Raw genomic sequence first — 576,716 nt, 5'->3', positions numbered from 1 at the left:
TGCTACATATATGAAGGCCTCTCTCAGGCATTATTGGACATGTGTAGCACTCGAACCGACATGACAGCTTCTTGTCTTTCCTCGTTACTTTATTTCGCGTATTTCGCTCAACACTCCTCCATCCAACATCGCTCAACGTTCCTCCCGCTAACACCGATCCACAGTTCTCCTCCACGCTCTCCGCTCGCTCGCTCCCCGCTCGCTCGCTCCCCTTCACTCCTCCGTCGACTCTCCTCTCCACTCTCTCCGCCACAGTTCGGCTGCTCTTTATCAGCTCCGCCGTCCCACTCCATCGTAACTACATCAGCTTCTCTTCTCACACTCCAGCCGCTTCCTACTGGCTTCGTCGTCTCACTGTTACTCTACACTTCTCCACTGCTACCCTACACTTCTCCACTGCTACCCTACGCTTCTCCACTGCTACCCTACGCTTCCTATACTGTTACTGGCTCTGCTGCTCCGACTCTCCATCCTCTGTCCCCTCCCAGGCACGAACTCCCGTCTCCTCCGAAAACCCCTGTCTTTATCCCCGAGCCAATTAATTCCCAATTAATCAGGGGCATCCCCCGCGACGCCACTCGCCCCCAGCCCCCGCTGCCACGTGGCATGTTTTTCCAGGCACTGCGGCGCCATTCTCTGACAACAACACCCTCTCGGCCAATCAGCGCCCTGCACCCTTAATTACTCCCTACCACTTGCTACCATCCTCAGACATCACGCCACCTCGTTTGGGACAACAACAACGACCAGCCCTGTGTCCTCATTTGCTCCCACTGTGCGTGCACACCGACTTCAGCGTGTGACCGCGTATCTCAAGCACTACACATGTGTAGTGGCGTAACGCGCACAGGGTTTGCAAACAACACTTGCATTCATGTACGGGGTTGCAAACAGTGAGGTCAGGTCAGGACGAGCAGGTGCAAGCGTGTGGCTTGGGAGACAGCAGACAGAGAGACGCCAGAAAAAAGGGAAAGAGGCAGTGATTGGCTGGCTGCAAATGCAAACATGGAGCCAAGAAGGCGAGAGATAGAGGTCATAAGGGGGGGGGGGGGGGGCACGTGCAAGAGACACCGGAAGGACGCCGGCTTAACAAGGGCCACCTGAGGACACTTAATGAGGAGGGGGATATAAGGGAAATGTGTGAAGCAATGGGGTGAGTTGGTTGGAGATGAAGAAGTCAATGCACAATAAGTCCGGGACCTCGCCCTCCACACCTGTCTTCCCCAGCGGTGTTGGCTGAACCCCCGCTGGGGGCACGGGTGAGGTTGGAGGTGTGGATGTAGTAACAGGCTAGCGGGGGAGAGGCTAGCAGAATCCTTAGTGTGAGTGTGTTAGGCTCGCAGAGAATAGGCTATCAGGAGATTCAGTGAGAGGTTCGTGGGGTGAGAAGCTAGCGGAGTATACAGTAAAAGGCTAGCGGAGAACAGGCTCGCGGAGCCAGAGAGAGAGCATCTGTGACAGGCTGGCAGAGTGCAGAGCAGAGGTCGCAAACGGGTTTTGATTCCTTACCCGTACCCGTACCCGGCCGGGTACGGGTACCCGTTCCCTACCCGTACCCGTACCCTACCCGAAATGAGTGATAAACAGTTACTCACCAGTGACTCACGGCCTACCCGTACCTGTACCCGGCCGCACCAGGGTCGCAAATGGCTACCCGTACCCGGCCGGGATACCCGGCCGGGTACGGGTAGCCGGGTATCGGGTAGGGTACAGGTATCGGGTACCCGGTTGCGACCTCTGGTGCAGAGTAACAGGCTAGCGGAGCAAGAGAGTGAGCTCTGAGTAGCAGGCTAGCGGAGCAAGAGAGGGATAGTTCACGAGAGGAGTACGTCGTGTGGGACATGAGGAGCATCCATGTGGTATGCTTCGAATAAAGTGACACAGGCGAAAAAGAAGTTGTCCTCGTGAATAAACACCACTACACATGTGTTATACAGTCTATTCTCCTATAACACGGTGGTTGCGTTCCCGAAATAAACTGAATTATGGAAAATAGCGTGATAATAAATTATGATAATATAGGGTAAAGCACAGTCTGTGATAACACGTGCGATGCGTACGCAAGCTGAACAAATACTGAGGCGTGTAAAAGCGTCCAGCAGCATCCCACCTTGTGTGATGCTAAGCCGAGGCAGCCGTATAACCGCTTATTCCTACGCGCACGATGTAGTTCTGTTAACTTCATCGCTTTATATCCAATTCGCATCCACGTTATAAAAAAATGTGCTCCCTAATACATGAATTGTGTTATATCCAATTCTCGTTTTGAAAACGCATTATAGGAGGACAGACTGTAGTACGTTACCTAAAATCTCACAGAAGATGGGGCTGACCCCATCTCCCTGGCATAACCCACGACAATGTTGGATTGGCCTTTGCTAATAACGCCACAACTATATACATTCAAATAAATAAATGCGTATGCAGCATCCTATTGTAATGCCTATTAGCCATGATTGTTACTCACACAAAATCACTGGGCTAGATCTGTGTCCAAACAAAGCGGCGTGCATGCTCAACGGGGCCTCTTGTGTGACCAAATTTCTCGTCCCACCACCTCCCCTTTTCCCCAGGCGTACAGACAGACTGCCCCCCACCGTGCCTCTTTCCACCTACCTCGTTCCCTCACCTCCTGCAAATCCGCTATCCACATCCACACATTCGCGCCAATGCCTGCTGGCAGGAACCCCCATTACTCACAGTCCCATGCATGCTAAGGGTGCCAACCATTAGCTAATGTTGCCCAGTCTGCATGGGGGAGGTCACCATTCTTTGCTATCCCACCGCACAGCGGTTACAGCGAAGCTTGGGTTGCAGTCCTAGTGCCACCCCTGCATGTAACGTACAATGCTTAATCAGTCCCATTCACACTCTACTGCGCTCATGCTTGCTGACCCACACAAGAGCCTAGCAATACAGGACAGTATGTGCGTGGAGTGCCGGACTGAGTGGCGCTTTTCATTTATCGTGTGTTTCAAGTTAACTGCCACGACCATTGCAAGTGTGTAGTGTCGTCATATGTGTGAGTAACTGCAGTGTTAACGTGCCCAAGAACCTCTTCTGGGAAACTGTGACACATTTACTCATGCCCTCGCCACCGTAGACTTCCCATTATCTACACTGCCCACTATATCACTGTGTTCGGTTGCGAGACTCTCCCATGCTCACGTGAGTATTCGATGTTGGTCATCTCTCGCCAGCCTTGAGCCATTTTGTGGAAATTATACATTATCATGGTAAGAGCCAGTGTATTCATATAAAGATTTCACGACTGAGTCCCACTTGCCAAGTGGCGTTCATCATGGGGTGCTCAATGACGGACGAGTCAAACCTGACCAGGGTTTGAGTCTCCCGGTTGGCCTGCTTCTCCACACCTTGAGGCTACTGAGTTATAATTCCAGCACATAATCCATTATAATTGAGGGTGAAATATTTTGTAAACTAATATAACAGATAAGATGATGTCCCCATAATTCTTGAAGTTGCCCATCAATATAATTTACCACCAATAAGCACGGTTGGCTACGTACGTTGCAAAAGAAGTTCAACATACAGTACGTACATAGAAAGGCCTCCCCAACACGTGTTAGTCTTAGGGGTGTTTGACCATACTTCACTATAATGGTCAGTGTAGGTTGGTGAAGGGCAAGAGGCCCAGGACCAATTCAGATTTCAAACACCAATGATGTTAGCTGTGCCCCGGAATTAAATTAAATTCAGACGTTCATAGCGCAGTGTGCTAACCAATGCACCACCGCCCCAAATTCAATCCATCGTCAGAGCAATGGAATATTATGGATTACATTGTCGTTTAAAAATGTGTTTTTGAGACATCACATATCAGCTGATGAATTGTGTGACGAGTAGATGTCTGAAATTAATTCTAAGCAACAATTTGAGACTAACTTAAATCCTACTCAATCCAGATTTAATTATTATGTGGCACATTAGGAATGGACCACCATTTTAATTATTTCCTCGTGCAGAAATGGAGTAAAGTGTGGTTTTGTGAAGATCCTTATGTGCTGTACAGTTCATCAATACACGTGTACACCAGCATGTGATACTGAGTCGAGCCTGTAGGTGGCAGGCAGGGTTATTGAGTAACCTGAGCTGTACACCAGTCATGTGGTTAATGGCGACTCTGTTGAAAATTGCTGTGTGTGACATACGTGTTGTTGCATTTACAGGTAAAGGACTCAAATATTGTTTTTAATAGAAATGTTATAGTATTTAAGCTTGACTTTGAATTTGTAGTTTGTGATATGTTCAATATGAGGGGGTTTAGCACTGTACACTGTAAAGGATGATGTACTGTAGTTAATACTGGTAATTCTCTAACCCAAATACTATTTATTCTATAACTATGCCCATGCACCCAGAGTATGACTACTTGCAATGCTATTAAGAATAGAACACATGTACAGTAGTGCATTGTCATCATGGCTTGGCTTCGCGAACGAAGATCTAGGAAGGACATCCACGTCTTCTGCAGGCACGCTGGTGGCTGAAGAGGCCTATGCGGGACAAGCAGGTCCTGCCACAACAGCTGCAAGTATAGGTCTCATCTGGGATGGGTGCTGAGGGATCATGGTTCTTCCTCCTCCTTTTGTCCTCCATACGGGCCCTGCGGGTATCTTCGAAGAAGGAGGTGGCCTGGTGGACTGTGTGCCGCCAGGAGTTGCGATCAGCTGCTTGTGTTGCCCACTGACGGTGATCGATGCAGCAAGCAGTGAGGGACTTCTTCAGGGAGTCTTTGTATCGCTTTCGTGGTGCCCCTATGTCGCGATGGCCAGAGGACAGTTCCCCATACAGCACAATCTTAGGTAAGCGGTGGTTCTCCATCCTGGCGATGTGCCCTGCCCAACGAAGCTGTGTCTTGAGGACCATGGCCTCGATGCTGATGACCTTCACTGACTTGAGGACTTCAGTGTTGGCGACTAAGTCACTCCAGTGAATATTGAAGATTGTGCGGAGGCAGCGCTGATGGAAACGCTCGAGGAGACTCAGGTGACGACGGTACGTGACCCAGGACTCAGCGCCATACAGGAGAGTGGTCAGCACACCAGCTTTGTAGACGTTGACCTTTGTGGCTCTTTTAAGGTTTCTGTTGTTCCAGACACGTTTGTATAGTCTGCCAAATGCACTGTTTGCCTTGGCCAGCCTGTTGTCGACTTCGTTGTCGATCTTGGCGTCAGACGATATCACACACCCCAAGTAGCTGAACTGGTGGACAGCTTTCAGTTCTGTTTGTTCAATGAAGATGCTTGGTGGATGGTGCTCCTCATGGGGTGCGGACTGATGAAGAACTTCAGTCTTCCTCAGGCTGACTTCAATGCCGAAGATCTGAGCTGTTTTCACGAAACAGGACGTTGTACAATGGTAACAAGTACAGTACATATACAGTACAGATAATTGGTGTAAGATATAAATTTAAGTGGATGGTGTACATACAGCTTATGATTAAAGTAATATTCGAACGGTGAAGTATAAAGGTTATAATAAAAAACAAAGATGGTTAATCAGTAGTGGTGTGGTGCCACGACCGCAAGGACCGCGATTCCCCCCTAACCCCCCCCCCCCCCGAGGACATGCACATACGCAGCATACACACACACGTAGTGTCCCAGTGGAGTATCACCTGCCACAACGGGTTTTCATCAAAAGGGCCCGTAGGTGGAAAGTCCCGCGGTTTCCCGGTGCAAAGAGATTGGCCGACCCTCCCAGGACAAATCACATTGCGGCGCCCCTATATTCGCTTAAAATTTAGTAATAGGTTTTTACCCTTTTATCTGGCACCAAAACTGACACCTTTATACAAGGGATCATGTTTGCAATAACCACAACACTTGCAGTCAAAATGGAAACAAAAAGAGACAACTCTGATAATAATATGCACTGTCCATGAAATTGATTGGTCCACACCCGAGATGGCTTTTCTTAGAGCCTAGTCTCACATGGTGATGGACCAGATGACGCCAAAAGGCGCACAACTCAAAAACAGCGCACTATCAGAGCATTGAGAGCTCGGGGTAAGCATTTACATTAAGTTATTGCAAATATGATCCCTTGTATAAAGGTGTCAGTTTTGGTGCCAAATTAAAGGGTAAAAACCTATTACAGAGACAATGAGCCAAAAAATTATGTAACGTAATGCTCCAGGTAAGGGAAGAAAAACTTTTAAAATCACAGGTAGATGCACGATTGGCTGCGCAGGATAACGTAAACCCGGATTGTTTTTTTTTATTAAGGGGCATAAAAAGGGGAGCCAGAAACGGTTCAGGTTAGTTCTCCTCTCCAACCTCTCGGCCGCTAAGACCGACACCCTGCCATCCTGTCTCCTCAAGCTGCTCGCAGCATCCGTGTGATGCCAGCGAGTGCTGCTACGAGGCAGTGATAGGCAAGGGTTTTTTTTCATCCTCCCTCTGACTCTCACAGCGTCCGTGTGACGCCGTGAGTACAGCTGCAAGGTATGTGATAGGGCGTGCGAGTGTTTGGGGAATTGGATAGTAGGACAGGCTCTACTTGCAGAATATTCCCTCCAGGCAGTGCAGGGTTTTGCGCCGTGAATAAAAAATTAGCACAGAGCATCGGTGCAGTGTTTGTGATTCGAGTGTGCGTGGAGCGACTGTCCGCCGGCACGCTCGTGTTCGTGCAACCACTTTAGAGTGGGCCTTAGTGTGGGTGCGGGGTAGCGTATAACCGCCCACCAGCGCGCGCATGTTCGCGCACCCGTTTAGAGCGAGTTGTCGTGCGGGCGCGGGGTAGCGTATAACCACCCACCGGCGCGCACATGTTCGCGCAGCCGTTTAGAGTGAGTCGTAGTGCGGGCGCGGGGTAGCGTATAACCGCGCGTGTTCGCGCAGCTGCTGTAGCGCTAGTCTTTGTGCGGACGCGGATTTGGATATAACTGCCCGCAAGCGCTGGCGCGTATTCACGCAGCCGTTTAGCGTCAGTCTTGGTGCGGGCGCATATTAGAATATTATCACCGGCAGGGGTGCGCGCGTGCTTGCCGCCGTTGTAACATTAGCGTTGGTGTGTGTGCATGTGTAGAAAATCCCGTGCGGCGGTGAGCCAGCGATTTAGCTATGTCCCTCAGAGGGGGCGCTAACGCGGGGAGGCCGGTCACCCGGCGGGGGCCCGGCGGAGGCCGATCGACGCGGTGGAGGAAGGAGTGGAGGAGGGAGTGGAGGGGGCGGACGTCGCGCCCCACCTGTCCAGCGAGGGCGGTGGGATGGATGCCGGCCCCCACAGTGGAATTAGGTTTAAGGGAAACTATTATTGAGTAACCTGACCTGTACACCAGTCACGTGGTTAATGGCGACTCGGTTGGGAATTTGTGTGTGTAACACACGTGCTGTTGAATTTTACAGATTACCACAATAAATGTGTTTTCCCTTGATTTGGAGCACCTGCCCACGTCCTTTTCGAGTGTGCAACAATTATCTGAACATTTTCTCTCATGTGACAACTGTGGAACATATTAATCAAGATGAGAAGAGTTTATAAGTTTCCACAAAATAAGAAAACAAGCTACCTTTCTGATTATAGTTTTCCCACTATGGTTTTTATTAATCTTTTTAAAACAATCGACTATATCAATGCAACGTAGTAAATACATACATAATGGTGTGTAGATTGTATCCATATACATTACATACATTTTAAGTGGAATAATTTCTCTCAACATAAAAATCACAGTTAAGATAGACTGAAAGGTGAAGAGACTTTCATGGATCAAACCTAGCCCTGGTAAATTAAATAACATCCATATTCAGCTACTATCTAATCAATGTTGGATATCTCGTCCCCGTAATATTCTACATGGATAAAACTGTGTTCATTATGTATTAATGGTATAGTCAACCACACATCATCTCTATAGTTGGTGAAGAATACCCATGAAAATTGGCCTAATTGTAGCCAGTGCACATTCATCGCCCTGTTAGCATACGTTTCTAACACTATGGTGCCGAACGTTATGCTATCCCAGCAGCTGTCTTGCACTCCGGACGTTGTAGACAGCAGTCGTTAAACTCTGCCCACTAGCTGAGTCAACGCGTGAGTCTAGTACATAGAGGGCAGCCTTTGCCCTCTGTAATGCTCACTGTGATTTCCTAGACAAGTGCTAGCCGTGTGCAGTTCAACCGCTCACGGCGAGCTTTGTGGGTGTTCATGCCAATCTCCCCACAGGCATTCGCTGTTGTCCTGGCAGACTGCTTAATGGAGAGCTCTGCCGTGTGGAACAGCCGTTTGAATGCTCTCATCGCGAGCAATGGTGCAGCCCATGATCATCTTCAAATTATTGGGTCTTTTGGTAAAGTCACATAGATAGGTTCAAAGAAAATAACAAAAAAGAACAAAAAACTACGACGTTTCGAACCACAACACAAGCAATCGTCAACAGGAGAACCATCATCTTCAAACTTGTTAAAACCACGGAATGGCACGTCCAAAATTTTGCACTCTTCACTCGTTTACTCGGTTGTTGCAGGGAAGTGTTAAAGACATGAACCGAGGACTCTTAATTTCAAATGAATGGATTGCTTTACTCATGCACATGAACCACATGATTACACTCAGAGATGCAGTCTCCATGCAGAGCCACACTGCACTGTCAGGACTCAAAGGCAGACACATTGGCCAGGGCTTGCCCCTCAGGAGGCTGCATCAACGCCCATCTTGGATAATCCTCGATTCTGATGTGTCCCGGCTGACAAACTGATTTTAATTTGTCACCCCGGTCTACATAAACATATAATAATGTAAGCACCCAATTGTACACACGTGTGGGCCATAGTGACCTTGTGTAGCAGAGAGCAATGCATTATTAACCCTCTTCTGCACTGCTTGATGGATGACTTCCAATCAGAGCCAAACTGATGGGAGAGTGACTGGGGAGTGCAAACATCCACACATATATTGTAGACAGCAGAGATCCACATCTAGTAATAGTCAGTGCACTGTGTTATGATGTGGATGACTCATGGTCAATTTATGAACCTTATGCATATAAAACAGTGCCGTTTGGCATATAAACCCAGCCCGAACCTGCTCTAGGTCGACTCAGCCTTAAGTAAGCATCTGATGCATTATGGCCAGCACAGATGGAAGTAGTGTATGTGTGTTGATGGTCACACACGATGTATGTTTGTGGTACTATACTGGCCTTAATACGTAGTCGCTAACAGCAATTGCACTGGCAGTCTATACAGTTAAATGTGAGGTGTAGTGGGAATTTACACTTCCTAAAAAGTCAACGAGAGCATGGAGCTGTAACTAAAAAGGACGCACAATGAACAACTAAGGCCATATGTAGCGGTTTAATATGCATGACATAAGACACCACTCTGTGTATTTTCTTTCTTCTTGTAACAAATGTGTGTCTGGCTTTTGTCTGTCAAGAGCATTACTTGAAGTATACAGGTGAAAATCATGAATGTTTATGTTTAAGAAGAGCGCGTGCTGTCACTGACATACTGATACCCATTGCAATGTCAGCCATTACTTTATCAGAAAATGAGGTGCAGACTCATGGAAAACAGTGCCGACAATGTCCGAGGACCTATACTTTTTAAAGGACGTATATTCATATTTCGGGGCATGGCTGTCATTTAAAGAATTATATTTTAAACATTGTGACATGTTTGTATTATTATTAGAGAAGTGTGTGTATATAGTTATATACATATAGGTTGATATGTTTTTAAAGCACTACCAGCACTGAAAATACTGTACTTATTTTTCTCTACGTTGTGGATAATTTTTTCCTTTGCTAATGATGTTCACTTTCTGAAGACAGAAAACCACAAAAGTTCACTGAATGAGGTGGAAGGAGAGAGTTGAGGAGCAGTGTACATTTCATTGAAGCCAAAGTGGACTTTCAAATGCATTTCATAATGTGGGGTTCATTAAATATGCTATCTTAAATATTGAATTAGCAGATACATAATAGTTTACCATTGGTGTATAGCAAGAAAAACATATTTGACACATAGGAAATATTTAAATGATCTCAAGAGGGCAGTGAGTATAGATTTACATATGTGGAAAGGGTACACACAATACATGCCTCGTTTTCTAAAACCCTGTCAGTACCTTTTTTTTTTGAAAGACCAAATAAATAACTGTCAAATGCCTGAACTTCTGGTACATATGTGTATTATGCCTCTTGCCATAGGAATGTGGAACTTATATTACTGGCCTAGGGTCCACCAATGAAGGCGAGCGCTGCTCCAAACTTTGTTTCAACAAGTGAGGCACTTTGACTTGACAGGACACAGATGCATATTTTTGTATTTATATTCACAGTCCATATGACAATGGTTTCTGCCATTGGCGTAATTTTTCAAACTGATAACAGGCGTCTTCCGCTTTGGCGTGCATACAAGGAAGGCATTACTGTATTATTATTATGAATATTAACTTTGTGGTCGTAATTCATTTTAAATAGGCCAAATGTACCCCGAGACATCACATAATATCTTGAATGTGTTATGCAAAGTGGATAAAACAGCTTATGATAAATATACATTTTCATATAATTACGAAGAAAACACTATTCAGAAAAAATAGGTTAAGTTTTAGGCTACTGTACTCACTCATTCTCATTTAGCTCCGAAAATAGCAATTGTTTGAAACGTTCCAGTACATGTTTCCCTAAGTGTGTTTCGGCAGTGTACGTAATAAATAACAATAGTCATAAGGTTGTGTGTACAATAATGTGCAGCTTCTAAGCGCTTTAATTTGCGTGAATAAATGATGTGAAGCTTTTGTGTTTTGGAGGATGTAAAAAAGTCAACGTGGTTTCCCACTTCAGTGAGTGTGGACTGATGCCCCATCTCCTGTTTACAACCCTAAGCCACTGGTGAAAATGCTCTACCTTAAAAATGGTGAGTCTATCTTGCAGCCTTCTCTCAAAGTGGTTCTCATTTGAGAATAACACATTACAGGATTCATACTCTTAGATTTTTCGGTAAAGTCACGTAGGTAAAAAAAAGTCCGATTCAGTACAGTACATAAAATCCGTGATCTAATTCCATCTGTGAAGGATGTCATCCCTGACTTGCAATACCCTGGAGTCTATAAACTGAGTTGCAGCTGTGGTGATTGTTACATTGGGGAAACGAAACGTCATGTCTCTGATCGTGTCCGCGAGCACAAGTCAGATTTGAAACACGGCAAAATTGAGTCTTCCGCCGTTGCCGATCATTGCTACAACGCGGTGGGCTCTCATGATATTGTTTTTTCCGAGACTAAGGTGCTCTGCAAACCCTCTGGCTACCATCAAAGGTTTGTACACGAAGCCATTCAGATATACAAACACAGACATAATTTCAACCGTGATGATGGGTACAAACTTAGTAATCATTGGAAAGATGTTATTAACCATGCAAAAAAGATTTAACTACACATTTTTGGACCATCTTATCTGACAAGTACTATTTTACTTTACCGAGTGTTAACATCCCCAGTGTTTAACAGTACTCTCCTTTTTCGTATTTGATTGTCAGCCAACACTGGTAAAAACAACATGGGCATTTTCGTTATCTTCTATCATGTGCACCAACAGGTGCTTGTGCACAAACAGGTCCACGTACACATACTCCTCGTCCTCTCTTTTAGCCCCCCCCCTTCCAATACGTTAGCATGTGCACCAACAAGGGTCTTGCGTACAAACACGTCCACGTCGACGTCTACGTACACCTCGTGCTCTCTTTTAGCCCCCCCCTCCCAATACGTTCCATTCATTGGCTACCACATTCTGATAAGCCCCCCCCCTCCCCCTTAACTTGTATTTAAGAACTTGCTTCTTGGAATCCCTGCCTCACTTGATACAGCAAATCTGGCTGTGACGGTCCCACCTGATGACGAAGACTTGTGTTGCCTCTGAAACGTTGTGATATTTATTTGTTTATTTACTTTAATTTTATTTTTTGCCTACGTGACTTTACCGAAAAAACTAAGAGTATGAATCCTTGCAGTCACGAAAGCTTCAAATCTAGAACATTACAGGATAATCGTCCTTTTCGTGCCGATGTGTGGTGGGGGGGGGGGATGGACGTTCTGAATGCTATTACTGGCCTGGTTATCCGTGATATTACTCCATTTATCCACAATAAAATGCATACGATTTGGCGAATTTGCCGATGAACTGTTGTTATCTGGGATGAACTCTTTTTATCTGTAAAAACATGGATACAATACGCCATTCTGCAATGCGAGATGGGTAAAACGTTCATAATCATGGGTAATGGAGATGGGTAAGAAAGCCTACATCAGGAGTTTTTGTGGGCCCTTTTGGAGAACAGGAGTGGGTAATACTGTCACAGAGAATAATATTAATAACAAAATATAATAATTCCAGTAACCTAACATTAGGCTTAATAAGAAGCCCCATGTTACGCACAAATCGTATAGTGTTTGTTTGGCAAAATGGAAATGATATAGATCGTGAACGTGCATAAATCCCATATTTAATTGGCAAAACAAGTTCACCGCAGCCAGTGTCAATCCAGTAAAAAGGATATTGCTGTTCAAGGGAGCATGGTGGTCGCGTCTGGTTGTAGAACACATTTTTTGGTAGAAATTCCATATTCCTAAGTCAGGAGCGAGTCTTGCCACAGCGCAGCCATAAAAGACATCCATCCCACAGAGGTATACTCATATTATTATGACCATGGAGGCATTAAGTGCCTGTATATTTAGACTTAGTGGTATCTCTCTCCCCGTGGTCGTGTGGATTTTTCTCCAGGTCTTCTGGCTTTTCCCTCCATATTTAGAAACATGCGTTTAGAGTATTTGGCTGCTATAAATTTTCACATGATAAGCCACTTCGTTGAGCTATTATTTGTGACCAGGCCGCTTCTGAAAAAGAGCTCTATAACTCAGTGGGCCTTATCTGATAAAATAAAAAATAATTTAGTTTAGTTTAAGTGCCGAGTTGACCCACAACCGAGGTGTTCAGCCTTTCAATTGCTCGCAAAGCACTCTTGCTGCAGCCACTGGATGTATATACAGCAGGTGGATACTGTGTCCATACAACAGAAGCCGTGTTCAAGGGCGAGTTACTCTGTCTTTATGGAAATGCTTCTTGTATGCATGTATGCTGAACTTCTTTTTCACCGTGCGTAGCCAACCCGATCGGGACCTTGATTGATTTTCTTAGCTCTTTTGAAAGGGTTTTTGTGTCATTACCTTAAGAAAACGTGAGCACAGCGAGTACTCATGATACAAATGATGATACCCTTTCAGATTTAGCATGGACTGTTCCACGGTATGGACTTGAACACAGTTGAGTCACTAAGGAAATTGTCCTCGGTTTGCAATTTTTTCTTACTTGAACTTATTTTAAAAAAATGTGTAAGTACTTTTAGCCCTGTAATATCAAGCAGGTTGTGGCCTTATTTCCAAAGAATTACAATGCGGCTAACCATCCATAGAGTGCAATTTATGCCCTCCCCCTCCCTGGATAACATAGTGAGAAGCCTTTCCTGTTATTTACTGGGAATTAGAAGATTTTTGGTAAAGGCTAGGGTGGGGAATAGCTCGAACACAACAATAAATGCTATGAGTGCATTTTTCAGCTATTTGGAACAGTCTCAAGTTTGCACGCCTGGTTGATGAAAAGCTATCCAGAATTGTCACATTCTTGTGCCAGTTTTATCCACGTCGTTTGCATGCAGCATATATATTTTAATAGCATTACTATTATAAGTACCATGTGCAGCTTTAGGTAGGATATAAGGTTTTCTTTCATGATTCTACGCTGGCATCAATGTTGGCTCATGCATTGGTGCCCAGCAATGACTGAGGACTTCTAAGATTGTACTGTATTGGGTGTCTATAGGCAAGAACTATGCTCTACTGGGTGGCCCTGACACAAAATACGTACATACATTCTTGCACTACGTGCGTAACAAGTATAAATTATTATTTTTATTATTATTTGCTCCAGCCAACAAATACAACACACTATGTATTGGATGATTCACAATGTTTACGGTGCATACCGAAACACCACTCACAGGGCAGGAGGGAGCCCCATTTTGTGTTTGATAAATTAGGCAGGGAGACGATCGTGCCCTGCGGACGAGAGAATTTAGGCACAGTATCATGACGACATCTTGATGCAATCTCATCCCTGCATAATTGCTGGTCCTGGGTCTAAACTGGTCCTGGTCTCACCTTGGTCGACTCAGCATCAATTGAATACCTAGTGCGATTTATAAACATCAATACTGGGGTGACAGAGGTGGCTGGACGTGGCGGTGGCAATCCAACCACCTTCATGCTCGGTTCCGGCCTTCGTAGGTATTCGCAAACGGTGCTCGCCCCCCAACAGCCTTTGTGGTAGACTATATTTCTACCTACGTGACTTTACCAAAAGAACCAAAGAGTATGGATTCCTGTAGTCACGAAAGCTTCAAATCCAGATTATATGGAGGATGCTTGTTTTTTTTTAGATTTGCAGGATGGATCCGTGTCAGTGACAGGCTTCATCCTCCGCCTGGAATGGAACACCTTATTCTCCCTGCCTGTGGGACATTCCACTTAGGCGTATGTAGAATTATCTCTGCATTACAGAGAGGTGACAGCTCCACACAAATTGCACCAGGTGTGCCATAGTCACACCCACACTGGCCCAATTGTCCCGTCGTGCTGAATGAAGGGCAGAAATGCGGTCCCCTAGTGACAGAGAAAACCCTGCTTGAATGGCGAACGACTGAATCGGCTGACTTTCTACAACATTTGCTGCAATTTCACGAAAATACGGCAAAATTATAGCTGGAAACGCTTCATCTGTACCGCCATGGAAGTCTATTTTTTTCCAGGGATAAAATAAGTTTCATATTACATTAAAGTAAAAACATGAATTGGTCTGTTGTGTCACCATCTGGTTCCGTTCCTTGTCACGATATGATTTCCAACTCAAAAAGATAGTTCCAGAAGGAGGTTTCCTTAACTCATCACATGACTCCAAAAGCATAATTGGAATAGATTTGGTAGAGTTAAATTCCCTGCATTTCAACTTATTTATAAAATAAGCAGTAAAAATGAAATGTTTAACCTATATCTGCAATGCACAACCGAAATGTGTTTTTCAGAAATATAACGGAACATTATTTTGCAACTGTATTTGTGTGTAGTGTCATATTTCTGGGCAGTATATATTAACAGGCTGTAAGTGTGTGGACTTTAAAGTGATATATTGTTGCACAAGATATCTCCTAAATTCAACATTGTCAGTTTGTGATGTACTGTATTTATTTGGTGGTCTTTTCCAATACTTTAAGCTTTGGTTCCAGTTACCAATATTTCAGAATAAAACGTGTTTAACCCTGTGTGGTGTTTATTGAATTTCCACCTAAGTAAAGATTTTTAACCTTATCCATTCCACTGTCTCTTGCGTGGGACCGGATGATTTAGTTTTCGTCATGATACGGGAAATGTTAAGCAATTGTGTGTGCCTATGTGTGTCTCTCTCTCTCTCTGTCTCTGTGTGAGTTTCCCTCTACTTGTGCGTGTGTCTGTGTGTCTCCGTGTCTATGGTTTGTTTCTCTCTCAAATGTATCAATCTTTGAAAGAACGTAATCAACCAGGTGGGGTGTTTACTGTTGTGTTGGCCGACTCTCTGTGTTGTATTGCATTATATTTCTAAGTTTACTATGTTTGTTTTCTCATTCATTTGTACCTAATGATGGTTGCTTGTGTTGCAATCGAAACGTCGTATTCTGTTATTTAATTTGATTTCTTTCTACATGACCTTACCGAAAGAATCAAAGAGTAATAACATTTGTATGCCAATGCATTTTATGAGTTAATTTAATTATAGTTTAGCTTAGCCATGCAGTCAATAATAACATTTAACTGACAAACAATATGGAAAAGTTTCCTAAAATATTAAACATGTGGCAATTCTGGATATACAGCTACATTTCCATTCAGTCTATGGAAAGGAAGCCAAGAAATACCATTGAAAATCTGATTGCATTCGACTTTAAACAATCTGCAGGCAGTTATTGGAAACGATCATGGCCTGAATGTGTGCACAATAGCTTCACAAGAGGACTTAAGTGTCACTGGGCCAATGGTGCGCATGAGTCGCAGTCGACATCTGTGCCTTGGTCTGCCCCCAAGTGTCGACGCACAAATGCATGGCAGATGGAATGATAGCGTGATCCCGGTAGTACACACACACAGAACAGCCTGTGGCTTTATTTGCAACGTAATTTTGTGTAGCAAGTCAATACAACTGTATAGACATTCTTTCTCAAAGCACAATTAATCATTCTTGATTTGAAGCTTTCGTGACTGCAGGAATCCATACTCTTTGTTTTTTTCAGTAAAGTCACGTAGTTGGAAAGAAAATAAAATAAATCACGACGTTATAGATATTTCCATGTTCAGATGCAGTAAAAATGACAGTGTTTTTTAAGTAGACCAATGCTGTAGAGTAAATGGGACTTTTTTAATTGCAAAATGAAGGGTATATGTTATACAAACTATCTTTGCATCTCTATATGCTGCGGTTTGAAAATAAGCCTGCTACGATAAGAAATAAAATGTGTTCAGATGAATACAAATGTTGGTTCATTAAAGATGGTGACGGCCTGGGGAGATCTTCATCGAACAGTGGATTGGTCATGGCTGATGACGATGATGAAGATGAAAGCTAACAGGCCTCTTACCCCTGCTAAATTGTGTCGAAAGTGGTGGATTAAAAAGTTAATCCTGAAAGATATAAAATTTTAGTATACTATTCATTCATTGTTAATTCATCTTACTCATGTACATCATTGATATTGTGGTTGCAGCTCTCTCAATGACCCCTGCCATCTTCCTAAATATCTCTTCTGAAGTTGTTTTTTTGTTTGCAAGGTTTCCCTCCTGTTCTGAAAGGGTTTTCTCCGATTTCTCCAGTTTTCTCCCATCGCAAAAAAATAAACATGCACTTTTTTCTTCTTGGTTCTTTCGGTAAAGTCACGTAGAATGGACAGAATCTTATCGACGGACCTGTTCTTCACCTGCGGACGGCTGCTTGCGTTGTGGCCGAAACGTCGTGAGAATTATTTGATAATGTTTTATTTTTATTATTTTATTATTTCCATTCTACGTGACTTTACCGAAAGAACCAAGAAGATGAATCCCTGCAGTCACGAAAGCTTCAAATCGAAATTTAAACATGCACTGTAACTGGTTTTGTCCAAATATCCCATTGCTGAAAAATGACCTGCAAATTACTCATTTTGCATTACGATACACACAGCAGCATCACACTCGCCTGTGGAAACTTGACAGGAACCTCCTGAAAAATAGTATCGAGACTCAGTGAGGCTTTCCTGCGTAAACAAGCATATAAATAATATAAATAGAATAGTACCTTGGCCCTGACAAACAATGCATCAGAAGATAGCCCGGACCCAGGAGAGGGAAGGACATCACTCCAATTATATTGCTATTGCATTATAAGTGTCAAATCACGGGACAAACATGTGAAATAGTACATTTCACAGTGAGCAGTGAGCACTCTCTCTCTCTCAGAGAATGGCCGCAAGACTTCAGCGAACCAATTATGAACCCGCTTCAACAGGCCTATTTATCCACACTCAGATCACACGACTTATACTGCCATTGAAATATGTTCATTACATGTAAACGAAACCAAAATGTTTCATTTTCAGATATGGAATAAGCCAAGTTAACTGTTTTTTTTCCTCTACAGTCATTAGTGGGCTAAGTGTCATTAGTGAACTAATTAGTGGACCATACACTTCCTGCACTTGAGACCCTGCTGCCCCTAATTCGAAAACAGTGGTGCTAGGCTCGGCGCTCTGACATGGTATTTTCTCTCAGAACCACCCAGCCATCTCATCTCTAATTGTATTTTAAATTCCATCAAGTAAATTATTTACAGCGGTTGGCATGTATGTATGTTAAACTTCTTTTGCACCGTACATAGCCAACTATGCTAAACACATTGGTTACGTGTTTTTGACATTTCAAAACTGTAAGAGGAATTTCTTGCAGGGCACAATAGCTACCCATTGCGGGGAGACATTGCATCAGTTACAGTTTTACAGGTTACTGTATCTTGAAGCAAAACCTGCAGATTTTACTTGCTACTCATATGATTTGCCAAAAGATCACAAATGGTATCTTGGCTCGCTCCCATGTGGGCATGTAGCCCCACGGCCATTCCTAGAAACTCTTTGAGCACAGAGGCCGGGTAGCTCTGTCAGCTAAACCCCAGGGTCTGGGTACTGAGCCGGCATCTCTGAAATCCCACATTTGAATCCGCCTCAGGGAGGAACGTCTAAACACGTTCCCCTCTGATGATTGCTGAAGGATTTCAAGTTCCAGAGGTCTTGGCTCAATCTCCAGTGGATGCCGATAATAAAGTAGAAAACACTCAAAGAAGCCATTCCCTCAAATTATAGCACCGCTTGACTACATTTGGCAAGTCTGGTTACAGGACACTTTGCCACGTGAGCACTCACTGCTTTCTCATGTGTTTCAGGCTCCATCCTGTGCACATTGACCACACTGTTGCCATAAGCAATATATAATAAGCGTGTCGTGAACTGTTATTCTCACTGCCAAGAGTAGTGGAGCGTGGCTATAATGCGGTATGTTAGATGCAATGGTTGGTGCATCAGATGTGTGACTTCCAAAACTCCGTGGGCTATGTGATGGTAATATAATACATACATTCATGAACCCGTTTGTTTGGACATTTGTATAACATTCATCTTAGCTCACAGCCTAATAATCGAGAAGACACTTTCATTTATTTCACTGTCAAATTCATTATGCCCTCCCTGCAATGATATAGCAGAAATGTTTATTATTCGATAAACTGTGATTTGGATTTCATCAATAATGGCCTGATGTGCCCCCATTATAGGAATGTGGAATTTCCATGGAAATAAGCAGTAGCACACAGCAGAGTCGCAGTCACATGCGGTACTCTGATGAACGTAAATTGAATTCTAAAGAAATGTTTCACATCAGTGCCCAGAGCCCTAACAAGTTCTCAGCCAATTTAGATTGCTGCAGGATGTAAAAATTGGGCTTTTTTAATGAATAACCAGATTCTTTTTAAGTTTCCAACCATATTTATCTATGTCAGAGGAATGTCTATGGTGTTATTTCTCAATAAGCATGAGGAAATTAGTATGAAGGTGACTGTTCTAAACTAGTGAATTTAAGGTTGGCTGTGAGAGTAAGGCACACTGTGTGACCACAAATCATGTGAATACCGTTATTTGCACTCGGTGTAAATTATTGTGGCTTAACAGTGTCATGAAGTGACAGAAGCACTTTCACACATGATCCAATTGAGCTTCACATCTATAGATTAGCAACCCCTTAACACTACCGTTCACTTTTCTTCTAGTATGATTGCACAACTTTTCCTGACGTTTTATGTTTCATTTCTGTATACTATAGTACAGTATTGATTTGAAGCTTTTGTGACTGCAGGAATCCACTTGGCATAATGATGGGTTTTCAACTTCCCAAGTTGACCTATGTGGTTGTGACACCCAACCTGGTAGCCTCAGGGTCCATCAGTACAGGTGGGGTTTTTCCCCAGAGTACTCACTTCTAACACTCAAAATACTCCACAAGTAAATGGCAACCCATTATAAATAGGACCCTCCATAAAATAGTTTGGAAACTTAGCCTATCTAACGAACATTATGTGCAGCCCCATTGTCAATCCAATGCTGTTTGAAGGGCTTGCCACACCGTATTGGTCATGGGAGTTGTGTGACCATACTTCATCATGCTGGACATTGCAGGTTGGTGAAGAGAGGTGTTCAAGACAAGTGCAGATGTCACTCATCACTGATGTTATCCATGGATAGAAATATAGCTGAAGTCACATGTTTCATAGTGCAGTGCCATAGCCAACATGCCACCACTGCACACAATATTACACAATAATTTTTTGGGGAGAAAAATTCAGACCTTTGCGAATGGATTATGTTATCTTTGTAGAATGCTTTTCGCCATGCTTATCACAGGGCCAGTTTTCATGGCTTCAATACTTATCTTCCTTCAAACTGCATAGTAGTTGCATGCAATTACTCATGCATGCTGTCTGTTGTAAAATATAAATCAGTTGCACAAGTAGACCATCATATACTTATGAGATAGCCCAGCCTTTAAATGTGAACATAACCCAGAACAAAACCAAATTAAAAAGGTAATTTACTCTTACATAATTAAGAATCCCAGATATTCCTTGCAAACGAAAGAGTGTATCTCCTTGTGTTTTTTTATCTGTGTAAATAAGTATCACTGCACCGAATGGGTTGCTTAATAAAATTAAGTTATAGTGAATAATTAACAAATAATAATAGCTCTGAAGCATGCTTACATAAGGCTTGCAAAAGTAAAAGTGTAATGTTATGTTAACCATAAACGCAGAATGTTTACTGTGTCGATACAAGACGTTGCAAGCAAAACACAACATGGCTTCACGTTCTTTACTTATTACACTGAAACATGGATGAGATATATTTTAGCGATAATGTGAAACTGCTTATGGCAGGGAGATATTTGAGAGATCAATGCTTGTGGGAACGGGCAAATGGTGGCACCCGAGATAGTGTTGGCCGTACTTTTGCCTCATCTCCACTTTAATGCATTCCACTTTCGATTTCCTCAGCAGCCTTACATTTTGATGAACTTTTTGACCTAGCCACCATCCTGGAATGAACACTAAAGACGCAGGGATTTGAGTCCCCGATCAATCTGAAATCTAATAAAACATCGCTCCCTTTGAAAATCCGACCTGCTCGCTACGGATAGAGCAGATTCAATAAAGCACCCTGGCCAAAATTCCTGTATTGCCTATACAAATGTCCTCAGTCTGCCAAGAGGCAATGCTGGCTAGATTGACAATCTGCTGAGTGACAATGTGGCTGGTTGAATGTGCTTAATTTGTGTTTGACACTTGCCATCGATACTTCACCAGTGTCTTTGAATGCACTTTATCTGTAATTAGAGTGGGCCTAATAACCTCTATATATCAATACAATTGAATCCAATTCTGTTTGAAAGCTATCTGTAGTAATGGAATAAATAAATTACCAAATTCATAATGTTAAACTTGGTGACAGCGTGCTGAATTACAATTTCACGATTGCTTACGGAAGTCTTGGTGACTGAACATTATTGCAATCTTGTTAAAAAGTAGTGTTACACACACCTATGACTTGTGGATAACTTCACATTCTATTCAATTTTACAGGTAAAGCCACGCGTATTAGCCTAAGGACAGGAATAATAATGAAAGGGCACAAGCATATTCATGGTATTTTTTTACTAATGTTCTCAATCTACACAAAGCACTGACTGGTTAGCTTATGAAAATCAGCAGTTGTATAATTTAAAAAAATCTAATATTTTATATCATGATGCTGAATTTATAATATGCATATATGTAAGCATTTCTCATATGCTGTACTGCATTCTAGTGCTGTGGACACAAAATATGGTGCTCTTGTTTTAATAATACATATTAAATGAACCCCATATCTCTTCTATTGCATACTCATAATTTGCTCATGCAGAATTAAAGTTAGAGTAAATGTACTTTTATATGTCTAAACGTAGGCTTATATGCTTACGCCTGTGTATTTCCTGTGCTTATACAGTACAGTTGTCCAGAAGTACAGACCAGAAGTGGATATCATAGAAGTCAGTCTGCTCACCACTGTTCTAGTTCCTGGAGAATATTTGGCTGAATTCCTACAGCTGCTCAGTTATTTCACCGAGGAATTGCCAAAACCTGCTGTTTCCTATAAAGTGGATGTTAAATATCCATCACTATTCACTAACAGGCCATTATTTGTGTCAATGTCATTGCCCAAATCCCAAATATACATGAAGGTAAATTGTTAAAATAGTTAATGTCCTTTTGTAACTATGGTAGTCCGTGTCTATTTTTTTTAAAGGGCAAATTAATATCAGTGGTCTTTATGTTGTGTAATGAAGCACATCAATCATATGCTGTACGTGTTATATAATTGTATATACATACACTTCATATAGGGATGCTACTATGGTGTAATGGTTAGCACACTAGACTGGATTTCCTGGCACGGCAGTTGAAACAATGGTAAAAGTTTCTTAAATGCCCCCGCCAATGTCCACCCAGCAGTATTAATGGGTACACCACAGTTATTCACTCGAAATATTATTGGGGGTAATTTGTTGTTAACTCCCACCTATGGAAAGTTGGCTGGTTAATGTGGAAGAGTAGGTCAAATACCCTAAATAGGGACCCTCTAGAGCAGGGGTCCTCAAACTTTTTAAACAGGGGGCCAGTTCACTGTCCCTCAGACCGTTGGAGGGCTGGACTATAGTTAAAAAAAACTATGAACAAATTCCTATGCACACTGCATATATCTTATTTTGAAGTGAAGAAACAAAACGGGAACAAATACAATATTTAAAATGAAGAACAGTAAAGTTAAATCAACAAACTTGCCAGTATTTTAATGGGAACTATGGGCCTGCTTTTGGCTAATGAGATGGTCAATGTCCGGTTCCATATTTGTCACTGCTAGTCGTAACAAGTGATGCAAGTGTGCATCCGTTAGTCTAGATCTGGTTGGAGATTTCAAATGTTTCATTCTGGAAAAAGTTTGTTCACAGACATAAGCGCTGCCAAAGATGGTTGCCATTTTCAGTGCATGGTTCCTGAGATGAGGATATGTCTCAGAGGGGAGAAATGCATAGAAATTATGAAGGCTGCTTGACTTGAATGCGTCTTTCAGAGAGTCACAATTCTGCAGTTCAGCCAGTTCCATTTGGTAAATTGTATCCACATTTTCAATGTCAATAGAAAATGGGTTACGGAAAAGCTGTATGTCCTGTTCATGGAGATGAAGCTCTTTAAATCTAAATTTGAACTCCTTTTGCAATTTTTCCAGTGAATCCACACATGTTTTGTTTGGGAATGCAACCAATGGTTTTTCTGCTAACAGATTTTGAGTTGTGGGGAGATGGCAGAAGTTTTCCTCCTTCACTTGTTTGATGAGGAGGCCTAATTTTACTTCAAATGCTTTGACATGTGATTGCATATCACAGATGAGCTTCTCCTTTCCTTGAAGTTGCACATTGAAACTGTTGAGTAGATCTGTTACATCTGTCAGAAAGGCAAGGTGCCATTTCCATTCTGCATCATTGAGCTCTGGTACTTCTTTGTTTTTTGAAAACAGAAAAGCTGTAATCTGTGGTAGTAAGTCATAGAAACGTTTCAAAACTCTTCCTCGACTCAGCCAACGGACTTCCGTGTGGTACAGAACATCTTCATAGTCAACATTTAGCTCAGACAGAAATTCCTGAAATTGTCTGTGGTTTAGTGCATGAGCTCTAATGAAGTTAACAGAGTCCCACTTCAGTGATTTACTACACAGCGCTTGTTGGTGGATGAGGCAGTGCATGGCTATTGGATGAGAATGGTTATGTTTGTCCATCTCTTGGTTAATGCGAGCAATTACTCCTTTCTTAGACCCCACCATGCTAGGAGCACTATCGTTGTCACACTGGCTAGTTTAGCCCAGTTCAGCTCCAAACCATTCACAGTTTGGCAAACCTTTTCATAGATATCCTCTCCTGTAGTTGTTCCTTTGATGCTTTGCAGTGCAGCAAGCTCTTCTGTGACTTCGAAATAGTCATTCGTCCCACGAATAAAAATTAGAAGTTGTGCAGAATCACGAACATCATTGCTTTCGTCGAGTGCCAAGGAAAAATAGGAACGTTTATTTGTGGAGTTTTGCAAATGCTGATGGAAATTGTCTCCCATTTCTTCAATCCTCCGTGTAATTGTAGGTCCTGAAAGACTCACTGTACTAAATAAATCGGCCTTCTCTGGACACATCTCTTTGGCAACAGAAAGAAGGCATTCTTTAACAAATTCTCCCTCAACGAATGGTCTGCCAGTGCACACTATTAGCTTGGCAACTTGAAAACTTGCTCGCAGTGATGAAATATTTAGCTGCTTCTGCTTCACAAAAGTATTTTGCTGAGTTGTTAATGTATTTTTCAGTTTTAATATTTTATCTTTTCTCACTTCTCCGACCAAACAATCATATTTATCTTTATGTTGAGTTTCATAGTGTCGACGTAAATTGTATTCTTTGAACACAGACACTATATTCTGGCATATCAGACACACAGCTCTTTCCTTGTATTGCATGAAAAAGTAATCATAATTCCACTGTTTTTTGAATATCCTACACTCCGAGTCAATTTTTTTCTTTCTTGACATCATTGTTTCCTAGGGAGTCAAAATTGCTGTTAGTAAAATACCAATATATATACAGCGCTACAAAAACAATATACCAGCAATAACTTTGCCCACACAGAGACATACAGACTGCACTGCCCATCAATGCAGTCTGATTGGGGGAACTCCGCTTTTACCCCAGGCTCACACTGGTGCGGGTGCCATTAAAAAGTTAATTACACCTGCAGTTTTGTTCACAGATCGCAGTGCGATCTGCGAACTCGCATAGGAATCTGATCGCATGGGGGAGAAGACCCATGCGATCCGATTCCACTGCAGGAAAAAAGAAGGCACATGTGCCTTTTTTCTTCCGAATCTAATGCAAGTTCAGCCATACAAGCATATGGCTGAACTCGCACTGCTCAGAGATCGCAACAGTATGAACCGGGGCTTACACAACATACAACATATAACCTCATATAATTGAATAGCAATCAGAATATAAATGCACTTACTGTCATTTAAATTAGGTTTCCTACTCCTCGGCTGTCTGTCACTGACCAGCACGGGAAAACAGCAGGCAGCTCCTCCAGAGATCAGAGATCACTCTGTTATTACCCCTCTATCATTTACTCAGCACACGGGAATATCACTGGGAGTGGAGCCGAGGGGCAAGTGAGGGAGCTGAGGGAGGGAGAGCCAGTCAAGCGCAGCCAGGGGAGGGCTGGCAGCCTTAGGCCTGGGGGGCAAGTCCAGTCAATTGGCCCATTGAACCATTCACCAGCGCAGCCCAATGAGTGCCCACCGCCGCAGCTCAATTATTGCTCACCAGCGCAGCCAAATCAGTGCTCGCCACTGCAGCCCAATCAGTGCCCACCACCGCAGCCCAATGAGTGCTCACCAGCGCAGCCCAATTAGTGCTCACCAGCGCAGCCGAATTAGTGCTCACAAGCGCAGCCCAATTAGTGACCATGGGCCGGATAAATGCCCTCGGTGGGCCGCATGTGGCCCGCGGGCCGTAGTTTGAGGACCCCTGCTCTTGAGCTTCCCCTAATGGAGGCCCCTCTGCCAGTCGAGGAATGAGCAGGTTACTGTAGTGCTGTACCCAAATAGAGCATGTACTCTAGTTTTCAAAACTAGAATTTCGTCGGTCTACGGCCAACTTATTCTAACTCCTGCAGAGGGCTTCTCGACGCTTCGTCCCTCACCAATCGCCTCCACTGATGTTTTCTTCCCCCCCCCCTCAGTGTGTGTAGATACTACTGGGTTGTGCCTCAAAGTTCATTAGATATTTTTTATTTAACACCCTCCATCCATGACCAGAACTATCAAAACTCTAAATAAATGCTAAATAAATGGAATTGTATTTTTCTCGATAACGGATGAAACAATAATTAGATTGATCATACTCTTTGGTTTTTTCGGTAAAGTCACGTTGGTAAAAAAATAATAAAAATGACAACTAAATTAAATCACGACGTTTCGGAAGCAACACAAGCCTCCGTCTTCAGGTGGAACTGCCACAGCAAAATTACTGTAGTGAATAAGGAGAGCTGTTTAGAGAACCGTTTAGAACTGTTTAGAGAATCAAATATAGAAATAGATTGATCATACTTGTTCAGAAGGCTCTTATTATTTAGTTGACGGACAATCAGATAAATGGACAAACAGAAAAACTGACGAACGGAATGCCGGGCTTTTATAATAAAACTAGGTTGTTGGGGGGCCGCCGATGGCGCCGCACAACCACAGCCTGCAGCGTCCCCGAACAACCACAGCGTTTAGCGGCCCCCAAGAACCACAGCCTGCGGCGCCCCCCAACAACCACAGCCTGCAGCGTCCCCGAACAACCACAGCGTGCGGCGGCCCCCAAAAACAACAGCCTGCGGCGCCCCCCAACAACCAGTGTGCGGCGGCCCCCAACAACCACAGCCTGCAGCGTCCCCGAACAACCACAACGTGCGGCGGCCTCCAACAACCACAGCCTGCGGCGGCCCCCAACAGACTGGTCAAGTAAATCCTTACGATCCACTCGTACAGCGTGCGGTGCGCCTTCATCCAGCAGTGGATTTAAGCACCAAAACAATTCGAGTACTCATGTAATGGACAGAGCACGGCTCTCCCTCAGGGCAGCAGTGGACAGAGCGCTTCTGGCTCCCTCACGGCAGCAGTGGAGAGAGCGCGGCTCTCCCTCAGGGCAGCAGTGGAGAGCACGGGGGTCCCTCAGGGCAGCAGTGGACGGAGCACGGCTCTGCCTCACTCTCACTCACCCGTCTCATCTGAGGTGCGTGCGATTGTGTGTGAGTGAGCTGTGTGAGTGAGTGTGAGTGAGCTTCATATTCTTAGATTTTTTCGGTTTCAAATCTAGAATGTGAGTGAGCTGTGTGTGAGTGGATCGACCGTCAGCTTTCTGTGGCTGCGTCTGCGGCGCTGTGGCCATCATGTTGCTGCTTCTCGGGCCTCCGAGGTGCGGGGTGCACCACAACACGAAGTGGGCAGCTCGCGGTCACGTGACGCAGTTCAACCAATCCGGGGAGGGCGTGCTCACGTGACGCACTTCAACCAATCCGTGGCGTGTTAATCACAGTCACAGAATGACAGAGGGACAGATCTGGGCTATTATATATAATGAGATATTTTGTACACCATTCATTTTCCTATCGATTTTCCACATTTGCTATTTAAGTGAATGTGCATATATAATTGTATTACTGGAGAATATTGTCATTGTCATGGAACAGATTTGCAACGTCAGTGACTTCTGCCAATTGGTGCATTATAAAATGAAATGGTATTTTACTATAATTTTTTTTTCACACCTGATACATATATATGCCAGGTTTCCAATTTATTTTTCGTTCGAATAAGTGACTTTTGTGAACATTCAAAAAATGTATGTGCTTTATTTTTCTAAGTTGAATATATTTTAATTTGATATAAAATACATGTGACAGATTGTATCCAATCACAGATGGCTATAGCCTGAACGTCAATGTAAAAACAAAGACAACAGTGGTAGCTGTTCAAGATAAAAAAAAAAGATGCTTTGGAAAATGTTACTCAACTAAATAAAATGTACCATAATCTTTTGTTATTTCGGTAAAATCACGTAGGTAGAAAAAATAATAGATAACGACGTTTCGATCGCAACACAAGCAACCATCTTCAGTTGAAAAAGAGGGGGAATCTGCTGAGGCAGGCTGTTTATAAAGGTTTAGAGATGGGCGGGGCAGCCCTGGCCAAGCTTGGCCCTCGCCGAGTTATATTTATGTAATAAGACTCTTTGAGACGACTTCTGGAATCCGTCTTTTATTCACTTTGGGTTACATCTACTTCACACTGCTGGTAGACAACGTGAAGGGACAGATAGACCGAGAGAGACGCACTGCCACGTGGCAACTCGGAGCCCCACTCTCGCGTGGCTCCTTCCTCCGTTGGTTCCGTTCTGACCACGTGTCATTCCTATCTACCCCTATTTAATCCCTGGGTCACGTGGTACGCTTCAGCCAATCTTCGTTAGCCTGCATCGAATCTTCCAGGCTCCCCCGTCAGCTCCCGGGACCACGCCCCTGACTCATCTCCCCATTGGCTGAGGCCAAAGCCAGCAGAACCAATCTCCATAGCTGTCACCCTTCCATCACGTCAGGGCCATGCCCCCAGGCTTCCCCCCATTGGCTGTAAACCAGGACCGGCAGAGCCAATCACCATGACAAGTTGTGATACGTCAGTGAGCCGGATATATTCTCATATTACATCACCCCCCCCCCCCCCCCCGGTGTAAAAGTCAGCCGTCTCGGCTGGGAAAAGGGTGACAAGCCGAATCCAAGTAAGATAATTATTAGGGCGTCTGAGACGCATTAACAAGGTAGAGGGGAGGAGTAGGCGTCTACGCGCCGAGGAATTCAACCATTAACAACAGACATACATTAGGGCGCCCTTGTAGCGCAGTAACAACAGGGTAACAGACCGCAAGGCAATCATTACTAATGAAACGGAAGAGATTTCGACCGCGTACGTGACGCAGGACCCCCTTAGTTTTCCGCGCATGGTCGCCTCGCCGCCCGATCTGCAGGAGGTGTTTGCCGTGGAGAAGAATAAGAATGTTTGGTTTCGGTCGTATCTGGGATAGGTGCCGTTGGAGAAGGGACGTCCAGGGTCTCGTTGTCCCTCAAAACCTGTTCATCTGCGGGGGGTACAACACAGCCCCGCTGGGGATCAATGGGCAAGGCAAGTGGCGCATTCGGCACGCCAGACCCCGGCAGGTCAACAAGTGGAGATGAGGGGCCAGCACGCGGGTCAACGTAGGGTTTGAGTTGCGACGAATGGACATACCAACGACGTTGGCCGTACTGGATGCGAACACTCTGGGGGTTCCAAATGTCCACCAGCCTCACAGGCCCCTGCCAAGGCCTGTGCAGTTTAGTGGACGTTCCCACTGGCACCTGAGGGCAATGGAGCCATGCCTGATCGCCCACTGACCAAGGCATGTCATTTCACAATCGACGCGCATACCTCTCGTTCCTTGCCTGCGTACGGGCCGCCGCACATCTGGCGACCTCTCGCGCCTTTGTAACCCGTTTAAGCGAGTCCCGTACGTGATCAGACAAGGAAGGGGATGGTTGTTTACCCGCCGTACCCAGTTGCACATCAATCGGGGGTACATTCTCACGGCCATACATCAGGAAAAATGGCGAATATCCTGTGGACGTGTGCGGAACCATGCGGTATGCCGCCAGGACGCCCGGTATGTGCAAGTCCCAATCGGTTTGTTTTTCACTTACCGTGTGACAAAGCATGGCCGAAAGGGTGCGGTTAAACCGTTCCACCATGCCATCCGTTTGCGGATGGTAAGGGGAAGTGCGAATTTTCTTTGTGCCCAGCGCAGTGCATACATCCTTGAGCAATTTGGAGGAGAAGTTACGTCCCTGATCCGTGAGCAGCCCTTCGGGTGCTCCTTTATCCATGACGTAACCATTCAAGAAAGCCTTGGTGATGGACGCGGCCGTTTGGTCAAGCAGAGGCCAGGCCATAGGCCATCGAGAAAAATATTCGACCCCGACCAAAAGGTATTTGTTTCCCCTAGCCGATGGAGGGAACGGGCCCAGGATGTCCAGAGCAACTAGTTCATTGATACGAGATACCTCAATCGAACGTAGTGGCGGAACATAATGTTGCGAGGCGGCTTCCTCTTCGCACAATCATGGCATGACCGGACAAAGTCAGTAACATCTGCCGTCATGCCGGGCCAAAAGAAATCCTGCTGCATCGCGGCCAACGTTTTCTGCACGCTGAGGTGCATCAATTTGTCAGCGTGCAGAGCGCGGAGCAGGTCGTGGCGAAGGGATGTCGGCACGACCAGGCGTGAACGTTCAGACAATCCATCAGTACACATCAATAGTCCCGCCTGGCCCCGGAACATCTGCCATTTTCATCCCGCCAAATGAGCTCTCGGTTTCCCAATCAGTTTCCGCAGCGGAGCCAGAGAGGCATCGGCCTCCTGCTCACGTAGCCGCACCGAGTGCGGCAACCGCAGTGTATCATCGGCGCCAACGGGTACATCCTGGCCTTCATCGTTCGACATTGCCCCCATAACCGGACAAAGCAAGGTAGGCAGCGCTGCACAGTGGTGCATACCCATCAGACAGGCGCAGGGAGGATTGGGTGGCAACCTGGAGAGAGCGTCCGCGTTGCGGTACGTGATATGGAAGGAAAATTCCTGTAACGATTCCAACCACCAAGCCAATTGCCCCGATGGCTGGTCCAATTTCAACGAATATTGCAAGGCCGCGTGGTCAGTGCGCACAAGGAATTTCCTTCCATACAGGTACGGCCGGTACTGGCGAACAAAATGTACGATCGCTAATAGTTCCTGTCGCGGCATGCAATATCGGGTTTCGGCAGGGGACAGAACCCTGCTGCCGTATGCCACCACTCGCTCGACTCCGTCTTTCCGTTGCGACAAAACGGCTCCTATGCCGATATCGCTAGCATCCGTGTCAAGATGAATGGCTGGGAAAAGTCTGGGTAGTCGAGCATAGGCGCCGTGGCGAGGTGATCCCGAAGAGATTGAAAAGAGCGTTCCTCTTCCGGGCCCCATTTAAATCTCAAATTTTTCCCCGTCAGAACATGCAGTGGTTTAACCAGTGTCGCGAAGTTCTTAACAAAACGGCGATAGTAGGATGCAAACCCAATAAACCGCCGTACGTCGCCCACTGAAGTAGGCGTGGGCCACTCTCGGACACACTCCGTTTTCTGAGGGTCCGTGGACACACCGTCCGAACTGACGATGTGACCCAAGTATCGGACGGACCGTTGCAAAAGGTGGCATTTCTTTGGTTAAAATTTTAGGTCAGCCGAGCGCATCCTCTGAAAGACAGTCTCCAGGCGTTGGAGGTGTTCCTCGAATGTGCGGCTGAATACGATGATATCGTCCAAATATATGAGGTATGTTTCCCACTGCAGCCCCGCCAGCACCAGTTCCATCAGGCGTTGGAACGTCGCCGGTGCCGCATTCAAGCCCATAGGTAAACGGTTAAACTCAAAGAGGCCTTGTGGCGTGCGGAACGCCGTTTTTGGTTTTGACGCGTCATCGAGGGGAAGCTGCCAAAGCCCAGATGACAGGTCGAGGGTGGAGAAAAAATTTGCCCCTGACAAGGCGTCCAATGAGTCGTCCATCGGTGGCAAGGGGTATGCATCTGCCACGGATATCTTATTCAATCGGCGGAAATCTACACAAAACCTCATCCCACCATCTTTTTTCTTAACCAGGACCACCGGCGCGCTCCAAGGACTGTTGGACGGCGAAATTATATCAGCCACCAACATATCGTCCACCGCGCCGCGCACGTGTTCCCTTTCAGCAGGGCTCATGCGATGCGGGTGCATACAAATCGGTCCGGCCGCACCAGTGTCAATATGGTGCGACAAGAGCGAGGTATGGCCGAGATCCAAATCGTTTTTACTGAAAACGTCAGCGTACTCTAACAATGATGAATGCAAAGCGCTCCTTTGCGTGGTCGACAAAGATGTATTTTCCCCGCACAAATCCGCGATCCATCAATCCTGTGAACGATCGTATCGAGGTCGATCAGCGGCTATTTTAGTGGGTGGTTTACCCTCAAAGCTGATGAAATCGGTAGTGGCGTGAGCCAATACCCCGACGGCACCTCTACCGTGGCAGCAACAATCGTGTTAACTGCGTTACCCGGGGGCGGACAGCCCAGCAGGGAAGGCAGGAACGACATCCTACGGCCCCCTGGCATTTCTAAGCAACCTTGGTCGACAAGTATCTTAACTGGCATGCGGCACAAGAAATCGGTGCCTAATAGGCATGGGACGGCCAGTGAGCGAGAAATCAACACTGGTCCCTCCGCGGTAATATTCCCGATAGCAATGCGCACATCAACTTGCCCGAAAATACCCATGCTACCCCCATTAGCAGCAACACACGCGTCATTAACCGGTCGGATCCATGACGTGGGGATGGACAGGAGAAGAAAAATGATATCGGAAATGATGGTGGCAGACACACCCGTGTCCACCAAAATACGGACATCGATCCCATCGATGGTACCTCGTACCGTCGATGAGCCCGACGCGGCAGCTACCACCCTACGAGCCAATTTTTTCCATTGTGTCATAGAGTGTGCCATCGACACAGGTGTACAACAATTTCCGTCCGAAGCGTCAACATGTGTGCGAGTAGATGGGTGATGTGACAAGACCTGCCGGGTGTCCGATTTGTGCCAACTTGCCCGAGGGTGCCGTGGATCCGCGTCCGGTGGAGGAGATGGAAGCTGGCCCGACGGGAGCTGAGAAGGCTGAGGTCAGCAGCGGCAATCCCGGGCGAAATGGCCCCGTCGGCCACACCTAAAACACGTGGCCGTCGTCGCCCGGCGGTCGCTCGTCCCGGGTCCTGCACGTGGTCGACCAGCCCCATCACGCTGGTCGCGCAGCCGGCGTCTCGGGACCCAGTGCGGAACAGCAGCCATCACCTCGTCGTCGCTGGAGTCATTGGAGCAGTGGACGACCCACCGTGGAGACCATCCCAACGGTGGACCGTCTATTTGGGGGTTCCCCGTCCATGCCGCCATCTGATCCCAGCGCTTCAGATTGAACTTAGCGTCCAAGCAGCGCGCCACCCATCGCGACGTGAGCGGTCCGTGGCCGCATACCGAGATGTTCAGTTCCTGGGATAGCTCAAGCATTTGGGAAAGGATGAGAAGATCCAGGAGATCAGCCGTCGAGTCGGGGTAGGCGGTCATGGCCAACGCTAACAGCGCCCCCCGGTAAGCCAAGGGCGATTCCTCTGGTCCTCGACGACGTGACATCAATTTTCTGGTAGCCGCCGTCGGTGGGTCGTAAAACTCCGCCATCTCTGTGAAAGCATCACGAAGCTTCTTCTTCTTGGTCGCCGAGATGGATCGGAAGACCGCCAGGGAGACATCATCCAGCAGCGTGGGCAGCGCCTCCAGTGCCTCCACCTCCGTCCATTGAACGGATCTAAAGGCCGACTCGAAGCGCCACGTGAAGACACTCCAATCGCCCCCGGCGATAAATTCCTTAATTTGAGGAAGACGATGTCCGCGGTGAATGGCCGATGCCTCGAGCATTTATATTCCCGCTTCCCGCGTTCCTCGCGTCTCCGTCAAAATGGCATCCGGCGGCCGCGTGGCGACAGCCCCGCCCAAGATGGCGTCCGGCGGCTCCATCAAGGCCGCCCCGTCCAAGATGGAGGCCTCTCCCCGCGCGGCAGGAGCAATGGCGGACGTCGATACCCGCTGCAAATCTTGGTCCTCGGCAGTCGGCTGAAACCCCTGCGGCCGACCCAGGGCCGTTGAGGATGCGACCGCCATCACCAGACTCAGCAAAATTGCGCGGAGCGACTCGATCTGCTCCGCCATTAGCCGCCATCCTTCGTCCGCATTTGAGGCCGTCGCTTCTGCAGCCTGTCGGCGATGAGCGGCGCCGAGGAGAGCAGCAGCCGGAGGCAGAGGAGCCGTAGCTCCCAGCAGTTCGTCCTCGTCCGTCTCAGCTTCTTTCTCCGACGGAGGGTCCGGTGGGTTCTTCTTTCTGAGGTGCTTGGACATCTTGAAGATCGTCCAAACGGTCCCAGAAGATACTTCTGACACCAATGTAATAAGACTCTTTGAGACGACTTCTGGAATACGTCTTTTATTCACTTTGGGTTACATCTACTTCACGCTGTTGGTAGACAACGTGAAGGGACAGATAGACCGAGAGAGACGCACTGCCACGTGGCAACTCGGAGCCCCGCTCTCGCGTTGCTCCTTCCTCCGTTGGTTCCCGTTCTGACCACGTGTCATTCCTATCTACCCCTATTTAATCCCTGGGTCACGTGGTATGCTTCAGCCAATCCTCGTTAGCCTGCATCGAATCTTCCAGACTCCCTCGTCAGCTCCCGGGACCACGCCCCTGACTCATCTCCCCATTGGCTGAGGCCAAATCCAGCAGAACCAATCTCCATAGCTGTCACCCTTCCATCACGTCAGGGCCATGCCCCCAGGCTTCCCCCCATTGGCTGTAAACCAGGACCGGCAGAGCCAATCACCATGACAAACTGTGATACGTCAGTGAGCCGGATATATTCTCATATTACATTTACAAGCAAATTTCTCTCTCCTACTCGCTCTCTCCTGCTCACTCCTACATTTACATTAGCGGCCCCACCCATCTCTAAAACTTTATAAACAGCCTGCCTCAGCAGATTCCCCCTCTTTTTCACCTGAAGACGGTTGCTTGTGTTGCGATCGAAACCTTTGTGATCTATTGTTTTTTCTACCTACGTGACTTTACCGAAAGAAGCAAAGAGTATGGATTCCTGCAGTCACAAAAGCTTCAAATCAAGATTAAATATACCAGCAGTGAGTCAAGCAAGCTTAGCTCTGCTGATGAGACAACAGCGTGTCGAAACCGTTCCAGAGTTTTCATGTTTTGAATCAATGCTGTTGAAATAATTCACTCCCACAAGGTTGTGTAAAATTTTTTAAAATTATGTTTGATATGGAGATATGGATATGCGAAGGAGAAATTGTTTGCTTATTTATTTTCTTATTTATATTCTCTGAAAGAATACTATGAGTTAACACAATTACAATTTGACTAGAATAATATGATTTATTACTCCCACTTATTTTTGAAAACCCAGTGACCTAAATAATACCATATATGCCGATTCAATTTAAGGTAAAGGATATTCGCGTCTAGCAAGGGGATATTTAAGTCTGGCAGAGTGCTCGTTTCTCCATTGGATTTCACAAAAGGGGGTGCTTTGTGACATGTATGTTTAATTCCAATTGTATTCTTAAAATTATGTCGTGAGGTAAAGAAATGTCCACATTAATCTCTCGCTGAACAGTACAGCATCGCCCCATGTTATAAAACAGTCCACGGAAGGAGCTATCAGAGAACTATTCCCAGGGTACCTTCACGAAACCTCTTATCCACACGGGCAGGTACTGCACTTGTCCGCATGTCGTGCTCTTATACAGATGTTGTATGAGATGCAAGTCAAATCAAATGTGTATATATATTTTTTTTATTCACAAAGCTGATTTATTTTGCAAAATGAAGTGAAAAACAATAATGTTGATAAGGTTTTTTTCATGCAATTGTAGGGACGTTGGGAAATGGTTCCGGAATTCATAGTCACAATTCAACGCTCATCCAGGTACGAAAGCACACAAAGGGACAGTTCATGGTTAATTGCTTGAATAAGCGGGTCTTTCCTTCACAAAGGGTTGTTGGGTACACATGCCTAGAACAATCATTGGGGGACGTAAGTCCGGCGGTCACCAATACAGAACGAGCCCGGCACGTGCATAACTCAGAGGTAACATCATTGCACACCTGCATTACATCAATGTTGGGGGGAGAGGTAAATTGGGATCACATCCTACTCACCTGAGTGGGGTGAGCATGAGTAGGGGTGGGAGGTGATTGGCTGGGAAGGTTGAAGGGGAAAGGCAGGAAAAGAGTGCGAAAGGGACAAACGCGACGAGGCATGGGGACGTTGCCAAGCGACCCTCTACGCGTGTGTTCGTGTGTTGAATAAACACCCAAAGGGAATAGCCACTCTTTTGGAACCTCACTTAACACAATCACTGGTTACCAGGCTGAGATGTATGTATGTTGAACTTCTCTTGAACCTTACGTAGTCAACGGTGCTAATCGGAGGTACGGAGATTATCACTACACTTGACAAACAAATGATATGGTGCACAAGCACATACAAAAAATCAACACATTCGTCAATGACAATGTCTTAAAAGAAATACAATTATATAATGGACGACGTTTCAGGTAATGACCCTTCTTCATAGCACTACACTTAAGAGCTGTTTCACCGCGGTGCCTGTAATCTGAAATTCATTGCATAATTTCAGCAGTGCTAGCCCATTACATATAAGCCACCGGTCATCTCCGTAATGCGTTTTAAAACACAGATGAATGTAATTTCCAAGTTTGCGATTTGGGCTATGACAGTGTTTTCAATATTTTGCAAAACAAAGTCATAAAATGTTTAATGTCTAAATTTTATTCGGCTATTCCCAAAAGAAGGCATACACATCATCACGCCTTTTTTTAGCAATGTAATGTGTTGATGTTTCAGCAATCATACACAGATCAAGTAAAATAATAAACAGCGAGAATATATTTTTCTCACGTTGGGAGATTAAATACATGTTTTGACTAGCTGGCCTCTTTCAAATCAAATGTAACATGTTTTAAATTATTTCTTAATCAACCTCGATATACAAGCATATCATAGTATATGGAAAAAAACTGTCGTGTGACTATACATGTTTTGCACTTGAGCAGATTTAAAAGATCATACGCTCTCTATTCACCTCGCCGTCTTCTGGGATTATAGTGCGTAATCAAATTCACGGCGCTGCAGTCAGTACTTGTTTGTGCCACACTGCACTGCACGTGTTCACAAAGGCACAAGAAACACAATCATTCAACATTTCAATTTACATTCACGTGCGTAGAAAAAGAGCATATGGCATCAATAACACGCTGAAATGCTGAGGAAAGCCTGTCATGCACTGAAATGTTTTCTATCCTTCATGTTATTTTTCTTTTAGAAGAAAGCAAATTTTCTAATGTCGTAGACCCATGTGCTGCAATTGCAGAAATAAATAAAACATGTCGTTGCACCCAGCATCAGGTAACCCTACAGGATTTGTTTTTGCTGAAACAACAAACTGCTGGGGAACGGAGGACAAGCCATTCTGGATTTGATGTGTTGCATGAGAGATGTTTTTTTCTCTTCTCTTTCCGTGAGCACTATTCCAAGAATGAAACACGAGAGGCCTTTCTGCACTGGCTGAATGAAATTAGCCAAACCCTGCCAAGCAACCCCTAAATCCCAAAACCCACCAACATATTTTATGCCATCGCAAGCTTTGCACTCGTAAGTACTATAATTTATTTTATGAATAAAAAAGTGAATTGAGTTCAAAATAGTTCTGTGCTATGGGAGTTAAAATGGTTTCACAGTTTGTGGCGATTGAACTGAAGACAGCTGGTGCATATAAACACCGCATTTGTGCAGATTTGTATCACTCAGTAAAAATAAATTACACTTTGAATATTTACACTAAGATTATGTTACCAGATATCCAAATTTGATGCTAAATGGGTCTGATTCTTAACTCAAATACAGAGGCAGCATTCGTCTCACGAGGGACATTTCTGCCGTTGAATGACAATTCGAGGTCAGTCGAAGCTTGTTTGCTCATCCTTATCTTGTGAATGTCACTAATGGCTGCAGATTGTGAATTACAAGACATGCCAAAGAGCCTTACTATATCTTCAGCAAATCGTTGCCAACATTTGCATGAAGCTGCAGCATAGAGGTCAGTGTGTGTGTGTGTGTGTATCACATCATCATTTTAGTAAATTAATCTAGCTGGGTTCCATTGACGAATTAAGGGAGAGACTCGGTAAACTGTGGCTGGTCTTTGTGAAGGTGGTATATTTAGGGGAAATGCGTTTAAATATACAGTTCCCAAAGAGAGGGGAAGAATGAGGCACCTTTTGAATCAGTCTTGTTTTGTGAAAACATCCGACTCTAAAGTTCAGTTTTTCAATCTGTTAATTGAATAATGTATAACACGATGAGAACCCATCTACACAATGGACACAATTTATATATTCTAGATTTGAAGCTTTCGTGACTGCAATAATTCATGCTCTTAGGTTTTTTCGGTAAAGTTACGTAGGTAAAAATAAATAATAAATATTTAAATTTTTGAAATAATAATTTAAATAAAATAATAAATCACGACGTTTCGGGCGCAACACAAGTGTCCGTCATCAGGTGGGACAACCACAGCAAGACACAATTGCTGAAGTGCCCACTTCAGAATTTGTTTCTTGCTGTGGTTGCGCCCGAAACGTCGTGATTTATTATTTTATTTCTATTATTATTTCTATAATTTAATTATTTATTTTTATTATTTATTTTTCCCTACGTGACTTTACCGAAAAAACCTAAGTACAATTTATATACTGCTTGTAGGGTCATTCATTCCTGGTTATCGTGGGAATTGGCACTTATTGGCTGTTTTGTGCATTCACATGTGGTTGGGAATTATTGGCCTTTGCAGCTGGTTGCATAGCTGTTAAAGTGGGCACAACTATGGTGTGATCTTTCGGTGTGCTGACGAGACTTTGCTTGCTTAAAATAATCACATGGCTGCTGGTGCTGCTCCATGCGTAGAGGCCACGATGCCACCACACCTGCGTGTGGTGGCAGGGCATTGGAGGGTGGCACATGCACCATGAACAACACCTGTGTGCCCCACCAACATGTTCACTCTCTGAGCTGTTCACCCTCTTGACTCCTGCTTGCCATGCTCTTTGACACCTCCCCCAGTCCTCCAAAGATTCTAAGTTGCATACAGTCATGGTGGCTGTGAAGACTGCACTCGTGCATCTTCAATAGTGTACGTGGCCTGGAGCAAGTTACTTTCCTGGCCAATCACACATGGAGCTAGCCCCTACAACATTGCGTTAGTAGAATTTTGCATAGTTCTAATTCCGGCGTATGATTGGCCGGCAGGTAATGTATTGTTCAGAAGGACTGTTCATATTTCAGGCCACAAAAACGTTAATGATTAGAATTGGTTTTGTGCAGCAGCTGGTAAATGCTGACGGGACAATTTCATTTTTGGCAGGATGTCCCTGCAGGAGTGTCAATTGCACCCAACATGTCTTGTACTAGGAAAATTGGGAAATACACCCAAGAGAGAATGCATTTGTTTAAAACAAAGCCAGCATAAACAAAACCAAATATAGCAAATGGCTCATATCCCACCAACACATATGCCCTGATAAAGTAACCACTCACAACCAGCACAGTATTTGTGCATGGTTTCTTTTAAATTTACTGTAAATGTTCACATATTAGACCATTTCATATACAGGTAGTCCCCGAGTTACGATGGTCCGACTTACGATATTTCGATCTTACGATGGAGATAGCGATACGACAAATTTGCCATCAACAACCTAACATCGTTCAAGTATGCAGACGACGGACATAATCTTGGTGAGTACAATATTATATGTTACGATACGTTCAATTCATGTATGATACGTAGCTTCAGCGATTTCATTTTAAGGTTACCACGATACGATACGTTCAATGTATGTTAAACGTTTTTATAGCAGATAGGATTGTTTCCTGAAAAAACACTTTCTATTAAAATGCAGTTCATATAGGTAGGCTAAGAATTTACCTTGGTTTTTTTACTTTACATGTTACTGTGCAATACAGTATTGTAATTGATAAATACATAAAGTATATAGTTTATACAGAACGGTACTGCAAATTGCTCTGTTTTGCTAAATTATCACCATTCTTTAAGACTCCGGGGGTAGGCTAGGCCATCTTCGACTTACGATGTTTTCGACTTACGATGGGGTCGTCGTAACGCATCTCCATCGTAAGTAGAGGACTACCTGTATCCGCCTATACCTAAATCTCCAACAAGTTGGAAATGTGATGTTGCACTCTATCAATAAGTACCTAGATAGCATGCTACAGAATGCGGTTTGAAAATATGTTCCTTAAACATTAAGAACAATGTAAAATTACTGTATATAATAATAAATGTAACTTTTGTACTATATAACAAATACACTCGTGTGTATATACAGTGAGGGAAAAACGTATTTGATCCCCTGCTGATTTTGTACGCTTGCCCACTGACAAAGAAATGATCAGACTATAATTTTAATGGTAGGTTTATTTGAACACTGAGAGACAGAATAACAACAACAAAATCCAGAAAAACGCATGTCAAAAATTGTATAAATTAATTTGCATTTTAATGAGGAAAATAAGTATTTGACCCCTCTGCAAAACATGACTTAGTACTTGGTGGCAAAACCCTTGTTGGCAATCACAGAGGTCAGACGTTTCTTGCAGTTGGCCACCAGGTTTGCACACATCTCAGGAGGGATTTTGTCCCACTCCTCTTTGCAGATCTTCTCCAAGTCATTAAGGTTTCGAGGCTGACGTTTGGCAACTCGAACCTTCAGCTCCCTCCACAGATTTTATATGGGATTAAGGTCTGGAGACTGGCTAGGCCACTCCAGGACCTTAATGTGCTTCTTATTAAGCCACTCCTTTGTTGCCTTGGCCGTGTGTTTTGGGTAATTGTCATGCTGGAATACCCATCCACGACCCATGTTCAATGCCCTGGCTGAGGGAAGGAGGTTCTCACCAAAGATTTGACGATACATGGCCCCGTCCATCTTCCCTTTGATGCGGTGAAGTTGTCCTGTTCCCTTAGCAGAAAAACACCCCCAAAGCATAATGTTTCCATCTCCATGTTTGACGGTGGGGATGGTGTTCTTGGGGTCATAGGCAGCATTCCTCCTCCTCCAAACACATGCGAGTTGAGTTGATGCCAAAGAGCTCCATTTTGGTCTCATCTGACCACAACACTTTCACCTAGTTGTCCTCTGAAACATTCAGATGTTCATTGGCAAACTTCAGACGGGCATGTATATGTGCTTTCTTGAGCAGGGGGACCTTGCGGGCGCTGCAGGATTTCAGTCCTTCACGGCGTAGTGTGTTACCAACTGTTTTCTTGGTGACTATGGTCCCAGCTGCCTTGAGATCATTGACAAGATCCTCCCGTGTTGTTCTGGGCTGATTCCTCACCGTTCTCATGATCATTGCAACTCCACAAGGTAAGATCTTGCATGGAGCCCCAGGCCAAGGGAGATTGACAGTTCTTTTGTGTTTCTTCCATTTGCGAATAATCGCACCAACTGTTGTCACCTTCTCACCAAGTTGCTTGGCGTTGGTCTTGTAGCCCATTCCAGCCTTGTGTAGGTCTACAATCTTGTCCCTGACATCCTTGGAGAGCTCTTTGGTCTTGGCCATGGTGGAGAGTTTGGAATCTGATTGATTGATTGCTTCTGTGAACAGGTGTCTTTTATATGTAACAAGCTAAGAGTGTGCTCCTAATCTCAGCTCGTTACCTATATAAAAGACACCTGGGAGCCAGAAATCTTTCTGATTGAGAGGGGGTCAAATACTTATTTCCCTCATTAAAATGCAAATCAATTTATAACATTTTTGACATGCGTTTTTCTGGATTTTGTTGTTGTTATTCTGTCTCTCACTGTTCAAATAAACCTACCATTAAAATTATAGACTGATAATTTTTTGTCAGTGGGCAAACGTACAAAATCAGCAGGGGATCAAATACTTTTTTCCCTCACTGTATATATCAACTCATGGAGAGAGTGGAGAGTTTCCCATACCTGGGCAGTGTGCTCATGACCAGCACCGGTTTGACAGCAGAGGTCTCACTCTGAATCAGTTGAGTGGCATTATCTTTGCATCGGTTGCTTAATGCTGTGTGGAAGCTACCTGGTCTGTCGCTCCGCACGAAGCTTCAGGTCTTTTGGGCCATAGTCATTCCCTCCCTTCTCTACGCTTGCGAAACGTGGACCCCCCTAATGGAACATCTTCACCAGTTAAAAACATTTAGGCTGGCCTGCCTACGATCCATCTTGGGTTTAACCAGGCTGGATTGTGTGAGGAGCTCACATATCCTTGAAAGATCTGGACAAAGTCCTCTGGCAGACAAAGCTGCGTTAGCTGGGTCATGTAGCCCGCATGCCCAGCCACCGCATGCCTAAACAACTTTTGATCGGCCGGATCGAGCGGGCGAAATTGGCGCGGCTCGGGCTAGAGAAGAGATGGAGTGATGTGGTACAGGAGGATGTGGAGCTGAGTGGACTTGCCGATGACTGGTACCGGCGGTGTCAAGATCGGCCTCTGTGGAGGAGGCTCGTGAAGGACGCTACTCCAACAACAACGGAGGGGGGAGGAGCGATGCTCAACTAGCGAGTTGGCACAGTAGGGGCCACAGGTGGTGCATCAGCCAGTCATCTCAGTCAGTCAACCCGTGGCACCTGGGTCTGCCCCGTGACCTGCCAACGGGTGTTCGACACTTCACGTGGCCTCAACATGCATATAGCCTGGCACAAGCGTCGTGGTGATGTCACCGTCACTTAGTGGTGAATGGCAGTTGTTATATTAGCTCAAGCCTCCCGTAAATCACGTGACTTCTATGTGGCTACCCCCACTCTGAATCCCTCCTCTCTCCCTGCCCACCATGAAAACACACTCTGCTCCGTGCAGCAGCGTCGATGCCGTTATGTAACCTCTTCTTTCTGATCCTCGTCCTTCCTGACCATTTGGTCCGGTTTATCCATTCCTTTTCCATAATTTTCATTTTATTTTCCATTATTTCTCCTTTCTCGTCCCTTTTATTCTTTAAATGTAAATTCATTATATCCTTGACTTCTCATTCCGTTAGTGTGCCATGAGTACAAGGTTGGGAGTCAATACCTACAGTTTTAATTGTTCAACTTTCTTTCTTGTTTACTTCTTAATTGCCTTCGGATTACATATCAATAGAACCCAAGGAGTTACAGGTTACCTTAAATAATATTCTGGAACAAGTGTGAAAGCGAATGGATGTAGATTCGTATTTCTATGATTATTTTGACACTTCAAACCTTTTATTTTGCTGTACATTTTCAGAGTAATGATGTCACTGTTGGCACCATGGGAAAGATGAGTGGTTAATTGCAGACTGCAGCGAGCTCTTGATTGCGGTTAAATATTACATGTCATCACACTGCAGCACTCTGGACTATAACGATGACTTCATAATTAAAGGGAGGATATGACACTTCCCATAATTAAGCGATGGTGAACTTTTGCTTTCACGATATTTCAATTCCTCCTTGCAATTGCTATCATTTAATACACCGTGAGCACTCGTAAAACTATTGTCCCAGTATGGAGAAAGTCAAATTGAACATAAATGAAGCAGTTCATAAACAAGACGTTTTAATCTGCTGATTTCTTTAGATACAACCCAAAAACAGACTCGGCTCTTATTCTCCAGGCACACACCGAGGTCGTGCATTCCAAGCTGTCCAGCATGGGTTTGCATCTTTGTTAGTGAGAGAAAAGCATTTAAGTTAAGGTCAGGCATACTCTGGAGTCTTCTCTCATGGGTTGTCGCCTTGTCCTGGTAGAGAACCTTGTGTGCCCCATGACCCAGAGAGCAAAACCCGTGGGAGCTTTAGGCTCCCAGCAGTTCCAACCATGCCGGACTGGTCAAATGGAACAGGACAGACGACATGGACAACCCCTGGTCCTCAAGGTGTTGGGGGTTGGGCGTGGGGCTAACAACCCCACCTTGGAAAAACCAGAATTGTTACGGAAACTGCAACAAGAACATATAAGAGAACGCTGCTAAAGACCGTCCGGCATGGCATGGACGTGTTGCGTCCTTATGCTTAACAGGGAGCAAAGAGGAGTAAGATAAGTAAGATAAGTACTCTGGAGTCATTACTGCAATGTCAATCCATGCATTGAATTACATAACTTCAAATCAGTTTTGTTATTGGAGAGTGTCTGAATGTAAGTTCATTTGCTGTTTCCCTGCAGTAGTTAAATGTTCAATCTCGTATCAGAAAGCACAGGCTCCACAGCTAAGATTTTCGTCTACAGGATATGAGTTATTTTTTTTATTTGCCACTGTTATAAAAGTAATTCGAGTGATCACAAATAGTGGATTTTATGTAATCTTTAAAGTTCAATACACCCATGCATTCTCATGGAACCATGTTTATTTATAATGGTCAACACTAACTTTCCAATGATAATTAATTATAGATTGAGTTATACCCTAGTTATTAATATTTGATCATGCCTGTATTGTATTGGTTAGTACACGCGATCATTTGTATGAATATACATGGATGTAGCCAGTCGTGCGAATTGGAGGTGTGGAGAAGGACAAACAAACTAAACAAATAAAGACTACATACAACTGTACGTTTGTGGTGTTCTCTTAAAGTATGTAACCGATGTGCTTTAAACGATGCGAACTCACTAGAGGTCAAGTAACTTGTTTACGATTGGCTACACAGGTCACTCGCATTATTTTACATCGGGGCAGGTTTCACACTTTTGTAGCTGATCATTTAAATATCTGGGATTTTGACTATGCTTTGTCGAAGCTGGTATGCTCTTGCTAATCATACCAAGTGGTCTTTAACAGCCACTTTGTGGCTGTGGGAGTTGAATAATCAACTCCATTCAGCCTGGGCCAGGCGGGGAGCACCAGCCAGCTAAATTCACGCTATAATATGAATGCTTGAGGGTAGCGAATACATCATTTGCAATATTTATTTCTGATGTAAAATGGAACACATTCATTAGTTCACTGAAACACATTACGATTAATGGATACTGCCAGTGGGGGTAAAAACACCCTAATTTTAAAGGCTGTCCCAATGGGATGGAATGATAAGTGTGTACACATTGTGCACGGTTGTATAATTAGACACCAGGGGCAACATTTCCCGTTATTCTGAATTTATGCTCCAGAGTCATATATGGCTTACATTTCACCTGTACTTGCCAGACTTTAAAAGTTGTGATCATCTGTCTTAGCCGGGTGACTGTGGGCTCACAAACCAGCTTGGAGACAACAATGCCAATATGAATGGCATATATATAATTATCAGGGTGATTTAATGGTAAGTCCATCATGCCCCGGTCGGTATTTGTGGTGTGTTTGTCTTTCTGTATTTTGTATACATAAACACGTACTTCATTAAAATGTGCGTGAAGTTTGGTGCAGTGGACCGTTTTGGCCTACGGTGGCTCCCTCCAATGACTTGAGTTGGCCATAAGAGTCATAGTTATTGTGATCAAAGTGGTCAATTGGTGGTCCTCATGGTCCTAGATCTGCAAAAGAATTTACACACGCCATTGTTCTCATGAACTTGCTGCCAGGAATCTCCACACATATCAAGGACTCATTCTCCCAGATTGCTCCTCCTATCCATGCTGTGTTCAGCCAGCAGGACAAAACATTTATCTCCCTGCTTTCCTCGTATTCGACTTTTAAATCTCTCCCATTGTTTATTTTTCTAGGTTACTATAACCTTGCTCGTGCAGATTCTTATCTGATATACTATTGTTAGTGGTCCCTTTACACTGGAACAAACTGCCCCTACATGTCAAACAATCACCCTGACTGGCTATGTTTCGTTCTCCTCTTACAACGCACTCGCTTTCCCTCGCTTATCCCTCGCTTATCCAAACTCCCCTTCCCCCTCCCTTCCCCATCATTAGCTTCATCCCTCTTCCCAACTTCCATACCCATCCATCCTCATTATCAACCACTCATTGCCACTTTCATCATCGTTTATTTCACGCATGTTAATCGTGTACTACCATCCTCATCAAACTCATATAATCTCATCACACTATTATGCTGTACAAATCGTTAATTATTTCTTCAGCACTTTGGTCAAGGCACTATATATTGAAATAAGATTAAGGTGCCTTTTGTTTCCGATTTTCATTATAGGCTTGTGTGTCTGTCTTCAGCAACTGCTTTAAAAAACATTTAAGGCAGAGTCGTTCTATGGGAGGCCCAGGACAACTTCAGAGACATCATGCAACTAATGATGCCCATGGCCCGGAATTAAGCCTGGGTTTTCCCGGACCACACCAAGACACCATTTTTCCTCAGAACACACACACACAGACAGGTACTGGGCCATAACATCAGGTTAACAATTGCCCTTCCCCATGTTACATTTATCTTGGATTGATGAATAAAATAGGTGTGATAATTTAACAATGCAGTCTTGAGAGCACAGCGGTGCCCTTTCCATTATTTTCCCATGTGAGGGATTTTCACTGTGAAGATGTTACCTGAAATCATTACACGAATTTGCTTTCATCGATTTAACTGTGGAACTGGCGATCCGCAATAAAATGGCTTGATGCAATTTGATGTATTCATGTCTTGATGACTGTCTTGTTCAATTAATTTCGTTACTTAAATGCTCAGATAGAAAAGACCCTGTAGATAAATGATCAAACTATAATGGAAACGGATCTATTGTCGTTGATAATAGGGTTTTTCCCTTTTTTTCTGGCAACAAAACAGGTGTTAAGATGTTAAAACACCAAACTGAAACCTTTTACGAGGAATCATGTCTGCATTAACCACAATGCTTGTGGTCAGAATGAAAACCAAAAAATATACTCTGATAATATATGCATTGTCCTTTAAACTGATTGGTCCACACCAGAGACAGCTTTCTTTTGAGCCTCGTCCCAAACAGTGTTAGACCAGAGGAAGCCAAAAGGCGTACAGCCCAAAGACAATGTACTCGGGGTGAGCTTCTACATCATGGGACCTCCTTTGCCAGTACCAAAATATCTATTGTCTGCCGTTTAATAATGGTTACTGCCGACTGTATTAAGCAGTGAAAGAGATTGAAGATGAATTACTATGTATGTTTAACTTCTTTCGCACCGTACTAAACGTGAGTGCAGTCGTGGGTACCACAATTGTCTTTGGCAAGCTTTCTACTGGATATGGCCACTATTCTCACCCTGGGCTATTTGCAATTTACTCCTAAAACATATTTTTTACAGTGCACCTTTCTAGGATTATTAAAGGTTTTATCATCCTGAACATATAACTTTACTCACAATGCAGTTCTTTAACTTAATTTTTGTATTCATTTCGAATAAATGTTGAAGGTAAAGTGGTACAGACTATATACCATACTCAGAAGTGGAGCAGAAGTGCATCGATTAATTTGTTAATATGGATTCTCAAGCTCATGGATTGAATCATGCGCCAAAGAAGTCATGTTTTTCAGTTCGTACATGGTACAGTATTTTGTATGTAATTGGTTAACGTGACCCTTGCAGACACTTGTGGCCACTACTATTACTACAGTGGAAAAATAAGTTATTACATTAAATTGCAACCCTAAATCACAATTCATGGAATTGTTGGAAACGTAATCCTTATGTAGTTATGTATATTGGGTCACTACGGCGTTTAGCGCCAGCTACTGAGAGAAGAGTACAACTGTACGTATTAGGGCCTCTCTCTGGCACTCGAGTATGTATGGCTTGGAAGGGGGCCCTAGGGGGCATGGTTCTGGTGACAGTCAGAGAGAGGGCAGTTGAGGACGTGACAATCTAGGTGAACCCGAGAGGGCACGTGACCAGGACAGGATAATGAGAGGGGCCAAAAGGTGGCGAGAGGGACACATGATGTATGGCCCAGGACCTTCTAGTAGGATCTAGAAGGGGGCGTGGCCGAGGGCAGAGCCATGCCATGCTCAAGAATATAAAAGGGAGGTCCCGATCGAGGCTGTCTGTTGGAATAGAACCCGTCGGTGCTACGTCTCTTCGATCCTCGGTCCTCGGTTTTCGATCTTCGGTCTTTACGCTCGGCATCGTGGGTCAGTGTGTTACTGACTGACCCAGATAGGGGCCGTCCATAAATGACGTCACGTGCCTAGGGGGGGAAGGGGGGTCAGACATTTGTAACGATGTGTGACAAGGGGGGGAGGGGGGGTTGAGAAATGTGACGTCACATCAAAATACGCAACGTAAAATAAATATTAATTGAATAGAATTGTTATAACAACACAAATTTTAATTAATTTTCATTAACTAATTAATTACTTAAATTTACTAACGTCACCTTTTATTTATTCCATGAAGGAGCATTTTGTTTCTCCATGGGAGAATGGAGAAGCATACATTTTGTAAAAAAAATTAATGATTGTTATTAAACATTTTGATTCTAATGATTCTACCAGGGCTTTTCATTCTTTGGAATTAATGTGATTCTTTTAATTCTACTCTCCATTTTGCTTCGTTCTACTCCAAAGTTTCAAGTATGTTTTTATAGTTATAATTACTTTTAATATATTATAATTATAAGATAATTTAAATATAATATTCTGAACATCTGCAGTTTTAGTTAGACGTTGAATATTTTCAAGTGAATTTCATGCTAAATTTCAGCTTTCCAACGCCTCCTTTTTAATACATGTTTTCTCCTACAACATGCAATAGTTTAAAGTGATTTGAAGCATGTTTTATTTTCAAAATGGAAATATGTTTGGGGGGGGGGGGGCAGAGCTTTGTGACGTCATATTTGAGGGGGGTCTGACTTTTTGTGATGCCGTGTGACGAGGGAGGGGGGGTAAAAAATCGGCCAAAATCACGTGACGTCATTTATGGACGGCCCCTTATGTAGTTACCCCGTTGTGGTCTAGTTACCAGTGGTAGTTAACACCTATGTCATTATCCTGTGTACGTTATGTAGTATCCTGTAAGGGTTGTAGAATAAACGTGTTGCCTCCAAGTTCAAGTGTGTGCCTCCGTGGAACCCACTACACTTACAGATATACTATGTACCATAAGACAGTACAGCGGGATAATAATCCATAAAATTCCTGTAATTGTTGATTATTGCCAGTTCACAATTGCTCCTATGATTTGCTGTATCGTTGATCCTGAAATCAATGAACAACAATCGCGGATTTCTGGATCTATTCCTGGAATGGCTTATGCCTGCCATAATGTGTGACACGCCACGGCGGATTACCCATCGAGATCCACAAAGCACGAGCCGCAGAATTTGGTGGGGCAAATGGAGGGCTGCAGAGTGGAGCTGTGTTGTGGCCGCTGGCCCTCGAGGCCTCTCCCTGCTGGGCGCTGGCCGTAGGGGGTCCGCCGTCTCCCGATCCCTCACTCGTGTGAGAGCAGCTGCTGCTGCTGCGCTCCTCGCTCGCGGAGGAAGGGCTGCCGCCCGCCGGCTCTCCTCCCTGGGTCAAACCCCCACGAGTCCTGCTTGTGGGGCATGGCTCGGCGCTGGCTCACGGCCGCCTGAAAGCACCCTGTTGCCTCTCCGCCAATCAAACGCGACGCCTCCACTCACACAACCCCGCGCACTAATCACACGCGCTGAATGGGGGGTCAGGGGTCGGAGGGCAAATGACGTTGCTCGCGCCCGCGTCGCCGATTGGGGGGTTTTGTTATGGGTGGTTTGAAGGGCTGTGGGTCGAGTGTCCCCGAGGGGTGTTAGACAGCACGCAGTGCGGGGGTTCGCAGAAGCAAAACGAAGCGTACACCCATGGAGCACCGATCACACACGCTATGAGCGCACACACACACAGCACCATGCGCCTCCCACACGCTCACCGAATCCACACGAGGCTGTGATCAGTTACTAACGATTTATTATCGGCGCGACTGCGAGCCACTCTCACTGAATCAGTCAGAATCGGCAAGACAGGATTTAACTATCTCCCAATTGTCTGAACCTTAGTCTGTTAGGACTTAAACCTCTTTGGCTATTAAGCTAAATACCAACTCTCTCTCTCTTACTCACGGTTCGACTCTCCGGTGTGCCCGTCCTCACAGCACTTCGACTCGTCACACGGATGTTCGATTAGCTGGACTGAAGAGATGACCGTCCCGATGGCTGACTCGAGAAGCAAGAGACCTTTCTGCCCCTTTCTATCGTCCTTTAATCCTTACCTACATCAAAGAGCCCGATCCGCCCGCAAATCAGAGTGCTCACCTGTACCCTAGCCCCACTTGGACCGTTGATTTCAGCGACGTCCGCATCTGAATTTGCCGCTAAGCGCCCGACCAATTAGAGGAACGACCCCTCACTACCTGCCCACCGATCCGTGTGTGCGGGGTATGTTTCTAACCGCGGTGGCTGCGTCGCCTCGTTGTGATCGTGCATTTCCACGTTAATTCACGGCGCCGCAGGGTAATTCAGCCTGGGGAAAGCCTTAGTCAATTCCCTGGTCCCAAGGGAAAACAATGGAGGATGTTCCCCCTACGAGGGGGCTCCTGGGTGAAAACCTGAGGACCAGGTGTCTTCCCCGTGAGGCTCTACATGGGGGTCGGTGTGTGTGTGTTTGTGCGAGGGGTTGGTGAGGGGGAAGCCGTGTCGTCCCCGTCGCTTGGCGTTGGTGGAGTCATAGGTGGGGCGCCCGCAGAGCGGCTTCGTGGCTGCGGCATCACAGCTGCAGAGAAAAGGCAACGTTTTTTTTTTATTTTGCATCAGCACAGACTTGCTGCGCTGAATTTATTAGTTTAGTGTAAAAGAAGTTTGCATTTTTTTACGTGGATATCGAACCTATTTTTTATTTTGAAATGTGTTACTATTATATTATTTTTTACATATCCTCTATTTGAAAATATTTGCACAATTTGGGTCTTAAGAAAATTTGTAAAATCAAATATGCAAGTTTTTTCACGTATTAATGGAGTCACGTGGCTAATCCCTCTTGTAATCAAGGGCTCACTGCATCGGTGCAATTTTTTTACCACAGATATTGTCCCCTCTTATGACCATGGATTCTTGCACTCCTGCTGTATTGTGTGATTGGTGCTATGTTGGAGGCAACACAGTGCAGTGCAGAAACGTCTATTGTTGTACTGTACATATATGTGCACAGGTCTATGGGTTTTCGTATTTACCAACACGAAATGATGAAGTACGGTCAAATAACCCCCATGGCCCACACGGTGTAGGAAGACACTCATCCAGCAGTGGATTGACAGGCGGCTGTACATGTATATACAGTACTAGGAAATCAAGTGGTTGCTATACGGATAATTTCGACTGCTGGTTCAGAGCCGCCAATAGAGATGAGCATTGCCTCAGACTCATTTGAGCATGGAGACACGTTTACTTGATTTGAATAATGTATATATGTAAATTATGTAGAAACCCCATAATTACAGGTTTAATAAGGTTGAAATACCCAAATTAAATATGCACATGGTGCGATGCCTATGTGCCACAAGGTAAGTACATTTGGCTGTGCCGTGCTCAAGATGCCATGCACCTGTTCTTTTTTTATATTCTTGGATCTATCCGCTGAAGTACTACTTCAATTTAATGGTTGAAATACATAATCTCACATCGTACAAGAGACTGGCATTCCACCAAGAGGTTTGGAGACATGTACGCTGAAGTGTGCAGCCTCTTGATATAGAATACCAATAATCTGCTACGTTTGTCATAGACACGCTGTTAGCTTCCAAACATGTTTTCCAACACAGTGTTCTGTTGCTTACAGCTACACACTTACGCAGTAGTTACACGTCCAGTAGCATTTGTTTTACAAGTCTGGCTGTTCTGGTGAGACACAGAAAGCAAAAATCAGTCAAGCGTTTGCTCCCTTAAACAAATGGTGCTGGGTAACATTTATCTGGAAAGCCAATATGCTGATGGATTAAAACATATTTACTTATATTTAAAGGCATATACCTAATTCTGTTTAAACTGTATATGATATTAATATAATTTAGTTTTATAATGTCCTTTGTGGTGGCTGGGCGATATATAAACCAAAGATATTATAATTTAAGTTAAAATACTCATTTATTTATATACAACCCACCATTTCAAATTTTAGCATGCTCAATCACATGTTGTCCTTAAGGTAGCTATGACATTGTCAATGTGTAGTGAGCCCAACTGAGTCACAAACGTTGTCTTGGGAGCAACACTATTTATTACATCAACTCAACACAACGTAACGTAACCTACACTCGGGTGTTGAACGCCCATCTCACCACGCTATGGCAGAACTAGACACGGTCCCACTATCCCGGTCCGGACCACGAGCTGGGTCCTGGACCGCATGGCTAGAGGCTTCTTCAACCCGACGTGGATCTTCACCACCAACAGTCAAGAGCCGCGAGCCCCACACGGAGCCCCCGTTATATCGGCCTGGGCTGGGGCTGGCTCTGCCTCTCGCCCCGCCCACCTTCTCGATCTCTCTGCCCCTTTCCCGAAGGCTCCCGAAAGCTCTTCTTTACCACGTGACCACCCAGCGGCCCCCGTCCACTGGTGGCCCCCCTCCAATATCATCGGCAGGTCAACCAGCGTATCATGCCCCCACGTAACCCTGGCTGGCTGACACTCTCTCTTGCTCCCTCACCGGGAGCCCGGAGACTGTACGTGGTGCCTCTGCACTAACCAGCGCTCACCCAAGCCCCGCTAGGGCTGGTACTACGCCCAGTAACCAGGCTGCACATAATGACAACATATTATCCACCGTGGCCTCGCAAGCCCGGCACCACACAGTGACATTCACAGTCACTACAAATGCATACAGTCTCCGCATGATCAAAGATTAGTGTCAACTGATGTGTGGCCTACCAAAGGTCCGATAAGCCTCTGTAAAAACTATTTCCCACACCCCTGGTTAAATACATCAATTTCTCAGGATTCTATACAGAAACAGTGGGTATATTTATTTATTGAGAATAAAGGGAGTCAGTCATAGGTAGAGGAAAAAAATTAACCCGTAAAAACAAAGTTTTTCACTATAAATCCTTTATATGCGTGGCGGCTAGAGTCCTCTCGTTCTCTGGCTTGAGATGGCTGCCACCTATGGGTCAGATGATTGCCTGCCACCATTAAGCAATTGGTAATTACATATAATTTTTTTTTCCTAAAAAGTGTAAAATTTTGGAAAAAAATTTTCACGAAAATAAATTGTCACGCACAACGAGTCTGTGTGGAAAATGTCAGCTCGATTGTATCACGGGAAGTGGGTTAAAAAACGACCGAAAGATTTGCACGGTCGTAAGCACGCAAGCAAGCAAGCAAGTGATCTTAATATAAAGGATTTAAAAAGAGGAATGTCTAGAGCCAGAATTTAAACATGGACAAGCAGTCAACAGCACGGATGACTGAGGGAAGGGAGTTCCAGATTATTGGGGCAGCAAAGGAGAATGCGTGACCTCCCACTGAGTGATGGGTTGACTGGGGGATTCATCAGAAGGAATTGCTTCTGGAGCAAAGAGAGAGCATGGAATGGAGTAGAGTGATATGAGAGGGGAGAGATAGTAGTGTGCTTGGAATGGAGTAGAGTGGGATGAGAGGGGAGAGATAGATGGGGATAAGGAATCAATTTGTGGATCTAATCATGTCTCTGGCCGCCATTTTTGTATTCTTCATGATCAAATTCTAAAGAAAAGCATCATATCAGCAAATAAAGATGTCATGCGATGTTAACCAGTACCTATTCAGATTCAACCTCAGTAAATTGGATTTGCAGAACGTTTTCTGACTTTCATGCAATTATTAGATCAACCTGATTTTCAACCGGACCAACGATGTGCACTTAACACATGGTATTCAATATATTTTGAAAACAATAACTTAAACAGATTGTTCATGTTGCATACCTGTCAACCCAAACGGTTTTCCCATATTCTTGTACAGGGAAATTGAGTTTTCAGGTCCATATGGTATACAGCCGTTTTAATACGGGCTTTGTAGGATGTATGTTGAGATTTATAAGGGCATGGGTGATCAATAAGGTCGGCACTGATAAGCGGTTGAAAGGAAGAATGTTGAGGTATAGTTTACTCATGAGCAAATAAATGCAGAAATGTAATACAATTGTACTAACCTTTGTATGCCTGTAAACTGTAATTTGAATGCATTGGCTGGAAATACAAGTACAACACTGGGAGCTAATTATAATGCTTTACTAACGCTGTTTTGATATTACCTCTCACTGCAGTGCTATTAGTCATTCGTCAAAATAGTATAACACAAAAGTGAGACTAAAGACAAAACATGTAAGAAACCACTGCCATAAAACATGGCCTAATGGATCACACTGCAATTCAATCCAGAACTTTAAGCAGCACAGGATCATAAAAGTGGCAAAAATAAGCTCATTAGAGCGGAAACACATGTAACCAGCCAAGGCTAAGAGGATCTTGATGTTTTTGAGTGGGTACTCACATGTAATATGAAGCCACATAATTATTGTATGTGACTGGCACAATTGGGGGAGGGGCCAGAAATTATGATAAACCATGCGATACATTAAATATAATCACTGGTTGTTAGCTATCCAGACTGTGTGGCGAACCAAGTAGATGTAAATAGAATGTTCGCCTAATTAACGTTATATTTTACATGACATCCGTGCCCTTGTAAATAGTGGTGCTGCGGCAGAGTGCTGGGACCACAATAAGCATCTCCCAAGATGAAGTCCTGCTCAAGGATTCACTTAACCTCTCATCATCCCTCAGTTATCAATCAAATGATGATTAACGGTGATCTCTAAATTGGCTTCTACTAAATTAAAGTGAAATTTCCATTCCTCAGGGTTGCCAATGAACATAAGCACTGCTTTTGAACACCGAGATACCACGATCAGAAACAATCTTTGACAAAAGACAATGAGACTAAATTTTTACAGAATTTTAAGTTTCCAACTTTGAGCTGTTTTCCAATTACCTACATATATTTTCCTTGAACATCGAATAAATCAGTGGTCGGAGAAAGTCCATATGTGTTTCAAACCTACAGCCTCTGCGAAGACATGCACACCAGTGGAAATTGATATCTGACTCTGGTTTGGACTTTCTCTCGGTTACAGAGCCTAAACAATTATTTGGTATTGTGTGAAAAATCCACCTGCCTTGATGTGGTTCTTCCCTCACCATCCTTCCTGTTGTATACTAAACTGGGCTTCATAGTTGCTTCAGCACTTCCCCCAACAGTCTATCTATGTAATTCGGTGATCTTTCAACTTATCTTTGGATTGTTTGTCTGTTACTCAATGGCTACTATATGCAATTAAAACATTATTTTCATCAGGCCCCATGATGTATATAGCACTGTCTCTAACCCTTATCTAGCCTGTCTCTCTGCCTCTCTATTTATGTACTATGAAAAGTGGCCATTGCCTGAAGCATCACCTATTATATACTGTATTATATTACTTTAAAGGCCAGTGTTATTGACAAATGCGTTTAGTTTTTTGTTGATTGTGCTTGTGCACCGCTTCCAACTCAGCATCTCCAAATAATGTGTTTTTTCTTATTTGACTTAACTTATTGCTTACCTCGGATGAGCTTTTATGTAATGGTAGGAAAACAATAGTCATGTCGCAATATCATACAATGACGACTCAGTGAGTTTCCATACAACATATACAACAATATGACTGAGTAAAATAGTCTATCGTTACTGCTAGCAAAGGAAAAGTGTGCTGCGAGAAGGGAGTGGTTATCTTCCTAATTAAAGCGAGGAGCATTGCCCCGCGTTCCCAGTAGTTGAACTGTAAAACAGAGTAGCGTGACCATATTTCAGCAGCGGCACTAATTGCCCAAAACACTGTAAAACTGTCCACAACATTTAAAATGGCATACAAGTGGCAATTTAGCCGAGTGCCTTAAATAAATCTTATGAAAGGGAAAAATACATATACAAATGGCTGTTGTGTTTTTGGGACCCTGGCATTAACTAGTGAGAAAGAAAAAAACCTGTGACGTGTCGAGCCATCAATATTGTGCTAGCAAAGCCTTTATTGGTTTGAATGCTCAACGGGCAGGCTTGCAAGTCCTGTTTAAAGCTCTAGACACAAAGGGAAACTGAATGAGACTGATGACATGTTTAACAGTGTACAGTATGTTAACAATAACAATATATGTCATTTCTGTAAGTGATGTATGGATGTTTTTTTTTCTTTAAGACCCCTACGGCGCTTATCTGGTGCTTTAAAATCCTGCGACTGAAGAAAAAGAGGTGGAAAGGTGGCAATTCACAATTACATTTTTATTAATAAGCGATCCATTTACCGACGTTTGATATTTGAAGCAGTAATGCAGTAACAGTACACGGTAGCTTATTTTACTCGTCATAGGGCTAGCGGAGCTGATCAGACTTTGGGAGAAAAAAAATGCACGTGTTTTCTGCTGTAGCACATTACCATTATGAGATCATTCTGGATCATCTTCATCACCTTAAAAGTGAGAATTGGGAATTTTATGATGGCCATGTGAAAAGTAGTTGCAATATGTCAATGATTGGTAAGGCTATGTTATCAAACATGCATTGGGCAGCACTTGCCTTTGATCCAGTGGTGGAGATTCCATATTGCTGTAATTTGGTTGGGTCAGTTTCTCCATCAGACAGCTGTAATATAACCAGTGTAACAGTAAGCATGGATATACCTATTATATGACATCATGTAAAATATTTTCTTGAGTGAAGGTCAATATTACCTCTTCAAAAACTACCTAATTTGCAGTGTACAGCAAATGTCAAGTGCCTGTTGTATAATAGGAAAGCATTTGGCAAAATAATCTGGAAAACAGCAATAAAAGCAAGACAAGATAATCGGGTACACAGGAATTGGTGTACCAAGTTTGCTAAATCCGACAAGCGGCATAATTACACCGCCGATCATTATTATAATTGCCCTCATTTTGAAATACTGTGCGTGTTGCATTTTGGGACATTGACAGATGATGCAGTCGATGGTTTCTATGGTTATTGGGCATTTGGGACGTAATTACACAAATGCCCCACTGTGTTACTGTGGCGTGCCCTCAGGTGCTCTCCCAAATTAGTTTTGGACAACTAGGATTGAGCCAGTTGCACACATTAATGATATGGTAGCTATGAAGCCAGCAAATACAGTGTAATGACACTCAACAAAATAGTCTTTAAAAATATGAGTCTTTATTTCTACCAGGTCGAGAGACGGTATTCAAAGATTCCCTTATCTCCAAGCATCCCGAACTTTATAGCTTGCACTTAATATATCCCCCAAGCCCCTTTCCTGAAAGTTCCTTGACCTGCTTTCCCACCAGCCAATCACCTTCCTACTTTTCCTAATGGATTCCAACCGTCCTCGCTGTCAATCATCCTCAGTTTCCCACTCTTTCCATTTTGTATTTCTCCTCCAATCCCTTCAATACCCTGCCTCTAACCGATCCCGTTTCAGACCTGTTAAATACCAATCAGAAGGCTTGTTTTACTCCCTCACTCTCCTTCTCATGCATGCCATGTCCATAACGTCGGTTGAGTATTTTTGGTTGTAATTGTAATTGAATCGTGACAATTGTAACAGCGGACTGATTATACTGTGATCCATTTCACGCGATTGGCTATGGGGACAGCACGTATTTGTAAGTGCTCGTATATTCACGACCAATATATATAAAGTTGCCATATAAAAGGGGAAAAACCTATTCTCATATTTTGGTACTGGCAAAGGAGGTCCCATGATGTAGATGCTCACCCCGAGCTCTCATTAATCTGATAGTACATTGTCTTTGTTCCTTACGCCTTTTGGCATCCTCTGGTCTAACACCATTTGAGATGAGGCTCAAAAGAAAGCTGTCTCTGGTGTGAACCAATCAGTTTCAAAGACAATGCATATATTATCAGAGTATGTTTTTGTTTGCATTTTTACCACAAGTATTGTGGTTAATGCAGACATGATTCCTTGTAAAAGGTTTCAGTTTGGTGTTTTAACAACTTAACACCTGTTTTGTTGCCAGATAAAAGGGGAAAAACATTCTCATATTTTGGTACTGGCAAAGGAGGTCCCATGATGTAATTTTCAAGTTCTCAAAACAGACTACAGTCCATATCCAGCAGCAATCAGCCCCAAAGCACCACTCCATCTAAGACCTCATAAAAAAAAAGATCCAGGATTTCCGAGCAGTGGGTTTTGGATCATGCCAGCATTCCAATCTTGATAGTTTAAGTGTGGAGTTTTGGCATTTCCTGCACAAAGGATATTCTGTTACTGCAAGGCATGATGGTGGTGATGGTTGAGGCCATATTTCTGGCCAAATGCCTTGTCTGTCATATACATTTGGGACCTGACGTCCCAGTGTTTCTCGATTTTGGAAGCCTTCAATGCCGCATTGGCTCTTCACACCTTGCTCCTATCCTGTGACGAAAGAAGGTATTAGGGATTATAAAATATTAATGGCAAAGTTTCGAAGTCTTTTAGAACTTGGATAATCTTTTCATGCTCTAAAGTCATCGCCATCTGGCAAAAAGTCTAGGATAGTTTAACCCTTAGCTTACAAGTGTAGAATAGTTTAACCCTTTCCCGTTCAGAGACATCTGCAAGTTGCAGGGTGGGTCTTGTTCACCACTGAATGTCGGAACGTGCAAGCAGTTAGGGTTAATTTTATTTAGTAAGTCGTAGGGCCAGTGTTTTTAAAGATTCTGTTCTCACCGCAGAGAATTGTAGCGACACGACCACACTATGATAGCTGGTGCCAAACTGTTCCACACACCCTCCCACATGGCCTTTTGGAAGCCTCGGTATGTCTTCAGGATGGAAGACATACCGATAAAGTTATTTTTTCTTCCAATTTCGTTACAATGACGTACATGTACGTAATTGGAATGGGAAAGTATTAATGGATGAAGTAGTTAGAGAACCATCTGAGGACCCAATCAAAACCATCACCTTGCCATACATAGCAGAGGTTACCAAAAAGATTTCCAAAATCTTGAACAAAAACAAGATTCAGGTTCGATTCAACACAGTAAACAAAATCTGTGACCTGATCCCATCTGTGAAAGATGTGATTCCTGACATGCAATATCCTGGTGTCTACAAACAAAGTTGTGTCTGCTGTAACAGTTACATTGGGGAAACGAAACAACATGTCCCAGACCGTGTTCGCAAACACAAGGCAGATTTGAAACACGGCAGAACCAATACCTCTGCCGTGGCTGATCACTGCTTGAACGTGGTGGGCTCACATGACATTGTTTTTTCCGAGACCAAGGTACTCTGCAAAACCTTCGGGCTACCATCAAAGATTCGTTCATGAAGCCATCCAGATATATAAACACAGACACAATTTCAACCGAGATGTGTACAAATTGAGCAATCATTGGAGGGACGTTAGTAATCCAAGTTAGCAGTTATTTGTGACTCTCTGAGTTGCATTCACTAACACAGCCACCGTCGTTTGCTTACTCCGATGTGGCTGTGGTTCTTTCCGAGCTTTTTCCGATCTTACATTTACATGCAGTCCTCGATGTGACGGCGCGCTGCGAGCCAATCTTACGTTTACATGCAGTCCTCAATGTGACGGCGCGCTGCGAGCTTACATTGACATGCTAATCACATTTACACAGTACATTTACATGCAAATTTCTACATTTACATGCAGTCCTCGATGGGGCAAAGTGTGGATGAGGTTAAACTTTTCGTCCAAGGAAGATACATCAGCAGCAATGAGGCCATTTGGAGAATTATTGGCTTCCCCATCCATGAGCGTTCCCCCACAGTCATCCATTTGGCAGTTCACCTCCAAAATGGTCAACACATCTACTTCACCGAAGGAAATGCCCAACAACAGCCCTGGCTCCACAAGATACCACCCTGATGGCGTTCTTTGTTTTGTGCCAAAGTAACCCATTTGTGGCAACCTGCTCTAAAAGTTCAAATGTGTGTGTGTAAGACGATGTCTGTGGTTGTAAGTCCATGTGTGTGTGTGTTAGTCAATGTGTGTGTGTAAGTGCATATGTATGTGTGTATAGGTCGATGTGTGTATAAGTGTATTTGTGTGTGTGGGTCGATGTCTGTGTGTGTGTAAGTTGATGTGTGTGTGTCTTTTTCGCCCGGGCAACGCCGGGTACTTCCCAATAGTAATTTAATAAAAGTAGCAGCTACTAACATTGTCACTCTCACGTTAAGAAAAGATAGTTTATTAATAGAAGTTATTTTTGCTGGCAAACCTGGTTGGCAGATTGCATGAACTGTCTCTTTTATATGAAGGCTTGTAAAATATGCACTTTTAAACCAGCCATTCCCATTCATTCAAATAGTTTGGACTTCTGTACGTAGATTTTTGTGGTTTAACGTATCCATTCCTTCCACGCTCGGCAGTAAACTGTGCATTCTTATTCTGTACCTGAGACCAAATTAAACCTCGTACATTGGCATGAACCCAAAGCAGAGGCACTGAGACGTTATTTTTCTTTGTTTTTGTTTTAAATAAAAGCAAGCAATGAGTTCTCCTATTTGTTTTTAACACCCGGTGTCAATGTTAGTGCTTGCATCATGCCTTTCCACGCTTCGTTTCCCCTCAACGAAGTTTTGCTTTGACGTTTGTATTGTCAGCTTGAACTGTTAACGCTGTAGAAGATGCTGTACTCAGATTAACAGTTTTCTTATTGACACAAGTACTCAGCACATACATCTGAGCTGTGTTATTTAGATTTGTACTTGGCTTCCCAGTAAGCAGAGATTGTAATGATATTGCATTTCACAAAGCAGGTAACAAGTTGTGTCAGACATTGTATATGTTCCTGGGTAAAAAATTGTTTTAACCATTACCTAAACAGTCCGTTTTTTTATATATTGCTGCAAATTCGGCAACTGATCATTTTACACAATTTATGTATATCTTTACCATAGTCTCTGACTACATTTCCAGTCACATGGAATTAAAATTTGCAACTATTGTATAGGCTGCCAATGGAGATTAACACTTATCCATACCTATTTGAATATTTAGACTTTTTAACTGTTGACTGAACTATTATATTTATGCATCGTTAATATTATATGTTAAAATATATAGGGATGGTCTTTTATATTCATTTTAAAAAACCAAAGTGGTTTCCCGCTCAACTGTGGGTTGGTGTTCATCTTCTGTTTTTAGCCCTGAACCAGTTGTGGAAATTCAACATTACTATGGTGGGGTTCAGTCTCTCCATAGGACCATCACTGTTGACTTTACCTTCCAATGACTGTGCTGCCCGACTGAATCATTATTATTACAGATATTTCAGTATTTTTGCACAAATAATTATCCGTGGGTTGTGTGAGAAAAATGTTTCTTTTTCAATGTTGAGAGATGGCAATATGAAGGAGACATTTCCTGCTTGTCTATTTTGTTAGTGTTTCAGTATACTCTAATGCATATGTTGTAAAATACATATATCAATACAGACAGGCAGACAGATGGATATATTAAATAAAATATTACCTTGCTGTATACATAAGGCAATATCTGTGGTGGCAAGCTGGCTAGAATACGCATACACGTGTTGTGGAGTTTTGCCAGCATTTGTTTGATCTAGGGTTCATAACCCAGGGCAAACAAGTGCAACATTAATGTTCCATAGTCACAGCTCAGTGACCAATAATTACATCTAACAAAAATATAAAAGTTTCAGTTTGGAAAAGTGTTCCAGTGCATTATACTTTGAGGATACAATGTGACAGCCTAGAGTCCTAGACTGAGAGATATTCATTTTCTTTCAAGTGTAAAAATTTAGGGTCTACAGAAATTAGGACACCAATATATAATCTTTACTATATTCAAGATTTTGATTATTGAGTTTAATTCGACTAAATGGCAGATGTTTGCATTTTTGATTGTCTAAACCCGTATCATACTGCATTTGCACAAATATCTTTGCATGCTATGTGGCGTTGCATACGACGTGAATGTGGCCAATGCATTTGTGGTGTCTCAGTTCGAGAGCTGACCTCAAGTTGACAAAATGTTTTAACTCGCAGATCTCCAGAAAACACTTATGAGAGCCTAAAATGCAGCTTATCTCACATTTGATTTATTCCTAAATTGACCAAAAATTTTACAAAATGTTGTGGCTTGGCTCTCCAATACCGGTGTACTGTACTAGTGACGAATTGGCATGTTCTGTTTACGTGACAACCGTTACTAGTTGGCTGTGTCGGGTAGTGTCGGGTTTTAACGACACATTTATATATTTACGCGATCTAACCCAAAAACCTCTATTATGGATTCCTGCATAACATTGTTGAATATCTTTTATTAGTTTCAAAATGAACATATACTTAGCTTCTTTAAAGCTTTTACCAGCAAGGTTAATGAGTCAGCAAACTGCACGTGATTACAAATATGTTTTGAATACTTTAATATTTCCGTATATGGTTTATTTAAAAACTTCTGGAGTGAAACTACAATCATAAACTATAAACATGGTGCACATGTAACACTCACAAGCACCACTTTATATATTATACCGCATACATGAGAAGCAATTACATGTTATGGAGACATGGTACAGCATAAAAAATGTGCACATTATTGTACGTATTAATATACATGCTGTACACTTATTACCATTATGCTTCACGTACAAAGATTATAACCTTTAAAATAGGGGTTATTGCACAATTAGTGTACATATTTCGATCCTCAAACTTGAATTCACGTATTTTCAGTCTGAGGCAAATCTATTCGCTACAGTAATACATAAGAATAAACACACATTATGTTCTTACAATGTTCAACAACTTTTCATATTTGGATAACCCAGCTCAAATTTGAGATACCCACGTATAGGACAAAGTAGAGTCCACAGGAGGCAAGACAGAAAGCAGATCTCTGATGTTTTCTCCCTGCATATGTGGGGTTTCTCCAGCCACTCTGGCCTCCCATGCCATGTGATAACACTCAAAGGAGAAACTGACGAAACACCTCCGATTAACACGGTTGGCGACATACGGTGCGAAAGAAGTCCACAACCGCCGTTCACCGCTAAATGGCGGAGGCGTCACCCATGGCACTTGTGCCATGCTAGGTGCACTTTGAGGCGACGTGAAGTGTCGAATGCCTGCTGGTAGGTCATGGAACAAACCTAGGTGCCATGGGTTGACCGACTGAGATGACTGGCAGATGTACCAACTGTGCTCCCCACTGTTGCAACTCTGCGTTTTATCCACCCAGGGCTCCACTTGTTGTTGTGAGTATTGGTCCTCTACCCTCCGTTGCTGCTGGAGGGCGACTGCCCCCAACTCACCCGCAGCATCCTTCACAAACCTCCTCCATCCCATACAAGGCCCTTCTACTCAAACATTGAGCTTCATATTCTTTGGTTCTTTAAGTCACGCAGATAGAAAATAAAAATAATAATACAATTTAAATACAATTTAAAAAATCAAAGCAAAAAACCCACGACGTTTGGGTCGCAACACAAGCGGTCTTCATCATGTGTTGTGATCAAAACGTCGTGTTTTTTTGCTTTTATTTATAATTGTATTTTTTTTATTTAAAATTATTTTAATTTTATTATTATTTTTATTTTCTATCTACATGACTTTACCGAAAGAACCAAAGAATATGAATTCCTGCAGTCACGAAAGTTGTAAGTCAAAATTGAGCTTCACTTAATTAATTAATTAATTCTTCTTGCTATTTTTATTAGAGTGTCATTAGAAAGTGTGTCCATGCTCGATAGGATTTTGGGCAGTATTCATCTCTATAAAGAAGATGTAATGGGTTTATTGAGCAGCTGTGTATGTGAAATGGGAAGTTAAAAGGCTTGATTTTATGGCGTTTTATATTATCTGGAAGATGTAATGGGACACACTCTAGTGTCAGTCCGTTATTGCACAAGGTGTGGTGGATGTTGAGTAGTGTCTGTTGAGTGCAAGTGGTGAATGGTTTCAGCTGGGTATGTATGATGAACTTCTTACGCACCGTACGTAGTCAACCATACATAGCCAAACGTGCTAATCGGAGGTGCGTGTTGCAAGGTGAATGGTATTTGTCTGGTGAGTGGATGGTGATTGGCGAGGATCAGGTAAGTGGTGAGGAATGCATGTGAGTGTATAAGGAGTAGTATTAGGTGAGTGATATGAGGTAAAAAGTGTCTGGTGAGTGTGAGTGTCTGGTGAATAAGAATGGTATTGTGTCTGGTGAATGTTAGGTGAGTGTCACTAAACAAAGAATCCACTGTGAACTCCTGCAGGATAGGGCATCAATCCCATGTTAGAGATTGGTCAGCTGAAGGAAATAACACAGAACTACTTGTGAAATCTCTTCAGGTGACTGATTATATTCACATTGGGGCAACACTTTCCAACCCGACTTCCCACAGTCCAGTGACCATCACATGACAGTGAAACAAATATTTTAATACTGGACTCACAGATGGAATCAAGACAAATTATGTGCAAAAAACTAATTTAACGTGATCTACTTTGTTGTCCAATCATAGGTGACCGAGTTGAAATAATCAACCTTATACCTTTGAGAACCCGGTTCAATCAAGGGTTGCTGTCTCAATTCCAACAACAGTTCCAGCTTAGGGCTGTGACCTCTAAACCACCCAGCCACATCGACAAGATTACATTACTTCTAAAACTTAGGGTAGTTGGTAATATTTTAAAGTAACCCTCCTCACACGCATACACGATATACTTCATGAAATGGCACCTGGTATAACTGTCCGCTCATTAAGCATCACGTGATGTCTTACAGCTATCATGTATAATCACATAAACACAACTCATAAAATAAGCCAGAGTCAGGGTACGTACGCAAGTATGCGGGTCCATTCTGGCCCACGTCATGTTGAGGTTTTATTTATTTTTCATTTATATATTTTTTTCTATTTTTGCAAGGTTGGGAACATGCCTCTGGATATAAATGCTATGGTTACTTTGGGTACAAAAAAACATTGATATGTATTGAGGTAAGGCACATGTTAAGTGTAGACTTTGACTCAACTGTACTATATATCATATATCTTCGTAGATTTAAATGGACAAAATCATTTAAATATTTTATTTCATGAACAAACGAGACCTATTTGAAAAAAAACATTTTGAGAGGGGCCTGTAGTCATGCAGGATCAAAACTGTTCAAACGAGGTGAAACAAATGAGATGGCGGCACTGCAATCGTCCATCCGTACATAGGTTGTATATAAATCCCTCATACATATGTACGTGTGGTGGGTTTTCTATGAGTTCTCTGGCTTCCTCCGGCACAAAGCTAAACTTTCATTATAGTCTTGGGATTCATTGAGGCAGTACAAGAACATTATTTGTCTTTTATAAGCATTACCCTTGGGTTACACATTTTTGATATATACTAAAGTATGAATAAAAGGCCTGAAATATATACTTTGGAAAATGTAAACTTTATTATTATAAAGTGATGATCAGTCCCCACATGTAGTCTCCCATCATGTTCTCGTTATACCGATTCGTGAACGTGATTTACAATATAATCGTAAATCTCGAAAAACTACCCACTTTTCAATGTTTTGTAGTCATTTTTGTATTACTTTAGTATAAATGCATGTTCATTTTAATTCATGTTATTTTTCCTGACTTTATGTGAACGAAAATACACAAATTCGCCCGTTTTCTCATTGAAAATAGGTACATTTCAAAATATCACTGTCCTGGTCACAAAAGTAGTTTGTGGGAAATATTAGACTTATCTGTACTTTTGAGGCATAAGCATTTAGGAAATAACACTTACTACCCAGGAACAAGAAAAAATGTGTTACACAGTGTTATAAAGTGTTAAACAAACAAACGACATCAGACTTTGTGACTAGGCCTTGTGGTTGACAACAAAGTACAAACTTCCAAGATTTCAGTGTACACCATGCTGCAGTGGAACAGATGAAGTTCAAGTTGAAGCCATTGAAATTAACATGAAGCTTGTTTGTATTAAGGCACTGGAAGACTGGAAGCAAACTCCGTCTCTTTAGAAGCTTCCTGATTCAGATAGAGACAAGCCACCTGATAAGAAGCGCAGCCCAAGAGTGAAATGTCACTGCTGCCACCAAATGAAAGGACTTCACCAAGTCAAGATTGTTGACTATACATTCTTTATTTCAACCAACATAATATACAGCGACAGCAGCTACAGTCTCAGCATCAGAGACCTCGATTCAGCAGCCACAACCCCTGTTGCAAACTTGCACAACTGATTCGGTGAATCAGGTCACTTATTTAAAGAGCCATGTACTCCATGAGAAGATGACAATTTCATGAAAGTCTCTGACCTTCACGAGGTAACTCTTTGCATCTAACCTGGTAATGATGAGGAGAAAGAATCGCGAAGCTCAAACATTTATCTCAAGTGTATTGAGCACAGTGTTAATATAATTAGCCTGTTAGAACATATGTTTCAACGTGGCCATATCCTCCCCAGAACTGCACTGGGGAAACCTATTATTTTTTGTAATTTCAGAGTGCTTCACCACGTGCTTGGATGACATGGACAGTTCAGTGAAGATGAGATGCCAGGGTCTCATGCCACATGGACCTCGGCAGTTGTATTAGAGAGTTGGTACCCCATAATGCTTTTGAACACATTTCATGTAATAAAATGCTGATAGGCTAACTAAGAGTGGTGTTGTAAAATAATATGCACAACTGCCTCAGGCTGAAGTTGTCAACTCGTCTGTAAATTATTTTCTTTACATTGGGAAAAAAGCTACCATGTGTAGAAAAAGTGTCACTCCTCAAAGAGAATGGTTACTGAGTAGAAGTATGTTTACGGTACTTATATTTTAAAGTCGCCATTTTCATCACACATACGAAAAGCATTGGCAGCTTTAGTTCCATGGACCATTCCCTCACAGCTGATTCAGCGTTAATGCGAGGGCTAAATGGGAATTACCACTAATATCTAGGAACGCCACTTGGCCATGGTCATTGGCGATGAATGGAAAACTCTTGCCAACTCTGTCAGGTGGTCTATTATATGACACACGATAAAATGGGGTGCGCTTATTTAATGATCTTCACAAACCATATTATTTGAAGGCTGAGGTTGAATATTGAGCTCATCTCCTCGGCCATTGTTTTTACACTGCAGGCCAGCTGCTTACATGGTGATCACTGAAAATTAAGTTTGAAAATGTTTCAACTTGAGGGAAAAATTGCAGTTTCAAATGTAAGTCTTTGCAGGTACTGTATTAAATAAACTGAGGTTCTGTTAACAGTTACAAATAGTTGTAACTTGCGATGCATTGTTTCTGGCACTGTAATCAGTTTGCGAGACTGTAACAGCACAAGCGTTTCCATATGGACGATTTATATAAAATCATCCACAATTTCACCTGTCTCTGCAATTTCCTAACATTAAATTGAGCCATTTGCAGAATTCCAGCCAGGCAGAAATAAGTGCAGACATGTTTCTTTTTGCCTCGTGTTGCATGTGCATACTAATGCTTTTCCAAGATACACAGTGGAAATGTCATTGGTGGAGGTTGGGGGTCACGTTCCCAAACAACATATTAATCAAAAATCCCAGGGAACACTGCAAATTTAATTCACCTACCTCTGTTCACAAATCCTTGTTGTACTCAAGAAGTTTAAATCAAGAACATGTGCAGCATGCTCACCCTTTGCCATGTGATGGCCATCCGTGCGCACTGATTGGCTCCCAGGAGGATATAAAGGTCAGCGGTCAGTTACCAAGAAATAAGGCACCTGAAGTTTGGTTTCAAATAACTTCTTTGCATACTGCATGACACCTAATTGCTCCCTGACGGATGATGAAAGGTGTACTTGTTGTGCATGCTCTGGGATGAGATGTGTCAAACACAATTGAGGATTGTGATCCAAGGCAGGTCAGTTTTCTTTGGGCAACTCTCAAGTTATTTAAATGGATATCGAGTACATCTAGCTAGTGCCTGTTGATAAGTGCATTGCGTATATGAGGGGAGCGGCAGTCTAGCGGTTAGCGCACTGCGCTTACGGACCCAGTGACCCAAGTTTGATTCCCGCTCACGGCCAACACCAGTGACGATTATCTGAACCAATCCTGGTCCTCCCCTAGGTCGACTCAGCCTCAAATGAGTACCTGGTACGGTGTGTAAAAACAGCGCCATTGGGGAGACAAAGCCAGTCGGGCGTGGTTTTTTGGCCACCCACACGATCGTGTGCCATGTCTGCCTGCATAGATGCTCGCTAACAGCACTTGCCTCAAAAGTATGTCTAGGCATAGGCATACTTTGTGTATATGAATGGGCGCCAATGTTTTCACATGAATGCATGAAAAAGTATGCATGTCAGTATAGATTTGAGGAAGGCCTCTCACCCAAACTTTTGATAAACACTTTAAAAGAGTAACATTGTATATTGTTGGTTCCAGGAGCATGACAGGTCATCTCAATGCCGTTTAGACTCAGCACCTCACTGTATTTCCAGTCTATCCTTGATGCAGTCTTCTTCTTGAATATCTTGATATGTAAATTACAGGTGCCCTTGCAATGCATGAATAATGAGAGATTGCATATCATGGGCTGAATGTATTTAATTAGAGCACATTTCATGCAATCGTTATTTGAGCTTTGCTTAATGCTGACCATCGATTAAATGGCCAATTTCAAATGCAGCATCACGTGGCACTTTTATCAACGACTTGAATTCAGCTCTGGTAAGAGCTGCAGATGGCGATCTTTCGGTTTCCCAGCGTTTTCCTCCCATCAATTTCTCTCTCCACCCACCCATCTCCATTTGCCTAACGCCAAAAGGCGTTAGGCAAAAAATGTGAATGGGGACAAAAATTAAATTCATGTTATGGATATATATAGTATGTGTTATAGAATTAAAAGTCTCTTGCCTGATGATGAATCTGTCTCAATTAATCATTCATACTCCAATCACATATTCAAAGCCCGTGCATTTACAAGATGTTGGTTGTTTAACAACCCCTTTTTAATGTATATGTATCATGTTTATTTTAGGTTACTAACAAATGTTTATGTCTGAGTAGATGGTAATTGCAGTAATTAGTGATGGGTGTAGTATTTCATTTACAGATATTCTGCCTCACATTTAAGTCAAGGTGGGGATCACGAGGTCTAATTATTCAACCCCATGGTGCCTTGATATAATTCTCACAATTAGAGGTCGTGAATCAATTTAATAGTCAATTAATTTGGTTAACCTTGTGGTGACTACAGCAGCCACTAGCAGCCACCACTGGCTACGACACGTCATGTAAATCCAATACAGGAACAATAAATACAAGACATACCAAATGCACACGATAAATTTGATACGTGTATTTTTCAAGCTCAAGGATCAATATGTTTCAGTGAATTGTTACACCTGCAGTGATCATTATTACAACTGTTATTTTAAATAGACACTACATCTGGCCATTAGTCAGTGCTCCATTGGCAGCCTTAAGTCAGTTGTGGAAATCCACATTTGTATGACAGGGGCCAGTATTTCAGTATAACGACCATTGCTAATTTCATAAAGTGGTACTCATATCTACCTTAAATGGATGATGAACTGGCGTTAATTCCTAAACAGAGTGTGAGTCATGAAATCTTCTGTTGCCACCTGTAACAATGATCAGCTTTTACTCAACCAGGGCCTAGGGCTGCCACCTATTAGGTGCAAAAAAATGCACAATATCTCTTGTAGGTATGTTTTTTCTTCACAATACCGAAATAGGCGAGAACTACATGTAATGTAAACTATGATAGTATTTTGACTCTGGAGCAGGTGAGGTGAAATGTTTCATTAATCAAAGGAAGAAGCACAACTCATGAGCGGCTTAGACAGAAACAGCTGATGAGTACAAGTGTAGTGAGTCCAACTGAGTCGCAGACGTTGTCTTGGGAGCAACACGTTTTATTAAACTCTTAGCACAACATACTCCAAGCTCCTCTTCTTGGTTCTTTCGGTAAAGTCACATAGAAGGGAAGTAATAAAATAATAAAAGTAAAACATAATAAAATAAAATAATTCTCACGACGTTTTGGCTACAACGCAAGCAGCCGTCTTCAGGTGAAGAATGAGACACTACCAAGCTAGGAGCTTATATATAAGCTGGGTTGGAGGTGGAAGAGCGCCTTAACAAAAAAAAGAATGTGCATATGAAGAGGAATTTAGCATATTCATGGAAAATGCGTAGGAGGTGGGCGGGGGGGTTTCAAAGTCATATTATGCCCATGCATTATGCAGGATCAGCAGCACCAAGGGGGGGTGCAGGGAGTAGCATTAACAAAGGAAAGGAATGTTAATGATATGTAGCTGCAGTTACTAAACAACTACGTAGAGAACTAAAGTATAAACTACATAAAAAACTAAAGTATAAACTGCATAGCACCATCAGTATACTTACTATACTCTACAATAAGCTGAGTTACTAACAGCAAGTAATACATCTGCTGTTAGTAACTCAGCTTATTGTAGAGTATAGTAAATATACTGATGGTGCTATGCAGTTTATACTTTAGTTTTTTATGTAGTTTATACTCTAGTTCTCTACGTAGTTGTTTAGTAACTGCAGCTACATATCATTAACATTCCTTTCCTTTATTAATGCTACTCCCTGCAGCCCCCCTTGGTGCTGCTGATCCTGCATAATGCATGGGCATAATATGACTTTGAAACCCCCCCGCCCACCTCCTATGCATTTTCCATGAATATGCTAAATTCCTCTTCATATGCACATTCTTTTTTTTTGTTAAGGCGCTCTTCCACCTCCAACCCAGCTTATATATAAGCTCCTAGCTTGGTAGTGTCTCATTCTTCACCTGAAGACGGCTGCTTGCATTGTAGCCGAAACGTCGTGAGAATTATTTTATTTTATTATGTTTTACTTTTATTATTTTATTACTTCCCTTCTACGTGACTTTACTGAAAGAACCAAGAAGATGAATCCCTGCAGTCACGAAAGCTTTAAATCGAAATACTCCAAGCTATTAACACAACACACTCTCGGGTGGTGACCACCCAACTAACCACGCTACGGCGGAACTAGACACGGTTCCACTATCCCGGTCCGGACCACAAACTGGGTCCCGGACCGCGTGGCTGGAGGCTTCTTCAAGCTTGGCGTGGATCTCCTGCCTCTCCAACAGTAAGAACCCCGAGCCCCTCACATGGCCCCCCTTATATCGGGCCGGACTGGCGCTGGCTCCGCCTCTCGCCCCGCTCACCTTCTCGATCTCTCTCGCCCTTGCCCGAAGGCTCTCGAGAGTTCTTCTCGGACCATGTGACCAACCATTGGCCCCCTCCACCAGTGGTCCCCCTCCAGTATCATCCGGTCACATGTCCCCAGGTCAGCCAGAGTATCATGCCCCCAACGTAACCCTAGCTGGCTGACACTCTCTCGCTCTCTCAACGGGAGCCCGCACCACACGCTGTGCATGGTGCCAACGTGCTTAACCAGCGCTCACCCAAGCCCCCACTAGGGCTGGTACTACGCCCCATGTCCAGAGTGTACACACAATAGTATACATTCCGCCGTGGCCTGGCAGGCCCGGCACCACACAGTGACATTCCCAGTCACTACACAAGAGAATAAAACTGTTCTATACAAATGTACTCGTGAAGAAAACGGTGTGTAGCAAAGCTTGGACAAATGTTGGCTTTGGCATCACCATTCTAATTTTACTATACTCCAACCACCCAAGCCTGTTATTTCATTGTTTTCTCTCATCCATCGAGTATCCAATTAAAAGGTGTTAAAGGGCAATGATAGATAACCTATTGCTGCACCTTCACAAATTGTCCTTAAGGTTACTGACACCTTGAATTAAAACAATAATGAGGATGCCATGAAATAAATGCATGGCTGTATTGAAAGTAGATCTATATATAGTTAATAAAAACAAGCTGTGCAGTGTATTATCATTTCCATTAACCAGTGTGACATTAATAACATGGAAGGATAGTTAAAGCTAACATTACAAAGTGCTGAAATATACTGCATTGTGCACTGCTGTATGAGGTCACCCACCACTGTACCACTCCTGGTGCTGGTTCTTTGAGCCACAACCCATTAACATCGAATCCTAATAATCAAAAGGTGCTATAGTCTGGCTCTCTTAGCCTTGTGCATTTACAGTCATATAAGTCATAAGCGTACCTACAATTGGCTAAGGAACCCTCAAGGCATTCGTCTTGCTGTCCATGTGATATAGTTAAATTTGGTGCATATGCAGCTATACGTGGCTGCTTTATGTTATATGTGGACAAGGATAAAAAACGATGGACCACTTACATGCCAGTGTCATAGACCACACTTGAATCCACTTGGTCAAATGTCTCGTCACTTGATTTCTGTACAATTAGATACATCACTTTACCGAAAAAACCAAAGAGTATAAATACATCACATGTATTGTAAAATTAATCAAGTAAGCAAATACTATAGACCATTTTTTAATATAGTTTTCACAAGACTTACCTTGACGTTCGCTATTTTACTTAAGTCCCACATTTACGTGCATTTTATTTCATATCTGGACTCTACACTTTAATTTTGGCCTGAAATGAACATTGAGATTTGGGTGCTAAATGACTCGATACACAGCACTACCGTGTATTTTACACCTAGGCCTTCAGTGCTATCCCCCCGCAATTGAACCACCTTCAAATAACCTCACCATGACACTAGGGCTATAGGCTATTGTCATTCGACGTAACCACCCCATATTCACAGTGACAGTAACCTTTATCGAATGGAATAAAGTTATTTAACATGAGGCTCAACACCTATGAGAGTTACAATACACTAATTGATCCTCATGGCGGTATCCAGGGTACCAAATAATACAAAATGGCAGAGGCAATGAAATATTTTATTTCTGGGACACTATTTTTTCCAGGGGTGTACTTAACTTCCGCGACTGGGGTACCAATCAATCCGAAATCAGTGCTACTCCGCGATGTCGAAACGCAGCGAGGACGATTGCGCTGAAACCCTGAACGCTCGTATGCACCATAGTGCATCGTGTACAGCTCGTCGAGATGAGTCGATTGCCGCATCGCCGACCATCAAGAGACCGCCATAAGGTTCAATTGCAGAGACATGAATACACGGTGACTGAAACCATCAAGGATGTACCACTATTATGCAGTATGACAGGATGCTGCATCACAAATAGACATCGCATAGCCCAAATCAATGTCATTACCAAAGAAACAAGAATAAACTCACAACAACCAGTCACATTTACTCATACGACCACCAAGCAAGCAAAAATTACATAAAACACAAATAACACAATAAGGATTTAACAGGCTTCCCCACAAAAAAAATATAAAGCACTACATCTAAAAATCTAAACATCACGAAAGTTTAAATAAATCTGATGCTACGTTACCTGCTAGCTAGTTTTACTTCAGTTAGCTGACTGGCCCTTTTATCACATCACACGAAAAATGCTAACTTAGGCGGCTAGGCCAGCTAGAAGGCTCCGGCGTGTCAAATACGCCCAACATGGCAAACTCGAAATCTGATTGGTTAAAGAATGTGACAATCAACAACATCGTCCCAATTTGCTTCTGGGTAGATTTTTCACTAGGAGAGGCGGAGACAACACAGGTGGAAAATCTGATTGGATACATAGAGCATTAATGAAAATATAAATTAAATTAGAAAAAATATTATTTTGGGGATTCTGACAATCTCTAGGTCAGCAGAGAAGGCCTTGCTGGCCCTGACGGTCGACCTCTGAGCACTACATACGGTATAATTTGCTGAAGTAGGAACACATGCACTATAATACGGTATTGCATATTGTAATTACAGTAATTATTGGTTTCTTACCTCATTTCACATCAGCGAAGGAGAAGAATAATACTTGAAAAACATTTTCTGATGAAAAACTAAATAATAAAGCAAATAGAGTAGCCATAAATAAGAGTTGGAAGTGGGGAAACTGAAAAAAATATGTTAAAATGACCCTTACTTGTGTAGTGGCATCGCACTGGCTGCTGGCAAAAAAGGGTAACTGCGGTGTATGGCAGTACCCACGCTAGCCGGCTATGATAGATACGAGAGGGGGACATCTAGGGGAAAGGTCTGAGAGTGGGGCCCATCGGGAAGCCTCAGGAACCCGCTAGTAGGTTCCAGAGAGGAGGCGTGGCCGGGACGGAGCGAGGACCTCGTGGCTGTTGCTGGAAGTGGGATCCCCGTCGTGCTGCTCAAGATCGTCGTCGTTACCATCTCGTCATCGCCATCATCACTCTCGTCTCGTCACCATCGTCGCTGCCGTCTTCACTCGATATTGCGCTGCTAGATAGTTGTTGGCTGTCTCCGTTCAGTGCCATCAGTGTTAGACAGTTAGTGTTTTGTATAGGCTAGCAACAGTAATAGTGTGTACCCACGTAGATTGTGTATTATCCCGATGGTGCCCATTAAATAAAAGTGCCTCCGAATTAGTCACTACACATGTTAATAATAATGGGTACAGCATAATTATGCACGTTTGAAAATATAGATGAAACGGCTAAATAAAGAGATGTGCAATACATAAGACAAATCATGTTTATAGTGGTGTTCACGATTATAGCAGTGTTGTACCTCTAAAACCGAGTATATACACATATGAGTGTACAGTGTTTATTTTTTGTAACTTCAGTAAGAATTACAATCAGTTGTGGATAAGGGGCCTCATTTTAAATGTACAACAACCACCTCCTGCTGTGAACAAATCCTTAAGTGGCACCAATTGCTCCCGCATTGCCGTGCCTCTTGGATGAGTGGTTTGGTGGAAACATAGCCCAGGATCACTGCTGCTGGCAAATCCACAAGACTTAACATTGGCTGAGGTGTAGAAATCTAGCACGGATTTGTCATGGTCATTTCTCCGAGGATTGTATTACTCTGTTGGACTTCACTTTTACAGAAATGGCCAGTTCCCCCCCCCCCCCACTGGGAGTTTATGATGGCTACAGTAGGATAACAAAAAATCCCCCCTCTCTTTTGAAGTGGAGCACTGATGAAAGGCATTGCTGCTGACATTTTATGACACTGGGACATTTGAGTCCCTCTAAAAGTAAAATTAAACCGTTTACCACTCATCCTTTTTTCTCCTTTTGCTTGTATCTTTTTTTTAATTAGGATGCGGCAGAGTTTTCCTTTGAGGAAGTCAAAATTGGTTTATGCCTCCACATGTGTTTCAGGCAATTAATTTCTTAAGATGATAATTTGCTAAAGCTAGAAATGTGGAGTTTACCGTATTTTCGCGCATATAGCCCGCATACGCATATAATCCGCAGACGCATATACCCCGCAAAAATATCGTTTTGTGTAAAACACATTTCAGATAGCCCGCACCTCCATATACCCCGCATGCATTCACGTCTTTAACGTCGTTACCGCAGCTTAATTCCATCATATTAATACAAAGTTTACATTTGTAATACATTCCACTATCAATTGTTAACATTAAAATCATAACGTGCACAAAGAAAACAAACTAACCAGAAACGCGTGAACTTAAAACAGTAAATAAGTAACAAAAGTAAATATCCAATACATAAATAATACATAACTGGTAGATAAGCGTACTGTTCGGCTTACCAGCATTCGACCTCATCATATTACAGCTACTGAACCGGTAGTTACCCCTGTACAGTTTTATCACTGGTAGATCGCGCACTGCGCAGACAATAGCGGCACTACGGTAACGCCATTGCCTCCTGGCAACAAAGCCATTAGAAGTTTGAAACAAAGCTCATGGTCGTGACTGTATAGTGCTCAGTCAATAGCAGCGGCCTAAGGGATACAGCAATTATGATTCCACGTCTGGTAGACGATTGTTAAGGCCCTTCCCATTGTGCAATGCATAGCCTCATCTGAAACTTTCGCACCCCCCTACAGCCACTGAAAGTATTACGGTAAACAAAGTGCGCCCACTTCAAACATTGGCGTTTCATTGTACAAACAATTCAAATAATTTAAAATGTGATAAAATGTGCAATTTTAGTGTGAGTGGTTTATTCAGCGGTGCTTTAGTCAAAGGTAAGTGTTGCATAGTGGATAGTCATACCATTAAAACAAATAATTGGAATAGCCCGCACCTCCAGGGTCATGTTTTGTTTGTAAAAAGTGGTATACCACGCGGGTTATATGCGGGAAAATGCGGTACTTTAGAGACTGCTTCATCGCAAGGGTGTATGTGACCTTTCCACTTAAGGTCTGAGTGCGAAATCCTTGGAAAGAAATCAAAAACTTTTTTGTCATAATTGTGGAATCGGATAAGATAGAATCACCATACAACAGCTAAGCCCTAGCTTATCAGATCATATGTTCTTCTGACACCATGCTACACTTGCTGTCTGTAGTGGCTCTACGATCAATATTATAATGTGAATGCTTTGCCCTGCCATATAGAGTAGAGGATAGTTGCTGTCATAATATTCAGGTGAAAAAGTGGCAAGTGTTTGGTTGTATTAGAATTGTGACAGATTACTAAAGGTAATATGTATAAGCAAATTACAGTACTATACAAAAAGAGTATATACAAATTTAAGTAAAAAATACAGTAAACAAAGCGGTTAAAGTAGGCAGTATTCTTAGGTTTTTTTCGGTAAAGTCACGTAGGTAAAACATTTAAATTAATAAAAGTAAAATAAAATAAAAATAACGACGTTTCGGAGGCAACACAAGCTTCCGTCTTCAGGTGGAACCGTCACAGCACGATAGCTGTATCAAGTGAGAGAAATTCCAAGAACACAGTATTTGTATGTATACTGGTTGAGGGTGGGAGGAGCCAAGGTAGGCCCTGAATATTATTTTTGTGAGGTTCAGTGCGGCTGAAGCACGCTGTTAGGAATGCGCCTTTGTTGTGTAAACTAGGTGCGGATGATGTAAAGGTGCGTGTAAAAGGGACTGATCATTTTTTGTTATGTAGAGATGATGCGGCTGAAATCGCTGCCAGGAAATTAGTCTTTGTTGTGTAGAATGGTTGACTGAGCCTATTATTATATAGAGGTGGTGCGGCTTAAATCGCTGTCAGGAAATTAGTCTTTGTTGTGTAGAATGGTTGACTGAGCCTATTATTATGTAGAGGTGGTGCGGCTTAACTCGCTGCCAGGAAATGAGTCTTTGTTGTGTAGAATGGTTGACTGAGCCTATTATTATGTAGGGGTGGTGCGGCTGAAATCGCTGCCAGGAATGCTCCAAATATGTGTAGTTAAATCTTTTTTGCATGGTTAATAACATCTTTCCAATGATTACTAAGTTTGTACCCATCATCACGGTTGAAATTATGTCTGTGTTTGTATATTTGGATGGCCTCGTGTACAAACCTTTGATGGTAGCCAGGAGGCTTGCAGAGCACCTTAGTCTCGGAAAAGACAATTTCATGAGAGCCCACAGCATTGCAGCAATGATCGGCAACGGCGGAAGAATCAGTTTTGCCGTGTTTCAGATCTGACTTGTGCTTGCGGACACGATCAGAGATATGACGTGTCGTTTCTCCAATGTAGCAATCACCACAACTGCAACTCAGTTTGTAGACTCCAGGGTATTGTAAGTCAGGAATGACATCTTTCACAGATGGAATTAGATTTCGATTTAAAGCTTTCGTGACTGCAGGGATTCATCTTCTTGGTTCTTTCGGTAAAGTCACGTAGAAGGGAAGTAATAAAATAATAAAAATAAAACATAATAAAACAATTCTCACGACGTTTCGGCCACAACGCAAGCAGCCATCCTCAGGCGAAGAATGAAACACCCCAAGCTTGGAGCGTATATTTAAGCTGGGTTAGAGGGGGGGGAGGTGGGAAGAAGAGCGCCTAAACAAAATAATTTGCATATCAAGAGGAATTCAGCATATGGAAAATGCGTAGGAGGTGGGCGGGGGGGGTTCCAAATCAATACTATGCCCGTGCATTATGCAGGATTAGCAGCATCAAAGGGGGGGGGGGAAGGGGGGGAGCATTAACAAAGGAAAGGAATGTTAATAGTATGTAGCTGTAGTTACTAAACAACCACGTAAAAAACTACAGTATAAACTGCATGACAAACTAAAGTATAAACTACATAGCATCATCAGTAAACTTACTATACTCTACAATAAGCTGAGTTACTAACAGTAAGTAATACATGAAAAATTCTACGTTGTAAAAAATTATATAATATGCTTCCATCTAAACTTTATTCTCTTACATCACACGCGTCTATACCGTACTATATACTTCCATAGGCAAAACCAACATTAAATTACATACTGTATTGCTATAAACCACCCTATACCTTATACATTTTTAATATAACACTATGTATTATTCTACCCACCCTAATGTGTATCAAAATGGTTTATTACGTCCTTCCAGTGATTGCTAAGCCAGAATCCATCTTCTCGGTTAAAATTGTCTCTGTGTTTGTAAATGTGGATCGCCTCATGTACGAATCTCTTTTTGAAACCTTCTGCAGCCAGGCCACCAAGATTGTACGGCTTGCCAAAGATACATAAAGAAGATACACCTCTTCGTCCCATTGTCTCTACTATCAACTCCCCGACTTACAAACTGGCTCGTTTTTTGTCCGAAATCCTACGGCCTTTCACTGGAAAAACCACCTCTGCAGTACTAAACTCTACTGACCTGGTATCAACAATCAAGGGGATTGCCCTGTCCCCAGACGACCTGCTTGTCAGTTTTGATGTGGTTTCCTTGTTCACCAAGGTGCCTGTGCCTGACACCATCGCAATCATTGAAGACTTGGTTCATCAAGGACTGAATGCTGGGGTACCCCCCCTGGTGAGACACTGCTTAACCAATACATACTTCACCTGGAATGGAACCTTCTACAAGCAAATTGAGGGCACCCCAATGGGCTCCCCCTTATCTCCGGTTGTAGCCAACATCTTCATGGAGAAATTTGAGACGGACGCCATCCAGACTGCCACTCTACGCCCGACCTTATGGAAGAGGTACGTAGACGACACTTTTGTCATCTGGCCACATGGCCGGCCTGCTCTAGACCAATTTCTCGACCATATCAATTCCATACACCCAGCCATCAGATTCACCATGGAAGTCGAAAATGATGGCAAGCTACCCTTTTTGAATGTCCTAATCAAAAGGAGACCTGATGGTTCAATGAGCCACTCTGTCTACAGGAAAGCCACCCACACGGATGCTTATCTAAAACCGGATTCCCACCACCATCCATCCCAGAAGAATTCCCTCATCAAGACTCTATATCATAGAGCCCAATGCATCTCCGACCATGAACACATTTCCAGTGAACTCAAACACGTACGCCAAGCTCTTAAGGCTAATGGTTACTCCGACTACACAATCCGCAAAGCCATCACTCCAACCACCAAGAAGGATCCTGTTGAGGAGCCTTTCAAGACCATCACCTTACCCTACATTGCTGGGGTCACAAAAAAGATCTCCAAAATCCTGATTAAACACAAGATCCAGGTCCGATTCAACACAGTACATAAAATCCGTGATCTGGTACCGTCTGTAAAAGATGTGGTTCCAGACATACAGTACCCTGGTGTCTACAAACTAAGTTGCCTCTGTGGTAGCAGTTACATTGGGGAAACCAAACGACATGTCTCGGACCGCATCCGTGAACATAAAGCTGACCTGAAACACTGTAGGACAAACACCTCAGCCGTGGCAGATCACTGTTACAACTCAGTGGGCTCACATGACATTGACTTCTCCAAGACAGAGGTTCTCTGCAAGCCATCTGGCTATCATGAGAGATTCGTACATGAGGCGATCCACATTTACAAACACAGAGACAATTTTAACCGAGAAGATGGATTCTGGCTTAGCAATCACTGGAAGGACGTAATAAACCATTTTGATACACATTAGGGTGGGTAGAATAATACATAGTGTTATATTAAAAATGTATAAGGTATAGGGTGGTTTATAGCAATACAGTATGTAATTTAATGTTGGTTTTGCCTATGGAAGTATATAGTACGGTATAGACGCGTGTGATGTAAGAGAATAAAGTTTAGATGGAAGCATATTATATAATTTTTTACAACGTAGAATTTTTCATGTATTACTTACTGTTAGTAACTCAGCTTATTGTAGAGTATAGTAAGTTTACTGATGATGCTATGTAGTTTATACTTTAGTTTGTCATGCAGTTTATACTGTAGTTTTTTACGTGGTTGTTTAGTAACTACAGCTACATACTATTAACATTCCTTTCCTTTGTTAATGCTCCCCCCCTTCCCCCCCCCCCCTTTGATGCTGCTAATCCTGCATAATGCACGGGCATAGTATTGATTTGGAACCCCCCCCGCCCACCTCCTACGCATTTTCCATATGCTGAATTCCTCTTGATATGCAAATTATTTTGTTTAGGCGCTCTTCTTCCCACCTCCCCCCCCTCTAACCCAGCTTAAATATACGCTCCAAGCTTGGGGTGTTTCATTCTTCGCCTGAGGATGGCTGCTTGCGTTGTGGCCGAAACGTCGTGAGAATTGTTTTATTATGTTTTATTTTTATTATTTTATTACTTCCCTTCTACGTGACTTTACCGAAAGAACCAAGAAGATGGAATTAGATCACGGATTTTATGTACTGTACTGAATCGGACTTGAATCTTACGTTTGTTTAGAATTTTGGAGATATTTTTGGTCACGCCTGCTATGTATGGTAACGTGATAGTTTTGATCGGAGTTTCATGTGGCTGTTTCTGTATGGTGGGAGAAACAGCTTGGCGGATGGTGCGGTCATAGTATCTGTTCATCCTGAGGGCCCGATGTACATGTCTTAATTCACTGGACAGGTGGTGTTGGTCAGAAATGCCATGAGCTCTGTGGTATAGCGTTTTGATGAGATAATTCTTTTGAGATGGGTGGTGGTGGGAATCGGGTTTCAAGTAGGAATCTGTGTGGGTGGCTTTCCTGTAGACAGAATGTCCCAAGGATCTGTCAGGTCTCCTCTCAAACAGAATATCTAAGAATGGTAGTTTACCATCTTTCTCCACTTCCATGGTGAATCTGATGGATGGGTGGCTGGAATTGATGTGGTCCAAGAAGTGGTTCAATGCTGGGAGGCCATGTGGCCAAATGACAAAAGTGTCATCCACATACCTCTTCCACAGGGAAGGACGCAGGGTGGATGTCTGGATGGCGTCTGATTTAAACTTTTCCATAAACATGTTGGCTATCACTGGTGACAATGGGGAGCCCATAGGGGTACCCTCATTTTGTTTGTAGAAGGTGCCATTCCAGGTAAATTAAGTGTTGGTGAGGCAATGCCTAACCAGCGCAGGTACATCCGAATTCAATCCATGTTAGACCAAGTCCTCCATTATTGTTAGGGTGTCAGGTACTGGGACTTTGGTAAACAAAGATACTACATCAAAACTGACGAGGATATCATCAGGAGATAGTACCATGTCCTTGACCATAGAGACTGATTGGGTTGAATTGAGTACTGCCGAAGAGGTCTTGCCTGTGAAGGGAAGCAGAGTATCTGATAGAAACCGGGCCAGTTTGTATGTAGGAGAGTTGATCGTCGACACGATGGGTCGTAGCGGGGTGCCTTCTTTATGGATCTTGGGAAGACCATAGAGTCTGGGAGGTCTTGCCGCCGATGGTTTTAGAGAGGGACGTTTGGTTGGTTCGATTAGGGAAGTCGAACTCGTGATGATTGTTAGTTTTTGTCGTTAGGCTGTAAGTAGGATCGTTTTTAATTTTGGAGTAACTTCCATCATTAAGTAGGTATAGGATTTTGTTGTTGTATGAATCTTTATCCATGATGACTCCTCCCACCCTCAACCAGTATATATACAAATACTGTGTTCTTGGAATTTCTCTCACTTGATACAGCTATCGTGATGTGACGGTTCCACCTGAAGACGGAAGCTTGTGTTGCCTCCGAAACGTCGTGATTTTTATTTTATTTTACTTTTATTAATTTTAATGTTTTACATACGTGACTTTACCGAAAAAACCAAAGAACATGAATCCTTGCAGTCACGAAAGCTTCAAATCTGGAAAAAAAAGTAGGCAGTAGTTTATGGAAACGTAAATAATGTAACCGTTAGAATCATTATATGCAACGTAAATACTTAATAGGTTATTACATCTGTCTTTAAAAAGTTCCAGGGATTCGAAAGTGCAAACAGTAAATATAGTATTAATTCAAAATATGTCATCGGCATTATGTCGTGGAGACAAGGTGTCAAGTTCGTAGATTTTGTGTGCATCTCCCCGTGCTAGAGAGAAGGGCTTACGGAAGATGATCTCAGAGAACTGCCTCTGCTTGTTTATCGACACACACAAGGGGGGGGGAGGCACTTCCCCACACGCACTGCTGCAGAGAAATCATCTACCCATGACAGCCAAACTTGTATTTTAATTCTCAGAGCTGGAGTTTAGCCAAAATTAAGTAAAAATCCAGATCAATATTATTTTTGTGCGTGTGCAGTATTAAGTGACTCGGGGCGAAGACCAACCTAATGCACATGAGAAGCTGGTGTAATCATGGATGGCCACCTACATCGGAACCCAGGATCACAGATGTTACTGGCTGAGTGCTCTGAGCCTGAAACCTTAATATTATTGCTTCACGACAAAAGGTACACTAGAAAAGACATGACCTTTCATAGTCAGGACAGTCATTGGAAATTAAAAGGCAGTTTTGGCTGGAATAAATAAACTAAAACAATAGTTTCTAAGATCAGCGAGTTAATATTTGTGACAGCAATAAAGGATATTGAGGGTCGTTAGAAGTGTTTTTATAGTGAATGCACTGGTAATTGGAATACAGCACCAGTGAGAGCTCTTCATGTTAAGGTATTACATATATTTACATATTTTTCCTATAAGTAGAAACAGTGTAGACAAAATGGTATGAACAAATGTAGTTTATTCTGCACCGATGTAAATCACTGTAATACCTCATGTATCCAGTTATATAACGTATTTTCTTCATTTGCATAGAAATGTAACATTATATTATTAAATCAAAGATATTTTAGCTGCATGACACTGGTTAAAGTGTGGAACTTGCAATCGGATAGCCAGGATTCCCCTCAACCCTTCAGACCTCTGGGATTGGAGAAAAACGGACATGAGTCGAGTACCATCTTGTGAAGTCGATAATGATTGTTCTATGGATAGCTTATCTCGACCATAACAAAGTGGAATTCCGACCATTGTCTTAGGCCTCTAAACAAGAGTAAAGCACCCACCCCATGCTTGTTTGAGCAGGAAACTACTTTACTCGGATTGAGCTGTATACTTCATGTTTATTTTTTGGTATTTCCATATGTATTTGACAGTTTGGAAGCCTTGTGATTGACACACTGGTCATGAATGCCATTTTCATTGGTTCATTATTCGAATCTCTGACATTGGCCAGTACTGCAATGCATTAAGAAGCACGCTTTGTGGAATGTATTGAGATTAAGGACTTTGCAAAAGTAGACCACAATGAGATAAGTCGTTGCAATTTCTTTTGTATGATTACTGCGATGTGAACTTTAAAACCTATTTAGGTATTAATGAAACTGAGATAAAGAGCGACTCTTCAATGTAGTCAATAATAAATAAATATAATGGTATATCTTAATTTTGGAGCTTTCGTGACTGCAGGAATTATTCTTTGGTTCTTTCGGTTAAGTCACGTCTAAAAATAAAATAATAAATTAAAATAATAGCGACGTTTCTATTGCAACACAAGCAATCATCATCAGGCATAAAAGAAATAGCAATACAAATCTAACTAGAAAACTATAGACAGACATACAAGCAGACAGACATCACAAGGACACACAGAGAGAGGACACATATCGGCACAGAGACAGGGGTCGTTTCTGTGACGGTCCCTTAAATATAGAGAGGGGGGCGGGGACGGAGAGAGGGAGGGGGCAGAGAAAATTAGCATATCAATGAGTGGACGGCAACGTGTTGCTGCTGCGCAAGTAAGATGACGACGTGGCACGGCACACAAGCTTGAAAATTAGGAGAAAGGCACACTAAAATTAAATAACCTCGCAAAATATCGAAATGTGATGTAATGCAACACAGAGAGTCGGTCAACACACAATTAACGCATAGCCTGGTTGATTACGTATTTCAAAGATTGCTAAGTTAGAATTTAAGTGTGAACATTCCAAAAGAGAGGACACAGGCAGAGAGAACAAATAGCCAGAGAGAGAAAAAAGATAAGCTTAAAACTTCCCCGTAGAAGTGGTTCAATCTTAATTTTGGAGCTTTCGTGACTGCAGGAATTATTCTTTGGTTCTTTCGGTTAAGTCACGTCTAAGAATAAAATAATAAATTAAAATAATAGCGACGTTTCGATTGCAACACAAGCAATCATCATCAGGCATAAAAGAAATAGCAATAAAAATCTAACTAGAAAACTATAGACAGACATACAAGCAGACAGACATCACAAGGACACACAGAGAGAGGACACATATCGGCACAGAGAGAGGGGTCGTTTCTGTGACGGTCCCTTAAATATAGAGAGGGGGGGCGGGGACGGAGAGAGGGAGGGGGCAGAGAAATTAGCATATCAATGAGTGGACGACAACGTGTTGCTGCTGTGATGTAATGCAACACAGAGAGTCGGTCAACACACAATTAACGCATAGCCTGGTTGATTACGTATTTCAAAGATTGCTAAGTTAGAATTTAAGTGTGAACATTCCAAAAGAGAGGACACAGGCAGAGAGAACAAATAGCCAGAGAGAGAAAAAGATAAGCTTAAAACTTCCCCGTAGAAGTGGTTCAATCTTAATTTTGGAGCTTTCGTGACTGCAGGAATTATTCTTTGGTTCTTTCGGTTAAGTCACGTCTAAAAATAAAATAATAAATTAAAATAATAGCGACGTTTCGATTGCAACACAAGCAATCATCATCAGGCATAAAAGAAATAGCAATAAAAATCTAACTAGAAAACTATAGACAGACATACAAGCAGACAGACATCACAAGGACACACAGAGAGAGGACACATATCGGCACAGAGAGAGGGGTCGTTTCTGTGACGGTCCCTTAAGTATAGAGAGGGGGGGCGGTGACGGAGAGAGGGAGGGGGCAGAGAAAATTAGCATATCAATGAGTGGACGGCAACGTGTTGCTGATGCGCAGCGTGTTGCTGCTGCTATATTTAAGGGACCGTCACAGAAACGACCCCTCTCTCTGTGCCGATATGTGTCCTCTCTCTGTGTGTCCTTGTGATGTCTGTCTGCTTGTATGTCTGTCTATAGTTTTCTAGTTAGATTTGTATTGCTATTTCTTTTATGCCTGATGATGATTGCTTGTGTTGCAATCGAAACGTCGCTATTATTTTAATTTATTATTTTATTTTTAGACGTGACTTAACCGAAAGAACCAAAGAATAATGGTATATATTGAAATTCCAGGCAAAGCTCTGCTGGTGAGTGCAACTGCCCTTGGCCTTCAGAATGTGTGACTAGGATTGGACAGCTGGACCCGATTCTCACACCTCCCATTGAGCCGGTTTCCACAAAGTCGACAAGTCAATTCTCACAGCCATCAGGTAATTTCTGCAGGGAAATTGCTAAAACCTATTGTCTGCTTCAAAGTGAAGATTGAAAACCCTGTGACATAATCTGCAATCCGAGGCGATTGAGAGGCAGGGCACATAGCCCAAGATGATTTTTTTTTAAGAAGCAATAAAATTAAAAGGATCAATAGCAATCCAACATCCAGCTCTAATGAACAGATCATCATTTTCATGCACAGCTCTTTGTCATCCACTGCTCGATGAAGGCCTCCTCGTGCTGTATGTATGTTTAACTTTGCACCGTACGTAGCCAACCGTGCTAATCGGAGGTGCGGGGGAAGAACAACAAACTAAACACAAAAAGCAGTTCTAAATAAATAAATTTTCAATTGAAATTACATACTTTATACATTTATTATTCAGGTGTATCCATCACAATGCCTGTTAATTATAATGAATTGTGTATGGAAATGCAAATTACTGTCGTGTTGTATTGGTCATAGGGGTTGTTTGACCGTACTTCACAAGGCTATGTAGTGCAGGTTGATAAGAAAGAGTGCCCAGGACTGGTTTAGATATTACACGCGACTAATATCAATAGTAGCCAGGAATCAAAGTCCAGTCACCGGGTTCAGTGCACTGTGCTAATCACTGCACCACTGCTCCCTATGGTGGGGCCAATTTTCCATAGAACAACCACCCTTGACTTCTCACAGAGAAAATGATGAAAGATGGGTTGTTTCTGCCCTCCAACTGGGAATTTCATTCAAAATCAAAAAAAAAATCCCTTTTTGAAAATTGCAGATGCCAGACACCTCTGTGCTGAACTGGTGGGGAACACGTCCGTGTCAAATTGCAGCAAGTAAAACATGCAGCTTCGGCGTGGCAACAGTGACAATATATATAGAAGTGCACAAAGTCAAAATGGATTCCCAAGAGGAGCGTATTTATTGTTTACAGCTCCCGTGCAAACTGTGCATTCCACATTCCTATGGCCGGGTGAGTTAATCTCTAGGAAAAACCACCACTGACTTTTTCTCGTATCGAACTAACCCCTATAATCATGGAGGTATAACATTCTGAGTCGACCCCAACTGGGCTCTAACCACTCTGGTGCCCCACTGGACGTATAATGGTGCACTTATAGACCACTGTGTATTCTATTCTGAGAAGATGCAGCCAGCAGGATTTATAGACGCTGCAATCTTCCTTGGCATTGTGTTATTGGACAATACATGACAACAACTAATTTTCTGACATTCCTATATCTCAGTAAAATTATAATGAACATATATTATAACAAAGGTACGTATTTGTAGGCTACTACACACAAGATTGTATAAATCATGTAAATAATGTCGAATGTGAGAATCTGTAGAGTATACATCTATAGTTGTGGACAGTATATTTCTGTAGATTTGAAGCTTTCGTGACTGCAAGGAATCATCTTCTTAGGTTTTTTCGGTAAAGTCACGTAGAAAGTAAAATAAAATAAAAACAAAAATCACGACGTTTCGGAGGCAACACAAGTCTCCGTCATCACTTGATACAGCTAATCTGGCTGTGACGGTCCCACCTGATGACGGAGACTTGTGTTGCCTCCGAAACGTCGTGATTTTTGTTTTTATTTTATTTTACTTTCTACGTGACTTTACCGAAAAAACCTAAGAAGAGTATATTTCTGATTTGCAATCTGACAAGAGAGTTTTAATGATTTCAACAAAAGAGCCACAATGCTTACATAAATGATATCATATTGAAAGTAATTTTGCCACATATGAGGAGACATTGTAGGAACATTGTCATTTATTTTAGAGAGCTGTTTTTATTCATTTATTAGATTGGTTTATCCATCGCAATGCCTGTCGAATGTCAAATCATTATTTTGTAAAAACCTTTCAAAACATTATTAAAGCTAAAAAAACATATCCTTAATAAGGAAATATCATGTAACTTTGCTATAGATTAATAATAATTAATTGTGCATGAAAATGCACATTACTCTAGTAAAACTTCCACATATACAGTACATCTATTTGTAATTATCATGAGCATTGTTCTGCAGAATATAAATAACAAAATAAAAGCAAACAAAATGTCTCCGTCACACACTCATCTCTGCCGTTAAAAAAGTACTATTATTTCTTACACAACCGATCAACCACACGGCCTTCTGGGAGTGTGTCATTTCGGCATCACCGATTCAAGACAATACAAGCTGGTTTTGATCGAATACGGCATCACATGAGGAGAGACATTGCAGGAAAATTGTCTGAACGTTGTCAGGCTTCTCTTGAATCGGTGCAGCTGAAATTAAGTACTTCCAGAAGGCCACACGGCTGATGGGTTGTATAAGAAATGTTTTTTTTTATAATGTGAAAAGACAGAGGTGAAGGAGGCATCGTCAGCTTTATTTTTGTAAATTAAGTATTTACTCACATTCAACAACTGTATACTGTTCAATAGTTAGCACATATTTACAAACTCATTATTGCTCATCTCTCGTAGTTTATGTCCACGTTTTTGAGAGATATATCACAATCTTCTGAATAATCCTCTTTTAATCGTTGGATTTTTAAGAAAAACTAAAATAACTATAAATGTGTACATCGTAACAATAATGCCAATATTCTGCTGAAATCAAACAATACAAAAATGATCAAAATACAGCCATCCACTTTATTTGTCCGTATTATCACTTTTATCTCTAATTCCATTCAATATAAACTAGACAATGCACGCATATCACTTAATAAATAGAAATTGATTGGGGTTTGATACATCCTGTGATAGAGGAATCAAAGATAAGATGTGGTAAAATAATATTCCTTTTGTAAACTTATTAAAAAAAGACCTCAAGATTAAAGTGATTTGGCACTTATTCTTGAACTGATTAAATCTGGCTGAGGTTAACCTTCATTCCAATGATGCAAAGTGGATGATGTGGCATTTGTCTTTGCTGTAGAGTGCAGCCTGACCTGCATTGAGACTCAGACTCTAACATTGCACTTTTCAAATATGCCCTTGATTATGGTGTTTGAGCTGAGTGAAAGGCATGGATTCTGTGCATTTGGTTGGTGCAGGTGAAACCAGCTTTGTCTGCTCTAGTGATAACTAGGCCCTCAGGGGGACAAACCTAGAACAAAAATAAAAGTTGCAGTCCCTTCCTTTGTCATGGTCTGTGCAATGCACATAGGCTCTGCATAACTACATATTTCCCAGCGCACACTTAAATTAATACAGCATTGTACATTTGCAAAATCTTTACTGCACATATATGAACCTGGTTAATGCATTGACAGGAGCAGCTTTTCTACCGATTTATGGTGGCCACATCATCAGAAAAAATAGTAAACGGGCAGTTTTCCTCCCAATTCTCAGCAGAAATTGTCTTTATTCCCAAGTCATGTTCATTATTTTGGTCCAATTTTCACAATGGCTGACCTCTAGAATAGAGGGTGGAATGCCCTTCTGGATCTATAAAATGACCTTTGAGGCCCCTTACAACAGCCCAACCATTAATATCCAATGGCGGTCTTGCCCCTTAAACTATTACTAAAGGACTCTTAAAGTGTCCCGCTGGGTTCCTGAAATTGCAGGTCTCTAGTGACGCTGTCTTTTTTTTATATATATAAACAAAATAAAATTATTTACCAAGGCAGTACAGTACATCAGGCATGGGCCTTTCTGATGAATAAATAGATCTGTCTCAAGAAGGATGGCTTCATTTGAGATGATCACTGGGATTTAAAAACATAGAATTTCGGATTTTTTGTGAAATGTTGGCTTGTATTCGGATTTTTTGTTAAAATGTATTATATATTTTTTGTCTTCTGGCTATTACAAGTGGTGTCACTTGGTGCCACGTGACACCATTTCGGCAGTAAAACCGGAAACGATGTTATATTGGTGACATCTCTTCCCTTTTTGGAATAAAATTCCAAAACAATGTATTTTTTGTTTCCTCTGATATTTCTCAGCCAAGCCTCATATTGGATTTATTTTGGATTGATCTGAAATTTGGGGGCACATCCCTACTGGGTGCATATTATTTCTTTGTTTTAAAAAATGACACGTTAAAGTTAATGATGACATGGGCTTTCTATCGGCTGTTCATCTACACACCGTCACCACACTCCATAAGGGTGTAATGAAGTTGCTTCTCTTGCAGTGGCTCTGACCTACAGCTTACAATGGTGGCGAGTCCAGCAGGGCAAGTCCCAAAGCTAAGGCAATGTCACCACTCATTGTGATGACAGGATAAGTTGTTCCAGTGAATAATTACGTATATATGCAACAACACATTTTAAAGCAGGGTTCTGAAACTCTGGCACTTATCATTTTATTGTCTGTCTTGACATGACACCTGTCTACACATGAACGTTGTTTTGTTATTTGCGCAATTGAATTTAAACTTGATGTTGTTCAGTTTATAAATAATCATGGAAATGCTTTTCCACTATAGGAAATGTCTGTTATAATGAGAACGTATTAGTTGTGTATCTACTGATTGACATACGTTTCCATGCAAACATACTAATGAGATGTGAGGATTGTGGATTTGATTAGAGAAGGCACAGACTAAAATTACATAGAGAAAGAAAATCTGAGCAGCTGACCCCATTCAATAACGGGACTTTTAGGCTCAAAGTAGAATAACGTACATAGTGCATTACAGAGACCTCAGGCCAAGCACCTTACTTCATTGAAAAATAGCTGTCTGTCATTGTGGCTCCAATGAGACATTTGTAAATACTATGTGTCATTCACTCATGACTGCAATGCCTTGCACAGATACACTGTGAACGTGTTTATGGAGACTGGGTATAGGAATGTGTAAGTCCATGCAAGTTTTAGAGAATGCCATATTTAAATATGGCATTCTCTAAAACGAAACACTAAGCCATTGTCATTATACTGATCCGATTGTTTAACATTTTCCTGCAACTAAATGACGTAAGTATGTATATACACATACCGTAAACCAAGTTCCCGTTATACAATAGATTAAGAATCTGAATACTTTGTTCACGACTAAGATGAATGAACCTTCTTCTTAGGTTTTTTCGGTAAAGTCACGTAGAAAGTAAAATAAAATAAATAGTTATTTTAACAGTACTCTCTTCATTGTTCAGCCAGCATTGGTATAAACATGGGCATTTTCGTTCTTTTGTCTATCATGTGTATCAGACCCCCCCTCCCCCTCTCTCTCCATTGTGTTGGCGTGTGCAGTAATTGGCCGCTTGCACACAAGCGCTTCCACGTCCGTCGCCCACCCTTTTGGCCTCGCCCCCCCCCCGCCCCCCCCTCCCTCCCGATGCGTTCCATTCATTGGCTACCATAGTCTGATGAGCTCCCCCTAAGTGTGTACCCATCATCATTTTCGTTCTTTTGTCTATCATGTGTATTAGACCTCCCCTCCTCCTCTCTGCCCATTGTGTTGGCGGGTGCAGTGGCTGGCCGCTTGCGCACAATCGCTCCATTGTGTTGGCGTGTGCAGTAATTGGCCGCTTGCGCACAAGCGCTTCCACGTCCATCGCCCACCCTTTTGGCCTCGCCCCCCCTCCCTCCCGATACGTTCCTTTCATTGGCTACCATAGTCTGATGAGCTCCCCCCTCCCTCTCCCTCCCCCCTCAACTCGCTTTTAAGGGATTACATCTTGAATCATTGCCTCACTTGATACAGCTAATCTGGCTGTGACGGTCCCACCTGATGACGGAGACTTGTGTTGCCTCCGAAACGTCGTGATTTTTGTTTTTATTTTATTTTACTTTCTACGTGACTTTACCGAAAAAACCTAAGAAGATGATTCCTTGCAGTCACGAAAGCTTCAAATCTAGAAAAGATGAATGAAAGCTTTTTTTTAAGTAGGCGAGATACCATTGAGACATTCTCTAGCAGAAGAGGTCTTCTAGTGAAAGTAACTTTATTTACAAATACTGAACGCTTGTTTTGCATACGAACATGTTGTATTATTATATTATGTTTCAGAGAAATTAATGTATGGGTACATGGTGTATAGAATGTGTTTGTGCATCACTTGCATGATTTTTTTTCGCATGCAAATTGACCATCAGAATTCTTGGAAGTATAAAATAATATCCAGTGATTAAAGCAATAGAGAGGTGTGGAAATATAAAAGGCATGGGCAGCTATGTGGTTAATATGTACTGGTTAGTAACATGATTTTTTGAAAATGTAATTAAGATATTACGTTTTGAGAGAAAGGGCACTGTTAAAATACAAATAAACAAGGAGCCGCTTTCAACAAATTTATTTATTAATATTTCCAACAAAAAAGACATTCTTTTCATCTTTGTAATAGTTGGAAACAAACGACTCGGGCATTCATAATACACGCATGGCTCACACTCGCACGCACATTTGTTCTGCTTCAATTACACCTGATACACCCACAAGTGTCATCAATAAAAAAATCCCTCGTTTTCTAAGTGAACTTGGAACAAATATGGTTGCAATTGTAAGGCCCTCCCCCCCCCCCCCTCTGTAAGTGTAAGTACTTTCAAAACGAGATGTTGGCTGTATACATTTATTTATTTATCGTTCACGCAATGCTGAGGAGCCTATCCTGCCCCTGAGTGTTACATGAACTACAAACGCAAGGCCCAGCAGCAGCAACTTTGGGCTCTCATCCCACTAAATGTCAATGTGCATACCCAGCTGGCTCCAGTTAGAGCTAAATTTAGGCTTCTCGCGCATTCTGCACGCAATAGTGCTTCGTGCCAAAGGCCTGGGCAGTTCCAATCCACACCATCCCATGTGCTTGTCGCGTGCCGCCAGAGAAGGACAGAGATGCTTTGGCGAGCAGAGTGTGATAGAATGTACCTCCGGCCGCACCATGACCTCACGTTTATTACCCGAGTCACGCACGTGAAAACGTGCGTATCGCCACAATACAGACCCCCAGTGTGTTTAGCTTATGATTGTTCAGGTAAGCATGTACGTATGCAGGTTTTCTTTATTTATAAACCATTGAGAGCCATTTGAGAATTAAAATGCTGTAGTATTCAAGAAGTGTGGTCATCAATAAACGTGGCTGCATTTGTCTCCCCAGTGTTGATGTTAACAGACCATATCAGGTATGGAGTATAGCTTATTTTAGGCTGAGTTGACCTACGGCAGGTGCAGACCAGGTTGAAATTCTATTGGGCACGATTGTTCATAAATATGAAGCTACACCTGGTCAGGGAATCATCACACAATTTACTCACGACAGTACTGTACTTCAGGGCTCTCCGCAATAAAGACAAATATCCCCCATACAGCTTTAACGGACTGTTGGAGCAAGTGTTGTTAAGGAGCTCATATTAAAGGCTGGCACGGCACACGAGGGAGTGGGTGGCCATCACCACGCCCGACTTTACCATGCCTCCCCAATGCTGGGGTACTCATTTAAAGCTGAGTCGATCTAGGTAAGGCCCAGGACTGATTCAGATATTCATCGCTGATGTTGGCTGTGAGGAGTAATCGAACACGGGTGGCCGATTTTGTAGCGCTGAACGCTAACCACTGCACCACAACTCCACACAACATATGCTACGTACGGTGCGAAAGAAGTTCAGCACACATGCATGCTCACAAACAGACCAGCTTATGTAGTTTGTGTGGCTATGTGCCAGCAAGCACCTGTGATGAATAGCAAAGCCACAAATTAAAGCATTAAGATCTGTACTCTATATGAAGTTGAATTAAGCACTTAATCTAAATGAATTAGCAACACGTTATATGATGATTGAATATAAACTTATTTGTATAATTTCATTATGAATCGACTGGTGTTTAAGTTGGTGATGCTCATAAAATAGGAGCCAAAATGCAACAAAACTTGGCACGGTTATAACCAGTGACGTTTGTGCGTCGCGAAGCCATAATGATGTTTGCGAAGGCTCTATTAAGCACGTAAACAGGCATGCACTCTACACAAACCATGTTATGATAATGAACTGTCAGCAGGAGACAGCACAGCGATACAGTGTGATTGCACAGAGGTGCATAAACTTACTCCGATGCTACTAATAAAAAACAATGTATCGTACCAAGAAACACACCAATCCCTTGCAACCCATCATTGCAAGTATCTAATTGAAAGAGCGTATCATATAATGAAGCACATGAGTTCAAGAGGTAGGTATATTTGGCTTGGCACTTCAGGGCCAATGCTGTGGCGATCTATGAGGACTGAGCCAGCATTATTGAGAACCTGAGATTTAATTCTCAGATCAGATCTGAGATTAAAATAGGTTATCAAGTAAACACACTTACATAAGTCCGCATTATCAAGAGCAGCGTTTCTCATTGCCATTCAGAGACCAACCTCTCGATAAAATCGGAACTGTTATGTTCACACGTAATAACAAAAGTAGGTAAGCACGTGCAGGTATGTGCAGGTAAAAACTCGCTAAAAGCAGTCTTGTTCTACATGCAAAATGTCTCCATACTGATTACATATCTTTCCATAGTAGATGCGTCCCTGGAGCTTCGTTCGTATTTTGAATATCTTCTTACATTAGTGCAATGAGGATGTGTTCCCAGCCTTCGTAACTTACAATTTCATAAAATAAACACTTCATAACTTACCATTCATATTGTAAACAGACAATTTATATTGAAAATAATATTTAAAGAAAGAATATCTACGGTATTAAAATTTAAAAAACGGACCTCAATAAAAGAAACAGTTCACTGTACAGTAAAATATATTCATACTCACAAGGTGTCGTCTTCGGTACAGTCATAAGGTTGTACGTATTGGCCACCAAACACCAAAGCTCCCTATCAAAGTGTGTTGCTGCGAACTGATTGGCCGAGACGAATGCAAACACATTATATGACCCATCACGATGCGCAACGCTCAAGAAACCCATGTCTTATTATAATTATATTCTCATTTATATAGCAGTGTAGATGCATAATTAAATTACATATTTCAGTGTATTTATTATTTTTATTCATTAAATGACCTTGAATATAATGGTAATAAATCCAAAGTTCGTTATACTGAAACTTAATATCTCGAATATTGACGTTTAGAGGTATTATTGTAGATATACATGTGGAGTCTGTGGTGGACCCCCGATCCTGGAGGGACCCTGTCACTCTTAGAACGTCTGCCCTTGTCCCCATGCAGAGAATGCTCAGCTGCAACATTTCTCTAATAGTGCTTGACGTTGCTGTGAACCCGGCGAGTTGTAATGTCCTAAATAAATAAACTATGAAAATACCACCAATAAGAAATGCTATCCCTCATGCATTTCTCTGGGGTTGAGCACACCAAAAAGTATTCCTTTCCAAAATCCACAGCGGAAAAAGGTCAGACGTATGCTCCTGTTCTGCAAGTGCAGAGCCTTCACTCTGAGTGATGCATGGGACAAATCTAACGCCGGTGCTTGACACGTTGGGGGCAGACTGCTGACATACTCAATTATACGTAGCTGTGAATGATCTAAAAGGTTAAGTGGCATTTGCATTAGGAATCTAACATTATATATTTATATCTTAACTCCAGAAGGTAGAAGAATTTAAGGGGCAGAATACGAGCGAGCAATTGGACCTGCTTTAGCGCAGACACTCGAGTGGAACAATGCCGTCACTGTGCTCGTCTCCCCTTCACTGGGGCACTTTTTAGGTCACATATATATGCAGTGTGCAGTGCGGGAGACTGCCGTGGTGTAATGGTGAGCACATTGGATTTGCAATCGACAGGTCACCGGTCCAATTCGAGCTACCGCCGTGCAGCAGTTGAAACAAAGGGCCGAGTTTCTTAAATTGCACCGCCTCTGAGCACCCAGCAGGACAAATGGGTTCTCCGCATTCAGTCGAGTGGCAAGTCACGTGCGGTGGGAAAGAGCGTGGGTGCTCCAACCTCTTCCAAGGCGTCTGGCCAGCGTGGAAGAGTAGGCCAAACACCATCTGGATTGGACTCTTTGGAGCTCCCTCTATTGGAGGTGTGCTTTGCCACTAATGGCATCAGTGTGCAGTTACAGGGCTGCACCTTTACCTAGTATATGTGTAGACCACGGTGCTCAGCCAATGTGCATGAAGTGCGAGTAGGAGGCTCAGGTGAATGTTGCATGCGAAGTCGCTTGGCGGGACGTTGCGCGTTAGCGTTGGCACTCCACAGTGCGGTCACAAATACAAGTTCCAGATGTGTGGCAATTTATAGGGGAGGACACACTCTCACGCACATATCCTTACTTTAATGGAGACTGCACACCGGGGCCGTCTATAAATGACGTCACGCACCTAGGAGGCGGGGGGTCAGACATTTGTGACGATGTGTGACGAGGGGGGGAGGTTAGAGAAACGTGACGTCACATCCAAATGCGCAACTTTAAATAAATATAAACACGTTCCACTTAATTAAATAGACTTTTTTAATAAATGTTTTTCTCCTACAACATCAGAGTGCAGCGCCACATTAAATACGCACTACAATGACAATAGTTTAAAGCGATTTGAAGCATGTTTTTTTTTTTGGGGGGGGGGCAGATATTTGTGATGTCATATTTGAGGGGGGTCTGACTTTTTGTGACGCCGTGTGACGATGGGGGGGGGTCAAAATCGTCCAAAATCGCTCGACGTCATTTATGGGCGGCCCCACAGAGGTGCGTGTACATCAGAAATACTCCCTTGTTAAGGGCATAAAAAAACTTTAGAGTGTGGTTATAATTTCTTAATAGGATTGGAGTTCCTTTGAGATAAGTGTGGAGCTGAGCACACAAAACAGAAGCATTATTAATGGAGACTAATGTAAAACTACTAATGTTTGCCATGGAACAGTCGCAAAACATATTTTTACACAAATATGCATGCACGCAGACAATACACACAAAGCATGCTGCATGCATAACAATATGCAACATAGTATTGTATATGTTGCAAATATAGAATATATGTCTACATTTTAGGTGTGTTATGATTCAATTATTAACATAGATTCTTATCCTCATGATAAATGTGAAGTGACATCTGGGATGTCACTGTATGGTGCCGGCCCTGGAAGGCCGTGGCGTGCGATATACTTACGTCGCGGGCAGCACCGTGTGTCTTCCTGAGTGAGGCCTGTTCTAGCAGAGCACGGCGTGCGATGCACCGTCATCGCGTACACCCCGTAGGTGGATGTAGTACCAGCCCGAGCCGGGCTTGGTGAGTGCTGGGATAGCGCGAGCACCACGCATAGCGTGCAGTGCAGGCTCCCACAGGGGGGAGAGGGAGAGTGTCAACCCAGGGATAGGGTTGCCCCGGGCCATGGCACTCTGGTTGACCCCGTAGACACGTGATCCGGGGTGTCCACACAGAGGGCCCCAGGTGGGGGGACTAGGGGTAATCACGTGTCCAGGCAGAGCTCTCGAGAGGGATCGAGAGGAAGCTAGAATGCTCGCGAAGGTGGGCGGGGCCGAGGGCGGAGCCGGCCCTGACCTGGGAGGATATAAGGTGGGTCCCTGAGAGGTACCGTGGTCGCTTCGTTCTACAAGCTGGAAGCTCTTCGTCCTACATCTGAAGAGGCACCAACACGTGGCCGGGGACCTGAGTGAGGGTCCGATCCATCGTAGCCGTGACTCCTACGTATAGTGTAGTTAGCTGGGTGGTCACCACCCTAGGCTGTATCTGGTAAAGGGGCAGTTACCCCTTTGTATGTACGTGTTGTGAATAAATGTGTTGCCTCTGAAGAATAACGTCTGCGACTCAGTTGGACTCACTACAAATGCATTGAGTTGTACATATCAAGGTTGTATTATTTATGCCAATCGTATGCTATCACTACATTTTAGGCTCATGCAGCAAACAGTACAGAAGAAAATAATGAGAATATGTGGCTGTACAGATTAAAGAAAATAAGTAGACATTCTTGAATCTAATAACAACCTGGTATCATAGCCATTCGTTGCCTTGTGGGGCTATGGGGGAGTGAATCATAACACGTCTTACATTACACGAATAAATCATTGCACGTCTTGCACAAATATTCACTTCGGCACCATATATTAATTTATTGAAAAACAACCCCCACCAAAACAAGGCATTGCTTTTGAGGTATAAAGTGTTCCCATGCTCACTCAACAAAGGTGGCAGAACGAATTGGCAGCCCAGGCAGTGGGCATTCTGCATTCCCATGGCAGCGGCCACCGTCTGCATAGGAAGACTTCCTGCAAAGTAGTACAGTCTGTTCTCTAATAACGCGTTCTTTCATAACGCTAATTGGATATAACGTGATGGTTGCAAATTGGATATAACGCGACTGGTGGTGAGCTGGTGCCAACAAATGCCCAAGCTCTGCAGTCCTCTATAAACAAAAATATAAGCAAATGAATAAGCATTACATTGCAGAGTTGCCATGACTGAGACAAGCTGCCAACAGAGTACGACCACCCAGTACTGCATGGGCAAGGGGACACTTCAGCATAATTGGTGAAATATGGTGGGAAAGAAGTCCAACATACATGAAAAATGTCGGCATTTATGTCAACATTACAAAAATTAAAGACTTCTCAATTAACCTTGTAGTCTGCCAGGACAAATGCTGCTACTATAATCTCTTAAGACTGGTACTGACATGTGGGGAGCAGCATGCCTGGCTGACGTTGTCTCCCCAGTCTCTCCATTGCTAATGTTGACTACAATATCGATTTAAAGCTTTAGTGACTGCAGGGATTCATCTTTTTGGTTCTTTCGGTAAAGTCACGTAGAAGGGAAATAAAATAATAAAAATAAAACATAATAAAATAATTATCACGACGTTTCGGCCACAACGCAAGCAGCCGTCCTCAGGTGAAGAACAGGTCTGTCGGAAAGACAGCGTCTTTCATTCTACGTGACTTTACCGAAAGAACCAAGAAGTTGACTACAATAATTAACTATGTTCTTTTTTACGCTCAGTTGACATACATGTAGCTTGGTGCAATTTCAGATATTAATCTCCACTGATGTTGTACATGGTCAAGAGTGGAATTTGAGTCACCTGGATTTGTATTGCAATGGACTATTCACTCTCATATTTCTCTCTATTCAGTATACTATACACGCGTGCTCTCATTACACACATTTGTACACAACTAAGCAAAGGCGAAATAATTTGTCTGCGTGCCTGAATAGCAGGTAGAGTTAATGTTTTTGATTAAAATGTTTAATGCGGCCATATCTCATTAAGTCGAAGAATGTGAAGCCCTGCAGGTGCTGCCGTTATTGCTTGTGGTTCTAATTAACCAGCTGTCTAAAGAATTAACAGAACAAGTTATGGACTTTGCTTAATACGACGAGTCATATTTAAACGCATGCAACAAACGGGGACATTTTAAATGGATCGGAGTAGAGCTGTGACGAAAAGGAGGCCACGCTCCCTCACTCTCTTCTACCGTGCACCTCCACAACCTCTACACTAATTGCAAATACTGTAGATCTCAAACTGGAATGTTACTGCCAAGTCTGGAGTGAGCCTAAAACGAATGACTGTATATTGCATTCAGAAAAAATTTTGCCTTCAGTGTTTTTATGACTGAAATGCTAAAACATAAATAGTCAAATTCATGCAGCTATTTTGCCCATCATTCGCCTACTTGTTGTTGAAATGACAGCTGCTTTCATGCAAAATCTGAAAAAATCCCACGTTATTCATTTTGTGTGCAGATAATTCCACACAAATATGCACCCATTCTGACACTTCTCATGACAACATCGTATCCCATTTTTGTTGATAGAGCGCCTTAACAAATGCACTGAACAGATAATTACTAAATTTACATTGAGACTGTGATGAGATGAGTTGATGAGAAGGATGGTAGTGCATGATGAACATGGGTTGCTCACCAATGAACCGTCTGTCCTGATGCCTGACTACCACCTCCCAAGGCATCACTGGGTTCAATTTAACCGCTTCCGTTATGAGCAGGGGTTGTGTGCCACTTCCGAATATCGATGGGGCATACGACGCGACTGCCCCGCTGTGTGAATGCGGGGAGCAGGAGACCGTGGTTGCACATCGTCTCCGGCTGTGAAGTGCATCAGGGCGTGCCGGGCAGACTGGTTGTATTATATATGTATGTTGAACTTATTTCGCACTGTACGTAGCCAACCGTGCACATCGGAAGTTCGGAGGAGGGACAACAAACTAAACACAACAAGCAGTTCTAAAGAACTAAGTTTTCAACCTAGATTTAAAACGTTGCCTTGCACGTGCTGGAGGAGGAGGCTGTCACCTGGCTCTATGACCACGTGTGCTGCCGTCCACTGACGTAACATTGACATACATCTGAAATAATTAAATTATGTATTTCCCTTGCGTATTTGGTGCTCTTGTGTGAAAGCCACGTGTAAAAAAACATTCGCTAAATGAAAACTCGCACGTGATGCATATGCGTCGAAGTAGACGATAATGGAAGTGGCAATGAGTGGTTGACGATGAGTGGGTAGGCGATGTTGGGAAGAGGGGATGATGGTGTTAATGACGGGTAATGGAGGGGGTGAAGGGGAGTTGGGGTAAGCGAGGGAGAGTGAGTGAATTTGAATATCTCAAAGTGGAGAGGCAACTTCAGCCAGCAGTGCCATGAGCAAACAACTGAAGGTTTGCCCCCTTTCCCTTTTTTCCATTGTCGTTAGTCCTCAATTAAGAGACACACATGCAGTACAGTACGCATTCAAAGGTAGCTGCTGGATATTTTCTTCTGAAAATAGCGTACAATTAGTAAAAATGCATCGTTATTGTATCCGCGAGCATCCCGCAGACGACACAGTCTAACAGTCGCTCATGCAGAATGCCCTTAAGGGATCCGCAGACTCGATTCCTTACTTAAACCTCCAAGGGAAGACGCATAAATGTAATCCATACGCGGGGGATGCATTATATTTTTGGATACTCAGAAATGGGGCTGCATTTTCTCCCACGGCAATGCGGCTCATTGTCACGTTCTAACGATAAAGCTCACCAAATACCGCTAATGAATTGAACAGTCGGCATTTATTAGGCTTTAACGAGGAGCAGTTGAGGGAAAATGTTGAAAAACAGCTGTCAAAATTCTGACTTCCACATATATACTGTCCATTAAGGATCAAAATAAGAGTACGTATCTGTCATCCTTGGGCTACTCGATATTCAGTTACCGTTTGTAAATCACCTTTTCCAGATAAAACTTGGACACATTTCTCGGGCAGCCTAGGTCTGTCAAAAAACGTGGTACATTGCAATAAAGTTCAACAAAATGCCACCAGATCCCTCGGTACAAATCAACTCCTGCATTAAGAACAATCTCTTGTTGTCAAATTATTGTCGTTTGATTATAAACTGGCCTACAATCATCGTGCTACATGTTTTTTTTATATTAGAAATACTAAAAAGGTAGCACTTGGGCTGCAATGCGTGAAGATACCCATGCCTGAAGACTAGATTTCAACCGCTTGGTGGTAAAAAAAATTTTTTAATCAAAGTAATAACGACGAAGCTGGGGAAAATCAAAGGTTTTTCCTGAACTGTATTACAATGCATGAAGAAACTTGCTTCACAGACTAGTATAGTCTTCCAGTAGAGAGTGATATTGCTATGTGGCTTATCCAAATAATATAATTAACACATGTCACTGGTATGTATGTATCCAAGGTGAGATCAGTCCCGACAACTCCCCCGCCTAGTATACAGGAGGCCATGGGTTCGATTCCGACCTTGACGTCTCCTGTATATTTGGAGTAGAGGCTGACCGAAATTCGTTTCGGTTTCGGCGCCGAAAGTTGGCAAATGGCCTCTTTCGGCAATCGGCATACTTTCGGTTTCGGCCGAAATTCAATTTTTTACTTTCGGTTTACTTTCGGTTTCGGCCGAAAGCCAATTTTTAACTTTCAGTCTGGTTTCAGTTTCGACCGAAACTGATATTGACTTTCGGTCGTCATTCGTCAACCGAAGATGTATTTTTAGAATATAACACTAGTGATACGTCTATCACTCTGCCTATCGGCCAGTCAGTCGGTGCTAGGCAATCCTATGCGATAGGCTGCAAACACACACACGTCAGCAGCAGCAGCTTGGGAGCGAGGTTACAGCCGCAACCACGGTCTGCTAATGTATATACGACCGGTCAACAGACGGCAGCCTATCTGGCTGAATGCGGAAAAACTGTTGTTTCTTAACTACAACATTCGTTTTTTGGATATAATTACTAAGCAAGTGACACCTAAAGATTTGATATTTAGCGACTCTTACTGCAGGCTCTGAATGATTAGTTCTAGATTTCTTTTTAATTAAAGTAGCATTGCATCATGAGATATTTCATAAATCTTGTGTTCGGTAACTTCGGTTATATACCTTTGTGTTTCGGTCTCAGTCGAAAGTGTAGGTAAACTTTCGGTTTCGGTTTCGGTTTTTGCCGAAAGTGTAGTTAAACTTTCGGTTTCGGCCGAAAGTCAATTTTTTACTTTCGGTCTGGTTTCGGTTTCGGCCAGTTTCGGTCAGCCTCTAATTTGGAGTCTGCATTTATCTCTCCCCGTGATTGTTTGGATTTTTCTGCGGGTCCTCCGGTTTTCCCCTCCATATTAGAATATATATGCCTTTAGAGTATTTGGCTGCTATAAACGTCTACGTGAAAAGCCACTTCATTGAGATATAATTTGTGGCTAGGTCGCTTCTGAAAAATAGCTATATAGCTCAGCGGGCCTTACCTGGTAAAATTAAACATTGTTTCGTTGTAATTTGCAACTCTGGCTCAAGACCCTTACGAGGGATGAGCTCGAACCCACACGAGTTTTAACTCGGAGGCAATCTGCATGTTTACTTCCTGTACTTACAGTGTATCATATGCATGCTATATCGTACACTGAATTGCTTGATTTGGTGCAATTGAATTGCTTGATTAGAGACATTAACATCGATTATGGTAAACTTCCATATTCTACAGCTGACACGAACATTAATTGAATCAACAAAAATGGTAATTGACTACCAAATTGTGGTCAATTACTCAGGCCCCTTAAAAACTGGCGGCCACCCCCCACAGCCTGCATTCTGAAGGCAGGAAACCCCTCCAGGCCACGCCGAGAGTGACGCACCTCACGATGTCACGAAGCCTCACTAAGTAGCTCCTATCCAAAAGCACACGTGGAAACAAAAATGAATGCATCCCAATGAAAAGCAACAGAACGGTTTATGATTGTATACTATGACTCCATATTAATTTGCATATTTACATGCAGAATTGTATTAATATGTATTATTTTAACATGCACTGTATATATATACTTCAGCAAGGCATAAACAGACTTTAAACAAATCTATTGAAATAATATTACACTCAAAAATACAAATGACTGATTTAAGAACAACTTTCCATCATGACTTGCCGTGTGACCTGGTTGCGTGCTTTACAAACACCACATAAGGACCAAAAAAAAAGCTGACATTTTTTAAAAACAGGACCACCTGACTTTGTGTACAGCAGTGATTTCACCTTGCGTGTCTTTTCTAATGATAAAAATATTGGCAAGCAGTTTTCCCACAGCTGTAAATTGTTGCAGTGAGCTGGCAGGGCTGTGCTTTTGGCAGTGTTAGTGGCCCCAGCGCTTTGACCTTGGGACCATTGCTGGTTTACCCAGGCGTCGGGGTGGGGGTGGGTTGGGCCCTCTGCGTGAGTCGCACAGATTGAAGCCGGCCGCGCGGTAATTGAAGCCAGCGTGATGTGGCCCCGCGAAAGGCCAGCTCACGCAAAGCAACCGCATCCTACGCAGTGGAGACTTCTTGAAACAGTGCAAACAGCTCTCGGTGACTGAATAACCTTGTGGTCCTAATGCTTGCCCGCTTAGTCAGTTTATATTTTGTCAGTGGTTGGAACCCTACAGGCATCCGGCATTGCTGCAGGGCATTTGCAAAATGAGTCATCTTCCGTAAAGTGGACATAAATATATTTGTATGATTATTAGCAAGGTTAGACAATTTGTATTCCAGTTGATAAAATTTTAATCCATGGTCCTTTGTTAATCAACTGCTGGATGAAGGGTTGTCTGAGCATGCTTCACCACGCTGGTGACTGCGGGTTGAAGGAGGAGCCCATCACCTGTTCAAAGTTCACTCACCATTGATGTCAGCCGTGATCAGAAATCAAACTCACATTTCCCTGGGTTTGTAGTGCAGTGCCACCCATCCTAAGCTCATAATATTAAAAAGAGCAAGTAAAAGTAAAAACCGTTATTAGCAAAACCTTCACTACAAAAAGTATTATTTAAACGCACTACCTTTTGCACTGAAATATACATTGTGCGTCTGTACCATGAAACGTTCCCTACATATTTGATTGCAGTCGGTCTCATGAAACTATTTGTAAAAAATACGGATTTGTCTTTTGTAATGGTTAGCACACCTGGACTTGCAATCTAGAGGTCACCGGGGTCCTTTGATCTCCCCATGTGGTAGTTGAAACGATTACCGAGTTTAAATTTCGATTTAAAGCTTTCGTGACTGCAGGGATTCATCTTCTTGGTTCTTTCGGTAAAGTCACGTAGAAGGGAAATAATAAAATAATAAAATAAAACATAATAAAATAATTCTCACGACGTTTCGGCTACAATGCAAGCAGCCGTCTCCCCGACAGACCTGGTCTTCACCTGACGACGGCTGCTTGCGTTGTGGCCGAAACGTCGTGAGAATTATTTTATTATGTTTTCTTTTATTATTTTATTATTTCCCTTCTACGTGACTTTACCGAAAGAACCAAGAAGATTACCGAGTTTCTTCAAATCCTCCACCCCCCCTGCCACCTCTGTCCACCAAGCAGTATAAATATGGACACCACAGTTAGTCGATTGGTAGGTCACATATGATGGGGTAAAGTCTGGATACTCCCATCTCGTCCATAAAGTTGGTCAGCGTGAAAGAGTACGCGAATTATCCTCGAGGGCGATGCTCTGGAGCTCCTTTCCTCGAGGAGTTTCACATCCTTTTTAGCAGTGGTGTAAGTAAGACATTTGAGGGCTGCACCTTCATCTCTTCTATGGTTATTGTAGGCATATCCTAACAACAACAAGTAACGAGAAGGCTCTCGCTTTGAAAAAAATAAAAAGCAGTTATTGATCAATTGATCGATCAACATCATATGGGAATTCACTGTCAATCCTGTTAAAACTGGGTCAATGGCAAGCGTGTAGACCCCTTGTCAATGTCACTCTCGTAACCTTCAGAAGCCGCATGAAAGCCGATCTAGGCAGCCAGTGCACTATACTATATTATAAAGTGGACTTGAACAACTACAGTGCAACTAAACTATCCATACTGTATATAGCAACGATACATTTTCAAATCAATAATAACCAACATTCAGGGGGGTGGCGATTGTCATTTTGCACTGATATTTATGAATTCATAATTTCAAGAATACTATTTGTATTGTGTTTTAATATCACTGTTTTACATTAAAAAATAATTATTTTGAATGCCCATTTTTTTCACCAGGTATCTATTGAGCCAGTACATTACATATTAACATAGTTTTTCAATATACCTGATACACATACAAGCCCAAGATGGCATCTATCACATTTTTGGGAAAACCAAATTGAAACAATGCTTGACATACACATCACAGTGTTAGAACATTTTTAGTTTCAAAACATTTGATATAGAATTTCAAAGGCCGACTATTTTTGACCAATTCACTCACCTCTCACTCACTCAATCCATTTGAATGCCTAAGCTAAGCAGAAATTGTCACATAACTGCCATTTTCTGGGTTTAATAATGAACATTTATTTCATGATTTGAATGTGAATCCCATAGAGAGCAGAATAAAATGAACAAAGTGCAATAAAAACCTATCGGTGATATGTATTTTTTTTACTTCAAGCAATTAATCCGCATGACGTTTCCCCATAGGTTCTGAAAAGAAAGCATTTCAACGAAATGTAGTCCGTGATTTATGTCTGATGAACTGATAACCTGAGTCGCATGAATTTTTTAAATGGCAATTAAACTTTAATTATTCACTTTGCACTTTCAAAGGTAGGACTTCAGGTCTCGCGAAAAATATGTCAAATATGTCAAACACAAACTGTGATTTTGGTTTCTCCATGGGTCATAAAATAACAATGTGTTGCTTTGCTCTGAATGAGTCCCACCTAGATTGACAAAGTGTATGTTTAGTTGTACCCTAGAGCTGTCTGTCCTTAAATGTGAGATTTGATCTAATTTTGCCTTTATTTTTTTACGAGACTTCAGAGTAAATGCGTTTAATAAAACAAGACAGGTTTCTTATTCATGTAACTATTTTTCTCCCACGCCTCCTCCAACGCGTATCTATAAATACTGTACGTAACATAATACAGAGAGTGTGGAAAAGTTCCTGATTAAGAGCATACTCATCTTTCATTTTTAAACAATGCGGCTAAAAATCGTAGCTGTGCAATGTCACCGACATCATGGGCTGTGTGGTGATGGCACACACATTTTATTGAGCAAAGTGGAGTTGGTGATCCTTATAAAGAAGGAGCCATCATGTGTGAGACATCCATTACAAGCAGTGCACCAAGCAGGATGTTCATCGTTTGCGCTCTGTAAAGGAATAACTGCTTCAAACTGTATGTTTTTTCCATCACAGGGCAGTGATGATGGTGAAGGATATAAGTACTGTTTGTGCCTTTCCTTCCACCGTACAAGAATACTCAAGGGGAATTGGTCAACGACTCCAAGCAGGGCTAATCTGTTATTATGAGACTTTCCTGAATAAGCAAATTATTGCTGTTAATAATACTCCATCATCAATGTCACAGCACCATACATCTTATTATTCATGAATTGAAGTGTTAATTTCCATCGTGGATGTGATAACATCAGACCACCATTTGTCATTCAGTGTATTCATTGCTATGGTTATGTTCCAAAGCGCAACCCGATCAAATAGGGGTACATTCATTTCTGAGGGGAAAAAACCCTAAAAATAACCAAGTACAGATACTTCACATTTGAGCACATCAGTAATTTGCAGGTCGTAACAGCAGTATCAACATTCTAGATATCGATGACCAGGTCAAGATAAAGTTATTTGGTACTTAAATGAACGTTAGGTGGTGCTCATCTGTCGTGGGTGGAGCTGTGCCTGTTGAACTTATGATCATCCCGGCAAGATGCCCCTTTTCCGCTAAAATAAATCAGTTTCATGCGCTTGGGAAAATAAGTAATGAATAATGTTGCACTGTTATGTGTGTATGTTGGACTTATTCCACACGGTACATAGACAACTGTGCTAATCGGAGGTGCTGGGGAAGGACTACAAACTGAACACAAAAGGCAGTTCCAAAAAAAAGTGTTAGTGATAGGGCAGCAAGTATCTACATTTGTCTCTCCGCATTTCTGTGCCTGTTTTGTGTCACCTAGTTTGTGTGCCTCTCTCTGCACGTCTGTGTCTATCTCTTCTGTCCGTCTTTTTGTGTCGCTCCGTGCGTGGGTCTATCTCGCTCCACGTCTCTCTGTCTCTCCGTGTCTACGTCCACAATAGTGAGCAAACATATATATTTTTAATCCACTTCCAACAATTACAGCTGTGACATGTATTATCATGTCTTGTTACAAGACACATAACCATCCATTAATATTTATTCAAGTTGATTCTTAGGCTCACGATACATGCTGCTGGGTTTATGAATCTATGACTACATTTTCAATTTATATGGCTTTCATGTGGAATGGGTTCTTATGACCCCGACTGCCATTCGGGGCCACTACATTCACCATCACAGAAACAAAACTATGTCTCGAATTACATTCCGATGGAACATTTTAACAATTATTTAAATTGTGAGAGTGGCAAATTGCAACAGAGCTAATTGTTATTGCTTCCGGAGGTCAACTTTTACCACCATTTTTGAACACATATAATTATGTAGGGATAGTTTTTTGGGGGAAGTAATGTTAAAGTTGGGGCGCCATGGTGGTGAGATGTTAACTACCTCCCCTAGTATACAGGAGGTCGTGGGTTCTATCCCAACTCCGACGCCTGTATATTTGGAGTTTTCATGTTTTCCTCGTGGTCACACTGATTTTTCTCTGGGTCCTCCGGTTTTTCCCTCCACATTTAGAAGCATACGTTTACAGTATTTAGCTACTATAAATTTCCACGTAATAAGCCACTTCAGTGGGTTATTATTTTGGCCAGGTTGCTTCTAAAAAAGAGCTATATAGCTTGCTGGACTTATCTGGTAAAATAAAATAAATAGTTTAGTTTTGGAACTTGGGCTATAACTCTTCTGATGTGAATGTTCTGGAGTTGTAGAATATACATTGTAGGAGATGGTACACTTTAGTAATGGCCTGGGTAAATTGTACATACATTTTTGTGAGAGTAGAAGTGATTGCCCAATATACATTGCCTCATTGATGAGCACACCATTTATTCGGCAATCTCGATGCATACAAAGCCCCTACCAAAGATCTGTGTGATTGCAATCTATGATATTATGGATTTCAATTACAATATAATGTATAGGACCTTTGAACAAAGTCCACATTCTTGAATTGATAAGCAGCATGTTTTGTGAGCCCTGATTGTACATCATGTTGGTATCTCTCAAATATTGTTACCTATATGGTGAAATAATGCATTGTACATATCAATGTGTTTATTTATTTACGTAATAAGTAGCATTAATGGCATGCAGAAATTAAAAGTATACTGTTCAAGGCAGACTGTAATTAAAATTACCAAATTAACAGGCATACGAGGGACAGTTTGAGTGCTTTTGGAAAGATGAGATTGATAATTAGGAGTCTCTTTGCAATGTGGCTCAAGGAGACAGTTTTAATCGGTGCATAATAATTTCTCTCATGCACGGCAAAATATTAAAAGTGCACAATAAAGCATTGGGAGATGCATAGTTGAAATTACATCGAAAGGGCAGGAAGGAAATTAGATTGAACGCACGGATTATAGAACGTACACAACATAAGCACATGGTTCAAACTGTTCAGACAAGTTTGGCGAGCTTGGACATGACCCCTTCGCTGGAAGGAATCTTGGCCGATGGTCGCAAATAGTAGTAGAGTAGCAGCCAACGAATGGAACACATCCTAGAGTACACTTGCCCATGAAGACAGAGCGATGAAATTAGCTTGTGTGCAGGTGCTACGTATATTGTTACATCGCAGCAACGTGAGATATGGTGTCCACTAGGGGAGACCTTCATCTGGCCATGGATTGATCATGGCTGCTGATGATGATTATTTATTATTATTTAAAATATGACATAATATTTGGATAAAATATGAATTTGCTAATTGAACTGTATAAATGGAATGCCACTTTGACAAGAGCGGGCTCAGAATATAATTTATTGTAATGGGAAAAGTGATCAGCTTGAAATGTTTGGAAGCACATCAATAAGTGGATCTAATCTATAAATTTAAATTCAACGTTTTTGCAATCACCCATTACTAATTATGATTAAATGTGCATCACCTTGTAAATAATTTAATTACATGGGCTCTTTTGATTTAAAGCTTTCGTGACTGCAGGGATTCATCTTGGTTCTTTCGGTAAAGTCATGTAGAAGGAAAGTAATAAAATAATAAAAATAAAACATAATAAAATTATTCTCACGACGTTTCGGCCACAACGCAAGCAGCCGTCCTCAGGTGAAAAACAGGTCCATCGAGGCGACAGAGTCTGAATGAAACAGCACACGAGCTTGGAGCATATATATAAGCTGGGCGCCTTGACAAAGGAATTTGCATATCAAGAGGAATTTAGCATATTTATGGGAAATGCAGGAATGTGATTAGTACTACATATGCATGTGCATTATGCAGGATTAACAGCATCAAAGGGAGCTGCAGTTGCTGCTGCTGCTGCAGTTGCTGCTGCTGCAGTTGCTGCTGCTGCAGTTGCTGCTGCTGCAGTTGCTGCTGCTGCTGCAGTTGCTGCTGCTGCTGCAGTTGCTGCTGCTGCTGCAGTTGCTGCTGCTGCTGCAGTTGCTGCTGCTGCTGCAGTTGCTGCTGCTGCAGTTGCTGCTGCTGCTGCTGCAGTTGCTGCCTTATCCATTTTAATATAACACTATGTATTATTCTACCCACTCTAATGTGTATCACACTGTTATATATTTACTAGACAATTACGACACCATACATTACTCTGCACACTGCACCATGCCAGTGAGTGGAACGCGGTCTGAAAGTCACCGTAAACGTGAACACAATCAATTAAGATCCGAAATGGTTTATTACGTCCTTCCAATGATTGCTAAGCCAGAATCCATCTTCTCGGTTGAAATTGTCTCTGTGTTTGTATATGTGGATCGCCTCATGAACGAATCTCTCATGATAGCCAGATGACTTGCAGAGAACCTCTGTCTTGGAGAAGTCAATGTCATGTGAGCCCACTGAGTTGTAACAGTGATCTGCCACGGCTGAGGTGTTTGTCCTACCGTGTTTCAGGTCTGCTTTATGTTCACGGATGCGGTCCGAGACATGTCGTTTGGTTTCTCCAATGTAACTGCTACCACAGAGGCAACTTAGTTTGTAGACGCCAGGGTACTGTATGTCTGGAACCACATCTTTTACAGACAGGACCAGATCACGGATTTTATGTACTGTGTTGAATCGGACCTGGATCTTGTGTTTAATCAGGATTTTGGAGATCTTTTTTGTGACCCCAGCAATGTAGGGTAAGGTGATGGTCTTGAAAGGCTCCTCAACAGGATCCTTCTTGATGGTTGGAGTGATGGCCTTGCGGATTGTGTAGTCGGAGTAACCATTAGCCTTAAGAGCTTGGCGTACGTGTTTGAGTTCACTGCCAATGTGTTCCTGGTTGGAAATGCATTGGGCTCTATGGTATAGAGTCTTGATGAGGGAATTCTTCTGGGATGGATGGTGGTGGGAATCCGGTTTTAGGTAAGCATCCGTATGGGTGGCTTTCCTGTAGACAGAGTGGCTCATTGAACCATCAGGTCTCCTTTTAATTAGGACATCCAAAAAGGGTAGCTTGCCATCTTTTTCAACTTCCATGGTGAATCTGATGGCTGGGTGTATGGAATTGATGTGGTCGAGAAATTGGTCTAGAGCAGGCCGGCCATATGGCCAGATCTTATGGAAGAGGTACGTAGATGGCACTTTTGTCATCTGGCCACATGACCGACCTGCTCTAGACCAATTCTTCGACCACATCAATTCCATACACCCAGCCATCAGATTCACCATGGAAGTCGAAAAAGATGGCAAGCTACCCTTTTTGGATGTCCTAATTAAAAGGAGACCTGATGGTTCAATGAGCCACTCTGTCTACAGGAAAGCCACCCATACGGATGCTTACCTAAAACCGGATTCCCACCACCATCCATCCCAGAAGAATTCCCTCATCAAGACTCTATACCATAGAGCCCAATGCATTTCCGACCAGGAACACATTGGCAGTGAACTCAAACACGTACGCCAAGCTCTTAAGGCTAATGGTTACTCCGACTACACAATCCGCAAGGCCATCACTCCAACCATCAAGAAGGATCCTGTTGAGGAGCCTTTCAAGACCATCACCTTACCGTACATTGCTGGGGTCACAAAAAAGATCTCCAAAATCCTGATTAAACACAAGATCCAGGTCGGATTCAACACAGTACATAAAATCCGTGATCTGGTCCCGTCTGTAAAAGATGTGGTTCCAGACATACAGTACCCTGGCGTCTACAAACTAAGTTGCCTCTGTGGTAGCAGTTACATTGGAGAAACCAAACGACATGTCTCGGACCGCATCCGTGAACAGAAAGCAGACCTGAAACAAGGTAGGACAAACACCTCAGCCGTGGCAAATCACTGTTACAACTCAGTGGGCTCACATGACATTGACTTCTCCAAGACAGAGGTTCTCTGCAAGCCATCTGGCTATCATGAGAGATTCGTTCATGAGGCGATCCACATATACAAACACAGAGACAATTTCAACCGAGAAGATGGATTCTGGCTTAGCAATCATTGGAAGGACGTAATAAACCATTTCGGATCTTAACTGATTGTGTTCACGTTTACGGTGACTTTCAGACCGCGTTCCACTCACTGGCATGGTGCAGTGTGCAGAGTAATGTATGGTGTCGTAATTGTATAGAAAATATATAGCAGTGTGATACACATTAGGGTGGGTAGAATAATACATAGTGTTATATTAAAATGGATAAGGCAGCAACTGCAGCAGCAGCAGCAGCAACTGCAGCAGCAGCAGAAACTGCAGCAGCAGCAGCAGCAACTGCAGCAGCAGCAACTGCAGCAGCAGCAACTGCAGCAGCAGCAACTGCAGCAGCAGCAACTGCAGCAGCAGCAACTGCAGCAGCAGCAACTGCAGCAGCAGCAACTGCAGCAGCAGCAACTGCAGCAGCAGCAACTGCAGCAGCAGCAACTGCAGCAGCAGCAACTGCAGCAGCAGCAACTGCAGCAGCAGCAACTGCAGCTCCGTTTGATGCTGTTAATCCTGCATAATGCACATGCATATGTAGTACTAATCACATTCCTGCATTTCCCATAAATATGCTAAATTCCTCTTGATATGCAAATTCCTTTGTCAAGGCGCCCAGCTTATATATATGCTCCAAGCTCGTGTGCTGTTTCATTCAGACTCTGTCGCCTCGACGGACCTGGTTTTCACCTGAGGACGGCTGCTTGCGTTGTGGCCGAAACGTCGTGAGAATAATTTTATTATGTTTTATTTTTATTATTTTATTACTTCCCTTCTACGTGACTTTACCGAAAGAACCAAGAAGATATATGGGCTCTGTCCTGCATAAATAAAGGACATTATTCACATTTTGTGCCAGATATTTTCACATTGCCATAACAACAAAAAAACGTGTCCAAAGTTGTGTTGTAAACATTGTGCATTTTAATCCATATGTAGGACTCGTACTGACGCGACAACGTCTTTGTCTTTCTCGTTCCTTTATTACGCATATACAGTAATCCCTCGCCACTTCGCGGTTCAAGTTTCGCGGCCTCAGTGCATCGCGGATTTTTCAAAAATATTCATCGAAAAAGAAAAATTCAAAAATACCGCCATATCGGCAGCCGTATTGCGGAAAGCAGCGTTGTTTCATCGTGATGCGCGAGAGAAACGGTTTCCCAGGATGCCAGACAAAGAGAGAAACTCTCTCAGAGGCTTTGCACATACTGTACCCACGGGCACTCAGACAAGGCACGTGATTGTTTCCCGGCGCGAGATCGACGAATGAGAGCACAAGTGGATGTACAGTATCCTGTAAGCTGATTGGCTGCGCATTAACTGGTGAGTGTAGAACACCATAATACGTATCGTATGAGAGAGAGAGAGTGAATGTATAATATTAAGGTTCTAGATTTGAAGCTTTCGTGACTGCAAGGAATCATCTTCTTAGGTTTTTTCGGTAAAGTCACGTAGGTAAAACATCAAAATGAATGAAAATAAAATAAAATAAAATCAAAATTCACGACGTTTCGGAGGCAACACAAGTCTCCGTCATCAGGTGGGACCGTCACAGCCAGATTAGCTGCATCACTTGATGCAGCTAATCTGGCTGTGACGGTCCCACCTGATGATGCAGCTAATCTGGCTGTGACGGTCCCACCTGATGACGGAGACTTGTGTTGCCTCCGAAACGTCGTGAATTTTGATTTTATTTTATTTTATTTTCATTCATTTTGATGTTTTACCTACGTGACTTTACACGTGACTCAAAATTCACGACGTTTCGGAGGCAACACAAGTCTCCGTCATCAGGTGGTGCAGCTAATCTGGCTGTGACGGTCCCACCTGATGATGCAGCTAATCTGGCTGTGACGGTCCCACCTGATGACGGAGACTTGTGTTGCCTCCGAAACGTCGTGAATTTTTATTTTATTTTATTTTATTTTCATTCATTTTGATGTTTTACCTACGTGACTTTACCGAAAAAACCTAAGAAGAATATTAAGGTTTTATAATTAAATAGATTTAAGTAAAATATATGTGAGTGAGTGAATGTATAATATTAAGGTTTTATAATTAAATAGATTTAAGTAAAATATATATATATATATAAAGTATAAATATACATATTTTAAACATTCTGGTACCCACACACACATATACGGAAATTCCTAGGGGGGCCAATCCTACTTCGCGGATTTTCACCTATCGCGAGGGGTTCCAGTCCCCATTAACCGCGATAAACGAGGGATCACTGTAGTTCACATCTCCGACAGCATCACTCAATGTTCCTCCATGCTCTTCAATGCACAACTCCCCATCAACCCCACTCAATGTCCCTCCATTCGCTCACTCCGCTTCGCTGCTTCGCTCGCTCTCTCTCTCTCCACCAAGGTCCGTTACTCCGCTGCTTCCCTACGCTGTACTCGCTATGTCCTTGCTACTCCGTCCGTACTCTCTCTCCACTGCTACCGTATACTGTATTCTCTTAGTCCACTGCTACCTTATACGATACACTCTTGTCCACTTCTACCTTATACTATACACTCTTGTCCACTGCTACCTTATACTATACACTCTTGTCCCAGGCACCAACTCCAACGCTAACTCCAACTGTGACTCCAACACTAACAACAACTCCCGTATCTCCATACGCTCTCTGCCTTTATCCCCGAACCAATTAGCCCCAATTAATTATGTTATCCCCTTATGTTATCCCCCGCTTCGCTACTCACCCCCAGGCCCCCAGCCTCACGTGATGCTGTTATCGTAGACACCCCGGCGCCAGTCTCAACAACTCACCCTCTCGACCAATCACCCGCCAGCGTCCTCAGTTACCCCTAACACCTGCAGCGTCCCTTAATTACCTCACCCCCTTAACTGGCGCAACAACAACTGTATCGCGCGCCCCGCTCCCTGTGTCCCCGTTCGCCCTTACTGTCCGCCGCACGTCCGTATCACAACCAAACACGTGACACGTGTTATCTCAAGTCCTACACATATGATATGTCAACTAGCTGTTACAAGTGTGTTAAATCATTAGCTAAAGTACACACATTTCACATTGGCCTTAGTGAAAATCAATAGCGGTTCAATAGCATCACTGGCAGCTGCCACAACAATCATCAACTGCACAAGGCTGCCTAAAAAGATAACTGCCCAGCAATGCTCACTAATGTATGGATACTTTTTTTATTTGGTTTTCATCCATACAATGTTATTAAAAGAATTCTCTCATTCTTCTGGAAAGCTCAAATTTAAATCACAAGTTTTGAAAAATGGCCACAGGTTCCACCAATGTAGGTTTTCTGGCAGCAAATGGAGAAAAAATTACATCAACTGTGTTTTTCCCCAGCATATATTGCGATGTCCTCACCTCTGTGGTATACACAACACACAGCGCCAATGGATCTGGGCCAGTGGGGTAACACTTAGGTTTGTCCTGCAGCCAAACAAAACATGCACCATGCAGCATAAGAGGGCTGTGCATTTAAATCCCGTCATATCTGGCACCTTCCCAACAGTGACCCTAAGGAAACTGCACTAATAAACGAGGGGAGGTGTTCAAGCCCAACAGAAAAGACGTAAGCAAGTAACACGTTGGAGGAGTACGTGGCGTACGTTGTGGCAGTCCCGTCCAATTCACTTTATTGTCTACTCTGTTTATTGCCTCCACGTGTCATTTGATTGATGAGGGATCAGTCGAATGTTATATTGAGCAGCGGTGGGTGCTACACAATGTGAATGCATTTCAACTCGTCCTGCTAAGTGAAGCTGCATGCGTGCTGCAATTCTCCTGTAAAGATCAACGATAGTTATTGGAGCACTGGTGCACAATATGAGGCGGAGGAGAGCAGTTTGGAGTGCCTTTTGCACAACTAAATGTATCATTAACAAGCAACATACCAATGTGCGTAAAGACTAAAAGTGTCCAATAACTATTTATTGCCTGCTATGTCATGTGAAGCAGAAACGTGAGCATTGGAATTACACAGAGGCATATAGATAAACGCATGAATTAGAGGACATTTGCAAGTTAAAGACATGATATTTAAGAAAGTAAGTAGGCTTGGGCAGGCCTTGTTGCAAAAATGTATTATACTGGTAGTAACCTGGTTACACCAGCCCACGGGGGATTATTCTGTCCGTCGTGCATTCCAAATATGGGAGGGGTGGGTGGGGCTAGGTGGAGAGGGGAGGGGAGGGAAGGGCTTGGTTGGGAGGGTAGGGTGGGGATGGGCCAGTGGTGGGGAGGGTGGGGCTGCGTGGGGAGGGGAGGGTGGGGCTGGGTGGGGGGGTGGGAGAGGTGGGGCTGGGTGAAGAGGAGCTGGTCACCCCGTGGTGTCCTTATAAAACTCAACGTTTTACAGTTAGGAACAACAGGTTCCACACTGCCCACCAGGGATTATTTGTCTGTCTGTCGTGCATATCCGGAATTCTGCCCACCCATGCACCTCCCCACCGAACACCAAGCTACGCCGCGATTGGTTGACGATGTCGGGGAGAGTGGGGGGGAAGGGTAAACATGCCCACTCATCCAACTGCCCCCCCTCCCCCCTGAACGCCGCGCTGTCCAACCAAGCTCCTACCTAGGCCTCGGCAAGGTAAGGTAATTTACCCTTTTTATCGGGTAAAAGGGTAAAGGTTAAGGGTAAAGGTGTCGACATGCCAAGGGGTAAGGTAAAGGGTAGGGTAAAGGTAGCTCGGAAGAATTACCCGGTAGGGTAAAGGTAGCGCGAAGTATTACCCGGTAAATGCGGTGCCTTGTTTACCGCTAAAAGCTCCATGGCGCAGTCCGTGGCCTCCATTTAATAAGTAATTTATTTTTTTACTTTTTTTAAAACACGCTTTTATTAAATGTACTCGTAACGGCAGAACTCCACGACTCCAGAAAGTGGCCCCGAAGCTTGCCATAATGTAAGGGACCGTGGCCAATTACAGCCAACGTCAGTTGATTATGGACAATTAGACCCAAGCAGAAACATAACATAAAAAATAATGTTTTAAAATGTTTTCTATTTTTTATGATAGAATATAGTATTGTCATCAGTATGACATAAGTATACCAAGTTTGCAGTCGATACCACATTGGGAAGTGGGTTAAAATTGAGTTACAAGATTTGAGGACACAACAACGACAACAACAAACAGAGCGAGTTCAAAGAAAGCGTGTAAAATTGGAATAATCGAGAGTATTCTATATGAATAAAGCACTCTACCTAGCATTTACAGTTAAATTCTTTTTTCATGTGTTGTACCCCAGTAATTACCCAGTAATCGGGTAATTTGTATGGTGTAAGGGTAAAAGGTAGGGTAAGGGTAGGCGCGTTGCTTTTTACCTTTTACCTTACCTGCTAAAGGGTAAAAGGTAGGGTAGAGTGATTGTATTGTGGTAAGGTAAAAGGTAGGGTAAAGGTAGGCTCTTTGTTTTTACCTTTTAACTTTTACCTTACCTTGCCGAGGCCTACTCCTACCTGCCCACTCCAAAGGAACGTTTAACCTACTCACGCCGGCTTGTGCCCGCCCTCATATTTGCGGAATACACCACGCCGCCATTGACTCTGGCCATTGACCGAGCAACCCAACGTTCCTACCAGCTCCCTCCGCAGGAATGTGTTGGCCGGTGGTCGAGATTAATGGCCGAGTAGCTGCCAGAGGAGGACACGTGCCCAAGATAATGGGTGTACAAAACTAGATTTGAAGCTTTCGTGACTGCAGGAATTACTCTTTGGTTCCTTCGGTAAAGTCACGTAGAAAGAAAATAAATTAAATAATAGCATACGACGTTTAGATTGCAACACAAGCAATCGTCATCAGGTAAGAATGAATGCGAAAACAAACCTCGTAAATTAGAAATATAATGCAATACAACACAGAGAGTCGGCTAACACAACAGTCAACACCATACCTGGTTGATTACGTTCTTCCAAAGATTGCTAAATTTGAGAGAGAGAGAAAACACTACACGGAGACACATAGACAGACACACAACATGACTTTACCGACAGAACCAGAGTAATTCCTGCAGTCACGAAAGCTTCGAATCTAGTTTGAACCACTTCTACGGGGAGGGTTTTCCGTGCTTGTTTGTTTCATACTTAACTTCTAATTTAGCAATCTTTGGAAAAACATAATCAACCAGGCTATGCGTTAACTGTGTGCTAACCAACTCTATGTGTTGCACTGCATTACACTTCCTATTTTTACTCAATTTGCTTTCTACCGTGCGTGTTCCGTTCTTGTTTACAAGTCCATTCTCTCCTCCGGTAGGAATTCCACACAACTCCCCCTCTGCCCCACCCCCCTCTCTTTCTATTTAAGGCCTCGACACAGAGACGTTGTCTTTCTGTGTGCCTATGTGTGTGTCTCTCTCTGTTTGTCTCTGTGTGAGTTTCTCTCTGCTTGTGTGTCTGTCTGTGTGTCTCCGTGTCTGTTTTGTTTCTCTCTCAAATTTAGCAATCTTTGGAAGAACGTAATCAACCAGGTGGGGTGTTGACTGTTGTGTTGGCCGACTCTCTGTGTTGTATTGCATTGTATTTCCAAGTTTACTATGTTTGTTTTCTCATTCATTTGTACCTGACGATGGTTGCTTGTGTTGCAATCGAAACGTCATATTATGTTATTATTTTATATAATTTCTTTCTACGTGACTTTTACGAAAGAACCAAAGAGTAATTTGATCATAAAATCTAGTTTTATGATCATAATTAGTAATGACATTTTAAACAAATGTGTTTGCTTTTGAGGAGCTCTTTACATTGAAGGAGATTAGTGTCCGGTTTTTCTCACCTGCCCAACACAAAATAATCACTTAATTTCATGATCAAATATATCATTCATTCAAAAATGATCTTTAAAGTCCGAAGCAAGTGAGTTTATGTGACACATACGCAGTACATGTACAATAATGTATAGTATAGACAACATCGCAAATAAAATAATAATATCAGACGATCAAAAGAAGTAGTAAAATTAAATATCATGAAACGAATAGTACATAAAAAAAAATGCTGTACGGTAAACAATATTCAAGGCATAATGATAAAAATATATATAGATTTAATAATTATCAGTAATGAAATCATGACCTATAGGTTATCTCACCATGACATTGTGTTGTTTATGAAATGTCTTATATAAAGTGTAAATATTCTTAAATGTATGTCAGTATGCGGGCCACAGGAATCAAAACCAGATGCATAAAAAATGTCATTTAAATTAATAATCGAATTAAATGAACGTATTCCAAAATTAGTAGCCATTTGACCTTGTGATATACCCGTTTGTATTCTAGTACAGGGCTAGTTAAAGATATGTACCTATATGGTTTATGCCCTTTATCTGTTTCTTGCACTCAAGTTATGTTGGGATATGCTTTTAAAAAATTAAACTATCGGCATACATACATAGATACATACAAACTGGGCTGCAATTATGCTTGCTGCAGGGCTTTCATGATGTAAATGTAAATAAATAGTAACCCTCATATATTTCACACACAAAATTTAAAATTTGTACAGATACTCTTTGGTTCTTTCGGTAAAAAGTATGGATTCCTACAGTCACGAAAGCTTCAAATCAAGATTGTACAGATAACCACAATTATTAAACTACCAGTTTGACTTTTAATAATAGTTTCACAAGCCAAAATAATCCTGTGCTGATCTTAGACGGTTTAATTTGAGTATAGGAAACTGCTGTAAAGGAATTGATAGAAATAATCATATTCCATTACCTTTGATACTTAATCACACTGGTATTATATTGTATTGCTCATAAGTATGCCAGATCTATAACAGCAGCATTTCTCAAACTTGTTTGGCCCGCGGACCACCCAGCTCTCCACCACTGGTGACAGAACGCATTCAATTATATCTAAATACCAGTAATACAACATTATTCATATTGTCGGAATATAAAAAGTTTTTTTTCATGCAGCTATAAGAAAAATTTTTGGGGGGGGCATGTAGATCTTAGGTTTAGGGTAGTTTTTTCAGGGCAGCTTAGCTAACTCAATTATTTTTGTGTTAAATATCATGAGTCAAATATGAATAAATATCCGAAGCAAAAGGTATAAACGTTGTCATTATTTCCAGATCAAACTGCATTTGCATCACAGCCCGTGGCCCACCTCGAGGACCATCGCAGACAGCTCGTGGTTCCGGGAACCACACTTTGAGAACCACTGCATTAGAGCATAACAAGTATCTCTGCGTGCATAGTTGAAGAGGCATGTTTGTATGTGCTCAAGAATCCCAACGATTTCCCTACAAATAAGTTGCATTTCCTGCAGAAATATCTGCTTGGTATGAAATATCCTGAACTGTGCACAGGAGAAAAACCAGCAACCTTCTGCACCACCCTCGCCCAAACCACACGACTCATAACTAGAACGCAGGGGGAACGCACCACGTGTAAATGATGACGGGTTCGAGGGGAAGCAGAAAGGTCGTGGAGTAAGTCACACCATTCTTCAATGTTACAGGCTTGGAACTGGATAACTGAGGAGGGGCGGGTGGTAGGTGTGCGGTAGCACAATATTTCCATTTAGATGGACGAATGAATTTCTGCCGCCTCCATAGGCACTGAAGCGTAAACATCATCGCGATGTCTGATTCAGCTCTTCGAATGGTGTTGGTTTCGCATCGTCACCGGGTTTTGGAACGTGTGAGGAGTTGGGTCTGCTGCGGAATTTTTTTTACATTTTTAAGTGACATTGGCTCCCCAAAGCGGCATGAGTTGTGTTCGTGGTTCCCTTAAGTCAGGGGTGTCCAAACCTTTTTTAAAGAGGGCCACATTTGATAAAGTGAAGATGCCCGGGGGCCAATAGTTCCTTTTGACATTTTTTTTACCACAAAAGTTACGTGAAAATACACACTGTTATAAAAAAATTAATTGTCACAATTACCTTTATTTTTCAGGCAGACGTGAACAACTCTAAAAACACAATTCTGCCTTTCATTCAGTCAGATAACATTGAACAAACTGTATAGAATACCTTAAATTTCCATGAGTTAAATATCTTTGCATCATGAACATTTTAAACAGGAGTTATAAGTAGTGCAAAGTGGTCTGTTATCATTAAACTTTAAAACAAGTGAATTTTGCCCTTGTCTTTTACAAGATCTTTCAGAAAGCAATAGTTTGTGTCACATCTACAGGTACATAACATCAACAGTTATAACCAAATGTTATTCAAGAGTTTAATAAAAACAAGTGCCATAAGTAAAGTGCATTAGTGTGCTTTAGGCGTTTCACTGTTAATAGTGACAGATGTTACCGTTCAAAACACTCAATTTCAGATTGATCAAGGAACAGATAACTTGCTGACACTAATGAGCGGGCCGGACTTTGGACATGCCTGCCTTAAGTGAACTGCCTTGCCATTATACAATTGCAGAGGTGGAAATGCTTGTATTTCTACATGTAATACCCATTTACCAATCTGCCAGCAGAGCTGAGATGGGGTCGCATGCTTGTACTCGAATGTCAATGAATGTATAGCCAAATAAACAGTCTAGCCTTGCCAAAATGAGTTCAGCCAACGACCTTACCAATAAGACCAGGAAACCACAGAACACTTGTTTAACAAACCACACTGTTGATGAGGCACAGAAAATCAAACCCAGTCCAGAGTTTACTGCTTCGAGAAAAACAGTGGAAAAACTTTATCAATAGAAGCTAAATCTTGATGAGCAATTTGTAAACAGTGTATATAATGCATACAACATGTAGATGAATAATTGATAAACATGTAACTTACAATATCACATTCTCAAAGGTATTGCCTTAAAATGTATTGTTCGATTTATTGTAGGTTAAATCTTGTAATGACTGTTAACATAGTTTTAAAAATAAATTTAAAGTGAACGTTAGTTCCGAGGAGTTAATGACTGTATCAGTCATGGGATTACCCTCTCCGAGATCCTGTATTTGATCTGCAAGTGAAATAAGAACTCAGACAAGAGCTCCCTTGACTGAAAGGATTCTCACGTGTCTAGTTCAATGCTATCTTCCAAGCAATTTCTGATAGCATTAAAAAAACACATACAGCCCTTAATACAACCTTCTGTGAAATTCATCGAAACCTATCAGCTCTGAGAGCACAGATGCTGCAGCAGAGATTAAGAAAAGGCATGTTTCCTTATACACCTTAGAAAGAGCACTGTTTAGGGACTTGACATGTCTTTTAAGCTCCCAAGATAAGAACCAAATAGGAGTCTCGACTGGCACTGTGGAGGTAGGAAGACAAGGTGGAGGGGTTTTGTCTCGGTTTCCATGATTGCCCTCTAGTCTCTCCATGGAGCCAATATTGTCCAAATTTTGCATCATTTATTTAGTTTTCTTTCTCTCCTCGTATCTTATGCTGCAAGGCTTTCAACAGACACCTGCGCAACATCTCCCATATATATTACTTTCTTACAATCTCTGCTGCTGATCTTCTATTCTGAGTATTTCTTGTTGCATCTCATTTAACTTCTCCATGTTTCTTCTCTACTGTTGTCCAATTTTGATTCCCTCCTAATGTCAACCAATCTATTATGAGTGGGGGTTAAGAATTATGGAAAATATATACAGTATATATATATCTTGGTTGTTGTTTTTTGTATACAGTCTAGCATGTAATTTGGTTGCTTTAAGGGCCCAATGAAATATTGGTGCCATGTCATGTATTTTCTTAATCTACTAGGTGTGAACATGACAACAGTCGTAGCAGTCATGGTGACAGTAAGTGGCCCTTTGCTTTGTTAAATGTTCATCTCATGCCCTGTGTTTGTGCACTGCAGTATGGCATTCACATTTTTTTCCCACAAGGACAAGGGCCCTACTTTAGCGCCAGCACCTGCAGTATTTTCACAGTTAATCCGCCTCTGACCAGCACGTGTCCTATTATGTTCTGTTGCAGGAGTATTCCCAATTGGGTTGTATGTGCTGCTGTCAATTGGACACCCAAAAGCTCCTTTTACAATAACAACTCCTACCAGCCGCCCACCAAATCCCTAGCCAATGGCAATCAACCCTTCAGCTGGAAGATTTACGCTGGTAGCACATTGCATTGGAACAACAAAAAAGTAGGAGCACAAATTATATGTGAACCAGTTTTATTATGACAAATTATATTTGGTGGCATTTTCCTACATTTGTTATTCATATTTTATTCTTGGTATTCTGCAATGTATCTCTTTGTAAGAAACCATTGCTTCTCATCTCAGTGGGATTCCACATTGGGTGTAAATAACAATCTAAATCAAACTCCAATTACTAGGCGGGTAGCTCTGTGGCAGAGTGTTTGACACCACATTGGGAAAGTTGTTCGTTTGAATCCCAAACAGGGGTCAGCTCAGAGGTCATTCCTTTATAAATTTGCGACTACTTTGTAGGAAGTCAACAATGTTTGTCCTTCAGGGAGATGTTTGACTCATGCTGATAGGAATGTGGAATTTTCAGTCATGGTTCAGCAATGCCAATGGAGATGAGAACCAAAACATGCATTTTAAGCTGCAAGGCACTTTCACTTAGGTGAACATTTTAAAGCGCCTGGAGCGTGCTTCTGTATGGGCTTTTTTTTAAAACTTCCAGTTGTAAGTCAAAAGCCTTCAATTTTAATGAATTCCCCCAACATTCATGATAGTGACATGCCAAGAGCTGTCTAGTGTAATTTCCAGTATGATATCCACTTTTGCTACTTGCATGTGGAACACACTTTTCCATGTCAACGTAAAAATAAATAAACTTTTCATCGTTTAACTTTGATTGTGATGTGCGATTGTTGTTTTTAATTTCACCACTTCACTATAATAGAGTGTGACTGCGTGCATTCCTGTCTATATTTAGTGTTTCCAATATATTTCATCATGCTTTTAGAATGAAATTTCCATGTTTAATTTAAATCTTTTCTTTGTTCCAAATACTGTATAACCCAACATTGCCATCATCACAAAAGTGTTTCCAGCCTTGCTTAAGCCTCAATGAAGTTTGTTTAAACCAGGTGCAAATTGTTGATGTAAATTTTATATTCTAAATGAAGCAACATGGCATTGGTACTGCATCTGTTATTTTTACTTTCCTGTTACATGCATTAGAATCAGTGCTAAGCAAACACATGTATGTTTTAGAGGCTGACATGTAAGCTATTAAAATAACTTGTCCGAACGACAACAAATTTATTCCCAATTTTATATTCTACAAACTTGAATATAGTTGATTTTATTTGTTTTCCTGGAGCTGATTTTGCATGCTGTTGAAAATAATATGCAGTGTACTATTATTCGTGATATAGTACTGCATTTAAATGTATGGCATACATCACTGGGGGTGGAGCAGTGTTGCAGAGGTTAATGCACTGTGTGCTGTGAACGCAACGAATTGAGTTTGATTCACAGCCATGGCTAAAATAAATTACGTGCGACATCCGAACCGGTTATAATCACCCTTTTCGTCAACCCGCACTGACCATCGTGGTGTAAAGTAAGGCCAAACAACTCCCATGATCAACATGGCATATGGAGATATTCAACCAGCAGTGGATTGATAAAGGACCATGTGTACAGTATTAGTCGTACAAACTCTTTAAATAGCATTTGTTTTATTGTGTTAACTGGCACAATTATTCGCAGTTTTGTTTTCTCCTTACCATCGTTTGTCAGTTATTCTCTTACTGCACGCAAATACTTCACGAATGTCATTTAAATGAGACGCATGCTATCTCAGTAGGTCGTTAGCTGCTTTAAATAAAATATTTATTGTTGTATGATTATCGAAGACAGTGCATTTGCTACTTTGTCCAAATTGAGATTTAAAAAATACAATGTACCGTTTATATGTGTGAATCCATTCGATGCTCATTGCACTTACTACTTTCCATATTTTTTGTCTAAAATCAGCTACAACAAAAAAACACTTGTTTTCAAAACCTTGTGGGGTACGTGTAGGAATACAATTGGTAGGTCTTGTGAATAGTGTGAAAGAAAAAGCAAGAATCATTGATCTCAGTTCCGATCACCATGACTTACAGTGAATACAGTTTGGCGAAAAATATATTTGCCCCCATGGTTCACGGCAACTCCAGTAATCCGAGGGGGCGAAAATCCTAAAACCTGTAAATGTTTTTTTTGGAGAATCGCTTATAAACTTCTATTATGTGTGAATTATAACAGCTAAATGATAACTACCTCACCTGGTATACAGGAGGTCATGGGTTCCACCCAGACCCTGACGCCTGAATATTTAGAGTTTGCATGTTCTCCCCGTGGTGGTGTGAATTTTTTTCCGGGTCCTTCGGGTTTTCCTTCCAAATTTTTAAATATTTTGCTGCTATAAATTTCCGCATGATAAGCCAGTTTGTTGAGCTATCATTTGTGGCCAGGTCGCTTTTGAAAAAGAGCTACATAGCTCAGTGGGCCTTAACTGATGTACTAAAATAATTTATAGTTTAGTTTTAAATGCCTCCTAATATTCGCTAGCCACCACAGTGATGAATATGCATGAAGCCCACTGCAATTGCTTGCTGTGGCACATCACATGTATTATAGTATAAGACTATGTCCATACCAATATTATGATTCATAATTCGATCTATGGGTCGGATCTCACATAAAAAATACAATCACATGCTTTGCAGTTGTAGGGGGACGTAGTCATGGAGGCCAAATTTTAGTAGCCAGGGGACCCATTAGGATTATTTATTAATTTAAGGGGTAGAGCGTACCGATTGCCATTTCTCATAATTTAGGGAGGATACTGTGGGCAGTCCTCGACCTACGTAAGTCGATTTGTTCGTATCTCGGAACTCAATATTTAATTGTACATAACGGTCAGTGAAATAAAATGCGTTATATAAAAATTGGTTTTAAAATTTCTGGCAATAAAACATGTTAAGATGTTAAAACACCAAACAGAAACCCTTTGCAAGGAATCATGTCTGCATTAACCACACATACGTGTGGTGAACATGCAAACAAAAACATGCTCTGGTAATATATACATTCTCTTTGGATTTTTCGGTAAAGTCACTTAGGTTAAAAAGAAAACAAATACATTAAATCACGACGTTTCCGAGGCAACACACGCCTCCGTCTTCAGGTGGAACCGTCACATCAAAATTAGTGTATCAAGAAAAGAGAGCTCTTAGAGACACGCCCTTATATACTGGTTAAGGGGAGGGGGGAGGAGCCAGGATGAGCCGTGGGGGGGGGTATAAGCTTATAAGCTTGCTTCACTTGATACAGTAATTTGTGACTGTTCCACCTGAAGACGGAGGCTTGTGTTGACTCCGAAACGTCGTGTTTTAATTTATTTGTTTTCTTTTTAACCTACCTGACTTTACCGAAAAAACCAAAGAGTATGGATCCTTGCAGTCACGAAAGCTTCAAATCTAGAATATATGCATTGTTTTTTAAACTGATTGGTCCATACCAGCGACAACTTTCTTTAGAGTCTCGTCTCAAATGGAAAAATTTTCCATGATGTAGCTGTTCACTCTGAACTATAAATGCCCTGATAGTGAATTGTCTTTGTGCTGTTCGCCTTTTGGCATTCCTAGTCTAACACTTGTGAAGACGTATAATTAAAAAATATATATTTTAATCATATTTCCTTTACTGTGAACCAATACCCCATAGAGGACTATATGATTTTTGCTCTAGATGGTCATATGGACTCCACCAACACAATTCTTGTCAAAATGTTTGACATGGGCAATTAAAACAATGTGCCATGGATCTGGCTCCACACGTGGAGTCAGGTTTGGGGTTTTGAGCAGAAAGATCGAGTTTCCTGTAGCTATTAACGTTTCCCCAAACCCAGTGGTAAATTATCTTCACCAAAAAAACGTTTCTTATAATTTTACAAAGCAGTAGAGCAAAGACATTTCTGTCCGCTTGATATGACCAGTGTGAGTCTTCAATTGAATATGCTGGGTTGAGGGTTACTTCGTTGTTCTCAAAGTGATAGAATATTAATGGGAACGTGTAATTCAATCCTGATGTTTGTAGGATGAAGGAGATGAAGTCATGAGGTTTGTATAACATATTTCAAACAATGCAATATCAGTAAATTTCACTTTACATTTCCGATTATAAAAAAAACGCTTTGGCCGCAAACGCACGAGGGGCGTTCTGATGGTGACCGCGTGGTAACCATTCCCAGATTGGGACAATCCATCCTTCCTGCTTGAAAACTCTGGACAGCTGTGACGCGAATGAGGCAGGAAATTACTCAAAAATTCCTCTCGGTGGGTCGCGGCGATCCGCTGACTATTACAACAGTTCTCCAGCTTGACCCTTTATTTTCGTTAAACATTTAAAGTCATTATGCAACAAAAGCATGCTTAAGATTGTGAGTGCTTTTTTCACTCATTATTTTGTCAGTAACAGTGATGTACATCCTTGTTTTAAGTGTGTTGGAAACACAAATAACCCATCAAGTTTCAATGGCTATTGATGAATGTCCTCTAAAGGTGAAGAGAAAAAAAATATATATATATATAACACGCATGTGTTTTATTGTCGAGACATTTAGTGGATAATTTCTACACGTGTCTGGGTTTTTCAGAAAATGTTCTGTTTTTTTTATGATGGCTGCAAAGTTCAATGAGGCTCCGCACGATTGAACGTAACTAAAAGAATATGGAATTGTCAAACAAACACATCTTCAGCCTTGTGTTATTGGCAGCGAGCCTGCAATGCTATACTTCCGTTTCAAGTGAGTGAAGTATTCAACTGTTTTTTCTGAAATGTTTTGAGGGTGAAAAAAAAATATATCGATAATTCCAAGATTGATGCTGACTCCCTCTTTTTTTCTCAACAGCATGAGCGAGTTACATCTTGGAAAGGAATTATCAGGGGAAATCCATTTTGGTCCCTTTCCAAAGTAAATGAACTACCACCAAGTCTCAGTATAGCCAGCTCTGTCCATCTGCAGATTTTACCATCAAAGAAAGGGTTTTTTTCTCTTTCCAGTTGTATGGTTTATTATTCAATAACTCTGTGCAATCACATAATCTGAGTGCAATGTGAGGCCTAAGTCTGCCATTCCACATTAAACAGTCAAGACACTTAGAAATAGTCTGTGTATTTTTGCAGTTTGAAAAAATATCCATCAGCAAAATCAACTGCCAAATGAAATAACCAAAGATACAAAAAATAACGCAAAAGGTATACCAAATGCTACAACTGACCTTATTATAATCTGTGATCATGGCAACGACTCTTTGTTTAGAGTAAGCTGTATGCCAAAATAACCAAGCAGCCAACTTCATTTGACATCAATTTAGAGTATCTTGAACTGACAAAAAGCACCCGCTCATATTTACATTTACCAGTAGTTACATGACATTAGCAAGTTGGGTCTCACTCACCAATCATATTCTGACAACACTGAACGGGGAAAACCCACAATACCCCTTCACAATAAATCCGCTGGTCAAAAAAGGGATTGCATTATATGATATATTATTTTATTTTACCTGGTAAAACCTACTCAGCTATATTTCTCTTTTTCAGAAGCGACCTGGCCACAAATTATAGCTCAACGAAGTGGCTAATCACGTGGAAATTTATAGCAGCCAAATACTTTGAATGCATGTTACTGAGTGTGGAGGGAAAACCCAGAGTACCCGGAGAAAAATACACGCAATCATGAGGAGAACATGCCAACTCCAAAGATGTATGTGTCAGGGTCGGGATCAAACTCACAACCTCCTGTATAACAAGCGAGGTAGTTAGCTTCTCACTACCATGGTTAGATGTTATATTCGGACAACACTTGTATTCCTGGACGTTTGATTAACGCCTGCTTAGCATTTATCCTATTAACAATGTTTTTGTTCATTAAAGGGCATTTATACATGGCTTTTGCAGAAATAATTTAACTGTTGGTCACTTGTTGCAGAGAAACCGTGTAGGTTACACAGGTGTGATTGTGGTTCATTTTAAACGAATCAATGTGAATCTATGAGCTATTGTAACACTCGATTCAGAGTTGGAAGGTTTAAACATTAAAATCGTGATTAGAAGCTGAATATACTAAAGCCTCTGTGGGGTTGGTAACAAAGAAATAATGATGATAATGCCATCTATTTACCCAGGAATGCCTCACTAAATCTCATGACTTTTCCAGCAGAGTTCAGTAGTGGGATATATGTCCAATACCATTCATGAGCGTTTGGATTGTCGGAGGAAACTAAAGCACCCAAGCGTATAACACTCAAAGCTGTAAACATAATCACCAATATGAGATAACATTCACAATGAGTAGAACGATGTTGCAGATAAAATGACCCTGTCATGTGAATGTAGACGTTGTATTTCTCTACAACAGTTACCGACATAGAACCAGAACGGCTCAATAATGTGCAAATCAGTTTGCAAAACAAAAGCGAGGAAAGAGAGTAACACATCGACACAGAGAGGAAGATCGTCTCTGTGTCGAGGTCTTAAATAGGCAGAGGGGCGGCGGGGGGCGGAGAGAGGGAGGGGTTAGAGAAAAAAATAACATGTCAATGAGTACGGCGACGCGTGGTCAAGTACGCAAGCTTGAACATTAGGAAAGAGGGAGAAAGAACACAGTAAATTAAATAACCTAGCAAAATATCGAAATGTTATGTAATACAACACAGAGAGTCGGTCAACACACAATTAACACATAGCCTGGTCGATTACGTATTTCAAAGATTGCTAAGTTAGAATTTAAGTGTGAAAATTCCAAAGAGAGACAAAATATAAAACAAGAGGAACGGAGACACACAGACAGAACAGAACATAAGAACGACAAAAAACGAGTGCTTATATGTCTGTCTATAGTTTTCTGGTTAGATTTTTGTTGCTATTTCATTTATACCTGATGATGATTGCTTGTGTTGCAATCGAAACGTCGTATGCTATTATTTAATTTATTATTTTATCTTTATACGTGACTTTACCGAAAGAACCAAAGAGTAATTCCTGCAGTCACGAAAGCTCCAAATTTAAGATCGAACCACTTCTACGGGGAAGTTTCAAGTTTATCTTTTTCTCTTTCTCTGGGTTTTTTGTTTTCTCTCTCTGCCTGTGTATTTAGTGTACTTTTTCTGTCTCCACTCGTTTTTTGTCGTTCTTATGTTCTGCTCTGTCTGTGTGTCTCCGTTCCTCTTGTTTTATGTTTTGTCTCTCTTTGGAATTTTCACACTTAAAGTTTAACTTAGCAATCTTTGAAATACGTAATCGACCAGGCTATGCGTTAATTGTGTGTTGACCGACTCTCTGTGTTGTATTACATAACATTTCGATATTTTGCTAGGTTATTTAATTTAGTGTGTTCTTTCTCCCTCTTTCCTAATGTTCAAGCTTGCGTACTTGACCACGCGTCGCCGTACTCATTGACATGTTAATTTTTTCTCTAACCCCTCCCTCTCTCCGCCCCCGCCCCCCTCTGGCTATTTAAGGCCTCGCCACAGAGACGATCTTCCTCTCTGTGCCTATGTGTTACTCTCTCTCTATGTATCTTGGCGATATCTGTCTGCTTATATGTCTGTCTATAGTTTTCTGGTTAGATTTTTGTTGCTATTTCATTCATACCTGGTCATGATTGCTTGTGTTGCAATCGAAACGTCGTATGCTATTATTTAATTTATTAATTTATCTTTATACGTGACTTTACCGAAAGAACCAAAGAGTACTTCCTGCAGTCACGAAAGCTCCAAATTTAAGATTAAAAGCGAGGAAGCTGAGCATTGAGAGCAGCATAAGATGTGGAGTCTCAACAAAACCACGTGCGCAAGATGCCCTGTTTAATTTCAGCCTCGGACACCTTGCCCCTCGTAGTCACCAAATACAATCCTCTGAGTCTCACACGCTCTGTTTAGATTGATGATGGTGGTGTGGATGAACGTTTCCATCAGGACATTAGAATGCCAAATTTATGGACTAGATCACTCATGGCTCATAGGGGACGCACAAACAAATCTAGTTCGAAATGAACTGAAGGCAGGAAAACAACATTGTGCCAAACACAAAATCCCTGCAGATTCCTGAGAATGAGAGAAAATAAATGTGGCCCTAGGGGGACAAAGGTGATGACTCAAACTTAACATTGTAGTAATGCTCATATATATACATTTTAGCCAAACAAACATTAATATAAATATATAATATCATTCAAGTATCATTCTTCCAAAGCCTCTGGGCCAATGTTGATGAGTGGGTCAAAACCGTGTGATGTGAGCAAGCAATTGCAGGGCTGCACATTTACTTTTTAGGATCATCGAGAAAAATGTCTGATGACAACAAACGTAGATTTGTGAGTGTAGTTACATTTGTATGTGCATCGCTTTATAAAAATGGAGGTTGTTATAGTATTATAAATATATTTTTTCTCAGGATGGTTCTACAATGTTTTCGCAGCAGGGGGGACGTGACTTTGAGTAATCTCAATTCAAACATCTGCAGATAGTTTTTCAACATTCAGGTATTTATCCAATACCAGTTATGCATTGTGTGTGGATGTTTTTTTTGTATCTATGGAAGGAAACTACAGAACCTGGAGAAAACTCATGCAGAACAGTGAAGGGAACTCAAACTCCACACAGGAAGGTGCCTGAGTCAAGAATCGAACCCAAGGACTGCTTTCTATGAGTTCAAAATATACAGTTGCGCTACCCTTCTTTTTATTGGTTCAGGCATAAATCACTTCAGCTTTGCTTTCATGTAGCTATGTGACGAACTCCCCCCCCCCCCCCACTGCTACTTGGCAGTGGTAGGGGGGGGGGAAATGCGGAGTTACAGAACACAAGACCATGGATGACAATGTAGTTCATCCCAAAAACAGAAATGAGCAGGCACTTAAGGGGAAAGCGTATTCAAATACATTTATATAAGTGATTTGAACAGCCAATCACAAGCCTGCTACCTTGCTGCAAACGAAGCAAGTGTCACAAACCATGGGTTTCTTGAACGAATGCAAAACATTACAAACTTCATGAAACTTCACGAGATGAAGGTGTCAAAGGGTTTTAACACTTTACATTAAGCTGAGCAAGTCTTCCTGCTGCATCCTCTTGCGCTGGGAGCCATGGTTTGTGTGAATGTGAGCATAAAGATTGTAAAAGGGCGTTTATTAAAAAAATATTCCACTTGTCTGAACGGCAAATAAGTCTTAAACTTCCATATGAGCTTTTGTTCTCGTCAGTAATGGCAAGAAATTCAGGATACTTCAGGCTCTCATGCTCTCCTTGGGATACTGCACCACAAACAACTCTCCCACTGTACATTTGCATTATCCCCTGTCGTGGGTGCTGTAATGGATTTAGAGACGTGGGTGAACTTGTTAGTAACCAAATAAATAAAAATGCACCCATGCAGACTGTCTTGGGATGTTTTACCTGCCACTCTCTAAATTTTTAATAAATGTCTTAAGTTGTTAGCATCGTGGACATAATTCACGTGCGGTTTGGAAACCCAACTATTTTTTTCACTGACGTTACATTAAAAAGTATACAAATTGACGTAGAATATTGGGTGACTTCGCCACGTTTTTGTGATTTGGAAATTAATTGCAGAACATTTAATTAATGAAGAAGACTACAACGTTGGGCTCAAGATAAATATGCTTACGCAAAAGTTGCGCACAAGAACTTTGCTAAACAAATGAAGATGCTTGTTGCACGGACAATATTGGAAATACATTAGAGAATGTATACATATGAAAATTAATAAAGGGATTCAATTAAACTATAATTTCAGGGAGGTTCACTATTAGCTTGGCACCTCTTTAATAAATTGAGGACGAGCTTGCCCGCTCTGCCCCTTGTGTTACTACACCTACATTGTGGAGAATTGGTTTTTAGAGGTGGAGAGACGTGAGGTAATTTGGAGGGAGACGGCAGGGCATGGGAGAGTTGTTGAATAAAGGGGATGGAGAATGCGAAGGGACGGTGTGTGGAGAGAGTGATATGATGGGGAAGGAAGGGCAGTGCTTGGGAACTTGGCAAGATTGTACTTGAGGTGAGGAAAGGAGTTGCGATAATAGATTGAGGTGGACAGGAGCTAAAGCGGAGCTGCTGTAATGGAACAGTGGCGAAGTGCTATTGGGAGACGGAAAGTTAAATATATTGAAGAGAATGTACAAAGACTCAAGTATTGAATGTAAATTTGTATCCATAGTAATATCTTAATAACCACACATAGCTATGCAGCTCTTTAAAGAGCAGTTATTATCATTAAATTATTCTACATAAATTATTCTCCATATATTAGGATGACATTTAACGCTCTGAGCCGAATACCAAAGACCAGTAATGTTGTAAGGTACTTCTAGTACATGTTAAGTACACTCAGCTACGTCACAAAAAATATATATTCCCTTGCTTCTTTGGCAGGTAAACCATGATGGATGCTGTCACAGTTTTGACATTAAGAGAATACTTGGCCGGAAAAATCGTATGCACACTTTTTTTGCAAGCATATGCTGGGACCAATGGACCATCACTTGTAATGGCGTGCCACTGCCAAAAGCACCAGCATTCAATTTACACTTCGTTTTGAGAGACACTTTAAAGGCCCGCTCTCTCTTTAAGCATACCCTCTTTCACTTGACTTTGAAGTGCCATTGAACTCGGTTTAGTCACGGTAACTTTATGTCCGTGAAATGTTGTAGATTGTGAAGTGCATTATTATTATTATTTTCACATTATTCATTAAGAGGCGAGCAGCAGAATTTAATTTTGCCTGGCAGGCTCTCAAAGATGACCCTAGGGTCAGGGTGGTCTAAAATGGTGATGAATGAGGAAAACATCAACGACATCCGTGACAAGGTGTGGGCAACATTGGGCACCCACACATCTAACATAGAATATCAAGAGGGAGTATCTGATAACTTCTCATAGCAATCATTACCTGATGAAGGTAGACTGGGACAAGTTTAAGAGGTGATTTATTCTTGGCGATGAGACTTGGATTTACCATCATGTCCATTTTCAGATGGCAGTCCGTGCAGTGTAACCATCAAACTTCTTAAACCCCTGAGAAAGTAAATTCTGATGGCCCTGCAGGCACAATGATGTGAACCACATTTTGCGACGCTAAAAGTGTGGTGCATGTTGATTTTATGCCACACAAGGAGATAACCACAGGTGAATATTAAGCAGACTTGCTCCATCGACTGCATGAATCAAAGAAAAGTACCGTTGGAAGATGAGAGTCACACTCTTGCTTTCGCATAAGAGTGCCCCAGAGGTCATTGTCAAAGAAAACTCCTGAATCCTGCGTAATCTCCAGACCTGGCATCTGTATGAAAAGCATTTCCAGGATGGTGATGATGAGCTAATGGAGGCTGTGCAGAGATAACTGAATGGGCTCTAATAAGCATTCCTTCTGGAGGGAGTTGAAAGGCTTCAGGAACAATATGGAAAATGTATTACTACATAGGGTGACTTTAAACACAGCGTGGTGCCTATTGCTGTAAAACGTTCATTCTGTATTAAGCTTAGGACTTCTTGTACTGCGGTCGAGCACTGGATTCTCGGAATTGCACAGGAAGCAACTTGGAAGTTGTAATATAACGAAGCAAGAAAAATAGCATTAATGTAATCAAAAAAGAGGAGTTTGCAATGGGTGAGCACATACGCTGGTTGGAGAAGGGCTGGTGACTGAGACAAGCAGTGGAGTGGTACCCAAGGATTGGTGACAGCAGGGAAGACATTAATCCAGGTGGCAGTATACTGCAAGATAATATTTTGTAGGTGAGTTGTTGCTTTTTGGATACCTGTGAAATATGGCAACATGAAGGATGGAAGTAATGGCGAGGTGCAGAATATCAACAGCATTGGCTATGATGATATCTTTACTTGACCTTGATATATACTCGTGGTGCTCCAAAGTCTGTGCTCTGACAGATGAAGTGATACCACAAGGGGTAAATATGAACTGCATTACATTAAAGGGTTATTAGCTTTCAGAGCAATGAATTAACTCCACGGTATTCCCACGTGTTCGAACTTTTATCCTGCAAATTTAGAAATTGTAAAAAAAATTAAGAAAATTGCGGATAAATGTCTGAGAAAATCTATACAAACCTGAAGAAACCCCAGATTAAACCAAAATTGGCTCCCAGTAACATCTACGTGTTTCACAGTTATATATTCAGTTGCGGATTAAGACATTTTTTGTGTGACAATGAAGTAAAGTATCCTGTTAACAAATGGTTTGAGGGGCAATTGACGTATATTTATCTGAGCACGCATGAAGGCCTTGGAACATCTCTGTACTTCATGAAGGCGGTGAATAAACGTAGCACTGTTTCATCAAGGTCACCCATTGCATTGTTTATTTGGCCACAGACATGTCAGTAACTTATTTTATCTCCAGAGCAACTAGATACCATGGTACACTTCACTGCGTGTATTGTGTTTGTCTCTGAGCCAGTTGAAAGTTTGATGCTAACGGCCGAGTGGTTGCAATGTTGTAATTTGTGTGTTAAAGACCTTGTGATTCCATGCACAATAGTAAACCATTGTGTCAGTATTATACAGTAGCTCAAACCCAAAGATTGTAAATTGGCATAACTGTAATGAGGCTGCTTCTCTAGCTATGATTTTTGTTTCAGAGCACTGTGCAAAAAAATACCCCTGAACACTAACCTCATTAGCAGTAATATCTTTTTTTGTTAATATCTGATTTTCTCTATTTAGCTAGCATGGGAAAATGTAATCTATCAACCTATGTGCATTTCAGATGCATGTTTCCCAGTAATATTTGGTTAATTTGTTTTACAAGTTCACTTGAGGTGATGAAAAAGCCTTGAAGGTTCCACCTGTTGATGAATGGCCACTATTAATCCATATATTTAATATTAACGTATTCTATACCGGACTTTTTTTAGTGGTTCTTTTTTCATGCAGCCTTGTAATAGTATCTCTGTCTTTTGGTATCTCCATCACTTTTGGCATGAACAAACCCACATTATATATGTGTGTGTCTTCAATGTCTCTCTGGGGTTATTAGGTAATTACTTTGCAATTATCAGGATGTGTTGCACAATAACCCTTACCCCACAACCCTCAACCCTTATGTAATTGCGAAGCAATTGGATTGCTCCCACTGGGTGTTAACCCTAAATGCCCAGTTAATTACACAACCATTACTGAGACATTCCTGTTCCCCTGAAGCAATTATCACTTCTTAGTAATGGCACAATTGAGAAAAGAAACATGAAGTCGTTTACTGAAATATTTTATGTTTATAAATGATCAATTTCACCAAATAAGGAATTGTATAATCATTAAACTATTAAACACTTCTTTGTTCTTAGGTCCTTGCAATAATACTTTGACTGCATTGACACGTGTGCAGTATGATGTACAACAGCATGTGGCTAATGTCGCATTTTCTAAAAAGGTCATCACCTTGAATGTATGTACGTGTGTTGAACTTCTTTCGCACCATACATAGGCAACCATGCAAATCGGAGATGCAGGGGAAGGACAACAAACTAAACACAAAAAGCAGTTCTAAAGGATTGAGCTTTCAATCTAGATTTCAAAGTGCGTAGCTCCAGTGGCTTCCTAATATCGGAAGGAAGAGTGTTCCAAATCTAAGTTAGGTTGTGTTTCAAAATACATTTTCCACTTCAAATAAAAAAAATTATGATAAAATCTACATTTATTCAAATCCCCTCCACCTCTGTCCTCCGAGCAGAGGAGTTCATCGATCTGCAGGTCGCGTGTCGGTCACTCCTATTCCATGTCTGGACATTGTGGAAAAGTGGGGCCAATTACCCTCGAGAGGAGCTCTCCAGAGCTCCCTCTAGTTGAGGCCCTTCTGCCAGCAGTGACGTGAGCAAGCAATTGGTGGGCTCCACCTTTATCATTGCCTTTTATTAAAATTTACAGTAGTTCGTGTTTTACTCTTGTCAATTACTGGACCTAATAATGGCCATAAATTTTATTTGAGCATCAAAAACCAACAAGAATATCTAACGATGCTGTACTACACTTGCATAGCAGTGGGATTTTGTACAATTCTAAATAATTTGCAGTAGCGTCTACAATAAACACAAGGTCAAAAAAAGTAGGATGCTTGGCAAAAAAGTAATGGAGCAATCAAACGCCCTAAAACAGAAACAGAGTACTTTACCTGTATCTTATTTTGCTTTGCCACTGCATCTTTTTTTCTTTCAGAATGTAAAATATCCCCAGCATGCCTTCCGATTGAATACAGTGGGCAATTGGTGACGTTATTTTACCGCCGTTTAAAAGATCACACCGTCAAGAAGTTGCAGTTTACGTCTTTAGAACTCTACCCCATTCCACACGACTGATTGTGGTTGTATCCATTTATACTTCTGGGTGGACAGAGGCAGGGTAATTTAAAACCACCTGCACCAATGTTTCAACGTCCGCATCAGAAGATCGAATATGCGATCTCTGTAATTCCACTGTGCTAACTTTTGAAGCATGGCAGCATCCACAACGTTTGTACGAATTTAATATTCCAGTCATCCTCGCAACGGCTTTTGGCTAACCATCGAACAAAGGCAGTCACTACATCGCGCGCTTTCAGATGCACTTCTACGACCGTCTGGAACGCTCTTCCTTCCGATATTAGAAAGCCACTGCAGCTATGCACTTTTACATCTAAATTGAAAACTAATTTCTTTAGAATTGCTTTTTGTGTTTAGTTTGTTGTCCTTCCCCCGCACCTCCGAATAGCATGGATGGCTATCCATACATTCAAATAACAAGAATAATAAGTCATGAATTAACGTCTCGTCGCACAGGCGGTATTTTAGCAGGGTGTGGCATTGCTGGGATAGAGTTCACATCGTATGTGATGAGATATCGCTAAGTAACTATGGAGAGCGCTTTTCTCATGAAAGTACTGTGCATGCATTGAATGATTACGTGCTATTAATTAACCTTCACACATTCATTCTTTCGTGTCGTATATATGAATAAATCAGCCTCAGAACAGTGGTGCTTCAATGACTAGTCATGCTTTCTGTGGCAGATCAATCTCATGTTTGCACTTTGAGAATCAAGGCAGTCGATTCAAAGAGTCCAAATCTGTTGACTCCTCACAAATATGGCTACCTATTTCAACATGCCCCAGCACGATACTAGATTCCACCATTGACCAGAATATTAACTCGCAACCTTGCGAGTCAAGTACTCTAACCACAGTGCCACCTTGCCCCATAATATCAGTCCATCTTCTTGGTTCTTTCGGTAAAGTCACGTAGAATGGAAATAATAAAATAATAAAAATAAAACATCATAAAATAATTCTCACGACGTTTCGGCTACAACGAAAGCAGCCGTCCTCAGGTGGAGAACCAAGAAGATGAATCCCTGCAGTCACGAAAGCTTTAAATCGAAATATCAGTCCACTTTCTAGCGTGATTGTGCTGTCACCATTATAGAATCTCACCCAGATCCGGAGAACGCTGGCCAAAGTGCACAAAGTGCAACAATTTGGACGTCCAGAATAAACGTCTCATTCGAGACCCAAACATCACACGTCCTGAAATTTTTTTTTGCACTCCTTGAAGACTGCATCAGAACATCAACGGGCCGATGTGTGTGTGCACCTCCTTCGTGAATGGAAAATGAAAGACAAGCGACAGTGCGATCGTGGCCATGGAGCCAAAATGATGGACCGCGCAGTAAACCACTTTAGCCTGTGCTCCTTGAATGGAGGGGGAAGAGCAAAACGAAACGAGCTCTCTCCCGAAAGCCACTCATGGCTGGCAGACCTCAACATTGCCATTTAGTTCCTGAACATATTGGTATTGGCAAGAACATAACATAATTTACCGCCATGATTGCACGATGGAAGGAGTGTTAATAACCAATGGAACACAGATTACACACCCGTGGTTCAGGAAAGCCAAGAGGTGAACTCCACTAACGGCTCATTTGAGTATGGGAACACTTTGACGAGTTTAATAAGCATAGCGTTATTACTCACGTTCTATTATTTACACGCCGAATGTACGCATAAGTATATCCGGTGTCATTAAATTACTTCTTTGTCTATGAAGAGTTATGCTTCGACAGGAATATTAAACTGTGGTATACACAGTAGCTCAATAAAGTTACACACAGCTGCATTTTTATTTTGCGTTTTTCATCGGGGGGTGTGGGGGGGGGCTTTTGAGGTCCAACGTGATTTAGAGCGAGCAGTAAATTCGACCGTTATACGGGGGGCCTCCTAGAGCAGAGCATCTCTAAGGGTCGTCTTGAGTGAGCGTGGCACATGAGGTCGCTGGCTTCCTGAGCAACAGCCATCGACTCGGCAAAATGTTGTGATTCGGAGTCAAGAGGCATCCTGAGCCCATCCTGCTGCACCACCTCTACTATCGCTGGAAAGGCTGCAAGCGTGTGCAGTCTCATTTAATGTGTTCACGTGAAACGCATGCTTTGTGAATTTGTACCTTTTTATTTCAGTGTGCAAAATGTTGTGCTTGTGTGTACTCATAGATATTGTGTGTGCGACCCGCCCCTATTGGATATCTGTGAAAAAGAGTTTCACACAGCTCATAATGAAGTAAAATATTTGGATTCTGAAGCGACAAAAAAACAGTACGGTCCGATAAAAGAGGTTGAGATGATATTTTGCAGCCTTCGGGAAGCACATCAAGCCTTCATAGATGTCAGAAAGAGACCACTGGAACAAGCAGCCACTACTATAATGGCAAGGATCATCCACGTCGACAACGAGAGAGAGTGTGTCTTTTGAGTTCTGTATAGTATATGCAAGAGTTCCTGCCTCTAGTGTTATTGTTTGTTTAATCTGCTTCCTTATGCGCACGTGTGTCTGTACGCATACACACGTTGACAATTCAGAATCTTTATTTAGACTGGAGGAATCCAATGAGCTATGAAGCTCTTTTTCACAGACGCCCAGTATGGGCTGGTCAGCAAGTTTCAACAGCAAACAATACAAAAACACTATATGTGCGCAAAATAGAGAAAAAGGTAAGCATGTCACTAAATATGAATACATAAAGGATAAATGAATTTATGTGAGCACCAGGGGGTGGGCACGAGGCAGCAGTATGCCCAGTACCGCTCCTGGCCGCCTTTGTCTCCCCAGTGCTGACATGCCCTATACAAAGACAAATATGCTCCCTATAGCGTTAACAGACTTGGAGAAAGTATGAAGGCCAACACGGCACATAAAGGAATGGATGGACAGCACCATGTCCAGCCGCCTTTGTCTCCCCAGTGGCAATGTTTTTACACACCGCACCAGCTACTCATTTTAGGCTGAGTCGACTATGGGAGGCTGAGAACCGGTTCAGATCATTGTCACTGGCGTTGGCCGTGAGCGGGAATAGGACTCGGATTGCCGGGTTCGTAGCGCAACGTGCTCACCGTTACGCTACCGCTGCCCTATAAACACACCAACACACACAGACGCACAGTAGAAAATCATAATACGTAAACTGGACTCAACTTGGAATGGCCGAGGTGCCTTTGCTGGCCTATGACCACGAATCCCTGCAGGGCAGGCAGCTTTGCAGACTCGATGCCAACTCAGCACTTAGGGCTGGGAAAGCATGTGCAGCTGCCACACGATTATTCTAATCGCACCCTGCGGATGGTGCTTGTTGTACGGTGCGCCCAGTGGGACGAAGGCAGCCCTGGTGATTAATTAAAAGCACTTAATGGGAGGTTGCAAGAAATGTAATTGAGCAAAGAAATGTTCTGTGGTCTTATTTCTGAATCAATATGTCAGTCGTGATAGTTAGCAATTGGGGTGCCATTTATGAGCATTTCATTTCTATAATGTTATTACTGGCGTGACAGTGATATTACTATGCTATTTACTTGTTAATTGTCGTAATATGGTCCATATCAATTGGATTAACATATTTATATTTCTGAAAATATTTGAAAGTAAAACAAATTCAAGTGAATTCCCTTTTACAAATCACATCTTCAGCTGATTAAAGTCTTTCATAGGTTTCCTGTGCAGGCATTTCTTGAATAGTGGTAACTCCAAGAGTAGTTTCCCTAGATTTCATTATTACCGTTCTACGGCCATCGTCACATTGATATCTAGCCGCATAGCACTCTGTAAGAGGATTTGACACAAAGTTGTGAGTTCAAATTGATTGGCCTTTGACTCCATGTCTCCATGTGCATTATATATGTACATTGAACTTATTTTGCACGGTACCTAGCCAACCTTGATAATCGGAGGTGCGCGGGAAGGAAAACAAACTAAACACAAAAATCAGTCCTGAAGAAATTCGTTTCCAACCTAGATTGAAAAATGCAGAGCTCAAGTGGCTTCCTAATATCAGAGGGAAGAGTGCTCCAGAAGGCCGCAGAAAAACATCTGCAAGCACAAAATGCAGTGACCACCTTTATTCGATGGCTAGCCAAAAGCCGCTGCGAGGATGACCAGAATATTACATGCATATAACTTTCTGGATGCTGCCATGGTGCAAAAGTTAGCGCACTGGAATTGCAGAGGTCGCAAATTCGATCTTCTGCCGCGGACAGTGAAATATGGGTGTAGGTTTATTTTTTGTTATCCTGCCTCTACACCCAGATGTATAAATGGGTACAACCACAATCAATAATGTGTGATGGGATAGAGTGTGGGTATTACCACCTACTCCCAAAATGTCCGGCCAGCTTGAAAGAGTAGGCCAGTGTTATCTATGGGGGCTTTTTGGAGCTCCCTCTAGTGGAGGCCCTTCTGTCAGAGCAATGGTTCTTAACCTGGCGTGCACGCACCCCCTGGGGTGCGATATGCCCTTTCTGGGGGTGTGAAACATGGCTAGATTGTTTTAGAAGGTAAATAATGAAAACACAAATTAAGCACAGGCCCATAAGTACAACTACTTTGTTTCATCAAACATATGTATTAATTAACATTTTTAACGATTGAGAACCAAAGGCTGCAGTAAATGTTAAGAACCACTGTGTCAGAGAGTAATTGCAGGCCTGCACATTTATTTTTTTACCACTCTGTAGGATATCAACAGCGGTGTTCCTGTGGATGATCCTGAATGCAGATCACTGGCTTTGGACCACCAGTAGAAATTAGGGCCAATCACGGCTCAGTTGAGCATAGATACTCTGTGTCTTTTCAACATCACATTTACAAGTGGCCATTACAGTAATTCGTCTGTGTATCTGTACCATTGATTTAGTCTTTAGAGTAAAGAGAGTTAAAGTGTTTCCATGCTCAAACAAACACACAGATGGCACTGTTTTTTATTATATGTTCTGAATGTTACAGGAATTTTCTGTGACATTCAACACTGCTGCTGTCTGTGTCACTTGAATACGCTTCTCTTATCCAACACCCCAGATGGTACTCTTCAGGATTAAAATCATATTATGTACAGGTATTATAATATTTATAAAATATTAAGCATGTAAAGCTCATCAAGTCCAATGCCATCGTACCTTTATTTTAAACGTGCAGAGATATTCAACTCACTACATTTGAGACACTGGATTAATCTCCGATGACAGCCTGGATTCAAATCCACGATCTAAATGGTATTGGTTTGGTACTCTTGCATGGGGCATTAACATCCTGAAAACCCAAATACCTTAGGAATACAAGGTTTTAATTCCAGAGTATTGTAGTCTTGATTAAAATAACTTTTCTTGCTCTTTTATTTTATGAAACATTCTTCTTGTGTTCTGTTCTATAATCCTAAAAACACATCCGCAGTATTTAAAAAATAATGTTTTGGTTTCACATTAATGCAGGTAGTCTTTACCCAGTGGAGGAATACATTTCGTGCATTTGAAATTGAATAAGTGGCAGTTTAATTCCCACAGACAAACACCACAGTGAAACAAAACAGGCTTCATTTAAAGCTCCCAGTGTGGCCTTGCTGCATGAGGACCTCATGGCTCCTCAGGTCCGTTTCCCTCTCTGGGCCTTCTTATTTGGAGCTTGGCCATCTGGAGACTGTTACTGACATACACATGCGCCCACACACACGCACAGTCGTGTATGTACGTGCACACACGTGAACACATGCTCAAACTTGCGTGAAAAATCACGAATGCGTGGGCAAATGTGCGCATCAGGAAACATGTAACCACACGCGTCGGTACGAGCATAAGCACACAACAAAGGTCTCCTGTTTACCTAAACGCGTGCTTGACACTTTAATCACAAACTGTCAGGTCAAGTGCTGTCAATGAGCATCAATTTAGGTCAGCACCACACTTGGCCACCCTTGTCTACCCTGTGCAGACTTTTAGCCCACCACAGTAGGTAATCATTTGATGTTGACTTGACCTATGGCACCACCATGCCCGGTTTAAATTCCATTTACAAGGGTCGTGAGGATCGTCACAGAGTCTGATAACCACGATGTAACCGCCCCTCTGCATGTGCACGTCTATGCATGCCGATGATAGTTTATTAAAAATGTCAAGAATAGCTGCATGCTCAAATGAGCGTGGAGTGGTTTCTCATATTCGTTGGTAATCCAGTGGTGGTAATTCTTCGATTATTTATGAGGTTCGTCTCTCTGTTGATAACCACTGGGCTAAAATTGGCCTTGACATAAAGTCGTAACCTCCTGACTGTAAATCGAGCTCTATAATCACATCACCTCCTAACTAGGTAATATATATACATATATGTATGCACATATTTATGTTTAATTGTGCTTTTCCAAAGACAGAGATCTATCTATATATAAAAGGGAAATTTGTGATTATGTGTGCCTGTTCGAAATGTTTAGCATACTTCCCAACATGCAACAAACTTGAAAAATGGCATGTGCGTAGCTTCCAGACTATACACAATGAAAAAGGTATAAAAGTAGACTTTTGTAATTGGGTGGGGGGCGCAATAATGGATTTATTTTGCACGGCAAGTGAGCGGTGACGTCACATCTGTGATGTCACCCGAATGCGGCACCGTCACGCAGTGTGCCTGTTGACGTCACGTATCCGCCCCACCCTCCGCGTATGCCGTATATTAATCCAAGACAAGAATCCAAGTCCGGGTAGTAAAGCTAGTAGCATATAAATGGGCTCTTGGGGAAAGTTCTGTTATCGAGTACCTATTGAGGCTGACATAGCACAGTAGGAGGTGCGTGGCCATTAATGAGGAGTAGACCGCGCTAACCCCATTGATGCTACTCCCGACACATTTATGTAAATATGCTCATACAAAGACAAAGATCCCCTGTATGGCCTTTAGCAGACTGTTGGGGCAAGTTCTGTTCACGAGTGGCTAGCACCACGCCCAGCTTGCTTTGTCTCCCCAGTGGCGATGATTACACATCGCACAAGGTACTCATATTTGAGGCTGAGTCGACCGAGGGGAGGCCCAAGACCAGTTCAGATAATCATCACTGGTGTTGGCCATGAGCGGGATTCGAACCCGGGTTGCTGGGTACGTAGTTCAGCACGCTAACCAGTGCGCCACCACTCCCCCATATACACATTAACATGCACAAACAGATGAAAATCACATTTAAGCTTGTTTGGCTATAGTGCGATTATGCACATTGCCACTCGGACAGACAGTTTGAATCAGGAGATGATGTTACACTGATGCTCTGATCATTCATGCACCCAGGGCTCACAGGCATCCCCTCCTGCCGTGACCTGTAATCCATCACTCACGCCAGAGCTAATTCCACACTGCATTCTGATTTAGGGTTCCTCCGTGGACATTATTTAAACCCACTTGTGTAGGGATACGGGGCGCCCATCATTCTTCTCAATTCAGAAATTAATGACATACGGTTATGTCAAGATCATTATATACTTATGTTTTTTGATAGACAAGAATAGCAGGGCCTTGAGTGTAAGAACAACAATAGACCAGCAGAGTGCAAAAGCATGTCCTCGGCATGGTCATTATGTCAGGGATTACGATCACCTGCTTAGTACTTAGGTAGCCCAACACTTTAGCCCTATCATAAACCGAGCATGAAGCCAGCATTATTTTTACTGGGATCAATTCCTGGTGTTTACCAACGTTTCAGGAACACTGGAACCACCTTTCTCAAACTGGGACTTTCCATTCTGAATTGAGCTAAACAAAGTGCCAGATCTGGGCTGGGCAGTGCACGTAGCAGCACAATCCACCGAAACTGTCAAATGACCTCTTTGTCCAATGAGTGTGCCATTGCTGGATTACAGAAGGGCTTATGCCATATTAATGCCTGGATACATTCACCGATTACAGACATTTATTATATTCATATTTTCAAAAGTGGATGTGCATTTTAGAAAATATAGGATGCATTGCTTTCTTGGGTGTTTGATGATATGCACATCGCAAATTAGTGGCTACAAGTACATCACGTAAATTAGTGCCATCCAGTGATTCATGGTAATTGTGCTGTTTAAAAAAAAACATTAAAAGTAATTATATGCTCTCTCTTCTGGTGTTATTCCCTATTGTAACACAATTTCCGGAATGTATCATAATGGGTCTTCCTTGTGCTTCAAGTCCACCATGGTTGGTTGCGCATGGTGCGAACGAAGTTTAACATACATATGTAATGAGTGACTTCCACGGCACGTCATATAGAGGGTACTTCTTTATTTCTCACACTGGGCACAACACAGGCCAACACTGGTTCTTCCTCTCACTGAATATAACTCTAGGCAATAACAACTTTACTGGCCACACGCACATTCGATCACTGGGCGTGGTCCCCTCGCCTTCACTCATCTCTGCCGCTCTCTGGCAGCGTGACGATGACGGCGATGGAGCTCACACAGTAGATTTTCCACGTGGCCGGACGACGGAGAGAGATGTCGTTAAACAGCAACGCAGCCAGAACTCAGGACCCACACGAGCCCCGAGCACCGGGCCCACTCCTCCTTATATCCCCCCAGGCGTGGCTAAGCCCCGCCTCCAGCCACGCCCTCTCATGGAACCTTCGAGCAGGTTCCCGGAGCATCTCGGTTAACCCCACCTGTTACCTTTGCCCCAGATATGCATCTTTCCCTGATTGGCTGTTACCTCTGTGCCTGTACCCGTGATTCCCTTCCCAGGCCATCAGGTGGCACTTTGTCATGTCAGCAGGTGTAACCCTGTCATTACACACATGAGCAGAATTGGCACAGGTTCATTATATTTATTATTACTATTATGCATGGTTCTCCAAGAAAACCTCACTTAGTCTCAACACTTTCACGAGGGTCTTGTCAAGTCTTAGCAGTCAGGGGTGATGCTGCTGCTGCTGCGTGTAATCCCAATTGCATAATTTTCATGTAATTTTTCGAGCATTGGGATGTTTGGCCAATACCAGTTACATTGTACGTTTTTTTGCTATAGAAACCAGAGAAACACAGTTTTTTTTGGAAACTAATGCAGAGCAGAATGAGAACTTACAAATGACACAATGACAGGGATCCAAACATGGCAATCCAACCCAGGTAATTCTTGATGTGAGTGCTCCACGCTGCCCATACTAGCGATAAAGTAAATAAATGGGTACATTAACTTCGGCTGCCATACAAGTGAAATACACAATTATTACAGCTTTATATTTACTTTACAAGACGGTAAAGGACAAACACTTATATTTGGGCACAAAAGTGCACATTCGATTGTAAAAAAAACACGTAACAGTTTATTTCGGATTGCAAACCACTTTGGCAGAGCACATTGCCATTCAGGATGTGAGTAGCTGCAGAGAGCAGGTGCGAGCTAGTTATATGAGAAAGGTGAACGCAGGGAGAATGCTGGCTTCGACAATAATAACTTTCAACCGGCTAATTTCAGTGGTGGCTTCAGAACGCAATGTGACAAGGCAGCTTGAAAAGCCACAATCCCTCGCGTAGTGGGGTGTCATTTGTGTTTTGTTTCACCCTCGATTCTCACAGTGTGCCCGACAGACGTTACACAGTACAGCATGAAGTGTTTTGAATGCAGCTCTATTTTTTCAATCCGCAGTAATTTGCGCAATGAGACAATTACAGTGCCATTGCTTGAATAAGTGTTCAAAGCTATGGTAAATATGGTTATGTATAATTGCCGGTCTTATTTCAACAATGCTTTGAGACTGCACTTTACACCATTGGGCCTGATTAAAATAACATTTTCAAAAAATTCTGATGTCTAGTTTTTAAATTAGTACATAAATAGTTACCTAATAGTAGCTAATGGGTAACAGACAAACCCTTCAATAATTAAAAGTACAACCAAGCAAAGGAATGTATATTAAAGGTTATTACAAAAAACAGACCTCATGCTGTAAAGTGCAGCCTTATTGTTTTATGCGCTATGAAGAAAGGCCACCACTAAAAACGTTGCCTATTATATATTTTTATGTATCCTGTTAAAGACACAGTGTTATTGACAAATGTGTTGAGTTGTTTTTGTCAATGTTGCTTGTACACCACTGCCAACGTGGCAATACCAAATCATGTTTAGTATTTCAATGATGTGTTTTGGAATGATAACGCTATAGCATTGCTTGCATACTTTAGTATACTAACACTCATTGCATGAAGTACAAACAACAATCTTTGAGATTGACATAGTGGTGTGATTTTTTAAAATAACATTTTATTTAGAGTGCTACTGCAACGTACATAATTTTAAAAGAGGTTAGAGAATGTGTTTTCTCTATATGGCACACCGTGATGTGAGGAATGTATAACTATCCCAACAGACAGTTCCACGAATCGAAGATTAGCTCTATCACTGCACATCTGCACACGCGCCATAGCCAGGGGGGATGTTTCAGTGCACGTTGGTCCCCTCTGTATTTGTGAATGAACATGGCTAGATAGCCAATTGCTTAGCCTGGTGTCGAATGCAATGTATGGGACTATGTTGGCTGTTATGTGCGAACACAACCTGAACATGCATCACCACATTTGTCTTAAACTCTGACTTATAACTATAGATATGTAACATTAATAGTTAACCACAATAGTATGCGCTCCTTCAACGGAGAAGAAGCAAAAGTACACACCCTCCTAAAGCCCTCTCGCGGCCAGCAGACCTCGGCTTTGGCATTCACTCCTGAACATATATATCAGGGCACACAGCAAACATATTTCTGTACAGAAGGTCATTACCTAACTCTTGTCAATGTGCCAGTTACTTAAGCTACTAATGACAACGTGACTTAGCTCACTATGCTCACCACTGAGACAGGTTTTGTAAATATGTTTCGCTCCCCAATATTGGCTGATATTAATGCTGTGCATTTGCTCAGCCAGAATGGTTGCTGAGTACAGGCCCAAAACATCCAATGGGGCAAAACAAACAGCACTTTTAAAGTTATAATATTTAAGAGTTCATGTTTCTTGCATTGACCAGTGTTATATGAACCAAAGAAAAATTACAGTGGGAGCGATTAAGGGTATTGGGAACTTAATATCAGTTCACAATAAAACCGATTCTTATTTAAAAATGTTGATACTGGAAAAAAAGGCCCCATTGATATGATACCCGCTAAGTATAAATAATTAATAATTTTATAAATCCAGGTGTCCATTTTATAATATATTGCTTCATGCTGCATGTTCTGAACAGTAATAATGGAAGTGAGTGTAAATTAAATTAACAAAATGCATATTTATGCGTGTAATGTTTTTTTGTGGGGCGGGGGGGTAAGTCAAAAGTGCTTGGTCCATGGGTTGACTGGCTCCAGCCATAGTAATGCAGAATGTTTACCTGTGGCTCTGGGTCATCAAAACGAATGAGTAGATCTCCACGGTTATTTCTGTTTGGTGACACTGAAACTTTGAGCTTTTTTGTTTTCTAAAATTAGCAACAACTGCTGCCTGCAGCCACACTACCACCACATGGTGCAGCAGGATCTATAGGGCTTTAAACCTTTTCCATAATCATACACTGCTCTAATAACATCTTATACTGCCCCATTATTACAGCTCATAATTCCATAATAGGACATATTTAAGTGTTATATCAGTTCCCTTTGCTGCACTTATAAGTCCATTTAGTGGCTTGCAAGAACATAATTCTTCACTAAATGTCCTCTTAGCCACGTTAATTAGGCGTTCTGTAGCTCTATTGTATCTCTACTACTTCCATTTTAACAAAATGTACCTTCCTCGGAGAGCTTTCTACAGCTTGTAACCGATATTTCTACTGCTCGCACAAAACCTGCTCCCGCATTTCATTCTCCGAGTTGCTCCTGTGGGTCCCCTTTCTTACCATAATGGGACAACCGCCTGCCTGTTGCCCTCACTGGAACGGGACCTCTGGTTGCCCTAGATCTTTTCCAGTGTTTGCAGATCCTTAAGCTGCGTTTATTTGAGATCTCCCTCTTGACTGCCCTCGTACTCTGACTTTAACCCCAACATTCAACATATCCCCTTCCAGCTCCTTGAAGTCAGTGATGAGGCGGCATATTACACAGAGGCCCTCAAATGTTCGCTTTACGACCGCATGTCCTACACACTCTGTGCAGTCTCTACCCTCAACCCAGGAAAAAGCCTCTCTGCCTGTAAACTGAAACTGGAATTTAATGTCAAACCGCTCTGGATACAGAGACCTCTACGCAGCAATGTTTATTTAAATGGTGCAAAAAATAGCTGCTAAGCCCTAACGTTTTTGTGATTCAAGAGAAGAGTTTAGATCTGTTGATCTTGAAAATTACTTGTTTCCAATGTAACTCATGCTGAATAAAAAGGACACCCATCTGTATTGGTACCAATAACAATAGTAGTGCTAGTGTTATATTAAAATGAAGACATTTGGCTAGGTGGTGCAATGGTAGAGTGCTTAAATCACAATCATTGACTTAAAGCTTTCGTGACTGCAGGAATTCATATTCTTTGGGTCTTTCGGTAAAGCCACGTAGATAGAAAAATAATAAAGTTGAATAAAAATAACACAAACATTCGTCATCAGGTGAAAAAATATAGCGGAAGAGCTACTGAGGCAGGAAAAAATATAGCAGGAGCTCTGCTGAGACAGGAAGTTATAAAGGTTTGAGATGGGTGTAGCCCAAGGGTCATAAGCGAAGTGGGCGGGGCTAGAGATGAAATTTGCATGTAAATGTAAGATCAGAGAGCTGATCTACCTCCACGACGACGAAGCTGTGGAGGTGGCCATTGTATTGTGAGAGATTAGCATGTCAATTTAAGAAAAACGAAAACCACCGCCACATTGAGGAAAACGAGCAACGGTGGCTGTGTTTCATCTTCTTGGTTCTTTCGGTAAAGTCACGTAGAATGGAAATAATAAAATAATAAAAATAAAACATAATAAAATAATTCTCACGATGTTTCGGCCACAACGCAAGTACCCGTCCTCAGGTGGAGAACAGGTCTGTCGAGGAGACAGAGTCTGAATGACTCTGGAGAACAGGTCTGTCGAGGAGTCAGAGTCTTCAGACTCTGTCTCCTCGACATGTAGGACGCTCCTGATAGAGTCAGGACACTCAGTTGAGGCATTCCTGCGCAATGGGCATGATTATAAATGTGAAATGTTATATTTTGTTAATTTGTTTTTCACCCCGTTTTTTCGCTCATTTTGAAAGAATTGTATGTGGTACCATTACATTATAATTGATTTTCATGTTTTCAAATTATATATATATATATATAACGTCCCAGGAAATCTAGGATTCATGGCGAAATTTGTGTTACTATGTACTGTTCGGCTTAATTAATGGTAGTCATTATGCTCTATCCCAGAGGGCAGCCGTGACGGAAATTCCTATGACAGGATTTGTAATACGTTAATTTTAAAAAGGTATGTTGTTGGTCTAAAATTTATTTTATATACATATATATGAGTAGACATTATTCTACCTTTTTACCTCCACCTTTACAATATTCTCTCGAGAGGAGCTCTCTTGAGCTCCCTCTAGTGGAGGCCTTTGTCGTCAGAAATGCTGTGAGCCAATTCATTGGAGGGCTGCCCCTATAACCTTTTTACAATTCAACGGTCAATGCAATATTTTTACCCAACTTTTATTTGGCTTTTAATATAATTGCAAAGAATCCCAAGGACATAAACACGACATAATAAGCTGTTTCTTTTTTTTTTACAATATCCACATCAGCATAATCTTTTATGGGTTCATAAAAACTCCAACATTATTGCAGAGCGATGCCAAATAAAGAAAATGAAAGAGCCATTTCAACATAGAACATATGCATTGCCAGGGCTGGTAAGTATGCAGCCACACTCCTGCTTACTGCAACATAACCAGGTCGCATTCAAAGAGACAAAATAAGATTGCCATTCCAACACTTTCCTTAACACGATGCTTTGAGGAATAATCGTATAACATCATGCGAGGTGCTCTCTGGCTCAGATGGCTAAACCACACTTTATCCAGCATGGCAGGGTACGGCATCTCCTACTTCAAGTACTATCTTGGCCCGGAGAGAGATTAATGAAACACATTCAGCTACGGTGGCTTTTGAGGAATGCAACGTGCGGTTAAACTGATGGCCTCAGCACAGTCCACAGAAGATTCCCGATTGTATTACTGACACTTCATTTGTTGTACTCAATACCGTAGGGGCTTACAGTCGGCTAAATGGTAGTTGATGCAAAAACCAAAGTGGCTGACAATGCAAAAAGCAAAACTTTGTGGAAACTTACTCATAGTGCAACATTACACATTTACGTATGAATAAAAAAAATGCGTATATGCGGCTTACATTTCATGCTCAGTTGAACCTACTCAGCACTAATGTAGTTATAAAGCCGTCAATAAAGTTTAAATACTAATTTACATATACAGTACTCATCTTCAGCAGACATTGTCTATCTACTGTTGGACGAAAGCCTCGCCATGCCATCTCCATCCCTCTTGGTTCTTGGATGCCACAATCCATCTCAATCCTACACATGAACTTATCTCACCGCTTCATCGCTATGGCGGTTATCCTCTTGTGCACTTTTTCTTCTTGGCTGCCCGTCTGTCACCGGTTTCGTCCAATAGCCATAATCCCCTCCCCAAGCCCACTTACTTTTCTGAATAGTCGATATTTCTCTGCATTGCATTTATTCTCCATCCATGTTTCTCTGTCTTTTCTCAGAGTAATTTCAAGCACACGTTTCTCCAGACGTGTTTTGCACACTTTCCAGTTTTCATTATTATCGTTGTCAATGTTCATGTTTCTGAGCCATGTGTCACAGTGGGTTATATGCAGATTGAAAACTTTTTTCTCAGGTACATTGCTTTTAATGATGCAATTACGTTTTTCCATAAGCACTCCATCCTGGTCATTGTTACATCTTGTTCGTAATTTTTATTCTCATCCACCTTCAGAAATCTCCATATGTATTCTAATGTGCCTTGCAACTGTATCTCTTCAAACGTTATTATATTTCATAAAACAAACTCTGTTGTAGGTGACCTGAGTTCTGCTCTTTATCTTGATATTTGCATATTGCTTTAAAATTATTAAATCGTGTTCTGTACTTCCCTTTACATATATAAATCAACGTGAACATCTTACCTATAATTCAGCAATGTAGATAATATCCAGATTTGGTGATTTTGACCATTACAATAGGGCATATAGACAGTTAACATCAAGATTATTGCTCCCATTAGTCTGAAAATGGCCTTTAGTATCACTAATTGAAGATCAGTTGTAACCTGCCTTGCCTCGCAGTGATAGTTTTTTTTTTACAGCGACAGGCACGAAACCATTATATCTTCTTGGTTCTTTCGGTAAAGTCACGTAGAATGGAAATAATAAAATAATAATAATAAAACATAATAAAATAATATATTATATTTCTAAAAACGCACACAAGTTAAGCGGCGATATTCATGTCGCATTTAAGCTGTCCAACAAGCACTATGTCCCATGGATATGCGAGCAATAATTTATTTTGCGTTATAGAGAGCAATATCCAGATCTCGCTATGGCTCCACACTACTGGGACTTCCTATTGTTGCTGTGGAATTACGATGGAAGGCACATCAATAAATAATTGAACCAATCTGTTTTCAAAGAAATATGCGTTTCATAGGGAAAGAGTAACCACTTGCAATATGTGCAACGTTAACGTTGATGTTAGTATGCCTTAATAATGGCAACTATTTATCGGTTATGTGTCTGTTGTTTAATAACATACATTCATCAAATGTGTCTTTAAACACAAATGCAATAGCCAATTCCAAGGAACTATTTTACATTGAGAAGATTTACGGTGGGTTCATTTTAACCTTCCAAACACATCTACTCACCCACCTCATTAGCGCTGTGCCTATGCTGGACATTAAACAATTGGCTATGCAATGGGGTCTTAATTGCCTACTTTTATAAACTATTGTCGAGGAGAATATGAGCTGCATGAGGCCGCATTACGTGAGGCAATAAAATTAGAGCATTAAACAAGCAACGGAAACCCTCCAATAGGGAAGCCCTCACAAAACCACCTTCGGGATCACCGACTGATTTTGATGCCCTGCGCCTCTGCATTTTCTCCGAAACAGACGTGGGCGACAGTTCTATAGTACGCGTAGGGGCCAAAGTGAGGCTACCTTTTCTTTCGCAGTGCATTCTCTAACTTACACAAACTCACCTCAAAGGGACGATGCCCTTGTCACCATACTAAGCCAGTACGATTGAGAGTGTGATAAATATTGTGACTCGAAGCTTAATATTAGAGACTCATGCTGTTGCGTTTTGAGTTTGGAGTCTCTATCCTGTCGTTCAGAATGGCTGAAGACACACACAAAAAAAACACTTTGCATTACGAATTTGATTTGCATTTAAGTTGGCCTAATTCGGGTCTACATATGTGAAAGGTAGTTCACACGAGTCATCATGGTAAGGGAACTTTATTGTTCCAGTAAAGCTCACTCGGTAACAAAGACCCTCAATGTAGCCTTAACAGACTGTTGGGGCAAGTGCTGTTCGCGATCACATATGCAGGTCGGCACACGAGAGGGTGGGTGGCCAGCATCACGCCCGGCCGGCTTTGTCTCCCTAGTGGCGATGGTTACACACCGCACCAGGTACTCATTGAAGGCTGAGTCTACCTAGGGGAGGCCCAGGACCGGTTCAGGTACTCGTCGCTCTTGTTGGCCGTGAGCCTGGTTCGTAGCGCAGCACGCTAACCACTACACTACCACTTCCCACTCAGTAACGCACATTCACAGCAAGCTTCTTCTACAGCCACTTTCTTCTCCCGGAGCCCCAAGCTTCCAACCAGCAACCCCTTATCAATCCTCTCACTCTCCACCTTCTAGAATATTCCACAAAATCCTCTCAACATCCTACTCCTCGTTGTTTCCTACCGAATATCTCTGCTCTGCATTTCCTCCAATCTCCTCCATCTCTGTTTTCGTGCCATCGTCACAAACGCCCGCTTGAATTCATTATCTTGGCTGTGGTCCCTTGTTTCCCACCTAACCTCTGCGTGCCCTACGCATGACCTTTACATTTGCCTCTATGTAGCAGATAGGCACAGAGTGAACCCCAGATAGGCACAGAGTGCATCCCAACCTGCAGCGTGTGAGCTGCATGCGGCTCCTGGCACTTCAAGCGCTGATCGAGAGACGTTTCAGGAACGAACTTTGCATTTTTTACCATTATTTTACGCAAAAAGCAAAAAATAAACGTTTATAAAGGTTTAGAGATGGGCAGGGCAGTTAATGTTAAATGTAAGCTAGGCGAGGGCCGAGCTCGGCTAGGGCTTGGAAATTTGAGAGGTTGGAAGGGAACATCAAAGCAGTTAAAACATATACCTGGTTGATCACGTCCTTCCAATGATTGTTTAATTTGTATCCATCTTCTCAGTTGAAGTGATGTCTGTGTTTATAAATCTGGATGGCTTCATAGACAAATCTTTGATGGTAGCCCGAAGGTTTGCAGAGTACCTTGGTCTCAGAAAAGACAATATCGTGTGAGCCCACCGCGTTCAAACAGTGATCAGCCACGGCAGAGGTATTGGTTCTGCCGTGTTTCAAATCTGCCTTGTGTTCGCGAACACGGTCTGAGACATGTCGTTTCATTTTCCAAATGTAACTGCTACCGCAGACACAACTTTGTTTGTAGACACCAGGGTATTGCATGTCAGGAAAAACATCTTTCACAAATGGGATCAAATCACGGATTTTGTGTACTGTATTGATTCGAACCTGGATCTTGTGTTTGTTCAAAATTTTGTAAATATTTTTGGTAACACCTGCTATGTATGGCAAGGTGATGGTTTTGATTGGATCCTCATATGGTTCTCTCCCTATGGTTGGGGATACAGCTTTGCGGATTTTGCGATCCGAATATTCATTCTTCTTGAGTGCTTGGCATACGTGCTCCAGTTCACTGGATAGGTGGTGCTGGTTGGAGATGCAATGGGCCCTATGGTGTAGTGTTTTGATGAGGGAATTCTTCTGGGCTGGATGGTGGTGGGAATCAGGCTTTAAATAGGAATCCGCGTGGGTGGCTTTCCTGTAGACAGTGTCCCTACGAGCCATCAGGTCTCTTCTCGATCAAAACATCCAGGAATGGTAGCTTTCTACCTTCGTGACTTTCCCGAAAGAACCAAAGAGTATGGATTCCTGCAGTCACGAAAGCTTCAAATCAAGATATATATTTTAGTTATGTCCGTTTTTAATCTTAATCCTGTACAGTTTAAAGTATATTCTTTTCAACTTAAATTTTTTCTTCGTTTACAATATTTATGGTAAGTCACCAAGTGTTTAAAGTGTGAAATGGTAAGTTACAAAGGCTGGGAACGCATCCTCAAAGCACTAACGTGTATGAGTTATTCAACATGCGAAGTTTCAACATACGAACGAAGCTCCATGGAACGCATCTACTTCTTATATCGAGGTATTACTGTGTTTTTTATTCTCTTCAATGTCACTTTATTTGAAGCAGGCAGAAATCTGAGCAAGCAGAAAGAACGGTCCCGAGGCACTCCCCCCTCCCCCTGGTATTGGGAACCGGACGAGAAGTCTCCCGGGACGCTCTCCCTCAGATTTCTAAATTCAAATTTAACCCGACGTGACCTCCCCCACGTGGCTTCCGGCCACGTGAAGATTGTCACACGACGCTCGTATCGTTATAAAGCTTAGGCACCCCTGGTCCCGGTGCCTGTGTCAGTTTAAAAAAGCAGCTTATGTCGTCAGTTCTATAACAATCTCTAACCTAGTATGTGATGCTGAACAATAAAATATGTGTACCGTAATGTTATTCAGTTGCCGAAAACACATAAGATATTTAATTGAAAATGTGCAGTTTAGTAAAAATATTGACTGTAAATGCATCATAATTACTAAATTAAACAAACCTTATCCTAGTTCAGTCATAGCCAACACCTATAATGAGCTCAACCAACCTTGCTTTACACCCCCTGTCACTGCCTGTGTGCTGCCTCCTGGCTCTTTCTGGCCTCTATTTCAATGTCTGTGGTTTTCACTGCTGCCTGTTTGCGTTTCTCTTGGACCTTATCATTAAACCTTGTTGACAGTGACCCGACCATCCTCTTTAAACATTGGATATCATCGACAATGGAACCTGGGTCTTGGGTATGGATGCCACCACTGAGGTAGAAAAAACCCGGGACATTTTGAAGAATCAGAATATTTTACTCGAGGAATCCGATGAGCTATAAAGTTCTTTTTCACAGGGTGGGTCAGAACGTTACAACAACAAAAACAATACAAAAACAATACGAGTGCAAAGTATAGGAAAGGTAAAAAAATCACGCAAAAAATAACAGATTGGGAAAACTCACAAATTTCCCAGGACAGCTATATTAACAATATCACAATTATGTGAAAACCAGGACAGCTAGCAACTCTATCCTTTGGCCACATCGGTCTCGGACTACCCACTGACCTGATTGCCAGTGAACCCTTGGACATCACACTGAATGGGCCCACTTCGGCTCTGTGTCCCTGGACTTGCTTGCCCCTGGACCATGTTGGCAATGGGCCTCTGGAATTTGTCAGTGTTGGCCTCTTGGGCATGATGCTGCTGCGCGTATCGGTGCCGATTTTGGGTGGTCTTGGCCACGTGCCCCGGGTCCAGTATTCGTGCCTGCTTGCTGCTCATTTTTCAGGCCCCACCGTCCACCTCCTGTTCTAACCTGAAGCCTGCCATGACTCTGTTTCAGTCTGGATCATGCCATCATGCCATGATGTTACTTTCCTTTAGTTCTTGTTTTTCTTTTTTGTTAAGCAAATTTTTTGTGCAGCATCTTGAGATGTGCTAGCATTTATACATGTTATAAACTTGTGTTTCCATTATTAATAATACCATTTTCCTTGGTTTCCAACCTAACATTATTTTAATGACACAGACTATGACTTTTTTAATGAACAGGACACTTAAGAAAACCATCATCGTCTTCGTGTCATAAGTAGACATATGGTGGTGCACATTTTGTCACATGGTGATGTCATTGAATGCTTCTTTTAGGATGGCTTAATAGAATACAGGAATTTCCACGTTATCCACTGATGTCAACGTGGTATTTAAATTTGCCCTTATTTTAATGAAAAATTGTGTGCTTTTTAAACTATATATGGGCCATGTAAAACATGTAACTTCATGAACTACTTCACCAGTAACCTTGACATATACAGTAATACATTTACAGAATGGTTGTGGAAATGATTTTGCACACCAATGGCAGGAATGTTTCCTTAAAATGTATGTTTTTTACAGCATGAAAGCATTTTTATTGCAATGCATGATCCATATAAAAATACCTTCCGAAGGACCATAACCTTCACACACACACATATCCCACTTAGATAATGACTAATGATCAGGAAACATTGGTGAGAAAGACTTCGATTTTTGCCAAGTCAGAACTCTGCTGAGCCATGAAATGTGAAATCTTTCATATTAACTACCAATTATGTAAACGGTAATACACATCCTCGTGTAACTCATCATTCGGCGAAGTGACATTTGGTGGTGCATATTCCATCTCATCGCATGATGTTATAATTTTACATTTGCGGAGGGCGCTGTGGTTTCTCTTACACACGTATTGCACTGTTGTTATGAAATGACATGCTTACGCCACTTTTTAACTTCTGGCCCGGAAATGTGAAATAAACATCTCCAGATGTACAAGAGGGCCAGCGCACGCTATCTCAAAAGTAACACTTGCAACCCATTGTAACCTATAAATCGAGCCTTGAAAGTAATTTGTATGCAGCGTTGTATGGGATCATTTGCTCAGAACTATCCATTTAATTCCCTAATGAAAGTGTAATAACAGCCATAGAGGGTTCACGTGGGGATTGGCTTGCCGGTTCCGCTTTGTAGCCAATAAGGGATGAGCCAGGGAGCATGGCCTCGGCGTGATCACGGCATGTTAACAGGGGTGATTGGCCTGGCCAATCAGGGCCTCAGCTAATGGGGAGCCGGATCAGAGGCGTGGTCCCGGGATTGACAGGGAACCATCGGGAACGGTCAACGCTGTCTATGAAGGATTGGCTGGGGGGTACCACGTGACGAATGGATTAAGAGAGAGAGAGAGAGCAGTCGGGAGCAGACTTGGGAACGAGAAGAGCAGGAGTCACGCGCGTACGGGGGCTCTGGGTGCCACGTGCGCGGTGGGGACTTGGCGGGAAGTCTGCCCTCTCTCCGTTGTCTGTCAGCAACGGGGAGTGTGTGAAGTGTAACTGTGGAAGTTGAAAATAAAAAGGACTGATTCCGGAAGCCGTCTCAAGAAGGTTTATTACAAAAGCACATGTTTTGGACCAAAAATTATCTAAAATGAGTGATGTTTAATTTATAACGCAGTAAAGGTTATGAATCTCCCTACACATGCTGCAAGGATATTTGTGCCAATTATGGGTTTAATGTTCATATTTATTGGATAATACATGTTATATCAAACACTTTAATACATGTATGAGCAAATGTGAACTTATAAGCAAACATGCACTCTTATATGTATATAGAATATATAATATGCATCATGTGTACATATTTGTGTGTATCCTTTCAGTTGTAACAGTACACCTGTGAAAAACGAGATGTTTTATTTAACTGAGGTTTGAATGGTATATTTATTTATTCATGAAAATGCTTGTATATACAAAGTTGTCCACCCAAAAATATCTGTGCAAGAAATGCAACAAACACCTGGAGAGAGAGAGCAAACCTTGGGCAGTGACAGACATTTCAGTGGAGTCTATTGGCGACATTGAGATGTATTGCATAAACATTAGTCCCACGCTTAACAGTGACATCGGCCAACGGTTTTTCAGTTAACGTTTTGCCTCCCATAGCACTCCATGGTTTCGACTGACGTTACATTTTTGATTAACGGCATGTTTACATCATGCACGCGGGTGCCAATTTCGGCCAATCCGAACGCTCGTAAATGGGCTGAACACGACTCGGCCAATCAGCGACGCCCATTTACGAGCGTTTAGACCTCGACTAACTTTGTTTACATTATGTTTTGGCAGTGGAAATTTCTCTTTGTAGACTCAGTAAATGTTATATATTCGATCAACAGTTATTTCGGTTAACAGCAGTTTTTGTGGAACAGATTGATAACGTTAACCGAGGGACTAGAGTAAATGATTATGATCATTATTTAATTTTTGAAAGGGCCTTGGTAGGTTTTCACAGCAGGGGGCGATGTTGCTGCGTGTCATTCCAGTTAAGTAATTTGCAGATAATATTCCAGAATTGGGAATTTTGGGCAATAGCATTTACATTAAGTTTTTTGTTATATATCGGAGGGAACTGGAGAACTTGGTGAAAGCCAATGCAGAACAGGGGAGAACATACAAAGGCATCCGAGTCGGGAATCGAACTTGGGGCTTACTTGCTGCGTGGTTGCAAGTGTAGTGAGCGACTTCCGAGACACGTCGTGTAGAAGGCTTCTTATTTATTCTCACACTTTAAGCACAACACTGGGCGATATATTGATGTAACGTTCTATGTAGCTACACATAGCTGACCCTTCTACATAACCCCATCGTTGGCATCCAAATACACAGCTGTCTGACTAGCGCAGCGACGGCAACAATGAGAGCCTTGCAGAAGTTCGTCCACGTGGCCGGACGATGAAGAGAGATGACGGCGAGCAGCGACGCAGCCAGGACCCAGGACCCGCAACAGCACCGAACCTCTGGTTCGGTCCCCCTTATATACACCCTTGCACGGCCAAGCCCCGCCTCCGGCCACACCCCCTTCCAGAATCTTTGAGCAGGTTCCCGGAGCTTCCCGACTGACTCCGATTTCACCTTTACCCAGATACGCCCCCCTCATAATTAGACATTATGTAACATGCCCATGACCGCAATTACCCCTTCAGGCCGAGAGGTGGCACCCTGTCATTACACAAGAATTGTCACTGCACCACCCTGCTAATTTCTGTAAGCCTCCAAGGATGCTGAAACAGTTCTGGACAAAGTACTGTCTTGGGCAGTACTTGACAAATGGCATCTGAATTGGAGAAAGAGATAATGTGAAGGAAGAATAGGAAAGAATTTGATGGTGAGATCAGATTTGAGGCATCATACATTAGCACAAATAATTAATATCCGGTTCTCACATTACACAAATAAGGTGATTTTGTTGCATTACGCTTATGTGGATGAAGCGAGATTGACTTTTCTGCCAATGTCCTTTTTTGTAAACTGGAACATTACAAATCCATTGCCAAAAGATCACGGTTAATAATCCTTTCGAGAGTCAACATTTTTAAATTGCATCAGCGCAGCGTGCATGTCCCAAGCTATTTCATGTTCCTCCACCTTGAGCCCCCACTCTGCAGCCTTCGCGATGGCATTATGCTCTCAAATTTCTGTACGTAGTTCATTTCCATTGGTTGCTATGTCATAATGACTAGGTCATCAGCAAACGTGAGATTGCTAATACGTGTCAGCCATCGTCTATCAACTCCTAGATTTATATTTAGCACAGTATATTCATGCCTTTATATATACGACATTATTTTGGGGGGGGAACTGGCGAAAATACGCCTGAATTTTCTGACTCTTCTAATATATATGAGTTTCCATTGCTTTATGTGAGTTTGGTTTGTGCGATTGCCTATATATGTATACCCAAAATTCGCTTTATGCGGTCTGAATTCACTCTAAATATGATCCGACGTGGAACAACATTGTGTGTTTACTGCGTGTGTGCACCTCGTGTGCACCTCGTGTGTACTGTGTGTGCACTGTGTGTGTACTGTGTGTGTACTGTGTGTATACTGTGTGTGCACTGTGTGTGCACTGTGTATACTGTGTGTGCACTGTGTGTGTACTGTGTGCACTGTGTGTGTACTGTATGTATACTGTGTGTGCACTGTGTGTGCACTGTGTGTACTGTGTGTGTACTGTGTGTGCACTATGTGTACTGTGTGTGTACTGTGTGTGCACTGTGTGTTTACTGCGTGTGTACTGTGTGTGTACTGTGTGCAGTGTGTGTGCACTGTGTGTACTGTGTGTGTACTGTGTGTGTGTGCTGTGTGCAGTGTGTGCTACTCGTGCGTTTTGCTTTCTGTGCCATTTTCCTGGAACGCCTCTTCCGCATAAAGCGAGGGAAATTTGTATTTTGTTACTTCAATCGCACAATCTCTGTGTAGTGTCATTTGTTATCTTTTTGAGTGAGTTATTAGTGTGTGAGAGCTTGGATAACTACATCAATTTCCACTGAGCTAAATGCTTATTCGTTGCCAATAAAACCAATACATATATTAGAACAGGGTTTTATATACTCTTTGGTTCTTTCGGTAAAGTCACGTAGGTATACCTACGTGACTTCACCGAAAGAACCAAAGAGTATGGATTCCTACAGTCACGAAAGCTTCAAATCAATGTGTAGTGGAATAACGCGCGCGGGGGTTTGCAAGTTGTGTGCGAGTTACGCACAGTGAGGATAGACAGGTGGGACGACCGAGAGCAACGGAAGGGAGACGGCTCATCAAGATGCAGAGCTGTGATTGGCTGGTTGCACGTGCAGGCGCAGACCAGGCGCCAGGCTAACGGGAGATTGGGGGGATAGCGGCGGAAGCAACGGGCGCGAGGCAACGGGGTAGGGGTGGGGGGCAGCTTAATTAATGAGAAATTAATAAGGAGGAGGATATATACGGGATCGTGAGGCAGAGCTGTTGATGATGGCTTAACACCCACGGGTGGCAAGGACGAGGTTGGAGAGGCGAGGGAAGAAAAGCTAGCGGTAGAGAAGCTAGCGGAATCCCAAGTGTGAGCGTGCGAAGCTAGCAGTGGAGAGGCTAGCAGAGTGTACAGCGGAAGACTAACAGTAGAGAAGCTAGCAGAATATATAGTGGAAGGCTCGCAGTGGAGAGGCTAGGAGAGTGAGAGAGGGAACAGGCTAACAGTGGAGAGGCTAGGAGAGTGAGAACAGGCTAGCAGTGGAGAGGCTAGGAGAGTGAGAGAGAGAGCAGGCTAGTAGTGGAGAGGCTAGGAGAGTGCGAGAGAGAGAGAGCAGGCTAGCAGTGTAGAGGCTAGGAGAGTGAGAGAGAGAACAGGCTAGCAGTGTAGAGGCTAGGAGAGTGAGAGAGAGAGCAGGCTAGCAGTGGAGAGGCTAGGAGAGTGAGAGAGCGAACAGGCTAACAGTGGAGAGGCTAGGAGAGTGAGAGTGAGAACAGGCTAGCAGTAGAGAGGCTAGGAGAGTGAGGGAGCAGGCTACCAGAGGGAGAGAGAGAACAGGCTAGCAGTGGAGAGGCTAGCAGAGGGAGAGAGAGAGAGCAGGCTAGCAGTGTAGAGGCTAGGAGAGTGAGAGAGAGAACAGGCGAGCAGTGGAGAGGCTAGCAGGACTAGAGGAGGAACCACCGCAAAGGAACTGGGCCGAGCTGGAGGAGAAGGTGAAGGAGCGGCTGGGTACCTGGAGTCGCCTGTGCAAGTTCCTCACCTTCAGAACAAAGACGTTGGTGGTGAACCAGCTGGTGACGTCCATGCTGTTGCACCGACTCTTCTCCCTGCACCCCCCCATGAGCCTCGTCAACGCGCTTCAGAAGCGAGTCCTTGACTTCTTCTGGTCGGGCGGAGGACACCGGGTCGCAGCTAGGGTCCTGGCCCTGCCACTGGACGAGGGCGGTCACGGGCTGGTGTGCGTGCGGAGTCAGCTGGCCACCTTCCGACTGCAGGCCGCGAAAAAGTTCCTGCACGCCGCCCCTGCACCGGCCTGGAGCGTCACGGCCTCCTTCCTCCTGAAAGAGCTGGGGGGTCTGCAGTGCTCCAAACAACTATTCTACATGGGCCTGCAGGGCCTCCCACTGGGACAGCTGCCACCTTTCTACAGGAGCGTCTTCCCTCGCCGTCAGGAGGCTGAACCAGCCGCGATCGGCCGAAGATCTGGTCTTCGAACCGATCCTCAGGAACCCACAGACAAAGCTGCCATCGACCACCGCCACCCCCGGCATGGAGAGGCGCCTCGCCAATGCGCGGCTCGCCAGGATGGGAGATCTGGTGGAGCCTGGAACACGGGGCCGGTGGCTTGGACCAGCAGACATGGCCGCAAAGACAGGGCTGCAGTCGCTCCGGGTGGCTGCCCGGATCCTGGCCGAAGCCAAGGGGGCCTTCTCAGCGGCAGCGGGGAGAATGCTGGAAGAACTACCGGAGGTGGCCTTCGCAAATGTAAAGAGGAAGGTGCTCTATTCCTACATGGTCCGGTTTCACCAACAGAACACCCTGAGGAACCACAAGGACCATGCCTGGAGGAAAGCCCTGCCCTGCATCTCTCCGGGGAGGCCTTGCTGGAGGCAACTCTACTCCAGCCCGACGTACAACCGCATCGGTGACCTCAGCTGGAGCATCGCCCACGGCACCGTCACCACCAACGCCTCCCTGGCGCGCTTCACCGACACGTCCCCGGAGTGCCGGTTCTGCGGTAAAGTGGAGACGGTGGCGCACCAATACATGGAGTGCAAGAGCCTGGACTTGTTGTTCAAGGTCCTGAGAAACATCCTCCTAAGGTTCAGCCTCCACTTCTCCCAGAATGTCCTCATCTTTGGATACCCAAAGGGCGACGGACCCCAACATCTTCAGGGGCTGGTCAACGTGCTCGTCGGCTATGCCAAACTCGCCATATACAGGGCGAGGAAGGTGGCCCTGGAGGGGAAACGTCCGGCCAGCAGCGTGGGCATCTTCCGCACTCTGGTCGGAGCCAGGGTGTGGCTGGAGTTCCGCCATGCGCGGCTGACCCACGCCGTTCCAGCCTTCAAGGAGCAGTGGGCGATGGAGGAGGCCGTGTGCTCGGTGGCAGATGACGGAGAGCTCTGCATGCAGTTATGAGCTACCCGTCGAAGGCCGTTGGACTGCGAGAAGGGCTGCGTGCAGAACGAGAGAGAGCGAGAGAGTGAGCGAGAGCGAGAGGGGAGGGGTTACATAAAGCAAAGCATAAAAAAATACGAAATGATGAACGAAGCAAAGTGCCGACTACACCGAGCATCTTGTTTCCACTGATCCTAAAAAAAGAGAGAGAGAGCGAAGCGAGCAAAGCGTGGCAGGCGAGCAGCACGGGCAGGAGAGTTTCGACGGAGTCACGTGGTGTTGAACACGTGGTGTGGAACGCGAGGAGTTCTGTTGAATCAAAGTGACACGGGAGAAAAATTTAAAAGGTGTCCACGTGAAATAAAAACACTACATATGCATTAGTTTTTCCTAAATCCGATTCAAAGTTTATACAGTATGTGGTTGCTGGCTGAGTTAACCTTTCCTAAACTCGGCACGCTCGTGTGGTTTGGCCAAAAGAGTGGAAAGTGTGCAAATTTATTGAAAAGTGTACAAAGGAAGCAGAGAGAGATGCACGTCTGGCAATTACATGGAGACAGAGAGAGGAATACATGGATTGGAGAACATACGCGAGTTAGAAGCATCACATAGACTGTTAAGAAAGTGGACTTGTGTGGGACACGTTGTTCGGTTGACTTTCCATTAAATGAGTAACCTAACATGGGATGTTATATTACCATTGGAGAGACAAAAGTGACCCAGGTATGGTGGTGGTCACAGGTACTTGCTAACAGCACCGGCCCCAAAATGTATTAATATATTCATGCAGGCTAACTTTTATCTTTATATATATCAATGAAAACCAACCTAATGTGTACATGTACACAGCATAACTCTTATATAATAATCCTTAATTAACAGTCAGGTTCAGAAAATGTGTCAAGATAGCAAGTTATTTCAGCCTCAGAATATAAATTTCTTAGAAGTAATGGTTCTTGTGAGTCTGCGGCATTTCAATTTTATTGCACCTCAGATAATGATCAGCTTGTACTGCATTACATTTGTGCCAATGTTGATGGTTATCTTCATCTGAACCTGTGTAACACCGCCCTGGCACTGGTTGGAGCACAGCACGGGTCTGATCATCCTGAATCCAGCATCGTACATCATGGCGATTACCATGACCAGGTTGGCGATATACCCTTCCAAGAAATTTAGCTTAATCTTTGTGTGTCGCAATTATCTCAACTAAAACCCCCCCAAAACATCGTGTACGTTCAAAACAGAGTTTGTGCGTCAGAGATCTAAGTCACGTTAAGCCTTATTTGTCAATCCCTTCATTCATACATTAATTTAATTTAAACCAGATGCCATTTATCTGGAGGACATTACTGCAATATTCACCTGCGGACCTTTGCTCCTGTTCCTCCGCTGGATCTTCATGTATATTTACCTTTGTTCCACTGCGTACTCATGCAGGTCTCAATCATCCATTATGTTGCAGGTCATTTACCCCACCGTGGTAGTCTTGTCACGTGAAAGCTACAGTGTGTGTATAGACATACATTAAGATTGTATCATCATAGGTTGTCCTGCTATCTTTCCGTATGTTCTTCAGCTCTGCGATGGGATGAAATTCAATTAATCTGGGTTTGACCATTGTCAATGATAATCCATTGACAATGGTGAATGATAATAATCAACAACAACAGCAATAGGTAGGCAAATATTCGATAAGGAAAATGATTACTAATCTACAACTCGCATCGTAACAATAGCCTTATTACTAATCAAGTATATAATTACAATAACCCCCCCCCCTCAAATCTTTGCACCTGATGAGTTAATGAGTTAATGATGACGTCACCCTGCTGCTGCTCTATATAAGAACGGGAGACACAGCAGAGCCTCACCATTCTGGCGAATTGCCCGATGATGCTGGATGCAATTACCAGCGAAACGTCGTACTCAAATTGTAAATGTTGTGGTTTCACGCTTCAACACACCGGTGGGCTAAAGCAGTGAACTATTTGTCTTTTGTCAACGTGACACTTTTTTTACTGATTGGCCGTGTCGGGTGGTGGAGGGTTACGACACATTTATAAATAACGCGATCTAAACCCAAAAAATCGTTGATTATGAACAATATTGGTCGCGAAAGCCTACGTGTTAAACTGATCTATCAAAGTAGGCCACACACTTTTAAAATGTACATTATTTCGGGCTGAACGAAGCTAAGGTTCACTGTGAAGGAGGTGACGTCTTGGGTGAAAATGTAGCATGGAAATGATGGTAAAGTGACGATGTGTTTGGTGGGACCGAACTGTGAACTTGTATATGCTTTGTCTTATACAGTAATTATTCAAATATACCATAGTTAAACTTGAAATACACAGCGGTAAGCTTTTTAAAAATATCCAAATTCAACATTTTGGAATAGTAACCAAAATAATGGATTACAGAAAAAACACCAACATGTTTTTCATGGTTGAGAAACCAAATATGTACAGCTATACCTACGTGACTTTACCGAAAGAACCAAAGAGTATGAATTCCTGCAGTCACGAAAGCTTTAAATCAAGAATGTCCAGCTAAATTCCTGGTTTAAGATACCATTTCTGGTTTGTAATTGAACGTTAAATGTGTTCAGAAAATATTGTCATATTTTCAAAATCATTGTACCTCATTTACTGCACATTATCCACAAGGAACGACGATCGTTCTTGCAAATAACATGGCACATTTTGCCACACACATTGTCATACCTATAGTACATGCAACTGGGTGGCATTGTGGCCAGACGCTCGATTCACAATTGGCCATACAAGTATGGCCCATTTGCCTTTCTACTGCTGGACGGGGGCCTTGCCACACCGTGCAGGCATTGACGATTATTTGACCATACTTCGACATGCTGATCAGTGTAGGTTGGTGAGGGTTGAGGAAAGTAAATAACACCTATGTAATTTGCTGCTCTGCCCTCTACTGCCAACACTGCTCACCCCCCCCTTACAAATACCGTCCAGGCTCAAACCTGCTTACATTCCGAGGTGTACTCTTTGGTTCTTTCGGTAAAGTGACAGTTGTAGAAAAATAAAAGAAAACAAAAAAAAAATAATATGTTTGTCTTGTCACATAGGTAGAAAATAAAAACAAATTGTAATTATTTGTTTTGCTTTATTTTATTTTCTACCTATGTCATTTTACCGAAAAAACTAAATAGTATGGATTCCTGCCATCACGAAAGCTGAAAATCAAGATTATTCCAAGGTGCGCTGGGATTGAACATGTTATGGGCGATTTGGTGAATCGGAACGTTATAAATTTAATAAAATAATTTGTATCAGACTGGGTGGAGAACGAGGCTAGATATCATGATGAAGGCTCGCGAGTAGTAACGCAGGCAAACAAACAGCGGATCATATAGAGCAGAATTCCACGAATACGCGTCGATGTGGAGGGGACCCTATTACTGTTTCTGTAATCCGTGGCACACCGCGGATGTTCGACTAAATAACACATTAAATAATGTCACGAATTTTGGGATGATTCCATTCATCTGCAAGAAAATTACGTTTATGAGGTTAAGAGTTTTATAAGTCTCAAATGGCACACATCTGCCATATGTGTCTATGTTAAAGGATTGTGTTTTCATTTATTAGACTTTATATCAGAGTCTAAGCGTAATATTCCGTGTATACTAAATGAATTGCATCAGCACAGCTCCGTGTGCTCACGTAAATAACAAAACACAATGATCAAATATACATTGCTTTAATCTTACCTCCGCATTTTCCTGAAACTCCAATCCCCGGCAGCTTCGTATTATCCCGGGCCACAACTACGGACCGCAGTTTGCGATTCAAGAAGTGTGTTCAATCGGCCGCCGTGTGCCTTGCATTACGGGAGCAGTTGCGAACCATCTCTAATCCACAAACTAGAGGGATTCGTGGGTTATTGGATTGCGGATTTTTAGATTTCTGCTGTATGAGAATGTACACGCGTGGTCAATATAAATGCACATGTAGGCTACTTTACAGTATTTAAAAAAACAGCATGACCTGCAGCATCTCTAAATAAATTTTCACACACCCAGTCAGCTCAGTAAAGCAGTCTGTGGTACACAACTCATCAATCTCAGTTTATTATTACTTGAGGTTATAAGGTCATGTTAAGTCACTGAAAATGGCTCAATATTTCAACAGGGCACTTCGACGCAAATGCGTATTTCACAGATTGTCACTGTAATGCCATTTATGGGAGGGGAATAAACTACTCGCACTCTGAAAATACTGAGGCAAATTTATTTATATCACAATTCAATAAAGCTGGCATGCTCATATTTCCTTGAATTATTTTATTTATGTTTGTGAGGAGTGATATGTGCACCAATGTCCTCCTTGGCTCTATGTACAGAGCAGTGTCCCGTGTTTTTACGTCATTCTCATGAGTTCAGGATGATTTCCTGTCTTTTGGAGGTGCCCTTTTCTGCGTTGCGTTAGTACAGTATGAAAGTCCCTTGGCATTACGCACATTTCAAAGTGTAGATGCATAAAAGATGCATCTTAACTTTGCACTACATAATTGCACTAAAATATCTGCAACATTTAACTGATGACGACCACTTGTGTTGCGATCGAAACGTCGTGATATTTTTTTTATTCACTTGATTCTCATTTTTATTATTTTATTGTTATTCTTTTTTCTATTTACGTGACTTTACCGAAATAGCCATAGAATATGAAGATAATCACATTGGCCTTTTTTCAGAGATTCGTTTCATATACTTATTTTAATTATTCTGCGTTCATGAAAAGGCCTTTTGGATAGATTCATCAGGAAGGTCTCTTGGTCAAAACATTAAACGATGTGATCTCTGTAAAATTAGACACAATGGAATTATGATAACATAACCTAGTTTTTCATTTAAGAAAATGTTACTCGATATAAGCTCGATGCACCATCATATATTTAATAGTACCTATTTAGCATGATATTTTAATATTTTGAAAAATATTTCCCTTTCATATATACACATAATTTGTACTCTTTGTCATTGTCAATGGCTATATAGCCAAGCATAGTGTTGCGCACATGTAGTATGGCAGATTGCAGGAACCTTTGGATTCCCACGCATCACAGTTTCCACCGACTCACTCACAATCAAGGTGCAGCCCCACAATACTCAAGACATGGTTGGTGGAGAGCCCCTGTACAGAAAACTAATATTATAAATGTAAAATGCTACCAAAAGAGATCCATGATAACTATACTTTAATATTTGTAGTGTAATAAACTAAATAGCTGTCTTCTTACTATTTAAATTGCAACTGCACTTATCAAGGCAATGTCATGAGATAGAGAAACTTATATTTTGAAATCAGTGCATGATCTCACAGAGAATGCCGATGGAAGGTGATGTCACAAAACACGAGGTCCCCTCCAGTTGATCCTCAGCCACACTCGAGGTGCTGCACAATTGTTACATGTCCTGCTATAGAAATGTTCAAAGTACGACATTCAAACCAATATGTTTTAATCCTCAATGTAATGTATGCCATGCGCTAACAAAACCAAACTTATTATGAGAGCGGTTTTGTTGTATTCATTTGCGACTTAGGCTTAGACCATCATGAACTTGCTACGCTTGTGATTGCCTGTACAGCTCTCCTTTGCTTTATGCGGGTTCAGTTTGTCCGATATTGCGTATATATGGCTAACCTACTTCTACTCAAAAGTCGCTGTATGCTGTTTGCATTCACTCAGATTGTGTGTGTATCTCGGCCTCGCTGTGCACTGCGTTGCACCGCTAGTCGAGTAGATAACCATGTGTTCAATAAACCCTCGGAGCCAGGATGACCGTCCAACTCCGATCGTCATTTATTGATTGTAACAGGTAAAACTGGTGAGAAAACACAGATACAGCATCTGTTATAATTCGGAAACACCCACACAATGAACACCACAGCATCAGAACATTGTCTCAGATAACAATAGATCCTGGAAGGACCAGGCCCCCACATTACCCCTGAACAACTAGACAAAGGCACAAGCTGGTGCGTTGCATACAGGCACATAGTGTATTCATCCCACTGCACCCCAAATGTACAGCATTAGACTTAACACTAAATTGTGGATGAGATACTTCGTCATCACTCTCAGGATCGCAACATAGGCACAAGTCTGACTCGACCTACTAAATCACAAGTAACATCCACAATAAGGAAAGTCACAGGCTTCGTTACTAACTAGGCCTCGTATTTACTACAACAACTTAACGGCACCATAAAGGCATTTAAATTGCTATAACGGTCATTCCAACATTACAACAGCATTTCCAATATTATAGGAATATAAACAACTTACAGATAATGCTTCTTAAGCTCCCACAATGGACAAGTGCGGCTGTGGTCTCACTGAGATGCGATGCGTGCCGCCATCTTGACTTATCTGTGTAATGGCCGACGCCCGCGTGGTACAGTGGAAATCTAACATCGTCACTTCCTGGTCACGTGACCAACATTAGCATCAAAAAACAGGAACTTCCTGTGAACGTACGCTCCCCATCTGCCGTGAGGCAAGACAGTGTGTGTACTGTGTGTGTGTACTGTGTGTATTATGTGTGTACTGTGTGTGTACTGTGTGTGTACTGTATGCATGTACTGTATGTATGTACTGTGTGTACTGTGTGTGTACTGTGTATTGTGTGTGTGTACTGTGTATGTACTGTATATATGTACTGTGTGTGTACTGTGTGTGCACTGTATGTGTAGTGTGTGCACTGTATGTGTACTGTGTGTACTGTGTGTGTACTGTGTGAGTAGTGTGTGTGCTGTGTGCGTTACTCGGCACCCAGTTGTCTCGTGCGATTTGGCGTCCTTATCTTTTTTAAAAGTGTCTGCCGCACAAAGCGAGGGAAACCTGTATTTTAAATGTGGATCTCAACAGTGTTGGCTCATTGCTGTTAACTTTATGAGTCACATGGCCTCCACAAGAACTCGATTTTAGATGTCACTTTAGGGAGAAAGGCTTTTGATGGATTAATATATTTATTCCATTCCAGGAAAGCAATTTTGATAGCATGGGGTTGCTTAACAAATATAATTGCTTTGTCAATGGCAAAAACACCAACACAGACAGTACGTTTTATATTACAGGATATATAATTCTGAAATCCCAGCAGGATCCTAGTCCTAAAAATGTTTCATATAAAAATATCATGTTAGTTATAGAATATGTGCACAAATATCCGTGAATTAAAAATGCTCGTACAGTAAATATTCAGAATAATTTATTTTATATACACCACAATAGTGTAAGTATCATTATGTGTTAGATAAAATAAACACATGTCCATCTTTCAACACTAAAATAAAATAGGGTTTTGTTTAAGTTTATTGAGCTTATAGCCATTCTGAATCACATTATTTTATCTTATATATCTATCAGCGGTGAACAGGGATAGGGAACTTATGCCCCATGAGCCGGATATGACCCGCGACTTCATATCATACAAAATGCAAACATTTTAGCCACACCAATCTGGTACTAGAGTGAACACATTTCCACGTGGCAACACTGTTTCTAATTTTAACGAACTCAGTAACCTCTGTCTCTGCAAGGGCCTCTTGCATTGATACAAGTGACTGGTGTGTGTGTGCGTATTAAATGGTGGTCTTCCAAAGGTATTTCAGTATCCTATTCTGCTTTCAGGAATGAAAGGGTTCTTCATGTCTGGTATAGGACAACAGCTGTTGCCTTCCAACTGTTACACTGTTTACAAGCGATCGAGGTATGGTGATCTGAGCCCATCAGTTGAACTCATATACTTATGATGATTCTGATCTGAGTGCCGTGCCTTAGTGCCACCCAAACCAGATTTAAAATAGAGAACAAGTCAAAACTATCGATAGAAAAAGGGCCGTTCCATTCAAACCTCTCTGGAGCAGTGCATTAGAGAGACATAGCACACTCCAGCTACAGAGTACCAGAGGTGGGACAAAGTCATTGTTATGCAAGTCACAAGTAAGTCTCAAGTCTTTGCTCTCGAGTCCCGAGTCAAGTCGAGTCAAAGATGAGGCAAGTCCCAAGTCGAGTCAGAAGTCAAAGCCTGCAAGTCTCAAGTCGAGTCCAAAGTCCTACCATTTTAGTTTCGAGTCATTTCAAGTCCTCTTACCACAGAAATAAAATTTATACAAATCATGTATGTCTGTAAGATTTGTATTTATTTAAACCTCTTTTTATACACATTAATCAAACACAGTAAAAAACAGAAAATTTAATTTTCACAAAAAATGCTCTTATTTCAACAGCATATTGCACTAGAACAGGGGTCGGCAACCAAAATAACAAGAAGAGCCATTTCTTTCTAATTCGGTACAAAATTCAGTATTTCAAGAGCCGCAATGCATTTATGTACATACTGTACATACGTACATATCGTCAAGAAGCAGCCCGTAAAGAGCCGCATGCGGCTCCGGAGCCGTAGGTTGCCGACCCCTGCACTAGAACAATGCACAGCAGCTTCAGTCCTGTATTGCATTGACCTCATATTGCAAAACAGTTTAACTTTCAAATAGACATGGGTTCTTTTAGCCTAAACTTTTTTAAACATGTCATCAATAAAATCCTCACTCAAAATTATCACTTCTGAAAAACTGGACCAACCTGATAATATAATTGGAATGCCTCCATAGAGACTGGTGTGTATGAGAGAGAGAGAGCTGTGTGGACAGGTGATGAGCAGAGAGTGAGTGTGTGTGCGCATGCGTGCTGTGGACAGGTGGAGGGAGGCCCCTACACTACATTGCATTTGCAAAAGATCAAATTGGCCAAAAGTCTGTCAGTCATTTGTGCACGATGGGGACGCAGAATGATGCCACCATGGCTGAAAACTCGCTCCACTGGAGCACTAGAAGCAGGCACTGCCAAGACTCGGATGGCTACTTGAAAGAGTGAAGGAAGAGTCTTACTGTTCAGTGCCCAGAACAAAAGGGCATTCTGTCCTTCTGCCATGTCAATGTAGTGACTTAGCTGTACTGCTGGTGGGGTCCCAACATCCCTTTTCTGCCTCTTATGGTATGCAGCAAACAGCCCTTCTCCTTCCATGTCCTCTAGTTCTTCTTCAGCAGGCACCGGCACAGGCACAGGTTGCTCCGTCTCTGCAGCATCTTTCAGGATCAATTCTAAAAAAACGTGTCACAACAGCAGAAACAAAAGAGCTCTTATTACCATTACTGATGTTGATGATACTGTGCAAGACTGAAAATTGTTATTATTGTTAAAGTCAGATTAATATCACATTAGATCCTAGATCAGATTAAGATCAAATTATTTTACGTTGCATTTAAGTTGCATTGCAAGTCAATAAGATTTACCTTTAACACGTTGTGCCACCTCTGCCTTGATGTCACGTGGGGCTCAATCCACAGCAGACAAAAGGCTGGATCCAAGGCAGCTGCTTTCAGGTAGACTGTGTCTGAAAAGGGGGCAGTGATCCCTTCTTGAGACTGTGCCATTTTCACATTAATGAAGATCCCAATAAATATTTTTCCAGGGATGCCTGCAGACCTCTGACCAGGCCGCTCAGGAAACGAACTTGAGGCTTCAGCTTCTCAAGATGGTGATTGAGGGACAAGACGGATGGAACAACTGCACTGATTGTAATGACTTTCTCCCCCTGTGTCAAATCAGTTGCTTCTCCGAACGGTTTCAAGATGTCCACCAACTCCTTCAGCAGATTCCACTCTCGTAGTGTGAATGACAGTTCTTTATGCCCGGCCTTCTCAAGAACTGCGCAGAGCTTTTGCTGATCACAAGGAAGGACTGCTTTCACCTGCCGCAGTGTAGAATTCCACCTCGTGCTCACTGCAGCAGGGATGCCTCTGTGCTCCCCAAATTCACCATCGAATATGTCTTTAAACGTTGTGCTTGTGTGGAGCAGGGAGCTAAGTTTTGATAACTTGGAGAGAGAAGGACATGCCGCTTTAGTTTCTTTCAAACCGTCTCCCACCACCAGCTGCAATGTGTGTGCAAAACACTGCAGGCGCTGTTTCTTTGCCATAGCAGCATCGACGGTTTGCTGGTCTTCTAGGGTTAAGTCATGCCATAACTCAGGATCATCAAGATTATCTCCAGCATCATCATCTTCCTCCTGTTCGCTGGGGAAGCAGACCGTAAATGCCTTGCGCATGTTAGCAGCATTGTCACTAATGATATAGTCCAATTTAGCTTTGATGTTGTATTCATCACATATTGCCTCAAATTGGTCACAGATGCGCTCCGCTGTGTGAGAGCCTTTGAAGCGGTTGCAGGCCAAGAGATGTGTCTTTAGCTGTACCCTCTCTGCATCTCTCTCCATCCAGTGCACAGTGACACCAAGGAATCCCCTCATCTTTCGATCAGACCAAATGTCCACAGTGACTGAAACATGGTTAGTGTTGCTCAATTGAGTTTTTAACTTTGAACGTCTCTCCTCAGCAAGGCTCTCTGTTTTTGTGGTCAGCGCTCGGCGACAGACTGGGGTATACTTGCTGTCCAGCACAGCCAGAAAGTGACGAAAGCTCTTATTTTCCACAATAGATAGAGGAAAATTGCAATCAATAATCAAGTCAGACAGTATCGCATTGGAGATGGCCTTCTGCTGTGGGTGGCTCATGCTGTAACGCCCTACACGAGTGTCCAGGAATTGTGAGATTGAAGGCTGTTGTGGTTCATCTACGATGCTTTTGTTCATCTGGTATTCTTCATACCTGTGTAGGGGTGTTAGAGAGAGAGCCGTTATGCATGGCAGCTTATGGGAAACAAACACAGTGGGCGGGGCTACGTGAGTGCACGGGGGGGTGCTCTCAACGACGTCCGCACCAGGCAGCCCGGGGCCCCACCCCTCAGCGGGGGTGGAGTATAAAGGGGGATGTGTCAGAGGGCTCGGGGCAGAATGTTAAAGCTAAACCAGTGAAGACCGAAGATCGTCTAGCTAGAGCCCTGGACTCCCCTGGGACGCCGCCCTTGTCAGGGCCGCGCAGGACCGAGCCAGCGGCGTGGTCCCGAGAACCAGAGCTAGTGCTCTGGGACTCCGGGTACCGTAGCCCGACTTACCAGTGTTGGGCCAGACAGCCTCCCCTAGCCCGTTAGTGGAGGACTAGGAGGTAGGTCAGAGATAGCTAGCAGTGTATTCCCAGCTAGCCGGGTGAGGGGGCCGATACCCCCTCTAGTATTGTATGTCCACAGTTGTGACTACTTGTACAGAATAAATACGTGTGCCTCACCAACGGTGTCCAAGAGTCATCAACGGTACTTCATCTGGTGTCAGAACAACTACGAACATGGACACGCGCCGGACAGCTCGAGCCGGAGTACCGCAGGTGGAGGACACCGCTGAAATTGTCGAGCCCGAGACGGCTCAACAAGACATCGTGCAGCCGGGGCCGGACGCATTCTTACCGGGGCATCAGGATGAAGAGGAGCCACCATCAGAAGGGCTGAGGCTGGCTCACGCGAGGCTGGCGGAGCTGCTTTACGCCGCTGCCGCCACACTCGAACACATCACGCGGCTGGGGGCTGGTGGAACACCACGGGGCGAGGAGAACCGACGTCCGATGCACCTTCCCGCCATCTCAACGGATTCAAACTTTGAATCTCCCTCCATCGCCACAGCAGCTGCTGAGGGCGTGGCCGGCCTGAACCTCGGGTCCAACATCGCTCTCGCTGGGGCTGCCGCGTCACCGCCAGTGGAGGGAGCGTCATCACGGCTGCGACAGGCGATACCATCTGCCGTTCGCGCCGAAGCGCAGCCGAGTTACGGGGACAGCAGCCTGCGAGCTTCCATGGCGACCGCTGCGCTGCACCAACGGCTGCCTCCGCTCAAAGAGTTTGTTGGCGCGGAGGGCGACTGGGGCGGCTTCCAGCGACGCTTCCTCGCCCACCAAGAAATGACACGGTGGTCGGATGCTGAGGCTCTCTGCGCGCTGCCGGCGCTCCTCGACAGCGACGCACTCGCCGCCCTTACATCGGCGCCGAGGGAGAAGCGCTCCACGCTACAGATGGCGCTGCAGTTGCTGGCCGGGTTCTACGGACCTTCAGCGGAATGCAGGCAGCAGTTTTACGATCGCCAGCGGGGTGCAAAGGAGTCGCCCCTGGCGTACAGGACGAGTCTCCTGGCACTGGCGAAGACGGCCTTCCCTCGAATGGACGACGACGGCGTGGACGCCATGGTCACAAAAAAAATCCTCCTGCTGGCAGACGACCTGGACATCGCCGTCGTTGCACAGCAGGACACGGAGATGAGTTCCCTCCAGGCTGCCCGGCTCCTCCACGCCAACCTGCTGTCACAGCGTCGGAAAGCCAGCAGGGCAGCGGCCGGGCGTGCGGTGGCTGCAGCCACCCTCCCGGCGGAGGAGGTTTACGCCGTCGACTGTCGACGGCAGCAGGGGACGGGAGCACGGTCGGGCCGGGATGGGTCGAGCCGCTTCGACCGTCCGTCATCGCCGCCGGCGCTCCCGCGTTGCTTCAACTGCGGCGTCCGGGGCCATGTCGCCTCGGGGTGCCGCTCTCCTCGGCAGCGCGGGACGACGCCTCGACAGGACGCCGGCCCTCCTCCTCCCAAGCTCCATCAACATAATCCGGCGAGTCGCGGCACCCCTCATGTTTGGCCCAAGCACACACTCGTCACACACTCGCACACCGCAACGAACGGGGGGCCGACATTGCGCTGCGACGGGCCAACACGCACCACTATGGGGACTCAAATCGAACCCAGGCAGTGGTCCATGTTGGCCCATCGCGTTGTGGCCGCGTCGTCGGGGTCGTCGGCCGTGGTGGGACACATTGACGGGGTGGAGGTACGCATCCTGGTCGATACGGGGGCATCGGCGACCATCATTTCCGAACTCATTTACAATATTCTACCTGTCCAGAGCCGTCCTTTACTGCCGGTTAACGTCCCATTCTATGCTGCTAACGGGGGCTCTCTTGGCATCATTGGACAGATTCGAGCGCAAATTTATATCGGGGATATCAAATTGTCGGGCCCGATTTTTGTTTCCTCCTCGCTGGCGGTTCCGTGCCTGCTGGGGACGGACTTCTTGGGCAAAATGCCGATTCGTATTTTAATAGACCAGGGATGCATTGAGCTCCCGTCAGGACGACGCATGGCGTTCCTGCCTTCCCCTACTGCGGCTCGGACGGCGTTCATAACAGTACCAGCGTTCGTCGTTAAAACAGTTCTTGTGCCGCCGGGAGCTCAAATGTTGGTGCCTCTAAAACTTCGTCGGCCCTTCGCTGAGGGCATTGGGGACCAGGGAATTCTGCTGGGACCATCTAGGGCCGGAGTTAGTGGACCTCATTTGATTCCGGCCCAGACCGTCGTAAGAAGGGACGGGGACCCTTTCATCGCGGTCCTCAATGTGGGGTCGCAGACAGTGGTAGTTCCTCAAGGGACGGTGCTTGCTCACGCGACGCCGGTGCCCTGCGAGGAACCTGTTGCGAATCACGTCGGCACTGCTCCCTGGCCGCACCCACATTCGGACAGCGATGGAGGGTGGCTCGATGCGCTTTGTGCGGGATCGACGGACCTGTCAAATTCAGAGCGCCAACAGCTTAGAACGCTACTGCGGGAATTTTCCGACGTTTTCAGTCGGGACAAATACGATTTGAGTTGCACTCATCTGCTGCGTCAGCATATTGACACGGGTGACAGCGCGCCAATACGCCAGAATCCGTTTCGGTTAAGTCCCGCCGAAAAGGACCATGTCAAATCGGCTATTGATGACATGTTAGCCGCCGACATCATTTCTCCTTCCACCAGCCCTTGGGGAGCGCCGATCGTCCTGGTTAAAAAGCAGGACGGCTCGTTGCGGTTTTGCATTGATTTTCGGCGCCTTAACAAAATTTCGGTTGCCGACGCATACCCGCTCCCACGGATGGACGAATCGCTGGACGCCTTGGCGGGAGCGCGATTCTTCTCCACACTGGATTTACTTTCGGGATTCTGGCAGCTTCCTCTGGACGATGATTCAAAGCCTAAAACTGCTTTCCGTACACCGCACGGCCTGTTCCAATTCAACCGGTTGCCGATGGGCTTACACTCAGCGCCGGCAACTTTCCAGCGTTTGATGGAATTGGTTTTGGCTGGATTGCAATGGGAGTCGTGCCTGATTTATTTGGATGACGTTATCGTCTTTAGTAAAACTTTTGACGAACATCTCCAGAGGTTGCGGGCGGTTTTCCTAAAGATGCGGGCTGCTAATTTGAAATTCAAATCCCAAAAATGTCATTTGTTACGCGATTCGGTGCGTTATTTGGGGCACATCGTGGGGCGCTCAGGTATTGCTACCGATCCTGCCAAAACGCAGTGTGTCAGCTCCTGGCCGACTCCCACCTCGGTGGGAGAGGTCAGGAGTTTTATTGGCTTCACGTCGTATTACCGACGGTTCGTCGCTGAATTTGCGACGATTGCCAAACCCCTACACGCTTTAACATCAAAAGGGGTTCGGTTCCACTGGGGTCAGGAGGAGGAGGCTGCTTTCTGCTCCCTTCGGGACGCCCTGGTAAAAGCTCCTCCCTTGATTTACCCCGATTTTTCGGAACCATTTTTGCTTGACACCGATGCGAGCAACACGGGTATTGGGGGCGTGCTTTCCCAGGTGGTTGACGGCGTGGAACGGGTGGTTGCGTACGGCAGTCGGGTGTTGTCTCCAGCGGAGCAAAGATATTGTGTCACCCGTAGGGAACTGTTGGCAATTGTCTATTTCATCCAACAGTATCGCCCATATCTGTACGGTCAGCATTTCACCGTCCGCACAGATCATGCGGCACTGCAGTACGCCCTGCGAGTTCAACAGCCATCGGGACAATTTTCCCGATGGTTGGAGATCCTCCAGGATTTTGATTTCGAAACCACCTACCGTAAGGGCGTTCGCCACGCGGACGCTCTGTCGCGCATGCCAACCACCTCCGAATGTGCATGCCTCCTGGGGTCGGGACGTTGCAAGCCAGCAGGGGACATGCCGGTTCCGGTCCTGGCGGCCGCCGCCGACGACGAAACATTGCTTCCAAATTCTATCGCACAACAGGGAAAAGATTCCCTGCTGGGTTTGCCTGTTAATGAATGGGGGCGCCTCCAGATGGAGGATACCTCCCTCCTCGCGTCGCGTCGTCACGCCGGGGAGGCGGGGCGGGGGACGGGTGATGCCGACGCATGGGAAATGCACGCGGGGTTGCTGATGCATTGGGACGGGAAATCCCATCGACACCGGCTGGTGGTCCCTTCTGGGTTACGGGGTAGGGTGGTGTGGGCTGCTCATGAGCGCCTCCTCCACCTGGGTACCCAAAAGACCCTCGCCTTGCTCCAGCTTGATTTTTTTTTGGCCAGGCATGACGAGGGATGTCGCAGATCTGTTGGCATCATGCCCTCGGTGTGCGCAGCGAAAACCACCAGCACGGGAGTCAAACCCGCCTTTGCAGTCTATCAGAGTCTCCAGAGTGAACGAACTTGTCGTGCTGGATATTCTGGGGCCATTTCCCGCCACCCCTAGGGGCAATAGATATTTGTTGACCGGGGTGGAATACTTTACGCGCTGGCCTATGGCCTGGCCCCTGGCCAACCAGTCGGCAGCAGCCATCGTGGAGGCCTTTGTCCAAGGTTACGTCATGGACAAAGGTGCTCCGGAGCGGCTGCTGACCGACCAGGGAAAAATTTTTTCCGGCAAACTCCTCCAACAGGTCTGTGAGCTCCTGGGAACGAAAAAAATTCGTACCTCTCCCTATCACCCGCAAACTGACGGGATGGTCGAGCGTCTGCATCGAACCATCACGTCTATGTTGTCGCAGCAGGTTTCGGACTCACAGACCGATTGTGACTTGCAAATTCAAGGGGTCCTGGCAACATACAGATTGGCCCCCCATGCTGCGACGGGATTTTCACCCTTCTTCCTCATGTATGGCCGCGAACCTGACCCACCTGTTCGGGCACAGCTGCAGATCCCCGCGCCGCTGGGAAAAACTAAATTGGCCGACCATGTTAAATTTAACCTTGCGAAATTGACTGAGGCACGGGTTGCTGCCATGCTAAATTCCGACAGGCATCAGAAAGCGAATGAGCGCCTCAGACTGGGTCGCGCGCACGTGCTACAGTGGAAGCCGGGGGACAGGGCATGGCTGCACTGTCCCCAGGTACCACTCGCGACCTCCTCAAAACTGGTGCGGCCGTGGCGGGGCCCCGTCGAGGTGGTCGAGGTTTTGCGGCCTCAGTGCGTTCGCATCAAATGGGGGAAGCGCCGGTGGTTTGTGCACCCCTCTAGGCTGAAACCCTTCGTTGCGGTGCGAGGCCCCACTCCACACACGCGTGGCCAAACATGTGGGGGGTCGGCCGACTCAAAGGGTCCGTCTCTGCTGCTCTCGCCTGACGTGTTGCCGGCTGTCCCGCCCCCAGGTGCACCAGGAATGACGGGCTCCCGCCCAACAACCCCTACGGGGGATGCCGAGGGTCTCGCGACATCAAGCGCAGACTCACTTCGAAATGGACAGCTGCCACCGGATGGTCCGCCATCCGGGGTTGCCCCGTGTGACGGGCCTGCGGCAAGGACACGCGCAAGAATGCGCAGACTCTTGTGATGCACAAAAAGAAGACATTTTTTTATTTTTTATTTTCACGTGTATGGTTACTGTGCGCTGCGTCGGTGGTGTGCTCCTGGCACATTGTGTTGTGTTGTGTGTGTGTTGGGGGTTCCTTGCGATTTGTATATACGTTGCTTTTATGGAATTCGTATTTATTCGGGGGGGGGTGCGTCGGGTTGTTTTCCCTTCGGGGTTTTCTGGTTCTTGTTGTTGTTCTCTTCGCGTTATGTTGAAAAATAGTGAGGCACACGCGCGGTCAGGGGGTAAATGCGCTTTTATTGTCGTTTTTTTTGTATGTTGGCAGCCGGGACGGCTGCAAGCTATGCGGGGGGGGGGGGGGGTGATGTAGGGGTGTTAGAGAGAGAGCCGTTATGCATGGCAGCTTATGGGAAACAAACACAGTGGGCGGGGCTACGTGAGTGCACGGGGGGGGTGCTCTCAACGACGTCCGCACCAGGCAGCCCGGGGCCCCACCCCTCAGCGGGGGTGGAGTATAAAGGGGGATGTGTCAGAGGGCTCGGGGCAGAATGTAAAAGCTAAACCAGTGAAGACCGAAGATCGTCTAGCTAGAGCCCTGGACTCCCCTGGGACGCCGCCCTTGTCAGGGCCGCGCAGGACCGAGCCAGCGGCGTGGTCCCGAGAACCAGAGCTAGTGCTCTGGGACTCCGGGTACCGTAGCCCGACTTACCAGTGTCGGGCCAGACAGCCTCCCCTAGCCCGTTAGTGGAGGACTAGGAGGTAGGTCAGAGATAGCTAGCAGTGTATTCCCAGCTAGCCGGGTGAGGGGGCCGATACCCCCTCTAATATTGTATGTCCACAGTTGTGACTACTTGTACGGAATAAATACGTGTGCCTCACCAACGGTGTCCAAGAGTCATCAACGGTACTTCACCTGTAACAGAAAAGAATATGAAACAGATGTCAGAAAATCCCTTATAGCCACACATGTTGTATTTGAAACTACTCTTTACTCATATCAATGTTGTTGTGTTAATATTCATTGTCTATTGTACACTACGGTATACGATAATACATTTCAGTTTCAGTGTATGCAATATTAAGAATATTTTCACTGCTTCAAAAGTCATAAGAAAGCCCTTTCCCTCAAGAAACTGAAGTCATATGCTTTATAGCAGTGGTTTTCAAAGTGGGGACGGGGACCCCTGGGTGCCGCGAGGGGGTGCTAGGGGGGGCCATGGCAAGTTGGCATGAAAAGTATAGCAAAACAAAATAATTGAATAAATTAATAAGTAAAATAAACCAAATTAAACCAAAAATAAGCTAAACAATATCCCTATTAGTTAAGAACTGCACTATAATCATCTATTGCATCTCTGAACATTACTACTATAATCGTTATTATTTTATTATATACTGTATATATCCCAGTGGTGCGCTGCCTCACAGACCTAGACTACGGTAGCACGCTATGTCCATGCGCTGCCTGCTGTTTGGGCATGATATGAAAAGGGAAGGCTAATTAATGGTGGATCTTCTGTGACTGTGTCATCATTTTCCTCTTTACAGTGTATATGTCTTACTATGTTTCCTGTTGTACTTGGATGGGTTTAGGGATGCACCAACTCCATCGAGTTGTGAAAGGAGGTGCACAGAAAAAAGAGTGTGGCACGGCCCATGTCAGGGGGGCCTTGGCTGGAATCTACTGGTATATGGGGGGCCTTGTCATGGTAAAGTTTGGGAACCCCTGCTTTATAGTTCACTCTCTCCTGCACACCAGATTCCATGGTGCCTTGCTGCATCACACAGCAATTGCAGGTCTGCTGCTGCCTCATTCATTGTTTAATTGTGATAGTTTATGTCTTCAGCGACAGTTCAGCTTAGTTGTGATTAACCAAAATTACATAAACGACCTCAATGAGGCAGCACACCAGCCACTCTGAAACTGAACGATTGAAAGAGTAAAACTGGAAGGCCCGTTTTTGTCTCATGTGTGTTGGAGAGACTGAGATATACATTTGTGTTTATCCGTCTAGCAGCAAGGTAGAAATGATACTTTAAAACGGACGTTGACATGATGTTGAAGAGGTTTTCCATCTGAGTGTGCTACACTCATGTACCTCATATAATCGGGGTTCAAAAATCCCTATTTTTGTAAGCATTACCAGCAAGGGAGACGTGCATTTACTGTCTCGTTGATACAGTAAATATGCAGCAGCTAGTAAGTTACGGTACATCCGATAAGGTGCTTAGCATTCGTTCAAAACTAACCTTTCTTTGTGCAACTTCAGGTGTCGAACAAAGTTAGACGTTGTGGCAGCACCGTCTGTAATCTTCGACCCGCATGTTTTGCAAATTGCAACTCGTTTTTTGTCGACTACATCGTAATTTTTATAGCCAAACGAAACTATCTTCGGTATCATTTTGCCAACTGGCGCGTTGTTGCTTGTTGCGCTTCATTGGTTGTCTTGCAATGTGCCTGCTTAGATGCTGTCCAATCAACACAACGTGGGACTACAGTGATTGGATGTCGTGCAGGCAGCGCGCGTGCTCTCTGCATGCATACAGGTGGTGCACATTTTTTTCACAGATGCAGATAAACTGAGAGCGGCGCGGCCGTGTGAACATTTTTTCCCCCAGTTTTCATGGGAAGTAGCAAGTCTTCTCGAGTCAAAAGGCGCAAGTCCAAGTGAAGTCACGAGTCATTGATGTTAAAGTCCAAGTCGAGTTGCAAGTCTTTGTACATTTTGTCAAGTCGATTCTGAAGTCATCAAATTCATGACTCGAGTCTGACTCGAGTCCAAGTCACATGACTCGAGTCCACACCTCTGCAGAGTACATATATCATATATAGTCCCCTTCACAAATGGTCATGTTGAAAATACATTCAGTGTTGCAGGGTAATAGGCGCTTTCAGTTAATGGAGATTTTCTTCAGCCAAATTGATAGAACACTCATTCACCACACTGGGTAATGCAGGGTGACCCGGTCTCACGTGGCCAAGTCATGTCACATGCAGTCATGACAGATTCCTCGAGGGTGTTACGATACGCTCATTATATATTCGTTTTAATATCGCTATGCAAGCGGATCAAAACATAATCTTTGTCTCTTTCTAAAGCGATTAAGTTAATGAGTTGGGAAGTCCCAATTCTCTGCGTTCGAGCGGCCATTTAAAAAGTGCTTCGCCTGATAGACAGAACCATGCTCAGCTAAATTAAAGCAGAGACATTTGATTAGAAGCCTAAATGAGATATTGAGTTTGAATGTCGCCCACTGTAATTCAATGGTGATTGCTTCTTGGAAGAAAGATTGGTCTGTTGATGTGAATTATTCTCATGAAAGTTGTTGTAAACTTTTTTTACATGCCTTTTGGGTCGTTCTTTATTTTAGCAAAGTGCAGTAAGAAAATCGAGATCATATAGTTTCGTGACGTGTTTTGAGGCTATTCATTACTGAACCGCTAATAGAATTTCAGTTTATTTCTCCAGAGAGGATATGCTTGATTGAGTTTGCCTCATGTTCAGAATAAAAGATGTTACTTTTTTTCTCACTCTGTCTTCTGTTTCTTTTTCCCAATTGACTATATCACCAGATTGAATCCAGAGCTATGTCTGGGCTTGGTTGTAAAGGTTTGCATATAATTAATATGTTGAAATGCTATTGGTAAGGTAGAGGTAATTAATTTAGATACATTTCGATTTAAAGCTTTCGTGACTACAAGAATAATTGAGATAAGTTTCGTTTTTTAATTTGGGGAGTTATTACTTATCAATGAATCAATGTTTTCAATCTTATTTTAGTGGGCTTGTCTATATTAATTCAACTGGTATTTTATGTATGCAAAATTACGAAAAGGCAATTGTTATAACCTGACAGGAGGTACTGTGGCAGAGCGCATGCCTCAAAGTTGGAATGCCTAAGATCAACTTGTGATCATGGGTCTTCTCAGCTCGTCCATTCGAGGGTGCATTAAAAATGAGTGCCGCTTTATGGAAAGTCAATAGTGGTTATTCTCTGAAAACGATGGTCCTTGCTTTAGAAACATGGAATGTCCATTATAAGCTCTCAAACTCCAATGGAGCTGATCATCTTACAATGTCCGTTAGAGTGTGAGGGCACATTTTGTTTTGCTTACTGTTTTCATATTTTTATTTAGTGGCAGGTAGTTATGCACTTTGTATTTAGGTTAAAGTAATAGCGTGAAATAATTGACTAATGGAAATTACATCACATGCCCTTTATTGCCTGATTTTACAGCAGTTGGCTCACTTTGGTCATTTTCAACATAAATTTCAGTGACTGGAGGAATCTACCTATTTATTTACATGCAACATGGTTAAACTGCAAGTGATATAGTTCCTAAGTTATTTTGAAGAACTATTAGAATAAACTATAAACATGTATTTTTATTTTACCAGGCAATGCCCATTGAACGATATCGCTCTTTTTCAGACGCGACCTGGCCACAAATGATAGCTCAATAAAGTGGCTTGTCGTGTGGAAATGTATATCAGCCAAATGCTCTAAACGCATGTTTCTAAATGTGGAGGGAAAAATTGGAGGACCATGTGACCACGGGGAGAGAGACTTGACCTAGGGGAACATGCAAATTCAAAATATACAGGCGTCGGTCCGGATAGAACCCACGATATTTTGTATACTAGGCGAGGTAGTTAACATCTCACCACCATTAGAAACAACTGTCCTACTCTACCGTAGCGGATAGTATTCCCGTCTTTGCTCTGCTAACTGTTGGTCACCTAATATAGAAACCTAATATAGAAACCTATAGCCGATATTTTCAACCTGTCCATCAAAGAAGCATCAGTACCTCTAGAATGGAAACATTCCTATGTTTGTCCACTTCACAAAGGGGGTCCTAAAGATGATTCAAATAACTACCGACCTATCTCAATTTTGTCCCCGTTGATGAAAATTTTGAAAAAAATGATTGAACTACCAAATTAGCAGTTTCCTATCCGACAACAATCTATTACATCGAAACCAATCAGGGTTCCGAAAAAAATACAGCACCACATCTGCTGCATTAGACTCTCTGAATCACATTTACAGTAGCCTTGATAATAAGCAGTACTGCGCCAGTCTTTTTCTTGACTTGTCTAAAGCCTTTGATACAGTCGACCACAACACCCTGCTTCGTAAACTAAGTTGCCTCCGTTTCTCCAAACACGTAGTAGAATGGTTAAAAAATTACCTCTCTTCTCGCACCCAAACTGTATTCATAGGTGGTTGGAGGTCAAATAGTGTTACGATAACAAAAGGGTACCACAGGGTTCCATCCTCGGCCCCTTCTTGTTCTCTCTTTATGTCAATGACTTGGGCACCGACCTGGATCATTCCAGGGTAAATCTGTTTGCAGATGATACGATTCTGATTACTGCTGGCCGCTCTCTGGATGGCGTGATTGCTAACCTCCAGGGTGATTTCAACAAACTACAACATCAGCTAGTTGCTCTTAAAATATTCCTGAATACCTCCAAAACCAAGGTGCTATGCTTCTCATCAGGACTAAAGCAGGAAGTTATTTTCCCCCAATTATATTCATTAAATAATAATCAAATAGAGCAAGTCAAGATCTATAAGTATATTAGGGTAATCTTTGATTCTAAACTGTATTTTCAAGATCACATTGATTATATTGGTAAAAAGACAAAATAAAAAATTTGTTTTCTGTATCAACACAAGCACTGATCCCCCCTATGTTCTGCTTGGAATTGATAAATGCTACCATACTGCCTCTACTTGATTACCGTGACATCGTATATAAATCAGCCCCCAGTACTATACTGAAGAAGCTTGACTCAATTTATCACTCGGCCTTAAGATTTGCATTGAACTGCCCATATAGGACCCACCACTGTGATCTCTACATTGGGTCAAACTTAACTTATCTGAATGATCGACGGCTTGTGCATCAGATCTTATTTATTCATGATGTACTTACAAAAAAATCAGCAGACTACCTGCTGGATCTCCTCACTGTTTCGAAGAACAAATGTGACCTAAGGTCTTCGCTCATTTACCAGCTTCACATTCCATATTCTGTACAAATACTGGAGGAAGGGCCTTTTCTATTGATGCCCCCAGGGTCTGGAACGCTATCGCCAATAAACTGCAACTTGGATCACTACCTGTGAGATCTTCACTCAAAACTGCTCTAGAGGAGTTGTACGCCCATAGCTGCCACTGCTATTCAGAATGGCCTGATATCAAATGTATCATTCCGGATGACCGCTGCAAAGTATGATCTTGAGTTTTGATTATAGTGTGCTGATCTTTAAAGGTGTATTGAAATGTTTTGATACTGCTACTGATACTCCTGCTGTTATGGAGTGACTCATGCAGCCAGCTATGGCTGCAAAGTTTAGTCATACATGTTATGTATATCATTTATTGTTAAATTTGAATCACAGTTTCTATGATCACTGTTACATTGTTTTTATCGCTTTATATTGGTCATTTTGAAAAGTTTTGGCTTAGCCATGTTTGTTTGTTGTAGTACAGAGTTAGCCTCATAACTTTAATATAAATTGTCTTATGGTTGTTATTGTTTGACTTGCATCCCACTGGGATTTTTGCACACAGCGTTGAAATACGGTGTTTTTTCTGGAAGACTTTGCTGTTTTTTCCTGGATTTTTCTGTTGCGTGTAGTCACTTTAAGATGTTTCTTGTTCATGTTTGTATTTGTTGCGGTTGTACCCGAGTCAAGAGCCGCATGGCTCACAGGGTTATCTATATATATAAAAAGGAAATTTGTGAATGTGTGTCTGTTCAAAATGTTTAGCGTACTTCCCGACATGCAACAAACTTGAAATTTGCCACCTTCCAGACTGTACACCATGCAAAAATTATAAAAATAGACTTTTGTATTTTATTTTGGGGGGGTGGGTCCGCAATAATGCATATATTTTGCACGGCAAGTGAGCTGTGACGTCACATTTCTGTCATGTCACCCGCACATGTGGAAGCGTAACGCAGTGTGCCTGCTCATGTCACCCCACCCTCCGCGGCGTGAGTACAGTGCCATACAAATGTGTTGCAGGTCTAAGGCGTTCTTCGCGCAGCATTGCTTTATTTTTTCAGTCGTTTACTGCCGTACGCACAAGTTGTGTGTGTCTGCAGCAAGCGCGTGTATGTGTACCTATGGACGCGTGCGCGTGTGTGTGTGGGGGGAGCGGAACCCGGCGACCTGAGTTCGATTCCCTCTCATGGCCACCACCGGTGACGATTATTTTAACCGCTCCTGGACCTCCCCTAGGTCGACTCAGCCTCAAACGAGTAACTGGTGTGGTGTGTGAACATCGCCACTGGGGAGACAAAGGCGACCGGGCGTGGTGAATCCAAGACCCGGGCGAAGTCGGGTAGTAAAGCTAGTACCTAATAAATGAAACTGAATACCATGGCACCCCCAGATGCACATTGAGCACATTGGAATTAATACAGTATATATTCCCTCAAGTCATATATAATCGATGTTACAAATGTGCGTGTCTTGGACATCAGTGCATCTATTGCCATACCCTGTATGTATGAACATTTATAATCACACATTCAGCAATCCCGCACTTCCTGTGCAGTGAGGTTAGGAGCTGCAGCTGAAAGATAACATAACACCCGAAATCATTAGGGCCCTTTCATGTATTGGCCACTGCCACAAAGACTGTTGCAAATCATCATCGTGCCATTGCCCATGTGTATGTCCATTCCATCTTCTGTAAAAGGCGATAGCCCAGGAGACATAGGGTCAGGTCCTACACATTCCTGAACAAAGCAGGGTCTTATTCAACTTAGATTTTCATCACAAGCAGCTTGCTTTCGACAGCAATAGATCACCTTTCACTTATTTGGTAACGTCACGAATAACTCTCCAGGAGACCCATGAGGGAAGTGCTGATGGATGCCAGTGTTGGCTGGATGTGAGTATTGGAACTCAATAATCCCCAGTAGGAATAAGTTAGACTGGTCAAGATCATTTTTCATGCACAATGGCCTGTGTTATAGCAATCTACAGATTTGTATGCAACAGTCTTAGGCCCACGTATTTGTAGCATACTGAACATCCATCAACTATTGCAGGTATGTAAATACAGCGATAATTACCAATGCATATTGGAAAATAAGCACACACGTTTAGGCGCAATATGGAATTACATGCACAAATGCAAAATGATTACATTTTGTAGACACTAATCCGTTATAAAATTGTGCTAAACCTAGTTGTACCACATTATCATGTGCATTAATACATCTGCTCCATGTTAAAAACATGAATATGCAATAATTTTAAAATAAAATGTAAGTGTGATCCATTGAACAAAGTGCAAATTGCCCTTGTAAAAACAACCCACAGCAAGACCAATTCAAAACACTTTAGCTGACATGCAGTGACTCTGCACACAACCACACACACACTTTGTTCATATTCACAGTGAAGTGTGTGGGTTTGGTTTCTGGCCAATAGCACGTCATTTACAATTCTTATCTGTGCCTGGCATGTATCTCACCACCTAGGTTAATCCCAGCCTGGCACGGTGTGTGAACGTCAGCAACCGGTCAAAGGATGATATGCGTAGTTGCTGGTCATACACCATTCTCTCACGGCCCCAGTAGGGGCGCTTGCGAATGCAGTAATATCCCGGTTTACGTCGAGGATGCATTCCTGAAGGGTGCGACGACGAATATCGAAACGACGTCAATCAAAGCTATTTATAGGATTGGTGGTGGGGGCGAAGGCTGAGGTGACGGATAGTGAGAAAGTACAGACGATGCCGTGAGTGTGTGGGTTTGAGGCGACGCAAATCGATAGTTGTATCAATAAAAGCAACACGTATTTGCTTCAAACAGTACACAGCCGAGCTCCAATAACCAGAGAGTGATATTTGGGGGATCATATTATGGGTCCTGTAATTCGCGGTGCATCGCAGAGGTTAGTAACGTTATCTGCGAGAACATGTTTGCTTTCTATACCGATACTGTGAGGAGTCCCTCTGTGTGTATAGTTGGTTCTGATATCAGCATTATTCATTCGCCTTTCCAAACCACCTGCTATTAGCAGGTCCTCAACTTGAAGTCCTCATGGTGAATGACCATAGAAGTTGGATATAAGCACACTCCTTGGGCTGTGCTTACAGTCGAAGTGGTTAAATGCATGTGTGTAGAGGAGTCGGAGACTGGTTACGCACTTGTTTATTCTTCAACCCACAGCCACACTTGTTCCTAAAACCAACCCTGAACACGTGTCTCGCAGCCCCTTTTAAACCCTCCATCTCTGCCCTAGTTCCCAATGCACATCTCCGTCTCGCACACTGGGTCCGTGTGACGTCAGTGCCCTTTAACCCTTGACCCCCATCTAGTGGATTACCATGCATGTGATTGGTGCGTGCTATGCTGAGTGCGGAGATTTCATGTCTGCGTGGTGCGAGTGTGGGAGGATGGCTCGCAGATCCCTTACATCACCCCCCCCCCCTTCCTTGAGACAGAGCCGTCCTCGGCTCAACAACTGTGTGCCTCGGCCGGTAATTTCAACAACAACAACAAAAAGTGCAATGAAGGCAAAGTAACACAACGAAAATGTGCAATAAAGGCAAAAGTAACACAACACAATTCCCCCTTCGTCCCCTTGTTAACAAGTGAGCCGCCTCTGTCACAGACTTCCCCCATGATCTGATCCCTCGACCAAACATAACGGGGTTGCAGGGATGTCCGTTTCCACAACTGCGACGAGGCGGCGTGAGCAGGTTAAGGTTCTCCGTCCTGTGGCCAAGTCCTCAGCGGATGCTGCGGCTGCGTCTTCAGCCACAAACGCCGATAGATCCGGTGCTGGCATCCCGGTCACCTGCAGTCCTGTAGGATGAACAGTGGCTGCATTGTCAGTCGGACGCCGTGAGTGTCACAACCTCCTCCCACCCGGCCGAACTGACGATGAAGGTAGTGAAGGTGACGATGCTCGTAGGGGCAGCTCGGCCGCAACGTAACGTTTTAGCTGAGAGGGTTGAACTTACCACCTACGTTTTCCCAACTGAATGTGAACACATTGAGGTCGCAATACCTGCACCACTGTGAGCGGGCCCTGCCAGGGCCAGTGCAGTTTTGCTGACGTACGTAACGGTACCTGCGGGCAGTGCAGTCAAGCCAGGTCACCCACTGCAAAGGGATGCGTGACCGGCGGCTCAGCCCGCAAGCGCTTGTTCGTAGCTTGCGCAGACGCAGATGCTGCCGAGGCCGCCTTGCGAGCCTCTAGCGAGTGGTAGAATGCGGCTGGCCAATCTCCCGAATGCGACGGGACAGGACGCAACTGTGCCTCAATCGGAGGGCTCGGCTCGCGTCCATACATCAAGAAAAAAGGTGAGTATTCCATTGATGCATGTGGCGCCGAGCCATAGGCCGTCAAAACCCAAGGGATGTGCAAATCCCAGTCTGTCTGCTGGTCACTGACCAAGTGACACAGCATCCCCAAGATGCTGCGGTTAAAGCGTTCTACCATCCCGTCCGTTTGTGGTTGGTAAGGGAACGTCCACACCTTCTTGACACCCATCCCCACCAGTAGGTATCTACTTCCTCGAGGAGTGGCAGGGAAGGGGCCCAATATATCGAGGGCCACGAGTTCATTTACCCGAGAAACTTTAATGGACTGCAGGGGAGCGCTTCGCAAGACCGGCGGGGGCTTCCTGCACGCACAGTCCGTGCACACCGATACCCCACCACGGATATCAGTGGACATTCCCGGCCAAAAATAGCGAAGGCGTAGCGCAGCCTCGGTCTTACGGCTACCTAGATGGAGCAACTGTCGGGTGTAAACATCAGAGCATAGCTGACTTCGCAGGGAAGAGGGCACCACCAGGCTTTACGGTTCACAGTCGCGTCCCAGCACATCAACCAAGCCTTCCCACATGAGGAAAAACTTCCCTGACGTGGGGAGATCGTCAGCGCGTGCCGTCTCCGCTAACCGGCGAAGCGGTGCCAAAGCCACATCTGCCTGTTGCCAGTCCCTCCATTCCCGCAGGGTGAGCTCCAAGTCGCTATCAAGCGATACCGGTGGCCCCGCCCAATCCGTGTTCCCAGCGGAAACCGGCACCATGATCACGGGTTGCGCCACGGCCAGCGGTCTACAGCACGCCGATCCGTCGCCGCAGGCACACTTAACAGGGGCTGCCAGTCTGGACAATGCATCGGCGTTCGTTTGCCTGTTTCCTTTCCGATGCACCACTCGATACATCTACTCTTGCAGCCGCTCCAACCATCGGGCCATCTGACCAGTCGCTTGGTCAATGCAGAATGAGTACTGCAATGCCGCATGATCCATCCGAACAGTCGCGGATGGATCATTGCCCAGACAGCCATCTTGAACCGGCAGATGAAAGCACGCCATTCCCCGATCTGGACGTGAACCTCTGTATTGTGCCCAGCTGGTGGCTCCATCCTGGTCCTCCCTCCACGGGCTGCCTCGGCTGAGTTTCGGGCTGAATCTCGCTCCCAACCTGTGTCCTTGCCCGGTCAGCTGCTCTCCGCTGCGCTCCAGTCGTTCATGTCCACCGGTTTGCCGCTGCTGTCGGCGGATATCGGGAGGACAGGCCAGAGTTTTCTCCCAGGTCCCGTGTGGGACGCACGGTCGGCGGCGTCGCTGGTGCTGCTCCATCCCCTGATAGCTGTTGCGGAGTGCCTGGTCGGGAAGGTTGGCCGTCACTCCCGTCCCTTCGCTGGGGAGGCGGTGCGGCTGAAGTTCCCCCCTTTGGTTCGACCTCAGGACTCAGCCGGCGAAGTAACGCGGTTACTGCCACCAGCAGCTGATCCATCCTCCAATCCCTAGAGGATGATATGCGGCGGCGCTGGATCTGCACCGCCGGGTTGGTGGAGGAAGGTGCCCACATGGGACGAGCAGCTGCCACGGATCCCGCTAATGAGCCGGGGGACGATCCCGACTCGTCAGTTCCTGTTCTGAGCAAATCTCGTCCCGGGCACCTAGAGCGTCTTCTGGCTGAGTCTCCCCCCTTGGGATCTTGCGTTGGCTGAGGCAAGAAATCCCACCGCTGCCACCAGATGTAGAGGAGTCTGAGACTGGTTATGCACTTCTTCCACCCACATCCACACTCGTTTCTAAAACCAACCCCGAACACGTGTCTCGCAGCCCCTTTTAAACCCTTCATCTCCGCCCTCGTTCCCAATACACATCTCCGTTTCGCACACCGAGTCTGTGTGACGTCAGTGTCCTTTAACCCTTGACCCCCGTCTAGTGGACTCCCTTGCGTGTGATTGGTGCGTGCTATGCTGAGTGCGGATATTTCATGTCTGCGTGGTGCGAGTACGTGAGGATGGCTCGCAGATCCCTTACACGTATAAGAGCTAAAGAGACACACACTCATGTTAGTTTTACAGACTCCTCTCATACTGTGCATATTGTGTAGCTTGTAAGAATTGGTTTTACCCCTTCTGGCAATAAAACAGGTGTTAAGATGTTAAAACACCAAGCAGAAACCTTTTGCTAGGAATCATCTCTGCATTAACCACACATTCTAGTGGTAAACATGCAAACAAAAACATGCTCTGGTAATATATGCATTGTCTTTGAAACTGATTGGTCCACACCAGACAGTGCTTTCTTTAGAGCCTAGTCTCAAACAGTGTTAGACCAATATTTATTTTAAGCTTTCGTGACTGCAGGAATCCATACTCTTTGGTTCTTACTGATAGAACCAAAGAGTATAGCGTTAGACCAGATAACGCCAAAAGGTGTTCTTATGTTCACCACAAATTTGTGTGGTTAATGCAGATATGCTTCCTTGCAAAGGGGTTCTGTTTGATGTTTTAACATCTTAACACCTGTTTTATTGCCAAAAAGGGTAAAACCAATTAACGTGTAAAGAGGTAGCAGCCGTTATGGACACAATTGCTGAATTAATTCTAAAATAAACTTTTAATTTTATTTTACCAGGTAAAGCCCACCGAGCTATGTAGCTCTTTTTCAGAAGCGACATGGCTACAAATGATAGCTCAACGAAGCGGCTTATTACGTGGACATTTACATCACCCAAAAACTCTCAAACGCGTGTTCCTAAATGTGGAGGGAAAAAACGGAGGACCCAGAGAAAACATTACACAATCACGGGGAGAGAGACATGCAAACTCCAAATATACAGCACGCGTCAGGGTGGGGATCGAACCCACGACCTCCTGTATACCGGGTGAGATAGTTACCATCTCGCCACTGCAGCACCCTTCACCCATTATAATGGACTGGAGTGTGGGTGGTTTGCCAGGGGGTATCCCTGAGCTCCCGAATCTAAAATCTTGCTGTGTGTGCAAATGAAGCACAGTGACTGCTGGCACATTGGCTGGATGAATTTGCCCAGTGCAGTAACCTCTGTTGGGGATGGTTATCTGAATGTTATTCTTTGCGTCATCTGGGCTCCAATGTTTCCACGGGGCGGCTGAAAAAATTGGAAGCACAAATCGTTCTAAAAAACAGTGCTTAGTTACGTGCCTTACTCTTTGGTTCTTTCGGTAAAGTCACATAGAAAGAAATTAAATTAAATAATAATAGAATACGACGTTTCGATTGCAACACAAGCAACCATCATCAGGTGCAAATGAATGAGAAAACAAACATAGTAAACTTGGAAATATAATGCAATACAACACAGAGAGTCGGCCAACACAACAGTCAACACCCCACCTGGTTGATTACGTTCTTCCAAAGATTGCTAAATATGAGAGAGACAAAACATAGACACGGATACATACAGACAGACACACAAGCAGAGAGAGACTCACAGAGAGATAAATAGAGAGACACTCACATAGGCACACAGAAAGACGTCTCTTTGTCGAGGCCTTAAAGAGAGAGGGGGGGGCAGAGGGGGAGTTGTGTGTAATTCCTGCCCAAAGGGGACAGACGAGCTGGACAACTGGACTTCTAAACAAACAAGCACGGAGCGTTGTGTGGAATCCCTGCCCATAGCAGCCGGAGGAGATAATGGACTTATAAACAAGCACGGTAGAAAACAAATTGAGTAAAATTAAGAAGTGTAATGCAATGCAACACAGAGAGTAGATTAGCACACAGTTAACGCATAGCCTGGTTGATTACGTTATTCCAAAGATTGCTAAATTATAAGTTAAGTGTGAAACAAACAAGCACGGCAAACCCTCCTCGTAGAGGTGGTTCAAACTAAATTCGAAGCTTTCGTGACTGCAGGAATTACTATTTGGTTCTTTCGGTAAAGTCACTTAGCTTTGTGATATTTTACAAGCTGTATACATTATTATTGTCTCATGCACAGTACTGCCGTGAGAAATTAGTTCATCTATTAAGTACTTGTACTGTAATGCCCATATATTAATGTGGTTGATTGTACTGTATGAGTGAAACAAATCATAAGAACTGATGATTCGCGTAGAATTTATTTTTTATAGGTTTATGGAATTCCAGCAATGACATGGAAATTTGGCACCAGCTGAATCTGCCTAATTAACAAAAGAGGCTTTTGCCTTGATTCCCGTTTGGCTGCGAGATGGCCTGGAGAACACAGCACAGGAACGTCTCGTGAATTCTATCCGTGTGGACAAATGTGCAAAAAAGCATGACGAGATGCATGCTGGGAACTATCCTGAGAGAAACGAGGAAAACATGAATCGGGGAAAAAATCAGTGTGGGTTTGAGCAGGGCGCATTTTCTCGTTATCAGCTTAAACAGTCTTCATCAGCTTTGTCATCATTCTAAGCAGCTACATTCTGTTCATGTGTGATGATGTGGGGAGTGGTGGCGCAGTGGTTTAGTTGAACCGGCCCTGGGCCCCCTCTAGGTCGACTCAGCCTCAAATAAGTACCTGGTGCAGTGTGTAAACATTGCCTCTGGTGAGACAAAGGTGGCTGGGCATGGTACTAGCCACCCACCCCCTCGTGTGCCATGCCGGCCTGCATCGGTGCTCGCTAACAGCACTTTCCCCAAGGGGATCTTTATCAGTTTAACCCGTAGGTTTTCGCGACCATATTATTCATAATAAAGGGTTTTTTTTGGATTAAACTTAATGGATCTTTACCCATGAAGTTTTTTAGGGGGGTTAGACTGCGTAAATATAAATGTGTTGTTAAACTCACCACCAACAGACATAAGCCAATTAGTAATGTTTGGCAAGTAAACAAAACATGCAAATTACTGGTTCAGGACACCGGTGTGTTGGAGAGTAAACCCAAAATATTTACAATTTGAGTACGATGTTTCGCTGGTAATTACAACCAGCCTCATCAGGCAAGTCAGAATCGTGAACAATTCCTCCTGTTTCGGTCTTAAACAGAGGGAGTAAATGTGAGAAGAAAAAAAACCTCTTGTGGACAATATTGGTCGCGAAAGCCTATTAAACTGCAGGGGGGTCTTTTAACTGTGATATGGATGGGTGCTAAATTGGTCGGCTCGGTCTGAGACATTTTTTGTACAATACGGCTCAACTCAACCCACCTCGAAAATCTGACCAAAAACTTGGACATTAATTTGGCGTAATAGCTCTCGTGGAAATTCCAGGTCACGTCAGAATTCCTCAAAAGTCTGAAAACAAACTCTACACGAATGGAGCCCACGAGGAGCTCATTAATGGCACCCTGCTGCCCTACAAACCAAGGCTTTGTAGCTTTTCTATATTAAGCACGTATGTGTTTATTGTTTGAAGTTTGCAACTAAATAGACTGTACTATTTTAACACCGAATTCACGCAGAGCACACATTTAAAAAGCATTTAACTTTATTTTTGAAATATCAATTACACATTTTTAAATTGATACCATCAACTGTGCCAACCGCTGCCAAATTTCATTTTGTTTTTAACCATACATTACAGGCAATTAGCTTAGTTAAAAAAATATTGCACAAGTCTTTGCACCAATGTGGCAACCAATGTACTAGACTCAAAACTCACTCGCTAAACAAATTATAGGACACTGTACCACACTCATAAAAGAACGCTCCATTCACGACAATGTTCATGCTTTCATCATACAGAATGAACATAAACTTTATGACAGAAACATAAAATAATTAAAATAAGTCCAAAACATGCCAAATCTGTGTCCACCGTTTATACCACCACACCAATTATATAGTTTTGTTGATATATTGGTAACATATAGACAAGACAAAACAAAAATGAGTGAACATTTAAAACCATTGTTTTCAATGAAATTAACAAATTGCAAATACTTTGTTGTTCATATCACTGTAAACATAAGATATAATAATGCGTTTGGCTAGTTAAAACTGAAATATCCTTTGTAACTGTTAATATTATTTTTGAAAATGCAAGTATTTCAGATATGTACTTATTTATACATATACAATAATTACATTAAATCATATCTGTTATAATTACTGAGCTGGACACCCAAAATAATTAGCAGAGAAGCTGTTGCTGTCCATTGAATATACTGTCCATGTACAAGGACTTTTTTTTTAAATGGCAGAATAGGGTAAACAATTTGTGATTTACAAATCAGAACAAGGCTGAAAGGTACTGTAAACTTAGCCAGGTGCAGAAGGTTAAAATGAGTGTGCCATCTGTGTGGGATCGAGGTCAGTTCGAGACAGGCCCACAACCAAGGACAAGACCTAAAGCAGCCAGATATTGAGACATGGTAAGGGCAGACGTTACGGGTCAGGTGTCGACCGTGCAACAATTTTGAGATCTGGGAGAAGCAGAGATGCAACGGTGTCCATCGCTTTGGCTATGATGACCACTTCATGTACTATGCTTAGATTTTCTATAGAGAGCCCTACATTATTAAGTTGTAATTGGAATAAGAAGCACGCAATAACAATTTACAGGCTTTGCTATTTGTTCAGATTGTGCTGCATTGATTCTGAGGTGAAAAGTGAAGTTTGAATAGGTACCAGCAATGACACTGGCTTTGTCCCTGATGTGTGGAGTTTTTTGTATTTACCGATGGATGAATGCACGCGTTGGAGAGTTCCAGAATTATTGATGAAGTTTTTTGTATTCAAGCAAATTTCTCTCTCCGGGATTATGAGACGTGTTCAGCTCAAATGTGTGCTGTCATGTGCACCTCAGATGCCACTCTTGAGTACAATATACCCGGTACAAACCAGCTTTTAGTAACGTTTATGTCCATTGCTGCAAGATAATTTACAATACAGTTGTATCTGGGTGTCTTATCGTTATCTTTCGTAAATTCACTATGCCATTCGTTTAGGAAATATGACTATTCAAAATAATATTCAAAGAAAATTGAATCGAATAAAATTCAATTTTAATGATTGCAAAGTTACCCACCCATTGCTTACAATTGTGCACTCATGATTGCAATATAGACATTTCGGATATTTAAACATTCAAATAATTTAATGCACAATGAAGCCAAAATGTTTGTTGTCAACCAGAGTGTGAGGCTTATTGACAATGTGAATAGAATGCCAGAAGTTTGTCTTTTGGCCAAAGAGTAATTTGTGAAAGTATAATTGTAAGCTGCGAGTCTTCGTTGTTAAAACTATTATTGCTAAAACTGCACCTTTCACACTGAATGTGACTCAGAGCACCCACGGTGTTATTTTTATCGTGAGAAATGGTACGGAATCAGAAGCACACAATCCTGTGACATCACTGCTAAATGATGCCTGCTTGATTATTACTACGGGTGTGTTCACCATAAAATATAAGCAGTCTGCTTCACAGTGAACATCAAAGATCCATTGATGTCATACAAAACAAGTAGGCCATTGTGTGCTGGCTTGACGGTCCAAATTTGCCAAATTCGAATATTAGCTGCAAATTACTAAATTAGGATTACAAATAGCAATCATCGCTGCTCACTGGCAGACTAATGCCCAATTGTAGGTTAGGTACTGAACATCTTCGAACCCCCCAGGGCAGCTGCCACTGGGGGTGCCCTTTCAAATGTTTGAGATGAGATGTGATAGTGTTTAAAGCACTCCGAGATGCCCCAACATAAAAAGTGCTTTTTGTCAAAAAATAAATTATCATTAAAGTAGCAATCTGAGGCCATTGTCCTGAATGTAGGATTATTTGAAAGTTGGATTTGACTTTAATTTCGATACTCTTTTGAAGGCATTGTTAATAAAGTTGGCTGACAACTTGATCGTATGGCATTTTGCTGTGCTTATTCATTCCTTGCAATTAATATATGAAGGGATTTATGTCGCAAAAAGGATTCAAATTTACATTGTACACTTAAACAAATCACAAATGCGTTCTGAAGTTGGCAGGATTGTATGGTGTAAAGAAACTAATGTTTCCAAAAAATCTGGAACCATCCAAGTATTTAGCAACATTTCCGAGTACTTGAAGACAATGCACGACATTGAAACTACTGTGCTTGAGATATTTTCAAAACCTTTCAAGAACACATTCTGAGTTCTCGACATGGAAACAAGATCTAAAATAATGTAAGCTGTCTCAAACCAGTATGCCATCGCCTGGAGCTTCTGTTTTAACTTCAATTAAAACTTGTACAATGGATTTATTCATTTTACAAAACGTATATATTTTTAAACCACCCTATATTTCAGGATTCAAATACAACTTACAATCAGGGTAAACTTAATTCATTTTTCCATAATACAGGTAATTTTGGGTTAGATCGCGTCAATATATAAATGTGTCGTTTAACCCGCCACCACCCGACACAGCCAATTAGTAAGGGTTGTCACGTAAACAGAACGTGGCCAATTCGTCACTAGTACAGCACAACGGTGTGTTGGAGAGCAACGCCACAACATTTACAATCTAAGTACGACGTTTCGCCAGTAATTACAACTAGCTTCATCAGGCGATGTCACCACATCTACCACTCTATTTAAGGAACGAAACAGGAGGATTTCTCCACAAATATGGCTGTTGCCTGATGAAGCTAGTTGTAATTACTGGCGAATCATCGCACTCAGATTGTAAATGTTGTGGCTTTGCTGTCAAACACATTGGCGCTCGTAACGAATTGGCATGTTCTGTTTACGTGACAAACCTTACTAATTGGCTGTGTCGGGTGGTGGCGGATTTAGCGACACTTTTATATACTTGTGCGATTTAACCCAAAAAACCTGTATTATGGATATTGGTCTCGAAAGCCTACGTGTTAAAATTTCTGCCTCCTCAAGCAAACATGGTGACGTGCTGATCTACGTTGACAGCCCTGAACCATTGGAGGAAATTCCACATTTCTATGATGGGGGCAGTTCCTTTGAAAAGTCACTGCAACCACTGCTGACTTCCCCCAAAAAAGCAGTTCTTATTCACCTCTGCAGGATGATAAATTGTGTTGACCTCTGACCGAAATTTTAACTTGGTATGGCGCCACACTCTCGGCAATAAGGAAATCGAAGTTATCATATCTTGTTTTTATATATTACATTATGTATAAGGTTTTAAGGGCTCGGCCACTCTTCATGGCTTGCGTTTTGACACTATTAGTCACAATGGGATCTGAGACTGCACGTGCAATCACAAAGTTACATCAACTCTGACCCCTTAACCCCTTTACAATCGACGTGGAGTTTCCAGCAGGTATCATTGTAATTGTTCTTCAATACCGGTGTGAAGCATTTAATATCCTCTCACAACCATCACAGCTGCGACAATTGACTTGAAAACCATTTTTAAATGTGCACGTGGGGAACGTGGATTTAGCATTATGCTTTAAGTGTCATTAACATAATGGCACGCAGTAAAAAAAGACAATTTAGATTAAGATTCGCTTTCAGAGACACCTCCATAGGCAACGCTTGGATAATTATTAGCTTTACATGAAGTCAATAATGGCATTAGTATCAAATGTTTTGAGTACCTTACAATTTCCCTTTTCAGAATTAGTTCACGTGGCAATACCGTATTAAGGAGATTTGTGGACCATACACATCCGAGTCAGACCACACACTCAAAGTAACTCAACTCAAAGTAACTCAACTCTATGGACAAAACGATGAACCAACTGCTGCCCACACATGCGTGAGTTGGTTGAAAGAAAAATCAACTCATTGAAGAGCAACAATAGAAAAGTAATGCACCCATTTCATACAGCCACATAGTTACTCTTAAGTGAAACAGACGTGGCATGCGAATGCTAAATAACATTAGTACCTTGTGCACGGTAGCTATGGCTAGAGTGTAGATGAAATACAATGATACCAGACCCTGTACGTTGCTAAAAGGGTATAAGCGCCCATCTTGAGTATCCCTGGGTCAATTTGATGCCCAGACTCCGCTGCAGAAGAATACAACGAGAGCCCATTTGCGAGAGGGAATGTGGTCATTCACAGCAAATAAATGAGGCTTTTCATCTTCTGGAAATGTTCAATGCAACATTTTGCTTAGCAGCCATTGGTTGGCAAATGCTGGATGGCTTATCTGTCTTTTGGAATGTAAAATACATCAGTGGCTGAAAGCAATTCAACCCCCTACCTCCAGGTAATTTGAGTCTAAACATCTGTCAAGTATTGGCCCAGCATCTTGCTTTATTTATGTACCAGATAGGTTTGTATCTGACCTTTTAACCTCGGTTGTTATCTGCCAACTTTCTTAATAGAAAGAAACTGAATATTTTTCAGCAAATAGCTTAAAAGCAGAATTTTTGCCTATTCATTGTAAATGACGATTTATTACTAAAATTACATCAGCTCATGATGGAGACGTGCGTTTGAGTGATTTTTAAATGATAAAATGGTGGATAAAATACAATTACAGATTTGCGATGTTATCACACTCTTGGCAGGCTCCCTAGTGTTAAACGCGCTTAAAATATGCACTCGCTTTAGATAATGGAGTGATGAGTTATTATCTTTACTGTGTCTTGAAAGTTCAGACCACATATTGTGTTCGAACAAGGTAATGAATGTAGTGCTCGACTTTGGGTCATGATGCCAAGTGGATCGAGGGAACTGCATTTTCCATAAAAATAATTTAAGCTTAACATGTTTTCTCCCTGTTTCAGCTGAAATGCTATATTTTTTACACACCGGTTTGAAATGATACATTTTCCAGATTTGCCTGCTCTCAGTTCATCATTTTCACTATTAGGTTTGTGTATTTTGTATGCTTCACTCGCTGTGCACGCATTTTCATTTGCAGGTTGCATTCAGATCAAGGTGCCTCAAACTACTTTGAATCAAGTCACTGTTCAGTTTGCATTTGACAGCACAGTTGTTTTGCAGCGGAGAGCAACAACAAGGTGTCCGCTCGCGCCTGCTACTTGTGTCCTCCGTGCACCACCCCGGGCCGGCCCTGCTTCTCCATGATCTTGCGGAGCTTCTGGAGGTTCGAGTGCGTGATGCTGTCGTCAGGCTTGAGGTGCAGCGCGCGGAGGTAATGGTTCTCAGCCTCCTCCAGCAGCCCGTTCAGGTGCAAGATGGCTCCCAGGTTCATGAGCGCTGTTGAGTGCTGCCAAAGCACAGACATGCATGGATTAACACGCGCACTCAAATTCCTAACGACAAAGATACCCCAGCCCAAGTATTGTTAACGAGCACCTATGAACGCCAGCACGACACACGAGGGGGTGGGCGGGCCGGCACTAAGCATGCTGATGATTGTTACTATAAAACTCTGAAGTCGTCCTTTCATTCGTTCCCTCAGCTCAGGGCAGCAGAGGTAACACTTGTGCTCCGAGTGTTACTCCTGCCTCGCGTGCTTTCCTACGTGGAGTTTGCATGTTCGCCCCCCTGTTTTGCATGGTTTCCCCTGGGTTCCTTGATAATTACAGAAAAGACGTACAATATAACTGGAATTGGACAAAAATCCTAATGCAGAAAAAATGCTTGCAAATGACTCAATTGAGATTACACAAAGCAGCAACACCACTCCCTAGTAAAAAAAGTTGACAGGACCCTCCTGAAAAATAGTCTTGAGACTCGGTTGAAACTCTGCTGTTGTACACAAACGTAATAATAAAACATAATAAATACATCAGCTGCAATGTGGTCCGTGTGAATTTAGCCAATGACAATAGCCCACGTGTTCAAAAATATGTTTTGGCATGAATAACAATGAAAACCGGTTGCTTCAGCTGCATCAAGGTAAGAGCTATATTGTGTTCATTTAAAAAGCTCCCAGGCCAGTCTGAGGCAGACATTAGGTTGGGAATTGGGAATAGCAGGGGCAGAATGATCACGCGTGTGATTGGTGAAAAATAATGTGTAGCTCTAATAATCCACAATTTGAATAAGAGCATTGCAACTGCATCTCAAGAATGGTTACAAATGAAATGCAATTGTCATTTTTTCGTGGAATCATCAAGTGTGAATTAGATTTATATAATGGTCTGCTCCCATGCATAAACAAGTACGAAATGTAATTATATAATGCTAAATAATCTGGTCTTATCTATGACGCTGAAACATAGACGTCAGCAAAATAATTCCTGACTAGGATTGGAGGGCATCAGCAGGAATTAGTTATCAGTGGAAATTATTCTTAGGCTTAATGTTAAACAGGTATAGTGATTATAAAAGGGAATTCCAGACATGGGAAGTAGCCAAGAAGAAGTAAATATAGTATTGGTGATTTGTGAATGTGTTTGCCGGAGAAGGGGGTTGCACAGTGATAAGAATCGGTGAATTTGCTCTCGTAGTATCTTCAAGTGTGGCTTAGAAACGAGTGGAGAAAATTGAGATTGGGAAAACGTTAGAATAGCAGCTTGCAACCGATGCTTGTTTGCCACACGTCACCCGGGGCAGTCCTCTTAGCCGCTGATGTTAAAACGTCACACAAAGAACTCGCTCCGTTTAGACGGAGTTAGCCAAGGCAGGCACAGTTGATTATTGTTCACGATCAACGTGGCCTCAGGAATACAAACCTGGGTTGCAGTGAGTGTAGCACAGTGTGCTGCCGCAACACTGCATTATAAACAAACATGAGAATGGGGTTTGCTGCCAAAAAGACAAAGACCACATCCTCCCCACCCACCTACGTAGCTCCAGACGAGAGAGGGGCAAGTGCCGTTCGTGGGGAACTATTTAGTCTGTTGCGGCAAACGAGGTGCAGCAAGGACCACGCCCAGCTATAGCTTTCTTGTTTTAAGGCTGAGTCAACCTAGATGAGGCCCATGACAGGTTCAGATACCATGCTCCACAAACGCTGTATAATATGGCACCAAGATTTGAAGTTTTCGTGACTGCAGGGATCCATACTCTTTGGTTCTTTAGGTAAAGTCACGTAGGTATAAAATAAAATAAATTAAATCACGACGTTTCGACTGCAACACAAGCAATCATCAACAAGGAGGGGAAACCACAGCAAAAGCAAAACATGTTCTTGCTGTGGTTTTCCCACCTGATGATGATTGCTTGTGTTGCAATCGAAACGTCGTGATTTAATTTATTTTATTATATACCTATGTGATTTTACCGAAAGAACCAGAGTATAGCACCAAGAATTAAACCCACATTACTGGAATCATAATGTATGTATGTATTTTGAACTTTTTCCGCATCGTACATAGCCAACCATGCTAATCGGAGGTGTGCGGGAAAGACAACAAACTAGACACAAAAAACATTTCTAAAGAAACGAGTTTTCAACCTAGATTTAAAAGTGCATCGCTCCAGTGGCATTCCTAATATCGGAAGAGCATTCCAGATTGCCACAAAAGAGCATCTGAGGGCTCGCGATGCAGTGACCATCTTTGTTCGATGGCCAGCCAAAAGCAATACAATGTCCAAGCCACTGCACTACGACTCCTCACACAAACACGAAAGGCAAGTGCTAGTGTCAAAAACCTTTTGAGAATGGTATGTTGTGTGAGGAGGTGTTGTAGCCAGCACTAAGCCTGGTCACCTTTGTCTACCCATTCGTGATGTTTACACACCACACCGAGTACCCATGTAAGGCTCAGTCAACCTAGAGGAGACGCAGGACTGGTTTAGTGAATCACACGCAAATGGCCACTGGGTTCTTATCACAGTGCACTAACCACTACGTACGCAGCTCCCCACAAACACACATTTCTAATGCAATAATCAATTCACCAAGTGACGCGCACAGTATTCGCTCAGAAAGAAAATAGGACTCAGGCACTCGGATCCACGGGTAAGCAGGAAGCCAGCCACGCGACGAGCCGGCGCCACCATTTTCGCAAGCTCTGCATTCTCGGCCAATTAACGAATGTTTACATCTGGCAGGAAACCGAAGCACCCGGAGAAAACCCACGCATGTAAGGGGGAAACACCGTATAGACGGAACAGGTGGAGTCCACAATTTTGACGTTAACGCATTCTCCTTGGGAACCAGGGTACTGTATAAGCTCCCCGAATCCCACGGGGAGTTTCACAGAATTTGCACGAACCACCAGGACGCGCCACCACCGCCCGGCATACAAGCGAGTCCCATTGGGACACGCTTGTATGACCCTGTGCCACGAGAGTGTACTCCACTTGTCTTTCATTTTCACCTACAACACGCCCAGGGGACCTCTTACGACTTACATTAACACACAGTGGGACAGCAGCAGCAACAGTGGCTGCTAGCCACCTTTGTTTACAGTGGAAACGAAAATCGCTGCAATCGTGGAGGACGTGACACCTCGTCATCAGACGATGCGCAAAGAGAAGAGGTTACATACTCTTTGGTTCTTTCGGTAATGTCACGTAGGTATAAAAAATCAAATAAACGTAATCACGACGTTTCAGGCACAACACATGCGTCCATCATCAGGTGGGACAACCACAGCAAGAAACAATTGCTGGTTAACATAACATTTCGAGATTTAAACAAATCCAGTTGAATGCTAAAGCAACCTCTTAACACATTTGTATTGGACATCCTTGTATCTAGACAGGATACATTATGTATTCATAGTACGTAAGTATAACTTGAAGCCTTTGCTAATTCACTGCTGGATGAAGGTCTTCCCTGGGCCTTGTTGTTCTGGGGGTTGTTTGATCATACTTAATCATGCTGTTCAGTGCGGGTTGGTGAAGAGGGGACTCAGGATAGATTCGGTTATCACTTGCCACTCATGTTAGCCTTGGTCGGGAATCGAACTCAGGAAGCTGGGTTTCCTACTGGAGTGTGTCAAGCGCTGTGCCACAGTTCACCCACTAGTTTATATTGCATTGAAACAATACAATCCACCCAAGGGAAAAAGTACACAGTGTACTGTATATCCTCACAATTTCCTGTTTATGTATAGCTTTTTGCCTGGTCCTATTAGCCTAACAAGTATAGCTAAACAAACTGCACTTGCAGTAAACACACAGTAATACACCGATTACGGATACCAGAAATGTATATTGCTTGACCTTGTGTTGAATTCGGTAAACTGAAATGGCTCCATAGATCCATTCCTTATTCAATGCCCACAGCTCCCCACGTGAGCTTGCACTTACCCATGGGTGGGGGGGGGGGACTCTTGTAAGTGAAATGGGAAGTGTAAGTCATAACACTGAAAGTGTATATAATCTGCGCAGATCATTACAGTGAATGTGCAGTGTGTGTGTTTTACATTTATTCATTGAAGGCATGCAGTTGGCTAGGTGTAATCGAGCACGTGCAGCATATTATAATCATGTTTCAGGCGTGGTAAAATGATGACAAGTTTTTTTTCTTCCTTGTAGTTTTTAACCTCCGCTCACATCTTGCACACAATGCATCACGCGCATGGTATATTGTTCACATGGTCACAACACTCGTAATACAGGCAATACAATATTCGCGTTGTGCACTTCTATACTGTGTTCTCTTTATTTGATTTCAGTATGGATACATATCTCGTGGAATAAATCTAATCTGGCATATATCCAGAGTCATCGCGTGGGGCTTCGAAATGACTTTAAGCTTCACAATTCTGAATGAACTCTCCCACCTACCGCATAGCCTTGAGGCAAGCGTGAGTGCTTGCGTGTACTGTGAAAATCAAGAGCAGAGACAGTGCTAGGAATGATCACCAAGTACTGACAGAGACTGAGTGTTGGAAAGCAGGCAGTGGGTCTGTGGGCACGTGGTGTTTCTATGGGCATTGATGTAAAGGGCAGCAATGGCATAGGTAGCAATTGAGCTATCATCCCAAAATCAACAACTGGGCATCCACAAGACATGCGACTATAAGTATATAAACCTGTCCCGGACCTCTCCTAGGTCAAAACGGCCTAAACTGAGTACTGTACCTGGTAGAATTTGGCTAAACAGCACCACCGCCTCATGGAACATTCTGGCATGAACAGGAGATTGCTATATCAGTTGGCCCAGTGGTCCAGTTCCCTGAGCACACAAGCAAGTGTCACAGAGATCCGGGATTTCCACGACACATCGTTAAAGAATAAAGTTTACCGAAAGCAAACTTTGAGACGCAAGTTTTTCAGTGCATTTGTTGGTGGGATAAAGATACAGGTTTGACAAATGAGTCAAATATGGAGATTCGCATACAACTGTACAGTTCATGTACTGAGTTATATCAAATGTTCATTGAAATCTGTCTGCACTTATAGACTAATACAGATTTTGATTATATTTGGTACACCGCTGTAATATTCTAGAAATACTTTTATGCTAAATGTTCGTATGCTCCCGATCAGAATATACCATTCATAAACAGTGAAAACAACAAACTATGATAATTTAATTGTTTTTACCTCACCCTCTTGAGTTAGAATGTTTTAAAAAATAATATAGGATTTTTTTTCTGGTAAAAAAAGTCTGCAACATAATAAAAATAATATTGATATTAGATCATTTTCCCCCAGGCAAAAACAATTCAAATATCACTGAAGTCTCTTAAAATAACAAGTACTGTTTATTTTCTTGAAAAAAAATGACATTGAAAACCTAGGCACGTATGGTTTGTAAGGTGGTATATTTTCTATATTAGGAACACAGCCTGGATAAGATTAAAAAAGGTCTGTTGAATCCTTGGCACAAGCTTCCCCAGTGTCATACATTATCCTAATTAATCATACCAAGTCCATACATTTTATTATACTTGCTTTAAAAGGACTGGCTCTCACTCGTGCGTTAAAGCAATTTCAAAATGCAGACCTAAATATTTCAGGCCACCTATTTATATCTTGGGCTAGATACTTATACATTGCTTAACATCAAGCAATTAAAACTTCAGGTTGAACAGATGTACGATTACACTCAGCAGGGGTAAGGAGAAGCGGTGGTGAAGTAGTTAGTGCACTGAGCTTTAACGCAACATCATCAGGTTATCAGCCGCGGGATATATCAGTGGTTTGTAATATATGCGAACCTGTGAATTATAGCCAAACAACCCCTACGACATTAGGACAGGGAAGCCTTCATTCTGCAGAGGGTTGTAGATTGTTATCATTAATGAGGATCAACTAATTACACTTGCAATCACAGCCAAAACCAGGATAAGGCATTTAAATTAAAATACGGTATTCTTTATTAAAACCATTACAAGATTATATTGTTCCCTATCACTTGCCTGGAAGGATTTCCATAAATCCAGAATGGCAACCACTTTTTCACAGTTTTTCTGGTGTAACAATACATAGTTGAGAGCATGAGCACTTAACAGCATTTATGGATGTATTTTGGACTTCTTTCCCACCATACGTAGCCAACCGTGCTAACTGGAGCATGTTAGTAAGCCATGGGTACATGATTCAATTAAACTAATTCCATTGCATTGTATTTAACAATGTCAAAATAGCCCATAGTATAATGGGAAAATAACCATCAGGCACTATAAATTAAATATAGAAGTACACAGTCGTGTTAAACAATATTTTAAACAAGCAATGTTGTGTTGGCAGACGTTAAACTCCTGCATAATGTAGGTTTTTTTTTAAGTAACATGAACCTCCAGTAATACGTCTTTCAGTAATGTTAAAACATTTATATATATAAATCCGTTATTCAGGAAAGCCACGAGTGAGTCTCTTGATTCTTTCAAGCGGATCCTGCTTGGGATATGTGGTCAATTCATTACGAAGTGCATTTTTTGGTTTTAGAGGAAACGAATAACCCACATAAATGAGAATAAAAATGTGCAGACTCTACTCCCTTCTCATGGGTAAGAGCCAAGCCCTGACATTTCTTGCTCACGCCACTGGTGGTGAGAGAACCTCCATAGAGAGACCCACTTGTCGGTATTTGGCCTGCTCTTCCACGCTGCCTGTAGATTATTCCTTCTGACGTTAGCAAGCCACTGGAGCTATGCACTTTAAAATCTAGATTGAAAACTCGTTTCTTTAGAACTGCTTTAAGTGTTTAGTTTGTTGCCATTCCACTGCACCTCCGATTTGCGTGGTTGGCTACGCACGTGTGAAAGAAGTTGAACATACACACATCTCGGAAAAGGTGAGCTTACCCACCCTTTAACTGATAACACGTGACCTGTCATTCAACTGTGGTGTCCCAATCTATACTGCTCGGAGGACGGACGGACGTGCACAATTTATTCAACTGGCATGCTGGGAGATCTCTGGGTTGGAAATCCGGTGTGCTGACCATTACACCACTAGCAGCATCCTGCCTTCTCACTACCTCCTCATAGGCAACTATAATTCTTCTTCTTGGTTCTTTCGGTAAAGTCACGTAGAAGGGAAGTAATAAAATAATAAAAATAAAACATATTTTTAACATTATTTTTATTATTTTATTACTTCCCTTCTACGTGACTTTACCGAAAGAACCAAGAAGATGAATCCCTGCAGTCACGAAAGCTTTAAATCGAAACTATAATTCTGTATTGTAACACTGGATATTTCTCAGAATTTATTTCGTGTTCGCCACCAACCCCTTTGATTACGTTTTGAAAGTGGCAACCCGAGCTCATATAACACCAGAGTTGTCACAAATTATATTAAACTAAGCTTTGAAACTATGACACCAAGTTAAACAATGGCACACTTGCCACACCACAGTTTTGAAACTGACAATCATTTACATTGCAATCAGTCGTAAAATATATAAAATATACAACAGGTGGCAGAACTTCATTGAATTAAATGAAAGCTGTAAGTATATAGAAATGCTGTTAATTTTTTATTTCCAGGGCATGAAGGCCTGGCTGTCACGCTCAATTACGAAAAATAAATACTGCAAGTAGAGAGTGTACGGCATCACAATACCACCACGAAATCCAACATAAATATTGTAATTTGGCAGCATGATACGGTGCTCGAGAGGTCAAACACATCCCATTTTATACAGTTCACGTGTTCAAAGCAACGTGTCGTTTAATAGAACAGTAGTAGAGATCGCTGGATGCATGAGGGGGTTCATATCTATTACGGAACTTCGCTAGCAAGGCTCAAAACCTAGGTTTGAAATTGAGAAGCGACCCGTGATTAAACCAGGTCCTCAAGTTTAGTGCGGTGGTGGTCTCGGCCTGGTCACCAATAACTGCACATAAACCATCATATTATATATGTTTTAAAATGTAAACATGTCCAGCTGATATCCAATGACTATAATTTGTAAATATATGACGTACTTTACATGCGGCAAAACATTCTTTAGATCATTTATTACGTGCTGTCAGGGCCGAATGGTCCATAATACAATTACAAATAAGCAGACAATGGTCTGTGTCAGTATGTAAAAAGAACATAACATGTACGTCCGACAGCTTATGGGTCTTCTGGACAAATGCTTTACAGCAGCATTTGTTTACGCGTATCTATTATTTAAACAATTGGATAACCCAGTTGTAAACTGTGCCCCTGTGCTGCTCGCTCATTATAACAATTCATATATTCTGTTCATGTTTCTATTTTGCCAAGAAAAAAAAATATTCACCCATTGGGATTACCTGCTTTAATATTACTAAGCCCCAAGTCTACATGTTGGCATTTGAATGTTATACAAAAAATCTTCAAATTAATGCCAATCATATTCGGGTGATTGTGTATTTGAATTGATAAAATGAATCTACAGTATTTGCAAGCAATGATTGTTGACATAGAAAAGCCAATGGACTACATAATGCTCCTGGCCAGTATTTAGGACATCAGGAACACAGAAAAGCCCTGTTTCATTATCCGTGTTTGACATTATACAACTATTTGGATATCTCCTTTTGCATTTACTTGGCTTGATGTGGAGTTTGCCAAACCTTTAAAAAAATACTCAACAGCGCATATCTGTGTAACATAGCCGTAATGTCCTCAAATTAACGTTAAATAGCACTCCTGTGATTTGAAAAGCAGTGTGCCCTGCCGCACATTGCCTTGGATACGAATAAAGTAAAGATTTGTATTTTACCAGGTAAAGCCCACTGAGCTACGTTGCTCTTTTTTCAGAAGCGACCTAGCCTCAAATGATAGCTCAACGAAGTGGCTTATCGCGTGAAAATGGATAGCTGCCAAATACTCTAAAAGCGTGTTTCTAAATGTGGAGGGAAAAAACGGAGGACCCGGAGAAAAACCCACACGACCACAGGGAGAACATGCAAACTACAAATATACAGCAGGCGTCTGGATCGGGATCAAACCCACAACCTCCTGTAAAGCAGGAGAGGGAGTTAACATCTCGCCACCGCGGTGCCCAGATAACATTTGCACTCCTTCTGAGCCTTGCCTTGCCTCCCACCAAGAAGTAGTAATGGCCTAGCGTGAGTGTAGATCAAGCTTACATTCGGCCGAAGCTGGGCTGCTTGCCGGTAATACTTCTCTGCGGCGTGGTTCAGTCCTGCTTGCCTGTTTGTAGAGAAAACAATAACGCAGCATGTGAGTTTTTTTCCTGAAAATGCAATTCAACGGATTTGAATGATTCTCGGTATTATACGTGGAAAATGTATACTGTATTCACAGGATTACACCGACTTCCATCTCAAAGCCAAAATCGTTTTTTTCCTCCTAAAATGAGCACGGGCCAGTGCTCGCCACAGTCGAAATCCCTGCATCAATGGCAGAAATTCCATATTCCTACTGTTGGAACCTGTCTATTTAAAGAACACCTGTTTGCCATAATAACATGCATTATTTATTATGTTCCATTATTTTTCATGTGGCAGTGCACGATAATACAAAAAATCAAAACACGAAAACAAATGTAGTTTAGAAATTATTCGCTTTCAGTGTTCTTAAATTTTCTAAGCACAGCACTTGCTATTCAGTTGCATATTATTAAGCACACATACACACAGGATTTTCTTGGTGCATTATAATAACCCCCAATGAAGCACAGGAAATGAAAGAGTTTAATAAATACAAGTGAGACGGACAGTCTTCAAATGCACCAACTACAAGGAGCAATATGATTAGTATGTGATTTATCACCAAGTGTGACTGCAACATAAATGTATTCCAACAAGCAACCGCTACGTCCCACATGACCCATTGCAGAACACCCCAATTATGCACCAGCACGTTCCCTTGAGCCACGTTACAGAAAGGAACATCGTTTCCAGGCTGGGGTAACAGGAGCACACGCATTTATATTCAAGTTAAAAGCATCACTGTCTTATCCCTGTCAGTTCAAGCCCAGAAAGATTGCATTCAAATGAATGGAAGTCACCATTGTAGAAATCCCACACTTTGTTAAGGTGCTTTAATGCATTGCAGCACAGGTTTCTTTAATTGAATAAATGATTTAGAAACATTACTCAACAGACAGCCACGACAGGTCAGCTCACTCGGTCTCTTCCAAGATCACGACAGACAATTGGGAGCCTTTACACCTGTCATACAACTCCACCTGTTTAAGTACGTAACCGTGCAGTCATATCACTGGACCACGTGCTGCCTCGCCGATGGAAGTGCATTTACAAATTCAAACAGAATGAAACGCCGCGAATGTTATTCTGGAGCATATGTTTGTGTGGCTATTTTCTGCAGTTAATAAATTATCGACTGGTCAGCTGTACATGCCTCCGAGTCGGTGTGCATGGTGCAAACAGTTGAATTTCAATGTACAGCCAATCATTTCCATGGAGGATTGCTGAAATATGACATCGATTATAAAGTGGATTTTAATGGAGATAAAACTCAATTCACAAGTGTAGGACAGTCAGCGCTTCATCCCACACAGCCCAAGTAAATAAATTACATATTTACACAGAAATAATTCATTTGTAAGTAAATGTCCCTTGCATAATCCATAAATCATTCATCTGCGGTTGTACATAGTTAAATACATTGTAGGGAAATTAGTTTCCTAAACATACGCTGTTGACCAGTTTTCCTACATATTCTGAATATCCTCGTGGAAACTTTAAGTACCCTTTACAAAGCAATGTTATGTCCCCATGATAAAAAAGGCATTCTCAAAGTGTACTTGACTGCGAATTTTAAAGTAAAATGACCTGAGACTCAGCTCTTTAGAAATGGATAATCCACTTAATCCGTCACATTGAGACAAGTTGGTACATCGCCAACAGCAAATAGTGACAAATTTGTGTGATCAGATTTAAAATCTCATACACATTGTGAGCCTTTTGACTTACATAAGGCATGGTAAAAAGAAGAGATGAAGATTTTTTTAGTACGTATTCGGTATGAAAAAAAATGTATTCGGTATAACCGACACGCAGTGGCTTATAATTGCAAGGTATGTCACAGGGTATTAATGTCCACTTTTTTTTTATCAAACAGAAAACTTTAGTAATTCCACATTGAAGTAGGTAGAAATTTTGGTAGATCACTTGATGCAGAATTGGAAGGCTGCGAGTTGAAATCAGGGTTGAAGCCCATCGTCACTGGAAAATGTAAAGTAGCCATCCGATGGACAGACAGCAGCATTATGAGAAGGCAGATTTGCAAGTACACAAAACAAGGATTGTGGTCTTCCAGTCTAATCTAATTCGCCACTGCAGGATTTTATGGTGAAAATGATCAATTAACTCATGCAACAGATCAATACCACACCATGACCACGTGGCTTCGTCTCTGTCAATTGCGCATATTCTATTACCGAAGCGAGCGGCTGAGCTTGCAGAGCCCCCGCCTCACAATCAGAAGGCTGCAAACTGGTTACCCAATGCATATTGTCCCTTGCCATCGCAATATATATAACATGCCATAGCAATAGATTTTTCCATCACTGGCTAAGTGCCAACAATCAACAAAACATACTTTGTTAGTTAACAATGAAGTTGAACGTTGCCAAACGTTTATTTTGGCTTTGAGACAATTTGGACTGGGTTCATATCTTCACATTGCGGAAAAAAATCACCTTTACAAACTACTGCCCCATTGTTGACAATATAGACACTGGTACATAAGTTACCAAAGAGTTGACGTTTCCCAATCCGTGACCCCATTGTGTGGGAGTACACCCCCACCCCACCCCCCACTCTCTCACCTGCACATGTGTGCTGTGCTGAAGACGGTCTCAAAGTCGGTGCTGTCCTGCTGCGATGCCTTCTCGGCCACACCCGCCGCCTCCGGGAACCGGGACTGTTCCACCAGAAATTGAGCTGCGCACAAAAGCCCGTGGGGCGGTCGGAGAGGTTCAATGTCTGAGCGCACGCGGAATTTCTTCCCTTGGTGGCAACCTGGGCTTTGGGGAGATCTGGTCCATCAGGGTGGTTTTGATGCCCAATGCAAAACCGTAACACCCCAGTCTTAAAATATGGGCCACTTGACAACAACACATATATATATCACATGCATCAAAGCTGACAGGCTATTTACATGAAGTGCATTTTTTGTAAGAGAAAGCTGGCTATGCCCAGGGATAAACAAACTGCTATTTTAAGTTATTGCATCTGATTCATGTGTTGGCAGAAAGGAACTGTTTGCTGATACTTGGTTGAAAAGAGCAATCAATTGTTGATATTTCCACTGAATTGGCAGTTTCCTGCTGTATATAACTGGAAACTGCCTCCACAATACATCAATCGAGCTCTCTAATGCATTTTAGTTGAACGTAATTTTCAAATTTGTGCTGCGCTAGCACAACAAAATGGTCTACACCTGTGAATAATGGCACACGATCTGTAATAGACCCTGTGAACTGAGGCTGAATAGCAAGTATGATAACCACTCGGCTCTCCATGCACTCAAATATTAAATATAGAATGTCAGTAAAGCAGAAGATGAGGTTATATTTAGACAACGTACAATGCTGTTACAACTCAACACATTTGTCAATAACACTGCCTTACAAGAAGAAAATGCAATTGGTAACATTTCAGGCAATGGCTCTTCTTCATAGCACAAACAGAGAGTCAAGAGGGATAGCATGTATGTACGTTCAACTTCTTTCACACCGTACGTAGCCAACCATGCTAATTGGAGGTGCGTAAAGAGTGGATAATGGTTGGAGAATAAACTTAGCACAATGGGGCCTGATGAAAATTACATTTTAAATATGTTTTCTGATTACCAGTTTTGAAATAAGCATATGAAAAGTTACGTAGTAGTAACTATTCAATACTGAACAAACATTTTAACAATCAAAAAGTATAGCTAAATGTATCTTTAAATGCTGTAAAAATTATACTTGGCATTACATAAAAGAAAGTGGCCTTGGAAGGAACAATTTGCTTCAAGGAACAGTAACTGATGTATAAAACTAGTGGTGGAACACCAGCACAAGTGATGGAACTGTGCATACTAGAGTAACGAAAGAAGGAATAATGAAGGATTCAGAGCACCTGGGATGGTGACATCTCAGATGAAGGAACGCTTTAACAGATGATGGTTATCACGATGATGATTGGTTTAACACGTTAATTAAATTCACGTGTTGCTTCTTTAAAGAAAAATGATTATTCACTTGTGATTATTCAGTCGAGCACAACACATATATGCATAAGCTTAACATTAGAATGTTAATTTACACGCAGCTTATTCAGATTTTTTTCACCGCATTTAGTTTGCCAATTCAGGCACCTAAATAACACAGTAATATAACACATATGGCACAACTGGGGAAGTGTTAAATAGAAAATGCAACAGTTCGGAAATTTGTTTTTACAAAAGGCCTTTTTCTCAACTCATTACGAATCGAGTGAGGGAAGAAGAGGCTGCCTATGGTGAACAAGTGCGATTGGTGGGCCATATCGTACGGAATGCAAAGCACAATGACTGGGAAGTAAGCGCAGTGAGGCTCTCCAAACAAGGACGAGGCGCTGCCAGTGGTAAACAACATGCGTTCATTGGCTTGAGGCGATTAGGCATGGCTCAACATAACATTAATTTGGAGAGTCCAGTGCTACAGGTGGCGTTAACAAGTACTGAATGCCAAAATCACGTATTTTATTATTCTGAGAGCACGCGCGAGATTCACGGCTGTGCTACATCGCGCTAAACAGTACACTGTTGCAGTGAGATTGAAAACAAGAAAAAAATGCAGGGAATCAGTTTCATTCTATCATCCATGATGGAAACTTTTTTTTATCGATAACCTATTTTCCGCAATAATATATATAATATAATGCATTTATCACGAGGACCACTCTTATCTGTAAAAAAAGCATAGAAAGAAAATCTTCACAGTCCTGTCATCTGTTAATGTTGATCTGCGGTCAATGAACAAGAATAATGCACAAACTGCCACAGGCTTCAACATGCAATGCACATTCAAAGCAATTGCGACTAATGTAAAAACCATCACATTTTGCAACGCCCAAACATCGACCCAGCACCAATGTTGAATGAAAAGTGCAGTGTGTGCAATTGCATCATTGAATACACGAGACAATGTGTGCACTATTTGGCGAGTAATTTTTCACAATGCAAACATATGTTAACTACCTCGCCTGGTATACATTAGGTCATAGGTTCGATCCAGACTCTAATGCATGTAATATTTGGAGCTTGCATGTTCTCCCCGTGGTCGTGTGGATTTTTCTCTGGGTCCTCCGATTTTTCCCTCCACATTTAGAAACATGCTTTTAGAGTATTTGGCTGCTATAAATTTTCCCATTATAAGCCACTTTGTTGAACTATCATTTGTGGCCAGGTCGCTTCTGAAAAAGAGCTCAGTGGGCCTTACCTGGTAAAATAAACATAGTAAATAGTAAAAAGTCCAAGTCCTTATATCTGGGAACAGTCATCAACTCCATGTAAACTGGCTCGGTTAAATACCCATGAGGAAATCCAGCCACATATTTAGCATTACAGCAAGATTCAGAGCAACACTAGTGGGAAGGGATGGTATCATGGTATAATGGTTAGGATTACACACCACTATGCTGCCAGTGCAATTTGATTTCCTGGCACGGCAATTGAAAATAAGAGTAGGATTTACGCTAACTAGATACCTATTTCAAGGAATTAAGTCTGCATCAACCACACATACTTGTGGAAAAGCATGTTCCCACGTCAAAAACTGTCGAAACAAGGCCATAAAGAAGCCTGTTTCTGGTGTAGGTCAATCGGTTTCAAAGACAATGCATACATGTTCAAAGCATGTTTGTTTGCATGTTTTTCCACCAGTATGTGTGGTTCAAGCAGACTTGATGCCTCGAAGAAAATATTTATTTGGTGTTCGAACATCTTAACACCTGGTTTATTTTTATTCTGATCCCAGAGAAATGTACACGTTGCTTTTCAAATCCTCTGTCCACCTGGCAGCATAAAAATAGGTAATACCGCAGTTAGTCAAATGGCCAGTCATGTGTGGGGTGGTTAGGTGTGGGTACTCCCACTTCTTCCTCTTGGCTCGCGTGCAAGAGAAGGCCAAATACCCTCGCGAGCAAGGTTCTACGGGGCTCCTTCTCATGGATGGTCTTCTGCCAGCAGTGACACGACCAAGCGATTACAGGGCTGCATCTTTACCTTTTATAGGTCGGAGAACTCAATACTGTGGCCCTCCATAACTTAATGGCCTCGTGCTGAAGAAACTTGCATTCATTGAATACAAAAGCCAAACACATAGTCAAGGTTAAAGTGCCTCGTTGCCCAAATAGGCGGCAGTCTTGTCCTTTGGTGGCCCTTGAGTTAGTGGTAGAAATTCCAAATTCTTATGGCAGGGACCTGTTTCTCCCTTAGCCACCTTCCACAAAGTGGTACTGTATAAATGTTAACAATCACAGTGGGATGATGAGCCAAGTCGACCTCCAAACAGGACTTCAACTCATAACTCCCCAGGTAACAGGGCACGAAATAATCGCTCTGCCACAATGCGCACAATATTGCAATTCACTGTTATGAAATGTACCCAATCGAATTGGATGATTATAACTCGTGGACGCCGCACCTCACAACCTTCTCTGGTCAATCTGGCCACTGGCGTTTTGCAAACTCACCGTAGTGCATGTAGGTGTTTGCCTTGGCTGGGTCGAGGTCTATGGCTTTCAGGAAGAGCCTCTCCGCCTCCACTTTTCGATTCTAAAAGCAGATTAACGTACAGGCAAAACGAAGTGACACATCACCTGACCAGTGATGCATTTTAGTCGTTTCTGGTTTTTAGTATTTAACGCCAGAACAAGCTATTTCGTTTCTGTTCACGTGCCTGGATGGTGGGATAACGTTGAGTCACTCGGATGCGCTTCCTGAATTCAGTTGTACTCTGCTGGCTATAAAAGGTATGGGTATTTACTTAACAGCATTCTCAGCAATTGCTCTCGCAGTCCATTCTCGGGATCCTCATTAACAGGTGGAGAATAGTGTAGATGGTGCTCGCTAGAGCACACAGTAGGAGGGATAATGAAGTGAAGTCACTCCTTGTAAGTGCATATAAAAAAGGATGACTATATTATTGGCATTGTCTCTTCATATATGCTGCATGAACAGTTGATTGAAAAGTCTCGTGTGGTGGGGTAAAATGTGGGTTGTCGAATCTCTTCCAAATCATCTGGGCCAGCGTGAAAGAGTAGGCCAAATGCCCTATCTAGAGGGGCTCTCTAGAGATGCCACTAGTGGAGGCCCTTCCGCCAGCAGTGGTGTGAGCGAGAAATGACAGAGCTGCGCCTTTATCACCTTTAACTTTTATTAAAATGCAGGATATCAGCTCGAAGTACCTCAATGAAGAATGCTTGTAGCCTGATGGTCTTTGGTAATATTACTCAAATATTAATAAGAACAATTTGCAATGGAATGCCACTTTGATAAAAAAAAAATACTAAAATTGTGAAAATATCCAGGTCGTCAGCACACATTCATCAATAATTAAATCGATATTATTGAAAACAGGCATAACATTGTTCATTTAAGAAAATAAGTATTCAAAATATTATTGCAGTGAAACTTAGCTCAATACATGTCATGAGTTTTTTACGTTATGACCAAGTCTCCTGGATACGTGAACATAATTAAAATCGTCCGAATGCATACTGGCATGATATGCATGCATGGATAATAGAACCTGTGCGTCATGGTTGAAATATAATGGTTGTTATTTTACTCTTTAATTACGGGGCTCTTTGAAATCCTTAAAGGAAAAAAAAATTGCATGAAAGAAAAACATTCGGCAAGTACAATGTGACACCAAGCGTTGGGTGATAAAAGGTAATATTTGAATTATATTATTGTTTGTACAATGAGATGCATGAAACGTTTAAATTGTGTATTTCATCATCATGAAAAAAACAAGTGGCTTTACATAGAAAGTGCACAGTAAACGCTAGTTTTATGTTGAAGCAAGGTGCCATGGTGGCGAGATGTTAACTACCTCGCCTGGTATACAGGTCATGGGTTCGATCCTGACCCTGACGCCTGTATATTTGGAGTTTGCATGTACCTCCCCGTGGTCGTACGGATTTTTAGCCTCGTCTTCTGGTTTTTTAATCCACATTTATAAACATGCGTTGAAAGTATTCGGCTGTTTTACATATCTACATGCTAAGCCACCTCATTGAGCTATCATTTGTGACCAAATCGCTTTTGAAAAAAAGCGATATAGCTCATTGGGCCTTACCTGGTAAAATGAAATGTTTAATAGTTTTGTTTTTTTAATAGGTGAAAGCCTACCGAGCTACAACACCTTAACAAATGCAAATGGAATATGCGACTGAGATATAATAACAGCCTATTGTACCAAACCTTATTCTTGATAACGTGGGTTTAACAGACCAATTAATAGTGGCATGACAGTAGTTGTGCCTAAAAAAGATAACAATGTCTCCAGGCAATGGATGGAGAAATATTGCGTGCAAAACTACACCCAAATAAACTAATGTAAGCTTTAAATGGTTCGGACTTACTGTATTTCCAGAGACATCTATGGTAATCTTATTTCTATGTTGTGGTTCGCAACTTGGTTTCTATCTGGCATTCTTAAAGAGTCTAAGAGAGTGGCCGCGGTTTTCTTGGAGGAGCGCTGCTTGCACACTGGCAGTACCGTGGCCGAGAGCAGCTTGGCATAGGTGAGGTGAGCAGGCACGTGATCCGGCTTGGACAGCAGAGACTCCTGGTACCAGCGCTCCGCTTCTGCCAGCCGCCCTAGGCGAGTGTGAGCTTCACCTGCAAACACCAAACAGAGATCCACCCCAACCCCCCACCATTTAGCTATATAGACCACAGCGGCAAGTAATGTGAGCAAGCATCTATTTGGACTAGCATGGCATGTTTAGGAATACATACCACCACCTTTTTGTCGTGGGATACATAAGCAGAACGCAGAAAGCTAGATTTACTGTTTCGTCTCATCCGTAATGATTTCAAAGACCGCACAAGAGCTCACTCCATGACACTGCTCCACTTTGGAATTCTCTCCGACCATCTCTGTTTCCCCAAGCTCGTATAACCTTTCTTTATTCAAGAAATATATGAGCGCTTATCTAATATATATTGTCAGTGCTGTTTGGTCACTTGATGTTTTGGCTGTTTGGGCCTGTGCTCAGCAACTGTGTTTAAAAAAAAAAAAACCTAATTCTGCATCTTCACATTAATAACATAAATTTGTTTAGTCCAGTGGCCCACATCCAACACCATTTACTTAAATAATGCTAGATAATTTTGGTCTGCAAAGCTAATAGGCCAACGGACTATATGTAGAGATACAGAACCACACAAAGTACTAATTTAAGGTTGACTTGACCGACAGGAGGCCCAGAAAAGGTTCAAATGCCACGTGTTTCTGATGTGCACAGCCAGGAATTGAACCCAGTGTGTGCAGCACTATGCTATGGCTCAAAAGTCACATTTATATGCAAACTCACAAAGAAAAAAAGACTAAACACTTCCTGGCAGCATTTCAACTTTTCTCAATGAAATTTATCCTGGCCAGATAACATCTGATGTCTATATTACACGGATTTTTGACACTTCCAAATTAAGTCAAGTTGTCAAAAAATGTAACCGACCATGACACGAACGCACATTTACTTCCATTTGTTTAATATTGTTAAATCGTTTTGCTTTTTTTTGGTGCGTGTGGAATTTGCTTTGCAGAAGACAGCGTTGCTTTGGAAACTTCCTACAAAAATTACTGGGGGTATAGAAATCCAACTATAGGCAAAAACTGGCTCAGCAGCAAGAGCAATGTCCACCAGGCTATAAAATTGAGCAGCAAAATAAGGACTGTTTGTGACATTGCACGTAAGTGGGTGGTTTCGCCAACCACTTGCTTAAAATTTTTTGTCAAATTATAGCTGGTACTGACACAACACAAAACACTCGTTTTATATAGAGAAGGACAAAATTACACATTAAATACCAAATGGCAATTGAGCATATTGGGTAGTAATATTTAGTTAACTAATGGACATGTCACAACCTTAAATTCACAAAATATATATGCGATGCGCATGTTTTTTGATACATATGTATACGGCCATATGTGTGCATATCTTTGGCACGTAAACACATGTAAATGCACGGGTATGCTAACAGGTACAAGCACGCATGCATCTGCAATTGTAAGGGTAGACGTAAAACCATGTGGAAAAATTGCCGTTTGCCCACACGTCTGATTTGCATTTGCACACGTGTGCATGTGCGCCTTGCCATACACATTACCCAGCACGGACTTAAATACCACAGAAATGTGTTCCTAAAAGCACTGCATTCTCAGCTTTTAAGTAACAATATTACACGGTCTGTTGGCTTAAATGTAACCACTTTACCGAAAGGGGAGAGTGACTGCGAACGAGGCAAGGCAAAGCCTATAAAGGCGGTGTTTTTTTCAATTTACCGTATCTGGTAATACAAACAATATGTGCTTATTCAGAGCTGGGGGAAAAAGGTCGCAAGTGGGCAATGAGCCGCTGAGTTTAGACACACATGTAAAACACAACAGAACAAATAGCGGGATCATGTAATGCAGAGATTGAATATTAGTGTGTTGGGGCGGTGGGGTGATACATTATCTAATTGGAAACAGAAGTAAACCATTACACCTGTACCAGCCGTGTGGGCAGCATACACTACATTGAGCCACACACACGCATGCAAGGGGCACATGCACTCGAAAGTTTGCAGAGGGTTTTTTTTTTTGCAACCCCAGGACATTTGACAGTCGATCTCCGTGGATCCGAGTTGATCAGCGTGGTTTGTTCTTGGATTGGGGGACCACCAACCTAAGCAACAACAAGTGACCTGCTGAGGGAGGTGATGCTTTTTGCACAGCAGTGAACACACTGAAGAGCACCATTATACATCTCAGCTGTTAGTTTCTCCTGCAGGGATTTCACTACTACCGCTTACATACATATATATTATATTCTTGATCGGCTCTTGAACTAGGCAAGACCCATGGCTATAATTTCCACACCGAGGTAAATAGTGTGGTTGAGGGTGCCGATACCATTTCTGCAAAAAATTAGGCAACATGCTGAAAATCCTGAAAAGAGGAGGTACTTTCCAAAACGTTGCCTATTAAACGCGTTCCTCTTTCGGGCAGCAATGTTCTTGACGGAATGTGTTGAATGTTTGTTACTTGTCCTTGTGCGCCACTGTCAATGCAGCAAAACAAACTAAGGAGACATGGTTACAGTTCTTGGTAATCAGTAAAAGCACTCATTACTAATTGGTGGAGCATTATAGGATTATTGTATTGAGCTGGTATGCACAGCTGCCAAATTGCAATGCAGACACTATCAGCTACTGTGCATAGCTACTTATTTTGGGAATTTAGAACAGAAAAATTTACCTCCAACAGAAAAAAATATCTGCCCATAGGACATATTACTGAATGCCATTTTGTTTTCTTTTGTTACCGAAAATTAGGCCTGACATTTAAAGGTTTTTCAGATTTTTCTTATCGTGATTTTTGTATTATTTACACGTGGAAAGGCCTTACAATTGTTGAATTTTGATTGAACACCATAAAAAATGCAGCAATGTTAGTTCATAAGACTTGATTTTCAACAGACCTCAATGGTCCACCATGGATCTTAAAATCTACCATACCACGTGTGGCTAATGGAATTATTGCAAATACATAAGCTGTCCAGCCACACGCCCGTTACCTCTATTGGCCACAGCTGTGGTGGTGAATTTGAAAAATCCGTAACGGATCACTGCGCGTTGTACAAATGAATCTGACAGTGCCTTTATGCATGCACGCACATACGGATCTACGTACATGTAGACCAAAATACATTTGTAAAACATTTGTATTCGGCCGGGAGGCATATGCATTAGAGCACTTAACACAATCTGAAGGTTGAGTTCATAACCCTGATCAGGATTGACTTGACCCACTATCCCTCTGGGGTTGGTAAAATTAGCACCACTTTGTGGGAGGTCAACAAGTGTTCACCAATGAAGGTGAGTATCACCCAGTGTTCATTTGAGCAAAGAGATACTTTGACTTTTTATTTTTACGTTAAAGATATCTGCTGACATTTTCACGATATTCATGTATAGCTTTCATGTGATTAAAAAATCACTTGCTTTTAGGCACAAGACATTGGAAAAATTGTGAATAAAAACAATTCTGTGCAGTCTTTGTCTACTTTAGATTTGATATTTGAACAATTAAATCCAATTTTGATATTGATAAAGAGACTCTCATCTTGTTTATGGAAACCCTACAAAAAATAACCAAGTCCATTAAATAACATCCATCCAGGGGTTAATTTCACAGCCAGGAGGCATACTATTCATCTGTGAAGATTAGTCATTGGCTGTGTAGGCCTAGTTGCCTTGCAAGCCCTCAAAACTGGGCATAAAAATAAGATATTTACAGCAACCGCTTTTAAAACCATTAACTTGAAAAATCTGAGAAGCAAGTTTATCCCAAGAAGGCAACTATAATGTCAGCAATACTATTTTACTTATTTAACATTGGAATAAGCATTCATGTCATATACTGCTTAGTGCAATAAACAAACACTTCAAGTTTTCCTTCAACCGAAAGTTGTCGATATCATCAAATATCGGAAGCTAGGTGGGCTTGAACCTAGTTAGTCCTTTGATGGTTGATAACCAGGGCTTGCCAGATGTTGTAGGCATAGTGCTGCAGGTGTCCATGAGATGGGAGTGTTGAAAGTCATCCCCTCATATGTATGAGTTTACCCTAGGTATTCTGGTTTTCTCAACAATGTACAACACTCATGAATAATATTGGTGATATATAGGAATGCACCTTTATGAAACATTTCTGAATGTGCTATGAAGGTCTATTGCCTGAAACTTTGCCTGTTTTATATATATATGGTGAGGCCAGTGTTATTGACAAATGTGTTATTGACAAATGTGTCGAGTTGTTGCGTTACTTGCGCTTACGCACCACTGCCAATGCAGCGCCAAACACGTTGTTTGATTTCTGAAAATGCAATAGTGAGGCTGTCTTTGGCAAATGTAAGTTTTTCTACAATGTTTTCATATTTTACCAGGTAAGGCCCACTGAGCTATATAGCTCTTTTTCAGAAGCGACTTGGCCACAAATGATAGCTCAACCAAGTGGCTTATCATGTGGACATTTATAGCAGCCAAATACTAGAAACGCGTGTTTTTAAATGTGGAGGGAAAACCGGAGAACATGCAAATTACAAACATACAGCAGCAGGCGTCAGGGTCGGGATCAAGCCCACGACCTCCTCCTGTATACCAGGAGAGGTAGTTAACATCTCGCCACCATGGCGACCTCAGTGAGTCTCTAATGTTTGCAATATACATGAGCTTCATTCATGCCATCCAAAAGATGGAACCCCATTAAAGTGCACATTAGGAACATAATGGGATGGTGCTACGGATGTTACTTTGTGGGTGAGAGCTATGTCGGGTTTCTAGAGAATGCCTGCATGTATTCATTGGTGGGTTCCCCATAACATGCAAATCACACCCATTGCTGCTTTGGCTTCTGATGGCTAACAAGGTGTGGTAACAAACGTGATATGGCTGTAAATGCCAAGGCTGGCCCTGCCTTTTATAACTCTTAGAAAGCGTTTACACTGCTGAGGCTCATGGGATGCATTTGGTGGTGGAGAGGAATTACTGATATGCACGATATCATTTAAAAATCTATTATAAACCACTTATTAGTGTGTCGGAGTTCACCATTGATGATGCTGACATGCTTCTCCGCTAAGTGAGTTCTGAAAGGGTGCTTGCTTCATTGCTTTTGACTGACGGTGCAATTGGAATTTGAGAAAAATATTAAATGACATCTAAGATTAAACAATGTTAAATTTGGAGCATGTGCACACATGATCTTATTCACAGTTGATAGGCATAGAAAATAGTTATATCTTCTTGGTTCTTTCGGTAAAGTCACGTAGAAGGGAAATAATAAAATAATAAAAAGAAAACATAATAAAATACAATTCTCACGAAGTTTCGGCCACAACACAAGCAGCCGTCCTCAGGTGAAGAACAGGGCTGACGGAAAGACAGCTGTCTTATTTTTATTATTTTCCTTCTACGTGACTTTACCGAAAGAACCAAGAAGATGAATCCATGCAGTCACGAAAGCTTTAAATCGAAAAATTATTATAATTGATATATTCTAATTCAGATGATTCAGTTCAAAGCCTAAGGACTAGGAGCTGAACTTCAATCGCTTTTTCGAGGCAGGACACGGAGCTTTGTTGCAACAAACATGATAAATAGCACAACCATTAAGCACACCACTTTCACAGAAATAGAAGGTGTGCTTATAGAGACGCGTTATTGGCAGAATCTGTCAACACTTCGGTGAAATGTCAACAGTGAGAGAGTTGTCCTTGAGATCAAAACACCAAACAAGCAGCACCCAGACGTGTATCCGTGCATTGCAATGCCATTGTGCGCACCCACCCATCATGTTGTACAGGCTCTGCGGTCCAAATTGTCGAGGCATCTTTTTCAGTGCTTCGTTGAAAACCTCAATTGCTTCCTACACACGCACATACACACATGCACACATGTAAAAAAAAGCATTCAAACACACACATAGATGTAAATTTGTGTACACACAATTACACATTATTCATCATCGTTAGCCATGATCAATCCACTGCTGGATGAAGGCCTCACCAAGCCGCCACCATCTCCTGCAATCAAATTGTGTTAAAATGTGTCCAGCACCTGCACACGAGCAGTATTTATTACTTCATCTCTCAACTAAGAACTATATAACTAAACTATTATTCTATTTACACCATTGGAACCTCATTTGCCAGTAAAAAATATAATTGTATTTTTTTTTACCCTTCTATCTGGCAACAAAACTGACACCTTTTTTACAAGGAGTCATGTTTGCATAGACCACAATACACTATTGGAACCTCATTTGCCAGATAGAAGGGTAAAAAAAATACAATTATATTTTTTACTGGCAAATGAGGTTCCAATGGTGTAAATACTTACCCCGAGCTCTCATACTCTGATGGTGCATTGTCTTTGAGTTGTGCGCCTTTTGGCGTCATCTGGCCCAACCCATGTGAGACTAGGCTCTAAGGAAAGCTGTCTCGGGTGTGGACCAATCAACTTCAAGGACAGTGCATCCATTATCAGAGTTATGTTTTTTGTTTGCATTATGACTGCAGGTATTGTGGTCTATGCAAACATGACTCCTTGTAAAAAAGGTGTCAGTTTTGTTGCCAGATAGAAGGGTAAAAAAATACAATTATATTATTCTATTTTACAAGGTAAAGCCCACTGAGCATACGTAGCTCTTTTTCAGAAGTGACCTGGTCACAAATAATATCTCAATGAAGTGGCTTATCACGTGAAAATGTATCGCGGCCAAATACTCTAAACGCACGTTGATTCTAAATATGGAGGGGAAAACTGGAGGGCCCGGAGAAAAATACACATGACCACGGGAAGAGAGACCTACAAAAACTCCAAATATACAACAGGCGTAGGGGTCGGCATCGCACGCAGGAACTCCTGCATACCAAGCAATGTCATTAACATCTCGCCACCTTGACGCCCCATCTCCTCGGTGGACGTGCTCTCGGGCCTAGTCTCACCAGTGTCAGACCAGAGCACGTCAGAAGGCCAGAAGGCGTTCTCATGTTCACCACAGTGTATATACTGTGCGAGCGATTTCATGTGAAATGGCAGTCTAGCACCACGTGAGACCTGAAGCACACAACCGCAATCCCCACGTTTGGACGGGATACACCTCAACACACATTTTCGTCAGCCCATGAGCTCGCTCAAAACAGATATAAAATAACCGAGGTATGGTTAACCTTCATAACAATAAGTAATAAAAAACAACAACAATAATCCATACTCTTTGGGTCTTTCGGTAAAGCCACGTAGATAGAAAAATGATAAAATAGATCAAATAATAACAATATCACAACGTTTCGATCGCAACACAAGCAATCGTCATCAGGTGAAAAATATAGCGGGAGAGCTGCTGAGGCAGGAAGAATATATGGTGGAAGCGCTGTTAAGGCAGGGAGTTATAAAGGTTTGAGATGGGTGTAGCCCAAGGGTCAGTAGGCGGGGCTAGAGATGATATTTGCATGTAAATGTAAGATCGGAGAAATATTGACAAACGAAGCTGTGGGGGTGGCCATTGTATTGTAAGAGATTAGCATGTCAATGTAAGAAATTTGCGTGTAAATATAAGATTGGAGAGAGCTCGGAAAGAGCCACCGCCACATCGAGGAAAGCGAACAACAGTGGCTGTGTTAGTGAATGTCACTCAGAGAGTCGAAAATAACTGCTAACATAGGCAGGTAGGAAGGGAACATCACAGCCAGTTTTGACCTAAACTGGTTAATAACGTCCTTCCAATGATTGCTCAGTTTGTACCCATCTTCTCGGTTGAAATTGTGTCTGTGCTTAGTGAGCACGTGATGGAGAGAGAAAAAGGAGACTAACTGGATAAGAAGCTGCAGATCTTTTGTTCTGTGAACGTAGCATATTGAAGAAACATCAATGCTGCATCTAGGGAATCCCTGATTGATGAGAGCTTCACTCTGTAATGGACAGCAATTGCTATATAACATGGACATTGAGTATCAGCAAACCAAGATTAATGTTAAATATCTTACACATAAGAGTTCAGTTTACTCAATGGGTTGCACTAAACAAAATAAAACCTCAAAGTGTGTCAATAACACTGCATCGGGTTTTTATTTTAAGATATTTTCAGCAAATATATGATGCGTGGGAGGAAACCAGAGCAAACCGGAGTAAACCCAAACACGCAAGGGTGCTTCACCCTATCTCCGTACAGATGGAAACCGATGAAGATTAGTCCCGTTGCCTCGACACCCACGAGAAGGGGATTTCACAAATTCGCGTGGTGATCCACCAACCCCTGCTTCCAGTGCCTGGTTACAGGCTACGTACATCGCCACCACCCCCGGTGTACAAAGAGCAAGTAGATGTGACTCACCAGGACCAAAACTGGAACTTAAGTGGTTAGAAATATTAACAATGCTGACCGGTTACTCACCCTAACACTCAATGGTAAACACATTATTTTGTTGATGCTGCTGCGTTGGCAGCGGTGCACAAGCACAAATAATAAATATAAGAACGCAACACAATTACCAGTAACACTGCCTAAAAACAGGAAGTATATAATAGGCTACGTTTGGGGCAAAGGTCCTTCTTCTTTACAGCATGTCGGGAGGTCGCAGAGTGCTTGCACTCAACAGGCTGCTTTATGCAAATTATTTTTAAATATCAGTGTGACTATGTGCGTTCACGTGAAATGAGGTTTCAGCCATGCTGGGATCTATCACCTACTACTTTTGGCACGAGTATCAATATTACCGAACGATAATTTACAGAACGGTATCGCTGAATGTTGTTTCTGCTAGACACTGCACAGAACAAAAGATATTCTTTTTAAATGTCGTGCTCATTGGCTTTAAAATAAATGTGTTCAAGCATGTAGGGATGATTTCAAGCTTCAATGAATGCACTGCAAAGGAACAAATGAGCAAGCGATAACTCACACTTCCACTGGGAATTGCTGCACCAAAGCGTGTCATGTCAGTTTTTTTAAAACATTGTTTTATTACTTATTCATTACTATGCTTGTTTACCTACGAAATCCTCACTGAGTCTGAAGACACTTTTTCAGGAGGGTCTTGCCAACTTGCAGCGGGGGGGGGGGGGGGGAATATGTGTAATCCCATTTTAGTAATTTTCAGGCACATTTTTAGAATTTTTATATTTTGGCCAATCCCAGTTGCAGTGTATGGGTTTTATTTTTGTATTTTTTAGCTAGGGGAAGAAATCGGAGAACCTAGTAGAAACCCATGCACAACAGGGGGAGAACGTACAATTCCAAACAGAAAGGCACCCGAGTCACGAATCAAACCCAGACGCTTCTGGCTGTGAGGCACACATGTTACCACTGTGCCACCCTGCCGCCCATGTGAATGATGGAGATAAAAGTGCAGGAGATGAAAGTACAGAAAACCTCGCTGTTTTCATCTTGACATGCAACAACAGCAGCCGGAATATTAAGGGTTTTATTTGATGCTGCCATGGGAAGTGGATTACATCAATCAACAGAAGATCTCTTTAAGTAGGTCAGATATACGATACAATACAACTACATTTACAAAGCAGCCATCAATCAATACCCTTCATGTAAGCACAAATGGGCATATTTCGATGACCTCTCTTGCAACAAACAAAAATCAAACGAGCATCGGGTGAGTCTTGATTTGAAGCTTTCGTGACTGCAGGAATCCATACTCTTTGGTTCTTTCGGTAAAGTCACGTAGGCAGAAAAATAATAGATCACGATCCCCCTGCAGCCGATCTCTTCAGTGCTGCCACGGTGGTCCACTTTACTCCAGTGACCCGGGCGCTGCCGCGGGGTCCACTTTCTTCCCCGCCCCCTCTCTCCCCCCACCTCCTCTCTCCCTCCCGACTGCCGAGGCCTATATCACCTCGTGCTACGGCAGATCTCTCGCCTAATTCAGCAGTTTTCTCTTGCTGTGCTTGTCCCACCTGATGACGATTGCTTGTGTTGCGATCGAAACGTCGTGATCTATTATTTTTCTACGTACGTGACTTTACCGAAAGAACCAAAGAGTATGAGCATCGGGTGTTTCTTATATATCTCGGCAGCCTGGATCCAGTGATGGTAATTACACATTCATATGGAAGGGGCCAGTTTATAGGACATATACTGGAAACTTTCCATAATGATATTAATTTAACAACCCTGACTGGAATTGCAACTCATGAATTTTAATTGTGAGGGAAGCACCGTATCTTGGCTATATATATTACATATCTTGAAACGAACAGCACGTCGCTCGTAAACTTTTCGCAGTCTGAGGATAAATGCATACATCGACGTAGGTCTTTTCTCATACCCATCAATTGAAGAATACGCAGTTACCCCCCCACCCCCATTTGTTGCCACACATGCCTATGAACATTCCGAAGGTGCAAAGTGTGCATTTCAGCAATGAGCCGAAATTAAACACTTCCACTTTTGCCCCACAATGAACGATCAAATTCGATATTTTCTGCTGCACTATAATAGCGTCGGAAAAATGCATTCGTATCAACAAGGTCACAAATGTAAAGTCTACCGTGCATAGCCTCCAAGACGCAGATTAAATCAAGCATGTTGTTGTTTATTTCCATTGACTATATCCATGAGCACCTATGACATTACTGTCTGTTGCTTTAATTAAGAAGGGAATAACGCTGGAGGCAGGAGAACTTACGCCATCACCTTTCTTTACTTAACGGGTCATGCACTCTGCATTATATGGCACACCGGAGACACAATCGTTCAGTCTATGCTATGCTCATCCCCCAGTGCGTTGTTTTGCAATCTTAATGTGAATTCCAATGGCAAGCCTGTCATTCTACACTCTCAGCTCACTCGTGGGGGCTCGGTGAGCGAGGGACGAATGTCAAGGTCGGATGCTTTTGTTTTGGATGAAAAATCACCACAGTTTTCGCCCTTGCTATCACCGTCTCCGCTAATGATTTCAGAAAGTGATTCTCTCGTGTCACGCCATTATGTCGATGTTTCCTGTTGCCATCATTCTCATTGTCACCAGGGAATCTTTACTTCTGAATAAAGATCTGTTATTCTGGCTCTTTATTGAAGGAAAAAAACAATAATTGAAAAGGGATTAGTGGTGATGATTCTGATCGAGTCGAAGCATTTGTTAAAACCTACAGCCTCAGCTGTAGGTTTTAACAAATGTTACCCATTGAAGGCCAACACATCAAAAGGTGACAGGACTAGGATTGGTTCCAATCTTGAATCAACGCCAGTGGTCAAGTGTTTTTCATGCTTCCACTTTGTCAATACACTGCAAGATAAAGTATTAAAGTTGGTTTTTTTTTAAACAAGATATTCGAAAGAAACAATTGGGGAACTTCGATACACATGGGGCAATGGGACTTCTGAATGTATGATGAAGTCATGAAACCTGATTTCCTTGAGCATCTTTCAAAACAAACCTTCTCATATTGGCATCATCTGTCTTATTTTCTAATACGGTATACAGGACCAGATTCACATTCTGACAAAACACAGCACCTTGGAAATGTTCACCATTGCTGGTGATGCAGACGTCAGCATTATTTCTCCAAAAAAATCTTCATGAAAAGCAACAATCACCGAGTGTGAATGAAGCCCACAGAGTTCCAGCCAAGGCTCAGAGATGCTGGATTGTATTAGTCGAACTGGCATGCAAGACTGATAATCCAAAATGAATTCGAGTATGAAAACAAAATGCCCAATGGCTCAAATAACCGTTATCATGCATCCTCTTTTCTCTTCAAAGAACATTGAGTTTCCCTTATTTATTTAAAATGTATCTCAAGACTGAATAGTAAACAAAATGTTTATTTTCACGAACATACTAAATCTTTAAATTGATGCACAAAATGCCAGTCAATGATTTTGTTCCATCCAGAAATCTAGTCAAATATGCTTTCCATTGTTATGGTATCAAATGTTCAAGAGTATTTATAAGTGCATAATCACATTCATCCATATTCTAATTTTTTTTATTCTAACAGCGACACTTTAAGCTAATACTATATTTTGCCTGTTTTTTTAATTTAGTTTGTTAATGGTGAGTACCACATTTTAACCAATAATAGCGATATTCTAAATGGATATCTGACCGAATGTATGCATGTATGGCTTTTCATTTAATACTGTCAAATCCATTGTATCCCAATGAATTCTTGTTTACAGACCACCTGAGTGTTGGGCAGTGCTATACTGAACACGTTGAATGAAGCCAACAGTGGAGTCTTATGAATAGGTTGGCTGTTACTGTTGTAACATGGAATTTCCGCCACCGTCTCAGTGCACACAATGCTCATTTGAACAGAAAGACAATGATATTATTAACGCGTAGGCTTTCGCAACCAAAATTATCCATAGTAGAAGTTTTTTGTGTTCCATCGCATAAATATAAATGTGTCGCTAAACCCGCCACCATTTAACACAGTCAAATAGTAAGGTTAATCACATAAACAAAACGTGCTAATTAGTGACTCATTTAGCACACCAGTGTGTTGGAGAGTAAACCCACAACGTGTACAGTTCAAGTACTCAAGTGTGCTGAAGTAGTAACTAATTGGCATTCTAGATTTTAAGCTTTCGTGACTGCAAGGATTCATACTCTTAGGTTTTTTCGGTAAAGTCACGTAGGGAAAAAATATATAAATAAAATAATAATAAATATTTTATTTCCATTTAGTATTATTTATTATTAATATTATTTTATTCCTATTATTATTTTTATTTTTTACCTACGTGACTTTACCGAAAAAATCTAAGAGTACTAATTGGCATGTTTTGTTTATGTGACAAAACTTACTGATTGGCTATGTCGGGTGGTGGTGGGTTTGACAACACATTTATACTTAGGAAATCTAACCCAAAACAATATCTTGTTACATATAATTAAAGCCATTATTCGTATACATTCAGATACATCCTGCTGTGGTGTAATAGTTAACATGCTGGGTTGCAATCCAGAGATCTCTGGTTTGTCTTCATGCAGCAACTGAAACAATGGTGAAAGTTCCTTAGATCACTCTCCTCTGTCCACCCAGCATTATATATGGATACACGATAGTCCGTCGATCGGTAGTCTAGATGTGTGATATGTAAAAAAGTGTGGGTACCCCCACCTCTTCCAAGACGTCTAGCCGGCATGGAAAGGTACATCAAATACTCTCTCTGGTTGCGGGCTTTCAACCAGGAGTAACGTGAGCAAGCATTTGCAGCCCTACAACTTTACCTTCTTACTAGATACGCCGTTTACACTGTGCTTAAACAGACAGACGAATGGCTGCTATAGGTTACCATGTTCAAGCAAAGCATTGCAAGCGAGTTCAATCATCCCACGATCTCTTGACCTCAGGCAACCTGTGCCATGCCCTCCTCTGTTGCCTGCGACTGCTCCTGAAACATCAGCGCTGCTTGTACCGGCTCCAGGAGCATCAATGGTTGGCGTCTGCTGCCTTTCAGGTGAAGTGATAGGGAACCGCTTCTTGGAAATGCCATTCTAGAGGCTGTCTTCAACAAACGCCTTTTACAATTGCCTCCAGCTGGGTTCACTGCTGGAGGCAACTCCACGGAATGCGACTTCCAGTAATACCTGCTGCTGGCCACTGCTGATCGTGCACTAACGTGTCATCAATCATGACCAAAATCCAGCTCAAAGACCGCTTTCTATTCGGCAACAGATGGGGTGTCTCTGCGATGTTTAGGTTGTGGCTGGTTTTTATTAGGGAACATGTAACGTTTAAAGTGTTTTTTTTTTCAATTACAGCGAGCTTTTTGTGTTGTCTGTCGAACTTCTTTCACACCATACGTAGCCAACCGTCCTAAACCGAGGGGCGGTGGAAGGACAACAAACCAAACACAAAAAGCAGTTCCAAAGAAATGAGTTTGCAATCGAGATTTAAAAGTGCATAGCTCCAGTGGCTTCCTAATATCGGAAGGAAGAGCATTTCAGATGGCCGCAGAAGCGCATCTGAAAGCACGCGATGCAGTGAGCGTCTTTTTTCGATGGCCAGCCAAAAGCTACTGCGAGGATGACCGGAGTTCGCATGCTGATTTATACTCCTTGACGAGATCAGCAAGGAATTGTGGTTCTTTTGTGGCAAGCACGTTGTGTGTAATGAGTGCGATCTTATAATGTATTCGTTCGGCAACAAAGAAGCCAATGCAGCTAGGCGAGAACTGGACACACGATCGGATCTTGCAATTCCAGTCAAGACACGTGCCAGAGAATTTTGATGTGTTGATGTTTTCCAATGAGAAAATAAAGTGAATAAAAAGAATAAAATACAAAAAACAACAACAAGCTACACTAATGTAGACTGTAGCCTGGTTCTTAATCGAATTGAGTGTACTGGCAGTCTATAATGTAGACTGTATCCTGGTTATTAAGTTTGGTGAATGTGCTCGCAATCTATAATGTAGACTGTAGCAATTGATATTAAGCCGGGTGAATATACTGGCAGTCTATAATGTAGACTGTAGCCTGGTTCTTAACCTCGGTTAATGTACTGGCCGTCTATAATGTAGACTGTAGCCTGGTTTTAAGCTGGTGAGCATATTGGCAATTTATAATGTAGACTGAAGCAATGGTTATTAAACTGAGTGAGCGTGCTGGCAGCCTGTAACCTGGTTCGTAACCTGAATGAGCGTACTGACAGTCTATAATATAGACTGTAACCTGGTTCGTAACCTGAGTAAGCGTACTGACAGTCTATAATGTAGACGTATTCTTAGTTCTTTCAGTCATTTAAATATAATAAGAACCAGACTACAGTCTACATTAGTGCTTTTGTTGTTTATTATTTAAAAAAATTATTCACTTTCATTTTTATTATTATTTTTCTATCAACGTGACTTTACCGAAAGAACCAAAGAATATGAATTCCTGAGGTCACGAAAGTTTTAAGTCAAAATGTTTGAATTAAATTTGCTATCTTGCTTGTCAGTGGAATTTACAAGACAAATCCAATAGCAGTTGTAATCCCCCCCTCCCTCTCACATACAAAATGCAGCATAAGCATGATATTTGTGAACAATGGCCATGTATTTTTAACAATTTTACAGTAATGTCTTTGTTCATAAAATAGTATTGAATCCTTTAGAGGATTATATACTTTTTGGATGGTGTTTCTGAAAATCATTCTCCACCTCTACGATTGCCTCCAGCTGGGTTCCTATACTCGACAGGCATCTTTGAATCGCAGACACTCTTGAATTCCCACCAGGTTGCATTTTTGGTGGCCTCAAGAGGGCCCCCACGGTGCAGAGACAGTGCCGTGTGTGGGGCGGTACTGTAGGGGCGGAGCACGGGTGTCGCTGTGAAGGGGGTCGCACCAGGACGTGACTGTGAGGTGAACCCGGGGGGACACGTGACCAGACGAGAGGGGGCTGGAGGATCACGTGATGGGGATCCAGAGTCCCCACGAGGGTTCTGGAAGGGAGGCGTGGCCAGGGGCGGAGCCAGCCAGGCCAGGGGAGATATAAGCGGGGTCCCGAGAGGGACCGGGGGTCAGCCCTGGGAATGAAGTTGCCATCCTCGATCCTCAGTCCACGGTCTCCACGTGTGGACCAGGCAGCCCGTTGGCTGTCCGGGTCCGGTTATAGAATAGCCCGTGAGTATTAGTGTAGTTAGCCGTGGTTGTCACCACCCTATGTTGTTATCCTGTTAAGAGTTACCCATTATGTTAAATACACGTGTTGCCTCCAAGTCCAAGTCTGCGTCTAAATTGCGCACTACACATTTGTAATATATTCGAATGTATATTGTGCCAAGTCAACCTTGACCAGGATTCAACCGTATCATCATATGATGGGGGGAGTGTGCCGCTATATAATTTCATGTTCAATGTCAACAGCTAAGAAATTATGTACTAAAAAATACTAAGTAAATAAATCATCCCGTGAGGCCACTGTACTGCCAGTGGTTCACAAGCAAAGTGATCACGCAAAAAAACCTTGACAAACGCATTTCTTACAGACTGCTTTTTGTGTTTAGTCTGTTGTCCTTCCCCTCTTACCTCTAATGAGCACGGTTGGCTACGTATGGTGCAAAAGAAGTTGAACATACGTGTACATAACATGGCATTACAAGGTGAAATATATAATAGGTTACATTGTTGCCATTGGTCCTTCTTCATAGCACATATTGCTAGAAAACATAACACTGTGGTTTAAGGGTTAAGTGGAAGACACATATTTTATGTATTCCATAATAGAGGTTTTTGGGTTAGAGCACGTAAAAAGAAATGTGTTAAGCCCGCCACCACCCGACACAGCCAATTAGTGAGGTTTGTCACGTAGACAAAACATGCAAATTCGTTATGAGTACAGCACACCAGTGTGTTGGAGAGTAAACCCACAACATTTATAATTCGAGTACGATGTTTTGCCATAATTACAATTAGCATCAGCAGGCTACAGCCAGAGTTGTGGAGAAATCATCCTGTTTTGGTCTTAAATAGAGCGATAAATGTGATGTCGATCTAACCCAAAAACCAATATTATGGTTAATATTGGTTGCAAAAGCCTACGTATTAAACTGACATTGTATGTACTAATAATACTCTACAATCCATCCCATTCACGTTTGGGCAATAGAAGTGAACATTTAATATCTGTCATGATGGGTGTCGGTGCTTGTATATGCTCATTTACAATATCCTTATTTTCTTGGTTCTTTCGGTAAAGTCACGTAGAAGGGAAGTAATAAAATAATAAAAATAAAACATAATAAAACAATTCTCACGACGTTTCGGCCACAACGCAAGCAGCCATCCTCAGGCGAAGAATGAAACACCCCAAGCTTGGAGCGTATATTTAAGCTGGGTTAGAGGGGGGGGAGGTGGGAAGAAGAGCGCCTAAACAAAATAATTTGCATATGTATAAGGTATAGGGTGGTTTATAGCAATACAGTATGTAATTTAATGTTGGGTTTTGCCTATGGAAGTATATAGTACGGTATAGACGCGTGTGATGTAAGAGAATAAAGTTTAGATGGAAGCATATTATATAATTTTTTACAACGTAGAATTTTTCATGTATTACTTACTGTTAGTAACTCAGCTTATTGTAGAGTATAGTAAGTTTACTGATGATGCTATGTAGTTTATACTTTAGTTTGTCATGCAGTTTATACTGTAGTTTTTTACGTGGTTGTTTAGTAACTACAGCTACATACTATTAACATTCCTTTCCTTTGTTAATGCTCCCCCCCTTCCCCCCCCCCCTTTGATGCTGCTAATCCTGCATAATGCACGGGCATAGTATTGATTTGGAACCCCCCCCGCCCACCTCCTACGCATTTTCCATATGCTGAATTCCTCTTGATATGCAAATTATTTTGTTTAGGCGCTCTTCTTCCCACCTCCCCCCCCTCTAACCCAGCTTAAATATACGCTCCAAGCTTGGGGTGTTTCATTCTTCGCCTGAGGATGGCTGCTTGCGTTGTGACCGAAACGTCGTGAGAATTGTTTTATTATGTTTTATTTTTATTATTTTATTACTTCCCTTCTACGTGACTTTACCGAAAGAACCAAGAAGATGAATCCCTGCAGTCACGAAAGCTTTAAATCGAAATATCCTTATTCTGAAGCATTTTACCACCGCTTGTACATTATATCAGCGATGAAGTATGGTCAAATATCCCCCACGGCAAGTTTGGCAATCATCGGCCCTCATCGAGCTGTGGATTGACAAGGCTGTACATATGCATGTATTTCTTTGGACACACTGGCTATGCTGGTAAAGACATCTCAAATGTTCATTATATACTATTTTGACCACTTGCTTCTCTTTTGTAAATTTGTGAATGTGTATACATGTTCTTGCTTCATTACATAAATTGGGTTTCCTATCGTGACATTCCCAATTAATGAGTTAGTTATTGTTGAGAATTTAAGTGGCTTCAATTTTCACTCCTGTGGTCGTTATGTCCGTTTAGATGTCCATGAAAATCACCGAATTAGGCCTGACAATTTGACGTAATGTGAATGTGTGATCAAAAGAAAATAAGACGCGTAGTGGAGAAACAAAGAGAAATATATTAATTAACAAATTAATTCAATTTTCAAGCCCTCATTATTTATTATCATTATTTAACTCCTATTTCACACTTAATGCTCAGCAGTATAATACCAGCATGAATTCAGACCGCTTGAAAATTAAATCAATGGAAACATTAGTAAACAACCCGTTGCTCTGTAACGGAAAAAAATAGGTGGCTGTTATGTTCATACTATTTTCACAATTATGTACTCAAGAGCACTGCAAGTAATATGCGTTTTTACACAATTAAATACCAAAAATATGTATTGTGAGGGTTTAAACAAAAAATAATCTTTTTTAGGATTGAAACGATATTCTGGCAAAAAAATACATAAAAAGGGGCACAAATGGAAAAGGTACCCAACTATTTTCAATGGAGAACGGCCTGCAGCAGCCACTAACAATAGAGTTAGTGTTGGGTTAGAGAGGATCCCATCCAGCAGCCACTAACAATAGAGTTAGTGTTGGGTTAGAGAGGATCCCATCCAGCAGCCACTAACAATAGAGTTAGTGTTGGGTTAGAGAGGATCCCATCCAGCAGCCACTAACAATAGAGTTAGTGTTGGGTTAGAGAGGATCCCATCCAGCAGCCACGAACAATAGAGTTAGTGTTGGGTTAGAGAGGATCCCATCCAGCAGCCACGAACAATAGAGTTAGTGTTGGGTTAGAGACCATCCCATCCAGCAGCCACTAACAATAGAGTTAGTGTTGGGTTAGAGAGGATCCCATCCAGCAGCCACTAACAATAGAGTTAGTGTTGGGTTAGAGAGGATCCCATCCAGCAGCCACTAACAATAGAGTTAGTGTTGGGTTAGAGAGGATCCCATCCAGCAGCCACGAACAATAGAGTTAGTGTTGGGTTAGAGACCATCCCATCCAGTAGCCAGCCAGGAAAATCGAGGCATAGATTACTTTTAATTTAAATATAATGTATGAATATATTTGGCTATGATTACAGCAGACGCACCGTCTGGTCTTGGCAATGTTTATTTGACCAGTTACACTAATTTATGCTCGAACTATGAACCTGACAACCTGAGTTTGATTCACAGCCACGCTGAATATCAGTGGTGAGTGATGTCTGAACTAGTTCTGGGTCCACTTCACCAAGCGGTAGCTGCCATTGTGGTGATACATGGTCAAACAATGTCGGGAGGGTACATTCAGCAGTAGATTTATTAGGGGCTTTAAATAAATCGTTACTTATTATTTTACAATGTGTGGGCAATTGTCCAAATCTCATATTTAGTAGCCCAAAATCCCAAGTTTAAAATGCCTTTTACAAGATTAATTAAATGCACCCACAATTAATAAAGGCCCTTGTTTTAACTACAAGGCATTTCATATCTCCCTTCCAAATACATAACACATCTTAATTGGTCTCTGGTCTTGTAAGTACATCACAAAATGTCCTCAGATGTATAGCTAACATTTAAAATGTTATGCTCATATCCTTATGAGCATAACATCAGAACACAGTCAACATTAGCAGGGCCATTAAATGCTCTAAATAAAAAAATCACTGTTTTGTGAACCTTCCAAACATCAACATTAGATTGTCCTGCAATGGCAGAAGAGATTCATTGCTGGGTGTGGGTAATTTGTGTCTTTGTATTTTACATTCCAATGTTGTGCCTAACCGCACAATTTATTGCCTGGTTTGTGCTTTGACTTCAAATGCAGTAGATTACGTTTTAAATGTGATTCACTATTGCCTGAGACTGGCACAACAAATATTGCATACAGGATTACACACAACACACTATCGGGATTACACACAACACACAATCGGGAGCAAGAGCAGAACCTCACCATTTTGGCGAATTGCCCGATCATGCTGGATACAATTACCAGCGAAACGTCTAACTCAAAAATTGTAAATGTTGTGGTTTCACTCTTCAACACACCGGTGGGCTAAAGTAGTGAACTATTTGTCTTTTGTCAACGTGACACTATTGTGCCTTGAAGAAAATATATTTTAGTATTCTGTGAATAGAAAAAACATGTTAATGTAATGTCATGACAGGTTTAAAGTAATATGGTTTAGGTTTACAAAACATCAACAAAATGGTAACTTGCTATGCCATTTTGTATTACGACTAGGATTAAATTTACATGCACATCCAAGTGTTAATTCAATAATTTAAATATGCAACAATAAGTGTTCAAGCACAACTTTTAACTTTTTATCAAAGCAAAACGTAACGGTTAAAGTATATTTGACTCAATGAATAATCTAAGGAGTTATGCTTGAGGCTCGCAATATTTAACCAGGACAAAATCCAAATTTTCACAAGAGATTTGGGCCTTATGTCGATGCTTGCTAGACTTGGGGTTTGCTGCTGCATATTTTTATAGGCATATATCGCATGCCTTACAAGCCCCCTGAATTGTATGTTCAGAGCATTTATATCTTTTTACTAGAGTAGAAACTAAAATAAGGTAAGTGTAATTTACAAGCATCGTAAACAACTGTTAGATTTTAGCGGTTGCTGTGGTAGGGATTCAGTTAACACAGCCAACCCCCGTTGTGCAGTTGGACACAAACCATTATCACCGTCAGTCACACATGCATATTAAGGAGAATCTGTACCAAGTCAATTTGGTGGCCAACAAAGCCACTCTTGAGAAACATCAGTTCCACTGGTCCAGAGTAAAGTAGCTGTCATATTCTATGATGGCCTGACAGATGAATAAAGGACACTGTCTTTTCAGAGGGAAAGTTATCTTGTTTGTTTTAAGTCAAAACAGTATTATACTTCAACATACCTTGTGGAATACATTGAAAATGTTTTCTCATTATAATGCTGCCACATATCATTTTTCTAGGCAGATTCGAGCAGACAAGACAGATACAACAAAAAGTTTCGTGTTATGAAATTTCACAAAGCCGAAATACATATTGTATGCTTTTTATAGTCCTAAAATGTCTGTTGGCTGTTATCCAAGAAGCAGAACTGCTTTAAATTATTATGTTATATTTCGGTGACACTGTTTTCAGGCTTATTGCCACTTCTGAAATAAACACATTCTTGATAAGCAAGCGATGCTAAATTATCCTGCAAATCTGAAGCTGGAGATAAATTAACCTTTAGGAGAAAGCGAGTGAGCACGACACGACCTGTAATTTATTTGTCAATAACTAATCGAAGGACCACGCTTGCATATTCTCTCACAGCTGATGGCATGGCCCTGGCTGAATGAGAGAATATGTATCCACAATTTACGTTTTTTTTTGGGATTAGATCGCATAAATATGAATGTGTTGTTAAACCTGCCACCACCCAACACAGCCAATTTGTAAGGTTCGTCACGTAAACAGAACATGCCAATTGGTTACTACTTCAGCACACCAGTGTGTTGGAGAGTAAACCCACAATATTTACAATTCGTGTATGACGTTTCGCTGGTGATTAACAACCAGCTTCAATAGGCGATTAGCCAAAATTGTGAAGAAGTCCTCCTGTTTTGGTCTTAAAGAAAGAAATGGTGATGTCATCACTGTGATCCCATCACTGTGATCCTATCAGGTGTGAAGATCAGAGGGGGGTTAATGTAGTCATATACATAACAATATATCATGTTAATCTGAGAATATGCAGTAAAGTACACTTTAAACACCGTTTAAGTCTGTCTTGAAAACTCACCTCTTTAAATTAGCCTTTACTCCCTAATACTCGCCGTTTACCCTGCTTATATGTATGCCCTGTTTTCCATACATGGCCCATTGGGATCTACGGATGAAATAGGCCTTACAAATTTAAATTCTACTATTTTCATAAGAGTAAGCCGTTGTGGGTCAGTGCCATTACCAGTTTGAGAAAAGTATTGCTTCCCCAGTTTACCATTGCATAAGAGATAAAAACATTTAAATGAAACTCCCCCTGTCCACTCTGTTATGGGAAGTGCCCTGGGCAGATTCTATTATCTGCATTTATCCGTGCCTATACTGTATGCCTCTTATCCATGCAAAAGAAGCGTACAGCTCATGTTTTTTTTACAGAAATGTAATTCCAACTTGCCAGAGGCAATATGTTATGGATATCAATACAATTACAGACACACAGCTGTAATCTTCCAGGGTTACTCAAACAGTTCAATAGGCAAAGACATCTGCCTTTGCAGTAGGACAGGATTACAATCTGCACTGCAATAATCCACGAGTTCATATAATTTACAGACTACCTCTCAGTTCGCAGCTCCTCCCATAATCCGTGGAATTTGTTGATTCATAAATCCGCAAAACATTGCGGATTTCTGGATCTTTTTTGGAAGAGGCCAATTCCTGCTGTAATCCCTGGCACACTGCGTCAATGCAACATGTTTCTGTCGATTACGGGACTAACCTCTGAGGTGCATCACGGATGAGAAGATCCACTAAATTGCCTCCCCAAATCACCGCGGATTACTGGAATTTTGCTGTGCTAAATACAGTATCAGTTGCTTAAATACTGTATATATAAATACAACTCATTCACATTAAAAACGTGATGTGGAGATAACTGGATTTGTAAATAAGTGAATAAATGATCATTCTTTAACAAGAAGGGCATTACGGAGACTAAATACTTTTTTTCACAAGGATACTGTGTTGACATGTTTGGACGATTACATGAATGGGTGTTCGGCTTGTGGAAGGTAACTCTACGACTAGCAGATAGATACGAGGGGGTGAAATTCCATGCTAATATATTCTGGTCACTTCACATCTCGACACAGTTAACACCTGGATAGCCCTGGTTATCATCTATCAAGGAACTAAACTAGGCTCCCCCCTGCTTAGCTTCTGAGATCTGACAAGATCAGATACAATCAGCACTATTCACCCGTATGCATTTGTGAACAATTTAGCCGACGAGAGGAATGAGGTAGAGTAAATGAATATATTAAGAACTCTATGATGACTGTTGCATAACGTACTTGTTTTGAAAATAATATTCCCATCAACGGGGCACGCAGGTAGCACTGGACAGAAAGTCCTTGCACTGAACAACAGACATAATGGACATTCCAAAAGAGTATCTGATATAGGCTACTAATAGCACGCGACCAAACAGACCAAGCCTTGACTTTTAAAACACGAATGGAAAATCACTTTCAAAAGTACAACCTATTTTTCAGTGTTATAATTTTTGACCATAAATGCACGTTGTTGTTAAATTTCTGCAATCTCAAGGAGTGTTGCTGAGCAACTTCCCAACATCTGGGACATCTGGGATGTTGGGAAGTTCGTCCAATATGTAAGTAACTTTGGAAAATAGCTGTAAAAAAATTTATGGAAATTAATTGCTTATAAAAAATTGTCCCAATAATATCAAGGCCTCCACATCGTTAATTGGAAATCCAGTATAATACGGTTGCTGTAACATATGGCTCATGATCACAAGACTATAATTTAATGCTTAGGGTAAATTCACCTGACCGTCCATTTTTGGCCTGTGAATTGAGCACCACCTGATCAATACCACATCGTAAATGAGAGTCAGATGAAAATATGAGTCTGCCACTGCAATATGGAATTTTCACCACTCGGCCAAAACTAGCATCGGAGATGGGAACACAGTATATGATTAGAAATGGTCCTAAATTTAAATAATTTCCTTGCACTGTTTACTTATTTGTTGGGAATGAGGGATAGTCTCATGGGTATCTAGTGGTTGTAGTTCTTCTCAATCTGATTCAGTTAATTGTTGGTGGCTCAGGGCCCATTGATTGAGATGAACACTGCCCATTGCTGTGTTTGAGCGTGGAGGCACTAATACTATGACTTACGAGCAGGGCCGGGTTCAGATTATCAGGGGCCTAAGGCTAATTAGGAGGGAATGTTTTACACTTAGAATTTTTTTTCATGAAATGTTCAAACATTTCTTTATTTACCTATATAAAAATAAGATGTAATATGCGACTCAAAGCAAATGCATCAAACATAAATGACTCACTTCACTAATTTCTTCAAACGTTTCCCCCTCCCCCCCCCACCCATAGTTTTAGCTGTGACAAAATCATGAATGATGTCATCGTACTTCGAAGATTAAAAAAATGCCCCGATGGCTGCGCATACCGTCGCTTAGCTGTTACTTCAATGTGACATGGAGGGCCTGCAACATATGAAGGCCTAAGGCTCATTATCCGGCGCTGCTTATGAGGCCCGTTTCTATTAACCTGGCCAGCCACGAGCTGATTCTGTCTAAGCAGCCAGAGGTGTCCATCCCAACATGTCATCGCAGCTCCAAGACCACATTTGATTATTACATCGATCCGTGCAGTGTGTTGCAGGGCACCTTCAACAACTGCATTCTGCTGCCATGGAAACATCTGTTGAGCTGGGTAACAGGCAATTTATGTCAGCAGCCTTGAAGTATATATGGCTTGCTTATCAATGTTCTCTTGAGAAGTCTTGACGATTAACCCAATTCACATGACGGCCAATTGAAATCATCACAGTACCATAGAGTGACTTTAGGTGACTTTACCGAAAGAACCAAAGAGTACCATAGAGTAGTTTATTTTTCTTTACTTTATTATTTAAGTGATGACTGTCATCATTATCATCATCATCCATAGTCTATCCACTGCTGGATGAAACCCTCTTCAAGCCATCACCATCCTTGCAATTCCACAATCCATTTCACTGCTGTACTTGAGATGATTCCGTCTCCATGGTGGTCCCTCTCCAGCATGCTCTTTCTTTGGGCTGCCTTTCCGTGAGTCTTGTCCATCAGCCCAAACTCACTTGCTTTCCTTAATAGCCAACATGACATTTCAAATTTGCATTTGTTCTCTGATTCATGCGATCCTGTTTCCGTCTCAGAGTGGAATTCCAAGCACGAATCTCACCAGCCTCCGTTTTGCATGTTTTCAGTTTTTTTGACAATTTCTGAACCATGTCAGTAGCCATGTTTCTGAACCATATGCCAAAGTAAGCAATGTTCTTTAAAACGTCTTCTCCAAACATATTAGTACATTTATTTTAATGATCAAATCCATTTAAAGTATTGTTTTGTTATTTTAGCTCACTGCCCTTTCCAAAAGTCCACGATGACTCAATAACTGGTCTTCTCCATACAGATGACAAGTCTCTATTGCCTCGTGTCTCTATAGACTCTTAAGCACCACCACTCTTTACGGTCATTGCATACTCTCTAAACATGTGTGTTGAATTGCACCGTCAACATTTTTATTGAGCCTCAGAAAGGGCAAAATAAAATCCCACACTGTGTTTGGATCAATCACAATGCTTACAAAGCCAACCCATTTTGGTTGTAAATGCTGCAACATCTTCATGTAGCGGCTGATAACTAATGTGTTGCCTTGGAACATTCAGTGTGAATGTTCGAAACACAAGGGCAAGGAAAGGGCATCCAAAATAAAAGATCATCCATTTTAAAAAATAATTCAAATTACCCTCTGTCTTCCACTTTGCCTGCATTCTTCAAAGTGAAATGTGATTACTTTTTTTTACTCACGTCTATAAAAACTGTTATTTTGTCCCAATGTCCTTGCTTTAGAAACAGAGTGCAGGTCACGTTAACCTATGGTGTGTCCAGAGGGAGTCCATGAATAAGTGTAGATGGTGCCTTATTAACGAAAACAACTCAATGCATTATCTCTTCTGTTTACATTTAATTTACCCACATTACGGAACAGGACCAGTGCAGTAAATTATTTGATGTTGCAAGGCAAGGAAACACATGCATAAATATATATAATTGGAGGAGCCGCAATTGAATAATCCAGTACTTAATATTATTATGACCAATGAAATATATGATATATATTACACCGGAAGCTATCTGTTGGTCCAAGCACATAATGTGATTTCTTAGCCATTGCTAAGTGTTTTAGATGATGGGGATAGTTTGATACAGAAAATATTTACTTTGCGCCAAGATGCTAATACCAAAACATATTTACCAGAAAAGTCAAGGCCGAGAGGCCATCGTTTCCAATGTTTTTTATTCTATTGCCATTATTCCCATAATTTTCCTTGATCCCACAGCTGCTTTAGACATCCGTCCTCCAAGATCTGATGTTCATATTCCCACCATATGAGTGTAGGTCTTCGGCTCAGTCAACGATCTCTGGGTGCCAATCCAATGCCCTTCTCAGAAACCTTCCCTCTTCTGTCTTGGACATTTTCCCCACGCATCACAACCTCCTGTTCCATCTACGACACTTCCTTGCTATGATGTATTCCTAAATTACACGTTCAGCTTTTTAGCTCAGTAGCCCTTACCTGGAAAAATTAAATATGGTTTAATTTTATATCCTAAGATCGGGATATTTGTTTACAATTACTTTGTTAGAGTTCAGTCCCTTAACCTGTAAAGTTATAAACTTTTCTAAAACACCCATCGATTTATACTCAAATTCTTCTCTCTGTTCTTCATAAGTGGTTTATGTAATCTAATGAATGATAAACCTGTCCTGCTAACGCAATAGATATATTGACCTCATTCACACAATGCACATCACTAGCTAAATACATACAATGCTTTATTACCTCCACATTCTCGGTTTATGTATATTTCTCCACTTAACCCAAAATATATATTATACAGCACATCAACTGTAGTGTCATTCTGGCAGTGGATAATTTCATCTGCAATTATTTAAGACAGGCAGACTCCAGAATTTGGATAGTGTAAGAAAAACTTTGATTTTGATATGGAGAGATTGATATATGAAAGAGACATTCTTCATTTATTTTACTATTTATATTTTCCACAAGAATGCTAATTATTTTGAGTTGTGTTTATTATCATTTTGCGTCAAACTAGGATCTCGTAGCATAAAAGAAAAGGGTCGTTCCCTGTAAGAATGGGAGTTCTCCAGCAATGATTCATGCAAGCCTGACTGTTGATGAGACACTGTGTGTTGACACTGTTCCAGAGTTTGCTTGTCTTGAAACATGCTGCTTAAGTTATGCACTTCCAGAAGGCCGTGCACAGCTGATGGATTTTGTAATAAATATTTTTCTATTTTATTTAGAGACGGATATGTAAAGGAGGAATTGTGTGCTTATTTATTTGGTTGCTTATCTTCTCCACAATAACGCTCATGATGTATTTACAGAAATGTTTCTTCTTTATAAGAGAACAAAGATGGAAAGGTGGTGAAATTACTTATCGTTGTACTGTATTTGATACTTCACAGCATGGCAGTTGGAAACCACTTACAAATGTCTACAAAGTTGCAGACAGTCACGTACACGTTTCCTACAGCTCCCAATGTGAGTTTTGTGAAAACAAAGCATGACACAATTTCACAGCAAGAAAACTAGACATTTGCAGTAAAAAGACAGGAAAGCACACACCTAATTTCTCAGGAGCCTTGGGGTTCACTCGGGGGTCACCCTCATAAGAATCTCTGCAGTGTTTTGATCAAAGTTAAAATACAATTTTACAGAATGTGTTGGCAGTGGTGCATTAGCACACATTAACGAAATATTAGAAACGCCTGTCATTAATGCTGCCCTGTAACAAACAAAAATGTATAGCAGCCTAACATTCTGGGCCACACACCATAGTTCGGCATGTGTTAGCTTACACGTATTTTCTTTTTGTTCATATATATGCATTATGAGACGTTGTTAATGCCAAAGTTGGGGAATTTTTTTGTACTTTTTATTTCTGCCTCTTTCAATATATTCATAAACAAGCACATGACCAGGCCCTTTGTCAACCCACTGTTGAATGGGGGTGTCCTCTCACTGTTGGATATGGGGCTATTTAACCATACTTCACCACACCGTTCAGGGTGGGGAGCATAGATGTGGAAGCATAGACGTCCAGTACACGAATGTTTTTTTTCTGCAGAGCCCTCTGCTGCCAACTCAACGTGGCCCCACGACAGCCTGTAACATGGGAGGTGGCACATACAGACACCATCTATGCACACAGCCCCACTTAGTGGGACAAAAAAATCACCGTCGCGTTCTCTCAACTCGATCAAAGGCGCAGTTGGAAGCACGTGGCACGCAGGCCTCGGGGGAGAAAGCCTCCTGGCGCGCAGCCGCCCTCGCGTACCTGGTGAAGGTCCTGCTCGTGCAGCACCTTGCCCAGGTTGTAGAGGCAGCTCGCCACCGACGTCATGTGGGCCTGCGGGTCCTTGAGGCGCTCGTCGGGGATGTCGGCGCAGGCGCGGAACACGATTTGAGCCTCGCTCGCCTTGCCTTGGCTCACCAGCACGATGCCTGTGTTGAGGTATGCCGCTGGAGGGCCCACAACCACCATTGCCGTCAAGTCAATGCGCACACACACGGCGAGAGACAATCCCCATTTAGCTCGCATGACCGCGCGATGCTGTGAGCGGAGAGTCTAGCGCGGGCGGGCAGGGCACGTAAGAGGTTAGGTTGATGTCTTCAGCAGCAAACGCAATGCTCAATCCAATGCACCACCACTAAACCTCGTGGGAACTTATATGCACAACAGATAAAGATTCCCCCGTAGAGCTTGAACAGTCTGTTGGGAAAAGTGCTCTTAGGGAGCACCCATGAAGGCCAATGGAGCACACAAGGGGTTGAATTATCAGCACCAAGTCCGGCCACCTTTGTCTCTCCAGTGATGATGTTTACAGACTGCGGTTAAGTCGACCTAGGGGAGGCTCAGGACTGGTTTGGATAATCGTCACTGGTGTTTGCCATGAGAGTGAATCGAACGCGGGTCGCCAGGCTCGTAGCACAGCACACTACAGCTCCCCCCCCCCCCCCACATATATACACGTAAATACAGCCAAAAACTTATACACATATGCTCACAAAGTTACACAAACCGACACACATGCGTATACAAAAGACCAATGTCCCCTGTATAGTATACATAAACTGTGAGGGCAAGTGCTGTTAGTGATAACCTATTAAAGCCAGGTTGGATTTCGGGGGTTGGCTTAGCCAGAACTAACCCCGGTCACCTTTGTCTCCTCAGTGTTGATATTTACACATCGCACCAGGCAACTAGGCTGAGTTGACCTAGGGCAGGCCTGGGACCAAAACCACTCATCACTAATGTTAGCCTTAGGCCGGAATCAAAATTAACTCATTGATGTTCATACCCCACTCGCGCTGACTCGCACGCTTCTTGTGACAGCCAAATGGCCAGAAACACGGCACAAAAAAAAACCGGCTCGGATGTGCCATCTGCCATTGCGATGATATGTGGGTTTCATTTTAAAATACTCACCATCATTTTTTCTTGTAAAGAGAGTAATCGTCATCTATACTCCTGCCGTGTACAAAACCTTGCACATTGCCTTGGGCAATTATCTCCATTTCACTTCTCAACAAAGCCCCCTGTTGTGACCGATACAGTTAATTTCATTGTCATGCTTGCGAGCACAGCACTTCAGACGAGCAAGAGGGAATCATGATTTATGTAAAAATAAAGAACAAATGCTCCAGCGTACGACCTTAAAAGACGAGCCATCACATTCTCCAGGGATGCCACATTAAAGAGAAAGGAAGTTATGGAATATTCAAGTGAGTGCATCGTACATCTCAGAGGCATATGGATGAAAGCAGATACGTGAGTGTGCGGAAAGCCAACACGTTAGCAAAATAAGGCATACGTATGCGAGCCAGTACACATTCATGTCAACAGCCAGCGATGGAGCTTTAAAGTTGGTTTACATTCAACAGACACGACACACTTAGGACATATTACTAGTTGCTTGCAGAAGCAATGGAAGGATGCAGGCTGAAAAGCACTTAGATTATTGTATTGGGGCAGTCACTCCTATAGTTGTTCAATCCTATCCATGCACAACATGGAAATATAAGTGTATTTTCTACCATTTATACCTCAGCTTACCTTATCTCGGGAGTAGCTTTTCTGACAAACGCTACACTTCTTATGAGGACAAAGCACTGTAGTGTGTGAATGAAGCACTGTTAATGTTGTCAATTGGCAATGCTTGTTCCCCCATTGGCAAGCTTGGTAAAATGACTATATTTAGCCCTGGAGCCACATGGGTGTGAGGGGCTCCCCTATGGAACCCAGGGTACAGCATCAATGCTTGGGTTAATGTGAGGGTCTTCTTAGCGATCAATGGACCGCCGAGACCCCACAGAAATAAGCCCAGCTACCCAGTCTCTAGCCCAGCGGCGTAACAGTTCAAAATACAAAAGACAACCTTTTATATTTGTGCAATAATAATACTATGTGTATTTAAAACTAGTGTAGGAGGTTAATGATGGAGCTGGCTTCCCCTTTAAATCTATCTAACTACATTATGCCTAAATTATTCGGTTGGGATCAAAAACTGGAATGTTACAGGTAAGTATCTTTTGGACCACGGTAACGTTTTGTATTCCTTTCATCATTATAAGATCCTTTGTTAAACAATTAGTTTCGTTCTTTCCGATGCCTTCCATAACAATCCATAGACTGGGTATCCCCTATTCCTAGTCTATGCTAAAACACACACCCTAACCACGCCACGACATACCAGGCCCTGCTGGGGTAACCTGCTCTGCTCTTCACTCCAGCAACTTTTGCCTTTGTCGAATTCCTGCACATCCCCTTCCCAAATTGGATGTTGCTCCTTCTCCTCTACTGCCTCCACTGCTTTTAATGCCCCCTGCCCCGCTCACAAACTGCTGACACCTTTTCCCACCCTTCACCCGAATGAAGTCCAGGCGAACAATCGTTCTTTTATCGTCCGCGTTTGACTGCATCCACACCCCATGTTCTTCCTCCGCTGCTTCCCACTCTGTTTTTTTCTCTGCCATGCACTCTCCGTTTGCCCATTCTCCCCACCCTCTGTGCAACGTCTCTTTCGACTTCATGAATCCGAATTGCACTGTGGTTGATATGTACAACTGTGGGCCGGTACGCACGTTCACACAGCGCCATAGTAGCAAGAGCGGCGTGTGTGAGAGAGGGGGCGGCCTTTCCGGGAGTCCCTTCTGAGTAACAAAATTGTTACAAATGAAGCAAGCAGTGGCACCGGATCTTTGATGGGGAGATGCCGGGACGACAGCAGCAGAAGTGTGGGGACGAGGGGGGGAAGTTGGGCGTGGGGGGGAAAGAGCAGCAGCATCACGTCTTGCTCTGGCTCTATATCCTGATATATTCAGCCATTCTGCGCTACTCTACGGTTCAAAAGCCATGCATGCCTTGGTAACGCAGAACCTTGACTGTGACACACAGAGCCATTCCCGTCTTTGCTGAATCCACACCTTGCTAAAATGTTGTCCAAGTATTCTGCTAGTGTATATATATATATGTAAAATAAACCATGGTCTTGTCTAGAGACGGCTATTTATTCACACAAAAATGTAAATCCACATTGTTATTATAGTGCAGAACCACAAAGACTTACAGGCCAATGTTGGCCGGGCACCGATGGCCAGCTTGTAGTAGTACAATGCTTCATTGAGTCTGTTCTCCTCCTGGAGCAGCAGGCCTCTGTGAATTAAAGCACAACAATAACAATTTATCAAACACACGTGATACTTGACACATTACAGGTCTGGCTTTTAAATGCTAATGTTTGCAGTTGTGTGATGTTATTGCCTGACTATAGCATGTACAATGTGTATTCAATCATGAAGTAACCCATACGAAACTACACTAACTTTTTGGGTAGCCTAACTCCAAGGTTTCCTCTATCATATGGTAACATAAGCTCCCCTCGGATACATTTCATGATTGGCCTATTCAGGGTCATGTTGGCTAGGTCTTCATTTCCACAGAAGTATACACGTGCATTACCTAGAGTAGTATCTGATGGAGGTGGCCTCCCCTTTAAACCTATCCATTAAGTCTTTCACAGTTTAAATTAATTTACAGTATATATTTTACAAAACACATAGGGTCAAGTTCACATATACTTTAAAGCCAGGGTATCCTAGATGCGTCGACTTAATATGGAAACATACAAACGTGTGTTTGGTCATACTCAGATATTCAGAACATATGTTTATCCATTTTTTATACTTTAACCACGTGTTCTACAGTGATTATTCCTACCTCAGAAGTTTGTCTAATAGGCTTCCACCTAGAGTAGGTCTTAACTCAATATCAGAGAAGGTTTTTTTCACCTTTTCTCTTCATGGTCAGTCAGACTGAGAGTTTAAGGAACATAGGAGACCCAAGTATAATATTTGACTCCTCTTTCTATATTTTGTGTTTTCTTTATGATAATTTAAAAAAGTGTATTATAAATTGATATATGTCGAAACAACTTTTGTTTTGAGCCACAGTCTACCAAGGCAAAACACTAAATTGATTACTCTATTCTTGTTCATTACAACAAGTTAGTAAAAATTTGTAGTTCATTAATAATTATCGTAATTTTGAGATTGCAGGGCATATCAGGTCACTTTACACATGTTAAGCGCTTTACATTACATCTCATCTCAAGCATTTGAAAGGGCACCCCCAGTGGCAGTTGTCCCTATGGGCATAAAGTGACTCAGTACATGGCTTGTGAGAGTATGCATTCAGTCTGGCAGTCAGGGTCGATGATTGCAATGCATATAATCCCAATGGAATATTTTAGTGGAACATTTCGAAAATGGAAAATTTGGACCCCAACACTGGAAACCAGTGACCTGCATTTTCAAACAGCGTCAAGGGAACTTAACGTCCACTGTGAACCAGACGGTGCGCAGTAACATAACTACTGCACCGGCAGTAAATAACCAGGGTGGCCCACTGGATTCGAACCGTGAACCTCTGCAACAAATGGCTAATGCGCTTGTACAGAGCCACATCACCAAATCATACACATAGCTGCACACAAAATTGTTTCTATATGTGTGAAAATTGAGCTATCCTCGCACACACAATTTTTCTCTCAATCACATGCTCACCCAGTGTGCATTTAACCTCAATTTTTTAACGACACCCTACTATTCAACCAGAACAAGTCAGTTGAGTTTCTATGACTCAGTAAGCCATTCATTGCCGAGAGTGCCAAATAAAGCATCAAGAATGCTGGTGTACAGATCCGTGTGTTCTACAGCAGCCACCTGAGCATAATGGATTACATTTTCCTATCCCTCACCCGTTCTTTCAGCTGACTTTGAACTCATTTTGAGTAAAAAGCTTTGCTTGTGAAAGCTTTTTAATCATACAGAATAAACACCATTTAACTGTCACACCACACTACACTTGTGTGATATTGCTGCACATTATGCAATGAAAATTACATAAAATATTCTGAGGACAAACAGCAACCGCATTTGTAAGTGAAAAACACAACACGGAAGATAAATATATGTTTTTTTAACGATGGAACTTTGATAAAAAAAATGAAGAGCCTTCATTCAGATGAGAAAGTATCACTTCAATGACATGGTATATTGAAAAAAAAAATAGGTCTTCATATATATGCATTGCTGAACTCCTTATGATCAGGTATATACGACAGGGCATCATTATTTTGAGTGTTTTCTTGCAGCCTTTACCTATTAAATTGTCTTTATGTGTTGCTTAAGTCATAGGTAATGATAACATTGACTTATTTCTAGATTTCAAGCTTTCGTGACTGCAAGGATTAATACTCTTAGGTTTTTTCAGTAAAGTCACGTAGGTAAAAAATAAAATAAAAATATAATAATAATAAATCAATAAATCACGACGTTTAGGAGGCAACAGGTGGGACCGTCACAGCTAAATTTACTGTATCAAAACATTGACTTACCAATATGAAAAGAAGTAAACTTAAGATGGGCCAAGACTCAGGAGAGGACCAGACTAGGTTTAGAACCCAGTTTTCACTGCTGGTCAGGAATGAAAACCAGGCCCACCAGGATTTGAGGCACAATGTTATTTCCACTACATGTCATTGTCTATGCAGCAGAACCTCCATTAATCCACGTTGATATGGAGGCACCATTTTCACGGCTCTCGCAATGCTTGGCGTACCGTGGTGGCTCGTTCTGTAATTCTCCCCCAAAAAATGTTGCCCTGATTTGGGTGTTCCTTGGATTATGGGAGGAGTTGGCTGCACCACTCTGCTGATCTCTGAAAAATGTGCCGGTTTTATAAGGAAAGCGTGTCAAAACATTTTTGGATACTATGTATTACTATTTTCCTAGAGACCCCAAATGGGGAAATTCTTCCATATAGTCTACGCTAAAAGATTTTGCATTGCAAAGAAGCTATTGACAAAATGACAAGGATTCAAATAGCTAAGTAAATGGCAGCCTTTTAGAGATACTAATGGCTTGAAGCAATAAACAATTGATGGGAGACGGTGGCCTCTTATCAATGTGCATACCTTTCATAAAATTACAACAAATATTACAATAAATTACAACTAAAATATATATTAACAATATGCAGATGTAGTGTGCCGCAGATTACGGAATTAACTCCCAGAAGAGATCAAAAAATATCTGACATTTTTCGCAGAATTCAGGACCAATGGTCCCATGGACTACAGGAGCAGTCACCAAACACCGGTAATCCGCAAATTATATTAGTACCGACATTTGTGGATTTTGAGAGCATGGATCTTTGGCATTCTCCTGCATATACATACAATACAGAATAAAAAAAAACTCCATTTAACTTGCAAACGCTGTTATTAACACCTATATAAGCCAACAAACGCACACACATATTTAAATATATATAAGCCCTGACATTTACTCCAGAAAGCCTTTGGAAAGTAATCCTTGTTTTGACTTTAGTGCTCTGCTCTAATGTGCCAAAATCAAGCTCTTGGAAAAGTTCTGCCTTTTTTATCCTTTGGCACCCAAACACCTGACTGACTGACTGTGCATGCTGTGGAGCCGTCTAAAGGGAATATGATCTCCCATAGTCCATGACAAATATATGGCCAGTGCATTCATCTGTAACTCACACCGGCTGTAACACACCGAAACATTTCCATGGATGGCAGTGATGAAAGACTATCAAGCATCGATTATGTGCGAACAGTACAACATTCTTCATTGTATATGGTAACATTTATTTTAGTTTTCTTGAAAATTTACTCATTTTATTCTGCTTTTTATATTTTCATTTCGACGAGTTCATTATATGTTTTGGATAACCCTTGTGTTGTATAAAGGTACTGTTGAATTCAACATGAGCATATATTTAAGTCAACGTCCATTAATGAACTGTCTCAGAGAAAATTTTGATTATTAATTTATTTTGTGGATTGGGGAGGCTTTCATCTACCCGTGGATTGACCAAGGCTGGTAATGATAATGATTTATTTTGCAGAGGAAACCCAAATGGCTACAGGAACATTATGGATACTGGAATTGATTCTGCTGTTTCAACTTTATTTAAGAGTATTTACAAAAATGGCATATACTCAAGTTTTAGTCACGAGTGGCTTTACGAATAGCATTCAAAAGTGTGGCTGTATTTGCCATTAAGCAATTTCTTCAATGCAAAAAAAATGGTCGGTTCAAAATAATGAGATTCGTGAACATTTCATTCCATAATTTAGAAATCTGCTCGTGAAGCAGCTCCAAGCACGTGGTGCGCAAATGTCGGTCATCGTGCCAAACAACACGAAAATGCGTAAATCACCTTCGACTTGCTTACATCGTACTGTAGTCATTCTCACAAACAGTGGATAGGATTGGAGAACTTTACAAAGACGGATGCAAAGTCAAGCTCAATGCAAATATGACGAAGCCCGGTAAAAGTTTATATCAGTAAAAATTACCTGGAATCATATCCAACGGTGATTAAATTGTTCTAATGATGTTCAAAATCACCAAGGGTGGCACAGTCGGGTTTTTTACAATAGGGTTTAATTGTCTTTTTATATTAAACCCGATCATCTGAGATTGGGAGAAATTCGGTTTAACTGGTTCTAATTGCAGAACCGCACTTCTCAACGATGGGCTTCATCCACTCCAAGCTAAGGAACTCACTGGCGCCCACGATTGTGGAGAAGCTCGTGTTCATCACGACCAACCTGCCCGCATTCTACGACAACCCCGTGCCCGACGGCCCCAAGTACGATAGCAGCACCGACGAGGAAGCAGCCTAAGCCTATCAGAGTTTCGTATTCATTAAACCAGGTTTTAATTCCCCGAAATCGGGTTTAATTGTATTGAAGAAAAAACCCGATTCCTGCCGCTGGAAAAATCGGGTTTTTTTCACCCATGAAAATCACAGGCAGTCTCTCTCCTCTTCTTCACCATTTCTCAACGGAAGAGTTGCGCATTTTAATGCAGTTTTACGTGGCGTCTGATTAAGTGGACAACCTGGTGCTCAAACTGCAGTACTAATCAAGAGCCATCTGTGTACACAACTGCTCAAGCTAATCCATGTGTTGTTATTGAATGCATAATCTGATCGGCCAGGAGTCTTTGTGGCACAGTGCCTGACCCATCGTCGGAACGTTTTGAGTTTAAATCCTGGTATGGTGTTGACTTAGCCCATCATCATCCCATGGGGGGAGGGGGTATAAAATATGGAAGTACTTCATTTGTGGCAAGTCAACAGTTGTGTTTCTGTAGAGATACTGGCTCAGGACCACCAATGTCAAATGCTTGTTGGAATATAGCTGCACACTTCAACTTAAATGTTATTTAAAGGAGGTTTTGAAAAAATATATATATAGAAACCTGAGGTGTTTTGCCCAATTGAATTTACATGTGGCTGCATAACAAATATAAATAAAATAATATAAAAATGTGGATGGGCAGCCTTTTCCCCAGAATCTACGTAAATTGTGTGAAATTGTAAAGAGGTGTGCATATTTGTTGACGGAAGAACAATGAACGTAATGGACAGCGCACTTTCTCTCAACCTGGGCCTGGGTCGACACTAATCTGACTGAGCATTAAATGCATATCTTGCCATTCCCTCGTGCTCCACAGCAGTCAAAATGTTTATCATTTATAGACAGTTACGGCTTACACTGTTCTTGAGCACACTCACTCGTACATGCAATGCAAATACTTCACCCTAATAGTTACATTGGAATAATAATAAAAATACAGTCTTCTATGACATCAACTTTGTAAGTCAGAGATTTTTAGCATTTGTGTGCCGTGTCTGCCTTAAAAGACGCTCACTAATATAAATAGTTTAACACGTAGTAGGCCTCCGTGACCAATATCATCCATAAGAGGTTTTTTTGGGGTTAGATCGCGTAAATATATAAATGTGTTGGGTGGTTGGCAGGTTTTAACAACATATTTATATATTTACGCGATCTAACCCAAAAAAAACCTCTATTATGGATAGTATAAACTGCTATTTTTTTGGTGTGTGAACAATATGCCTACATGCGTGTTGAAAAACAAAAGACCCCAGGGCCCTTTAGAGGATTGAATGTTGTGTTTGTCAACTTTGCATTGAACACCACATGACATCATTGTACTCAGCACTATTGCCCACACAGCAGCCAAGGAAAGAATATAGGGGAGAAAAAAAACAATTGGCCTCCATGTTTGCCTGTAGGTCAATACGCTTTCACTTTTTACTTCTTTTCCATCGTCCTTCATAATTTCAAAAGTTTGTCCGAGTGGCCACCGGCCAAAGGCCCAATCTCATAGAATTACTGCCCACCCGAGCTCCCGTCTGGACGAAAAAAGCCGACCCAACAAAACGTCTGCGAGGAGCCTCAAGGGACCACTGTTCTGCAGTCTGTGCACATTCACAAACCTCCTCTTTTCCCACATCCAATTAGGCTCTCGTTAATGTGCCGGTTTGTCCAGGGAATGGCCGAAAATCCACGTTGAAAGACATTAACAGTACCCATTTGAGCGGCACACTCAAAGACGTACTCTTACTGGACCTGCCGCACAAAACTAGTGCCGGCAAGTAATTGTTAAGCCAAGCAACGATGAGAAAATACAAACTGAACCTATGTCTGCCACTGCAGTTACTCAAGAGAAACAATTATTGTAAATAGTTGTTCGAAGTCATTAAATTTCAACACAATTGCAGACTCCAAATTGAATATTTGCATATTTTAAAGGAGCCTTTTAAAAAGTTAAGCAGTAACTGCACTTTTCACTTGAGTAAATATAATCCGAGAGTTTAGCATTTTTAAAGAGGTGCGGAACCATTTATATGCTGCCAACAATCGCAAATGAAGGGTCGTTCTCACCAACACTCGCCATGACGCGGACTCGCACGACAACGCCTATAACGCCGTTCCACTCAGCCGTCTGTGATCGCTGCAGACATCGGTCAATTGAAAGGTGTCTTTTATTCGCCTGGGTCCCGTTCCGTTATGACATGCTGAAGTACATGACGTGCCAAATATTTAATTTCATTTATTTAAAAAAACACCACCAGCTCCAATTGAACGATTGGCTCGTGCACTGTACATTGAACATTGGTGTATATTGAGACGATGGCCTTGCCAGACACTCATTTCATAAAATGTCAGTGAGCGAAACTCGTGGCAATTTACCATTCTCACTTCATGGATTATAATTGCAACCTTTCACCATTTTGCCAAAAATCAGTGAATCGACATTTATTTAAATAGCAACTTCATGACCATTTAAATGCCTGGAAATGTGCAAATGGCTACTTGTGATACGCCAGGGTTTTTTAATCAAATGCTCTTACTACTCCTAACATACATTATAATGTGCTATGATCATCAGTGTTAGTTTAACTACATAGCAATACATTTAAATCCCAACATTTTACATTTGCTAAAAAGCAGCACAATACATTGAAAATGTACTCAATGGCAGCACTTGCAATGTTTAACTTATATCTTGCTCTTTTGGAAAAGTTAAGCCAAACAAATGTAAGCATAGACATATAAACTAACAATTTGGTGTCTGTGCCAAGAATTTTACAGCCAAGAAATGAAATGTGGCCGATTCTATAAACAGACTGCTTGCATATATTGTGCATACAACTGATCCTGCTTAATGTCACAATGCTTAAGATGTCAACACAGAACACACTGGGCAGAGGCAACGCTGAAAGCATATGAGGCAATGTGCTCGAATGCTTGAGATGCCCTGCTTTGGTGCTTCCTCCCATTTGCACTTTTGCTGACAAGTTCAAGTTCATTTATTAGGTATAGCCCTGTGAGCCATTCGGCTCTTGAATCGGGTGCAAACGCAACAAACAAAAAACAAAAACATGAACAAGAAAAGATCTTAAAGTGAATATGTGAATAAGTGCTAACAGAAAATCCAAGAAAATCCAAGAAAAGACAGCAATATATTGCAGAAAAAACACCGTACACCAACGCTGTGTGCAAAAATCCCAGTGGGATGTAATTCAAACAACAACAACCATAAGACAACTTAGATTAAGGTCATCAGTCTTACTCCGTACTACAAACAAACATGGCCAAACCAGTAAACTTTTCGAAATCACCAAAATAAAGCAATGAAACAGTGATCATAGGAACTGACGGAATTTTCACAATAAATGGCATAAACAACATGTACTACCAAAACCCTGCAGCCATAGCTGGCTGCATGAGTCACTCCACAACAGCAGGAGCATCAATCGGAGTATTATAATTTTTCAATGCACCTTTAAGATCAGCACACTAAATCAAAACACAGGTCATACTTTGCAGCGATCATCCGGAGCGAAACATTTTATTTTAGGCTCTCAAAAATTCCAGCAGCAAGCGGGTAGTTTTAAGAAAATTGACAGAACCAGTCATGTAATGTATCTATCTTCTCATTGTGTCCACACGGCCATACACATCCTGTTCGCCAAGAGCAGCTTTGCTTTTTATTTTCCACAATTTTCCTCTCTCGAATACGACAGGTGAAAATGTTCAGCTGGAAATAGTGGTCACAAGCCCCTAAAAACTCTACTGACTGAATGGTTTGGCTATTTTGACATACAAGGGTCAACGTGATCAGCCTCTTTTTTAACGTTGCATTAAACTATATCTCAATTATATTTCTGCATATCGTGCAGTGGTGCGCAGTTTGGACTTTCAAAAAACGTTGTCCTGTTGGTCATAACAGATGTGCGATTTAGCTTTTAATTTCACTCGTTTGTTGTAAAATTGTTTTCCAGCCTGCACTAATGTTCGTGTAGTGATGGGATTTTTCTTGTAACTCCTCCACCTGCAACTCTCCATGAATTTTCCTCAGAACTCACAAAGATATGTCACAATTTGGCTTGGTTTAAAGGATACCTATCTAAATAAACACACACCTGTCAGTGTTGCTGCCTGCCCAACCGTATTAATAATATACAGCAAATCCTTGCCCATCGTGCATTTCCCAATCGCAGATTTTACCATTCGCGTCAAATATATTGAGGTATTGTTTGCCAATCCTGCCCCTGTGGCTCGACCATTGTCAGTCGACCGCCCGATTCCTGGACAGGATGCATCGTAAAGAAGCACTGTGCAGGTGCTCTAACTGCACTGCTTGCGATGATGCTGCCGCCATCTTGTCTCCATCTCGTCTCCCACACAGCCCACCGCGGGTCTCAGGTCGCATAATCCGATCGTCCAGTGAGGAGGCATTGAGGTGCGGGCCCTCATGATTTTTATTTCTCATTAGAATTTTTTTGCCATTCTAAACATTTACTGTACAGATTACATTTAACACTGTATGGAAATATTGATCTATTTTACATAAAACATACTGTTCCATACTCTTTGGTTCTTCCAGTAAAGTCCCGTAGATAGAGAATGCAATAGATCACGACGTTTCGATCGCAACACAAGCGACCGTCTCTCACCTGAAGACTTGTGTTGCGATCGAAACGTTGTGATCTATTAATTTTCTATCTACGTGACTTTACCGAAATAACCAAAGATTATGGATTCCTGCAGTCACGAAAGCTTCAAATCAAGATTGATACTGTTTCATATTTGGGTTCATGTAAGGTAATATAAAAACAAAAAGAAGGGGTGTTTAATTTGTGAACTGTGAACCAAATCCTAGTTTTCCAATTTTCATTTGCGGATCATGCATATGCCAATTGCGTCTATTTTTAAGGACGTAGCCCCCGCAGTGGGCAAGGGTTTCCCGTATTACATTCATGATGTGTATGTCAAGAGAAGGCCAAACATTTTAGGCCACAAAATGTTTTCTACTTTTCATATTGCAACCAGTGATGTGTTTCTCACTAACATATACGACACCTTTTTTAGTCGACCAAGAAGAACACAGCAAAAAAAACACATGGTTATTCATTTTTAAACCGAACAAACTTCTAACATTAAATCCCTGGACTTAAATCTGTTGAAAATCGCATAGCCTTAGCCAGCATATCTTATATATAAAAGGGAAATTTGTGAATATGTGTGTCTGTTCGAAATGCTTAGCATACTTCCCAACATGCAACAAACTTGAAATTTGGCATCTGGGAAGCTTCCAGACTGGGACTGGACACAATGGTAAAAGTCTCAAAATAGACTTTTGTATTTTGGTTGGGGGGGGGGAGATATAATGGATATATTTTGCACGGCAAGTGAGCGGTGCCGTCACATCTGTGATGTCACTCGCATGCGGCAGCGTCACGCAGTGTGCCTGCTGACGTCACCCCCCCCCACCCTCCGCGTAGGCTGTGTATTAATCCAAGACAAGAATCCAAGTCTCGGGCGAAACCGGGTAGTAAAGCTAGTAGGATATGTGCTGAACAATTACCCTTTGAAAGCTACACGATTACAAACCCTGCATCTTTTGTCAGTCATGATTGAAGTCTTGCACTGATATTGGCAGTTTCAGGCTTGTGGGAAAAAAAGTAAGCAAAAAAGCAATCACATCTATGTTTTGTTTTGTCCCCCATCAGCAGCATTATAGGAGTGTTAGATTAGGTCTACATGTTTGGACATACCTGTGAGGTCAATTTCCTTACACTAAACACGTATTTCAGAACCACAGACGGTCCAAAAGCCACCATTGCCGAACGCACGCTCTGCACCCGAGACATTTGCTGAACTCTCGTGACCAACAACATTTGCAGGGATGAAGCCAGAACCAGTCCTTACATGGAAAAACTTATTCAAGGATAATGACGCAAATTTCTCTTTTAACCAAGTTGGCAAGTGGGATTGCATTATAACACATTATATATTCATATTTGCTAAGATAAATTATTAGCTAGCATTGTTTGTGAAAATGTAAGCACGTGCTAACTACAAACACTTGCCTCGACCATTTGCAAAGGCTAAACGTTTGTGTACTGGCATACTTAGTAAATACCACAGTAATGTAATAATTTCAAAGTTGTAACATGCCACACAATATTCGCTCACTCTTTAAAACAGAAGGTGTGATTTTCCCCCTCTCCCGTTCCCCCCTTCCCCACCCCTTCCCTGTCTCTTTGACCACTTTATTAGTTATCTTTCCCCACCTGAGTGGAGCAGAGAGCTCAAATCTCCCTCCCCCACCCCCCTCATTAAGCCTTAGAGCAGCAAATTCGGGCTTTTTCTCACAGAGTTTCTGTTCTCTCCCCCGCCCCTCGGCACCGTGACGGGTGCTTCGTACTGGGCTCGTGTTGAGTTGTAATAAACATATTTTAAAAGACAGAAGGCGTAAAGAACCACAGACAAGTGGGAAGGCAGCCAGGTGGTGAGCCTGCACCATCAATTGCTGGAAGCGCTGTAGTTGTCTATATATATTAAGGTGTTGTTGCCCAATTAATGCGCGTTTACATGTGGGAGGAAACAGGAGCACCCGGAAGGAAACTCACGTGTGTGAGTGGGCTACATTCATACTGGTGGAACAGGTGGGAGTCCGTATTTTTGCGGTACCGCTTTCTCCTGGAAAACCAGGATATGGCACCACGACATCCACCAACCCTTGCGTCCACAGTGCTGCATTATGGGCGTGCATCGCCGCGAGCGGCTTATAACAGAAGAGAAGGTGGATGGGTTTGAGGCAAGGCGGTGGTGTAGGTGTTGGCCATGGGTTTGTGGCACTCACAGGTTGTAGAGCATGTCGGCCATGTTCCCGCGGTGGTGCAGGGCGTTGCGGTAGGCGTGCTCTGCCTCGGCCACCTTGCCCTGGCTCTTGAGCACGTTGCCCAGGTTCCCCCAGGCTGCTCGCACGCACGGCACATACGAGGCAATGTCTCTCCCTCTCTCGTTATCCACCACGTCCCACACACCGCCAGCCTGCCCCCCCCAGCACCATCCCAACAGCTAATAGCCAGGCTGCAAGATACTCTGCTTGCGACAATTCTATTTGAAAACCACGCCTAAATAACGCGCTTCTACTCAAGTCCATTGAGGCCCTGAATCAATGGTGGGAATTTCACATTCCTACGATGATGAGCCAGTCTCGGTCCGTCGGGAGTGTGCATGAACAGCACTTTGACCGATCTACGTCCTGCTGGATGGTAGTTGGTGAAGGTGGGGAGCATATATGTTGGGGCGTAGAGATACAGTACAACAATGTAATTTGTGGTACTCATATTATCGACCCCTGCAGGATGATAGACTGCTAAGTAACCCATGACTGGGAGTTGAACTAGCAACATTTTTATTTTAAAGAAGTTGAACTTCTTTCGCACCCTTCGTGTCCAACCGTGCTCATCGGAGGTGCGGGGGAAGGACAACAAACTAAACACTAGTTTAGTTTGATTGCTGCACTCTGACCACAGTCTCATGTCAGTGTCAATGGTTACTGTATACATTAATAGTGAATGTTTAGAGAAGCTTCTGATTGTCACTAGCTCACCAGACCAGTCCTTATAATGATATTTCAAAATATATACATATTTATTTTATAAAGAAAATTTTTGTTCCGTTTTAAGTTAACACATTTAGATTAGATTTAATTAATTGAATTGCATCTGATCAGCTGATAGGCTGGAGTACGGCTTATCAGTTACTCCAGCTTATCAGACGATCAGATGTAATTCAATCAATCGGATTTAATCTCATCACCAACCAGCATTACATCCAATCAGAGGACGAGAGAAGTAAATTCAACACTATAATTGAAACACAATGTGAACATGTACATGTCGATGGAGAAAATAGTCTGCACAGTAATTTAAGGGCCAACAAAACACTACTAGGACAAAAGATGAAATATGAAAATGAAAACGACACTGCATATCTTATAAATGTCTGAATTACTAAATCGTGATGTTACATATACTTTTTAGCGAATATATTATTCAAGCTTGGAGATTAAATTGTATCATGATCATGAAGCTGACAAATTAAGCACGTATTAAATGTCTTGCTATTTAAGTTTGCCATATGTTTCACTTAAAATTGTATAGAGCCTGTGACATCATCGAAAAGAGCAGGTCACTATTATGCCTGAACATTACACAAATCCCAAGTACAAAGGTTTAAAAGTACAACTAAATTATCATAATGAACATACCTGTGCATAAAATAATAAGAGTTACACTGCCATCGCTTGTGAATATCTCTCCACTGGTCATCTGTGAAAAAGAGCTTTAGAGCTAATCGGATTCCTCCAGTATAAATACATTATACTGGTAGGAACCTCCTGGTTACACCAGCCCATAGGGGATTATTGTGTCCGTCCGTCGTGCAGGGAGGGGCTGGGTGGGGAGGGAGGGGCTGGTTGGGGAGGGTGGTGCTGGGTGGGGTGGGGAGGGTGGGGAGGGGCTGGGTGGGGAGGGTGGGGCTGGGTGGGGGGTGGGAGAGGTGGGGCTGGTTGGGGAGGGGCTGGTCACCCCGTGGTGCCCTTATAAAACTCAATGTTTAACCTACTCAGGCCGGCTTGTGCCCGCCCTTACAGTCGGGCATATTTGCGGAATACACCATGCCACCGTTGACCCTGGTCATTGACCGAGCAACCCAACGTTCCTACCAGCTCCCTCCACAAGAATGTGTTCTGATTCTGAATGGGCTTCCACCTGGCTATGTAAAGGACAATAATGGCTGGTGATGACCACAAATATTATTGCGAGGTTGAACTTGTTCCACTTTTTTGTCCCTAAACACTCCCCCACACTTAGAATCTATCTGAGATGAAAGTGCAAGATCCACACCCACAAAAGCGCTGATACATAGCGTTGTGTAAAAGTAATTATATTCCTAAGCATAAACAATGTAGACAGATTGTGGTTAGTTTATTTAAGTTCCGTGGAGACTTAGACATGAAACTGATTTCCCCTTAATCACACAAACCCACAAGGTCCCTCCTCAGCCAATGAATACAGGCTGGCATGTCCGCGTGTCAATTTCACGGCAGAAGAAAACACAAATTAATCACTGTCCACATTCCTCAATGAGGGGAGAGACCCATCCAAATGTTACTGCTTAAAAAACCTTTAAATCATTTCCTAAGCGCTTACAAAATTGTTTGCTTGCGTTTTTATTTTTACTCTTTACTGTTATCCTTGTTCAATGGGATTAAAATAAACACAGCACTTATAATCAAATCGTGGTCTAAGTATGCACTTTCGCACTGACGCAGCGGCTATCATGCACATCCCTTCGTCCGCATTCCTGCCCAGTGATTTGTAGGACTCTGCTTTTAAACACGCAAAGGTTTGTTTTCCTTCTCTAATGGCCAAAATATGTCTCTTTGTTTTCAATTTATGTTCCCAACACCTGCAGACGGAATGAGACCATTGATTTTCAGAGTGACCTCTCATGCTGGCAGTGCAGCAAAGTGACGCCTCTGCCAGGGACTTCAGTCGACTTGAAATTGCATCATTCCAACAAAGACAAAGATCCCCCATATAGCTTTAACATACTGTTGTGGCAAGTGCTGTCCGCAACCACCTATGAAGGCGAGCACGACATACGAGGGGGTGGGTGGCCAGCACCACGCCCGACCGCCTGTGTCTCCCCAGTGGCAATGTTTTTTTGCTAACAGATTCAGAGATCTCCTCAGAACAATTGCTGCAAAAATACGACAAACCCTGGCAAAAGCACCTGCTCGGGTGGCAAACCCCTGAGGCGCAGTGACAACCCACGCGGCACACGTAGCAGTGCACCTTTGGCGGGGTTGGTGGCGATGCCGGCACGGTAGAGCGCCTCCTCGCTCGCCCAGTCGCGGTTGCGGTGCACGGTGCGCGCCGCGTGCACTGCCAACAGCCCGCCGGTCACGGCGCCGAGCAGCACGCGCCGCAGCCTGCGCCGTCGCCGGCCAGAACCGGGGGAGGGAGCGCCGGCGGCGACGGCGGCGGTGGCGGCGGCAGAGGCAGCGCCTCCGGCGTTCGCCAGTGCCCGGGCGCCGGCCGCCACCAGCAGGCAGTAGCCCATGCTGGGGATGTAGAGAACCCGCTCGGCCATCACGAAGCCCACGTAGAAGAAGAGGTTGGTGGCCGGCACGAAGGGCAGCACCAGCATCGCCAGTGACGCGATGGCCACGTTGAGCGTCCGCTCCGAGCGGGGGCGCGGTGCCCGCCTGCCCTCGGACCCTGCGACGCCGTTGGACTTCCTGCTGCCGTTTTTCACGACGGCGACGGTCGTGAGCGGAGGTGGCAATGGCGGCGGCGGCGGTGATGATGGTGGTGGTGGTGCACCGCCATTGGCACTGCCGTCCCCATGCTCCGAGCAGCTCGTGCCGTTCGTATTGCTCTTGTGCAATAGGGGCTGTCCGCCTCTGTGTGCACGTTTTCTGTGCTGTGGACGCAAGCGTTTGGATGTTGGAAAAATTTTTCATATATATTAGAGGAGAAGTGTCTCTGATCAAAGAAGCACTGAGGCAGCACTCCACTCTTTGTTGGCAGCCCTCAGGCATGGTGCAAATTCTTAATTCCCATGGCATGGCCAGCCTATCCACAGAATGACCTACAAAGTGGTACTCTTTTAACTTCCCCTGAAAGATCAAACTGAAACAAGAGCATCTGGAACTGTATGGTTGATCCAATTGTTTTTTTGTTACTTTTAGGTTTTTTCGGTAAAGTCACGTAGGTAAAAATAATAAAAAGTAAAACATAAAATAATAATAAAGTAAAATAAATTAATCATTTGATTTATTTTCAAATCAATGAATTGATTTATTTTCATTTATTATTGTTGTTAATATTTTTACCTATGGGATTTTACCGAAAAAACCTAAAAGTATGAATCCTTGCAGTCACGAATGCTTCAAACCTACGTTTTTTTGTTGTTTTCAAACAGGTGGGAATGGAAGCAATCAGAGGTAAATAATGTAAGACATATAAATATAATTTGCTGTCTTAAAATCCATCTCATTAGCTTGCAGAATTCATCTATGCATGATTTGCCAACCCTGCCTGCAGGGTACTACTAAACTACTGGCTTCCAACTGTTTTATCAATTTGTCCCAGAGAGTTGACATTTAAAGAAAGGGGCTTAGTAGGTCATTGTGGTTCCATCATTGAAATGGGGCATGAACACCACTGACCCAGCGCTGCCAAAACTCTAACAACACATGGCACAACCCAAAAACACGTCAGAGCGCTATATAGCACAACCGCCTGGATTACTCAGAGCAATCGCCCCCTGCTTGCAGGTTCAGGTGCTGAGTCACCTTGTGCCCCACAGGGGACAGCTGCCACTGGGGGTGCCCCTACAATGTTTGAGATGACATGCGATATGAGTCGCGTATCGCGCGTAAAGCAGTTTGAAATGGCCCGGCGTGAAGGGAACTTTATCAAAAACAAATCAAGATTACTCTCATCAGCAGTGAAACTATGCTCCATAAAGTGAAAGCTTATGTGCACAAACAAAGACAATCACCCCCTGTATAGTCTTAACAGACTATGGGGGCTGTTAGTGAACACCCATGAACACTGGCATTTCACACAAAGGGGTGAGTGGCCAGGACCACGCTTGACCGCCTTTGAGGCTGAGTCGACCTAGGGGAGGCCCAGAACCGGTTCAGTTAATCGTCAATGGTGTTGGCCATTAGCAGGAATTAAACTCCTCTTCCTAAGTTTGAAGCGCAGTGTGCTAATCACGACACCACCGCTTCCCACACACACACACAAAGACATAAATCCCCGTATAGCCTTAACAAACTGTTGGGGCAAGTGCTGTTAGCGAGCACCTATGAAGACCGGTACAGCACAGACGGCTGCACAGGAGAGAGTGAGGGGGATGGACATTACCCTGAGGCCACGGAGGATGCACCACAGAAAGGCGGCCAGACCCAGGTAGAGGAGGCCGGTGGCGACGTTGCGGGGATCGCGCAGGGAGCGCACCAGCGGCACGGCGTCCATGGACCAGTCAAAGCTGAGCGTGGCCGGGCACAGCAGCAGTGCCACGTTGGCAGCCGGGAGGTAGTGGAAGGTGAGGGCCCGCGTGAGCGTGTCCGGTGAGTCAGCCGCTGGGTTGTCGGAGCCCGAGAAGCTCGGGGGGCCGCCGCACATCCAGCGCAGGCGCAGGCCGAGCAGCAGCACGGAGCCCAGCGTCAGCGCGAGCAGCCCCTCTCGCTGGGCACCGTAGCCCCTCTGCAGGTTTACAGACAAACAGGGGGTGGACACATTGATGGGGATGTTAGCTACGAAGCTCTGCTCACATCCTCATTGCTAAAAACTCACAAAAGCACGCGTCACCCTTTTGTCAACAGCACTACGGGACGAGGGCACTCGCCTATGCACTGTGGGTTGTAGTGGCCATTTGTCCACCGTGCTGGGAAATGCGTGTAGGTAGAGGTGGACAGTAAAGCAATGGGTTTTGCTTCGCTGCCCTGATGTGCTCACAACATAGCGTCGCAGCAGCCAATGACACCCGTTGTGATTATTGGTCGTCCATCCAACTGATATCCAGACTCAACCCCATTTCCAAGATTTGACCAGTGTGATTTGGTCAGCGATGTTTACACACCGAGCCAGTTACTCATTTGAGGTTGAGTCAACCTAGGAAAGGCCCAGGACCTCCAATTAGCACGGTTGGATACATACGGTTCGAAAGAACTTCAATATAGATACATACACAATCATTATACTGTGCTTAGTTAAAGCAGGACAGCCGCACTGTGTCACAACACCATTGGAGGATGGTCCCTGCCTCAAAGGGTTTGCGCCAGCACTCAGCTTTATTGGCGGCCCTCAGCAAAGGGTGCAAGTCGACCCATTGGATAAACAACGTCCTACACTTAATCCTTGTTTGCCATCCGACCAAGTGGCACTGACGCAATAATTACAGCACAGACGATGTCTGCATGTGATGTGTAGTTGTGCATTTGTAAATAAAATTTCCCGTTCAAACAATTTCAAACATCAAATTACAAGCCCTCACTTAAAGTGTTTAACAACATGACACAATTTGGAGAGGGCGGGAGGGGAAACTGGCTGATATATGACCTCACTGGCATGAACAGAGATCACATGCTATGCACACTAGAATGCACAGACTTGTATATAAACAAATTAGACCTCCATGACTGGTGCTTTTCAGCGGTCTGGGTCACCACGAGCTGCCTACGGTAAATTAGCCATAGTTATGCTTCATAGAGTTCAGTGGAAAAAAAACTAAACCGAGGAAACTTAATCGAGTCTTCTGAAGAAGTAGGAGAAACTACTGCCGCGGTGTAATGCTTCGCACTCTGAACCTGCGCCCCAGAGGTCGCCGGTTCATTCTCCCGGTGAGGCCAATGAAACAATGGGCACGCTTGTTCAATTGCCCCCCCCCCCCACCCGTGTCCACCCAGCAGTATAAATGGTTACAGCACAGCGAATACTGAGGGATGTGCATATAGTGAGGGGTAAGGTGTGAGCATCACACCTTTCCCCCCCCCAAGATATTTGGCCAGTGTGGAGTCGTCGGCCAAACAGCCTCTAGAGGAGCTACCTGGAGCTCCCTCTAGTGGACGCCTGTCCGCCAATGGTAGCGTTACAAAGTTGGACCTTTACACAGCATGCGAGCTGCATAGCTGCCTCGTTCTGTATTTGCAAACAAAGCAATCCTTGTCGAAACAAAAATGTGAAATAGTATAGTTCCATATTAGGATAGCATTTTCAATATTGAAGCAGATTTATCCTCTTGTTAAAATGAAGCAACCGTAAAAAAAGCATAGCAGAAAAAGATGATCTAACCTGGCTATTACGGAATAGGCCCAGGTCGGTCATCTATCCAGCAACAACAAATCAATATGAAACATACACAGTCAACGTTACCGTTCATCAGAGACACAACACATTACGTAATATGTCTCAGAATGGCAACATCTATTTTAACCCAAAATGTAATATTTATTGCATGGGACAGGCCCGTTAAAATAACATCCATTATTATTTTGTCTGTGCTAAGGTCACATGTTGGTGCCGTGGTCAGAAGATGTGATAGGTTATGAGTTCAAATCCAGGCTAGGGGCCAAATCAGGAAATGTTTCTCTTGGCAATCAATAAAATGAATACCACTAAATCCCAGCCATAGCACTAAAGGGTGTATACCACTTGCACAATGACACCGGTACATAGGAGCACCATCTCATGTTTGGGTAAAGAGACACTTTTATGCCACTCGGACTGAATTAATGTAAAACAAATGGCTTCATCATTTCATAAATCGGATGCGATGTTTTGGGAGCCAAAAGGACAATAATAAAGACATGCCGGTGTTATTCTACTCATTCATGTTTGGGAAGGTGAAGGTGATGCTGATTACTTAAGCTTTCATCTATCACCTACTATAAATAATACTCATTATAAAACTATCCAGAGACTTAACAGAAAAAATAAGTGGAGATAGCTGCATATGTTACACTGGTCTATAATGTTTTAGACGTCGTCTGCTTCAGACGAAATGTAATGTTTATTATGGATTTTGACGTGCTGAATTCAAACATGACAATTAAAACAACTGATTGGCTACTGTTAACAAGATATTTAAGTTTTTACATTTTACGTCTATGTATATTGTGCATATAGTAGAGTTTTACACAAAGTGTAAACGTATGTCTTTTTATGTGTCCACACCCGAGACGGCTTTCTCGGGTGTGGACCAATCAACTTCAAGGACAGTGCATATTATTATCATTATCAGAGTTGCTTCTTTTTGTTTGCTTTTTTGACTACTTGTGTTGTGGTTATTGCAAACATGATGCCTTGAATAAAGGTGTCAGTTTTGTACCAGTTTAAAAGGGTAAAAACTTACTATTATATTTTGCCACTAGTAAAAGAGATCGCATAGTGTAAATGCTTTGCCCGAGCTCTCAATACTCTGATATTGCACTGTGTTTGAGTTGTACGCCTTCTGGTGTCATCTGGACCAACACCAATGGGGACTAGGCTCTAAAGAAAGCCGTCTCGGGTGTGGACCAATCAACTTCAAGGACAGTGCATATTATTATCATTATCAGAGTTGCTTCTTTTTGTTTGCTTTTTTTGACTACTTGTGCTGTGGTTATTGCAAACATGATGCCTTGAATAAAGGTGTCAGTTTTGTGCCAGTTTAAAAGGGTAAAAACTTACTATTATATTTTGCCACTGGTAAAAGAGATCTCATAGTGTGTATGTGTCTGTATATATGAATGGCTTTGTGAACGAATCTGTTGATAGCCAGTCGGCTTGCAAAGTACCATCGTCTTAGAGAAATCAATTTCATGTGAGCCAGCCGCATTAAAGTAATGATCAGCTACGGCACAAGTATTGGTCCTGACATGTTTCAGATCTGCATTGTGTTCACGAACACGGTCCGAGACATGTCGTTTGGTTTCCCCAATGTAACTGCTGCAGGAACAGCTTAGTTTGTAGATGCCGGGATATTGCATGTCAGGAATCTTGTCCTTTACAGATGGGATTAGGTCACGAATGTTGTGCACTGTGTTAAATCGGACCTGGATCTTGTGTTTGTTCAAGATTACACAATCCGCAAAGCCATCACCCCAACCTTGAGGAAGGAGCCATCTAAAGATCCAATCAAAACCATCACCTTACCTTACATAGCAGGGATAACCAAAAATAAAAAAACGATTATGCATATATAAGAACATAGTTTAGTCCTTATTCAGTGTCTACTCGGCACTTCTTGGCTTGTCTCTTGTATTCATTCAATGGAGCATCTCTTGTCACTGTCCAGGAATAGTATTCAAGCATTGATGGGCTCCATTTGCCCTGATAGCGTTTCTTCATTGTTGCAATGTCCTGGTGAAATCGCTCTGCAAAAGGCATAGATTCCATTTTCCTGTTCAACCACTGGTGAATATTTGTAGCATAAGTGTTGCAGCATATGTGTGGGGCCCACATCTTGTCCAGATCTACAATTTTGCAGCCAAAATAAAGGCAATAGGCTTTCTTAACCAGTGGTTATACTGCGCTTTTGTGATGCAAAAGTCACTTTGCCACAAACATAGCAGAAGTTATCTGCTTTGTTCACACAAGTACGAGGCATCTCTGCTCACTTTGGCTAAACAGAAATGTGTCCCTTTGCAAAATCAAACACTGACAAATAAACAGCACGACACTGTATGATTTCTAGAGCTGATATAGGGCAATTTGTTCAGCCGAGTTATGATTGCATCATCCATGACTTCTAGGAATAACATGATGCAATTTATATCATGTATGATACAATACCAGTTTCAGATTGCATCATTCATTGTTTTGCTCAAAAAGCAAGTACTGTCCAAACCCAGTCATAGAATTATTAATAGATCCAGTCAAAGATGTAATTTAGTCATTTATGGTTTAAATTGAGATCCCTTCCCTTTATAACTCACTTATCCTCCGCCATTCCCAAGTCAAGGGTCGTATATACTGACCCAGTAGCATATCTTGAAAACTAAAGCCAATCAACAATTTTAAGCATAATTTTAATTCTCAGTGACCCAGAATAAGTAAAGTTGGACTACTCACGGTTGAGGTGGAAGCATTTTTGCTGTAGACCAGTGTTATAGTTCAGGACACTGAACCAGCACCACTGAGATCCTGAAATCTGGGTTTCAGCCACCCACAATAAGGGGCCATCCATTTAGTAGGTACGCAAAAATTTGTCAAAACATGACCCCTCCCCCCTCACTGTATGCACGCATACTTTTTAACCCCCCCCCCCACCTGCGTACGTACGCTTGACGCACCCCCCCCCCCCCCCCGAATCCTATAGAACGGCCGATATTTAATCCACGCAGAAACGAACAAGGATTAATAATATTAACGTGTTTAAACAAACAGATAGTCCACCGCCGGACTATCTAACTCATTTGAAGGCCAATGTAGACACATTATTATCGAGGCTTCACCCCCCCGCCCTGTTTCCTATGCGTACGTTGTCAGTAGGCCCCCAATACGCAAGCGTGCGCATTTGGGTCACCCCCTCCCCCCCTCCAAGCGTACGTACTAAATGGATGGCCTCTAATAAGAACAACAACAACAACCGCCCTTCACCACTAAGTGGCAGTGATGTCACCACGGTGCTTGTGCCAGGCTATGTACACTTTAATAATAATACTGGGTTCTCAAACATTCTCCTGTGTAGCACCTCACTTGTGTAAAGTGCCTCTAGATGCAGTTGCATTTAGATGCTATATGAATTCAAATTAACACGTAGGCTTTCGCGACCAATATTATTCATAATCAACGTTTTTGGGTTTAGATCGCGTTATTTATAAATGTGTCGTAACCCTCCACCACCCGACACGGCCAATCAGTAAAAAAGTGTCACGTTGACAAAAGACAATTAGTTCACTGCTTTAGCCCACCGGTGTGTTGAAGCGTATATACAGCCCGATGATGCTGGATGCAATTACCAGCGAAACGTCGTACTCAAATTGTAAATGTTGTGGTTTCACGCTTCAACACACCGGTGGGCTAAAGCAGTGAACTAATTGTCTTTTGTCAACGTGACACTTTTTTACTGATTGGCCGTGTCGGGTGGTGGAGGGTTACGACACATTTATAAATAACGCGATCTAAACCCAAAAACGTTGATTATGAATTCAAATTGTTTCCGTATTGAGTTAATGGTGTCAACTTGGTCACCAATGAATGCACGAATAATTTGTATAAACTCCAACTCTGAATGTTTAACAAAGAAACATAGCTCTGACTGTTGACTGTCATATGAATGGCATGTTTCTGTCGCGCGGAAAATAGGAAAGTGCTGCCCCTATTATACAATACAAATGCCACTTGAAGGGATTTAAGCAATAGTTCTATGGAATATCCTTGTGAGGGCCACGAGCTCATTGGGTGGCATTAGTCTGCAAAAGTTCCAAATGAAATGTCTTCACCGTATGACATGACGCAGACAGCACAATTGAAATAACATTGGAGAAAGAGACAAACAAATGTTTAAGGGAAAAGTTAAGAGCATAGGATGACGGGGATAATGTGATAGAGGGTAGAGCCGTAGGCACAAGAGAAACATTATTATATTTAAAACTAATTTATTTAGAACTGCTTTATGTGTCTAGTTTGTTGTCCTTCCCCAGCATCTCAGATTAGCACGGTTGACTGCGTGCGATGCGAAAGAAGTTCAACATACCTACGTACATTTAGTCATGTAAGATCAGAAACCTTTTAAGGGTTTTCTACGGGGACAGCCTGGTAAAAGCAAAGTGAACTGGGGCATGATGACAGGAACACCAATATCTAGTTATGCATTCTGAGCTTTGAGTGCAATTTACAGGGCACCATCTATGAGTGCTGACCCCAGCACCCATGACACAGGGAGTTCTGCTATCTGTAGGCATTGCAATACAAGTCTTGCGAGCCCTGAAGGGTGAATAAAACAAGGGAAGAATAATGCCCTCATCTTAGTACCGTGTATCCTGGTGATGTTGTGATCACGCTGTATTGGAATTCCCTATATTGAAAAAGTATTGCTCAAAATAACTGAAGCTAAAGGCAAGTCAAAGTCGTAACCCTTAATCGTTCTGAAGTAGAGCCAGACTATCCATTGAACAACCACTATTGGCAAGTTAGTACGATTGGCTACGTACGGTGCGAATAAAGTTCAACATAAATACAGATTGCTGTGCCATCAATACAAGTTGCATCTGATAGCAGCCGGGCAGTGGCAATGCCCGCATACAATATAGAACTGTGGAGGTGAGGATTTGCGGATCGCACAGCAAAACACAGTTCAGAAAAGTGTGGACTTATATAATCTGTCCCGTTTGTATGGGATGAAGTGTTGCCCCCGTGCATACTTGGAGTTTCTTCCACATGTATGAATGCTCACTAAATACTGAAAACATCTTAATACATAGAGAACTGCAGAACAATTGTTGGCGCCGGCTTACTACCTAACAGCCTTCCAGCTCGTGCCTGTCGTTCCCCAGCGATTGTGAGACGCAATTTTCATGAGTAATGCTGTATAAAAGTCATCAGTAGATTATTTGGGGAGCTGTTACTGGGGCTCCCCTATGTCGACTCAGACTTAAATAAGTTCCTGGTGCAGTGTGTAAACATCAGCATTGGGGAGGCAGGAGTGGAGCTGGTCACCCACCCCCTCGTGTGCCATACCGGCCTTCATTCATGCTCACTAACAGCACTTATCCCAATAGTCCGTTAAAGTGGGATCTTTGTCCTTCTATGTTAGGAAGTATTACATAATAACAAATATTGTTTATATTGTACAATATCGATGACATTGTAGTTCTTACTTAGGAAAAATAGAATACTGAGAAATATCCTTCTTGGGGTTATGTACTTGTTTCAGATCACAAAAACAAATACACAGGAAAGAAAACAGTCATTTATTTATCTAGGATGCAGCCAGATGGTGCAGTGGTTAGAGTACCGTTACTTAAAATCCTGATCAGGATTTGACTTAACCCATCATTCAGTAGTGATGTGAAAACTTGTATGTTACTGTACTAATATTAAGGGCCAAAACAAATAAACATGAATATATGAACTAAAAAATATTCTTCCTCCACGTCCAGACATGGGTGAAAAATCGACCATCAACATCACCGCTCTAACCCATTATCTTTGTATTGATTATTATTATTATTAATTAGAGGAAATATGAAATTTAGCAAATCTGAACCACGACAAGCTACACAAGGCACAGACTACATCTCTATGATGAACTACTTGCTGTCAAAACAACAAGCTATCATATATCGGTTAACCAGCCAAGGCTGCGATACACATGCACCCATGCGTGTGTGTGTGAGTGTGCATCTTCGAATGTAGAGAAATTGCGAGCTGTGAAAGAGTGATAAATTATCATCAGTATGAGTGCAGACAACATTTTACGTGCCGGTGACCGATTGCACTGGTGTGGGTTACAACTAAATGCTTGAATAAATCACAATTTCAAAGCCACTATACAATATCTGCATTGGCTCAATCAATGCACAGTGCTCACAAGTGTATGGCAGTCTGGCAAGTGTAATCACATGGCTTCATCCCAATGTCTGCGACTGATAACGCTTGATTTAAAGAGGCTGCTGGTGCTCACATACTCATGTAAGAAAAAAGTTGACCAATATTGACTTGAAATGGAATTCTCATTTGTTTGCTTTAATAACTGGCATTAGTATTAGCTAAAAATATATTTATATTAAAACCCACATGCCCAAAGAAAAGGGTAACATATTAAGTAAAAGGGCATAGAAGAATTATCAATCATTTAAATGTATTGTACTTGTATACAATACTTTTTTTATATATATAAATTGCACACTGTAAATTATATTGTCAGCTTTCTACGAAATTAATACCCAATCCATATGTCATAATAACTGTAGCTTGTATGAAGCAGTATTTTATATAAATCAATTTCATATGAACAAGATTCCCTTGAATTGCATATTAGATCATTAAAATACCATAACCTTTGTTTTCAAAGCAAGAAGAATGTGACGCGAATTTTTACAATTAATGAGCACATCGCCATTGGTTAACCTGACTTTAAAAGTGTACACAATCCATCCCAATATTTCCTAAACAAACAAATGGGCTGGCAGTTTCTGCATCTAAGTAGAGTAATTCAATTGTTTAAATGGAATAGGAATGGATAGAAGGTTTAGCACATGTTGAGGGAATCATATTTGGTAGAGGATGTATGTGTTTAAATTACACTTGTGTATATTTGCACTGAGTGATGATTGTTTGTTGATTTTCACACAGTTAAAGACATGTATGTGCCTTAAGGAGGTCTCATCTCCTATCATACAACCATGCTCTATGGGCATGCCAATCAGGTGATGTCTGTCAAAGTGCAAAACTATTCATGCTTGTCCATTCATAAAAAAAACCCATCATTAATATATTAACTCCATTGCTAATATGTTGTTTGCTTACACATTCCATAACATTATAACGTTGTATATTATTACTTGTCTAACACTTGGCGATCAGTCAATAGTGTTTGCCCTATGTCCTCTGACAAGCATAACAATATCAAAGTCAATTTTACAGCCCTTTGTCAATACACTGCTGGATTAAGGCTTCCCTATGCTATGTCGGTCAGTAGGGTTGTTAGAATAGAACTTTGGTAGTCGGGTTCATAGTGGAGTGTGTTAAACGCTGCGCCCCCGTTCCACCACAAATAAATGTGGAATTTACACTTCTGGCTCAGTGCTGCCAATGGAGATGAGCACTAACCAATGATTTATTGGGCAGGGAGACACTGCAACTTGCTCTATTATGATAGTTATTGTCGCTATGTATATTGGCACTAAACAGGAACAAAAATAAAAACATGATTTTAAAGCCTGGACAAGCACAGTTAGAGGGAATATAAACTGTGGGTAGCCAAGGGAGGAAGCTACACGCCACAGGGGGTAGAAGAGGATTGCAGAACTGTGGTCTCGTGCCGACATTTGTATCTCGTGAAGAGAAGAGACCAGCCATGGCGCAGATGAATATGTTCATTCCAAGTCGAGGCCCAGGAGTGACGGTGTTATTTTAATAGTAGAGTACTGTAATGGGGAGTTTTGATTTTAATTTCATAGATGGAATAGCCAGAGGCCGGCCTAGGGGTGAGGTGTGATGGAGCAATCCTGGTCTGGAAGTGAAACATTGATCTCCTGAGTGAAAAAAAAGACCTGGCCACGAGGCTGAGGCTTTGATTCCCTGAGTAGGTGACATTTAGCTTTGTACACGAGTGAGGTTGTGATCTCCTTGATGAAGGAGTCCAATTTCAAAGGTGATGGTTTGATCACCCGAATGAAAGAGTCCTGTGCCACCAATGAGTTCTTGACCTCTGGGCTGAAAAAAAAACACGTTGCATCCCCCTAGCTGTATTGGTAAATCACAGTTAATCTATCAAAGCTAGTGCGATTAAAAGCATTCGCAAGAAGGGTAAGCGTTATGTTTGTTTGGAAGTACAAAATGCCAAAATGTTATTAGTTTGAGTTATTATTCACTACGGTTAAACGCTGTAGCCATCTCCGAGGAATAGACTGAGTGATCGTTTTAATAATGTACGTCTATTGACAGTAATTTTGTGCTTGTTTACCACTGTGCAAATGTATTCATTTATTCCTACAAATACTTACAAACTATACTGCAGTTTAAATACAGCTATGTATCTCATATATATCTTAAATCAGTGTGTTGTCCTACTAAAATGACTGGTGCAGTGGTCATATTCATTGGTATCTCTTAAGCCTGTGCTGGAAACATTTTAATTTTTGGTAATGGGAGCCAGTTTCTCTTCAGGGTGACGACTGCTGACCTCCTTCAAAGTGGTACTTATTTTAATGGCCTGAGGGCTGAGTTGAACACGGACAGGTATTTGAAATCACAGCCTTCAGCTTGTGAGTCTCACATCCAACCCTCCGCGTGCACTTGGAAGTGCTGTAATTATCTTTAACCCGTCAAATTGGAGATTTAAGCGCAGTACGCTATAAAGCAGTGCACGTTCGTGCACACACATAACATCCAATGTTTAAAGCAACATTATAATGGAGTATAACCTAGTATGAATGTTTATGTCAATATTCACTTCATTAACAAAGTAATTTCAAAACCGCAGAGTAATTAGTCTTCCGTATGATTAGATCAAAAACAACTCTCTGTCTCTAATCCCCTTTCCAATTAAAACAAAAGTGCTGATGTAAGTGCCAGCTGAATAGCTGTTTCAAATTTGAGCACGACGGATGTTTCCAAACTTTTTTTTTAGCACACAGCGTATGTGCAACACATTGCAGACACTCTTATAAACAAAAAGCTATGCAACAACATCGTTTCCGTGGTTCCCAAATTCTGTTACAGCTTCGCATTTGCCATATTGAAGAGGACATGCACGAAAGCATGGGCAATATTTCAAAGACATTTCCAACAATATCATTACATATAAAGGCTACATTTTTCGCTTTGTTTTAATGTAATATTAATTGCATTTTTCCTTTGAGTCCTTGAATACACTCACAAAATAGTTTTTCTCAAGAAAAGACATATACTGATAATAAAGACAAAGGCTCAAGCACTCAGAGCATTGTTGATTACCTCTGCAAAAACATGGACCATTGATAAAAAATCATTACTTTTTAAAATCACATTCACCAGATCTGGGGAAAAAAGCTGATGTGGGGTGAAATGTGAAGCTTCTTGGTCATTGAATGAGCGATGGTGGCACTGCTAAAATATTCATGACAGTTAATCACCGTGGAAATCTGTAGACATGAGCAATGGGCGGAGTGATTGTTTTAATAATGCATGTCTATTAACCGTTCACACTTTTACTGACCATACTTTTATGACTGCGTAACACTATGCGAATGTATATTATTATTTATGCGCGTGCCATGAACATATATCTTAAATAAAACCACGTATCCCTGTATGCATATCTTAAATCAACGTGTCACCATGCTCACATGACTGTAGAGTCGTGGTCAATTTTCGTTGGTTTTCCCTGAGCCCGTGGCGATTGAATGACAGCCATAGAACAGAACATACCCAGGAGGGTAACCACCACCATAAAGATGGAGTGATGACATCAGCTCGTGTGCAAAAGTGAGATGAATCATGTGAGTAAGTGGCGATGTTGTTGGGAGGCCTACTTGGTGATGTGTTTGTTATCTTGATAAAAAAGGGCAATAAAACCAGCTTAACCATTTATCACACTGTTCCACATTCTATTCACAAATGAAAAAAATCCATCTAAAGTTCCTTATGCATACACTTCATCAGATGTAGGTGGAAAAACAATAACACTACGTACAAAACTTTCTACGTTTGTTTTATTATGATATAATATCTGTAGGAAGACAAGAAAGAGTTAGCATTTAGATGAAAACCATGAAAAGATGCACTGCACATACAAAACAAATGAAACATAAGTGCAGGCACACGCTTCCATTTTTAAAACAAGTATGCATGTACAACTCTCGTCAAATCGAGGCAAAATATCAGTTAATTAAAAATATTAAAAAAATATATATCATACTTTTACATATTTTGGCTAAAAAATAGTCGTGTGATTTTTCTTTTATATATATTGGACATTTTAAATTAATATTTCAATAATAATGGCAGTACTTTTCCATGAAAGCTTCATTTAGCAGGAAGAAGGTGGGTGCTTCAATTCGGTTGTGTACAAGAGTTGTAAATGACAATTTTGGAGAAATCTGCAATGCCCCAAGAAAGCCATGGATGAGGGGAAACCAATAAAAAAGATTGGATCGTGAAGAACCCACGCGCAGCACTGTCATATTCTGGCCATTTTGCAGCCCAGCTATTTGGGATTGTTTTGCAATCGACTATCACTGCCTCCAAAGTGCTGGGTTAATGGCATGTACCACCAGGCCCCCCACAGAGAGATGTACATATAGAGATGTATATGCATGGAGATGTATATACATGGAGATGATTGTACAGACACGGTACAAAGAACTGCATTGTAGCATGAACAGATTCAACACCCATGAATGGCGCAGAACAGCTAAGGGTATAGCCAAGTGTACAGACAATGATATATGTACGTTAGATCATTCACTTAGGTGCTCTGTCTAGAGCCTAGGCAGCCAGCCATTATTGACCAGAAGTGTCACTGGCTACACATTTCAATGGAGATGCCATTAGGCCAGCCAGGCCCCATGGGCCCTCCCTTAATGTATGAATGCTCCACCATACTTCATACAGCTTCCCCCCCCCCCCCCCCCGTGGATTCCACAAATCTATAATTCCCACAATCCTGTCACGAACGATGTTCAATTCTAAGAATTCCAGGCTGGGAATGAAAATAATTGCCCAGCTCTAGTTAACACACCAGAAGTATAACTTGTTTTAAGCTATATTGAGCAAGGAGAAGCTCAGTCCAGATTATTATATCAATTGCCATTGATTTTAATGGACAAAAATCAATTCCAATATAATGAGAAGATAACAATAGTCTGACTTTTTTTTATTAAAGCATGTAAAAATGGATACTACGCAATCCGCAAAGCCATCACCCCAACTGTGAGGAAGGAACCATCTGAGGATCCAATAAAAAACATCACCTTGCCATACATAGCAGAGGTAACCAAAAAGATTTCCAAAATCATGAACAAACACAAGATCCAGGTCCGATTTAACACAGTACATAACATTCGTGATCTGATCCCATCTGTGAAGGACAAGATTCCTGACATGCAATATCCCGGCGTCTACAAACTAAGCTGTATCTGCGGCAGCAGTTACATTGGGGAAACGAAGCGACATGTCTCGGACCGTGTTCGTGAGCATAAGGCAGATTTGAAACATGGCAGGACCAATACTTCTGCTGTGGCTGATCGTTATTTTAATGCAGCTGGCTCACACGAAATTGATTTCTCTAAGATGATGGTAATTTGCAAGCCTACTGGCTATCAACAAAGATTCGTTCATGAAGCCATCCATATATACAGACACAGACACAATTTCAACTGAGAAGATGGTTATGAGCTCAGCAATCATTGGAAAGATGTCATCAACCACTTTGGGTCATGACTTGATTTGTGTTTTCTTGTCAACCTCCACCGTCAGCAGTGTGGGTGTGTGGAGCTAGGTGCAATGATTGCCTGGCAGCCCTTTGATTGGTGTAGACCTACTGCCAGTGTCGGGGTTTTCTCTGACATTAAAATTAGCTGCCCAGCCCATGCTGCTGACACACTTAGGCTACGACCATCTCTAAACCTTTGTAGTGACATCGCAGGATGTCACTGTGTAACGCCGGCCCTAGAGAGGCACGGTGTGCGATGTATTGACATCGCGGACACCACTTGGATGTAGGTGTAGTACCGGCCCTAGAGGGGCTCGGTGAGCGCTGACTGGCAGTGCTGGATGGCACCACGCTCTGCGTGTAGTGCCGGCCCCTACAGGATAGGGTGTGGGAGTGCCGTCCATAGAAATGGGGCTACTAGGGGCCATGGCACTCTGGTTGACCCCAAAGGACACGTGACCGGTTAAGTCTACACAGGGCCCCCAAGTGAGGGCTAGGGGTGGTCACGTGTCAGGGTCGAGATCCTGCTCAAGGATTCTAGAAGGTGGTCGTGGCTAAAGGCGGAGCCAGCCACGCCACAGAGGATATAAGCCGGGTCCCCCAAAGGGACCGGCTGCTGTTGTTCATCCTGAAGAAATCTACGTTCTACGTCCTACAGAGTCACCAACACATGGACCTGGACCCAAGTTGTGGTCCGGTACGTTGTAGCTACTCCCAGTGTGATTAGTGTAGTTAGCCTGGTGGTCACCACCATAGGTTGTTATCCTGTTAAGGGGCAGTTACCCCATGTGTTGGTGTTAATAAATGTGTTGCCTCCATAGAGTACGTCTGTGACTCAGTTGAACTCACGACACCTTTATAAACAGTTGGCCTTTAGAGGCTGACCCTCCTTTTCCTGATGACGACCGCTTGTGTTGCGATCAAAACGTCATGGTTTTTGTTTTTTATTTTCATTTTTATTTTATTTTTATAACTGAAAGAACCAGAATAAGTCTACATTAAAGACTGCCAGTACACTCACCGACGTTAAGAACCAGGCTACAGTTTACATTAGTGTTTTTTCTTTTTATAATTTTTTTATTTTTACTTTATTTATTATTATTATTTTTCTATCTACGTGACTTTACCGAAAGAACCAAAGAATATCCACAAAAGGTTTTCATTTCAAGCTAAGACATAGGTCGGGCAGGGTTCAAATACCAACTCCCAGGAAATTATGCAATGTTGCGCCAACAGTGGTATGTGCTTGGAACCGCTGGGTCAACGTTCTACCAAACTTCCGATGTTTTACTGGACTGCTGCCACTGATATCATGCATGGTTGTGAATGCAGCTCGAATAACTCGGGTACAATGCTCCAAATAAAACAGATGTGCCCGCAAAACACACTCACGCATAATTGTGTGTGCACAGACACGCACATTTCCATGACAATGGTGACTCAGAAAGGCACAGATTCTTTATCAAGAAAGGATGAAGGTCACATTAGTCCCTTGCTAGGCAGCACAAATCTGTCTCCCAAGCACAGAATCTTACATCACTTACATCATATTGTTGACGCCAAAAAGGGCTTCTGGCAACCAAAGCCACGATTAAAAATGTCCATCAAAGTGCAATATATTATAACTTTACCATCCACTACACACAGCACCGTCAGTGTCTTTTGTAATCCCGCTTTTCACAATGTTTATAGAAGGCATGCCGTTTGCCAGGCACAGCAGTGAGAGCACTGGTCATTGTTAGTCACCATTTAGAAGGTAACAACTTGCTTGAGTTATAAAGACAAGGAAGTGCCTCCCACCAAAACACCCAGAATGTGCTTGATCTCATCAGATCTCAGAAGCTGGTCAGCTTTGAACCTGGACGGTACTTGAATGGATAACCAACATGCTGCAGAGCTACATGATGGGTAGCAGAGGGTAGTGCAGCAAACTTGACGTATCTACTGCTCTTCTAAAATCCCAAGTCGATGCTTCCCACCTTCGCCAACCTTCAATGGTAAGCGTGGTGAAGTATGGTCAAATAACTCCGACTGTCCGCGCAGCATGGGGAGTCCTTCATCCAGCAGTGGACGAGGGGCATGCATGTACTTGTACAAATATATAAAGTGCACGTGCAAAACATGCACACAGTCATAATATTGGGAAACCACGTTTCAACACGTAATATGTAACTCAGTGGAAATAGAGACTCTGAAATTGAATATCAATTCCATGGTGCTTCTGTAAGCACATCAGATGTTCATAATCCAGGAAATTTTCTTCATTAAGCATCTGTGAAATCTCACTGGTTTTATCCTGTGTTCCACTGTCAATCTGCCTATTGGATACTCTTGCACATTTAATTAAATAACTGCAATCCACCTTTATTAAACGGAATAACACTCACCACAGCTGGTAGAAACAAATGAATGGACCAGATTAAAATGTGTGCACAATTTCGATGTGTTTAATATAAGTCATTTATATCTAATGAGGTGGCTACGTCGGGGAGCCTGGAATATTTATCATTGAGAAGCTTAAATTTGGCCATTTTAATTTTGCACTTTTCCTCTGGACACTAAGCAACAGAGGGGATCAGTTCATGTCTGGTGGAAAGAAATGTAATGGGGTGCCACGGTGGTGAGATGTTAACTACCTCGCCTGGTATGCAGGAAGTAGTGGGTTCGATCCCGACCCTGTCGCCTGTATATTTGGAGATTGCGTGAACATTTGTCATCTTCAGAAGGTATCCCACTGCAAAGCAGCCCGATGTTACCGTAGTATACGTACAAAGCCAAACGCTACAATGTACGTGTTGGCGAAGAGACATTTAAACCACTCTTGTGAGCATGAATAGATTTCACATTATAGTAGTTCATTATGTCAAGTATCTTATGAGCAGAAAAGGATACGAAATTGTCCTTTAAAATCTGAAACTCATCTCTGGTCTAAATACATACCCACCTATGTTTCTGGTCCTTTTTAAATAGAAGAGTGAATCACAGGCAGAGGAGAAGAGTAAATTTTTGACACTGGACAGGGGTAGAGATTCAGCAGCACAGACAGTCACGTGGATGGAGTTTCACATTAAGGACACAGTAGAGGAGGTGGTTTTGGCAGTCACCCCATTTTGTCCATAGGACAACCACTGTTGCTTTTCTGCAGAGTAGTACTAATTGTATCAGTCCTGCTGAGATCATGGGAGAATCAACCCTGGAGAGGGTTGATTTTTAACTTCAAATCATCTCACCCTGACTATGTTGTCCCAGTAACCTTCCTACAGTATGTCACAATCACAAATATGGCATATGGAATGGATGGGAGGTCTCATTATGCCTGCATCAGAACCCGGTACCAACACTGTTGAGCTTCTGGGCATAAATCAGCTGCCAATGATGAAGCATTTGAAAAAAAAGACAGGTGACAAGAGAATGCCTACCCACAAACTAACCCTTTTAAAACAGTCTGCCTCACCTGATGAGGGACGCTTGTGTTGCGCCCAAAACGTCGTGATTCATTGTATTTTATACCTACGTGACTTTACCGAAAAAAACAAATAGTATGGATTCCTGCAGTCATGAAAGCTTAAAATCAAGATTTAACATGTGAAACCTTTTCCTTTAATCAACCTATTCAACCTCTAACAGCTAAAATGTATAAAAATTATAGATTAATTTCACACAGTTGATTATTAGACTGTACAGAATATGAAGGAGCACCTTCTGGAGTTGAGCAAGAGAGGACTATCAAAGCGACACCAAAATGAGATCTGTAATGCCTCTTCCATCACCATTATACGAGGTGCCACTTACTAGGGGGGAATTATAGAAGCGGTTCTTCATCTGATAAGAATACTTTGAGAAAATATAATATCAACGGTGACAATGAAATACAATATCTGCAGTCCAATTTGCGCTTGGTCTAAATTCATGGGCGCTGTTAATATCCCAAAAGCTCTTTAACTGTAATCGTACAAAACTTACTGTGTGCTTATAATGAAGTGAGGTTTTCGGTACCATGTTCTTATACACAATGCACACTTTTAGTACATGCGGTCACTTCCTAAAGAGCATACCCACCTATAGGTTAAAGAGTATGGCCCATCTTAAAAAAAAAATCTCATCAATATCACATTTTCACCTTTTCCCACAAACCTTATTTAATTTGCAACAGCTAATTATCACGATGGATGGGGGGGGGGGTATAGGGGCTGGAGAAGTGAGCTACATGATATAAATGTATATATTTTATTACGCAGTTATATTCCTGCTGCTTGTAGAATCTAAAAACCATTAAAGCAACAGTTATACGGAATGTGAGGAAAATGGTCCTGATATAATCAATCAGGTCTACATGCTCTCCTGCAAAAGCGCATAATGAATCGGATGATAGTGCTTTTTCAAAGAGGTATGGGTATTTTGCAGATGATTTAATCAGAACCGTTTCCAATAAAAACAGTTAAGGGTAACAATAGGAGTGGTTAGCAGTGCAGCCAATGGGGAATTGCAAAGATTACGGAACTCATGGCATGTGCCAGCTAAAACAAAGAAAGGGAATGCTTTCTGTAACCTGAGGCTATGCACCACGTGCATTTTCCAATGGTATCCTCTGCTTATGGAATAAAAAAAAGACTTGGGTGGAATCATGTCTGGTGCTGCCTGCTGTGACCTTACATGGAATGAGACCAGAACCTTTGAAGGGAGATGTGGAAGGGGCTGAATTGCAGTGGTAGAAATTATATAACACAAGCTGATGTGCAATGTCTTCTCCCGTCTGCTCTGGAACATCCACGTGACATTTACTGAGTTATGTGTGCGGCTCCAGAGATCTTTGCTAAGGCTCATTGGCTTTCATTGAGCAATTCAGAACACGTAAATTAATCATGAAAACACTATGCTATCGCAGCTTCATTTTCTAGGAGGCACTTGGATGGAACACAGCACTTTCTTTTCACTGGTACTCACCCCAATTATTATTGTAATCAGTCTACTGTTCGATATGATTATAATTTATAGTGAAAGCTTTAACACGAGGTGGTCAAGTGGCCGAGAGAGCTAAATTCCCATGTTGAGAGCATTGAGCCAAAAACTGCCAAGATGCTGGGTTTATACCGAACCAGCCACCTACAATTCAACTATATTCTTAATTTTGGACGAGAAACATTATATTGTTACTTTTCCTTCTCTTTGAAATCTGAAAAAAACATCGTCCAAAACTTTAGCCCACAGTTGCATTTTCCACTATATGGCAATGGTGGTAAGTTTGTGTTTATTCCTGCATACCAATGCTGATTCAGGGCCTTAAATGTTATCTTGAACATGCAGTGTTTTTAAAAGTTTCAGCACAGCCATCAATGATAGCACAACACATTTGTTTTACTTTTAAATGCTTTGTTTTTCTATCCCCAACTCCTCTAGATAGAATGTATAAGTGTCAGATGACTGACATTCAACCACCCACCTTTTTGCATGAAGAACGAAGCAGCACTGGCTGCCTGCAGGAAAAATTTGATTGCATTGTCTTCTGGGACCACATTCTCTGCAGTGATGATGCAGCACTCTGCATGTTTGTGGGAAGATGTGAAAGCACTCTCATCACCTAATGATCACTCTGATAGCACAACTGGGACACGTTTAGTGAGAAGCCTTGAGACTCTGACATATCTCTAATGTTATGAGCAAAAATCACCATGGTTTATTTGATAGCACCTGTTGAGGGAAAATGACATAGCACTGTTTAATTATGTAAACTTAATGAGAGACAATAAAATTGCACTTTCTATCAAAAATATAAATGAGGACATGACTAAACATAGATACTAATGACAAGTATTATGTAAGTTTTAAATGGTTGCCTGATTTCACTGCCCTTTAAAATTATGTAATCAGTCGTAATGCCAATAAATGCCATAATTATTACATGGCTCTTGAGGGGAACAAAAAAGAACGGAAGGTAACCTCCTGTGAGTATGAGAAGTACTCATGCTCGTCTCTTCGACACCAATAGGAACTTCACGTGAGCAAGTGTAATAGTCAGGCCTGACCTGGAGAAAAAGGTATCATGGCATGTGCATCCAATATTCACACTTCCTCCAGTAAACTGTAATTTTGTAAATAAGTTCTGGGGTCCCATGTTCTGGGGTCCCAATTTATGTCATGGTCCTGTATGTGACATCCATCTCATAGTTAGTGTGAAGGTCCAGCTTTGTAATTCCTTGCTCACACCACTGCTGGCAGAAGAGCCTCCACTGGAGGGAGTTCTAGGAGGCATTTGGCCTACTCTTCCATGCTGGCCAAACGTCTTGGAAGAGGTGGGAGTTCCCACACTTGCTACCTCACCACACGAGTCCTGCTGATCGGGCGCCACGGTGACGAGATGTTAACTACCTCGCCTGGTACACAGGAGGTCGTGGGTTCGATCTCGACCCTGATGCCTGTATATTTTGAGTTTGCATGTTCTCCCTGTGGTCGCGTGGCTTTTTCTCTCTGGTTTTCCCCTCCACATTTAGAAACATGTGTTTCGAGTATTTGGCTGCTATACATTTCGACATGATGAGCCACTTTGTTGAGCTATCATTTGTGACAAGGTCGCTTATGAAAAATAGCTATATAGTTCAGTGGGTCTTACCTGGTAAAATAAAAAAAGACTTTACTCTTTTGGTTCTTTCGGTAAAGTCACGTAAAAATAAAATAAAAGTAATAATAGAATACGACGTTTCGATTGCAACACAAGCAACCGTCAATCAGTTATGAATGAATGAGAAAACAAACCTAGTAAACTTAGAAATGTAATGCAATGCAACATAGAGAGTCGGCTAACACGACAGTAAACCGACTCTCTGTGTTGCATTGCATTACATTTCTAAGTTTACTAGGTTTGTTTTCTCAAACTTCCTATTTCTCTCTCTAAATTTTTTACCAGGTTTGTCAAGTTCCAATTTCTCTCCTCCGGCCGCTAAATTTAAACTGTTTTGTCAAGGTCCGATTTCTCTCCTCCGGCCGCTCTCATTGACATGCTAATTTCTTTGCCCCCCCCCCTCTATATAATGCCCCATCACAGAGTCGTTGTTTCTCTGTGTGTGTCTCACTGTGTGTCTCTTGTGTGTGTCTCTCTCTCTGTGTCTCTGTGTGTGTGTCTCTCTCTGCTTGTGTGTCTGTCTGTGTGTCTCCGTGTCTGTGTTTTTTTCTCTCTCAAATTTAGCAATCTTTGGAAGAACGCAATCAACCAGGTAAAGTGTTAACTGTTGTGTTAGCCGACTCTCTGTGTTGCATTGCATTACATTTCTAAGTTTACTAGGTTTGTTTTCTCATTCATTCATACCTGATCGACGGTTGCTTGTGTTGCAATCGAAACGTTGTATTTTATTATTTATTTTCTTTTCTTTCTACGTGACTTTACCGAAAGAACCAAAGAGTAATTCCTGCAGTCACAAAAGCTTCAAATAAAAACGAGTTTAGTTTTATAGAGTTTAACAGCAGGGTATCCATACTGCCGGGTGGATAAAGACAGGGGGGGATGGAAAAACCAGACCATTGTTTCAACTTCCATGCCAGGAGGTCGAACTGGCAACCTCTGCATTGCACTAACCATTGCACCAACCATTGCACTAACCATTAGACATTGGCAGCATCCCTTGGAATAACGTTATTTTTAAGCCACTTCTAAACAAAACAAAAAACAAAAACATTAAACGCTATTACTGCCTATACTGGGGAGAGGGATCACATCTATTCGCTGCGGTTTTCAAGCCAGCCTTCAAAGATTCAGCAATCTCAGGAATACAAATGAAGATGGGTGCTCAGACTGTTTGTAAACATAAGCGACGGGCAATCCATGACCCTGCCAGCCTTGCATGCCGCAGTATGAAACAAACAACTCTGAGCGAGCAATACGAATGACGCCTCGCCAATCACGACTGAAGCCTCGTGTCTGGGCTTCGAGGCCAAGTTCAGAGATTCTGCTCCGAATATATTCATCACAGGATTGAACGGCGAGTGCTGCCGATTCGTGCACTTAAATTGTGCACGAACGTACCTGTTTAAAAACACCGTTGTATGACGCGTCTAAAATTTTTACAAACATTTTTATAAAATTATCTTAAAATATATATTCCTTTAAAATTCTCCAGAACCCAGGAAAGTGGCACTGTGGCGCAACAAATTTTTACTATTTAGTGGGAAGTAAATAATTGTTGTGCTAAATAAATTAGACTGATCCTTGACATTGCCTGCGGTATAGGAGTGTGGAATTTCCACCATCTCCCCAGAGCCACCAGTGTCAATAAGCACTGCCCTGTGGTCACTTGGGCAGGGATACTTTCAAATTTTAATTCACAATGTACGGTGTACATCATAGGTAGAGAATGGGAAGCTAAAGAGACAAAAAAAACAACTACCGTATTTTCTCGCATATAGCCCGCATCCGCATATAACCCACATACGCATATACCCCGCAAAAATAGCGTTTTGTGTAAACAAAATTCAGATAGCCCGCACCTCCATATACCCCGCATGCATTCACGTATTTAACGTGGTTACCGCAGCTTAATTCCATCATATTAATACGAAGTTTACATTTGTAATACATTCCACTATCAATTGTTAACATTAAAATCATAACGTGCATAAAGAAAACAAACTAACCGGAAACGAGTGAACTTAAAACAGTAAATAAGTAACAAAAGTAAATATCCAATAAATAAGTAACACATAACTGGTAGATAAGTAAGTACAGTTTTAGCACTGGTAGATTGCGCACTGCGCAGACAATAGTGGCACTACGGTAACGCCGTTGCCCCGCCCCCAACCCCCCACCTCTCTCTCCCCCCAGCTCTCCCGTCGCCGGTAAACAAAGTGCGCCCACTTCAAACATTATCGTTTCATTGTACAAACAATTCGAATAATTTAAAACGTGGTAACATGTGCAATTTTAGTGTGAGTGGTTTATTCAGCGGTGCTTTAGTCAATGGTAAGTGTTGCATAGTGGATAGTCCTACCATGAAAAAATGTAACGAGTTATGACATGTCACACGTGTAAAATATTTTTGGGATAGCCCGCACCTCTATATACCCTGCAGGGTCTTGTTTTGTTTGTAAAAAGTGGTATACCCCGCGCGGGTTATATGCGGGAAAATACGGTACTTGAATTTCCATGAAGATCGGAGCATGACATTCAGATGGTTATCTACAACAATGATAGCCACGAGAAAAGACTGGTCTGTGAACCCATCATCTAAAGACCCTTTGCTATAAGCACGCTGTTGCTTATGGAGAAACATTTAGATGAAACACCAGCTTGTTAATATCACTGGTTGTAAACAGCTTGAGGTTTCCATGCATCAGGAAAGTGATGGTAAGGATGCATGTTCCATAGTTTAAGGAGTGCTCATAAAATATCACCAGCACTTTTGAGTATTACTTCATGCACGGAAGAGCCACAACCATGGAAAAATCTATATAACATAGATGGCGACGATATTATTCATTGATGGCATACAAACTATTGTCAATCAGTGTCTGATCACCAATTGTCTAGCTTTAGACATCCAATACGCAGAGCCAGGCATAGTGCTCTTGGTAGTACCCAGAAATTGTAATAAACAGTATGTCTACTGGGAAAGCAATACAACTGTGTAAACAGTTATTCGTTTTTGTTGTCGTTGTTGTAGTTGTCATGAGAAGCACTTATTTGGTTAAAAAAATCCCAGATTCCTTACCGATTAACTGAATATTTTACTGGGGGATTTGAAACAAATGTATGTTGCATGACAGTTGGAAAGGTACTCGACTAACAAACGCAGAATTTTTGCTAACAAAATATTTCTGCAGTCAAATCTTGACTTAAAGCTTTCGTGACTGCAGGAATTCATATTCTTGGGTCTTTCGTTAAAGTCACATAGATAGGTTCAAAGAAAATAATAAAAAAAACAACAGAAAACTACGACGTTTCTATCGCTTACGTTGCGATTGAAACTACAACGTTTCTATCGCTTGCGTTGCAACAGTATAGGCTGGCATAGGTGTGTTTACATACATGTTTGTGTGTTATGTCCCTTCAGTATTGCAATTACTCTCAGTCAGATCTCCACCACATGTATTAATTTACCGTGCGTAATCACTTTAATAGTATCCGAAATTTAACAGAACATTATTTTGGGGTCTGGGGAATTGCAAAGTAATTCAGACAGATGCAAAGGAATGAATAAACAATAGAGCCTCAAGAGCAATATCGCAGGCTAAATTATAATTAATTGCTGATAAGACCGATTACCATTACACTACCAAGGGAATGATATGAGGAACATTGCAGGAGTGCAAATACAGCAGGACTCGAATAACCCACACTCAGATATTCTGCAAAGTTCAGGGAGGGGCCAATTCCTCCCAAAATATGTGGCACGCCACACATCAGCGGCATCAGCGGCATCCAGGCGTGCCAACCTCATTATCCGCGAATCTTTCGCAGACTACTGGAGCTGTGTGACTCGTCCCACTCGCAGCCCATTGCACCAATCTTTCAACGGATTAAAAATCCTTCGCGGGGTCCGCAATCTGTGAGTCTTATAAGTGGACAGGGATAACATGGAGCTGCAGGAATGGAACTGCAGGGAAATGCGCAAGTGAGATGGTTTATAGTAATTATTGTTACCGTATTATTTATTTAGCTTTTTGTTTTGTTGTATTGCATCAGCATAGACCATCTATGCTGACGTGTTTAGCGGGAGAACAAAACACGTTTAACATACACCCATATGGCACATTTGGGACATATTGATCATAGAAAAACTCGTAATCTCATGATCTGCGTATTTATCGCAGATAAATGGAACCACGAGTCATACGATTCCCCTCTCGTCTGCAATTAATGCAATCGCACGGCGTCTCCCTCCCGTAACCAACAGGACACCACACATCAGCACAAACATTTTTTCGTTGCATGACAGAACTGACCTCCACGGTGCGCCACGGATTACAGGACACACGATATGGTCCTCCCCCCATATTACTGCGAATCATTTGTGTGCTGCTGTATGTGGGAGTTCCACCCCACCCCACTCTGCTACGACGCACTGAGCATATTTACAATCGCTGTTTTTGCAGGTATTTAACTGCAGTGCACTTAAAACAAGAGTGCAATCTGCATGCAAACAGAGAATCAGAGAATATACAGAATTTTCCCCAACATGATACATGCATGCGCTGTAAATAGCTGTGCCATTCCCACTGGAATTCTCGCCACTGGCCACTAATAATATTTTAGATTTTGCCATTTCATGATTGATTTGCTCTACCTTGTCAAAGTGCTGTGATTTTATTTTCTAGTGATGCACTGCTCAGGTAATTCATGAAGCCATTCCGCACCAGTCCTGTGTTGGAGTTTGTCTCGGGGGCAGGCTAATTCATGGAATGGACACTTGTACACGGAGTTATACAGTTTGGTGTCTCTCAGCTCTTTAACATCGCGGACACGTTCTGTAAGATTAATTATTTCATTAAACAGCTCCTCTGTGTGTTGCGTGCAGTGGGTGCATTCAGGCAATTAAGCTAATTGCTTATCGGGTCAATCAACTCACCTGCCTGCTAAGCTTTGACAAAGAGGACAGACCTGTGGATGGCGTATCGTGCAGTGGTTTGTTAATTTTCGGTATGTGTCTGCACAAGGACACAGACCAAATGAAAGGATGCATGTAAAAGCAAATGTAAGCAGATATCCCATTCGATGTTGGTACAAATTAATAAAAACATATTCAGGGACATCAACCTACCGGCTTTCCAGACAAATATTATCAAGCGGCATTTGTTCAACTCGCCAAGCTGTGGACCGGTTTTGATGTTTTTTTAGTCACGTTAGCAGAGTGCTCTTGCCAATCCCATGTGGCAATCTGAAAGCATTTGTTGAACAAGCCTGACGATGCTGATGAGACCCTGAAGATCAAAACCGGTTCAGAGTTTCTGTGCGTAAACAAATGCTGCTGGAGAATATTGGCCTGGAAAGCCGGGAGGCGAACTGAATACAAAAACGTGTAATTTACATGCGAAGATTGCAGAATGGACATCCGCTTATATTTGCTTTTAGCCACAATACTCAACGCACGCTTCACAGATCAGTCCGTGTTAACTCAAAAACAAATGTATTCACAAAGTACACATGTAGACACATTGCTGTGTGCATCCCGCCGCGAGAGGAACGCCAGCTAATTACGCCGCTCCAATTTGAAAGGCTAATTGATGCTTGGTTTTGCCTTTCAATTCCAAAATTGTTATTGTCTGACTTGGTGCCATAAATAAGCATGTGGATAATTAACAAACAAAAAACATACTTTAGAACCACTGTGTGAGTAATAGCACTGAGCAAGGCTGCGATCCAACATTGATAATGAGGGTGGGCACGGATTGCTTAGCGACAAACTGAAGCAGAGTTTCTGCAAAACTCAATATGGAGATTCGGCATGTAATGAATTGTATGAATCATCAATGGTATTGACTAAAACTCATTTTTGCATTCAAGTTTACATTAATTGCAACAATCCATGTAATATGCATGCATTTACCATGTGAAAATGTTTTGGTCATGTTAAATCAATGTTGATGGAATGACTGATACTGTCCAACAGACGAGATGAAGAGCAACACAAACTAGACAGCAAAATTTAGACCAATGAGTGATTCGCGATTCGAAAAATCATGCACACAAATTGTGACAATTCATAAACTCATAGAGGATGGAGGAGATGAATCGTTCCACGCTCGATTAATATTCACAATGAATGTAAGCAAACCAATGTGCCTGAGGAAGAAAATGTTCAATCAGTGCATACAATTAGTTATGAAAATATGAACCAGCAACATAGACACTGACAAAGAAAACAGAACGAGCGAGGATATATCCTTGCAATTACACTGGAAGACAGAAAGTAAAGAACATGGATTGAATAACAATGGAAATCAATGTTACTGACCATTGACAACAGTAAGTGGCACTCGGGTATGACATTGCTGAAATAAATCGTGGCCAATGGACAAGACTGGGGATGGAATGGGGGCCAAAGGAGAGAATGTGCCCACAATTACATCCGCCATGGGGATGGAACTACACGATCGGTTCACTTGCAGCAGCAAGACGGATTGTGGCATCGGGGTAACAAGAGGGATTGTCACCACGTGGAGAAGCCTTCACCCAACAGTCGAGATACAATGGCGGAGTATGATCTCTGCACAGTGAGGTGTTTGAACATCTATCGACTTTGTTGATATGAGCTAAATTTTGAACTCACCGCTGTCGATACTTTGTCAGTGAAACAGCGTCGTAAATCGCTTAAACTATGACAACAAACACAGCGAACACTCCAAAACATTGGACGGCATTTAATGTTAATAATAACAGTTTAGACTTTGCTGGGCTTAGGAAGGTTTATTTGGTGAATATTTTCAGGCCAATCACAGTCAAGGCATGGAGTGCAGTCATGTGTAAGTCTTTTTCTCACGTATAGCTGAATGTAAAATTCCCAAATCTAAGTAGGTATTAAGGCTTAGTTTATCGAGCCGATTGAAGGCATCTTCCTATGACTTTACTCCGCAGTGGAGAAATAAGGATCATAGGAAGACCGAATCTCAAAATGTCACAGGCTCGTAAATGTGAAGTTGGATAAAATGAATTTAAACGTCGTTTGCCATTGATAAATAAAATTACCGTGTCAAATTAGCGGGAAATGTATGCCAATAACTCATAGCCAATACTGGAGATGAGCAATTCTAATTGAGAGGAGTAGCCAAGCCACATGAGGGTACGGTAGTCTGCAACATAGAGCTAGAGTCGTAAGTCAGGTCAAATAAAGTTGGAAAGACTGAGGAAAATTCCAAATGCCAGCAGTGCAATGTTCCATTTTGCAGGCAAACAGCTCAAGTTCAAGTTAATTTATTAGGTATAGCCCTGTGAGCCATTCGGCTCTTGAATCCGGTGCAACCGCAACAAACAAAAAACAAAAACAGTGGAGACAGGCGAGAGGTGTCAAACAAGTGTCGACACCAAATCCGAGAAATCAAGAGGCAGAATCAAGGCACACAGTTTTGAAGACTGTAATAGTGGCAATATCCACGTAAGATAAGAAGGTCGACTGAACAATGAGAGAGTAGCCGTGGCAAATGGGTGAGGGCAAACTCTTCAACCAGGAGGACAGCTTCATGATGGATTCTTTCTAAGAAGCGAATACCAGATCGTCGCAGGATTATATAAGCATTGGAGAGAGACGTATGGTCACAAATTCCTTGCCTATAACCCGTCAAGCTTGGTTGTTCTTTAATACAGCTTTGATTTATCAGTATTATTAAGGAAAGGAAACAATTATATATGCGGACAGGGAGAACAAACAAAAACATTTAATTGAACATATCCGTATTATCTATATAAATAACGACCTTAATCTGTATGTCTCAAAAGCCTCTAGGGTACTTTCCGACAAAGTAGAAAGCTGGCATTTACTACATATGTAGCTTTTAGGACACAAATAACAGAAAAAAATCGGAAAATCCGAATGTTTTTATTTGAAGGCCCCTAAATCTCGATTTTAAGTGTCCCATAAAAATGTTTGTGCGTGTCATTCAGAAACCATTCAAAATATAATATTGTGGGGTTTTTCGTTTGATAGAGCGTTAAAAAGCAAATCAAATAAAGGCGAGAACCATTGTTCTATCTGTTATTGTTTTTGGAGCTATTTTCGGATTAAAGCGTTTTTTTACTCAAAAATACGATTTTGTAATATACAAATCTGAATAATTTGAAAACGGTAAAAGATAGGAGCTTCCCCTCAGAATATAAAATTAATTCATGTTTGCTATTTCTAATAAAAAGCAAACGGAATCTTTACATTGAGCGGTTTCCGATGGGTACGTCTTTAAATATAAAATGTTGAATCAACAACTCTAGTTTCATGGAAAATACACATTTTTGGAGTAGTTGTTAGTGTTTGATCGTAGATAAAAATTCAAAAAAATAAATCATATAAGCTTTGAAAACTTTTGCCTGACGAAGACAGTCTTTATGAACTAGTTCATAACAATGATTTACATTTATAAGGCACGTTTCATCCGTAGATCCCAATGTATGCGCCGTAAAATTGAGCTTCAAATCAAGCCGCTGATACACGAAGAAAAACCGTGACATATAGCCTGGATTGCCCTTCCAAACACATCCACAACTGAAGTGTGTGAGTGAAAAATGAAAAGCTTCGCAACAAGGCGATGCATCTGAGGGTGTGCCCGTGGGTACGCGTCCATGCACATGTGCCTACTCGTCAGCGCAGATTAAAGCATTGTCATAGTCCTTGCATTTTGCACTTTTGTCAGCGTGTGTGTATATCTTTGTGCGTGCGAGTCTTTATTCAGGTAAGCTATGCTCACACTTCAGAGTGAGCTGACATACAAATACTGAAGTGACATTCCTAAAATTCGTAAGATTCAGCAGGGAATGCCTGAGGCTCAGAGATTCAAACCAGGAATTCTAAGTTTGAAGATTACAAAATTCCACTCATATATTAGGATTATGAGATATGTTTGCCTAGAGCCTATTCTTACATAAGTATGGAGTGGTTTTGATTTGCCATCGATCATTGAAACGTGCTTTGTTTCATTAGAATAGACCTGGTTTGTGAGTTTTCTGCAAAAATATGTAACTGCCACCAGCATCACATTGCCACCACCACCACCCAACACCATCACAGCCAATATACCATCACCATCAGTACGACCAAAACCATCACTGCTGTAAGAACCGTTATATCCCTGACCATCTTCATCAAAGCATCATTATACTCATCACTATCATCACCATATAACCATCATTACAATCCACCATCATCAACCTCACCTTCATCACCACCACTGCCACCTTCAACACTAGCATATCATCACCACCACCAAACTCAATGCTACCATATCACAAAAAATACCCTCATCACCCCCAACACCCCCAACACCATCATCAGGATCATAATGGTCTTCCTCACCACTATCATTACCAACCTCAAGGTCCTCACATCACCACCACCACCCTCAACTCTCACACAACAATAACAACAACAGCCACCACTCGCCAATACGTGGCGGCAACGTCAGCACGGTGCTTGTGCCAGGCTCGGTTGCACTTTAAAGCCACGTGAATTCACGCGACAGACTCAGGTGTGCCGGGTTAACCTGCCCGTTACCTTGTAGAGGAGTGGCAGCAGCTCGCCGAGGGCGAGACGCGAGTGCACGAGCACGTCGTAGACGGCGCACACCGCCAGCACCGTCACGCCCTGCTCCTTCCACAGCATGCTGCTCACGGCGCACAGCAGACTGCAGCCCAGCCATGCCCAGCGCCACCACCTCCTCCTCCTGCGCAGGCTGCTGCTGCCGCCGCCACTGCTGCCGCCGTCGCCGACGACCCCGGCGCCGGCGTGGCTCCCGTGCGCGTTCCCGTTGGTGTGCCGCTCCCGGCAAGGGACCGCGCCGTCCTGAGTTCCGGCTTCGGTGACGGGTGAACGGTCGCGGCAGCCCGTGTGGGGCAGTGGAACTCCGTTGGTTCGGTGGTGGCGCTGGTTGTTATGGTGGTGGTTATGGTGGTCGTTGTGGTGATGGTGTTGTTCGCCGTCGGACTGCGCATCCCGGGCGCGGCAGTAGCGCGTGTAGGCCAGAAGCGAGAGCAGGAAGAAGAGGCCGGCGCCCACGTCGGCGCGGCCCACCACACCGGCCACGGCCTCCGTGTGCACTGGGTGCACCGCGAACAGCAGGCCTGCAGGCGTACGCACACAACCACAATGGTCCCCCCCACAGTGTCGCCTTCAGCATATGTTCAGGGCAAATACTGTTAGCGAGCACCTATTGAGGCTGGCACGGTATACGAGGAGATTGGGCGAACACCGTGAACTGGCTGCTTTTGTCTCCCCAATACTGATGTGTACACACACAACACCAGCTGCTTATTTAAGGCTGAGTCGATAATTTATAAGAACAGTTTTCATTGCTATTAGCCATGAGTGGGAATTGAACATGGGTCACCGGGTTCATAGCAGAGGTGGGACAAAGTCATTGTTATGCAAGTCCAAGTCGAGTCGCAAGTCATCAAATTCATGACTCGAGTCTGACTCGAGTCCAAGTCACATGACTCGAGTCCACATCTCATAGGTGGGACAAAGTCATTGTTATGCAAGTCCAAGTCGAGTCGCAAGTCATCAAATTCATGACTCGAGTCTGACTCGAGTCCAAGTCACATGACTCGAGTCCACACCTCTGGTTCAGTGTCGTGCGCTACCCAAAGACATACAAACACAATCACTTAGGGATGGCATTGGCTGTGGTGTACATGTACAATCGTAATTTTTTTTATATCAACACCCTCATTTGTGATGGTGCCATGATGTAACGGTTAGCTCACTGCATATTCAACTGAAAGCCCAGCCACCTTTGTACCACATGAGGTATGCATTAAAGGATGAGTCGACCGAGAAGAGCTGTGCGAAAGGTTAAGATTCAACTTGCCACTGATATTATACATGGCCATGAATTGAAGCCAGGTTGCCAGGATTGTAATGCGGTGCAGAAATCACAGCACACACACACACACTAGTAAGTTTAACTCAATACTTTAACCTTGAATACACAAATATGAAGACTATTCTCCCCACTGGGCAAGTCTTATTAGAGAGTGGCAGCGATGTTACAAATACCTTAATCATGTTTCGATTCTCCCAGAGAAAATATCATGAGTTCATTTACAATAAAGTGAAGCTGCTACGACCGTCTAAATGATATAATAAATTAATGTTTTGATTAATTATTTGAATAATCGATTAATAATATGTATATATATACATGGAGTTTGCACGAAATTTTCATACGTGAATAATTTCCGTGCCCGAGGCTCAGAACGTGCTTGTAAAAAAAGGAGTTAATGGTGATGATGTAATTGTTGTGGAAGGCAAATGCCCAACATACACCCCCATTTCTAAATTGCTGCCAATTTACCGATTGCAAGAAAAATACTGTAATTTTTTTTTCATATAATAGTTTTTCGCACTAACATTAAGCCTGGGAGATACTTGCAGGTATACAGGACAGTTCTCGCCAATACCAGCAAAGGTATCCTAGCGGGGCCATGATTACAATTGCTATAACAATACCAACACAGTGGCATTGCCAAGAGATAGTGGGATTACATGAAATGCATTCCATTAAGTTATATCACAGTATTCCTCATTTCAGTGTATACTTTTCTAAAAAGGGTGTATGCTCTTTATGTCATGAACGCTTGCAATAATTTGTACAAAATAATTGTATTAAATACATCCTGCATATAATATATCCACCTCCGGGTTCTCAATTGAACAAAGCGTCCGATTCGTTAAATATTGTTTATTATTACATTATTTTTTATTTAAATAGAAATATAATTGAAGCACATTGGTCGATGGAAAAGTGTGTGGCTTGACAAAGAAAGTAAGGGTTGACTTTGACAGAACCGAGTTGTTTTTCTGGCCACAACAGTTCCTTTGAAGTGCAATGCACTTGGTCCATCAAAGTTCAGAGGCTTTAATTTTCACCCAGAAGAACTCTTAGTCTCGCTCCTCAAGCCACTCGTCAGAGCAAACTTCAATTTCACTGACGGTCACGGCACACGTGCCAATCCATCAGCATGGAAGGGGACTCCACGCTGGCAATGTGGACATTTGGAGTGGAAGATGGCAGCAGCCTTCACGCGGCCCACTCTGTCATGTGAGGAATCACGATGAATGCCATCATCAACCTGGCGACAGAACATCAATCAATGATCTCCCGGCCTCCAGAGCAACAACTCAATGTAGACATTTCAATGTGGCCTCAGTGTGATGGTCACAATGAAAATTCTACTCATTATACAAATCATCTATAGATTGGAATTCAACAGCAAACATTTTTTTTATAAATATATAATTTGGTCAACATGGATAAGACAAGAATATTATTATATGCATTTTTCTCAAATTATTTAATGAGTTAGTGTTTAATTTGACTACATAATGTGACTGCAAGTGCTGCAACAACCGGAATCATGATGATGAGGGCAGTTTGCCATAGGTAAAACAAGTAAAGGATCGTATAGGCGCATGAACAAACACTACAATACAACTGTAACATCTTTGAAAAGCATGTATTGAGGTTGCAGTGGACAGGGATTTTCTGGAAAAGGTACATTTGTATACTGTATAAAGGTACCTAAAGCAATGCAAATTAGAGTATACATGAAGCTAACCATCGAACACAGAAAAGTCACTGCATCGCACGCTTGCAGATGCGCTTCTGCGACCGTCCTTCCAATATTAGAAAGCAACTGAAGCTATGGGCTTTTAAAATGGAAATTGAAAACTTATTTCTTTATAAATGTTTTTTGTTTTTAGTCTGTTGTCCTTCCCAGCACCTCCGATAAGCACGGTTGGATACGTAGAAAAAAGTTCAACATACGTACATACATGTTTACCTTGTGGTAATAATGCTGGATGCGCCACCGCATTATGTAATGTATTCTCGTGCACAGAGTTCTGAGGGAATATGGAGGCCTGAGGCCTAATGCTATTGTGAGGACAAATCACGAGAGTGCAGTGTCATCCAGTCAGATGTGAAAAATTCTGCACTGGTGGGCACAACGGGATGTTCACTCATCTGCATTTAATCAATTATTTCCAATGTGTCCCTTAAAATGGATCACATTAATAATGGCATTTTACGGCCTAGTGATACGTGGCATGTATATTAAGGGGAAGGGAACTGCTGCAACGGGACACTCAGTGCCTGATTGGTGTGCCATGCCATGCTTCGCCAAAACACACTTCACCATCGGTAATGTATGCACAAACAACCCAATGACCAACACGACATGCTGTGGTGTTGGCTGTTGCGGTGGCATTGGCGTCACCAATGTTACGAAGCCCCACCTACCCAAGAGCAAGAAATGCTGCCAACTGATGAAGATGTGGACACAGCAGAGATGTATTCTGTTGGGGAGTAACTGGCAGTTCCGTAAATACTGTAGTGTGGTCGCAATGCGTGGACAGGGAGAGTCGGTCACACACAGGATACCCGATGATCACTGTCACATTCTAATCCTCCTCCGCGTGCGGTGGTGGGAAGACATGGACAAGGGGCCTGTGCCAGAGCCCGGGGCATAAACAAACTGAGATTATTAGAATCACAATAAATAATAAAGTTCATGCCACTCACTCACTTACACACAATTGCACACTTGTCACTGTACATCTGAATGCACGCGCACGCACACAGTGCTGTTCGTTGTAAAATTTGAATTTTCAGGATTTTTTTTAATCCACTGGTGGATGAAGGCCTCCCAATGCTATCGGTCATGGGGCTTGTTTGATCATACTTCATCACCCTGGACAATGTGGGTTGGTGAGGTTAGCAAGTGACTATTAAGGTCAGCATGATGCACAATGCTGTGCTGCGACTATTCCCATGCTCGGCCACATTTGCTTCCGCAAATTTTATGCCGACACACCACATTAGGTACATTCAGGCTTAATCAACAAAGCGGAGGCCCAGACAGGGTTAATATGAAATGTTTTTATTATGCATGGTTATGAATTAAGCCCTGATCCGCTTGAATTTTCCTATATTGATATCCACACATCATCCTTTCCGGCTGAGTCAATTTAGAGGAGACTCATGCCACGTTCATAACCCAATTTTCCATTGCTGTTGTGTTTGGCTAGAATTTGGATTCAGATCGGCAGGATCGTGGGGCTGAGCTAACCACATTAACATTCGTGGCCCCCATACGCACGTACATATGTAAACAGACACACTCATGCATATACACCACACATTTTTTTTTTAAATCACCATTAAAAATTACAAGTATTTATAACAAATAGAAGTATAACAATTTGCTTACCATAGCTATGTTTATTTATTTTGCAAAGTAATTTAAGTGTTGTTTAACTGTAGGGCTGCAGAGTTCCATGCAGACCTAACCATTGCTCTTGATCCCAGAATGTCTGCTCTTTGCCAGCCGGACAAACTCACAAACTCGCAAATAGAGCTTAATTGTGTGAATAAAAAAACGTGTTTATCCTGGATATCCTGTGATACAACTTGCAGGAGGGCTGCACACTGTTATTGCATGTTCTTGAGGCAGTTGTCAGGCTCATTTTGGGATCATTTATTTTCGAGGTGCAATGTAGAGTCAACATTCTCACAGGCACATTTTTATTACTTCAGCCACTCAGGGATAATGCACGATCTCCCCAGTTCCCACACAAGCACACACACACACAATGCCCGTTAGTTTTATAGACTGTTGGGCCAGGTGCTGGTGGTAATAACGAAAGTGGTTGGGCATGGTGCAAGTCATGCCCTACCACTTTTGTCTCCCCATTGTTGACCGCTTTGACCTGTTGGGCTTACAGTGATTGACCTAATGAAGGCACAAAGTTAAAATCACAATTGTATTACACTTTTCACCAATTGGACACAACTCATTATACACGGTGCACACATTCACAAATGAGTACACATGCACAATGTTTGTATACGTACAAATACCCACATAAGCATGCAACACACACTCGTGATTGCACTTGTGTGCACGTAAATACAAAAAAAACACGTGCACACCATACAAAGAGGGAGATCCCCCGTATTGCCTATTCGGCAAGTTCTGTTAGTGAGCACCTATAAATGTCAGCACAGCACACAAGCAGGTAGGTGGCCAGCACCACGCCTGACCGCCTTTGTCTCCGCAGTGCTGATGTTTGCACATGGCACCAGGTACTCATTTGAGACTGAGACAACCTAGGGGAGGCACAGGAATGGTTCAGATAATTGTCACTGGTATTGGATGTGAGTACGAATTGAACTCGGTTTGCTGGGTTCATAGCACAGCGCATGAATTACTACACTACTGCTCCCCACACAATACATACAAGTATGAAAGCACACCTACAGATGCACATGCGTGTATATAAATAGACAATCATGTACACAAATGCACGTGTGCGCATCCACAACCACAAAAAATTGCTCTACATGCACAAGAACAATTAAAATAACGTACATGTATGCAGATACACAAAATAAATTCCAAGACAACTTTACAACATGTCAAAATAACACATAACATTTGTAAGAATGTTAGAAATCGTGTGAAATCTTTTCTATAACTTGTCCGACCTCATTATGGGATAAGATAAATATTATTTGTATCATCAAAATAAATGTTATTAATTTGTACGTGACTCTATATGCAATATTTTTCACAGGAGCATTAACACGAGAGCACTTTTTAAATAGACAAGACACCTCCAAAAAAGGAGGGATACGAAAAAGATAATATAAAGACAGAGGTCGTATTAACAAAAGCAAGAACAATACAATAATTTCTGACATTTCAGATGCATGCATTTGTATTACCTGTGTTGTCTATGCAGACAAGACCCTCTGAAGATCAGCAAATGGACTAAGTGTGGTGAGGAAATGTAAAAACCGACAGAAAACTAGATAAACTAAATCCACATGTGCCCTGATATATTTGAAATGAGAGACCTCAGCATTAAACTCAAGGCATGCAGCACAGTCTCAGGCTCTTGACTACAAAGGGATAGCAAAGTTGCTCTGTAGACTCGCAATGCGTAAAGACAGCTCTGAACGAAATAACTACATTCACTGGTATCTCCATAAATATCATAAGGCAGTAGAGTGGACATGAACAGATCTCAACATCATGGGGTGGGGGTTTTTTTCGTGTGGTTCTTTGGACAATTTTTCTTCTAATTTTACAATAAAAACACCAAAAGAACTGGCAGTAAAACACCGTTAAATAAGATGGTATGAACTGGGACCAACTGTGCAATAAAAAATAAAGTGTGTATGCGTGGGGAATCAGGCAAATATTGCACAGGCCTTATTTTGCTTTGTCAATGTCCATGCCCGTCAGCAACATAAGCATACCACTTAAGCAACGTTGCTTTTTCACAGGTCGATTGATTTCACAGAAATAAGCGGGCAGCAGCGCTGCACATCATTTCATATTCTTGCTCCGATGTCCGGACTGCCCACCTTCCACGTCCAATAACTCTCCAGACGTAATGTTCAAGCGTGACAGGCAGAGTTTGTTTTTGGTTTGGTCTGCGTTTGCGAGTTTCTGTGTGTGTGCTTGTTTGAGTATGTGAGTGATCACGTGTGACCGTGCGTGTGGCATCCTAGGAGTTGGTGAACTATCCCCATTGACCTGGTTTCAATTCTTGACTCTGCCCACAAGTGACATGGAGTGTCTGAATCAAGCTGATGCATGCCCAAGATTAACTAGACCAAAAATAAGCACAGTTATTGGTTCAGCCAGCACAGTGGAGACATGAGCAATTAGTCATCGTGCTGTATTCCAATCAGAGAGCGTGTTCGCTAACAGGACTCATCCCACTAAGTTCATACATCACAACTCCACTTATCTGTGGCCGTATTATCCACAGCTCCCGATTATTCGCAGGACCAAAATGGTCCTTGGGAAATCCTTTCATCTGCAAAGCTATTTCAATTATCTGTGATTTTGCTCCACTTACCTGCAAGCAAATCATGGATAATCACAGAAAAGACAGTGCATTTTCTTATGGACCCCTCTCATGCACAAATGTTTCATAACTGTGAGGAAGACTGTTACGGTGAACGCTGAACCGCTGTGCCGCTGTGGCGTCGCTGTCATGACGCTGTGCACGGGATCAGTGCGGCACGCGTGTGCCCGTTGCACGGTGCAAAATATGCGGATAATCAGAGTCAATCTGCAAATTAATCCAATTATCTGTGATTTCTTGATTTGAAGCTTTCGTGACTGCAGGAATCCATACTCTTTAGTTCTTTCGGTAAAGTCACGTAGGTAGAAAAATAAAATAAAACAAAAAATAATAAATCACAACGTTTCGATCGCATCACAAGCGGTCGTCCTCAGGTGGGAAAAAAAATCCAGCAGTGGAACTGCTGGACTAGCGAGAGAGCTGTTACAACAAGAGGTTATTTATGTGGTGATGGGCAAGCAAGCGGGGTCTGAGCTGGAAAGGAATTCCATCCCCGGACGCAAGCACGTCAAAGATTTGTCCATGAAGCCATCCAGATATATAAACACAGAGACAATTTCAACCGAGAAGATGGGTATAAGCTGAGCAATCATTGGAAGGACGTTATTAACCAAGCAAAGTCGTAACTTGCTGTGGTGCTTCCATTCTTCCCTGCCGTTTGGCTGTTATCTCTGACTCTCTGAGTTGCATTGCCCTGTTAGGTGCCTCTGCATTAATGGGCTGGGGTCTCACTAACATGGCCACTTCTGCTCCCTTAGCCTCGATGTATCGATGGTTCTGGCTGTGCGATGGGCTTTGTGTCTCACTGGCACGACCACCGTCGTCTTGCATGGACGCGCTTGCCTCACAGCGCAGTTGGCAGCGCCGCAGCTTGTGTTACACATAGACATGACATTAACTTACTAATCTCCCTGCCTAATCTCTCCCATCAACATAGTGCTAATCTCTCATTAAACTGCTGTTGTGCGCATATGCGGGGATGATACTCTTATGCGGCGACGGAAGCTCATTTCATGCTAATCTCTCTCCCTAATCTCTCTCTCCCTAATCTCCCCCATTAACACAACTGACGTGCTTGCGTCCAGGGATGGAATTCCTTTACCGCTCAGACCCCGCTTGCTTGCCCATCGCCACATATATAACCTTGTTGTAACTGCTCTCTCGCTGGTTCAGCAGTTCCACTGCTGGATTATTATTTTTTCCGCCTGGGGACGACCGCTTGTGTTGCGATTGAAACATTTTTTTTTTCTACGTGACTTTACCGAAAGAACCAAAGAGTATCTGTGATTATCCACAATTTTAGTTTTCAATAAGCATAGTACAATTATACAATTATTGTTGATAATCTCGCGAGTAACAGCATCAGCCATACCCCCCCCCCCCCCACACATTGTCATGGATAATTGGAGTTCTGTACTTTTAAATGGGGATATTGAGCTCCATCATTGTGTGGAGCGGTAGGTAGCACAGTAGCTCATGCAATTCACTGCGACCACTTGAAACTCAGGTTTGATTTTTAGTCACACACCAGTGACAACTGGTTTCTCAACCTGATCTGGGCCTCCCATAGGCCCATGCTGCGTAAAATGAGCTGCTGTTGTCTTGATTAAGGTGACCAAGCATGGTGAGAGCACTGGCTCTTGTACATGGCTGGCCTTAGCTTCTGCTTGCAAACATCATTATAATGCTATACTGGAAACATTTGTGTAGGTGTGGTATTTTTACAAATATGCATTGGTGGTGACATAGCCTAGGGGTAGTGTGTTCGCCATTTGTTGCACAGGTTCACGGTTCTAATCCAGATTCAGAAAATGTATTTTACTGGAGAAATCCAATTTAGCTATGAGGCTCTTTTTCACCAATGTCCAAACCAGCGCCTGGCCTGGTTATAACTGCAAGTGTATTAACTATCTTCATCACAATAGACCTTAAATACCCTGTGATGTAATTCACAAAAGTAGGCCATTGTGTGCTGGCATCATAGTCCAAATTTACCAAATTTGAAAAGTTTCCCACAAATGACGCCATTGGAAAATATATGGGAATCATTACTGAAAACTTGGCAGGACCCTCCTGAAAAAGAGTCATGAGACTCAGTGAGGCGTTCCTGGGTAAATGAGCGTAACAATAGTAATAATAATGTATTTGTGTTTGTGTTTGTGCCACATTTCCAGGCTTGGATCTCAGCCATGTAAATTAGCAGCAAATGGTATCTGAAACTGTGTTGGGCCTTTTCAAGGTCAACTCAACCTCACTACACAGTCATGTGCTGCGTATAACTAATAGGAGCTCACAAATTGTATTTCTCCACTTGCTCTAATTTTAAACAGGAGATTTTTGTCTTTATCCTTTTTATGTGTTTGTAATGAGTATCTATGTACAATATATGGGTGCATTATGTTCCACAAATAACAAACAACAGCTGTTTCTACAAAAGCAAAATGTAAAAAAGCACGACAATTCATCATTATTATTATTATTATTCATCCCATCTCTGCACTGGTCACCACAATATTAGGATTACTGGGCTGAGCTCACACATTTGCATTTTTGTCAAACACCACTCAAGTTCCAGTCTTTAAAAATAAAAAAACTTTCATTTGCTGAGATAATAATTATGGTGCTTCAATGTAAGGCTAGCAAAATTAGACCGACAGCTCTGATTGTTTGGGCACAAGTGTAAGAAGCACAATTTTCATCAGGATTAATTTGAATTCAAGGATCTATTTACTTATGAATATAATAACATTTTATGTATCAGAATGTAATGCACGTGTTTTATCATGCCGTTTAAACTACCTTTCAATCCTAGATTTGAAGCTTTCGTGACTGCAAGGATTCATACTCTTAGTTTTTTCGGTAAAGTCACGTAGGTAAAAAATGAAATTAAAATTAATAAAAATAAAATAATAATAAATCACGACGTTTCGGAGGCAACACAAGTCTCCGTCATCAGGTGGGACCGTCACAGCCAGATTTGCTGTATCAAGTGAGGCAGGGATTCCAAGATGCCCCCCCCCCCTCCCGATACGTTCCATTCATTGGCTACCACATTCTGATAAGCTCCCCTCCTCTCCTCCCCCTTAACTTGTATTTAAGAACTTGCATCTTGGAATCCCTGCCTCACTTGATACAGCAAATCTGGCTGTGACGGTCCCACCTGATGACGGAGACTTGTGTTGCCTCCGAAACGTCGTGATTTATTATTATTTTATTTTTATTAATTTTAATCTAATTTTTTACCTACGTGACTTTACCTTTCAATCGGTATAAATGATCAAATAATGTTAATTTGTGCAACTAATGTGGTAACTATGGATATGGGAATGAATAACAGTGAATTGATGATGAAACAAGTTTATTGCAGAAGCATTAACATGCACAAATATGCACTTATTTTCCATGATCACATATGCCATTATTGTTATATAATGTTTATCTTGAAAGCCACAGTTACTCATTTGTAACGTGCACAGTTTCCTTCAATTAAGATTTCACTAAATCCCAGCATTCAACAAATTCATCCTACGGTGTATGGATAAAGAGTCGTGTAAAGCGATTTCATGAAAAAAAGTTTTAAGAAAATCTGCCTTTGTGAACTATTCCCTAACGTACTTAGAAACATAGTAAAATGTGTTAACTTGTATTAGCCACACACCCCTGAAGGCTAATAATTACCTGCAAATTACTCAATCGGGATAACATAACATTGCACTGACGTGGGAAAAACTTCACAGGACCCTCATAAAAAGACAAAGTGAGACTTTCTGAGGTAAACAAGTGTAATAATATTAGTATATATGCTCTGTGAGAGTTCAACATTATTTATCTCATGATGTGACTTTGAAACGAGTTTCATGGAGAAAAAAAACCTCATCATATTCCAGTAAGGACCATCCATTGTGTGTGACATCCAAATGTGAAAAAGATTGACAACGCACAAAATGTCAAGCAGAAAAAGATTTTGTACTTTCAGGGAGGCAAGGGTGACCTGGCTCTCAGAGTGCAAATCATGATGCATTAACAGCAGCAGGGTCATTGGTTTACTCATCGGCCATTATTCCTATGAGAAATAGGTCAAGAAACATGTTTCCATAGCAGGGCTGATTTTTGATGGACTACATAGTCACTTCGTAAGAGTATATATAGTAGCTTTAGTATTAGGAGATTGCGGCTGGAATCAGAAATTGTCTGCATCAAGACAATCAGAGAACTGGGCTTTGAACTAGGAACTATTAAATATATATATTTGGTATGTGAATACAGGTGTGCTTACAGAAAATACGAGGAACTTTCGATTTAAAGCTTTCGTGACTGCAGGGATTCATCTGCTTGGTTCTTTCGGTAAAGTCACGTAGAAGGGAAGTAATAAAATAATACAAATAAAACATAATAAAATAATTCTCACGACGTTTCGGCCGCAACGCAAGCAGCCGTCCTCAGGTGAAGACCAGGTCTGTCGGGGAGACAGCGTCTGAATGGACGTGGCAGTGTCTGATGTCCGTCAAAATTTGTATACAGACAGTAAATATATAAATCGGGTGTGGTTGTCATGGGATTCATGTGGCACTAATATAGGGTACAGTGTAAGGTCCGTGAAAAATTAGATTTTGTACTCGCGTAAGAACTCTTTTTTGTAGGGGCTGCCCGCGACAGTCCGGGGTTGTTACTCTTAGTATATATTCCCCTGGGCAGTTACTATTGGTGCCGTGGGAAACGTATGCTAAGGGTGATGAATCTGAATTGTTGCTGGTGCCGACAACGAAACAGAAACAAATGTGTGTGGCATTGAGATAGCAGCTTGTGTAGCTTGAAGACGGCTGAGCAGCAGGAAGCACTGGGTTTGGCCTCCCGATTCATTTGGCGCATGTAGGGAGATTAGCGATCCACGTGGAAGGCGCAGAAATAGCGTAGCAGAGATACGGCTGTTCCATGTCGAGGAATCGACCTCCAGCTGATGTCTAGCAGTGATCAAGTGGCGCATTCGTAACTCCAGGGCAGCCACACATTTCACATGCAGTGGCACAAAAGAGAGCATTGCATTCATTCATAACAGCTTCGCTGAATGCTAAAGAGCTTTTCCACAAGTGTTTCAAATTTAGACGTTTGGCCAATACCTCACGATATTATTTGGTGTGTTGGATTAAACTGGATTTACTGAAGAAAATGCACACTTAATATGATGTTACACTTGAAAAACCACGCTAATATGTTAGCAACCTACTTACTGCGCTACCACATCTGGAATATGTTATAACCCTGCAGGTTTAGGGTTCTTAAGCAGAAGATGACATCTGCACAATCCAACAGCTTCACCTCCAAAAGCAATGCTCTCCCGGGAATTTAACAACAACAATTCTAAGTTCTAACACTTGTTCTTGGGCCATTAAACATGGTTAATTGTTTCCAAATCAAGTGCACGGCTTTATACGTTGAAGCTTCTGCATTGAGGCTATCAATCGCGCTGAACCTTCACAACAATCGTGTTTTTCACTCTCTCGGAGGCAACCTGTTCCTTCTACCCGGGAGATCAACAAATGTTGGCATTATACCCAGACACATGCATGAGCTCCCTAAGTCACCTAGCCACCACGGCAGCTGGATCCTAAACGGCTTTGGCCGAAGCTTAGGGTATGTGGAGTGCTTGTGTCTAATTGCGCGTGCCTCAGTCCCCCTTTTTTGCGTCGAGCCCTGATAACTTGCAAAGCTCAGGAGCTGTTTGTAGCGAGGGTCATTTTCATCTAAGGTGGATACAGCCCTGCACAGGTGTCGGACGCTAATCCCACGTGATCCATTTCGCGGTGTTAGTTTTTCATACAGTGAGATAAATACATCCGTGAGTGTCCGTGTCCCGAGTGGCTCTTTAACTACTAGACCCGCCATTAAAAGTGTGGCCCCCAAACAGCGCTGGTAAAAGTTTGGTTGCACCAGAAAATACAATCATGCAAAATAAAATATGTGAATAAATATCCTCCTCTTTAAATTATCTATATGAACTGTTTTAATAATCTTGTAGTCAAGATTACAACGCCCTGAATTCATGTGTTGGTGGAAATTTGTTTTTTACCATTTTAGGCTAAAATCTTTGCTAGAAAATAGTGGAAATTTGTACATGTATCTAGCAAATAGTGCAAACTAAGTTTACACCATTGCATACATTGTAGCCTTATATAATACTGCTCTTGTGATCGAACGTTGCCTGTGATGCTTGTGTGTACTGTAACGTAGTCACCAAAACAATAATAAAGGCACATTCAAAAATTATCTTCATGACCAGCGTTTTAAGAGCCATGTGTAAGCATCGATTAATTCCTGTCGCAAAATCGAGTCAAAGAACGGCAGCCCATTAGGAATTCTGTAAGTAGCAGGTTAAATGTCCTGAGTTGGCCCATGTGACAACGCTATTTATATATATAACTTGTAGCAATAGCAATCTATACGATGTTTATTTGTTCACATTTCCTACGCTCAGACAAGCCTTGCTCGAGTTTCTCGAAAGGCTCAGTATCATAAAACACCCAATACTGATTCAGGTGCCATTGTAATCATTGGCCATGATCAATCCATTGCTGGATGAAGGCATCCCCAAGCGCCGCCATTTCTTGTGATCACGCGATGAAATAAATCAATTTCCTGGGAGGCACACCAAAATATTATTTGAGCCGTTTGGTGACACATACTTAGTCGTCTGTCGAGGGCAATAGATCTTCGCAAATTGTCTCTCTGCCTCAGCAAATTTCACTGCTCCATCCCCTTGCAAGGGGTCATCTCGAACGCGTGTTATTCGTTGCCATACACTCTAAATATTCCAAGACGCTCTTTCCAATGCTGCCATTAACTATTATGAGACCAGATATACAACGAACAAAAAATACATCTGCTGCTTCTTTATATTCACTGCTCAAATGATAAATGGCCAGTTGGCGGGGGGGGGGGGGGCGGCATGTACCAATAACGTCAGAGATTTGTCACTGGGGTTACTGGATCATGAAGCGTTGAGCTATCGTGTTTGTGACGCGCCGTCTGTCCCAGATTGCAAGGCAAATAGGTCCCTGGCCCGTTTGCTGCATTTGAGTGTCATTCCCCTCTCAGTGTTGGTTTTCTACGAGTGCAATGATAAAAATCTCACAAGCAGGATCATTCTCAAAGAAAAAGGGTATTGAAACTCACTCGGGCTTTCCTGGATATATATAATCATTATCGAGAGCCCATTTTTAAAAGGCGGTGAATAAAAAGAGATTAAATAATGTATACCCTCAAAACAAAATTTACATTTGTTTTGAGAATTGGAGATTTGTGTGTGTTTTTACGTCATGGCACGCACCTCAACATACATTATGCTAAACGCTGCATATTCGTTAGACCGAGGCTTCATTAAAATAACGGTTAAAATGTTTTAAATCACATGGTGGGATCGATGGAGTTGTGCCAGGGTTTGTATCAACGTGCTCCTCGTTTACATTGTCTGCTCTTGGACGTCAAAATAAAAGATAATCAACAGAGTGCGTTGTGTATTTGTTTAACCAATGAGCCATCTGTCCGTCTGTCTGGCTGCTTGCCTGCCCGTCTGTCTGTTATGCCTTTAATAAATGATGGTAAATTCACAATGTTAATTATGTACAAGACAATATAATAGCAGAGATGAATAGTGCCTGTTCAGTGCTCTGCTTTATTTTCTCCGATTACAAGATATTAAGTCATCAGCAAATGGCTTTGATTTTTAAGATTGGGGACATTTTATGCAAAGCACTCCAATTCCACAATCTTCACAAACTTTCAATGTTATGCAAAGCCACTATTTATAGCTCTTGGTTTTAAATACTACATTTATCATGGGTCCTTGTTTAAATGTAAATGAATCTCCAGGTCACTTGCTTTGTTCAGGTTTTTGCCTCTGGGGCATGCAGGCACTTTGAGCTTCAGCTTATTTGTCACTGAGGTCTGAAGTGCATTTGAAGTTCACGGGTTTCTGACTAAGAGCAGCTTCCAATGACCGTTTGGTGATGGACTTGAATAATGCTTTGTTTAGTTATTGCAGGCAAGAGGCTACTTGGGAGGGCTGCTATGATTAATCCTCGCATTTTGAGCACTGATTTTCACTAAAACTTTGATTATGTATTAGTGAGAGATCTGGAGTAATAACATTTCTGGGCAAAATATACAGTCTGGGCACCCAAGAGCGATAAACTTTGTTCCACGTTGGTACATTCAAAATGAATTGTGAATTGTAAGCTGTGTACTACCACGCACGTAGGAACTCCAATTTGTCATTTTAATGTCAGGCATTCATCATGTGTGTCCTTCAATGACCTTAACCGACTGAGCGGGATGCCATTTAGCAGTAAGTGCTTTAAATTGTCCAACCACAACTCAACCTCATGGCCATTTATCCCCTGAGCAGTGTATGTCATTATGCAGTCACGTAAACAATTATATATAGTCTTCCGCCTCCTACCATCAGAACTCAAGCACCTGGGATGTATGTTATCATATTGTAATATAGGGCCTGAGCTGGGGGGATATCGTGATCAGCAGCAGAAAATCTGGTGAAAAACTGTTACTAAATCGCGGGCGATGTTTATGCATAAATTAATTAAAAATCTTGACTTAAAGCTTTCGTGACTGCAGAAATTCATATTCTTTGGGTCTTTCGGTAAAGTCACGTAGATAGGTTCAAAGTAAATAACAAAAAATGAAAAAACACTAAGCTTCAACGTATAAATAACAAAAAAACTACGACGTTTCAATCGCAACGTCGTAGTTTTTTTGTTATTTTTTGTTATTTTGTTTGAACCTATCTATGTGACTTTACCGAAAGACCCAAATAATATAAATTACAAAGTGTTTGTCATTCATGTGCGTGCATTGCCCACAAGGGTGCAACATCAATAGGCAACCAATGAAAACATATAACTCGCAGTAAGATACAGATGGCAGAGCAGCGGCACCATGATTAATGCACTGCGCTATGAACCTAGTGACCTGAGCCTGATTTGTGGCCATGGCTTACATAAAGTGATAACTGAACCGGTCCTCTGGCCCCCATTCGCAAGCCAGCGTGAGGAAGTATGGTCAAACAACCTCCACGACTGGCACGGCATAGCGATACCTTAAATTCAGCAGTGGATTGCTAAAGGACTATATGTTACTTTTTTTTTCAGTACATGACATACAGATGTGGTCACACAGGGCTTATGAGTGTTGAATGAATCAAAACCCGTATAAGTAGCCACGTGTCATTGATTCATCGGTGACCATTCCGTTCCGGCAAATTCCATTTGTCTACCAATCCCAAGTGATAACCAACTCCAGCATCCGATTGGCCACACGTTTCCAGCACCGAGTCCCGTGGTCCAAGCCATGATGACTGCATTTAAGGTATTTGTACTCATGTGCGATATGTGATCTCAAAGTAAAATAGTTGCCTTTCTAGTAATTGATGTGTACCGTGATATTAAAACATTTATGTATGTTTATAGCCTGGATATAGTTCAGTTCATAGAACATCGGGCTCTAATTCATTAATTTTTGAGTTCACATCCTGGCCAGGGGTTGGCTTCGCCCCCCTTCCCCTCGGCAAGCTGCACCACTTGGTCATGCCCTACCACTGTGCGGGAATACATTGTTAGCTGTGCTGCATGGCGAGACTGATAATAACGATCGCCATTCACTTATTGTATTACTTCTACAGAAGTCACTTCATTATCCGTGAGGCAAGGCGCATTCCTCTGAATGAGCCACAAAGAGAGGTCCAAGGCCGAATCATTCAGAAATTGTGTTCCTCTGCTCTCAGCAGGGAGGTGGGGGTCGGGTCGGGGGGGGTCAGTCATGGAAACCGAAACATCCTCTGACGCTAACTCCAGTAGCACAATAGGCAAAATATTTTAGTAACAACCTCTGCGACTCAAAATGATAAAAACCAGATTACCGCCCCGTGGACTGTGCAGCACATGGTCCCGGGGCAAGCTTGTGAACGGCAGGGCATCTGGCAAGGATGCCCAAGGGCCCCTCATGGCCAACGCAAACGGTTGTTGTCTTATCAAACGCGATAAGTGGCCCCCAGGCAAAAAATGCAAAACTTGACGTAAAGATGGGTCCAAGTTCACCGGGGAGGCTGCCAACCGTTGCCGGTTCCCGAAGCCCAACCACATGCACGCCTCAAGGCAGTGAAGCTTCTTGGATTTCGCCGGGTGGTCTGTGGGTCACGCAGTGGCCGCTTGCGTTCCACGTTGGCTACGCCAGCTCAAGCCCTTGCGCCGCACGTCGCGACATGCACGTTCGCGTGTCACATGCGACATGTCATGCGCCATGAAGCACATTGTGCGTGTGGTTCAGCAATTTCGATGCAGAGTTGGAGGATCGAGCAGACTTCATCACGCTTGAACATTTCATCCTTCTCTGCTGGCCTGCAAAGTTACCAGGCGATGGCAGTGCGGATAACAGGGTCCTGAAATGTTTGCGCAGATTTTAGCATCATATCCTCATATACAGTACGTGTTTTTTATGTTTCGTTCTTGGATTTCCTCCAAAATTTAAAACACCCATTATGAAACTGACCAAATCTCCAAACACAGACCCCTTATGGAAAAGTTTTGACACTAATTGGGACTATTTAGATAAATACATAATAAATACGAAATATGAGAGCGTTGGGCAGAGTTCACCAAATTTAGGAACGCAGAAAATATTTGGAAGATGGCAAAAGCACAACTCTTCGCTTGCTCGTTTGTTTATTGTACTGGGTTAAATCTGGCTTGGTGGAAACGTGGCAGGGCCCTCAGCTCACAGTCAGATAGCTACAACTTCAAATCGAACTCAGGGGTCGACTCAGCCCATTATCCCTCTCGGGTCGATAGAATGAATACCGGTTTGAAACTGGTCTCTTATACATGAATGTGGAACTTACAGTGAAGGCTCTGTATTACACAGCACTCATTTGAGAATTGGAATACAATGCCTTTTTATACAAGCTAAGTGTGTACAAAAGACGAAGATGCCCTGCTTTGTCCTCTATATTATGAGGACAAGTGCTGTTTGCAAGCACCTATTTAGGGGCATATGGCACAGAAGGCAGTGGTGATATCAACACCATGGCAAGCCAGATTTGTCTCCACAGAACTAAAGTTGACCTATCATACATATTATTCATGTTAGGCCAAGGCCATTTACTACGAGCGCAGTCAATGATGGTTAAGCATGAACCCCAGATTTATGGAACAGTAATGCGGTGGACTAAAAACCGCACCACCGTTACCAATAGGCATATTCCAAACATTGTACACGTACACATGCGTGTGACTGTGCAGGGTGCATGAACACACACACAAACAACTCTAAACACATGTGTACCAAGAGCACATTATGCATACCATTATAGGTCTGTTTATTTTTACAGGATCAGCTTTGGAGAGCAAGTAATGGGAAAGTTTTGCATGTTTGCACAGAAGTACAAATCATAATTTCAAAACCCTGAACCCTGCCTCATTCATCATAAGTGACGGTAGACAAACTCCCTTGCCCGCCCACTGCCAACCAACCCTCCAGCCCATTCCGCCCCGCCACCCTACCGTTGTCCCGGTCTGCCCTTGTACCCGGGCTCCCTCACTCCCCCATAGCCCCCTGTCCCCTGTGCAGGCTTAAGCCATAATGTTGATGCATTGCAAAGTCTTTTAATGTGACACTCTCAACTGGGCAAGAATTATAGTAAAAAAAACTAAAACATTATAGGCTGTGGCCAAGTATGGTCACTTTTAGTGAGAAGAAAAGCATGAACACTTTTTGGTAAAGCAAGCATTAATTATACAGTACGTAGAAAAATCTAACATTTTCATTGTAAAAAATATATTTTTGAGATTAAGTTATCCTCAGTGAAGCTGCGAATGCTGTAATGCAATGGCGCCTGGTTGCGTGTGTTGGCAAGCCGCCGTCGCAGCCACCGCCGGCTAACCCTCACTAACACGGGCCGTGTGCCTCACACTGGGATCTCGCCACTATTGATGACTGAGCTGTGCATTCGGGGGTGATGCAAGTGCTTAGGTGATTCATGCTAAAAAATTCTGACCTCATTTAAAAAAAAAGTCTCACACAAGTGCACTTTTGGCCAAGGATGTTTTTTTTGTTTGCTGCCTGGTTGAGTTGAGTTGTTTTGGAAAAAATATGTTAGCAGCAACCATTAAATATGGCACGGAATGTAAGGCAGTGGTGGAGTCGACACAGTGCTTGCATCTCCTCAGTGCTCACCACCGAATCCAGTAACATATTTTTAAAGTTAGATGATACAGGATAAGTTCAAACCAAGTTCACACAGCATCCCCCATTGGGGTGCCTATGAAAGCATCAAACCCAGATTGCTGGGACTGTAATTCAGTGCAGTGACTGGCTCATCCACACACACGCGCACACATAACAGATATCTCCTCTTTAGCTTGTAGACTGGGGGGACGAGTGTTGTTAGTGAGCAACTATTTAGGTTGGCGTAGCAGCATACAAAGGGGTGGTGGAACAATCGCCATGCCTGGCCTTCTTTGTTTTTCTTATTTTGAGATTCACTCTCTGCAGTAGGAACTTTTTTTATGGTGGAATTAACACAGGAGAACCCTAAGACATGTTCAGATTTAACGTGTCAGTTATGCACATGGCCAGGAATCAAAATCAGGATGCTAGAATTGTAGGAGAGTGTGCCAATTACTAATCCACCGCTCCCCATAACACAAAAGACAAACAAATACACAGATCCACCGTATAGCCTACGTAATGTTGGGGGCAAGTGCTGTTAGCTAGCGCCTATGAAAGCTGGTACACTGCAAGAGGGGGTGGGTGGTCAGCATCACACCCGGCCACTTTTGTCTCCCCAATGCTGATGGCACACACCACACTAGGTTCTCATTGAAGGCTAAGTCGACCTAGGGGAGGGCCATGACTGGTTCAAATAATCGCCACTGTTAATTTTTATGAATGGAAATCGAATTTGGGCCACCAGGTTCGTAGCGCAATGCGCTAATCACAACACTACTGCTCCCTACAACACGTTCACAATTACACACACATTTTACCGACGACATATATAAATGCAATGTTTACATGTGCTATTATAAAGCAATCACTGTAAATTGAACCTAATGAGGTGGGTCCATACAATTGTGTCATCATCGCATAGTTTGTCTTATTATTATTATTTGCTTTCGTACTTTCACTCATAAATATCCATGAGCAAAAAAGAAACCTTATCCTCAAAATGTAAGGCAATAAAAAGAACTGCTTTCATAGTTGGAACATCATTAACAATACCGTCTAGAACCACAGCAGCGTGCAGTGAGTCACACTATTTCTTCACTGCTGCAATGACAATGTCTTCATGAAGTCAACCTCTGCATAATTCGTGGACAAATCACTCCAGCATCAGGCACAACAATATTACCCTGACGTGTGACTAACCTCTAATCGATGTGTGGGGCATGCGCACGTACGTACGTATGTATGCGAGTGTGTGCGTGTGCTTTAGAATCAGAAGGCCTATTGAGTGGATGCAATTCTCATGTCACAAAACAGCACCATCAGCAGCAGCATTTATTGTATCAGAATGTGAGTGCATAGAGTTCAGGCATGAACACAAGCACGTGTGTGCGTGTAATCTATGTGCAAGGGGGAGCGGTAGTGCGGTGGTTATGACACTGCGCTACAAACCCGACAACCTGAGTTCGATGCCTGCTCACAGACAAAACCAGTGACAATAATCTGAACCAATCTTGGTCCTCCCCTAGGTCAACTCAGGCTCAAATGAGTACCTGGTGCAGTGTGCAAATACATCAGCACTGGCGAGACAAAGGCGGCCGGGCATGGTACTGGCCACCCATCCCCCCCCCCCCGTGTGCTGTGCCGGCCTTCATAGGTACTGCTCACTAACAGCACGTGCCCTAAAAGCCTGCTTAAGGCTGTGTTGTCGATGTGCAAACACAGACGACACTGCCACATTGGGTGGTCTCAATGTTGATAAGTTGTCATTCTTCATTTTAATATAAAATTGCATCTTTCTGCATTTCAGCTTCACGGTTATGTTTTTAGCTAATCCCACATGAAAGTAACTTAAACAAAAGTATATTCATGCATTGTTGAACATTGAGTCAAATGCAATAACCTCAACCATCTCATTTACGTGTATTTCCCCCCCCCCAAATCAGCGATTGCCACTTCTATTTGGTTGTAGAATTGCCCAATACGTTCTGCCGATTATGTCACGCTTAGGCTGAACGTACCAACGTATCAGCCCTCGTGGGCCAGTTAACGTGCGCCCGCTGTGGCCTCACCGATTGGAGGAAGCCACCAGTGGCCACCAGTCGGGCCACCTCATGAGACACTGAGTCCTCTCTGTGAACGTGCGATTCTCACCGCTGGCTAAAGCACACTCATGCCCCAAAGCAATCTCAGCATGTAGGTTATTTACCTTTCATGTGTAATGTAATGCTACGTTACAAGGTAAATAGTATGCAATATAATAGTCCAGCCATTCCAATGCAGGAGCCTCCTCAATAAAAATGCGACCCAGTGACATTCCACACATTTTAAATATGGAGCATTACTTATAATAATAATTACATTTTATATCACGTTGTTCATGCAAAACTGCATCTCACAAAGCTGTAAAAGACCACAACCAAACATTAGTGGAGGAGTGGTGGCTCAGTGGTTAGCGCACTGCACTGCAAACCCAGCCGTCGATTCCCAGCCAAGGTTATAACATGAGTGATGAATGTTACCTGAATCAATCCTAGGCTTCCCCTCTTAACTGTCTTGCACTGCCCAGGGTGGTGAAGTATAGTCAAATAAACAGCACGATCAATATGGTATGGGAAAGGTTTCATCCACCAGTGCATTGCCAAAGGCTGTAAGTTATCATTCTGCTTTTGAGAGTTTGATATCAATGTGGAGTGACGTTAATTTTGAACGTGTATAATACAATCTGTTTAAAAAACCAGAAAATTAATCGTATCTAAATCTGTACAGAACTTTCAAGACAGCCTCACAAGTGATTTAGTCGAAGTGGGGTTTAGTTTTAATTAAGTTACTGCAAAATACAACTCGCAAAGCAAATAGAATATGTAATGCACTCAACAGCATAACTTTCTGAATAAAAACTTGAATGCAACTGCGTGAATAAACATTGTGAGCTAATGCCCCAATTAGATATGCTAATCAAGTGATGAATGTTCACGCATTAACAATAATATTCATAGCAGAGCATCAATCTCATCATCGCATCAACGTCTATTTTTTCTTTTCTTTTTTCCATCCGGATGATACTGTGGCTCGCTACCCAGTCAACGTGCAACGTTGCGACAACATTGGTATTTGCTTGCAACTATTGTACCGTACCAACATTGGTCCAACGTTGGTTGAACGTTCTACGTTTACTGCGTCAGCTGGAAATTTTGCAGAGCTCCCAATTAGAAGATGATGAGTTAGAAATCCCAGCTGGAGTCTGACTCAGACTGGAGTCTCGCTCAGACTCCAGCTAGCACGGTTGGCTACGTGCAGAGACGGCCCTAGACCTTTGGGGGCCCTAAGCAAAATTTGGTTGGAGGCCCCTTTGATGTATGATTTTTTTCACCCACTAGCTAGCAGTGACTCTAGGGGGCCCTCTGCTGGCCACGGGGCCCTTTGCAATTGCAAGGGTCGCTTAGTGGCTGGGCCGGCTCTGGCTACGTGCAGTGCGAATTAAGTTTAATATACATACTTACAGCCCATCACACCTTCACTGTGGTAAAATGTTGAATGTCCGCTATGTATAGTCATGCTGCAGGAATATGCTATATCGGTATCACAATTTCAGGACCATCAGTGAGCACTGGCACACCGCTCACTTGAGCTCAGGCAGCTTGGACTCGCTATAATGTAATCTGATGCAAAAATCCATGATGGCAAATTCAATTAATGAAACACATTTTTAAGTCTTGGTTGGGATTTTTTCAGTTCTCGCTGACATTGCAGCGCATTCAGATCCCATGAGCCTCTATCCAGATTTTTTTCTTCTTAAAGAAGCAATGGCAATGCAGTGGCCATTACCTTCAAGTATATTTGCAACACTCCTATATGCATACAACTGGATGGAATGAGACATGGGATAACTGGTTTAAACTCACAAACAGCTTTGCCGGTCACCTTGAACCCAGAGACAGCCTGACACAAAGCATGGTATATGTTTCCCACTCCTCTGGGAAGTACGGATAGGTTGCCTTCACTTGATTCATTGAGTCTTGGGCATTTTCATTAAATCCAGATCAATAATTTATGCAGGTTGCAATTGATATACGCCGGCTAATTATTATACACAGACCTCTCAAAGAGTCAGGGACTCTGGGGCAAAGCCCTTGACTCGCAATCAGAAGGCTGGAGATTAAAGCCCCAGTTGCGAGTCAAGTTAACCCATCGTCCATCTGGGGTCGATAAAAGGAGTACAGTATTCTCTCATTTTTCACGAACTTGCTGTTCGCGATTTTGGCCATCTGCGAATCGCATCTGGAACTCTACACGACTGCATCGAGTGAGAAAGAAAGTGATGAGAGGTAAAAAGATGGGCGACAAAGTGATGAGATAAATTGATGAGATAGTAATGACATCACAACGATCATCACCATCATTGTCGTCATTATCATCGTTGCCAACATCGTTACAGAATCCTTCATCTGCACAGCATCATCATAATTTAAGATACGTTCATTTATAAACTATTATTTCATTTACTTTATGTTTATTATGACCAATTTCCTGGTGTGTTAATATAATTTATACGCATTTAATAGCTTATTTATGTATTTATTTAAGGTAATTCATTCGTAGGCCTAAACGATTATCCGCAAAATGTGCTATTCACGAGCATCTCCGGAACGTATCCCTCACGGAAAACGAGGAAACGCTGCACTACATTGTGAAAAGTCTACAGTGGCTGTCCAGTTGAAAAAAGGTGGCCTCTGCCTTGAGAATCTGGAGTTTACACCACGAGGTCAGGGCCTCCAACAGAAAACGAACTCCAAGCAACTTCCAGAGATGTGCAGAATCCTCGCCAATCGTTTGGCGAGCTGCAGTCATATTTAGGTACATGTGCAGCCTTGCGATGACCTCCTCATGCCACTGCTAGAGGGGCCTTTACTCTGGGGAGCTCCAGACAGCCCCTACCGAGGGTATTTTCGCGGACTCTTCCACACTGGCCACATGTCTTGGGAAAGGTGAGAGTACTCACACTTTCGCCCCGCCATACGCGAGCTGCCAATCGACTAACTGTGGTGCATTCACGTCTACTGCTAGGTGGACATCGGTAGGGGGGCCGGGGGTGGGGGTTTAAGAAACTTTTCCCCCATTATTTGAACTGCCGCGACCTACGAATTGCAAGTCCAATGTGATAACCATTACACCACAGCAGCCCCACTTAAGTGGCATGTTTAACGATATGTAAATCCAAATCATATTATGCGGCAAACACACAAGATCGCAGGGATGCCACATCAGTTCTGTGGCTCGGTTGACCGAGCCGTCTGGCTTAAAAAGTTTCACTGGCGCGCGTGCAGCAGAGTGCAAGATGGTGCGGGCGTGTATCCGCTCGCCTGCAAGGATGCCCCAGGGCAAGGGTGGCAGCAGCGTGCAGGTCAGGCGCGTGTAGACAGCCGTGCAGGCCGCATGCAGCAGCACATTCGCCAGGTGGTAGCCCCAGGGGTCCAGGCCGCCCAGCGCAAAGTTGAGGCGGAACGAGAGCGTGCAGAGCGGCCGGAACGACTTGTGGCTGCCGCTGTGCGACAGCGGCGTCCCCCAGAAGTCGTCGTAGAACACCCGCGTCCACGGCACGTCAGGACGCAGGTCCTGGTTGGACGTAATGGCTCGGCTGCCGAACAAGAGGAGAGGATCATCAACGTCATCATCATCATCATTCATGACTTGATGTTGCATGGCACACAAGTAAAACATTCGTAATATTGCAGAAATCAACTGGTCCACAGTTTTCGATCACTGCATCAGTGCTGCTGTCAGTTGATCATATTTGCTCAGAATTATATTGAGGGTGATCGAAGACAAGAGGACCCACAATGCACTTCTTCATGAATCCTGGTGATATTTGTTTATAAAAGCACAGAGGCTGTCAGCTTTTTGTACGTTTGTGTCTTGTTTGAAAAATACCAAAGAGCCAACGATATTAAGGAGCTCAGTTGAACAGAGCACTGTACATTGGAAGCACACACGAAACCAAATCACACGAATCTTCCAAGAGGAGAGGAGATACATTTTAGGGTGAAGCGTTGCACACAATATGACGACCATACGGCATACCGTTTCATCACTAATTTGTGAATGCAAACCACCAAAATTAAATGCAACCTTTTCAATTCCCCTGCAGAGGTAGGAGAGTCGGCTTTCCATTTGTATTCGTATGTATAGTACACAACACTACTTCTACTTGTGCACCTTAACAACATGATAGTTGTAACCTGTTTGCTTGAAATCACACTCGGACAACAAAGCTGCAGGTAAGACCGACTTGCGTAAGCAATCACAGAGCACGTTGTGTGCTAGCGAGCCGGAACGCGGCGAGCAAGCGAGTGAATAATTACTATTCGAAAGTAAGCTGTTGTTTAACCATACTTCACCACTCTGGTTGATGGATAAGGTACAAGGAGGGGTGGGTGGGTGCCAAGGGCCCACTAATTCAAATAATCGCTCGCCGCTGCATGAAACGTGGCCAGGAATTAAATCGGGTTGGTGGGTTCAACGCATTACTCCAACAACGTGAGCATGAATAATAATAAAGTTTTATTTCTCTAATTCAATATTTTATGAGTAGCTTGTTTCATGAGAGCTGAGGGTAACCATAAGCTGCCTACGTCTAGGTAAGACATATTTAGGATTACTGTTTAACACGTAGGCTTTCGCGACCAATTACTGGTGAAGCGTCGTACTCGGATTGTAAATGTTGTGGATTTGCTCTCCAACACACCGGTGTGCTGTACTAGTAACGAATTGGCATGTTTTGTTTACGTGACAAACCTTACTAATTGGCTGTGTCGGGTGATGGCGGGTTTAATGACACATTTATATTTACGTGATCTAACCCAAAAAAATCTGTATTATGTAGGATTACTGTGTTTGGTTTAAATGCTCTCGACAGAGATCTGAGCTAAGACAAGCTGGCAATAATGATTGGGAGAGAAAAATTACCCAAGCCAGCTTGCATAGCAGCCATTTATCCCTTTGTATGTCTGTATTTCTCTGTCATGGAATGCCCAAAACCAACATTGTTAAATTTCATTACCAACATCAAGACAACAATGCCTTGATATGTCTCAGTGCTTTGATGTCAGGATAAAATTATATTTTCAAAAATACTGTTTATTAAAAAAATGTCAGGTTATCATGGCGGGCATGAAAATGTGTGAAAATGAGCGCTGACAAAGAAACAGACACACACACACTGTACAATCCCAATAATTGAGATCCTAGAGATTTTCACTTAGAAATAAAATGAACGTGGTACTTGGTACCCACTTTGGGCTGCCAGTGAAAAGACGTATATATCCAGCACTGATCTCAAGAGAAATATGTGTGGGCCAAACATCGTTCTTATGCCCTTACCTTGCCAATATTGGTACATAACTCAAGGGTGCCTTTGAAACTCGGCGCGCATTGTGTGCCAAAAAACCAAAAGCCATTTTCCAAACGGAGTAATCCAATTCCAGCCTGGTGCACCGCGATCGCAGATTAAATGGAGATGATGTACACAGAACCCTTCTTTGCATTGTGGCCAAGGGTAGTATGCACGTGTGTCCTCAGCATCTCAGCACGTTCTAAAGAAAGTTAAAACTATTTAATTTCGAGCATAAAATAACAAAAAATATAAAACCGGCAGCCTCATTACCATGGCATTAATCACAGGGGATATCTTTTAATTAACTTGCGGCAAATCTCGAGTGCGCAATTGTACTAAATTCTAAGCTGTGATCCGCTGCAATCGCTGCCACGGGCGATCAAGAAATGTTTTTTGTGTCGAACAAAGCGAGGCCCACGTGCGTGCAATACAAGTCGACGCCGATTTCAAAGAGACTTGGATTCGCCACAGTGCGGACTGCATTCTATAAATTAGGAACAGTGTTCCAGTGTCAATGCCCCTCATGGGTTTAACATAGACAGCTGGGTTTCACGTTGTTATGGGTGTGTGTTTGTGAAAGTGTTTACCACATATGTACGTGAATGTGATGTGTGTGTGTGCGCGCTTGTGTAGAACATGGTGGGAGCGGTAGTGGAGTGGTTAGTGTGCCGTGCTACGAACCCGGCGACCAGAGTTCAATCCCTGCTCACGGCCAACACCAGTGGCGATTATATCTCAATTGGTACTGCGCCTATCCTAGGTTGACTCAGCCTCAAATGAGTACCTCGTGTGTACACATCGCCACTGGGTAGACAAAGGCGGCTAGGTGTGGTCCTTGTGTACCGTGCCAGCCTTCATCGGTGCTGATGAACAGCAATTGCCCCAAAAGTCTATTAAGGTTATAAGGGGGATCTTTGTCTTGTGCAGAGCATGATGCTGTAGCGAGCGTACTGCACTACAATCTCGGTGACCTGATTGTAACTACCATGAACGGTCACGAATATCAGTGGAAGTTATATGTAAATCTATCCTGGGTCATCCCTAGCTTAACGCAACCTTCAGCAACTGAACAATAGCAATGAGGAGACAAGGGTGGTAGTCAGCCACACTACCCTCACATGTGTCATGCCGGCCTTAGTCGGTGCTCGCTAAAACACTCACTTTCATGGTCTATTCGGCTTCACAGGAGATCTTTTACTTTGTGTATACAGTATGTGTGAGTAAATTTTTCCAATTTATCCTTCATAGACTGAAGGCAGATCACATGAGCGAGTGGTTTTAGGAGCCGTGGCACAGTGGTTAGAAAACTGTACAAAACACTGTGATGCCATCACATTCCTGGCAGCCTACATTCAGTTCCGAGCCATGCACCGATAGCAATTTTTATTATCTTATCCTGATCTGTTTCCCCGAGGTCAATTCAGTCCAAAATTAGCAACATGTGCAGTGTGACAATATCAGTACATGGCAGATAAGAGTGGCGAGGCATGGAGCCAGCCACTGCGATCTGTCATGTGCCATGCTCGCCTTTCTTACGGGCACTTGTCCAAGTCAGTCTTATAAGGATACAGTGGGACATGTCTGTGCACATCTATATTTTGGGATGCAGTTTAAAGCGCAAACAGCACCTCAAACAGCTCCTCCGAAGGCCCACGCAATCATACGATTAAATTGTGAGTCTTGTGGTCAAGTCGCAAATAGGATTTAACGGATAAAAACGGAACGTGTCCAAGGGGACGACCTTCGGGGAGATGAAGCGATACGGTCAACTCGCGCACGGCTGCTACATAAGAAACGGTGGTGGGCTTGTGGAGATCTTAATCCAGCAGTGGATTTACCATGGTCGATGTTGATGATGAGGAACCAATAGCAGCATCTTTATCCCACTAAGTCACAGGCAGCATTTACAAAAAGGGGGTGGGGGGGGCAGCGTGACGTTTATTGATGACTGCCATTGTAAAGGCATGTCTCCCTCAGCAATGTCTCCTTAGCCATGGGGCAGGGCACCAGGTAAGTCTCACGTAACACGCAAAGGACGTGAGTTTGACTCCCTAGGTTGGCACGCGATGTAAATTTGAATGGATAACAAGTACAACATTTTTATAATCAATACCAATTGTGTCATGATTTGAAGCTTTCGTGACTGCAGGAATCCATACTCTTTGGTTCTTTCGATAAAGTCACGTAGGTAGAAAAAATAGATCACGACGTTTCGATCGCAAAAACAAGCGACTGTCTGTTGTTGCGATCGAAACGTCGTGATCTATTATGAATACCAATTGTGGTTATGAAAAGGGTAAATTCTAACTTTGAAATTAATATAAATTTAAACTAAATTGTGTATTTTTTTATCCAGTAGTTTCTTAACCACTTTTTATTTGCTAATTAACATTAATCGCATGTTAAGCATGTAACTAATGTTAAGTAGCAAATAAAAGCAACGTTCTATTGCATTTCCTAGTCTCCTGACTGTGAAATGCTATTTTACACTTGGTTACTCTAGAATATTTTGTTATTTGGCTTTCACCTGGCTTTAAAAGTAGGTCTACTATTCAGTGTGAACAGTAAAAAGTACAATAAATATTAATTCCAATGCTTTTTTTTTGCAATTAAATTACAGCATTTGACTCTTACTGGCTTTCCTAGCAATTCCGTTGCAAACTGCAGGGACTTTAATTGGCGGTGCCAAATGCTCTTGTTCCCCCAAGGGGTGGATGATACCTGTGCACATGCACACAGCTTCCCCCGACATGTATCTGGTTGTAACCATAAGCGAACACACAGAACCCTGTGGTCAGCTTGCCTAAAAAAAAACCTGCGAGTCATTTCTGCAGGGAATATCTAAAAAGCCACATCTTCTCTAAATGTGGCATTAAACACTCACGACAAGAACAATCTGCAAAAAACAGTTGTGAAAACCAACACTACCACCAGTAGGTGAATGTGAAATACTTTTCCCAGAAAGCAACATCATTGAACCTATTTATAGAGTACATCTAGTTATCGCACTTTCCTTTGAAAATTAGATGGTTCCCACCGAGATCCCACCTAGTTTTACATAATGGGCATACATAACATAATTACCATTGCAATTTTGCCTTATAAAACAATGATGACTTAATACATTTCCCATGAATGTTAAAATTCTATCCATCCACTTTTGAGCGAGGGCTATTTCAATATCCGAGTCCTTTATGAAGATAATTCCCTCCACGAACGAAACACTTTACACTGCATGAACTATGAATATACAATAAAAACAACCAAAATGTGAATTAAAAATATTGTAAGTTTCTCATCCCAATACAGTTATGAATCATGACATTATAACTCTAACCAATTAGGAACCCATGCCCAAGTAATTGGATTTTTTTGTAATGTATTCGAAGGCCATAGTTAATTATAAATGAGATTTCCTTTTTGAGCAATTTATACTATCCAGCACCATGTGTCTGACATGTAGCATGAATGCTGGTATTCCCAAATTAGTCACATTTCATTTTGGTGAAGACGTAAAAAAAACAAAAGCCACATTCTTGAAAATGCTTATTCGTGCGAAAATTCCTTGGAATTGTGCAGTCACATGTTGTGTTCCAAAACAAAGTCTGCTCAAAAGTTTGAGTATTGGTCTGTTTAAATCCCCCGTGTCAATTTACTGCTATGCCAGTTATTTGACCATTCTTTACCTTGCTGGTCAGTTGATCAAGCGGTCACCCACGACCGGTTCCCATTTCACCGATGTTAGACCATGCGCCAGAATCAATATCAGGTCAGCGTGTTAACCACTGTGTCACTACTCCCCCGATTAGTTTAAGACCTTCAAAAATATATATGTGCTATCGTCAAATGTGAACCATTTTACGGGGAAGAGGATAACAGCGAAATAGTGTGCTCTTTAAGCAGTTAAAGAAAACCATTATTATCGATGACCACAAATTTCAATTTCGGTGCGTGCCTATGATCAAATCAACTGGAGTGCCTCCAATCTGGTCAGCTCTCGGAAGCTCTGCAGTTTCAAGCGTGGAAGGTGCAAGAATGGGCGACCACCATGCATATAACAGGTACATTGAGGGCTGACGTGGGCCCAGAGTGTCAGTAGAGGGTAGTTTCAGCAAAATACATTCCCTATGCCCCACCTCTCCCCCCTCCCCCATGGGTTTCCAAAAGAGCTGTAACACGTTCAGTTCACATTACTGAATTACAGTACAAGTACTGGCCAACAAAAGGAATTGTCCCTTGCCAAAGTATTTTGTTTGCTTGCATTTCCAGCAAACAGCTCGTGACCACAAACGGAGATGACCACTGCGTCGCATTTGTTTGATCTGCCCGCGGTGCGCCTGCCTGTCCCACACACAACACACACCCATCAAACTCTTGGCTCGGACCCGAGAGTCCTGGGGGGGGTCGGTGGTGGGATTCTCCAGACGTCTGCGAAGCTACCCCGCGCCACGTGTTCTCAAGAGCGGCGCGTCCCTCGGGAGCGCAACAGCAGAAAGCGAGCGAGCGGCTCAAAGCAACAGCGGACGATCGGCTACAGCTGCTTTCAGAGCAGGGGTGGGTTGGGTGGAGGGTCATAGGGCAAAGGGATGTTTTGGCGAGTGTTAGGAGGGGGGGGGGAACGAGCGAGCAAGCCGCTCGGTCCTTGGTTCTGAGACGGGGGGAGTGGGTCAGCGTGCGTGCAGCCACCCCCCCCAGTGGCACGCATCTCAAGTCGGGATTAAACGGACGAGTTGGCTAAACACAGCAGCGACCCCCCCCCCCGCACGCCCCAAACTCCCCCACCTAATCTCACTTAATCATGTTAGCCGGCGTACAAAGGACTCCCATATGGCCCGTGGCGCACAATGCAAGCAAATATATTTGTTCAAAAACGAGATTCATTCATTGATGTCCAATAAAAAAAATTAGGCAGCCAAAAAGGAATGTATTCAATTACGTTTCGTAACCAGCGAGTGTGCAAGACTTGGATATGCGTCTCTTGGAAGGACTTCTGACTGGAGTGTTTTTGAGTATTGTGTGAAGCATAAAACATTTATTTTAATACAGCTAATGCTGCTTTTACTGCAGTGAAGAGGAACCCATTACTCAATGTACAAGGCAGCCAATCCGTTAAGCAACAGCCATTCATCCAATAATATGACAAGCATACAAAGAGTTGAGTCTATTTTTGACACAGGTAAAACCCGTTGGGAAATAAATGTTCATTTTCGAAGGGGGACCTGGTTAATACAGGCTTTCTGAAGCTTAAGATTGGTGATTTTCAACATACAAACATTCGCTTTGCGCGTCACTTTTAAGCTGGCACTGCTACAAACGGGATATTCAGAGGCACTGTTTACACTTGAGGAAATGTCGCTCCTGAAGTGTTAAGTTACGGGGGTAATTGATGCCCTTGCTGAGTAAGGGACATCAGGTGGGCACCCTCTCATGCGTGAGGTGTTGATGACCTCGACGCCGATCCATCGCCCCCTGGGTTTCCTTTTGCATTTCCACACCGCTATTTACTCTCATGTCCACGTGAACCCATGCGTGCATTGCAGAGAGCTCCAAGAACATTGACTTGTGTTACATCGAGGAACGGCCTTTCTCATTTTGTTTTCTGACTGATTGATGACCGCACTGCATGTAACACGCCCCATGAAAATCCATCTGTTCGCTCGCACGTTTTTTGACTTTCACCATTTACGCACTCGCGTGACCCGTAACCGAGAGGTCATCCTTTTGCTGTGAATGAATGGACTTCTATCGACCGCTGCATTGGTTGACTTGCATCATGCGCTAATTGATGAATGCCAATTTAATTCATTAGCTCGTGCTGATGCTCTTGCATTGTACGCCACTGAATGAACTTACACTTGCGACAGCGATGGGTATTGTGTGTGCATTGATGAATGTTGCCAAAACCAAGGAATTAATGATATAGCACTATTGAATGGCAGTGGCTGGTTATATCTAACACCTGCAGTGGATATCTCCCTCACTTTATACTGATCTAGACGACGGATTACAGAAAAAATATCAGGTAAGGTGTTTTGTGAAACCATGAGTTAATATCCCAACTGTGAGGTTGTGAGTTCTAATCCTAGGCGGGGTTGTCCTGTAGTGAAACTGATCGATGCTTGCCATGTTAATGGAGAGTTTTCATGACTGAATTTTTGACCACGAACACGGATAAGTACAGTTCAACATTCATGTCAGCATTAGGACTACGACTACGATGTTTTTGACAGGGGTATTGCAATAATACAGACCGTGTGATGGATATTACAAATGCAATCCCTTTGGCCTTTTTGAGGGAGGATTTAGAGAAATGTATTTCATTAATGATTATACTTAGTTCTTGAGGCATTTCAATAACGCATTGACTTTCGTTTTGGAAGCTTATTTTCAAGTCAGAATTCAAAGGGGTATCATTTACCGTGATTGGTCTTCAGGGTGTCTATGCATGTCGATCAATCTGAGTGCAGACTGCTCTGCAATCATATAAGAACCCCACACAGTGAAGTACCACACGCCTGAGAGCCACGATTGATGGGGATATTTTGCATACAATAAGCATCAGATAAATGTCGTCTCACATTTCTAATCTCTGTCACAGCAGCATGTCACGTGCATATTGAGCACATCTGGTCGGCCCGCATTAAGCTGGTATGTAAAATGAGTTGCTTGCTAAGAAAAAGGGTTGATTTTGGCCCTTGCATGGATGAAAATAAAGTTTTGTACACATTAAAAACGTGTTTCTCTGCTCCATGTCACCGTTAACCGATCATTTCATTAATTTTAACAAATATAAATTAGGGTCACAGACCATGATGCAAAGAGAGTTTTTGGGGTCGGCACCGTGTGCCACGTTACTTCCCCTGCTCACAACCCATGAGCCTCACTGTTTTCTCTGCATCTCGGTAGTGTTGATACCTTTCAGTGCTACATTTGCTACAATAAGGCGGAAACTGCACCCACCGTCATCTCCAAAGAGGGCTCTTATAATTCACACGCACCCACGGGCGTGGGATTAGCAAGGGAGCAACGGTGTCAAAGCAGCAACATAGGGCTTTTCTCACCAAGCTGCACATTCTGATGTGCTGTAGTTCAATCAAACTGTCAAGTGGCAAGCCGAGTGCAGCATTTTTTTTCCCACCCTGAACTGAAGTAAACTTTTTCATGGTGATGCTCAACACTACATGGCACAACCTTGCATTGTATTTTTTTGTTTATTCCAATAATGAAGTCCAATGAGTGCTGAATGCACAGGTGATTTTCACTGTTAAGGATAGATTGTTGTTGATTTCATATTGAGCCGATTATGATTGTCACGTGCCCAACGTAAGCCAGTGTCACAATAGATATGAAGTGTAGCCACACATCTACTATCTATTTAAAGTCGGCACTTGACACGAGACAATGGGTTCGCTAATATGATGTTCATCACATCATGCCAAATACGTTTTCAATTGCATCGACATAATGAAGAACAAGGCCAGGTTCAGGTACCAGTGGCCAGATATTCCACCTCGGTCAGTTGGATCTGTGAGCAATGTGCTAACCGCACTACACTACCAGTACATGCATACACACGTGCACGTCTATAAAGATAAAAACAACATGTCAGAGCTTGGAGTGGTAAAAACAACTGTCGTCTGTCTACGGTTCTGGTGTTTTTAAAACACTGGGCATGATTGATGGCATCTATGCCTGACACGAACGTTTCTACAAAATTATTTTCATACTATCAGCGCTGCCAATGCGACGGGCACACAATGCCGTATAAAGATGCCATATGGGAAAGCACAATAATTTTCACATACAATATCACGCAAACATTTACGGGGAAACTCATGCACGCCTCATTTGTTTTTCATCATCCGGGATTTTAAGGGGCCTTTGGTGCACGCGGCTAATGGAATCATGTCCATGTTTGTTTTTTATTAACAGGCAGTTCCTTGACATTTCTGGAGACGTTACGCACACACGGCAGAAGTGCCGCTGTCCGGGCACCACATCGGCGAAAGCGAAATAAAAATCAAACGCCGTGATGGCGGGGAAATGTCGTGAGAATGTGGCTTCAGACCATGGTAATTGCAGCTTAATCTGCTTTAATTTAACAAATGGGCAATCGCTTGGAATTGCTTTTTCAACCAACTGGGTTTGCTCTACCCACACTACAGCCATCAAAATGCCGTTACCAAGTACATTACAGGACGTCAAATGTGACAATTTTTGGGAATTTATAAAATTAACAGTAATGTATACAAATTCACACACTGCTGGATTAAGCTGACATGGACTAATTATCATAACATTATACTACAGTACAGCATATAATGTGAAACAAATACTGTATATTAATACAAAAAATGTCATGAAAGGTCAAAGTGTCTTCCGACTCAAATGCTAATTGGGTGATTCTCATCTCCGCCGTTGGCCCTGAACCAGTGGCAGGAACTTCATGGCGACCAATCAATGTCTCCACAGGACAACCACTGTTTATTTCCTGCAAATAATTACCCATTGTATCAACGATATGATGTGGAAGGCCTAGTCAACCTTCGAACAAACGCGATTCCAAATGGAAATTGAGTGCTGTATCTACTGCCCCACATGGAAGAAACGGAGTTTAAAAAGAATAATCAGAAAATGCGACGTTCAAATCTTAACTTGAAAGTAATATTATTTTACAAATATTTAATGTTCTGTAAGTCAGAGCAGGCAAACGTATGGCTTCCCATAATTACAGCGCCTTGCGTATGTAGGCATATGCCTAAAAAATGATACCCTCAGAATTTTTACGCACAGTGTAGTTTTGGCGTGGCATTCTATTTCACGAGCATTTAAATTTGGCGAAATGTTTCTCTTGGTGAGGACCGTGAGCCGGCCCATGGAATGCTTTGAAGAGGTTTCCCCAATGCGTCGGTGCAAATGAAAAGTCGGCGCTTCCCGCAGGTATCAAAACAATTAAATCGCACCCTTCGCTTCGACTAAAGATCAGGGGCAGGAATGTGCCCTGCGGGGCTGTCTTGAGAGAGAGGAGGGAGCCCACGAGCCTGGAGAGTGGCCAGACCGCACTTATTGTGAAAACACTCCAGCACAAGAGGGCCGAGATTTATCGCTGCACGAGGATGGGATGCTTTGCTTAGGAGATTCGGTGGAATGCAGCACAACAGCAGCAGCACCAGAGACAGCTTTCTTTAGAGCCTCGTCTCAACAGTGTTAGATCAGAGGACGCCAAAAGGCGAACAGCACAAAGACAATGCACTGTCAGGGCATTGAAAGCTCGGGGTTAGCAGCTACATCATGGGACCTCCCTTGCCAATATCCAAATATAAGAATATGTTTTACCCTTTCTGGCAATAAAACAGGTGTTAAGATGCTGTTTGCCTTTTGGCGTCCTCTGGTCTAACACTGTTGAAACAAGGCTCTAAAGAAAGCTGTCTCTGGTGTGGACCAATCAGTTTCAAAGGCATGTTCACCACAAGTATATGTGGTTAATGCAGACATGATTCCTTGCAAAAGGTTTCAGTTTGGTGTTTTAACATCTTAACACCTGTTTTATTGCCAGAAAGGGTAAAACATACTCTTATATTTTGATACTGGCAAGGGAGGTCTCATAACGAAGTTGAGTATCTCACCCGATGGCCAATGGCATGGCCTTTGTCTGACCAATCGGCAGCATCCATAACTGAGGCCTTTCTGCAGGGATATGTAATTGATGAAGGTGCCCCGGAAAATCTGCATTTTTCCTCCAAGCTACTGAAGGAGGTGTGTGACTCCCTGGGCACTAAAACAATTCGGACTTCCCCCTACCACCCACAAATGGACGGAATGGTTGAGCGATTGCACCGGACCATGACATCCATGTTTTGTCAGCAGGTAAACGCGGCTCAGTCCAATTGGGACATGGATATCCCGGATGTCCTTGCTGGTCCCCCACGCCTCGACGGGATTTTCGCCCTTTAATTTAATGTATGGTAGGGAACCCCACGCTGGTACAATTGGGCGTGTGTCCAGTGGGCAAGGCATCCATTGTGCCGGTTTACATGCAGGTGACCCTCAACCGGCTGAGGGAGGCTGGAGAGGCCGCCATAAATAACTCAGTCCAGTGGGAGGCGGCCAACAAACGGCTGCGAGGTACACAACTGCCACGTGACCCAGGACAAGCCAACCGGGCTACCGCCTGAGTCCAGGCCAGGGGACCCGCTGCAAGAACGTCGCTCGTCATTAAAAGGACATGTGCACAGGGACGGTCCGGCCATGGGAACCCGCTCCCGGAGGGTTACGTTCAACCCGAGAGTTACGACAGTTACGTTCCCACGTGACCCGCCGTCGGTACGTCGTTCATCATGGAAGGGACATCGCTCCTCATCCAATTCTGGCCCTTCTCCTCCAGCCATGCTGGATCCGGTTCGCGGGGACGGGCCAGCTGCAGCAACCCGCTCCCGGAGAATTACGTTCCGTTGAAGAATGTGGAATCGACGGCGCCACGGACCACTGCGCTGTTCTATCCGTAGCGGAACAGACTGCACTTTTACACTCCCACAAATTGATATTATTGTTGTTCTTTTTTCTCTTCTCATGGTTCTTGTTGTTTCCTGTGTCACGGATTCGGCGGGGGGTAATGTAGTGGCATAACGCGCGGGGTTTGCAAACAGCGGGTGCATTTGAGGGCGAGCAGGTGCAAGCGTAAAGACATGGAGTAGCCGCCAGAGAGGTGCAGCAATTAGGGGGAGAAGCAGTAATTAAACGGGTGCATTTGGGGACAGGCAGGTGCGAGCGTGGGAACACGGGGTAGACGCCGGAGAGGCAGGAGATGGAGATGATAAGAGAGAGAGAGCACGTGCAGGAGGCGCCGCTGAGGCGTCAGCTTAATAGCGGGTAACTGAGGACCCTTAATGAGGAGGGGGATATAAGGGTGTGTGCGGAGCAACACGGGGTTGCTGTTGGTTGTAGCTGAATGAATGAAGAGGGCAAGAGCCGGGGAGAAGAAGCCTGGGACCTCGCCCTCCACACCTCATCCTCTCCAGCAGTGTTGGCTGATCCCCTGCTGGGGGGCAACAACGAGGATGGAGGTGTGAGGGAAGAGTGGCAGGCTAGCGAAGTATTAAGTGACAGGCTAGCAAAGTATAGAGTGACAGGCTAGCGGAGTATAGAGAGAGGGAGTTTGGAGCAAGGGAGCATTGTGTTAGTGTGAGGAGCATCCATACGGGATGCGAAGTAATAAAGTGACACAGGAGAAAAGCTAAAAGTGTCTGTGTGAATACACCACTACACATGTTACCAGTTAGGCAAGTCAAAGTTTATCAATATAATGAAATGATCACCAGTAAAATGTCACTCATTTGCAAGTGTTGTGGCCTTGCTCTCCAACACACTGGTGTATTTATGTAGCAACTAATTGGCAGGTTTTGTTCACGTGACAAACCTTACTAATTGGCTGTTGTCGAATTGAAGTGGGCATACGACATGTTTACATCTACGCGATCTAACTCAAAAAACGTTATAAAGAATAATATTGGCCACGAAAGCCTACGTGTTGAACTTGAACTGATTTTATTTTATATTAATTTCGCAGTTCAGTCAGTTCATATGGATCAATTATGTGCAGTAGCAATAAACGGAACAAACTTAAAAAAAGAGATGTTTTCAAAACAGTTTGGTGCTGATTGAGAAGCGTTTAATTGCTCCACGCCTCCATGGCTAAGTCAACATGCACTGCTTGCCCTGTGCGGAACGGCAGAATAACAGTGCATGTATTATCGTTTCTGTGCAATACCTTGCTGATCTCGTTGAAGAGCATAAACCATCACACGAACTATGGTCATCCTCGCAGCGGTTTTTGGCTTGCCATCAAACAAAGGTCACTGTATCGCGCACTTTCAAATGCGCTTCTGTGGTCATCCGAAACACTCTTCCTTCCGATATCAGGAAGCCACTTTTAAATCTATATTGAAAACGAATTTCTTTAGAACTGCTTTTTGTGTTTAGTTTTTTGTCCTTCCCCCACACCTCCAATTAGAAAAGTGTACTACGTACGGTGCAAAAGAAGTTCAACATACATACATATGTGCAACCCAGACCGAGCATTATTCATCATTCACGTAATTATCATCATCAGCCATGCTCTATCCACTGCTCGATTAAGGCCCACCCAAGTCATCGCCACCCCTCGTGGTCTCGCGATGCAACAGCTCCCACGCACGAGCCGATCTCATCGCTCTGTCTCCATGGTGGTCAATCCTCAGATGTGTTTCCCTCCTTTGGCTGCCACTTGGCTGTCATTCTCGACCGCTGGCCTTCGTCTCTTCAGGCGATGCGACCACTCCGAGCGCAGCGTTCTCCGTCAGTTTTCAAATTGTTACCCAATCCCTGCGTTCCTCTTTATGTCTCTCATCAAACGTGCACCTCTGCATGCTGCTTTGAGCGCTTAGTTGGAGAAGTGCCCAACAATAATAGGGCTCGTATTGTGAATGTACAGATCTATCAGAACACACTTTGATGCATGAAGGCAAGTGTTTATCTTTGTGCAGAAATGTAAAATATTCCCGTTGCCTCCATTATCAACAATAAGGAAAATCACCAATGTGAAGTGCTTTGACCATTCTGAACATGGCCTTAAAAAAGTAAATAAACTCCAGTATTTATCAACTGAATTAATAAAGTTCTGTAATACCATGTGGTTTTATGTAGCATCAAAGTGCAAAAGGTACGTCAAAGTGCTGTGAGATTAGATGTACTTAGCATGGTTATTATTTTTATGAAATTCACTGGTACCTGCTTACAGTTCTACTATCACAATTGCCGAATCGAGCCTCAAGAACACCTGGATCATAGTGGTCTTGAATTTGTAGCAGGCAGCACTTTTCTCTTCTGCACACAGCAAGCACGCATTTGCGTTGTGCTGTAGGACATGTGGCTCTAGCAGACGAGACAGCTGCAAACACAGCAGGGAGCAACCCGTATGAGTGGAGATCTTACCACAGCATTACCATCCAATCAACAGAACGGCTCCAATCAACCAAATTGTCGCGTTACAGTGTTTTCTGCAATGCAGTGGTTATGTGAAAATCTGCATTTGAGACCATACACACGGGTAATCAAGATGCTCCTTTTTTCACAACCCTAAAATACATGAGATTGGAAGACGGCAAAATTCACTCCCCGAGGTGGCTTGGTGGATGAGGAGGCATATGTCCATATAAAAGTAGTGCGTTTTGCGCCAGTGAAATCCTGGATTTGAATCCTGGGCAGTCACAACGGTAAAATTTACAGAAAAAGGTTTGACTTAATTTCAACTTCTGATGGATTACATTTGTTAATGCATGCAGTATATCTTAACCACTGACATTTATCAAACTAGAGGAGTGCTACTTGCTGTTATACAAGAGGCAGATTAAAGTGACCCCCCCCCATATGTAATGTCACAAATTATTTTGTGATGCTGTTGCATTGGCAGCGGTGCACAAATAACAACACACTCACCACAGCCAAGACATCACCTGTTATATTTTTCCCTTTTAAGGACACAGTGTTCTTGACGAATGTGTAGAGGTTTTTTTGGCATATTTAATGTATTTCTGTCGTGTAAATTTCCACAACCGTTCCCCTTACCTGATACAGTGCTCTGCTGACTGGGGGCAGTTTTGGAAAGATACTTTCTTAACTATGACGGCACAGTTCAAAAATAAATAATGGTATTTCCACAACATAGTTACAGATTCAGTCTATATGGCTTCCATGTGAAAATTGCAGCAAGGGATAAATATACAGCAGCAACATTGTGCAGGGAAACACAAGTTTGCAGCGAACGAAGACGGCCTGTCTGCAGGTGTTTTCAAGGCTTAATAATTAATATCCAAGTTGCATGCACACAATAGATTTCCTCAGCTTGCAGAACAACATTTCCTGGCATCTGTGTGGTCACAGGTCCGGCGGGCACACGCTTGTTTGCCTAGCTCTTGCGAGTGACATTTTGACAGAGGCACAACACGCAGCCAACGTTTATGACATGTAACTGTTTATTTTTTCTCTTTAGTGTAGGAGGTTCGTGCGGTGTACGTGTGTTTTTCTGCATTTTTTTTTGCCGGGTTCCCGCAGGGACCACGAGCCACCTCAATCGTGTCACGTCACGGAGAAAAATAACGCCGCAGCTAAGAGGCATTGCCAAAGTGCCGCTTGAATCGTCGATGACGGCACTTGCCTACGGTGAGAGTAATGTTTAGAACCATTACCACCCTACCGATGTCCACATGCTCGTAGAGTGGAGATCCTATCCATCTGAAATCTATTGAGCAAGTTTAATGCCCTATTCCACCATTTAACCACAGCCTGGGGAGTGACAGCATTTATTATTACTTGCACGAGCTTTCCTTATGAGTGGAGCTTGCACATTATAATATACGGCCTATACTCTGTATGCAGATTTTATATGCACATCTGCGCACAGCGTAGATGAAAACACAAGTGCTTCACGAGACTAGGAGTGAGAGATTGTGCATGCAATGGGGAAGTGTAGGCGGGGTTGAGCGCACGCTGATGGACTGAACTCAATTTAGGACCCTGTACACCTGTGGAGTTGTTATCTTAACCTGGTTAACGTATTTCCCGAAGAAACACTCAGCCTAAAATAAAAACCTGGCACGGGTGTCTGATGTTGATATACTTAGCCACTCACCTTTCATGCCAGGTTAAATGGTTGCTCGCTAAGCACCCCTGTCCTTCCCCAACACTCTGCAAGGCTGCACAGGAGGCATATTGCCTTATTGTACACACCTCATCACGAGTGTGTCCCTGTTCAAATGTTTGCCAGTCGCACTCTTCTCAATTGGTGGCCTGAGCCACCGCAGTCAGAACTCCTCTTTCTCCACAAGACAATCACTATCGACTCCCCCATTACGTGGCACCCATTTGATTGACCATGCAATGGTAAATTGGCGAGGTTGTCATCTGATAAGAATGTACTAACATTGCATTTTTGCAAGTGTGATTCGAGAACGAACGGGTGACGTAAAAATGTGTCCGCGCTTGTTTGTTTGTGGCGGCAGGAGAGAGGCGTGGGTTGTTTTCAAACGTTACGTCTCCAGCAAATAGTGCAGCGGCTATATAACATCCCGTTTATAATCAGCAGTGCCATTTATAATCCCCCCCCCCGCAAAAAATACGCATGCGACTGTGAAATTCTACCCCATTAAAGATCGAGCGATGAATTTGCTAATTCTCCAACACATGCACGTGGCATGTAACTTTGAGAGTGAACAACCCACAACAGTGCTGGTCAGTCTAGTTTTCCAAAATGCATCCATAATAGCTCTGATGTCTTAGCCACCGATTTCAGACGAGCCATGCTACCGGTGGTCATATCTTCGCATCATCGGATTTACGTCTCATTTTAAACAACAGATCACGGCTCCAAACCTACAGTCTGCCGGAGTCTTTAAGCGTTTCTTTCAAAACAGCCGTTAAATAAACTAGCCTTCCAATTTAAACATTATGCAAAGTTAACGAGTCCTCCGTTTTGAAGTTGTCTTTTTTTTTTACACATGGAGGGGGTTGTTTTGCTTTCATTTGAATTCCCACTGAGCTGAGGCTGGCTCCAAAACACCGCGTGGATCCCTACTGTGCTCGAAAAAAAAGACACCAATTCGAATAAAGGAGGACGCCACTTCACAAGTGCAAGACGTTGATACGTTATGTTGGGGATGTAATTTGATGAAACGTACAACGCACCTTTAAGGGTTACTGCAGGAGATTCATACAGAAAAGATCATTGTTACACCGCTTAGAAAGGGCCTTCCTTTAACATCATTAAAATAAGTTGGTGCTCGTTTTCAAATACATATACAGTGATCCCTCGTTTATCGCGGTTAATGGGGACCGGAACCCCTCGCGATAGGTGAAAATCCGCGAAGTAGGATTGGCCCCCTAGGAATTTCCGTATATGTGTGTGTGGGTACCAGAATGTTTAAAATATGTATATTTATACTTTATATATATATTTTACTTAAATCTATTTAATTATAAAACCTTAATATTATACATTCACTCTCTCTCTCTTACGATACGTATTATGGTGTTCTACACTCACCAATGACAGTAGTATCTTGAGACTTGACTCCAGTAATGACAACGACGACGATGACAATGACGATGACAATGACGACGATGACCGACCTGTGCAGTTCGATGAATGTGATGATGAATGATGATGATGGTGTTACTGCACAGGTATAATGAGGCCTTTAAATCAGTTCGAAAAATCCGCGATGCACTGAGGCCGCGAAACTTGAACCGCGAAGCGGCGAGGGATTACTGTATTCATGAATTATGTGGGTTTTTTTGCCTCTTGGTTCATACTAATATTTTTTTTTACGTTCCTCTCAATGTTTAGGAAACTGAGAAATAACTGAGGAGCTCAGCTGCCTAATTTTACGATAAAAACACAGTGCAGGCCTGCACTCCCAATTAATGACAGTGTAGTTTTGCATATTTTATGTCGTCTGTGGCAGGGGATAATAAAAACATACAAAGCTTTTATAAATATTTTTTTAAAAATCACAAACTCCAAGCCGAGACTTGTGAATCCAAATACCATTCCTGCAGCCGCTGTCTGTGTGAACAGTGGCCAAGTATAACGCTTGGGAATGACGAGCACAAGACCCGTGAGGGAGCCTGGGCCGCAGGCACCGGCGTGTCCATAACCCGTCAAGGACTCGGCAGAAACACGCTCTTGCGATGCGCTGTCAACATTCCGTGGGCATGCGCTAATCAATCAATTCATCTGCACAGAATCCCCCGCCCCCACGCCTGAGATCCCCATGAGATGAAAAGTCCAGTGACAGTGTTTCCATAGCGAAATTATCATGCGGCTGTGTCCATCCCTGTTCACAGTTTGGAGCCGATGGTGGAAATTCCATGATCTTATGGTGGGGGCCAGCTTTCTCTATGGCAAAAACCCAGTTATAATAATGACAATAAAAATGTACTTATTGATGATTATTTTTAGGAAGATCTTGCTACTGGTTTTTAAGTATTGTAATTCCTTAATTAGGTGAAGGTACAGGCCTGCAATTGTATTGCTCACGCCACCGCTGGTGGAAGGCTCCTCCATCAGAGGGAGCTATAGAAGGTCCCTCTCACAATGATTTAACCTACTCTTCAACACCGGCCAAGACGTCTTGGAAGAGATTGTAGAACCTTCAATTTATTCCTCCCCCCTCCCACTACCTCCCCACACAAGCCACTTGGCAATTGACTGACTATGGCAATGAACCCATTTATTCTGCTGGGTGGCAGTGGAAGATTTAAGAGGTTTGCCCATTATTCCAACCGATACGCCGGGAGATCGAATCGAACCATACACCTCGATATAAAAAGACTAGCATGCTGCTAACCCACCACAGTAGTATTCCTTTACCAGATTTCTGCTGTTGGGATAAATCCCAAATTTCTTGGAGAAAAGTCCAATAAACAAGGACGAAACATATTCTTGGTTCTTTCGGTAAAGTAATGTAGGAGGGAAATAATAAAATAATAACATTTCAATATAATAAGATAAAATTATCACGACGTTTCGGCCACAACGCAAGTAGCCGTCCTCAGGTGGCCGAAACGTCGTGAGAATTTTATTTAATTTTTTATTATTTTATTATTTCCCTTCCACGTGACTTTACCAAAAGAACCAAGAATATGAATCCCTGCAGTCACGAAAGCTTTAAATCGAAATTTAAGGACGGAACACTCGAAAGCTGGACAAACAGGCCATCTGCAACCCACAGGCTATGCTGATCTTAAAACGCACCTCACTGCTCTGTACATGGCTCTCACACGGACATCACGGTGCCATCTCTGCATGATCCCATAAACCTTTCTCCAGGTTTCATAATATAATCACACGGGCATGCCACCATAGCGAGCTATAATGATTACCGTATTTTCCAGCATATAACCCGCGGGGTATACCACTTTTTACAAATAAAACAAGACCCTGGGGGGTATATGGAAGTGCGGGCTATCTGAAATTTGTTTTACACAAAACGCTATTTTTGCGGGGTATATGCGTATGCGGGTTATATGCGGGAAAATGCGGTACTTCATCATCATCGTCGACAGCCTTTATCACCCGCTGGATCAAGACCTCCCCCACGGCAACAATAATACCATGCCTCCTGGTTTTCAAGCATAAATCATGGGCATAATAATTATTAATATTACGAAAAGTAGCACTCAAGTTTTATAATAGAGAGCAGAACTCTCCACTCCTCGAACGGCAGCCGAGTTCTACGCTGCCCGTTAAATGTGCGCAGCGCGCAGTCGCAGTGCGACGTTAAGACTCGGACAAAAGCTTTGGGGAGTTGAGGGTCAACAGGCGTGACTTAATGGTGCATTATTGTACCAGGCAACCAACAAAACCGGCCACGGTAAGAGAGCAACACGAGTCCCCGTGTGCTGAGAGCTGAAGGCATAGAGTACATGAATGGAGCTTTCTCTACACAGCCCAACAATGACGCTAAAACCCTTCCTTAGAAAGCCACAGAAAGGAGGGGGAGAGATTCCTTTCTTTCCAGCTCAAGACAACCCAAGCACACGGGAAAACAGTGCAACAGGCGAACCTCCGTGATGCCGTTTCTGAAGTGATACATGTTAGTCGTGTTGCTCGCGGTGGCCTAAAGAAAGCACTCCTTTCACCGGTGATTGAGAAAAATACAAATCAAACAGAGCGCAGTGTTCCCAATGTCGCGTATTGGATGGTAGATAAATGAAGATCGCTGTGAAGTGAGCGAAATCGATATATACAAGCGTTTGCATTAAAGCACTGCTTAAGGCCATCGACTTTCCATGTTAGTGCCATTGCTCGCTGACCTACGCTTCTCAGACAGCCAACGCAGCAAGAACACGTTGCCTGTAGATATTTAAAGACAACAGGTCTTTGGATATTAAATACACATGCAGCAGAAATAACTTTGGTATAGACAACACACGGCATCTACAAAACAATTAAATGACTTGCTGCCTGTACATATTTAAAGACAACAGGTCTTTGGATATTAAATACACATGCAGAAGAAATCACGTTAGTATAGACAACACACAGCATCTACAAAACAATTAAATGACTTGCTGCTTTAATAAATACGATGGTGGCAATAAAAGGATTCCAGAAATATTCACTGAAATGAAAGTAACAAACTCCTTAGGTGACGCAAAAATGCATTTTCCCTCTCTGTTGTTTGAGTACTTACTTCGACTATTTTTATTTTACTACGTAAGGCCCACCGAGCTATGTAGCTCTTTTTCAAAAGTGACCTGGCCACAAATGATAGCCCAACGAAGTAGCTTATCACGTGGAAATTTATAGCAGCCAAATACGCCAAATGCATGTTTATAAATGTGGAGGCAAAAACCGTAGGACCCGGAGAAAAATGCACGCGACCACGGGGAGAGAGACATGCAAACTCCAAATATACAGCAGGTGTCAGGGTCGGGATTGTGAGGGAGTTAACATTTCGGCAGCACGGCACCTCATGGTTTGGTGAAGCAGATCTCTGCTGCTACGATAGTGTCTGAAATACTTGAACAAGTGCTGGGCGGTCATCGTCCCCATGAGTTGTGGAAACTGGACATTCCTATGTTCGGGACCAGTTCCTCCACAGGAGAATCGATGTGAACTTCACGCAAAGTGGTATTCATTATATCCACCCAAAAGAGACAAGCAGCGAACCTCCAACTGCTATTGGCTTTTGGAACTCACCTCCTTGGGCTTCCAGTCAGATTTATTTTGTACAATATCAGCAGTGAATAGACGAAGGGCTGAATATGATGATAATCATAATTTCATAAGATACATGGGTAGTAAACCTAAAAACCAATGAACTTATTCTGTGACTGATGTGACGTTTAACTTCTCAAAGTGCTCTCTATATTAATCTCCTGAGCAGAATTATTCACAAAAGCAGGTGATATTCCACACAAAAATGCCATACCTGAGTGCACTCTCAACGTATTATCGGTGTCTCCCAGGCTCTACTCGTTAAACAACTGGCAAGCAACGTTGCTCAACATGACTGAAAAGTAAACAAACTCATTCACCCATTAAAAACCCAGCACAGCCGTTTACCGTTGTTAATTTCTTTGCTGTGACATTTGCATCAGAAATATTGTTTTACAATCTTAAAACATTATTAAAGAGCCAGCCAGCCAGACAGCCAGCCATGGACGCTATCTCCCCGACAGACCTGGTCTTCACCCGAGGACGGCTGCTTGCGTTGTGGCCGAAACGTCGTGAGAATTATTTTATTATGTTTTATTTTTATTATTTTATTACTTCCCTTCTACGTGACTTTACCTAAAGAACCAAGAAGATGAATCCCTGCAGTCACGAAAGCTTTAAATCGAAAAATGCAGCCATGGACGGTTTGCGCGTGTTTCAGTTGCGTGTGTTGTTATGAATTGCATTTTGGCCATCCCTGCTGATGGTGCTTGTATTTATTTTCTACAATGCAGGTCACAAAGAAAAGGAAGTCGCCCTTGAAATTAGCTTGGAGAGCAAGAGGGGCGTTGCTCTCGCATTGTGGGGTGCCTGCCGCGAGAGGACCGCTGAGCGCCACCTCGGAAGTGGGTGGGGCATGAGGGGATGGGCATCATCATTGTCCACTTATCAGCTGCTTCCCATGGGCGTTTGACAAACAGAATGGGTGCCAAACGGTGGTTAAATGCCAATTTCAACTTGGCGTTGGCACGCAAAGCAAAAAAAAGGGGGCTTTCAGAGGGGTTCTGTCGCTGCGTATATAACTGCATCTATATATGTGAGCCTTTTTGCCAGTATCCATTTGCCAACCAATTGGCGAAAAATAATTGGAAACTTAACACGTAAAGTGTTTCGCAGCCGCTCGTAATCCAAGTGTGGTTTCCCTAGCTGTGGTTTCCTTAGCTGTGGCGTGCGTGTAGAAATGCGCTCAACATGCAGGCCCAATCAGGAAAACCACACACTCGGAAGGATTGAAAATGTTGGGAAAAGGGTGAGACAAGTGCATCATGGGATGACGCATGTTTTATCTTTGCAGTGGGACCAGGGCCGGATTAAGGCAACGGGGCTTTAGGGGCTGCAGCCCAGGGGCCTCAGCCAGACAGAGGGCCTCCAGAGATTAAGTGAAACGTTATTTTCATTTGTGAATGCTGAGTTTTATTTGTTGTCAGCCTTGCAAAATACATTTCATTTTTCTTTAACTTTGTTTTCCTTTTGAAAATATTACTGGGGGCCTCACAGTACCTGTAGCCCAGGGGCCTACAAAACCTGGGACAGGCTGTGGCCATGACTAATAATACAATTTAAAGTTTGGAAATATCAGCCTAACACAGTTGTTGTTCTCACACTAACTCAAACAGAGGGACCTGAGCCTGTTATTTCACACTAGATTGTTGAAGTTGGTAGTACCCACACTTTATCCCAACTTCAGCTACCCACCAGTGAAACTAATCCAGTGCACCCATCTTATGCTCATCTCCATCGGCAGCCCTTAGCCGGCAGTAGAAATTCATATTGCCATGGCACAGGTCAGTGAATCAATGGGACAGAAAATATTGCCCTTTTGCATAGGCAATGTGGCTTCCTCCAAAACAGAAGTTGAACGAACATAACGAGCAGGAACCTCTGGAAATATAATCACGGAAGTTTTGTAAATCTTTCCACATAAAGACTTCCAATGATGATTATTTTAAACACAATATATGCCAATCCATTGTCTTGAAATAAGTTAACGTAATTTTATTTTTTATGTACCTACATTAAAATTCCAATTTTGTAATTGCTTAGCAGTACGTGCATGTGGATTAAGCAAAGCACAGGATAAGTTACGTGGTGGTTCAGCAGAGTATAACATGGCAAGAAAGTTTGTGACGAATTGTCAGTTTTGTGTGAAAGTTGTGTGAGTAATAATCACAAAGAGGAAGTTGTGATGGGTGGGTGGCCCACAAGTCCAATATAGAGGAGGGCAGGTCACTCAAGACACATACTGGAGTGGCACAACTAAAGTCAGAGGGAGAGTTACTCGAAGAGCAGACTTTGGATATATGAGGTATTGCAAGATGTTAACTACCTCGCCTGGCATACAAAATGTTGTGGGTTTGATCCTGACCTAGACGCCTGTATATTTGGAGTTTGCATGTCTCTCTCCTCATGGTCGTCTGGATTTTTCTCCAAGTCCTCCGTTTTTTCCCTCCCCATTTAAAAACGTGCATGCCATAAATGTCCACGTGATAAACCACTTCTTTGAGCTGTATAATTTGTGGCCAGGTCGCTTCCGAAAAGAGCTACATAGATCAGTGAGTCTTACCTGGTAAAAAAAAATAGTTTTAGTTTTATAGCTTTAGTTGAGACTGATGGTGGCGAGCTGAGGTGACATCACTGTCATTGGTCATGATGGCCTACTGACCTTGATCGAGTTATGCCCAAGGTGCAGCATGTAGCAATCCCGACACACGTGTCCATGCATTAATAGCAGCAGGCACATTGCTCAATCCAAGAGACATATTCAATTTAACTATGTTTTGCTCCCAAAGGAATCTTTTCTGAAAGTCATAATTAAAGTTGCAACCTGTTTGTCTATATTAAAATCTATCAGTATGGTCATTATCCAAACATGAGTCGACGTTTTGCAAAATACATTAAATAATTTACAAATTTAGAGAGCCCTTGCTCATCCAGTAATTATATTTATTTTGTAGAAACAAGAGGGTGTTGTCTGCATATCGCTTACATTGTAACTTGGGTTAATTACTTTTTCTCAGCCCTTGTAACCTGACCTTGTTTAAAGGGGGGACATATAAAAACTCACAGGGGACAAAGGCTCAAGAAAAACTTCCCCTGTTAAATATTGCACCAACATCTTTAGACTTAACAATAAGAATGTATAAAGGGGGGCTAAGCCTGCAAGGGGGGTGGGGCTCAGCCCCCTCAAGCTCCCCGATGCTATGGAACTGCTTGTACGACTGCACGATAACACACAAGGGGTTAGATTGCTCGAACGCAAACACATAATATTGTATTTAAATACAGGCACGGGCTGGTGACGGCAAACACGTACGGCACTGCGCGCTCCTACGGCAGAGACCAAACACAGCGACCGGCGGCTCCCCACCAAGACAGGCAGCCGCCTCACCACGTGGTGTTTGCTCTACGATCCTGGAGGGACGACAACTTGGCAGGGATTTGAACTCATGATTAGGAACCATCTGCTCAACCAACCGAGTCTATGTATCCCAGATAATAATGTTCGATTAGATTCTATAATAATAAAAAAAAGCAATAAAATTATCAAGACGTTTCGATCACAACACAAGCAATCATCATCAGGTGTGAAAACCAAGGCAATAATTTTTTTTTAAAAAGTGGCAGTCACGAAAGCTTTAAATCGAAATTTAGATTCTAGAAATGCAACTTGATTATAATTGTGGAGTGGGTTGAAGGGATGATATATATCTATATTTTTGTCTTAGATAAGCCAATGTTATTCATGCAGATATGACATTTAAATGCTATTTGTAATGTGAAATTAATTGCTATTATAGAGCATGCATCTCCTAAACTCTGACATTCCATTGAAAATGAGTTTACGAAAGCCCAGAGTTGTCATTGATCCTGAGCTCTCATTCTCTTTCCACGTCTCTCAACTCTGCAGAACCTCTCACCTCCATGTGCACCACATCTCCCGCATCCACCATTTACTTACCCCCAGCTGCTCCCGAGAGCCTGATCCATGCCTAATCCCATCCTGACTCGACTACTGAAGCCCTGTCCTCTACAGCCTCTATCCATCCCTTATCTCCAGACTCCACATACGATCCAAAATGCGGCTGGCAGACTTCTCACCCGCCCGCACCCGTAATAGAAATCACATCACCCCACGACTCCAATCTTTTCCTAATCCAATCCTGGCTCAATTTCAAGATCTTACCATTTTCAAGATCCTCCATGGACTCACTCCTGCCTACCTCATCCCTCTTATCTTTCCCAATCTCCATTCAAGTCCAGGCTGAAAACCTTTTTTTTGCACTGCCTATAACTACCCGCATCTTTCCTTCTGTAAAATAAATGACTACTGTTTTTGATCAGCGTCTTGAAATGCAGTCGCATTTAACACACATTTTAAACATTACACACGTCCAGATACAAAGTGAGAGAGGATAAAGATATGCAGAAAAATAAAGTGAGAGCTGATCAGTGCAGCAGACAGGCAAAATATAAAGTGTTAATTGCGATATGTAGCTCACTGGCCTTTAATCATACAGCCTTGAATGAAAGAGCCACAGAGATATAGCATGAAAATACAGCCATTCAGGCCGGCTTGTGGGGTTTGAACGCATTTAATTTACTCTTTGGTTCTTTCGGTAAAGTCACGTAGGTATAAAATAAAATAAATTAAATCACGACGTTTTGGGCGCAACACAAGCGTCCGTCATCAGGTGGGACAACCACAGCAAGAAACAAATGCTGTGACAAGAAGCTATATAGGTAAGAGAGGGGGGGGGGAGGCGCCAGGGAGGAGAAACTTGAAATCTAGATTGCATTGAACTTGTTACACGGATGATGATGTTCCCGTTTCGCCAGTTGCCCAGCTAATTCACACGGACGATCCGTGGTTCATGAGCACAGCAGCAGCAGCAACAAAAGACAAAACAATACATATCAATATTGCAGAGAATTATTACAGGGGCTCTTCAGGAATAGTGAACAACTCACAAACGAGGTGCTTAACCGGCCGTTGCAGAAACGCACGGGAGTAGGAAAAAAAAAGTGCAAACACAACATGAGAGTGAGAGGAGCCAGAAAAATATGTAGGTGCAGATGCAAGTGAGCTCTCTATGTTTAGTCGAACAGGGACACAACACACACGTGAATTGAAAAAGACCGTCTTCTGCCTTTTTCAATAGATTAATGCGATAACTAATTTAAACAACAATAGTTTATAAAGTTGCCGTGGCCGGAGCTTGGCGTAAAGCGCCCGCTGAGATGGGAATCTGGAAGCGAAGTTTTTTGGCACAAACGAGCAGGTGCAAGAGAAACTGTCATGAGCTTGCTGGCTCATGCCCCTACGTGGCTGTAAATGACCCGGACCAGTGGGAATCGCAGCCTACGCCTCGTTTGGATGACCCCTGCAGTACAGCACTCGAGTAGTCACAATCATAAAGTAACAGTCCCAGTCGGCGTAGTAGACTCAAACCTATTCCCCCTCGAGGGTAAGTGAAGTCTCTTTACTGGAGGTCAGAGGTAGTTGTCCTACGAAAAGATCCAGCCTCACCATATGAATGTGAAATTTATATCGCTGGCTAAGTGCCAAAAATGGAGATTACAACTCCCCAATGCTTGTATTCAGCAGGAAGCACCTTTGACTTGTGATGCATATCCAGTAGACAGGGACAAGCATCCAAAAAAACATGAAATAACAAAAATCCATAAAATATACATTGCTTGTGAGGTGTATGATGTAACATGTGATGATTTATATTCAGTCAGTGTGGAACCATACAATCAGTTATAGCGAGAGATTCTTAATCAGTTTCTTCGTTTATTTCCTTTTAAGCAATATTATTCAACCAATTAAAAAAAAAAGAATATATATATGTAGAACTTATTTCGCACTGTATGTAGCCAACCGTGCTAATCAGAGGTGTGGGGGAAGGACAAAAACTAAACATAAAAAACAGTTCTAAAGAAAGTAGTGTTCAGTCTATATTTAAAAGTGCATAGCTCCAGTGACTTCCTAATATTGGAAGGAAGAGCATTCCAGATGGCCACAGAAGAGCATCTGAAAGCACGTGATGCAGTGACCGTCTGTGTTCCATGGCTGACCAAACTCATTTGACAGTTGAGTGTGGCTCATCTCCATTGGTGGTCCTGAGCCACAGGACAGCTGATGTTGACCATATACAGAGCACTACTTATTTTACTGAGTGCAGAGGAATGATGGGCTTATCTACTGACCAACATTTGCATCTATGGCTTTTCAATTGCAAAATGAGCATTCTGAAACAGAATCACCCAGCCAAATTAGTCCATTACAGTTTTACAATTGTAAATGGCCAAGCTGTATAGCAGGATAAATAAGCAATCAGAGTTACAATGCAGTATTGATAGAGAAACAATTACAGTCAAGAATTTGAATCATTTTACAGATTTGGTAAATGCTTCAATGTATGCCCAGCAGGAAGTTATGTTGTCAGTGCAGCTGATGTCAAAGTATTTATCTCGTAATGCCTTGAAAAACATTTACCTCCCAATTGCCGCAACATTAAAGATGGGTCTATAAATAGCTTCAAGGAGCAAGTAGCCCGAGTAAGCTGGTGCATTTTAATCTCTGCTTGTAAAAGATATATATCTCACTGACGAATTAGATTCGTTGTACGGCACACTTTTGCGCCTAATTTAGCAGCAGGATGTGAGGCTAATGAATTCCTCATTAAGACACCCCATGGGTATCATATTTCCCTTCTCTGCTGTGTTTCTATAAAGCATTTGCAATTATCCTACCATAAATTATTATACTTTATCTTTAGATACATTTTCCTTGTTGTTTGGTCCGATACGGCAAATTTACTTCGATTATGATATTCACATTTCACACATGGAGAAGCAGTGACACAATGGTGAATTAAGTTCACAGTTCTCTGAATCTCGCCACCTAAGTTCAATTTGCAGCCAGGGCGAAATGTCAGTGGCGAGTAATAGCAGAATTGGTCCTAGCAGGCAACTTGCAATGACCAGGGTGGTAAAGCATGGTGAAGAAACACTTATGATCAACGTGGCTTGCAAAAACCTTGATCGAGCTGTGGATTAACAAAGGGGTCGTAAATTATTCTTATTATATCACGTATGGAGATAAGTATCTGGGTCAATAATATTACTTTGCGGGAAGGCAACAGGAGTTGTCCTATGGACAGACTAACCCCCAGCATATAAATGTGGAATTACCAGCATGCTCTCATGATATTCATAAGAGATGTGGATTTCCACACTTTACCCTGACATTCATTTCACTGTTCTAAATCCCAGCTATTGATGATACAGTGAATAATAAAAACCGGTCCAGAGTTTGCGTGTATAAAACAATGTTGAAAAAATAAAATAACTCCAAGAAGGACATGTGGAAGGGCAGATATTGGAAGGAGGTGCATTGATGGCTTAATTATATTGATGCTCATATTCTCAGCAATGACGTTAAGAGTCGGTTGGCCAGTTTAGGACATTGTCACCTAGGCTATAGCTTGCTTGGCAAGTGTTCCGAAAGGGCAACCTCTTTCTTGGTGCTTGCAAAGGAAGTCTCTCTCAACTCTCTACCCTCAGCAGAAAGTGTCTGGGTGAATAACGCCACCTTGGAACACTGACGTGGGTGCTGGCACGTGATGTAGGAAACGCTGCGTTTCACTCTTCGGCATGAAGAGTGAAATGCTGCGTTTCACTCTTCGGTATGAAGAGTGTGGGGAGTGGTGGTGACGTGGTTAGCGCCCTGCACTACAAACCCGGCGCCCCGAGTTTGATTCCCGCGCACGACCACCACCAGTGACGATTATCTGAATCGGTACCTGGGCCGCCCCTAGGTCGACTCAGCCTCAAATGAGTACCTGGTACGACGTATAAAAGCACTGCCACGAGGGAGACAAAGGTGGCCAGGCGTGGTGTTGGCCACCCCACCCCCTCGTGTACCTTGCCAGCCTCCATAGGTGCTCGCTAACAACACCTGCCTCAACAGTCTGTTCAGGCTATATGGCGGCGGGGGGGGGGGGTCTTTGTCGGAAACGCTGCGTTTCACTCTTCAGGCATGAACTCCGGCCTCAGCCGACCTGACCAGAATAACCGTGTAGCTCGTTTACATTATCCAAAGGAAAGCCGAGCCCAGTGCGTCTCTCATGGGAAGCGAGTCCCAACAAATGTTTGTCGTGTAATAAAGTACATGGCGGGCCCTTTGTGCTTCCAACCCTGGGGTTTGGTGAGCACGGCTGGAGACATGATGTCAGGGATGGTGGCTGTGCCACCAACTGGAACCCTTGTTTAATCCGAGTCTGTGTTGCTGTAAGTTAGTAATAATATTAATTGTTTTGGATAGTAGCGTGATTAATGCAACTGCATCTTACAACGCTGCACAATCTGCAAACACGGAGGCGTACACATATATGAATATGTTTTAAGCCAATTACGTGTGGGAGGAAACCGGAGTCCCCGGAAAAAAACCCACGCATGCAAGTGGGCAACGCTATCTTCCATACAGATAGAACACATGATCTTAGTCCACGTTTTATGTAATTGACTTCTTTTTGGCGAATCAGCATGTGGCTCCTCCTTGACGTCCACGGTAAAGGGAATTTTACAGCATTTGTGTAGTGATCCCCCAACCTGCGCTTCCTCCAGTAAAGGAGCATAAACAATCATCACACAAACTCCGCTCATCCTCACAGCGGCTTTTGGCTAGCCATCGAACAAAGACAGTTTCTGCATCGTGCCAATTTCAGGTGAGCTTCTGCTGCCGTGCGGAACGCTCTTCCTTCCGATATTAGGAAGCCACTGGAGCTATGCACTTTTAAATATAGATTGAAAACGCATTTCTTTCGAAATTCCTTTTGTGTTTAGTTTGTTGTCCTTCCTCCGCATCTCCGATTAGCACGGTTGCTTACGGTTCAACATACACACAGTGCGTGATGACTGTCAACGTGCTTCATCACCGCCCAGCTGTTGTTGCTTCCGTTCTGGTGAATTTGGTGCATGACCAAAATATCCTGAGTGTAAACTTTGGCTGAAGGGCAGGGTGCTGGGTAAGACATGTCAAATTTAAAATGAAATACCAAATTAAAAAAACCTTACTCGCTGTCAACATCCAGATACAATGTAACACTTCGTACACAGCGTATGTGAGTTATCAGCAGTGTCCCAGCTAATATCTTACTACACGAGTCAATGAAATACTTGGCCTCTCTATAGTTTGGAAAAAGCTCAGTAAAAATAAATTATTTCTGAATGCGTGGGCTGAACATCCCTGTGAGAGAATCTATGCATTGCTCTGGGGCCTTTCAGCATGACTGCAATAAATAAATATACCAAAGTAAATTAATAAATAATCGGCCAAATAAATACGAAATCCAGGCGGCATGCATCTACAATTTCGGCCTTTCCCTCCACTAAATAAGTGGTAAAGTTAACAATTTTTTTTTTATAAAACTGCCGACACTGCTCAAGCAGGATCTTTGGTCTGTAAAAGTTTTGAACTTAAACTGTATTACTATTATAATTATTATATACTGCGTGTATGTCATTATTTGGTTCTTTCGGTTAAGTCACGTCTAAAGATAAAATAATAAATTAAATTAAATAATAGAATACGACGTTTCGATTGCAACACAAGCAATCATCATCAGGTATAATGAAATAGCGACATAATATCTAACCAGAAAACTATAGACAGACATATTAGCAGACAGATATCACAAGATACATACATAGCGAGAGCAACACAGGTGACAGAGAGGGGTGATCGTCTCTGTGGGGTGGCCTTAAATAGACAGAGGGGGGGCGGAGGCAGAGAGAGGGAGGGGGGGTTAGAAAAAATTAGCATATCAATGAGTGGTCCAAAAGAAAACGTGGTGCTGCGAGTACGATGGCACAGCAAGCAAGCCTGAAAATCAGGAGAAAGACACACTAAAATTAAATAACCTAGTAAAATATCGAAATGTAATGTAATACAACACAGAGGGTCGGTCAACACACAATTAACGCATAGCCTGGTTGATTACGTATTTCAAAGATTGCTAAGTTAGAATTTAAGTGTGAACATTCCAAAGAGGACACAGGCAGAGAAAACAAGTCGCCGGAGAGAGAGAAAAAAGATAAGCTTAAAACTTTCTAACCCCCCTCCCTCTCTCTGCCTCCGCCCCCCCTCTGTCTATTTAAGGCCACCCCACAGAGACGATCACCCCTCTCTGTCACCTGTGTTGCTCTCGCTATGTATGTATCTTGTGATATCTGTCTGCTAATATGTCTGTCTATAGTTTTCTGGTTAGATATTATGTCGCTATTTCATTATACCTGATGATGATTGCTTGTGTTGCAATCGAAACGTCGTATTCTATTATTTAATTTAATGTATTATTTTATCTTTAGACGTGACTTAACCGAAAGAACCAAATAATAATTCCTGCAGTCACGAAAGTTCTAAAATTAAGATTGAACCACTTCTACGGGGAAGTTCTAAGCTTATCTTTTTTCTCTCTCTCTGGCGACTTGTTTTCTCTGCCTGTGTCCTCTTTAGAATGTTCACACTTAAATTCTAACTTAGCAATCTTTGAAATACGTAATCAACCAGGCTATGCGTTAATTGTGTGTTGACCGACCCTCTGTGTTGTATTACATTACATTTCGATATTTTACTAGGTTATTTAATTTTAGTGTGTCTTTCTCCTGATTTTCAGGCTTGCTTGCTGTGCCATCGTACTCGCAGCACCACGTTTTCTTTTGGACCACTCATTGATATGCTAATTTTTTCTAACCCCCCTCCCTCTCTCTGCCTCCGCCCCCCCTCTGTCTATTTAAGGCCACCCCACAGAGACGATCACCCCTCTCTGTCACCTGTGTTGCTCTCGCTATGTATGTATCTTGTGATATCTGTCTGCTAATATGTCTGTCTATAGTTTTCTGGTTAGATATTATGTCGCTATTTCATTATACCTGATGATGATTGCTTGTGTTGCAATCGAAACGTCGTATTCTATTATTTAATTTAATTTATTATTTTATCTTTAGACGTGACTTAACCGAAAGAACCAAATAATAATTCCTGCAGTCACGAAAGTTCTAAAATTAAGATTGCGTGTATGTCGATATACATTTTTTTAAATACCTCATTCTGGTGCCAAATTGGCACACTCACATACCTCATATTGGCACGTGAGCCACAAGAAAGCCCTGGGTGTCTCCTGACTAACATTTAATGGAATCCACACGATGTCAGGTTTGAATAACCTCTCTCTTTCAAAGGCAGATGCCCCTGTAATAACTTCTCACGGTGCCACAAATGACTTGGTGATGCAGATAATGCATTTCTTTTTGTGCCTGGCCTACTTATCACTAGCCCATGAACCAGACCAATCAAAAACACTCGAGCAGAGCGGTGACTTCAAATGCCATAACCTGACAAACTGACACCCTATTCACAAGCGTGCAGGTGCATTGGGTGAATTGAGTTCACCACAGCTACCGCCTTAACAAGTCCTGTTATCACCACATTTTGCAATGCCTGCAATGTAAACGTATTGCTCTTGAAATGGCATAAATCACGCGTGGCTTGCCGCAAGTGCACGCATAAATTATGCGGCACGTCCAAAAGCGTTTTTTCACTCCGATTGTAGGAAATTTAACTTTGCGCAATGTTGTCTTTGCGTTCACTCCGACGGTATTTCACACCCACGGTCAAGAAACATCACAGAGTGGCAGCTGAGGAATGGAACGTGTCGAAGAGGACGCCCACTGACAAGATAGAGCGATGAAATCAGCTCGACGTATGCGGGCGGATTTTTACATCGCAGGAATGGGAGACATGGCCGCGGCATGGAGAAGCCTTCACTCAGCAGTGGATTGAGCATGGTTGATGATGATGATTTTATTCCTTTCGTACACTGACCGCATGAGGTGAGCTGTGGATGAAGACACGAGTCTCCATGGCACTAGAATCTCAGAAGCAAAGCATTGTCCCAATGAGCAAGGTGTCTCTATATACATCTCTCATGTCTCCTTCATGTACATCGGCCCTGTCTTCACAACACTCAACCCCTCCTCGCTGGGTGTGAAGATTCCTGTTAACAATAGTAATGTGACTCCACCTCCTCATCGCCGTTTTCCATGATTGTTTCTGGAAATTCTACTCAATTAATCCATGAAATGGCCTACACACCAAGTTCAAGTGAATGCGGGGTCTCGTTAATTAATGCTGACAATCCTACGCCCATGGTTAAAATTCCACATTCCAACAATGGGGCCCAGTCTTTCCAAAAGGGAACCACTTGTGAATTCTGACACGGAGAGACTGTACTCATTTTATGGAGCCTGGAGAGACAATGAGCTGAGTTGAACCCTGAGCAGGATTTCAACTTGTGACCTTCTAAAGTTGGGAAAATTCACACAAAGTGCCATCTTGCTGAGTCGCTCATAGATTGCGAGCAAGAAATGCAATTCGTACCATCCGCACTGTTACTGCTCTCCATTGTTGACCTGAACCCAAGGACTTTACATGCAGCTCTGTGGCCGTGCTTCAGAGGTCGCAATCGGGTACCCGATACCCGTACCCTACCCGATACCCGGCTACCTGTACCCGGCCGGGTATCGGGTACGGGTACCCGTACCCTACCCGGCCGGGTACGGGTACCCGTTTGCGACCCTGTTGCGGCCGGGTACGGGTAAGGAATCAAAACCTGTTTGCGACCTCTGCCGTGCTTGCAACACGCAGCAACCTGTGACACCGCACGGTATTCAGTTTAAAGTGAACAGCCATCCAGGCCTTCATATTCTTTGGTTCTATCGGTAAAGTCACGTCGATATAAAAAATATAATAACTTTTCCTGATGACGACCGCTTGTGTTGCGATCGAAACGTCGTGATATTTTTATTTACTTTATTTTTATTATTATATTTTTCCTATCTACGTGACTTTACCGAAAGAACCAAAGAATATGAATTCTTGCAGTCATGAAAGTTTTAAGTAAAAATGTAGCCATCCATGCAATTTGGTTATCGTTTTGTAACACGTGTTGCAATGTGAAGCTACACTTGTGAAACCCGCAGTGGGGGTCTACGTTTTGCGCAAGTACCTTCTCTGCACCCCCGGTGGCCACGAACTACTCGCCGAAGTCCTCGCTCCAGTGAAAATCCATCGGAGGCGCAGCCATAAATTTACCTCAGGGCACCGCCGCGGTCTCCGACGCTCACTCGCCAAACGACCCACAAGGTAGGAAGCTTAAGTCGAGGCCACGGCCGATGCAAAACGCATCTGTTGCGCGTTTTTGACAGCGGCCATGAAAGCACGCGCTCTCCGGGGTTACAGACAGACACTTAGAGAGGCGGCGGTTGCGGCACAGCAAGCCAGCGAGCAGGCGAGCGGGTGGATGGACGGCTAGCCGTGCCAGTGCCGGCAGCTGCGGGGGCCGTACGCGTAGGCGTTCAATGATTTTCGTGCGCCCACAGCACGCGCTGCCGGCGACGGGGAACGGACTAATTTATTCGGGAGGGATTAATTGACGTGCAACGTTAACGACCGAGCCATCAGTTGGCAGCAAAACGTGCCAGTTCAAACAAAAAAGTCAAACGGTTGAAATTTAAGCGTCATCTAAGTACACGAGTATCCCCAGACGCTGTGCGAGAATGACAGGGTGAGAATGCAGGCAAGCTAAGATGGGAGAAATAAAAAGGCCACGGACTTCGGCGCCCATCGCAATACATTTGGACGATTTTGACTTAAAACTTTCGTGACTGCAGGAATTCATATTCTTGCTTCTTTCGGTAAAGTCACGTAGATAGAAAACAAAAATCTAAATTTAAAGTAAAAAACCCACGACGTTTCAATCGCAACACAAGCGATCTTCTTCAGGTGGAGAAGACTGCTTGTGTTACGACCAAAACGTCGTGAGTTTTTTGCTTTTAATTTAGATTTGTTTCCTATCTACGTGACTTTACCGAAAGAACCAAGAATATATATTTGGATGATTGACAATGGGGTCAAAGATCACTGTGGGTTTGTCGTTACATGGGCAGATCCATGATTTGGCATTTCTGCACGGGGGCCCCAGTGGCAAATGAAAAACAGGAATAGCTGCCAGTGATAGAGAGGAGTTGGGTCCTGAGTTTGATTGAATGAGGAGAGGAGTCATCTGTGCAGATTTTGAGGCAGGGGAAGTTCCAGTCAGTGAGATCTTCCCCCGCCCCTCCGATTAGAACGGTTGGCACCATACGGTGCGAAAAAAGTTAATCGTACAACCACCCCCTACAGGAGCTAAGTTCACAAAGGAGCAATGTCCGTGTCGTCTGAATGGATGAGTCCCGGTACGAATGTCGAGATCCAACCAGGTGGCTCAGCAGAAGGGGCGGCTCGCAATCAGATGGTCACTCGCTAAAATCCTGGGGGGAGGGGGGGGGGTCACTAAAATAGGTACCATTTTGAAGGGAGGTAACAGTTTCTGTCCTCTGAATACACTCACCCCCTGCCATTGGAATGAGGAATGTCCACCACTGGTGCAAAGCTACAAACAGGAGATGAACGTCACCTCAATGTTCACTTGAGCAGAAAAATCACTAAATGTTGTCGTCATGGAAGCCGGTGACCTATTTACGGTCAATTTTATCATAAAACCAGGCCACGTAGTAATTCACGTAACAGTTTGTATTTTGAGTGTCCAGAAATGATAGGTTATTTTGTCTGTAGCATGGGAGGCATGGTAACCCTTTGACCTCTTAAGGGCTCATCAGAACACCATGTCCGGCTACGCATTTCCAAGAATAGCTTCAGATAACCTGTGGGATAAATTATATAGTCCATGGGTCACAGCAGATACTGGTACCTGATGTGGAATAACTTAATTGGCACTAATATCCAAATCAATGAACGACTGTCCAATGATTAGTACATCAAAATATCGACGGGTGAAATACATTTTGAATGCACAAACACGGTTTTTACTCCCTCAGGTGGAAATAAATAAGTAAATTCTGGTTCAGGACCATGGATGTGCACTTATATAAATGTGCAATATGGAAGACAGAATATAAAATCGTTTTCCAAACACTGGCCTTTGCTTTAAGATGTTGGAAACTATTGTGAAAAGCACCGGCTTGAAGTTTAAAACCAATCCATGTATAGCAGAGACTATTTGCGGTACTATAATTATTCTACCAATAGCTCCTTTTAAGTTTCTTATAGCAACAGATTATGGCATTTCTTACAAATGTTGTTCTGGGATCCAAGTAGCAAGGGTTACAAATATTAAACGGATGTCAAGGCTCTTTGCAATAAGTTTGTGAGAAAGACAAAATAATATACAAACCTTGAGAGAGTGAAAATGAAAACAACATTTCATAAATTGAAAGAAAATTAATTCACACTGCTTCGATAAAAGTGCGAGGAACTATTTTAAAATAAGCTACCACTAAAACCGGAATGTGCTGTTAAGGTATTCCTGTGGGAGTCTGAGCAAGCGCATTTCAGTGAAAATATTGTGGGATTTTTGATATAAAGATCTCAAGCAATTAAAAATGAGAAAGAACAATGTGGAATCAGTATAAATGTGAACTTTGTCCGTGGTAAAAGTGAAAATGTAATTATCATAGAAAGTATTACTGAAGAATCCATGCTAAATTGGTATAGTATGCTTTGTTAAACTATAGTTTTTGTTCCTTCATTTTCGTTCGTAAAACAATGTAGTAATTTTTTTTGCGTTTTCGACCAATCTCTTATTTCTGTGACATGTGAAGTATGTAACGGATACTTTCTGTTTTGTGTTATAACCTTTCTAACTATGCTTGTGTCACTAAGATCTGGACTGTATAACATCTGTACCATCGGCAGTATGCCCATAAAATAGAGCCTAGCAGCTTATTTGGCCCTTCCTGCTGAAATAAATAATATATCGAATAAGTACAGAATTTGTGCAGATGGCTGGGTAACTGAGGAATGTAATGGACGTCAGAGCACCAGTCAGAAGCGCTGAGATCCTCAAATAAAATAATTGTCATCTCAGACGAACTTGCTTCTCAAGTTTAACAAGTTGATGGTCTCAACACAGTCGCAAATGGCTGCACAAACAACCCGCCATATAACAAGTGGGTTTTAAATATCTGGGCTGAGCACATCGCTGAGTGTATTTGTTTCACTGGTGGAAAAAAGGCAAACTATCTTTGAAATTGTCTTGAAATGGATTTCCATCTCGTGGCTGAGTAAAAGGAATCAATTGAAATTACATCAAAAGCAGTTTTGTGCCGTCATCATTCTGGAGGTTGGTTCCCCAACTGAGAAGTGTTTTTCATTTAATTTACCGTGCATTTGGTTGATAACTTACCAGAGATTTTCACAACAATAGAATGTAATTAAAAATGGGGATTTTCGTAGCCAACATATTAACCTATATTTGCGTTTGATATTAGACCTCGTGGTGGTAGTTTTATACAAATATTCGTGTCAATAACCCTCCACCATCCGGCACAGATTGTCACGGTTAGACAGATATTATTTTTCGTACATGGCCAATGTATCGATCACATTCTGACCGATAAAGCTCCTCCTCTTTATCGGTGGCCTGAGACATCTCGCGACCGAATTCAATGTCGACGTGCGTTGACGTTTCACTCAAACGGCTTTGGGCTTCATAAGGGACCGAGCTCGGAAATCGAGCAGACCAGATTATTAAAGCAGCGCAAAGTAGTTTTTGATAACCACACTTGCATGTATAAATATAATATCTTTGTAGACGTGACCATCTTGTTATAAATCTACCATGTGGCTGAACACCAAACACAAATATGGATCAAAATATAATTTGTATCTCATTTGACTCTTGTAGAACACCACGCTCGTAAAAAGAAAGATGAGTCAAGCTGAGGTAGACTTAGGCACTGGATGGTTGAGCTTATCTGAAAGGACCTGGATGATAGGAAAGATTGCTGCGAAAATGCTCCTGCTTTGATTCTGGATAAAAGAAAATGAATACATTAAATCAATATTTGGAAAGTAAAACTAAAGTGCTCAGTTCATGAATAATGTTAATGTGAACATCTGCATACTCCTTGAAAATCGTACATGCATGAATACATTAATCAATTATTTAAAAACTCCACAAAACTGAGCCCAATATGATGCATACTTTACCAATAATTGCATTTGTCTGCTGTTCCGTGAGAAGAGAGTCAACCTATTCCGTTGACATCTCCAAAGTAAATGCACTGTTGGTGCACACAATCATGAGATAAAAAAATACAATCACTCAGGCTACGCTATGGAGTTTGCAAATGAATTTTTCTATCATGTGTCACCCAGTGGAGCTAAACAAAGCAAGGATTTTTTTTTTAAACGGTGTCATGCATTCAAATTGGCATTGAATCTGGCATTGGAAAATGTGATGGTTCCTTGCCAACAAAAAAATGCCTGAGATGACTTCCCGACCCTCTAGTTTTATGAACACGACCCTCAATTTTCTGAAAATATTTCTCTTACCAAAAGACAACAACAAAGGCCATCCGTAAATAAAATGTAACGCTAGTTGTGGGGTATACGGAATACAAATAAAAGAGAAACTGTCAGTATACTCATAATCCTGAACCAGAAGTTAATATTTCACATTTCTAACATTTCTAAGGAGGAGGAAAAGGCAAGGAGGAGGCAAGTTTTCCCAATGCCAGTAATTGAGGAATAATTACTCATCATGCAGATGCATGCAAATAGTGCACTTACGCTAGATTTCCCACATGTAAGCTCGGTGTAAGATCAGTGTCTTGTTTGATGTATGAAGATAAATGCTGCCCGTGATTTTGTGTGTTAGCCTCACAGCCCTATATATTAAGCCTTATTTCAATAGCTATCATGCACTGCACGGGACATGTGTGCAAGAAGGAGCAATTGCTGAGACAGGCCTTGGAACAGTCCCCGTGAGTTCAGTGCCAAAAAGGGAAGAAGACTTAAGTGTAGGTGGTGGGACACTGTTAAGACAGATCTTAGGAGGTCGTGTGTCTACTGTGTAGCAGCGGTGGTTACTGGCGGAGGGTACAAAGCATTGGCGAAGGCATGGTAGCATTAACGGCTCTGGCCATCATAACATCGTGATCGTAGCAGGTGCTCACTAATCACATTCATACCTTCAGTCAGTGGTCCAATTTTCATTGAAGGAAGCATAGGAGTGCCAATCCTACCGTAGATGAAGGTGGATACCCACGTACTTTTACTGTGTACACTCAACATAGGCTGAGCTGGCCTGAAGGAGGTCCTCAAACTACACAGAGCTTCGATGGCCCTCGGGGGTCAGTGGGAGCATAGCATAGTTCACTGCCAAGTGACCCAACATAAATTGGTTTTGCTGCGTATCCATTGCATGCACTTACACCAAAGGCGCCATGCACAGCACTCACAAATGAAGCCACAGAGTGCAAGCAATGGGCAGTAACAAAAAAACTGTGTTTATCTAGTGCTTTTTTCCCCCTCCATGCTTCATAATTGTGTTTCCTTTTGAGCAACACTTTGAAGCGCACTCCCCCGCGGTGCTGATGTTTGCTCGTCTGAAACACAATCCAGCGCCGGCGCTGCGAGGGCATCGACGCGTCTCACACGGCACGCAGAGACGTCGTGGCGACGGCCCCATCTGCTCGTGGACACTGGAGGTCCCCACCACTCAAGCGTACCCAACGCGGGCCTGCGCTTTGAGAGGGTTCATCCGAGAGGATTGTTAATCGTTTTTGGAATGCAAGTTCAGGCAGCTTGGATAGCCTCATGTTTAGCATCACTGCCAAGCATCCAGTTTGCATCAATATCTCGGTTCAAGTCAGACAGCTGTTAAATTATATCGCAGGGAATCGCCAAAATGTGCGGCGTATGGGAGTTAGGTGAGATGAGACAAGGAGTGACATTATATGCAATGATACACCGTGGTGATGTAGTGTCATTGAATTATCTTCAGTTTTTTTTAGCTCGTCTTTCCACTATCATTTCCCAAATACTAAAGTCTCCCTCATCTACCCCGATAGCTTTCCACATCAATTTAAATGTCCCTTCCACATAGTATGCACATTTTCATAGCTTTCGCACAAAAATTACACATACCTCAGGAAAGCATAAAAATAAGTAAACGTGATGTTTTGTAAACAAGTGGGAATGCCGTGCTTTGATTCGAGTTTTCACATCGTGCATCTAGTCCTGAAAAACAAAAGGGACTGACTGGACTGTGTTGGCAGCGACGCTCGTGGAAAGATTAAAAATATCTCACCACCATGTTCACAAACACTGCCTCAACATAAACAATTCTATACGATAACTTTCCAGGCAACGGCCATTTATCTTGTGCTCTGAATATGCATTGCCTGACACTACAGCACAGATATGTTTTTGTTGTTAGGGAGGGTGAATGACTATGAGAATTAAAAACAAATTTCAACTCGTAATGTGCCACACTGTGTTCACTCGCGTAAATAAGAAAAAAATTGCGCTTCTTCACTATGTTTCTTTTATTCACGTCAGTTTTTTTTTATTTTAATACTGTACAGTATCAAATATAATATTATTATCAATATAAATTGTCTTTGTAAACAATTTGAATGGTAATTTATTAAGTATTAAGAGTATGAAATGGTAAGCTATGAAGGATGGCAACGCATCCACATAGTACTAATGTTATAAGCTATTCAATATACGAAGTTTCAATGTACAGACGAAGCTCCAGGAATAGTATCTACTTCGTATATTGAGGTATGACTGTATGCATACACATTTATTTGCATACATAAAGTGAACACCTTATTAAGGCTAGTATTGCACATGCAGCAGTGGATATAGCCAGACTGGCTTCTTCCTACCAGGCATTCTTGGGATTTCCACCACTGGTCCAGGGTTATTAGCAGAGGTGAGCACTGCCCCACTGCTCATTTGGGTGGGAAAACATTTTCACTCTAATTTACCGCTGGCCCAGCACCAAAATTACATGTTTATATAATTCAGATATGCACTACATAAAAATCACAAAAACAATCAAAGCCAACTGGTAAGAAAATAAAAACAAATAGCCTCACAAGGCTTAATAGAGATTGAAATGCTCCCACGAAAAAAATAATGTGAACTCGATGCATGCTAATGAAGTCATTACGGCAGTTACAGCGCATAAAGGTGGCTTTGTTATACCGTGCGGGTGGTAGGTCTTCCCTCTGAATGGATGCAAACGTGCGCTCGCGACAGATTAGGCTTTTCTTACATTTATAAAAAAAAAAATCCGTGAGCAAGGTGACAAATGTAGCAGCCAGGCCGCCAAGGAGCGAAGATCGCAAACGACCAAAAAAAACCCGCCAGCGCACATTCGATGTAGCTGCTGCTCACTCCACGACACGCCTCGTCAGCAGCTCGCACTTTTACAAGCGACAAATGCATAAATAACGAGGGCAAATGAAGTTTAGCTCCATGGGACCCCCTGGCATCGTGTGGCCTGCATCTTTTGACCCCGCGTGAACCCGTAAAAGGCGATTGATAAAAATCCCACCGGCCGCTCCGAGGTGCCCGTTTCCGCTGCCGCACGCAGCCGGGGATGATTTGTGGATGCATCGCAGAGGATCCTTTGTCCTCGATCAGGGTTTACGCTTCGCTGACCCCCTCACCTAGCATCCCCACCCAGACACACGGCCCAGCCTGCCGCCAGGATGTTGTGTGCGATACGGATATTATTCAAGCCGAGAAAATGAATGCAGAGTTTTCTATCCCTATGTGATTTCACGAGATGCTGTTCGGTTGAATGGAACGGTTTGCTGGGTTTTTCATCTTGCTCCCCCCCCACCGCCCCAAGTTCCATCGTTTGCTTTTTAACCAATATTCTATTGTGGATTCAAATGCAAATTAGCTGAATGTACAATGCAGGCATCTGTTTATTGATAAATGTGGACATTCTGAGTGCAGAAAGGGGTGAGTTCTGGGCTGTGAGAAACCCTTGACTGGTGAAGAGCAAGTTTACCGCAATGGAAATGAGCCAAACTGTTTACTCAAAGCCCTAAGTTCTAACTTCTGTAATTTTAAATAATTTTGTTTATGATTCTAGATTTGAAGCTTTCGTGACTGCAAGGATTCATATTCTTAGGTTTTTTCGGTAAAGTCACGTAGGTAAAACATCTAAATTGTTTTATTTTATTTTTATTAATTTTGATGTTTTACCTACGTGACTTTACCGAAAAAACCTAAGAATATTTGTTTATGATGGCTGTTAGCCCACACTCCACCCACTCATGGTGCAGATAAAAAAAGAGGAATTATGGGTAGAAGGCGGGGTAAATCAGGTGGCAGGGGCGACTGCTTTAGTGCTTACCTCCAAAATTATACTCTGCATACATTCTGTGATGCTGCGGGAAGACGCTAAATATCAAGGATAAGAAGACCTCCTGTGGACGATGGCATCGATCAAGAAAAATTGGTTCTCGCTTGCTTTGCTTCACGCTGCATGACATTATTGAAAGCATTTACGAAAATCAGAAACCTTCAGCAAAGCAATTACAAAATAAGCTTCTGGCCTTTCCGCTTGGTGGAGTTTATGTTTGCACAAAGTTTTGTGCCAGATCTCGTTGGCATCCATTTTATGATACCTGGGAGTACGCTTCCCTCCGAGAGTCCCAAATGCGTTCTTTGTCTTGTCGGTCAAATGTCAACATCACAATCGGAATCATTGGAAATAAAAGACCAGTACGAGAATCTCCCGGCCTCCAAGATAAACGAGGTTTTAATGGGCTATATCTGACAACAGTAATAATAATACTAATGGCGACTGGAATACAAAAAAATAACTTCAGAGTTGGATTTATCTAGAAATGACAGATGTATTTACGGACGTAGATTTTTTTAAAAGGTCAATCAAAAGATACACTATTGCCAACACCAACAGTTATTAAGAAAACAGAGCGATTAAGCATTTCAAACATAGTCACAAAGGATATTGATTACCTTTTGAAATTTGATTTGTATATTACTGTGTACCACAAACTGCTATGAAACTAGATCCCATGACATCGCCACACCACATTTTAAAATCATGACACATTGCATCTCGGAATAATGTGGTGGCTAGAGAAATAGAAGCACCTCATATGTTTACACCCATGCCTACATTACATCATGGCCAGGTTGAATTCCATTAGCACCCTTTTGGTCAGCCTCTCAGACATGTGTCTTGATTCCACCCGCCCATGCTTGGCAGCTTAATGACAATGAATTTGGGTCGATACAATGCACTCGCTGCACTTTATCCTCTGCACCTACTTTCACACGTGGATATGTGCAATCATTACACAGATCAGTCTAAGGTGTTGGCCCATGCGAGCCAACACCAATATTTAAAAGGGGCTTTAGTTGTTTGTGAACGCATTGCTGTCAAGATTAAATGCTAAACCACAGCCGTGCCTGTACCTACAGGCGATGTCGACTACCGTGGCTTTATGAGAGGATTTGTTTTGCTGTATTCATTCGCAGTTCACATTTGTTTTTGTATGTTGACCCACAAAAGCTGATCACGTAAGTCTATGATCCACAGAGAAAAGCATTGCACTGATTCTACTCATATGTAACAACGATGATACAATTATTGAAATCTTTACTCAGTAAAGCTTCACGGAATTTAAAAAGTCCATTTGTAATAAATAAAAACACGACGGCATAACGGGCCAGATTTTTGTTGCAAACTCACTGGCATAAATCTACCAGATAATTCCAAGGTGTTATTATTTAGAAAACACAGTACTTATTAGCACGCAACACAGCCCAAAATACATCGGAGCTGTACATCATAACTGGCAGGGTGGCACAGGGTGGCACAGGGTGGCGTAGTGGTAACGCTTGTGTCTCACTGCAAGAAGGATCTGGGTTTGATGCTCTCTCCTTGTTTTGTATGGGTTTCCCATGGGTTCTCTGGTTCCCTCTCGTAACAAAAAAATATATAATATAATCTGTGATTCATCATAACAAAAAATTCGGGTTAGATATTGTCAATTAAAGCTATGCACTCTCCACCAACCGACACAGCCAAATAAATCAAGTTGCCATCTGGATAAAATGTGCCACTTGATATTGTCTTTCAGAAAACAGATGTTGACAAATCACGAGCTCTAATATCCAGCGAACCTTGCATGCAATTGTCAAATCGAGCTTGCTTTTTCAACAGACCAGTTTTGCTGAATAACAATCAATTGTCACGTTGTCCCGCGTGACAATTTGAATAGTTTTCTTTCTGTGGTGGGTGGTGCGTATCTCTAGTTGACGTCGTACCCACACGATGCAACCTAAAAACTCAGTAACGAATCATAAACGTTGGTTGTGAATGCCTGCATACGAAATCAATGTCAGACTCAGTGTGGCTTTATTGGGTAAATAAGATGTTAAGTACCTCGCATGGTATACAGAAAGGTCCCAGACGCCTATATATTTGGAGTTTTCGTGTTCTCTCCGCTATCCGTGGTCGTGTGGATTTTTCTCCGGGGCCCTCCGGTTTATCCCTCCACATGCGTTTAAAGTATTTGGCTGCGTTACATTTCTACATGATAAGCCACTTCGTTGAGCGATCATCTGTGGCCAGGTCGCTTCTGAAAAAGAGTTAAATAGCTACGTGGGCTTTACCTGTTAAACTAAACATACTTTATAGTTTTTTTATAGTTTATAAAATTATAAACCATGAAATCCTACACAGCGGAATTAATGACTTGCTAAAGAAAGGCAAGAGTCACAAACCCGTAGAAGGTGCATGCACTCCCTTGGTGGTGGGGTGTGGGGGCTGGGGTGCGGGGCCTGGGGGTGGTCGTTGGGTTCCATCTCGCGGTGTGCGCTGCGGAGGCCTTAGCGTGTGTCTCGCTGGGGAGCGACCCTCTCTTGGAGCGGGCTGTGAATGGCCCTATCCGTCACGCACACGCAACGCTCTTCCTGCTGCAGAGAGATCCCACTCCGGCCACGGCAGCCTGCTTGCCGCTGTTTTAGTAACGCCTATGGAAAATATTCACAACTTGCTATGCTCCGTGCATGTGAATGGCTCTGTTGGTGTGCAGTATAATCTGGAGATAAGCCAGGTAAACTCCACTCTAACCTTACACGACCTGCCGATCAACTTACTGTGGTGTCGTGAATTTATACTGCTGGGCAGACAGAGGCTGTAGGATTTAAGAAACTTGCCCAAAGTTTCAACTGCCATGCCAGTTTAACATGGCTTACCTGGTTCATCGCGCTAACCACGACAGCACTGGTCATCGCATTTCCTATACACAGACACAAAGGAATACACACCTGGATGTACAAGTCCTCAATGGTGGTTCTATGGAGAAAATCCCTGTCCCCACCCCCATCATAATGGGAATATGGAATTTCCACCATTGGCTCACGGCCACCAACAGACCGGAGTGTCACCTCAATACTTATATGAGCAAAGAGACACATTGGCTTTAATGATATGTACATACTATATTAGTCTATGTCTATTACTGCATACGAGTCTCATTCTATCCACTCAGACGTTTATAGGACTATAATAATACGTCAGGGAGTCAATGTTTACGATTAACAGGCCGTACTCAAGTCCGTCTCAGAAGCATTCATTCATTTGCTTTTTGAATACCGCATTTGCATGTTATTTCGCTGTTTACGAGAATGCAACGTGACAGGCACGATTGCCTAGCAGTTAGGTTGGGCATCCCGAGTGGCCTGAAAGGCAATTTCCGTATATTTCGGGCATTAGTGGGTAACAGACTCGCCACTTAGCCAGTTTGCAGGGTGGACAGTTCAATTCCCGCAGCTGCCTCCGCATTTCTGCACGGAATTACCTCAAGTGTGACGCGTGCTGTAGAGTGGACACCACAAGAACCGGCGACCGCTTTCTCCAGAGCAGGCCACTGAGTGTCGGGGCCATATCCCAACTTAAAAATATGCAGAGTAGCCATGACTATGGTGCGCTACTTGACCCCGAATAATATACAATTCCTCCGATCTTCGCAAAAAATGTGTATATATTACAGTTAGTTTTCACGTGACAAAACGAAGGATACTCATCATCATTATCATCAGCCATGATCAATACCACTGCTGGATTAGGGCCTTGCCAACCCACTGCCATCTCTCAATCCTTCGCTGTATAGTTATCCGCTTAGCTGATGCACACAAGCTCATTTCATTGCTCCATCTGGACGTGTTCTTGGACACGTTCCGTTCCTCGGTTGCCACTTCTTAATGTTTCTTGACCATCGGCCATCATCCCTTCTAGCCATGGCGTGTGTCCTGCCCAACCCCACTCTCTTTATTAACAGTTGATACTATGTACTTAACCTGCATATGCTCTGTAATCCATGTGTTCATTTTTCAGTGGACATTGAGATTAACCCTAATTAATGAGTGTGTAGGTGCATTTGCAAGGTACATTTAAATCACTGTTATGCACAGAATGTTATGTGAAGATGCACTAGGACCCCCTCATATAGCCCCACTAGGACCCCCTTATATAGAACCACTAGAACCATCTCCAAGACTGCAGCAGGCTGAAATGAGTACCTGGCAGAGTGAGTCAACATTGGCAATAGGGAGACAATGGTGCTCATCTCATCACCCCCGTTTGGGATGTGTCAGACTTTGTGTGCTCACTTGACTGTCCTTGCCCCAACATAATAAACTCGACCGATCATAATGATATTTATATTCTATTCTTGCACGTGATGGCAGCGATATGTTCGGCGGCTACTGTAAATGCCAATGGTCGAGTGTAGCTGGCCATGACGGGGGCTTCCGGAGAGAGTTTGTGTAGTTTTGTCACAGTTATAGATCTTGAGAGAACGTCAATGTCTCAGTTGGTTCACTGGAAGACCTCGGGCCGATTGGTTTCTGGCCCTTGATTGGTTTCTGGGCCAGAAACCTCCACTGGAGTCACGAGCTACTTAAAGAAGTGGCTCGGAGTTCCACGATGCCTTACCACCATAGGCCTCTATGGAGATGGTGTCCTCAAGCTGCCCCTCACCAGTCTAACCGAGGAATTCAAGTGTGCAAAAACCAGGCTCCAGATGACACTGAATGAATCTCGAGACCCAGTGGTGAGCAACAACGCGCCGACCTTGGCAACTGGGCGCAAATGGAGGCCAGGAAAAGCAGTCCAGGAGGCAACAGCAGCCCTCAGACATGCTGACATTGTGGGTCATGTTCAGCAAGGGAGAGGAGGCCTTGGGCTAACTAGCCGTGCTGCTTGGAGTAAGGCCACTGCACCAGAGCGGCGGAAGATGGTAGTGCAGGAAGTACGCCATCAGGAGGAGGCTGCAAGGTGGGCCAAGGCAGTCTCTCTTGCCAAACAGGGACAGTGGACTCGATGGGACAGTGTGGAGAAGAGGAAGATCAGCTGGAAGGATCTGTGGGCCATGGGAGCGAGGCGGTTGAGCTTTTCCATCAGAGCAACATATGACGTCCTTCCAACACCAGTTAATCTTCACCAATGGTATGGTGAAGATCCGGACTGTGCCCTCTGTTCCATGCCAGCCAACCTCAGGCACATTCTCACAGGGTGTAAAACAAGCCTCATCCAAGGACGCTACACTTGGCGTCACAACCAAGTCCTTAAAAACCTTGCGTCCGCCCTGGAGGACAAGCGAGCTGCCACCAACTCCCTACCACCCCCAGCAGCATCACACCCCTTACGGACGACCTTTGTCCGCGAAGGGGCTAAACCACCGAAGAGCGGCTCTACACCAATAGAGCGAGACCAGCTGCGCTTGGCCCGCGACTGGAAAATGCTAGCTGACATTGGCCGGCAACTTGTGTTTCCTCCGGAGATCGCAACCACCACCCTAAGACCTGACATTGTGCTCTGGTCCCGTTCGCTCAAGAAGGTCTTCATCATTGAGCTCACAGTACCCTGGGAGGACTCAGTAGATGAGGCTTATGAGCGAAAACATCTGCGCTATGCCGATCTAGCTGCCAAAGCACGGCATCATGGCTGGAACACAGAAGTCCGACCAGTGGAGGTGGGCTGCAGAGGTTTTGTGGCAACATCTACAACCAGACTGCTTAGAGACCTGGGAATTAAGGGCCAGAGCCAGCGTTCGGCAATCAGAGCTGTATCGGAGGCGGCAGAAGGCAGCAGTCAGTGGCTCTGGATGAAGAGGAAAGACCTCAGCTGGGCCCCAAAGTGAGAGGGCCAGGAGGTATGCAGTCAACAATGCTTGACTCAGGGAAGAGGACGCCCCTGCCATGCATAGTCCCATGGGATGTTGGCTATCAACAACAAGGCAACTCTTATGACTAATTGGGAATGGGACGCAAGCGTAGGATTGATCACCCTGTCGCTGGCCGCCTTTGGGGAGGGTGTATAGTATGAAAGGCCGAAACACCCTAGGAACCAAAGGTTCACTACTTACGATGCGCTCCCCAAATTTCACCAGGCTCACTGTTCATGAACTCTTGGAAGTGCTTGCACAAAGGATAGTAACATCTCATCCTGTGTTCTTTGGAATCTGAATATCCGGATTTGAATTAACGACGTCCATTTCGCCGAGATGACAATACTAGTTGCGTTTAAGATGGCAGGAAAACATGAAAGATGTAACAACAGGTGGCCTGCGAGAAGACTACTGTCCCACACCCACAATAGCATGACCGCTTTCGATGTACAGTAGATCAGCAGCATGGGAAACGCTAATTCGTCAGCATCTAAGTGAAGTTATTCCTACAGAAGGAGCAAACATATCAATTGCAGCATATACTGATCTTCATGTATTTACAACTCGCATCATATATATCACTCCTATAATCAAAGATTACACTTTGTTATCAGGTAAATCTAATTAAAACAACAGTTTTCTGGAGGGAGCAGTGCTGCAGTGGATGGCACATGTACCAAACTGTCTTTTGACGCCTCCTGCTCCCACGTGTTTGCAGTATTATTTGATTTGCATTTGTAACTGTCATACCTTGTGCGGTGTGTAAAACATCGCCACTAGGGAGACAAAGGCGGCCGCCCACCCATTGCGGCCTTCATAGGTGCCCCGCTAACAGCACTTGCCCCAACGTCTGTCAAGGTGATACAGTGGATATTTGTTATACTAAAATACAGAGCTTACTTGCACATGTACCTAACCTTTTCATATTACATTTGGACTGCTGTTGACGCGCGTGTGTTTTGTTTACGGACATCAAATGCCTCGTTTGTTCATTGTGCAATGTTCCTCAAGGACCCTTGTCTGTACTCGTTCTCTGCAATATGTTTTCTCTTTGTTTTGTTGTTCCTGTGCTTATGCACCACGGACCTCCCTTGTAAAATAATCAGGCAGCTGGCTAAATGGGATTGTCCGCGTGATAAAATAAAATAAAAAAAACTTAAAAGCTGCATACGAACCCTAGCGTCCCTCGGTTTGATTCCCGGCCATGGCTAACACCAGTGGCGATCAGGGCCGGATTAAGGCACGGGGCTTTAGGGGCTTCAGCTCAGGGGCGTCCGCCAGCTGGAGGGCCTCCAGAGATTAAGTGAAACATTATTTCACTTGTGAATGCTGAATTTTATTTGTTAGCCTTGTAAAAATAACATTTATTTTTATCTTCTTGGTTCTTTCGGTAAAGTCACGTTGAAGGGAAGTAATAAAATAATAAAAATAAAACATAATAAAATAATTCTCACGACGTTTCGGCCACAACGCAAGCAGCCGTCCTCAGGTGAAAACCAGGTCTGTCGGGGAGACAGCGTCTGAATGAAATGGCACACAAGCTTGGAGCCTATATATAAGCTGGGTTGGAAGGGGGGAAAGGGCGCTTCGACAAAAGAATTTGCATATCAAGAGGAATTTAGCATATTTATGGGAAATGCAGGAATGTGATTAGTACTACACATGCCCGTGCATTATGCAGGACTAGCAGCATCAAAGGGAGGGGATATGGGAAATGCAGGTATGTGAATAGTACTAATTATGCCCGTGCATTATGCAGGATTAGCAGCATCAAAGGGAGGGGATCGGGGTAGCATTAATAAAGGGAAGGAGTGTTAATAGTATGTAGCTGCAGTAACTAAAACCAACACGTAAACAACTAAAGTATAAACTACATAGTATCATCAGTATACTAACTATACTCTACAATAAGCTGAGTTACTAACAGTAAGTAATACATTACAATTCTACGTCGTAAAAATTATATAATATGCTTCCATCTAAACTTTATTCTCTTACATCACACGAGTCTACACCGTACTATATACTGCCATAGACAAACCCAACATTAAATTATATACTGTATTGCTATAAACCACCATATATCTTATACGTTGTATTATAACACTATGTATTATTCTACCCACCCTAATGTATATCACACTGCTATATATTCACTATACAATTACGATACTATAGCCGGTGTTAACAGTTTTCTATGACTGCTCAATCCGCAGGGATGGGGAAAGGTTTGAAGTAGCTCTTTCGATAAGCACCTCAATATCATTCCAAATACTCATTATATTGTCCGAGGCATAGCCACTGTGCTCGAGGAAACGTGGCCAAACCCACTTTTGAATTGTTTTTTATATCATTCATTCTGACGATAATACTAGCGACAGACTGCAGCAATACTGTCATAGATGAGTATCATTATGCCAAACTCCATTTTGTAAAACGGTTTTCATTTTTTCTAGTTAGCGTGAGTGGATGCTCAATCGTCTATATGCAGTCATCGGTAACCAGTGCAGTGCAGTGCTGTGTTCAGTTTATAACAAAAGTCTATTTTTGTTACTCTTTGGTTCTTTCGGTAAAGTCACGTAGATAGAAAAATAATAGATCACGACGTTTCGATCACAACACAAGCAATCGTCATCAGGTGGGACAACCACAGCAAGAAAAAACTGCTGAAGTAGGCGAGAAATAAGCCGTGGCACGAGGTTATATAGGCCTCGGCAGTAGGGGGGGGGGAGAGAGAAGGGGGGGAGGAGGCGGGGCAGAAAGTGGACCCCGCAGCAGCCCCGAAAGTCATCTAAAGCCTGACTCCCACCACCATAGTCGTGATCTATTATTTTTCTACCTACGTGACTTTACCGAAAGAACCAAAGAGTATGGATTCCTGCAGTCACGAAAGCTTCAAATCTGTTTTTGTTTCTCATGGAATTTGCCAAAGGAGTTTACCTCAGTTATATACGTGACCCGCAGCATAATAAACCATCCGATGATCTTCAAATACAGTTTTTCTGTAAAGAATTATTGATATAAAAGTTATAAAGTAGGTCAATAGTTTTGTTCTACGTGACTGAATAAAAGACACATACACATTCCATAAGCCTCGGGGCCTTCAGCGGAAATTTCAATTCCCAGTAACATTTAGTAAAAAATATCAACCTAAGGCAGGTTTTTTACTTCAGAGTCTTATCAGCAGTGTGACCTGTTAAACAAATTACATTGGCAGCCTTGATGGTACAAGACAGAATCCAAATAGGGTTACAGTAATTTGAACAAGCAATTCCTTACGAAGGCAATTCTGTAAAATTGAAATCAGTCCAAGGTTATGTGATTTAGAAAAGGCAATTGGAAAACTTTGATTTATAAGGCTTGTTGCAGAAAGAAGGCAAGAGTACGTCGCAGTGATTAAGCAAACCAACTTACAATCATCTTGAAAATAAACAAACGCATTAAGTGGCGCTGAATTGGCAGTGGTGCACAAGCACACTTAAGAAACACAGATCTCAACACACTCCTCAATAATCATCTTTGCATTTGTTGTGTATACCCCTTTGAATACGCGAGAGCAACATTGTCATGCATTAAAGTATACCACACTGGAAATGTCTTTAGTTTCAGAGTGTCGCGGTAGTGGTAGAATGATGCAATAGGGTGAAAACCTCCCACTCACAATAGCGTGACGATGTTAAACACTGTTTCGTTAATTTTGGGCACTCTACCTTCCTTTCTTTCTATTTTAATTGCGAATTGTATATTCATGAAATCATTCATTTTCTGCATGCCAAATTCTGTGCTGGGCTACGTTGTAAATATTCGACTCGTACAATTCAGCAGAAGGGCTGCTTTCACCAGCCACAGCCATCAAGAAAGGGCCTGATATAATTACCAATTTTTTTTTTAAGTGGACCATTTGTATCCGTGACAATGGCACACATTAGCTGACCCTTGCATATGAAGCAAAGGGTGTTTTTCTTGCTTGTATCTAAAGGTTCACTTTCATAATGCTCCGAAGCATTAAATAGCATTGCAGGATTGGAACCACTGAATCGCTACAATCTATTAGCTTCGTGGTACACAATAGTCAACCTGTTTTACCATAATAAATGCACATTGGCTGGTGTTCATTTCCACTGGCAGTTCTGAACCAGTGGTGAATATTCCACATTCCTGTGGTGGGGACCAGTCTACCCAAAGGATGACCAATTGTGACAACAACAAAATAATGATAATAAATACAACTAGTGTTCCAACAGATATACAGTGTTGTGTATATCTGTTGACAGTAGAAACAAGGTTAAACTCAGGTTGTGACTGCTGACAGGACATGGTCCAAATGAGATTTGTTTTTAAAGCTAAACTGTTACTGTTAATAGCATTGATCAAAAGTTATGCACACCTCCACCGTAGCGCACAGTCAAAAAATGCAAGTCTCCCTTATGGGACCTTTATTGAAAATCAGCAATTGTGTTCGATTCATAAACGTTCCAGTAATCACACTCGTAAGCCATGGTACTCTCAACCACCAACAACTTCGCCGCGTGGCGATAATGTCAGCATTGCACGCTACGCAGCATTTTAAATGCTTTGCTTGATTATATTTTATTCCAACTTGGCCGACAACAGATGGTGATACGTTTTACATTTTTTGTAAATACGGTATATGAAGCAAGCAGTGCGAAAGGTGGCCTTTTATTTTGCATGTCCAAAACAAATGCCCTCATTCCTTCATAATGACCTACATAATACGCAATCCAAAACAAACACTTCCCAGGCGCGCCAGCGGCTGAGCTTTCCTAAAACCCAACAGCTACAATTATTCATCCTGATTGTGTTAATAAAGCTCAACAAAGCCTTGCCGACGTTAAACAAAATATACACATGACAAGCATCAAACGGAAGACAATGCCACAAAATGTACATAAATAACGACCTGCATCAAAGTATGTCAGAGAAAACGAATGCTTAGCGTCAGTCTTCTTCCCGGTCCGGTTAACAACGCAAGCGGCAGGCATGTGTCCGTCCATAGCCATCGTCGTCCCGTGCACTCGCCTCAAGTGAACTCGATTGCAAAGTATCTGATCGGACTGCGGTCGCGAATTTTAAAAAAAAATTTAAATCACCACGCTCACGTCCCAAAAGAGGATCTGCCACTTTGAAGTTCCTCGGCCACACACTCCAAGGTGTCTGCAGACTACACCGTGCTGGCAGGCGTCAATAAAGTCAATAAATGCGAGATTTTTCTGCAAAAATTCTGACTCCAAATATGCAGCCAGAGAATTTTATTGGCAAAATGATGGCTGCCTGCAACATCAAGTGTGCTTTGTGCAATGTCCAATAGCACATGTATTGACATTACTGTCAAACCGACTTTTTTTATATATATAAACTATATAGATTATTCTTATGACGACTGTTATTATTGGCACTGCGGTTAGAATACTTCAATCACAATCTGCAGGATGCACATTGAAATCCCCGTCAGGGGTTCAACTCATTCCTTACAAAATTGATAAAGTAAGTAAAACTTTGTAAGAATTAAAAAGAGATCGTTCTATGAGAAGCAAGTCGCCATTTGAGGAATGTGTGATTTCTCCCGCTGGCTCAGGGCCAGGAGAGATGAGAAGTTCCTCGTGTCCATTGACCATGAACATTTTCACAAATAACTAGTCCTGTCCTCTAAAAGGTGCAGCCCTGCAAGGTCTTGCTCGGGTCACTGCTGGCAAAAGGACCTTCACTGAAGGAATCTTAAGTGAGCCCCTCCACCTTCCCCCCCTCCCCGCTCCCTCTACTCCCTTACTTCAGTTCGTCTTCCCTCACCTTGCCCTCCCCACATGAAGGTACAAACAGCCCGCTCACGGTCCCCACTCAGTGGGGCAGTGAGCCCAATTGCTCCCCTCCTCTTAACGCAGGAGGGCAGCGTTAGGGACTTCTGTCCACGGAGTTTCTGTACCCCCTCCCCCCCCCCCCCCTTATGTCGTGGTTCATGCTCTCTACCGTCTGTACCATGCTCCTTCTGAAATATAATTTAAAAAAATAGAGAGCCTCTCGACGGGATATTTTGCCTCATTCCACGCTGGCCAGACATCTTCGAGGAGGAGGGAGTACACAAACTTTAAATCCACTACACGCGACCTGCCAATCAACTCACCATGGTGAACCCATTGATATCGCGGAGTGGAAGGAGAGGCGGTGGGATTTAGGAAACGTGCCCCACCGCGTCAACCGCCATGCATGGAGATCGCACCGGAGGCCTCTAGAGTTCAATTCTAGCATGCACACCATGGCAGCATGAGTGTTACCATTTGTGTGGTTGGGTAGCAGAGGAAACTAGTCGCTATACCTGTGCAGTGAATTAACACTGCTAAGATGCTGGACATTTAAAACCCAGGCTCTCACCAAAGAATAAACCAATATAACACATCTTGAGAGCTTACGCTCTCACTTTGATCATCAATAACCATTTCAAAAATGTAATGGTTCTCTCACTCAATTCAACGCTCTAGCTCAGAGGGTTTTATCTGCATGAGTGATATCATGTGCCACTCTTTACCCAATATTGAAGAGTGTTGACCTCTAGCTGTGATAATGGAGGCCCATGGAAAAGACATTAATGTAAGTGTTTGTTTTCGTCTCATTCCTCAATATGATGTAAACACTTGTCCGAGAGGAGCTATCAAAAAGGGCACTTGTCTGCCCAATGCTCTGACGTTGATAAAACCATATCTTTTAATGGCAATAAAAGCAAAATATTGCACATCTAGGAAATATATAATAAGCAGCATACACAGTACTCGAGTGATCACTGAAAGGGCATGTGTTCATTATTAAGTGGCCTTTGTACACAGTGGCATGTGAAAGCTCAACTGTCGCAAGCCATCTGGATGCCCATTTTTCTTGTTGTGCTCATTATTATGTGGTCTTCGTGCAACGCGCATTTTTACATCCGTGAAACACAGCGCCGCACGAATCGCTGAAAGCAATGCGCGGATCAGCATTTACACAACACCAACGACAAACAAACCCATCGCCTCGTCTCCGAAGCGCAGCCTGAACGAATGTCTGTCTTCGTCAGTACTCATCAATGATGCCATTTCCAAATAACAATAATCGGTGAAAAACATCACTCTTGCTTTGTGCTGCTAAACGACATCCTTCGGTTTTTCAGTTTGCGAGAATGAAGGGTGGCACGGTGCAGAGGACAGCGTGCAATATACGTGCCATCGAGTGAGAGAGACAGTGTGCAGGTTGTAGGTGCTGCTCATATCGATGACGGCTCACCAAAGCCTCCAAGTGCACAATCCGAGGGGGCTGCTCAGGCGCACATTTCACATCCGCACAAAGCGGCCGTGATAGAGTAGTGGCTGAAAGCCCTGCCGGTGTCACTAATGTCGCCAGGGATACCTTAAAAAAAAACTAATCCACCTATGTTTGCAGCTGACGCAGTAATAATAGACTTCACTGAGCAACTGACGAGAGATGGACAAAATAATGGAGAGGGTGGATGCCAAGGGAAGGCAAAATATGAAGAGGAAGACGGTGAAAGAGATGGCAGCGAGATGAAATCACACAGTGCGGAGGTCACGATTGGACAAGAACAGCAAAGAAAAGCAAGGAATTGAAGAAAATGAGGGAAGCATTTGCAGAGATGTATGTTTGTATGTATGTTGAACTTCTTTCGCACTGTACATAGCCAACCGTGTTAATTCGAGGTGCGGAGAAAGGACAACAACCTAAATACAAAAAAACGGTTCTAAAGGAACAAGGCCGTAGCCATGGAGTCAACAATGGGGGGGACCAAATCTTCCAGGGGGTCTAGACCCCCCCCCCCGCCCCCCCCCCCCGCCCCAGAAAAAAAAAATCTAAATTTGAAAACAAATTTCCTGCCATTTCCTGCCTAAAATATGAAAAAACAAATCACTAACACATGGGATGGACTATTTATTATTTTTTTGTTACAATAATGTCAAATAGTGTATTGTATTACATTGCTCTGTTTTTCTCTTTTTTTTTCCTTTTCTTGTTTCATTGTATGTAATGACAGAGATTAGGGATTTATAAAGAACAACCATAACCACAATCATATAAACAGAAATCTATGCATTGTTATATGAAGACAAGTCCAGATATTGTGGCCAAGGTTTAGCAAAAAATTTTTATTTACATAGCATATTTTTTTTTATATTGTTTATAGCAATATATTGGGGGGGATGTGTCCCCCCAAATATATATTATAACTACGGCCTTGTAAAGGAATGAGTTATAATCTAGATTTGTAAGTGCATATCTCCAGTGGCTTCTTAATATCGTAAGGAAGAGCGTTCCAGACAGTCGCAGAAGCGCATCTGAAAGCGTGCGATGCAGTGACCGTCTTTGTTCAATGACTAGCCAAAAGCCACTGCAAGGATGAACGGAGTTCGCATGATAGTTAATTCCCCTTGAGTAGTGGGAAGTTACAGGCTGGCAACCACAACACAAACATACCTTACTCTACCGTATTATAACATCGTTGTATTAAGTTAACGTAATTTGAGCATTTTATTCTTCTTAAAAGTAATGTCTATTGGGCTGATTTTAACCATAGAAGTAACGGTACTTTGCCATTATGCTGATTTAACCAAGGAAATAATAGCACGACACCGTAGCTGTGCAGTGTGATCTACTTGCGTTGGCAGCAGCTGTCTTGACATAAACCCAAGCTACTGACGCAATCATTCCCCCATTTAATAACTTTTGGAATTCCTTTCAAATCAGTTTAAAGTGTCAGTGGTTTCCCCAGCTCACTCCCCGATGGAAGCCCAAAACCGTTTGAGTGGAAACGTCACCGGCACGTCTACGTTGAATTCTGTCGCGAGACGTCTCAGGCCACGGATGAGGAGGAGGATCTATACGTTGACCACGTATGAATAATAATAATTGTGCAAACGTGACAACCTGTCCCGGGTAGTGGAGGGTGAAAAGGGGCAATAATTTTGGCATAACAATGAACGCGTGTCCAAACACCGAACACAAAATGTGTATAATTTCAAAGTGTAAAACAATAACATGAATTGCAAAACGAATAAGCGGCTATACGCTAAGTAACAGCTATCTGACTCACTGGAACGCGGTAATGATATAAAGTCAACAGTGCCTTCCTTTTGTCGTCCAATTACGCCGATGTCAAACAAGCTTGGGCAATTGCACAAATTAAGCAACCTCCCAATCTTTACAAAAATATCAGTCAACTATTCAAAGCCATCCAAATAATATATAAGGGTGTCATTATCTACAATCATTTTGTTTTTATTTATGGCAACAGTCAACGGTTTAACACATAAACAACAATTAAATTACTTTCACCATCCGTTGAAGCGCATATCGACAGATAAACGTTTAACACACTTGCCCTAATGGCAAACAATTGAAGATGGTTTTAAAAAATCTAATGTACATTGATTTACGTGCCATAAGAAATGACTTTATCAATATAACACAAACAATACCAGTGTTTATATCAAAATAAAGAGCCTCAATTGTCTTTGCATTGAATTCGGTGCTCCTTGAGTTTGGGTCACTTCTCACGGCATCTCGTGCGATGTCTACAACTGTGAGGAGTCCCTGTTCTGGGCCTTCAAGCCTCAGGCAATTCTGCTCAATCTTGGCAGTCTTACAAATGTCACCTCAGAGAGCGCACCATGTACGCTGTTTAATTATGACAATGAGACATTTAAATATATTCGTCAACAAAATGAATCAATATCGGTTTTCGTCGCATTCATTTGTCATTGCACAAACAGTACAGCAATTTTATGGCGAAAGCTATACCTTAGGGATTTTATTTTTACCTCTGTGTCTTGCATTTCATTATTTATTACATCCTGCTGGGTAACACTGGAGCTTAGCACGCGACTCAGGGATCCGCTCCACTCATTACGCCTGCAGGGTTAAATAGAATGAGTATTACTTTGTGGAAAGTAAAAAGTAATCATCCGAAGGATAAACTCTCCCCTACCACAGCAGTGTGCAATCCTCACCAATGGCTCAGGGCCACCAACATAGATGAGTTCCATATCAAAAACCTATTTAAACAGAGAGACACTACTTGCAGTCTTTTATATATAAATATTTTTGTAGAGATCTTATTCCATTTACCCTTGCAAGGATGCTGCCGTGGTGCAATGGTTTGGGCACTGGACTTGCAATCCAGAGGTCCCCGGATCGATCTCCACAGGCAATGGATTAAACAACGGTGCAAGTTTATTAAATGCCCCGCACCTCCGTCCACCCAGCAGTCTAAATGGGTTCACGACAGTTAGTTGATCTGTAGATGACATGTGATGTCTGGCCAGTGAGGAAGAATATTCTCGAGGAGGGCTCTCGACAGCTGCCTCTTATGGAGGCACTTCTGCCAGCAGTAGCGTGAGCAAGCAATTGCAGGGCTGCACCTTGACCTACCCTTGCACACATGCTTCAGCCGGTAATGACTCGCTTCATCGAGTTCTCACGTGCTTCAGTAGCTATCTGCATACCCATAAATTGTGATGCCTTTACATATATCACTTCCTTAGAATGGCACTGCAAAAAAGCACAAATGCAGAAGCAATCAGATGCTCTCCACGTAGGTGAACCCGGACCCTCCTGCACCGTTTTCTGGGAATGAATCACAATTTACCACCAACGCAAGTGTAAAAATTTATGCACGCTGCCAAAACTGAGTGTATTTATCTCGAACAATTTGTTTTCTCATGTTGCTTGCTAATTTGCAATGATGCATTTGAAGTAGGCAATTTTTAACACTTAAAGAACAATTGATAATTATTATTATTTAATTATTTTTTGTTATTATCGTACGTAAATGAAAGACATTGCTTATGAGATATCAAGCCCCTCGACGCAGCCCTTGCACCACTGACAAATGCATCGCGCTCCGTGCACTACTAATGCATCCATGGGCATTGCTCTTGTCTTGTTGCAGATCCCATTGCTCAACATGATCTTATGCAATCACTGCTTCAGCATCTCATTTGTGCTTGATGGCTTGGTCGCGCTACCTATCAAGAGTATTCCTTTATTCCTAAACGATGGAACTCACTGACCGCATGTTCGGTATTTAGTGGATGCTTTGGCAGTGGTATAGAAGGAGCAGATATTGAAAAACACATCACCACCATCTCCTTTCGATTCAAAAGTAAAAGTGCCTGCCTGGTCAATTGCGTACAGGGGCATTACTTTTGTGTTTTTGTGCCCTAAGCCAGTCATAGCATTGTCACATTCCTCTCCATAAGATAGCCACTGTTGGCTTTATTCATCTTAAGAGGTTTGATTGTCAGTGTAGACCCGGAACTGACATTAAGCTAATGGCCTTGGGCCGTTTCCTGAAATGTAGTGACATTGTCCAACTGAATTGGGTTATAGCGTAACATTCTGGAAATGACCCTGGGCTGTTATCTGAAAAATTAAAAGACTAATTCTTAGATTGTACTATATTATTTTGTAGCATGAGGCAGTGTTGAATAGGGCAGTTGTGAGGCTATTTCAGTCTGGATATTTTTTTGTTGCAGAAAATTAAGTTCTGCAGTCATTTAAACATGTATATTATATATATTAACCACCTGTAATAGATTTTTCTCCTTCCATCCTTCAGAATATTATTATTTTCAGTCATTATAGGATAGACTGACAGGTCCCTCTCACCTTTACAATAGCTGCTTCAAAATACACATGTCTGAGTGTTCTCTGTTTGGTCTTATTTTGGAATGTTTATTGTGATGCACTGAATAAAAAATACAGGCAATCACAGAGGGGACCATTCTACCATTCCAAACAAAGGCGCCTCTTTATGCCTTCTCGTGATTTTAAAGTAAGCACTGTTCCCATCCCCTGCACTCTGAGAGTTATTTAGACAGTTAAAACAAACACATCAAAGCACGAGTGTTTGCATGGAAGTCCATACTTCAAGGATCATCGTGACTCAAAGTTTAATGGCACCAGGAATAACAAGTGCGGCAAAACAAAACTGAGATGTGGATTACCGTATGAGCGGAAACCGTGGATTAGCAGATGAAGCCATTGCAGTAGAAACACGTGTGGCGTCGAGTCATCTACTGACCCTAACTGGGCTTGACAGCTCGGAAATATCTACCCATTGCATTTTTTGGCCAGACAGGCGTGTGCCGAAAATTGGTTGCCGGGAAAAAAACCCGACGTTTTTCCAATCTATGGGTGCCATGTAAATCATGAATTTGCCTGATAATAGTGACAATTAATTGAAAACGATGAGTGTTGTTGACAAAACATCATGAAGTTCAACCGTGGTCATGAATGAAGTTGCTGACCCAGGATTTGTTTTTTTTGTACCTGATAAAAAAAAGTCTAATAAACAGACCATATCTTGATGTGAATATTGTTTAACATGAAACACCATGCATAACTACGTTAATATTTTTTAATTAGTACTAATGTATCATCAAGGAATTTTCAAAGTCTTCTTATACAATTCAAAAGCATATATCATTGTATGCTAATGCCATAACCCAATACCCAATGGTGAATATGCTAGAACAAATGGTCATGTATACCACAGAATGAAATTCAAGGCTACAACAAATCACCTCCTACATAATTCTATAATTTATGATTGTCACAATTTTATTTGCGGTTGACAGAATCTTCAGTCGTATAAACATATATGAAGCAAACACAACGCAAACATTAAGACGCATGTGTCACGAGTGCAAAAAAAATATTCTGATCAAGAAAATCTACAAATCCATTACATACCGATGAAAAATAATGACGACCGCAGGCAATGACAGAGCTACCGTAAAGAAAATCCATCACCCCCGAACATGCGTTTAATTCTGCTACAAGGTAGTGATTGTTAACGACAACTGCAGCACAGCATTTGTGAGCTGCGCTAAAGGGGCCAATGGCAGACAACAGATTGCTGGGGTCCTGCGATCGGAGCAGGCCACCCACCCCCCCTCCGGGGACGGAGCGAGATGAGATGGCGATGCGTGTGCCACCTCCCCCTGGGAAGGCAGGTCCTGTGGCACACGGTGTCTGTGGCATAATCGCGGATAATCCTGGGCTGGCACCAAGCCCAGCACCCAAAGCCCACCGCGCGTCCACGCAACTCAGATTAACACGTACGTTCCCCGCACAATTTAAAATCGCTCGCTAATGATAAATTTGGCAAATGGCAGTGATTGTGATGGTAATGACAATGGTGACAACACATGCATTAGCTGTTTTTCACTGCCGTGCTGCACAGCATGTGACGATTGTTGGACGAGTAAAAATTATCGGTGATAGTTTGATGTATAGTGTTTGTGCTAATATTTCCGATGATGATGATGATGATGATGGATGGTTATGAAAAGTAAATACTGAAAAATACGAGTGTGACAATTCACAGCCTTGGAAATTTGATTAATTGTCACGATTCATGGTCACGATTTGATTAAATCAATTCTTTGTTTGACGTGATGAATATAGCAGCGTCCAGTGGTTACACGATGCCATTGTATGCAACATTTATGAATCAAAACATGCAATCTTAGATGGGAAATTCGACATACGTATCGTGGGCTTAATCATCAATATTAATTGATTAATATAAACTTAACTTTTCCCCCACAATGCGTTGCCAGTGTTTTGGTTATACTGTATTTTGGGGTTGAAAATAACAACGTTTTGATTAATTACTTATGATACATAACAGAAATATATAAAGACTGAACATGATTGCATGTGCACATATTACTGACATTCTATGACTTTGCACTATTGATTAATAAAAACACGTTTTCTTCAATCACTCAATGGGGATTCCACACAGTAACCATCGCACCCCATAGTTAGACTGATGCCTGCTTGTCAGGTGAGTTTATTATTTTTTTACCAGGTAAGGCCGACTGAGCTACATAGCTCTATAAACTATGTTTAGTTTACCAGGTAAAGCCCACTGAGCTATATCACTTTTTTTAAGATGCGACCTGGACACAAATGATAGCTCAACAAATAGCCTGATCATGTGGAAATTTATAGCGGCCAAATACTCTAAACGCGTGAGTCAAAATGTGGAGGGACAAAACGGAGTAGACACAGAACGATCCATGCGGCCGCAGAGATACCAGGCGAGGTATTTAACATCTCATCACCATGGCGCCACTACTGAGTGGCAGCCAAAGGAGGGAATGCATCCAAGAGAACTTCCGCTGCAGATATGGAGCAATGAGATCGGCTCATGTGCAGGAGCAATGTTGCATTACGGGACCGTGAGGGATAGTGGCAAGCTTTGGGAGGCCTCCATCTAGGAATGGATCAATCAAGGCTGATGATGATGATGACGACAAAGCTGATGAAAAATAAATTTCTCTTGCCGATCTGTTTAATATCGCACACATTTGACCGCTCCGCAGGCCAAGGCAATTTTGGACGATGATAAAATCGCGTCTCAAGCTTCAGCCTCACGAATCGCTCACCGCTGCTAGCGCTAAGAGGGAACCATGGCGCTATGTCCACACACCCAGAGCAGAGCAAGAAGCAATGGTAAGGGGCCACTCTCACTCGCTGTCGCTCGCCTACAAATCAGAGTGACACCTCCCTGCCCTGTGCTGCTTCTTTTGCTTGCTTTCACACAAGGCCCCTTGTTTTCCAGGAAAGCTTGGCCCAGACCCATCTCCTTTACAGCGCGGGTCACTGCCGGGGTGCCACGCATTCACACCACAATTTGCTGTCTCGGACAATGCCTTTGTTTGGCGGGCAACCTAAATCATGTGGAACCCCTTTAAGTGTATATTGGGCCTTTACGGTTCCAAGTAAAATAATATATTATTGTAGTTGTGCAGATCCAAAACGTTAGGAATGTACTGGTAGTTATCGAAGCAGTGAGCCAGCACTGCTGAGATCATTGGTTCAAATACAGTCACCCAGGATCAAACTCAAAGTGAAAGACGGAACAAACACTTATTGCACAACATGTAACAAGATGCACCACCTCGTGTGGGTATAAGGCTATATTCCCTATGAGTGCTGATGTCATATTGCCAAGGGACATTCTTTGATCTCGACTTAAAGCTTTCGTGCCTGCAGGAATTCATATTCTTTGGGTCTTTCGGTAAAGTCACGTTGATAGGTTCAAAGAAAATAACAAAAAAAACTACGACGTTTTGATAGCAACACAAGCGTTCGTCATCAGGAAAAAAAACGTCGAAGAGCCTGGGTATTAATATTTAACAAGGCAGGCATGTGTAATGAAAGTTTGAAAGAATACGTTTCCAGTGACCTAAGTTAAATTACCGGTGATGAGCATCAATGGCAAGTGGTATCTGAAACTATCATGGTCATATCTTGTTATTTTTTGTTCTTTTATTTGAACCTATCGACGTGACTTTACCGAAAGAACCAAAGAATAAGACATTCTTTGACAGAAGGTAGTACACACTGCTCACTGTGAAAGTCATCGTCGTCGTCAACAGCCTTTATATATCCACTGTGGATGAAGGTCATACCCACAGCAATCCCCCCTCCACCCCAGATGCCATCACCATCCCTCAGTCTTGCTATGCCACATTTATCTCGTTCCTGAGCTTGGGATACTCCCATTGCTCCATCTCCATGGTGATCGTCCTCTTGGGCATGTTCTCTCCATTGGCTGCTATTCCATCTTCGATGGATATTGCACCTTTGTCCAATGCACTTTACAATAATTACAACAAAGTATGTTAGATGATAGTGGTTAACATAAAGAGTGGGGTTATTAAAATTGTTGGTGCAGCTATTGTGACAGTAAGCAGGACAGGTGGGAGTGGTTAAGGAGGGGTTGGGGTAGGGGTAGTGACAGTGGTCGAGGTAGTGACAGGAATAGTGGTAGGGGTAATGATAGGGGTAGTGATAGGAATAGGGGTAGTGACAGCAGTCGGGGCAGTTTCAGTTTTCAGTTTCATTTATGAGGTATAACCCTGTGAGCCATGCGGCTCTTGACTCGGGTGCAACCGCAACAAAACAAAAACATGAACAAGAAACATCTTAAAGTGACTAAACGCAACAGAAACATCCTGGAAAAAAGAGCAAAGTCTTCCAAAAAAAACACCGCATTTCAACGCTGTGTGCAAAAATCCCAGTGGGATGCAAGTCAAATAATAACAACCATAAAACAATGTAGATTAAAGTTATCAGGCTAACTCTCGACTACAACAAACAAACATGACTAAACCAAAACGTTTTCAAAATCACCAATATAAAGCTATAAAAACGATGTAACAGTGATCATCGGAACTGTGATTCAAATTGAACAATAAACGATATACATAACATGCAGTGACAGGGATAGTGGTAGGGGTAGTGATAGGGGTAGTGATAGGGGTAGTGATAGGGGTAGTGATAGGGGTAGTGATAGGGGTTGTGATAGGGGTTGTGATAGGAATAGGGATTGTGACAGCAGTCGGGGTAGGCCTGGTCGTAGCTGGGGGGCCAGGGCAGGGAGTAGCAGTAGGATAGGCAATGGAGAAGAGATGGGGGTTGTTTTAAGGGAGAAGTGGAAGCAGGTTAGTGAGGATGCTTGCTCCGTGTGCTGCAGTGGGTGCTGGTTCCAGTGTATGGGAGAAAGACAGGAAAAGGAACGGGACGAGACCGGGCGCAGGGCGAGGGTGGCACAGAGAGGGACGGTAGATATTGGGAGAGTAGAGGACGGGATGGGACAGGGTAGTGAGAGATGAGAGAAGCAAGATATGTGAGGCAAGAGCATGGAGGGATTTAGAGACATTTTCCAAGACAGCGATAGTCGACAGGGAGTCAGTGGAATTGGGAAAGTAGAGCAGAAGTGTGGGGATTGTGGGGAAGGTTTAGCCATCATTCCTTCTCCAGACGTATCTCACCCACGCCTTCTTACTTCCCTTCAGTGTTAATGTCTCTAAATTATTAAATTATGTACCCCTCTTACTCTCAGGGTAGTTTCCACCATGCATCTCTCTATGCTTCCTCGTGTACATGTTTGCTCTTGGTCCATGTCATTTCCGAAGTGTTCATGTTTGCAATCCATGGGTGCTGGCAGAAGCAGAATAAATTCAGAGAAAACCTCCTACTTGAGGGAAATAAACTAAAATCCCATGCGCAAAGGTCACATAGCTATTTGTTATACTGCAATCACAGTGGATGTCAGCATGATCCAGAAATCCCAGCTCCACATCAGCTAATTACAGGCCTGTAATCATGTCAGTGCAGCATCCTGTGATGTATGCTTTACCACCTCCAAAAAAACCGGGATGTATCATGGGAACAGGAATGTCTCACAATACCAGCCGAGGAGAGAACAATATCCACATTCATTGTCTTGGGTGGTGTATTATTACGCTACCGACAATAAACATACACGTAGAATGTCCCGAGAACACTTACATATTTTCCCAGGACAGCTGCCTCAACTAGCGTATGATCCTGGGTAAGCGCGAGATAGGTGGCAATTCTCCTGTGATTGTGAAAAGTACATACTGGACATACGGCCATCTGAAAATTGGGGTACAAACAAGGTGGCCTGACAATCCTCAAGGTGCCACGCACCATCATTCTTTTCTGTGCCAGTAGAGCAGTCCGATATACTTTATCCAAGTAACACTGATTCATCATGCGGTGTTCTTTGTTCATCTCGTCCGAAGATTTACAAACTTGCTCTGCCCAAGAAAACATACGTCTGTTAACAGTCAATATGATGCCACTAACTTGTATTTGTTCTCTGATGCATGTGCGTCCCCTTTCCATATTTTAATCGAATTCCAAGATTGCACCTCTCTGCTTCTCTGCACACTTTCAACTTTTGTTCCGATTTCTGTGTTCGTGTTTCAGACCCTTATATCACACCAGGTAAAACAGACTCATTATAAACTTTACTTCTCGGTACACTGGAATGATGACTTTCATCATCAAGTTAAGTTTACCAATAGCACTCCATCGTGCTCTAACCCACATATTTATTCCATAGATTCAAACCCAGCCCACCTTTAAAAATGGAATGTGCAACCAAACTGACTGTGCATTGCCAAGGCCAGCACAGTTATAATGGAATTAGTATGCCTTAAATAATAACATGAATATTAATATTAGTTGCATGACTCAATTATGTTAAACATTTAGGAGGGGCGGTACAGTGATTTGGGCATTGTACTTTGCAGCTACGCGACTTATATTCCACGCCATGGCTAACATCAGTGGCGAACGGCACCTGAACCGATTGTCGACAATGACCAGCGTGGACAATTAAAGCCAAACAACCCCAATGGGTCGCCTTGGCGTGATGAGGCCTTCATCCAGCAGTGGAGTGACAGAGGGCTGAAACATATTGTGAAATATTGTTGCTTAATTATTGATAATTAAATATTACGTTATCAGCAAATGATATCACATTAAAACACAAAACGCCCATAATGTCAAAGGGAGCTGTGATATATAAAAAACATCAATGTTTCAACTTCTATAATTACGTGAATTTATTATAGATTTACAGTCATGTAATCTTCACGTCCTTAATGCATTTTCCATCTTCTCTACAGAATTTTAGCTCCCGTTCGCATCTGCTGTAAAAATCTGCACGCTTCTGGCACACAGCCAGCGGCGATTCATCTTTACTAAGCAGCCGTTTTCACTGCAAACGTTTGCCTCCGTACACCACCTAACGTTCCTACCCTCACAGAATGTCCTACTGTAATGCAGACGCCTATTGGCACTTCTAAAAGTAGCCCATCGGCACCTTTAAAATTTCAGGACAAACCGTGCGTGCCAAAATAGAGAGAACAAGCAAATGTTAAACGGCCCCCAAAATCGCGACGGTGGTAGTTTATGCGTCAAAATGTCCCAAGTCACCCACTCATAGATCAAGTGTCGTGACTGTAGCTGTACGTTGTGCACATAATGATGAGCATTCATATTGTGAACATGGAACGGCTTCTATGTTAATGTCGGGAGTGAGGAAACGGTGCTGAATAGCTGCGTTAATGAGGCAAGCCTCTATCACACTGAGTACTCACAATGTGTGGACATCAACAATTATAGACATGTTTCTCTCGATTTACCGTGAACAGCCATGACACTATAATAAATAATGCGCAGCCTTTTGTAAATCCACACATCACACTGTCTTATTTTACAATCCCACCCATGATCGACACAGCTACTTGTATAATTTAGTTCAACAACAATAGCACAAAATAAATCTAGCGGACAGAAATCACGATGTTACAGGTTTGTGGCTATGTCACCATTGCCGGATCATTCTTTTAATGCAACCGAATTGTCGTGATTGCAGCAGCATACGTTTTGCCATGTGGCCGTCCATGATGTGCCACCAGGGTCTCCATCAGCCGTGTCTTTCGCCGTTCGTTTTCACGTCCAACTCACCGAGGCCAGTCTCACCAGTGAGCATGCTGCCAGCCAGACGCAAGGTGGAAGAATCATTGCCAAGCCTTAACTACTGCTGAACAATAAATGACAAATTGCGCGACCTCCGTGGAATAAATACTTCACTACATATGAGAAGAGTAAGAGGGGTGGGTGGGCGCTTGTCACATCTGTCAACCAAAGAGCACCTTGAAATGCAAGCATAATGGTTACTGTATATGTCTTGATGGCCTCTCTCTCTCGTCTCTGCAACACAGAAAATGTAATGTGCGTTCTCGCTGCAATAGGTTAACTAAGCTCCTTGCCAAATTACAGAAAGATAAAAAAAATTATACTAATCCACGCTTATTTTTCAAATGATAAATATGGCAAACTGTAAGCACGCATGTACATGGGCAGTGAAGAGAGACACTGGTTGTAAATCATGAGCATGCTTTAATCAATCTTTGGCGAGATAAACACATTCCTGCGGAGGGAGCTGGGAGGAACGTTGGGTTGCTCGGTCAATGGCCAGGGTCAATGGCGGCGTGGTGTATTCCGCAAATATGGCCGACTGTGAGGGCGGGCACAAGCCGGCATGAGTAGGTTAAACGTTGAGTTTTATAAGGGCACCACGGGGTGACCAGCACCTCCCCACCCAACCCCACCCCTCCCACCCCCCACCCAGCCCCACCCTCCCCACCCAGCCCCTCCCCACCCTCCCCTCCCATTTTTGGATGCACGACGGACGGACACAATAATCCCCTGTGGGCTGGTGTAACCAGGAGGTTCCTACCAGTATTAAATTATTGTGACACATCTTATGCAATTGTTGGGACACTTTCTTAAGCGACGGGATCGGTTTTGCGTGGCGTTCACGGAATGCGCTCTGAGAACCGTTAATGCAATGACTCTGTGTGTGCTCTCTGGTTCGTGAAGAATGACCTGAGTTTCAACACCCCTGTTCCTGTAGTCATCAAGAGTAAAGGCCCCAGTGGTAGAACAAGCCACCCGGGTTGGCAGCTACTTTCCGATGCAAGCTGATGCATCGTCTACATGATATGTCTATCGCGCTCTCACGCATGTGAAATGTGCACCAAAAGCGAGACGGGCCATTTGGGTATTGGCCCCCCAACATACGCTCAATTCGAACCACGACACTTTCGACTTGGTCACGTGAAATAGGAATTTTACAGCACAGAGTGGACATTGAAATTAACTTGAAAACACCATGCCCAATGACCCTAACGTTGTCTCAAACCTTGGCTGTGGTTACTCTTCATTGCGTGCTAATAAAGTGGCTGCTACTTCCCACGACTGAAGTACAATTTTTAGTTTTTTTGTCTAACTTAAGTATGTTTTTAGATATCTAGCAATTTGACCTGAATTAATTAGCATATATATATTATTATGTGTATAGTCGTGCTTCGTGATGCCCTGTGGGATTGTAGACTCAGACGGAGACCAGGGTTGAATATTCAGGGCTGCTTGCCGTTTATTCACGCCAACATCCTACTCCCTGTCCCTTAGCCCTCTCTCCCGAATCCCTCGACCTTCGGTCCAGACTGCCTCGTACTCTTCGACCCGGACCCTCCTTTGTCTCTCCGGCCCTAGGAGGCTTTCTCCCTGCTGCCTGGTTCCTCTCTCTCTCTCCCTGGCTCTCCTTTGTCCTGACCCCTCCCATTCCGTCCACGTTCCCCGTTTATCCCCTTTGCCCGGGCTCCTCCCTCCTACCTGGCCCCCCCACCACCAGCAGACGTCTCACTCTGCCTACTTACCCCCCTCCTACCTGGCCCCCCCCACCAGCAAACGTCTCACTCTGCCTACTTACCCTCCTCCTACATGGCTCCCCCACCAGCAAACGTCTCACTCTGCCTACTTACCCTCCTCCTACCTGGCTCCCCCACTAGTAGACGTCTCACTCTGCCTACTTACCCCCCTCCTACCTGCCCCCCCCCACCAGTAGACGTCTCACTCTGTCTACTGACCCCCCTTCTACCTGCCCCCCCCCCCCACCCCCACTAGCAGACATCTCACTCTGTCTACTTACCCTCCTCTATCGTCCTTCTGGCACTCCCCTTTTTGCTTGGCCCCCTTCCAGAGGTTGCTCCTCTACATCTGTATACTTTCATAATTAAACTACATTTTGTCTGGGTTAATGTATACCAAACACGAGTGATTATAATTAGCCAATTATCCCACCATTAATTTATCCTTTCTTATATTCATTAAGTAATTCCAATGTTTCCATTAAGGACTATGCATATTATTAGTTAACTGTAGTAGTGGGTTATGAACAGCTGTTAACTCCACAAGTAGTCTATTGGTCAGCTGCAAAAGGCATTGTTATCCATGAAGAGATGAATATCTTTCATAGACAAACACTTAACCAGACAGATTAACAGTGAGTCCCTGCTCTCAAATACACTGGTTTTATATTCTTAATAAATAAGAGCTGCAACAGGGAAATTGCCGAACAATAGCTAGTGTTAACAATTAAAACGAAAGACATTTAATTAAAATATAAGAATCTCAGATGGCCCCTTGAGCCAGCCCTTTAATGTTAATCGTCCTAAAGACCCAAAAGGAATTGACATCCTCCTTCCTCCCAACACTCCAGCTTCCTATGTTCTACATCGTAGACTATCAGGGATTCACTTCATTTACATTTGTGTGGCAGACAGAATTTATACCGGGTCATAGCCTAGAACATGACAATACAGGACCTCAAAGACACTGGCATTAGCTACAGTGACCCAGAGGGAAATTGAATGGCAGCATATCCACAGATAATGAGTATGATTTCAGACATTGTTCTGTCAATCCCCACCTGAGATCCGTGACACCGGTAGTTTAAACACAAAGTGAAATGTGTCACAATAGATAATGGTTCGGCGGCGAAGGGATTTTTATTAAATGCATCCTTGCAAAGCGTACATTGCGATGTGATTATGCAATTATGTGAAAGGTGTGATTTTAGTTTTTAGCTCAGAGGATATCTTTGGTGCTTTTTTGATGAGTGGATAATATAATCGCTCCAGGGTCGCGCTTGCAAAGGAGCCAATGAAGTTTAATGTGATTTAATAGGTTCATTTCATCTCCCGGTTAAATAAAAGATACGTACATTTATACACTTGAGAATCAAACAACGACTGAATAACGAGAATAGATGTCAGTTCACGCATCGAGACTTTGGCCAGGGGACTCGTTTAAAGTAACATCAGTGCCGCATTCGTGCTGAAATAGTAACGATAATGAAAAATAAAGATATTAAGCACAAATTTAAGTTTTAAAAAGGCCAATATTGGTCAACGTTCTGAACTCATGGGCTCCATGATATATTTTAGTTATTGTATGTTTGCCTGCCCCAGACGCGTTTGGCATTTTAAAGCAGATTGGGGACAAAGTGGAATCGTAATAAACTTTGCACGGAGTTGCTAAAGGGCACTGTGCCTTTTAAACTGATGAGGCATTTGAGTAAGCGCGACACCCCACATTGCAGCAGTCCCATCGTAACGGACATTTTTATATCCAAGGCAGACTTTTGAGTGACAGTTCATCCTTTCGCTGCTGACACTAACTATAAATGATTAATGCGTATTCTGACTTTAATAGCAGTCAAATGAAGGTTTAAAAGATAATGCTTTCGATCGTCACTGGCAGCATGAGCCGGTCTTTGAAAATGTTCAAGTTCAAGTTCATTTATTAGGTATAATAAATGTGACCCCTATTAACAGGACGGCCATAAAAGTAACGGTGCACTTTGTGAGTAATGGGCACACACCTGGCTGGGGAGTCATATTCAGTGATCGTAATAAAATAACAAGTTCTAAATTTGCTTTGCCGATCCCCGGTGTGGAAAACATTAATTCAGGTTCAAAAACTATGAATGGGGCTAACTTTCCTACGCGTCGCATTTGCACAGTGCGCAGCGAGGCCCACACACCACGAGCAAATTCCAATGATGTAGCCCCCCCCCCCCCCATTTAGCTTCACAGAGACTGCTGGGGAAATTTCTATTTGCTAGAACTTGTTAACGCGGAGGGGGGGGGGTTAACCAGCCCAGCTGCCATTGTCTTCTCAGTTCCAGTGTTGACACGGGGAGGTGTGGGAGGGAGGGGGGGCGGGGTGGGAGGGAGGAGGCGGGGTGGGAGCGGGGTGGGAGGGTGGGGGACAGAGGGGGTGAGGGACGGAGGGGGGTGGGGGACGGACGGGGGTGGTGCGGGAGGCGGAGGGAAGGAAAGAGAGGGGGCAGGGGGCGGGAGAAGTAGGGGGACGGAGGGGGAGGGGGACGGAGGGGGAGGGGGACGGGGGGGGACTGAGGAGGAGGGGGGACGGAGGTGGAGGACGGGAAGTAATTTAGGCTAAGTAGACATAGGCGTTGCTCCAGTGGTATAATTAATAGCACACTGCATTTTCAATACAGCAGTCCCATGTTCGATCTCATACGTATGTATGTTGGACTTCTTTCACACCGTATGTAGCCCTCAGTGCTAATAGGATGTGCAGGGAAAAGACAACAAACTAAACACAAAAGCAGTTCTAAAAAATGTGTTTTAAAAGTGCAAAGCTCCAGTGGCTTCCTAATAATAATAAGGTTCTTAAATCCCCCCCCGCCTCCAGCAGTAGACATGGGTACACAGCCAATTGGCAGATCAATTGGCTGTGATGTAAGGTGTGAGTGCTCCCAACTCTTCTAAGATGTCGAACCATTGAGGAAAAATCTGTCAAAATATCCTCTATGGGGGGGCTGTGGAGAGTTTCCTAGAGTGGAAGCCTTTCCGCCAGCAGTGGTGTAAGAATAAATACATTTCAGGGCTGTACTTCTACCTTTCAGACATAGGCCTGAGCCTCTCATGCCAAGTTCAGATACCAAATGCTACCAAATCCGTGGAAAGTCAGGAAGCTGATACAGATGAACAGGATCGTATTGCAGTATGCTTACCCCACTGCAAATACCACAGCCCATGCAAATGAAAACAGAGATCCACTGCATTCTAGATGTTCAAGTAAATGTTCTTAAATCAATCACGGCCCAAGACTACCTATGATCGAAAATAGACAGGTGCGGGCCCAACCGGAGAACTGTTCAACTGAATGAGCGATTGTCTGTATGGGTCTGAATTCAGAATGATGGAGGGGAGATGGAGGCGAGAGTGAGCAACGAAGATGCTCCAGCCTGCGAGGGCAGCAGTTCAAAAAGAGAGAGCGCATGGAGATCTATGGGAGAGTGACGGGGGAAGCAAAGTTGTAATGAGATCTGAAAGACAGGGCAAGGGCATTTTCACCACCCCGATTTGTCCGTAGCCTGCTCCACGTTTCACAGTTACACAGTCAAATCAATTCCGGCTCACAACCGATTATTCTGCTCATTTCCTAATCAGTCGCGTATTCCAATTATCTGCAACCAAATGCACAATAAATTGATGCTCTGTGAACAGCAATAATGAAATTGACCTTATTTTTAAAACCAATTATATTTTTTTCTTACCCTAACACTACATGTAAATAAACTGTCTGATGACTACATACTAAATAAAGTTCACATTATTTTATTCTGGAAGACTAAATGCTAGTAAAAGGTAGAAACTTAATTTTGCAATGTAACTTATCGCTTTAAACTCAAGTAAAATTTGGTGATAACCATTTAGCTTGCATTACTTTAAAAACATTCAGATCGTCAAAAATGTGATATCTGCGAAGCACACAGCATTAACCAACCATAGCATGTCAGCTTGCCACTACTGACTGGCGCATTATTTCCCTCACTTATCTCCGGCTTGCATTATTTAGTTTAGACTCAGCTCTCTAAATGTTCCTTTCTGTGGGTTCTTTGGCTTTGAGTCACCACTTTAGCCGTGCACTCTGTTGCCAAAAATGTTCATACATAAGGTGACTAAAGAAAAGACTGCCAAGGTGAAAGTGTCTCTCTCTTAAGGTTTTAACATTACCATTGTAATACCACAAGCACACATAAATAAACAAATGTTGCCATGCTGTATACACCATAATGCTTTGTACATAAAGAATAAGTGTGGCCCTATATACACGGTGACCCAAAAGTCAGGGCACACGGGGTTATTTAATTTATTTTAACACTGGCATTAAAACATTTAAATTGTTTATTCTTCGGGTTAATTTTGTATCTATTATCATTATTCATATATATTTTTCTTCTTCCAGGGTGTCACCTCAAATCCGTCAGAAACAAAACTTGACCAATAACGCTGCGAAAATGAATTGAGAAAAAACATAATGGATGAATGTTAAAATATGACACCTAATTTAAAACGAGAATTCATGAATGCATGAATGCTAATGGCAGTCAGTTTGAACATTTGTTAAATTAAATTACCCAATGTGATTTGTCAAAATAAATATAATAACCCTGTGTGTCCTGACTTTTGGCCCACCTTGTATACATATAGCCACCAACTCCATACCCTCAGTAATTTACCAGACCACAGCAGCAACAAATGTATCCTCTGAGCCACACACTATCCTGTCCGGTGGCACTTCCTTAACAAAGCACACAATATCATGTTTCGTCAGCATCCCTCTAAGCCACCCACAGGCAGAGTCCCCTCTCCTCTATCACACAGCGACCACATTCCACCTGCTCGTGTGAGGACGTGACAGATTTGTATTTTTTTTCATCTCACGAATCGTCCGGTCCACATTGCTCGCTCTGGCAGTGCCGTTGCACCACGGGAGAAGACGCAATGCCCAGATGTAAGCAAGTGCTCTGGCTAAAGAGAAGTGGGAAAATAACTTTAATGAGCCACAGCGCTCTCTTTGAGAGCTTCTGATGGGGGTGTTAGTCCAGCGTTAGTTACGGTGTGCGTCGCACTGCTCACTGTCAATCCATCTACAGCGTGGTCCACATGTCCCGTGACCCCCATTCAAGTCTCTAAAACTCAGCATGTGTTATTTTTAAAGTAAGGTTTATTTCAAACAGAAATGAATATGCTAAGGAGAGAGTAACACCATGTTCGGTGTCAATTAATTTCGGGGTTCCAAGACATCTGGACCACCTTCGTACAGTGCATATATGCACTCACACAATCTATATGAGTAGCCACATATTCATGTACTATACAAAGATAGATCTATTTGCCTTACAGACTGGTAGGGAAAGTGCTGTTAGCGAGCACCAATTAAGACCGGCATAGCACAAGCGTGGCATTGGGTCAGCACTTTTGTCCGACCTCCAGTAATGATGCTTATGCATTGCACAAGCTATTTATTTTGGGCTGAATCGACCTATTTGAGGCTCATGTAGGATTTGTGCATGGCACAGAATAGACGTGGGTAATCGCAATTGTCGTGCCCCGCGTGCCTGCTAATGACTGCATGCCACATGCAGTACATGCCATCAACAATTGAATGTCGATTCCATATTCACAACAAGATTGAACAAATCCAATATGCACGAGTGTGCACATGGATTCCTGCATGGATTCCTGCGCACAAGTGTGCATGTTGGGTGTGATAATTGTGCAAAATGTAAACATAGCATTTTAATTAACTGCAACAATTAAATGGAGAATGGGGGAAAAAACGTCAGCCTTGTGTAAGTTGTAACATATCTCATGAAACACAACTACCCCTCAAAGTAATAACCTTTCTGCATAAATGCATTATTTAAAAGTCACATTGGACGTGTAATTAGGTGCAGTGATTAATGCTGGCCGGTGCCGAGTGTTGTTTTACCAGGTGCATCATTAAGCCTCCCCTGTATCAATTCTACCACCATCCGCAATTCACACCGCGCTCTCACGCCTCTGGCGAGTGATTAATTTTGCTCGTCAACCATGCGCCCATGTCATCAGCACGCTTCCAGAATCGCTGGGACATTTTGCCGGTTGCAGAGAGATAAGTTCCACACGCTACGTACATGCAAAATAACATTACAAAGGCCAACTTGTCACAACACTCGCAACAATAACTCAGCTCATAACATGGCATTGTTCTCTTTAAAAATTGTGCTAAAAATGCTGTACCGTACTCCCAAAACAATGTTGAGTATTTTTGTTTTAACAATTTGCAAACATCAGTGGACATTCCTACGGGATGTTTTTTTTATTGTGCATAATGTATCCCTTTATTGTGATAATGGAATCATAAATGCTGGTGGTGCTGTCATTTTTACACAATAAGAAATCCCTTTGGTGGGGAGATGTTGTTAAACAGCTTCAGCTCAGAGCCGAGCTGTCTCTGAGCCCATGTTTGAACAAAAGTCGCACGGAGTATTGGCTAAACATGAAAGTCAAACTAGCAATAAATGCCCATGAAGACTGCAGAGATTAGCTTTGAATTACAATTTTAATGGCAATTTTTTATGCCAATATAAACGTCCATGGCAGAGAATAGGGCAACAGAAAGTCGCAGTTTTACATGTCTCTTTCATTTTAAAATGTATGTATATTGAACTTCCTTTGCGCCGTATGTAGCACAAACAAAAATGATACAGTATTGAAATATAACGATATCCAAAAGGCAGATTAAATTATTTCTAAGAAAATGAATTACTTACCTCTCAAATGTACACTGTGTGTAATGGTTGCAGTGAACTCATTAATAACTTCTCAATGTGCGAACAAAGCGAAATAGTGCAAGTAACATACAGAGAGAAGAAGTGAGGCCTGCAAAGTTCAGTTCACTTTGCAGCATATTCAGTAAAGCTGCGCGAGTCTCACAGTCCTCAGCCTGTAACGAAGATTCCAAGAATCGAATGATTACCAGCTGGATCAGAATCATGAAATCGTGTTGTGGGTTGGGATGCACAGAGTCCGGTGTGGCCTGGATCGGCCTCGTAGAATTGACATTGAAATGTATGGCTGATGCTTATGCAACACATTGCATATACAATCCTGATCCATATCAGCCAGCTGGCATTGACCCTGATACCAGCCAACCGCTATCTCCATTTAAACCGCATGGCGGATGCCTCGAGTGGCATTCAGGCAAGACGGAAAGAATTGCGGAAGTCTGAGCAGCCTAGTGGAAAACGAAGCTGTACAAGGAGAAACTAAGTGCATGGCTTAGCTGTGCAAGAGGCGTAGTATAAAGTCGAAGTGTGATGGTGGTTTTTCTCCGCTCCAAAATGAATTTAGCAAAAAAAAAGTATCAAAAGTTTGATCAGTCTGAGATTTAAAAAATACATATTTCCTCCCCTGTATGTGATTCTGGGTTCATTTAGCAAGGCATCAAGTTTAAGACACACAAACCAATTTTTGCAACTGCCCAACAAAAAAAAGTTATTTAAGCATGGAAAAAAATGGCACTTGAAACTTTAAAAAGTAGCATTCCAAGGTATTTCTTCATAAACAAATAAAACATTTTTTTATCTGATCTTGCAGATTCCTACTTGAAACCGGATTCCCACCACCACCCATCTCAAAAGAATTATCTCATTAAAACGCTATACCTCAGAGCCCATGGCATTTCTGACCAACACCACCTGACCGGTGAATTAAGACATGTACATCGGGCCCTCAGGATGAACGGATACTCTGACCGCACTATCCGGCAAGCTGTTTCTCCCACCACACAGAAACAGCCACATGAAACTCCGACCAAAACTATCACGTTACCATACATAGCAGGCGTGACCAAAAAGATCTCCAAAATTCTAAACAAACATAAGATCCAAGTCCGATTCAGCACGGTGCATAAAATCCGTGATCTGATCCCATCTGTGAAGGATGTCGTTCCTGACTTACAGTATCCTGGAGTCTACAAATTGAGTTGCATTTGTGGTGATTGCTACATTGGAGAAACGAAACGTCATGTTTCTGATCGTGTCCGCGAGCACAAGTCAGATCTGAAACACGGCAGAACTGATTCTTCGGCCGTTGCCGATCATTGCTACAACTCGGTGGGCTCTCATGAAATTGTCTTTTCCGAGACCAAGGTTCTCTGCAAACCTCCTGGCTACCATCAAAGGTTTGTACACGAAGCCATACAAATATACAAACACAGACATAATTTCAACCGTGATGATGGGTACAAACTTAGTAATCATTGGAAAGATGTTATCAACCACGCAAAAAAGACTTAATTACACATTTTTGGACCATCTTATCTGACAGGCACTATTTTACTTTACTTTACCGAGTGTTAACATCTCCAGTGTTTAACAGTACTCTCTTCATTGTTCAGCCAGCACTGGTATAAACATGGGCATTTTCGTTCTTTTCTATCATGTGTATCAACAGGTGCTTGTACACACACATGTCCACGTACACTTGCACCACACTCTCGTTTGGCCTCCCCTCCCCCCCTCCCCCCCTCTCTGTCCAATGCGTTGGCGTGTGCAGCAGTAGTTGCTTGCGCACAACCACGTCCACGCCGTCGACGTGTACCACGTCGTGCATTCTTTTGGCTCCGCCCCCCCTCCCCCTCCCGAGGCGTTCTACATGACACGTCGTGCCGTCTTTGAGCCCCGCCCCCCTCCCTCCCGATACGTTCCATTCATTGGCTACCACATTCCGATGAGCTCCGCCCCCCTCTCCTCCCCCCTCAACTTGCTTTTAAGGGATTACATCTTGAATCATTGCCTCACTTGATGCAGCAAATCTGGCTGTGACGGTCCCACCTGATGACGGAGACTTGTGTTGCCTCCGAAACGTCGTGATTTTTATTTTATTTTACTTTCATTAATTTTAATGTTTTACCTACGTGACTTTACCGAAAAAACCTAAGAATATGAATACTAATTTATTTATACAGGCAGACCTCATGGGAAAAATAGAGTTGTGTTCCTGGGTCCTAAATTATCACCCCCTCCCTCTTTGTTGACTAATTCGACGTTACTTCCACCATTGTTATTACTTACTATAATCACCCAGAAATGTCTGTCCGTCCCGCGCGTGACGTCACTCCACATGAGGCCACCCCCCCCGTGTGACGTCACTCCCCATGAGGCACAACCCCCCCCCCCCGCCATTAATATTCATGAGTGAGTGGATTTTTACACTAACGCAGAGGAAGATAGAGCTGAATTAAATAATTTATTACGCAAAATCGCTTCAAATATGACGTTTCTTTACAGAAAGTGATGGTAAAAAATAAATCTACGCAGCACAGTGCTTAATCCGTGTGTGACGTCACTGCAAAAGAAGCCCCCGCCCCTTAATTAATATTCATGCTCCGCATGGAAATTTACACGAACGTACAAGAAGGTTGCGCACTCCACATGCCGCACCCCTCCTCATGAATAATCATGAGCGGGTGACGTCACTCCACATGCCGCACCCCTCCCCAATCACCATTAGCCGGTGACGTCGCTCCACATGGGGCAATCCCCCCCTCATTAATAATCACGAGCTGAACAATTTTTCTATTGAATATTTCAGATTTACTGCAATATACACCCGTCCTTGGATGGGCAAAAAATCTAGTTGCACTCGAGCAGTGGTTCTTAACCTTAACAGCAGCCTTGCACCCATTTGGTTCTTAATCATTAAAACATTTATAACGTTAATAAATACACAGGTTTGATGAAACAAGGTAGTTGTACCATTGGAACCTCCTTTGCCAGTAGAAAAATCTGATAATTGTTTTTTTACCCTTTTATCTGGCAACAAAACTGACACCTTTTTTTTACGAGGAGTCATGTTTGCATTGACCACAATACCTGCGGTCAGAATGCAAACAAAAAAGACAACTCTGATAATGTATGCACTGTCCTTGAAATTGATTGGTCCACACCTGAGACAGCTTTTTTTAGAGCCGAGTCTCACATGTCTTTGAGATGTGCGCCGTTTGGCGTCATCTGGTCCAATACCATGTGAGACTAGGCTCTAAGAAAAGCTGTCTCGGGTGTAGACCAATCAATTTCAAGGACAGTGCATACATTATCAGAGTTGTGTTTTTTGTTTGCATTTCGACCGCAGGTATTGTGGTCAATGCAAACATGACTCCTTGTAAAAAAGGTGTCAGTTTAATTGCCAGATAAAAGGGTAAAAAAACAATTATCAAGATAGTTGTACTTACGTGCCCATGCTTCATTTGTGTTTTGATGATTTACCTTTTAAAAAAATCTGCCTGTGTCACGCACCCCAAGAAAGGGCATCTCGCACCCCCAGGGGGTGCAGGGTGCACCCAGGCTAAGAACCACTGCAATAGAGGATAGAGTCGCCCTCCATTTATTTCTATGTGTACGCTATTTATTTTTCAAATTCACCAAAACACACAACCCCCGTTTCCATTACTCTTCGCGCACAGTGGCACTCGAGCCCAACGCTTGCTCCTGACACTGCCATTTGACCGTTAATGATTCGCCATCTCGGCGTCCATATGACTAACGATCTCAAAACGAGTGGACGGCTACATGCATGCGGTATTTTGTGAATATTTTCGTCGTGTCGTTGTGCGTGTTGAATGTGTTACATTATACGTACGGAAGAAACCACACTGGGTAAAACAATTGTTTCCACAGTCGATTCATTTACACCTTCTAACAGATGCAGCATTTTCACGGCACTACTTTTCAACGAGGAGATGGAAATTTGAGCAGCGTCACACGTCACCCACGTGTTCGGGGGAAAAATTAGTTAAATAGGTAAATTGTGTAGAGCCGAAATACGCGTTCGATAAGGCTGCCGTTGTGTAAGGGTTTCCTGTATTTACACATAAACATTTCTTATGCAACTACATTCTGACCTTTTTGGAAATAAAAATGTAATTATCAGGTCCCGTTGGCAAAGATAATCTTAATGGGCTGCTTAATTAAAGGGATGGTGAATACTTTCAGGTGTGTTAAAAAATTGTTGAATCGTTTATGTTCTTACAAATAATATTGTGCCAGGCAGCAGTGACTTAATAGCATGGCCAGATAATTTCTAAACAAATGTTACAATTACCTCTTTAATTAAAACTTGCATGATAAGTGTTGCACAAATGTCTTGAGAACATGTATCATTTCCTACTGTACAGCTGCCAGATAAATATTAGTTAAAGGCTGACGCAATAAGGTCCGCGATAATGATATCGTCTGTTTAGTAAAATAATGTTATGATGATCATTGCCCTATGAAAATAAATCAGAATATTTTATTTGATGTCGTAAAATTTCTTAAAGAACAAACATAACAATTACAGTTTAAAATAGCGAGTACGCGTTATATTAATGCTCTGTAAAACATTTACTGGTGTAATTGACAGCACGATGATTATATGACATAATTTGTATCGTTGGCGTAATTAGGCAATGATGTTTGTGTAACTAACAGCATATGCTTTAGAAGCGTTATAGGCTGTAGAGTTGCAATTATTAGAATAATTATGGCAGGCATATGTTGACTGAAATACAGTTAAACGATTTGTTTTATTTATTCTGACTGGAAGTACAGCAAAAAATAGCCTTATGTTTAAAAACCATCATGCATTAGCATCGTTTACCCTTTTGGAACCGCGACAGAAAACGACAGACATGTACTAAGACGATGTTTATGCAAATTACACTATCTTTCTCCTTCCCAAGGGACTCATAAAACACGAACAAGTTATGCAGTGCAAGTATTCAAGCGTAGAGGAAAGTACTGTGATCATATGGACACATTTCGCAGCATGAGCCTATGCACAGATAAACTTTATGTGCGAGCCGTAGGATTTACAAGCTGCCCATCGTGCGGTGATTTTCGATTAGTCACAGCATGACTTCTTCTAAGCAGGCGCTCTTCGTAGGCGATGGCACCTTAAGCTTGTCCCATGGATTTTGTGCTTTTTTTCACTTGTGTACGATGAGGGTTCCTTCTGGCAACTTTACTTTCCCCTATGATCCAATATAATTATGAAGGAATTAGCCAAACACCCCAATGTAGGATCCTCATGAACAAAGTTATTGATGATAGACAGGTGTTGATTCACACCCTGACGTTTGAATGCATTTTCAGAGCTGGGATGTATCCAAAATTAAGTGACGTGGCCTCGGGGAGGTGACGCGCCCTGGGGGAGGTGACACGCCCGAGCAGTAGCACGTTCTCCACTGCAGAGGTCGACGGTTCTAATTTAGCGACCACACTGGTTATTACTTAGAATGTATTACCCATACAAAAAACACACGCCGTCCGCTTCACTGCGGACGCTAAAAATCCTCTGACGTAATTCCCAAGAGAAGGCCATTGTGTGCGAGTGTCATGGTCTACATTTTAAAAAATTACCTGTAAAATACTCTATTGGAATTTTTGTAATCTAAATAAATGCCCCCCCCCCCCTACTGTGAAAACATAGCGGGACCCTCCTGAAAAATAGTCATGACAATGGATGACACTTTCCTGGGTGAACAAGCATAATAAAACAATATAAGTGAAATAAATTTTACGTGATGCTGTTACATCTGTCTAGTCATTCAAAACTGGTCTGAGACCATCATCTCAAACCACTTGAGAACCCAGTATACTCACGGATGGTTTCCCAGATTCGAACTCAGGTTCTAGCTCAGCGATCTGACATACTTGGCCACCTCCGTGTATCCATTGTACTCACTCGCCACACGGCTAATTCCTGGACTCTCCGTAATGCTCATCATCATGCAGTCCATGGCAAAGGACGATGACGTCTCTTGCATCAGGAGTAGGGTAATCCTTGGGAATCTTATATGGTTATTATGTATGTCCCCCTGAGCTTTGCTTGTGACTTAGCAAGACCGACGTTAGAGCGACAAACCCTTTCTCAGAGATCACATGCACAACGATGCTCATATGGGATTCCTGAACTATTTCACCGGGCGTCATTGGCTATGCCCCACTGCACACTATGGTTGTGTGCCCCATGCTGACTAACCCACTGGTACATTCCACAGCTTGGGCTCAAGGGTATTTTAAGAACGTAAATAATGCATCTTGAAGTATTTAATCTTGGAACGGAATCAAAACCGAGCACTTCTCACCATACGTCAGAGAAATGACGATTTACTGCAGTGCGTGTTGTCCTTTTGGCAATGTCAGGCATAAAGTTAGTATGCCTGGCCTGCATAAGGACCTTAATCCAGGTCACCTTGATTTATATATGCTGAGTGCAATGTGTAATTGCACTTTATTGAATGCTTGTTAGGGCTAAACGACACTTTGCTGATCTAAGAGATATTACTCAATGTGCATACTCATGTGATGTTGGGTGGAGCCGTGTTGCAGTGGTCAGCACACTTCCCGCTATGAACTTGGTCACCTGAGTATAATTCCAGGCAATGGCTAGCATCGGAGGTGAGTACAGAAAGATCTGAACTGTTGCTGCCACCCCCTCATCCCCCCCCCCTCCTGCCAATGTCACCTAACTGTACAGACCAAACGACCCCTTTGACCTTGAATCCAGGAGTGTATTTACAAGAGATGTCAATGATTATATGCACTGTATTCCCTCGTTATTCGCGAACTTGATATCCGCGATTTTGGCTATCCGCGAATCGCATCTGGAACTCTACACGCCTGCATCGAGAGACAATGAGGGAAAGAGAGTGATGAGATAAAATGATGAGATAAAATGATGAGAGAGAATGTGACGTGAGAAAGTGATGAGCCAAAGTGATTAGATAAAGTTATGATGTGCAGCATCATCATAATTTCAGGTAAGTTCAATTATAAATAATTATTTAACCAATTTTATTTGTGTTATTATGATAATTGTAATGTATTTAATAGCTTAATTATGTATTTATTGAAGGTAATTTATTAAAAGGCCAATATGATTATCGGTGAAATGTGCTATTCACGAGCATCTCCGGAACGTACCCCATGCAAAATAACGGAGTACCGTATCAAAAAAATTGATGATAATCGTGATGACAGCGATGATTTATCTGTATGGATGTAAATAAGATAAAATAGCACTGAATAGTGAATCTACAAATGCACATTCGAATTCATACAAATATCACGTTCCTGCTCTTACAGCCTACTGGGGAGAGTGGCGCTTACAAGCACCTCTTACGACAAGAGTGCCAATTACAGCACACACGGACATGAGTCCTCAGGCACACCGAGAGGTGCGAAAGTGACTGCCATAGGAAGCATTCGGATCCTCGTGTAGAGGCCAGACAGCTTTCACATCTCGTTATGAAATAAATCCACTGGTCACTTCCCTTGAAGTGAGACCTCCGCTGACAACCCAGCCAAGAACGCACTGCTGAGACACAGAAACTCAAGCTTTGCTCTATAAACACCCACCCACCCCCCCATTCGTGCAATTGGGAGTGGGTGGTCCTTTTAAGAGTCACTTTGTACCCAGGCAGACACGTGGTGATGTTGGTGTTGATCACACGGCTCAACGCCTGCATGGCGAAACATCAAAACACGGCTTGACACACAACCATTTTAAATATCCTGCATTTATAATGTTATCATACACTTTAGAAGCCAGTGCCGTGAGCAAACATCTATGAGAAGGTGGTGTGGTCAGCTACCACATCCAACCGCATTTGTCTCCCGAATGATGATTTTGACAAGTGACAGCAGGCACTCGCTTAAATTCGAGTCGACCAAAGGGGAGGCATAAGTCACACACCCACACACATCATATATTGATATACATGCAATGCTATTCAGTAACAACTTACCACAATACGTATCAACACATCGTTAACAAATCTTGATAAGCAAGCCGTTGATCAGTGTGTTCGCATTATTGCAAGTACAAATATAACCTGTGCAATTTGATTAAAAATGGGCCTTGGATTTACTCGAATGTAGTTTGATTATCCCGATAACGTGGCTCACGCATTTGTCAAAGCGACAACAAGGAAAAATGAAGCATCACACGTGCATCGTGGATCACATGGAGGATGATCGCAATGTGGAAGAGCGCTGGCTCATTCCGAGGTGCGCAATGGCACAGAGTAATACTTTCTGACGGGAGGCATCTGCATTTGGCAATGCCACGTTGGTTGGTACAAGTAGCTTTAGAATCCCGCTGACTCCAACAGGGGTAGATGTCAGATGCACATGTCAGACATTTTAAACATGTGGGTAAACATTCGCTAGAAGAATCAATATGAATCGATATCTCGAGAAACGCCTGGTAATGATGCTGTTCATTGACATCTGAACCATTTTTTCCCGTAGGTCGACTGTGCATAAAATGAGTGCCGACCACAACTTGGTGAACGACCATTTTGTGTGCTGTATTAACCCTGCTAGGTGCTTACGAACAAATGCTTACCCCAAATGTACATGTAGTGTATAAGTACCAGCGTGAATACCATCGCTACAGCGTCAATAACATACAGTAAATATACATTTGTGGAACATCAACAGTCGTTGTCCAGTGCCATCAATGTTCATTGATGAGTGCAGTTGTCTCTGTTTCACTGCAACCTGAAGAGGGATGGTGACACTTTCAACTCTTTTGAGTTGGTGGCGTCGATAACAATTTGGCCACACTTTGAGTTGGTGGTCTAGACAAGGCTGAGAGCATTGTACATACAATATGGTAGTCACGTGACATGCAAGGCATGATGGGAAGCATGCCTTCTTGCCATTTTCGAGCAGCACACCTTGGTGTGTTGTTATTTCTATTTGTTTCCACCCCGCACGCATTTTACAATTTCTATGGATTTTCCCATCGTGAACAGAATGTGTTGGATTCGAACCTGTGTTTATGTATTCGAGTTTGTGTGTGCGTGTTAATTTTCATATAAACATTTACTCAAGCCATTGCTTATTTTCTCATTGCAGCGGAATTCCACGGTAAACGCTGTCCAGCTGTGGAGGTAACTGGGAAAGTCCATTTAATTGCCAAACGATGTTGCCACATTCCATCCGCAGATTTACTCACGCGGAGACCGTTTTAACAAATGTGAACGTTTCTGAAGATCTTTACCTCAAAACTCACGAAATCGTTGAATGCAGCTTCATATCGGATGTGTCACTGTCGTGGCTGTCCTTCAAGTGACACCGTTACTCACGAAGTGAGACGTTTTAATTACAGCAAGGAGATTGTAGACATCATCAGCCCTAAATTCCCCACCATCACGACAGTCTCCACTTGCATGTGTACCTGCTGACCGGGATTAGGTGATGGAATCACCTACAAAACCACAACTGAGGAAGGCAAGAAAAAAAACACCTCAACTCTACTTCCCTAATTATGGCTCAAGAGAGTGAGCGCTAGTGGAGTGCTGCACAGCAAAAAGGGGGGGGGGCAAGACTGGATTAGATGGTTGAGAGAGCTTGAGCCATGGACCTGCCCTTGGGGCTGGGAATTCAAGAAAGTATCTGTAGGTCAGACTGAAATTTAAGCTGTGTACACAACTGGCCCACATATACTCAAACCGGCAGGCCACGTGTGGTGGGGTAGTGTGTGGGAACCTCTTCCAAGACGTCTGACCAACATAGAAGAATAGATCAAATGCCCTCGAGAGGAGCTCTCTTCAGCTTCCTCTCGTGGGCACCCTTCTGCCAGCGGTGGCATGACTGAGCAATTGCAGGGCTGCACCTTTGACATTGTGGAATTTTCAGTTATATTTCAAGTTCGTCAATGGTGGGGAGTGTCGCCTATATTTCTCATAAAAAATATTGAGACTGGGAGTATGACAACTCCTCTAACGATCGATTAAAGTAATAAATATACGGAACACTAATTTATGCCACAATTGTCGATATGTATATTCTTCAACAGTAAATGAAAAAGGCAATTAACCACATCTGTCCCAGTGAACGAGTTTGCCAGAAAATGTCTGGAATATTTTGTTTAATATATTTTAATATAATTGTTGTCTTTTTTAATAATATGGGAACGGTGTGAAAATATTACAGCCACGATAATTAGGTTAATCTCAGGTCAGTTTCTACCATTAAATAAGCTAATTTGAAAATACTGTACATGTAATTGGAATGTATACATTGGTGTTGTACCATATTGTGCTGCACCTTAGCTTTGTAAAGCATTATTAAAATAAGAACATTAAACAAGAGCTTGTCTCACTACATAAGCACATGGTACAATAACATTTTCATCCAAAAGGGTAATGGACTTTCTGGACCATTCTTTTTCAACTAAATTTGGTTAAGCAGGAAAACCTCTGAAATGGTTTCCACTTTCCCGCTGTCCAAATAGTTAATTAAAACCAACTCATATACGGTATATATGTGTGTATCTTAGTTGCACTGTTATGTAATTTCTAAGTATATTCAGGTGGTCCAAATATCACGTAGGATGCATTCTCATATTGCTTAGATTGGGAGAAAAGACTTGGCAGAGGTATAACCCCAAAAAAATGTGAACACCATGTTCCAGGATTTGCCCAATGGCAACATCAAATTTGGCCAATGGTGGCATGATTGGAGGGAATTACACAGTGACCATCATAACCTCGTCCGTACACCCTGGGGAACGTGATATTACCATTGTGGGTATTAGCAGCTAATTCTACATTGGATTTCATGGCTGAATTCAAACCAATCTTATCGACCATTTCCACAAACATTTTACTTGTATTAAATATACGAACCAAAAGCGCATTTTTATGCAAATTTATTAATATATTTTAAAGCCGATACACATGTTTCAGCGACATTATTAAGACATATTTACTTTACCTTCGAGAAGACTAAATGGAAGAGTGAATAATAATCGTCATCAATTATGTCCCTTCCACTGAATAAAAAACTTTTTAAAACATCATATTCCCATGGGTAATGATTTCAATGTCAATTATTACTATTATTATTCGCTTGGTTGCATTTACACTACAAAAAGTGCTATGCACGGACAATTGATTCCCCTTTCTTACAGTATGTATGGGGGTGCGAGTATTGAAACATACGCTCATGAACAAACACATTAGCTCGTGCCAAGCCCTGTGCCAATTCATTCTCAAACGCAAAATTTAAATAACAATCCACATATATCATTGATCAACGTCCTCTGACAGTAACGGTTCTGATATGTTTTGCGGAAAACATGCACGCAATAAAAAACAAAAATCTCCCTTGTATAACTCTGCACCTCCAAAATATTGTGTGCGTCACAAGTTTGCTAATTAGTGTAATGAGAACAAGTGCTGTTAGCAAGTATTTTTAAAGGCCTGCATGATGGAGCTGTGTGGCCAGAAATATTCCGTGCTGCCTTTGCCTACCCAGTGCCGATGTGTGCACACAAGACTCGGTACTCCTTTAAGGCTGAATCTATGTGGAAGGAGGGTCAGAACCAGCTTTAGATATCGCTTACCACCAATGTTAGCAGTGGCCATGAATCAAACTCTGGTTGCTGGGTTCGTAGCGCAGTGCGCTAACCACTGCTCCCTACACACACACACAAGCTCATATGCTATGAATTGCCATAAGGCTTTGCCCGGATTTGTATCAAAAGCTGTAATCAAGGGGAGTCAGAACACTCTACCATATTGCCACATTGCGACCCCACAAAGAGGCACGATGCATTATGCTTTACAATCACTACCTGGAACATCCCTCCAACAAAAAGAGGCGAGTTAATGGCTGCACATTGCGTAGACTTGGATACAGATTTTTTTTTAAGGCACACGTAATTAACAGCCCCAAATTAAACATGGCAATGACTTTAGCATATTACTACTATAGTGAGTCAAGAATGTCTGTTTGTGTGTAACGCACGTGACGTCACTCCACATGCCGCACCCCCTCCCCATCATCAATATTCATGAGCAGGTGAATTTTTACACTCACGCAGAACAAGGTTGAGCAGAAATATTTTTTTTCACAAATTGGCTTTAAGTTTTATGTTTCTTTATTGAAAGTGAATCTAATAAATAATTCTACGCAGCAACAAAGTGGATTTGGTGTCTTTATTGATTTCTTGAGCATTTGAGACAAAATGTAAGTCTAATTTATGCTTCTACATTATTGTAAAATAGACATTTATCGGTGATTTCCCAGATATTGTATCGAATTCCAATGTATTTTAACCCCAGCAACCGAAAGCAGAAGATAATAAAGTATAAAAGAAGTGAATTTGAACAAATTGAAGGTCAGTTATATAGTGCTACAGTGACATGAAGTGAGGTGTTTTATGACATAGTTTTATGGAAGAATCAATGCCATTAATACAGTGCTACAGTGAACTGCAGTGAAGTGTTTATGACTTCGTTTTGTGCCAGATTCACTGCCATTAATACAGTGTTACAGTGAACTGCAGTGAAGTGTTTGATGACATACTTTTGTGCAAGATTCACTGCCATTAAATTTACACAAGATACAATTATACTCTGCTCAATTTATTCGTTAATATTACAGCTTCCGTCCTAGGACAGGCAAACAAGCTAGTGCAATAATAATCCTGATGCCTCCAATGTGAGAGGCCTCAACTCTGTTTACCAATGGCCGAGTACCCAGCGCATATACAAGCAGCAGTCTGGGCCACAGCAGCCTCAATCAATGCAAAACTAAATTAATTACGCTACCATTCGCCACACGTCTTCACACAAAGCTCGGCAGTGTAAAGGCTTCAAAATCACCTTGGCAAAAAAGCATCTGTTTTCTATTTTTCTCTCTCAAATTAATTGACGACGAATGCATCCAAAGTACACCGCTTGTGTTAAGATGCAGGACACGTGGCTGATGTAGAAGAGACAATGTAATTAATCCACGGTAGAGAGCAGGTGGCACGAGATGATAATCCGATCGAGGGAGCCCACAAGCAGACAACCATGTGATCGATGCCATCCAACAAATTAATACCTGTGTAACGACATAAATGAGCCGTTCTAGGGCGCAAGTGGGTGTACTACACCTAGGGGCTCACTAGAGGGCAGGTTCCGGATATCACGGAGGTCGGGTCAGGACACGACAGTCTGTGTGAACCAGCAAGAGCACGTGACCGGACGAGGGGGCACGGGGACCCCCAGAAGGAGGTGAGCGGGCCACGTGATGTGGACCCAGAGCCTCTGCGAAGGATCGAGAAGGGGCGGAGCCCAGTCACGCCACAGGATATATAAGCCCAGTCCCGAGAGGGAGCGGGGCTGTTCGACCCGGGAATGAAGCCGCCTTCTTCGATCCTCGCTCTTCGGTCTCCGCACACGACGACTTGACGGCGTGTCGGCTGTTCTGGTTCAACCATATAGTGATTCCGTTTAAGTGGTTAGGTGGTTGGGAACGGTGGCCACCATCTTACGTAGTTAACCCGAAATGTACATAGTTAACCTTGGAACGTTAATTAATTGTTGGTTGTGTTAGTGGTTCAAGTTCTGTCAGTAAATAAACGTGTTGCCTCCAAGACTTTGTGTGTGCCTGGTTAGAACCCCCGCATATGCGCACAACTGTTATGTGCCGACGGAAGCTCATTTCATGCCAATCTCTCTACCTAATCTCCCCCATTAACACAACTGATGTGCTTGCGTGCGGGGATGGAATTTCTTTCCAGCTCAGACCCCCCGCCCACTTGCCCTTCGCCACGTATATAACGTCTTGTTGTAATAGCTCTCTCGCTCTGTTTCTTCCTGAATCAGCAGTTCCACTGCTGGATTATTTTTTCTGCCTGAGGGCGACCGCTTGTGTTGCGATCGAAACGTCATATTTTTTTTCTACCTACGTGACTTTACCGAAAGAACCAAAAAGTATGGATTCCTGCAGTCACCAAAGCTTCAAATCAAGATAACAACTGCAGTGACTGCAAAAAGCAGAGGCACAGTATGCAATTTAGACGACGTTTTTGCTTATCGCATGCGCAATTTAATTTTAAACATATATACATACATAACACACTGGAGAACTAACAAAAAATATTGTATTGACAGAGGTATATGGTGCTCTAAGGACCAATTAATTAAAACCAACTGGAAAACCAAAACAGTAACTCTGGGTATTACTATACTTGCTCGATAATTGCAATTTTATATAATGTCCTGCGTGTTTTTTTTTTGTTTCAGAATAATATAAAAAATCTTACAGAGTTGGTTTAAAAAGAGTAAATTATTTTCACGAGTTATTATACATGTTTGTGTTATGTAAAAAAAAAAATAAGTGCATGGGGATGAGTATCATCACTCGAGTTAAAAGTCCATGCTCAGCTTCATTATTCTGCACTCTCTCGTGTTTGTGCCAACTACATACATGCACACTCATTAAGGGGCCATCAATTTAATTCGTACGCAGGGGGGGGGGGGGGAGTTAACCCAAATGCTTACGCTTGCATATGGGAGGTCTACTGACAATGTACGTACGCATAGGAAACGGGCGGGCGGGGGGTGAAGCCTCGATAATAATTTGTCTACATTGACCTTCAAATGAGCAACAGTTCAGTTTCTTCAGCTGTCAGACAACAAGTCCTAGCGGGAGAAGTGGGACTGTGGAAGAGGTGTCACTTGTATGCCACCGTGCCCCTGACTACAGCTATCACGCTTCTGTGCTTCAGCCTGACACTGCGCGTGTTGACGAAACCCCTATAACACGTCACCTGTTCGACTGGGTTCAGTCGGCGTCTGAACCTAGCGGACACGAGACAAACTTTTTAAAGGTACGCAACTAAATTATTTAATGCAGCTGGCGGTGGACGATCTGTTTGCTTAAACACGTTAATATTATTAATCCTTGATCGTTTCTGCTTTGATTAAGTATCGGCCGTTCTATATGATTCGGGGGAGGGGGGTGCGTCAAGCTGTACCTACGCAGGTGGGGGGAGGGGTAAAAAGTCCGCGTGCGTACAGGGAGGGGTCAAGTTTTAACAGATTTGTGCGTACCTACTCAATGGATGACCCCGAAGATGCAGCAGCTTGCGTACAAACTATAATCATAGCTTCTCTTCCCCGTCTCAAAACGCAAACACATCCTAATTAACACACTTCTTTTTTAGATTAAAACTCTACGATAAAACGCGCCTCTTTGAAGCTCAGCCCTTGCAGTCTGGCGAGATTTAAAACCACCGTTCTACCATATGCCGAACATAAAAATCACGGGCGTTTCCTTCACCGAACTAACCATTGGCAAACATAAACGTAATTCTTAAGAAGCGCACGATAACGAGTGCAACTTTCCCCAGAATACTGTGCGACTTACAATTCCGTATCGCGACCTGGCCAAGTGAGAGCTGGAGGAGCTGCCACGGATTACAAACTTGACTCAACAAACGCACGGCCAAGTTCAAACCCCGAGCATGGGGAATGGTCCATGTCACGGGAATGGGGAATGTGGAATGTCCCGTAGCTAGCTCAAAACTGCCAACGGAGATTGGTGGCACCCACTTTTTGTTGAAGCCCCAGGGAAAATGTTGGCCTTTTTATTCCACCGTTACTACTGAGGAAATTGTGTTTTTGGCATTTCAAATTACCATGGTACTCTAATATCCACAGCCGTTCACTCATGTCTGTTCATTATTTTGTGCAACATTTACATGATTTAAATATCAATGAAATGTGGAAAATGTGTCGTCTTTCAGTATATCCTGCACCAGTTGCTCTCAACCTTTACTGCAGCCTTGCACCCCCCTGGTTCTCAATCGTTAAGCAATGTACTGTTAATAAATACACAGGTTTGATGAAAGAAATTAGTTATATTTACGTGTTTTAATTATCTACCTTCGAAACAATCTGGCCACGTCTCACACCCCCAGAGAGTGCATCTCGCACCCCCAGGGGGTGCGTGCACCCCAAGTTAAGGAACCACTGCCCTTTACTCATTACATTTGAAAGGTTATCAAGAGGTGGTTTATAAAGAGGTGGTTTTAAAAGAAACATCGATGTATTATCTTCCTCTATGCCTGCGTTGTAAAATGCACTCATCTCAATGGATCTGCACCTGCTTGTATAAAAATGGCTCAATATCTGCTACACACTTCCCTCAATCCCCTTAGGAGTTAAATTGAACTTGAGGCATTTCAAACATTAGTGTCCTCACAGACCAAAAGTCTGACATCAGCTCCTAGCACTGACATGTTCAAGGTATTATGCCAGTACAATGCGGTGGTCAGCAGAGGTGGGACAAAGTCATTGTTATGCAAGTCCAAGTCGATGTCGCAAGTCATCAAATTCATGACTCGAGTCTGACTCGAGTCCAAGTCACATGACTCGAGTCCACATCTCATAGGTGGGACAAAGTCATTGTTATGCAAGTCCAAGTCGAGTCGCAAGTCATCAAATTCATGACTCGAGTCTGACTCGAGTCCAAGTCACATGACTCGAGTCCACACCTCTGGTGGTCAGTGATGCAAGAGATCAAAATGATTTATTTCAGAGCATTTGTAAATCTTGCCCTCTGCTACCTCTGGGCATGGTTTCAGTGGCATGCTCCATTTCCAAATCTGTTCATAATTTGCTTAGTACAATCAATGGAGTTGAGTGCCATCCCATGCCTATACTGCGCCCATGCCTCCAACTAAAGTGAAATTTGTTCTTAATTTGTTGGTTATAAGTGTAAAATCACATTGTCTTCATTTACAAGTGCCTAATTCATTACTGTCATAGTTTCTGAAGGAACATTACTGTTATATTTATTTAAGTTTCGGATTTTACTGTCCTACATTGGTTGAATATTTGAAATGGTCCACGTCTTTTTGATCTTATTAATCTTTTGTTTGTTACAAATAAGTTTGTTTACTGCTGGGTTTTACAAGAACAGATTCCAGCTCCTGAATATAAACAAGAAGAAGACTTACAGTGCCAACTTGTTGAAGGATGAATGCAGGAATGTGTTTTAATTAACATCCTACGGCTCACAGCAGGTAAAGTGTAGCAACAGCTCGCAGTGTTTAACACGTTTAATTAAAACGTGAAACTACAACTGCTGGATACGTGTCATATTGTTCTCACATTGCGAATTAGAAAACTGGCACAAAGATGCAATGCAGGAATGCATTTCCCCATCGTCTCATTATCTGCTGAAGATCTTGCGGATCTTAAACTTGCTTAGATCCACAACAGTTACCTGAAACCCAGGCACCCAATCTAAAAAAGCACACAACCTGCCTTCAAAAAAGTGTATCTGGAATACTGCTATTTTAACACGATTACATATTTGTTTTGCTACTGAATATGGATATATGGGGGTTTCTATAATCATTGTACATAAATCGGTTACAATGATGTGGCTAAAATCTTTTGTCCAGTGCAGGAATACACGTGTATGTTGGGATTGTTTTGATGCAGTACATACATTGTTTTATGAGCTTTTGTAATGCATTACAAGAACATGGGTAACAACACAACTTAATTTCTTCGCGAGATTAAAACGTCTTCGAACATCTCACGAAGGAGAAGACAAGAGGAGGCCGGGGTTTCCTCGGAGCCAACTGAGTTAAGAGAGCAATACTCATTCGATAGTGTGAACATAATGTGAAGACAGTTTATCAAAGAGAGGAAAGAGGGCAAACAAATGTATAATTCCTTTTTCCTTTATAAAATAAGTTGATTTGAAAGGCGGCAAATACGTTTTAATTTAAGCAATGGACTCCATCCAATTACAGACATTTTTACAATCAGGAACGGACACTGAAACGATGCATAAATCACCATTACGTGGAGCTTGTGGTGGCTGTTACGGAAAAATTATTCTCAATCGTAAAAATGGTGACTCAACTTATGCAAATGTACTTAGCTTTGAATGTTCGGAGTAATTTCCCCTATATTTCTTGTTGGAACCTCAGTGATGCAGTGTTCTCCTTTTCACGGCGTATGAGATGTCACCACAAATCATTCAGTTGATCAATACAGTGGATCATTTGAGCATTTCAGAGTGGCATTGAGGATTCGGTGAAAAAATTAATGTGGTTTTTTTGCGTGCAGTTATGTGTTACTCCGCTGGGGCCATCAACTCAGTATATTTGAGACGTTGGTTTTAACTCGTATGGCTGCCTGGATTCAAACCAGGCTCCCAGTAGTTCTGGCTCAGTGCTCTGAACACCATTTTCTCTGCAAGCCCCTGCGTCCGCCCCCAGCGATTCATTTTCCACGGGTTCTCTTGTGCGCACATGTGCTTGGGATCAAGTGTGCCTGCATCTGGTTTACGTTGTTTGACAACAAAATAATATACGTCGAATATTAACATACCACAAGTGTGCTATGCAGCCACAATGTCCTTATTCGGTTGCCATGAAGGATTTCGAATCAAACCACAAACATGCCGCATGTCAGTCACCTCTTGTGGTTGAATTTAATGGATTAACTAATTAAATAGTTTCTTTACAGTTATGTCTGCACTATTAATAAATAAAACGTCGTGTCTGCGAATGGAGTAATTAGGCACAGAAATTGAATTACCTGGCATGTCTGCTGTCTGCAGAAATTGTCCTCGTGAAACAGTGATAAAGTACAATAAAAAAATCACTCAATGCGACCAAATTCTAATTCACAGCCCTTTGTCAAGCCACTGCTTGCTGAACTCTGTGTTCACATCGTCGCAGTCGTGATTGGGGTTGTTTGCCCATACCTCACTTTTCTGGTCAGTGTAAAATAGTCAAAAAGAGAGAACCAGAACCAGGTCAAAAATCGCTTGCCACTTACATTACTTGTTGTCTGGAATACATGGTGCCTGGTTCATAGTGCTGTGCGCGAACCACTTCAATTAATGAGATGCAATGATCCATGGAGATAACCAGCGCATTGGAACATTTCTAAAAAGTGCAGTTAATAAAACTGGGCAAAATCAGTTGAAGACAATAGTGAATATCATATTTTACATTCTTCTGCTATTCCAGTACTCAACAGTGTTTATTTAAAATAGTGGCATTTCCTTCTTTGCATTGAAGTTACAATAATAAAGTGACAATGCATGCCGCAGGGCAGTTGCAAGGCATTTTGGAAGCATCCTTTCCAAAGCCGTGCCTGTAACTCCGATATTCTGGCCACATTGATGTTAAGTACAGGGCAGTGAAGGCGAGTCAAGGGCACCACTTTGTTTCATTTGGGGAACCTCTCCCACCACCACCTTGTATGAACCCAGATTTGAAGAGGGAACCAGGTGGTTTTCCCTGATCCCTTAATCCAGAATATTGGAGTATATGAGGTAAGAACGTTTTGAAGCGGGAATAAAAATATTTTCTGTGCAAACGCCTTTGGTCGTTCTGAAGCCACCGGGACCGTCCTGGGCAAACCATGGAAATTGGTATCACTACTCTCCTGGAACATGGTAGTTACCGTCAGCCCTGCTCGGTAGGCTATCATATGAGGCTATCATATAACACTAATGAAAGGTTACCACAGCATGGCATTGTAACGGGATATGCGATGTGACATATAGTACCAGACCACAACAATGCTTATTCATGTGGCACCAAGGAGTTAGGCCTGGATCCAAAATGACACCCATATTTGTTGCCAACATCGTCAGCTGGAACAAAGCGCGACAATTAAATGTCAAACTGAATTTTCTAATGAACGTTAATAGGGGAAAACAAATATAGAGGAACAGTGGTGAGTTTTGAGGGTCGAGAGAGTGCAACTGCTTTGCAAAACACTAATGATGTACATCTAATAGAATGTGTGGACATGCAATCTATTCATTACACTGTGGTCTGACTGATCACGACTGTAAACATGGGCTAGATGTTTGGGCTAATCATTTATATAACAAGTGAGGTGTAATACAGCACGTTAACATCTCAACTCTCCAGTGAGGTTCACATTTAAACCAATAAACATGCACTCACTAATTGGTACCACACACTTTCAATATTGGACGCAGAGCTGAATATGTCTGTGAAATTCAGTGGACTTTATCTCAGGGTTCAAGTGTGTTTTTTGTTGAGAATGTGCCGCTTTGCAGACCATCACCGTCGTATTTCACAACAACCACCGAAGAAATTGATACAAATTAAGATGCTTTTATTGCCTCCAATATGGACATGTGAATATATATCCGACCGGGTGGTGCTGTGATGAAAGTGCTCGACTCTCAATCGTAATTTAAACAAACAATAAAATCTGGTCAGGGTCAGCTCGGCCTGTCATCGCTTGGGGTCGATAAAATAAGAACCACCACTTTGTGGGAGGTAGCAACAGTGGAAGTAATGTGGATATACTCGCCCCCATTGAGGGAATGTGGAATTTCCAGCGCTGCCTTAGGTCCACCAGCATTGGCCAATTGCTCATGTCTTAGTGACACGGTATAGCTGCACAAGACTCCTTGCTGGATCTCCGAGTGAATAATATTGTGGGCAGTAATATAGGGAATGCTAATCTAGCATAAGCACCATTTTTACTTCTCCAGATAAAAGTGGTTGACAAAAAAGTGTACAGTTAAGAACCCACCATGTCATTCTGTGCCTACAATCGCACAGGGCACAATCATATTTATAACCTTCAAGATATGCTATTTGAGCCAATGGGCTGTTTCGAGCTGTCTATTGAAACCTATGACATTTCAAATACATACGATACACTATGAGTCTATAGACTAAGATTCACGTGAAGAGAAGCCGGAGAAACATCTCAGCTGCCAAGTTATTAACATATTGACCAATTATCGCCCACATTTAATAGATTTACTTGGCAAATAAGAGTTCTAATAGAAGTATACGTAACATATTCCACAAAGCCATCCTGGCAGTTGCTGTTAAATCACAATACAGTAATTGTGATGGATGGTGAACTTTTGAACCCTCGAAGCTCATTGAGAGTGACCTAACCCCTATATAACACATCTGCTCCAACAGAAGGGGCTTACTAAAGTCATTACGCATAATAACCAAATGACGGGAGAAACGCAACAAACTGTACAGATCCACGTAGCAAAAGATAGAGTTAGGAGTCTGCCTATACCTGTACAGTTGCAAATCCCGACATATTGTGTCGCTCAACTCAAGCCATGCAGCATTTAAGGTGGCAAAACTATTGTTACCACCCAGCGAGGACATTTCTAACACGATCATCCGAATGCATCGATGGGATTAGGCATTGAGATGTCAGGCTCCATTGGAATCTGCACGTAGCTCATTTAAGCAAAAGGTAACTTAAATAATCCCCATCACATTGACACGCTAATCACATTTACACAGTACATTTACATGCAAATTTCTCGCTTAAGCATCACTAGCCCTACCCACTTCGTTTATGACTCTGAGGCTACGCCCATCTCTAACCTTTAAAGCAGCCTGCATCAGCAGCTTCCCTCCTTTTTCTTCCGCCTGATGACGTTTGCTTGCGTTGCGGTCGAAACGTCGTGATATTTGTATTTCTATCTACGTGACTTTATATTGAAAGACCCAAAGAATATGAATCCCCATCAGTGGTTGTGCCATGCCCACAATGTAACCCCACAGCAACCGAGTGTTTTAATTCCCTATTCTCATCTTGGTAGAAAACACCATCCTCCCTGCACAGGTATCGCAAATGTGTTCCAAACCACGTGTGCTACATATCACACCGCCTTCCATAGGGCACGTAGATGGATGCAATAATTGTTTGATCTTTCGTCAGTGTATTTTAGAATAATGAGACAGCCCAGTCGTCGTGGGCAGAGGAGAAGAGCAAGGTCTTCAGTCTGGACGTGAACAGGGACAGATTAATTGACAGAGCCGATGGCTGGGGATAGAGAGTTCAGAATCAAAAAAATTATTTATACTGAAGTAATCCGATGAGCGAAAAGCTCTTTTTCACAGATGTCCACTAGGGGCAGGTGGGAACATTCCAACAACAATGCAAAAACACGTTAGGAGTGCAAATTATAGGAAGGGTAAACAAATCTCTTTAAAAAAAGATATACAAATAAAACTCAACAAGTTTTTTGTATCTTACCAGGTAAAGCCCACTTTGATATTAACGTCTTTTTAAATCCTTCATATTAAGTTCACTTGCTTGCTTGCTTGCGCGCTTACGACCGTGCAAATCTTTCGGTCGTTTTTAACCCACTTCCCGTGATCCAATCGAGCTGACATTTTGCACACAGACTCGTTGTGCGTGACAATTTATTTTCGTGAAAAACATTTTCCAAAAATTTCCACTTTTTAGGAATTTTTTTTTCATATTTAATTTAAAATACCAATGTGATAAAATTGAAACTCTTACTCAAGAAAAACAGAAATGAATAATAAAATAAAACCGATGCCACGCATATAAAGGATTTATAGTGAAAAACTTTGTTTTTACGGGTTAATTTTTCAGAAGCGACCTGGTCACAAATGACAGCTCAACAAAGTGGCTCATCACGTGGAAAGAGCGCAAACTCCTGACTGAGTGCAGGTCGCCCGGAGGCTTCGACGGAAGGCCCTGGTTGGTTGCTCGTGTGTAAGAGCGTGCGGAGCGGGAGAGGGAGGTGAGCGGGGACAGGTAGTGTGCATGGCGAGTCTAACATATCAATATGCATGCAATTACATTTTAAACCGACAAATATATATAAAAAATGCCAGCTAAGCTAAATGAATCTCAATTTGGTGTGGTTAATTGATGTACCATTTTCAACGTGAATGTGTATGATTCAGGCATGAATTTGAAGGTTTTTGTTTAGATTTAATTGCAATTTCAACTTTTGTACCCATTTTTTTTTATTTTAATCGCCGTTTCACAGTTGGGAATGTACACAGCTATTATAGCTTCAAAATTAGACTCGGCATGTAATTTCAGTGCTTTGATGAACTTGAAGTCTTGTGAATTTCTGAGCAGATTTTCATTCCAGCAAATCGGCAATAATGCATCAAGCAACATGACAAAAGCACAATTTACACTATGAAACAATGTCTTCAAAAACAAAGCCATCGTTAACAATCATTGTTCATTCCATTCGCTTTCCATTTTTTGTACTTTATTTACAGGCTTTTCGCCCGTTGAAATAACCGTTCACGGGCTCATTGTCATTATTGCACCCGGTGCTTTTAACAAAACGTCACTAAAAATAGGATGCCAACCTGACAGTAGCAAGTGAAAATCACAATATATTATTAAAGCCATACAATGGCCGAGGATTGGGATGGCTGTATCATTATATATGGCGTCACGTTGACAAGTCCAAAGAACTGTGGCTGCTTAGCAGTTTCAGCCCTCAGCTGAGCCGCTAAATGCTTCTCGCACGCCGCTTTCTCAAGCCTAATTATCCACGTGCAAAGACAAAGATCCCCCATATACCCCGAACAGACTGTTGGGGCAAGTGCTTTTAGCGAGCACCTATGAAGGCCAGCACGGCACACTAGGGGGTGGGTGGCCAGCACCATGCCCGACCACCTTTGTCTCCAGTGTGACAATGTTTATACACCGCACCAGGTATTAATTTTAGGTTGAGTCGGCCTAGGGGAAGCCTATAACCGGGTCATATAATCATCGCTGGTGCTGGCCGTGAGTGGGAATTGAACTCAGGTCGCTGGGTTTGTATCTCAGCTTAATGCTAACCGCTGCACCACCTCTCCCCACGCACGCACACGCCCGCATGCACGTGCGTGGTCACCACGGCTGAATGCATCATTGCACCATTCCCTGAAACCACCTTTTAAGGTCCCGCCAAGACATTTCCCCAATTTCTACCTGCCGGGGTTACAGCGATTCGTCAGCAGTTCTTGCAAACACAATCTGCTGTGTCACTCATGTTTTAAGGAATTCAGTGTAACAACTTCCAAGTTTGTTCGGAATTTCAATCTTCCCGGAAGCTGTAAGGTGCTTTGCGGGTGCATGGAGGAATATTTGCAATTGCCAACTCGTAGGTACGCGATTTTTGCTTGACGATCGCATCCCTTCAGACAGCACAGTTTCTCGCTCACACAATTCAGCGGGTTTCCAGGACTCGAAAAATCCGTGCATATTCATGCGCTGTTGCTCATCCTGTGTGCGTAAGCCCAACATCTGGTCTGCTGCTGCCAAAAATGCATTAATCCTGTGTCTCTTTCTACGCAACAGGAACGCGTGCTGCGGCGCTGCAAGCAGCGGTGTTTTTGCGTAGGAATTAACAAGCGACTGGAGCTTGAAGACGAGCGCATAAGTTCACGTAAGATCATTAGCACCAGACATATGCAGTCCGCTTTCTAACCCTGGTTTTGTTGTTGTTGTTGTAACTCAGCCCTTCCTCCTCCACCCCCCTGCTCCCACCTCCTCCTCCATCAGCAGACAGGACGCTGAAGAGGGGAAGGGGGAAGTGAAAGGCCAGCATTGTTCGTTGTTAGCACACTCGTCGGGCGCGCTGGTCGCGCGGCTCCTGCAAGCGCCACCGCGCTTTTGGCGTTTTTGTGTGTGCGTGACAGATGGTGACACGGATGGTGGCCCACGTAACGACAACGCTCCCGCTCGGAGGTGCTAGCGGCGGTGGGTGGGTTGTTGTTGCTGGGTGTGCCGGTGTGGTTGCGGGAGTTGTTGAGAGGACGTAAGGGGAGATGACGGGGATGTTCTTTGAGAGGGGGCCCAGCCTTCTCCCCCCGGCCCGCTTGCATCAAGATTCCACGGCTGCCAGCTCGCTCCACAAAAAGGCCTTTGTGGACATCGGCTCTCTCCGCTGGTGGCTCATTAGGATAGGGAGGCATTAACGGACTTAGCATGCGCCCAGTGGGGCTGCAGCTGTAAACATTTCTGCAATAACAACATCACAAGTTGCACTTAATCTGACCTACTTTTGCCATCGGTTAACAAACAACTGTTATACCCTAAAGAAGTATGCTAAAGGTTGCTGGGTTTTCTTTATTAGGATATGTATGTTTATGTGATTGTAAGATCACAGTGTGCTGCTTCTATGGAAGAACACATGTCAAATGTATCTAGCAGCACTGCAGTGCTTAAATAGGAAAAAACTGTACAGCCCTTTGTAAACCAACCGCTGAATGATAGCCTTCCGTACCGTGTTGGTCACGGCAACTGTTTGACCATACTTCACCACGCTGGTCAGCAGCATGGATTGGTGAAATGGGAGCCCAGTACTTGTTCAGATATCACTGTCGCCTGAAGCTAGGCATGGCCAGGAATCTAACTTAGGCCACTGGGATTATAGTGAAGTGCGCTTACCACTACTCCATTCTATAAATTATTTAACGTATGTTCAAACGGCACTGTTGTACCTTCAAAGTATTTTCAATTTTGCAAGAACAATTAATTACTAACAGTATCAGCTTATGAAATAATTCACCCTGTAATTTGAAGGAAAAAAAATTGTTTATATAAAGTAAAACATTGATTTTAACACGGTTGGATTTGGGATAATGAAACACCGATTATAATAGGGTTGGATTTGACTCTTTAGAATAGGAGAGCATTATATTTGTGATCGTTGTCGAGTTTAATTATTGGAACTGGAAATATTTTAATTGGGGATAGCAGTGCAGATTAATATCTGTTAGCAGGGCTGTCGTGGCTTTTCCAGTCGTAAGAAATGCCGTTCAGGCTTCCGTTTTTGAATGGTACTCGTTTGAAATTGGAAGGATGCGGGCAGCAAAGGTCAGGGGGTTACGACCAGAGGCACAAAAAAACACTCGGTGCTGCCGGGAACAAAAGTGTGGGAGGGGGGGGGGCTCCTGGGGATCTGTTGCGAAGCTGAATTGGGACAAAAGTAACCGGCCAAGTGTTGGGTTACAGACAAGCCCCCGCCTGTAAACTCCCTGTGCTACGTGAAAACATTTCTCTGACTAAAACAAATATGTATTTCCATACAAGTGTCTGGGAATCGTTCCTGAACTTCCTATATTAAGAAGCCACTGGAGCTATGCACTTTTAAATTTTAATTGAAAAGTTTTTTCTTTCGAATTGCATTTTATGTTTAGTTTTTTTGTCATCCTTCCCCCGCACCTCCGATTAGCACGGTTGGCTACATACGGTACGAAATAGTTCAACATACATGCACATTCACAAAGAAGTATTTTAGTGCAGGGTATGTGAGGATACATTCATTTATATATACAGTACATTCACAATATAGCAGGAGTCATTAGAGACAGTAGGTTGGCATTGCACTGAAGACCTTGGATTCCGAGAGAGAACGTGTACAATCGATGACACTCCGCGGAATGAACAGCAACAACGAAACGGCCACAATGTGCGTGCACACAACAAATCTTCAGCATATGCAATCGAGAACAATATTATAATCTGTGAGAAAAAAAACGTCAGTAAACACAATGTAAACCACAAAATACGACAACATACAATTTGAGAAAACACTTTAAGTTGCAGCGGGGAAAACATGAAAATATATTCAATAGACCATTTAACTTTTAAAAAATCTATCTCATAGGAGTAACACTGAAAAGTGCAGAAAAAAAAACCATGACGACGACTACACTGTTACATTTAAATAAATATATACTTGGAGTAATCCGAGTTACCTACTTTAACGGTTTATGAATCTATTCCATGCATGTTTCTGATTTGGTATTATCGTTTGAGTCACAGGGAATTTAAAATGCAACTCCACCATCAGTTTTATCAGGATAGGAAGACTAATGATTTATTGTAAATCAAAGCTAACTTGTATGTACGTTCAACTTCTTTCGCACCGTATGTAGCCAACTGTGCTAATCGGAGGTACGGGGGAAGGACAACAAACTAAACACAAAAAGCAGTTCAAAATAAATGAGTTTCAATTCACATTTTGAAGTGCATAGCTCCATTGCCTTCTTAATATTGGAAGGAAGAGCGTTGTAGATGTCCTCAGATGCGGATCTGAAAGCGCGCGATGCGCTCACCTAAGACGCACATGGCTTGGAGAATTCCTTAGAGAAGCCTGTGTCGTGTCAATCATGAGTAGCTTCGTGTAGCCGTGCCGCTGCATCACATTATGCCGAATAAAACCAGCAACAGGTACGGCTGCGAATTGTTAACCTTTGTGTCAAAGGTACATTCCAAAAATAACTTTCTTTTGCTAACCTTTGATGTTGCTTTTTAGGAGTGTTGTGAACACTTAAAAACACAATACCGAAATCAATAACGATCACGTATTAATCTGATATTAGGATGTGTATATGAGGTTTACTATTGTTATAATTTAGCTTGTTAACCCACGAAGGCCTTACGGAGTCTCACGCCTCCTTTTACAGGAAAGTCCTGCCAGGTTTTTGAAGTATGGTGTGATGTTCTTATGCGTAATCCCAATTGAGCATTGTCATTAGCAGGTCATGTTTCAGCACTGGGATATTTGGCGAATACCAGTTATCTTGTATGGGTTTTTTTATCATCTCTTGGAGGAAACCAGGAAATACCATGGAAACCCATTTAGAACAGGGGGAGACTATACAAGCTCTGCCACCCTGCCACCCTGCATCCATGCCACGATGCCTCCCTACCTACCTCCCTGCCTCCCTACCAACTTGCCACCATGTGCAGTATATAAAGTCGGCACATCTAGCAAAAAGTGGCCACCACTGACTCCTTCACTTGCACCTTGACTAAAAAATAACGTGCTCTTTAGGTTTTTATTACCTTTTTGTACCAGAAATAAATTGTTTTAAGTATTTTTGTTGTTGTTGCATTTTCTTTTGTATCTCATTTGTTGTGACAATCCTCATTATAATACAAGTCTAATAGTATCAGTGGTTTAGGTCACTGTATTGGCTGACTTTACGATATACTGTTTGGTTATTGTATTTGCATGGACTTTTAGTCTTATTAATTCAAACGATACAATGACTGTCATACAGAGCACATTCGCAGAAAAAAACCCACGTTGGATGTGTTCTCTGAGGCTGTAACTTCATTGAGATCATTGACCAAGATGTACAGCATCGCACAGGGGTGTTGCCTTCATGAGCACTCAACAATAGTGCACTCTTGAATCCTCGATGCTTTTTTAAACTTGCCTTGACAATAACAGTTTATTGTCCCATGTAGTAAGGTGTGCACTTCAGGCCATACAATGAGCGGAATCTCCATTTTGTGAAGGACATTCTGCAAATATTGAGATTCGTTGCATCGCTTCCACCAGGAGGTAAAGCTTTGTTATTTTTACTGCAAGTGTAGCTTCCGTGGATTGTCACGTGTTCAATAATAACTCGAAAGAGCCTATTTGCTCGACTCCACGAACCTCACCACTTAGTTGGCAAATGGAAATGGAAATAGCTTGTACAAAATTGGACGTTCTTTCAAAATGGTTTTGTGTAAAATAAAGAAATAAATTGCGCGCATTCCTTTAAAAAAACAGTCACAAGAATGGCACAAAAGCAGGCTCGTGACTGCAGCCAATCAGTGACTTTCTCTCAGAAAGCACATGCTTTATTCTTTCCTGCAGTCACGAAAGCTCCAAAATTAAGATTAAAGCACATGCTGTTCACACAGTGAGCACGTGCTGCACAAATATCATGTAACATGCCTCATATTTGTATATAACGAATGCCCATGTCCCACTGTTATTACAGCCTCTTGCGATGGAGGGGAGCGGTGGCAGCACTGCGCTACGAACCCAGTGACCGGAGTAAAATTCCCGCTCACGAATGGTAACAGTGGCGAATATTTGAACTGGGCCTGTCCTAGGTCGATTCAGCCTCAAACGAGTACCTGTTGCGGTGTGTAAACATCACCACTGGTGAGACAAAGGTGGCCGGGCGTGGTGGTGCTGACCACCCACCCCCTGGTGCGCCATGCTGGCCTTCATAGGTGCTCGCTAACATCACTTGCCCCAACAGCCTGTTTAGGCTATGGGGGGGGGGGGGGGGTCTTTGTATGTCTTGCTGCTCTCTGGTACAAACAAAGTCAGGACCTCCGTTGTTGGGGAAATCTTGTGAATGATGCTGCGGCTGGTGGCCCTCACCCTCCTGCAACAAAGGGAGGCAGAGAAGTAAACCCCTCAACAATAATGAGAGCCCTGGGTGGCTCCAACACAAGCACATGGGAACAGTGGGGGGTTTGGCTGACGCAGATACCAGTTTTTTCCAGCCTGCACACCCACACCACCTGGGTCTGTCCTTTGACCTCCTGTCAGGGAGTCTTTGTGACTTAATGTGCTTTCACAGATAGCAGAAGAGGAGAGAGGCCACGTGAAACACAATGTTCACGTGTGATTGGCTGCAGTCTCCATGAACGCAATTCACTGATTTTTTTTTGTTCACTAAGGACATTATTTAATTAAATTAATCCTTAATTAAAAACTAAACGGCCTTTAAAGAAAAACAATGCACAATACCTCTTCTGCAAACTGTTGGTAAATAACCTGCTATGTCAATCTAGCAAGATGCCATTAGGATTTTTTGTTTTCACTGTGAGCAATTTTCAATATAGTATCTGGGCTACATCAAGAGCAAATTAGTTTTACTCGTGAGAACAACACATTTGCATGGTTGTTAACTTGCACCTTATATGTATGATAACCCTCTGCAGAAATTGGTGGGCAATGGCAAATTTGCTAACCACAAGGAATATCACGGAATGACTACTATCATTGGAACAATGTGAACAATGTGGTATGCCAATTAGGATGAACCGACAAATGGCTTGTTCTATTATGAAGCCCACATGCAAGCTTCATACACCAAAATATGTAAATGCTCTGCAGTAACCTCCACTGCTAATTAATTTCTAGGATAATGTATCATTGGCCATTTAAATCTGTACTTCATGATGGTACATTCACAATGCAGAGTGGATATATAGAGTACTACAGTTTAGTTATCCTCTCCGACAAGCATGGTTGGCTATGTACGGTGAGAAAGAAGTTCAACATACAGTAAAACCTTGTTATTTCGGTATTTGATCATTCGTAGTTGGGGTCAATTCGGCACGGCTACGCTTTTGGCATATATAATATTAGTAATTCGCCATGTGCCGAATTGCCATACCGAATGGTCCACTTTCGGCATGCACGTGGAGCGACTTCGCGCCACGACCAAAACAACGACTCAGTCTGGTGGCGGCGCACATGGTCAGCGTTAGTGCAGGCCCGTCTCTTTGGACTTTCCCTTGTTCATGCACTTTGTGCGAGCCACAACCCTCTAAGAAATGTCGTCTACACCTACATCAAGAAGTAATAGAAAGGAACTGAAGTATAAATCCCTTAGTCTGTGAGCCAAATCCAAAGTTGTGGACAGACTTGATGCAGGGGTGTGTGTCAATGCGTAGGGTGTGTGAAGAGTTTGTAAAAAAAACATTTTATTGGGGCAGGAGGAACTGGGAAGTACCACTGCATGTAATTTGGAATATTAGATAATTCGGCAAGGCCAGAGCCCCATGTGTCGAATTAACAAGAAGTTACTGTACATACATTGTCATGTTTGCTCCTTGAAATATTCAAACTATATTTTTAGGTTTCTTTTTTTTCATGATATTGACCGCAAATAGGGATGCATAGCCTGGTATGTCTCAGTCGCATAGCAATTTTCTCAAGTTGTGGTGAATATCACACAGGTCCCAGATGGCTGCTGTGGAGTGGATGCTAAAAAAGCTGTGCCATGATTTGTAAGATAAGACTTGGGTTACATGGTCTGAATTGTTCCTCCCCCATACACACAAAAACTATGAATAAATAAAGATATAAATCATTCCATTTATTTGCTCAGGGAAGACTTTCTCTTAGGACTCAAGGCTCTTTCAGGAGAGCCCTTCATTTGAATGTTTGGGCGATTTGGACTATATCTTAGTATAATATAATTAAGACATAACAGACTGTTGGGGCTAGGCATGCCTATACAATCATGCATCACTCCAGAAAACTAATCCAGCACATAAATCATCTGACTTCATACAATTTGATTTGTCATTGAAAACAATGAGAATGGTTGAAAGACCACACAAAACGCAGTCCCATGTTTATTCAGACTGTGAAAGAAACAAATTAATCGATGTAAACAGGCAGAAGGATTTGTACACAAATGCTAAATCTTGTTTACCCATTCAGTATTTGCACCTGCATATATAATATCTCTGCTGACGGTAACTGATGGTGCAGAATAAGCATTAAGATGAGCAGGTGATGGCGCATTGAGTGGAACTATCGATGTTTGTACGAATTGTTTTTTTACTACTTTTCGATAAAAAACACAAACAATTTTTCATTTTACCAGGTAAGGCTCACTAAGCTATATAGCTCTTTTTCAGTAGCGACCTGGCCACAAATGATAGCTCAACAAAGTGGGTTATCACGTGGAAATGTATAGTAGCCAAATACTCTAAACGCATGTTTCTAAATGTGAATGAAAAAACCCGAGGACCTGGAGAAAAATCCACGCGACCACGGGGAGAACATGCAAACTCCAAATATACAGACATCAGGGCAGGGGCGGTTTCTTCATTAGGGCGATTGGGCGACGCACCACCAATGTCATTCAACCACAGAGTCACGCTAGCCGTCACTGTGCCTCTGGATATAGTCCAATCAGCGTCATGCTACGTTCTGTGGAGTACCGCCTCTTTTTGGGCGATTTCCCTCCAGCTGAGAATCGCCCCGAGTGGTCCCATAGACTTACATTCAAAGATGTTTTTTTTCGAACGGGGGTGCTGTAATGCATTCTCTATGGCTTCCGGGAGGGCTCGCTCTAACGTGCTTACGTCATCATACGTAAGCACGTTTCATCCAACAATATAATTTGTCGCCACCTAGTGGAATCTTTAATAAAAGAAACTTGAGTGGTTTGTTTTAATAGTGAGTATAGAAACAAACAAGATGTATTGTAAGAGTCACTTTATTTTTCATTAATATTAAAGAAGTGAAGTTGCATTTACATGCTTAAACTGTTAATTTATCCATTGCATGGGTGGACCTTATCCTTATCAATCATCCAGACATTTGCCCCCCCTGAGAGATTTTGCAGGAGCCGCCACTGCATCAGGGTCGAGATCGAACCCATGACCTGCTGCATACCAGGTGATGTAATGAACAACTCACCACCGTGGCGCGATGCTGTCGCCACTGCCACGTGGTCACCGTTCTCGTGGACGTTACTCATCGTCTCCTCCTTCCACATTAAGGCCTCGGGCCTACCACAATGACGGTTCATCTCACCCACACTGTTCAATCTCCGCACCCTGCAGGTCACCTCGCTTCTCTTTCTGCTTCTTCCCTTGCATTGCTCCACTTTGAATTGTCCCTGCGGCTCCACTCTTTTATCCTAAGCTCCTATAGCATTGTTCAATAAAAAAAACGTGTTAACTCAGATCTATTACAACAATTATAGTGCTGTGTGTTTCTGTCCGCTTGACGTTAAACTCAAAATCTACAGTCGGCTCTGAGCAGTATATCTATTAAAATGCAGGTCCTCGTGTGTGTCGAGAGGACAATTAATCAGTCATCTCTGGAAAAGGTATTTAATAGAGCAAATAACGGTCTTAGATCCAGTCCAGTTAAATTAAAATAACTCTTCCTTTAATGTACGGAGTAGCACGACATTATATATTTTAAGCAAGCGTTAATATAGTGTAGCAGCGTTAAAAAAATAATTACACAGTGACCTGTTATCAATTCAATTACTAAATGTAATCAGGAATTTAACATCCATTTGTTTTAATTAAGATGCAAAAATTATTATTGTAAATTAATTGACTTATTCAACAAGTTATTTCCAATTGTAGATAAGATTATTTTACTTTGTCATTTCAAACACAGTTGGTTGTTATATAGACTCATTTGTAAATCCGATGTGCAGTTTTAATGTAAAATGGTTTTGGAAATTGCTCACAGCCGTGTGTAAGCATTTTAACATTTCGTTTCAGAAACAAGTACCGTAACAAATATAATCTCTTCTTCGCCTATATCCTCATAAATTATCCAGGAGTTCTGGAACTGCAAGGAATTATATTGCTGGCAGAACGATTCGGAATAGTAAAAGCTCAGCATATGTATCAATGACAAAATGACACGAAAATACAAACGCTGCGGTCATATACAACTAACACAATGTATAGTGCACACGTATTTCACGAATCAGAGGCTTTGTTCGATTGAAAACAGTCACATATGGAGTTTTACATCGCCCTGTGTTTATCTTGGGCTTTGTGGCAAGGTGCAGAACAACATTGGTATTCAGGCCAATCCAGAGGAGGCTCATGCCAGGTGTACACACTACACATGTAGACCACCTGAAGATCTGGGTCAGAATTAAAACCCAGATTGTTGAGCATACAGCAAGTGTCACTCCACCGCCCGCACGACTGCACAAAGTTCCGCTGATCAGCCTTACAGACCCGCATAGGCCGAGTCGTGGGATGCTTCAAGAGCATCTATCAAACCCGGCAATGTACAAAGCTAGCACTGCATCGAGTTGCCTACATCTCTCCCCAGTGTTGATGTTTATACACAGCACCAGCTACACATATTAGATAAGTTTGAGTCAATCCAGGGTCTTCCCTGAACATTTTCCACTGGACGTGTAAGTCAGGATCAAACCCAGGTCATCGGGACCATCGCGGAGTGTGCCGACCACTGCGCCACCACTCCCGCGCACTGACATGCGGGGTCATTGCAATAAGTGTCGCATTCTCAAAACTACAAAAATATATTCTGCTATTAAGAATGTTCAGTGAAACCTCTGCTGCATAACACACGACGTTTAAATTATGACAGGTTAACTTTGATGAAACCAATTGCTAACATTTGCCAAGGCATTACTTAAGAGTCAATGTAGTGAACTGCTGATTGATGCAATAGAATGTTTTCAACAGCAGTGTTGATTGCCAACCTGTGTTGACTAGTATCTTCAATGAAAAAACATCTTCACAGCTGCTCTGAGCATATGGTGTGCATCAGCTTTGCTTGAGAGACTAAGACACAGTGCCCACAGCATCCTACAGTTCTTTTATTTTTCGAGTGCACAGCTGGCAACGGGACGGAGAAAAAAAATACACGCACTGAATGCCCCGTGGTACATGGAATAGTCCAGCCTCCCCATTGCACACTTGCAGGCATGGGTGCACAATGGCATTAAAATAAACCTTAAAATGTAATGATGCACATTACACACAGGAGGGCTTTTAATGAATGCCTCAATATATTATATTTAATTATTTAAATTACTGCAACATTTATGCATTTAATTCATATATAACGAAGTGTGAATGCATTTTAATTGTTGAGGGTGAGTATGACGATTTACTGCCAACAATGCAATAAACTAAGACCAAATCGCTGCATGCTGTACCCAAACGCTTATATATCCATTATGGGCAAGGGTATTTTAGAGTTGTGGCCAAAAGAAGATATATTACTGCATTATTAAATGACAGCCTTAAAAGGTGAACGGCTACTTGGAATATACATTAAAGTTTAATATTTGCTCTTAACAATCCTAGACTGTCTTATAAACATTCGGCACGAGGCGTGTAGAAGTCTGCAAATGTCATGCTCCATCCATTAATATTTAGTAAACTGTCTTCCCTCCTGGGTGATTCCGAGTTAAGAAAGTAAACTTTTCCTTTTATCTCAGGAAAAAGCGCTAGGAATCAAACCCAAGATCCCAACAATGCAGCCTCGGCGCTGTATCATGGGTAGAGTGCTAAGCTTCTAAACCAGGCATCCTATATGGTAGCATCTGACAATGCGCTGGACTATTGCAGTCATATGTCTTCACTGCGGGGTATTCACCAAGTGAAAACCTAGAGTGCAAATGTATTATCAAGGCTATCACCACATTTGGATATTTCACATGTTTCACACACACCGCGTAAAGGGTAAGAAGAGGCAAGTCTGACAATGCCAGTACAGCACAGTATGACCAAACAACCCCCATGAATGGGCAACATTTTTATTTGATCAAGCGAACTTAGCTTTATTTTACTTAATATGCTCATTGGCGATGTCAGGTAATTGTTTCTATAAATAGTGATCCGTAGCACAGCATGGGCTACGAGGTCTCCATCCAGCAGTGAATTAATAAAGGTCTGTAAATTGTTGTTGGTAAAGACCTGTGTTGTTTGCAAAGCAGCGCTATTAACGGCGTTATTACATGGCACACGCGTACAATGTGCAGGCAGACTAACTCATCAGCATATGCACGCTGTCCGATGTGCTCTGCCATTTGAAATACAATGGAACACTACAAAGCAAGCCTGGGTAATGTTTTGGAAATGAGGCATGGATCGTAGCCAGGATAATGCAGTGAGACCAGATTAGATTTAGTAATGTTTTTCCCCTCGTAAAACTTTAGCCACGACGTGTTGTGGAACTATGATTCAAAAAGAAACTCTGCAAATATCAGCAAGCATCAATGAAAATACGGTTTGTCACGGTGTTCATTGCAGAGTGAGCTGCTTAATTAAAATACATAAAGGTTCAACACGAGGACGTTTCTAATCAGGCAGATACGAGGGTGACCTAACGTTAGACTCTTCCCACGAGAATACACTCTTCACGTGTGCGGCTGGTGCCTATTCACTCGTGATGTGGTGAGGTTGGCGCAAAAATAAGTAATATTTAAAAATACCTTTTTAAAAACACGCTTTAATGAAATGTACCCTACTCGTATTGGCAGAACTCCACGACTCAAGGAAGTAGCCCCGAAGCTTGCCATAACGTAAGGGGCCGTGGTGGTTTACAGCCAACGTGAGTTGAGCGTGGACAATTAGACCCAAGCCGAATGATAACATATAAAAAAGATGGTAAACATTTTCTTTAATGATAGAATATAGTATTGTCATCAGTATGACATAAGTAGACTAAGCTTGCAGTCAATACAACATTGGGAAGTGGGTTACAATTGAGTTAAACGATTTGAGGATACGACAACAGACAGAGTGAGTTAAATAAAAGCGTGTAAAAAAGATTGTTTAAAAATATATTTCATATTTTTATGATAGAATATGGTATTGTCATCAGTAAGACATAAGTATACCAAGTTTGCAGTCGATGTCACATTGGGAAGTGGGTTACAATTGAGTTACAAGATTTGAGGATATGACAACAACAACAGACAGAGTGAGTTAAATAAAAGCGTGTAGAAATGATTGTTTTAAAATATATTTTATATTTTTTTATGATAGAATATGGTATTGTCATCAGTAAGACATAAGTATACCAAGTTTGCAGTCGATACCACATTGGAAAGTGGGTTAAAATTGAGTTACAAGATTTGAGGATACGACAACAACAGAGTGAGTGAGTTAAATAAAAGCGTGTAATAATAACAAAGCAGCTCAGGCAATGTGCATAATTACCCGGCGAAAACCTCACGGTACTCGAATTGTAAATGTTGTGTGTTTACTCTCCAACACACCGGCGTGCTGTACTCGTAACGATTTGGCATGTTCTGTTTACGTGACAACCCTTACTAATTGGCTGTATCGGGCGGTGGCGGGTTTCACGACGCATTGATATATTTACGCGATCTAACCCAAACACCTCTATTATGGATAATAGTGGTCGCGAAAGCCTACGTGTTAAACTGCATGTGGAAGTTGCAAGTCCAGGCTCGAGCAATAGCTGAACAAAGTACTGCAAGCGGGTATTGCTCCGTAGCTATGGATTTGATTGAGCGGAATATTTGGGAACGCTTGGAATCTGCGAACGATCGTCGTTCATCGTACAGCACGAGCCCAAGCCCATGACACGGTTGGGCAGCGCTGTCCTGCAATAGTGTGCGAACTCTCGTTGAGTGGGCGAGGCTGCGGCTAAAGCGTGCCCTAGGGGAAACGATTAGAGCAACGCGTGCTCTCATTATGTGCAACGGTTCGTAAAGTTGTTTTAGCTTCTGCTTAACTGTTACTCTGTTTTGACTTGTAATAAATAAGTCCCAGGGGATGCACTTGTACCCTGGTAGCTGCTCATGTTGTTGTAAATACACAGCCAATTAGGTGTCAGCGTGGAACTGAAATAGAGTTATCCGGGGCGGTTCGGTGAAACTGCCATGGTTATGATTCGAATTTTCATTGTAGTGAGCTCACGGTTTTATCCTGGAAGAAAGTAAAATGTATGCACCAGAGATGCGATTCTGTATCAATGTGGTGGACTGAAAGATGGCCTGTTCTGCACATGGCTACTGTACCGTAATTTGTGATGTCTTGACTTTATCCTTTCTCTTCTGTCTTTACAGCGCAAGCCATTTACTGACAATCAGCTGTCAGCGGACAAATTTAACACGGACATGGGCTCTCACTGCCGGGTGACATTTACGACCTTAATAAAAACAAATTTTAACCACCCCCATTAGTTTTTTATCACATTGCAGAAGGATCAACATTTCTACCTGCGCCAACGCCCCAACCACTTTCACACTTTCCAGCACGAAGTAAACAAAGCTTGTAATGAATTCCACAAAACTTACCACGCGACTAACAGAAACAAAGAAACAAATCACGAAACGGAATAGCCGGTTTGTCAGTTCTAGTTTTCATCAGTGCCTAGTTTTCTTTTGGGGAAATTGTATCTTTCTGTTGGCAGATGTTTCTGACAGAGGTAAATTCTCACTGATGTCGCTTGCATTGTAATCACTAGTGCTTCTTTAGAGCAAATGCAAAAAAAATTACTCTTGGCAAAACTGAAAGACAGTACATATATAAAATGAGAAGACTGTGTGCAGTTGAGTAATTCTAAAGCGTCATGCCAGCTGAGCATTCAGCGATGTCAAAGAAAGTCAGCAGAAGAAAACACTACACCGTATAACCCACCTCATGCCCTGTAAAAGTTTTAAAGCTGTATTTTAGTATACCAAATCAAATTGATGATTCCACAGTGGTAAGATGTTAACTAACTCGCCTGGTATAGAAGAGGTTGTGGTTTCATTCCCAAACCTGACACCTGTAAATTTGGAGTTTGCATGTTCTCCCCATGGTCACGTGGATTTTTCTCCGAGTACTCCGGTTTTTCCCTCCACATTTAGAAACATGCGTTCGGAATATTTGCCTGCTATACATTTTCACTCACTTCATTGAGCTATCATTTGTGGGGAGGTTGCTTTTCAAAAAGAGCTATACAGCTCAGTGGGCCTTACGTGGTAAAATAATATTAAACATTTCTGTAGAGTTACCGGTGGTCTAGTTGATGCCATCAACCCGTTGCACCTGATAGCCTGCTTGTAACCTTTGGTAGCTGCCTGAATTCTAAGCCGAGGTCTCTGCTGGGTGTTCCAACACAGACATGAGGTCCCTTAACCACCCAGCCACTTTATAATACATGTTTTTAATTTTTTTATGTAAATATAATTTAGAATTTTCATTAAGCATTGCCAGAATCAAGGACTAAACGTATTCTGATTGGACGCTAATTCATGGCTCTGGATAGGTCTGTCGCCAGATAATTGTAGGAAATGTCAAAAATTTTGGGCACGTGTCTCTGGGGAATGTTGCATTAGCAAGTGCACCGAGTGTTCACTGGGGAAATATATGAGTGCGATTGCAAACAGGTGACTCACACTCTTGGTAAATTGCAACACAATACAGGTTTACTTAATTTGGTTCCATACAGATTATTAATTGCATATTGTGGAGCCTTGCTTAATAGACTTGACTTGAGCGAATGTTTTTGAGAAAAAAATAATATTTTGGTTACAGCAATAAAAGGCAGCACTAAGGCAGGATATGAGGCTTCCCTCTCCATTTTTCACATATGTCATCAAAGCCAGTTGGTAAATCCCATACGTGTCAAAAAATAATTTTGGACATGATGGTTCTAGGAGTTCGATTAAATCACGAACCTTATATTTGTTATTGTGTATCCAATTTTATTTTGATTGAGCTATTACTGTCTTGCTAGAGAATGGCCCAGAAAAGAAAATGTCACAGAGCTACCTCTGAGATTCCCATCAAGCGACCTCTGGTCCACACAGTCGAGGGCAGCACCTTCCCAACACCCCTGCATACGAGAGTCCAGGGACTCCTCTACTTACGAACATTCGACTTACAAACTTTGAGAGATACGAAGCTGTCCGTATGTCCAATTGCCTGTTCGGATCAATAGTCGTAAGTTCAACCACCGCGCAATGGATGGTGGTGGTGACATCTACATCTACAGAACATTTAGAACCAGTGGCATCGACTTCTACAGGAGATTATATAACCAGGCTACAGTCTACATTATAGACTGCCAATACACTCACCTAGCTTAACAACTAACATCGGAAGATGCCAGGATGGGAACATCACAGCCAGTTATTACTTCAAATGGTTGATAACGTCCTTCCAATGATTGCTCAGTTTATACCCATCTTCTCGATTGAAGTTGTGTCTGTATATGTATATGTAGATGGCCTCATGAAATCATCCACTTATACAGACAAGCAATCCACATATACAGACATAGACACAACTTCAATCGAGAAGATGGGTATACACTGAGCAATCATTGGAAGGACGTTATCAACCAGTTTAAGTCATAACTGGCTGTGATGTTCCCATCCTACCACCTTCCAATGTGTGTTATTATTTTTGGCTCTCTGATTTTACAGGTAAAAATTTCCCACACTAACACAGCCACCTCGCTCGCCGAGCTCGACGTTGCTGGTCTGCAACCCACCATTAACATGCTAATCTCTCACATTAACATAGCCACCTCCACGCTCTCGTCGTGGAGGCCGCTCTCCGATCTTACATTAACATGCTAATCTCTCACATTAACATCACTAGCCCCGCCCACTCTGTTTATGACCCTTGGGCTACACCCATTTTAAACCTTGAAAACAGTCTGTGTTGTGATCGAAACGTCGTAGTTTTTGTGATTTTTTTTCATTGTATTTGAACCTATCTACGTGACTTTATCGAAAGACCCAAAGAATATTAATTCTTGCTGTCACGAAAGCTTAAAGGCAAAACCATTACTACAGTCTACATAATAGACTGCCAGTACACTCACTCCGATTAGGAACCAGGCTAAAGTCTACATTAATGGTTTTTCTTTTTTATTCTTTTTATCTTTATCTTTGTTTTATTCACTTAATTTTTATTATAATTTTTCTATCTACGTGACTTTACCGAAAAAACCAAAGAATATGATGTAACTTTTAAAGCCATTCCCTGTGTTAAGTCTACATGCTGTACAACATGTTTGGAATCGACAGAAGTAAAGTTGGACTTACGAACAAATCGACTTACGAACAAATCGACTTACGAACAGACCACTGGAACCTAACGCGTTCGTAAGAGGAGGAGTCCCTTTAGTGTTTGTCACATACCAGTAACACCTACATTTAAAATATATATGTTGTGGCATTGTTGGACGCGATCGCCACTACTCGTAGCCGGGAGTGTCGGCCCTGTGTCAACAGGGGGCGGAAGGGAGGCTGAGCCGGCTAGGTGAATGATTCTTTGGTTCTTTCGGTAAAGTCACGTATAAAGATAAAAAAATAAATTAAATAATAGCATACGACGTTTCGATTGCAACACAAGCAATCATCATCAGGTATAAATGACATAGCAACAAAAATCTAACCAGAAAACTATAGACAGACATATAAGCAGACAGATATCACCAAGATACATAGAGAAAGAGTAACACATAGGCACAGAGAGGGAGATCGTCTCTGTGGCGAGGCCTTAAATAGACAGGGGGGCGGGGGCAGAGAGAGGGAGGGGTTAGAGAAAAAATTAACATGTCAATGAGTATTATTTTATCTTTATACGTGACTTTACCGAAAGAACCAAAGAGTAATTCCTGCAGTCACGAAAGCTCCAAACTTAAGATAGGTGAATGATGTTGGGCCGTTCCTCCTAGGTAATCCCTGGGGAGCATCGTGACCAAGGGTGCGGACCCCAGACCCCAGGAAGGGGGCTGTGGGGATGACATCACACTCCAGGTCCCTTGAGAATATTCTAGAAGGAAGGTGTGGCTAGGGGCGGAGTGAGCTGGGACTGTGTATAAAAGCCGGGTCCCTGAACGGTCCCGGCAGTTGTCGTCCGCCTGAAGACCGAAAAGCCACCCCTGAAGACCTGAAGAGAAGAGCCCAAAGGGCAGAGCCCGAACTCCTGGCTAGGGTCGGGCTAAAGCTTAAACCAGTGTAGGGCTGAAGCTTAACCAGTGTAGGGTTACAGCTTATTGAGTGTGAGGGCACGATAGTCCAGAGGAGATACCTCCCTAGAGTATCGGGTGGAAGGGGCCGTTAACCCTTTATATTATGGCCTATTAATCTATCTATATATATCTTCTTCTTCTTCTCTTCTATATCTATCTATATATATATAAAGTAAAAAATTGTGGGTTTGTGTGTGGGTTTGTGTGTGGTCACACGCTTGGCTCTCCAACGGTGGGGTTAACGTAAAAGAAAATAGCCAGGTACCACGCCGTAATCCCCGCGGTCAGCAAGCGCTATTCCCTTTTTTACATCCGTCAACTTTAAATTAGTTGAATTAGCGATTTAGTGCGATTTTTGTGTGCTTCACTATTATTTATTTATGACACATGCACGACCATACCAACTCACGCACCTTTGGTGGGGGAAACAGCCAATGCCAAGTCGCACGCCTTCCGTGGGAGTCAGGAGAACATTTTCTTTCGCGTTAAAAATGCTATAAAAATACACTAAACGCTAACGTAAATTATTCACTGTGTCATGTCCCCCCCACCCCGATGCGTGCAGTTACTAATATATACAGTCGCTAGATGCTAGCACTATAGGCAGTAGACCTTTTATTTATTAATCGCGCGCGCACGACCATACCAACTCTCACACGCCTTTGGTGGGGGGCGGGCATTTTCTTTCGCGTAAAAAATGCTATAATACACTAAACGTTCAGGTAAATTTTCAATGTGTGATGTCTCCCCCACCCCGATGTGTGCAGTTATTACTACTGTAATAAAGCTCGTTGAGACGACTTCTGGAATCCGTCTTTTATTCAACTTATGTTACACTACTATACAGTCGCTAGATGTAGCAGGTACCACGACAGTCGGTATGCATTGCTGTAATCATAGCAGGTACCACCACAGTCAGTATGCACTGCTGTAATCATAGCAGGTACCACCACAGTCAGTATGCACTGCTGTAATCATAGCAGGTACCACCAGTCGGTATGCACTGCTGTAATCATAGCAGGTACCACCACAGTCGGTATTCACTGCTGTAATCATAGCAGGTACCATCACAGTCGGTATGCACTTTTGTAATCATAGCAGGTACCACCACAGTCGATATGCACTGCTGTAATCATAGCAAGTAACACCGCACGTGACTAGGCCTCACCACGCCACTCGGTCAGGTGAGTACTTTGTGCTATAGAGTCGATAATTATTGATATAGAGTCAGCATGTACTACTGTAGTGATAGTAGGTACCACCAGTCGCTATGCACTGCTGTGATCATAGCAGGTACCACCACCGTCAGTATGCACTGCTGTAATCATAGCAGGTACCACCACAGTCGCTATGCACTGCTGTGATCATAGCAGGTACCACCACAGTCAGTAGGCACTGCTGTTAGATTTTTAAGAGTAGTTTTGAATTATTTTTAAGACCCGGGCAACGCCGGGTACTTCCTGCTAGTCCTGTAATAAATGTGTTGCCTCCAAAGAATCTCCCTCCCATTTGTACTCAGTACATATATATCGCTGTACGATGAATTTTATCTCAATACAGCACAGAGTTTAATGATTTCCCGCACCTCCAATTAGCGTGGTTGGCTACATACGGTGCGAAAGGAGCTGAACGTACATACATTAGGAACTATACATGGTCAACGCAATACAATTACTCGCACAGTAAACTCACCGTCACTCACTGTGAGCGATATGTCGATAACATAGATCCAACCGCGAAATTTCAACAAAGCCTTACATGCAAACGTGCATTGGAAGAAGGTACGAGCTTAATTTAACAATCAATTCATAGGCACTTGTAAAACCCTTACTTATCGTTGCATCTGTTTTACCCGCAAGGCATGCATTCTGTCTGAGAGCATCTTAGCTTGCTTTAGAATTAAAACAAAATTCGAAGTAAACCGCTTAAAGCTTTGATCACTCAGCTTGATCAAATCACCAAGGGGTTTCCGAGGTATTGTCTCGCAGACGCTGCAGCTTGCGGAGAGGGAATAGATTCTGTGCCACAAGAAAGAAACTCAGCAAGCGGTCCAGACAGTTTCCTCCAGAAAAAATAAATGTTCACAAACCTGTTGGAAACCACCTTCGGGTGTATAGTTTTATGCTCGAAAATCAGGCAGATCGTGTTAATCTTTAAAGCATGTATTTGCCTAGTGACTGCTTCAAATAGCCAGGTTGCTCTCCGGCACATGTTTAATATAAGTTGCTCTATTTCTATTTGGATTATATGTGCCATACTTTGTTTTAAATCACTCTTTTTAAAGAAACAATATGGAGATCACATTGTGATTCATTATCTATACTGCAAGAGATACCTGATAATTCAATTTTGAATGTAATACAACTTTTAATTTAATACAAATTAGGGTATGTGTTAGTTACTGAAGCATGATATGAAAATGAGATGAAACATTGGATGACTAAACAAATGAAAATGTAAATAACCAGACAAGTGAAATTAATTCTAAACTCTCAAATGATACGCGTGGACCAGCTGAGAGCTATTCCATGCACATTGCATGCACGTTTCACATATGTTTAATGTATATAGCACGACCACCTGCCCATGTTTGGCATTCGTCTGTCTCTATGATATGCACCGTAAGCTCAAGGTTTTGCTGTGCCCTGCAGGTGACCGTGCAGTCAATCGGCTTTGGAGTAGTGAAAGTGCTCTCCCGCCTCTTACGATATTCCTTTTGTGCACAAACTTACGGAAGTGAATGCAACGTTTCATGCTAAGAGACGACTCGTACTGCCAAGCACGATCAGCTTCCCTTAGGTCGAGCCTCAATATTCCCCTCATGCCATCTGAAACAAACAATTATTCCCAAGGTGGTTGTACAACACAAATAGAGAACACATAACAATGTTTCTTAGAAATTAAATGAAGTAGACAATTCACATCCTTTCCAGATTTCTCTGTACGTCAAAACATGTAAATACTGTACAGTATATATTAAACATTCCATCACGAACACGGCATATTTAACTCACAGAAGGCCACATCCAACAGACAATACGTATCCTACTAATTTTTTTACGTGGAAAGACAAATGAGGGAAGGGGGCATATTGCCTACTTCTGTATGTTGTTACTCATATGCTCCACAACGGCGTGCATGATTATTGTATATTACAAATGTGTGTGTTTGTATATACACAAATGTAACAGCTATCGTCATACACTTGAACAGGCATTGAAGATCATCACAATCCAATCATGGGTGGTTTTATAGGTTTTACTCTGCCATACAAAGCCTGATCGCCTTAGCAGAATGAGTTGTGCGAGGCGACGGTGCTGACCCTTTAATCTGTGAGCCCAGGGTACAGTCTCACAGTGCATGCGTCCCAAAGGTTTCTCCAGCCCACCACGACCCCTTACACAAATCCTACACCAACTGCTCCACATAAAACACACAATGGCGCACACACACACTGCCAAACCCACAGGCTGACATTTCTACAGCACAACTTACGTAGTAAATGGCATCAACATTATTTACTTTGAAAAGAGGCAGCTCCATTAAGCTGTTTCAGCTCATTTAAAAGTTGGAATAGTACCTTCCAGTGGCAAAGTCTGGCTTGTAAGTGTGGTCAATTTCCCGAAATGGATTTGACCACGATTTTTCCACATAATCACCTACTACTGCCAGTAATGCGTCATGAGCTTCGACAATTGTAAGTTCGGAGTATTAAATATTCCCACCATAGGAGGGCAGAACAGAACACAACATTTCTGAATCTTTATGATATTTGAAAAAGTCGGAAATGTCAACATCTGTTACAAAAGTCTCTGGGGGCACCCACTCATTCACCCAGCAAACATTACCCAAACCCTGCATATGTGAGATCGCAAGGACAACCTAGAGAATGAGATGACCCATCTCAAGCGATTATATATATTGTAATAATATCTAAAAAACAAAAGGCACCTTCAAAGATTTAGCTGCAGTGATTTTCACCATGAGACTTGTGGCATTCTGAAAATTATGTTTCATAGTTTAACACATAATGTGTTTTCTGCCAGTTCATAAGTGTCATTATGGGTTTTTTTCATGTTGTTATGGATAATATTTGTGTATCAATGTATTTAAAATGGACATTGCAAATACCATGACCGTTTTCAAAGATGCACACGTTTTTACTGTGTAGGCATTTTAAAGTTGAAAGGGCTTGTTTTTGCGATTGGATAAAACGATGCTACGGCTTCACTTATCTACTCATGTAGCGGTCTGAACACCAGCCTCGTGAAATTACATTTCATGCCATATATAGGACCAGCACTCGCAGAGCCAGACAAAGCAAGGAGTTTTAAATGTGTACTTAACTGGAAATTAAAATCTGCAGACGTGTTTTTTTTCATCAAATTGTTAGCACGTGCAATTTAAGATGACGCTTCATATTGTTTACCTGTTGGGCTGAAATAGGACAGTGATGGGTCGTCAGCAACAGCAATTGCTTGTGAGTATTCATTAATATTCAAAGCTTTATTACTACTCGGAATTCACGCATGCTTAATACTTTCACTTTCTCTTGTACAAGCATACACTGTTAATTTTAAATATATTTAACATTGAGAAAAAGCTTTCTGCTAAACATTTTTTGACGCTTTAGTTTAAAGGTTATTGCAATGGGATTGTTACGGTGACCGTGCCGTTATGTTTAAAAACTATTCAAAATTATTTCACAATTTCACATTGTCAAGAGTTGGCCCCAGATAATCTAGATCACCCATGTCAGACCACTGAGCCGGCACTCCTGAAATCCTTGATTAAAATTCGGCAGCTGCCCATGATTAAACCAGGTGCTTAACAGTAGGTCTGTGATGGTCACAACCTGGTCACCAATGACTGCAACACAGCATTGGCAACTCCAAATACATTAAAAGATTAATATATCGAAGGAGCTCTAGGGCTGTTAAGAGAAGCCTTCTGAGCCTTCAGAAACAGTGCAGTGATGTATCTTCTAAAACATTCCTTGGGACAACCATGTGGCTTTGCCGACTGACAGAGTTCACGTGTTAATTCCTACACAGACTCCGATTGTAAAATAGGGGAAACACAATCTGCTGTGAAATATATGTTTAAACTCAATCCAAAATATATTAGTTAACAAACATGTATTAACTTAATCTAGGTACTGTACTGGTTCTCTAGCCATGTTATTACTGTGAAGCTAATGTCTTTCAGAGAGAACATAACACGATCGAAATGTCATGCACATTCTACTTTTGATTGTGAGCTCTGTATGCAGAATACAATAGATTGCAGTACAATAACAGATAATTTTGTTCTGGCTGAATTGAAAATGATTTTGCGATGACAAAAAGCCATCTAACAACATTACAGTGCATACCAATACCATAAGCTAAATGACAAAAGTAATGTCCAGCGAATAACAAAAAACGTGTATTTCTACGCTCTTCTTTTGGCAGAGCATGCTAGCATCCTTTATAGCCAACAGGAGTCCACATGATCGAGGAAGAACATGTTCAGACTGAAATAAAATATTAAATAGTCGAATAAAGCAAAACGCGCCACTGGAGGTTACGGTATTTTTTTGTGATGCCGTGCCTGATTTTTCCTTTCAAAAAAAATCGCTGCGCGCCCATTATTTGATCTGTTGACGTTTTCCAAACATAACACGTTATACTAAACAGTGCGATCTCTATCAAAGTAACAGTAAGCAAAGCTTTCAGTTGCTTATCAGATGAGAAGCTACAGGGGAACGATAGCACACAGCAGCTCCCGGACTGCGACACCACAGGGCTTCTCCTAGCTTCATTTTCAACGATGCTTTCTTCCCCGCAGTGTAGAATCCATGCTAACCTGTGCACAAATACAATCGTTCCAGGGCTGCGCATCATTACATGCCATATGTTGCGTGTGTCTAAATAAAGGCACCAAACAATTTAGCAAAGACAAAGAGCAATTGCGTATTTTTGGCACAACATCTGTGGCATGTATTTGTTTTTTTTTACGAATACCAGCATTACAATAGAACATTTCACAACAATATACTGTATTATTTAAATTGTAAGCAACTATACATGATTCCAGTCATGTGTTGCTTCCACACGAAGCACTGGAACCCGTTCGTTCAAGCATCCAAATAAACCCCAGAAGTTAAAATGCATTTGTTTTAGCTTTCCCATCGCTGAAAATTATTTCACGTAGAATGTTGAGTACTGTATTTTGTTGCTTAATTAGCCGAAGAGGAATGCCAATGATGAGATGTATTGCAATCGGTTGTTAAAATTTTTGTTAAATAACTGCAAGCTCCACATGCAATAATCATGTGATCAATAATGTTTAATAAAAACAAAGCACACATTTAGACTAGATCATGCTACAATAATACAACTATCCCACGTTCATTGTGCCATATAAACTGGAGGTGTAACACTTCATCTTAAGTTCACCGTATGTGAATTGAATCGCATGCGTAATTATGAATGTTTTTTTTTATTAATATGGTGCTATTCAATTGGGTTCGTGTGACTTCTGATGCTGTTAGAGGCTTCTACATCCACCACAATGTCAGAGAGAACAAATTGTTGAATCGAAATCTGACCCCTGAATTGTGACAGACCATCTAAATTCAGTGTGATGGGTGTTATGTTTTGTGAATCAAACTTCACCACAGTGTATTATGTATGCATACAACGCCCGCTAACAGTTGAATACTGTTTTTCCCAACAGCACTAGAAATTACTCAACAAAGTAGATAAAAAATATAATGATGTATGACTTCGTGTTATATGGCTGGTGGTATGGTTTCAGTTTCATTTATTAGGTATAGCCCTGTGAGCCATGCCGCTCTTGACTCGGGTGCAACCGCAACAAACAAAAACACTCGCTGGTTCTTTCGGTAAAGTCACGTAGATAAAAATAAAAAACAAAGCACGCATTTACGGACGCTTGTGTTGCGGCCGAAACGTCGTGTTTCTTTTATGATTATTTTTTCTATCTACGTGACTTTACCGAAATAACCAGAGTATGGCTTCCTGCAGTCACGAAAGCTTCAAATTAAAACAAAAATATGAACAAAGAACATCTTAAAGTGACTACGCGCAACAGAAAGATCCAGGAAAAAACAGCAAAGTCTTAAAAAACACCGAATATCAACGCTGTGTGCAAAAATCCCAGTGGGATAAACACACTGCATACCTGCAATGAGGAACCTACATGCAGATAATAAAAGGACAGGAAGTGAACTTTAAAACACGCAGGTACCGTTTATCAATAGTCTCTTGTTTGAAGTGTTGATACCAGCTTGACTGGTAATGTCAAAGCCACGATCATAAGTTGACTGCCATGAGCCCGACCCCAATGCGAAAGCAAACCTAAAGCCAAGCGTTAATCTCAGATGTCTGAGATGGTATTAAAACAAGCGGACAGGACTCTTAACCATACGCTGGTTTGAGATGGCTATTACAAACTATTGATTGAAACGGTAGTTAGGGATTACCAGGTAGTATTGATGAGGCTTGTTTGCGACATTGAAATGGAAGTTCAACAGAAAACGTGAATGGAGTGGCTTTGATAAAGTCAGCATTCAACGGTGATTACATTCTATCACGGTGTTCCATTGTTAGTTAACGCGTTTAGCAAAACACCACAACATACATTCACAGGCAATGTTTAACACTGATACACAAGCTAAGAAACCCAGATTAGTATGCTATCAATGTATATTATAAATGAGACAAATATGAATGCTAACTTAGATTCAAAGTAAAACTGACGTATTTTAAGAATCCAACTTTTTATTAAGGTCTTGCTTGAGATACTTGTTCATTTCCTTCAATAGTTGTGCATGTTTTAGGAAACTTCAAGTGCCCAGAGAAAACCCATCCAAACGAGGGGGTACGCAAACTCTGCACAAATAAGCCAGCAAACCGAACCACCCTGTCTTACCAATGTTTGAAACCTGCATCACGGTGAATGCTTGGAAACAGGTCGGGAGTGGTGACATCATTGTAAGTGGACTGTGCTAATATACTGGTGACCTGCAGAGACCTTTGGCCTAAAACTCCAAGTCCTGCATGTGCCACCGCCAGGTTTACTCAGCTTGATGTGGTGTGGTCAACATAAGCATGACAGAAACATAGATAGTCATCTTAAGGCTTAAATAGTGCACCGTTCTCGTGTACCATTCCAGCTTTAGCTGAAACTCTACTACTTCCAGAGCACTCTGCTCCTGCCAAGGTGATCTTTCTCTTTTAGTGAACGAGCCTGCACATGTGCGTACGCTTGTGTGTGCAAGAACGTAGGTGTCCATTTGTGTTTGTGCCTATCAGAACCACTGAATTGTATAAAGAGATGATACAGAGGCAAATACAATGAGTGGCTGCGTTCCAGCAGGCAGTTAGCAATCTGGCTGTGGATGATGGCTCATTTCCCAGGAGCAGAGACCTCAGGGTTAGTGTGGCGGTGGCCAAGAGTAGCTGGCGGTCCTACATGAAGAGCATGGGCCAGCCGGCTGGAATCCAACACACATCCTAGCATTTTCAGCATTGTGTGCAATCTCTTAATACAATCAAACACTGCATGGCCTCGAGGTGAGCTGAGCCAGCAGTGGACATTCAACGTTCAGATGGTAGGGGCATGCGTCAGAATGAGAATTATTCATCCTGAAGAAATCCGATGCGCTACAAAGCTCTTTTTCACAGATGTCCAGTAGGGGCGGGTCAGAAAGTTACAACAACAAACGATGCAAAAAACAGTTTAACACATGGGCTTTCGTGACCAAAACGTCGTACTCGAATTGTAAATGTTGTGGGTTTACTCGACATCACACTGGTGTGCTCAACTAGTAACTAATTGCACATTTTGTTTATGTGACAAATCTTACTACTTGGCTGTGTCGGGTGGTGGCGGGTTTAACGACGCATTTGTATTTACATGATGTAACCCAAATTACATTTATTTTGGATACAAAAACGATAGGAGTGCAAATTATAGGAAAAGTAAGAAAGTCACTTAAATAAATAGCAATAGATATATTCTACACGTTCAAATTGCACAGCACATCAATTCCTGCGGATTTTTCAACACTAAATGCAAGCTTGGGCAAGGCAGCAAAACAACGACTGTCCCAGACCACACCAATATAACACACAGTCCCTCAATAAAATTGCACCTTAAAATGTAACTGTCGCTACATGGGTAAGGATCAAAGTTACAATTCACATTCAGAAATGTGGTTATATCCAGCACAAATCGTCTGCTTCAGTACATTAAATTGGTACCACAAAGTGGTACCAATTTTACTGACCCCGAATGGATGATGGGCTGAGACAACCACCCCCACAACCAGGATTTTAACTCACAGCCTGCAGATGACGAGCTGCTCGCTTTACGACTGAGCCACCTTTGCAGAAAGTAAACCTCCTAATATTTCACAGTAAAAGCACCCTGCTGCATCAAGAGCTGCAGTGCAGACACGGTGCAATCTGGTGTAACAAAGCTCGAGGACAAACATGCCATCTCACAGGCCAGCTGAGGCCACCCACCCTAAGCACAGGTCCGGCCTAACGCTTCATTAAAGTCAGGGCATGACACACGTACCTTTAAAATGACGGTTGGACTCTGCAATTGCCATTCTCATCAGATGCCAATAGCTCATCGCTGCCACGTGAAGTACGCATTCGAGCGGGGTGCTAAACATTGTGTGTTTATTGGGGGAGGGCAGGGCCTAAATGTCAGGACATTAAGGTGCGATTTTAATTAGAATAAGAGCTTTCTACTGAGATTGTTAATCTAATGCAGGCCATTAGCTTACAAATTAGGTGACCTCATAATACTATAGCAATAATTGTATTCCAACACTTTGTAAAATTAGACAAATTAGTCGAATACACACATCATAATTATCATTACTGGCTTTATTTCATGCACTTAAAAATACACCATGCTGGGTTTAACATACATGAAGTATGTTTTGTTGTTTTATTCAAATACAATTCCCTATAATCACCTGAATTCATTGTAATTATTACAGAAATTACATTCTTAAATATACAATGGGAATCATGAACCGAAGCATAATATTGCAATTATTAAAAGTTGCGATAATCTCTTTAATATTTTTCAACCAAAATGTATGTTAGTGTCAATACCATGTCACATCATGATATGAACACATTTACAGCCAGAAGTCTCAAAGTCAGCAGTGTTAGCCAATGGTCCCCTGAAGATGACATCACAGAACTATGTTTCATTCCCATCCATAGCCTCGTTATCCATATTTGACCAACCCCTTTAATTTGATCTGCAAAGTTGCTGGAGCATGCCAATCAAACCAAAATGTTTTTGCTCTCTGGAAATGTATTCAGAAGTTAAAACCCACACATTTAAAACGATGGCTTTTTCGTACATCTGTGACTAGGCTGAGACCGTCTCAGACCGAGTCAGCCCAATCACAATTATTTCATCAGGAGTGGTGGTTGCTCGGATTTGAACCTTGGACCTCAGCAGTGGCAGCTCAGTGCTCTGACAGCATTAACCTCCTCCCGAGCCACCAGCCACCTCGGTGTTTTTTTAGGCTACTTTGGTGTCACACTTCACACCTCTTGCTTCCCTCCCCACAGCATTAGCAGCTGTGTTCATAAATCATCAATGAGAGCGTAAAGTCACACGGACCTTTAACTTCTTGCAGACACTATCTATTCCAACGTGGCTAAAACACATCTACAGCATAAAAAAACACATGCGAGTGCAGCAATGGGTAATAAATCCCACAACCAGTACATCATACTGTAGAGTGCTCGTAATACAACTAATAAAGGCATACAGTGCATACATCTACATATATTTAATTTACAAATTTTAAATTATATTTACAAAAAATCTGGTCTTCTCTTTTCTCTTCCACCATAATAATTTAGCGTGAGATTTCTTGTATTAAATATAAGACGTATATGTAATGTAAAGTTAACAGCATGACGTCAAATCAAATATGTTGAACTTCTTTCCCACCGTACATAGCCAACCAAGATAATAGGAAGTTCGGGAAAATCATGCACAATTATGCATGGACTTGCTGTACTGTCACAAGCACAGTGAAATCACGTTGCACCATTCCCGAGAGGAGGCGTGTGCTGCACGCACACTCATTGTTTACCCACTCCCACAACAAAGCATTCTAGAATTACAGCTGCCATATTAATAGGCAAGCTGACATCATCAGTGACAGCAAATTCAATGTCCACCCGTTGAAATGTTACAAAAGGCAACGTGCAATTTCCTCTGCGGCGCTCGAACGGCATACGAGCCTGCAAGCGGTTAAATTCGCAGCCAACTCGGAGAAGCATCCTCCTGAATTGAGAACACGGTTCAATTTCCCGTCACTTCACTCTCCGAATTGTTCTCTGCAGGGCTTGAGCCAGTGATTGTTGAGTTGTGATGAGAAGTTCCATTACCAGTGGACAGCTGCAGGGATTTCACACAGTGGCTGTGTGTGTGAGACACTCATCCCCTACGACTACTAAACTGAATTGCAATGGGTCACAATCCACATCACAAGCTTATTTTTTCAGTCGACTTGATTCTCCCAGCATTGTCTCTTCATATTTTGCAAATGGCATCCAAACAGGATTGGATAGCAGCACATCACAAGTGTAAAAAGCGGGTTCCAGTCAGGTAAGTCTTGGAAACTCATTCTTTGCGTCTCTTCAAGACATACAACCCCACAGCAAGTACCAACTTCTGGGAATGACTCCATTCAGGCGCCCCGATCTCCCTTCGTCAGCTCCTTTCATCCTCTTCTCCACCCATGTGACCAATCCCCTACAAGTCACTTTTCCAAATTCGGCTCTCCACCAATCAGATGTCAAGTTTTTTTTTTAACCACCCTCCAATATGATCATGTGATGTCGGCTCTCCATGTGACAGGTGGCAAATGGGAATTGAGCACCCGATTTAAACTCGCACATCATAAAGACGCGGTGAGCTATTGAGTCCACTTGACATTCCAGGCCTAACGGGGGCCTCTCGTCTTGCCTGAATACCACACCGGACACAGTTCCACAATTTGCGATCCCGATTGGAGAGGTTTTCGATTAGAAGAATAGAGTCACCAATCCAGGCGAGGAATCGTGAGAAACGTCACCCAGCTCCAAGGAACACCTTCGACCACAGCTTCGAGGTGCAGTGTGGGTGCAGCATCAGTGAGTGGGAGATAGAAACGGTACAGAACTCTTGTTATCATTAAAAATGTACAATTCATCTGAAAGTGTGGCACAATCAGCATGTTTCCCTTTTCAATCGGCCAGTACTTTAATGAAACTCATTTATCACTTCTTTCTTCAGTAAATTAAGCCCAGCCTCATCAAAGGGCTAAACTTTAGTGATCAGATATTTATTAATAACTACTGTCCACTACTACAAGGGATATCAAATATTTCAAATGAGCCAAACACATCTAACAGGAGATTAAGAATCTATTTGCTTTCATTTTTTAAAACCAGGACAGTAACATTAGCGTCCCCTTAAAAATATACTGTATTCACGTGTGTGAATTGTATGGAAAGATCAATACAACTGCAATCAATATATGATAAATTATCCGACGGCTTAGGGGGGAAGGGGGTGCTGGATTAAAAAAAAAAGCCAGATAATCACATCATTATTTATAATCGCCTATTTTTGCACATTCTTGCATGAAATTATGAGTTTAACATGTAGGCTTTCGCTACCAATATCATCCATAAAAGAGGTTTTAGGGTTAGATCGCGTAAATATCTAAATTTGTCGTTAAAACCCGCCACCACCCGACACAGCCAACTAGTAAGGGTTGTCACATAAACAGAACGTGCAAATTCGTCACTAGAACAGCACACCGGTGTGTTGGAAAGCCAAGCCACAACATTTACAAACTGAGTATGCTGTTTCGCCAGTAATTATAACTAGCTTCATCAGGCGACAGACAGATTTGTGGAGAAGTCTTCCTGTTTCGTTCCTTAGAGGCGTAGATGTGTTGACCACCCTTCTGCGCTCTTGCACAATGTGGGGGGGGGGGGGGGAATTACTGAGGCAACGTACATTATGCATGTGCATCATGCGAGCCCTTTGATCTTGTCCTTCCTGTCTTTTGTGTTTATTAAAATAGCCCTAACAACGGTAATCCCTATGGAAGTACGCTGTCCTTTGTAGGCACGCATTCAAATAACATATTATTTGATTATTCACTTCCACGCAGCACTAAGACGGTAGCTATCCAAACGGTTAAAGTTATTTTTATTTCTTTAAATTTCGATAAATTATCTAATTAGTCTTGGCCAGTAGTAGCTAGTTTTGCACAAAACTTCAACATTATCAAAATCAATTGAGTGTCCTTGTTGGCACGCGTGTTCTGCTACTGCTGACAGTTGCATTTGGGAGAATTTAATATTTCTCTGATGTTCTTTAGTCTCGTGCTGATCATTCGTCCTGTTTGCCCAACATAACATTTACCAGACGTGCAGTTAATCCTGTACACACCTTCTGTTGATAGCTTCGGTAATACATGTTTTGAGACTAGGCTCGAAAAAAAGCTGTCTCTGGTGTGGACCAATCCGTTTCAAAGACAATGCATATATTATCAGAGTATGTTTTTGTTTGCATTCTGACCACAAGTATTGTGGTTAATGCAGACATGATTCCTTGTAAAAGGTTTCAGTTTGGTGTTTTAACATTTTAACACAGTTGTTTTGTTGCCAGAAAAAAGGGGAAAACCTATTCTCATATTTTGGTACTGGTGTAATGCGGGCAAGGACAGGGTCACGTGAGTGTGGGCGGAGTCAGGGTCACGTGAGGAGGAGGAGGAGTCAGGGTCACGTGAGGGGGAGGATATAAGGGGAGAACTGGAAGGGGATCGGGAGTGGAGACAGGATAGAGAAGGGAGAGGCCACGCGGAGTGCTGGCGAGGAGTGGCGCGATTGCCACGAGGCAGGAGTCACGGCACCGTCGGCCAGCGGTGTTCATGGAGCAGCGGGGGTGTCTGCAGAGTGTGCGGGAGCACACGGAGCAGTAGAGTGGCTGCTGGGTGTGCGGAGTCACACGGAGCAGCAAGGGGGCTGCGGAGTGTGCGGAGCACACTGGCAGCGGTGTGGCTGCAGAGAGAGAGAGAGAGCGGAGGACTCAGACGACGTGCGGAGGCACGAGGCGGAGAAGGTGCGGGTCCGAGCGGAGACATCGCGGGGTGCGAGCAAAAACCCAATAAAGGACACGGAGAACAACATCGCCTGAGAGTCCTTTATTACACTGGCGAAGGAGGTCCCATGATAAAATAAATATCCTGTTAAAGTGACCACATTTACTGTGCCGTACTTACCACTCCAATCTCGAAGACTCTGCATGGGGTGATGATAGATCGGAGGGTGTAGAATTGGGAGGTGGTTATTTTAGAGTCCGAATCCAACTCCCATCAAGCTGTGATGGAGGTCTCCCGCCAGATCGGCCCTCGACCGTCGGATAATGTTGGAAGCCGGATAACTGCATGCCGGATAAATCGATAATTTTACTGTACAATTCCTACGTGTAAAGCTAGAAGTATGAGCTACGTTCTGCACGACAGAAGAACTGAGCACCGCCATCATCAACAGCCATGATCAATCCACTACTGGAGTTCTACCCGCATATCTCACGATCCTGTGATGTAACAATGCACGCGAGCTGATCCGAGCACTATAGGCCATACAAATGTAGGAACTAAAAAGACAACGCTGCCGAGTCAAAAAGGCATCTCATTGCTCAAGCAATTGGTGATGCAACACTCTCCTCACTGGCAGAGGCACAGCAAATTCACATGGCAGAAGCCAGTCTCTCCACAGGACGACGACTGCGGACCTACCACAAAGTGGTAAATATTTTACGGACCATGGATAGATGATGGGCTGAGTCAACTGTGCCACCGACATGTAAACATTACACTTTCCATTTGAGAAATTAGCAATTCAAATGTTAATTCAGTGACGATTACATCTTTTTTTTGACTGAGCTACATTAAATTTCACTGAAATGTTCTTCAAAATCAAAAGAAAACAAACAAAATTCAACGTATGTTAAAAAGTGCAGCGCAACTGAAGCATGAAGAGAAAAAAAACTGCGTTTCAAATCCGGATGCTATTTTTGTAACTCGTTCTGCGTACGTTTTGGCAGCAAACCAACGCAGTGAACGCGGCATGGTCTCACTCAATCAGAGCCATCCCTTTTAATGACCGCCACTAACTCGCGGGACCTTGTCGGTAGCAGGGGAACAAACGCGTGCCTAATCTCAGCTGTGAAAACCTCTTTTTTTTCAAAGCACCTTAGTCTCAGATTCCAGACACACACACAAAAAAACGAAATCGCCAGACTCTGTCGAGCATGAGTGCGCAATTCTCCAAGTGGGCACACTGGGGGTGGGATGAGCCGAGAGAGCGAACATCACCGGAAACACATGGGGATAAACGAAACATTACATGAACGACGCTTACGCTGCGCAACTGCTGATTACGCGAAGGCACGCAGTGAAAAACAACACAGCGGCATAAAACCCTTCGAAGGAGATGTTCATTTGGGATTTGCACTGGGACGAAAGAAAGTGCCTTGAGCTAAAGCACGAGCCAAGGGGCTTTCCTGGAGAGCAGTGAACATCGACAGCGTTATCCGGAATTATTGGCAACCTTTACAAGAAACCAACAATGGCTTGGAATGTGTGTTATGAAAAAGCAATTACAGTGCCCTGTAAAAGTCTTACAAGCGCATTAATCTATAATAATAAAGGCTTTAAATGCTTTTTGTTATCTTTTGTAGACACAACTGGATTGCATTATATGTTTAATACTGACATGTAGATTGTAAAAAAAACTGCTAAAACAGAAAAATGTGTTCAACACTTTGCAATTGGGAAGAATAATTAATGAGAAATTACACTCCAAATGTTTGGCTTATTATTTCCCCTCAACACATTACACGTGTGCATATAGCAATGTTGTCACACCACTGCTGGATGAGGACTTCCCCACACTGTGTGGATCGTGGGGGTTATTTGACCCTCCCACATCACTCTGGTCAGTGTGGGTGAGTGAAAGATAGGGGACCAGCACAGGGCCTGACATCACTCTCGACTGATTCTAGCAGTTGCCGACAATCAAACTCTGACTGCTGGTTTCATAGCGTAACACTAAACAATCTCAACTTATTTTTCATTTTACCAGATAAAGGCCCACTGAGCTGTACAGCTCTTTTTCAGAAGCGACCTGGCAACGCATGATAGCTCAATGAAATGGCTTATCATGTGGATATTCATAGCAGCCAAATGCTCTAAACGCATGTTTCTAAATGTGGAAGGAAAAACTGGAGGATCTGGAGAAAAAGCCACGTGACCACGGGGAGAACATGCCAACAGGCATCAGGGTTGGGATTGAACTCACGATCTCCTGCATACCAGGCGAGGTAGTTAACGTCTCACTAACACTGCGTGTACGTTGATTTAAAAAAAACTCAGCAGCATAAACGCAGAGCAAGCGCATTGGAGCAGTCTTCAGTGAGAGTCCTTTGTGATAAAAACAAAGGCCGCGTGTGTTGTTTTCCACCGCTCTAAAAATATGATTAAGTGCTCCAGTGGTTACAGCTCCACTGTGAGTACTGTAATTTACACAAATTAAACGTGGGTATGCTGGTGGTGAGTAAAGTCACGAAAATACATTGCAAGGAGAGAAAGAACAGCCAGGAATTTGTTTATAGCTGTTTTAGTTGTTTAGTTTAGATGTAGAAATCCAATAATGCAAGTATTATTTTTATATTAAGATGTGTACTCCCAAACCATACTGTGTCTAGTTTTGTCCTTAATTCATGTGGCATTGGTTTTCTTATTATAATTAGTGCCTTTACCCTTCTGCGTGTATTTTTATTCTATCACAGAAGGTCTGCTGTGAAGAAGAGATGTGTATCTCCACGGGCTTGTACCTGAGTTAACTAACGATATCCATCTACATACCCCGTGTTGATGTGTTCATGTAGGGTGGCCTTACTCTGGAATATCGTTTAATTGTAATCCCCGTGCGGCCTCATCAGACTCAGGGGTGGCGTTGGGGCGCTCCATTTGTCTGTGCAAAGTGCAGCTCCACTCGTGAATACCTCCTCTCGCTCAACAGCAAAACCAAAACTCTCGCTCAACAGCAAAACCAAAACAGCGTAGAGATCCTGTGTTCGACTCACGGTTATGAGCAGGGAGTGCCATTCCAGCGAATGGTTCCCGGTGGTTATTTATTCGATTACAGATAGGATCTGCTAAGTTCACAACCCTCCACTTCGTAACCGATAAGTTGAATTCTCCTGCACTGTAATTATTTTCAATCGACGCTTCTACGAGCTACTGGGCCAGTGCTAAGCCTACAACTGTTTGCGCGCTACTGTGTATTTATCTTAGGTTCTGTCATCGGGCATAATCAGCATTTGTGTGAACTTGTCAAAGGGAGAAAAACACCGACTCAAATCACAGAATGAAGTTTGTCCACAGTGTTGTGGGTGTCTCTGGGTCACGTCTAAACACGTCGGGGGTGTCCGCACACCCACAACAGCCACAGACGCTGCCGCCCCTGCTTCGGAGCCAGCACAGCCTATCAAGGGACCAGAGCCTGGAATGATGGGAAACGGAACATTCCATGAAATGTTAATTAGGTCAGGCTCTTTGTTTGAGCTCATTAATTTCATATTGTATTTGCGACTGCATTATAAATTAAACCACGTCTTTAATTGAAAATAAATTACAGTCTTGTTTCATTTAAGTTGACACGCATTCTTGAGCTGCACCTTGAGGCGTAATAACGCCTCTTGTTCTGCTGCCCCCTCAGTGATATGAATACAAATCTGGGTGTTCAAAATATTTAAGGAGATTGTTTATATTACGTGTACCGTACAGTCCAGTGAACCAATATGTATTCCTATGTGATTGTGAACATCGTGTTGAATTAAATGTCACAGAGTAACAAATCCTGCCTGTGACAATAACAATTTGCACAATTTCCCAGATGAACACCGTAATAAATGTCTCAACATTTCACCAGGCGATGATAACATCTCTGGATTTTTCAGTGGAATGTAAATGCCCAAAGTTTTGCAAATGATAACTGAAAAGGACCTTATATGTCCACTTCATCGTATGTGACGGCAAGTGCTGATAATGCAGCAATGATGAGCGGCCGTGGGAATCGACCCATGGACACCGTAAAACAGGCTTAGTGGCTCACGTTCTGACCACGAGGGTGTCCAGTGGCATCTAACGTGACAGGCTTCACCGTGGTTTGTCAATGTCAGGGAAAAGGGCATTTATCATCCCGCAAACAACATTTATTTTACTGTACAAGCAATGTAAATGTATTTACACACACACACACAACAATATTGAAGCGCGGTGTATAATAAGGTCCAATGTTAAACACCAATATAAACTACAGCTCTGAGGGCCTTAATTCAATTCAAGATTCTCATTATTTTAGATCAGCTTTTTGCGTTTAGTTTGTTGTCCTTCGATTAGCACGGTTGGCTACATACGGTGCAAAATAAGTTAAACATACATACGTACAAGATGTAAATCACTAATCGCCACTTGTTAACAGTACATGAGGTGGCACCGCAGTGGTTAAGGCACTGTGCTATGAACTTGGCAGCTTGAGTTCATGGCTTCCGCACCGCCCCCTCCACCCTTTCATCCCAACTGCACAGAGCAGCATTGCGAAGTGTGGTTACACATCTGCCACGACTGCAATGGCATGAGGAAGCATCTATCCGATAAGCAGATTGACAGAGAGAAATAAATAAAACATGCACTTGGGGAGGCTTCGGACACACAGGATGACACTCTCCGCTGGCATGCAAACAACTCCTCCAAGCACCGCGCGAAGGCACTCTGCGACGTCGTGGTGGGGGACACGTGGCTAAAGCCGCTTACTGGGCCAAGCCATGAGCTTCCATACAACCATTAGGTGGCCTCCTGCCGCGAAGTAATATAACGGTGTGGTGCCGTGCCAAATCGTATGACAGCCCTTCACACCCTTGCCGTGCCTGCTGTGACTGGTTAAGGCACATTTTCCATCCGTTGACATTAAGCAGGTTTCCTTTTGCTTTGATCGCATTACCCTTCACGTGGCTTTATGCAGACTGTGTACAGGGAAGGTGGTTTTGCGTGGCTTGGTGGGGTAGCTTGTTTTATTGCCGATCCAGTCTGCATGGCTCTGCGATTCAATTTCCACAGCGGGCCACCATTAAAGCTGCCAAAATACTGTGAAACAGATATTAAAGTGCGTGTTGCAATAATCACAGCAGCACTCTGCTGTGCGCCGGTATAACAGCCAGTGTGCTAAAGAAGAAAATGATCCGAAACAAAAACATAACCGTATTCTAGATTTGAAGTTTTCGTGACTGAAAGGGTCCAACAACTATTTTACTCCCTGCTTTTATGGTTTAACAGGTCGCCTCTGTACTGTCACTAAGCAAGAGGGTGCCACAGTGGGGAGATGTTAGGTACCTCGCCTGGTATACAGGAGGTCGTGGGTTCAATCCCAACCCTGATGCCTGTATATTTGGAGTTTGCATGTTCTCCCCGTGGTTAAGTGGATTTTTATCTGGGTTCTCTGGTTTTTCCCTCCACATTTAGAAACATTAATTTAGAGTATTTGTCTGCTATACATTTCCACATGATAAGCCATCACACGTTGCGCTATAATTTGCGGCCAAGTCGCTTCTGAAAAGGGAGCTATACAGCTAAGTAGGCCTTACCTGGTAAAATAAAATAAAAATTGAAAATAGTAGTTTAAGTCATCAACAACTTGATCTACATAAATGGATTTAATTTAAAAAAACGTACTTGTATAGTTGCATCATTTTCAATATGTCGACAAAACGGAAGTAAACTCTACATAGTACATTAATGAGTGATCCGGCCTCAAGGGGAAACATTTATACCAGGGTGACATTGCAGGCAATCTTCATTCTCTGCTACGAAGAAGGGCCACTGCCCGAAACGTCAACCATTTCTCTGGAATGCTCTCCTTGTTTGTTCCACGTGATAATTGTCAGCAGAATGCTGCTTGGGTCTACAGGCAAAAAACGGCAAACGTAGAATTGGGATATCATTGTTGATGAAGTCGATTAAGTGTTTATTATGTTTCAGTCATTGTAAACAGATCTTTGGTTGCGTAAATTAGATCATTTAAATGCGTTACGAGTTTTAAAAGAGTAACATTTTATTTCTGCAATTAAATTAATACGTACAGTTGCACAACAAGTATTTGGAAGAGAGTTGAAAGTGTCGAGTCAAGGTAGTACAGCAATTACATCCCCGTGACGAGTTATGGAGAGGGCGGCACAGCAATCAGACACGGTAATGCGTTTACTGTGCAATTTGCTGCCAATTATTTCAGGTTATTTTAAATTACCGTCAAAAAATAACGTACGGCTCCAGTACAGGACGGCTCCCATGTGGCTTTCATTAATAGTAACAAAGTTTCTCAGCTAATTACAGTCAGAGAATGAGCATTAAATAGGGAATACCCAGTGGTGATGGGGAACAATTATTTTTTTTATAGATCATTGATGGTGGACACCCAACAGATTTAAGGAGTATTCTTAAAAACAGGTCAACACTATCACCTTATTAAATAACAACGGTGTTTATTTGTGAGTGATTACATTTTTTTTTTTAATGCCCGTGCAAACTCTTGAATTAAGAATCCATCTTGGTAATTGAACATAGCTCGTGAATAAGAATTATCATTACCATCATTATCGGCTAGGCATCAGTGGCGCGGTGTACATTCACCACACTACAAAACCGAAAGCATCCTGAGATGCGTGGTGAGCAACATGGTGAGCAACATCTGACTTGGCCCTGGTGGGCTCTCCCTTTCACCGACCCGCGCGGCGAAGTATGGTCAAACAATCCCCTTGGCCAAAGTGGCGTGGGGAGACCTTCCTCCAGTCGTGGCTTTGACAAAGAGCTGCACATTTATTTATTTTACAACTCTCCTGCCACTCACAAAAAAATTAACTTTTTAGGACAGCTTGTGCCAAAACATCACGGTACCAGTGGCCATGATTTGAGGCCCAAGCTGATTGATAATTCAATATTCAATGAAATAGGAATTCTTCCTTTGTGAAACAAATGACTTCTGGAATCGTTCAAATGGAAAGCACAAAAGCCAATGGATTCAATGATATCTGTTTTCAGTGAATTAAAACGTAATCTTCATTATAATTTTATTATAAAAGTATATTCAAGTACACTGCTATATTACAGGAATAAAGTTGTCACCAAAAGGGAGCAAAAGAGACTGGATTTGAGAAAAGTGTATTGTAGGTATTATCGCATTGCTGCTATAGGTATTGGATGGCCTTCCATCTAATGAGCATGGTTGTGAAGATGCCAATGCATTTCAGATTAATAGCTTGTTTGAACCACTGGTCAGTCAATATATTAATGTAATGATAGGTAGCCTTAATGCGTCCATGAACTTGAGTATAAATTGTTAATATAACAAAGAACCAATAATTTAGCACTGTTATTAAATGTTGGTTATAACATATAGTTGAAATATTCACTCCCATCAGTGACTCAATTAACTATCGTGAAGTAGGGTCACAATTAGATTCCAGAAAAGATATAATTAACAATGTGGTGAATAGTAGCATCTCTTGCGGCGGCGGGGGCGAAGCGAAAGCATTAAATGCAAAATTCACGAATGAAGAAAACACGTATCTTTACACGTGTTATTTATCTGCATGTATTGTGAGCCTGACATTGTTTTGTATGAATATATAAACGAGCATTGTGAATTCATATCATTAAATCGATGCACTGTTCAACCCCGTATTAGTAAATTGCAATTCTTAGTGAAAACTCAAAAACTGCAATTACTAAAAGTCATCCGTAATCACACGCACAATTACTGCAATAAATTACTTTCGTAACATTGCCTTTGTTTGCAAAATAAAATTGCATGTTATGCACACACAAGTACATAATTTCCAAGCTGCTCCGCTTAGCCTGGAGAGTGTTAGGGCCAGTATTGTTAGCCAATTAGGGCTGGTACAGCACATGATGGCGTGATTGTAATGTGCAGTGCTCGAAGCACTATGATCCTGCTCACCGTACTCGCATGCACACGTACTACAGGTGCGTCGCGTAGCAATGTATCATCCCAATAACTTGCATTGCCCCAACTTGTCCCAGGAGAGCCCTTTGACATGTTAAAGTTTGGCACTGAGGCATCCATTGCTGGCAGGGAGACAAGGAAATGGAATTCAAACTCGGATCCTGCTGCTTCAAAGCACACTCAAGTCACCAAATGTAATATATACGGATGTTTAAAGCCACGAACAGTGCAGTTTGAGAATGCCAGCTGTGTCGTGTTTTAGTAGTGTCAGTGGAAATGCTTATAAGTGTTTGCACATTACAGATGATATTTACTTTCTTTCTCATACATTTCAAATAAGATGTTTTTGCGTGCACGTGTTATATGGGTATCTCAACGGACTCACGTTAAATTCGGCCAACTTAGATAATTGAATGATTGATGGATATCCATACAATTTACATTATTAAGTGTATGAAACACACCTGACATGGGAAACATGTTAGCGTCTTGGCCAGCTCTCTATTCCCCACATGTGAATTCAATAGTTCAAGGATGCACTCAGAGCCCAAAAACAAAAGGAAATAGATTGTATGGCAAACAAAGCAGAGATGGAATGAGGAAAGAGAACAATGGGGCAAGGAACATGAGTTCTGCTATTTCCTTTGCATTCTGTATGCATTAAACCAAGTAGCACAAACCGCGTGTATTTTGAAACGAACCTTTTTAAAAATGCCACCACCAGTCGTCTCTATTGTTAACATCTTACGATGGAATCAGCATTTGTCAGTGAAACTCTTTTGCGAGGCTTCATTGCTTCTCTGCCAAAACGGCAACGTTCGCATTTGGTAATCCACACAACAAAAAAACTCTTGGCGTTTAGGCTCGCTTACATTCTGCCGTGCGTGCAACATTCTCGGCCAAAACTGGGGAAACGTTCTTTGTACGAAGCAAAGAAGCATGTGTGTATGTGCACGTGCGTGTTAACGTGCATGTTAACGTGCGTGTGCACGTGTGTAGCAGTAGTGTAATGGTTAGCGCGCTGCGCTACGAACACAGCGACTCGAGATCCATTCCTGCTCACAGCCAAGACCAGTTATGAGTATCTGACCTCCTCGACCTCCAATGAGTATCGGATGCCATTTGTAAACAATGCCACTAAGGAGATAAAGGTGGTTGGGTTTGGTGGTGCCTCCCCCCACCTCCCCATGTACCGTATCGGCCTTCATAGGTGCTCGCGAGTAGCACTTGCCCTAAGAGTCTGTGAAGGTTATACAGGGCACCTTTGTCTATGTGTAGGGCACGGTGGTAAGCGCACTGCGGTACGAACCTGACCACCTGAGTTTAATTCCCAGTCATGATTAATATCAGTAACTATTTTACGAAGCAGTCATGGGCCTCCCCTAGTTCGACGCAGCCTTAAATAAGTACCTGGTGTGGTTTATTCGCAGTCACAACAGCCTTACATAGGCTACATGAGGAACTTTGTCTTAGTTTGGTGTATTTATACGTGGAGCAGTGATGAGGTGGGTTAGCTCACTATTCTATGATCCCAGAATTCCAAGTTTGAGTTTAACTAAACATCCCCGTAGCAGCAAAAAAGTTAAGTCTGCTTAAAAGTTAAGCTTTTCCAGAGCACCTACATGTGCCCACTTAAAACACACCTCTGGTCCATGCTACTTACTGCAAAAGGGGGATGCAATTCTGTACTTTACAGTATTCGTGCTCGTACTATACCATACTACATTCTTCACGAAAAAATAACTCATCATCAAAATGCAAAATACTGTCTTGCCCAGAGGGTATTTGTGCCTGTCCGTCACAAATATCTGCAGAGCAGATATATAAAGGATTATAAAAGCAAATGCAAGCACTGTGTTTTTGGGCCGACGACTTATGAAAGGATTAGAAAGTCTCTCTTCTTGTTTGGAAGAGTACAGCAACTCGTGTCCCGTTGGGACAGCATTACAAATGTATGAGCACTGAATCAGTTGACCCGCACATAACAACCCCCATGGTGTGAGACTGCTACACAATCCAGCTGCAGGAGCGACGACACGGGACGGATCGGGTTGCAAACTACCCGATCATCAAATTACACTTCTTCGAGGATGTGGCGAATAAGCACAAAATAAAATAATACTGCGCAGCAGATTGCACTGCTCTTACCAGCAGGTGTATGACATTTCTGTTTGTCATGCGCAGCAAATGCCCAATTCCCAAACATGCACCACCAGCAGCAGCAGCTACAATACAATACTGCAATTTCAAATTGTAAGCTATCATTCCATTGACAGAGCAGCACCGAGGTTATGGCCTCACAATCAAGAGGCGGTGAATTCAAATTCTGCCGAGGGGTCACCTCAATCTATCACCCCCCTGGGCCAAAAGAAATGCCACCACTTTTGAGGGAACTTAACAGTGGTCGTCCTGTGGATAGACTGGCCCCCACCATGGCAACGTGGAGGATGCGAACAGCCTCATGCTCATCTCAGCAGGGATACACTTTTACTCGACAATAACGTTGATGATGCACACTCGAAATGAAGGACGTGGGCAGGTGCTCCAAATCGAGGGCAAACACATTTATTATGGTCAATCTGTAAAATGCAACAGCACTTGTGTCACACACAGCAATCTTCAACCGAATCGCCATTAACCACGTGACTGGTGTACAATTCCGGTTAATCAATAACCCTTCCAGCCACCCACAGGCCCAACTCAGTTACCACATGCTGGTGTACACACGTGCATTGATGTACTGCACAGCACATCAGGACTTTCACAAAGCCACACTTTACTCCCTTGCTGCACTAGGAAATAATTTAAAGAGTGGTCCATTCCTAATGTGCCACATTGATATAATGTGAGTTCAGTTGCAACAGCATGGCGTACATTGGGGGGGTTGTCCTTCTGTTACAGAGTGCAGTTTTTCGAGTTCTGGCAACATGCTGTGGTCAACCTAATCACCTATTGCAGTGGTTTGTGAGTCACGACTCTTGAAACCAACAATAAATACAGTACTCCCTCGTGCACAAGGTGTGGTTTGCGAGTGCAAAGTTCCCATACAGTGCGTGTGCCTTGGGTAATTTAAACATTATGACTTGCGACAACTTTCACATCTTTACCTATGGAAGATTAGCTTGGTCTCAAATGCATTTCTTTTGTTGAGAGCCCTGCTTATGACGTTCAAACCAGTATTGTGCTGTTTAGTTGTTTTAGTCTGTGTGATGAAATCAGGAGGTACAGAGAAGACGTAAGCACTTATGTGGGAGATAACTCACACACGTTCTGCAAATCCTTTAACTTTCTACCTGTGCTGCCCCCTACAGTCACGTTTTTAAAAACACACAAACACCCAATGAGATACATTGTATTTATGAAAACTTTAAAACTGTAAAAACCAAACATCAGAGTTATATTATAACTGCTGTATATTTAATATATAAGTCGCATCATAAAAGTACAATAAACACGAATGTAAATTTACGTATCACATTTAAAAGTGTACGAGCTTGCGTGAAATTGCAATAACACCCATTACTGAAGCGTGGCAAATCCTTCAGACGGACACGTGTGCGTGGTGTAGGCAATACACATACCGTGTACGTGCTCAAGTGTACACCTGCGAGATTGTGGATAGCTCAACTCCGAATGACACTCACACTGCGGCTGAAATATTCTGGCGCGTATTATTGAGGCACAACTAAGAGTACGGTGGATAGTTTGGCATCGGCTGAGTGACAAGGAAAATATGCCACTCCTTTAAAGAGGTAATTCAGTATCGTACCACACACACTACTACTACTGCTGCTTGTGAAACAGATCATTCGTGCGGCTATCACTGCACGTATGGTGTGACTGTGTGTGTCTTGCTCTAGTCGGGCAAAACTTGAGAGATCACATCTGGTAGGTATCAATACATTTTTCAGGAATTATTTTCCCTATAATTACTCATTAAAATCACTGGTTCATGCACAGCCCAGCGTCAAACTAGGTCCATCCACTCACCAGGTGTCATGCAGCGGTTAGCGCTATGCTGTGCTACAAACCTGGCGACCCGAGTTCGATTCCCGCTCACGGCCAACACCAGTGACAATTATCTGAACCGGTTCTGGACCTCCCCGAGGTCGACTCGGCCTCAAATGAGTACCTGGTGTGGCGTGTAAACATCGCCAATGGTGAAGAAAAGAGCGGTCGAGCGTGGTTCTGGCCACCCACTCCCTCGTATACCGTCCTTGCCTTCATTAGGTGCTCGCTAACAGCATTATCTTTACAGCAGCCAAGTATCAAACAAAACAACTGCCACGCAAACCCTTTCACCACAATGGATACCGTATCTTCACTTCCTGGCCATGTGTGTGTATATGCAACGCACACAATAGAAAACGAACACAAACATGCACGCACATAAATCAAAGAGACACAAACACGCCCCCGGTATTGCCCTTTAACAAAGAGTGTTGGGGCAAGTGCTGTTCGTGAACACCTACGAAGGCCGGCACGCCACAACAACGAGGTGGTTGGTCAACAGCACGCCCTGCCGAATTTGTCTCCCCCAGTGCTGTTATTTACACACCATCCTTGCAGACACACACACATTTTCATGTTATTGTGATATACATGTCGATACACATAATGCACCCTTACATTGCACACAGACACGTAACGTAATTCCCATTACAGATGCGATACAAACGATGCTGATTAAACTCCTGTGTCATGCAGATTGTAGATTTGTACCGTTTCAAAACACTAACACACGTGCTCGTACAGCAGTGCCGGTGCTGCTGCTGTGCCCCCGAGTTCTGCGTGTTTAGATATCTGGCACGTAGATAGATTCACTGGGACGTTCAATGTAGTGGAGCTCATTCGCCCAGTGTCCAGGGCAAAGACTCATTATTCATCCACTACCATGCCGCGCAAGACAGACTCGATCACTTAAACCTTCGCTGCATTAGATACATAAAAAAAAACCTGGCACCGGAGTTTATACATTCACATGTCCGGCCTGGGTCATTAACGCCCCTGGCATTACGTTCGTTTCACGAATTGGTCCTCCATAAAACACGAATAATTATTTTCCACTGGGTTCATGTATTCAAACCCCAACACCAGGCCGGTTCATATTTCCTATAATGTACATCTGGTCGGTTTCAATAAATTGTCAGGAATTGTTTTCCATATACACTCATTAAACCACTGGTTCATTCACAACCCAGCACAAACTAGGTCCGTCCGCTGACCAGGTACGTCTCATTCATTCAAAGTCTGGCACAAAACAGAAACCTCGGTTTCATTAACTCGGATCCTGGCTACAAGCAGGCCTTATTCATTCAACAGGACAGGGTTAAATCATTTGCAACCCAGAAAGAATGAATCAGTCTGTCTCCAGGGCTGACTGGATGCTCCGAAGTTCGACTTGGCTATTATTACTCATGCTTCTTTTAAGCTTTACTGGGTCGCTGCTCTTATTCTACGATTCCTTTATTCGATGCGAGCTTGAAACAGCAAGCAGTGGAAACCTGAACCTGGCTAGAGCGTCCCCGAAGGTCGATCCCGTCACAACGGTATCTGCTACACAATACCAGGACGCACTTTACAATTGAACGAGTTACTTTGGAACAATTTCCGCATTTCTAAATCAGTCAGACGTCAGAGTACTGCAAATCCATCCTCAAACGGAGCAGTCGAGCGCAGCGCTCATCTCCACTGCTTGCAATTCCACATTTCCATGACGGGATTCAGTCTCTACACACGACCCCCATTTCAGTGTCCAGCATAAATGTAAACAGGGTGGCCAAAAAATAAGGATACATAGGGCGATTTAATTTATTTAAACAAATCACATAGGGTTATTTAATTTATTTGAACAAAGCACATAGGGTTATTTAATTTATTTCAACAAAGCACATCGGGTTATTTAATTTATTTCAAATGTCCAAACTGACTCGCATTAACATTAATGCATGCATGAATTCTCTTTTGAAATTAATTTCAGGACTTTTTTTAAGATCAGGTGTGATATTTGAACATTCATCAATTACGTTTCGACTCTATTCCTTCACTGCGTTGTTCGTCGAGTTTCGTAAACAATGGATTAGAGGTCACCTGGCACAAAGAATCATAGATAATAGATAAAATACTGTATTCACTTAAATAATAAAAAAAGTGAAATGTTGGAATGGAAGTGTCACGATTATTTAAATATTCATATGAGTCGTGACGTTTTGGCTACACTGCATATTATAGCAGTTTTAATATCCAGGTAAGCTCGAGATTTGTGATTCGCCCGTGGCGATGTGTCACTACGCAGTGTAAATTATACTTCAAACTTTCATAACACCGAATTTCATTTTCACAAACTATATCGTGTATTTTAAAATATCACGTGGATTGCTACAACCCCTAATTACAACCGCATCAAATGAAGCCATAGTAATATCAACTACTGTACAGTATTTTTAATACATACACACCCAGTTTAAAATAGAACATCGTGGTCAGCTTAAGGCTGAGGACGGAGCTGCAGCACTTTAGTTAAATTGTCCAGTGAATCGACTGAAGATGAAACCCGGCAGACTGGTCTGCAGTCTGGGCAAACCACTGCCCGGGGCCCTCCAAAGCCCCCCACACACATCCCTCTCACTCCAAAACACTCCCTGTGCCCCCCCCCACACACATCCCTCTCACTCCAAAACACTCCCTGTGCCCCCCCCCACACACATCCCTCTCACTCCAAACACTCCCTGTGCCCCCCACACACATCCCTCTCACTCCAAAACACTCCCTGTGCTCCCCCCCACACACATCCCTCTCACTCCAAACACTCCCTGTGCCCCCCACACACATCCCTCTCACTCCAAAACACTCCCTGTGCCCCCCCCCACACACATCCCTCTCACTCCAAAACACTCCCTGTGCCCCCCCCCCACACACATCCCTCTCACTCCAAACACTCCCTGTGCCCCCCACACACATCCCTCTCACTCCAAAACACTCCCTGTGCCCCCCCCCACACACATCCCTCTCACTCCAAAACACTCCCTGTGCCCCCCCCCACACACATCCCTCTCACTCCAAACACTCCCTGTGCCCCCCACACACATCCCTCTCACTCCAAAACACTCCCTGTGCTCCCCACACACATCCCTCTCACTCCAAAACACTCCCTGTGCACCCCCCCCCCACACACATCCCTCTCACTGCAAAACACTCCCTGTGCCCCTCCCACACACATCCCTCTCACTGCAAAACACTCCCTGTGCCCCCCACACATATCCCTCTCACTCCAAAACACTCCCTGTGCCCCCCACACACACACATCCCTCTCACTCCAAAACACTCCCTGTGCCCCCCCCCCCCACACATCCCTCTCACTGCAAAACACTCCCTGTGCCCCCCACACACATCCCTCTCACTGCAAAACGCTCCCTGTGCCCCCCCCCCCACACACATCCCTCGATGGCATCCTGCACGTGCCCCCCCCCCCGCCAATTCTTCGTGACCCCTATCTCCTGCACACCCCACCACCACAACACGTGCCCCTCGGTCGCTTGCAACACTGCCCACCCACTTTGCCCATCTCATCCCTCCAACACCACCACCAACACCCCCCCAATCACATCACTCGTGTCCATCCTCCTCCTTCCCCATTCCACGTGGCTTTCTCGTGCACCTGCCACTCCCACCGCTCCCCACGCGGCTTCCTCCCTGCTCGCATCCCCCGTGCACCTGTCCCCCCACCCCCCCACCATTCCAATACCACCTCCCTCCCCCGCCCCAGGGTGTCCCCCTCTCCACCACCCCCCACGCACTCACCTGTCATCGTAGCAGAAGTCAGCGCCCAGCGTGTTCGCGTAAACTCCCGCGGCCAGCAGCGAGCACAGAGCCTCCCCGAGTGCCCCCGGAACGCCGTTCCTCGCCTCCATCAGCATCGTCCGCAAGTTCGTCCTCGTGGTCACCCGCAGCATCAGCTGCCACCACAGCGCCTCCCTCCACTCACCTCCTCGAGGAAATCCCAGCGGCGAGATAGCGGCACATTCAAGCGGCTGTGTGTGGGCTTGATGAGCAGCGGGGTGGCAGAGGCGGCCCCCCCCCACCACCTCGCGTTGAGTCGATACAAACTTCCTGCACGTGCGGGGGGGGGGAGTCTGTCCACAGGGTTCTCCACAAGAACCTCCCGGCGTGTCCTCTCTCTGCGTATCGCTCACCGAGTGAGTCTCTTACTGCGTGTCTCTTACTGGATGTCTCACCCTGGATGTCTCCCAGAGCCTCTCTCCCTGTGTGGTCTCCCCCAGGGCCAGCTCTCCCGTTGTTTCTCTTGAAGTCTCTTCCCAAGGGTGTCCCCCCCGGAGGGGGGGGGGGTGTCCACCTGGCTGCCGTGTGTTGCACGTGTCCACAGGTGTCTTCACTGGGATTCCCGCATGTGCTTTGAGAGCACTATTCCCCCTTTCTCGCCGGGTGTCTCTCTTGAGTCGGTCACTTTCCCAGGCACCTCCCTTAGAAAGTTTATCTTGAGAATTACTCTCCTTTGACTCGAAGTCTTTCTCCCAAAGTGTCTCCCGTCTCACGGAAGTTGCAGCCGCCCCTCTAGTTGCCTTGGCAATCTGTCTCTTCGGGGCTGTCTCGATTGTGAATCCTGACAGTCCCGGTTCTCTCCTCTCTTGATGGTCAACTCTCCTGGGCGTCCCTCGACAGCCGCGGTTGTCTTTTGGCAGTCACTCTCGCGGGCGTCCCTCTTAAATGCCTTTCTCCACGCGTCTCTTCTCCCGGGGGGGTCTCGCCCCGGCTGCTGTGGCTGTCTCGCTGCCCTCGGGGAGAATCTGCCCCAGTGGGCTACCCTCGGGGGTGGACACCGCAGCTGCTGCCCCTTGCTGCTGCCCCCCGAGTCGGGGCGAGGGTCAGCACGTGCATAGCTCCTCCTCCTCTTCCTCGCGTCCGGATGCCCCCACGTGGATCACACGTGGCCACGTGCAGCTCCAAGCAGCCGCGCGCGCACCACACACACAGCGACGCACGCGCTCGCTCAAAGGCACCACGCACGCCGCCGGCTCGCCGAGCGCGCGCGCGCGCGCCACCCCGCCGTGCTCCGCTTATAAAGCGAGCGCGCGCACGCCCGCTTAGTCAGCCCTGCCCCCTTCACGCCTTTGTCTCCGCCCACACACTCCTAGCCACGCCCCCTCCACGCCCTTATCTCCGCCCACACACTCCCAGCCCCGCACCCTCACGCCCTTGTCTCCGCCCACACACTCCTAGCCCCGCCCGAGACCACACCGGGCCCTCGTCAATCAGCCCCCCCGCCCCACGCATCTTTGTCTCCGCCTCCTCCGTTTTGACCCCCCCCCCCCGTGTTGTCTCCGCCCACTCTCCACTGGCCCCGCCCACAATAGTTTCTCACTAAAAAAAAGCAGCGATTACGACGCCTCGTTTCCAATGTAAAACATCTACAAATCGAGTTGTCATTGCCAAACTTTCCCATATAAATGTACATTTGGCGATGCTGCGTTGCCAGAGATGCACACGCACAATTGGCAGATAACTCAACGCATTCGTCCATAATTATGTGACCTTTAACATGATACATATGGTACGTATGTGTATATAAGACGACGTTTCAAACACATCCCATTAATGCGGACTACTAGGAGTGAATTATTTCAGCAGGAGTGGCTTAATATTAACAAACTCTGGACCGTTTTTTTAACTTTCAGTGTCTGATCAGTAGAAACAGGCATGCTTAAACCAATGGTAATGCACTGCCAGATATTTATGGGCAAATATCCTCTATAAGAAAGACATGGGTAATGATTCGTATTATATGCAGCAGTACGTTTGACCAGAGATGCCACAATATTGTTTTTCAAGATAGGATTACATTGCTGATTTCCACGATAAGCCATCTATCCTGATGTCAACTTTGTAATTCTATGTAACAATTATAATGCTGTAATGCAATTTGTAGCGCGCGCAATATTTCACGAACATAAATGACCGTGTGACTTCGAGGTGTGGAGGAGCCAAGTTCAATATCGCTCGAAATCCAAGAGACTGAGGTGGCCTTCAAGAGAGAGGCGTGGTGGGTGGGTGGGGGCTTTAAGAGAGAGGTGGGGACCTTTCAGTGACCCTTTAAAGTCGCTGTCGATTAAACGCTTCTGCGAATATGCAGCAGCAGCGGGATGGCGTTCCAGATGGCGGGGGTGCCACGGAGAAACGACGCCTGGCAGTGACCATAATCCTGGTCCTTGTTGTAGAGAGGAGGAGGAGGTGAGGAGTCGTGCTTCCTGCTGCTGTTCTGCAGAGTTCCACAGTGAGCTGTAGTGCAGGGTGACAGGAGCGAATAAGGAAGATGCGTCGGACAACTGAAGGCAGAGGGCGCGGTGGTGGCACAGGGATGCATTTAATTTGTTTAGATTGTTTAGATTATGTGGCCGTTTGAAATGTCCACATGATAAGCCACATCATTTGTGGCCAAGTCGCTTCTGAAAATGAAAATAATAGCTCAGTGGGCTTAACCTGGTAAAATAAAAGTAAATCTTGACTTAAAGCTTTTGTGACTGCAGGAATTCATACTCTTTGGGTCTTTCGGTAAAGTCGTTTTTTTCTATCTACGTGACTTTATCGAAAAACCCAAAGAGCATAAAAAATAAAAAAAGTCGTTTAGTTTTATTTGAAAAAAAAATATTTGCTTATCGGATTCCTCCAGTATAAATAAGTATTGTGATTTAGATTTGATTCTGGCCAGAGATATTGTAGCTGCTGACCCTGCTGGTGATGATGGGAGGCAGGGGAGGGAATCTAGCCGAGGATGACGCGGGCGATATGGTTTTATAACCGTTGGAGTTTCTTTTACAATGTTAATGTACTTTCAGTACAAATACTGTATTTTACTGAAATATACAAATATTGTACTGAAAGGGGTGACATGTCTTCTAACCATTGAACATTTACAATCTTTATAACGCACATACTGTCACGCAAAAATTAAATGATGTAATTCATTCAACTACGAAAATTATGAAGTTAAATAATAGCCATGCCGCCAATCACTGAAACATATATAACAAAGCACTAATTTAATGGGTAATGGCTTTTTATTTGTAACTTTAAACATTGCGCTTTTGATATTTTCTAAATAGTTTGCTAGGAAATCATATATATATTTGAAATAACCACCACATCGGGTCACCCATCGTCGTAGTAAACTTGTATATCTCACAGCTGTGGTCGAGATCGTGCCTTAGAATGCTGTGTGCGTGAGTTCAAGTTGTTGCTTGGTTAAGTAAAGTGAGAACTCAAGAGAAAATAATAGTCTCATTTGCAACAATGGCCTTACAAGGAAACCGAAAACAATAAAATATTACATTTAAAAATATATTCAGTGAACAAAGTTGGCTCACACTTGTAAAAAACTATGAGCAGTAAAATTAAGTTCCAGAAATATAAAATGATACAGAATACAGTCCGTCAAATAAAACTGCAAGTGAAGTTAGATAGAATCGAGTGGTGTGTGTTTTATTATAGCGGTCTCGTGTGGCTGAAGGGATAACGCAAACGAATGCAACCATGAATCTACAAACGCCGCGTTCTTACACGCGGCGTTCGATGAACGTCCATAGGCTGCATGACTCACCCCGAGTGTGGAGGGGAGCAAGATGTTCATCCCTACGGGATAGATAAAATTAGTACCACTTAGTGGAAAGCCATCTGTTGATGGACTTACCCCTCAGAGCTGTAAACATGAGATCTTGTTGTGTATAGTTTAAAAGAAGATGATGCTTTGAGTACACAATCTAAGCGAGTGGACCGGAACAAGTCAGTCTTCAGAGCAACATGGTGCGTAAGCTTTAATCACAAAGGGAGTGAAATCAAACCTTGATCAACATAATTGTCAGCGAGATACAATAAACCACCACCTGATGTCGCAACTGGCAAACCAATAAAGCTCAACTACGTTCTATAGATGGACTTCATCGTGCCATAGTAATGTGGAATGTTACCCACTGGTTCAGGACCGCCAGCGGAGATGGGGACTGCCCAGCTCTTAGTTTGAGCCAATGGGATGTTTGGTCCATACAGTATACATGTTTATAAACGCGCATCTATTATAATGTAAATATTAATTCAAAACGTGATGTGAAGAAAGGCCATTTCCCAAAACGTCGTTTGTTAAAATAAAATCCTTTTAAGGCAGCGTTATTGACACATCCGTTATGGGTTTTTTGTTTTTATAATTCACGTCGTTGTGGAGAATATAAATAACATAGATCAACATACAATACCAAATCCTTTCTTTTACAAAACCCAACGGCCCCACGCCATCTGGGGGTGCGTAATTGCACCAGCATTGATTCAATTACAAACTCTGGACCAAAACTCTGGACTCTGGAACTGTAATAACCTAGGTTATTGCGAGTGCGCAATGTTCATATGGAAGTTGTTCAGCTGGCACAGCAGCAGGCTTTCGAGTTGTGAAATGAGTTTCATAAGTCAGGTTATAGCCTCGCCTCCCTGCATATCCTGTGGGGGGACTGCTTCATGCCATTGGAAAGTGTAATTATAACTTCACAGCATGGGTCCACGTGGATGACCAGGGCCTCACGCTCCTTTGAGCGAAGGGGGCACACTGACCCGAGTCAAATGTCGGTGTTGTCTATGTGGCGATGATGTACCTCGCGTTCACTACGCTGTATTAAATGTCACTGTATTTCAAATAAACATGTGCTCATATAATAAATGCGTCGCGTAGGGTATTCATTGTGTAGACACCATTGGGTGCCTCGCTCAAACGGGCGAGCTGCTCGTTTACGAAAAGACTCCCCTCTGAGAATAGGTCTTCCCCTTTTTTTCGGGCAACAAAACAGGTGTTAAGATGTTAAACACACCAAACTGAAAACTTTTACAAGGAATCATGTCTGCATTAACCACAATACTCGTGGTCAGAATGCAAACAAAAAACATATTCTGATAATATATGCATGTAATCTTGACTTAAAGCTTTCGTGACTGCAGGAATTCATATTCTTTGTGTCTTTTGGTAAAGCCACGTAGATATAAAAATAATAAAAATAAAGACCCAAAGAATATATGCATTGTCTTTGAAACTGATTGGTCCATACCAGATACAGCTTTCTTTCGAGCCTCTTGTCTAATACCGTTTGAGACGAGGCTCGAAACAAAGCTGTCTCTGGTGTGGACCAATCAGTTTCAAAGACAACGCATATATTATCAGAGTATGTTTTTTGTTTGCATTCTGACCACAAGTATTGTGGTTAATGCAGACATGATTCCTTGCAAAAGGTTTCAGTTTCGTGTTTTAACATCTTAACACAGCTGTTTTGTTGCCAGAAAAAAGGGGAAAACCTATATTCTCATATTTTGGTATTGGCAAAGGAGGTCCCATGATGTAGCCGCTCCCCTCTAGTGGACGATCTGTAACACTGCAGATATCGTCTTGGAAACATTTTAACGTGGCACAGAATATAACTTGCTTAATCCGCCATCTCATCCTGCCATTCGCGCTCCTAATCTGAGCCAAGCTAAGTATTCAATATGCAGCCCAACATGCAACAAATATGCAATTAAAAAACAATCCAAAAGTGATGACTGGCTTCTCTAGCAGGGCAATTAAACTGTGAATTATCATACGATTAATTAAACAAGGCAGAGCAAAAATATGCATATGCATGGATTATAAAACACACATCATACACGTCTGTCTTCAAAAGTACATAAATACTGATAATAATGTTTCAGGTGGAGCGGTTAGCAGTGTTTGGGTGCTAAGAACCTGGCTACCCGAGTTCAATTCCTGGCCAAAGCTTACAAACAGCAGAGAGCGATATCTGATCCGATCCTGGGTCTCCCCCTATCACCAACTTGCACAGACCTGTGCGGTGAAGTATGGTCAAACAACCTTTCTTGGATGCCTACAAGGTCGATTTAGTATTAAAGCGAGCACATGCTCTTTTATGAAATCAACGTTAACACTGGGGAGACGAAGTGGCCAAGCGTGATGCTGGCCACGTGACTCCATCATGTGCTGTTCCAGCCTTAATAGCTGTTCGTGACAGCAATTGCCCCAATAGTCTGTGTATTTTATGTGTCTTTATTTATGCCCATCGCAATGTAAAATATCACACCACACTAGGCTACACATTTTAATGCAGGTAAAACATATACTGAGCTTGCAAACACATACTTTGTTTAATTTCAGGAGAAAATATGTAGAGTATCCTATAAATATAATACATGCACTCTTTCCAATTATTTTAGTCAAAAAGTTGTGAGTGCGTCTTCTAATCCGATATGTGGCATGACACATGGTACCTGGACGTCCACATTTACAATCGCGCTCAGTGTCCAATCTGTCTATAGCCACTTCTTCTTTCTTATGGCTGAGGTAGATGCAGAGCAACAACTCGCATTTTTACATTCAGGTGGTCAAGCCGGATAACAGCGTCAGGAGTAGCGGAGTGTATCGCTCTGATTTCCCTTCTTAATTGTGGATCGGGGCATTGCGTCGTGTTATGTTGTACGCTCTGTTCTGGATGACCACAGTGCCGGATTATCCGAGTAGGAAAAGTAGCATATGCTATGGGCCCCGCGCTAAATGCTTTCAAGCTACCAATTCCGCTTCAGTGATTCTGCACTGGCTCTATTACTATAGTACTATACTGCCTTCAACTTTTATGAACGACTGGGTGTTTATAAGATTAGGGATTTGTCGTATTATCTGTCTGTATAGCAAATAAAAAATACAATTACTTTACTTTGCAAGCTAAAAATTTGCGTTTTAATATTTGTATTTTTTATTTATTTAGGGTCCCTTTATAACATATGCTATAGACCCCGCACTAGCTTAATCCGGCACTGGATGACCACAGTCGCACACTGGGGAGTTTATAATTTTCCATTCGTACATTAGGTATCCGCATCTGTCATGGTTTGTTCGGATACGGTTTAGGATGGACCACGAGCTTCGTGGGAGATCAAATCCAGGGATCTTCTTCGTGGGTCTTTCACAAGGTGTTTGTAACCACTCAGAATATGTGCTACTCAGTTCTCTGAACGGATTTGAGCAAGTTCTAGACATGAATGTGTTTACCAACACTGTTCACCAACTAATATTTTAATTGTATACCATATACATGGAGACACAGGATGGAGTTCTACTTATATATACACTGCCACTTGAACTCTAAAGTTTTGAGACGATCAGCATTGTGCACCACTTGTGACACAATATCATGTAAGAACTGTATTCATACCGCGTACCAACATTCTGTCACACAAAGCATGGCGCATACCTACGTACCTGTATGGACCTACTCAGCAATAACCAGGCACTCGTTCAGTTTCACCAATTCATTTACGCCAGTTAACACAAATGTGGGTGCACACGTGCACCGTATCCCTTTCACAGCCACTTTCATGTCAACTCCAAAGTGCCAATAGGAACCCAGATCTTTTGCAACGTCGAATGCAAGCAGAATCCGAATGGCATACTCAAATTAGACCCTTCTGCGTCTAAAAAAACTATTCATTTCATGCGTTATATTGCATCATACAAAGTTATGAAAGGGAGTCAGTCAATGGTTGGATCGGATTCGAGAATATAACCTAAACCTTGATATGTCTCTACCTGTTTGTCACAGTTGTAGTGTTGTAAAGGACGGACTTCTAAACTTCTTCATGGCACACACTGTTTATTATCTTAATACACAGTCCCTATCACACAAAGGGGTGTATGGTCCCCTCGCCCGTTACCCTGAGGAGGTACAGCCTTCGGACCTTTCAGGCTATCTAATCTCCCTGCTATCCCAGTGTCATCTGGCTGGACCTAGGGCATCTCTCCCCGACCACTGGTTACACTGAGCCCTAGCCCTGATAAGGGCTGGAGGGCTTGGTCCAGGGTCCTAGATGTCTTCGGCCGACTTGGGTCTTCGTGTAGCAGAACTGGCCAAGAGCTCTCAGCGCTTTGGCTTTTATACCTGTTCGTGGCCGGGTTGTCCAATCCCCGGCCACCTTGTGGAACCCTCCGATTGGTCCTTCCCAATCTGGCGTTTGGATCCTACCTCACCCCATTTGACCCTGACCGTTTGATTGAGCGGGAAAACCTTGTTTACGATCCGCTCTTTCACAGTTTGCGAACAGCGAGTAGTTAACACCACTACACAGTCAACAGCACAATGAACCATGTCTTTCCACCCTCTCTTAGTTCGTGTTGCCTATAGCTACTGCATATCATAACCGTCGGTTAGTATGACTACTGCTATTTCCGTGACCGATTTAATCGTCAGGGTGCCCTTCAGGATGACTCAGCCATCAGTATCATCGAACACGTGCTGTCTTGAAACTTTTGAAGTATTTCGAGATTTGAAGCTTTCGTGACTGCAAGGATTCATACTCTTAGGTTTTTTGGGTAAAGTCATGTAGGTAAAAATAAATAAATAATAAAATATGAATACATGGAAATAACTAAATTAAATAACTTAATTTCGTTATTTTCATTCATTATTATTTAAATTAACTAATTAAATGTGGTTATTTTCATTTATTATTTTATTCTATTATTATTGTTTTATTTTATTACCTCCGTGATTTTACCGAAAAAACCTAAGAGTACTTCTGAAGAAGCTCCGGTAGTGTTGCTCCATTCCACTGTTTGACGTATTCCGAACCTGGTCTTCTTTTGCCTTCCTCTCTTTCTCTTTCGTCCCATCGCTCCCTAAATTGCTGCCAGTGACATCAATGCAAAAGGTGACATTGCGCGTACCACATCATTGATATGACAACCTCTGTTGCCTCCACGTGCAAAGCAATTGCATCTGCTCAGCTACTTGATCACGATTAGCATACATACTTAAACGCATACAAATCGGTGTCAGGCTAAATATCGGGTGGAGGGAATATTTGCTATTGTGACATAATGTACCTCCCATTCTTGCTAACATATAAAGAACTCAATCATTAAGTATACATTTTAATCATTACAGAAATTGTTTGTCATCCATGGTTTAGGTCGTGCGAGTTGTATTAATTTATTTTATATAAAATCTCATGGATAGTGATGGACATTTATTGCGAACAACAATCATATAAAATACATTTCTTGTCTCATACCTGTTAATATTCATTTCACTATGATTCACACAAACGTTGTTTAAATGCTAGGTATTTCAAATACGTGTAATTTCATGTTGTGTTGAACTTTTTTTAAGGCATTTCCATCATAAATACAGGTAATGTTAATAATTAGACATGAATAATTTACCACAATAAAGAATGGTGGAGATTGTGGTAAACTTACCCCCTCTTTAATTTGACGTAGGGATGTCTTTATCCAGAAATCGATTAAAAATGACTAGGAATTGTATGTATGTCGCAGTTTTTTTGCACCGTATGTAGCCAACCGTGTTAATTATAGGTGCAGGGGAAGGACAAACTTAACACAAAAAGCAGTTATAAATCATTGAGTTTTCAATCTAGATTTAAAAGTGCATCGCTCCAGTGGCTTGCTAATATCAGAAGGAAGATCATTTCAGACGGCCGCAGAACTGCATATGAAAGTGTGCAATACAGTGACCGTCTTTGTCCAACGGTTGGCCAAAAGCCGCTGCGAGGATGACCGATGTGGATGGAGAGATAACGATGAAGTTCAAATTGCTGTCGATATTCATGACGATGCAGATGCCTATTCTGATGGTAATTTTCTTTACGTTAACGTTGTTGGTGTATGAAATAATAATGCAATTCATAATGCGTGCAACATATCTCGGCCATAATTACTGTGACTCTAGAGGTGCGAAGCAAAGCTAAGTGTCGCTTGAAAGCCAAGAGAGAAGCAGAGGAGGTGGGGGCAGACGGCTTTAAGAAATACCATTTAGTGACCCTTAAAAGTCGGTGTAGATTTAACGCTTCTGCGAATGTGCAGCAGCAGCAGCGGGATAGTGTTCCAGATGGCCGGGGCTGCCACGGAGAACGACACCTGGCAGTGACCGTGGGTCTGGTCCCTGGTGGGGACTTTAAGAAAGAGAGGGGCCCTTAAGTGTCTCTTCAAAGTCCATGTATTTTGAAAGCCACGAATTTGCGGCGGGAAGATGGCGTTCCAGAGTGGGATGATACGATAATGTAAATGTTTGATTTTGATAGTTGCTTGAACATAAACATGCGTAAAGGTCATCATTTCCATATCAATGTTCATGTTTTTTTAGTATCGTAAGCATATATCAATCTGAATCGGTACATTACAAGATTTATGTGTTGACATACGTATGCTCAAAACACATGAGTACATATATTTATTGATTTGGCCATTGTAAGCACTGAAAACGTCCAAAATGTTAACAAAAATAAGCGTTTGTCAAATATGCATTCCATATGTTTATAAATGTATTTTCAGAGGGCACCCTCTCCTGATGACAGGGTGATTTGACTCTCACTTGACATTTCCGAGATACTTAAAACTCACTATTATCTTTGGCCCTTCTGAAAAAAGGTCTTGAGTTCGGGAGGAATAAATGTTTTTTTTTTTATAAATGCCAAAGTTAAATAGATAAATAGGTGTTCTATTTCGATTTAAAGCTTTCGTGACTGCAGGGATTCATCTTCTTGGTTCTTTCGGTAAAGTCACGTAGAAGGGAAGTAATAAAATAATAAAAATTTAACATAATAAAATTATTCTCACGACGTTTCGGCCACAACGCAAGCAGCCGTCCTCAGGTGAAAAACAGGTCCGTCGAGGCGACAGAGTCTGAATGAAACAGCACACGAGCTTGGAGCATATATATAAGCTGGGCGCCTTGACAAAGGAATTTGCATATCAAGAGGAATTTAGCATATTTATGGGAAATGCAGGAATGTGATTAGTACTACATATGCATGTGCATTATGCAGGATTAACAGCATCAAAGGGAGCTGCAGTTGCTGCTGCTGCTGCAGTTGCTGCTGCTGCTGCAGTTGCTGCTGCTGCTGCAGTTGCTGCTGCTGCTGCAGTTGCTGCTGCTGCTGCAGTTGCTGCTGCTGCAGTTGCTGCTGCTGCTGCAATTGCTGCTGCTGCTGCAGTTGCTGCTGCTGCTGCTGCAGTTGCTGCTGCTGCTGCAGTTGCTGCTGCTGCTGCTGCAGTTGCTGCTGCTGCAGTTGCTGCTGCTGCAGTTGCTGCTGCTGCTGCAGTTTCTGCTGCTGCTGCAGTTTCTGCTGCTGCTGCAGTTGCTGCTGCTGCTGCAGTTGCTGCTGCTGCTGCTGCAGTTGCTGCCTTATCCATTTTAATATAACACTATGTATTATTCTACCCACCCTAATGTGTATCACACTGCTATATATTTACTATACAATTACGACACCATACATTACTCTGCACACTGCACCATGCCAGTGAGTGGAACGTGGTCTGAAAGTCACCGTAAACGTGAACACAATCAGTTAAGATCCGAAATGGTTTATTACGTCCTTCCAATGATTGCTAAGCCAGAATCCATCTTCTCGGTTGAAATTGTCTCTGTGTTTGTATATGTGGATCGCCTCATGAACGAATCTCTCATGATAACCAGATGGCTTGCAGACAACCTCTGTCTTGGAGAAGTCAATGTCATGTGAGCCCACTGAATTGTAACAGTGATCTGCCACGGCTGAGGTGTTTGTCCTACCGTGTTTCAGGTCTGCTTTAACAACAAAATCCAAGAACTACTCAACGATGGCAGCTATACAAAAATTAAATAAAAAGAGACCCCACCAACAGCCTCGTCTCTAAAACCAAGCAAATCATTTCTGATTCAACCGCATTAATTGATCAGACCAAACAGTTCTCGTTGAAACCTTCTGCAGCCAGGCCACCAAGATTATGCGGCTTGCCAAAGATACATAAAGAAGATACACCTCTTCGTCCCATTGTCTCTACTATCAACTCCCCCACCTATAAACTGGCTCGTTTTTTGTCTGAAATCCTACGGCCTTTCACTGGAAAAACCACCTCTGCAGTACTAAACTCTACTGACCTGGTATCGATAATCAAGGAGATTGCCCTGTCCCCAGACGACCTGCTTGTCAGTTTTGATGTGGTTTCCTTATTCACCAAAGTTCCTGTACCTGACACCATCGCAATCATTGAAGACTTGGTTCATCAAGGACTAAATGCTGGGGTACCCCCCCTGGTGAGACACTGCTTAACCAATACATACTTCACCTGGAATGGAACTTTCTACAAGCAAACTGAGGGCACCCCAATGGGATCCCCCCTATCTCCGGTTGTAGCCAACATCTTCATGGAGAAATTTGAGACTGACGCCATCAAGACTGCCACTCTACGCCCGACCTTATGGAAGAGGTACGTAGATGACACTCTTTGTCATCTGGCCACATGGCCGGCCTGCTCTAGACCAATTTCTCGACCACATCAATTCCATACACCCAGCCATCAGATTCACCATGGAAGTCGAAAAAGATGGCAAGCTACCCTTTTTGGATGTCCTTATTAAAAGGAGACCTGATGGTTCAATGAGCCACTCTGTCTACAGGAAAGCCACCCATACGGATGCTTACCTAAAACCGAATTCCCACCACCATCCATCCCAGAAGAATTCCCTCATCAAGACTCTATACCATAGAGCCCAATGCATTTCCGACCAGGAACACATTGGCAGTGAACTCAAACACGTACGCCAAGCTCTTAAGGCTAATGGTTACTCCGACTACACAATCCGCAAGGCCATCACTCCAACCATCAAGAAGGATCCTGTTGAGGAGCCTTTCAAGACCATCACCTTACCCTACATTGCTGGGGTCACAAAAAAGATCTCCAAAATCCTGATTAAACACAAGATCCAGGTCCGATTCAACACAGTACATAAAATCCGTGATCTGGTCCCGTCTGTAAAAGATGTGGTTCCAGACATACAGTACCCTGGCGTCTACAAACTAAGTTGCCTCTGTGGTAGCAGTTACATTGGAGAAACCAAACGACATGTCTCGGACCGCATCCGTGAACATAAAGCAGACCTGAAACACGGTAGGACAAACACCTCAGCCGTGGCAGATCACTGTTACAATTCAGTGGGCTCACATGACATTGACTTCTCCAAGACAGAGGTTCTCTGCAAGCCATCTGGCTATCATGAGAGATTCGTTCATGAGGCGATCCACATATACAAACACAAAGACAATTTCAACCGAGAAGATGGATTCTGGCTTAGCAATCATTGGAAGGACGTAATAAACCATATCGGATCTTAACTGATTGTGTTCACGTTTACGGTGACTTTCAGACCGCGTTCCACTCACTGGCATGGTGCAGTGTGCAGAGTAATGTATGGTGTCGTAATTGTATAGTAAATATATAGCAGTGTGATACACATTAGGGTGGGTAGAATAATACATAGTGTTATATTAAAATGGATAAGGCAGCAACTGCAGCAGCAGCAGCAACTGCAGCAGCAGCAGAAACTGCAGCAGCAGCAGCAACTGCAGCAGCAGCAGCAACTGCAGCAGCAGCAGCAACTGCAGCAGCAGCAACTGCAGCAGCAGCAGCAGCAACTGCAGCAGCAGCAGCAACTGCAGCAGCAGCAGCAACTGCAGCAGCAGCAGCAACTGCAGCAGCAGCAGCAACTGCAGCAGCAGCAGCAACTGCAGCAGCAGCAGCAACTGCAGCAGCAGCAGCAACTGCAGCAGCAGCAGCAACTGCAGCAGCAGCAGCAACTGCAGCTCCCTTTGATGCTGTTAATCCTGCATAATGCACATGCATATGTAGTACTAATCACATTCCTGCATTTACCATAAATATTCTAAATTCCTCTTGATATGCACATTCCTTTGTCAAGCTCGTGTGCTGTTTCATTCAGACTCTGTCGCCTCGACGGACCTGATTTTCACCTGAGGACGGCTGCTGGCGTTGTGGCCGAAACGTCGTGAGAATAATTTTATTATGTTTTATTTTTATTATTTTATTACTTCCCTTCTACGTGACTTTACCGAAAGAACCAAGAAGGTGTTCTATTCAAATGAGCTTTGAGGCAGTGCTAATCTCGTGTTTACAGCCGTGAATCAAAATTTACACAGCACAGGCATGTTGACTTCAACGAAATCTGCGACTCATTTTATCGAACCCATAGGAATTATGGGCTGAGTGAACCCTCAACCAGGATTTGAATTCGCAACCGTCTGATTGCGAGCCGCTCACTCTACCACTGTGCCCTCTGGTGGAAATCAATGTTATAACTATTAAATAAACTACAGCCATCATGGGACTGGTGGCAAAACACAAGCGTAGTTAATACTGTGTAGTCTGTATCGCACTTAATGGTTGGTGCCAGTTTCTATGCCGCTGGACACACTTTCCCAGGACAGAGTGCTGAGCTAGCATCTGCCTGTAATTAAACTGGGTCCTCAAGTGGTGTGAATTTATATTCCGCGCCCTGCCACCAATTCACGAACAATTTGATTTTCTGTAAATGTCACCAGTGGTTCATTTTTAAAAAAATGCTGTTCATCCTAAATTTATGAAGACAACTGGCTGCCAATTTGCCAGGAGGAGTGGCTGCGGTGCCATCTCGGCACCAAGTCCTGCAGTCATCTGCCAGGCAAGGAGCAAGGGTGATCTGGCATTAACAGCATCACGATGTTAGGCCCAGACACGGACTGAGCCCTCAGTCTCACACCTCTTGTATATGCATGAACAAATGTTGTTTCGGTGGCTTTTTCACCTTTGGAGATTTAGGAAACAAAGCACGAAGCCGTAGACTTGTGCACGAACAATGACAAAGATGATGATGAGATGTGCACTTAAAAGGCTCGATTCATGCTTTTGTGAAACATGGATGTTTCACAAAAGCGATTCGTCCACGTTAATTTACCGCCAGGTGGAACGGGTGAAGCTCCATTCCTCACAAAATCCCACAGCCAATCAGCAAAAGATAAAATATGCAGCTACGTTGACCACGACTCGATTTTAACGCATGACCTCGTAATTAGCTGTAATACTACCAAATGAGCTACCTAGCCATAAATTGCAACCACATTGAGGTAGAGCAGCATCAATTGCAGCGCAATACTACTGTATGATGGATTCATTTCCTATTTGCCTATAGTACAGTAGAGCGTGAGCATAGAAAACAGTAATTAACTGAGAGTCGGGCTGATATAATTCCAGAGCCAGGAGTGCAGTCAAGAGAACACCCTCACACAGGGGATGGGAAGTGTTGAAGAAAGCCCGTCCCATACAACTCGAAAGCATCGAAGAGACTTGGCAGCGATGTGATGAAGAAGGGAACCACAGTCATGTGAATACGGCCAGAATGCAATAAAGACAAAGGGGAGTGATGACTGTAATTTGGAGTGGTGCAGGACTTGTTATTGACTTAGGACATCTGGCCCAGCACTGAGGCTCGCTGCCAGAACGTTCAGCTGGTGAGAATTGACAAGGCAAAAAAATGGGTAAGTAAACGGCCACTGCTGCAGGCTCTGCTAATTCATCCATTGGGTCAATTTGCTTAATCTAATAACATAGCTCGGGCTGGCTCTTCAGACTTTCTCTTTACCGTGCATTCTGTTGAGTGCTCTACAGTTTTTTTGTACGAAATACATAACATGCCAGGAGGCACGATTGATTCGATATTATTTGTAATATACGTTACACACTGCATGAATACATCAGTGTTAAATATTCCATATTCGTGGTTTCTTATTGTTCCCTGTTTATTATTTATACAATTATTTACTCCTTGTACAGAGCACGGCGTCGAGACAATTTGAGGGCACCCTCTAGTGGGAGCTATTTCGTAATTGCAGGGAGAATTTTGGGAAAAAATATGCTCACGACACCGGTTGACTGCCTAATGCGTCGAACATTGTGGGATTTCCTTCGTCCAAACGCCAGCGGCTGAACAAACAACACTAAATGTGGACACGTGAAAATGATAAGGGTTGGGAACGCACGCTCACCATACGGATGTTCAGTAGAGGAAGGACTGGAAACACCTCCCGCGTGGAATGGAGCAACATTGACAAAGCACTATCCTGAGAACCCACAGCTGCGGGATTTCATGAACCTTGGCCATGAAAGGTTAGGTTAGCAAAGCAGACGTAAAACTCCACATCCCTCAGCCCACCCGTGCTTTTAGAATTTTATAGCTACCAATCACAAGTGATACAGTATTTGCGATCGAACACTCTACAGCGTGAATGTATATAATTGTTGAAGACCTGAAGCTGTATTTAATTTTGTGTGCTTGAGATTGAGATCTTCTGGGTTAGCACAAAGAGTAGCTGGTGAATAATTCAAGTGTCATGTTTTTGTTCCACTTATCCAGTCCCACAAGATGCAAGCATTTCAGTGGTGGGGGGGGGCAGTGGGGGGGGGAGGTATTTTTTTTACAAGTGAAAATGTGTTGTGGCGTGTTTGTAGTTCATGAGCAGGTCTACATTTCACTTTTAAATGACCAATATAGTAGATGAATGTGCCCACTGGTCAATTACTCTATCGGTGAGTGCAAGGCCACGTCTGACTGATTTGCTATACTTCAATGATGAGGTCAAGACCCTTTCACCTACACTCTCGCTAATAAAGGGCTGAAATTGAATTACACCAAGGGAAGCCTTGCCCTTGCAGCAGGTATGTGGCCTGCAGCAACAATTACTGTCTTAGCACGCAGCTCTTGCTAGGAGCAGGACACATTTGCCTTGCAGTGCTCGAACGCATTGCATCTCAATGGCCCACACACGTGATAAGGGGCAAGCGGCTTGCAATATATCGCCACAAGAGAAAAAAAGGCTGGAACTGAGATGTGGGTTGCTGCCACTTATTGGATACAGATTGTGCATGCTATAATGCAAACACCTCAATGATAAATAATATTGAAGCATGTACAATCTATATTTGAGTGATAGTTCATTCCAAAACATTAGTGTCACGTGATTATGGGTATACATTTTGGAAAATAAAAGATATCCATCACATGACCATATTAAACAATCAATCATTGATAATACTATACATTTTCATTCCATAAAAGTCAATTGATATATACTCCCTTAGCACATATATTACAAATGCCTATTTCAACAGTATGTACCTGTAGAGCAGAGCATGCCTTTTTAACGCGTTGGTATCCATTAACCCATGACTGACTCCTGTACCACTTGCATCAGGTTGCAAACATAAAGCATCTTTAACATCGAGTCCGATCAGTGGTGGATCCGTGAGAGGGGAGGGGGGGATAGGAAACGACCATTACCCTTGAGACGGCGATAATTGGTATTGTATTAGTATTTTACCTGTTTGTTTATCATTAATGTAGAGCCCTATTACAAGGTTTGACGTTTCAGGACTTTCTACTCCCTTGAGAAGTTTATAGAACATTAATGTGTTCATATACAGGTCACATGAGGGCTACTCCTTAATAAAACACCATAAACAATAACAGTAGCAGGATAGCCACCACCAATTACCAGAAAGTAATCGTGATGTCACTCTGACGCCCCTGCCTGGCTTCACTCTTGAGAGCACGTGAAGTGGCAAAAAGCTCCCTGACATGAGGTCATGGAACAGACCGAGCGAGGTTTATGACTTTAGCAGGCTACAGTGCCTGGTAATTGTACCCCCCACCTACCCCCCTAACCCCCGCTGTCCTAATTTGCTGTGTTTTTCGTGCCCCGCGCTGTGCTCGTTAACGTGTCCCGCCTTCACCCCTCACGTCGTTGCTGGAGGATTGCGCTTCAACACTTCACAGAAGCATTGTTCAGGAACACAGCAGCAAAGTTTCGTGCCAATGAGTGGTAAATCAACTGCACTCCCAAGCCCTTACTTGCGCCCTGCTGCTGACTTCCCACAAAGTTATCGACCCTGCAGGGATGAACGGTTGACTCAACTGGGTTTTAAATGATTATTAAGTGCTCTTCTGCAATGTATTATAACGTATTATTTGAACGGTAGCAAAATCATTGTTCATGAACCCGCCTCCACAGTAACTGATCCTGACAAAGTGGAGTGCCAATTAGTGGTAAATCAACTACACCCCCAAGTCCTTACTGTGCCACAGAGGGTCGCGTCTCCTCTCTACTATGTACCACATATGTATGGCTCACCTATGGCTCGATATAAGCGACCGTACTTGGACAGGCGGATCAGCCGTCGATGCCTGGGAAGCCCAGTCAAGGGTTTTGCCAAAGTCTAACAATAAAGGTAGAGCAAGGCCATAATGTAGGGCCAGCACAGAGAGGTCTGCATCGAGTCATAGATTGATAATGATGGTGTGATCTTGGGATCCAGAGAGCATAACTGATTGTACTTACTTACTATCTCCTCTTTGCTCCCTGTGGAGCATAAGGCCGCAACAAGCCCACGCCATGCCGGATGGTCTTTGGCAGCTTTCTCTGCTTCTGTGGGGGCTGACATCCACCCCACCGCCCTCGCCGGGCAGGTGGGGGTGCAACGTTTGCCCCCTCCACTCCCTCCTCCGCTCCCTCCTCCACCGCGTCGATCGGTCCCCACCAGGACCCCGCCGACTGGGTGATCGGCCCCCCGTGTTAGCGCCCCCTTGAGGGACATCGCTAAATCGCTGGTTCACCGCCACGCGGGGTTATTCCACACACGCACACACGCTAACGCTAATGCTACGGCTGCAGCGAGCACGCGCGCGCCCCTGCCAGCGATCAATTTAACACACACGCACGAGCTTTGGCGAGCGGTTTTAACGCACCCCGCCCCCGCCCTAATATTCGCGTGGCACGACTGCACGGATGCGCAAGCGTCGGCAGCCATTTATGTTTTTAATACACGTGCGCCTCACACACACACACTCAAATTACCAACACCACGCCGACGTTCCACCCACACAGAAATCACACTGCACCGATATTCTGTACTAAAGTTTATTAACGGCACAAATACACACTACCTGGGGGGAATATTTCACGAGAAAAGCTTAGCCTAACTCTGCCTACGAACCCAGTCACTCAAACGTCCTACCACGTACCTCGAAGCTGTACTCACAGCGTCGCACAGATGATGTGAGAGTCGGAGAGAGAAGGACGAGAGAAAACTTCACCTATCACTGCCTCGTAGCAGCACTCGCTGGCATCACACGGATGCTGCGAGCGGCTCGAGGAGGCAGGACGGCAGGGAGTGGGTCTTGACGGCCCGGAGGTTGAAGACAAGAGACCAAAATCGTTCCGGGCTACTTTTTTTATTCCCTTAACTTCAAAGGCCCGGGGTGCCATTGTACCGCGCGGCCAATCGTGTGCTTACCTGTGGTTACCGCCCCCCTCCCTGTTACCGTGTCCTCCCTCGAGTGCTGCGCGGCGACAGTGGCCACCCATTGTCCCTCGTTGCCCATTGTCTCGAAGGTCTCTTGTGCTTTTGCTTGTTTAATATTCTGCCCTCTGTCCTTCCCCCAATGCTGTGAGTAACTCATTGCGGTTGGCCCAGGGAACCTTTTCTTTCTGCGCCCATACAATTTTAAACCAATTTTAAGGGCATCGCAATGTAACCTGTCCTGCAAGGGTCGGCCAATCTCCTGGCACCGGGAAACTTTGGGACTTTCCCTCTAGGGGTCCTTCGGATTAAAACCCGATGTGCCAGGAAATCCCCCGCGAGGACACTACGTGGGTGCAAGTGCTACGTGTGTGCGTGTGCTTAGGGTGGGGGATAGTGGACAATCGCAGCACTTGCAGAGTTTCCCCATGGTCGTGGCACCACACTTCACCCCAAGACAGGCCCATGGTTTTTAGTTGGTTTTGAACCGTGCTTCACCAGGTGGCCTTCGGCCTGCCCCGTGGTCTTTTCCCTTGTGGTGTTCACTCTAGGGCAGTTTTCGCTATGGACTTGGGTTCCATTCTCAGCACATGTCCCAGCCACCTGAGTCTTCTCTCAGTTATGTCCCGCATTATGCATCTTGAATTAGTCTTGATGTACAGGTCCCGGTTTGAAATCTCGTTTGGCCAGAAGATGTGACAGATTTTCCTCAGGTATCGGGAGTTCATGTCTATCTTGGTGGTTCTCCAACTTTCACTATTGTACAGTGACACTGATTTTACATTGTCTTTCAACTGTATTGGCCAGACTTCCAGATGTTTCTCAGTTTGGAAGGTGTGTCTTGCCTTGTTTAGCCTGGACGTGTGGTGGAGTTTTCTTTGCTTATTACACTGCCAAGGTATGCAAAACTATCGACCTATTCCAGTGGTTTTCCCTTGATTGTTGTATTTAATGTTGTTGCTGTGTTTCTACATTTATCTGCAGACCTAGTTGGTCAGCAAACTGGCTCAACCAAGTTGTTTTCTCCTGCACATGGGTTTGTTTAGAAGAGAGCAGAGCTATGTCATCTTCAAAATCAAGATCTTTGAGCACTGAGAAGGGGGTCTACTGGATTCCCCTTGGGAAGTCTCTTGCAATGCCTCTTATAACCCAGTCATTGGCAACCAGGAAGAGAATTGGTAAAAGGATGTATCCTTGACGTACCCATGACGTGACGGGGATCCAGTCGGGGGTAATGTTGTTGACCAGGAAGGCACATTCAAATTCTTCATTTTAGCTCTTGATTAGCTCAATGAGTTTTAGAGGTATGCCATATTGTTGGTAGGATCTTCCAAATACTGTCTCTGTGTGTGTATGCTATCAAAAGCTTTCTTAAAGTCGATGAAATTGAGGTATAGTGGGGCTTTCCATTCCAGACACTGTTCTATGATATTGCGTAGAGTGAATATGTGATCCATGCAGCCTCTCCCATTTCTAAAGCGAGCTTGCTCTTTCCACATGGTCTGGTCAAGGGCACTGTTAATCCTTTTGAACAGGATTTTGCAGACGACCTTGCTAAGAAGTTAAAGGCGTGTAATTCCTCACCAGTTGTCACAATTTCCAAGATCTCCCTTTTTGGGAAGTCTCACGATTAGGCCTTTTGTCTGCTTATTGGGAATGTTGTTAATCTCCCATATGCATTGGAACAGGTCTATAAGTGCATTTGCCGCGGTCTCTGAATCAGCTTTGAACATCTCAGCATGATAGTGTAAATACATGGAGCCTTTCCTAATTTCATTGTGGATATGGCCTTGCTGACCTCTTCTTTGGTTGGTGGGTCTGAATAAATCTGTAGTGGTGGTCCATTTATAACATCTTTTGATGAAGAAGTTGGTTGAGGTCTGCTTAAGACAGTGTTAAAATGCTCAACCCATATTTCTGCCTAGGCTTTCTCAGTGGTGATGGTCTTGCCTTCCTTGTCTTTGACTGGTGGAGTTTTACTTCTTGTTCTGCAAAGTTATTTAATGATGTTTTAGACTGTGCTCATTTCCCCTACAGCCTTTGCTCCTCAGGGAGTTTAGCTTTGCATTCAAGGTAAGCTCTTTTATTGGCTCTGGCTTTCTTTTTGACTGCATTGTCCAATGATTTGTATGCAAGTTTCATTTAACCGAGCAGTTTGAGTGTTGAACAGGTTTCCCTTTGCCTTAGATCTTTCTTGGATTTTATTCCAGGTGGAGTCGGTCAACCATGGCTTTGAGTTATTTTTGTAACCTATAATTTTCTTGCTTGCTAGTTTGTAGGCTTTCTTGATGTTGTCCCATTTATCATCCACTAGGTTTTCTTCTGTGGCATTGAGATCTTGAAGTGCTTTGAACCGGTTCCTGAGGTCTAGCTTGAACTTCTGTTTTAGTTCCGGGTTTTTTTTATTATTCGATGTCCAATCTCTTTCGTCCTGGTTTTTGGTTTTGTGTTTTCCTCAGCTTAAGTCTGATCCTTGCGATGATGAGATGGTGGTCGCTATACACGTCTGCCTCCCCCCCCCCCCATGTGCTCTCATATCTAAAAGTGACTTCCTCCACTTGCCATTTATGAGAATGTGATCCATTTGATTTTGATCTCTTATATTTGGAGATGTCCATGTTAACTTGTGTATGTTTTTATGTGGAAAAATAGTCCCTCCAATCACAAGGACGTTTACTGAGCAGAAGTTGGCAAGTCTTTCGCCATTTTCATTAATTTCTCCATATACGTGTTTGCCCATCATCTGTTTATGGTTTGAGTTGCCATTCTCCACTTTGACATTTTGGTCTCCAGTAATAAGTAGCATGTCATGTTGTGGTATCCGGGAGAGCAATATTTGCAAGGTTTCATAATGTGTCCTTTGTTTGTTCTTCTGCGTCATTTGTTGGTGCATAGCACTGAATGATTGTTAGTTTGCAGAATTTAGAGTTGAAGCGTGCTCTGATGAGTCTCACGCTAACTGGTTCGCATTCTATGAGTGATTTTGCATGGTTCTTGGATATTACAATAGTCACTTCCTCTTTGTGTTTGTCGTCCTTCTTGCCAGAGTGAATGATGGTGTATCCCTCTGATGAAATTATCCTACCTCATCCAGTCCAGCGACACTCGCTCACTCCTAATATGTAAATTTTGGAGCGTTTCATCTCATGGACAACTTAGGTCGTCTTGTATGTCTGGTACATAGAACGTACGTTCCAGGCTCCAACCTTGATTTTGTGCTTTGGATCCAGGAGGCCCCTTTTCACCTTTCCAACGTCCCTCTGAGGGCTTTGATTGGAGAGCGTCATCCTGCCAGTTCCGTGGCTAGGTGCCTCCTGGTGGTCTGGTATTAAATGTGTTCTGGTTGCAGTTTCCATAACAAATTAGTTTTTTTCCGGGGTGGGGTTGTTAGCCCCACGCCCAACCCTCAACCTGGAGGACCACGGGTTGTCCATTTCGTCTGTCCATTTCGTCTGTCCATTTCGTCTGTCCTCTATCTTTTGACCAGTCGGGCATGGTGGAATCTGCTGGGAGCCTAAGATTCCCGCCAACTTTGCTCTCTAGGTCATGGAGGTACACAAGCTTCTCTACCAGGACAAGGCGGCAACCCATGAGATTGTACGACTATGATAAAAAAAAAATAGTTTTTCTCGCCCATTTCCTCCGTCCCCAAGTAAAACAAATATTGTGAAAGAAAGAAATAAATACAATTAACGCATTAGGTCCAATCCCGACCCTGACCCCTAATTATTTGGAGTTTTAATGTTCTTTCCATGGTCACGTGGATTGTTTTCCGGGTCCTCCGGTTTGTCCCTCCACATTTGGAAACATGTGTTTAGAGTATTTGGCTGCTATTAATTTCCATATCATAAGCCACTTCGTTGGGCTATCATTTGTGGCAAAGTCACTTTTGAAAAAGAGCTACAGTGAGGGAAAAAGTATTTGATCCCCTGCTGAATTTGTACGTTTGCCCACTGACAAAGAAATGATCAGTCTATAATTTTAATGGTAGGTTTATTTGAACAGTGAGAGACAGAATAACAACAGCAAAATCCAGAAAAACGCATGTCAAAAATGTTATAAATTGATTTGCATTTCAATGAGGGAAATAAGTATTTGACCCCCTCGCAATCAGAAAAAAGGGAGTGCTCCTAATCTCAACTTGTTACCTGCTGTTGTATTTAATGTTGTTGCTGTGTTTCTACATTTATCTGCAGACCAGTTGGTCAGCAAACTGGCTCAACCAAGTTGTTTTCTCCTGCACATGGGTTTGTTTAGAAGAGAGCAGAGCTATGTCATCTTCAAAATCAAGATCTTTGAGCACTGAGAAGGGGGTCTACTGGATTCCCCTTGGGAAGTCTCTTGCAATGCCTCTTATAACCCAGTCATTGGCAACCAGGAAGAGAATTGGTAAAAGGATGTATCCTTGACGTACCCATGACGTGACGGGGATCCAGTCGGGGGTAATGTTGTTGACCAGGAAGGCACATTCAAATTCTTCATTTTAGCTCTTGATTAGCTCAATGAGTTTTAGAGGTATGCCATATTGTTGGTAGGATCTTCCAAATACTGTCTCTGTGTGTGTATGCTATCAAAAGCTTTCTTAAAGTCGATGAAATTGAGGTATAGTGGGGCTTTCCATTCCAGACACTGTTCTATGATATTGCGTAGAGTGAATATGTGATCCATGCAGCCTCTCCCATTTCTAAAGCGAGCTTGCTCTTTCCACATGGTCTGGTCAAGGGCACTGTTAATCCTTTTGAACAGGATTTTGCAGACGACCTTGCTAAGAAGTTAAAGGCGTGTAATTCCTCACCAGTTGTCACAATTTCCAAGATCTCCCTTTTTGGGAAGTCTCACGATTAGGCCTTTTGTCTGCTTATTGGGAATGTTGTTAATCTCCCATATGCATTGGAACAGGTCTATAAGTGCATTTGCCGCGGTCTCTGAATCAGCTTTGAACATCTCAGCATGATAGTGTAAATACATGGAGCCTTTCCTAATTTCATTGTGGATATGGCCTTGCTGACCTCTTCTTTGGTTGGTGGGTCTGAATAAATCTGTAGTGGTGGTCCATTTATAACATCTTTTGATGAAGAAGTTGGTTGAGGTCTGCTTAAGACAGTGTTAAAATGCTCAACCCATATTTCTGCCTAGGCTTTCTCAGTGGTGATGGTCTTGCCTTCCTTGTCTTTGACTGGTGGAGTTTTACTTCTTGTTCTGCAAAGTTATTTAATGATGTTTTAGACTGTGCTCATTTCCCCTACAGCCTTTGCTCCTCAGGGAGTTTAGCTTTGCATTCAAGGTAAGCTCTTTTATTGGCTCTGGCTTTCTTTTTGACTGCATTGTCCAATGATTTGTATGCAAGTTTCATTTAACCGAGCAGTTTGAGTGTTGAACAGGTTTCCCTTTGCCTTAGATCTTTCTTGGATTTTATTCCAGGTGGAGTCGGTCAACCATGGCTTTGAGTTATTTTTGTAACCTATAATTTTCTTGCTTGCTAGTTTGTAGGCTTTCTTGATGTTGTCCCATTTATCATCCACTAGGTTTTCTTCTGTGGCATTGAGATCTTGAAGTGCTTTGAACCGGTTCCTGAGGTCTAGCTTGAACTTCTGTTTTAGTTCCGGGTTTTTTTTATTATTCGATGTCCAATCTCTTTCGTCCTGGTTTTTGGTTTTGTGTTTTCCTCAGCTTAAGTCTGATCCTTGCGATGATGAGATGGTGGTCGCTATACACGTCTGCCCCCCCCCCCCATGTGCTCTCATATCTAAAAGTGACTTCCTCCACTTGCCATTTATGAGAATGTGATCCATTTGATTTTGATCTCTTATATTTGGAGATGTCCATGTTAACTTGTGTATGTTTTTATGTGGAAAAATAGTCCCTCCAATCACAAGGACGTTTACTGAGCAGAAGTTGGCAAGTCTTTCGCCATTTTCATTAATTTCTCCATATACGTGTTTGCCCATCATCTGTTTATGGTTTGAGTTGCCATTCTCCACTTTGACATTTTGGTCTCCAGTAATAAGTAGCATGTCATGTTGTGGTATCCGGGAGAGCAATATTTGCAAGGTTTCATAATGTGTCCTTTGTTTGTTCTTCTGCGTCATTTGTTGGTGCATAGCACTGAATGATTGTTAGTTTGCAGAATTTAGAGTTGAAGCGTGCTCTGATGAGTCTCACGCTAACTGGTTCGCATTCTATGAGTGATTTTGCATGGTTCTTGGATATTACAATAGTCACTTCCTCTTTGTGTTTGTCGTCCTTCTTGCCAGAGTGAATGATGGTGTATCCCTCTGATGAAATTATCCTACCTCATCCAGTCCAGCGACACTCGCTCACTCCTAATATGTAAATTTTGGAGCGTTTCATCTCATGGACAACTTAGGTCGTCTTGTATGTCTGGTACATAGAACGTACGTTCCAGGCTCCAACCTTGATTTTGTGCTTTGGATCCAGGAGGCCCCTTTTCACCTTTCCAACGTCCCTCTGAGGGCTTTGATTGGAGAGCGTCATCCTGCCAGTTCCGTGGCTAGGTGCCTCCTGGTGGTCTGGTATTAAATGTGTTCTGGTTGCAGTTTCCATAACAAATTAGTTTTTTTCCGGGGTGGGGTTGTTAGCCCCACGCCCAACCCTCAACCTGGAGGACCACGGGTTGTCCATTTCGTCTGTCCATTTCGTCTGTCCATTTCGTCTGTCCTCTATCTTTTGACCAGTCGGGCATGGTGGGATCTGCTGGGAGCCTAAGATTCCCGCCAACTTTGCTCTCTAGGTCATGGAGGTACACAAGCTTCTCTACCAGGACAAGGCGGCAACCCATGAAATTGTACGACTATGATAAAAAAAAAATAGTTTTTCTCGCCCATTTCCTCCGTCCCCAAGTAAAACAAATATTGTGAAAGAAAGAAATAAATACAATTAACGCATTAGGTCCAATCCCGACCCTGACCCCTAATTATTTGGAGTTTTAATGTTCTTTCCATGGTCACGTGGATTGTTTTCCGGGTCCTCCGGTTTGTCCCTCCACATTTGGAAACATGTGTTTAGAGTATTTGGCTGCTATTAATTTCCATATCATAAGCCACTTCGTTGGGCTATCATTTGTGGCAAAGTCACTTTTGAAAAAGAGCTACAGTGAGGGAAAAAGTATTTGATCCCCTGCTGAATTTGTACGTTTGCCCACTGACAAAGAAATGATCAGTCTATAATTTTAATGGTAGGTTTATTTGAACAGTGAGAGACAGAATAACAACAGCAAAATCCAGAAAAACGCATGTCAAAAATGTTATAAATTGATTTGCATTTCAATGAGGGAAATAAGTATTTGACCCCCTCGCAATCAGAAAAAAGGGAGTGCTCCTAATCTCAACTTGTTACCTGCATAAAAGACACCTGTTCACAGAAGCAATCAATCAATCAGATTCCAAACTCTCCACCATGGCCAAGACCAAAGAGCTCTCCAAGGATGTCAGGGACAAGATTGTAGACCTACACAGGGTTGGAATGGGCTACAAGACCATCGCCAAGCTTCTTAGTGAGAAGGTGACAACAGTTGGTGCGATTATTCGCAAATAGAAGACACACAAAAGAACTGTCAATCTCCCTCGGCCTGGGGCTACATGCAAGATCTCACCTCGTGGAGTTGCAATGATCATGAGGACAGTGAGGAATCAGCCCAGAACTACACGGGAGGATCTTGTCAATGATCTCAAGGCAGCTGGGACCATAGTCACCAAGAAAACAGTTGGTAACACACTACGCCGTGAAGGACTGAAATCCTGCAGCGCCCTCAAGGTCCCCCTGCTCAAGAAAGCACATATACATGCCCGTCTGAAGTTTGCCAATGAACATCTGAATGATTCAGAGGACAACTGGGTGAAAGTGTTGTGGTCAGATGAGACCAAAATGGAGCTCTTTGGCATCAACTCAAATCGCCGTGTTTGGAGGAGGAGGAATGCTGCCTATGACCCCAAGAACACCATCCCCACAGTTAAACATGGAGGTGGAAACATTATGCTTTGGGGGTGTTTTTCTGCTAAGGGGACAGGACAACTTCACCGCATCAAAGGGACGATGGACGGGGCCATGTACCGTCAAATATTGGGTGAGAACCTCCTTCCCTCATCCAGGGCATTGAAAATGGGTCGTGGATGGGTATTCCAGCATGAAAATGACCCAAAACACACGGCCAAGGCAACAAAGGAGTGGCACAAGAAGAAGCACATTAACGTCCTGGAGTGGCCTAGCCAGTCTCCAGAGCTTAATCCCATAGAAAATCTGTGGAGGGAGCTGAAGGTTCGAGTTGCCAAATGTCAGCCTCGAAATCTTAATGACTTGGAGAAGATCTGCAAAGAGGAGTGGGACAAAATCCCTCCTGAGATGTGTGCAAACCTGGTGGCCAACTACAAGAAACGTCTCACCTCTGTGGTTGCCAACAAGGGTTTTGCCATCAAGTACTAAGTCATGTTTTTCAGAGGGGTCAAATACTTATTTCCCTCATTAAAATGCAAATCAATTTATAACATTTTTGACATGCGTTTTTCTGGATTTTGTTGTTGTTATTCTGTCTCTCACTGTTCAAATAAACCTACCATTAAAATTATAGACTGATCATTTCTTTGTCAGTGGGCAAACGTACAAAATCAGCAGGGGATCAAATTCTTTTTTCCCTCACTGTATATAGCTCAGTGGGCCTTACTTGGCAAAATATTTATATATCGTTTTTTATTGTATTGAAGAAATTTGCACCTTTGTTTAAATTGCCACTCCAGAAGATGGAATCGAACCGGCGACCTCGCGATTGCTAAAGTCCAGTGCGCACTTAACCATTACACCGTGAAAGCTCCCGCAGCGTGTAACGTGTGTTTAAATGTACGTGGTTTTCCGCGGGGAGAGGCTTACGGCCTTCGCATGCACAATTTGTACGCGCTGGCAGACACGTGTAATCACAGAGCGAGATACCATGCGCGCAATTTGTCCCAGCCCAGGGCAGCCCTATGAGCATCGCGGGTGAGGAAACATTCCATAGCTCCCCCTCTGTGTGCGCCTGGCTCAAAATGCTTTATTGGAGTCATTGCGATTGACATGTAGAATTGCAGACATTGCCTACAACGGGAGGAAAAACACTATATTCTCATGGGGACAATGGGAACAACCAATTATATATTGTGAAAGTACCACTGGTAAGGATTGGAAAATGTTTTTTTTATCATAAAGCTGCAGCATCCATGTGAAGAAAAATATAAGCGCACATGCATTGCACCATGTGCGGTAAAGTGTAGTGGAATGAGAATTGGATTGTGTTTATCTCCATTGGTGGTCCACAGCAAGTGGTGAATGTTCACAATGGTATGGTGGGTAGTTGTGCATATGTGCACTGTATGCTCCATCATTTATAACAATGTTGTAATGTGGACATGCATTGTAATTCATATGGAGTTCATATTCTATGGTTCTTTCGGTAAAGTCACGTAGATAGAAAAATAACAACAATTTAATAATAAAAACAAAAATGAAGTGAATAAAAATAATAAAATAAAATGTTGTTCCTGATGATGGCCACTTGTGTTGCGATCGAAACGTCGTGATATTTTATTCTTTTTTATTCACTTAATTTTCATTTTTATTATTTTAATCGCAGGAAGTACCCGGTGTTGCCCGGGTCTTAAAAATCTTTCAAAACTACTCTTAAAAATGTAACAGCAGTGCGTACTGACTGTGGTGGTACCTGCTATGATTACAGCAGTGCATACTGTGGTGGTACCTGCTTTCACTGCAGCAGTGCATACTGTGGTGGTACCTGCTATGATTACAGCAGTGCATACCGACTGTGGTGGTACCTGCTATGATTACAGCAGTGCATACTGACTGTGGTGGTACCTGCTATAATTACAGCAGTGCATACCGACTGTGGTGGTACCTGCTATCACTACAGTAGTACATGCTGACTCTATAGCAGTATTTATCGACTCTATTGCACAAAGTACTTACCTGACAGAGTGGCATGGTGAGGCCTAGTCCCGTGCGGTGATACCTGCTATGATTACAGCAGTGAAAACTTACTGTGGTGGTACCTGCTATGATTACAGCAGTGCATACCGACTGTGATGGTACCTGCTACATCTAGCGACTGTATAGTAGTAATAACTGCACGCATCGGGGTGGGGGGGACATGACACAGTGAAGAATTTACGTCAGCGTTTAGTGGATTTTTATAGTGTTTTTAACGCGAAAGAAAATGTCCCCCTGACTCCCACCGAAGACTTGCGACTTGGCATGGGCCGTTCCCCCGACCAAAGGCGCGTGAGTTGGTAGGGTCGTGCACGCGTCATAAAAAAATAAAAAAATAGTGAAGCGCATAAAAATTGCACTAAATCGCTAATTAAACTAATTTAGAGTTGACAAATGTGAAAAAGTATTAGCGCTTGCTGACCGCGGGGCTTAAGGCGTGGTACCTGGCTATATTTTTTTTACATAAACCCCACCATTGGAGAGCCAAGCGAGCGACCACACGAAAACCCACACACAAACACACAATCCCACAATTTTAGATTTATATATATATAAATTGTTATTATTTTTCTATCTACGTGACTTTACCGACAGAACCATAGAATATGATTTCCTGCAGTTACTAAAGTTTTAAGTAAAAATTTAATATGGAGTGTTTTTAAAATGACCCCAAATTGTGTTGGCTCGTAATAATGACATCCAGGCAACGGGCAATTATGCAGCCAACTACTGTCTGCCTTGCTGATAGAAACTAAGCATTGACATCTGTCCAAGGGTGAAGTCTTACACAATTGGCATATACTGGAGTAAATACCTCCTTTGTTTTTTTAAAAAGAAATCACACTTGTTGCCTCTACATTATGTAATAACAAGTTAAACTACCGTATTTTTGCTCCACGGACAAATCATGATAGAATACCGTCCTGTATACATTTCCAATGAACCTCTATCCACTGCAATGTGAAGAGATTCATCAAATCTAACTCGTGTTTAAGATCCTCATTGTTATCAACTGGGTGGTTGTTGCGCACGCCTATAACCCTTCACTATGGAGGCAGCGAGGGTTGGTGGATCGCACAGATATTGCGATACTGTCGAACTGTCATACCCTGGCTTGCCAGGAGAAGAGAGTAACAGCAAAACATTGAGATTTAGTAGCGAAACTCGCGTGGGGGGTATGGGGTGCCTTGGCGCCCTCCCCCCTGGTGGCCAAAGCTACGAGTTGGGGCCGCCTGGACAACCACTGTGTGATCTAGATTTGAAGTGTTCGTGACTGCAGGGATCCATATTCTTTGGTTCTTTCGGTAAAGTCACGTAGGTATAAAATAAAATAAATTAAATAACCACTGTGAGAGCTGTAGTGGCTGCATTTTGCGAGGACGGAGCAACCGAACAGTGTTAAATGTTCGAGATCGTGAGCATAACGATGCGATTAGGCAAGAGGAGCCACGAAATAATAGCCTAGGTGTGTCCGTGAAAGACAAATGAAATATTGGGGCCCCACCTGACTGATTGCCACACCCCCTGAGCTGATAATCTATATCCACTACGCCACTGTGTAGACTCAATATCTATGCGATAATGTTTACCCTTCTCACACGTGGGTTTTGTCAGGGTGCTCCGTTTTCCTCCCACACGGAGCATTTATGAATTGGCCGATAACAACTGAATTGCCCGATAACAACTTTACTGGCCGATAATAACGTTATGTAAGAGGTTATGTAAGAGGACAACAGAGCTTGGGCTTGTCTGTACAACTCCATGCCTTTGAGTAATTCTCACTTTTTGAGAGTAATTGAATACAGTGCACGTTACAAGTTGAAATTATGTCCCCTTCATTTATCCTATCATGTATGCTTTGTCCATATACGTTTTTTACGTTTCTGGGACTAGGGCATAGGTGCCTGATGCTTATGGACAGTAGCAAATTCATTGTAATTTTTAAAAACTTGTACTACACGTTATCAACATTCGAAAGCCGAGTGAACATTTTCAAACTTAAATGGCTTTCAAGGCTGTGTTCTGCATTTGTGTGTCGTGTTATATTAACAACGTACGGATTTCCGCCTTAGGATAAAGCTCAAATTCAGTGAACCTTGCAAGAAACCTGCAGGAAACAACGGAGTTCCCTTGTAACAAATAAGCCTCGCCAACACAATGTTGTTCAGTGCATAAAAAGTAGGAGCCATGGCATTTTAGTTTACATATCTTTCCGTGGTCTCGCCCCAACGTGTTCTTGCTTCCCTCATTTCATTCTATGCTCCATCTGACCCTCTTCGTTTACAATCCCAGCTGGCTATGGCTGTGCCCAATGACGAGTCGGGTCGTTTTAGCTTCTGGCCCCCTTACACTGGAACAAACACGTCAAACAATCAGCCTCGCTGTCCATTTTTCATTCTTCCTTTAAAACTCACTTCTTTTCCCTCGCTTACCCAAACTGCCCTTCCCCCTCCCTTCCCCATCATTAACACCATCCCCTATCCCAACTTCCCGACCCTATCGTCACACCCACTCATCACTAACCACTCTTTGTCACTTTCATCATAGTTTATTTCACTCATAATCATATTCATCATGTACTACCATCCTTCTCATCGACTCATCTCATCTTATCACACTGATGCTATACAAATAGCTCATTTTTTGTTCAGCGACTTGGTCAAATAAAAGTTGAGATAAGACATTTCACTTTGGTGCGTGGCGTAAAGTTACAGACACCTGCCCTGTGTGAGTGGAAGGTGGTTCCGTTATTGTTGTTACCGGGTCACATTGCAAGTGGAGCAACCGTCACTCTTGTTGCGTGACATAGAGCGTCTGAGCATTTGTTTTTCACATGCCTTGTGATCACTTTGCAAGATGCAAAGAAATGCATTGTAATTCACAAAATAGGTTACAACAGGTATCACACATCTCTAGTAGGATGGAGGAAGGCAGTTTTCCGAGACGTGTATTTGAGTGGCCTGCAGCGGTTGGTGACCAAGTGAAAGACCAAAAGTCAGACAGTGGTGTGTCGACCTTACAATTAATGGGATCTAGCGGAAATAATTATTGGCAAGGCATGGAATCAATTCAATTTGCATTCACTTATTTGGCCTTGAATTTGTACTAATTTATCACCAAGTTGACATAGGGGATGGCCAGGCCAAGTTCGGATACTCATTGTCACTTATCGTACAAGGCTTGGGGTCAAAACCAGCTTGGATTGATTGTAGCCCAGCATGCTCAACACAACATACAAAGGTCCTATTCTTAGGTTTTTTCAGTAAAGTCACGTAGGTAAACATTTTTTTATTAATATAAAAAAAATCACGACGTTTCGGAGGCAACACAAGCTTCCGTCCATAATAATAGGCTCAGTCAACCATTCTACACAACAAAGACTCATTTCCTGGTAGCGATTTAAGCCGCACCACCTCTACATAATAATAGGCTCAGTCAACCATTCTACACAACAAAGACTCATTTCCTGACAGCTATTTAAGCCGCACCACCTCTACATAATAATAGGCTCAGTCAACCATTCTACACAATAAAGACTTAGTTCCTGACAGCGATTTCAGCCGCATCATCTCTACATAACAAAAAGGCTCAGTCCCTTTTACACGCACCTTTACATCATCCGCACCTAGTTTACACAACAAAGGCTCATTCCTAACAGCGTGCTTCAGCCGCATCGAACCTCACAAAAATAATATCCAGGGCCTACCTTGGCTCCTCCCACCCTCAACCAGTATATATATGTAGTGGTGGTATTGACGTGCGCCGACTGTGACAGTGATGGATCACGGGACGGCGCGGGGTGCGGGGTTGGGCACGCGTTGTGGGCGTGGTGTGGACGCGCGCGCCGGGAGTGACAGATGACGGGGCGGCGCGGCGGGGGTCGTGAGGCACGATGAGATGTGGGGAAAGAGGATCGTAGCCAGCGCCGAGTGATTGGTCGGATAAGTGGGTGCTCGCAGCGACGTCCGCAGGTGGGGTATAAAGGGGGACGCGCGAGAGCACTCGGGGAGAGTTACCCAGTTGAAGACCCGAAGACGGAGCTGAAGACCTAGTGCCCCGAGACCCCTAGTCCCGCCGTCCTTGTGGGAACCGGGGCCCTGTGTGGCTCGGAGGCGAGGCTGTGGGACCCGGGGTCCGACGCCCCCGTGGGTCGGGCTGGGGACCCACAGTCGAGACGGATACCCCGGGCAGGGAGTGTCCCGAGTAGCTCAGTGGCGTTAGTCGCCGAGTAGCTAAGTGGATGTTGGTCATCCGAGTAGCTCAGTGGCGTTAGTTGCCGAGTAGCTAAGTGGGTGTTTGTCACCCGAGATACTAAGTGGATGTTGGTCATCCGAGTAGCTCAGTGGGCGTTAGTCGCCAAGTAGCTAAGTGGGTGTTTGTCACCCGAGATACTAAGTGGGTGTTTGTCACCCGAGATACTAAGTGGGTGTTTGTCACCCGAGATACAAAGTAGGTGTTAGTCACCTGTGAACGAGTTTGATAAAATAAAGAGTGTGTTACCCGTGAAGTCGTCTCCCGCCGAGTTACTACATTACAACTGGCGTCAGAAGTGAACCTGTCTTCAAGAAGAATGGACACTAGGAAGACTACCCGTACCCACGAGCGAGGTCGGGAAGACGACGGCGTACCGGGGACACCAACCTCGGGAGGAGAGGACGAGGAGTTGCCGCCGATGCAGCCCTTCGCGGGGATGGCCGGCGCTCCGCTCGCCTCCGACACCAGCCTCCAAGACGCACACTCCCGGTTGGCGGAGTTGCTGCTCGCCGCCGCTGCAATCTTGGCGGAGATCTCCGTTCCAGCGGGCGAGAAAACGGCTGGGGGGTTGGAGGAAGGAGCGAGGCTGGCGGGATCCCGCCAAAAGGCGCTTCGCGCCAAAAGTCTGGAAGTTCCCGCCGTTTTTGAGGGGCCGCCATTGATTGGCGGGAAACACGGACACCACGTGACCGGAGACCTCCGCTCAGCGCAGCCCACATCATCAGCGCGCACCGGAGCTCTCCATTTTGCGCCTGACAACCGAGCCGACATTTTACACAACTACAGCGGAGCGCGGGGAAATCTCTCCGACGTCGACGACGATCGGGTCCTCCAGCAAAGGTTGCCCGCGCTGTCGGCGTTCAAGGCGGATGGGGGCGACTGGGGAGCCTTCCAACGAAGGTTCCTCGCTCATCAGGAGATGTCGGGGTGGTCCGACACCACTGCCCTGCGTGCGTTGCCAGCGATGCTCGACGACGACGCGCTTGCAGCCTTCACATCTGCTGCAAGGTCGTCCCGCTCTACGCTCCAGGCCGCACTACACCTGATGGCGAAGGTGTTCGGACCGCCCTCCACGTGTCGCCACCAGTTCTACGATCGGCGGAAGGTGGCTGGAGAAACGACGCTCGCCTATCGCACGGCACTACTCGCCTTGGCGGACGCAGCTTTTCCCCGCATGGATAAGGAGGGGAAGGACGCCATGGTGACGGAGCAGCTGCTGGCGTTGGCCCACGAGTTGGGGGTCCCCATCAATGTGGCGGACGAGATGGATATCTGCTCCCTGGCGATCGCCACGAGCATTCACGCGTACGAGGTCCTCAAACGCAGGCCGGGGGTCGTCTGCAATTTGGCGGGGAACGCGGTACTGGCAGCCACGATCGCCGAACCTCAGCCAGCTGCGGATCAGGAGCAGGCCTTCGCTGCATCGCGTCCGGGGGAGTGGAGAACGGGAGGTCGTTCGCCCACACGTTCACCCCGCAAGCTGGAGCAACCGAAACCAACGACGTCCGTCGTCTGCTACAACTGCGGCCTTCGGGGTCACGTCGCAGCCGGGTGCCGGGCCCCGCGTCAGCGCGCCACAGGACCACGTCGGGACGACGACCAGGCCCACAAGTCATCCCAACAAAACCCGGCAAGTCGCGGCACCTCACACGTTCGGTCCACAAACACGGCACATTCGGGTCGCCGCTTGGCGGTGGGGGGTTCGCGGCTGGGTGCCGGGGGTTCATTTCGGCGAGGGGGGTCCGTACGCGGCCCGCAAGCAGTCGAGTGGTCCGAATTGGCCCACAGGATCGTGGCTGCGTCGGCCGGGTCGTCCGTGGTAACGGGGTTTATTGACGGGGTTGAGGTCCGGGTGCTTGTGGACACGGGTGCGTCGGCCACCATCATCTCGGACCTTATTTATAACATTCTTCCCGTCCAAAGTAGACCCCTTCTGCCAGTAGACGTGCCATTTAATGCGGCGAATGGGGGATCCCTGGGGATCATCGGCCAGATTCGGGCGACTATTTGCATTGGTGACATCAAATTGGCGGGCCCTATTTTTGTATCATCATCGCTGGCCGTTCCCTGTTTGCTAGGTACGGACTTTTTGTCCAAAATGCCCATCAAAATTCTCATAAATCAGGCCTGCATTGAGCTTCCGTCAGGTCAACGGCTTGCGTTCTTGACGAGCCCTACCAAAATACGCACGGTTTGTGCGACGGTGCAGGCGCTGGCAACTCAGACTGTAAGGGTGCCCCCGGGATCGAAAATGTTGGTACCCCGTCGGTTGAGGAAGCCACTCGAGGTGGGCGCGGTGGCACAGGGGGTGCCGTTGGGGCCGTCTAACAGGGCCAGAAGGGGCCTCGACTTAGCGGTTGCTCAAACCATGGTGAGAGGGGACAGTGAGCCGTTCGTAAGGGTCCTGAATACGGGGTCGCGGCCGGCCGAAATTGCGCAGGGAACGGTGCTGGCTCACGCCGCGCCGCTACCCGTTGAGGAACGGCTCGTGTCTCAAGCGGATTTCACTGTCGAGTCGCATCCTCCAAGTGATGAGGGGACAGAGTGGTTGGACTCGTTGTGTGCCGGTTCTGCTAACTTGTCCAAAGTGCAATTGGGAGTCGACGCTCCCACGGGGAGGGATTCGCTGTTGTCATTGCCCCTCATTGAGTGGGGCCGTCTCCAAATGTCCGACAGCTCCCTACTTACGCTACGTCGAAAAGTTGGCGCTCCCGAGGTAGGGGATGCGCGGGTCGGTTCCTGGGTGTGCAGACAGGGCCTTTTGATGAAGTGGGACAACATGTCCCGGGGTCACGTGCTCGTTGTGCCTGTTGCTATGCGGGGTAAGGTCGTTCTGGCAGCTCATGAACGGCTCATGCATCTGGGTTTTCACAAAACGCTCGCCCTAATCCAGCGAGACTATTATTGGCCGGGGATGGGTAACGACGTGGCGAACATTCTTAAGGGATGCGTAGGGTGCGCCGAAAGAAAACCGCCACCATTGGCAGCTAATCCACCGCTGCAATCCATTCAAGTTTCGCGCACAAACGAATTGGTTGCGTTGGACATCTTGGGGCCCTTTCCTGCTACACCGAGGGGAAATAGGTTCCTGCTGGTTGGCGTAGAATACTTCACCCGATGGCCCATGGCATGGCCACTCGCCAACCAGTCGGCTGCAGCGGTGGCGGACGCCTTCGTCCAGGGTTATGTTTTGGACAAGGGCGCCCCCGAACGCTTGCTGACGGATCAAGGAAATAATTTTTCGAGCGGTTTGTTGCGCGAGGTGTGCGACCTGTTGGGTACAATGAAAGTGCGTACTTCCCCCTACCACCCGCAGACTGACGGGATGGTTGAGCGTCTGAACAGGACGATTACGTCTATGTTGTGCCAACAGGTCTGCGACGATCAGGTTGATTGGGACTTACAGGTGCCGGGGGTACTCGCGGCCTATCGAATGGCCCCTCATGCGGCGACGGGGTTTTCCCCATTTTTTCTTATGTATGGGCGGGAGGCCGATCCGGCCATGGACGTCCAACTGGGGATTTCCCAGCCACGTGCAAAATCTAAATTGGCAGACCACATCAAATTTAATATCGCCAAATTGACTGAAGCACGGGAGGCGGCGAGGTTGAATTCGCGGTCGCGGCAAATTGCGAACGAGAGATTGCATGAGCGGAGGGTGCATACGCATGATTGGAAACCAGGCGATAAGGCCTGGCTGCATTGTCCACATGCACCGTTGGCTACGTCCCCCAAGTTGTTGAGACCTTGGAGGGGACCGGTGGAAATTGTGCGGGTTGCACGACCCCAGAGTATACAGATTAAATGGGAAAAACGCCGTTGGTACGTGCACCCCTCCCGACTGAAGCCCTATACGGCACCGTGTGACCCCGTTCTGTGCCGTAACGACCGGGCGTGTGATGTGACCGTCGACTCGGGGAGGGAGGTGTCGCAGGCTGCTCCTCACGTGTTTCCACCTGACCCACCCCCAGGTGCCTCGGGCTTGACGGCTGCTGACCGTCGGGAGCCTGAACCCCGCGGCACGCACGGGTCCTCGGTGCCTGGCCGATGTCTTTCTGAACCGCCGGCACCACCGGACGTTCAACCGCGTCTGGTGCCGTACGACGGACCGGCAAGGCGGACTCGGGCTAGGGCACAACAATTTTCATGAAGACGTTTTTTTCTCAACACCGAGCTCGCCCGGTGTTCCCCTCTCCCGGGGTAATGTCCCGTTGTAGGGACGCTCGGAAAGGATGGGACACTGCACGAGTCGAAAGAAAAAAAAAATTTTCCATTTATTTTCCTTTCTGCATACACATTGCTATTGTCACTCGCCGGTTTGTATATATTGTTCTATTGTCGCGGTGGCATTGGTTGATGGTTGCGGATGGTAGTGTTCGCGTCGTGTTGTGTTGTTACGTTAGTTGTTGTGTTGTGTTACGGGGCACACAGGGCGGTTTGTATATTTTTATAGCAGCCGGGTCGGCTGCGAGCTATGTGGTAGGGGGTGATGTAGTGGTGGTATTGACGTGCGCCGACTGTGACAGTGATGGATCACGGGACGGCGCGGGGTGCGGGGTTGGGCACGCGTTGTGGGCGTGGTGTGGACGCGCGCGCCGGGAGTGACAGATGACGGGGCGGCGCGGCGGGGGTGGTGAGGCACGATGAGATGTGGGGAAAGAGGATCGTAGCCAGCGCCGAGTGATTGGTCGGATAAGTGGGTGCTCGCAGCGACGTCCGCAGGTGGGGTATAAAGGGGGACGCGCGAGAGCACTCGGGGAGAGTTACCCAGTTGAAGACCCGAAGACGGAGCTGAAGACCTAGTGCCCCGAGACCCCTAGTCCCGCCGTCCTTGTGGGAACCGGGGCCCTGTGTGGCTCGGAGGCGAGGCTGTGGGACCCGGGGTCCGACGCCCCCGTGGGTCGGGCTGGGGACCCACAGTCGAGACGGATACCCCGGGCAGGGAGTGTCCCGAGTAGCTCAGTGGCGTTAGTCGCCGAGTAGCTAAGTGGATGTTGGTCATCCGAGTAGCTCAGTGGCGTTAGTCGCCGAGTAGCTAAGTGGGTGTTTGTCACCCGAGATACTAAGTGGATGTTGGTCATCCGAGTAGCTCAGTGGGCGTTAGTCGCCAAGTAGCTTAGTGGGTGTTTGTCACCCGAGATACTAAGTGGGTGTTTGTCACCCGAGATACTAAGTGGGTGTTTGTCACCCGAGATACAAAGTAGGTGTTAGTCACCTGTGAACGAGTTTGATAAAATAAAGAGTGTGTTACCCGTGAAGTCGTCTCCCGCCGAGTTACTACATTACATATACAAATACTGTGTTCTTGGAATTTCTCTCACTTGATACAGCTATCGTGCTGTGACAGTTCCACCTGAAGACGGAAGCTTGCGTTGCCTCCGAAACGTCGTGATTTTTATTTAATTTTTTATTTTACTTTTATTAATTTTAATTTTTTACCTACGTGACGTTACCGAAAAAATCTAAGAATATGAATCCTTGCAGTCACGAAAGCTTCAAATCTAGAACCAAAGGTCCTCATATACTCTCCATCCAAGCACACACAACTATATAACGAATGATAAGCATGCATCTCTTGCATACACGTAACTCAAATACATCATTGACACAACCCCAACATGCAAACACAACGGGTGTACGAATAACATATAAGACTAAACACTGATAGGATAGACGTATTTGCTGCACATTGAGTTACACTGGTGCGCCAAGTAAACATACTGTGCAACATACCTGTTAACCGTATTCTTGTACAGGGAAATTGAGTTTTCAGGTCCATACAGCGTCCAGTCGTTTCAATACGGGAATTTTTTTGTCTATTTGTTTGTGTTTCTCCCTTGTGATGGGACTTTGTAGAATGAACGTTGTAATTTATTAGGGCACGGGGTGACCAATAATATCTGAATTGGTCTGGGGTTGACAGGTATGCAATGTCATGGTGTTTTTTTTATGTATTTAAACAAATATTAACCAAAGGTAATCCCTTGGTATAGAACATCTCGTTTGAAAGGGTGTATGAGGGGCTGTTCATCTCCAGTTTACAGTCCTAAGCCAGAGGTGGAAATTCCACATTCCTATAGAGTATGGATTCTTATAGTGGTGGGTGAATCTCTATCGAATAACTGCTGCTAACTTCCCACAAAGTTGTACCTATTTTATCGCTCCAGCAGCGATGAAGGGTTGAGTCGACTTACCATTATTAAGTGCTCCACTGTAATGTGTTATAATGCGTCCGTTGATCTTTAGTGGGGCGGTTGTGGTGCATGCCTGTAATCCAGCACTGCGGGGGCGAGGGTTGGTGGATCGATCAAATGTTGTGAAACTCCCTTCCCGTGGGCGGGCGTCAAGGTGCCACCCAGCAGCTGCTCAAATAGAAATCCGTATTAATGAAGTGATCGTCCGATGGATAAACCGCCCACAGCCATAGAAATGTGAAAGGTACACCACTAGCTCTGGGTCTACAACAGAGATGACCAAGGGCCATTAGGCTCAATTGAGCACAAAAAACGGTTCGTCCTGAGAAAGCAGTCCAGCTATAAAGTGTGCGTGGAATAATTTCCCTTTGCGAGTCTTTTTCCGCGGGGTACTCCGGTCTGACCGTGGATCATTCCCTAAGAGGAAGGGTTCAGCACTGCTCTGCCAGAGATCCGAATTATTAGTCTATTGTCGTGACGACGAGAGCACGATCGTGAAAAACTGCCGGAACATTACAAGTATAAAACGGAATGAAAGATAACACAAAGTGATATCTCACATCCAAGCAGGGCTCTCCTGAAAGTCTTTAAGACGCATTGACGGGTTCTTGTATAGAGGACAATACTACATTTTAGGTGTCTTAAACGTTGATGCCATTTGCAAAAATTTAAGCCAAAATATCCTTTAATTATCCACAAAGCTGTACTGTAGGTTTTTTTTTCATTTAAATAAAAATAGTGAGAATTAAAATACTGTATAAGTGATTAGTATTTACAATGCTGCACTGTTTATTAAACGCAGCAGCAACGACGGTTTATTAAACACAACAATTCCTGATGAGAACGCTGTGTGCCTACGGTGGATTAAAGGTCACGTATCGCCATCTTCTGGTAATAAACTTGAATAACGTCCAAGTCATGTTGCAGCTACGTGAACTGGAAACAATGGATTTAGCGCATTAACACGATACCTATTTAAACACTAGGTTGTTGGAGGAGCCTATGGCGCGATACCTATTTAAACACTATATTATGTTGTTGGGGGGCGCAATAATATGAGGCGCCCCCGCACAACCACAGCCTGTGGCGCCCCCCAACAACCACAGCCTGCGGCGCCCCCCAACAACCACAGCCTGCGGCGCCCCCCAACAACCACAGCCTGCGACGGCCCCGAACAGGCTGGTCAAGTAAATCCTTACGATCCACTCGCACAGCGTGCGGTGGGCCTTCATCCAGCAGTGGATTTAAGCACCCCAAAAACTACAGTACTAATCTAATTAGAACTGTGTGCATTGTTTGTCAGATTACATTTTTAAAGAACTCACCTTCAACTATTCGTTTAACTTAATGGCTTGAGAGATGATCGGATGCACGGCTGATAGTGAATTACGATTAAAAAACTCAAAAACAACGCGAACTGCTTTCGCTGTACTCGAGGACTTTTAATAAGTTGAATAAAAGCAGCTTTACACGGCTTTCACTTAAAACTGTCACTCTCCATACCTTTTTTGACAATCCCGCGATGTCACTTTAATGTGAATGAATGCAAATGTATCTAAACTTTAGTTGTGATATTGACATTAACTTCTAAGAACTACCACTTATTAATCAGTGAAATAACTGTTAGGATTATTTTGAAGCTCTTAAGGGGTCTTAGGTTTTAACTTTCATTGATTAGGTATAGCCCTGTGAGCCATGTGGCTCTTGAGTCGGGTGCAACCGCAACAAACAAAATATGAACACAGAACATCTTAAAGCGACGGAGCGCACCCTGGGAGCGCGAGCCTCAGGCGGCCATCAGTGGAGAGCACGGGGCTCCCTCAGGGCAGCAGTGGACAGAGCACGGCTCCACCTCAGGGCAGCAGTAGAGAGAGCACGGCTCTCCCTCAGGGCAGCAGCGGAGAGAGCGCGACTCTGCCCCAGGGCAGCAGTGGACATAGCACGGCTCTCCCTCAGGGCAGCAGTGGAGACCACGGGGGTCCCTCAGGGCAGCAATGGATGGAGCACAGCTCTGCCACGCGTCGGGCCTCCACGGGGGGAAACTTCGGGTGGGGCCGAGCCATCCACTATTGCGGCCTCTGCGAGGCTTCCCGCCCTTCCCGACACGCGGCAGGACGCCGCCATCTTGGGAGCGGCCACGACTGAACGGCGGGATGCCACCATCTTGTCACCGCCACGTGGGGCGCCCGCTTCGGATGACAGCAGCTCGGGGACTCGCAGCCACCGTCTGACGACTATTAAAGAATGCACAATTGGAGGGGATTGGAGCGCATTCGCTTGGGGTTTTGAGTCGGCTGTCCAATCCGCCAAGTGGACGAATGCGGAGGCCTTGGAAGTTCTGCCGACGCTCCTGGACGACAAGTCCTTGAAATTTTTCCGCTCCATCGCGGCTGCGAAGAAGGCGAGATGGCGGAAGCATATGAGCCACCGGACGACGCACACCGTAGATTTGTCCAAAGACAACGGGCGGCCGGAGGAATCACCAGTGGCCTTCCGCGGCCCTGTGGTTGAGCTGGCCATGGCCACGTATCCCGAGACCGAGCCCGACTTGTTGGAGCCCTTGATACTGGGTAAGATGTTGGAGCTGTCCAAGGACCTGGGCATCCCACTGCCCGTGTGCGGCCACGAGCAGCTGACCTCCCGGTTGGCTGCCAAGTGCCTCGACGCGCAGTTCAACTTGCACCGTTGGGCACAAATGGCCGCCTGGACGGGGGGTCCGACCGTGGAGGGAGACGCCATCGGGTGGACACCATCGAAGGCCGTCTTTGTCCCGGACGAGAGGTGGCCTGGCGATCTCATTGCGGCGGTGGCTCAAGGGGGTTCCTCGAGGGGGAGCGGTGTCACGCTCGGGGCCACCATCGACGGATCGCCGGGACGCCGGGGGAGCCGGGCGGCGGGCCGACTTGGCGTGTTACCACTGCGGACGTCTTGGACATTTTGCGCGTGACTGCCAGAGTCGCCCTTGTCCACCTCCAGGCCCGGAGTCCCCGACCAGGGACGCGCCATCCACGTCGGAGAGTCACCCGTGTCAGGCAAGTCGGTACGCATCAGACACTCGGCAAGGCCTGTCATCTCATTCATCACCGTCGGAGTGCGTTCCGGGGCCTGTTCTAACGGGGGGACTCTAAGGGATTCGCGTCGGTCGATGACACAGTGGCGGAAACTGGCTCGAAGGGTGGTCGCAGCCGCTACTGGGTCTTCGACCGTGCCGGGCTCAATACAGGGGATTGACGTGCGGATTTTGGTCGATTTGGGCGCGTCCGCCACTATCATCTCAAACGTTATATTCCATCTCTTGTCCATCCCGCCATCGCAGGTATGACCGGTTTTCGATTCATCTGTTGCTGCTAACGGGGGGAGTATGGGCATCGTGGGTCAGGTGGAGGCACGTATTTCTGTTGGGGATGTGTCGGCTTCGGGGACGGTGTTGATCTCCAGGTCCCTCGCTGTGCCTTGCTTATTGGGGACTGATTTCCTGGCAAAGATGCCGATTTAGATAAGGGTCGATCAGGGTTGTATTGAGTTCTAGATTTGAAGCTTTCGTGACTGCAATGATTCATATTCTCAGGTTTTTTCGGTAAAGTCACGTAGGTAAAAACATTAAAATTAATGAAAGTAAAATAAAACAAAACAAAATAAAATTCACGACGTTTCGGAGGCAACACAAGTCTCCGTCATCAGGTGGGACCGTCACAGCCGAATTAGCTGCATCAAGTGAAGCAATGATTCAAGATGTAATCCCTTATAAGCAAGTTGAAGGGAGGTGGAGAGGGGGGGGGGAGAGCTTATCAGGCTGTGGTAGCCAATGAATGGAAACGTATCGGGAGGGAGGAGGAGCGGTGATCAAAGACTGCACGCAGTGCTCAACACAATGAATGGAGACGTGTCGGGACGGAGGGCGAGCGGCGATCAAAGACTGCACGCAGTGCTCAACACAATGAATGGAGACGCGCCGGGACGGAGGGCGAGCGGTGATCAAAGACATCACGTAGTGCTCAACACAATGAATGGAAACGTGGCGAGCGGTGATCAAAGAACAATGAAGAGATTACTGTTAAACACTGTGGATGTTAACACTCGGTGAAGTAAATTAAAATAGTGCCTGTCAGATAAGATGGTCCAAAAAGTGTAATTAAGTCTTTTTTGCGTGGTTAATAACATCTTTCCAGTGATTACTGAGTTTGTACCCATCATCACGGTTGAAATTATGTCTGTGTTTGTATATTTGTATGGCTTCGTGTACAAACCTTTGATGGTAGCCCGGAGGTTTGCAGAGAACCTTGGTCTCGGAAAAGACAATTTCATGAGAGCCCGCCGAGTTGTAGCAATGATCGGCAACGGCCGAAGAATCAGTTCTGCCGTGTTTCAGATCTGACTTGTGCTCGCGGACACGATCAGCAACATGACGTTTTGTTTCTCCAATGTAGCAATCACCACAAATGCAACTCAATTTGTAGACTCCAGGATACTGTAAGTCAGGAACGACATCCTTCACAGATGGAATCAGATCACGGATTTTATGCACTGTACTGAATCGGACTTGGATCTTATGTTTGTTTAGAATTTTGGAGAACTTTTTGGTCACGCCTGCTATGTATGGTAACGTGATAGTTTTGGTCAGAGTTTCATGTGGTTGTTTCTGTGTGGTGGGAGAGACAGCTTGGCGGATAGTGCGGTCAGAGTATCCGTTCATCCTGAGGGCCCGATGTACATGTCTTAATTCATCAGTCAGGTGGTGTTGGTCAGAAATGCCATGGGCTCTGTGGTATAGCGTTTTGATGAGAGAATTCTTTTGAGATGGGTGGTGGTGGGAATCCGGTTTCAAGTAGGAATTTGTGTGGGTGGCTTTCCTGTAGACAGAATGTCCCAAGGATCCGTCAAGTTACCGGTGGGCCAGAAGATTTTCTTTTTGCCATCGCCGTGGGGCCGGTCCGCCCCGGACCTCCAGGTGCAGGCGCTGTCCGACGTTTCGGTCGGAAGCCCATGCCTAGGGTTGAGGGGGCGGCGGGTGTGTTATTGTCGCCATCCAACACTGTTACGGGTGGTCTGGCGCTGGTCGCGGCACGGACGATTGTTCGGCCGGGTCAGCCTCCGTTTTTGCAAGTGTTAAACGGAGGCGCAGACAATGTTGTCGTGCCGGCCGGTACGGTCCTTGCCCATGCCACGACCGCCTTCACGGCCCATGATGATCCGAGTCACCAGGGCCTCGTGGGGGGGGTTTCAGCCTCGACGTCGCAGGACGATCGATGGATCGCCAGGTTGTGTCAGGAAAACGCGTCCCTGACTACGTACCAGCGGTCCGCGCTTCGCGTGCTGCTGTCTAAATATTCTGACGTCTTTAGCAAAAACGATTTCGATCTGGGACACACCTCATTGCTCTCCCATCACAGTGATACCGGGGATGCTAGTCCCATTCGGATGAATCCGCATCGGTTGAGCCCAGCAGAGAGGGATCATGTCCGCGGCGCAGTGGATGATATGCTGGCCGCCGACATTATTTCTCCGTCCAACAGCCCATGGGGCGCTCCAGTGGTCCTGGTAAAGAAAAAGGATGGTAATCTGTGGTTTTGTGTTGATTTTCGGAGGTTAAACAAAGTGTCGGTTGCAGACGCTTACCCCCTGCCGCGTATTGGAGATTCCCTCGATGCCTTATCTGGGGCAAATTTTTTTTCGACTCTTGACCTCTCTTCGGGGTTCTGGCAGCTCTCCCTGGACGAATCGTCGAGAAAAAAGACGGATTTCCGTACGCCGCAGGGCCTGTTTCAGTTTAATTGTCTCCCCATGGGGTTGAATGTCGCCCCTGCTACGTTCCAGAGGTTGATGGAACTCGTGTTGACCGGTCTGCAGTGGGAGACGTGCCTCATATATTTGGACAACGTTATTGTTTTCAGCCGTACGTTTGAGGAGCATCTTCAGAGATTGGATGCTGTCTTTGCTAGGGTGCGTTCCACCAATTTGAAATTTAAGCCCAAGAAGTGTCACCTTTTGCAACGATCCGTGCGCTATTTGGGTCACATTGTCAGCACTGATGGTGTGGCCACGGACCCGGACAAAACGGCGTGCATTCGGGACTGGCCGACTCCGGCCACGGTGGGAGACGTACGTCGATTTGTCGGGTTCGCTTCCTATTACCGCAGATTCGTTCCAAATTTTGCTATGATCGCTAGGCCGCTGCACCTCCTTACGGCAAAGAACCAGAGGTTCAGTTGGGGGCCAGTGTTTCAGGGCCTACGCGATCGCTTGACGTCAGCGCCGATGCTGGACTACCCTGATTTCACTCTGCCTTTTATTCTGGATACCGACGCTAGTGACACGGGTATTGGTGCCGTCCTATCGCAGTTTAAGGGGGACGTCGGACGCGTTGTGGCTTACGGGAGCCGCGTTCTCTCTCCGGCGGAGACCCGCTATTGCGTCACCCACCGGGAATTGTTGGCTATTGTGCATTTTGTCCGTCAATACCGCCCGTATTTGTATGGCCACAAATTCATTGTGCGCACGGACCATGCGGCTTTGCAGTATTCCCTGAAAGTTGACCAGCAGTCTGGCCAGCTGGCACGATGGCTGGAAACTTTGCAGGAGTTCTCGTTTGATGTTCAATACCTTAAGGGCACGCGTCATGCTAATGCGGACGCGCTCTCCCGATTGCCGCAGGGATCCACCTGCGCCTGTGTCTCTGGCACGAATAGGTGCACGCGGGTTCCACAGCCGCCGCGTCCTGTCGTGTCCGCTGTGGAGATGCCCGCGGCTTCCATGTGTCCGGAACCGGCCGACAGAGTTTTGAATTTGCCGCGTTCCATGTGGGTTCGGGAGCAATTGCTCGATGACTCGCTTGGGGCCTTGCGGAGTCAGGCTGCGAAGTCGAAAGGATATCCGTCGTCTGATGGGATTCCGGGAGCGGCTCTCTGTGATGGCTTGTTGATGTGGAGGAAAGGCTTGCACGATCGCTGGCGCCTTGTTGTGTCATCATCGTTGCGATACGAGTTGATTCGGATTCTGCACGCTGAGAAGTTGTTACATCTCGGGGTGCAGAAAACCTTGTTGACGTCGCAGCGTGATTATTTTTGGCACGGCATGACGACTGACGTCGTCGGGCATATTCGGGCGTGCTTCGACTGTGCCCGGCGGAAGCCGCCTAAGCAACCGTATGTTCCCCCAGTGCAGTCGATACAAGTGACGCGGGTTAACGAGTTGGTGGCATTGGATATTCTGCGGCCCTTTCCCCCGTCCACTCAGGGGAACAAATTTTTGCTGGTCAGGGTCGAATATCTTTCCCGCTGGCCGATGGCCTGGCCTTTGCCCGACCAGTCGGCGGTGTCTATCATGGATGCATTTCTGTTCGGGTACGTGATGGACAAGGGGGCGCCGGAGAGGCTGCTTACAGACCAAGGGCAAAATGTTTCTTCAAACCTATTGCGGGATGTGTGTGACGCACTGGGGACTAAGAAATTTCGGGCCTCTCCCTACCATCCACAAACTGATGGGATGGTTGAACGGTTGAACCGGACCCTGTCAGCCATGCTCTGCCATACGGTTAGCGAGAAGCAGGCCGATTGGGATTTGCATATCCCGGGAGTGCTCTCCGCTTACTGGATGGCACCACATGCGTCGACGGGGTACTCACCTTTCTTTTTGATGTACGGTCGCGAGAATGTGCCGCCTGTGGAGGTGAAACTTGGCACGTGGGCGAAGGGTCCTGTTAAACCCCTCCCCGAGTATATTCACGATGCCGCTCGGCGCGTGGTGGAGGCACGGGAGGCGGCCCACTTGGCTACGGCCAAGACCCAGGCCCGGAACAAACGGTGCACCCGGCGCTCTCATCGGGGGTCCCCTTGGCGATTGGGGGACATGGCCTGGCTCCATGCCCACAGGTGCCGGTGGGGACCTCCCCTAAGTTGCACAAACCCTGGCAGGGGCCGGTTTTGCTCATTGAGGTCTCTAGCCCACAGTCCGCACGCATTCGGGTCGGGTCGCGACGTTGGTACGTTCACACGTCCCGATTGAAACCCTACGTGGCCCCGCGTGTGGATGCGTCATCTCCTAACGTTGCCTTGCCGATGTCTGTCGCGTCCGACGCGCCACTGCCCTTGCCTGTTCAACCTGCAAGCGCGCCTGTCGTGCCTCCTGTAGACGGCCCGGCGGTGATCCGGCCGGACATATGGATTCCTGCACCGGGTGGGCCTACCGCGGCGACGGGGACACCTGGCCCCGCTGCCCCTCCAACCCCGCCGTGGTTGCAGTTGCAGGGGGCCCCGATTACGGACTTCTCTGGGGAACGGGGTGCTGGGACGGACAGGCCTCTACCAGCGGCGGTTCCGCCACTCCTAAAACCCTGTTGGGACTGCGACCTTCGAAGGCGCCGCCTCTCGTGAAGGACGGGCCGGCGACCCACACTCGTTTCAAATCCCTTCCCTTTCGTTAATTGTGTTCATCGTGTTGTGCTCCCTTTAAGAGTGTGCTTCTAATCTCAGCTCGTTACCTGTATAAAAGACACCTGGGAGCCAGAAATCTTTCTGATTGAGAGGGGGTCAAATATTTATTTCCCTCATTAAAATGCAAATCAATTTATAACATTTTTGACATTCGTTTTTCTGGATTTTGTTGTTGTTATTCTGTCTCTCACTGTTCAAATAAACCTACCATTAAAATTATAGACTGATCATTTTTTTTGTCAGTGGGCAAACGTACAAAGTCAGCAGGGGATCAAATACTTTTTTCCCTCACTGTATAAAGGGGAAGTGAGAGAGTTCGGGATGCTTGGAGTGAAGAGAATCCTTGAAGACCATGTCTCGTGCATAAGGACATAAAGACGGCTGTGATGGGTGTCACTACAGAAGTACACGTTTCAAGTGGTGAACACTATTGCCTCCAAGTGTAAATTCCACAGATTAAGACCGCACAGATTAGGATGGGGTCATTTCGGGACAGCTGTGGCAGTTGGCAGCGGGTTGATAGGAAAGAACAAAATGTTCCAAATGTTGAGAGAGGAAGATGGGGAGGGCATTAACTAAAGATACAAAAGATTTAACGCATTCAGGAATGACAAATTCGTTAAAAGGAATAATATATTATCGCCGACGTTTCGGGTAATGACCCTTAATAGCACGTACAAGAATGACCTTTGCCAGAAATATTGTCTATTATATATATTTAAATTTTAAGGTCACAGTATTATTAACGAATGTAAGCCTTGCTAATTGTGCACCACTGCCAAAGCAGCATCAACAAATATTTGTTTTTATTCTACAGATACAACTATAGCGAGGGTTTTTTGTGGAATTTACCAAGGAGACAGAGTGTAAGGGTTGAACTACAACCGACAAAGTTCTGTAAAAAGGCGGAGTCAGGAAAATGTATAAAAATAACAGGAAACGGTAAATAGGCTCTTTCTGGGTCGTTGTGTTTAAGATAGCCATGAAGATAGCCCAATCTGCGCAGTGGAAAGGTTCCTGCCAACTAGCAACAGTGTAGCAAGAGGGGAGATGCCTGCTCGGTAGATGAGTGTGTGCATTATCAGGACAGGTGTGCCAGATAGAGGACCCAAGGAAAGGTCATATTGGCCCGAGTGTGTGTGATGAGATAACGAGTAGGGCTGAGGATATAGCGACATGAATATGGTTTGTGGCACGGCTAAGTGAGTGTAAATAACCACACGACGATGTTTTTTTTTAATTATTTCTCCTAGACACTCTCACTGTTGAAATAATTCTAAAACAACCTGTTAATGTTTCTCATGGATTTATTCACTTTACCTGGAAATTGAAATATAAACCATTACTGTACCTTTAAAATCAACATCCACAGAAATCACGCCACCAAGGCACACCTGATGAAATTTTGAAAACACGTGAAGCAGTTACAGTAACCAATTTACCTGAAACTTGATTTGAAGGAATCCATACTCTTTGGTTGTTTCGGTAAAGTCACGTAGGTAGAGAAAATAATAGCTCACGACGTTTCGATTGCAACAACAAGCGACCGTCTGTTGTTGCGATCGAAACGTCGTGATCTATTATTTTTTCTACCTATGTGACTTTACCGAAAGAACCAAAGAGTATGAATACCAATTGTGGTTATGAAAAAGGTAAATTCGAACTTTAAAATTAATATTCATTTAAACTACATTGTGTATTTTTTTATCCACTAGTTTCTTAACCACTTTTTATTTGCTACGTAACATTCATCGCATGTTAAGCATATAACAAATCTCCAGAGCTCGATGTATTTCCGACCATCACCTAGCCAGTGAACTGAAACACGTACACCAAGCTATCAAGATGAATGGATATTCAGACTACACAATCCATAAAGCTATCACCCAACTGTTAGGAAAGAACCATCTGAGGACCCAATCAAAACCATCACCTTGCCATACATAGAAGGGGTCACCGAAAATATCTCCAAAATCATGAGCGAACGCAAGATCCAGGTTCGATTTAACACAGTACATAAAATTCGTGACCTGATCCCATCTGTGAAGAATGTGATGCCTGACATGCAATACCCCGGCGTCAACAAACTAAGCTGTGTCTGCAGCAGTAACATTTGGGAAACTAAGTGACATGTCTCGGACCGTGTTCGTGAACACAATTCAGATCTGAAACACGGGAGGACCAATACTTCGGTCGTGGCTGATCATTGTTTTAATGCGGTGGGCTCACACGAAATTGATTTCTCTAAGACGAAATTACTTTGCAAACCCACTGGCTATCAACAAAGATTTGTTAATGAAGCCATTCACATATACAGACACAACTTCAATCGAGAAGATGGGTATAAACTGAGCAATCATTGGAAGGACGTTATCAACCAGTTCAAGTCATAACTTGCTGTGATGTGCCCATCCTACCACCTTCCGATGTTAGTTGTTATTGTCGGCTCTCCGATTGTACATTAACAGGTTAAATTTCCCACACTTAAACAGCCACCTCGCTCGCCGAACTCAACGTTGCTGCTCTGCGATCTCCCATTAACATGCTAATCTCTCACATGAACATAGCCACCTCTGCGTGCTCGTTGTGGAGGTCGCCCTCCGATCTTACATTAACATGATAATTTCTAACATTAACATCACTAGCCCTGCCCACTTCGTTTATTACCCTTGGGATACACCCATTTTAAATCTTTAAAACAGTCTACCTCAGCAGCTTTCCCCCTCTTTTTTGCCTCCTGATGACGATCGCTTGTGTTGTGATCGAAACGTTGCAGTTTTTTGTATTTTAATTTTTTTTTATTTTATCCTATCTACGTGACTTTACCGAAAGACCCAAAGAATAGAAATATGTAGATTGAATATCCTGCTGATAACAAGTCCACAGTTCCACAGGCATGAATGCTGTATCTGGTCCACAAGAAAGATGTCGCTTGGAATTCTGCTAAGAACACAGGTGTCTCCTCTTCAACATAGGCACATACTATACTTGAGCACCAAAAGTACGTAACTTGAATCTCCAAGAACACTCTTCCTCTCTTCAATAAGGATAAAAATGTATCAAGCGTCTATATTTATGATCTGTCTCTTCCTCCAGAAAAGTCCGAGTAATGTCAGTACAGGAACTCCTCTACTTACGAACGCATTTGGTTCCAGAGGTCTGTTCGTAAGTGGATTTGTTCTAAAGTCTAATTATACTCCTGTCTATTGCAAACATGTTGCACGACATGTACACTAAACACGGGGAATGGCTTAAAAAAAATCTCCTGTAGATGCCACCGGTTCTTCATGCTCTGCAGAGGTAGATGATACTGCTCCTTTATTTTCTGCAAATGTAGATCCTAATTCGCTTTGGTATTTGCGCTTCCTTTCTACTCTCTTGAAAAGTATACCAAGAGATGTCTGCACGGTTGGTCTCTCCTTCTCTTCATAAATCTACTTATAACAGGCAAAAGCATCATGAACGGCTGTTGACACCATAGTAAACCTTTCAGTGTTTGGGTCCTGAGACTCGAAACAAGCCAGTGCTCGACACCGGGCAACCACCGCCATCTGATCCTTATGGCGGTACCCCAGGATACCATAATACCCCAGGGCTCTCGAAAAATGTATGTGATACAGTAATTTTTAGATAGTTGATGGTCGGCGATGTGGCAATCGACTCATCTCGACGAACTTTACACGATGCACGATTCAAAGTATAATTTTTTGATAACGGATTTTTTTATGCTGTTTGGCGTTTTGACATCGTGGAGTAGCACTGATTTCGGATTGATTGGTACCCCAGTCGCGGAGTTAATTACACCCCTGGAAAAAATAGTGTCTCAGAAATCAAATATTTAATTGCCTCGGCCATTTTGTATTATTTGGTACCCTGGGGTACCGCCATAAGGATCATCTATTGCGCGGCGGTTGAACTTACGACTCAGTCTGAACAGGCAACTGGACATATGGACAGTTTTGTTCGTATCTCTGAAAGTTCGTAAGTCAATCTTGATTTGAAGCTTTCGTGACTGCAGGAATCCATACTCTTTGGTTATTTCGGTAAAGTCACGTAGATAGAAAATTAATAGATCACAACGTTTCGATCGCAACACAAGCGACCGTCTTCAGGTGAGAGAGAAAAAGCTACTGAAACAAGGTATTATATAGCATCTGAGGACCCAATCAAACCCATCACCTTGCCATACAAGGCAGGGGTGACCAAAAATATTTCCAAAATCTTAAACAAACACAAGATCCAGGTTCGTTTCAACACAATACACAAAATCCGTGATTTGATCCCATCTGTAAAGGATGTGATTCCTGACATGCAATATCCTGGTGTCCATAAACTAAGTTGTGGCTGCGGCAGCAGTTACATTGGGGAAACGAAACGACATGTCGCGGACCGTGTTCACGAACACGAGGCAGATCTAAAGCACGGTAGGACCAATACCTCTGCCGTTGCGGATCATTGTTGTAATGCTGTGGGCACACGCAAAATGTATTTTTCCAAGACGAAGATACTCTGCAAACCCACTGGCTATCATCAGAGATTTGTTCATGAAGCCATCCAGATTTATAAACATAGACACAACTTCAACCGAGAAGATGGGTACAAATTGAGCAATCATTGGAACGACGTGATTAACCAGGTACAGTATTAACCTGCTGTAATGTTTCCATCCTTCCTGCGATTTTAGCTGAGTTGCATTATTCGGTTGGATATCTTTGTATTGACGGGCTGGATGTCCTTCTCGCTCAGTCACCGATGCTGTGACATACTATAGGCAAGTCACCGATGATGCGGCATACTAAGCTCGTGCATTGACATGCTAATCTCTCACAATACAATAGCCACTTCCACAGCCTCCAGGGAGACCATCTCTCACCCCGCCCTCTTACCCTGAGGCTGCACCCATCTCAGGCCTATATAAGACATTGTTTCAGTAGCTTTCTCTCTCTCACCTGAAGACGGTCGCTTGTGTTGCGATCGAAACGTCGTGATCTATACATTTTCTATCTACGTGACTTTACTGAAAGAACCAAAGAGTTCGTAAGTCAAATGTTCATAAGTGGAGGAGTCCCTGAAGTCTGTGACCAGAAATGGATTTCCGCCAAAAACAGTTAATTTGCGGAGTCTCCAACCCCGATCACAACGAGACACTCCACTGCCTATATCCTGAGAGCAGACTGTATGTGTAATGTAGTAACTCGGCGGGAGACGACTTCACGGGTAGCACACTCTTTTATTTCACCAACTATAGTTACACGGGTGACTAACACCAGCTATAGTTACTCGGGTGACCAACACCCACTTAGTTACACGGGTGGCTAACACCAGCCTAACCCACACGGTTCTCCTGGCTACACCAACACGGGCTCTTACGCCCCATAGCCTCTCGGAACACACCCAGCCGGGGTGTCCGTCTCGACTCTGGGTCCCACAGTCCCGACCCACATGGGCGTCGGACCACGGGTCCCACAGTCTCGCCTCCGAGCCACACAGGGCCCCGGTCCTGACAAGGACAGCGGGACTAGGGGTCTCAGGGCCCTACTTCTTCAACTCCGTCTTCAATCTTCAACTGGTTAACAACCCCGAGTGCTCCCGCGCGTCCTCCTTTATGTCCATCCTGCGGACGTCGCTGAGAGCACCCATCCCATTTGACCAATCACTGCGCGCTGCCCACGATCCTCTTTCTCACCTCGTGTCAGCGCGCACAATCCCACATACCGCGCCGCCCCGTACTCACTCACTCCCGGCGCGCGCGTCCACACCACGCCCACATGCGTGCCCAACCCCGCACCCCGCGCCGCCCCGTGATCCATCACTGTCGGCGCACGTCAACACCACCACTACATCACCCCCTACCACATAGCTCGCAGCCGACCCGGCTGCTATAAAAATGTATTACTCCCCCCCCATGTGTGCCCCGTAACACAACAACAATCACAACAACACAACAAGAACACCCCCATTCGCAAAAATCAGCACATGCCACTGCAACAACAGGAACAATATGTACAATCCGGCGAGTGACAACAATAAATGTGTATGCAAGAAAAAAATTTCCGACTCGTGCAGCGTCCCATTCTTTCCGAGCGCCCCTTGAACGGGACATTACCCCGGCAGAGGGGGAACGCGGCGGCGAGCTCGGGTTTGATTTTTTTTTTTCATGAAAAGTGTTGTGTCCTAGCACGAGTCCGCCTTGTCGGTCCGTCGTACGGCACCCGACGCGGTTGACCGTCCGGTGGTGCCGGCAGTCCAGGAAGGCACGGGCCAGGCATCGGAGATCCGCGCGTGCCGCGGGGTTCCGGTTCCCGACGGTCAACAGCCGTCAGGTCCGAGACACCTGGGGGTGGGTCAGGTGGAGACACGTGAGGATCAGCCTGCGACACATCCCTCCCCGAGTCGACGGCCACATCACACGCTCGGTCGCCACGGCACAAAGTGGGGTCACGTGGTGCCGCGAAGGGTTTCAGTCGGGAGGGGTGCACATACCAACGGCGTTTTTCCCATTTAATCTGTATACTCTGGGGTCGTGCAACACGCACAATTTCCACCGGTCCCCTCCATGGTCTCAACAATTTAGGGGACGTAGCCAACGGTGTATGTGGACAATGCAGCCAGGCCTTATCGCCTGGTTTCCAATCGTGCGTATGCACCCTTCGTCCATGCAATCTTTTGTTCGCGATCTGCCGAGACCGCGAATTCAATGTCGCAGCCTCTCGCGCTTCAGCCAGTTTGGCGATATTAAATTTGATGTGGTCTGCCAATTTAGATTTTTCGCGTGGCTGGGAAATCCCCAGTTGGACGTCCATGGCCGGATCGGCCTCCCGCCCATACATGACAAAAAATGGGGAAAACCCCGTCGCCGCATGAGGGGCCATTCGATAGGCCGTGAGTACCCCAGGTACCTGTAAGTCCCAATCAACCTGATCGTTGCAGACCTGTTGGCACAGCATAGAAGTAATCGTCCTGTTCAGACGTTCAACCATTCCGTCAGTCTGCGGGTGGTACGGGGAGGTACGCACTTTCTTTGTACCCAACAGGTCGCACACCTCGCGCAACAAAACGCTCGAAAATTTTTTCCCTTGGTCCGTCAGCAAGCGTTCGGGGGCGCCCTTGTCCAAAACATAGCCCTGGACAAAGGCGTCCGCCACTGCCGCAGCCGACTGGTTGGCGAGTGGCCATGCCATGGGCCAACGGGTGAAGTACTCTACGCCAACCAGCAGGTACTAGGTGTAGCGGGAAAAGGCCCCAAGATATCGAGCGCAACCAGTTCGTTTGTGCGTGAAACCTGAATGGATTGCAGCGGTGGATTAGCCGCTATTGGTGGCGGTTTTCTTTGGGCGCACCCTACACATCCCTTAAGGATGTTCGCCACGTCGTTGCCCATCCCCGGCCAATAATAGTCTCGCTGGATTAGGGCGAGCGTTTTGTGAAAACCCAGATGGATGAGTCGTTCATGAGCAGCCAGAACGACCCTACCCCGCATAGCAAATGGCACAACGAGCGCGTGACGCCGAGACATGTTGTCCCACTTCATCAAGAGGCCCTGTCTGCACACCCAGGAACCGACCCGCGTTTCCCCCCCTCCGGGAGCGTCAACCTTCCGACGTAGCGTGAGTAGGGAGCTGTCGGCCATTTGGAGACGGCCCCACTCGATGAGAGGCAACGCTAGTAACGAGTCCGTCCCCGTGGGAGCGTCGACCCCCGTAGTGTCAGTGGCGGCGAGCAAAACTTCCGCGAGGGCGGCGACAGGGGGTTTACACCGCGCCGATCCCAGCAGACATGCGCATTCCGTGCGCGGCGGCAATCGCGACAAGGCATCCGCATTCGAGTGGCGCAATCCCTTACGGTAAATCGTCGTGAATTGGTAGTCCTGAAGGACCTCCAACCATCGGGACAATTGGCCGGAGGGTTGCGCCACCCGCATAGCGTATTGGAGAGCCGCATGGTCCGTACAAACCATAAAAGGACGGCCGTAAAGATACGGCCTGAATTGCTGTATAAAAAAAACAATCGCTAGCAATTCACGACGTGTTACGCAGTAGCGTTGTTCCGCAGGTGACAGAACTCTGCTACCGTAGGCGACCACCCGTTCGACTCCGCCGACCACCTGTGAGAGCACTCCCCCGATACACGTGTTACTGGCATCCGTGTCGAGCAAAAACGGTTGCGTGAAATCGGGGTAACACAAGGGGGGAGCCCGCACCAAGGCGTCACGAAGGGAGCAGAACGCAGCCTCCTCTTCCGGCCCCCAGTGAAACCTCACACCTTTAGCCGTCAGAGCGTGCAGGGGCCTGGCTATGGTGGCAAATTGTTTGACAAAACGACGGTAGTAGGAGGCGAATCCTATGAAGCTGCGGACTTCAGTGACCGAGGTTGGCGTTGGCCATGAGCTGACGCAGTGCGTCTTAGCAGGGTCTGTCGAGATCCCTGAACGGCTAACGATATGGCCCAAGTACCTGACCGATTCCCGAAGCAGGTAACATTTTGCCGGTTTAAATTTAAGTTTAGCGGAACGCATCCTGAGGAACACCGCTCTCAGTCGCTGGAGGTGCTCCTCAAAAGTCCGGCTGAAAACGATGATATCATCGAGGTAAATCAAACAGGTGTCCCATTGGAGTCCTGACAAAACCAATTCCATGAGCCTCTGGAACGTGGCGGGAGCGGAATGTAAGCCCATGGGCAACCGGTTGAATTCAAATAGACCTCCCGGTGTCCGGAAAGCGGTTTTTGGTTTCGATTCGTCATCGAGGGGCAATTTCCAAAATCCCAAAAGCAGATCAAGCGTCGAAAAAAACTGTGCTCCCGCCAAGGCATCCAGCGACTCATCCATCCTGGGGAGCGGATACGCGTCGGCCATTGAGATTTTGTTTAGGCGGCGGAAATCGACACAGAACCGCAAGGACCCGTCCTGTTTTTTAACAAGGACGATGGGAGCACCCCACGGACTGGAAGAGGGCGAAATGATGTCGGCCGCCAACATGTCATTAACCGCCGACTGCACATGCTCCTTCTCGGCTGGGCTGAGCCGGAAGGGATTCTGTCGAATAGGGGCCGTGTCCCCCGTCGCTATGTGGTGGCGCAACAGGTCTGTGCAGCCAATATCGTACTTGTGTCTGCTAAACACGTCAGCGAATTCGAGTAGCAAGCCCCTCAACGCTCCCAATTGCACACTAGACAAGTTACTAGACCCAGCACACAACGAGTCCAACCACTCTGTCCCCTCCTCAATTTGAGGATGCGTATCGACTCTCGAATCTGCGTGAGCAACGAGCTGTTCCTCGACGGGTAGCGGCGCCGCGTGAGCCAGCACTGTTCCCTGTGTAATTACGGCTGGCCGCGACCCCGTATTCAAGACCATAACGAACGGCTCACTGTCCGCCCGCACCATGGTCTGAGCCACCGCTAAGCCGAGGCCCCCAACAGCTCTGTTTGACGGCCCCAACAGAACTCCCTGTCCCCCCGCATCCACCCCGAGGGGTTTCCTCAATCGAAGGGGTACCAACATTTGCGATCCCGGGGGTACCCGTACAGTCTGAGTTGCCAGCGCCTGCACCGTCGCACAAACCGTGCGTATTTTAGTAGGACTCGTCAAAAATGCAACCCGGCGTCCCGATGGAAGCTCAATGCAGGCCTGATCTATGAGAATTTTGATGGGCATTTTAGCCAGAAAGTCCGTACCTAGTAAACAAGGAACTGCCAGCGATGATGATACAAAAATAGGACCCGCCAATTTGATATCGCCAATACAAATAGTCGCCTGAATCTGGCCGATGATTCCCAAGGATCCCCCGTTCGCCGCGTAAAATGGTACGTCCACCGGCAAAAGGGGTCGACATTGGACGGGAAGGATGTTATAAATAAGGTCCGAAATGAAACACAGCTCTGAGGGGGCGGGAGCGAGGGGCCGGGGGGAGGGGTAGAGGGGGATGGAGGGAGTGAGAGGGGAGGGGGAAAGGAGTGGGGGGAGTGGGGGGAGGGGAACGAGTGGGTGGGGGGTGGAGGAAGCGAGAGGGGAGCGAGGGCGCGGGGGGAGGGAGCGAGGGGGGTCGGGGGGAGGGAGCGAGGGGGGCGGAGGAGGGAGCAAGGGGGGGTGGGGGGGAGGGAGCGAGGGGGGCGGGGGGAGGGTGGAAACGCGTCAATATTTTAACCCAATTGTCCCTTCTTTGATGTATCCTCACGAGCTCAGTAACTGCAAGCGAATAAAAAAATAATCGGAAGGCGCTGCATGCAGGACGTCATTTGTTCTCGCTCGCTGATTACTCTTGGAAACCGCATTGTTTATGATCAGTGAGTTTAGAAAGGTATTTTATATTGATTTAAGTCACCATAGGGATTTACATGTTACCGTCGTTATTTATATTGGCAGATTCCTACGTGATTATGCACACATTTATAAATCACTTTACGTACCCACTGGGATATTGCCACGTGCCCCCAGGGATCCGCGCACCCTCGGTTGAGATCGACTGGTTTAGACCAGGGGTCCTCAAACTACGGCCCGCGGGCCACATGCGGCCCGCCGAGGACATTTATTCGGCCCATGGTCACTAATTGGGCTGCGCTTGTGAGCACTGATTGGGCTGCGCTGGTGAGCACTAATTGGGCTGCGCTGGTGAGCACTCATTGGGCTGCGGTGATGGGCACTGATTGGGCTGCGGTGGCGAGCATTGATTTGGCTGCGCTGGTGAGCACTGATTGAGCTGCGGCGGTGGGCACTGATTGAGCTGCGGCGGTGGGCACTCATTGGGCTGCGCTGGTGAATGGTTAAATGGGCCAATTGACTGGACTTGCCCCCCAGGCCTAAGGCTGCCAGCCCTCCCCTGGCTGCGCTTGACTGGCTCTCCCTCCCTCAGCTCCCTCACTTGCCCCTCGGCTCCACTCCCAGTGATATTCCTGTGTGCTGGGGATGTACTGCGATCTGTGAACAAAACTGCAGGTGTAATTAACTTTTAATGGCACCCGCACCAGTGTGAGCCTGGGGTAAAAGCGGAGTTCCCCCAATCAGACTGCATTGATGGGCAGTGCAGTCTGTATGTCTCTGTGTGGGCAAAGTTATTGCTGGTATATTGTTTTTGTAGCGCTGTATATATATTGGTATTTTACTAATAGTGAAGTATTGGAAATGACGGCAGGAAACTCCTTGACGGGTAACACACTTCTTTTATTAAATCTTCACTTATCTCGATACAACGTGTAGTCTCTATTCTTCCGCGTACGGTCACCAGACACCGGTACAACTCGTAACCTCTTCTCTTCTTATAACACACCGTACTGAACTCGTGTAGACTCCAAGCCTCTAGCTACACACGCCTCACTCGTCTCGTGTAGACTCGCCTCGTGTAGACCCTCTGCCTCTGGCTACACACACATCACTCGTCTCGTGTAGACTCTTCTCGTGTAGACTCTATGCCTCTGGCTACACACACATCACTCGTCTCGTGTAGACTCTTCTCGTGTAGACTCTATGCCTCTGGCTACACACACATCACTCGTCTCGGGTAGACTCTTCTTGTTTAGACTCGTCTCGTGTAGACCCTACGCCTCTGGCTACACCCATATCACTCGTCTCGTGTAGACTCTAGGCCCCGGCTACACACTCGGCATGCTGACACTGCATGCTCACACTACCCCCGCCTCTGGGTTACACAGAGTCCCGGTCCTCGCAGGACAGCGGGACTAGGTACCGCAGGGCCCTGGCTCTTCTTCCCGTCTTCAGTCTTCGCTGGTTACACTCTCCCCGTGCGCCTGTGCACATCCCCTTATATAGTCGTTCCTCCCGGGAGACGGAGCGGATGCGGACCTCGATGCGAGCATCGCTTGTTAGTGAACCAATCACAACGCGTTATCTGTACGATCCTTTTTCCCCAATGCGTGTTTCCACTCACCAACCAATCACGCCGTGCTGCCACTCGATCACTCCCACACCAGCATGTCACCGGCACCCAGCCAATCAACACCACACAACCCACGATCCCGCGCTGACCCCTGATCCCTCACCGTCAGCGCGCGTCACCACCCACACATCCAATCACAACGCGCTGGCACCTGATCGCTACCCCAGCGCGTATCACCACTACATCACCCCCCCCCACATAGCTTGCAGCCGTCCCGGCTGCTAACCAACAACCTCCCACATCGTTAACACAACAAACCCCCCCCCCCCAGTGTGCCCCGTAACACAACAGCAACACAACAGCAACCTATGTACAATTTGACAATAACCGCAAGAAAAGTTAACAATACCACACACAACACCTTATATATAAAAAACTATATACAGCCCGACGAACAACATAATAAAAGCGATTTCTAGAAAACGAACGCGCTCCGCGTCTCTGCAACTAACGAAGTGACGAGGCGCTCCCACTGCCTCGACTCCTCACGTGGCAGGTCAAACAAAGTAGCGCGACCTGGCGCGAGTCCGTCTGGCCGGTCCGTCATACGGGACGGGACACTGACGACCGTCAGGCGGCTCCGGCTGCTCTAGACGGCGTGGAACAGGCCTGACAGGCCCGGCCCCGCCGCGAAGATCCGGCCGCCAGTGGTCGGCAGCTGTCAGTTCCGAGACACCTGGGAGCAGATCAGGCGGAGACATGTGAGGATCAGGCAGAGACATTTCCCCCTTTGGGTCGTCGGTCACGTCACATGCTCGGCCCTCACGACACAATGGGAGGCCATATGGAGGCGAGAACGGTTTCAGTCGGGAGGGGTGGACGTACCACCGTCGTTTTCCCCATTTTATCTGAACACACTGGGGTCGTGCAACGCGCACGATCTCCACGGGCCCCCGCCATGGCCTCAACAATTTAGGCGACGTAGCCAAGGGCGCCTGAGGGCAATGCAGCCAGGCCCTGTCACCCGGTTTCCATTCGTGCACGGACACCTTCCGTGCCCGCAGTCGTTCGTTAGCAATTTGGCGAGCCCGCGAATTAAGCCGTGCGGCCTCCCTTGCTTCTGTTAGCTTGTGAATATTGAATTTAATATGTTCCGCCAATTTAGAATTGGTTCGTGGAGCGGACAGGCCAAGCTGCGTTTCCATGGGCGGGTCGGCTTCCCGACCGTACATCAAATAGAATGGGGAAAACCCTGTCGCTGCATGGGGGGCTATTCTGTACGCGGCAAGGACCCCCGGGACCTGCAGGTCCCAATCTACAAGTGCCTCACACACCTGCTGGCACAGCATAGAAGTAAAAGTCTTGTGAAGTCTTTCCACCATCCCGTCTGTCTGCGGGTGGTACGGGGAGGTACGCACCTTTTTAGTACCCAATAAATCGCACACCTCTTGCAACAATTTACTCGAAAATTTTTTACCTTGGTCGGTCAGCAAGCGTTCGGGAGCCCCCTTATCCAGGACATAGCCCTGGACAAAGGCGTCCGTCACAGCCGCTGCCGACTGGTTGGCGAGAGGCCACGCCATAGGCCACCGGGTGAAATATTCGACCCCACCAACAGGTATTTATTCCCTCTAGGCGTGACTGGAAAAGGCCCCAAAATATCGAGTGCAACGAGCTCGTTAGTGCGCGAGACCTGAATCGATGGCAGCGGTGGATTAGCTAGCACGGGCGGTGGTTTCCGTCTGGCGCACTCAACGCACCCCTTCAGAATATTTACCACGTCACTCCCCATTCCCGGCCAATAATAGTCACGCTGAAGCAGGGCAAGCGTTTTGTTTACTCCCAAATGCAAGAGGCGTTCGTGTGCGGCCAAAACAACTTTCCCCCTTACAGCAGAAGGCACCACCAGCGCGTGCCGCCGGGACAAACTGTCCCATCTCATCAACATGCCCTGTTTAAGTACATAGGAGCCAGTTCGCTCCTGGTCCTCTTTAGGACCACCCACCCTGCGGCGCAATGCTAGCAGGGAGCTGTCCGCCATTTGGAGGCGGCCCCACTCGCCCAGCGACAATGAGAGCAGCGAGTCCCGATCCGGACAAGTAGTAGGGACCTCCCCGATTGGCGCGCCCGCAGTCGCAGCCAATGTCCCCTTATCTTCCACAACCGGCGTTTTACAGCGCGCCGATCCCGATAGACAAGCACATTTCTGACACGGCAACAATCGCGACAGGGCATCGGCATTTGTGTGTCGCAACCCCTTACGGTATGTGGTCGTGAACTGATAGTCTTGGAGGACTTCCAACCACCGTGACAATTGGCCCGAGGGTTGGGCGACCCTCAATGAATACTGTAGCGCCGCGTGGTCCGTCCGGACCATAAAGTGACGCCCATAGAGATACGGTCTGAACTGTTGTACAAAAAAAACAATGGCGAGCAGTTCACGACGGGTGACGCAGTAGCGCTGCTCAGCCGGAGACAACACCTTGCTACCATAAGCGACCACCCTTTCGACTCCCCCAACGACCTGGGACAGTACCGCCCCAATGCCCGTGTTGCTAGCATCCGTGTCTAGCAAGAAGGGACTCGCAAAATCCGGATAACGCAAGGGTGGGGCGCCCACCAAGGCGTCCCGGAGGGCGCAGAACGCGGCCTCCTCTTCCGGTCCCCATTTGAACTTCACACCCTTCGCCGTGAGAGCGTGCAAGGGTTTTGCAATAGTGGCGAAGTGCTCAACGAATCGGCGATAATACGAAGCAAACCCAATGAAACTGCGCACGTCTGCAACCGACGTGGGTGTCGGCCATGAACTGACACAGTCCGTCTTTGCGGGATCGGTAGAGATCCCCGAAAAGTCGACAATGTGACCCAAGTATCTAACGGACTTACGAAAAAGGTGGCATTTGGCCGGTTTAAATTTCAATTTAGCCGATCGCATTCGCAAGAACACCCCTCTCAATCGCTGGAGGTGTTCCTCAAATGTTTTACTGAAAACAATGACATCGTCAAGGTAAATCAAGCACGTCTCCCATTGCAAGCCTGACAAAACCAACTCCATAAGGCGCTGAAACGTCGCTGGAGAGGAGTGAAGTCCCATGGGTAACCGGTTAAACTGGAACAGGCCCCCTGGAGTCCGAAATGCTCTCTTAGGTTTAGACTCTTCGTCGAGCGGCAACTGCCAGAATCCCGATAACAAATCAAGAGTCGAAAAATATCGCGCACCAGACAATGCATCGAGGGACTCGTCCATCCTGGGGAGCGGATACGCGTCAGCCACAGAAATCTTATTCAGGCGACGGAAATCTACGCAAAATCGCAAGGAGCCGTCTTGCTTCTTAACCAGCACAATAGGTGCTCCCCACGGACTGGAGGAAGGCGAAATAATGTCGGCTTCAAGCATATCGTTAACGGCCGACTGAACATGTTCCTTTTCGGCAGGACTCAGCCGGAAGGGATTTAACCTGACCGGTGCCGCATCGCCCGTGTCAATGTGGTGGCGTACCAAATCCGTACACCCAATGTCATATTTATGCTTGCTGAACACATCAGAAAATTCCATTAGTAACTCGCGCAGCGCGCCCAACTGCACCCCTGACAAATCGTCCGAGCCCGCGCACAGCGAATGGACCCATTCAAGGTCCTCCCTCGGTTCAATATTCTGCGTGGGGCTCGGATCAACATGCGCAACCAGCCGTTCCTCCGCAGGAACCCGCGCCGCATGAGCCAGCACGGTACCCTGCTGAATGACGGCTGGCCGCGATCCAGCGTTTAAAACCATCACAAACGGATCCTTGTCCGCCCGAACCAAAGTGTGAGCCACCGACAAATCGACCCCTCCTACAGCCCTGTTAGAAGGACCCAAAAGCATGCCTTGTTCCGAAGTCCCCTCTACCCATGGTTTCCTTAACCGGAGGGGAATTAACATCTGTGAACCCGGGGGCACGTGCACGGTCTGCGTCGCCAATGCTTGTATCGTGGCGCACGCCGTCCGAATCTCAGTAGGGCTCGTCAAAAATGAAATGCGGCGACCCGAAGGTAGTTCAATGCAACGCTGATCGATTAGAATTTTAATGGGCATCTTAGCCAAAAAATCAGTGCCCAATAGACAAGGAACCGCCAAAGAAGACGAAACAAAAACGGGTCCCGACAATTTGATATCTCCAATGCAAATGGACGCCCTAATCTGACCGATAATGCCCAACGATCCCCCATTTGCGGCGAAAAACGGCACATCCACTGGGAGCAGTGGACGGCACTGGACGGGGAGAATGTTATAAATGAGGTCAGATATAATCGTCGCCGACGCCCCCGTGTCCACCAATACCCTGACCTCTACCCCATCAAAAGAACCCGCAACGACGGATGAACCCGCTGAAGCAGCCACAATTCTATGTCCCAACTCCGACCACTCAATGTCTCTCCGGTCCCGGCCGAAACCCCCTCGCCGTACCGAATCCCCGAACCCTAACCGGCCCTCTTCCGTCGCTCCGCGACGGCCCATGCGTGTCGAGTGTGTGGGCCGAGCATGTGAGGTGCCGCGACTTGCCGGGGTTTGTAGGGATGCCTTGGGGCCTTGGTCGTCGTCCGGCCGAGATCCCCTGGCGCGCTGACGGGGCGCGCGGCAACCGGACGCCACGTGGCCCCGGAGGCCGCAGTTGTAGCACGTGATGAGGGTCGTCGGTGATCTCGGTTGCTCCAGCTTGCGGGTCGATCGCAGAGGCGACCGACCCCCCGACCTCCAGTCCCCCGGTCGTCCCGCGGTGAACGCCTCCTCTCGCGGACTGACGACTTGTAGTTTGGTGATCACCGGACCCGTAGAGGAAAAACCAGGCGTTGCAGACGACCCCCTGTTTGCGTTGAAGGGCCTCGTGCGCTTGTATACTCGTAGCGACCCGTAAGGAAGAAATGTCGATCTCGTCGGCCGTGTTGATGGGGACCCCCAGGTCCTGCGCGAACTTAAGCAGCTGCTCCAAAACCATCGCATCCTGGCCCTCCTCGTCCATCCGAGGGAATGCAGCATCGGCGAGAGCCAGCAACGCCGTGCGATAGGCGAGCGCGGTCTCCGTGTCCGCCTTCCGCCTCGCATAAAAATGATGGCGGCACGCCGAGGGAGGTCCGTAGACCCTGGCCATGAGACCCAGCGCTGCCTTAAGCGTGGATCGGTCCGACCTCCGAGCTGACATGAAGGCCGCGAGCGCGTTGTCGTCCAACATGGCAGGCAATGCCCGCAGCGCCGTAGCATCGGACCAGGCCGACATCTCCTGATGCGCCAAAAATCTGCGCTGAAACTGGCCCCAGTCCCCGCCATCCACCTTGAAGGCTGACAATGCGGGGAGGCGCTGTTGAAAAATGAAGTCGTCCTCCGCGTCGTGGTTCCTTCCTGCCGCGCCGTCGGTGTGTAAGATGGCGGCTCCAATGGCGGACGCCTGATGGCGGTCCGCAGCGCGCGTCGATGACGTAAGATGGCGTGCTTGGAGACCCGCACCCACGTGGCGGTCGCCGTTCCCGCCAAAAGTCGCCGCCGATGAAATGGCGGGAATCGCCAAGTCAATTTGGCGGGAATCTGCAGGGCGACCCTGTAGAATGTCCGCTGCCGTCTCCGCTCCTGCCGACGAGCTGATCTCCGCCAGGATGGACGCGGCGGCGAGCAGCAGCTCCGCCAGACGAGAGTGCGCCTCCCGGAGCACGGCCTCGGTCCCCCGCCGCTCCTCCGGCGCCGCCGGCGGATCTTGCAGCGTGGGCCATTCTTCGTCCACACCCCCCGACGGCAGCTGGCCCGGGTCGTCAAGGTTGTCCTCGCGGTCACTCCCGTGGGTCCGAACGGTCTTCCTCGTATCCATGCTTGGAAGACAGTTTCACTTCTGACGCCAGTTGAAGTATTGGAAATGACGGCAGGAAACTCCTTGACGGGTAACACACTTCTTTTATTAAATCTTCACTTATCTCGATACAACGTGTAGTCTCTATTCTTCCGCGTACGGTCACCAGACACCGGTACAACTCGTAACCTCTTCTCTTCTTAAAACACACCGTACTGAACTCGTGTAGACTCCAAGCCTCTAGCTACACACGCCTCACTCGTCTCGTGTAGACTCGCCTCGTGTAGACCCTCTGCCTCTGGCTACACACACATCACTCGTCTCGTGTAGACTCTCCTCGTGTAGACTTTATTCCTCTGGCTACACACACATCACTCGTCTCGGGTAGACTCTTCTTGTGTAGACTCGTCTCGTGTAGACCCTACGCCTCTGGCTACACCCATATCACTCGTCTCGTGTAGACTCTAGGCCCCGGCTACACACTCGGCATGCTGACACTGCATGCTCACACTACCCCCGCCTCTGGGTTACACAGAGTCCCGGTCCTCACAGGACAGCGGGACTAGGTACCGCAGGGCCCTGGCTCTTCTTCCCGTCTTCAGTCTTCGCTGGTTACACTCTCCCCGTGCGCCTGTGCGCATCCCCTTATATAGTCGTTCCTCCCGGGAGACGGAGCGGATGCAGACCTCGATGCGAGCATCGCTTGTTAGTGAACCAATCACAATGCGTTATCTGTACGATCCTTTTTCCCCAACGCGTGTTTCCACTCACCAACCAATCACGCCGTGCTGCCACTCGATCACTCCCACACCAGCACGTCACCGGCACCCAGCCAATCAACACCACACAACCCACGATCTCGCGCTGACCCCTGATCCCTCACCGTCAGCGCGCATCACCACCCACACATCCAATCACAACGCGCTGGCACCTGATCGCTACCCCAGCGCGTATCACGACTACAATAGCAATTTTGACTCCCTAGGAAACAATGAGGTCAAGAAAGAGAAAAATTGACTCGGAGTGTAGGATATTCAAAGAACAGTGGACTTATGATTACTTTTTCATGCAGTACAAGGAAAGAGATGTGTGTCTGATATGCCAGAATATAGTATCTGTGTTCAAAGAATACAATTTACGTCGACACTATGAAACTCAACATGAAGATAAATATGATCGTTTGGTCGGAGAAGTGAGAAAATATAAAATATTAAAACTGAAAAATACATTAACAACTCAGCAAAATACTTTTGTGAAGCAGAAGCAGCTAAATATTTCATCACTGCGAGCAAGTTTTCAAGTTGCCAAGCTAATAGCGTGCACTGGCAGACCATTCGTGGAGGGAGAATTTGTTAAAGAATGCCTTCTTTCTGTTGCCAAAGAGATGTGTCCAGAGAAGGCCGATTTATTTAGTACAGTGAGTCTTTCAGGACCTACAATTACACGGAGGATTGAAGAAATGGGAGACAATTTGCATCAGCATTTGCAAAACTCCACAAAAAAACTTTCCTATTTTTCCTTGGCACTCGACGAAAGCAATGATGTTCATGATTCTGCACAACTTTTAATTTTTATTCGTGGGACGAATGACTATTTCGAAGTCACAGAAGAGCTTGCTGCACTGCAAAGCATCAAAGGAACAACTACAGGAGAGGATATCTATGAAAAAGTTTGCCAAACTGTGAATGGTTTGGAGCTGAACTGGGCTAAACTAGCCAGTGTGACAACTGATGGTGCTCCTAGCATGGTGGGGTCTAAGAAAGGAGTAATTGCTCGCATTAACCAAGAGATGGACAAACATAACCATTCTCATCCAATAGCAATACACTGCCTCATCCACCAACAAGCGCTGTGTAGTAAATCACTGAAGTGGGACTCTGTTATGAAAATTGTGGTATCTTGTGTTAAATTCATTAGAGCTCATGCACTAAACCACAGACAATTTCAGGAATTTCTGTCTGAACTAAATGTTGACTATGAAGATGTTCTGTACCACACAGAAGTCCGTTGGCTGAGTCGAGGGAGAGTTTTGAAACGTTTCTATGACTTACTTCCACAGATTACAGCTTTTCTGCTTTCAAAAAACAAAGAAGTACCAGAGCTCAATGATGCAGAATGGAAATGGCACCTTGCCTTTCTGACAGATGTAACAGAGCTACTCAACAGTTTCAATGTGCAACTTCAAGGAAATGGGAAGCTCATCTGTGATATGCAATCACATGTCAAAGCATTTGAGGTAAAATTAGGCCTCCTCATCAAACAAGTTAAGGAGGAAAACTTCTACCATCTCCCCACAACTCAAAATATGTTAGCGGAAAAACCATTGGTTGCAATTCCCAAAAAAAACATGTGTGGATTCACTGGAAAAATTGCAAAAGGAGTTCCAATTTAGATTTAAAGAGCTTCATCTCCATGAACAGGACATACAGCTTTTCCGTAACCCATTTTCTATTGACATTGAAAATGTGGATACAATTTACCAAATGGAACTGGCTGAACTGCAGAATTGTGACTCTCTGAAAGACGCATTCAAGTCAAGCAGCCTTCATAATTTCTATGCATCTCTCCCCTCTGAGACATATCCTTATCTCAGGAACCATTCACTCAAAATGGCAACCATCTTTGGCAGCACTTATGTCTGCGAACAGACTTTTTCCAGAATGAAACATTTGAAATCTCCAACCAGATCTAGACTAACGGATGCACACTTGCATCACTTGTTACGACTAGCAGTGACAAATATGGAACCGGACATTGACCATCTCAGCCAAAAGCAGGCCCATAGTTCCCATTGAAATACTGGCAAGTTTGTTGACTTAACTTTACTTGTTCTTCATTTTAAATATTGTATTTGTTCCCGTTTAGTTTCTTCACTTCAAAATAAGATATATGCAGTGTGCATAGGAATTTGTTCATAGTTTTTTTTTAACTATAGTCCGGCCCTCCAACGGTCTGAGGGACAGTGAACTGGCCCCCTGTTTAAAAAGTTTGAGGACCCCTGGTTTAGACGGTTGGAGCAGAAAGGGCTGTCACGACTCGCACTAAAGTTGCAGTAACAAAATGTGCTGTAGAAACAAACGTTTCCTAGAGAATGGGGTCATTCACCTTCTCAACCTGTTGGCGTACAGTTCAATGCTTTTTCCTGTTTGTTTCCATCTCGCTTGTATTGTTTCAGGTTTGCTCTGTCTTATTCCCACAGTTTGCTTTATTCGCCTACGATTGCAAATGCTCAACGCTCCAATAGTCAAACGAAAGCAATGCATTGAAGATAATAGCGGCAGGAGAACTCATAATCTGTCCCGAATGCCTGTTTTGTTAATCCATTGGTTCAATTGGCGATTTAGTCATATGCTGCCAAAAATACGAAATATCTGCTCCGTGGTGAGTGCAGGACTGACGGAGAGTCCCTTAATGCCTCTGGCAGAGAGCGAGCTCCTTGCTGGAATTATGGACGAGATTCTCCAGCAGTTGGCAGCAGCTTGACAGCCATCACCGTTGTCCAGGAGAACCACCGTTAACAGCTAGCGACCACAAACACCAGTTACAACCATTTATCATAGCCATGCACGAAAATATGACGAAAAAACCTCAAGACACTCATTAACAACACAGCCTTAAACGAAATATAGTAGACTCTCGATTATCCGCATTACTGACAGAGAGAACGGCCGATGATATAATTCATAATCGCGGATAATATAAAAATATAGATTTTCTGCGGTTCTCTATGCCAAACACCACTAATATATGTGTACAGTATTTTTAGGGTTCTAAGCAATCGCAGTGTCGTAAATTAAAACTCACAAAAAAATGATTGGATAAATCACTGAAAATGAAGCAACTGCCGATTTCCATTGTGACTCGATCTAGAACGAATACTAATGAACAACCTATCGATACACATGTAATAAAGGTCGTGGAAGCGACTTCTGGAATCCGGTCTTTATTTGTCTTTCTTTTACAACACTCCTTCACGCTGCTGACAGACAGAGAGGGATAGAGACACGCGCGGCCACGTGGCAGCCTGGACCACGCTCCAGCGTGGTCTCACCCTCCGTTCATTCCAGATCTGACCACGTGTTGTTCGTCTGCACCCCTTTTAATACCCGGGTCACGTGGTACCTTTCCACCAATCCTGGTTAACCTCTATGGAATCTTCTAGACTCCATCGTACACTCCCGGGACCACGCCCCTGACTCGTCCCCCCATTGGATGGAGCTAAAGCCAGCAGAACCAATCCTCTACTTACAGATGTCACCTTCCCATTACGTCAGGGCCACGCCCCTAGACTTCCCCCCATTGGCTATGGGCCAGGACCGGCAGAGCCAATCATCGTAACGAGGTGTGATCCATCAGCAACCCGGATATATCCTCACATTACACACATGCTAAGTGATAATAACACTTTTCTGTTCCCACGCATGAAGACTCGGCCCACAAAGTGGACAGCAGCAAAGCCATGCCAATCAAAATAAAACTCAACCTACCTGTAAAGATATGCAATTATTGTACTGTAGTGGTGATCATGGAGATTTACGATTAACCAGAGAACATATTTGTTTGGTTCAAGAACGTGACTTGTAATAAACATTTCCAACAATAATGTATAACTCTTTGTAGATTATTAATTTGGGCTTAAGGAAAAATCCATGATTTATGAATTTATGTCAATCTCATTGTGCACGGTTAATCCGCAAATCGGATAAACCGCACGCGGATAATCGATAATCTATTGTCCAGGAGAACCCTGGGTATCGCGGGGGTGCTGTGAAAGCCAAAACCGCGATATTAAATTCTAACGCAGGATCTCAGCGGTGCCAGATCAAGCACCCTGATATCTGAGCCACCCAGATGCTTTTTTGGTATTTACATATTCATATTCGTTAATCACTTCATTTAGTTAATTTCATTGTTTAATTAATTAATCCAAATGTAATACTGTATTCGATTGCAAACAATAGCATGGCCAATAATTTTGCGACTATGTGCCTACACGCCACCAGAGGGCATGTGTTGCCAGTTCCTGTGCAGAAGACTGCAGTTCATCTCGACGTGCATTACTCTAACCACCACCCTTTCCAATATTAGCAATTAGTATTGCATATTCATCATCAGCCATTATCAATCTACTGCTGGAAGCCCTTCCCCAAAAAATGGTGTCATATCACGATCCTTTGTGGCTACTATTCTATAATTATCATTGACCATGGGACACAAAAACGAAATTGAAATTTCATACCATAGGGCATATGTTGTTATTCCATGCTTCTGATATACAAGCACGTAGGTGTGTATGATTTAAATGACCTGTAAGTAAGCTCAGGCTTTTTTTTACCTTTCGCTAAACAGCCTGCAGCTGTGTTGGCAGTGAGGTACAATGATGCGTGCCTTCTCAGTATTTCATGAGCATGTCAAATTAAGGGTTTTGTGGAACATCTAGAGGAACCGGAGCCTGAGGGTGTAGCCACCCTTGCTGGGGCTGGTTCTGATGCTATCAAGGGACTAACAAGTTGTCGGGAAGAAGTTTGGAAACCATAGGAGGCTCTAACCGATCATCCAGGGGCAGGAGTGTCCGGATTTAAAATGGGGAATGTTGAGTCTGCTGGTGGGGTGTCCTGGGGTGGAGCGGATTCTGTCGGTGGCAATGGCGGGTTGCCCGGGAACATGATGGAGGCTGGGAGCCTAAACAACGGTGCAGGGCCCGGTCTGGCATTCCTGGCCTGCTGCCGCCACCATACCCATTGCTCCACTCTTCTCCACTTGTTACCTGCTGGGGGAACAAACTCGCATGCCAGAGGGTTAAGTCCCCCATCCCCCTTTTCCCCTGCTTTGTGCTGCCCTGCCAGGACACTGCTATTCGTGGATCGTCACTCCGTGCACTCCCCATCAGGTGTTGTAGACCTTCAGGAATGAACAGAATATCGGACTGCCGCTGGAGATTGTATCTGGGGTTCCTGGCCGAACATCACACAGAATGGCGTTTGCTGGGTTGAGGTATGTGGAGTGGTGTAGTATGTGAACAGTGCAGAGCTGCAAAACGCACCTTCCCAGGAGGATGTAAAGGGGAGATGTTTACTCTGGTCTTTGGAGACTGCTAGCCATTGCAGGTTAAAACAATGTCGTATGCCATGGTATGAAAAGAAGTCACAAATAAGTCACTAAATCCCAAAGGATGTAGAAAATAAACATATACTCATTGAAAACTTAATATATATTGAAACGATATTATAATTTCAACTTGCAACCCGCACAGTATCCACTCACATTTGACGCAAGATAAGGTCTCGGTCGCCCAAGGAACCACAAAAGGCAGCCAAGAGGTGAACCAACACAAACAATTGTCCAAGCTCTGCGGGCCCCTCATAAAGATCTGTTCAGCCAATTAATGAGTGTTTTACATGTGGAAGGTAACAAACAAAAAAACAGGAGCACCTTGAGAAAACCCAAGGATGCGAGAGGTCAATAATGCGTCTTCCACATTTCTGCTCTACTGCCATCTCCTTGCAAGCTACGGTATGGCAGCTCAACCTCCACGCAAAAAGCGAGTTTCACAACCAACCCTAATTACACTAGCAACATACAAGCAAGTGTGGTTGAAACATTTCATCTCACAGGCCAATCAGGTACTTGTTGATGTTTCTCTGATATTCCACTGGTGCTGAACTTAGTACAAATTGGATTCCCACCCATTCATAATGTCCCCAGGGAGTGATACAAGCAGTTTTGGGTCGACTCTTCTTACTCTTAGTTCTTTGGTAACGTCACGTAGGTAAAAAATGAAATTAAAAATAAAACAATAAAATCACGACGTTTCGGAGGCAACACAAGTCTCCGTCATCAGGTGGGACCGTCACAGCCAGATTTGCTGCATCAAGTGAGGCAGGGATTCAAGATGCAAGCCCTTAAATACAAGTTTGGGGGGAGGACAGGGGGGGAGGAGCTTATCAGAATGTGGTAGCCAATGAATGGAACGTATCGGGAGGGGGGCGGGGCTAAAAGAGTGTGCGAGGTACTCGTGGGCGTCCTCGGCGTGGACGTCTTTGTGAGCAAGTCACTGTGGATGTACATGATAGAAAAGAAACGGAAATGCCCATGTTTATACCAGTGTTGGCTGACAATAAAGAGAGTACTGTTGAACGCTGGGGATGTTAACACTCGGTAAAGTAAAATAGTGCCTGTCAGATAAGATGGTCCAAAAAATGTGTAGTTAAATCTTTTTTGCATGGTTGATAACATATTTCCAATGATTACTAAGTTTGTACCCATCATCACGATTGAAATTATGTCTGTGTTTGTATATCGACTCTTCTTGTCCAGAAACCCTTGATGATATGCCGTTACCCTATATCGAGTCCAACATGTCCTGAATCCTTGGAATTGGGTGGCAATCTGGTACTGGGTTTCTGTTTGATTCCCAGTAGTTGCAGTACAGCCTCAGGCTTCCATCCTTCTTCCAGATGCATAACACTGGTGTGGAGTTTGGTGATTATGATGGGGTTACCCATCCTCTGTTGATCAGGTCCTGTAAGTACTCATTCACTTCTTGGTGTATTGACTTGGAATGAACATGTCAGCCCTCTGAACTGGTGTTGCATCATTCAGTGTAATGTGCATGTTCAGAGATGGGATGCATCTGATATCATTGTCGTCATAGGCGAACGCATTACATTCCTTCCTCATCTGTCTCACTACCTGCTGCTGATTCTCGCTGAAGTGGTCCAAGGTCACGGGGAAATCCCACTGCCATTCGCCTTTGACGTTTTCCTTGGCTTGCATAATTTCTCCTGCAGTCTACCTCCGGTCATTTTGCTTATGGCAGTCTTGTTTCTAAATTACTGCAGGTCTCACCTCAGCCGCGTATACTGTTTTTATTGTCGGGAGGTGGCCCACGATGTTCCGTTGGTCTAAGACAATATCATGCTTCATTGTATTTGCAATCTAGATTGTTGTCTTGGTCGAATTCCTTTTTTGTGCTTTCGCTAGTCCCTCGTCAATGACCAAACCCTCCGGCAGTGAATCCTGGTCATTTGAGACGAAGAGTACCTCTTTGTCTTGGTACAGGAGATCTACCACATGGGTACAGCCATGGGTGGTGGTGATCTAATCTGTCCTCACTGTACCCACATCACCCCGAGTATCCTGTACCCATATGAGATTCAGCAGAGCATCCACTGTTTTGGTCTTATGGAGAAGGAGCACTCACTGTCTCCATGGTGCTCTTTTGGAAACAGTGGCCTGTGCTGTTTTCACCATGCTCATCACCTCCTTGGTGACATTAAATCCAATGATTGGGTCTTTTGCGATGTTTGGGGTGCTTAAAACCAAAATGATTCTACTGTGTCCTCGTCAAAACACAGCTGGAACATCACTGAAGGGAATCACTGTTTGGTTCGCCGTGAACCCTGCCAAGGTCCCAGCAGCTCTATCAGTCGTGGTATGGGGGATGTATTGCCTCCTCCACTCTTCATTTATTACACTAGTTTGGGCTCTGGTGTCACACAAACCCTGTACTATTCCATTCATGAGGCATCGAATGAGACACTGCTGTTCAATCAAGTTCAGTAGCCTCGACTGGCATCCTGGTGGAAGGTAGATGACTATTGTAGTCCATATCAGAGTCTGTTTTGGGAGTCTCTGGCTCGATTCCATGGCTGTCTGTGGATGGCCAGGGTCATTGTAGGCCCCTTCCGGTTTGTCGATCACCCTTTTCCATGGTGGTTGGTACCCCTGTTGGTGGGACACTTGGTGGAAGGCTACTGCGGGTCCAGACGGTGGTTATTCCACTTGGCAGCCCCTGGACAGGAGCCCTGCCTGCCCACACTTGCAGCAGTGGTTGCATACCTACCCTGTCCTGGCCTCCTGACATCCCCTACAACCCTTCAGTGTTCTTCACACCTGTGGTTCCAAACTGTCTACATATTGGCCTATCTTTGCCTCTTATCACTGCGCAGAACATTTTCTTCAGCTCCGACACCTCAGCCATCCACTTCTGAGTATCTGGAAGTGGGTGCTCCTACTGTTGAGGCACCTTCCAGGAAATCCCAAAAGTCTCAGCCCCAGCTTGTTTTGTCGTGGTTGTCTTGTTCGACTCAACTAAGTCTCCACAGTTTCATTGATGACCTCTCACGAATCTTCCATGTGCCGTCCGCTCATCCATGGACTCTTTCCCTCAGCTAACTTCCTGAGCTTGTGTTGCCTTTTGGCTTTCAATTTTGCAGCTTCAATTATATTTTCAAAATAACGTACATGGTGTTCATAATTGACAAGTCAATAACAATACAGTACATGTTGCTTTAATGTTTGTTGTAGAATGATTTATGGTACTGTATCTGATTACAATGGTTCATATTAAAGAGTGTATCAAGTGTATCTAGTTCACAAAGGTGGTCATGTTGAGTTATTGTTATGATAATTAACATAGTGAAGAATGTTAACATTGGTTGATACGGTTAATAATATTTTGTATCTTTATAGTACATAAGTGGATAAATTGGGGGCTGTAAAATGGACAATCGTATTTTGGCGTGAAATAACTTGTTTAAATTAACTATAACCACTAGGGGCGCTAAGTGAAGGCTGTTTCAGAGGGGAGGAATGGCGACGCACATGTGCTGTGACGTGCGCTGAGAGCTGAGCGTGGCATTCTCTGGACAGATTTCAAGTTAGAGTTGGAGAATAAAAGTGAATCTACCCTGGAGAAGTCTTCACGTACATCGTTGCGTGCATGTCAACCTCTGAGATAATTTACAAACTCATTGTAAAATAATGAAAGTGCAGCCACCGAGCTGGACTTAAATACTCTTGCAGTTTGAAAGTGCTACATATTCACTAAGGATACAAGAGGTGAGAGAGCAGCAGAGAGTGACACCAGAATAGAAGATGTGGTAGTATTTGAGTGTCGACAAGATTCTAGTTGCTGAAAGGCTGTAGGGCAAACTAAAGTGTGGACGATGTAAAAGAGTTTATGTAACTACATTTGTTTACCTATGCAGAAGGAAGGTGAATACATGGAAAGTGTCTTGTATTTGTATTGCTTAATACATTAATCAGTTGTATTACTCACATGTTTGCTTGTGCACACATGATTATTTGGCCCATGACAAGTATTTCAACTAATAATTAACTCAGCGCATTACTATAGATTTCCAAAGGTTTATCTGCAAACAGTTTAGTCTACCCATGGGTAGTCAGAGCTAACTTGTCTTGTTTATAAAATTGTCTCCTGTGCATGAAGATCTTTCTCTCAATTGAGTGCAGGGCTGACGGAGAGCTCAGTAATGCTTTCGGAGAGAGCAAACTCTTGGCCGAGATCACTGACAATATTCTGGAGTAGCTGGCAGCTGTTTGACAGCGCCACCAGAGCCTGTGGGGAAACAACAATTATCTACACTGTTCGCAAACACAAATTACAGCCGTGAACAAAAACCACAACATTTAGCACAATCCAAGACTGAAACCACCAAATGCAATGCCACGAAGAGACAACAACCATTAATCCCAAAACTAACCATATCCATCCATATCCAACCATGACCACAACTGCCGAGTACAACTGCAACCAACAATCACGGAGACATCATAAAACACAAACACCAACTACAATAACGACAACATGTATCAACTTGAGGGACTTATCCCAAATTTAAATTACTTAATTGGGAAACACCTGGTAAATATCACCCTCTACAATTAAAACTTAGCAGGGCCTTCCTGAAAAGTAGTTTAGACTCGTTGTCGCTCCGCTGGGTAAAGAAGCGAAATACAGTTTAACACGTAGGCTTTCGCGACCAATAGCATCCATAATCCAGCTTTTTTTGGTTAGATCGCGTAAATATATATTTAAGCGTAATACAATTGTTCAAATTGTGAGCAGCATTCCATGTGAAGGTTGGCTGGGGTTGTTGCCTCTGGAAGGTGAAATTTGAGAGCTTGCAAAAAGGCCCAGACAAAATTTCCTGTAAAAGGGGTCCATGAGCGCAGATGGTCAAACACTCACGGAATTGCACGAGTCCAGTCACAGCTTGTATGCCTGACAATCGATTATCAGCATTAACTCATAACTCGCTCCAATATGTAATTCTTTCTGAGGGTCACAAGGCGATTATAAACACAATATAAAAGTTAATGGTAGTTAGGATATAGCAAGATCAATGCAGTACTGTACTACAATTCAACGTTTCAAAAAGGAAATTCAATGTATGAAGTAAATTGTCAAAAGTATTCAAAGGTAAGATGTAATCAAGTCAAAGGCAAAACTCGTAAAATACATAATCCATTTCCAGCTAACCGAAGGCAGTCTCGAGCTTGAGAGAATGTATAAAAGTCTACAATCATTGCCAAACTACAGTCTATATAATTACATGGCTAGATCATTTAAGGTACTCATGATATAGGAATCAAGGAGGGTGGATAACCCTCCATACTCAGGTTCAAGTTACTCTTTCTTGTACTTGCTGGGTGGGTGGTCCGGCACTTAGTGACATCGCTTCTAATGAAACGTGGTTAGAAAAAGATCAAAACAGACTCCGTGCACAGGTAGTGGGAGAGAATATCATTCAAATTAATTGAACTATATACACTAAGCTAATATATGTGTTACAACTGGTGTCATTTTAAGACGACCATGAATACATTTTACGTGATTCTGACAGATTGATGTAAATTCCTTGTAGCTTTATTAGAAACCACTCACAAATGCAGTTAACAGCCCAATGTGTTTTGTGCCAACATTTGAATGCAGTGTATGCATTACTCCCTCTGTGTGTCCAGAGAGAGAGCCACTCCCCCTTGCTTTTGATTGCTCAGTGGCTGATGAGGTTTTTGCCTGGCTTTCATTTTGGGTGCTATAATACCAGAGGTCTTGCGCTGGAATGTAAGCCAGTACTTTTACAACGCTGGGCTGACTGAACGCAAGGTACAATGGCTCCAGCTACCAGATGGGCGATCTGTTCAGCTGGAAAGATCAGCCACGACTTTGTGGTCGCATTGAGAACCCTGCCTGCTGATGAGCATGAGGTACATTTGCTTTTTACGAAAAAGTACTTATATATTGCCTTGGTATTCTAAATGTAGCGTTGGAGTCTATGGTACGTATCCCTCGTGATTGCAAGCTGCTTGTTTAAACACAAATTGTTTCTAACATTGCAAATTCAATGTCATAATGGCAATGGCGTGAACAATGCAAGATCAACGCCAGTTTAGTGTATAACTCTAGGGTACGTGTAGAGTATATCTGTAGAGTTTTGTGTTGAACTATTGTTTTGCATGCAAATATGTTCTGTACATGTGGCGGAATACACAAAAGCATATGCATGTAATCAGGGTTCTTTTTTTTATAATGCTGAGAACAGAGTTCATATAAGCATGAGTTTTGGTACTCGCATTTTGCATTTCATATTAAATAATTTGTTCATGCTGCTGCTGCGTTTGCAATGGTGCACAGCAGAAACTCAACATAACCGTCAGCAACACTGTGACCTAAAAAAAGAATATTTCCTAGGTGACGTTTCGGGCAATGGCTCTTCATAGCACGTACAATATTTGTTTAAATGCATTTTAAAAGGTGTCAATGTGTTTAAGGGTAAGGATGTTTAACGTGTTAACAACATGTGGTCGGAATGCAGTGTTGGAGAAACATAACTTTTGCAAACTCGACTTGTTTATGAAAGGAATGTTGGAGGAAGAAAATGATTAACAGCGTGAGGTATAGACTAAAGGCGAGCTCAGAAACAATGGTAGCAATAGTTAACTTTCGGACATTGTGTGAGGATAAACATGAGGCACATGAATAGGGTTAACCCGGGAGCACGTTTATTTATGATTCATGACCAGGAAATAACGTTGACTAAAATCATTTACATGCAGTGCAAAGGCGGGTTGAAGTGACGATGTGTATTGTCATCGAGTATAAAAGATGTGTTGCAAGGCTGAGTTACACAATGGTGACCGTTAGTCGGGGCATTTGTGCGTACACATGTTTTCATATACATTTACATTTGTCGAACGTTATTGTTTTGCGTGAACGTTTGGAGAATGCGCAGTCGCCTATAATCCTGCGCTTACACCGGGACCCGAGTACCGAACGGCCTTCGCAAATCCATACATTGCGGAGGGCACGACCCGTAAACTTACGCACGGCCATCACGTTGACACACACACAAATAAGTAATATTTAAAAAACTTTTTTTTAAACACGCTTTAATGAAATGTACCATACTAGCAATGTAAGAATTCCACGACTCTAGGAAGTGGCCCCGAAGCTTGCCATAACATAAGGGAGCGTGGTCAATTACAGCCAACGTTAGTTGAGCGTGGACAATTAGACCCAAGCCGAAACATAACATGTAAAAAAAAGAATGTTAAATTTTTTTTATTATTATATAATATAGTATTGTCATCAGTATGACATAAGTATATAAAGTTTGCAGTCGATACCACATTGGGAAGTGGGTTAAAATTGAGTTACAAGATTTGAGGATACAACAACAACAGAGTGAATTTCGATTTAAAGCTTTCGTGACTGCAGGGATTCATCTTCTTGGTTCTTTCGGTAAAGTCACGTAGAAGGGAAGTAATAAAATAATAAAAATAAAACATAATAAAATAATATAATAATATAATAAAATAAAATAATAAAATAATATAATAATATAATAAAATAGAATATAAAATAATATAATATATTATGTTTTATTTTTATTATTTTATTACTTCCCTTCTACGTGACTTTACCGAAAGAACCAAGAAAAAACAACAGAGTGAGTTAAATAAAATCGTGTAATAATAAAAAGAGACAAAGATCCTCCCCATAGCCCCCTCTTTGTTTTACTGATTCAGTTGCGTACGGCGCGTGCAGCTAAGAAAGGGGAAGAGAGGGGGAGAACGAGGGCGCCGGGCAAAGGGTTGAGATAACTCGGTCAGAGTCCGGATCCGAGGAAGGCGAGAGGGGGTAAGTGGACATGCGCCACATTGTGCCTCTGAAAGAGGCGCGCAAGTCGGGGTGGAGGGAATCATCGGACACGTTGGGTTCCCTGACACGTGCGGGGGGGGGGGGTCTTATCCGGGTCTCCTCGCGGGTCCGTGGCTGGAGGTGTAAAGGTCGGTGGGGTGGCGAGGGAGGGGAGGGGCTTTAACTCTGTGGGAGAAGGAGGAGGCGGGGTCATGAAGGGGGTCGCGGATGAGTCGGGGTGCGAGTAAGTAGAGAGGGCGGCCACTCTGGGTCACGGGGTGCCCAGTGTTCTCCGCTTGGAGTGTCCTCTCCACCAAGCTCAATGTTGGGTAGCCCCTGGACCGCACAACCACGCCGAGCCATTAATGCCTTCTCTGCTGGCTGGCCGAAGGGATTCTAACCCCCCCCCCCCCCCCATTTTCGCGGGTCTGATAATCGTCCCCATTTCCCCCGTATAGCCTTTAACAGACTGTTGGGGCGAGTGCTGTTAGCGAGCACCTATGAAGGCCTGCAGGGCACACAAGGTGGTGGGTGGCCAGCACCACGCCAGCTTGCTTTGTCTACCCAGTGGCGATGTTTACACACCGCACTAGGTACTCATTTTAAGCTGAGTCAACCTAGGGGAGGCCCAAGATCGGTTCTGACAATCGTCACTCATGTTGGCCGTGAGCGAGAATAGAATTCGAGTCGCCGGTTTAGTAGCACAGCGCGCTAACCGCTCCCCACACTTTCATAAACACATGCATCCAGCCCCCTATTGTCCCCCTCCTGCAGTTAAAATGTATTCTGTCTATTGTCATTGATATGACAAAATTGATACTCCACTTGAAAAGTTGCAATGGAAGTACAAGTTTCGAGTGGTGGGAGCACTGTTTCCTCCAAGCATACATTCCACACATTAAGACCGCACAGATTTGGATGGGGTCAGTTCAGGACAGCTGCGGCACTTGGCAGGGGGTTTATAGGAGAGGACAAAATGTTCCAAACGCTGATAGAGGGAGGTGGGGGGGCTTTAACTAAATATACAAAACAGTCAACACATTCAGCAATGACATTCAACAAATTCGTAAAAAGAAATTATAATAGCCAGCGTTTCGGGCAATGGCCTTTCAGAGCACGTGCATGAATTATCATTGCCAGAAACGTTGCCTATTATACATTTTTTACATTTAAGGTCACAGTGTTATTGACAAATGTGAGCTTTGTTATTTGTGCTTTGCCCACCGCTGCCAACCCAGTATTACCAATGTTTTATTATTCTACAGATACAACTATAGCGAGGGTTTTGGCAGAATTTACCAAGGAGACAGTGTAAGGGTTAGTTGAGGATCTACAAGGTTATGGAAGAAAGGCGGAGTCAGGAGAAATAAAAAAAAACAGGAAACTGTAAAGAGGCTCTGTCCTGGGTCGTTGTGTTGAAGATAGCCATGAAGATAGCCCAATCTGTGCAGTGGGAAGGCGCCTGTCAACTAGCAACAGTGTAGCAGAGGGGAGATGCCTGCTCGGTAGAGGAGTGTGTGCATTATCAGGAGATGTTTGCAGACAGAGGACTCAAGGAAAGGTCATATCGGCTCGAGTGTGTGTGTGATGAGATAACGAATCAGGCTGAGGATAGAGCAGTATGGGTCATGGCACAGATAAGTATGTGTAAATATGCCAATAACCACACGACGATGTTTATGTAAAACAGTGATTTATTTAACAGTATGCAATGTTATATTGGCTATCGATAAAATCAATTTTTAATAGAATGTCCTGTGGCGACCTTTAGTCACGACACAATATTCGGGTGTACATTCATCCCCCAATTCTTATGTATTTCTTTTCAGCCCCCCCCCCCCGCAAATAAACCCGTCGCGACTTGTATAAGTAGTCGATATATCAGGCCACGTTGTTTTGAAGACAGAATGTACATTCAAAATGGAACAAAAGGTCAAGGCATGTACTTTGGCATCGTGCCTGAGGGGGGGGGGGCAAATAAATCGCCACATTCGTTTTTACAAAAAACAATTGGCAATGACCATACTGCACAGCAGAGGGTTACTTAAGGACAGCATTAGCAGCAGTGATGCACTTAACCCTTTTGTTGTTACCACTGCCTTGTGACAGAAAATACTTTGTATAGGACCATTGTTCTGAACCTCAGAGGTATATTTTAGTTTTGTTTAAGTCAGTGATAATAATACTGTTCATGGATTGAGTTTATATGGAAAATAAGACTTCAGGGCAGACGAAATCCGAAAACAAACTGCTCTTGTGGATACATAATTAGGCTGTACGTTTTGGGCTGTCTGACAAGTATTTGAAGCAAAAGTAATTTCCATAACGACTTCAGTCACTGCTTTATTTGTCCTCAACGTGTAGCCACTCGCTTTTGTTCAGCTGACTTGTAAAATGCAAGTGGCTCAAAACGTTTCCCGAAAATCGACAGAACTGGGACATGGGCAATCCCACGTGAGAGCGACAAGCATAGCTGTTGCTTGTGGTGTAGCATTGTTGAAATACTAAACGTATGTTCTAAAACTGTTATCTAGTACTAGCCTTTTTCCCGTCCAAGGACGGGTGTATTGCAGTAAATCTGAAACTTGCGAAAAGCAGACTGCGACGTGATATTCATTGCATTAATGCGTGTGTAATTTGTAAGGGCGTAGTGACACAGACCTATTTGATTTTAAGGTTATAATCCCATGTTCATCATGACGTTCTGGGGGGGGGGGTATCCATTTGGAGGACATCACCTGTTAATGATTATTAATGAGGGTGGGGGTCCATGTGGAGAACGTAACCTGTTAAAGATTATTAATGAGGGGGGCTGGTCGATGTGGCACGAGCGTTAAGAACATTCCTGGGTGATTATAGTAGGTATACGATATATTTTACCGTGTAAAGTTGCATAAAGTTCAGGAGTCCAGTCTTCAGGAGGAGCCCAGTCAGTGTTCTATTACAAAATAGCATAAGCTCCGTGTATCTCGAGCCAATTTTCCGATGCCTAAAACACAGAGGTGTGTTAATATGTAATTACCAATCTATCTCATAGTGCTGTTGTGTTAAATTAGTTCATGTAATTGTCACTGCAGTTTGAACAGGGTGTAAATGTGGCTGCCAGTTTAGGGGTCTTGAGAAAAATACTGAGTTGTAGCTTTCATTATATAATCAAGCATAGCAGACAAATTGCGTCAGTTATGGGCATGCCAACCGATAAAACAAACAGAACAAGTTATCTCATAGCCTTCAAGTTTATTTCAGCGTAAAGGTCACGAGACTTTTATGGTTGATACTTTGCCCTGTTTATTGGGAAATTTTGCTTTTGCAAACCCATTGCAAATTTTCCTACCATAATTCTTGGCTTTTTACATGCTCTCGTTTGGGAACATAATCTTCCAGAATGATGCACGTTTGCACTTCTACACTGATCATTCCCAGATCCTTTTGCTCTGAAGCCTGGCTGTACCAATATAAGCATGTTTCACCAACACAAACATTTGGACGTAGCAAAATTCATCTCTGATAAATGCTAATGAAACTGAAGCTTTCGTTGTTTTTTGTCTGTGCTTGTTAAAATAAAAAATGTATATTAATGGACTAAAGCTTTACGGACAGTTTACTTCTACTCTCAAGTAAAATATTTTAGTATCATTATTGATGCAGAACTATCCATTATGGCCTCTGAATTGCTAAGAAGTGCTGTACTGGGTATGGATGAGATATTTCTAATTGCTGTGACCCTGGACTATATTGGAAAGGCACCGGAATGGTAAAGATGATGATGATGGTGTTGAAAATATGTTGACCGTTGCCTCTTCGAGCATCTTGTGGCGTTCCAGAGGTAGCAACAGTTTGTAGATAATCCGGGGTGGTCTGCAGTTGGTGTCAATTTGCTTCATTGCAACATCAGCGATAACCAACGTCCGTTCCATCACAACACAGTCGCTACTCAATCTTGATTTGAAGCTTTCGTGACTGTAGGAATCCATACTCTTTGGTTCTTTCGGTAAAGTCACGTAGGTATAAAATAAAATTAATTACGACGTTTCGATCGCAACACAAGCGGTCGTCCTCAGGCGGAAAAAATATAAACCAGTAGTGGAACTGCTGAACTAGCGAGAGAGCAGTTACAACAAGACGTTATATATGTGGCGATGGGCAAACAAGCGGGGTCTGAGCTGGAAAGGAATTCCACCCCCCGCACGCAAGTACATCAGTTGTGTTAATGGGGGAGATTAGGGAGAGAGGGATTAGGGAGGGAGATTAGCAGAAATGAGCTTCCGTCAACACATAAGAGTATCATGCCCGCATATGCGCACAACAGCAGTGTTAATGAGAGATTAGCACCATGAGAGTGCAATCCAAAGAACGTGAACATGACAGTGCCATCCAAAGGGCATGTGAGCCTGAGAGGTGCAATCCAAAGGACATGTGAGCATGAGAGTAAAATCCAATGGACATGTGAGCATGAGAGGCAATCCAAAGGACATGTGAGCATGAGAGTGCAATCCAAACGACATGTGGGCATGAGAGTGCAATCCAAAGGACATGTGAGAGATCTAATAGAGAGGCATAGAGAGAGAGAGATACAGAGAGTCGGAAATAACAGCTGACATAGGCAGGTAGGATGAAAACATCACAGTCAGTTAAGACTTTACCTGGTTAATAACGTCCTTCCAATGATTGCTCAGTTTGCACCCATCTTCTCGGTTGAAGTTGTATCTGTTTATATTTCTGGATGGCTTCATGAACAAATCTCTGAAGGTAGCTGGTAGGTGTGCAGAGTACCTCCGTCTTAGAAAAATCTATTTCGGCGACGGAAGCTCATTCATGCTAATCTCCCTCCCTAATCCCTCTCTCCCTAATCTCCCCCATTAACACAACTGACATGCTTGCGTCCGGGGGGTGGAATTCCTTTCTAGCTCAGTCACTACTCATTCAACTGTAAAAGTACCTCACCTAGCTGCAATGGATGGTGTCTTAGCTTGAGCTATAAAAGCACACACCACGTGTCACTGGCACCGATCTTTTCTTTTCACACCTCTGCTCTCCCGCTCTCTCCTCTGGCTCTGCTCCCTCATCGTCACATCATCGCATGGTATACGTTATACATCTCTATTTTCTTACAAGACAACTTAATCGTAATGAACAACACAGTTACATTTCAAGAATTACCAACAAACTACTTTAAACATTGCACCCCTAAGTAACCGAGTTTTGACGAGGAAATGCCATTGTATTGCTTCTATTTATGAAATTTTACTTTACATTTAAAACTGTATTCCAGTTCTTGAGGGAGTGTGAGTGTGTGCTGTAAGCAACACGTGAATGTCAGTGTGGAAGAATAGGGGTGGACTACTCTGTAATGCCGCTGGTACCTTAAAAGGGGGGATTATTTTGCCCCCCATACGTATCAAGGTACGTCGTGCCTTAGGTGACGAGGCCTGTTCACTGGCCGTCCAGCTCTTGTCCTTGGTCATGGGAGCCTCGCTGGTTTGGGGGCCGAGGCAATTCTGCTGGTATCACCTCTGCTGACGGGCTGGATTCCTGCTGACCATTGGGACCTGTCTCACAGGACGGCCATCGTGGTAAACACCCGCCTGGGCTTCTAACAGGTCGAGTGTCCTTAACCGGGGTCTGGTGTTCAACTGGCAGGGTTGGTGCAGATGAGCTGCCGAGTGCCATCACCACTCGTGGATCACTTGGGGTTGAGGCTACCCAAGGGCTAGTGGTGCAGTTGAGGGCCAGTGGTGCAGTAGAGGACCAGTCAGCCTTGTACGTGGATAGTCACAGGTCCCGTCTATTTTGGCGGAAGTTTTGTTCATGTTCCACAATGCAGGACCTTGGAGACGCATGGTGTCCTACCACGGTTGCCTGCATCCAACGCTTGTCTCTGGGCAACGGTGCCATGGAGGAGAACCTGCATATCCTTCCCGCTCCTCCGGTCATAATGCATTCTCCATTTTTCTTTTGCTCAGTCAGGCCTGTGGCGCAAGTCTGCTAAGTCACAGACTTAGCAGACTTTTTGGCTGTTCAATTCAGCTTTCAGAGCATTGATGGTGGCAGTTGACGTGAGGCTGTCTAGGTGGTCCACCTCTATGAACTTTGAGCAGTTGTTGACGGTTACGAGGTCATGCTGGCCTTCCCACTCAAAAAGGTATGTTGCTACTTTCAACCATGGCAGATCAGGTGTCTTTGTCAGTCATGGTGTTTCATGCTGCTGCTCAGTGGAACTCAGTGAACTCTGGGCAATCGCTGACACCGGCCTCTCTCTGGGCCATCATCCCGGGCCAAAACAGAGTTTCTCTGGCCTGTAACTTGCACTTTACTGTCCTTAGGTGCGAGGCATATATCTGCTTTCACATGGGTATCGTTACTGAGGGTGGCACTCCAATTCTCATGCCCTTATAGATTATTCTGTCATAGATAGACAGCTTGTCATGGAAGGGCCAGAATTCTCAGATGTTGTGGGACATTTCCGACTTCGTGTCAGGCCACCCCCTTGAGTTAGCTCATTCATCTCCTGGGCTGTGCTTTGTTGGGAAATGGGTGTAGTAGGATGGGGTTACTGTGACATAGTAAATCATGTTGATGTGCGCTATCTCAATGTCTGCCACTGCTCCTGGTAGGTCTGCCCAACTGAGCGCATCACTGATTGAAAGCTCTGTCCCTGGCTTGTAGGTCACTGACAAATTGTAAGGCTGCAGTTGGAGCAGCCTTAACTGTAGCATCATTGGGACCAAGAGTGAGGGCTTCTTGAAAATAGACTTCATCGGTTTGTGGTCACTTTCCACTGTGACTGCTCTGCCGAAGATATAGTCATGAAACTTGTTGCGGCAGTCAGTGATGGCAAAAGTCTCCTCTCTAATTGGGATTATCTCTGCTCAGTGTCCATCACGGCACGCAATGTATATGCAACGGGGACCACCAAGGATAAATACTCTCACAGGGGTGAAAGCAGTGGTGGAGCCAGTGGGGGGGGGGGGGGGACATGGTAAATCCAAGTCCCGGGCGAAGTCGGGTAGTAAAGCTAGTTAGTAATAAATCGGCATTTTACGACCCCCACTGCCACTGTGTAGAATATTATTACATGTCAGAGACATGTGATAGGACAATAGTCTGAGTCCATAATTGTCAATAAGTACCGGCAAAGCAGTTATAAGTGACTCACAAAATTGTGTGCAGTTGTGTATACAGTACACGACTTCCCTGAAGGCATTCACCGTTAGCGAGCGCGATGCCGATCACACATGGTTCGAATTCGACCTTCGATCGCTGGCTGCGCCATCGCCGCACACGCGTTGAATAAAAAGCAAGGGACAAGTCCTTACGTACTAACAACTCCTCTATCATTTTTCATTGCTGGAGAGGTTGCCCCCCCTACCTGAAAATCCTGGCTCCGCCATTGGGTGAAAGTACATTTTCCATGGCTCTTCTTCACCTCTTCAATCACTGGAGAATCCTTCTGCCTAGCTTAATGCGCCCGATCCCCTCGTATATACAAGGACCTGGAACTTGAAGAGCAAAAAGTGGAAATCGGGCTGACATTGTGCAAAATCGGCCTTTTGTTCTCCCAAAATGTGGCAGAATAATGGTCGAAATGTAGTATAATGATGACTAGAAACCTTTCTTCAATGCAAGAAAGGTACAGGTTAAGTAGTGTATGCATTCTATATCACGCATAATCAAGTGCATTTGTTTTCACTACACCAGTGTGATTTCAACATTAATAAAAAAAATGTTAACATCTCATCTATGACTGCCTGGGAAGACTGTTCAGACAAGTAACATTCATGGATGAGAGAACTTTTCAATTGTTTTATGTTATCCTTTCAAAACATTTATATCAAAGTCTTTTTATCATTACAATAAAGTGAAACTGAATAATTTTCTAATCAATTCGTCATGTGCACAAAAATCCATGGACAGTCGGAAGATGCAGAAGTGGTGGTGTAATTTTCGATTGAAAGTTTCGTGACTGCAGGGATTCATCTTCTTGGTTCTTTATTATTTTATTATTTCCCTTCTATGTGACTTTACCGAAAGTGGTGTAGTGTGGGTAAACGTTAGTGTCCAAAAATAGCTATTGATGTACTAGAAATGTCCATTTTACTCGACAGTTCTGAGAAACTGACGTAAATACGTTATCTTCTGAACTCTGAAAGCAGGTGCATGTCGAGGATACTATATAATTAATAGGATAGGGTAAGCAATTTTGAAGTTCTTGGTAGAATGTGAAAATAAATGCGGTGTAGATGTAAATCTGGAAGGGGAGGTTGGAATAGGAGCCACATGTGCAGGACAGAATTGGGACTGTTACCAAGACAAGCTAGTATGGGATCACCCAGAGGTTAGAGTCCAAGTGGCAGTTGTTGAGGTACTGTAAGAGCAGACCTTGGATGGCAAGTGTCAACTTTGCATCAACAGGGGTCTATTATTATTGATGGCGAGGTGTGTTATTATCAGCTGCTTTGGCTGTGATGAGCTCTTGATATTTTCACTCTGAACATAGGTAATGATGACCCAAGTTGAAACTGAATGCACATTACGGTGCCTATGGCGACGGGTTACTAATTCAACATGCAATGCTGAATGTATGCATTATATAACAAACACATTGTATAAAATATAAAATATGGACTACATTAGCTTCAAATCACAAACCATCAGTATAATATTGACTCAAAACTCCAAAGTCAGAAGCAATTAAGAAAAAATTAAGCCCCTTTCCCAAACACAAGCATGACAATAACCCCCAACGCTATCACTGCTGCCCTGTCACCCCCATCTCTCTGCAGGTGGTGGCTGTGGCTGCTCGTGACAAGGAGCGTGCGCAGGAGTTTGCGACACGGCATGGCATAGCACGCGCATATGGCTCCTATGAAGAGCTGGCAGCCGACCCCGACATGGGTAAGCAGACGAGGAGCTTTGGGTGAACCTTTGTCTCTCCAGTACAGGGATTTACACATGACAGCAGGCACTCGGTTAATGGCGAGTTTATCTCAGTGAGGCGCAAGATAGGTTGATACCATGTACCACTCGAGATAATTCCTTGCTGGATATCAATCTTCGGTCATTAATTTAATAATACATGTGGCACATTATGAAGGGACCACTCTTTTAATTATTTCCTTGTGCAGCAAGGGAGTAAAGTGTGGTTCTGTGAAAGTCCTGATGTGCTGTACAGTGCATCAATGCATGTGTAGTGCCATAAGAGGGGAGGGGCTGCTGGGGGCTCTGGGACCCTAGACAGATAAGCCTCGGCGCCAGGCGCTAGGATCCCAGGCAACCCAGACGCTTAAGCCCCTTGGCGCCACCAACGGGGGGGGCTGTGTGTGCTCTGTGGGATACCTGGGGGCGCACACAACCCCACCCCTCGTTGGGGACGAGGCATAAAAGGGCAGCTCCCTGGCCGATCGAGGCCAGTCGCAGCTCAAGACCCAAGACCCAAGACCAGCCAGCTTAGGGACCCTGGACCCCCTCGTCCCGCTTGTCCTTGTAAGGGCTGGGACGCTGTGAGGGCCAGTGGTGGGACTCTGGGACTCCCGGCTCTACGTCCTTGTAAGGGCGAGTTCCGAGGAAGCCAGAGTCCAGACCTGCACCTTGGCTCGGTCGGGTCAGATAGCCTCCCCTAGGGTAATTGTAGCCGGAGGACCCCAGAGCGTAGCCAGAGCAGTGTATCTAGGCTGTGTACCTAGGCTGTGTACCTAGGCTATAACAGAGTATCAGGACTGTTGGAGTGTTGTATTGTAATAAAGAAGTTACCTCTACAAGTGTCTCCGGAACCCATTACACATGTGTGTGCAGCAGCATGTGATGACTGAGTTGGGCCTGTAGGTGGCTGGCAGGGTTATTGATTAACCGCACTTGTACACCAGTCACATGGTTAATGGCGACTCGGTTCATGAATTGCTGTGTGTGACACCACGTGCTGTTGCATTTTACAGGTAAATGACCCAAAGGTTGTTTTTTATCGTTATAGAAATGTTCTAGACTTGTTCTAGACTTGTTCTAGACTTCAAGCTTGGCTTTGAATTGTTAGTTTGTGATATATTCAATTGGAGGGGTTTTAGCACTGTGCATTGTATAGGATGATGTACTGTAATTAATACTTGTAATTCTTAATTCTCTAACCCTAATACTGTTTATTCTATAACCACGCCCATGCACCCAGAGTATGACTACTTGCAATGCTATTGAGAATCGAACACATGTAGAGTAGTAAGTTGTACAATGGTGACAAATACAGTACGTATACTGTACACATACAGTACAGATAATGGGTGTAAGATACCGATATAAGTGGATGGTATAGATAGACATACAGCTTTGGATTAAAGTAATATTCGAATAGTGAAGTACAAATTTTATTGTCAAAAACACAGATGGTTTATCAGTAGTAGAAGTGGGTTTAAGAGAAAACTGTTAATGATTAACCGGACTTGGACACCAGTCACATGGTTAATGGCGACTCGGTTGAGGATTGCTGTGTGACACACGTGCTATTACATTTTACAGATTGACCACAATAAATGTGTTTGCCCTCGATTTAGAGCACCTGCCCACGTCCTTCATTTTGAGCGTGCAACATACAGTAAAGCATTCGCTATGCCACTGGTCTGGACGCAGATACACGTAGTGTACAGTGCTTTTCTCTACATCTTCACTGCTGGACAGATTAAAGGATAGATTTACCTTTATCCAAACAACTTGAACGGAAGCTGCACTCACCTGAATCCGTGTGCCATGTGTGACCAGTGTGCTGTGTCCAATGCCTCCTGCAGATGTAGTGTACGTGGGCGCTATCCACCCACAGCACTCCCCTCTGACCTTGATGATGCTGCGTGCGGGAAAACATGTGATGTGTGAGAAACCGCTCACCATGACCCTGGCGCAGACGAAGGAACTCACCGCTACGGCACGCAGCACTCGCCGCTTCCTCATGGAGGTGCTAAACACCAACTGCTCCCACCTCATCATTGCTTATCCTCGCTCGCTCATAAATGCCAACTTCCTGCCACTGACGATGTTCGTGGGTACAGCAACAAATGCTGTCTTTTGCTGTTTTGAAATTTTACATGACACTTTGAAGATACATTTAAAACAGCAGTCCCTCACCAACCACGATTTTCGCATCTGCGGTATTTATGTATACATGGTTTTCCTTCGGCATACCAATTTTATAACCGCGGTATGGGTTTTGTGTGTCCGCAGTTTAGCACGGCGACCGGCACTTATGATTTTAAATTACCCGCATATGCGTTGCCTCCGTGCATCATCTCATCTCCCAGCTCCCACCACCGCTCTCTTCCCACCAACAACACTCTCTCTCACATAGTGATTCTTGTAGTGTGTGGACGTCTTATTGCTATGCATTATTCCAGGTTTCTTGACCTTTAATTATTATTTCTTTGCATTAATATCGCCCTTAATCATGACCTCTAAGCCTGAATCCACGAGGGTGGGCAAAGCCCCTCTTCCTTGTGTCATGAGGTGGTGAGGCTCAAGAGTTCACTGGAGCAGCCACAGCAGGTTCGATATTCATAAGGTATTATTTATTTTAAATAATGTACACGTTTTCCTAAAAACAGACTTCAAGCTTTCGTGATTGCAGGAATTCATATATATTCCCAGCAGCTCTCCCGCTATATTTTTCACCTGATGACGATTGCTTGTGTTGCGATCGAAACGTCGAGATATTGTTATTATTTTTATTTTTTATTATGTGTTCTATCTACGTGGCTTTACCGAAAGACCCAAAGAATATCCTAAAAACAGCTTAAAATATAGCAGAGAGCTACTCACCCATCCCCCAAGAGCTTTTTTGAGCTCTGACTCAGCCCTCTTTATGTAGTCAGAGAGTACTCCTTTAATTATAACACTGGTCAACACACTTTTTCTGGCATAAGGTATTCCAACGGTTTTAAGGTAATTTTGGGGTGCTGATTCCAAATCTGGCATCAGTTTTGTCTATCACATCAGGTTTTTGAGATATCAAATATTGCATTTTCAATAAAAACTGCAGGAGAAAAATATTAAATAAATGTGGATATCTACATAATATGAACACACTATCCTAAAAATACAGCACCATATTTTAACACTAAAGCAGTCACTGACTCGCAACAACTTGCAATCATAAGTGACAGAGTTAATTTCGGGTAAAATCAATGAAAATGGGGTATGCCGATAGCATAAAAATGAGATGTGATAGAGAAAATCTGAGATCAGATTTGGAATCAGCACCCTGAAATTAGTCTAAAACAGCTGCAAAAGTCCAGGCCAGAATTTTTTTTGTTGACCAGTGAATTATGCCATTATTAAAACCAGTTGTTACTCAATGACCTCACTCCCTGTTGGGTATGTGGGTGTGCGTCCACATACACAACAAACCGGCTCGCCCCTCCAATCCCATACAAAGGACCCAACCAATAGCCATCTCAACACAGGCGTGGGCACAGATCACAGCACTTAACCACCATTACCTCATCCTCATCCATGTCATCGTAGTGAAGGAATAGGGAATTTGGTTAGGCTTAGATGAGTGTGACCATGGCCGAGGTTGTTCTAAATCCCTATTTCCCAAAAGGCCTTAGTATTGCCAACCGCGGTTTTCAGGAATGTTACCCCCGCGGTTTCCGAGGTATTGTTGTATTTGTAATGTGGCGATAATAATACCATTTCATACTTTTCCGTGGCTCCCTGACCGTATTCTCCATTCTACTCTCCTTCCTGCACCCCCCTCCATGATTCTGTCCGCCCAGGCCTTCTGGTCGCGCTTCTTCCCCGCGTACGATGAGGTGCGAGCAGCGTTGGCGGAGGGCCAGGTGGGAGACGTGCAAGTGGTACGCACGGAGTTCGGGGTCAGGATGTTGAACGTGCGTCGCGTGGTGGAACCTGAGCTGGGTGGAGGAGCCCTGCTCGACATCGGCTGCTACTGCCTGCAGTTCATCTCCATGGCGTTCGGTGCCGAGCGCCCACTGTCCATACATGCCTCTGGATTTCTCAACGCAAACGGTTTGTGCCGCTTACTGTAAATAAGATTTGTACACAATGCATCACGTGTGAGACACTCACCTGCAGGACACCGAAGTGTGCGCAAAAAAACCAACACACAGGATTCTGAAATATCCGTGTGAAGTTTTGTGTGTGCGTGTTCTCAGTTTAAAAAAAGACATCTTCTCTGGGACACTGATAGCCAGATTTTCCAATCAGGATCTAATTCACACTTTTTATTATTACAGATTCATTGTCATTGTAAAACTATTTACAGACATCACAATACGGTATTAATGGTTATGCCTCTTACACAAAATGATCATTGAAAAAAGCTTACAATTCATAATCAATTCATTTGCTAAAATAAAGTGTAAACTGCATTTTATCACCACCTCCCCGAATGATAGTTAAACTAATCCTGGGCTCCAGGCACAAATACTGTAAACACACAGTCTACTTCAGGCCCGAACAATAATATATTCCTGAAAAAATATATATCTATGCCACTAAAGCTCCCAATAGGTGCTTGGCTCTATAAGAACAACCGCCGATTGCCACTAAGTGCCGGTGATGTCATCACGGCGCTTGTGCCATGCTAGGTACACTTTCATGCCACATAAAGTGTCGAAATCCCGCTGGCAGGAAGTCACGGAACGGACCCAGGTGCCACGGGTGGGCTAACTGAGATGACTGGCAGATCCACTAACTGTGCTTCCCACTATGCCAACTTTCTGCGTTTTAGCCACCCAGCGCTCTGCTCGTTGTTGTGAGCGCGGCTCTTCTGTCCTCCGTTGTTGCTGGAGAGCGACCGCCTCCAACTTCCCCAGTAGTGTGCTTCACGAACCTCTTCCAGAGAGGCCGATCTTGACAATGCTGATACCAGTCATCGGCAAGTCCAATGAACTCAACATTATTCTATACCATATCAGTCGATCTCTTGTTTAGCCCGTGCCACGCCAGCTGAGCACCATCTATCCGGCCAAAAGAGAAGCTGTTTGGGAATGTGGTGGTTGGGCTTGCAGGCTACATGATCCAGCCAACGCAGTCTCACTTGCCAAATAAGCTCATTGATGGGACTTTGTCGATATCTTTCAAGGACCTGTGAGTGCCTCACACAATCCATCTGGTTAAACCCAAGATGGATTGTAGGCAGGCTTGCCTGAATGTTTCAAACTTGATGCAGATGTTGCTTTAGAGGGCTCCGCATCTTACAAGCATAAATACGGGAGGGCATAACTGTGGCCGAGAAGAGCTGGAGCTTTGTATGATGTGACAGGCCAGGTAGCTTCCACACAGGGTTACGCAGCCAATGAAACGATAATACCGCTTGACTGAAGACCTGGAGCTTTGTATGAAGCAACAGGCCAGGTAGCTTCTGCACAAGGTTAACGCAGCCAATTAAAAGATAATGCTGATCGACTGATTCAGAGTAAGACCTGGGCTACCAAACCTGAGCTTATCATAAGCATGCTGCCCATGAATGGAAACTTCTCCAATCTCTTCACAACTGTCCCATCACACAATGGGAGTTGAGGGAGGCGAGCGTTTAATGACATAAAATACCCAGGCAGATACTTTGTTTTTGTGGGGCTGATCGTGGGGCCCCATATCTTAGTAGCATGCTCCAAGTTTAGCAGTAGAAGGTTCAACTCCTTCTCAGAGTGGGCATCAATCACCAGATCATCCGCATACATATGGTTGACCAATAGAGAGCCGTCCTTGGACCGCACTCAGGCATCGATCAGCTATCACACCTGGTAGCGAGTTTCACCCGAACAGGTCATCTTGGCAGCTGTCTGACCTGCATGCATTACTTGAGAATGGAATATCAAATGTGGATTTTATTGTCTCCTCAAATTCGTCACAAGCCTCCAAAGACTACAATTTAGTCTTTTCTTTCACGGATGTGCACTGTGTAATGTGTTGGACATTGTTATTCTAGTGTAGAGGTGTTACGGAGGGGGTGTTATAGAGTTGATACGGATGGGAAACAAACACACTGGGCGTGGCTATGTCTGTACGCGAACAGGTGCTTACATCAACGTCCGCGCCGTTTAGCCTGGGGGGCTAATACGGCGCTGGGATCCCCCACGGCCCCACCCCTCAGGGGGGAATTGCTATATAAGGCGGTGAGCCAGAGGGCTCGGGGTTGAGTGTTCAGCTTTAACCAGAGAAGCAAGAAGACCTGCTAGATAAGCCCTGGGACTCCCTTGGATCGCTGTCCTTCTCAGGACCGACCAAGGCCAGCCAGTGGCGTGGCCCCAAGAGCCTAGAGCCGATGCTCTTGTAAGAGCCGGTCTGGGAACTCAGGGTGCCGTAATCCCAGCTTAACCAGGGCTGGGTTAGCTAGCCTCCCCTAGCCCGATAGTGGAGGACCTAGGAATAGGCTAGCTGTAACATAGGTTGTCGATCTCCCAGTTAGACGGGTGGAGGGGCCGATACCCCTCCGAGTGTTGTATATCTCGGCCTGTAGATACACCTGTGTTGAATAAATAAGTGTGCCTCCGACTACGTCGTCCAAGCCTCCTTGAACCACACTACACTAGTTTAAACAGGTTGTGCGTGGTCTGGCAGGTGTTGATGAGACTGTGACGGTGGTGCTTAAGTACTCACGAAAGCGCATGGGCATCTTCACCTGCAGCTCCGCATACAAGCTAGCCAATGAGGCCTGCATCTTTGGCACCAAGGGTTCAATCAAGGTACCAGTCCTGCATAGAGCATTACAGTTGGGAATGCAACCAACACGTAACCCATTGCTGTGGATATTTAGGTTTATTAACTCAGTCTATTGTATTATAGCTTATGAGCAAGATATACTGTACTGTTGGGTGCCATTTTTGTTCAGCACTTAAAATGGAATTGAAAAGGTTGCATATTCAAATACAGTCAGGGTTTTACTCAGCCCATTGCCCTTACAAAATTAATAAAACACTCAATGGGAAGATTAAAAGTGGGTTTGCAGTTGAGGGACTGATCCCCACAATATGAATGTGGAATTTCCTTCGCTGGCTCAGGGCCATCTGCCCAATGCCCGGTTAATCAGAGATGCCTCTTAATTTGAATTTTGAAAAATCTAAATCATATCAGAGTTGACCCATTCTAGACAGATGGACAAAGCTTATGAATGCAAAGCTAATGCATCGATGTTTTTAACCGAAATCGGAAAGTGATCAAAATTAACCGCATTAACATAGTGGTGTGTGCTTGCTGTGTCTTTAGATCCCCGATACGATGTGGAGTCCATCGAAAGTGATAATCAATGGAGAGGAGAAGGAATTTGTGCTGCCCCCACCGTCCATACCACTCAACTTCATAACTAGCACCGGCATGAGATACGAGGCTGCTGAGGTCCGCCGCTGCCTCCTGCAGGGTACGTGCTCGCTCCAGAATCACAGCCTCGAACTCCAAGCATGAGGCCCCAACTTGATCCGGCTTCAGTATCACATTCTTTTTTCTATTCTTGTGCATGATGGAAATATGTTCAGGAGCTTAATGCCAATGTCGAGGTCTGCTAGCCATGACAAGAGGGCTTCAGGAGAGAGTTGTGTAGTTGAGCTATTTCTCCTTTGAAGGAACGAATGCATCTGATGATTTTGGCCTATTTCAGCAGCAGGCCATGATGCCAAGCAGCGTCATGGCTCTGCCGTTTTCTGCCGACATTATAAAGCAGCTTCTATGAGGGTGGCGAAGGCAAAGGTCTGTTCGCAGCAGCTACAGCCAGTTTGAAATCGGGACTGTTTGGGAGTTGATAATGGGGGAAATCAAGTAAGGCTTGGAGGTGCAGGACAAGAGAGATATTGGCCCGGTAGCTGGAGGGCGAGTCTTGCAGATTTTGGAGGGTTTTAGGATGGCAATGACTTTGGCTTCCATGCTTTTGGGATTTTCCCCATTCAGTGTATGACGGTGAAGAGGTTTGCCAGCCATTGTTGTCCATATAGTCGCAGGTACTTTGGCAACTCAGAACATAGGCCATCATATATAGGTGCCTTCTTTGATTTTGTGGCCCTGGGGGCAGCTTCTTATTCAGCGTATGGTCTTGCTAGGTCTGTTTTTGTGGTAGTTGGACCAATGTGTTGTTTCTCTGAACAAGATAGCAGGGTGTGAAAAGCCACATTCTTTTTTGGGGATTTCTGGCAGTCTGTGTTCTGTTGGTTTTGAAGCAATTAGGTTCCAGTGTAGCCAACATGGCTTGAGGCTAGAGTGAGTGATGTACAATTCTTTAGTAACGTCTTCCCAATACTTTCTTCATGCAGAGTGCAAGGACTCCAACAATACAGTACCCTTATATTGGTCAACAGTTCTGACGAACTATTTCAAGAGTTGCTCTATTTCTGGTTGCCAACGTGGTGTATAGACATTCCTGCAGTGACCCCCTTGGGATTTTTTTCTGCAGCAGATGTAAAAAATTCAAATAAGTTACCAAAGTTTTCGGGCTTCTATTGGGCCTCAATTTATTTTCATAGTCAGGCTTCAGTTGGCCTTCTGAAAGTTCCAAGGCAGCTGAGTAACACATCAGACACAGGTATCCACGATTATAGTTTCAGGTGTGATGTTGATAAGTGTGAAGGCTTTCGCGACCAATATTATTCATAATAAAGGTTTTTGGGTTAGATTGCCTAAGTATAAATGTGTCGAAACCTTCCACCACCCGACACGGCCAATCAGTAAGAGATTTGCTACGTAAACAAAACGCCAAAAAGTTACTACTTCAGCCCACCGGTGTGTTGAAGAGTGATTACACAACATTTGCAATCTGAGTACAAAGTTTCGCTGGTAATTACATCCAGCATCATCGGGTGATTTACCAGAATAGTGAAGCCATCCACCTGCTTCCGGTCTTAATTAGAGCAGCAGCAGGACGACGTCATCACTGAACCCAATCAGGCGCAGAGATCAGAGGCGGAGGAGGGGGGGTGTATTGTAATTATATAATAGATTAGTAATCAGTCAATTAGTATGATTCCTCTATAAAAAAAAAAGTAATCACTGAAGGGCATGCATTGTATGACCCAGTCCATGTCACATTCACACTAAAGTTTTAGTAACAGAATGGGCGAATATGTGCTGTAGAAAAAAAAGTTTCTGAGAGATTGGGTCATTCACCTTCTCAGCCTGTGAGTGTACGGGTTGTTTTGCCTGTCTTTCCATCTAGTTATATTGCTTCAGGTGGGTTCTGTCTTGTATTCACAATTCTGTTTGCTTTACTGTACTGTACCTTTAGAACCAGTGTATTTGAGGATTTCTGAAAGTTTCCTAAGTCAACCCAGATCTTGCTTCTGATGCTCATAACAAGCAGGAGAACTCTCAATCTGTCCTAAATGTCTGCTTTGTTAATCCCTTGGTTGTTAGAATGGCGATTTCCAGTCATATGGTACCTATAATAGTGAATGTCTGCTCCGTGGTGAGTGCAGGTCTTACGGAGAGTCGCGTAATGCCTCTGGAAGAGAGCGAGCTCCTGGCTGGAATTATGGACGAGATTCTGCAGCAGCTGGCAGCAGTTTGACATTACTGGTGTCCAGGGGAGAACCACCGTTAGCAGCTACAAACCGCAAACACCAATTACAACCATTTACCACAGCCATACGTGATAATACAACAAAAACTCAACACACTCACCAAAAAATCGGTGACGTTTCGGACAATGACCCTTCTTCATTGGACATACAGAGGCAGTGTTGACAGCATCAGCAAATACATTTTTTTATGACACTATCAGCAAAAATCTCCAACAACAGTCACAAAAAACTACACCACCAACCCTATCCATCAACCAAAACAACTATTGCAAACAGAACCCTCAGTCAGCAATTCTGTACTGGTCTTGTGCCTTTTAAAGGTTTGTTTTCCTCTCGGTGCTTTACATGAGCAAATAACTTACGTCTGTGAAATGCAGTTAATGCATGCACAATAGGGCTCGTGCAACTATACTTTGGATGTGTGCTATAAGGTATGTTTTTTTGTAACACAAAATTGCAAGGGAGAGTTCACTCATACCTCACTTGTTTGGCCTACACAGCAGAGGGCAGCACTTTCTCACCCGCTCCGCATAGTTTGTCCCATAGCAATCAAACATATACAGGGTGCTTGAAAAATATTGACCCGATTTGAACCGCCTATGACCCTGCAACACAAGGCATTTTGCGTTCTGCAGTTCAGCAAGACTGAATCCATAATTGCGGTGCAGCGTGCGTTTCAACGGCGTTTTGGCATTGATCCGCCAATCTCAAAGAGCATACCTCATTGGTACCAACAATTTAAGGAAACAGGTTGTTTTTGTAAGGGGAAGAGCACAGGGCGACCATGCACCTCAGAGGAAAACGTGAGAAGAGAGGCGTTTGGGACGAATTCAACTATCGTCTCGATGTTGTCCGTACAGCAGGTGGAGGGCACATAGAGCATTTATAAAATGGTTAGAAAAACTTGATAACTCATTAGACTGTAACTTTTTGTGTAATTGTAACATGTTTCCATCGTGAAATATGCTGCTTTGAAATTGGGTCCATCATTTAAAACACCCTGTATTTTAATTCTCAAAGGTGGAATTCATCCAAGTTAAGTGCAGAAGCAAATTCATTCTAATGGTTTTATGTGCAGTCAATGGTGACCGGGATGAGACCATAAACTCGCTACACTTGAGGAACCAGTTGAATCCCAGGTGACTACCTGAGTTTGAACCCAAGATCTTAGCGGTACCAGATCAAGCTCCTTGATGTTAATGTTAAATACATTAAGGAATTATTATCATGACTTAAAGCTTTCGTGACTGCAGGAATAACCTATCTACGTGACTTTACCGAAAGACCAAAATAATATGATTTTTTATCAGTTAATGTAATACATTTCAGAGTATTAGTATGCATTAATCAGAATTAAAGATTTCATAGCAAACAAAATGGCATAGCCAATAATTTTGTAACAGTAAAGCAAAACTGCACTTCAGTACGGCATAATTAGGCATATTTATTGCTATGGGATTATGGAAAATTTCTCCCCACCACTGCAGGACCTCTGAAAGTAGGAATTGTCATCTCTCAATGCATGTATATAAATACAACCTGCCCCGTTCATGAACATTCCTAACTGGTAATGTGCATCAACTGAGACAAAATATGACGTTTAATAGTATGATGATACAGGACACATCCACCATTCTGCTTTACAGTGTTACCTTTTGAAAGGCCACCTTCGTCCAAGGATGGTGGTGGCTGAGATTGCGGCTACGTGCCACCAGAGGGCATGTGTTACCAGGTTTCTGTGAGGAAGGCAGTTCAGCATCTCAACGTGCATTCCCGTAACCACCCATTTCTTCCAACATAAGTTAGTATGGACATTCACCATCACCAGCCATTGTCAATCTACTGCTGGATGAAGCCCTTCCCCAAACTGGTGTCTTTTTACGATCCTGCCTGGCTGCCAATCCATAATTATTTTTGACCATGGGACAAACAAACAAAATGAAAATGTAATTCCATACTATAGGCAAATCCGTCACGAGGGTACAGCGAATTTGGGCGACCGCCCAAGGCCTGCGCTTCGATGTCACGGGTGTCAGATGTAATACTTCAGGTTTAGCTTTTAAAGCGTCGGGGGACCCACGTGGGATTTGCCCTGGGTCTTTCACCCCCCTATGAACTGCCCTGACCATAGGGCATTTGTGCTCATGATATACAAGCACGTATCAATTCAATGAACTGTAGGTAAGCTCATTTGTTTTTGTTTACTTGTACACAAAAGAGCCTGCAGCTTAGTAGGTAGTAAGATTTACTGTTGCGCGCCTAATAAATATTTCATGAGCATGTCAACGTATCCTCGAGGAATCAGTATTTGAATGAACACATCCGCGTATATGGTGGAAATATACAACCTTACAATTCTGAAAGCAATAGAAAGCAGTTTTGTGATTTATTATATTCCTGATTAACTGACTGTTGCCTGTACTACTTAAAAGGTGAAATGTACTTGATTGGATTTCAATAAACTCTCCGCTTCCAACAGAATGACCCATTTGCAAATTATTTCCAAGTTTTGCTGAAGCTATGTCTTGGCTAAGCATTCACTTGGCTCGATGCAACAAATGTATATTCGTTTTCTTACATGTGAAGTATTGGAAAATGACGGCAGGAAACTCCTTGACGGGAACACACTTCCTTTATTAAATCTTGACTTGTAACAATACAACGCGTGGCCTCTCTTCTTCACACCGCACTTCTCTTGACTCAGGATTCTGTGCTGCCGGCTCTCTGTGCCTCGTGTAGACTCCGCGCCTCGGCTACACTCCTCTCTCGCCTCGTGTAGACTCTGCGCCTCTGCTACACTCTCCTCTCTCGCCTCGTGTAGACTTTGCCTCTCTCGCGCTGGCTACACCGTATGCATACTCGGCTCGTGCAGACCGTTCTCTCTCGCTGGCTACACCGTATGCATACTCGGCTCGTGCAGACCGTTCTCTCTCGCTGGCTACACACTACACATTACTCAGCTCGTGTAGACCGTTCTATCTCGCTGGCTACACACTATACATTACTCAGCTCGTGTAGACCGTTCTATCTCGCTGGCTACACACTATACATTACTCAGCTCGTGTAGACCGTTCTATCTCGCTGGCTACACACTATACCTTACTCTCTTCTACTCTCCATTACTCTCCTCTCCGGGCTCTATCTCTACACCTTCGTCTTCATTCTTAGATGGTTCCACTTCTGCCCCTTGCTCCTCTGTGCATCACCTTATATACCCCTTCTTCCCGGGAGACGGAGCGGATGCGGACCTCAACGTCGGCACCGCTCCTCCGTTACCCAATCCCCACGCGCTATCCCCACGATCCGGTTCCGCTCCGCGCGTGTTTCCACTCTCCGACCAATCACACCGCGCTGCTACCCGATCACTCCCTCTGGGCGCGTCACCGGCACACAGCCAATCAGCAGCACTACCCCCACCCGCGCACTGACGCCTGCTCCTCCCCGTCAGCGCGCGTCACCACACACACACCCGTACATACGCGCTGGCACACGACATATACACCCAGCGCGTATCACCACTACATCACCCCCTCCCACATAGCTCGCAGCCGGCCCGGCTGCTAACAACAACCAACCACGACGATAAAACGACAACCAACAAAAAAAAACCCCATAACCCCCCGAGTGTGCCCCGTAACATAACACAACAACAACAACAACAAGAATAACTATGTACAGATTGACAATGAACGCGAAAAGTCAACAATAACACGATACGAGCAAATTCGAAACGAACGCGCCCCACGTCCCTGCGACTACACGCAGTGACGAGGCGCTCCAACTGCCCCGACTCCTCACGAGGCAGGTCATGCAAAGTAGCACGACCTGGCGCGAGTCCGTCTGGCTGGTCCATCGTATGGGGCGGGACACTGACGACCGTCCGGCGGTTCCGGCCGCTCCAGACGGCGCGGAACGGGCCTGAAAGGGCCGGCCCCGCCGCGGAGATCCGGCCGCCGGTGATCGGCAGCTGTCAGTTCCGAGACACCTGGGAGCAGATCAGGCGACAATACGTGTGGATCAGGCAGAGACATTTCCCCCTCTGGGTCGCCGGTCACGTCACACGCCCGGCCATCACGACACAAGGGGAGGCCATATGGAGGCGAGAACGGTTTCAGTCGGGAGGGGTGAACGTACCACCGGCGCTTTCCCCACTTTATCTGAACGCACTGGGGCCGTGCAACGCGCACGACCTCCACGGGTCCCCTCCACGGTCTCAACAATTTAGGCGACGTAGCCAAGGGTGCCTGAGGGCAATGCAGCCAGGCCCTGTCACCTGGTTTCCATTCGTGCATGGACACCTTCCGTGCCCGCAACCGTTCATTAGCAATTTGGCGAGCCCGCGAATTAAGCCGTGCGGCCTCCCTCGCCTCTGTCAGCTTATGAATATTAAACTTAATATGTTCTGCCAAATTAGAATTAGTTCGTGGAGCGGACAGGCCAAGTTGCGTTTCTATTGGCGGGTCAGCTTCCCGACCGTACATCAAATAGAATGGGGAAAACCCCGTAGCTGCATGGGGGGCCATTCTATACGCGGCAAGGACTCCCGGGACCTGCAGGTCCCAATCTACATGTGCCTCGCACACCTGCTGGCACAGCATGGAAGTCAAGGTTTTGTGGAGTCTCTCCACCATCCCGTCAGTCTGCGGGTGGTACGGGGAGGTACGCACCTTCTTGGTACCCAACAGATCGCACACCTCTTGCAACAATTTACTCGAAAAATTTTTACCTTGGTCGGTCAGCAGGCGTTCGGGAGCCCCCTTGTCCAGGACATAGCCCTGGACGAAGGCATCCGTCACAGCCGCTGCCGACTGGTTAGCGAGAGGCCACGCCATAGGCCATCGGGTAAAGTATTCGACCCCCACTAACAAATATTTATTCCCTCTCGGCGTGACTGGGAAGGGCCCCAAAATATCGAGTGCAACGAGCTCGTTGGTACGCGAGACCTGAATAGATTGCAGCGGTGGATTAGCTGCCACGGCCGGTGGTTTACGCCTGGCGCACTCAACGCACCCCTTCAGAATATGCACCACATCACTTCCCATTCCCGGCCAGTAATAGGCACGCTGAAGCAGGGCAAGCGTCTTGTTAACTCCCAAGTGCAAGAGGCGTTCGTGTGCCGCCAAGACAACCCTCCCCCTCACAGCGGAAGGCACCACGAGTGCGTTCCGCCGGGACAAACTGTCCCATTTCAATAACACGCCCCGCTCAAGTACATAGGAGCCGGTACGTTCCTGGTCCCCCTCGGGACCCCCAACCTTGCGGCGCAATGCTAGCAGCGAGCTGTCCGCCATCTGGAGGCGGCCCCATTCGCTGAGCGACAGCGAGAGCAGCGAGTCCCGACCCTGAGAGGCAGTGGAATCATCCCCACTCGGTGCGCCCGCTGTCGCAGCCAGTGCCCCCATCTCCCCCGCAAGCGTCGGTTTACAGCGCGCCGATCCCGACAAACACGCGCATTCATCACAAGGCAACAACCGCGACAAGCAATCGGCATTCGTGTGTCGCAACCCCTTACGGTACGTAGTCGTAAACTGATAGTCCTGGAGGACTTCCAACCAACGCGACAACTGGCCCGAGGGCTGGGCGACCCTCAATGAATACTGTAGCGCCGCGTGGTCCGTTCGGACTGTAAAGTGACGACCATACAGATATGGCCTAAACTGCTGCACAAAAAAAACAATGGCAAGCAGCTCGCGACGGGTGACACAGTAGCGCTGCTCCGCCGGAGACAACACCCTACTACCGTAGGCGACAACTCTTTCGACACCCCCAACGACTTGGGATAGCACCCCCCCAATGCCCGTGTTGCTAGCATCCGTGTCCAGCAAAAAGGGACTGGCAAAATCGGGATAACACAAGGGTGGGGCACCCACCAAGGCGTCCCGGAGGGAGCGAAACGCGGCCTCCTCCTCCGGTCCCCATTTGAACTTCACTCCCTTCGCCGTTAGAGCGTGCAAGGGTTTTGCAATAGTGGCGAAGTGCTCAACGAACCGCCGATAATAAGAAGCAAACCCGATGAAACTACGCACGTCGGAAACGGACGTAGGTGTCGGCCACGAACCGACACAATCCGTCTTCGCGGGATCGGTGGAGATCCCCGAAGAATCGACAATGTGACCCAAGTATCTAACGGACCTACGAAGGAGGTGACATTTGGCCGGTTTAAATTTCAACTTAGCCGATCGCATTCGCAAGAACACCCCTCTCAATCGCCGGAGGTGTTCCTCAAACGTTTTACTGAAAACAATGACATCGTCCATATAAATCAAGCATGTATCCCACTTCTGACACCAGATGAAGTATTGGAAAATGACGGCAGGAAACTCCTTGACGGGAACACACTTCCTTTATTAAATCTTGACTTGTAACAATACAACGCGTGGCCTCTCTTCTTCACACCGCACTTCTCTTGACTCAGGATTCTGTGCTGCCGGCTCTCTGTGCCTCGTGTAGACTCCGCGCCTCGGCTACACTCCTCTCTCGCCTCGTGTAGACTCTGCGCCTCTGCTACACTCTCCTCTCTCGCCTCGTGTAGACTTTGCCTCTCTCGCGCTGGCTACACCGTATGCATACTCGGCTCGTGCAGACCGTTCTCTCTCGCTGGCTACACCGTATGCATACTCGGCTCGTGCAGACCGTTCTCTCTCGCTGGCTACACACTACACATTACTCAGCTCGTGTAGACCGTTCTATCTCGCTGGCTACACACTATACATTACTCAGCTCGTGTAGACCGTTCTATCTCGCTGGCTACACACTATACATTACTCAGCTCGTGTAGACCGTTCTATCTCGCTGGCTACACACTATACCTTACTCTCTTCTACTCTCCATTACTCTCCTCTCCGGGCTCTATCTCTACACCTTCGTCTTCATTCTTAGATGGTTCCACTTCTGCCCCTTGCTCCTCTGTGCATCACCTTATATACCCCTTCTTCCCGGGAGACGGAGCGGATGCGGACCTCAACGTCGGCACCGCTCCTCCGTTACCCAATCCCCACGCGCTATCCCCACGATCCGGTTCCGCTCCGCGCGTGTTTCCACTCTCCGACCAATCACACCGCGCTGCTACCCGATCACTCCCTCTGGGCGCGTCACCGGCACACAGCCAATCAGCAGCACTACCCCCACCCGCGCACTGACGCCTGCTCCTCCCCGTCAGCGCGCGTCACCACACACACACCCATACATACGCGCTGGCACACGACATATACACCCAGCGCGTATCACCACTACACATGTGCTAATCATGTTCTAATAGTGTATTCATAATTCGCCAACTGATGCTAAAGTCACGTGGCTCGAAACTGAAAAAGACTGATATTGCAATTGCACAGATAGCATAAGCCTAACTTGTGAATTCATGAAGACATAAACTCAGCATTGCCGAGCATAATGCACCAATTAGATATAACTTAGGACATTTGGATAACAGCTAGAGGAGATTTTGTGAATAAAACACGTCTGAACTTACTTCTTTGTGGGAAGGGTGTCACTATTATATGATCCTTATGGCGGTACCCCGGGGTGCCAAATAATACAAAATTAAATATTTTTTATCTGGAACATTTTTTTTCCAGGGGTGTACTTAACTCCGCGACTGGGTTACCAATCAATCCGAAATCAGTGCTACTCCACGATATCGAAACGCAGCGAGGACGATTGCGCTGAATGAAACCCTGATACGCTCGTATGCACCATAGTGCATCGTGTACAGCTTGTCGAGATGAGTTGATCGCCGTATCGCCGACCAACAACAGACTAAATATGACTGCACCACGGACATTATGCGAGAGCCTGGGTACTATGATACCCCGGGGAACCGCCATAAGGTTCATATGGTTAACGGTCTGTTGAGGATCATGACTAAGCGGAGTTGCTTGCCAGTGAATGACTACTTTCCATCTCGTAGCAAAGTAAACTGCAATGTTATCCCTGAGACGACTGTACATCTGATGTCGACCTCCAGTTTGGAGCAGCAACAAGAAAAAAGGAATGAAACCAATTGATAACCACACCATTTATCAAGCAACCATGTCGATCACCAACTAAAACACTCAACTCTACACACCAATCACTACAATCGATATGAAACTTTTTTTTTCGGATGTAAAAAACATGACGAACAGAAAAGGTACAAACGTGAGGACATTTAATCAATAAGCAATACTATTAACATTGGAAAATCTTAAAAATGGCCAATTGAGGTCTGATCGAGTACTGATCGAGCACCGATCGAGCACTGATCGAGCGATTACATTTTGAATACCTGTCTGTGTTCGAGCAGTAAGCAAGCAGTGATCGAGCTATGAAATTTGTAATACTTGTCGAGGGGATTGAGCCGTAATTGAGCTACATATCTTTCTTCTTCTTATATATTAAAGTCTCTGCGCGCTCGTGCTTGCGGGGGATTTGGCTCTCGGACGGTGGGCTATATGTAGAAAGCCCTAAACTTTAAAGTAGTTTAATTAACACGTTTGTACCGTTTTTATTATTATTTATTTACTTATTGCGCGACGTCGACCGTACCAACTGACGCCAATTGCGTGGGAGGGGGGCGGACCCTGCCAAGTGATGCGCGTTCGCTCGAGCTCACGGGGGACATTTCCTTTAACGCGTTTTACAGCCAACACATACACACATAACGCTGCGGATATTTCTTCACAGTGTCATGTCCTCTTCGCCCCCCCCCCCAACACGATGTGTCCAGTTTATAGTACAGACTCCATAGATAATAAGATTTCACTGCTTACATACCATTATTCTTGCATGGGTGGGGGATGCTGGGGGGGGTAGCGGCCCAGCCCCTAGCCTGGCAACGTGCCAACTCTGCCGCCTCGCCAATATAGGCAAGGAGGGGGGCTACGCATGGCACAAGGCCTCAACACGCCTATGGTAAGTACAAATTTCCAAGCTTCTTACACTAACAAATCAGGTCCAATGTTTTCTATTATTAAACACATTAGTTGACAAACATTACTATAATAATGTTTGTGTGCAGATAAGAACTCACGTTGATTGCTTACTTTTATCAAACAAATACGTTGGGAGACATTACAATAATAATGTTTGTGTGCCCAAAACTATATTTTTAGGTTGTTAAATTTTCCCTTTTTTTGCTGCGCTTTTATGACGCTGCGACGATCTGCCAGTCTGATGTGGCAATGTACGTCCATGTGTATGTGTATGTCAGTCCATATGTGTGTGTGTTAGTCTACATGTGTATGTAAGTCTATACATGTGTGTGTCACTCGATGTGTGTGTGTAAGTCAATGCGTTTGTGTGAGTCCATATGTGTGTGTTCAGCCATGTTTGTGTATCTCAAGTAGATGTCTGTGTGTCACATGTATATGTGGGTAGGGCTGTGTGTGTGTCAGTCTATGTGTGTCTAAGTCCATGTGTGTGTGTCTTACTCCATATGTGTGTGAGTAAGTACATGTGTGTTTACGTCAATGTGTGTGTGAG

The 576,716-nt window shown here is 43.6% G+C and overlaps 2 protein-coding genes across 3 annotated transcripts; one reads left to right on the top strand and one right to left on the bottom strand.

Moving 5' to 3' along the window:
- Positions 1–200,111: 200,111 nt before the first annotated feature.
- Positions 200,112–470,116, bottom strand: TMTC2 (transmembrane O-mannosyltransferase targeting cadherins 2). The gene is made up of 14 exons (XM_078596730.1): positions 468,873–470,116; positions 321,009–321,283; positions 296,029–296,594; positions 266,152–266,493; positions 264,067–264,697; positions 261,060–261,174; positions 249,569–249,654; positions 246,277–246,461; positions 224,028–224,106; positions 218,185–218,306; positions 216,152–216,233; positions 212,257–212,371; positions 209,588–209,651; positions 200,112–200,427 (listed from the first exon to the last, which is right to left on the bottom strand). The coding sequence occupies exons 1-14, from the start codon at positions 469,022–469,024 to the stop codon at positions 200,236–200,238; spliced, it is 3,006 nt and encodes a 1,001-aa protein (XP_078452856.1). The 5' UTR covers positions 469,025–470,116; the 3' UTR covers positions 200,112–200,235.
- A 76,524-nt stretch (positions 470,117–546,640) lies between these two features.
- DHDH (dihydrodiol dehydrogenase) lies at positions 546,641–569,735 on the top strand. Of its 2 annotated transcripts, none has more exons than XM_078596728.1 (7): positions 546,641–546,821; positions 557,538–557,649; positions 559,524–559,687; positions 561,504–561,756; positions 564,313–564,437; positions 564,958–565,108; positions 567,150–569,735. In XM_078596728.1, the coding sequence occupies exons 1-7, from the start codon at positions 546,726–546,728 to the stop codon at positions 567,239–567,241; spliced, it is 993 nt and encodes a 330-aa protein (XP_078452854.1). In that variant the 5' UTR covers positions 546,641–546,725; the 3' UTR covers positions 567,242–569,735. The 2 variants fall into 2 exon arrangements, with proteins under 2 accessions (XP_078452854.1, XP_078452855.1); XM_078596729.1 differs by lacking the exon at positions 546,641–546,821 and adding an exon at positions 553,656–554,896.
- Positions 569,736–576,716: the final 6,981 nt, after the last annotated feature.

Source organism: Lampetra planeri, chromosome 8 (assembly GCF_965212315.1).
Source record: "Lampetra planeri chromosome 8, kcLamPlan1.2.h2, whole genome shotgun sequence".
NCBI classification, from domain to species: Eukaryota; Metazoa; Chordata; class Hyperoartia; order Petromyzontiformes; family Petromyzontidae; genus Lampetra; species Lampetra planeri.
Note: the sequence above shows the minus strand (reverse complement) of the source record. Positions and strands in the feature narration are given on the sequence as shown.

Excerpts from the sequence above, each read along its gene's own strand:
- TMTC2 (XM_078596730.1), bottom strand. The coding sequence starts at position 469,024 with ATGCTGCGGGTGACCACGAGGACGAACTTGCGGACGATGCTGATGGAG. Across the intron at positions 296,595-321,008 it reads GCCCTGGGGCATCCTTGCAG|GCCTGCTGTTCGCGGTGCAC; the intron begins GCGAGCGGATAC and ends GTACGCCTGCAG. Across the intron at positions 200,428-209,587 it reads CAGCCCAGCTTCGGCCGAAT|CACTCAACAGCGCTCATGAA; the intron begins GTAAGCTTGATC and ends GTGCTTTGGCAG.
- DHDH (XM_078596728.1), top strand. The coding sequence starts at position 546,726 with ATGGCTCCAGCTACCAGATGGGCGATCTGTTCAGCTGGAAAGATCAGC. Across the intron at positions 557,650-559,523 it reads GGCAGCCGACCCCGACATGG|ATGTAGTGTACGTGGGCGCT; the intron begins GTAAGCAGACGA and ends TGCCTCCTGCAG. Across the intron at positions 564,438-564,957 it reads GCACCAAGGGTTCAATCAAG|ATCCCCGATACGATGTGGAG; the intron begins GTACCAGTCCTG and ends CTGTGTCTTTAG.